General features: G+C 38.8%; 3 protein-coding genes across 13 annotated transcripts; 2 read left to right on the top strand and 1 right to left on the bottom strand.

The window, feature by feature from the left end:
• The first annotated feature begins 53497 nt into the window (after positions 1-53497).
• SPEF2 (sperm flagellar 2) lies at positions 53498-306719 on the top strand. Of its 3 annotated transcripts, XM_057495904.1 has the most exons (37): positions 53498-53671; positions 77736-77838; positions 104859-105111; positions 108111-108281; positions 110014-110154; positions 111785-111849; positions 119538-119724; positions 136278-136466; positions 142322-142509; positions 147380-147548; positions 169322-169538; positions 170922-171070; positions 172554-172629; positions 173891-173952; positions 183773-183876; positions 186465-186721; positions 194574-194682; positions 195737-195894; positions 198743-198919; positions 211935-212009; positions 218633-218781; positions 220278-220405; positions 220482-220620; positions 226549-226686; positions 230901-231055; positions 234704-234884; positions 247755-247902; positions 252400-252528; positions 253298-253436; positions 256068-256297; positions 273541-273647; positions 274314-274496; positions 288158-288247; positions 293590-293769; positions 299697-299933; positions 300125-300247; positions 306575-306719. In XM_057495904.1, exons 1-37 carry the CDS (start codon positions 53614-53616, stop codon positions 306662-306664), a joined length of 5454 nt encoding a protein of 1817 aa, XP_057351887.1. In that variant the 5' UTR covers positions 53498-53613; the 3' UTR covers positions 306665-306719. The 3 variants fall into 3 exon arrangements, 2 of the variants coding, with proteins under 2 accessions (XP_057351887.1, XP_057351877.1); XR_008995259.1 differs by lacking the exons at positions 53498-53671; positions 77736-77838; positions 104859-105111; ... (13 more) ...; positions 300125-300247; positions 306575-306719 and adding exons at positions 269221-270389; positions 270516-270733; positions 270844-271052; positions 271150-271273; positions 271360-272602 and having other exon boundaries at positions 171166-172629; positions 273541-273675; XM_057495894.1 differs by lacking the exons at positions 108111-108281; positions 169322-169538; positions 170922-171070; ... (23 more) ...; positions 300125-300247; positions 306575-306719 and having other exon boundaries at positions 53507-53671; positions 147380-147569.
• Positions 306720-342611: 35892 nt separating this feature from the next.
• On the top strand, positions 342612-374675 carry IL7R (interleukin 7 receptor). Of its 4 annotated transcripts, none has more exons than XM_036892696.2 (8): positions 342612-342829; positions 351926-352061; positions 361613-361770; positions 366307-366464; positions 368701-368875; positions 369795-369888; positions 370827-370902; positions 371295-374675. In XM_036892696.2, exons 1-8 carry the CDS (start codon positions 342748-342750, stop codon positions 371796-371798), a joined length of 1383 nt encoding a protein of 460 aa, XP_036748591.2. In that variant the 5' UTR covers positions 342612-342747; the 3' UTR covers positions 371799-374675. The 4 variants fall into 4 exon arrangements, with proteins under 4 accessions (XP_036748591.2, XP_036748578.2, XP_036748568.2 ...); XM_036892683.2 differs by having other exon boundaries at positions 351908-352061; XM_036892673.2 differs by having other exon boundaries at positions 351902-352061.
• A 2589-nt stretch (positions 374676-377264) lies between these two features.
• On the bottom strand, positions 377265-418588 carry CAPSL (calcyphosine like). Of its 6 annotated transcripts, XR_008995245.1 has the most exons (7): positions 414060-414525; positions 400409-400580; positions 399614-399763; positions 398529-398706; positions 398035-398244; positions 393848-394238; positions 377265-386779 (listed from the first exon to the last, which is right to left on the bottom strand). XR_008995245.1 is itself a non-coding variant. In XM_036892714.2 (6 exons), the coding sequence occupies exons 1-6, from the start codon at positions 414109-414111 to the stop codon at positions 386678-386680; spliced, it is 864 nt and encodes a 287-aa protein (XP_036748609.1). In that variant the 5' UTR covers positions 414112-414533; the 3' UTR covers positions 377265-386677. The 6 variants fall into 6 exon arrangements, 5 of the variants coding, with proteins under 5 accessions (XP_036748609.1, XP_057351857.1, XP_036748635.1 ...); XM_036892714.2 differs by lacking the exon at positions 393848-394238 and having other exon boundaries at positions 414060-414533; XM_057495874.1 differs by lacking the exons at positions 393848-394238; positions 414060-414525 and adding an exon at positions 393699-393802.
• Between the last annotated feature and the right edge of the window lie 32558 nt (positions 418589-451146).

The raw sequence follows: 451146 nt of genomic DNA, 5'->3' as shown, positions 1-451146 counted from the left end.
TATTCTCAACAGGAGTTTTCCTTTGGGTAACCTGTATATGTTAGCATGCAATCACAATTGTTTATGATCAACCATACAGTGAGTAGGATAAGTAGAATATACTCAAAGTAAATGCATCAGCCTTCAAGTAATTCACAATTTTTACAGAGTCAGAAAGCACATTATTTAGGTCAGCTGAAATTTTTCATAGGAAGACTTTCTCAAGAAGGAAGCAGTATGTTGATTTATATGAGCACAGCTTCTTAACCTGGGTAACCACTTCAGGATGTTCTCTGTCATTGCAGCTGCATCATCAGAACATAGTCCTACAGAAAACTTAAATTCCAAAAACCACATTTTCCAAAAAAACAGACTTGATTAAAAATTTAAATGATTGCAAAAAGTAGCAAGTAATAAAAATAAATGCTTGCATTTTCTCATTATTTATAGACATTTGGTTTGCAGTTGACACCTTGAAATAGCACAGGTTGTAATGCACATTACTTTGCTGAGCTATTTTTAGTAGGGATTCTTTTCCTATTACATAGTATGATCAACAGTGTTTTAAATGACTTCCTTGGGTTGAACAGTATACAATCGTATCTTCTGCAAAAATAAGGACTTTAATTGCAAGGGAGAAAATAAGGGGTGAGTATACGAAAAAATAAAATATGCCAATGACATAGGCCAAACTTTAAAATACTTGTGTATAAGAAAAAAACAGGGGCATATAACCAAAGTGGAATGTCAGGGGATACTATAGTACTATAGGAAAACAACAGGGTGGTCAAAATTCAGAATGATCTGAGTCTTGGGAGGAAAAGTTTACATAGATACACACAGAATGGCTTTGTGTACCTATATTACAACAAGAGTGAGCAAAGGCTAGCAGTTCAAAGTTTTGAATTGTAAAAGGTGAGAACTGCTGGATAATAAAATAATAGGGATGTTTTTGCTATTGATATACTAGCCATATTGTGAGAGTAAGAGTTCTGGGTAGCAGATAGGAGTTAACCTGAGGAAAACTTTCTGGTACGTTTTCCAAGATTGTGTTCTGACCCCTGTTCTCAACATATCAGTGACTTACATAGAGGTTGACTAGTGAATTAAATGAAATCTGCTTGAAGCTGAGAGACAGCTTAGTAATTAAGATTAATCTTTATAACTAAAATCATAGGTCAAATTTAATAAGATGAAAAATAAGTATAAAGTACTGACTATCAGAAAAAAATCACTGGCAAAAATGTATTATGAGAGAGATATGACTTACTAACAAAAGACTTGATAGTCCAAAATTGATATGATTAGGTTAACATAGTATTTAATATATTATTTAATGAAATAGATGTATACTATTTAATAACAAGTGATCTGTTTTGATCATGCATAAAGTGCTGGGTATAATTCTCAGGGCCATAACTTAAGATGGGAACACTAATAAAATATAACAACAAAGAAGAGGCTGAAAATGTGCAGTAACTAAGTCATAGTGAGTATGTGGAGCAAGAGGAACTCTCACATCCTGCCAGAGGCTGGGGATGTAAACTGGTGCAACCACTTTAGAAGACAGAGTGATCTTATCTCTGTGTATGCAGTACAGCTGAATACACACATATATGATAACACAGCATTTCTGCTCCTTGGTATATATACCCCTGGAGGAACAAATGATTTTCTGCCCTAGGACATGTGCTCTGGAAGGTTAATAGTAACACCATGCACAATAATACCCTACTTGGAAAGTTCCCAAACATGTCTCAACTTTACAATGACTTTAAGAAATGTGCCATGTTCGTTCAGTGGAACACAATAACAAAAAACACAGCTACACACAAGTCCATGAAATTTTATAAACAAGTCCATGAGTACACATACTCACTATGACTTAGTTACTGCACATTTTCAGCAAAGGAATCAAGACACAAATGGATCTATATATACTGTATATGTTCATGATGCAAAGCTCAAAAAAAACAAGCAAAACTAAATTATAATGTTCAGGGATATATACAGTTATGTGAATAAACTGCCAAAATAAGTAATTAATTAGTTAAACCAAAGAAGTAATTACCTTCAAAGTCAGGAGAGTGTTTTCCTCTGGGGAATAAAAGAAATAAGTGGATGTATTAGAGGCTTCTTAGCTATAGACAAAATTCTACTTCCTGCCCTGAGCAGTGGTTAGACAGGTGTCTATAATCATACATTATGCTAGTCATTGATTATACTGTACATTATATTTAATATTCACAAACTTTGAAGAGGTTAAAAAGATGAGGGGTTCAAAATTACATGAAGATGTTAAAAAAAATCTGAAGGGAGACAAATTGGGGAAAGGAAAACTCACAGGGAGCCTGATAATTATCTTCACATATTTTTAAAGTATTAGGCTACAATGTTTACTTCACACTCCTTGTATTCTGATTCTGAGATCCTTTTTGTAGAACTCATCCTCTTCCACACTCCCCTCCTCACTTCATTTACTTGGTTGATGGCACCCATTTTAATATAGTGTGATCATTCCCTTACATGCATGTGCACACACACACACACACACACACACACTGCCAAAGAGAGAATACCTGACTCAGATTAGGTCTTAAGAGTCCATTCTCTAGAAAAGCATATTTAGGAACCAGTAGGGAAACTAGAACTTATCCATTGAAGTTACAGGGTACACTGACTATTTAGAAGTAATGTATATTATTAGAGTTACTTTCTCCTAAGGAACTTACTGCCCTGTGCCTGCAGGTGTTAAAGTGTGGCTTAAATGACTCAAGGAGATATAAACAAAACAGACAGAATATAGGAACAGACTAAACCTTTCAATTAAAAAAAACACAAAAGTTCTTAAACACATAACATAAATACATGTTTTTCTCATATACAATCTCACCAATTTTAAATCTCTATTTAAAAGTAATTTTTCATTAAATTTTAAGGGTGCCATTCCTCTCCTTAAACCTCTAGCTAACCTCCAACTTAAGATTCATTTTGCTCACACTTAGATTTAAGAGCAGTTACAATTACCATGCTTTTGTTCCCTTTAACTTATCCATATATCACACCTTGACTCAACTGGGTATGTTTATCATTTTTACATGTTCTATCTTCAAAATCCCAACACCTGTTTCTTTCCTTTTGCACCATTTTATTATTTCCTTAATAATGAAAAATTCTACCATAACGAACAATATGTGCTGATTTTAAGTGCCAAGATTTTATTTTCTAAGATGCAGAACCAACATAGTACAACTAACATTAAATAAACAACATTAGTTTTTACTGACAGATTTTCTGTGGTAGATAGGCACAGAAATTTTTCAAGTCATAACTCTCATTAATCCACTGGAAAAATTGTGTGCTAAAATGTATATTGCTACTGTAATAACAAAAATTATCCCTCTGTTGTCTTGAATTATTCAAAAAGAGAAGAACAGTAAGAGATGGGAGAAATGTGTATTATGTGTCATGCACTATTTAAAATATTCAAGTAGTTCATTCAGCTGTAGTATAGAAATGCAAGTGTCTTTCATAGCATAGATATATGGTATATTTTGGTAGTTAAGGTGAGAGAGGTGTTTTTCCCCTCAATTTGAGTTTTATTTACCTATCATCTGAACATATCCACTAGAGTATTTCAATTTGGAGTAATAATTTTAATTCTTGTAGTTTCCTTCCCTGGCCAAATAAAAAAATAAAACACTGTCAAAGCTGTTTCAAAATCCATAATTGGGATGATAATATAAAAAATGATCACATTTTTTTCCTACTCTTTACAAATGAATTCACATTCTTAGATTTGTATCTGAAGACCAAGACACAGACATGTACCAGTCTACCAATTTTTGGCAGATAACCCCCTTACCCTCCTCTCTTGGCAGTGCCTTCCACTGGTAAGACTCAGAGAGAAGCCAGCTGTGGTGGGAAGAACAGGGAAGGAATGGGTCTGTGGGCAAAGAGGAGGGATATGTGAGTTGAAGAGAGGAGTGAGGTCATGAGAAGTCAGATCAGGAAGGCCATCGTAGGCTGAGGGAGGATTGGGATCATAGTCTAATTGTGAAGAGAAGCCTCTGGAGTTTTCAAGTCCTAGCAGAGAGTGGTGTAAAATACTGAGACTTAGAAAGTTTGGTCCTGCCTACAAGTCTTCTGGGTCCAATCTCCCTGCAGAAGTTTGTGTACCAACTCCCCTAATTCCCATCTGAAATGCTCTAGTAATTTATCATAGCAAAAGGCCAATTGGCCATCTATGAACTATACATCAAATCTAAAATACTCCGATGAAATGTATGCAGTTCCAGCACTGTCCAGAGATTTCAGTAATCTGCAATATATCATAGCAGTTACAAGCCTAGATGTCCTAGGTTCAAAGTTCTAATTCTGCCATCTACTACCTGTGTGACCTTGTGCAAGTCATTGAACCTCTCTGGGTCTCAGTTTCCTAATCTGCAAAATGAGGTTAACTACCATACCTACTTGATACGATTGTTGTGAGGATTAAGGGCATAACCTGGGCCATTGTCTGATCCACAGGAAGTGTTTATATGTCTTTGCATAATTCCAGCCCTTGCAAAATGCCCAAAGTGAGGCCATTGGTATTTGAGAAAAATCTTAAAGGCTATGCTAAATATTCAAGTTTCTAAATTCCCCAAGTCAGTGCTCTTCAGAGTCTTGTTCCAGACCAGCAGCAATGGCATGTAAATTATCATGCCCCACCCAGACCTACTGCATTTGGAGGCAGCCCCCAGCAATCTGTGTTTTTATAAGACCTCCAAGAGATTCAGATGTGCCACTCCTGCTCTAAGCAATAGCTACTTATTAAGTTTGCTGGCCTGAAAGAAACCTATCTGAACTGCACTGATTTAAATTATAATACAAAGGCCTCAAGAGATCTACAGTTCAAAATAGGAAATAAGAAATTAGTTATTGGAATGTGTTCCTGCAAACCTTTTCAAAATTTCTACTACACTGTTCGTACCCCATGTGAAGGTGATTTTTAAATGAAAAATGGAATCTAAAAGGATATATTTCTTAGGGCACAATCCAGTGTTGTTTTATTTTTAAATATCACTGTGCATGTATGTGTGTGTGTATGTCCCCATATGTGTGTGTCCTGAAGGACTAAATTCCTCCTCTGTCAGTGATAGTGTAGGATTGGTTTCCCTTCGTTCTTGTGCTAAGGCTTTTTATCCCACACCACTCCGTCCCACCCCCTCTCAGGATTAAGGGCCCCACCTTATGTCCTAGGCTGTTGACAAGACTGTTCTCAGGGGGCAAGTCTCCAGCAGTATAGGGCGGACCATAGAAGACATGCAGGCAGCTGTAGATGAAAGACTCTCTCACCCAAAGGGTTTTGGAGAAAATGAATATGGTTCCTTCCTACAAGAGCGGAAAGAAGTTGCCCAGCTTCCACCAGGCTCTGTCATGGCAGTACCTTCTCTCTTACACCTGTGACCTCCTCCAGGTTCATCATACCCATCCCCTAGGCAAAGGCCCTTGTAAAATCTCCCAGAGATGGGGCACAATTCTCTTCTCTTTCTAATCATTTCTGTGGCAAAAATTTTCCTGCAAGCCTTCCTTTTTGATTCTAAGAAGCCTGGTGTGGTAACTAAAATGACTACTAAAAATAATTTTCTTTTTCTCTTTGTATTTATGCTACAAAAACCCTTGTTCCCCTCAAGACCATGGCAGGTGGTGGTGTCCCAGACTGACATGAAAAAGATTGAAAAGGGCTGGGAAAAAGAAAAACCTCTAAGATTAGTATCTGAAGAACTCTTCTCACTCAGGCAAAAAAGTTAATCTGCAAACTCACGCTGTTATCTTTCATGTCTCAGGTGTGAAGACTTTGTTTTGAATCAAAGTGGCTTCCTTTCAACTACAAGGTCTTCTGGTGGGAACCATTCATACACCCTTCTGTTATTAAAGATTCTTGGTTCTTAAATTGTTTCACTCTAGTTCTAAGTCTGGGGAGAGGAAATCCCGGGGCAAGATACCTCTAAAGACCGAAATCAGTCAAAGGGAGAAATAAAGTTTAAAACCCATTTATGGCTTACAAACTACAGTCCAGGACTGGTTCTCTCCTCTGCTCCTGAAGAAGCAAGCAAGCCAGCCCCTCCCTTTAAACTCTCAGGTTCAGACATGCCTTCAGTTGCCCAGGTAATTACCCATTGACATGGAGATGAACTTCTCTCCACCCCTTGAGGATATGCAAATATACTAAAGCCAGGAGAGATACTCTGGAAATGTTACAATTTTACCCACACTAGTGTAGCTGTGTCTGCTCTTGTAAGCCAACTCAGATTCCGTTTGGGAATAGATGTAGCATGAATAATAAAGTAATGAAAATCTGATTTCAGGGCATCATGTCCTGAGGCAAAACTTTGCTAAGTTGCAAATAAAGTTGAGCTCTAAAATGCCATTTCTTTGAATATGAATGGTTTTATTTATTTAGTGGAGGTGTTAAGCTCTGGAATCAGATTTCATGGGGTCATCCCAGCCCAACTATGATTTAGTTGTGTGGCTTAACTTTTTGGTACACCAGTTTTCTTGTCAGTAGATCAGGAAGAGTATGTGTGCCTTCTGAAAAGGTAGTTGTGAATTTAGATAAATTATACATAAAATGCTTGCCATAGAGCTCAGAACTTAACAGATGTTAAATGAATGTTGGTTATTGCTAGTATTGTTTTTATTCTTATTGGTGTTGTTATTGGAGACTTTGCTCTAAAAAAAAAAGATTTAAAAGAGCTTCTAAGCTACATTAAATTCATAAAATGTCATAACTAGAAGTGAAAAATATTAACATGGATAGTTATATTCTAGACTAATCACTCCTTTGTTCTTTTTATTGTATCTATCTTTGTCAGTTATAATCGGTTCTCAAATAATTTTAAGATTTTTGAGTTATTAAGCAGCTTACTTTTACTTTCTTATTTCCACTAAATCAATAGTCTAAAGCAAGATTTCTCCAAATGCTTGGAAATATTAAGCATTATTAGATAAACTCTAAAACACATTATGTGTGCCCACACACACAAAGCATAAATATTACTATATTTGGGGCATTAGAAGTCACAAAGAGCAAAATTACAATGTCTCCCTAAAGAACAGCTCATGTCATTTTAGAGAGGTGCTTGTACTAACCTGTCCACTGATTTACTTAAATGACCAGAAAACATCACTTATTAAAGCTGCTGGAGTATTTTAAGAAATCTAGATTTGTGAGCCTTTTGATAATTACTAAACCAAACTCTCCCAACATGGGAAGTTATTATAAGGTTTTCTCATAACCTGGCAATAAAAAGGTATGCTGGTTACAACAGGAGGCTTTTCAATAATTCAGATATCGGGAAGCAGTAAAAAAGAAACCCATTAGACCTTGTCGTCAGAGAAGTGATTGCAATAGACTGAAAATGACAATGAAATTGATAAGAGCTGCTGAAAGTAAGAGTGGAAAGGGAACAAGATTGCCAGTATGTTCTTTCCTATGTCAGCAAGGGGAAAGTAAAGATCACATACAGATCCTGGGTTACAGTAAAACACTGCTGTTCACACATAATTTCATGGGGGAAAACTGGACTTCATTTGGAATGCAACCAGTTTGTATGAAAAGTCAACAAGGACACATATTTAGCTGATTCAGTAACTCAGAGTATCTATTTTGTGGCTCTTGAGAATTCTTCCCCTAGAATTGACTTCCTTTATGTTTAACTATATTTCACCCACACATTCCTCCCTGTGGGGAAAATTGTAATATTTCCAGAATATCTCACCTGGCTTTAGTGCGTCTGCATATCAACAGGCATTCTTCACGGGTGGAGAAGGTTCATCTCCATGTCAATGGGTAATTACCTGGGCAACAGAGGGCTTATCTGAACCTGAGAAGTGAGGGGGAGGGTTGGTTTTGCTTCTGCTGGAGCAGGAAGGAGAGACGGCCCCAGACTGCAATTTGTAAGCAATAAAAGAATTTTAAACTTTATTTCTCCCTTTGACTGATTTTGGTTTTACAGGTATTTTGTCCTGGAATTTCCTTTCCCCAGAGTTACACTCCCCCAAATCAAATTTACAGTTGGTGTGAAATAGATATGAATCCTTGTCTTTCTCAAAATTTTCTTCAACTCTAAATTAAGAATAAAGGAATAGGAAAGAAATAATTTTCACCAGAATGAGCACCACACACTTCCGCTTGCTGATGAGAATATTCTCCATCACAAGTGGCTTCATAAATTGCTGCCTTGAAGAGCTCTGCCAGATTTTTCTCTCTTCTGTAATAGTAATTTATCATTAAAAAAAATAATAATAACTGTGGGCACTGAAAAGGGCTGCTTAGGCTAACAATCATATCGATTTTATTCTATTTTAATTGAACATTATGCTTCTCCTTTAGTCATCCTTTAAGCAATTAATGTCTAGCAGTTTAAAAGCTTTTCTGCTATGTGCTTCTGAGCTTTTCCTTGAAAATTGATTCTGTATTTGTATAGCTGGGAGGTAAACTATTGAGACTGAAGTCCCTATTTGTTCATATTCAGTATTTTTGCTCATGGCACCTTCTGCTCCTAGATTGATTCCATTATTTCATAAAGGTTATTTTGAAATATTTCCCTTAGATTAAAAGTACTCAACTGGTCTCTGCCTTTTTCTGTGATTCAAGAGGAAGTAGTTTTAAATGTAAAAGGGCATAACTGATGATAAATGGGAAATTTCACAGAATACCACTATTCTTACTAATTTTATCAATAGATAATGAAAGCTGCTATGTGCAAATCATGTCTAAATGTATTTTATTCTCTTTTTTTTTTGTAGATAATTATTTTTTATTGAAGGGTAGTTGACACACAGTATTACATTAGTTTCAGGTGTACAACACAGTGATTCAACATTTATATACATGATAATTCTAGCTACCAGCTATCACCATACAAAGTTGTTACAATATTTTGACTATATTCCTTATGCTATACATTATATCCTGGTTACTTATTTATTTTACAATTGGAAGTGTGTACTTTTTTTTTTGAGAGGGCATCTCTCATATTTATTGATCAAATGGTTGTTAACAACAATAAAATTCTGTATAGGGGAGTCAATGCTCAATGAACAATCATTAATCCACCCCAAGCCTAATTTTCATCAGTCTCCAATCTTCTGAAGCATAACGAACAAGTTCTTACATGGAGAAAAAATTCTTACATAGTGAATAAGTTACATGGTGAACAGTACAAGGGCACTCATCACAGAAACTTTCAGTTTTGCTCATGCATTATGAACTATAAACAGTCAGTTCAAATATGAATTTTCATTTGGTTTTTATACTTGATTTATATGTGGATACCACATTTCTCTCTTTATTATTATTATTTTTAATAAAATGCTGAAGTGGTAGGTAGATACAAAATAAAGGTAGAAAACATAGTTTAGTGTTGTAAGAGAGCACATGTAGATGATCAGGTGTGTGTCTGTAGAATATGTGTTAATCCAAGCTAGACCAGGCAATAAAACATCCACGTATGCAGAAGATTTCTCTCAGAACGGGGGGGTGAGGTTCTAAGCCTCACCTCTGTTGATCCCCAATTTCTCACCTGATGGCCCCCCTGTGACTGTGTCTGTCTTAGGTTGTTCCTCCCTTGAGGAATCTTACCCGTCTCTGGCTAACCAGTCATCTTCTGGGGCCATACAGGGAAATGTGAAGTTGGTAAGTGAGAGAGAAGCCTTATTGTTTGAAAAGGTTAGCTTTTTACTTCTTTGCATATTTATGTCCTGTGGCTTCTATGCCCAGCATTTGTCTTGAGGTATCTTTACCACTTGGAAGAATTATGATACTCGGTAAATTCGATATGAGGCACGAATTCTATTTAAGGGTTGTAATTAGGAAGGAAGAAGAAAAGCTATAGAAGTAGCAGGTGGAAGAAAACTTGGGAAGATTGATTATTTCTTTGACATATCTTCTTGTAGAGTAACTTCAGCATGTATAGGTTTTAAACTACTAATTAAATTGCACACACACATTAACATAATAGGAGTACAGTTACATAACCAAAGCAGACCTATAATTACCAGCCATCTCCAGTGAAACCAAGAAAACCAGTTAGGCACCTTAGGCATTTGTGAAAACTTATCTATGATATGGTGGATATTGTCCAACTGAACTTGAACAGTCTGAGAGAAATCAGACAAATTAAAACAACCCATTCCTGGGGGCTGTTCACATCCCATATGTTCTTTTAACAGTAGATAGTCTGTAGTTGAAAGATTTTGGAGCGCTACAATTTGCACTTCTCCTAATCTTGGTTGAGTTCCAACAGTATAGATCCAGCCAAATTTGTTGTTTTACTGTATGCACAGGCCAGCTTAGATATCTCCTTCTTCATTCCCATGGCAAGTCCAGAAACCAGTGCGATGAGTGCCTCTACAGCTGTAGCAGAGCGTGGATCTTTGTTGGGGTTTTTTGATGATCATCTTCTGTCATGAGTCTTCCAGAGAGTGCTGATTTTGGAAGTTCTTTTACATATCACATCTTAGATCATTTTCTGGGTAGCCAAATTAGGCTTTGATCCTTTGTATAAACACAAACAGACCCTTTGCCTACACTTTTATATGCCCTTTATACCATTGTGTAGAACTCATTGGAGGTTACCACACAGGAACTGCTTTTTTTTTGTTGTTGTTATCATTAATCTACACATACATGACGAATATTATGTTTACTAGGCTCTCCCCTATACCAGGCACCACCTATAAACCCCTTTACAGTCACTGTACATCCTCATAGCAAAGTGTTGTAGAATCACTACTTGTCTTCTCTGTGTTGTACAGCCCTCCCCTTTCTCCCACCACCCCCATGCTTGCTAATCTTAAGACCCACCTTCTTGTTCCCCCCCTTATCCCTCCCTACCCACCCATCCTCCCCAGTCCCTTTCCCTTTGGCACCTGTTAGTCCATTCTTGAGTTCTGTGATTCTGCTGCTATTTTGTTCCTTCAGTTTTTCCTTTGTTCTTATATTCCACAGATGAGTGAAATCATTTGGTATTTCTCTTTCTCCGCTTGGCTTGTTTCACTGAGCATAATACCCTCCAGCTCCATCCATGTTGCTGCAAATGGTAGGATTTGCTCTTTTCTTATGGCTGAGTAGTATTCGATTGTGTATATGTACCACATCTTCTTTATCCATTCATCTATCGATGGACATTTAGGTTGCTTCCAATTCTTGGCTATTGTAAATAGTGCTGCGATAAACATAGGGGTGCATCTGTCTTTCTCAAACTTGATTGCTGCGTTCTTAGGGTAAATTCCTAGGAGTGCAATTCCTGGGTCAAATGGTAAGTCTGTTTTGAGCATTTTGATGTACCTCCATACTGCTTTCCACAATGGTTGAACTAACTTACATTCCCACCAGCAGTGTAGGAGGGTTCCCCTTTCTCCACAGCCTTGCCAACATTTGTTGTTGTTTGTCTTTTGGATGGCAGCCATCCTTACTGGTGTGAGGTGATACCCCGTTGTAGTTTTAATTTGCATTTCTCTGATAATTAGCGATGTGGAGCATCTTTTCATGTGTCTGTTGGCCATCTGTATTTCTTTTTTGGAGAACTGTCTGTTCAGTTCCTCAGCCCATTTTTTAATTGGGTTATTTGTTTTTTGTTTGTTGAGGCGTGTGAGCTCTTTATATATTCTGGACATCAAGCCTTTATCGAATGTGTCATTTTCAAATATATTCTCCCATACTGTAGGGTTCCTTTTTGTTCTATTGATGGTGTCTTTTGCTGTACAGAAGCTTTTCAGCTTAATCTAGTCTCACTTATTCATTTTTGCTGTTGTTTTCCTTGCCTGGGAAGATATGTTCAAGAAGAGGTCACTCATGTTTATGTCTAAGAGGTTTATTCCTATGTTTTTTTCCAGGAGTTCAATGGTTTCATGACTTACATTCAGGTCTTTGATCCATTTTGAGTTTACTTTTGTATATGGGGTTGGATAATGGTCAAGTTTCATTCTCCTACATGTAGCTGTCCAGTATTGCCAGCACCATCTGTTGAAGAAACTGTCATTTCGCCATTGTATGTTTATGGCTCCTTTATCAAATATTAATTGACCATATATGTCTGGGTTAATGTCTGGATTCTCTAGTTTGTTCCATTGGTCTGTGGCTCTGTTCTTGTGCCAGTACCAAATTGTCTTGATTACTATGGCTTTATAATAGAGCTTGAAGTTGGGGAGTGAGATCCCCCCTACTTTATTCTTCTTTCTCAGGATTGCTTTGGCTATTCGGTGTCTTTGGTGTTTCCATATGAATTTTTGAATTATTGTTTGAGTTCATTGAAGAATGTTGCTGGTAGTTTCACAGGGATTGCATCAAATCTTTATATTGCTTTGGGCAGGATGGCCATTTTGACGATATTAACTCTTCCTAGCCACGAGCATGGAATGAGTTTCCATCTGTTAGTGTCCCCTTTAATTTCTCTTAAGAGTGACTTGTAGTTTTCAGAGTATAAGTCTTTCACTTCTTTGGTTAGGTTTATTCCTAGGTATTTTATTTTTTTTATGCAATTGTGAATGGAGTTGTTTTCCTGATTTCTCTTTCTGTTGGTTTATTTTTAGTGTATAGGAAAGCCACAGATCTCTGTGTGTTGATTTTGTATCCTGCAACTTTGCTGTATTCCGATATCAGTTCTAGTAGTTTTGTGGTGGAGTCTTTAGGGTTTTTTATGTACAGTATCATGTCATCTGCAAATAGTGACAGTTTAACTTCTTCTTTCCCAATCTGGATTCCTTGTATTTTTTTGTTTTGTCTGATTGCCTTGGCTAGGACGTCCAGAACTATGTTAAATAACAGTGGGGAGAGTGGGCATCCTATCCCTGTCTAGTTCCCGATCTCAGAGGAAAAGCTTTCAGCTTCTAGCTGTTCAATATAATGTTGGCTGTGGGTTTATCATAAATGGCCTTTATCATGTTGAGGTACTTGCCCTGTATTCCCATTTTGCTGAGAGTTTTTATCATGAATGGATGTTGAACTTTGTCAAATGCTTTTTCAGCATCTACGGAGATGGCCATGTGGTTTTTGTCTTTCTTTTTGTTGATGTGGTGGATGATGTTGATGGACTTTCAAATGTTGTACCATCCTTGCATCCCTGGGAGGAATCCCACTTTGTCATGGTGCACGATCCTTTTGATGTATTTTTGAATTCAGTTTGCTAATATTTTGTTGAGTAGTTTTGCATCTACGTTCATCAGGGATATTGGTCTGTAGTTTTCTTTTTTGGTGGGGTCTTTGCCTGGTTTTGGTATTAGGGTGATGTTAGCTTCATAGAATGAGTTTGGGAGTATCCCCTCCTCTTCTATTTTTTGGGAAACTTTAAGGAGAATGGGTATTATGTCTTCCCTGTATGTCTGATAAAATTCCGAGGTGAATCCATCTGGCCCAGGGGTTTTGTTCTTGGGTAGGTTTTTGATTACCGCTTCAATTTCGTTGCTGGTAATTGGTCTGTTTAGATTTTGTTTCTTCCTGGTTCAGTCTTGGAAGGTTGTATTTTTCTAGGAAGTTGTCCATTTCTCCTAGGTTTCCCAGCTTCTTAGCTTATAGGTTTTCATAGTACTCTCTAATAATTCTTTGTATTTCTGTGCGGTCCGTTGTGATTTTTCCTTTCTCGTTTCTGATACTGTTGATTTGTGTTGACTCTCTTTTCCTCTTAATAAGTCTGGCTAGAGGCTTATCTATTTTGTTTATTTTCTTGAAGAACCAGCTCTTGGTTTCATTGATTTTTGCTATTGTTTTATTCTTCTCAATTTTATTTATTTCTTCTCTGATCTTTATTATGTCCCTCCTTCTTCTGACCTTAGGCCTCATTTGTTCTTCTTTTTCCAATTTCAATAATTGTGACATTAGGCCATTCATTTTCGATTGTTCTTCCTTTTTTAAATATGCCTGGATTGCTATATACTTTCCTCTTAAGACTGCTTCTGCTGTGTCCCACAGTAGTTGGGGCTTTGTGTTGTTGTTGTCGTTTGTTTCCATATATTGCTGGATCTCCATTTTGATTTGGTCATTGATCCATTGATTATTTAGGAGCGTGTTGTTAAGCCTCCATGTGTTTGTGAGTCTTTTTGCTTTTTTTGTACAGTTTTTTTGTAGTTTTATGCTTTTGTGGTCTGAAAAGTTGGTTGGTAGGATTTCAATCTTTTGCAATTTACTGAGGCTCTTTTTGTTGCCTAGTATGTGGTCTATTCTGGAGAATGTTCCATGTGCACTTGAGAAGAATGTATATCCTGTTGCTTTTGGATGTAGAGTTCTGTAGATGTCTATTACGTGCATGTGTTCTAGTGTGTTGTTCAGTACCTCTGTGTCCTTAGTTATTTTCTGTCTGGTGGATCTGTCCTTTGGAGTGAGTGGTGTGTTGAAGTCTCCTAGAATGAACACATTGCATTCTATTTCCTCCTTTAGTTCTGTTAGTATTTGTTTCAGATATGTTGGTGCTCCTGTATTGGGTGCATATATATTTATAATGGTTATATCCTCTTGTTGGACGGAGCCCTTTATCATTACGTAATGTCCTTCTTTGTCTTTTGTTACTTTCTTTATTTTGAAGTCTGTTTTGTCTGATACCAGAATTGCAACACCTGCTTTCTTCTCTCTGTTGTTTGCATGAAATATCTTTTTCCATCCCTTGACTTTAAGTCTGTGCATATCTTTGGGTTTCAGGTGAGTTTCTTGTAAGCAGCATATGCATGGATCTTGCTTTTTCATCCATTCTATTACTCTGTGTCTTTTGATTGGTGCATTCAGTCCATTTACATTTAGGGTGATTATTGAAAGGTATGAACTTATTGCCATTGCAGGCTTTAAGTTTGTGGTTACCAAAGGTTCAGTTTTAGCTTCTTTACTATCTTACTGTCTAACTTAATTTTCTTGTTGAGCTATTATAAACGCAGTCTGATGATTCTTTATTTGTCTCCCTTCTTATTCCTCCTCCTCCCTTCTTCATATGTTGGGTGTTTTGTTCTGTGCTCTTTTTAGGAGTGCTCCCATCTAGAGCAGTCCCTGTAGGATGCCTTGTAGTGGTGGTTTGTGGGAGGCAAATTCCCTCAACTTTTGCTGGTCTGGGAATTGTTTAATCCCTCCTTCATATTTAAATGATATTCGTGCTGGATACAGTAGTCTTGGTTCGAGGCCCTTCTGTTTCATTGCATTAAGTATATCATGCCATTCTCTTCTGGCCTGTAGGGTTTCTGTTGAGAAGTCTGATGATAGCCTGATGGTTTTTCCTTTGTAGGTAACCTTTTTTTTCTCTCTGGCTGCCTTTAATACTTTGTCCTTGTCTTTGATCTTTGCCATTTTAATTATTATGTGTCTTGGTGTTGCCCTCCTTGGATCCCTTGTCATGGGAGTTCTATGTACCTGTGGTCTGAGAGGCCATTTCTTCCCCTAGTTTGGGGAAGTTTTCAGCAATTATTTCTTCAAAGACACTTTCTATCCCTTTTTCTCTCTCTTCTTCTTCTGGTACCCCTATTATGCGGATATTGTTCCATTTCGTTGTTCACTCAGCTTTCTTAGAATTCTTTCATTCCTGGAGATCCTTTTATCTCTCTCTGCATCAGCTTCTCTGCATTCCTGTTCTCTGTTTTCTCATCCATTAATGGTCTCTTGCATCTCGTCCATTCTGTTTTGAAGTCCTTCCAGAGCTTGTTTTATTTCTGTATTCTCCTTCCTTAGTTCTTGTATATTTCTCTGCAAGTCCATCAGCATGGTTATGACTTTTGTTTTGAATTCTTTTTCAGGAAGACTGGTTAAATCTATCTTCCCCGGTTCCTTCTCAGGGGAAGTTGTAGCAGATGTCGAAGCTGTCTGGGTTAGTCTTGTCTGGATCATATTTTTTTGCCTTTTCATGTTGACAGGTGCTATTGACTGTCAGCTGGGAGGGCTAAACTTTTAACTTGCTACTGGCCTTTCTTTACTGGGACAACTGCGACCCCTAGTGGCTTGTTTGGGTAATTGTGTGTAGACTGGGTCTTTGTGTCTTGCCCGTCCGGAATGGAGGAATTTCCCTTTCTGTGGGCGTGGTCTGCCTTAGGCTGCTTCTCTGCTTTCGCAGCGCCAGGAGGGGTAATGGACAGGGGGGCTGTTTGACTGTTTGCCTCAGTGAGGGGTCTCAGAGTTGTTGCCCAGGGGGTTAGTGCGCCCTGTTTTCCCTGTAATTTCTAGCCACTGGGCTGTGACCTGTGTTGTTTCCGTCTAGCTGTTAAATCCATGTCCCTTTAAGACTTTCAAAAAGCACTGGCTTTTCTTTGTCACAGGGGCATCATCTTCAGAACACGCTCAGAGGTTTTGCTGCCCTGTTTCCCTAGTTTCCAGCCCTCCACGCATGCACTGTGTCTGTGCTCTGGTGCGGGTGGCTGGGGCTGGGTGTTTAGCAGTCCTGGGCTCCCTCTCCCTCCCGCCAGGAGCTGGGGGGAGGGGCCTCGGATCCCACCGGGCCGGGGGTTGTATCTTACCCCTTTCACCAGGTGCTGGGCTCTCGCACGTGTGGATGAAGTCTGGCTGTTGTCCTGTGTCTTCTGGTCTCTCTTTTAGGATTAGTTGTATTTGTTGTATTTTCAAAAATATATATGTTTTTGGGAGGAGATTCCCACTGTCCTACTCATGCCGCCGTGTTGGCTCTGCCAGCCATGTCTAAGTGTTTTAAGTGGATTATCTCACTTATTGCTCCCCCAAACCCTCCTATGGAAGTGCTAATAATGGATCTGTTTTACAGATAATGGCAGTGAGGTACACATATTAAATCACCTGCTCAAATTCACACAGGTAGTAAATGCAGACTGGGGACTTGAGCCCAAGTCTGGAGAACTCTAGTCCTACCTCATTTAACACTAGTCAATACTACCTTGCAGTTTGTCTCTCATTGTGTAATACTTTCAGTTTTTCTAGCTTTGTATTTGTAATAGCCTGAGTTATGTCCCTAAGACATTAGGTCCTAATTCTTGGAACCTGTAAGTATGACCTTATTTGGTAAAGGCTCTTTGCAGATATAATTAAGGATTTTGAGATGAAATTATCCCAGATTATCCAAAAGGGCCATAAATGTAACCACATGTATTCTTGTAAGAGGGAGGCCGAGGAAATTAGACATAGACAGATGAGGAGAAGGGAACGGATGGAGGGGGGTCTTGGAGTGATGCTATGGTAATAGTGGCTTAAATCCACACAAATTTACTGTTTCACAGCTCTAGGTTTCAGCAGTTCAAAATCAGTCCCACTGGGTGCAAGTCAAGGTATCACCAGGACTAATTCCTTCTGGAGGATCAGTGGGGACCATCTGTTTACTTTACTTGTCTTTTTGGGCTTCTAGAGTCTGATGCTTTCCTTGGTGGTTCCCCTCTACTCCATCGTCAAAGCCAGCAGAGACCTTTCCCAATCTCTTTCTCTCTCTGACCTCTGTTATCACATTTCCTTCCCTGACTCTACCTTCTGCCTTCTGGTCCTTCCCATAAGGACCTTTGTGATTACACGGTGTTCACCTGGATAGTCCAAGATAATACTGCTAACTCAAGATCCTTATCCTAGCTGCAAAGACTTTTGTTTTTGCCATGTAAAGCAACAAATTCACAGGTTTCAGGAATTATGGCACAGACATCTTTTGGGGCCATTAATTGTCTACCACAATCACACAACTCCTTCTTGAAACCCCTGTGGTTTTGCCTGCCACCTACAATAAATAGCCTAATAACAACTGCATAGGCATTTTTAGCACCATCTTCAGATTTCAAATGTTTGCTGTCCATTTCTTCTTAAATGCTTTACAGATCCCATAAACTCAGGATCTCCCAAATTGAACTTACCAGCTCTGCATGTCACTTCCATCTCTTATTGGCCATTGGCTTATCAGTGGTCACAGCAGTCACCTGGCTATAAACTTTAAAGAGCTACTTGTTTCCCCTTTTTTACTTAATCCCACTTTAATCAGTCTCCATGTTCTGCTGATTTCACTTCCTGTTCCTCAAATCTCTCTCCCTCTTTACTCCTCACGCCATGTGTTGATTCGGCCTCTCAGCAGTTTAAACCTGGATGGGAAAATATCTTCAAACTTTGCTTGACTGTGGTCACCTGCTCTTAAATCCATTCTCCTATCTGAAACAGGATTTATTTATTAAAATTTAACTTAATATTTAATTCAATTAATCTAATTTATTTGGACTTCTGACCTCTACCACTGCTAGATAATAAATCTGTGTTGATTAAACCACTATGTTTTCGGTAATTTGTTGCCAAACAATAGGAGACCAATACAGTGACCTTGTGTGAGTCACTTGACCTATAAAGATTCCACTTAATCATGTCTTTTCAAAAATATGTACTGAATAGCTGCTCTGTGCCAATAGACTTTATAAACCAACAGACTAGTGGAAGAGAAAGAAACAGAAATAAATAATTGACCCATTTAAAACTTTAATGGCTTCCCATCAACTGCAAGGTAGCACCCAAGCTCTTAGGCGTGGTACTCAAAGTCTTCCATGATCTGACCTCTTTCTGCCTCTCCAGACTCATCTCCCTTCAACCTTTGACTCACTTTACACTTCAGAAAGCCCAACTACTAGAATCTTCCAAAAATACAACCACACTCGTTTCCCCCAGTATGAAGAGAATGAATTTGTCTAGTCTTTATGTTTAGAGAGCTGTCCTCTTCTTTGTCTTCCTAATTTCTACTTGTTTGTCAAGTTGTAGAAGGTCTTTGTAACCACCTTGCCTAACCATCCCTCACCTTGTTTGGAAGTATTTTCCCTATGTTACCATAGCAGCCTGTGTCTTCCATTGTATCTACACTTGCCACATTAAGTTTACACTATGTATTTGGATACATAAGCTATACTCCAGCACCTAGTGAAATCCCTGGAACATAGTAAAATGCAATGTGTATTTAATGAATGAGTGAATGAATGAATGAATGGCTGCTTTAGTGGCAGAACAGAGGTCTATTGATGATCAGATCTGTTAGTACTCTTTCTGCTACAATGTACATTTCTAATGTTTTTGCATGTATTTTCCACGTTTTGTAAGTAATACCATTTCAGCTACAGTGTTTCTGACTTTGAGTTGCTAACAGTGCAACAGAGAATCTAATAAATTTTAATAAAAATGAGTGCATCATCTAATAAATTAGACATTTATAAATAATTCTACAACAAACATTTTATTCTGTGATTAAAATTATTAACAGATGTAAAGGAAAAACTGCCAAAAATTCCTGAAATTACCAAAACATAGATATATTGGCCTCCAAGTGAATCTTAAGGCCCCTTTCTGCCTTTCACTTATTCATTCCACTTCCAAGGAGTAGAAATATTGATATGCATGGGCAAAGTCTAGAGGTGTTTATTGGACTATATGACTAGGACAAGCAGTGCTCAATGTGGTGAGGAAGGGAGATAAAGCTTGGCAAAACCTTGGAAGATTGTTTTTGGAATTTCTATTTCTATCCTTTCCTCTTGACCATTGCTATGGACCCCACACCTGAGGATGACCTGGGGTGGTAGGCTTGAACAAGTTCTGCTCTAAGGCTTATACAGAAATTAAGCATTAAGAAATGTAACTATTATAAACATTAACAACACTGAAAGAGGTACAGCTGAGTAAAGCTCTGATCTAGAGGCAAGGAGAAGGGTCACGAAGGAGGTGCAGAGCACATACTGCCTCACCTTGTATTTGGGGAGTCAGAAACCCATCTAAAGTTGACGATTGCATTAAAGCACTACAAATACATTTTAGAAGTCCTAACATAACAAAATAAAAACATAAAAAATATGTATAAATAATAAACATTAGGCAGAAAAGCAGACATATGAAGGTAATACAAGCAAGCTAAACTCATGTTTTAGGGCAGGAAGTCAATAAATACTATTTAGAATTGATAAAGAAATAGAAATAAAATAAACATATTAGTACTATAAAGGACAGCATCAGAAGAATTAAAATAGTCAAATTATCTGAGGAGATATCTATGGGTGGGGAAACAGGGAGAAGACATTTTGATTTTATATCTGTGCTGTTTGAATGTTTTATTTCTAAGTATGTCTATTATAATGGTAATATGTGAAACATCACCTCTTTATAAGTATTATATCAATTAGAATATAATGGCAAGGAAAAGAAGATGAGTACGGGTGTCTTCTGCAATTTATTCCACATAACAAAATCTGGAGTATGCTGAGTGTGTCAAAGCTCTGAGTGTGTCAAACCATTTCTTTGTGGTTAATTAGACCTGCCCTCTCCTATGTGGGCACTGTCCTCAGACTCATAGTAGGTTCAGATACAACACCAGTAAGGAATGCTGCTGATGTTTTGCCCAGGTCTCCAGATCTCCAGATCCCCACTGGGGCATCACACTCATTCCTGAGCTGCTATGAGAACTGCATTTGGTCAAATAAGAGGTACCTTGCCTGGGAGGTAATACCCCTCCATCTCAGGGCAGAGTAAGAGAGTGAGACATCCAACAGCTAATGACTGACTGCCATGGAGAACAAAAGGTCAGCTCTTTGCCTCAAGGGGAAAACGACCTCAAGGTGCAATTTTTGCTCTAGGTTTTACCATAGAACAGGCTGAAGCCATTTGTCCACTGAGAACACATTCGTGCTTAGCTTTTTTTCTATACTCTATTCTGCTTCCCTCATTCTCATCTTCAGAGAACACACTCTCAGTAAACCTTTGGCAAACCCTTGGAAGATTCTTCACCTTTCACACATCTGTATCACAGGCTCTTCTTTAGGGACCTCAGCCTAAAACACAATCTCTAAGTCTCATTCACCCCAGAATCTCCCCCTCTTTCATCTCTACCCAACTTCCCCTCCTGCCTCATTTGTCTGAACTGTATCACATAGCCACGCTTAGACCAACCACTGGTAAGGCAAATGGCATTACCATTACCAGTGTTACCTTAGACTATGTATCTGAGATGGAATGATTTAGGGGAACTGATCATTAAAGCACTGCAAACATAAAAGGTTGTAAGCAGCTTTGTAGCAGGATTTTATTCTTCCTGTGGTTTTCATGGCATGGGGCATGGGTAAGTCAATTTCTGTGTTGGTTCTACCACCCCAAATCCGAAATTGCAGGGAATTGTGATGAGGAAATACTTACTTATTTAACTAAATAAGCTCTTGATAATCAGTGTTTTTCCAGTTCATATAATTCTCAGGCAACTCCAGTGCCCTGAGTCTCCAAAGTCATTTAAAAAATTTTAATAGGAGAACAATACTTCTTTGGAAGATGACTTTACAAAAGAATAATACCACATTTCACGCTTTCCATTGCACAATGGCACGGAGTTAAGTTGACAAAGAAAGCTTTGTTTCTTTGTAGAACACAAATATACTAGGAAATGCTGTGAGATTTAACAACCAGTCTTGTTCTGAAACCATAAAGTCAGGACAAAACATAAAAATCAAAGTGGCTTAATCTATTATAAACAAAACTCTCATGTGAAATAAATTTTTCCAGACATCTATGACATCACCCGGAATAATAAAACTTCTTTCTGCTTCAATTTGTAGAGAAGTTTAGAAATTGGAGCAACTGGGGTGACAACCTGGGGTCATTTCTTCCTTAATATTCTTTGACTTGTCCCTCGTCATATTCCAAGCTCTAATCTTCAGGACAAAGCCCCATACAGTTTTCTGGCTTCTATAAAAACATTGAGAAATGAAAAATAAGTGAATTGACAGTTAGAAGACATAGAATTTATTGTACAAAAAAACAAAATACATAGCCTCTACTCTTTTGCTTTCAATTTTCCAGCTCATAAAATGCTACATTTGTTTCTTTTAACCACTTCCTCAGGAGAAAACATGAAGATGAATGTAAGTGTTTGAAAAGGAAAACAAATTTCTTACAAGGAGGGAGCAATTAAATCAAAGGACTATCTGGTGTTTCATTATTTTAGTCAGTGGAAAAAAACTGTATAAAATGCAGGGCCTGTGAAGGTGGTGGTAATTCAGTAGAGAAACTTTTCTAACATAGGAGACCCCACAATAAGGTGAAAATCATATTGTCATAGGAGTCTAAAAATTTGAATCTGTTTGCTGCTCTACTGCTTGCTCACTGGATGACCTTGGGCAGGTCACTCAACCTCTCTAGTTAGAACTTTCTTAAATATTGAAATATTAGGAGGTCATCCTGATCCTTATCCTCATCATCAAGCTGTTTTGTAACATGGTGACATTTACTGAGCACACGCAATATGACAAGTGCTGTGTGAAATGTTTACACATGTGTTACATGTTCTTTTCTCAAAAACCTCTAATACAGGTATTAAAATTCTCAGTTTATAGAACTGGTATATTAGGAGGCTTTTGGTTGTCAAGTTCCACAGAACTTGACTATTTCTCATACAAAGAAGCCTCAAGCTCTACTGATGTACTAATTCAGGGATGTCCCCAGGAGCCACGGCATCAGCACCACTTTCTTCTGCCATCCCTTGCCTACAGACTGTGATTTTTGATTGTTCTAGTTTCACCCTTCTGCCCACAAGATGGCTGTCCCAGTTTTACAAATCACATCCTCCTGCAATGATGAGCACTGGCAGGAGGAGTTAGTTCAAGAGAAAGGAAAATGCCCTCAGAATTCTCCCAGGCTGACCTGCTTCATGTCTTATTGGCCAGAAATGGGTAACATATCTATCTCCAAAACAACCTCCAGCAGAAGCACCCAATTACCATGATCTCTTTAGACTAGTCTGATTGATCTTGAGCCAAGAGAGGTTCAGCCACTTCTAAAGAACATAGTTTGAAATAGTTGAACAAGATTAGGAGTGGGGACACAGTCAATGGGTGAGAATTCTGACACATGAGGAAACAGGACCAAAAACACAAGTGCTTTGCCCGAAGCCAGAGCTAGTGAATGGCAGAGTTATGGCTCACCCTTAGGTCTGCCTGACAACATGCAGGTTTTCTAAAGTCTTTCACTCTGTCCTGTTGTATTTTGTTTCCAAATAATAAATTTTACAAAAAAATCTAAATCATTTGCAAGGTACATTTGGAAAGCACACTTTCTGTGCGGTAAGATACCACTTAACAATTTACTAACACAAGAAACAGCTATGTAGACAATATGAATGATGTGATTACTGAAGACAAATCCTCCCATTTTAGGTAAAGATACTCATTCTTTGAACATGCTCAAGGGAGGGTCTTCACAGACATGTTAAAGAACAGAGAGGTTTGATGAGTTAACACTAAAAAATAAAATCACATAAAAGAGTGTTTACATGGAGTAGTTAGAAAAGTTGATGAGATCAAATGGACAATTTAATCCTATAAGAGGTGGGCCTGTGAATCACTGAAGATCAGGCAAATATGTATGTATGTTTCTCTAAAAGGGGAAGAAAAATGCTATTTTGGATCTGTAGCATGTAAGTCATCAACTACCATGCCCATTTGTAGCATTCAACATGACACCACTAATCCATCAAATGTCAAAGAGGCCTGAGTTGGAGACACACAGACAACATAAAACATGTTTATCTATATTGTTCCTAATGGGAAATACAAAATACAATTTTTAGGATTATTATTTATATTATGAATATCAAAGAACCAAACCAGATGTAAACAACTGAATGTTTTATCATTCTATTATATTGCTTATGCATTTCTTTTCATTTTTTGTTTTATGGGTAGTCATATTAAAAATCAAGTCAGTGAGCATCCACACTTAAAGTATCTGTAAATGGAGTGTTTTTACATGTTCAGTATACCTGTCACCTATATTTTGAGTTCATTCATTGCAACTTTAGCTCTGACTAACTGATAATGAAGATAGTGTCTTAATTGAGCAAATCCTTTTTCCCTTTTTTCAAAAGTGCTGCAATTTCCCAGTAATTAGTAATTATAGCACATTGCTTTAAGTTATGCTTTGAGTCCCTTTGCCTTCTGCCTGCCTAGTTCAGCTCCTACAGGGCAATACTTTGCTTTTAACCCTTCCCCTGAATGACAGAATCCTTTTTTTTTCCCCTTAATTAGGGAATCCTTTTTTTTAAATTGAAGTCTTGTTGATATGCAATCTTATGTTGTTTTCAAATATACAACACAGTGGTTAAACAGTTACCTATATTATTAAACCCTCACCCCCTCTAGTGCAGTTACTATCTATCAATGTAGAAAGATGTTACAGAATCATTGTCTATATTCTCTATGCTGTACTACTGTCCCCATAACCAACTTATATTGTGATTGCAAATTACTGTGCTCCTTTTACCCCCTCACAACCCCCCACCTATCCCAACCATTCCCCCTTAGTAACTAGTCACTTCTCAGTATGACAGAGTCCTTTTTACCATAGATGATCAACTACTATACTGATCACATAAATATTAGATGACTGGTGTTCCTAATGGACTATGTTGTTCCATTGTCCCACAATTTGCCTGTGTTTTCTCTCATCCCTTAACACTTCTGACTTTGTAACTAAGAATTACTTAATGTTCAATTTTGTCACTGTTTATTACTTTTTATTTGATTAACTTTTATACTAGCACATACAATCACAACAGGATGGGGGAAAAAGAGGCCTTGACCTCTTATAACTTTGACAGATGTCTCTGATTTGTTTCAAAATTCTTTCCCTGTTTTACATATTATGAAATACATGCAAGCTACTTGGACATCCATGGTCTGTGTTTCTCTTCATCAAAATAAGAAGTAAAAAGTTTATTATTCCCAAATGTTTATTTAAGAAGTATTGTAATATTGTAAGTAGACCCTCTAAGGTAGGTTTCTAAACTGAGGGATCTGAAAAGAAGGATAAATTTGTCTTTAATTCTGGTTGCTAGCAAAGAGCAGAGAACAGGACTAGGCTGTGCTCAAAATTCCACCCAGAGAAATAGAATGAAATGCAAAATTTTGCCTCTTATATATTTTAATACAAATCTTATGGTGAAGAATAGCTATCATATTTTACAATTAGTATGCATTTATTTTATTTACTTGCTCACTCATTCTATATCTGTTTGGGTGTTTTTAAGCCATTCTGTATATGCAAAGTTTTAAAGTTGCTTAAAATAAGAAAAAACAATAATAGAATTAAAAATAAAACCAGAAAGACCAGAATCCATATACAGTAAGGGATTTCAAGTTTAGTTAAAAGTTGAAGAAACCGCACTGACAGTGGGTAAAACTGAATTACTGTTAGAGAGAATCAACAAATATCAATCCAAATATACTTACAGTTTGGTCCATATTTTAATAGCAGATGACATTGCGTTTTCATCTCACTGAGAAAATAGAAGCAATCAGAAGAGAACATCCCTGTCCTCCCACACTGCTGATTATATCTGACCCTGTTCTCTCTGCTATCCTTCGTTATACCGTGGGCTCTTGGTCCCTGCTCTCATCTAGGGCAACCACTCCACGTGTGCAGTGGATTCCATGTACTTCTTTCATCTAGTGAATAACTTTGTTCCTGCAATTATCATCTGTCCCCATATCTTCTATTATTTCTCCCTCAGTACTGGATAATTCTATAATGCACAAATACACTGAAAGAGCTCTCATTAAAAAAGAAAGACATCTTGTCTTGACCCCCCATTCCTCTTCATGTCACTGCTAGATTGCTTTGCTACCTGTAGAGTAAAGTGTCATTTAGAGTACCTCAGGAAACTCTACTGGGATTTGAGACAATAATAAATGGATACCTTCTTTCCTGGTCCAGCTGAGATTCAATTAAGAGAAAAATAGAGGCCTTAGGGAAATTGAGATTACTGACAAAAAGAATGGGAGAACACAGTTTAGGTTTTCTAGCCTAAAGGTTGGCTAATATTGTCTACCTAATCAGACAGGCTGACACCCCCAGTCAGTGACACATCTGGACAATGTAGGCCTCCTCTGCAAGGACGGACCCCATTTGCTTCAGGAGAGCAGAGCAGAAGCGGGCTTTGCAGGTAGAAAGGTTCAGAGAGGGAGGAAGGGAATATACCACATCATCTCAGGTCAGCATTTCATCAGTTTTTCCTTATTTGCTGGTGACAAGTGATGAAGTAAAGAGGGGCCAGGAATGTGATTCTAGGAGAGATCTGCTCATGGAGACAAGCAGCAAGGGAAGGAGGTCATTAGTCCCTACTGTCTGGGCTGCCCTCCCACTCCCTTGAACCTCAGAGACTCAGCTACACTGGATCTCAGCCTGTTCATTCCACAGCCTTTCTAAAGGGGTCCCTCCCCTGCATCCTTCCACCCATGCTGACTCTTAATTCTGAATTATTTTCCACAATCTCCCTTGCTTCCTTTTCCCTGCCCCACAAAGGTCCTACAGAAAAATGTTCTGGATCTTTCCATGCCTTGCAGGAACTAAAGGGGAGCCATGTTGAGGGTTGTCTCAGGCCTCCTCTGTGCCTAAACACTACACATCACTATTGCTTTCCTGCAGCTGTCCCACATCAGCACAGGGCTTCTATGGGGCCTGGGTTTGGTGACCTGTCATTCACTGGAGACCTTAATAAGGGGAGCACTGATGGGCAAGCATGGCAAAAGCCCAACTAGATTAGCTTCAGGAGAGATTGGAGGAAGTGGACAAGGGAAAACACAGGCAAACTGTGGGATAGTAGAGTAAAGCTTGCATTACTTGAGGATTGGCAGCAGACTTAGGGGTCTAGGAGGAAAAGAGAGGGCTCCTTAGGCCTTATGCCTAAATTGCATATTCTAACATTATGGAGGATTCTAATATGGTATAGGCCAGCTAAGAGTAAAGTGATCTGATTTCCTTTTTCCTTGTCTCATTGTACATAAACCCCACAGGACCCTCATGGATAGAAGAGGGCATCAGACTGCACAGTTGAAATGAGGTACCTCTGGACCTTCTGAGCATCATAACATCCTGATACCCCCTCAACCTTCAGTTCTAAAAGAGACACATATCTAGTCCCAATATCCAGGATTCCTTTGTTCTATGGGAATATGCCAAAACATGGCCTAAGTAAGTATCAAAAGAAGAAACAATTATAGGTTATAAGCCTCTAGGGTATCCTATACTTAGATAGTGGGGTACATAGATAAGCTGACTTGCCAGAGCAGGAAAGATAGATATGGACTCTGACTAAAAATGGCACAAAATGATTGAGGTCTTTACTTCTGACATTTCATTCAATATGGTTAAGTCAAGAATTCCAAGCAGTAGCCTGAAACTAACTAGACACATAAGCAACATACTTTAATTTCAAATTATAAATTCTTTTATCCATGCACTGGAAATCAACACAATTTAGTAGTGGAAAATAGTGGGCCCATTTTCACAAAAATGAATGTTTTTTGAAGTTCTTGGGAGAACACTTTTGCTCTGGAACAAACTGTAGGATAGTGTCATCTTTAGAAAAGCCTTCTGCAAAAGTAGCCAACATTTTTATTCTCATTCATCTGTTTTTGCTTACATCTTACATAACCCTCTTCTTAGCCTATACCTGGCTTTCTCAGGGCTTCAAGTACCCAAAGCTATTGCCTTCCTTCTACAAATCTAATCCTAAAAACAGCAACAATGCTCTCTAAATAAATTTTTGCTGTCCTGCAACTCAACTGGGGTATTAAGCTTTGAAAAACAAAATGAAATCAAGTAAATGACATTTTAGCAGCCTGAGATCATCAAGTTACTTATGACGAGACAAAGCTATAATTAATATTAGTGCTGAAGAAATTGTCAATGCTATGGGAGATACAGAGCAAGGGAAAGGAAAAATACAGTCTCTAGGTATGGGGATTATGATCATTTGTGTTTTATTTATTTCTATTTAAGAAATTACCTCGAAGTTAGTATCTTAAAACAAGCACTTTATTTTGCCTACATGTTTGTGGTCAGGAATTCAGGAAGTATTTAGGTGGGCATTCTCCCTTGTGGCCTTCCATGCTGTCACAGTCAGATACCGACCAGGGCTCCAAGCATCTGAAGACTTGACTGCAATGGGTGACAAAACAACTCACTCACAGGATTCTCAGCTGGGACCCTCACCCACATAGCCTCTCTGTATGGCCTGGGCTTCTTGCAGCATGGCTGCTGGGCCCCCAGAGGCAGTCCCAGCTGGGCCAGCTTGGGTTCCAAGCAACAAGGCAGGAACTGTATGGTTTCTTTCTACCTAGACCTGGACACCACACAGAGTCACTTTCTCTGCATTTTATTGGGTGTAAGGCCACCCCACTTGCAAACAGAGGGCCATTAGACCCCACCTCTTGAAAAGTGGAGTGTCAAATAAATTATGGCCATCTTAATCTGCCATAAAAAATAAAGTTGGTTGACTAGCTACCTAAAATCCAGCTTTTTAGAATGCTCATAAGAATCCCTCTCACAAAAGGAGAAAAGTTTGTTTTAGACACTTTTATGTATCTACTTCTCATAGGTTGAATGAGTGCAGTGACTATTTCCACTGGGCTCAGAGGAAAAAATATTCCCTTTTTCCCCATTATTCTGTTTACAGGTGTACACATAGTGAAATTCTTGTAAGAATTGAAGAGATTGCTTTATAATAGTGATTTTGTTGGGAAGGAATTCAGTTCAGAGATGCAGGGAAGTCAGAGTGAAAACAAATTCAAGAAACAAAGTAAATTTTATTTCACTCTACTGAGGAACAGAGCAGGACTGCCTAAGGTTAGACAGGTAAGCAACTAAAGAGCACGATCATGCAGCTGCAGTTCCGTCTGGACCACCCAGGGGGCAAGAACTTGCAAGCCCCAATCAGAGCTTTCAGTAGCCCGTCCCTACTTATCTGGAGTAGAACAGAGACAGAGTAAAGATGTGCTTAGGTCTGGAGAACAGAGTGAAATAGCAAAGTGACAAAGAAGATCACCACTGGAAGAGTGCCGACACAAAACACTAAGTTGAGCAGTTAGAAGTCTTTATTTAACACAAAAAGTACACATCAAAGAAAGGGGAGTGCAGGCAACCCCAGAGAGGAGGTACGCTTAAGGGTTTAGGGTTTGGGGATTTATAGGGCTTTTTGGGTAGGAGTCAGCTTAAGGAATGGTGTATACAGGTGATTCATAGTTCCTTTGAGGTGTTGTCTTAAGAATAGAGTTATTTAGGTGACTGTGTTGGTCTAGATCTCTGCATTCTTTATCCACATAGATTTATTTATACTTCAGTGATCTATCTCCTGTCCTGGTTACAAAGTTACTTAATTGGTTAAGGGGCTGGAGGAAGAGCAAGAACCACATATATATATATATATATATATATATATATATATATATATATATATATATTAGGTTAAAGAGGAAGCTGGGCCTTTTCCCCAGGCTAAGAAGATTTTACAATGGCGTGACCTTTGTCCAATCTCACTGCCTTACCTCATGGGGTAACACAGAGAAGTCCTTGATTAACAATCTTTGGCCACGGAGGCCTGATCTAATTGGTACAATGAAGACATGGGCTGTGCTCTGATGTTTTTCTTTATCTGAGGAATTTTTTTCCATCTGGGGAATATCCAGACTTTCCAAGTCACTCCTGGCCTTGGAAACTTCAACTAATTAACTAATTTAATTAATTCTGTGAGTCCTTTCTGGCTCTCTGGTTATATCTAGTTAACTCTTTGAGTCCCTTTTAGTGGCCTTTACTGGCTTTATTCTCTCTCCACCTGCTCATGTCTGTCTTTTTGCCTAAGAATTTCCAGAGGAAACTTTTCCATCTGTTTTTTTAAACCAAGGATATTATTTTCCCACCAGTTGTGTTTAGTGGTCAAAAAGTGTCATGTTATTTTTCTGAATTTTTCTAATTCAAATATTCATATTTTTAAAGCATAGCTTTGAAAGAACCTACTTCACCAAAAAAGAAGTTCTGGCAGCAAAAAAATGTCATTCAAAACTTTGATATAGTAATTGATTTTGTACAGGAATCTGTTTTTATTTGATATCATCTGTTGGATAAAAAGAAGGAATCTCACCACTTGCATGATGTATCCAGTTTTCACAGACACACTTAATCAATTGCCTGTGATTTTTTTTTTCCACCTTTGAATTTTCCAGGAACACTTCAACTTTGTCTTGATTTGTTTGGTCTGAAATCATGCAGTGGCATTTGTCCCCAGTCAAAGAAAAAAAAATAATTGTTTTAAGCTGAGCAGAAAAGTACTAAAATTGTTGTTTTTGCCTACAAGATAAGGTTTAAGGAGGGTTCATCAAATCAAGAATAAGAAAAAAGTAGAAGAAAATTGGAAGGATTTATTCTCATCACTTCTGACCCAAGGCTTCTCAAACATCCATAGCATAGGACTTACTATACATGGAGCTTGACCTGTGCATTCTGTCAGCAGGTCTTGAATGTGGCTGGGTTTGCATTTTCAATACACTATGTTGTTTACTTGAAGCCAATATAATATTGTATATCAACTATACTTCAATAAAAAATCATACCAAAAAAGAATAAAAAAAAAATCTCCTAGGAAGACATCGATGTCACTGGTTAACAGACCACATTTTGACCAGCAAAGGAACACATTAACTTTAGATTAAATTTGACAGGGAGGGGAGAAGTTGGGACAGACACCTGTCAGAGACTCGCTATCTGATAGATGGGCTTCCAAGAGTGACACATTTTTGCATATGTAAAATTCTTCTTAAACTCTGTGACTTTTAAAAATCCACTTAATCTTTATCAATGGTTACATATATGGAAATACATATGGAAACACTGTCAGGTTTTATTTTAGGAGTTTTAATGAAAAAATTGTTGGAAATATAAAGCACTGCATTTACTCATAATTATAGTTAAATGTATGACAAAAAAAATCAACACATTAGTAGAGTTAAGAAAGGAAATCCATTTTCCTGAGAATAAAAACAAAGCTGATTACAATAAATGGCTTTGACTGATACTGAAACAAGATCATTCTCTAAAATGACAATGTTAATTATAATGGAATTTGCCAAATTTCTGGACCAATGATTCTAGTTTTGTAGACATAGAAATAAGGATTTTTTAATGTCTTTCCTTTAAAATATTTACAAAGATGAGATATGATAAAAGAAAGCATAGTGAGAAAACAAATCAAAGAAACAAACACCCCAAAATTAACTGTTAATATTTTGTTACCTCTTTCCATAGTTATTTTTTCAGTCAACATATTAAGTTTTAAAAAATTAAAAAATGTTTTTTACTGATGTTAGTTTTTTACTTAATATTCCATTATAAATTCATGTCAAAGATTTTACTATAACATTTTTAGTAGCTTGATAATGTTCTATTATGCAGGTATTTCATAATTGATTCAATATTTTCTATTTATTTGAGTTGCTTCTATTTTTCACTATTTTACAACACCATAATAAGCATTCTTAAATGCTCATTTTTGTATGTTCTCCATTTTTTCTTAAAAAAACTTCTGTAATTGATGGTACTAATTCAAATGGTGTGTGTGTGTTTCTAATGTCCTTGAGCATAGTAATATCATGCCACAAAGACAATGGCAAACTGTCCCCCTGAAATGCACAAAATTTTACTCTTTTCAGTTCACTCACTATCTTAATCTCTGCCAATTTACCATCTGATAAATGAGGCCTCTCAATGTTGGCAAAGTTACTGAGAAAAATCCACTCTCATACACAGTTAATGGGAGAGTTAATCAGAGCAACATTCCTAGAAAATAATTTTTAGCTGAGTATTAAGAGCCTTGAGAATATCCATGCCCTTTGACCTATTTCTCAGAATTTATATTAAAGCAACAACTCAAAATGTGATGAAATAATTGTATACAAGAAAGTTTATCCATTTACCTTTTCAATAGCAAAATATTTTACTAATTGTCTATACAAACATTACTATGTAAATTATGGCATATGTATTAAAATTAGGCAAGGATTAAAATATTTACAAAGAGGATAAAATATGCATACAAAAATTCTTGTGGAAGGAAAAGTACTCAGATCATTAAAGAGTGGTTGTCTGTGAATGGTGAAATTTACATTGCATAACTCAAGGAAGCATCACTTACATAAAAAATAATGTTAAGTGTTGCCCCCCAGGAGTTGTGCATTGAGATAACACTAGGGAAATTGCTGAATTGACTAGAGGGCACATATCGCCCTCTGGCTAGTGATACACTGGGATAATGAAAGGGAATTTTCATAAGGAAAACTTAACAAGACTAAAAGCCAAACCAAAGGATGTTCCTGAAAGAAAATTAAAGAGCTGAACATTAGTAGCCAACTGTTCTGCCAGATACTGGGAAACAAAATATATAGAATCAGATAAACAGAGCAACATTGTGGGATGGCTTCACTGCTAAATACTAGAAATAATCCTGTAAAATAATGGCACTAGCTTGATACTTCAGACCACATGCTCAGACACTGAAACTTAAATCTCTATTTAAGATCATATTTCACCTGATAGTAGAAAACCTAGTTTGATCAATTCAGGGGAAGTGGATTTTTGTCTTGGTTGTTCCTGTATTGATAGGAATGTTAGGTAGAAAGGTAGACAGGAGCAGCCAGAAAAGGGGAAGATGAGGTTCAAAGAAAAAGCTACCCAGTTAAGGTTCGAAGAGAAAGCCGTCCAAACTCTGCCCAGGTAGGAGGTCCCATGGGAAGACAACAAAGTCTTTGCAGGGAGAGAACTTCCTTCCCAACCAGATCTCAACAGGGGGCACAATTAAACAGAACTAAGAACCGCCCAAATCAGACCTCGTCATGGGAAATGACATACACACTGAGAGGGAGGACTGTATAGATGCACCAGTAAATCAAATAACCCTACCTTGTCGGACAAAGAGGTGCCTCCTAGCCAGAATGTAATATAAAGGCCTCCCCCACAAAAGTTGGGGGCTTTCGTCTATCTTGACTCAGGCCCACTCCTCCCTTGGCCTATATTCAAATAAAACTTTTGTTCTGCTTCACTATTGTGTCTCTGCCTTTTAATTCTTTATTACAGCAGGGACAAAAACTGAGAAAAACAAACTCAACCCATAACAGCATGAACTCACTGAGATCAGGACTTCCTTTAATCCCTCTGTCCCTCTTCTCCCTGGAAGACCCACCAATTCTAGCTCATGCATTGTCCTACCATCACTGGGAGAGAGGTTTCTGGTACATGATCATTGGCATCAGTGCCTGGTGGTTTTCTTCTCTGAATCTCAGTGCATATGCAGGCTCCCACTCAGTTCTCCAGTCACTGGCCCATCAAGACCTGTTTCCTCTCAACCTCACAAGAAGCCACTATAGGTCTGGGTCCACTCTCAGCCACTTCCTCCCAACTCATTGGCTGGAGAGAACTTTTGCTTATTCTCCTGTACTCTTTTGGATTGTGTGTATTGTGAGTAGGGTAGGGTTGTGGGGAGAAAGTCTTAGCCCTCTCTGCCTGAATATATAATGCTACAAATTCTCTTCCATGGCTGCTTCAGCATGCTGGGGTGTGAGGATGAAGGAGGAGCAGAAGGGGGCTACTCAGAAGTTTGCAACTTTCTGGCTTCACAAAGGAAGTGAGGTACTCTCTGACCTCAGATTCCTAAACCTGTGCAAAGGTTTTCTCATCTTTCTCTCTCATACACAGGGGCCCAGCTCCAGGCAAGAGAAAGAGTAGCCAGCAAGATACAGGGACTCTCCTTGTGATTTCTTATTCTTTCCCCATTAATCCCCAATCTAGCAAGACCCTAATCTAGTTGTGGTGGCAAAACCATCTGGCATCTCATCCATTCTCTTTACAACCTCCAGTTGTGGCTAAATTATATATTTCAAGCCCTTGAAAATCAAATGCCTTGGCTTTGAACTACTACTGTGCCTGTAGACAGGAATTTGACTCCTTAGGTCTCACTGCTTCTGTAGGGATCTTCTCTTCAATGAAGTCTCCTCTTTGGAAGTCAAGAGGGAGTTTAGTGTAAAACCATCTCTCCACCAGCCAGCATTGCCAGTGTTCAGAAAAATGTCCTTGCTCTGTGACTAAGACCTACCTTCTGGTAGGACACCATGCCTTCATCAAAAGGAGTTGAGGAGGAGTCTGGAAATCTGGCCACTCCTGGCATATCAACGCCCTGGCTGTACCTGGCATACTCTAAGCATGCTCCTAGCTCAAGGCCTATGAGGTTCTTTCTTCAGATATCTGGTCCCTCACTTCCCTTGGGCTTTTCTCAAAAGTGATCTCCATGGGGCCACCCTATGTAAAATTTCAATTGCCTGTCCCTATTTAGTAATTTCTTTCCTTGCAATTTAAAATTTTTCTCCTAAGTAATCATTGCAAGAGTACAAGTACTTACTTCCTTAGAGTCTATTTGTCTCTCATGAATGTAAGCTCCAAGGGCACAGGGGTTGTTGTATGTTTTCTTTACTGCTCTGTTGCCTGTCAAATGAAAAACAAATTTGGAATTCAGTGAGGAGACACTTTATTCAAAAGGATTATTCCTATAAGGGGAAGGGGCTATGACACTTGCAGGGAGAGGGTGGGCACAGAACTTGTGATAGGGAGAATACTCCAACCATGAGGTCTTAAGCATCTCACAGGTAGGAAAGAAAAGGCCTTTCTTTTGTAGGGAGGAGTCAATGAGACTAGGAAGAGCCAAGGGTGGGAAGCAAGATGAGCAGGTAGAGTGACAGGGCAGTTGATCAGGGAATATTTTCCCTGAGGTTGGCTGGTTCTTGCCATTAAGGAGGGAAGAAGAGGTTATTCCACATTCCAATGTTCAAGGGCACATCAAAGTTCAGTTCCTTCCTAAAGGAAGGGGAGAAGCTAAAGTCTGGTCAACTCAGACCAGCCGGCATTTTATCCAGATTGGCCAGTGGGGACCAACAGTTCAGCTAGTCATTTCCAAGAAAAAGAGTGGGAATATGAGGGTCTGTGTCTGGCCTATCATAGGTAAACTAGGGGGTCATCATTGCAATAAGCTGTTTTCTGGAACTCCAAAGGGTAGGGGTGATTTCCCGGCCCTCACTGTTTTCCAGGAGGAGGCTGTTTTTCAGGCTGAGGTAAAGTTCAACATTATCAGTCAGTGCCTAAAACAGTGGCATAGAATAGGCACCCAATAAATATGTGTTAAATAGATGAATTCATACCACTTAGGCAAGGAGGCAGGTGAAAGGGCAACCAAGGAATAGGAAGGAATGGGGAAGTTCAGTTACTCCCTCAGAATTTACCTGTTAATGTAATTGCTTATCATATATTATCATGTTGCTATTGAGGGCTCATTATGTGTCAAGCACTGTGTGAAAAGTTTCATATGTATAATCTGGCTTCAGACTGTGAAATGTGATTGTCAGGCTGTTTGATCCTGTCTTGGATTTTGCCTGTTACTGTTTGAAATGGGCTGATGGATATAGAAAACAGAAGGCTTACTATGTTCTCCTCAGATATCTTCCTTTTCAAAGTTTCCTTTAAATAAATTATTTCTTCTCAGGTTTTAGGTATTTATGATTAAGCTCTCTATAAAAGTTTTCTTTTGAAAGGATCAGAGGGCATGCCTATAACCTTCTAAATCCTTGTATTTCTTATGTTCCATTCTAGAGGCTGCCTTAAAAATTTATATATACAAAATACTTCACAAGCTCTCAATAGAGATGTCACATGAAAAGTACAAGTATTCAGTTCAAGTTAATCTCTCGACAAAAGCAAATACATCTATTTAACTTTTCCCCATTGTTCTTAGAGTGAACAGAAGAAGGAAGAGCCTCCGCCTGGTAGGTAGGTAGCATCAGTGTTCCCTTACGTGTAATTCCGCACAGAAGGAATGTGTTTGGAACTTCTGAAAGGCTGTGTTCCTCTACTTTGCTTCTAGAAGAAGAGCACCCATTATAATCATTAGTTTACATTTTTTGGATGCCTACTGTGTGAAATGCAAGTACTAGAAAGGTAATCTTTCAACGAAAGTTTACTAACTGCAATTCTGTTGCTATATAGTAAGCTTAAAGATGGTGCCTTGATCTTGTACTTGGATGGAAAAGATAATAGAGTACTTTGCATTCAGAGAATAATTCCTCCTACCTCAACTATCTAAGGCTCATAGAAACAAAGGAAGTTCCACTGCAACTCTGAAGTTTAGCTATTGTGACATATTTAATTATAGAAAATTACATTGTGTCTGACTTTAAAATATTAAACCCATTATTTACTTGGTTAAAATACACAATGGTTAAAAGGTCTTTGTTATTTAGAAAAATTACAGACCCATGTGTGTCAAACTGTGCATTACAAATTTAACATGCTAGCAAAGCCCTATTTTTGAGTAAGATTAGTAAATAAATAGTACATTTAATTAAAATTTAACTATTATAAAGTATTTAACAGGAGTGTTTTCAGATGCGTTTGGATTACTTAATGGTATTAGAACAGATTAATATAAATACCACAGTAAATAAGTTTTCCTTTTCACAAAATTTAATTAAATTTTCCCTGGGAAAAAATGTGATGTGACTTTTTAAAATTCTCTGCCTTTTTTCGAGTTCAAAATATTTCAAATACATTTTTTAAGTGCATTTAGGCAGCATTTGGAAATGATCTAGCAATGTAAAATGGTTACTGTGTTGTACGTGTGATTTGAATATACTGCCATCAAGTGGTGGTGGTGATTTTCTTACAGTTAGAGCAGTAGATAATTTGGGTTCCGAGGGTTGTGCTTCTATCCCTGGGGAAGTAGATACTATGGGCAAATCCTCCTTTAGACCTTCCAAAGACACTCAAGTCTCATGATAGTTTATCTGGACCAACCCCATATACCTCTCCGTTGAGAGCCTCTGGCTCACTGACTTGGATGACTTGATGTGGCTCTATCTATGGACTCATTCTAGCCCCAAAGTCTGGTGCCTTTTTTTCCTATTTAGTAACTCACTCTGATCTGCTCCCAATACTGTGTTGACTTCAACAGTTGGACAGGCCAGGTCCTCACTTTTTCATGGCATCTAACCTGGACAGCTGTGGTTTGACTTATTAACTGAATATGTATACATGGCACACACTACAGGCCAGGCCTTGTGCCAAGCACTTTTCAAGTAGTAACAGATATTCACTGATTTCTTTTCATAACAACCCATGGCAGAGATACTATTGCTATCAACCCCATTTTCTAGATGAGGACAGTAAGTGTCTTGAAAATCTGGGATTCAACCCAGGCAGCCTGATTCCAGAATCCCTGCTCTGAACCTCTACAATCTACACTACCATTGCCATCCAGCACTGGAAGACAGGACAACATGTTCCAAACAGTAAACTTTAAGCCATATGCACAAATGCCATATATACAACTACCCAAATATCTAAGACACATGAATTCATGGAGCATTTAACAAATAACCATATTTTAAGGTTAACAGTAAGAACACCTGATGGAGTATTAAAAATCTAGAGTCCAGTTTCCCATTTATCCTTAAGTTTTCCCTTATTCTATTATTTCCAGCCTAATCTTATACATGGTTTTGAATTCAAGAGTTCATTTGTTACTAACTTTGAGTCTAAACCACTATGGAGAATGAGAGAGGTTTTCCAAGTACATTACCCTCTTTTTTTGGGTCAGCTCAGCATTCAAGTGCCTCTTTTCTCTGGATTTTAGGTATACCTATTTCCTAGTTTTTCCATCTTAGCTACAGAAGGAACTTAGGGTAGTTCTAAAATTTTTGGTCTCATGACCTCTTTACACTATAAAATACTACCAAGAGCTTTTATTTATGTGGATTACTAGCTACCAATATTTACATTTGAAATTAAAATGGAAATCTAAAACATACTTACCTGTTAATTCACTTAAAATAATAATAATGAACCACTGACATATTAACACAAAGAACATGTCTATGGAAAATAGCATTCAAAGCTAAAAAGTTTTGTGGGAAGAGTGACTGTTTTGAATTCTTGTAAATATCTTTACCCTTTGGCTTAACAGAAAACAGCTCAATTCTCATGCTGCTTCCATATTCAGTCTGGTGTGATATTATATGTCATTTAGCTTCTAGAAAACTTCATTGCATGCTCATGAGAGAATGAGACTGAAAAATGCAAATAATGGCTTAGTATTCTTAGGTAAATAATTTTGACTTTAGACCTCCTGGAAGTGTCTACCTACATTTTGAGAACCACTGGTTTAGAGAGAGCAGATAGGAGAAATGGGAGAAAAAGTTTTTCCTGGTATCTTATTCCCAGCTCTCACTCATCTTTTTACAATGCAGTAGAAGGGAAAAATCAAGAGAAAGCTAAGGAAGACTTTTCTGTATGAAGAGCAAAAATTCACTGTGACCTTTTTCTCTAAGTTTGAAAAAGAAAGAGATTTTCTATTTTATTCAACTTGAAAGAGAAATGAACCTGCATTACTTTTCTTTCAGACCAGAATCTCAAGCAAATGAACATGATACTGATTTAACAAGCCAGGCATCAGTCAATTTGACAGAGGAACACTTAGCACCAACTTGAAACCTCTGTAACATGCTTAGAAGAGAGTTATAAACTCTCTTGAGAAAAAGTATTATAAAGAGAGGAGAGGTTTTTGGCTTTAATGCTGGGAAGTTAGTAATGAAGTTAGTAATTGTGACCACACTAAAAGGAAATAATAGTGGCAAAAGAGTCAACTCTACTACACATTTCACACTACTACTACCTCTACTGGTAATAGTACTACTACTACTACTGCTGCTGCTGCTGCTGCTGCTACTAGTACTACTACTACTACTACTACTACTACTACTACTACTACTTCTCTACTACTAGTACTAATGCTTTGCACTGTGCAGCTGTACCTCACCGTGTTTTATAGTTTCCAGGCTCCTAAGCAGGCACTAATGCTCCATATGATAACAGCAGTCTATGAGCCGGATTTTATATCAGGCAAATTGTTGCCGCCACTAGGATCCTGGAAAAGTATAATCCAAAAAGGTAGAACTAGGTGTGACTTTTCATCCAAACTCACCAGTTTACATATAGCAGTAAGTATTCAAGGCCCAGAGGATGAAGTGGCTCACTATGGGTAACATAATATTTAATTATTTAAAGAAAAAAAACCACTAGAAGGCAGATCTCCTGACCCTAAGTAGACAAAAAACATTTTTATTACTTCCCTATACTTAAATAACTATAATAATAGCTCATAGTTGCAGAGACCTTACTATATGCCATGTACTGTCATAATTTGATCTGCTTTATTTTTTAAAATAATGAATTTCAATCCCAACATATTGTTTTCTTTTTTAAAAAATCTCTTGCTTATTTCTAATTTCTTGACAAAGAACTTAAAAGCTCACTGATACTGAAATTTCTTATTTATTAATATATTCATTTAAGGCAATACATTTTCTGATAAGTGTCATTTTTTTTACAATCCACAAATTTTTCTATGCAGTACTTCATTGCTCAGTTCCAAATATTTCTGTTGTGATTTTCTCTCTGATGCATTGATTATATAGAAATGTACTTGTGTGTGTGTGTGTGTGCATGTACATCATCTGTGGTTAATTTCAACTACATGTTATGTGGGGAAATGGGTTTGTTTTATTAGTTATCACCCAAAGTCCACAGTTTACATAAGAGTTCACTCTAGGCATCAAACATTCTATGAGTTTGGGCAAATGTATAATAACATATGTCCACTATTAATAAAACATACAGAATATATAGAATATTTGTTATGATGTTCTGTACATCATAGGCAGCATATTTTCACTGCTCCCCAAATCCTCTGTACTCTGCCTATTCATCCTTCCCTCTCCACTAATTCATGGCAACCACTGATCTTTTTACTGTCTCTGTGGTTGCCTTTCCCTGAATGTTATAAAGTTGAATCATATAATATCAGCCTTTCCAGACTGGCTTCTTTCACTTAGTACTATGCATTTAAGTTTCCTCCATGTCTTTTCCTGGCTTAATAGATCATTTCTTTTTAGCACTGAATAATATTCCAAATAAATGGATGTACCACCATTTATTTATCCATTCATTCTTTCATTAAAGAGTGTAGAAATTTCCTGTTTCTTTTAGTCACATTCTCTCTTTCAAATTAAGGCAAGATTCATTCATCTAAGAAATCTTGATACTTTAATTTCTATTTTTCTCTTCTGCACTCCAAAGGAAATTACAACTGCTTTAGAAATTGATTCTTTCTGCAAAATCTCCTTTGTACCAGTCGTTCAGCACAGAACACTAACATCACTACAGTGCAAGACATGAAACAGTTTTTGGCAGAATGACGATCTGAGCAACAGAAGACTTTTGCAGAAGCCTTTTAAAACTGTAATACTTGAGCTATCTTCCTGGAGGAAGAGCCCACTAAAACAAGTCTTATTTAACCTGCACCAATGAGTGCTTTAGATATAGGCAATAAAACTAGGCAGATTTTCAAAATTCACAGACATCTAACATTAGTGTTTTTTAGAAATTCATTTTATGTTCTGAAGGTAATTTTAACTTGATATTAATTTTGCTTACTTCTGTTGTATACTTATTTTTCACCTTTTCCACAGAGTTTTCACTGTTTATGACTCAAGGCCTCTCCAGTTTATGGAGATGTTGTGCTGGTTTTTGCTTTAATCCAAGATATTTTCCTTCTAGAAAGAATTTCATGGCCCACCATAATTCTATAGAAGGAAATCTTTCTCATCTATTAGCCAATAAATGTTCCTAAACTTAAAAGAATATGTCCATGATGTCCTATCATTGTGTCCTGGTACCTATCATCATGCCTTGCATAGAATAGATGCTCAATAAGTATTTGTTGAGTGAATGAATAAAAGAGAATCCTCTATATTAGCAGTTGCTAAGATTTTTTTCCTGATCATGCACTTCATTAATTAAAAAAAAAAATCAGAGGTCCCTACTTATTTATTTACACAAGATAGACATAAACCACCACACAATTTATATTTACTAAATAATAAAATGGCTATTTGAAAATATCTAAAATTACAGAAAATTTGAAGTGTCAAATGAAAAGATGGAAATGGAAGTGACAAATTTTCTACACCTCCATGTTTACTCCATAGCGTGCAGTTACCTCACTTAAGAAACACTAGGAAATGCTGCTCTGAGGAAGGACTACAGTATGTTATACAAAATTTACTAGACCTTACACTTTTTTTTAAGTTCTAGGAATTAGGCGATTATGGGTCAGTTTACTAGTATTTAAAATCTACTTGAAGTGATTTTTTAACATAGAGATAGTAGGACATCAGAATATGCCACCCCAAAATATGCCATTCTGGCATAAGGATTATTTTGAGCTGAAGGCAAGCACAGCATGAACTCCCTGCTTCAGTTCCATTAACTGCCTGAAAACAGGTCACAAATTCCCCTTGTTAAGGTGTTTTTCCCTACTCCCTTCCCATACCAGGAAGGAACTAGAAACCTCATCACCAGAGATGAGATGGCACTGAGAAAGAGTTTATGCAAACAAGCCTTACTAACTAGCCCTTACTTACCATTTGCTTCCCATGTATTGGTCTTCCTACAATATGACATCCTGAGAAACTCAAAGTCTCTTTTCTTTGTCTTGTCACTTCTGTTTAAATATATCTCCTTTTGTCCAAATGCCTAATGGTTTTTTTGGGGGAGCTCCTCTGTGCTATGTAAAACTGTTAACATCAATAAGTTTGTGTGATTTTTCTCCTGTTAATCTGTTCATTGTCAGTTTTTTCATAGACCCACCAAGAGAGCCCAGGAGGGTAGAGGAGAATTTTTCTCCCCCACATGGTTTTCCTCAAAAACATTTCATTTTGACTCAGGTGATGTAATGTTGGGCAACAACACAATTGCCAATATTGTGTTAGAGACTAGGGCTGTTCTTCTAAGACCTCTCAAGTCTCTCTGAGGTGCTAAAACACAAATTCTCCATTACTTTCTTATTTTTCTGTTACCAAGCATGACATTGTCCTCCATGACCTTCCTTACCTGTGATGTTGAATTCAATAAAAACTAAGGAATTCATGAAGGGATAGAGTTGAAGAAGAGCTTAGAAGTCACCCAGTCCAACTCATTCAACATACAGATAAGGGTGAGATCTAGAGAGGCGAGATGAGCAGTAATAAGGATAGCAGCATTCTTAGGCACATTGACTACGTGAGCAAATATAAACTCAGGGGTTCGATACCACATCTATTTTTATGCGGTTACTGAATTCTTTGGGCTTTTTTATATTCATTAATCCAACCATTTGCATGACCACATTTAGCCTGTATCTCTTCCAGATCTGAATTCCTAGGAAGTCTGTGTTCACATAGTTTTCAAATGTCTCAGTTCTCAATCATCCAGAATGTCCTGAGCCTCCAAAATGCATCTGAAAATTTATTTCTGCTCTCCTTTCCCCTTGAGTTCAAAAGCATTTTCATTTTTCTGTTTTTCCATAGTGTCCCTATCTTCTGAATGTCCATTACCAAATGACCTTGGCCATAAATCTAGGCACTTTTACCAGTTATGCCAAATCATAATTTTTGGAAACAATGAAGTAAGGGGAAACTTCCATTGTCCATCACATGAAAGATCATTCATTTCCCCATATACTTTGGACACTTGTTAGAATATCATTAATATGAACTTTAATACCAACCCAGAACTACTAAGTTCTCAAAAACCCTTCCTCATCACTGCTCTTTAGTTACAAAGAAAATATTTGCTGCAGAGGGAAATGTAATACTATCCAAACTTTTCTTAGTATAATTATTATCTTAAACTTCTCATTCTTCTGAGGTACTATATTCCTGCAGAAATATGCAGAAACAGTTATATTTACAGGACATAATATCTAACTTCAATACATCTTCTAGTTCCAACAGTTTCTACCTGCAACTCAGACCTAAGTCTTTTTAAATCACATAATAACAATTTCAAATGGGTTTTTTAAAATAGCCAAGCAAGTAATTCTGCTATACCTTCTTACAGGGTTTATGTCTGTAGTTTTATCCTAAAACAACTAAACTTTTAACCGAAATTGAGCTATATATATATTAAAGCTCAAATTTACAAACCTTCAAAGCTAATGCCTTTTCAGTATTAGTATTTCATATTGCTGATAAATAAATCGGGTACTAAATTAAAATACTTTCTTTAGTACACTCCTGAAATTCAAGTTAACTACAAGAAAATACTTAGTGTGTTATCTATAGAAGTATTAAAACATAGCTAAGTCAACAAAAGGGATACATTGGAATATTTTATAGGAATGTCATTTCTATTACAACTATATTTCAAGTGCATGATCCAAACAGAAAAAAATCCAAAATTTTCTTTACTATTCCTCAGTAGGTGTTACCAAATTGGCTTTCTTTTTGAGGTAACTTATATCCAGGAGTAAACACATTAGCACTTGTGCTGAGCTGCAAGATCGCATCAGCCCCCATGCTGTGGATCAAAGAGGTCTTGATTCTTCCTCTTCTTCATTTTTCCTTTTTTCTGTCTCTTTCCTCTACCCTACATCTCTTCCTTCTCCTCTTTCTCCTTCTTACACTCTCTTCTTCCTTTTTTCTCCCTGTCCTCTTCCTCCTCTTCTCCTTTTGAGGCTCAGATGTCTGAATTTGGTTAAATCAAGAAATGAAACCAGCTCATTCACCTCTGGGTGCTGAACTGAGAACAGATTTACCTTGGGACGTTTGGAGGAGGAGGCATGGCATTCACTAAGAACAGTGAGAAACAGCGAAGACTCATATTATATAATAGAATTCAGTCATTTGGCATTTTCTATTGTTGATGATGATTACATGACTGACATTTTCACCAAAAGGAAATCGCTCATTAAAATTTCCACCTATGGGCTTTTTCCTCACTATGTATTTCCATAATATGAGTAAAACATCTAATAAAACACCAAATCAACATCATACTGGATTTTAAAAAAACGAACAGCTTTTTTTCTCCACCTGGTTCTTTATTTTTACCTCTCTTGCCACTCTTGAATTCATGGCTCTAATGGAGAAAGAGGTATATTACATCATTCATCACATTTTTCTGCTCATTCTCTATCAGAAAGTTTTTTTGCCTCCCTTCCCACCCGCCACCCTATTCATGATAGTTTGAAACAGATATAAATCTTGAAGTCCTAATATTATATCTTACTCACAACTTCTTTGATTTTTTTCTCTTATATAGAACCTCTTGTCCCCAGATGTTACCCTAAGGTCAGTCTTAACTTTATGCAAATTTTGGAAAGAATAAAAGTTTATCCATCCTCTCCGACCTTCCCTTCAGCTCCCCTTCCATTTCCAGAACAGCTATTGTTTTCACTATACTCAGCTCATCTACAAGTTCCTGCATCCCATTCCTGCTGATCTCTCTTAAGATATTAACAGATAATTATGGTGTAAGTGGAATAAGACACAAGAGGTGACTGTTATATCTCCAGTGATCTTCATATTAATACAGGGCTCCTGACTTCCAAACAATTTCATGTTCATAGAGAGCTCCTGATTTCCAAATGAAGAATCAAATGAAAACAGTTTTTGGAGTTAAATGATAGGCAGTGGGTTATTTTAAGAGGCTTATGTAATTGTGACCTATTTCATTTATAAGCAAGTTTCTTCTCTTTCCACTTTTTTATGCAATGTTTTATGCACACACACGTAAGTGCATATATATATGGATATCAGAGAATGGGTATATAAATTGCTGGTGGCTAGCCTGGAAATACAAATAAAGACCTATCTTTGTATATGACTTCCCAATATAGGACATTTCCATTATTTGACTGACAGAAGTTCATGCCCAACAGGCAATCTCATGAACTTTTTGTAACAACAAAAATTGTACCTTCCCTGATTAAATAAAGGTATTTCAAAGTAACAGAACTTAATATAATTATTGGTCATCACATCGTCAGTATTTTAACATATATTACAGTCATTAAAATTCTGCTTTGTCTTTCAAGATGCCCTAAGTATCTGTAATAGGAATTATTTGGGGAGCCTAGCAGGAATTTCATACAAAAAGAGATCCATCTGGTAGACAGATCAAATTAATAATACTTGAACAGTGAGTTCAACTTTCCAAAATCTAATTAGGCATAAAAAAATCAAATCTCATAACAAATATAGATACATTTTCATTATAATTTTATCACAGGTTGCCTTTATCATGTCTGAGTGGTTTAGAATAAATAAAACTTCCAAATACCTATTATTAACTTGGTGAAATACAATACATGGTAACTGATTAAAGAAACTGATGTTAACTTCATGTTTTATTTAAGAGTCTGGATTTCTTTTTGGTATTGCTTGATCCAGTATTCTCAGACTTCTAGAGGATTTGATAATTTACACATGCTCAGATCAGTATGTAATAATATGGTATAGAAATTGCTTGTAGCCAGAGCAAACAAAGGCCTTTCTTTGAGTCTGACTTCCTTCAACAACTCAGATAGAATGAAAGCATCCAAGTCAGTACTCTAAGAGTTCAGCAGTTTCCTAGGGAAGCAGTCTTCCACAGACTCTGAAGAGAAACTTCTTTCTTCTTGGGGATTTGGCATATTAGGAGCAAGTTTCTCCTGCACTATGGAATTTGTGGGTGAAATCTGTGCACATGGATTCTATAGATTCAGTAAAAGATCTTCAAATTGATTAAAGTTTGTAACCTCCATAGAGGCATTAAAAATATTTCCCTCCAAAATCTAACTCTGTATTTATTCTTTCAGACAGCATAGAAAGACAGATGATACCTTAAAAGAAGATACTGGCTTAGGCTGAAAAAGGCACTCACAGATACATTGCTCTCAACATTTACACACACACACACACACACACACACACACACACAATACTGGCTTAGGCTGAAAAAGGCACTCACAGATACATTGCTCTCAACATGTACACACACACACACACACACACACACACACACACACACACACACACACACAACCTTCCAGCTCTCCAAAATTTCAATGTGGAGAGTTGCCAACACCGTGGAGACTGGGGATCCATATCCAAGTGGTACTGCTTAGGTATCAGCCTCTGGGACAGAGTTTGGCTACAATAGGTCCAATCTATAAAGACATTCACAAGTCTATTATGATACACTGTGGGCTTTTCATAAAGCCTGTTCTTCAGTTTGAAGTATGTTCTTTGTTCTCAAATTTTATGCTTCCGATTTCTTTTGGTGTAAAATGTTCTTACGTGAAATGATAACAAGAGAAAATGCAGTGTTTGTTTTTATGTTCTTACTTGAAAAGACAAAAAAGAAAATTGGAAATCTTACATTGGTTTTCAAAATTTGCTTTTGGAATATTAACAACTGGTAAAATCTAAGAGTCTGGAAATCACTACCCAGCATGAAACACACACACTGCCTTCATTCTCAGTGAATGAAAGAAAATTACCATTCTGGTTTTATAAACATTCCACAGAAATTTAGTATTATGTTGTTGCTCTGGCTATTCAGAGAAGCTTTCCCCCTATCCACCAAGAAAAAAATCAGGCAAAAAAATAATCAAGAGGGAATATAACTCTAGCATAGTTACATCTTACTTCATGGAGTACTTATGTGGCCAAAATTCTACCAAGATATATTTACCTCTAATCACATATTTGCTATACAATTACTATTGTGATTTTCTTGAAATAAAAACTGCATAATTAAATAAACCTTTTTTTAGTAACCTAGTGGAATGATTATGAAATGGTAATTTTTTGATAACATATTTGAAAAGATACTGATAAAAAAATTAAAAATGCAGACAAATAAAGTTAGAAAAATCAGTGACAATTTAACTGAAAAGAACCTAATGCATTGTGATAACAATGAATTCATAGTAAGAAGAAAAACGAAAAGTAATTTTCTCTATATGATTTTTTATGCCATTAGACAGTCAACCTAATCTTCTATAGTATCTCTAGTTCTAGTTATACTGTCATGTAGTTAAACAACTAGCTTTCAATGTCTGCTTCCTTTCAAAATGGGCTGTGAATGTATACTATTCAATATTGCTCTATAAATATCAATTATGTTGATTTGGTTGATATGATGTTTTCAAGTTTTTTATATCCTTAATAAATATTTTATCTACTTTATCAATTATTAAGAGTGATGTATTAAAATCTCCAACTATAATTTTATATACTTTTCATTGAAATTTTATAACTTTAATATTCCTTTAGTTCTGTCAGTTTTTGCTTCTGTCATTAGGTATATGAAAACAGGATTATTATACATATTTTTGATCAGTTAACTTTTTAAGTTTTATGAAGGGTCCTTCTTTTAACTTTAGTAATAGTCATCTTGACGTCCACTGTATCAGAAATTAATATTGCTACTTTAGTTTTTCTTATGAATGACATCTACATGTTATGTGTTTCTCCCTAACTTTACTTTTAGCTTATCTGTGTCTTTATATTTAATGTACATTTCTTTTAAACAATATACAGCTGGATCTTGCTTTTTAAAAGTTCAATTTAATAATCTACACATTTTAATTGATGTTTAATGTATATACAATGGAATTATTGATGCAGTTTGATTTAAGTATATCATATTGTCCCATTTGTTTTTTATTCCCTTTACCTCCTTTCCTCCATTCTGTTGGCTTGAGTCTTTGCTTAGTTTTCCATAATTTACTCTACTGGCTTTTTAGATATGTCATTTTTTCTACAGCTCTTTAACTATATCATTTAAAGTTTTTTTTGTAAGTTGCTTTAGGGATTAACTATGTAAACAGAACTTATTAATATATATCTTGAATTAATATTATATATACATTATGGCATTGTAAGAGCTTTGCAACAATTTAATTCTACTATTCCCCACCTGTTCTTTGTGCTATTGTTGGTATATATTTTACTTCTACATATGTAAAGTTTACTTATATCCTTATAGTGCAGGTCTGCTGGTATCAAATTCCCTCAGCCTTTGTTATCTGAAACTGTCTTTATTTTCCCTTCATTGTTGAGGGATTATTTTTGCTGGATATGGAATTATAGGTTGAAATTTTTTCTTCAGTATTCTATTGTCTCCTGGTTTGCACTGTTTATTATCATTTGGCTAGATTCAAAGGGACATCAAGCTAATTTATGGATCTCCTTCTCTACATAGCTTCTTTGCCATTATCCTATCCTACAAATTCTAGCTGCTTCTTTAGCCCAAAATTCCAAATGCTTCCTCCATCCAGTGAGAACTTTACTCTCTGTTTGGTGTCCATTTACTTAAGCCACAGCAAGGAAAACTCCCCCAGGAAGAAATCTGGGGTGAATGTGCACTATATATCCACTGCCCAAAAAGTTGCTTTACCTATTGTTCCATTTTTATAATTGAATGGAGTGGATGGGAAGTATGATATCCCTTATTCTATCATGGCCATAACTGGAAGTAGAACACAGGAAGAAACAGTTCCCATGTTCACATGTCCCTTAATGATCATCACTATCTTAAGCACAGACTAATGAATGGGACCCAGCCCATGACACAAAAGAACAAATTATACAGCATAATATACATGTGCTAAAATGAGTGATGCATGTTAAAAATCCTGATAACACTCATGGATTCATGCTGCAGTCGTTACTGAATGAGCATTTTGGCAGTTCTAGGTTTGGGATGTGAAAATTTGTTGTAGGTTCTAGATATGTGAGCATGATAAGCAATCCATGTATTAAGATATCCAAGATTCTACTGGTGCATTTTAGCCCACTGGAGTTGAGAGAAAAGGCTATGAATTAGGGCTGTCAATGATAATTTTAGGAAAGAAATCTAACTTGAATTAAAGAATAGGCTTTGGTGCAACTGGTCAGAAAGAATAGAGTCAGGAATTAGCATGGTGTATTGTTATTCATGATGGGAATATGTGGAATTAGAGATTCATTGAGTAGAATTGAACCATGTTATGTATGGAGTGTTGGGAAAGTCTGGATATATATCCTTGATGGGAAATGAGGAACTACTGCAGTTTTAGAAGGTATGAGGAGTAGCATGATACAGATTAGTCTGCTAGTAGTATTCAGAAATACAAGATGGACTGTTGTCTGCATATGGAAAACTGGGAGCATAATAAAGATCCCACAAAGAGGAGAAATTTAGAGGATAATGACTTGAAGGAATTAATCAATTCATCAAAACCCTGATTCTCTAGAGGATATACATTGTTTTAGAGAGAAACTACAGTGGAGTTAGCTGCAAAGCTTGCACACAGAGAGATCCAGTTTTCTGTAAAACATAATCTGTGATCTAAATCAATAGTCATTTGAAAGGATGTGAGCCTATCTGCACAAGTGCAATGCTGCTATGAGAATAATTTGATTACAGTCAGCAAAACTGATTTACTGGTAATTACTGGTAATCAAATTTTTACTAAGGAAAGAAAAAGTCAGACATAAATTCAGGGCTCTAAATTTCAGATACTAAAGTGTGGTTTGACTTTTTGAAACTTTCAGTATGGGGAAATTAGAAATTAGAGAAAGAATTCTGATAGAATAACTTTGCTTATCTGTCTCAGTTATAGAATATATGACACATTTTCCTGAAATGGTCACCAAGTTTTTGTTTTATTTTTAAGTTGATTTTATTTAAAATCTGATTGCTAAGATTTGAAATTTAAATGTTTGAGAAATATGCAATTTCCTACATAAGGCAAGTCATGTGGACCTAGAAAATAAGACACATGAAAGGGTTATATCTGTTTCAATAGAAAAGACTTCAAGTATGTTTAAATAAAGTTAAACTTTCACAGTTCTACTGTTTTTTTGCCATAAATAACAAGGGCTGAAAGAGCCTAAATCAATACTCGTTTGAAAACGTGTTGAGAAAAAAGTTAGAAGATTGCAAAACTGAGTTGTTGGCCAAGCTGTGGGTAGCTGGTAAATTAGGCATCTTGGATGGAAGTTGAAAAGAAAGTACTTAATTTGAGCTTTCAAAGGGAGAAGACCTTGGGAAGATGGAAGGAGTGGGGTGTTCTGTGAGGTGGTGGCTGGTGAGCTGTACCCTGAAGAACGGGTAGGATTGGCTGAGATAGGAAGTGTCTTTTTGCAGACAGAGGAGGGAGAGTGGGACCTGGTGAGAAAACGTGAGCAATCTGTGAGAAGGGATTTTGTGGTTTATGGTTAAGATTGGATTATGGCTACACTGTTAAGGATTTTCAATGGACTCTTCCTCCTCCAGGACAGTAACTATAAAGATGTTTCCCCCCCAAAAAAACAACACCCCCCCCCCACACACATTTGCTCTTTCTACATGAAGTGTCCTCTAACATTTACCATCATATTTTATTCTTCACTGTTTCGCTTATAAATAATTCTGGCATGACCTACTGAATAAACTTCATATTTTGTTAAGAAGTCAAGACCCATAGTCAGTAAACACTGCTCTAGTGAAATTTATGAAGGTGCTTGAGCTGAGGAATAGACAAGGGCTTTAGGAATATGAACTGGACTGGTTACACAGTATGACTTTTTATGAAATAAAGAGCTTTGCCTTTTATAAAGTGTCTGTATCCTCATTTATCTAAATCTGGTTAAAAACTTCTCTTCTAAAATACCACTTTGGAAGATTATGTTGTTTGGAGCTGGGTTCCAAAGAGGGCAAGAGACAGGGACATGTAGCTTAGGTGGTTATTGTGGACATTAGGGGAAGCATTTGTTGAATTAATGAATGTAGAGTGAGCAACGCCATTGTGAAACATGCTGAGAGGGAATGAGAGAATGATCTAAGGTGATATGATGGAAAATGAAGCATACAAGGCATATGTGGGGAAGAAAATAAGATTTTAAAAAATCAGCTTATGTATATGTATTTATGCATACATAAGTATCAAATTAGTCATAAATAAAATCTAAGCAGTCATATGAAATAATTGCCTCAAAAACTTTTTAAGGCATTATAAGCAAATCTAAGCTACTCAACACTAAGCCTGCCAGTAATGCAATGAGAAATTCATATACCCTCAGGAGAAAAGCAAAGAAACATTTGTATAGCATATGATCCAGGCATTGAATCCTTACAAGTCTGTCAAACACATATTGATGCGCTTATCCTATAGACAAGAAAACTGAGGTTCAGAGAGGTTAAGCAGTTTTTCCAAAGTTGAAGAGCTAGTCATATGAAAAGTAGATATCTGGACCCACATGTGTCTGTTCCAAACCTTGGGCTTTATTGTTAGTGCGAAATTCCACTTCTGAAAAAAATCTTAAAATTATTTTTTAAAGGAATAATGTGTATTCCATTTCAGTACACAGCGTGACTTTTCAAACCAACCTGTGATCTCAAAATAAACTCCTTATAGTCCACCCTTGATTATTTACAGAGGAGAAATAAATATTTATAATTAAATGATAGGTAATGCTTTCAAAATACTTTTTAAATTTAATTTTAAAACTGGTGTGGTAGTTACAGTTGGGTGCAGGAACCAAATATACTAAAGCTTTTAATTTAAAAACAATTAGGAAGCAATCTCAGGAACAGATGAGAAACTGTCCATTTCTTTAATCATCTCTTCTCTCAACTGATTCCACATGGGGGAACAAACAAGTCACTTATCATTTTAACACAAACTGCCAACATGACCAGTACTAGAAAATGTACCCAGAGCTGGGATTTCAATGGGAGGCAATAGATTAAATGTTAAATTCAGACTAAAAACCAAATTAGCAATTTCAAGAAAAACACATAATGAATTGCATGTATTTAAGTATTAGCTCAAATTTTCATTATACTTTGTTAGATCATTTTCAAATTGGATGCTTGAGGAACTGAAAAAATATGCTTTTAGTAAAATGACTTTGCCTTTTATTGTATCAAGTGTCTATATCTTCATTTCTCTAAATCCTGTATATAAACTTCTGTTCTAAAATACCACATTGGCAGATTATATTGTTTGGAGCTGGGTTCTAAAGACAAATACGACAAATAATCCTTTGAAATGAACAATAAACAACAACCAGGTGGTTCCTATGGTCGGCACAGAAATTTTTGCTTTGATGTGGGAATAGCAGCCCATTTCTCTAGATGGTTCATGAGCTCATACATTCTCTTCTGGTGCACCAGCATCTACACATCCTTCCCCTAAAGTAATTTTCTTAGCAAACTAGAAAACATTGTTTTCTATCTCCCAGGTTCTACAGACTGAAATTAAAGCTCGGAACCTCTTACAAACTATTGCATCAGTCATCAACTTAAAATATACTATCAGGATGACAAGGAGTGCCACAGAGGCCATTTCTAGGCACATATCCATACCTGAGAAGTATTTTCAGGGATGACCTGTTTCCAATGACTGAAATGTTATTAGATATAGGCCCCCAGCTATAGAGGCTTTTTGGAATCATATAATCCTTTGAATTTGGATAATCCTAAAGTGAGACATATCAAATGTATTGAGCCCCAATTCTGTTAGCAATGAATCCTTCCTAGCATTCCCATCAGAGTCATGCCTGTTGTGTTGGGGGTGAGGAAACTTAGGGATGAGAGATTAAACACTTAAGTAAAGCCAACAGTCAAATGGTACTAAGCTTTTATCCAATTGGAACACACAGATCAATCTCAAATTAATCTTAAAAGATATCTGCTCCAGTAGGACATTACTATTATTGTTTCTATGGTTTAAAAGAATCACAATATCGTGTATCCAGCCCTTTTGGGGGAAAACTTACACTTGTGACATACACATATATACTATTATGTACATTACTTATGCATATAAGGTTATATATACATAATAAGTATGTATACATAATTTTTCTACTATTCCTTCTAAACTTTTAGAAATTATTAAAAGAAATTTTTTCTGGCACTTGTTAAAGACAGTAAGGAAAACTTTATTCCAGGGACAAATGCATGGGATTTTATAGTCAGGGAAAGAGTTGAGGTTCAATTCTGAACATAGCAATAAAAGTGGGGATTTATAGTCGAGGAGCAGGATTGGGGTCAGTGGATGGAAAATCACTAAGAGGAAATACCACAAGTAAGGGGATTCTGGCTGAACTGACTTGACAGGAGTCTTGCTGAAAGCCAGGATGACCAGATATCAAGGATTGAAGATAAGGAATTTGATCAGATATGGGGAGTGGATTATTTTCATTAAATTGACCCAGCAGGATTCCTATTAAAACTGGACTAAAAGAGGCAGAGGACAGAGCTCAAGCTCTGGGCCTCAGCAGAAAGAAGGTTCAAAGGGGACTAAAGTAACATTTGGTCATGATGGCAGCAGTCTTTGTCCAAATAAAATTTAAAGTAATTACCTGGGAGGAAACACTGACAGAATATAAGGTCATTAAATATTCACCTCTCAAAACAAGGCAGAGATATCCTAACTCTTAGTCCTGCACCACCACCACCAAAAGCTACTGAATGCTGCTGGGTGTCAGGCCCTACACAGCAGGTCCGGGACTAAAAAGTAAGACGCATTCGGCCAAGATAGCCCTTAAAATACGGCGATTAAAACTGGCAATTTATAAGACAATTACAAAACTGCCATTAGAGCAAGAACTTCCACAGGTTCTCCTTTAAAAGAGAAACAGGAAGAAAAGAAGATTTACCCTTCAATGAAGCCTATCTCTTCGCTCCCCTCTAAACTCTCAATCCTCTTACGTGCTCCCCACCGCCGTCCCTGGCCCTCCGGAGCCCCCTGCGCCTGCGCACATCCCGTTACCGCCAGCAGGGGGCAGGCCGGGATTTTCCGTCCTCCGCCGCTGGGCTCTGGTGCCCCTCTTCTCTGTAGCCTTTCACCTAGCTACGGCCTGGATACGCTTCCTTAGCAACGGAGCCCTTGGCAACAGGAGGACGCAGCCGGCGGGCGGTTTCCAGCAGGTTCCAAGTACCTGCTTGCGATCCGAGGCTCGGGCCGAACCATGTCGGAGATCCTGTGCCAGTGGCTCAACCAGGAGTTGAAGGTGTCCCAGACCGTGAGTGAGTGACACGGCCCAGGGAGAGCGGGCTAGGGGCCTGCGAGCGCGGATGGAAAGTGGAGGGAAAGGTGCGAGCTGCGCAGGTGGGGCGCCTGCGGGTCCACAGCGCCCCAGGCCGGTCCTTTGGGCCCCTCCAGCTCACCTCGGTCACCACAGGGCTTCTCCCATGACCGCTCCGCCGCTGCCGAGTTATCCATCATTACGGTGGGCCTAACCCCGCAGTATCTGACCCACTGTGTGGTTCTAAGCCAGCAGAGGATTGAGGGAAGGCTCCTTGCTCCTGTGGAGAGAAGAATTTGCTGGACTCTAATCTGGGCCTGACATTGCTCTCTTCACATCCTGAGAAGCATGGTGTGCTGGCTGACCAATGAAACAGGAAGCCTTAAAGCCAGCTACTGCATTATTAGATATGTGTCCCTGGACAAGCTACCATACTTTCTTCTGAGTGTTCCCTCCAGTACAAAATAGATCCAATCAGACTTTCCATACCTAACTGTCTAGCAGGAGAGGGGTGTCTGTGAAATGAGTTAGTAGAGGATATGTTAACATTCACAAATTTGAGCAGTTTTAACTGCTTGCACATTTACAAACATTAGCTGTTTCTGACCACTGCTCACTCTTGGCCAAAGCTGACCTTATTCACTAACTTGGTTTTATCTCAACCATGAAATTGCCACCCCAAACTTTTAAATCCCACAACCACAGAAGCAATTTTACATGCTGGCAACTTCTATGGCAGCCAAGTAATTTCAGCACAGCACTCTGAACTTCTCCATCGCAACTTCTTTCCATTGTTTCTTCAACAAGAGTTCATTTTCCAGCTGGTAAGGGTTTTGCTCAAGGAAAGAGGTTTTCAGCTCAAGTCATTTCAGTCTGTTTTCCCAGAAGCACCTTGAATAAGGCCAAGTTTTACAGAGTGGCAACACTACCATCCTAACCTTAGGTCATCCACAGAATTTGCTAGACTAGTAGTGTTTCTGCAGCAACAAAGTGCTTATTATCAGCATTAGAATCTTTAACATTGGAGCACCTCCAGTTGCATTTCTTGAGGCAAAAACCCAGGACCTTTTCTTTGCCAAATCACCACCCACATGTTCCCTGCAAACCACAATAAATTCTTTTCCAGGATTCTATGATCTTCCCGTCATATCCCTGCTTCTCACCTAAATATGATGCTGAACTGAGGACAATGTTTCACATTTTTCTTTTCTTATTCCTCTCTCACCATAGGAGCCAAAGTACAGTATCATGCCCTTAAGTTATATTCTTCCAAAGAAAATCAGTTGCACATTGCTGAATTTAATTTGGTTCATTTATTTGATTACTAAAAGGCACATACTTTGCTCAAGTCCCGAGGACAATATTGCATATTGAAACACTTTTGCAAAAAATAAATGACATTAATAAGAAACATAAAAATGGTAGTCTGCCATTATAATTGTAACCAGTTTTTGGAATTTTGGTTTTGAGAGGAGAAGGAAGAATTACTTCACTGTGTGGAGATTAAAAGATTGGAAACTGTTTAAGTAAGAATTTTAGCAACATAAACTATGAATGGAAAATTCCCAAAAACTTTTTCCCTTAAGTATAAATCCAGAAGGTGTTAGCAGAGACAGCTGTGGCATTCTGCATCGCATCACTAGCAGTTGTTTCTTGATATCAACTGTTAAGAGTAGCCAATAGAGAGAGTCAGTCCTGAAATAACCAAGTTCCATACTGTAAAAGGCTGTAGGGAGCACACCCAACTGCATTTGGAAACAAACAAGATAAGGTCTCTGCAACTGAGGAAGCACACTGCCTGTTGTTGGTGCCCATCATTAGATAAGCCATTCCGTGCTGTAAAATGAAAGGCTTTGTCTAACTTAATTGTACAACCATGGAAGGACTGTAAGTAGGCATAACCTCTGGGGAAAGTAATCGTAATTCTGAGATAAGGGTCCTGTCCAGAGCAGGGACTTAGAGGCCAACTGCCTGGGTTGAAATCCATCGCTAGTATCATGATGCTCAAAATAGGAGTAATGATAATACCTCATCAAGTTGTGTCAAGATTGCATGAGATAATAAATGTAAAGCATTTAAAATACTACTTGGGACATAGTGAATACTAAATCTCACTTTTCAGAAATTACCATACAAAAATAAAATAAAATCACCAATATGTAAGAATATTTGAAAAATGATGTTTATTGCTACATGGATTATAGGAGCAAAAGAAAAGAAATGGAAGCAATCTGAATATCCTTCAGTAGTAAAATACTTGGATAAATGATACTGTATTCAAGCTTTGGATTATTATGCAGTTATTAGAAATAGCCAATTAGTTGTTACAACTTTTGACCTAAAGGATATTCATGTATTTTTGTCAATTAAAAAACAAAAATTATAGCTCATTGTGACTAGTATAATTCCATTTTTGTGCCAGCTAGGAAATGCAGACAGAGTGACAGACCGACACATACACACACACACACACACACACACGTATATATATGAATATGTATATTTGTTTACATAGGCATAGAGAAATGTATGGAGAAACCTATACTGTACTTTTGATATATACATGGATTTTCATATTTTGGCTTCTGCAAGCACCCTGGGGAAGAAGATTGCTGGCTTTAAAAAAAAATTATAGTATCATTGATATACAGTCTTATGAAGGTTTCACATGAGCAACCTTGTGGTTTCAACATTCACCCATATTATCAAGTCTCCCCCCAACCCACTGCAGTCACTATCAGTGTTGTAAGATGCTATAGAGTCACTACTTTTCTTCTTAGTGCTGTACTGCCTTCCCCATGACCTATCTATATTATGAGTGCTAATTATAGGGCCCCTTAATTTCCTTCTCCCTTCCTCCCCACACACCTTCCCCAACTCCTTCTCTTTGGTAACTGCTAGTCCCTTCTTGGAGTCTTGAGTGTGCTGCTGTTTTGTTCCTTCAATTTTGCTTTGTTGCTATACTCCACAAATGAGTGAAATCATTTGGTACTTGTCTTTCTCTACCTGGCTTATTTCATTGAGCATAATGTCCACTACCTCCATCCATGTTGTTGCAAGTGGTAGTATTTATTTTCTTTTTATGGCTGAATAATATTCCATTGTGTATATGTAACACATCTTCATCCTTTCATCTACTGATGGACACTTAGGTTGCTTCCATATCTTGGCTATGGTAATATACACTATTTATAGTAATATTTATAGTAAATATACACTATATACAAATATATACTATTATATACTTGTAAATAGTGCTGCAATAAATATAGGGGTACATATGTCTTTTTGAACCAAGGATCTTGTTTTGTTTGGGTAAGTTCCTAGGAGTGGAATTACTGGGTCAAAGGGTATTTCTATTTTAAATTTTTTGAAGAACCTCCATATTGCTTTCCACAATGGTTTATCTAATTTACATTCCTACCAACAGTGTAGGAAGGTTCCACTTTCTCTGCATCCTTGCCAGCATTTGTTATTTCTTGTCTGTTGGATGTTGGCCATCCTCACTGGTGTGAGGTGATATCTCATTGTGATTTTAATTTGCATTTCCATGGTGATTAGTGATATGGAGCATCATTTCATGTGCCTGTTGGCCATTCATATTTCTTTGGAGAAGTGTGTGTTCAGATCCTCTGCGCATTTTTTAATTGGGTTGTTTGTTTTTTGGGTGTTGACTCATGTGAACTCTTTATGTATTTTGGGTGTTAACTCCTTCCAGATAAGTCGTTTACAAATATATTCTCCCAAATTGTAGGATGCCTTTTTTTTCTGCTGATGGTGTCCTTTGCTGTACAGAAGCTTTTTAGTTTTATGTAATCCCATATATTCATGTTTGTTTTTGTTTCCCTTGCCCAAGGAGATGTGTTCAGAAGAAAGTTGCTCATGTTTGTATTCAAGAGACTTTTACCTATTTTTCTTCAATGAATTTTATGGTTTCATGACTTACATTCAGGTTTTTTATCCATTTTGAGTTTGCTTTTGTGTATGGAGTTAGACAGTAATCCAGTTTCATTCTCTTACATGTAGCTGTGCAGTTTTGCCAACACCAGCTGTTGAAGAGGTTGTCATTTCCCCATTGTATATCCATGACTCCTTTATTGTATATGAATTGGCCATATATGCTTGGGTTTGTATCTGGGCTTTCTATTCTTTTCCATTATATATGGGGATGGTCTTATGCCAAGATAAAATTGTTTTGATTACTGTGGCTTTGTAGTAGAGCTTGAAGTTAGGGAGCATAATTCCCCCAGCTTTATTCTTCCTTCTCACAATTGCTTTGGCTATTCAGGGTCTTTGGTGGTTCCATATGAATTTTACAACTATTTGTTTTAGTTCACTGAAGAATGCTGTTGATATTTTGATAGGTATTGCATTGAATCTGTAGATTGCTTTAGACAGGAGGGCCATTTTAACAATATTAATTCTTCCTATCTGTGAGTATGGGGTGTAGTTCCATTTATTGGTGTCTTCTTCATTTTCTCTTGAGTGTCTTGTAGTTTTCAGACTAAAGTTCTTTTGCCTCCTTGGTTAGGTTTATTCCTAGGTATTTTATTCTTTTTGATGCAATTGTAAATGGAATTGTATTCTTGAGTTCTCTTTCTGCTCATTCATTGTCAGTATATAGGAATGCAACAGATTTCTGTGTATTAATTTTGTATCCTGCAACTTTGCTGTTCTTCCTTCTCATGATTGCTTTGACTATTCAGGGACTTTGGTGGTTCCTGAAACTTTGCTGAATTCAATTATTACTTCTAGTAGTTTTGGGGTGGATTCTTTAGGGTTTTTTATGTACAGTATCATGTCTTATGCAAACAGTAACAGTTTAACTTCTTACTTACCAATCTAGATGCCTTTTACTTCTTTGTGTTGTCCAGTTACCATGGTTAGGACCTCCAGTACTATGGTGAATAAAAGTGGTGAGAGTGGGCATCCTTGTGCCTAATCATAGAGGGAAAGCTGTCAACTTTTTGCTTTTAAGTATGATGTTGGCTGTGGGTTTATCATATATGACCTTTATTATGTTGAAGTACTTACTCTCTATACCCATTTTGTTGAGAGTTTTTATCATGAATGGATGTTGAATTTTTTCAAATGCTTTTTCATCATCTGTTGAGATGACCAGGTGATTTTTGTCCTTTTTGTTGATGTGGTGGATGATGTTGATGGATTTTCAAATGTTGTATCATTCTTGTATCCCTGGAATAAATCCAATTTGATCATGATGGATGACCTTTTTGATGTATTTTTGAATTCGGTTTGCTAAATTTTGTTGAGTATTTTTGCATCTATATTCATCAGGGATATTGGTCTGTAATTGTTCTTAGGTAGTTTTTTGATTACCAGGTTGATTTCATTGCTGGTAACTGGTCTGTTCATATTTTTTGTTTCTTCCTGGGTTATTCTTGGAAAGTTGTATTTTTCTAGAAAGTTTTCCATTTCTTCTAGGTTATCCAATATTCTGGCATATAATTTTTCATAGTATTCTCTAGTAATTCTTTGTATTTCTGTGGTGTCTGTAGTGATTTTTCCTTTTTCATTTCTGGGTCTGTTTATGTGTGTACACTTTCTTTTTTTCTTGTGAAGTCTGGCTAGGGGTTTATCTATTTTGTTTATTTTCTCAAAGAACCAGCTCCTGATTTCATTGGTTTTTTCTATTGATTTATTCATCTCAATTTTCTTTATTTCTGCACTGATCTTTATTATGTCCCTCCTTCTACTGACTTTGGGCTTAATTTGTTCTTCTTTTTCTTGTTTCATTAATTTTGAGTTTAGACTGCTCATTTTGGAATGTTCTACTTTCTTGAGGTAGGCCTGGATTGCTATATACTTTCCTCTTAGAACTGCCTTCACTGTATCCCACATATTTTGGGCTGTTGAATTGTTTTCATTTGTCTCCATATATTGCTTGATTTCTGTTTTAATTTGGTCATTGATCCATTGATTATTTACAAGCATGTTGTTAAGCCTCCATGTATTTGTGGGCTTTTTTGTTTTCTTTGCATAATTTGTTTCTAGTTTCATACCTTTATGGTCTGAGAAACTGGTTGGCACAATTTCAATCTTTCTGTATTTGTTGTGGCTCTTTTTGTGGCCTAGTCTGTGACCTAGTCTGGAAAACATACCATGTGCACTTGTGAAGAATGTGTATCCTGCTGCTTTTGAGTGGAGTGTTCTGTAGACATCTATTGGGTCCATCTGTTCTAATGAGTTGTTCAAGGCCTCTGTCTCCTTACTTATTTTCTGTCTGGTTAATCTGTCTTTTGGTGTGACTGGTATGTTGAAATCTCCTAAGATGAATGTGTTGCATTCTATTTCCCCTTTAATTCTATTAGTATTTGTTTCACATATTTAGGTGCTCCTACATTGGGTGCATAGATATTTATAATGGTTATATTCCCTTGTTGGACTGACCCCTTTGTCATTATGCAATGTCCTTTTTTGTCTTTTGTTACTTTCTTTGTTTTGGAGTCTGTTTTGTCCTATACAAGTACTGAAACTCCTGCTTTTTTCTCCCTATTAGTTACATGAAATATCTTTTCCCATCCCTTTACTTTCAGTCTGTGTATGTCTTTGGGTTTGAAGTGAGTCTCTTGTAGGCAGCATGTAGATGGGTCTTTTTTTTTTTTTTATCTTTTCTGCAACTCTGCGTCTTTTGTTTGGTGCATTCAGTCCATTTACATTTAGGGTGATTATTGATAGATATGTATTTATTGCCATTATCGGCTTTAGAATTGTTATCAAAGATTCAAGGATAGCTTCCTTTCTATCTAAAAGTCTATCTTAAATTGTTTATTACTCTATTTCAAATACAATCTGAAGGTTCCTTTTTTCCCTCCCCTTTCTCTTTTTCTTCCTCCTCCATTCTTTGTATATTAGGTGTCATATTCTGTACTCTTTGTGTATCCCTTGACTAACTTTGTGAGTAGTTCACTTAATTTTGTATTTGCTTGGTAATTAGTTGTTCTTCTACCTTTACTGTGGGTTTCTTTTCTCTGGTGGCAGACATCTATTTAGCCCAAAGAGCATTTATATCTAAAGCAGTCCCTTTAAAATTTCTTATAGAGCTGGTTTGATGGTGGTGAATTCTCTCAACTTTTGCTTATCTGGGAATTGTTTAATCATGCTTCAAATTTAAATAATAATCTTGCCACATAGATTATTCTTGGTTGGAGGGCCTTCTGTTTCATTGCATTAAATATATCATGCCACTCCTTTCTGACCTATAAGGTTTCTGCTGAGAAGTCTGCTGATAGCCTGATGGGGTTTCCTTTATAAGTGATCTTTTTACTCTCTCTGGCTGCTTTCAATACTCTGTCCTTGTCCTTGATCTTTGCCAATTTAATTATTATATGTTTTGGTGTTGTCTTCCTTGGGTCCCTTGTGTTGGGAGATCTGTGCACTTCAATGGCCTTAGGGAATATTTCCTTCCCTAGATTGGGAAGTTTTTAGCAATTATTTATTCAAAGACATTTCCATCCCTTTTCCTCTCTCTTCTTCTTCTGGTACCCCTATAATGTGAATATTGTTTCTTTTGGATTGGTTGTGCAGCTCTCTTATTGTTGTTTCATTCCTAGAAATTCTTTTCTCTCTCTGTTCCTCGGCTACTTTGTTTTCCTGTTTTCTAATTTCTATTTCATTTACCGTCTCCTCTACCTCATATAATCTACTTTTAAATCCCTCCATTGTATGTTTCATTTCAGATACTGTATTTTTTAAAGTTTCTGTCTCTTTCTTGAAGTCCACCCTGAGATCTTGAATATTTTTCTATAGCTCTGTGAGCATGTTTATGATTTTTATTTTGAAATGTTTATCAAGAAGATTGGTGATTTCAGTTTCACTAAGCCTTCTTTCTGGCATTTTTTCTTGTAATTTTGTTTGGACCAAATTTCTTTGCCATTTCATTTTTTTACTGTTTCCTATGGAATAATAACTTTGTGTAGGTGGTCCCTAGAAGCTGTACTCTCTGGAGCTGCCATGCACCTGCAGCAATGGCAGGGGTCACAGGTGCTGGGAACTGGCATCAGCTGGGAGGGTTTCGTGCCCTCCTGGCTATAACACCTGCCTCCACTGCCAGGTCCAGTGAGCTGTGCATGCAGGGAGAAGCCTCTGTGCTATGCCTCTGTAGCTACCATGTGTGGGGCCACCCTCCAGTTAGCCTGGCACAATGGCTTGGTTGCAGGTGAGCAGTACTAGCCCCAGCTCAGAGGAAAGAGAGGCAGGCTGTGTACTACAGTTGGGGGCCTCAGAACTGTGTTGCCAGCCAAGGGGGTGGAGCATCTGAAGCTCCAAAGAGTTCCCAACCTGCCAGGCTGAGCTTGCCAGAAAGGTTTTAACTACCTGCCTTTTCTCCTGAGCAGTGAGCTCTGTGTAATCTTTGCCTCTTTAGTGCCCTTCTTGCACTGGGAAGTCCTTCAAACCACTCACCTGTTTTTGTTCCTTGGGGGACAGTTGTGTATACCTGTCTCCACAAGTGGCTAGAATCTCAGTCTCTCTAAGCATTCTGCCCATCTTTACTTTCCAACCCTGTTGATCTCCAGAGCTCCATTGAATGTGGGTTTGTGTTCTCAGGGAAGATCTCCAGGGCTGGATTTTCAGCAGTCCTGGGCTTCTACTTCCTCCTGGCTCCATTTCTCTTCCTCCCATCTATGGTCTGGTATTGGGAGAGAGGGCTTGGGTCCTGCCAGATCATGGCTTTGTTTTTTTACCCTTTTTGGTGAGGTCTTCTCTTTTTCCCCAGATATAAGCAGTCTGTTCTGCAGTCTTAAGGTCGCTTTTTCAGGATTAGTTGCATATGCTGTATTTTTGTGTTTTATGTGATTTTGGGAGGAGGTTTCTGCCTCACTTCTCATGCTACCATGTTTTTTCTGCCCCCTCTTGAGCTCCCTTTGTAAGTCTTATCATTCAATTTGAAGTCACAAAGAGTACAGAAATTCAATCATCCAGGCATGTTGTAACTTCTCAGGGCAAAACATAATTCCTCAATGTCTAAATGGAAAATGTGGATTTAGAGAATGTTTGTTTAGAAGTGGTGTGTATGTTGCTTGCTGGGACAAATAAAACTGAATGAGAATACTAAGTGAGTGCATTTGCTGCCTCGATAAAGCTGAACGATGGTTCAGTCTTTGGAGAGACAGCTAAAACTGATTGATTTCTAGTTTATTCTGAAAGGTAGAAGTCAATTTGAATAAAGCAGATCATATTGAGTTTTGTCTTTCCTGGACTACTATAAATATCAGCTGTAAAGGAAATAAATTCCAATGATGCTCAATTGAGAATAGTCTCCCTCCACATAGTGAGGTTTCTGGGAGTCACTAGAGACTTGATCAATCTTAACATACAAAGATTCAAATCTATGTTATCAATACTATGGATCTGCAGTGACTTAAATTTAAATAGATCATTTCTTCTTGAGCATAATGCTTAGATCTATATGTCAATGAATTGTCTTAGGTAACAAAAAGTTGCTCAACACAAGATTACATCTGATATTCAAGGGATTATTTTTATAATGAAAAATAAGTAATATAATTCGACTAAAACATTTGCTGTGAAATTCTTTAAGAACTCTGTTACTTTTAAGAGTAAACACTTCCTCTGTTTACAAAACTATTTGAATTCACCAGTAAGAGGAAATTAGTATCAGAATGTCATAACTAGACTTTCTTCATAAATGAGTACAAGCCTTTGAATTCTATGTGTTGTATGGATCAGATCCTTTGTAAAGGTTGATATACAAGATAGACCATATTATTGTGGATTCTAGGTTTGGTTATATTGAAAATTAAAAATACCTTATGCATATTTTAATTATTTCAATAGTTATAAACATTGTTATTAATAGTAACAGATGTTCAACAAAGAGAAAACTGGTTTTGGGAAAGTTAAGTATCTCTAAATATTGATTTTGTAGTATCCAAAGTAGAAATGATATTTAGTTCCCAATTTTATGCTCTGAGAAGAATAATAATTTATCTATATTTGGGAGGGCATCAAATGAGATTGCAAATGGAAAATGTCTACCACAATGCCTAACATCTATACCAGATCTATATAATCAACAAATATTTCGACTTTTTTTCTGTCTCTTACTTTAGAATAATGCCTACAATTGTACCTGTCACATAATGGGAATTTAGTAAATAATTGCTTATTACATGAGAGTATATGAATGAGGCAAAAGTGAAATATTGTTTTAGGCTGAACCATATGGATTGGTCCATCTGAAGAAGTCTCCTTGGGTACTTTGATCCTCAGTTTTGTGATTTCATCCATTTCATCATTTTAAGCAAGTTCTTAGGATTGTTTCATACTAAGTGAAATGAAATTGCATTGAAATTATAAACCAGGGTACCAATTTATCATGAGGAAAAGGGTAGCAGTATAACCCATAATGGCAATTAGACATGAGGTCCTCTCTTAATGGGCTGGTACACTCAGGAGAAAACCAAATTTATAGATCAGATTCTCACTGACAATCAGATATTATCAAAAGAACCCTCAAATCAAGCTAATACTTGTGTTTACTTTTCTGTTCAGGAGATAGTTTACCTGCAGAGCTGTGACAGGCTAGATTAGAGTCCAGTTCCCTGCTTCTCCTCTTCTACCAGTACATGGATAAAAGATACTGTTCAGTGATATTTTCCAGTGTTACTACTGCTACAAAGCTTCTGTCATCATCATATTAGTGTATTCCTTTTTCTTTGTGGCAAGCCTTTACTCTGAATAACGTTAATTAATATATCACAAGATTATAGTTTACATGAGGTATAAAAAATTTAAAGAAATTGTGACTTAAAAAAATATTCTATGCCCCTTGTTACTTGGGTTTTTTTTTTAATAAGTGGGTCTCTATAGTTAGCTAATTTTATCCTTTTATATTAAATTTTTGTTTTAGAAAGTTGTATTTTCTACTATTTATCCCAAATTTCAGGGGCATTCTTTATTTCAGTCCTCTTGTGCACTAAGTGCACTTTTTATTGATTAGGCTGTATGTCCAGACCTTTTCAAAAGTATCAAATTTTATTTTAAGAATAGAGATATTAAAATATCCTGTTGAATATATATTTATATATAATATTTTTAATGTATTGGGGTGATCTTTTATTTGTCTATGACCTTATGATATGTTAAGAATTAAATGTCTAGATTCTTTTTTAGATCTAAAGTTATATTTGTTTAGGCTTATATAGCTAGGTAATAGCAAGTTAGCCGTAGATTTTGGGTCTGCTGACTTGTGTTCATACCACTTTTAACCTGGTATCATGAAACTGCACATTTTCTCATCCCTCATCCCCCAGAGTAATTAGGAAATACATTGCTTCTCATGTAATACAACAGATTTTTATATTCCCTGGCTAGCTCAGCAACATTTTGTTTGATTAAAACTTGGCTTCTGCTGACTAGAAATTGAGAGCAAATTTGATAGAAGTCTCTTGTGTAAATCAACATCAAAATTTTAAGATATAAATTCCCAAGAATCCCATCCAATATTTTAACCACTAAAGAAAGGTATAATGATATGAAGATTCGGTTTCAGATACTAAATTTTTAGAAATATGATAAAGTCTTCAAGAGAGAAAGATGATCATCCTGTTCTTATACTGGAGGAAAAGAAATTGTCAGTGTCCTTCAGCCAAAGACCACAGGATACGCCTGTAGTTAAACAAAGATGAGTTTATTGACTTGTTTCCAGCAATTGAGAACACATACCATGGGGAACTGTGGGGCATCTCAGTAAGAGGGTGTTAGAAAGGACTTAAAACATTTGGGCTTCTGTTAGTTTGTGTTTGAGGATGTTTCAGGGAAGTGGTATTTACTCTAAATAAGATTCTGTCAAGAAGCATAGGCTACTCTGTGATTGAGTTATCTTTATAAATCTTACCTAGTAAGTAAGGAGAATAAAGCAAGGCAAAGCCAGTTAGTTAAAAAACAGAAACCACTCACTTATGGTGGCCAGTATAGGGCCATGATTGGTTATTTTTTGTGTTTTGGAAAATACTGTCTTGGTCTGAGTAAAGACATGATTACAGAGGGATTTTGTTATTCTCTTAATCCATCAGTATCTCAGAGTAGTCTTATCTGGTATTGGTGTGTTGTGAAATTGATTATGTTCAGCACAAGAATGCAAATGTCCGGCTGTAGTGCCAGGTCAGCTCCTAGGAACACTGAGGCCTGATGGGGCCAGGCCAGTTTCCAGCCCTCTGCAGCTACTTTTCTCTTTCTCAAATGAAAGCAAATTTGCTTGACTTTTCTTTTTTTTTTTTTAAATAATTATTTTTTATTGAAGGGTAGTTGACACACAGTATTACATTACATGAGTTTCAAGTGTACAACACAGTGGTAGAACATTTATATACATAATTCTAGGTTCCAGCTATCACCCTACCAGGCTGTTACAATATCTTGACTATATTCCTTATGCTATACATTACATCCCGGTTACTAATTTATTTTACCATTGGAAGTCTATCCTTTTTTTTTTTTTTTTTTTTTGTGAGGGCATCTCTCATATTTATTGATCAAATGGTTGTTAACGACAATAAAATTCTGTATAGGGGAGTCAATGCTCAATGCACAATCATTAATCCACCCCAAGCCTAATTTTTGTCATTCTCCAATCTTCTGAGGCATAACAAACAAGTTTTTACATGTAGAACAAATTCTTACATAATGAATAAATTACACAGTGAACAGTACAAGGGCAGTCATCACAGAAACTTTCGGTTTTGCTCATGCATTATGAACTCTAAACAGTCAGTTCAAATATGAATATTCATTTGGTTTTTATACTTGATTTATATGTGGATACCACATTTCTCTCTCTATTATTATTATTTTTAATAAAATGCTGAAGTGGTAGGTAGATACAAGATAAAGGTAGAAAACATAGTTTAGTGTTGTAAGAGAGCACATGTAGATGACCAGGTGTGTGCCTGTAGACTATGTGTTAATCCAAGCTAGACCAGGGCAATAAAACATCCACGTATGCAGAAGATTTCTCTCAGAACGGGGGGGTGAGGTTCTAAGCCTCACCTCTGTTGATCCCCAATTTCTCACCTGATGGCCCCCCTGCGACTGTGCCTGTCTTAGGTTGTTCCTCCCTTGAGGAATCTTACCCGTCTCTGGCTAACCAGTCATCTTCCGGGGCCATACAGGGAAATGTGAAGTTGGTAAGTGAGAGGGAAGCCTTATTGTTTGAAAAAGTTAGCTTTTTACTTCTTTGCATATTTATGTCCTGTGGCTTCTATGCCCAGCATTTGTCTTGAGGTATCTTTACCACTTGGAAGAATTATGATACTCGGTAAATTTGATATGAGGCACGAATTCTATTTAAAGGTTGTAATTAGGAAGGAAGAAGAAAAGCTATAGAAGTAGCAGGCGGAAGAAAACATGGGAAGATTGATTATTTCTTTGATATATCTTCTTGTAGAGTAACTTCAGCATGTATAGGTTTTAAGCTACTACTTAAATTGCACACACACATTAACATAATAGGAGTATAGTTACATAACCAAAGCATATCTGTAATTACCAGCCATCTGCAGTGAAACCAAGAAAACCAGTTAGGCACCTTAGGCATTTGTGAAAACTTATCTATGATATGGTGGATATTGTCCAACTGAACTTGAACAGTCTGAGAGAAATCAGACAAATTAAAACAACCCATTCCTGGGGACTGTTCACATGCCATATGTTCTTTTAACAGTAAATAGTTTGTAGTTGTAAGACTTTGGAGCGCTACAATTTGCACTTCTCCAAATTCTTGGTTGAGTTCCAACAGTATAGATCCAGTCCAATTTTGTTGTTTTACTGTATGCACAGGCCAGCTTAGATATCTCCTTCCTCATTCCCATGGCAAGTCCAGGAACTGGTGGGATGAGTGCATCTACAGCTGTAGCAGTGCGTGGATCTTTGTTGGGGTTTTTTGATGATCATCTTCTGGCATGAGTCTTCCAGAGAGTGCAGATGTTGGAAGTTCTTTTTCATATTGTATCTTAGTTCATTTTCGGGGTAGCCCAATTAGGCTTTGATCCTCTGTATAAACACAAACAGACCCTTTGCCTACACTTTTATATGCCCTTTATACCCTTGTGTAGAACTCGTTGGACGTTACCACACAGGAACTGCCCTTTTTTTTTTTTTTTTTTTTGCTATCACTAATCTACACTTACATGACGAATATTATGTTTACTAGGCTCTCCCCTATACCAGGTCTCCCCTATAAACCCCTTTACAGTCACTGTCCATCAGCATAGCAAAATGTTGTAGAATCACTACTTGCCTTCTCTGTGTTGTACAGCCCTCCCTTTTCTCCTACCCCCCCATGCATGTTAATCTTAATACCCCCCTACTTCTCCCCCCCTTATCCCTCCCTACCCAACCATCCTCCCCAGTCCCTTTCCCTTTGGTACCTGTTAGTCCATTCTTGAGTTCTGTGATTCTGCTGCTGTTTTGTTCCTTCAGTTTTTCCTTTGTTCTTATATTCCACAGATAAGTGAAATCATTTGGTATTTCTCTTTCTCCGCTTGGCTTGTTTCACTGAGCATAATACCCTCCAGCTCCATCCATGTTGCTGCAAATGATTGGATTTGCCCTTTTCTTATGGCTGAGTAGTATTCCATTGTGTATATGTACCACGTCTTCTTTATCCATTCATCTATTGATGGACATTTAGGTTGCTTCCAATTCTTGGCTATTGTAAATAGTGCTGCAATAAACATAGGGGTGCATCTGTCTTTCTCAAACTTGATTGCTGCGTTCTTAGGGTAAATTCCTAGGAGTGGAATTCCTGGGTCAAACGGTAAGTCTGTTTTGAGCATTTTGATGTACGTCCATACTGCTTTCCACAATGGATGAACTAACTTACATTCCCACCAGCAGTGTAGGACTGTTCCCCTTTCTCCACAGCCTCGCCAACATTTGTTGTTGTTTGTCTTTTGGATGGCAGCCATCCTTACTGGTGTGAGGTGATACCTCATTGTAGTTTTAATTTGCATTTCTCTGATAATTAGCGATGTGGAGCATCTTTTCATGTGTCTGTTGGCCATCTGTATTTCTTTTTTGGAGAACTGTCTGTTCAGTTCCTCTGCCCATTTTTTAATTGGGTTATTTGTTTTTTGTTTGTTGAGGCGTGTGAGCTCCTTATATATTCTGGACGTCAAGCCTTTATCGGATGTGTCATTTTCAAATATATTCTCCCATACTGTAGGGATCCTTCTTGTTCTATTGATGGTGTCTTTTGCTGTACAGAAGCTTTTCAGCTTAATATAGTCCCACTTACTCATTTTTGCTGTTGTTTTCCTTGCCCGGGGAGATATGTTCAAAAAGAGGTCACTCATGTTTATGTCTAAGAGGTTTTTGCCTATGTTTTCTTCCAAGAGTTTAATGGTTTCATGGCTTACATTCAGGTCTTTGATCCATTTTGAGTTTACTTTTGTATATGGGGTTAGACAATGGTCCAGTTTCATTCTCCTACATGTAGCTGTCCAGTTTTGCCAGCACCACCTGTTGAAGAGACTGTCATTTCGCCATTGTATGTCCATGGCTCCTTTATCAAATATTAATTGACCATATATGTCTGGGTTAATGTCTGGATTCTCTGGTCTGTTCCATTAGTCTGTGGCTCTGCTCTTGTGCCAGTACCAAATTGTCTTGATCATTATGGCTTTATAGTAGAGCTTGAAGTTGGGGAGTGAGATCCCCCCTACTTTATTCTTCTTTCTCAGGATTGCTTTGGCTATTCGGGGTCTTTGGTGTTTCCATATGAATTTTTGAATTATTTGTTCCAGTTCATTGAAGAATGTTGCTGGTAGTTTCATAGGGATTGCATCAAATCTGTATATTGCTTTGGGCAGGATGGCCATTTTCACGATATTAATTCTTCCTAGCCACGAGCATGGGATGAGTTTCCATCTGTTAGTGTCCCCTTTAATTTCTCTTAAGAGTGACTTGTAGTTTTCAGAGTATAAGTCTTTCACTTCTTTGGTTAGGTTTATTCCTAGGTATTTTATTTTTTTTGATGCAATTGTGAATGGAGTTGTTTTCCTGATTTCTCTTTCTGTTGGTTCATTGTTAGTATATAGGAAAGCCACAGATTTCTGTGTGTTGATTTTGTATCCTGCAACTTTGCTGTATTCCGATATCAGTTCTAGTTGTTTTGGGGTGGAGTCTTTAGGGTTTTTTATGTGCAGTATCATGTCATCTGCAAATAGTGACAGTTTAACTTCTTCTTTCCCAATCTGGATTCCTTGTATTTCTTTGTTTTGTCTGATTGCCATGGCTAGGACCTCCAGTACTATGTTAAATAACAGTGGAGAGAGTGGGCATCCCTGTCTAGTTCCCGATCTCAGAGGAAATGCTTTCAGCTTCTCGCTGTTCAATATAATGTTGGCTGTGGGTTTATCATAGATGGCCTTTATTATGTTGAGGTACTTGCCCTCTATTCCCATTTTGCTGAGAGTTTTTAACATGAATGGATGTTGAACTTTGTCAAATGCTTTTTCAGCATCTATGGAGATGATCATGTGGTTTTTGTCTTTCTTTTGGTTGATGTGGTGGATGATGTTGATGGACTTTCGAATGTTGTACCGTCCTTGCATCCCTGGAATGAATCCCACTTGGTCATGGTGTATGATCCTTTTGATGTATTTTTGAATTCGGTTTGCTAATATTTTGTTGAGTATTTTTGCATCTACGTTCATCAGGGATATTGGTCTGTAGTTTTCTTTTTTGGTAGGGTCTTTGCCTGGTTTTGGTATTAGGGTGATGTTAGCTTCATAGAATGAGTTTGGGAGTATCCCCTCCTCCTCTATTTTTTGGAAAACTTTAAGGAGAATGGGTATTATGTCTTCCCTGTATGTCTGATAAAATTCCGAGGTAAATCCATCTGGCCCGGGGGTTTTGTTCTTTGGTAGTTTTTTGATTACCTCTTCAATTTCGTTGCTGGTAATTGGTCTGTTTAGATTTTCTGTTTCTTCCTGGGTCAATCTTGGAAGGTTATATTTTTCTAGGAAGTTGTCCATTTCTCCTAAGTTTCCCAGCTTGTTAGCATATAGGTTTTCATAGTATTCTCCAATAATTCTTTGCATTTCCGTGGGGTCCGTCGTGATTTTTCCTTTCTCATTTCTGATACTGTTGATTTGTGTTGACTCTCTTTTCTTCTTAATAAGTCTGGCTAGAGGCTTATCTATTTTGTTTATTTTCTCGAAGAACCAGCTCTTGGTTTCATTGATTTTTGCTATTGTTTTATTCTTCTCAATTTTATTTATTTCTTCTCTGATCTTTATTATGTCCCTCCTTCTGCTGACCTTAGGCCTCATCTGTTCTTCTTTTTCCAATTTCGATAATTGTGACATTAGACCATTCATTTTTGGGATTGCTCTTCCTTTTTTAAATATGCTTGGATTGCTATATACTTTCCTCTTAAGACTGCTTTTGCTGTGTCCCACAGAAGTTGGGGCTTAGTGTTGTTGTTGTCATTTGTTTCCATATATTGCTGGATCTCCATTTTGATTTGGTCATTGATCCATTGATTATTTAGGAGCGTGTTGTTAAGCCTCCATGTGTTTGTGAGCCTCTTTGCTTTCTTTGTACAGTTTATTTCTAGTTTTATGCCTTTGTGGTCTGAAAAGTTGGTTGGTAGGATTTCAATCTTTTGGAATTTTCTGAGGCTCTTTTTGTGGCCTAGTATGTGGTCTATTCTGGAGAATGTTCCATGTGCACTTGAGAAGAGTGTATATCCCGCTGCTTTTGGATGTAGAGTTCTATAGATGTCTATTAGGTCCATGTGCTGTACTGTGTTGTTCAGTGCTTCCGTGTCCTTACTTATTTTCTGCCCAGTTGATCTATCCTTTGGGGTGAGTGGTGTGTTGAAGTCTCCTAGAATGAATGCATTGCAGTCTATATCCCCCTTTAGTTCTGTTAGTATTTGTTTCACATATGCTGGTGCTCCTGTGTTGGGTGCATATATATTTAGAATGGTTATATCCTCTTGTTTGACTGAGCCCTTTATCATTATGTAGTGTCCTTCTTTATCTCTTGTTACTTTCTTTGTTTTGAAGTCTATTTTGTCTGATATTAGTACTGCAACCCCTGCTTTCTTCTCACTGTTGTTTGCTTGAAATATGTTTTTCCATCCCTTGACTTTTAGTCTGTACATGTCTTTGGGTTTGAGGTGAGTTTCTTGTAAGCAGCATATAGATGGGTCTTGCTTTTTTATCCATTCTGTTACTCTGTGTCTTTTGATTGGTGCATTCAACCCCTTAACATTTAGGGTGACTATTGAAAGATATGTACTTATTGCCATTGCAGGCTTTAAATTCGTGGTTACCAAAGTTTCAAGGTTAGCCTCTTTAGTATCTTACTGCCTAACTTAGCTCGCTTATTGAGCTGTTATATACACTGTCTGGAGATTCTTTTCTTCTCTCCCTTCTTGTTCCTCCTCCTCGATTCTTCATATGTTGGGTGTTTTGTGCTGTGCTCCTTCTAGGAGTGCTCCCATCTAGAGCAGTCCCTGTAAGATGTTCTGTAGAGGTGGTTTGTGGAAAGCAAATTCCCTCAGCTTTTGTTTGTCTGGGAATTGTTTAATCCCACCGTCATATTTAAATGATAGTCGTGCTGGATACAGTATCCTTGGTTCAAGGCCCTTCTGTTTCATTGTATTAAATATATCATGCCATTCTCTTCTGGCCTGTAGGGTTTCTGTTGAGAAATCTGACGTTAGCCTGATGGGTTTCCCTTTATAGGTGACCTTTTTCTCTCTAGCTGCCTTTAACACTCTTTCCTTGTCCTTGATCTTTGCCATTTTAATTATTGTGTGTCTTGGTGTTGCCCTTCTTGGATCCTTTCTGTTGGGGGTTCTGTGTATTTCCGTGGTCTGTTTGATTACTTCCTCCCCCAGTGTGTGGAAGTTTTCAGCAATTATTTCTTCTAAGATACTTTCCATCTCTTTTCCTCTCTCTTCTTCTTCTGGGACCCCTATAATACGGATATTGTTCCTTTTAGATTGGTCACACAGTTCTCTTAATATTGTTTCATTCCTGGAGATCCTTTTGTCTCTCTCTATGTCAGCTTCTATGCGTTCCTGTTCTCTGATTTCAATTCCATCAATGGCCTCTTGCATTCTATCCATTCTGCTTATAAACCCTTCCAGAGTTTGTTTCATTTCTGCGATTTCCTTTCTGGCATCTGTGATCTCTTTCCGGACTTCATCCCATTTTTCTTGCGTATTTCTCTGCATCTCTGTCAGCATGTTTATGATTCTTATTTTGAATTCTTTGTCAGGAAGACTGGTTAGGTCTGTCTCCTTCTCTGGTGTTGTCTCTGTGATCTTTGTCTGCCTGTTGCTTTGCCTTTTCATGGTGATAGGAATAGTCTGCAGAACTGGGACGAGTGACGGCTGGAAGGACTTCCTTTCTTGTTGGTTTGTGGCCCTCCTCTCCTGGGAGAACAGCGACCTCTAGTGGCTTGTGCTGCGCAGCTGCGCGCAGACAGGGTTTCTGCTTCCTGCCCGGCTGCTATGGAGTTAATCTCCGCTGTTGCTGTGGGCGTGGCCTGGCTCGGGCAGCTATTCCAAAATGGTGGAGTCGCGTTGGAGCAGGAGCTGCTGGGAGGCTATTTATCTCCGTAAGGGGCCTCCCTGCTCCCTGCAGCCCAGGGGTTAGGGTGCCCAGAGATCCCAGATTCCCTACCTCTGGATTGAGTGACCCGCCCTGCCCCTTTAAGACTTCCAAAAAGCACCCGCCAAAACAAAACAACGACCACAAAAAAAAAACAAGAAAAAAAAATGTTTTTAATTAAAAAAAAAAAAAAATTTTTAATTAAAAAAAAAAGGTGGTCGTTTGTTTTTCTTTATTCTCCGGTGCCAGCCTCAGGCCTCTGCTCACCGGTATTTCTGCCCTGTTTCTCTAGTATTGGGGTCCCTGTCCCTTTAAGACTTCCAAAAAGCGCTCGCCAAAACAAAGCAGCAAAAAAGCAAAAAAAAAAAAATGGTCGCGCGCTTTTCTTATGTCCTCTGTCGCCCAGCCTCCAGTGCCTGCTCACTGTTCTTGCTGCCCTGTTTTCCCAGTATCGAGGGCCCTGCACTCTGGCCCGGATGGCTGGGGCTGGGTGTTCGGCAGCCCTGGGCTCCGTCTCCCTCCCGCTCTGCCTGCTCTTCTCCCGCTGGGAGCTGGGGGGAGGGGCGCTCGGCTCCCGCGGGGCCGGGGCTTGTATCTTACCCCCTTCGCGAGGCGCTGGGTTCTCTCAGGTGTGGATGTGGTCTGGATATTGTCCTGTGTCCTCTGGTCTTTATTCTAGGAAGGGTTGTCTTTGTTATATTTTCATAGATATATGTTGTTTTGGGAGGAGATTTCCGCTGCTCTACTCACGCCGCCATCTTCCGCCCCTCCTGCTTGACTTTTTAACTGTGGTTAATGCAGGGTAAATCTCTGCTCTGGCCACTGAGCATAGAATGTATAGGTCTACAGACTTGTATCTCCAATTCTAAAATCCAAATGCCTCCTTACTCATTTGGTGGCAAAACTTAACAAGAAATTCTATGACATTACATTTAGTCTTTATTTCTCCAGTTGAAATGTTTTGCTATGAAAATCAACTGCTTTTTTTTTTGCCACCCATCGTCACTGTGGCATGTTTGACTGCATATTCTTCTGATGGGAGTGTTATATATTATAGCTTATCTGGCCCTAATGATGGGCCTGCATCCAAATGTAAGGGCAATGTCAAATACTTGCTGTCTAAATATTGCATTACCTTTTAAATAGGGATGTTTCTACTATAGTCATTGAGGATATATTACTGAGTTTACAAGTTGTGTAATTAATATGACCTGTTCCTTATATTAGGAGGCAGAAATAGTAATAAAAATTGTCTCTGAGCACTTACTATATGCCAAGCATTATGCTATGCACTTTACATGCAATATCTCATTCCATTCTCAAACTACCTCTTATGAGGTAGAACCCATCACTCTCCATCTTTTAAAGACCAGAAACCAAGTCTATTATAATTGCCCATAGTTCAGTGGTTTGTAAATGAGCAAGGAATCAAACCCAGAGAATCTTTCTCCAGAGCTTGTGCTCTCCTCATTACCATTTTGGAAGTTAGAAGGCTTACCTCCATTAGGTACTTTCTCCAGCTGGCTAAGGGCCATTTTGGTGGAGAAGCACAGGGAACATTTCAACTGCTGTCCCTGCCTAATATAGACCTTTCCCAAAAGTCTACATCAAAGATTTCTACATTCAAAGAAAACTTTAGTGATGGGGATCAAACATATGGCTTGGAAGATTGGAAGCATAGTTGAGTTGCTGCTGAACAACTTTATTCCAGATGTAAATTGTTTCAGCTCAGGATGACGGTAGTCACTGGGCTCCCGTGGTTTATTTATTTCTCATATTCTTCATTGTTCCTTGTCCTAGAGTCAACCAGCCTCATGTTTCCCATAGGAAATTCCAATTGTTACTGCCAATTAATTTACAGAGGTGGCTGCTATGAAATTAGTCATGGTGTTCAGGAACATCTAGTGGGAAGAAAAATACAATAAAGCAGAGGGAAAATAATAAGCTTTCCTTTGCTTTTACTTTTTTCTTCACTGTTCCTCTCCCCTCACCCCTGTCCTTTTCTCTTTGTCTCTGGCTTCTTACTGCCTTCTCATACTTTTTAGTATATATATTCCTAGCTTATATATTTTTTGTCATCTTTTTCTTTCCTTGTCTAATTTCTTGGATGTATTCTTCTTTTTACTTCTCTTTTATTTTTTCTATGCTTTTCCTTTGTTTTGCTGTTTACTCTAGCTCCTTGCTTATTTTTCTTTTCTACTCACATGTCACATAGTAAATCTAGTATCATAAGCTTAAAAGCTGCAACAGATACTTTTGTACTTGTTTATTTGTAGTAAATGATTTGACAATGAAATAATGTGTTGACTGCTCTTCATTGTCTTTACATCCATAAATGCCTCTATTTCATCCATATCAGAATTACCTTATTAATATGTCATGCCACTTCAAAGGAAGTCAATTATGATTTTACTTCTCTAGTGACCCTTTTTCTAGCAAACAGCTTGCTACAGACCATTTGCCTGCTTCATTGAGGGTGATGGAATAGTATACAGTTATTCCCTAGTTATTCATGGCTGGACTTCAGTCAACATGAACAGCAGACACAGTGCAAAACCCAGAAAGAGGGAGAGGGGAATGAGACTACCTGCAGGTGACATAGCAAAGCTCCTGAATACAAAACAGTAGTAGCCTTTAGACTATTAGAAAACCAAAGCCTGACTACAGCTATGTATCAAATGGCTCTTCAGAAAACTAAGAGGAAAATAGGGGAGGCCTAGGGAAGAAAAAGGGAGAAAAGGGAGAAAGAAGGAAGCAACAGACAGAAATGGTGCAAGGCACGGCCAGAGCAGCCCAGATGCCACAGTTAAGATGGGTGGCCACAAGACCAGGGAACAGCATTGGTGGCCAGCAGGGTGCATCTTTGAGGAAATGAGAAAGGAGGAGTGACTCAGGAGGAGGAAGTAGCACACCTTTGTGCTTTGAAGGTGGAAGGAGCCATTTGGATTTCAGTTTGCTTCAGAGACTACTACTGTACACTACCAGGGGACATAGTCAGTAGATTCTAATGCTAGATACTTCAGGGGCTCACCCTGCGTAAACAGAATCAATGGGAGTAATTGGCATCCTTTTAAACTACTTTATTATTATACCAATTCAGTCTAAGAGTTTGGGTATTATTAAGAATATAAAATATTCTGAAAAATATTAGGGAAGCTTTGGGAAAATTTGTGGTCTAATCTCAGATATGCAAGTTTTATTTTTATGATAATTTGTATCTTCTGAGTAAGGTCTCTGCAGTGGCTTTTTGGAGCAGCTTACCTCACCTTCCTTCAGCTACACACCAAGCATCAGTTTTATAAATCATGAAGAAATATTATTCTTCATATTTAACTAACCACTTTAATATTAGTCAATTAGATAAAAGAGAACAATCTGGTGTAAGTGAGTTTGTGATACTACAATGGCATATAGCATTTTGACTGCTATTGCCTAAAGGACACCAGAAGAAGCATGTTGAAGATTTCTAGAGGATTTTGAAATCATTTGAGAGTTGATGGCTTTGTCCTATGATAATATAATGCATTTTGAGTATAAGTTTTATATATTATATTTGGACCATGTAACCTGATTTCTTTTACTTCATATGAAAGATACAAGTTGCCCAAAACAAAGGAAATTTTTAAAGAAAGCAAATTTTATTTAACACATTTTTTTCCACTTACGATTGTGTGCCTGTGTGTTAGGCATGATACCAAGCAATTCTCTTACTTTATCTTTAATCTTGAAAATTGCTCTTCATAATAGATATAGATAAGGGTATCTCTCTTTCAGATAAGGAGACAGGAATAAATTCAAGTTTAAGCAGCTTACCAAATTCGCATAGCTAGTTAGGGGCAGAGCCAAGATTCCAGCACAGATACTTCCAAAGCCCATTTTCCTCTGGGCTATCTCTATCATCGCATGGGACAAAAACTGGACTAGAGTAAGCACTCCCAAAACAACAAAGAAAAGCTTTATTTAAGGAGGTGCACCTAAGTTTTGTAAAATTTCCATTGCACAAAGGTTTAAAAAAAGTCTTAATGTTTAAAAATGTTGGATTGCCCTTAGCTTGGCCAAAATATACTATCGTTATCTAGAGGCTGTATTGATAACTAAGGTATTAGAGTGTAATTTTATAAAGTATATTGAATGTTTGTTTTTAGAGCAAAGGTTATTTATACATTTTATTACTTATGTTTTGTTTAATTAGATCAGCAGGTATCTTTCCTTTCAAAATTTCCTATATCATCAGATGTTGACTTATATTTACTTAGGGATCTTTATAAAATGTTTACTGTTAAAATTCAATCCTTTTATTTGGTTATTAGAAGGCATTACTAGAAGTATTTCATGGCATTTTGAGTTCGAGTAAATTACTGAGTTTTACTTTGTGTATACATAATGAAAATATTTAAGTTTTATATGCAACATTATATTTACGTTTTTAATCTCTGTTTTAAAATTCAGGTCCCAAGTCCTTTGCAAAGATATTTTCCAGTGGCTATCTGATTGGAGAAGTTCTGCACAAATTTGAACTACAGGATGATTTTTCAGAGTTCTCAGAAAGCAGGTTAGTGGATTATTCCTTACTTTAAAAAATGCCAGTTCCATTGGCTTTTGGATGATTTTAGCCTCCAAAGTTAACTTTAAAGAGTCATCAATCATAAGATCCCTTCTAAACTTAAGCTAGCTAAACACAACATTGGCATGGAAATCTTTTGCTTGCTCTCATATATGTGCTTCATTGTCCCAGGAATATAACAAGACCTCCTCTCTAGATGGGACCCATTTTACTGTCTTTCATATTTCTGCAGTCTTAGGCCAGATTACTTCCTATTTTGTTGATTGGTTTTGCTTTCTTTTAAGAGAAATGAGGCAGCATATAATGTACCGGCCAATTAGTATTATTATTTATGTTTTAAAAATACAAAATGGAACTTTACTATTTATTAATAGTAAAAAATAAGTCCACAATTTCTTAGCAGCTATATTGAGATATAGTTCGCATATAATTCACCATTTTAAAACATACAACTAAATGGTTTTAAGCATATTTACATATTTAGTATATTCATAACTGTCACCACAATCTAACCTCCCAGCTCTGGTACCCACTATCTATTTTCTCTCTCTATGGATTTGCCTATTCTACACATCTCATGTCAATGGAATCATACAATATGTGTATTTTGTGACTGGCTTCTTCCTCTTAGGATAATGTTTTCAATGTTTATCCATGTTGTAGCATGTATCAGTACTTCTTCATTTTTATTTATTTGCTGAATAATTTTTATGGGAATATACCACACGTTGCCTATCAGTTCATTAACTGACAGATATTAGTTGTTTCCCCTTTTTGATTATTATGAATAATGTTGCTGTGAACATTGTACTTTTACATGGAAATGTTTTCATTTCTCTTGGGTATATATCTAGGAGTGAAATTGCTGTGTTATATGGTCTGCGTTTACTTTTTGAGGAACATCCAAACTATTTTTCAAAGTGCCCTCACCATTTACATACACCAGATGAATGTTTCAATTTCTCCACATTCTTGGCAGCATCTGTTATTGTCTGTCTTTTTTATTACCACCATCCTAATGAGTATGAAGTAGTATCTCATGTGATTTTGATTTGCATTTCCCTAATGTTAGTGATGTTCAGCATCATTTCATGTGGTTATTAGTCATTTGTATAGCTCTACAAAATGTTATTTAAGTCCTTTGTATATTTTCTTTTAAATTTTATTTTTAAAAATTGGTTTTAGATTCACAGCAAAATTGAGCAAAAGGCACAGAGATTTTCCATTAACTTCCTGCCCTCACACATTCATAGCCTCCTCCCACATTGTCAACATACTGCGCCAGAGTGGTGCATTTGTTACAGCTGATGAGCCTACATTGACACATCATCACCCAGAAACCATAGTTTCCATGAGGGTTCACTCTTGGTGGTGTGCATTCCATGAGTTTGGACAAATATATAATGACATGTATCTACCATTATAGTATCATACATGGTATTTTCACTGAACTAAAAATCCTATGTGCTCTGCCTATTCATCCCTTCCTCACCCAACTCCTGGAAACCACTGATTTTTTTACTGTCTCCATAGTTTTTCCTTTTCTAGAACGTCATATGATTGGAATCATATAGTGATTGGATATTGGCTTCTTTCACTTAGTAATATGCGTTTAAAGTACCCCATATATTTTCATGGCTTGGCAGATCATTTCTATTTAGCACTGAATAACATTCCATCGCCTGGATGTATCACAGTCTCCATTCACCTAGTGAAGGACATCTTGGTTGCATCCAAGTTTTGACAATTATAAATAAAGCTGTTATAAACATTCATGTACAGGTTTTTGTATGAACATATGTTTTCAACAAATGTGGGGTAAATACAAAGAAGTGAGATTCCTAGATTTTAAGGTTCTTTACCTATTTTGAAGTTATTTGTCTTTTGTTGTTGTTGAGTTTTGTTACTTATATATGCTGGAGAAAAGTCCCTTACCAGAGAAATGATTTGCAAATATTTTTTCTCATTATGTGGGTTGTCTTTTTGCTTTCTTAGTGATGTTCTTTGAGGCACAAATTTTTAAATTTTGATGCATTTCAATTTATCTATTATTCCTTTGTCACTTGTGCTTTTGGTTATCTTTTTCGTTTGTATTTGTACATTGCCCAGTTACAGCACACAAAGATTTACTTCTACAGTTTTTTTTCCCCTAAGAGTTTTTTACTTTTATCTCTTCCTTTTAGGTCTTTGATCCATTTTATGTTAAATTTTTTTCTCTTTGTGAGGTAGGAGTCCATCTTTATAGACTAATATTGTTATGTGGATGTCCATTTTGCTTAGCACCATTTGTTGAAAGGCTACTCTTTCCCTAGTAAATGATTTTGGCACTCTTGTCAAAAGTCAACTGATCATAATTTAAGGGTTGATTTCTAGATTCTTAATTCTATTCTACTGATTTATATGTCTGTCATTGTACCAGCAATACACTTTATTGATTATTATGGTTTATGACTGAGTATTAAAACTGAGAGGTATAATTCCACCACCTGTGCTCTTTCTCAAGATTGTTTTGGCTTTCCTGGGTCCTTTTGTAATGCTGGTTCATATTATCAAATTCTGCAAAAAAATACAACAGATTTTGATAGAGATTGCATTAATTTGCCAGATAATATGGGGAATATTACCATTTTAATGGCCGTGCATTCATTGACATGGGATGCCTGTCACTTTCTTGGATCTTCTTTAATATTACAATGTTCTATAGTATTCTGTGTGTAAGTCCTGCTCTTCTTTTGTTAAAGTTATTCCTAAATAATCTACTTTTTTGATACTATTATAAATTATTTTCTTTTCTTTTTTTTTTTAAATAATTATTTTTTATTGAAGGGTAGTTGACGCACAGTATTACATTACATTAGTTTCAAGTGTACAACACAGTGGTAAAACATTTATATACATAACTCTAGGTTCCAGCTATCACCCCACCAAGCTGTTACAATATCTTGACTATATTCCTTATGCTATACATTACATCCCGGTTAATTATTTATTTTACCATTGGAAGTCTGTCCCTTTTTTTTTTTTTTTTTTTTTGAGGGCATCTCTCATATTTATTGATCAAATGGTTGTTAACGACAATAAAATTCTGTATAGGGGAGTCAATGCTCAATGCACAGTCATTAATCCACCCCAAGCCTAATTTTCGTCAGTCTCCAATCTTCTGAGGCATAACAAACAAGTTCTTACATGTAAAACAAATTCTTACATAATGAATAAGTTACATAGTGAACAGTACAAGGGCAGTCATCACAGAAACTTTCGGTTTTGCTCATGCATTATGAACTATAAACAGTCAGTTCAAATATGAAAACTCATTTGGTTTTTATACTTGATTTATATGTGGATACCACATTTCTCTCTTTATTATTATTATTTTTAATAAAATGCTGAAGTGGTAGGTAGATACAAGATAAAGGTAGAAAACATAGTTTAGTGTTGTAAGAGAGCACATGTAGATGATCAGGTGTGTGCCTGTAGACTATGTGTTAATCCAAGCTAGACCAGGGCAATAAAACATCCACGTATGCAGAAGATTTCTCTCAGAACAGGGGGTGTGAGGTTCTAAGCCTCACCTCTGTTGATCCCCAATTTCTCACCTGATGGCCCCCCTGCGACTGTGCCTGTCTTAGGTTGTTCCTCCCTTGAGGAATCTTACCTGTCTCTGGCTAACCAGTCATCTTCCGGGGCCATACAGGGAAATGTGAAGTTGGTAAGTGAGAGGGAAACCTTATTGTTTGAAAAGGTTAGCTTTTTACTTCTTTGCATATTTATGCCCTGTGGCTTCTATGCCCAGCATTTGTCTTGAGGTATCTTTACCACTTGGAAGAATTATGATACTCGGTAAATTTGATATGAGGCACGAATTCTATTTAAGGGTTGTAATTAGGAAGGAAGAAGAAAAGCTATAGAAGTAGCAGGCGGAAGAAAACATGGGAAGATTGATTATTTCTTTGACATATCTTCTTGTAGAGTACTTCAGCATGTATAGGTTTTAAGCTACTACTTAAATTGCGCACACACATTAACATAATAGGAGTATAGTTACATAACCAAAGCATATCTGTAATTACCAGCCATCTCCAGTGAAACCAAGAAAACCAGTTAGGCACCTTAGGCATTTGTGAAAACTTATCTATGATATGGTGGATATTGTCCAACTGAACTTGAACAGTCTGAGAGAAATCAGACAAATTAAAACAACCCATTCCTGGGGACTGTTCACATGCCATATGTTCTTTTAAGAGTAAATAGTCTGTAGTTGTAAGAGTTTGGAGTGCTACAATTTGCACTTCTCCAAATTCTTGGTTGAGTTCCAACAGTATAGATCCAGTCAAATTTGTTGTTTTACTGTATGCACAGGCCAGCTTAGATATCTCCTTCCTCATTCCCATGGCAAGTCCAGGAACTGGTGGGATGAGTGCATCTACAGCTGTAGCAGTGCGTGGATCTTTGTTGCGGTTTTTTGATGATCATCTTCTGGCATGAGTCTTCCAGAGAGTGCAGATGTTGGAAGTTCTTTTTCATATCGTATCTTAGTTCATTTTCGGGGTAGCCCAATTAGGTTTGATCCTCTGTATAAACACAAACAGACCCTTTGCCTACACTTTTATATGCCCTTTATACCCTTGTGTAGAACTCGTTGGAGGTTACCACACAGGAACTGCCTTTTTTTTTCTTTGTTTTTGGTATCACTAATCTACACTTACATGACGACTATTTTGTTTACTAGGCTCTCCCCTATACCAGGTCTCCCCTATAAACCCCTTTACAGTCACTGTCCATCAGCATAGCAAAATGTTGTAGAATCACTACTTGCCTTCTCTGTGTTGTATAGCCCTCCCTTTTCTCCTACCCCCCCATGCATGTTAATCTTAATACCCCCCTACTTCTCCCCCCCTTATCCCTCCCTACCCACCCATCCTCCCCAGTCCCTTTCCCTTTGGTACCTGTTAGTCCATTCTTGAGTTCTGTGATTCTGCTGCTGTTTTGTTCCTTCAGTTTTTCCTTTGTTCTTATATTCCACAGATAAGTGAAATCATTTGGTATTTCTCTTTCTCCGCTTGGCTTGTTTCACTGAGCATAATACCCTCCAGCTCCATCCATGTTGCTGCAAATGATTGGATTTGCCCTTTTCTTATGGCTGAGTAGTATTCCATTGTGTATATGTACCACATCTTCTTTATCCATTCATCTATTGATGGACATTTAGGTTGCTTCCAATTCTTGGCTATTGTAAATAGTGCTGCAATAAACATAGGGGTGCATCTGTCTTTCTCAAACTTGATTGCTGCGTTCTTAGGGTAAATTCCTAGGAGTGGAATTCCTGGGTCAAACGGTAAGTCTGTTTTGAGCATTTTGATGTACGTCCATACTGCTTTCCACAATGGTTGAACTAACTTACATTCCCACTAGCAGTGTAGGAGGGTTCCCCTTTCTCCACAGCCTCGCCAACATTTGTTGTTGTTTGTCTTTTGGATGGCAGCCATCCTTACTGGTGTGAGGTGATACCTCATTGTAGTTTCAATTTGCATTTCTCTGATAATTAGCGATGTGGAGCATCTTTTCATGTGTCTGTTGGCCATCTGTATTTCTTTTTTGGAGAACTGTCTGTTCAGTTCCTCTGCCCATTTTTTAATTGGGTTATTTGTTTTTTGTTTGTTGAGGCGTGTGAGCTCCTTATATATTCTGGACGTCAAGCCTTTATCGGATGTGTCATTTTCAAATATATTCTCCCATACTGTAGGGATCCTTCTTGTTCTATTGATGGTGTCTTTTGCTGTACAGAAGCTTTTCAGCTTAATATAGTCCCACTTACTCATTTTTGCTGTTGTTTTCCTTGCCCGGGGAGATATGTTCAAGAAGAGGTCACTCATGTTTATGTCTAAGAGGTTTTTGCCTGTTTTCTTCCAAGAGTTTAATGGTTTCATGGCTTACATTCAGGTCTTTGATCCATTTTGAGTTTACTTTTGTATATGGGGTTAGACAATGGTCCAGTTTCATTCTCCTACATGTAGCTGTCCAGTTTTGCCAGCACCACCTGTTGAAGAGACAGTCATTTCGCCATTGTATGTCCATGGCTCCTTTATCAAATATTAATTCACCATATGTGTCTGGGTTAATGTCTGGATTCTCTAGTCTATTCCATTGGTCTGTGGCTCTGCTCTTGTGCCAGTACCAAATTGTCTTGATTACTATGGCTTTATAGTAGAGCTTGAAGTTGGGGAGTGAGATCCCCCCTACTTTATTCTTCTTTCTCAGGATTGCTTTGGCTATTCGTGGTCTTTGGTGTTTCCATATTAATTTTTGAATTATTTGTTCCAGTTCATTGAAGAATGTTGCTGGTAGTTTCATAGGGATTGCATCAAATCTGTATATTGCTTTGGGCAGGATGGCCATTTTGATGATATTAATTCTTCTTAGCCACGAGCATGGGATGAGTTTCCATCTGTTAGTGTCCCCTTTAATTTCTCTTAAGAGTGACTTGTAGTTTTCAGAGTATGTCTTTCACTTCTTTGGTTAGGTTTATTCCTAGGTATTTTATTTTTTTTGATGCAATTGTGAATGGAGTTGTTTTCCTGATTTCTCTTTCTGTTGGTTCATTGTTAGTATATAGGAAAGCCACAGATTTCTGTGTGTTGATTTTGTATCCTGCAACTTTGCTGTATTCCGATATCAGTTCTAGTAGTTTTGGGGTGGAGTCTTTAGGGTTTTTTATGTACAGTATCATGTCATCTGCAAATAGTGACAGTTTAACTTCTTCTTTACCAATCTGGATTCCTTGTATTTCTTTATTTTGTCTGATTGCCGTGGCTAGGACCTCCAGTACTATGTTAAATAACAGTGGAGAGAGTGGGCATCCCTGTCTAGTTCCCGATCTCAGAGGAAAAGCTTTCAGCTTCTCGCTGTTCAATATAATGTTGGCTGTGGGTTTATCATAGATGGCCATTTTCATGTTGAGGTACTTGCCCTCTATTCCCATTTTGCTGAGAGTTTTTAACATGAATGGATGTTGAACTTTGTCAAATGCTTTTTCAGCATCTATGGAGATGATCATGTGGTTTTTGTCTTTCTTTTGGTTGATGTGGTGGATGAAGTTGATGGACTTTCGAATGTTGTACCATCCTTTCATCCCTGGGATGAATCCCACTTGGTGATGGTGTATGATCCTTTTGATGTATTTTTGAATTCGGTTTGCTAATATTTTGTTGAGTATTTTTGCATCTACGTTCATCAGGGATATTGATCTGTAGTTTTCTTTTTTGGTGGGGTCTTTGCCTGGTTTTGGTATTAGGGTGATGTTAGCTTCATAGAATGAGTTTGGGAGTATCCCCTCCTCCTCTATTTTTTGGAAAACTTTAAGGAGAATGGGTATTATGTCTTCCCTGTATGTCAGATAAAATTCCGAGGTAAATCCATCTGGCCTGGGGGTTTTGTTCTTTGGTAGTTTTTTGATTACCGCTTCAATTTCGTTGCTGCTAATTGGTCTGTTTAGATTTTCTGTTTCTTCCTGGTTCAATCTTGGAAGGTTATATTTTTCTAGGAAGTTGTCCATTTCTCCTAGGTTTCCCAGCTTGTTACCATATAGGTTTTCATAGTATTCTCCAATAATTCTTTGCATCTCCGTGGGGTCCGTCGTGATTTTTCCTTTCTCGTTTCTGATACTGTTGATTTGTGTTGACTCTCTTTTCTTCTTAATAAGTCTGGCTAGAGGCTTATCTATTTTGTTTATTTTCTCGAAGAACCAGCTCTTGGTTTCATTGATTTTTGCTATTGTTTTATTCTTCTCAATTTTATTTATTTCTTCTCTGATCTTTATTATGTCCCTCCTTCTGCTGACCTTAGGCCTCTCCTGTTCTTCTTTTTCCAATTTCGATAATTGTGACATTAGACCATTCGTTTGGGATTGCTCTTCCTTTTTTAAATATGCTTGGATTGCTATATACTTTCCTCTTAAGACTGCTTTTGCTGTGTCCCACAGAAGTTGGGGCTTAGTGTTGTTGTTGTCATTTGTTTCCATATATTGCTGGATCTCCATTTTGATTTGGTCATTGATCCATTGATTATTTAGGAGCGTGTTGTTAAGCCTCCATGTGTTTGTGAGCCTCTTTGCTTTCTTTGTACAGTTTATTTCTAGTTTTATGCCTTTGTGGTCTGAAAAGTTGGTTGGTAGGATTTCAATCTTTTGGAATTTTCTGAGGCTCTTTTTGTGGCCTAGTATGTGGTCTATTCTGGAGAATGTTCCATGTGCACTTGAGAAGAGTGTATATCCCGCTGCTTTTGGATGTAGAGTTCTATAGATGTCTATTAGGTCCATGTGCTGTACTGTGTTGTTCAGTGCTTCCGTGTCCTTACTTATTTTCTGCCCAGTTGATCTATCCTTTGGGGTGAGTGGTGTGTTGAAGTCTCCTAGAATGAATGCATTGCAGTCTATATCCCCCTTTAGTTCTGTTAGTATTTGTTTCACATATGCTGGTGCTCCTGTGTTGGGTGCATATATATTTAGAATGGTTATATCCTCTTGTTTGACTGAGCCCTTTATCATTATGTAGTGTCCTTCTTTATCTCTTGTTACTTTCTTTGTTTTGAAGTCTATTTTGTCTGATATTAGTACTGCAACCCCTGCTTTCTTCTCACTGTTGTTTGCTTGAAATATGTTTTTCCATCCCTTGACTTTTAGTCTGTACATGTCTTTGGGTTTGAGGTGAGTTTCTTGTAAGCAGCATATAGATGGGTCTTGCTTTTTTATCCATTCTGTTACTCTGTGTCTTTTCATTGGTGCATTCAACCCATTAACATTTAGGGTGAATATTGAAAGATATGTAGTTATTGCCATTGCAGGCTTTAAATTCGTGGTTACCAAAGTTTCAAGGTTAGCCTCTTTAGTATCTTACTGCCTAACTTAGCTCGCTTATTGAGCTGTTATATACACTGTCTGGAGATTCTTTTCTTCTCTCCCTTCTTGTTCCTCCTCCTCGATTCTTCATATGTTGGATGTTTTGTGCTGTGCTCTTTCTCGGAGTGCTCCCATCTAGAGCAGTCCCTGTAAGATGTTCTGTAGAGGTGGTTTGCGGAAAGCAAATTCCCTCAGCTTTTGTTTGTCTGGGAATTGTTTAATCCCACCGTCATATTTGAATGATAGTCGTGCTGGATACAGTATCCTTGGTTCAAGGCCCTTCTGTTTCATTGTATTAAATATATCATGCCATTCTCTTCTGGCCTGTAGGGTTTCTGTTGAGAAATCTGACATTAGCCTGATGGGTTTCCCTTTATAGGTGACCTTTTTCTCTCTAGCTGCCTTTAACACTCTTTCCTTGTCCTTGATCTTTGCCATTTTAATTATTATGTGTCTTGGTTTTGCCCTTCTTGGATCCTTTCTGTTGGGGGTTCTGTGTATTTCCATGGTCTGTTCGATTTCTTCCTCCCCCAGTGTGGGGAAGTTTTCAGCAATTATTTCTTCTAAGATACTTTCCATCTCTTTTCCTCTCTCTTCTTCTTCTGGGACCCCTATAATACAGATATTGTTCCTTTTGGATTGGTCACACAGTTCTCTTAATATTGTTTCATTCCTGGAGATCCTTTTGTCTCTCTCTATGTCAGCTTCTATGCGTTCCTGTTCTCTGATTTCAATTCCATCAATGGCCTCTTGCATTCTATCCATTCTGCTTATAAACCCTTCCAGAGTTTGTTTCATTTCTGCGATCTCCTTTCTGGCATCTGTGATCTCCTTCCGGACTTCATCCCATTTCTCTTGCGTATTTCTCTGCATCTCTGTCAGCATGTTTATGATTCTTATTTTGAATTCTTTTTCAGGAAGACTGGTTAGGTCTGTCTCCTTCTCTGGTGTTGTCTCTGTGATCTTTGTCTGCCTGTAGCTTTGCCTTTTCATGGTGATAGGAATAGTCTGCAGAACTGGGACGAGTGATGGCTGGAAGGACTTCCTTTCTTGTTGGTTTGTGGCACTCCTCTCCTGGGAGAACAGCGACCTCTAGTGGCTTGTGCTGCGCAGCTGCGCACAGACAGGGTTTCTGATTCCTGCCCGGCTGCTATGGAGTTAATCTCCGCTGTTGCTGTGGGCGTGGCCTGGCTTGGGCAGCTACTCCAAGATGGTGGAGTCGCGTTGGAGCAGGAGCTGCTGGGAGGCTATTTATCTCCGTAAGGGGCCTCCCTGCTCCCTGCAGCCCAGGGGTTAGGGTGCCCAGAGATCCCGGATTCCCTATCTCTGGATTAAGTGACCCGCCCTGCCCCTTTAAGACTTCCAAAAAGCACCCGCCAAAACAAAGCAACGACCACAAAAAAAAAAAAAAGAAAAAAAATTTTTAAATTAAAAAAAAAAAATGTTTTTAATTAAAAAAAAAAAAGGTGGTTGTTCGTTTTTCTTTATTCTCTGGTGCCAGCCTCAGGCCTCTGCTCACCGGTCTTTCTGCCCTGTTTCCCTAGTATTGGGGTCCCTATCCCTTTAAGACTTCCAAAAAGCGCTCGCCAAAACAAAACAGCAAAAAAGCAAAAAAAAAATGGTCGCGCGCTTTTCTTATGTCCTCTTGCGCCCAGCCTCCAGTGCCCGCTCACTGTTCTTGCTGCCCTGTTTTCCTAGTATCGATGGCCCTGCACTCTGGCCCGGATGGCTGGGGCTGGGTGTTCAGCATTCCTGGGCTCCGTCTCCCTTCCGCTCTGCCTGCTCTTCTCCCGCCGGGAGCTGGGGGGAGGGGCGCTCGGCTCCTGCGGGGCCGGGGCTTGTATCTTACCCCCTTGGCGAGGCGCTGGGTTCTCTCAGGTGCGGATGTGGTCTGGATATTGTCCTGTGTCCTCTGGTCTTTATTCTAGGAAGGGTTGTCTTTGTTATATCTTCATAGATATATGTTGTTTTGGGAGGAGATTTCCGCTGCTCTACTCACGCCGCCATCTTCCGCCCCTCCCCATAAATTATTTTCTTAATTTCATTTTAAATTTATTCATTACTTTTGTATAAAATACAGTTGATTTTTATACCTGCCATCTTGCTGCATTTTTTAGTTTTAATAGTTTTTTGAGGATTCTTTAGGATTTTCTACATACAGATCATGTCATCTGCAAATACAGTTTTACTTCTGTATATAAAATAGTTAAATTGGAAATAATAAGAATTAAAAATTTTGTGTTTACAAGAACACCATTAAGAAAGTAAATGACAATCCACAAAATGAGAAAAATATTTGTAAAATAATTTATCTGATGAGAGACTTTTCTCTACAATATATAAGTAATACAATCTAACAATAAAAAGACAAATCACTCAATTTAAAAATAGGCAAAGGTTTTGAATTTACTTTACAATCTGAGTGCCTGTTGTTTCTTTTCATCCAGTTGCCCAGGCTATAATTTCCAGAACAATGTTGAAAAGGCAAGAGCAAACATTCATGTCATGTTCTTTATTGTAAGAAGAAGATATTTAATCTTTTAACATTAATGATGAAGTTCTCAGTGTTTTGTACTCTCTTTATCATGAAAAGAAGTGTTTTTCTATTCATGAGAATTTTTATAATGAAAGGGTGTTGAATTTTGTCAGATGTTTTTTCTGCATCAATTGATATCATATATCATTGATATCAAAAAGTTTTCTCCTTTTTCTTAATACAGTCTGCCACATCGATTTTCAGTTGTAAACTAACCTTGCATTCCTGCAATAAATCATATTTGTTCATGGTGTATAATAATTTTTATATATTGCTGGATTTTGTTTGCAAGTATTCAGGATATTTCCTCAAAAACATTCATAAGGGATTTTTCCTCAAAAATATACATAAGGGTCTGTATTTCTGTATTTTTCTTTCCTTGTGACATCTTATTCTAGTTTTCTTTTTTTTTTAGATAATTATATTTTATTGAAGGGTAGTTGACACACAGTATTACATTATTTTCAGGTGTACAACACAGTGATTCAACATTTATGTGCATGATAATTCTAGGTACCAGCTATCACCATAACAAGTTGTTACAATATTTTGACTATATTCCTTATGCTATACATTACATCCCAGTTACTTATTTATTTTACAATTGGAAGTGTGTGTGTGTGTGTATATATATATATATATATATATTTTGTGAGGGCCTCTCTCATATTTATTGATCAAATGGTTAACAACAATAAAATTCTGTGTAGGGGGGTCAATGCTCAATGCACAATCATTAATCCACCCAAGCCTAATTTTCATCAGTCTCCAATCTTCTGAAGCATAACGAACAAGTTCTTACATGGAGAACAAATTCTTACATAGTGAATAAGTTACATGGTGAACCTTACAAGGGCAGTCATCACAGAAGCTTTTGGTTATGCTCATGCATTATGAACTATAAACAGTCAGTTCAAATATGAATAGTCATTTGATTTTTATACTTGATTTATATGTGGATACCACATTTCTCTCTTCATTATTATTATTTTTAATAAAATGCTGAAGTGGTAGGTAGATACAAGATAAAGGTAGAAAACATAGTTTAGTGTTGTAAGAGAGCAAATGTAGATGATCAGGTGTGTGCCTGTAGACTATGTGTTAATCCAAGCTAGACACGGGCAGTAAAACATCCATGTATGCAGAAGATTTCTCTCAGAACAGGGGGTGTGAGGTTCTAAGCCTCACCTCTGTTGATCCCCAATTTCTCACCTGATGGCACCCCTGCGACTGTGCCTGTCTTAGGTTGTTCCTCCCTTGAGGAATATTACCCGTCTCTGGCTAACCAGTCATCTTCCGGGGCCATACAGGGAAATGTTAAGTTGGTAAGTGAGAGAGAAGCCTTATTGTTTGAAAAGTTTAGCTTTTTACTTCTTTGCATATTTATGCCCTGTGGCTTCTATGCCCAGCATTTGTCTTGAGGTATCTTTACCACTTGGAAGAATTATGATACTTGGTAAATTCGATATGTGGCACGAATTCTATTTAAGGGTTGTAATTAGGAAGGAAGAAGAAAAGCTATAGAAGTAGCAGGCAGAAGAAAACCTGGGAAGATTGATTATTTCTTTGACATATCTTCTTGTAGAGTAACTTCAGTATGTATAGGTTTTAAACTACTAATTAAATTGCGCACACACATTAACATAATAGGAGTACAGTTACGTAACCAAAGCATACCTGTAATTACGAGCCATCTGCAGTGAAACCAAGAAAACCAGTTAGGCACCTTAGGCATTTGTGAAAACTTATCTATGATATGGTGGATATTGTCCAACTGAACTTGAACAGTCTGAGAGAATTCAGACAAATTAAAACAACCCATTCCTGGGGACTGTTCACATCCCATATGTTCTTTTAACAGTAAATAGTCTGTAGTTGTAAGATTTTGGAGTGCTACAATTTGCACTTCTCCTAATTCTTGGTTGAGTTCCAATAGTATAGATCCAGTCAAATTTGTTGTTTTACTGTATGCACAGGCCAGCTTAGATATCTCCTTCTTCATTCCCATGGCAAGTCCAGGAACTGGTGGGATGAGTGCATCTGCACCTGTAGCAGTGCATGGATCTTTTTTGGGGTTTTTTGATGATCATTTTCTGGCATGAGTCTTCCCGAGAGTGCTGATGTTGGAAGTTCTTTTTCATATCGTATCTTAGTTCATTTTCTGGGTAGCCAAATTAGGCTTTGATCCTCTGTATAAACACAAACAGACCCTTTGCCTACACTTTTATATGGCCTTTATATCATTGTGTAGAACTCATTGGAGGTCACCACAAAGGAACTGCTCTTTTTTTTTCTTTTATCATTAATCTACACTTACATGATGAATACTTTGTTTACTAGTCTCACCCCTATACCAGGTCCCCCCTATATACCCCTTTACAGTCACTGTCCATCAGCACAGCAAAATGTTGCAGAATCACTACTTGTCTTTTCTGTGTTGTACAGCCCTCCCCTTTCTCCCACCCCCCTATACATGCTAATCTTAATACCCCCCTTTTTCTCCACCCCCTTATCCCTCCCTACCCACCCATCCTCCTCAGTCCCTTTCCCTTTGGTACCTGTTAGTCCATTCTTGAGTTCTGTGATTCTGCTGCTGTTTTGTTCCTTCAGTTTTTCCTTTGTTCTTATACTCCACACATGAGTGAGATCATTTGGTATTTCTCTTTCTCCGCTTGGCTTGTTTCCCTGAGCATAATACCCTCCAGCTCCATCCATGTTGCTGCAAATGGTAGGATTTGCCCTTTTATTATGGCTGAGTAGTATTCCATTGTGTATATGTACCACATCTTCTTTATCCATTCATCTATCAATGGACATTTAGGTTGCTTCCAATTCTTGGCTATTGTAAATAGTGCTGCGATAAACATAGGGGTGCATTGGTCTTTCTCATACTTGATTGCTGCATTCTTAGGGTAAATTCCTAGGAGTGCAATTCCTGGGTCAAATGGTATGTCTGTTTTGAGCATTTTGATGTACCTCCATACTACTTTCCACAATGGTTGAACTAATTTAGATTCCCACCAGCAGTGTAGGAGGGTTCCCCTTTCTCCACAGCCTCGCCAACATTTGTTGTTGTTTGTCTTTTGGATGGCAGCCATCCTTACTGGTGTGAGGTGATACCTCATTGTAGTTTTAATTTGCATTTCTCTTATAATTAGCAATGTGGAGCATCTTTTCATGTGTCTGTTGGCCATCTGTATTTCTTTTTTGGAGAACCGTCTGTTCAGTTCCTCTGCCCATTTTTTAATTGGGTTATTTGTTTTTTGTTTGTTGAGGCATGTGAGCTCTTTATATATTCTGGACGTCAAGCCTTTACCGGATCTGTCATTTTCAAATATATTCTCCCATACTGTAGGGTTCCTTTTTGTTCTATTGATGGTGTCTTTTGCTGTACAGAAGCTTTTCAGCTTAATATAGTCCCACTTGTTCATTTTTGCTGTTGTTTTCCTTGCCCGGGGAGATATGTTCAAGAAGAGGTCACTCATGTTTATGTCTAAGAGGTTTTTGCCTATGTTTTTTTCCAAGAGTTTAATGGTTTCGTGACCTACATTCAGGTCTTTGATCTATTTTGAGTTTACTTTTGTATATGGGGTCAGACAATGGTCCAGTTTCATTCTCCTACATGTAGCTGTCCAGTTTTGCCACTATCTGTTGAAGAGACAGTCATTTCGCCATTGTATGTCCATGGCTCCTTTATCAAATATTAATTGACCATATATGTCTGGGTTAATGTCTGGATTGTCTAGTCTGTTCCATTGGTCTGTGGCTCTGTTCTTGTGCTAGTACCAAATTGTCTTGATTACTATGGCTTTTTAATAAAGCTTGAAGTTCAGGAGTGAGATTTCCCCTACTTTATTCTTCTTTCTCAGGATTGCTTTGGCTATTCGTGGTCTTTGGTGTTTCCATATGAATTTTTGAATTATTTGTTCCAGTTCATTGAAGAATGTTGCTGGTAGTTTCATAGGGATTGCATCAAATCTGTATATTGCTTTGGGCAGGATGGCCATTTTGACGATATTAATTCTTCCTAGCCACCAGCATGGGATGCGTTTCCATCTGTTAGTGTCCCCTTTAATTTCTCTTAAGAGTGACTTGTAGTTTTCAGAGTATAAGTCTTTCACTTCTTTGGTTAGGTTTATTCCTAGGTATTTTATTTTTTTTGATGCAATTGTGAATGGATTTGTTTTCCTGATTTCTCTTTCTGTTGGTTCATTGTTAGTGTATAGGAAAGCCACAGATTTCTGTGTGTTGATTTTGTATCCTGCAACTTTGCTGTATTCCGATATCAGTTCTAGTAGTTTTGGGGTGGAGTCTTTAGGGTTTTTTATGTACAGTATCATGTCATCTGCAAATAGTGACAGTTTAACTTCTTCTTTACCAATCTGGATTCCTTGTATATTTTGGTTTTGTCTGATTGCCATGGCTAGGACCTCCAGTACTATGTTAAATAACAGTGGGGAGAGTGGGCATCCCTGTCTAGTTCCCGATCTCAGAGGAAAAGCTTTCAGCCTCTTGCTGTTCAATATAATGTTGGCTGTGGGTTTTTCATAGATGGCCTTTATTATGTTGAGGTACTTGCCCTCTATTCCCATTTTGCTGTGAGTTTTTATCATGAATGGATGTTGAACTTTGTCAAATGCTTTTTCAGCATCTATGGAGATGATCATGTGGTTTTTGTCTTTCTTTTTGTTGATGTGGTGGATGATGTTGACGGACTTTCGAATGCTGTGCCATCCTTGCATCCCTGGGATGAATCCCACTTGGTCATGGTGTACAATCTTTTTGATGTATTTTTGAATTCGATTTGCTATAATTTTGTTGAGTATTTTTGCATCTATGTTCATCAGGGATATTGGTCTGTAGTTTTCTTTTTTGGTGGGGTCTTTGCCTGGTTTTGGTATTAGGGTGATGTTAGCTTCATAGAATGAGTTTGGGAGTATCCCCTCCTCTTCTATTTTTCAGAAAACTTTAAGAAGAATGGGTATTATGTCTTCCCTGTATGTCTGATAAAATTCCAAGGTGAATCCATCTGACCTGGGGGTTTTGTTCTTTGGTAGTTTTTTGATTACCGCTTCAATTTCGTTGCCTGTAATTGGTCTGTTTAGATTTTCTGTTTCTTTCTGGGTCAATCTTGGAAGGTTATATTTTTCTAGGAAGTTGTCCATTTCTCCTAGATTTCCCAGCTTGTTAGCATATAGGTTTTCCTAGTATTCTCTAATAATTCTTTGTATTTCTGTGGGGTCCGTCATGATTTTTCCTTTCTCGTTTCTGATACTATTGATTTATGTTGACTCTCTTTTCCTCTTAATAAGTCTGGCTAGAGGCTTATCTATTTTATTTATTTTATTGCATAACCAGCTCTTGGTTTCATTGATTTTTGCTATTGTTTTATTCTTCTCAATTTTATTTATTTCTTCTCTGATCTTTATTATGTACCTCCTTCTGCTGACCTTAGGTCTCATTTGTTCTTCTTTTTCCAATTTCGATAATTGTGACATTAGACCATTCATTTGGGCTTATTCTTCCTTTTTTAAATATGCTTGGATTGCTATATACTTTCCTCTTAAGACTGGTTTTGCTGTGTCCCACAGAACTTAGGACTTAGTGTTGTTGTTGTCATTTATTTCCATATATTGCTGGAGCTCCATTTTGATTTGGTCATTGATCCATTGATTATTTAGGAGCACGTTGTTTAGCCTCCATGTGTTTGTGAGCCTTTTTGCTTTCTTTATACAGTTTATTTCTAATTTTATGCCTTTTTGTTCTGAAAAGTTGGTTGGTAGGATTTCAATCTTTTGGAGTTTACTGTGGCTCTTTTTGTGGCCTAGTATGTGGTCTATTCTGGAGAATGTTCCATGTGCACTTGAGAAGAATGTGTATCCTGTTGCTTTTGGATGTAGAGTTGTGTAGATGTCTATTAGGTCCATCTGTTCTAATGTGTTGTTCAGTACTTCTGTGTCCTTACTTATTTTCTGTCTGGTGGATCTGTCCTTTGGAGTGAGTGGTGTGTTGAATTCTCCTAGAATGAATGCATTGCATTCTATTTCCTCCTTTAGTTCTGTTAGTATTTGTTTCACATATGTTGGTGCTCCTGTATTGGGTGCATATATATTTATAATCGTTATATCCTCTTGTTTGACTGAGCCATTTATCGTTATGTAATGTCCTTCTTTGTCTTTTGTTACTTTCTTTATTTTGAGGTCTGTTTTTTATGATACCATAATTGCAACACCTGCTTTCTTCTCTTTGTTGTTTGCATGAAATATCTTTTTCTATCCCTTGACTTTAGTCTGTGCATGTCTTTGGGTTTGAGGTGAGTCTCTTGTAAGCAGTATATGGATGGATCTTGCTTTTTTATCCATTCTATTACTCTGTGTCTTTTGATTGGTGCATTCAGTCCATTTACATTTAGGGTGATTATTGAAAGGTATGAATTTATTGCCATTGCAGGCTTTAAGTTTGTTGTTACCAAAGGTTCAGGGTTAGCTTCTTTACTATCTTACTGTCTAACTTAACTCGCTTGTTGAGCTATTATAAACGCGGTCTGATGATTCTTTATTTTCTCTCCCTTCTTATTCCTCCTCCTCCCTTCTTCATATGTTGGGTGTTTTGTTCTGTGCTCTTTTTAGGAGTGCTCCCATCTAGAGCAGTCCCTGTAGGATGCCCTGTAGAGGTGGTTTGTGGGAGGCAAATTCCCTCAATTTTTGTTCGTCTGGGAATTGTTTAATCCCTCCTTCATATTTAAATGATATTCGTGCTGGATACAGTAGTCTTGGTTCGAGGCCCATCTGTTTCATTGCATTAAGTATATCATGCCATTCTCTTCTGGCCTGTAAGGTTTCTTTTGAGAAGTCTGACGATAGCCTGATGTGTTTTCCTTTGTAGGTGACCTTTTTTTTCTCTCTGGCTGCCTTTAATACTTTGTCCTTGTCTTTGATCTTTGCCATTTTAATTATTATGTGTCTTGGTGTTGCCCTCCTTGGATCCCTTGTCATGGGAATTCTGTGTACCTCTGTGGTCTGAGAGGCCATTTCTTCCCCTAGTTTGGGGAAGTTTTCGGCAATTATTTCTTCAAAGACATTTTCTATCCCTTTTTCTGTCTCTTCTCCTTGTGCTATTCCAATGATGCATATATTATTCCTTTTTGATTGGTCCCAGCTCTCTTAAAATTCTTTCATTCCTGGAGATCCTTTTATCTCTCTCTGCATCAGCTTCTCTGCATTCCTGTTCTCTGTTTTCTAGTCCATTAATGGTCTCTTGCATCTCGTCCATTCTGTTTTGAAGTCCTTCCAGAACTTGTTTTATTTCTGTATTCTCCTTCCTTAGTTCTTGCATATTTCTCTGCAAGTCCATCAGCATGGTTATGACTTTTGTTTTGAATTCTTTTTCAGGAAGACTGGTTAAATCTATCTCCCCAAGTTCCTTCTCAGGGAAAGATGTAGCAGATGCCGAAGTTGTCTGGGTTAGTCTTGTCTGGATCATATTTTTTTGCCTTTTCATGTTGACAGGTGCTATTGACTGTTGGCTGCGAGGGCCAAACTTTTCACTTGCTACTGGCCTTTCTTTACTGGGACAACTGCGACCTCTAGTGGCTTATGTTCGGTAATTGCGAGTAGGCTGGGTGTTTGTGTCTTGCCTGGCCGATATGGATGGATCTCCCTTTCTGTGGGCGGGGTTTTCCTTAGGCGGTTTGTCTGCTTTCGCAGCGCCCGGTTTTCCCTGTAATTTCCTGCCACTGGGCTGTGACCTCTGCTGTTTCCGTCCAGCTGTTAAGTCCCTGTCCCTTTAAGACTTTCAAAAAGCCTCCACTTTTCTTTGTCACAGGGGCATCAGCTTCGGAACCCGCTCAGAGGTCTTGCTGCCCTATTTCATTAGTTAGTTAGCAGCCCTCTACGCACGCACTGTGCCTGCGCTCTGGTGCAGGTGGCTGGAGCTGGGTGTTCAGCAGTCCTGGGCTCCGTCTCCCTCCCGCTCTGCCTACTCTTCTCCCGCCAGGAGCTGGGGGGAGGTGTGCTCGGATCCCGCCGTGCCAGGGTTTGTATCTTACCCCTTTCACCAGGCGCTGGGTTCTCTCTGGTGTAGTTGTATTCTGTCTGTTGTCCTGTGTCTTCTGGTCTCTCTTTTAGGATTAGTTGTATTCATTGTATTTTCAAAAATGTACATGTTTTTGGGAGGAGATTCCCAGTGTCCTACTCACGCCGCCATGTTGGCTCCGCCCCTTGTAATAACATCTTAATTTAAATCAAGCTATGTCAGATTATTACTATTTTCATTTCAGTAGTACACAAAAACTTTTCTCTCATATAGTTTAGTTCTCTCCCTCTTCCATTATGCTATTATTGTTACACAAACTGTATCTTAAGCTCACCAACACACTTTTATAATTATTGTTTTATTCAGTTGCCTTTTAAATCAGATAGGGAAATAAAAGAGTTACAAACAAAAATACACTTATACTGTATTTTATATTTCCATGTGTATTTTTACCTTTACTAGTACTCTTCATTTCTCCATGTAGATTTGAATTACTGTTTAGCGTCTTCATTTCAGCCTTAAAGATTTCCTTCAGTATTTCTTGTATTCTGGTAACAAATTCTCTTAGTTTTTTTTAAATCTGGAAATATCTTAATTTCCCCTTAAATTTTGATACACAATTTTTCCAGTTATAGAATTCTTGGCCATCTTTTTCTTCCAGGATTTTGAATATGTCATCTCCCTGCTTGTTGCTTCCAGTTTCTGATAAGAAATCTGCCATTTGTTTACTGAGACTCCTTTGTATGTGATGCTTTGTTTTCTCTTGTTTCCTAAGATTCTCCTTTTGTCTTTGTCTTTCAATGGTTTGACTGTAATATGTCTAAGTGTGGATATTTAGCCTGCTTGAAACTCATTAAGCTTCTTGTATGTGTACATTCATGCATGTTTATCAAATTTGTGAAGTTGTTGGCCATCATTTCTCCAAATATTCTTCCTGCCCCTTTCTTTCTCTCTTCTCTCTCCTTCTGAGACTTCTATTATGTGTGTGTTGGTGTGCTTGATGATTTCCCACAGGTCTGTGAGGTCTTGTTGATTTTTTAAAGTAAACTTTTTAGAGCAATTTTAGATTTACAGAAAATTGTGAAACTAGTATGGAAAATTCCCATAATGTCCACATCCAGTTTTCCCTACTATTAATATCTATGGTCTGGTACATTTGTTACAGTTTTTACCTAGTATCTTTTTTCTTCTAGTATCCTATCCAGGATACCACAATAAATTTAATAGTCATATCTCCTAAGGGTCTTCTCAGTTATGATACTTTCTTAGACACTTCTTGTTTTTAATGATCTTTACAGTTTTGCAGAATTAAAAACTGATGATGTATTTTGTAGGTTGCCCTTTAGTTGGGAATTGCCTGGGGTGTTTTTTTTTTTATGTGATTGGAATGGGTTTATGTGTTTTGAAATTTTATTCATTTTTGTTCTTTTCCTTTCTGTTTCACCTCTGGATAATTTCAATTGATCTATCTTTAAGTTTGCTGATTTGTTATTCTTCCAAACCAAATCTGCTGTTGGGCTATACTAGTGAATTTTTACATTTCAGTTATTGCACTTATCAACTCCAGAATTCCACTTTGTTCTTATTTTTATAACTTTTATTTCTTTATTGATGTTCTTTTTCTGTTGAGATATTGCTCTCATTTTCCTGTTTCTTGAGATATTGTTCTTGACATACTGTTTATTTTAATTTTTAAAAACTGGATTCTTTTAGGGATTTAAATATATTTAAAATAACTGATCTGTACAATGTTGTATATCTGAAACTGATATAATATTGTATATCGACTATATTCCAATATAAAATAATAAAATAAGTAAAATAAAATAGAATGAATGATTTAAGGTCTTTATCTAATAAAATCATCACCTGGGCTTCCTCAGAGAGTTTCTATTGACTTTTTTGCCCCTGTGTATGGACCATACCTTCTTGTTTCTCTGTGTGTCTCATAACTGTTGCAAATGGACATTTAAAATAGTCTAATATAATGTAGCATATTATATTATTTTACATTTATTATAATTGTATGTAATATAATTATATATTATTCTATATTATATGTAGATATATTCATAGTTATATTATAAATATGTGTTACTATAAGTATGTATATTATAAATATGTTACTATAAGTATGTTTATTGTTCTCATAGTCATACATAATATAATAAGATACATTTATTTAAATTACATTATATAATATGATGTGACAACTCCGATTATCCTGCCTCCCCATGGTTTGTTTTTGCTGTTTGTGTTTGTGATGCTGCTGATTTTCGTTTGTTTAATGACTTTCCTGGGCTAATTATGGAAAGCCTGTATCCCCTGTTGTGTAGCAACTGGAGTCTCTGCTTGGTTATCTTAGTGGTCAGCTAATGAACAGAGATGTTTTTAAATGTTTTGAACCCATATGTCTTCCTTTGTTAAGGAACTCTGAGTTTTTTTAGGTGAATCTTCAGCACTTTGGCAGTTAACAGCTCTGCCTTAGCCTTACATCCTGAATATACAGGACCCCAGGGTCAACCAGAGGTGAGAGATTTGGACTTGCTTGTGTCTGTCCTGAGCATTGACACATTCCTGTATATTCATGTGGCATTCTAGATCCCCAAGAATATGGCAGGGCTTTTTAAAACCCCCAGTGACATTTCATTCTCAGATTTTCCTTTACGTTTTGGACTGGTTCTTGTTTACTTCAACTGGTGTCACTGCCTCAGGCAGCTGTGATCGTTTGCCACTAATTGCTTTTTTATTAACACCCTGGGAAAAGGGCTTTTTCCAATGAGTGAGTGCTAAGGTCAAATAATGATACAGCCTATTACTGGGGATTTCTCATGGAGCAGCCAGATAGGACAAATAGTGACAATTCTCTGAGGACAGGAATTCTTGAGGGACTTTAAATCTGCCTGTCTCTTAAGATGGCTGGTAGGTTGCTGGTTTTTGTAGCTTCTATTTTTGCAAGGCTGCTGATTTTCAAATCTACCATGGAAGTAGGGAGAAGGGAATGGAAAGAGAGCAAGTTAAAATGACTGCAAGCTATCTCTTTTTACTGAGATTTAATTTTTCTTAAATAAATGCTCCTTGGAATATTGCAAGGCATTAGCTAATTTATAGAATTATGAAAAAGTTGAGTTTTACACTTTTTTGCCAGTTTTTTTTATTGCATTATAGAGGAATGGATTTTGGAAGCCTTTATTCTGCCATTCCTAAAGTTCTGCTCCAAATCCATACTGTTTTAACCTGATATTTCCTACTCAAATATTCTTTAGTTTTTGTTTGCTTAGAATATTTGCCTCCATTGAGCTGTACCTATGTTGTAAGACTTCTGGGCAAAAGAATCTGATAATTCCACTCTAGAGGTGAGTCATTCATTCACTATCCAGATTAAGTTACTAGTATATGCACTAATCATACAACACAAGACAAGTCATGGAAGGAAATATATTTCCATACCAAGTAACGCCTCTTTTCCTGATCCCAGACAATTTCTTAATCTTCTAGGATACTGGATAACATTCTAATCCTGGTCCTACACCCCATATTGCACATTTTTTCCTCAAGGGCAAGGCATACAATTTCCTTCACAGCTTAGCTTCAACTTCCTCCTCCAACTGAGCTCCCAGCACTGTGACACATCTGTTCCTACCTTCACTCCCTTCTCCCCAGTAGAAGTCAGTATCAGCCTCTGAGATGTAATTCCAGAATAGGTAGGTCAGAGCCACGCCATCTTTTCCTTCTTTGTGCTCACTCAGGGGTTCGCATATACAGAAATTGATTTGTTGTGACCTGTGTCTAAACGGGTTTCCAGTCCTTTTTTGTTTTTTTTGTTTATTATCCCTTTAGGAAATTTATAAATATACCTTACAATTTTATGTGTTATAACACTGCTTATTTTGCTGTCAGTTTTTTTTGTGTGTGTGTCTCTTTCACATTGCATATCCAAACACCTTGAAGTTAGGGATATTGAGTTATTTTTCTTTGCATTTTTTATCACAGGTCTGGTGCATGTTTAGCTTTCAGTAAATGGTTTTTGAGTTAATAAATGGCTACATATCCTGATGAATTCTACATTTAGAGACCTTGTTTGAACTTCTCAGTAGGAAGGCAAAACTACACCCTCATCTTTAGAATATTTATCTAACACTGAAAGAATACTCTGTTTCAGAATATCTCTAGTGCATTTCAAAGGGTAAAAAGAAGCAGAATAGTTAAAAGAATACACGGTAAAGGAATGTGGATATCCCTGGGAGAGCAACTTCTACTTGCCTTGTAAGATGTATTCCCTCAGCAGATGGCAAGGAGGAGAAGATATAAGTAATCTTTTGGCAAATAAGAACTTCAAGTATCAGATACCTAAAATAATTTATATAATGTTGAAAATATCTTATGTTTTAGAAAAAGCTCAAGAAAATATGATTTTTCCTCTAAGTCACTCAGGTCCTAGAATAAGAATAAACAAAATATAAAATTTAATCAGCTTATAGCTAAGAACTGTGGGAACCAAAATATGAGGCACAAAACTTTTATCCCCTAAATCAATGAATATAATGTTAAGATCATAATGATAAAACCTTTGTCATAAGTTGCCATGAATTTATTAATCTGTTTTCTGTGTTATGTACTATAGGTAGCATTGCTTGTACGTGAGAAAAATAATACTATGGAAGGGATTTGCTTCGAATGAGGTTTTGTTCTTAATTTTTATCCTTTTACCAAAGGGTAATTCAATATAAAGGAAAAGATGTAAGAACATGCTCACATTGCCAGTAGTATATTTCTGTCCAGTCCACAAACAAAACTAAAAACAGACAACCACAGCCCTCTCTCCTTGCCCACTTTACTACCCTCTGAGCAATATACACAAAATCTGGGAATTTTCAGAAAGAAAAATGGGTCATCAAATTCTAAAGCAAACAAAATTGTGAATAGGGAGAAGGCTTTTCCCAGAACACATTTTTTATTCCCTCAGAGGTCATCATTTACATCATATGCTCTGTCTCCAGAGAAAAGATGTCCCAGTGGTTTCTCTCTGTTCAAAAACAACAGTGGATTATCATACTATAGTGATTGAGCATATGCTATAACAAGAATGGACATTCACCAGTTTATACACCAGTTATGTTCTCAAAATTTTGACTGATTGGAAATCTTGAATGTATATTATAAACTTCCAGAAAGAAGTATTGTTATACCTGGAATCTTCAGCCAGTCCATAAAAATCATTCTAAAGCCTCCCATGTGTGACAGCCATAACATTGACAGTCTTACACTGCATTCTGGGGGCCATGTATTGAAATAAGAGGAGGGGAAGTGTTCTCTACTTTTATTGGGTACAGGGCTAAATTTTGATAAAATTTGGAAATGGGCAGTATTTGATTTTGGGTTCTCCCTCCTGAATTTTGGGGCCCCTTATCTCTGCAGCCCAAGGTTATGACCCAGACCAAAGCTCTGACAAATGGCTCTCAGGCCACATCTTTCCACATATGTGTAGTGGGCAAAGCATATAGAGCTCCTAGAACAGGAAGGACATGAAAGGGTAACTGTGATAAAAGATCAAAAGCAAGTTTCAGGTGCCTGTCTGAAGAAGGTAAGCAGAAGTTATTGATCTGACTCCTTTCACAGCCACACTCTTCAAAACTTGGTCCATTTTGCCCTAATCTTTTTAGATAAATGTTTATCTCAAGCTCTAAAGTCATTTGTGGGGGAACAAATTGCAAAACTGGATTTGAGAAGACCTAAAAAATAGTTTTCTTTTATAGTGAGATTTCCTTGTACCATTGTTTATCTCTTCTCATCCTCTAGAAGACCTGTTTATCTTTTTTTAATTTAAAATATTTTATTCAAAGTTTGGTTGATGTAGTATGATATGCTAAATGTATTATACCAAATATTTCTGTTAAAGAGTAACAGTAAACAGAGGAAACAGGACACTAAGTTACATCACATTCCTGGGACAGGAATTCAAATTATTGCCTCACTGTTTTTGTTGACAATGGCCTTCCTATGATATTCGCTCCTTTTTTATGTTTAGAAATCATTCATGTATTTCCCTAGCCCCATCTCCTTTTAAAGCATGAGTTTTCAACTTGAAGCTAATAGGCATTTTTAGGCTACATTTTAGGAGGTTTGCAAGCACCCAAAAATGGTATGAACAGTTTGTGAATACGCAAGGATGTTTGTTTTCTTTCCTGTGGAAAGGTTCCATTGCTTGCACCAGATTTTTCAGTGGTATTTGTGATTTAAAAAAAAAAGATTTAGAACAGCAACAAATGTTTTAGAACCAATACTTGAGAGCAATGTCTTGGGAAATAGTATACTAGAAACATGAAGCTAAGTGAGTTTTATAAACTTCTGAAAGTTTAATTGAGGTCATTTCAGGTCATGTGCCTTCTTCCCCAAGTAATTTTATTGTCCAAAATGAAGTAATTGAAGGAGTAACCCTATAATATTTGAAATTCTGCCAAATAAATGGCAACTCCTTCTGTTCTAAGGTTTCACTTTTGTGTGTGGGAGTGGTGAGACGTTGGCTTATATTCATGTATGTTCAGTACATTTTTTTCCATTAAAGAATGTCATTGAATGTTAGGAAGTTAAAGTAAGGACAAAATAAATCTGTGATTAAAACTAATATTTCCATCCAGTTTGATCATAGAAAGGCAAAAGAGCTGAAAATGCATACAACATCTTTCGCCTTCTTTCTGTTACTGGATTTGCAGGCTCATTAGCAGCCCTAAATCATTGGAGACCTCTGTTACGACTCTTAGCATTACTGTTTTGCTCATCTATTTTTTCTCACTATGAACTCCTCCAGGTCAGGGATTACATCTTATTCATCTTTGTAGAACTTTAATAAATTTACTAAAATTTATTAACTAAATCCTTGGTATATATTTAATAAATGCTTGTTAGTTGAGAGAGTAAATTAATAAGTAAATGACTTAATGAAGCTCTTCTAAAATGTGAGCCTAATTTGATAATAGGCAATACAAAAATACGTATAACTTGTAATTAGGAGGTCTTTACTTATTCTTAAAGTAGTAATTTAACTATGTAGTGAGGATAACAATTAATTTGATTGCATAGCTAATATTACTTAATTAAATATTGTTGACCGAGTCTGAAAGGATCATTATTTGAGTTCTCAATGCAACATGTAAGGCTATTTTTGGACTCTAGTAATAATATAATTTAAAGAAATATACATTGAAATGATAATTTTGCCTTCTGAGTAAAGTATTTTCCAAACCATAGTAAAGTTTTTTCATTTAAAAAAGGTGCTTAATCTATTTTTGTTTTGACTTATAAAAAATTTAATATCTACTTAAGCAGAAAAGTATATTTAGTTTAGCCAGTCAAGGGAAATAAATGCATGGGGTTCATGTCAATAGAAAGTCTCAATGTATTTACATGATTGAGTAGTCTTAGAGAGAAATGATATATTGCGAAGAACAGGATAATTCATAATATTGGATCATGATAATACCTCTGATATTTGTTGTTTTTAATTCAATTCTAATATCTAATTATGTAAAATATCTTAATGCCTAGAGTATCAACTGCCAAACTTAATAATTTTTCTCGCTTGGAGCCAACACTGAACCTTCTGGGTGTGCAGTTTGATCAGAATGTGGCCCATGATATCATCACAGAAAAGCCCGGGGCAGCAACAAAACTTTTGTATCAGTTATATACTGTTCTTCAGAAAAAGAAAAAAAGTGGACCGACTGGAGTACAAATGCAAACCATGCAACCCCTGACAAATACAAGATTTCAAAGCATGAAACATGACATTTTTCGAGATGTAAGTACATAAAGAAACCTAAACATGTCACAACATAATATTTGGTAAAGGAAAATGACAGAGCTGTTGCATTCTCAAAGAAATCCCATGGGCTATGTATGTCCTTCATATAAGGTTTTGGCCATACTGGGATCTTATCTTATTTTAGTATTTTCAATTCATGTGTCCATTTCTGTTGTCTTCCTCTATCCTATCCACATTGCCCATTGCTGATCAAATTCTTTTTGTTCCTAGTTCCCAGTGCTTTCTAAGCATGCTCTTCTCTTTCATTTCTGTCTCTATCATATCAGCTCAGCTCTCCTCAGGAACTACTGTTGCAACTTAATCTCTCCCAAGCTTCAGGTTTTCTGCTAGAGGTTAATCAACTGCTAGATGAATCTTCCCTAAATTCTACTTTCACTTGGGTTCTTCTGCTTAGAAACCTTCTATTTTTCATATGTATATCCTGTTTCTAGTTTATACTGACATTCAAGATCTTTTACTAAAGTGTCTCGACCTATCTTCCTTGATTTCTTCATAGTCCTCAGCATAAAGTCTTCCACCTTGTTTGGCAGCCTATCCTTAAATAGGACTTGCATACTCCTCTTTTCCCTCCCTGCCACCTAAGCTCATTCTTCTCATCTCTCCTCTTCCCCCCAACTTTTCTCTTCCTATTTCTGTGCAAAGTTCCCAGTACACATGGATTCTTCCTATGGAATTCGTAGGGCACGGGTAATTCTCACTCTCTGCTCTTAACCTCTTGCTGATACTGTCAGCTAACTTTTTAAAATTTGTCTTATGGCCTTAAAAGAGTTTTAGTTCCTCAAATTCAAGGACTGTGCCTAAGAAAATGCTTTAAACATTGCAAATACTCATTAAATGTCTTTTGATTAATTGATACAACTTATTAGTTGACAATTCTCTCCAGTTCTGTGCTATTTTTTTATGGCAAGTGAGGTGCATTAACTTCTCCAGGCCACTAGGATAATGGAAGTGCTACACTGATATAACACACTAAATAGAAATGGAAATAATTAAACTTTAAAAGTTAATTTCTGTAGTGATAATGACACAATAGATGTGAAGACTTTCTCTGTTTCAGATTTGTCTATTCTTAATGGACATCCTTATGAGCCTGGTTAACAGAATGAAATCAGCACACATGGAGAGCTAGAAATTAGATTAGGTTTAAAGCTGAATAACTTGGTATTGCATCCTGCATCCTTCACTTCCAAGCTGATTAACTTTGAGCCAATCCCTGAAGTACTCTCAGCTTCAATTTTCCCAGCTGTAAAAACAAGGATGATTAACTCTACCTACCTCAGAGTTAGGCTCTTTTGTAGTTTCAGGGAAATAGTATATAAGAAAATTCTTTGTAAAGTAGAGTCAGCACTTGGAACAGCTTTGTAGATGAGGCCAAACAGAAACCACTGGGTATACTGTAGGCCGTGGTGACACTCCAGAGTCAGACATTCATTCATTAAACAAATATTTGTTGGGCTCCTATTTTATGTCAGCCACTTGCACATGAACAACACAGGAAAAGACCTGATCTTCTTAGAGTTTGCATTTTAGGGAGAGGAGAATGTTTCAGTGGAGTGGTATGGATTGTGGTGAGTTGAGGAGAAATTGGAGATAAGGAGGAAGGAAGCATAGACTATTTTATTAGGAAATGTGGAGGTAAAGGAGAAGAGAATATAAGAAGAGTAGCTCAGGAGAGAAGCTTAAGGGAATGTGATTGTTTGCTATTTTATGCACAGACAGTGAGACAACTTGCTCATTGAGAGTCAGTGGCAGGAGATGACTGGTGTGAGAACTAAGCAGAAGGAAGTCCTCTGGGGAACAAAAGGAAGGGATGCAATCAGTGGTTCTGGTGTAGGAGAAGATATCTTAGGAAAGAGGAAAAGATGCCTTTTTCTTTGATACTAGGTGGAGGAAAATGCAGGTGTCTACTATATGGTCATATAAATTGTAACTAAAATTCATTGGACACACATAGTGAGGTGTCAAGCCCTGTTCTAGGTGCTTTATATATATTTATCTTGATCTTCACAACAGCCCTATTCCCATTTTAACAAATGATGAAACTAATATATAGAGGGGTTAAGTGACTTGCCCAATTCCATGCAGCTGGTAGGTATTAGAGCTGAAACAAACCTAGGCTGTCTGACTCTAGAAGCCACACACTTTACAGTAGGTAATATACTATCTCAATGGGTATTTCCTGGTTTGGGCGAAGGTAAGAATTAAGTTAAAGATACAGATAGGTGTTGAAGTGGAGAGGTAGGACGTTCAAAGACCTTACATTTTCCTTACCTCTGTGAAGGCAGAGACCAGGTCATTTTAAACAGTGAGAGGAGCAGGAAGGTGTGTAGTTCAACAGTTCTTAAATGTTATTCCAAGTAAATGTCAGTATCTACTGAGGCAGTTTTAGAAGAGAAGGAACAAAAATGGTTTGAGCAATGGTACCCTTGTTTTTAGTAGGTCTTCAGCTTCTAAGGAGACTATTTTTAGATATAAAAGTTTTAGTTAAATACATCAGCCATATTGCTCTGTGTCCCACTTTATAATCATCCTTGAGAGCTCATTTTCTTGGACTGTTATACACTCATTTCCAGTGGCCTAGAAGTTTTAATGTTTCTTCACTTTTTCCTAGAAAGTGGCTTAAGTAATGAAAAGAATCTGGCTTCTTAAATTATCTCTTATGAATTGAAACTGGTTTTATAAAATTATTTTTGTGAAAATGTATTTCTAAGAATTTAAGTTCTATTCATTGAAAATTAAACTCAGGTAAGAAAATTTATAAAAGTATAATAAAACTATCTTATAAGAAGGAATTGAAAATTTTAAAATGATTTTTACATCAGTTAAGTCTGTGAGTGATTAGTATGGGGCTCGAATTTATTTTAACCATCAACAATTCAGTGTTAATTTGAAGACAGATTTTTTCTGTGCATATAATGACAATATACTTTTTATTCTCTAATAATGGAATCTTTCAAAATGCTTTCTTCATTTAGAGACTTAAAATCTTGATACCATGTCAAAGTAATTTCAATCTGATGCGGGTTACACACAGGTTTCAAGAAAAATATAAATACATGAAAGAAGATTTTGTCTGCATGCACTTTGAGAAACTTGAAAAATTTCAAAAGGTCAAGGAAGAACAGAGATGTTTTAATATTGAAAAGGTTTTATGGAACAATTTTTCTAGAAATTCATTAGTGTATAGTGTACTGTTTTCAGTTGATGCCTGTGGTGCACATTGCATAAGTATTAATGTAGCACAAGTTACATGTTCCTAATGCATGACTCTTGCTCTGCCCTGCTCTCACCTTTTTCCTTCCACACTTTTCCCCTTCTCTTCATTCCCGCTCTGGCTGACCATCACCTCTCCTTATGGAACAAGGACTGCTATTCTCCAGAGTAGCAGGATACCTTCATCTCTTCTTAAGTTGTCTGGAATTAAGGCTTCAGATACTTTAGTAATGGGGTGAGGGGGTGCTACTAGCTACCCCAGCAAAGGCTTAAGACCATTGTTACCACTAAGGGGTGCAGAACTTTCCTCGCTTTTGCAACCCTTGGCCTTACCCCCATTCCTCTCTTCCTGTCAACATGAATGATTTCTGCTTGGTTCCCTTTTTTACGCTCTTAAACATCTCTTGGCATCTTCCTGGCCCTTTTTGCTTTGACTAACCCCTCCACTGCTTCTCAAATTTCTTTGAAAGTCTTTAATGATCTCCTGTGGCTGTTAGTAAGTGAGAAGACAATGGTGAGTGGAATCATTAAAGATTTTTAATAGAATTTTAGGTGGTTCGGTATATGGAATGTGTAAACTACAGTCAAAAGAAATAGTTCCTTTCAACTAATGTTTTAAATACATTTATTTAGAATGACAAGAAATGAGCATATCCTGAATGCAATCAGCTCCTTGTGGGAAGCAAGGGAAAAATGAGAGACAAAGTCTGGAAGGTCTTATAATCCCATTTCTTGCCAGAGAGTAGATGAAGGATGGGGTTGCTCCTTGGCATTGCATGGTGAGGAGACAAGGCACTTTTAAAGGAGTGTAAGTTAAGACCAAGTGCTGAGACTCTAATTTTTATGAAACCAGCCTGTCCAAATTTGATGTGTCGTGTCTAAAACAGAAAATCTCCAAAGAAAATTGGGAAAAAGGAAATATGACACCATTAAATATTCTGAAATATATTAAGTTTAAAATTATAGCAAATAAGATAAAAAGGAGATCCTATGTGTTCCTGGTTTTCTTAAGAAAAAAAGATAAACATACTGCAGTTAAATAAAAATTCACATTTTGGAAAGTGAAATGAAAAAATTATAATTTCTTTTGATTTTTTAAATGGTAAATGAGGTTTCTTTGGATGTAGGAACTAATGATCTTAATAGTTCTAATAAAATGCTGTAATCATAAAGACATGATTATTTTATATGATCTCTTAAATCATTTATTTTTAAAATACTTTATCTCGTTTTCACTTTTTTTCTTTCAATTGCACCTTCCTGCTTATATTCTTTAAATAACTACTGCCTATATAGTGAAGAAACGATCCAATAGCATATCACATAATTTAGTGTTAATTAAGTATTTGAAGTAGCCACTGAACTCATTGTTTGAGGGTGACTGAATTTCTTGGAAGTTTGCCACTCTTGGGTTCCCCATGAAAGTGCACACATTTGATAAGCATAATTTGGGGATTTCAAGATTATGTTTAACATCATACCTTCAAAATAAGTCATATTGACATCTGCTTCCTAATATTAGTTGTGATACTTAGTCCATTGGTTAATTGCTGAGTTCTGAAAATCTCAATGGAAAAATTTTTTATATGTGTACCTGTGAGAGTATAACAGTGCCTATTATTTTGATGAATGGAATAACTAAACTAACATGTATGGGATATTCAGCAACGCCTGAGCAGAAGACGACAAAATGAAATAATGGCCAAAATTCAAGCAGCTATCATACAGATTCCTAAACCTGCTTCAAATCGTACTTTGAAAGCACTTGAGGCCCAAAAAATGATGAAAAAGAAAAAAGAGGCAGAGGTAAGTAATAATCCTTTAATATTGTGTTATGTTTATTTTGATGAAAGAATGATCTTTCCCTAAAACATGTAGGGAGACCTTCTAAAACTTCTTACTTCCTTTTCAAATATCTGTTGCATTGTCCCTTGTTCAAAACTCCTTCCTTGTTTGTATGTCCAACCCATTTATACTGTTATTTGTTCAGAAGTTTTAGGCCGGGGTGGCAAACTCCTATTAAATGACCTTACCTGTCTGAACTCCTGTGTTGAGAAGCACTCTATGGTCCCTATAACAATATTCTAGAATAGGTGCTGCTATAATGGGTCATAACTGTACATGCAATGGAATATAACAATGTTATAGAATAGGTGCTGCTGTCATGGGTACAGGGGGACCGATTGGAGTACACATAACATATATGCACTATTCCTATTACTTAGGAATGTGCCATTGCTATTATTTACTAATGTGCCATTCCTAGTATATGTTTTACTCAGTTCATTCTCATCATGCTGCATTATTTTTTTATGAGTACCAGAAATGTTAAGTGATTTGCTTGCTGTGAGTATATTAAAAGATAACTACACCAGTGATATTTTACTAGGTCAAACCAACTATCAATCATTACAATAGGATACAATCTGATTATATTTCAGAGGAGCAATACTACATTTTAATGGTAATATTTGCAGTCTACACTGCACACTGCTACGATGATGGTTAATGATATGCTGTACTGTGACCTAAGAAAAGGAATAATAACTACTCTTATTGAACATCTGCTATACGTCAAACTGTGGGTTGGCTATTTCATATTATCACTAATTTGTAAATAACTCTATAAATAGGGTATTGTTTCCCTCATTTTGTACATAAGGAAACTGAGACTCAGAAAGCTGATATGTTTTACCCAAGTTCACAATGCTGTTAAAGCAGACATTGACAGACCTCTCTGATTTCTAAATCCATTGCATTTCATATTAATCCACATTTCTTTGTTTTTTTTAATTAAAAAAGTGTCCTGTATTTGAATTTAAAAAAAAATACCAACCACAGAGACTTTTCAGACCTCATTTTAGAAGTGTATTTAATTTTTATATTTGTCTGAGCTGATTAAAGTTTATTAATAAGGATTTCCAGTAGACAAAGAATGGGCTAAAATTAATTTTCGGAGAGCGAATTAGTAGTGTCAATAAGGTTGCCCAAGAAGTGTTTAAAAACCTGAGACAAATTTTAAAGAAGTATTTATTTCCAAAAATTATTTATTCTTTTTTAAAAGTATTGAAAATAAAAGTGCACATCCTGATTCTTTTACAATCCTTGTTCTTATTAATCTTTGATGAGCTATCAGCTAGAATTATGAACCAAGTGATGCCAGTCAGGCGGTTTTAAGATTTTTTTTTTCCCTCACCCACTTTTTTTTTTTGGTATCATCAATATAATTTTAAGATTCTTTTATGCATATTTAGCTTAGTCTAAAAGTAACAAACCAGAGTTGTAAAAATATTCCAGAATGCACATTTTCATATCTTGACTCCTAATTAGCTGAATTAGTAGTACATACCATCTTGTAAAATTGAATGACCATGATAAATAAAGATTTTTCTATGGAGTTTAGAGATGAAAAACTGATAATGAATTTCCTTTAAAGGATGTAGCCAATGAGATTAAGAGGTTTGAAGCCCTAATAAAAAAGGATCTCCAGGCAAAAGAAAGGTAAGATGGGCATTATTTTAATAATCATAAAACTGCATTCATTTCTACCTATAACTTTTGAATATTTAGAAATAGTTCACCTGGAATAGCTGTTCCAAAGTTCTTTTCACTTTGTGGAATCTTCACAAAGAGAGTGTATGAAGAAAGACGAATGAGCCAAAATTCTAATTACTTGTTTATTTCCACCTTTTGTAAAGATCAAGAGGAAAACTGGCTATTATGAAATGTGAAGTTTATTTTCCTGTGCTATGCTTACTCTTTTAAGTTCACACACTTTTTAAAACATTCATTAAAATTGTTCAAGTTGCCACTAATTCAAATTTATCACAGTAAAGCCTTTATGAGACTTCAGCTGGTTTCTGCCAGATTGCATCCTCAGCATTTGGCACAGGGATCAGCAAGGAAGAGTGGTTGACTGAATGTCACTAAGGCAGTCGGTGCAGTGAGTCCATTGCAAAAAGTGCCTGGTTAATGGACCTCATTTGCCTAAAAATAAAGATCCCCTCCTTTTTTGTTTTAGATTAACAGAAAATAATCTATTAGGGACTGTATATGTAAGAGCAACTTGAGTTCTGCATTTTTAAATGGAAACTATTCAAACACTACTCATTTATACTTTATGGAATATGAAGTAAACCTCTGTTAAAGAAAAAAAACAAACATTTCTGAGGGGAGAAAGTAGAGCCAAATGAGGAGGAATAAGAATATACTAGAAGAAGAAATGGTAAGGAAGTCAGGTGTAGACAGAAAATGAAGCAAAGTGAAGAATACCCAGATCGCCTTTCCTCCTACCATCTACAGGAACTCCTGATGCCCTATTCTGATTCCTGCTCCCTTTATCAGTGCTGCCCCCAACTCCTAAAGAAAACAAAGTCCAAGCCTCTCACCCATGTAGCCACCACCTGAACCCCACCACACCAACCCTGACCTTGGCCCATAGAACCACTACATTTCTTCCAATACTGTCTCACACCTCAGCAGCCACATGCTTTGTAGTGAAAAACAGATGGTAACCACCAGAATGACCATCTTAAAATACTGAAATACTCTTTTTACTTATTGGTAAATGGTATTCTCTTTAGCTCCATTGTTGGTCTCTTTCCTGGGACCCCCTCAATTTCCACAGTTTAGCAACCAAAATTAACACCAAGCACAGCAGCATCTTCCAGTCCCTTCACCAGCATCCACTTTGATTGATGTGTCCTTGTCTTGTCTCTTACTACATGTTTAAAGATCATTCCTGTACCACACAGCTGCAAACATTCACCCTCTTTCCTATTGCCTTTGCCAACCCAGCCTGAACTTGGGTCTATCAGTTAACTTTAGAAACCGCCAAACAAGAGTGAGTTAAATTAGGTAGAATTTTATTTTTCTCTCATGTAATAGAAATCAGAATATAAGTAGCCCAGAGTGTGTGTTGCAGCTCCAAGGTCATCAAGGACTGATGCTTCCCTTTAGTTCCACTATTCTAATGTGTGGTTTTGTCCTTCAAGTCACATTCACAATACAAGATGACTGCTGGGGCTCTGACCATTTGGTCCACGTTCCAGATGTCAGGAAGGATAGGTGAAAAATAGATCTTCCCCACCAGAAATAGCTCCTTTTAAGAGCCTTTCCAGAAGTTCTGTGTAACATTTCTGCTGATATCTTATTGGCCAGAATTGAGTCACATGGCCATACCTAGCAGAGTGGAAGGCTGGGAAATGTGGTCTTTTGCTGGATATGTTGTTTTCCTGAATGAAACTGGAGCTCTGTTTTGAGGAAAGAGGGAAGGAAATAGTATCTAGCACAGGTCCTTTTTCTGCAGAAGTCTCTACTTGGTCTTGCCAGAGACTTAGACCACTGGGCAGTCATAAGATATAGACATCCTTACTTCTCAGACCAGCAGGATGGATAGAGCTTGGGGCAGCTGGAGTCCCTGGTTAACCAGTCACTTCTAGTTATAAACAGTTATAAACTCATCTGGGACATCTAGTTATAAACTCATCTGGGACTTTTAAGTCCATTTCAGTGTGCTTCACAAAGAGCATTTTCTCTAATGGCCCCAAAATAAAAAATGTTGGGAGCACTGGCCTAGAGCAAGCTTTTAAAGTAAACAAAAGCTATGGTACAAGGTGACCCTCTTGAGCCTCTTTATTCATCATTACTTCTTTAGTCCATTCTGAATCTTAGCTTAGACTGTAGATCTCTCAATAAGAACAGGGCAAGAGCTCCCATGGCTGCATTCTCCCCACATGTTCAATTTCTTTTTTTTTTTTTATTTTTATTGAAGGGTAGTTGACAACAGTATTACATTACATTAGTTTCAGGTGTACAACACAGTGATTCAACATTTATATACATGATAATTCTAGGTACCAGCTATCACCATACCAAGTTGTTACAATATTTTGACTATATTCCTTATGCTATACATTACATCCCGGTTACTTATTTATTTTACAATTGGAAGTGTGTTTATATATATATATATATATATATATATATATATATATATATATATATATATATTTTGTTAGGGCATCTCTCATATTTATTGATCAAATAGTTGTTAACAACAATAAATTTCTGTATAGGGGGGTCAATACTCAATGCACAATCATTAATCCACCCCAAGCCTAATTTTCGTCAGTCTCCAATCTTCTGATGCATAACGAACAAATTCTTACATGGAGTACAAATTCTTACATAGTGAATAAGTTACATGGTGAACAGTGCAAGGGCAGTCATCACAGAAGCTTTCGGTTTTGTTCATGCATTATGAATTATACACAGTCAGTTCAAATATGAATATTCATTTGATTTTTAAACTTGATTTATATGTGGATACCACATTTCTCTATTATTATTATTTTTAATAAAATGCTGAAGTGGTAGGTAGATACGAGATAAAGGTAGAAAACATAGTTTAGTGTTGTAAGAGAGCAAATGTAGATGATCAGGTGTGTGCCTGTAGACTATGTGTTAATCCAAGCTAGATGAGGGCAATAAACATCCATGTATGCAGAAGATTTCTCTCAGAACATGAGGGGGGAGGTTCTAAGCCTCACCTCTGCTGCTCCCCATTTTCTCACCAGATGGCCCCCTGCGACTGTGCCTGTCTTAGGTTGTTCCTCCCTTGAGGAATCTTACCCGTCTCTGGCTAACCAGTCATCTTCCGGGGCCATACAGGGAAATGTTAAGTTGGTAAGTGAGAGAGAAGCCTTATTGTTTGAAAAGGTTAGCTTTTTACTTCTTTGCATATTTATGCCCTGTGGCTTCTATGCCCAGCATTTGTCTTGAGGTGTCTTTACCACTTGGAAGAATTATGATACTCGGTAAATTCGACATGTGGCACGAGTTCTATTTAAAGGTTGTGATTAGGTAGGAAGAAGAAAAGCTATAGAAGTAGCAGGCAGAAGAAAACCTGGGAAGATTGATTATTTCTTTGACATATCTTCTTGTAGAGTAACTTCAGCATGGATAGGTTTTAAACTACTAATTAAATTGAGCACACACATTAACATAATAGGAGTATAGTTACATAACCAAAGCATACCTGTAATTACCAGCCATCTCCAGTGAAACCAAGAAAACCAGTTAGGCACCTTAGGCATTTGTGAAAACTTATCTATGATATGGTGGATATTGTTCAACTGAACTTAAACAGTCTGAGAGAATTCAGATAAACTAGAACAACCCATTCCTGGGGACTGTTCATATCCCATATGTTCTTTTAACAATAAATAGTCTGTGGTTGTAAGATTTTGGAGTGCTACAATTTGCACTTCTCCTAATTCTTGGTTGAGTTCCAACAGTATAGATCCAGTCAAATTTGTTGTTTTACTGTATGCACAGGCCAGCTTAGATATCTCCTTCATCATTCCCATGGCAAGTCCAGGAACTGGTGGGATGAGTGCATCTACACCTGTGGCAGTGCGTGGATCTTTGTTGGAGTTTTTTTTTTTGCTGATCATCTTCTGTCATGAGTCTTCCCGAGAGTGCTGATGTTGGAAGTTCTTTTTCATATCGTATCTTAGTTCATTTTCGGGGTAGCCAAATTAGGCTTTGATCCTCTGTATGAAGACAAACAGACCCTTTGCCTACACTTTTATATGCCCTTTATACCCTTGTGTAGAACTCATTAGAGGTCACCACATAGGAACTGATTTTTTTTTTTAATCATTAATCTACACTTACATGACAAATACTTTGTTTACTAGGCTCTCCCCTGTACCAGGTCCCCCCTATATACTCCTTTACAGTCACTGTCCATCAGCGTAGCAAACTGTTGTAGAATCACTACTTGTCTTCTCTGTGTTGTACAGCCCTCCCCTTTCTCCCACCCCGCTATGGATGCTAATCTTAATACCCCTCTTTTTCTGCCCCCCCTTATCCCTCCCTACCCACCCATCCTCCCCAGTCCCTTTCCCTTTGGTACCTGTTAGTCCATTCTTGAGTTCTGTGATTCTGTTGCTGTTTTGTTTCTTCAGTTTTTCCTTTGTTCTTATATTCCACAGATGAGTGAAATCATTTGGTATTTCTCTTTCTCTGCTTGGCTTGTTTCACTGAGCATAATACCCTCCAGCTCCATCCATGTTGCTGCAAATGGTTGGATTTGCCCTTTTCTTATGGCTGAGTAGTATTCCATTGTGTATATGTACCACATCTTCTTTATCCATTCATCTATCGATGGACATTTCGGTTGCTTCCAATTCTTGGCTATTGTAAATAGTGCTGCGATAAACATAGGGGTACATTGGTCTTTCTCATACTTGATTGCTGCATTCTTAGGGTAAATTCCTAGGAGTGCAATTCCTGGGTCAAATGGTATGTCTGTTTTGAGCATTTTGATGTACCTCCATACTGCTTTCCACAATGGTTGAACTAATTTAGATTCCCACCAGCAGTGTAGTTGGGTTCCCCTTTCTCCACAGCCTCGCCAACATTTGTTGTTATTTGTCTTTTGGATGGCAGCCATCCTTACTGGTGTGAGGTGATACCTCATTGTAGTTTTAATTTGCATTTCTCTGATAATTAGCGATGTGGAGCATCTTTTCATGTGTCTGTTGGCCATCTGTATTTCTTTTTTGGAGAACCGTCTGTTCAGTTCCTTTGCCCATTTTTTAATTGGGTTATTTGTTTTATGTTTGTTGAGGCGTGTGAGCTCCTTATATATTCTGGACGTCAAGCCTTTATCGGATGTGTCATTTTCAAATATATTCTCCCATACTGTAGGGTTCCTTTTTGTTCTATTGATGGTGTCTTTTGCTGTACAGAAGCTTTTCAGCTTAATATAGTCCCACTTGTTCATTTTTGCTGTTGTTTTCCTTGCCCGGGGAGATATGTTCAAGAAGAGGTCACTCATGTTTATGTCTAAGAGGTTTTTGCCTATGTTTTCTTCCAAGAGTTTAATGGTTTCGTGACTTACATTCAGGTCTTTGATCCATTTTGAGTTTACTTTTGTATATGGGGTTAGACAATGGTTCCGTTTCATTCTCCTACATGTAGCTGTCCAGTTTTGCCAGCACCATCTGTTGAAGAGACTGTCATTTCGCCATTGTATGTCCATGGCTCCTTTGTCAAATATTAATTGACCATATATGTCTGGGTTAATGTCTGGATTCTCTAGTCTGTTCCATTGGTCTGTGGCTCTGTTCTTGTGCCAGTACCAAATTGTCTTGATTACTATGGCTTTATAATAGAGCTTGAAGTTGGGGAGTGAGATCCCCTTCTTTGTTTTTTTATAGAAATAATAAATGCTATTTTGGATTCATAGAATTAATTTAGGCTCTTCCTAGCAACTGCTCTTTTTATATATACAAATTTGGCCAAGGTTCCTATTTCTAGTAATACACATAAAATGATTAACTCTATGGAGGCCTGGAAAGCAAACAGAAATATTGCCCTCAGGAAACCCAAATCTAGTAAAATGAGTATTTATTCAAGTAAATATCTTTCTTCAGACCTAAGGACTATGATAGCAGATGGATGGATGGACAAATGGAATGATTGATAAAGGAGAAGCAGGATGTTAAGTATATTGTTGACAGTATAAATACAGTGTCAAAAGAGCTATTTACACATGCTTAATTCAAGGCAAACTTTTAAACCACACATTTAAGTAAAAATATCATAAGAATTTTGTTGAATGATCTGAAAAAGTTATGCCTCACAGTGTTTATAAATACTTCATTGTACTAACCTAAAAAATCTTAAACAAATAGGGTTAAACTTTATCTTCGATCTTTCGGAGGCTTTGGTAGCTATACAGTTTCTGCTCAACAACCCTTAAGTGACAGAATACAACTGAAGGTTAGGCCCCTGCTGATAAAATAACCAGAATTTCAGTGTGTGATTTTTTTAAAGATTATATTACACTTGTACAGTGCTTCTTAGTATATTATTTGAAACTTAGCAAATATCAACTGCATATCAGGACGGTGAAGCACAAATACAGAGAGGAGCTTAAGAGGATATTTTTCTTATGAGCTAAGAGTTCAGCTGGGGACAGCAAACCTAAAAATAATGAACTATAATACAAAGAATCTGTACTATAAATATGATTATTCAGTAAACATGAAATAACTCTTTTTATAAGAGCACTTCTGTCTGTATGAGAATTGATGACTATTTAGTCCTTACACACCATAATGTGTCCTTGTCTTTTGAATAACATTGTGTTTAAACCAAATACATTAATAACTTATAACACTAAAAATTATTCATAATATTAAAATTAATTATTTCTTGGCAAACAGTATTATTATATATCTTGTACCATAGTACCGTTATATTCTGCTTAGCTTTTAAAGAGATATGCTGATGAGAATTGATTATTTGATTCTTATATACATAAAAATATATCTTTTACTTTTAAAGATAACTTTTGAATGCATCTATAAATTCTGTACAAGCTACCATTTGTCTCACACTAAATTGAGTGTGTTTGCATTCTGTTGGTGAGACTACCAGGCTCTTGTTGATCCTTTAAAGTTGGACATGAGGTAGGGCAAGAGCCTCGAGGTAGGTCTTCTCACTTGGGTCTCTAGGATTTGGGCGAGAGGCTAGGTCAGACCTATGTTTGCAAGTGTGGTATGAGGAGCAAGTCAACCATCGACTACCGAGCTTTCAGTAAGAGTTAAGCCAACTTCCTTAAGTGGTCAAAATGTTACTGGGACTTCAGAGAGCAACTTACATTTGCATAGGTATGAGGAGAGTTGTGGTGGACGGAACCACCTATGGAAGTACTTTCAGTGTCCTACCATTGGCATACCTACCTGGCTGCCTCTTGCAGAGGTATGCCTTCCTTGGCACTGGGTTATCAGTATTGTGCCTATTCTTCATTCAAAACAGTGAAGGCAAGAGGCCTAGAGCCAACAGGAATATGAGGGGAGAGAAATCCAGAACCTCTGGACACAGTGAAAATCATGGGAAGTGACAGAACAAGTAGGTGATAGGCCCAGAAAGAAGGGTATGTATGCTGAGGACCTCATAAATATGGAGTCCAGAAATGGAGTGAGACACATGGAATCTATTGATAAGCTATGAGTGTCACACAGAAATTCTAATATTTGTTCTGATACTTTTATTAATAAATTAACAGAACATTCAAGGGAGCTTTCTCCTGAGGTCTTCCTCCATAGTTCCAAGTAGTGGCATGTGATTGCATTATTTTGTCAAAGCTAAATAAAAACTGTTGTCCTTAGTGCATCCAAGACTTCCTTAGATACAGCAGGCCAGACAGCTACCGATTTGCTAAACACTTATTCGGATGATGACTACATTAAAAAAATCCAGAAGCGCCTTGAAGAAAATGCTTTTGCACGAGAGCAAAGAGAGAAAAGACGGCGGAGACTGTTAATGGACCAGTTAATAGCCCATGAAGCACAAGAGGTAAGATATTTAAATGTTGGTTAAATAAAGTGCTGAAAATTTTACAAAATGTAGTTTTCTATATGCACATAGATTACTATTTGATTCTGAATCAAATGTCAATGGCATATCCTCATTATAACAGCACATACACTAAAAAAAAATAAATCTATAATAAAACATTTACTAAGGAATATAAAATCTGATGATGGTTATACAACATTGTGAATGTACTTAATACCACTGAATTGTACATTGAAAAATAGTTGAAATGGTAAATTATATGCTATGTATACCATACCACAATAATATAAAAGTACTGGCAAAAAAGAAATTTAAAATCTATGTCAATCATGTGTATCATCTATTGTTACTTTTAGGGTAAAAGGGAACTTTTTTTCCATTTTTACTGAGGTATAACTGACAAAAATTTTGTATATTTTCTTAAGGTGTACAATGTGATGTTTTGATACATGTATACATTGTGAAGTGAGTACTAGAATCAAATTTATTAACACATCCATCACCTCACATAGTTACCTTTTTTTATGTGCATTTGCTGAGAATACTTAAGATCTACTTTTTAAAAAATTTTTTTATTTTGTTGTCATTAATCTACAATTACATGAAGAATATTATGTTTACTAAGGTCCCACCTTCACCAAATCCCCCCCACAAACCCCATTACTGTACTGTCCATCAGCATAGTAAGATGCTGTAGAATCACTACTTGTCTTCTCTGTGTTGCACCGCCCTCCCCATGCCCCCCACATTATACATGCTAATCGTAATGTCCCCTTTCTTTTTCCCCACCCTTATCCCTCCCTTCCCTCCCTTTTTCCCCAGTCCCTTTCCCTTTGGTAACTGTTAGTTCATTATTAGGTTCTATGATTGTGCTGCTGTTTTGTTCCTTCAGTCTTTCTTTGTTCCTATAGTCTTTGGGTTTGAGGTGTGTCTCTTGTAAGCAGCGTAGAGATGGGTCTTGCTTTTTTATCCATTCTATTATTCTGTGTCTTTTGATTGGTGCATTCAGTCCATTTACATTTAGGGTGATTACTGAAAGATATGTACTTATTGTCATTGCAGGCTTTAGATTCGTGGTTGCCAAAGGTTCAAGGTTAGCTTCTTTAGTATCTTACTGTCTAACTTAACTCACTTATTGAGCTATTTTAAACACTGTCTGGTCATTCTTTATTTTTCTCCCTTCTTATTCCTCCTCCTCCATTCTTTATATGTTGGTTGTTTTATTCTGTTCTCTTTTGTGCTTCTTTTAACTGCTTTTGTGGGTAGTTGATTTTATTTTTTGCCTTTAGTTAGTATTTGGTTGGTCTTCTTTGCTGTGATTTTATTTTCTCTGGTGACATCTATTTAGTCTTAGAAGTGCTCCCATCTAGAGCAGTCCCTCTAAAATACCCTGTAGAGGTGGTTTGTGGGAGGCAAATTTCCTCAACTTTTGCTTGTCTGAGAATTGTTTAATCCCTCCTTCATATTTAAATGATAGTCGTGCTGGATACAGTATTCTTGGTTCAAGGCCCTTCTCTTTCATTGCATTAAATATATCATGCCATTGTCTTCTGGCCTGTAAGGCTTCTGTTGAGTAGTCTGATGATAGCCTGATGGGTTTTCCTTTGTAGGTAACCTTTTCCCTCTCTCTAGCTGCCTTTAAAACTCTTTCCTTGTCCTTGATCTTTGCCATTTTAATTATTATGTGTCTTGGTGTTGTCCTCCTTGGATCCTTTCTGTTGGGAGTTCTGTACACTTCCATGGTCTGATAGATTATTTCCTCCCCCAGTTTTGGGAAGTTTTCAGCAATTATTTCTTCAAATACTCTTTCTATTCCTTTTTCTCTCTCTTCTTCTTCTTCTGGTACCCCTATAATGTGGATATTGTTCCTTTTGGATTGGTCACATAGTTCTCTTAATATTGTTTCATTCCTGGAGATCCTTTTATCTCTCTCTGTGTCAGCTTCTATGCGTTCCTGTTCTATGGTTTCTATTCCATCAATGGCCTCTTGCATCTTATCCATTCTGTTTATAAATCCTTCCAGAGATTGTTTCATTTCTGCAATCTCCCTCTGGACGTCTGTAACCTCCCTCTGGATGTCTGTAATCTCCCTCCGGACTTCATCCCTTAGCTCTTGCATATTTCTCTGCAGCTCCATCAGCATGATTATGAGCTTTATTTTTAATTCTTTTTCAGGAAGACTGGTTAGGTCTATCTCCTTTTCAGGGTTTGCCTCTGTGATCTTGGTCTGTATCAATTTCTTCTGCCTTTTCATGGTGATAGATATATTTGTGGGGAGCTGATGCGTGTGTTGGGTAAGAAAAAGTCCCTTCTTGCCAGTTTATGGCCTTCCTCTCCTAGGAGAACAGCGGCCTCTAGTGGCTTGTGCTGGGCAGCTGAGCGCAGACGGGGCTTCTGATTCTTGCGCGGCCGCTATGGAGTTTATCTCTGCAGTTGCTGTGGGCGTGGCCTGCCTCAGGCTGCTGCTCCAAGCTGCGTCAGAGGGGGAACAGGCGGGAGGCTGTTTATCTCCGTGGGAGGCCTCCAAGCTGCGCTGCAGGGGTTCAGGCACCCAGAGTTCCCCAGGATTCGCAGCTGCTGGACTAAGTGTCCCAGGATGCTTCCGTCCAGCTGTGGGGTCCCTGTCCCTTTAAGACTTACAAAAAGCACTTGCTTTTCTTTGTCCCAGGTGCACCAGCTGCAGGGACCCACTCACAGGTCTTACTGTCCTGTTTCCCTAGTATCCAGCACCCCACACATGCACTGTGTCTGCGCTCCGGTGTGAATGTCTAGGGCTGGGTGTTCAGCAGTCCTGGGCTCTCTCTCCCTCCCTGCTCCAACTCCTCTCCTCCAACTAGGAGCTGGGGTGAGGGGCACTCGGGTCCCGCCAGGCCGCAGCTTGTATCTTACCCCCTTCACGAGGTGCTGGGTTTTCGTGGGTGTGGTTGTAATCTGGCTGTTGTCCTGTGTCTTCTGGTCTCTCTTTTAGGATTAGTTGTATTTGTTGTATTTTCAAAAATATGTATGGTTTTGGGAGGAGATTTCCACTGCTCTACTCACGCCGCCATCTTGGTTCTCTAACATCTTTTATAAGTTGAACTATTTTATATTCCACATGTAAGTGAGATTATTCACTATGTACCTTTCTATGTCTAGCTTATTTCACTTAGCATAATGTCCTCCAGGCTTATTCATTTTGTCACAAATGGTAGGATTTCCCTCTTTTTAAGACTGAATAATATGTCATTGTATTTATATCTTACATTTTTCTTTATCCATTCATAATCATTAGACACCTTGGTTGTTTCCATATCTTGGCTGTTGTGAATGGTGCTGCAGTGGAAATGGGGTACAGGGATTTCTTTGATGTCTGATTTCATTTTCTTTAGAGATATACCCAGAAGTAAGATTACCAGATCATATGATTGATCTATTTTTAATTTTTTGAGAAACTACCATACTGTTTTTCATAGAGGCTGTACCAATTTACATTCCCACCAACAGTTTGTAAGGGTTCCGTTGTCTCCACATCCTTACCAGAACTTGTTATCTCTTGTTTGTTCTGATATTAACCATTCTAACAGGTGTGAGGTGATAACTTATTATGGTTTTGATTTGCATTTTCCTGATGATTAGTGATGATAAACAACTTTACATATACCTGCTGGCCATTTGTTTTGTTCTCTTTTGAAAAATGTCTATTCATTTGCCCATTTTTTAATTGGGTTATGTGTTTCTTTGCTGTTGAGTTTTTGGAATTCCTTGAATATTTTGGATATTAACCAGAATGCACAGTTTGCAAATATTTTTTCACATTCTGTAGGTTGTCTCTTTACACTATTGATTGTCTCCTTTGCTGTGCAGAAGCTTTTTAGTTAGGTGCAATCCCACACATCTATTTTTGCTTTTGTTGCCTGTGCTTTTAGGGTTATATCCAAAAAATCATTGCCTAGATGATGTCAAGTTTTTTCCCTATATTTTCTTCTAGTAATTTTATGGTTTCAGGTCTTATGTGTGAATATTTAATTCCATTTCAAGTTATTTTTGCATATTGCATAAGATAAGGTTACATTTTAATTCTTCTGTATTTGCAATCCAGTTTTCCCAGCATCATTTTTGAAGAGACTGTACTTTTAATTTTTTGAAGGGAAACCATTGTATAGCCTTGAGTACCCTTGTTGAAGATTAGTTGACTGTACACGCATGGATTTATTTCTGGGCTTTCTATTTTATTGCATTGTTCTATATGTCTTTTTATGCCAGTAGCATACTGTTTTGATTACTATAGCTTGGTAATATATTTTGAAATCAGCAATTGTGATGCCTACTATTCTGTTTTTCTTGTACTGGCTATTGCTTTCATTATTCAGAGTCCTTTGAAGTTCCATGTGAATTTTAGGGTTGTTTTTCTCTTTCTGTGAAAAATGCCATTGTAGTTTGATAAGGATTGCATTGAATATGTAGATTACTTTAGGTATTATGTCATTGTAACATTATTAATTCTCATATTAATACATGGATATCTTTCCATTTATTTGTTTCTTCTTCATTCCTTTATCAGTGTTTTATAGTTTTTCAGTGTATAGATCCTTTATCTCCATGGTTGAATTTATTCCTAAATTTGATTTTATTTTCGATGCTATCGTGAATGGGATTTTTCTTAATTTCTTTTTCAGATAGCTCATTGTTAGTGGATAGGAACACAACTGATTTCTATACATTGATTTTCTATCCTGCAACTTCACTAGATTTGTCTTTAGTTCTAACAGGTTTTTTTGTTGGCATCTTTAGAGTTTTCTCTATATATATCATGTCATCAGCAAACCAAGACAGTTTTACTTCTGCCTTTCTGATTTGGATGCCTTTTATTTCTTTTTCTTGCCAATTTCTCTGACTTCCAGTACTATATTAAGTGTAAGTGCTAAGAAGGGGCATCCTTGTCTTATTCCTGACCTTATAGGAATGGTGAAAACTTGAAATCTTTTAGCATCATAACATTGAGTATGATGCCAGCTGTGGGCTTGTCATATTTGGCCTTTATAATGTTGAGTTACATTCCTCCCATACTAAGTGTTTGAGAGTTTTTATCATGAAAAGTACCTTTTTCAAAATTGTTTTTGTATCTACTGACATTATCAAAAAAAGGAACTTTTAAAATGAAAAAGTTGTTAGTTGTCTCAGTTTGTTCACTGGTCTACTCCAGAAGTTTTCCAAGTGTGGTTCCTGCACCAGCAGCATCATGTGGGAACTTTTAGTGATGTAAATAATTGGTGCCTACCTGAGACCTACTAAATAAGAAGGTACTCAAATCACAGCTCTGGGTGAGGCCCCATCGTCTGTGCTAACAAGCCCCCTAGGTGACTTGAGAATCATTCACCAACTCTTACACATATTTACTCAGCCTCTTCTGTGCTCTGGGTATTTGTCCTAGGCCCAGGATGCAACAGTGAATAAGAATAATGAGAAACCTGTTCTCACAGAGCTTCCTATTTGGGGGAGAATATATAAGTAAGCAACTATATTAAAGTACAAAGGTGATGGGAGGGACAGATGACACATAGAAGGAAAGTCCATCCCTGGCTTGGTTCAGAGATGGTTTCTGGAGGATGGTAGTACAAAAGCATGAGGAAGGGTCAGGAGTTAGTTAGTTGAAGGTGGGGGCGATTGTGGTGGGGTTGGATGAGAGGCAGTTTCCAGCAGAGGCTAAAATAAAGGAGAGTGTATTTTCAGAAAGGATGTCATATGGAAAAGCTCAGCACTTGTAGTGAACTAATGTGTCATCTGGCAGGAATCACCAGAGACCAAATCATATGCACCCTGTAAGCTTTATAGAGGGCAATAGGCAATTTCATCCTGAGTGCAAAGGGGAGCAAGAGTGACAAGGTCACATTTAACTTTGAAAAGAGCACTCCAGCTGGAGTTTTGACACAAGATTATAGGACAGCTATACAAGTTATAGCTTTTGTTGTAAACCAGGCAAGAAATGATCCCAGTTTAAATTTAGGGTAGCAGCAATGAGAATGGAGAGAAGTGGCTTCAGGAGGTATTTCAGAAGTAAAAGCGAGTGAACTTAATGATTCATTAGATATGGGGAAGTAAAAAAGTGGGATGAGAGGCTAAACATGTAGCTCAGGCAGCTGGGTGGATGGAGGTGTCAAATGCTGTGACAGGGAAAGTGATAGGGTGAGCAGACCTGGGAGTAAGATGATTTGAGTTGTGAATGTAAACAGGACAAATACGTATTTCTAAAATATGAAAGACCATTTGAAGACATTTCTCTTATTCACCTAACTACCTCTGGTCTGCTCAGTGGTTCTATTAACTGAAGGGAAATACCAGCTTCATTTAGGTATGGTGAAATGAAACTATCCATGGATTCACTCCTTTCTTAGTAAAAAAAATCAAAGAATAACTGTGCCATCTCTTTGTGCTAAAAAGTTACTTTTTATACTTCAGATTCACATATATCTTTACTCAGTTCAATAGTCTCTCTTTACATTAGGAGAGTTACATATTATAAAAGTTATATGATTAAAAAGGTAATTTTAAAATAACTACCTATTTCAACTTTCCTTAACTAGAATGGAATTTTGAACACATCATCATTTATGTTACAAAATACTTGTGTGTTGGCTGCTGGGATTTTTCAATTCTTTCTGCTTATAATCTAGACCTGATATTTACCTGGAAAATGGGGTGCACGAATTCTTTCTGGCTTTCTTCACTTTCCACAAGGATGCTATTATCATCAACTTTTCGAGGCTGTCATGGGAAATCTGTTCAGGGATCCAGCAACTTACGGGACATCGAACGGAGTTGCTGCTATGGATGGTTCCATCAAGGGAACTCCATCTTCATGCTGCTTCTTCTCCATCTTTGGGAGAGCTGCTAGTCCTGGAGTCAGCCTTGGCTATGCAGCTAGAGGTCTCCCCCTCCTACTGCCTCCTTTCCATTATGTGTAGTCTCCAGACTTCCTGTGTAGCGGACACAGTGCCACTGCCTCAGAGTGATGGAATAGGAAATTTCCATGTGCAATATGGCCTGTTTTCTCATCCATCCTTCTCTCCTCCAAAGAAAAAATGGTGTTCTGTCAAGCAAGATTTCCTCTGGCCCTTGGTTATTCAGGCCCATGACATAAATCTCCTAACAGCCCTGGATGCTTTCATTCTGGCTCCATGTGCACTGCATCTATCAGAAACGCCTCTGTGTCTTCTCTAGCTTCTAGGTTGTTGCACTGTCCCCCCTGTTAATATACCCTTATTTAAGTTGGGCTTGTGAAGAGAGAGCCAGAGACCTGTGCTCCAGTCTTGCCTAGTGATTCATAAAGAAATATAACTTCTGAATGAAATTATGAGATTTAAGGTTAGAAAGATCACTTTGACTTTTTCGGAGGATAGCTTTTGGAGAAGGGTTGGCAGAAAGACATGATACCTAGGGATTGAAGTCTGAGGTAGGGGCAGTGTCAATAGTTATAGAGTGGAGTAGGGAGTGACTTAAAAACATACATAGGAGGTGAAAAAGACTACTTTTTCAAGAATTGGATATTAAGAGTGATAAGAAAGGAATGGATTTCGATGGCCTTAACATTTTAGGTCACAGAGTCATAAGTTTATAGGGTTATCAACTGAGATGGGGAAATTCTTGGGAGGACCAAGTCTGAAAAGGACTTACTGAGTTTAGTTAAGGACTTGTTGAGTTTGAAGTACTCCATAGGTATATATTTTTTATTTTAATCTCATTAATGTACAATTACTTGAACAACATTATGGTTACTAGACTCCCCCTATTATCAAGTCCCCACCACATACCCCATTACAGTCACTGTCCATCAGCATAGTAAGATGCTATAGAATCACTACTTCTCTTCTCTGTGTTATACTGCCTTCCCTGTGTCCCCCCCTACATTATATGTGCTAATTATAATGCTCCCTTTTCCCCCTTATCCCTCCCTTCCCACCCATCCTCCCCAATCCCTTTCACTTTGGTAACTGTTAGTCCATTTTTGGGTTCTGTGAGTCTGCTGCTGTTTTGTTCCTTCAGTTTTTTCTTTGTTCATATACTCCAAGGATGAGTGAAATCATTTGATACTTGTCTATCTCTGCCTGGCTTATTTCACTAAGCATAATATCCTCTAGCTCCATCCAGATTGTTGCGAATGGTAGGATTTGTTTTCTTCTTAGGGCCAAATAGTATTCCATTGTGTGTATGTACCACTTCTTCTTTATCCATTAATCTACTGATGGACACTTAGGTTGTTTCCATTTCTTGGCTATTGTAAATAGTGCTGCAATAAACATAGGGGTGCATATGTCTTTTTCAAACTGGGCTCCTGCATTCTTAGGGTAAATTCCTGGGTCAAATGGTATTTCTATTTTGAGTTTTTTGAGGAACCCCCATACTGCTTTCCACAGTGGTTGAACTATTTTACATTCCCACCAGCAGCATAGGAGGGTTCCCCTTTCTCCACATCCTCGCCAGCATTTGTTGTTGTTTGTCTTTTGGATGTTGGGCATCCTAACTGGTGTGATGTGATATCTCACTGTGGTTTTAATTTGCATTTCTTTGATGATTAGGGATGTGGAGCATCTTTTCATGTGCTGTTGGCCATCTGAATTTCTTCTTTGGAGAAGTGTCTGTTCAACTCCTCTGCCCATTTTCTAATTGGCTTATTTGCTTTTTGTTTGTTGAGGTGCATGGGCTCTTTATATAATTTGGATGTCAAACCCTTATTGGATATGTCATTTATGAATATATTCTCCCATACTGTAGGATGTCTTTTTGTTCTACTGATGGTGTCCTTTGCTGTACAGAGCTTTTTAGTTTGATATAATCCCACATGTTCATTTTTGCTTTTGTTTCCCTTGCCTGGGGAGATATGTTCATGAAGAAGTTGCTCATGTTTATGTCCAAGAGATTTTTACCTATTTTTTTCTAAGCGTTTTATGGTTTCCTCACTTACATTCAGGTCTTTGAACCACTTTGAGTTTACTTTTGTGTATGGGGTTAGACAATGATCCAATTTCATTCTCTTACATGTAGCTGTCCAGTTTTGTGAATACCAACTGTTGAAGAGGCTGTCATTTCCCCATTGTATATCCATGGCTCCTTTTATCATATATTAACTGACCATATTTGTGTGGGTTTATATCTGGACTCTCTATCTATTCCATTGATTTATGGGTCTGTTCTTATGCCAGTACCAAATTGTCTTGATTACTGTGGCTTTGTAGTAGAGCTTGAAGTCAGGGAGCATAATTCCCCCTGCTTTATTCTTCCTTCTCACGATTGCTTTGGGTATATGGGGTCTTCTGTGGTTCCATATGGATTTTAGAACTATTTGCTCTAGTTCATTGAAGAATGTTGTTGGTATTTTGATAGGAATTGCATTGAATCTGTAGATTGCTTTAGGCAGGGTGGCCATTTTGACATTATTAATCCATCCTATCCATGAGCACAGGATGTGTTTCTATTTATTGGTATCTTCTTTAATTTCTCTTATGAGTGTCTTGTAGTTTTCAGAGTGTAGGTCTTTCACTTCCTTGGTTAAGTTTATTCCTAGGTATTTTATTCTTTTTGATGCAATTGTGAATGGAATTGTTATCCTGATTTCTCTTTCAGTTAGTTCATCATTAGTGTATAGGAATGTGGCAGATTTCTGTGTATTAATTTTGTGTCCTGTAACTTTGCTGAATTCAATTATTAGATCTAGTAGTTAGTTTTGGAGTGGATTCTTTAGGGTTTTTTATATACAATATCATGTCATCTGCAAACAGGGACAGTTTGACTTCTTCCTTACCAATCTGGATGCCTTTTATTTCTTTGTGTTGTCTGATTGCCATGGCTAGGATCTCCAGAACTATGTTGAATAAAAGTGGGAAGAGTGGGCATCCTTGTCTTGTTCTTGAAAATAAAGGAAAAGCTTTTGTGTTCTCACTGTTATGCATAATGTTGGCTGTGGTTTTCTAATATATGGCCTTTCTTATGTTGAGGTACTTGGCTTCTATACACATTTCGTTGAGAGTTTTTATCATGAATGGATGTTGAATTTTGTCTGATGCTTTTTCAGCATGTATGGAGATAATCATGTGGTTTTTGTCCTTCTTTTTGTTTATGTGGTGGATGATGTTGATGGATTTTCGAATGTTGTACCATCCTTGCATCCCTGGGATGAATCCCACTTGATCATGATGGATGATCTTTTTGATGTATTTTTGAATTCAGTTTGCTAGTATTTTGTTGAATATTTTTGCATGTATATTTATCAGGGATATTGGTCTGTAGTTTTCTTTTTTTGTGGTGTCTTTGCCTGGTTTTGGTATTAGAGTGATGCTGGCCCCATAGAATGTGTTTGGTAATATTCCCTCTTCTTTTACTCTTTGGAAAACTTTACAGAGGATGGGTATTAGGTCTTCACTAAAAGTTTGATAAAATTCAGCAGTGAAACCATCTGGTCCAGGAATTTTGTTCTTAGGTAGTTTTTTGATTACCATTTCAATTTCCTTGCTTGTAATTGGTCTATTCAGATTTTCTGTTTCTTCCTGGGTCAGCCTTGGAAGGTTGTATTTTTCTAGAAAGTAGTCCATTTCTTCTAGGTTATCCAGTTTGTTACCATATAATTTTTCATAGTTTTCTCTCATAATTCTTTGTATTTCTGTGATATCTGTAGTGATTTTTCCTTTCTTATTTCTGATTCTGTTTATGTGTGTAGACTCTCTTTTTTTCTTGAAAAGTCTAGCTAGGGGTTTATCTATTTTGTTTATTTTCTCAAAGAACCAGCTCCAGCTTTCATTGATTCTATTGTTTTATTCTTCTCGATTTTATTTATTTATGCTCTAATCTTTATTATGTCTCTCTTTCTACTGACTTTGGGCCTCATTTGTTCTTCCTTTTATAGTTTTGTTAATTGTTAGTTTAGACTGCTCATACAGGATTGTTCTTCTTTCCTGAGGTAGGCCTGTACTGCAATATACCTCCCACTTAGCATGGCCTTCACTGCATCCCACAGATTTTGCGGTGTTGAATTATTGTTGTCATTTGTCTCCATATATTGATTGATCTCTGTTTTATTCATTGATCCATTGATTATTTAGAAGAATGTTATTAAGCCTCCACGTGTTTGTGGGCTTTTTGTTTTCTTTGTGTAATTTGTTTCTAGTTTCATACCTTTGTGATCTGTGAAGGTGGTTGGTACAATTTCAATCTTTTTGAATTTACTGATGCTCTTTTTGTGGCCTAGTATATGATCTATTCTTGAAAATATTCCATGTGCACTTGAGAAGAACGTATATCCTGTTGCTTTTGGATGAAGTATTCTGTAGATGTCTGTTAGGTCCATCTGTTCTATACGTTGTTCAGTGCCTCTGTGTCCTTACTTATTTTCTGTCTGGTTGATCTGTCCTTTGGAGTGAGTGGTGTGTTGAAGTCTCTTAAAATGAATGCATTGCATTCTATTTCCCCCTTTAATTCTGTTGGTATTTGTTTCACATATGTAGGTGATCCTGTGTTGGGTGCATAAATATTATAATAGTTATATCCTCTTGTTGGACTGAGCCCTTTATCATTATGTAATGTCCTTCTTTGTCTCTTGTTACTTTCTTTGTTTTGAAGTCTATTTTTTTCTGATACAAGTACTGCAACTCCTGCTTTTTTCTCCCCGTTAGTTACATGAAATATCTTTTTCCTCCCTTTACTTTCAGTCTTTGTATGTCTTTGGGTTTGAAGTGAGTCTCTTCTAGGCAGCATATAGATGGGTCTTGCTTTTTTATTCATTCATTGACTCTGTGTCTTTTGATTGGTGCATTCAGACCATTTACATTTAGGGTGATTATCAATAGGTCTGTACTTATTGCCATTTCAGGCTTTAGATTCGTGGTTACCAAAGGTTCAAAGGTAATTCCCTTACTATCCAACAGTCTAATTTAACTCACTTCATTTGCTATTACAAACACAACCTGAACGTTCTTTTTTTTCCTTCTTTTTCTTCCTCCTCTATTCTTTATATGTTAGTTATCATATTCTGTACTCTTTGTCTATCCCTTGGGTGACATATATTTAGCTTTAGGAATACTTCCACCTATAGCAGTCCATCCAAAATGCATTGTAGAGATGGTTTGTGGGAGGTAAATTTTCTCAACTTTTTCTTATCTGAAAATTGTTTAATCCCTCCTTCAAATTTAAATGATAACCTTGCCAGGTAGAGTATTCTTGGTTTGAACCCCTTCTGCTTCATTGCATTAAATATATCATGCCACTCCCTTCTGGCCTGTAAGGTTTCTGTTGAGAAATCTGATGATAACCTGATGAGTTTTCCTTTCTATGTGATCTTTTTTTCTCTCTCTAGCTTCTTTTAAAAGTCTGTCTTTATCCTTGATCTTTGCCATTTTAATTATTATATGTCTTGATGTTATCTTCCTTGGGTCCCTTGTGTTGGGAGATCTGTGCACCTCCATGGCTTGAGAGACTATTTCCTTCCCCAGACTGGGGATGTTTTCAGCATTTACCTCCTCAGTAACACTTTCTATCCCTTTTTCTCTCTTCTTCTTCTTCTGGTACCCCTATAATGCGGATATTGTTCCATTTGGATTGTTCATACAATTCTCTCAATATTCTTTCATTCTTAGAGATCCTTTTTTCTCTCTGTGCCTCAGCTTCTTTGTATTCCTCTTCTCTACTTTCTATTCCATTTACTGTCTCTTCTACTACATCTAATCTGCTTTTAAATCCCTCCATTGTATGTTTCATTTCAGATATGGAATTTCTTAATGATTGAATCTCCATCTTAAATTCATCCCTGAGTTCTTTAATATTTTTCTGTACCTCCGTGCGCATGTTTATGATTTTTATTTTAAACTCTCTTTCAGGAAGATTGGCAAGTTCAGTTTCATTTGGTCATTTCTCTGAGGTTTGTGAGGTTTTGGTCTGATCCATGTTCCTTTGCTGTTTCATAATTCTATGTGGTGCCCTCTAGTGACCAGAAGCTCTAGTCTGTGGAGCTACTCAGTCCCTAGAGTGAGGTTGGGGGTCATAGGGGAGCAGCACTGGTGCCTGGGGGGAGGAAAGAGCTGTTTCCTGATTCCTGGCTGCAGTGCCTGTCTCCAGTGTCAGAACCAGTGGGCCGAGCACACACGTGTAAGCCTCTGTGCTTGGCATCTCTAGCTGTTGTAGGCAGGGCCTCCCTCTGGCTGGCCTGACACCAGCGCTGTGACTGCAAGTTTACGAGCAGGTGCCCACAGGCCAGGAGGAAGGCGCAGCAGGCTGCCTGTTACAGTGGGGGACCTTGGAGCTGGGTAGGCAGCCACGGGGATGGAGCACCTGAATCTCCTCAGAGTTCCCAACCTGTTGGGCAGAGTGTGCCCAGACAACCTTGTCCACCTATCCTTCTCCCGTGCAGCAAGCTCCGTGCAAACCCTACTCCTTCAGCAGCCCTCTTGCTGCTAGGAAGCCTCTCAGACCACCTTTCTTTTATCCCAGAGTGGCTGGATGTGGATCCCTGTCTTCCACAAATAGCTGGAATCTCAGTTTCTCAAGCACTCCCCTGTCCCAGCTCCCCAACCCCATCATCCTCCAGAGCATCACTCAGTGTAGGTTTGTGCTCCAAAGCTGACCTCCAAGGCTGGGTGTTCAGCAGTCTTAGGCTTCCACCCCCTGCCCACTCCTTTTCTCTTCCCCTGCCAGTGAGCTGGGGTGGAGAAAGGGCTTAGGTCCCGCCGGATCAAGCCTTTTGTACATTACCCTGTTTCGTGAGGTCTGCTTTGTTCATGAGGTCTGTATGCAGTCTGGTGCAGCCTTCTTTCCTGCTGCTGTTTTAGGGCTAGTTGTATTAACTACATTTTCACACTATATGTGGTTTGGGGAGGAATTCTCTGTCTTAACTCTCATGCCGCCATCTTGGACCCTCCTCCATAGGTATTTAAATGGAGATAATGCAGACTGTGAACTCTGTTTGGCTTCCAGTTGGTTCTGTGATCATTTGGCTATCATCTTAGCTAGTTCTTGGGCTTCACTCCAACTCAGCTATCTCTACTTTCCCCAAACCTTTTCTGTATTATTTTCTTGGAACTGGCATTTGAACACCAGACCCCCTCTCACTTCTGAACTAAAAGACTCTCTTTTAAATACTTAGTATCCAGGTCTTTCCTGCAGTGCCCCATTCATCCATAAGAGCTGCTCAGCCATCTCTGGAGAATTCAGCAATGGTGTGGACTAGAGTAAGCTTCTCTTCAGCTCATAGGAGAGATAGAGGACCTATCAATCAAATTGAGGGTGTTTGAATTGTATGTGTCTAGATCTTCCCCAAATATGGTTAAACATAATTTAAAGAGAAATATGACTTCTATTATTTTCTATTTTATTCATTGCAGATACATTATATTTATATATAGGTTAAAAAATATTTATATATAGGTTAAAAAAAATCTGTCAGCTGCCCTAAGCACCAAACCATAACTTACATTTTTCTTTTTATGAGAAAATGTGTCCCATATTCTGATGAAATTTTGAGAGAAAGACTATTTCTAAAACATGAACTACTTATACAATGGAACAAAAAATTCTTTCCACTCAACTTTTGAGTGCAGGTCTTAATACACTAGATGGTTCTTCATACTGAAGCTTCATGTACATAACATTGACTCAACCATTCAACAATTTATTTTTATTTTTCCCTTTTTAATCATATATGTCACCATCTAAGCAATAATCAAAACATGTCCAATAGAGTTTGTTCTTCATAAGGGTCAGAATGACCAGGTCTCATCTTGACAATCAACTTAGCTTGCCATGTAAACACAGCCAAATATAGATTGTATTTTCTATTAAATATACACTTCACTTGGAATAATAAATCAAGGTGACATTTTTTTAAGAAACACAATTGTGACTGCGACTTAAGTATCTTAAACCACCCTAAGACATGGTTGGCCGGTTGGGCGGGCTCAGCTATGCTGGCTTTCTTCTGTTCTCACCAGCCTTGCTCCGATGTGTTTGGTCAGCTGTGCGGTTGGCTGGGGCTGGCTAACCTGTGAGAGCTTTATCAGGGACAGATGGGAAGATCAGTACCTCTCTCTCTGGTCTCTCATTTTCTAACAGTCCAGAAAATATGTTGGCAATGGCAGGGGTCATGAGAGAGTTCAGGAAGACAGACCCCAAGTGTTTTTGGCTTATTATTATCTTTGTTGTAGTTAATATCCCATAGTTCAGTTCAAATTAGTGGTCACCCCATGCCCCATATTTTAAGGAGAGGAGAAATACATTCTACTTATTTTTTGGGAGTATCTACAGATAACACTCAAGACTGTGAATGAAGAAAACTGAAGAACTTGTGGCCATTTTTATATTTTTGCTTCACCCTATCTGTTGGATCTTGAAAGGAAACAAATGATAAACTTTAAAACTAGATGAGACATATCTTTTAAAGCCATTTGTGGTTTTTTATGTGATATATGTTACTAACAGAAAAAAAATCATATTTATTTTTAGTTGAACTTTTATTCAAAATTCCCAGGTTCAAGTTTTGGCGTTTACCACAGAGTATTATTGTTATTTGTATCTTGATTCTGAAAATATATGCAGTATTTATCCTATAATCTCAGTGGGAGGGATGATGTGAAACAGTATTATTAATGATGCCAGATTTTCTTCCTAAATAATTAGATTATTGAATGTTAAATGGACAACTCCAGTATTTAGGTATTCTTCTGATTTCCTTAGAGAAATTTAATTACCTCCTCCTTCCACATGATGTCTCTGTTTAGACAGAGTAAGAGAGCTTGAAGTATTCTTCCACCTGAGCACTTCATTTTACCTGTCAAAAAACAGGCCCTGAAAGTCCTAGTTACTTACCCAAGGCCACACAACCAGTTAATGATACAACTGGGGATGCAATGGCCAGGACCTCTGATTGCCAGTTAAATGCTTTTTCCACTGTTCACTTATGGGTTCCCCTTCTGTTCTCTTAAAACAGCCAAAAGAATCCAGAGAATACATCTAGTTTCTCTTCCAGATTGTCACCACTCAGATTTTCTATGATGAGCAGTAGGTGATTTCCCCTCAGCCTCTTCTCGAGTCTTCCATTTCTATCAGATTTTTGCTTTTCCTCACACAGGTACTGAGATATCCACACTGGGAACCAATCAAATTGCTGTCTTCAGCCAAACAATGTCTGCATTTGTTTCTACAACTAGAATTTATGTTAAGAGTACATACAGCACAATTCCAAATTTATGTTTATAAATTTCATGCTTATAAATTGAGAATTATTGCTTGTTTATAAAACCTTGAAAACAATCACCTAATTTAATTTTGGTCAGATTTTAAGGGAAGTAATAAGTCATCTAAAGTAGTTGTGAGTTGCAAGACCATAATGCTTCTGGATACCAATATTATACAAACTTTTTTGGAAGTTTTCATTTTTAGAACTTGGTTTTTGCCATGCTTGAACTTAAATCAAATGACAAATTGATGTAGATGAATACTATGCCTTTTATGCATTATTTATACATAAACTTCTTATCCTACTGGGAAATTTAGATATCGTCTTGACAAATAAGTGGCTCTTCCAATGGTATTTTCAGGAGGCTTATCGGGAGGAGCAGCTGATCAACCGGCTGATGAGGCAATCCCAGCAGGAGCGCAGGATCGCCGTGCAACTCATGCATGTTCGACATGAAAAGGAAGTTTTATGGCAAAACAGAATTTTCAGAGAAAAGCAGTATGAGGAAAGGCGACTTAAAGACTTCCAGGATGCTCTTGATAGAGAAGCGGTAAACAATATCTCCCCAAAAAATCTAAGGTTGCTTTTGATCCTTTCTACTAAGTCAAGGCAAACAAAGCTGCATTTACTTGCCAATCATTTAATGAGTTAATATTTTATATGATCTCTCTATTATCTCCCTATTTTTTTGTGTAACTACATTGATAGCATATGTAGCATCTGTATACTGTACTCTGGCCCTTTAATCTTGATTCTACAAATAATGCTCACCACCCATCCTGTGTCCGTGTCTCTCTGGTCATTTTGGTTGTCTGAAACATACTCTTCAGTAGGTTTCTCAAGAAGGGCTCATGAGAACAATATTCCGAGTTCTTATAAATTGGTAATAGTCCATGCCTTTTATAATTTATTGTAGTTTTGCTGTATTAAAATCTTTAGTTTACATTTTCTTCCTTTGAATATCTTAAATACATTATTCTATTTTCTTTATGTATAAAATGTTGCTGTCAAAAAGATTAACAATAATCTAATTTTAATTTCCTCAAGTCATTACTCTTTTTTCTAGATGTATAAAGGGCTTTCTCTTTCTTTAAAGTTCACTAAGTTTACTAGAATGATATTGGTGTTGGATGTTGTATGTGAATATTCTCAGGTAGTGAGAATACTTTTAAGCTGCCTTAACAAGATTCCATTAATCTTTAGTAAACAATTCCTTACCCTCTGATAAAACAAGATTTTCCAGGCCCAGATTGTACTATTCCTTCCTCAGAACTAGAACAAGCCATTTATCTAGGGTATTCTGTTCATTGTATTTGAGAATGGTATACAGAAACCAAGATATGGGTATCCTACTATGTCATCATTATCCAGGCCATTTTATATGTCTGAAAAATCAAAATATCTAATATTTTAATTATTTAATACATTAATATTTTCCTTATCTATCTATCTGTCTGTCTGTCTATTTATGGGTTCTAATAATCAGAATAGATTTATTTTACCAGTCGATTATATGGATCACTTCTTGTCTGCTTCCTATTGGGGGTATTTCAAAATTTATTCAATTCATTTGTCCAAATTTGATTGAATAAATACAAAACTTATGTGAGTGGCATTTTAGATAGGCTGTCTTTACTGTCATAAAATATTTCCAAAAACCAGGCTAAACAGAAGAGAAAATAGAGAGGCAATGCTTCATGGTTTCCACTGTGATATTCCATGAAAAAGAAATACAGCTTGTGCAAATATTATGCAACTTTTAGAAATATCATTTAGAAAGTACCATGTAATCCACAGTCAGCACAATGGTTCTTTTTGCCTTTGTAGAACAGACATGGCTGAAATGTTAAGGATAGGGGTGGGAGCCATACCCAGTGAATTTGAGCTGCATAAACATGAATCTCAAGTGTCTTCTTCAAGAGCTCAGTTAGCTGGATAATTGTGTCATCCCTCTTTTTTTGATAAGAGTAAACCGGGATAGATTGAGTGGCATTTGCCTACATTAGAAATTATGTATTTAGCTAATCTAAGTGCCTATTTGAAAAATATGTTTGCTTCACAAACCGTTAATTAAGTGCAGAACAGCAAAGCATTTATAGCAGGACTTGTTTCACTGTGATGAGAAGCATTACCTATTCTTTATTTAAGTGGGCTTGAACTGACTTCAGAGGACTGGGATGCTCAGTCAAGACTGCTAAAGCCTCAGACACCAGAATTGTGAGGTTCTGAAGCATCTGGAAAAATTTGCATCCCTTCCTTTAACATGACTACATGATTGCATTGTCCTAAAGCTGAGCTGTCTGCTTTTCTGGCACCCCTTCCTTTGAGATGGTTTGAATTCACTGTTTACCTCCCAAACGCTGAACTTATTACCCCCTCCATTAGTAGTGGCTGGTGCATAACTAGGAGCCAAGTAAATAAATGTTGAATTTGTCCAAGGACCATTGTCACTTTTTCTTTCTAGTATCATTCACTAAGTAAACAAAATACGTTTATGCCCCACAGTATGATCATTCTACGTCTTCACTTTTGTGAAGAAAAAGGAAGTTTTTAAAATTGTTGATATTCTTTAAATGTTCTTGTAGTTTTTTTTATTGCTTGTGGTGGGAGAGGGAAAGAATTCCAGAAGTACTCTTAAATGTATTAAAAATTTTTAAGTTTGTTACTGATGCTCACAGGCTATTACCATTTCTTATTATGAATATTAATTATTACTCTGCTATTACGTAGTCACCTAGTGGGTCCTGCTGTGGGACAGTCTCTCCTGGTTTCCCCCTGCCTCTCTGGCTGTGCCTCCTCAGCCTTCTGTTTAGGCTCATTCTCCTCTAATACCAAAACATTTAATGTTGGATTCCTTAAAGCTGGGTCCTAGGCTGCCTCTCTATCATTTCCTTGGACAACCTCCTCATCCAGGGGGGAAGACTTACTGCAGCAGACAGATGACTCATGCGTGTACGCCTCTTCCCTCCGAGGTGTAGAGCTGTATGACATCTCCACTCAGAATCTCAGGGACACCTCAAATTCAACACATTAAAAAAATTTATGACCCTTATCACTAAATTGGTCTTTTTCCATTTCCATGTCTCAACAAATGGCATCACCATTTATTTAAGTTGTACAAGTCCAAAACCTCAGGGCATACTGGAAGATTGCTTCACCCTTACTCCTCTATATCCAAAACATCACTAAGTCCTAGTGATGTCACGTACTAAATATCTCTTCAGTTTGTCCATTTTTCTCCACATCCCACCACCAGCCCAGTCTCCACTATGGCTATGGCAGTACTCTCCTTCAGCCATTTGTAGTGGCTGTGAATTAACAACCACAACTGGGGTATGAAAGAGCATAACATTCTTTATGTTCTTTAAGATCAGCCTGTGCTGAATTGCAGCGACCCACCTCTGCTCACGGAGATGCACCTGTGTCCGAGGTCACAGGGCCAAGTCATCAGGGAAACATTCCATTCACCAGATACAAGCCAAGTCTGTTGCCATGGAGACCTCAGCTACCCAAACCCACATGCTGCCACCAGCAGTCTTTGAGAAGGCTGTTCAGCCTCTGTTGGTTCCTCACACTTTCCCCTCTGAGGCTTTGCTGTTCCCCAGGAGCTGCCAGGGAGAACGGTGCATATCTTGCCCTCTTCCTCTTTTTTCTCAAAACCTCCCCTCTCCCCCGTCCCTGTCAGTGACCTAGATTCATGTGCCTTTGATATAGCCCTTTAAAGTGAAGAGGAGCCTGTTTCTGCTCCTTTGAAAAACAGTTTCTGCTTTTCCATTCTTTGTAAATTCCCTACAGCAGGAGTGAAAAAGACATCTGTCTCATCTGTCTATCTATTGGATATGCAGAAAGGGGAAAATCAGAGATAACTTATACGAATTGCCTGCCCTACTCTCATCTCCTCCACACCATTCTCCATTCTGCAGCCAGAGGAATCTTCTTGACTCTCAGATCTGACTGCTGTGCTCATACTCAAAAACCCATCCGTGGCTTCCCTTGGACTACTTCCCAGCTCATAAATTGTTCCTCTCCATTCCCTGGGCTCTGGCCACACAGATCTGCTCTCAGATCCCTGAACAGAGCTCTGTGCATGTGCCACTTGTCTAGGTCAGGCCTCCCAATATATACCCCATGCTCCACAGTCTTTCCCTAGTGACACTCCTCATAGCATATAGTTAGTTGTACCTTCAACTTATGGCTTTTTGACTGTCTCACCCACTGGATTTAAGCTCTGCGAGGGCAGGGGCCGCATTTGCTTTTGCTCACTACTGTTTCCCCAGGGCTTAGGCCAGTGTTTGGCACATCTAAAGAAAGAAAGAAGAGTGTAGGGAGGTGTGGGGGCGGAGAGAGGAGAAGGGAGGGAGAGGAACAAAGGAAAAGAACTTCATGTCTTTCACCATCAAGAATTTTTGTCTCTTGTTTGTTTTTAATTCTTATCTGCTAATCTCTTCCTTTAAAGCAATAGGGTATCTATTTAATATCAAGACAGTTCCTGCTTTCAAATTGCTATGTCACCTACTATTATTATTAACAATAATTATAATAATATTTAACATTTTTTAAGCCTTTACTTGGAGTCAAACATTGAACTTTATTCATTCCACACATATGTAATTCTCTCAATGGCCATCTGAAGTGGACACAATCCTTACCTACGTTTTGCAAATTAGGAAAATGAAACCTAGAAAGCTCAAAGTCACATGGCTTGTCAGTGGTGACACCAGAGCACAGCCAGCTCCATCAGTCTCCAGAGTCTGGCTCATAACCACTGAGATTTACTACCTCCCACAGACTTCCTTTATTCCTTTTCCTTCTCTCTTATTTTAGGGCTGCAACCCACTTGGCTGTATTAGCACCAGAAATCATGGGTTTAGCTCAGGGTTTGGGGACAGGTAGAGGTGGAAGATTATTAGCTAGAAAGAAGGAAGAAAAGCAGGGAAGGAGGAAGGGAGACAGAGTGGAGGGAAAAGCAGCTCTGTTCCCGAGGGGGACAGTCCACTGTTCCCTTCAGGGTTTTGGTTTCATCACATCGAAGTATTTCCACATGCTTATGGCACTTCCTAGTAAACCAGCTTCACAGCCTGTTTTACTGTCATTCCATCAAATCTTATTTGCCTCCTCCTACTCTCTTAGATCCCTCTTTTCTTGTAACTCTTGACTCTTCATGAAGTATACCATAAAGCTTTTTACTTAAATTGTGTGCTTTTTCCATGAAAACCGGGCCTACAAAATGCAGCAGTAACAAATTCTGGTGTAATTCCAAAACCTGTCAAATGTAGGAATTGACCTTAAAGGTCACCCAGCTCAGCTCCTTTTCCAGAAAAAAATAAGACAAATAAACAAAATTAAACAGTAATAACAAAACAAATGGACCTTCCATTTGGTTCATAGACAAAAGCAGTCTATTTAGTCATTTGTAAATAATATCACGATAAAAAATATTTTCTCTGACAAGATGGTTATGTTAGTTTTTCTGAGTATACCATATCTTATTAATATTCCCATTTTACATTGAGGAAATGGAGGCCAGGGGGCTCCCATTTACGCAAAGTCCTATAGCTAATACTTGACTTCTGTACACAAGGCCCAAGTCTACCTCCATTTGACATTCATTGCGTTAAGTTACAGGAGGCAAGTCATGTTTCGAGGGCATGTTGCACAGGGTAGAAATTCTCAAGGAGTTGGTATAGCTGTTTGAAAAGCAACAGTTACTCATCTAAGTTTGACCTTTGCACTTTGTGTGAGGAAAGAGTTCCCTAAACAAAATAATAGTGCAAACTGAGTAGAAGGTGATGATAAACTATTTAAGTATTTAATTACTTCCTGCAGAAAGATATGTCTCTATGAATTAATTTATCAATTTTTTAAGGCCATTGTGATATTCTCATGCCAGTATAACCAGGAAATTTCCAAAATATTTTCTAAGTAGAATTCAGTGTCCTAGAACTCTCCCACTAAAGGCAAAGGGCATTGGCCAGAGCAGATATGTCAGGTTAAGGCTCTTGAGATGGCTACAAAGGGACCAACTATGCTTAGGGTCCAACACAGACTTACCTGTTTGATCCCTGACTCTCGATTATTTGCAACTCATGAACTCAAAACTTTCTTTTAAACACTTAAAATGCAATTTATCAGTAATCCACATTGGGCTTTCTGCAATTAGACCACTTTTCTTTGTACCATGTTTTGCTAAGAAAAACAAAAAAGGTGGGATATTTCCAGTATTGTCTTTACCATCATTCTCAGTACTTCATGTACTCAGAAGTGCTCTTTCGTGATTAATTTTCTCCTGGTGTAAAAGGAGATTTCCTTCTATTTAGAGATTTTTTGGCTATTGAAATGATGACATTATTTTCATTTGAATCATTGCATAATTATGATGACTAAAAAATGTTTTTGTCATCTTAGGCTTTGGCAAAACAAGCCAAGATTTATTTTGAAGAACAAGCCCTCAGAGAAAAGGAAATTCATGAACAGATTGCTGTGGAAAGAGCTCAAGCTCGTTACAAAAAGCATTATTCAATATGTGCAGAAATTTTGGATCAAATACTTGATTTATCCACCAAAGTGTCAGACTATCGAATGTTGACAAATAAGTAAGTATTGTATTTTAAAATTACCACAGAAAATGAGAAAGGATAAGATTGTAGAGACTTAAGTTGATAAGTAAAGAGATACAAAAATGCTTCATGATAAGAATACTAACAAGTAAGTTCCAAGATACCTTAATTACTGCTTAATTCAACCACTCACTAGCCTTATTTAAAGTGTACTTATATGTCTTTTAACATTTGAACCCTATATCTAAATTCTCTATAATTAAAAAAGACAACTGTGATAATTTATTTGAAATTCTTGGAACTTCCTAGAAGACTGGAATTAATTTAAAGATTATTTTACTAGTCATTATGTCTATTCATTTCATTAGACCTTGTTTCTAAAAGGAATCAACTTATTTATAAAGAAATATTCAACAATACAAAAAATATTAAGAACATTTCATAAGAAGAGCAAAGGAAGATCCAAATTAAAGTAGAAAGTTAGGAATGAGGGATAAACTGGAACACAGTTATACAGACAGCAGCAGATTTGCCAGCAGCAGGTTTGACTGAACTGCAGATTTTGTTTGGGCTTCCTGGTGACCAAAGCAAACAGAGAAATACAACCTGTTACATGATTTCCATTTTCCACTCTAGTTCTTTACAGAATGAAAACTTTTCTTGTTATTCAGCTTAGAACAGTGATTTTCTCCTGTGGCCTCACCTAAGCTACATTGAGCAGTATAGTGGATCTAGGGAAGAATGTCTTCAGCAACATCTTCTAAGCAAACATGGCTTCTGGTTTCATAGACCTATTTCTTATGATGTCCCTTGCTGAAAGCTGAAGGGGAATGATACCACAGTAGCGTTCAGGGAAAGTAATTCCACAAGACAAGGATAAGGCAAGCCAGTTAAATTTGTGTACCTCTCAAATTACTCAGACTGAAATCTTCTTGAGAAATTATAGTGAAAAGAATGAAAGCCAGATGACCTGCAGGGTCAGAGAGTAGAGGGGAAAAGCATCCCATCACCTTATGTATACTCCACAGCTCTCATTCCTCCAGCCATGGTTCTGACTCACTGCTATATAAAAACCACTAAATGAAATAACATAAATGGTGAAGACCATTTGAAGATGAAACTAATAAGGTAGAAGACTGAGAAAAAGAGAATAACACTGAAAATTGAAAGGAATTCAGGAGTAAACATTTAAAAAGTAGTTTCCAGATTAATATAAATTCAAAAATTCAGAAATTGTAAGAACAAAATTAGGAAGCTAAACTATAAAAGGGTTAAAAGGAAAGGTGATACATGGCATTGTAAATTAAAAAAATAGGTTAAATTACAGAAGGGTAAAAGTAGGAGATTTAAATATAAAAATATAAAATAATTCAAAGGGGATATAAAATATAGAAGAGAGTAGATTGATTTTCCTAAACAAATAAAGTTTCGTAATTTAAAAACTAAGACATAATGCAAATCCCATTCTGCTCTGGGAAAATGGAGTAGATGCCCTTTTCACAATTCCTCCATACTAAGTACAACAAAATATCTTGAATGTTCTATATGAAACAAACATTAGACTCAGAAGGGTAGGGAGAAGAAGTGAGACTAGTTAGTGGCCTCAGGACCTGAGGAACAACACAGTGGTGAACTTCCTGTGTTTTCTTTTTGTCTCACATATTCCAGATTGGAGCTGAATATTCTGGCAATAGAAATGCCAATGGGGCAGACAAAAATTGCCCCAACAAAACAAAAAAGCCTGATGTCTCTAGCCAAAGGACCAGTAACAAAGCAGTCCAGTAAGATAGAAAACTTTCAGACAATGACCATTCTCCATCCCAATACCACAGAAAAAATGTAGCCTGACTTCCAACTGTGCCAGCAAAGGCCAAGTAGGGGGGTCTTTGACCCTCATGAAGCAGTAAAGAGGGACCCTAATACCACAGAGGAGGCACTACAGCAAACCAAGTAGGGAACAGGGGCTTCTACCCAACCCGGAGGTCATGGGGCACTCCCACCCCATGGAGGGTATCAGAAGAGGCCTAGTGGAGGCTGGACTTTCACCATCACCCAGCAATAGTAAGGCCACCCCCTACTGCAGTGGAGATTTTGTAGGGAGCCAGAACTGCCGCCTCTTTCCAGGCATAAAAAAGATCCACTCTGCTTGGAAGGTCAGGTGGAGACTTCTGTCCACACCTCTCAGCAGCATGATGGTGCCGTTTATTTCCCTTGCCAGAGCAATGGCAGAAAACAAGCTAAGACAGAAGGTTTATGTAAGATCTGGTGTCTTGCGACATAATATGAAATGTGCAGATTTCAGTAAAAAAATCACTTGCCATACCAAGAACCAGGAAGAGCCGAAACAATATAAAAAGGCAATATATATATACAGTGATGGGTTGAACTGTGTCCTCCCAAAAGGACATGTTAAAGCCCTAACTCCTAGTACCTCAGAATGTAACCTTATATGTAAATAGGGTCATTACAGATGATTAGTTAAGATGATGTCATACTGGTGTAGGGTGGGATTTTAATTAAACATAGGTTCTTGTAGGTAGTGGAGAAGAGTCACAAGGGAGAATATATGACTACAAAGGCAGGGAGCTACACAGTTGCAAGTAAAGAACACCAAACATCCCCATGACACCGGCCTGGAGAGCCTGGAAAGAAGGCTGTGGGGAAAAGATTCCTCAAATCTAGATGATAACCACCTATCCTAGAGGCAACTTAGATCCTTCTTTGCAGCCCATATAAGTATTATTTCTATGTCAAGTAGGCAACTTAAAAGTCAATTTACAGAGCATAACTTATTAGTAAAGTGAGGACTTCCTATATGTATTTAGATTGTTGTGGTAGTTTGTAGTATATACTCATCTGCCTTTTATTATTCTACAAATCCTGCTTCATGAAAATTAAATGGAGAATATATGGCTCTATGAAACTATTTTATTTTAAATGAAAATATGAAAAATATTTTAAATTAATATTCTTTTATGTGAATATTAATACTGTTAAGTATTAATTTTAAGTACTTTTAAGTACCCCCAACCTCCAACAACCACCCATCTGTTCTTTCTATGGGTTCAGGTATTTTTTTGTTTTTGAACAGATTCCACATATAAGTGAGGTCATATGACATTTGCCCTTGTCTTCTGACTTACTTCAGTTGTACAATGCCCTCAGGGTACATCTATATTGTCACAAATGGCGAAATTTCATTCTTTTTCATGGCTGAATAATATCCCATTATATATATATATACACACACACCACATTTTCTTTATCCATTCATCCGTTGATGGGCACTTAGGTTGTTTACATATCTTGGCTACTGTAAACAATGCTACAGGGAACATAGGGGTGCATATATCTCTCAAGTTACTGTTTCCATTTTCTTCAGGTAAATACCTAGAAGTGGAATTGCTGGATCATATGCTAGTTCTATTTGTAGTTTCTTGAGGGCTTGCTATCTTCCACAGTGGCTGTAGTAGCAGTAGTAGCTTAGTAGTCTACACTATGAAGTCAAGATAAACTCATCTTAGTCTCCCTATGTAAAAAAGATGTTATCAGGTTGTTGGTTTTTTTTAAAGCACAGATATATTTTTGGTATCACCCTACTTACAGGAACTTACTTTTGTTAATACTGCTTCTTAAAAGTATTAATATTCAGAATTATTAATATTCTAATAATTTATTAGATTATTAGAATATCTATAAAATTATTAATATTCTAATAATAATGCCATTATAATAATTCTGATATTACAATATTTCTATGTCTATGTCTGAGCTTATTAATTTATTGACTTCCATATCTTCCTTAAGTAAACTTTGGCAACTATAAATATTTTATTAATAGAAAACATAATATGATTATATTTGAAGTTGTACATTTAATTGAAAGACTTTTATATTGTGACAAAGCACACATAAAATTTACCCTTTTAACTGTTGATAAGTATACAATTCAGTAGCATTAAATACATTCTCATTGTGGTGCAGCTGTGATCACCATCCATCTCCAGAATTTCTTTATTATCCCAAACTGAAATGCCGTACCCATTAAATAATAACCCAGCCCCTGGTAACCTCTATTCTACTTTATGTCTCTATGTATTTGACTATTTTAAGTATTTCTTATAAGTGGAATCAGACAATATGTGTCCTTTTGTGCTCCCCTTATTTCTTTTATCATAATGTCTTCAAGATTCATCCACATGTGTCAGAATGGAAGAAATGAAATACTACTTATCAAGTTGTAATTTCAAACTCTAGTTCAACTATTTTTAGAAAATGCATGTGAATCATGTCAGGCTTTTTTCTTACTTTGCACATTTTGTTCCTCCTTGAGCTATTTTCCATCACTGTGTCCTGATTACCTCCTAATCATTCATCAGACTTAAATAGAAATAATTACTGGAAAATAATTTTAAAGGCTACCAAATGTGCAATGACAATAAGACAGTAGATTTTTCCATGACAAATTATTTGTAAGTGTGTCAACCACCTTTCATCCTAAAGGGGCCTTGGGAAGTATTCAGCTTGTTCATTTTGCATAGGAGGACACTGATACTAGAGCATTTAAATGATTTCCTAAGGTAACACAGCCATTTAATATCATAGCTGGGAATTAAAGAACCTGTGTTTTATGATAGCACTCATTATTTTAAGATGTGCTTTTCCATAGGTGCACAGTCAATAAGAAAGTTTGAAGAACCTGTGGCTTTAAGTAACATTCATTCATTCAAACCTACTAAGTCCCAGACATTTTACTAGCCATTATCTATATAATAGCAACTGGAATCCCTGTCCGCAAACAGCAAATCATGGAGAATGACTACGATAATAGAAAGCCTAAGGTTTAGGGTATATATTTGACTAGCCATTGGTTCATTTTACCTTCTTTTTTTCTTTTTTGCTATAGTCTGATTCCATATAAATTGATGCATGATTGGAAGGAACTGTTTTTTAATGGAAAGCCCATATACAGCCAAGCCTCCATTAAGCATCTACCAGCTAAGCCCTCTGCAGAACAACTTACAGAACTGGAGAAAAGGGACTTGCTAGATAACAATGATTATCAAGAATATAAGGTACACACTGATATGGAATAATTAGAATGCAACATAATAAATGGTGTTTCTTTAACCTTAATTTTGTGATATTATTTCATTTCTTCCCTATTAATAAAAATGGGCATTTTATGTTTGCATTTTCCCTTGGTTTAATTTGTATTCATAGTAATAAATTATAAATGCCTAACCTATTCACAATCTATTATCTTTTGCTCCTAGGAATATTGGAAGAGTGCTCTGAAAAAAATCAAGCATAATACATTGTCAGGGCAGATGGATTTCAAAATTTTTTAAATGTTTTAATTTATTCATTAGCATTGTTCCTTGTATAAGCAAGCTGTCTACCTTTGCTTCAAAAACCTCTGTTAAAAGGTTTTTCTTTAATAATTTTTCTAAATAGTATATTACTTTTGGAGGCAAATGCAAGAGGAGTAGGTCTGAGCTTTATGAGTATCCTAGGTCAAGCAAAATTTTATTCAAATATTTAAAAAGTAATTATCGGTTGCCAGTGGTGCCTCTTAGAAGAGAGATGTAAAGCCTTTGAGGTTAGACAGATGAAGGTCCCATTATTGGCACTTCCAACTGCCACTTGTGAGATCTCAGATGGCCAGTCCCTTTAGTGCTAAGAGACTTGGTTTCCCAATTTATGAAACGGGGATAATAATATATCTGCTTTATTTTGTTCTTGGGAAACTTTTTAAAAATAGTGTTAAACACTTAGCCAAGTGCACTTCATGTTGGATGCAAATAATACATATTAATTTCTTTCCTCACCACTCTGCCCTCCCCACCCCACTTCATCTTATCTTTAGGAGGAAAGATGTAAAATTAATAGCTATTGGATAGGAGTTCTGGGTAAATCAACAGCAACCTATAGAAGAATGAATCTTTTTATTATTTTAAGTAATACTGAATGAGTTCCAGAAGGGTGGTAATTTCAACATGAAAAAGAGAGGGAAAGATGATTCAACCCATTCATTTGCTGATATTTAGCAAATACTCAATAAATATTTATTGAGAGAATGTATGAATAAATGATAATGAATAGGTCAAAGTGTAAAATAACACTAATATATAAATATTGAAAATAAGCTTCTGATAAAGAAGTAAAGAAAGAAAATTCCTTTTTCTTTATTATAAGAGATTATGATCAGTTAAGAGAAACTGAATGTACACCATATTTTAATTGGGCGAATCTACATTTGTATTACTAAAAGGATTATTATTTAAGGATTGATTGGAACCTTAAAGGATATATGTGCATATTTATTTTGTATAGTTGTAGAATATACTATGTCTAGCACATCAACCTAAATATAATGCTACATAATAAAATGCTTTTGACAATAGCAAAACATGTGGAAGTATTTCTTCCTATTATAAATTAAGCCATTTTATTTGACAGATTTTGCTGGTTCACACAATCTCTGTTTCTAAGTTATTTATTAAACAGCTCTATGTATTCTTATTGCTTTCATAAATCAGGAGACATGTGTGTCTGCAGTTTAGCAAAAATTTGCCCTTGTAACTTTTTTTCTTGTTTGGGAAATCATTACCACAGGAACAGGCTTGTCTTACCCACATCCTGAAGCAACTGGTACATTTCTTTTGCAGGAAATTATAAACTTTAGTTAGGAGAATATGAACTTCTAGCAATGCAGTTTATTTTGCTTATAGCCTTTGTTATTTACCTAGATGTGAAAATTACCCTAGGATTTCTGATACGTATTTATATGCTCTGTTTCTTTTGACTACATGATAGGAAGTATACCACATACAGGTATTAGGATATACTATAAACTATTTTATCATTTCCTATAATTAGAGCTTTTGTCTCTTTAGGGACTTGTGAAGTGTTTTTGCATATAAGTAAGAAAATACATTTTTCAACATGTAAACATATATTACCTGACTTAAATATTAAGTTTTGCACAAGAGGCAGAGGGACAACATTCCCTGGCTTAGCTAAAATAAGCCATTGTCCACATTTATTGTTGCTAAATTTGCTCAGGATTTTTAATCCTTCAAGTAAATGCTTAGAAAGTGACTTTCAAAAAGTTCACATATTTTTGTTCAAAAGTTCTTGGCATTTTTTATTGATAACCACATCCACCATCCTTGAAAAATTGATACCTCCCAGGTTTGAGCCCATAAATTCTGTTGGAGCTATCATGCTTAAAATTTTAAAATATTTCACATAGAAGTTGGCCTAAAAGCAAATTTTTGCTCATGTACACATCATACATAGCTGCCAAAAATTTGACTCTTATTTCTTAACATTTCCTACATCATCACACTCTATTTACAGACTTGGTACCTCTGAGAAAGCTCTAATTCAGGAATGGTGTGCCGGAAATATCATTTATCTCTCCTAAGAGGGAGACAAGAAAGCATTATGGAGCAGCCAGATCACACTGGGATTCCCAGGCCCACACCACAGGATAACAATGAGTTATTTAACAGAGAGTGGGGAGGAGCCCTGAAAACCCAGTTGATCACAGACAGCAGGTTATGCCATCAGCCCAAGTCCTCTAGTTCAACAGCCACTCTAGCCTAGGCCCTACAGAGCATCCAGGAGTTCTCAGTTACGCAGCAGACTCCTCTTGGTGAACCCCAAACTTCCCCAAATGTGGGTCCTTTTCATGGTCCATACAGTGGAATGATAAATGACTCACAATTCCACAGCATTTTATTTTTATGTAAGCTGTTGACTAGCAGTTACCTACTGAATGAATTTGAGTTGCTAAAATTTGGTGTTCATAATCTAAAATTAGCTCATGGCCATAGTTTCCTGAACACACAGATTTTTCTAAGAAGTCTCTCCCACAAAACACTTGTCAATCTGCAGAGCTCTACTGTGCACACCCACTAACAAGTTGTAGTTAGAATTCCTATGATTTGGAGGAATGTTTTGTGTCCAGCACATCATCCATGTTTTAAATTGGCCATGTGTTTTAATTGCTGCTATTTTTGCTCTCAATGAAAAATAACTCTTTAGGTACATGATAAATTGAATTTGCTATAGTTGTTGGGTTAACCCTACAGTGTGTGTTGTAATGAACACTTTTTATCAATAGCACTTTTGGCTTAGGCTTTTCCACTAACTAGACTTTCAGCTGCATTTATATATGTTATGGTTTAACATTATACTCCTGTTACTACAGCAGATGTATACATACTCATCCCTAAATTTGTTTATACAATGATACTTATTATTACCAGACCTTTTTCCACTGGAGAATAGAAACGTGTGACTAAATAGGCCACAGTTTTGTATGTCTTCCTACGTGAGTCTCATGTGATTTTTCTGACCCAAGGGTTCCAGACACCATCTGGTTCTTACTCTCTAACTCCAGCCTTTGGCACTGATCTGGTGGCTTCCGAGACTCCACTCCTGGCAGTAGACTCTCCAGCTCAGCTCTTGCCTTGCTGTCTGGCTTCCCAGTGAATGACCCAGTCTTCACAGTTTGTTATTTAATGAGTTCACTTATGTGTAGAGTATCAACTTGAAGCCTGTATCATTCAAGTGACATCACTGGATAACTGACCCAAATACAGTGATAAGTTTCAGTAGATGAGTGTTAAGGGCATGTGACGAGATCATAACTATTTTAATTTATTTAAGAGATATGCATTGTATTAGCTCAGGCTGCCAAAAGAAAATACTATAGAATGGGTGGCTTAAACAACAGGAATTTATTTCTCATGGTTCTGAAAAGTGTAAGATTGAGGTGCCAGCTGATTCAGTTCTTGGTGAGGACTTTATTTCAGACTTTCAAATGGCCACCTTCTCTCATGGAGCAGGGAGAGCAAACTCCGTTCTTTCTTCTTCAAAGGACGCTAAGCCCATCATGGCAGCTCACCCTAATAATTGAATTTCAACCTACTTACCCAAATCCTCATCTCCAGAATACTCACAGTTGTGGGGGTTAGGGCCTCAACATATGAATTTTCAAGGGACACAATTCAGTGCATAATATAGATGTTTATTCAGGACACTTACAAAATGTCTCAAAGCGCAAACTCACTGGTCAAGTGTAGGAACCCTTAATTCAAATGGAATTGCTTGTTTTTTCTGGCTTCTTCTGTTACCTGCTGAGAAAGAAGTCTTAATTACTTACTTACTTAATTAATTAATTTAAATTTTATTTTGGTACCATTAATCTACAATTACATGAAGGACATTATGTTCACTAGGCTCCCCCCTTCACCAAGTCCCCCCCACATACCCGTTCACAGTCACTGTCCATCAACATACTAAGATGCTGTAAAATCACTACTTGTCTTCTCTGTTCAACTATACATCTTTTGAAAAAAATTTTAGTGGTTGCCTTTGAGTTTGAAATAAATATTTACAACTTACAAAGTTCACTTTCAAATAGCACTGTACTGTTCTTCAACACAATGTTTCCAATTCTTTCCTCCCATTCCTTATAAGCTTGCTGTCATTCATGTCACTTTTCCATAAGCTGTAATCATCAGATTATTGTTAATATTTCTTTTACCAGTTACCTATTAGGTCAATTGAGTAATAAAAATAAAATATTCTATTTTATCTCCATTTATTCTATCTCTGATGCCCTTCCTTTCTCTATGTGGATCAAAGTTTCTGACCTATATCATTTTTCTTCTCTCTGGAGGGCTTCCTTTAACAGTCCTCAAAAGGCAGGTCTAATGGTAACAAATACCCTCAGTTTTTCTTTGCCTGGAAAGTCTTTATTTCTCCTTCACTTTTTTTTTTTTTGAGAGGGCATCTCTCATATATATTGATCAAATGGTTGTTAACAACAATAAAATTCTGTATAGGGGACTCAATGCACAATCATTAATCAACCCCAAGCCTAATTCTCCACAGTCTCCAATCTTCTGAAGCATAACAAACAAGTTCTTACATGGTGAACAAATTCTTACATAGTGAGTAAGTTCTTACATGGTGAACAGTGCAAGGGCAGTCATATCACAGAAACTTTCGGTTTTGATCACGCATTATGAACTATAAACAATCAGGTCAAATATGAATATTCGTTTGATTTTTATACTTGATTTATATGTGAATCCCACATTTCTCCCTTATTATTATTATTATTATTTTTTTTTTAATAAAATGCTGAAGTGGTAGGTAGATGCATGATAAAGGTAGAAAACATAGTTTAGTGCTGTAAGAGGGCAAATGTAGATGATCAGGTGTGTGCCTGTAGACTATGTGTTAATCCAAGCTAGACAAGGGCAACAAAACATCCACGTATGCAGAAGATTTCTCTCAGGACAGGTGGGTGAGGTTCTAAGCCTCACCTCTGTTGATCCCCAATTTCTCACCTGATGGCCCCCCTGCAACTGTACTTGACTTAGGTTGTTCCTCCCTTGAGGAATCTTACCCGTCTCTGGCTAACCAGTCATCTTCCGGGGCCATACAGGGAAATGTAAAGTTGGTAAGTGAGAGAGAAGCAATATTGTTTGAAAAGGTTAGCTTTTTACTTCTTTGCAGATTTATGCCCTGTGGGTTTTATGCCCAGCATTTGTCTTGAGGTATCTTTACCACTTGGAAGAATTATGATACTCAGTAATTTCGTTATGAGGCACGAATTCTACTAAAGGGCTGTAATTAGGAAGGAAGAAGAAAAGCTATAGAAGTAGCAGATGGAAGAAAACATGGGAAGATTGATTATTTCTTTGACATATCTTCTTGTAGAGTAACTTCAGCATGTATAGGTTTTAAACTACTAATTAAATTGCGCACACACATTAACATAATAGGAATACAGCTACATAACCAAAGCAGACCTACAATTACCAGCCATCTCCAGTGAAACCAAGAAAACCAGTTAGGCACCCGAGGCATTTGTGAAAACTTATCAATGATATGATGGATATTGTCTAACTGAATTTGAATAGTTTGAGATAAATCAGACAAATTAAATCAACACATTCCTGGGAACTGTTCACATCCCATATGTTCTTTTAACAGTAGATAGTCTGTAGTCGTGAGACTTTGGAGCGCTGCAACTTGCACTTCTAATTCTTGGTTGAGTTCCGACAGTATAGATCCAGTCGAATTTGTTGTTTTACTCTATGCACAGGCCAGCTTAGATATCTCCTTCTTCATTCCAATGGCAAGTCCAGGAACCGGTGGGATGAATGCAGCTACAACTGCAACAGCACCAGGATCTTTGTTGAGGTTTTCTGATGATCATCTTCTGGAATGACTCTTCCAGAGAATGTTGATGTTGGAAGTTCTTCATATCATATCTTAATTCGTTTTCTGGGTAGCCAAATTAGGCTTTGATCCTCTGTATGAACACAAACAAACCCTTTGCCCACACTTTGATATGCCCTTTATATCATTGTGAAGAACTTATTGGAGATCACCACACAGGAACTGCTTTTTTTTTTTTTTAAGAGAAAGGAATATTATCAGAAAAATGTACTTCCATAGCTGATCATGTGACACCCTTTAAATGATCAAAATTAAGGATATTTAAAGCATGCATTAATCGTTGATTTACAGTTAGTTTTATCCTATCAGGGAGTAATCCCCCTTTTCTTTCTTTCTTTTTTTTTTTTGTTATCATTAATCAACAATTACATGAAGAAAATTATGTTTACTAGGCTCTCCCCTATACCAGGTACCCCCCACAAACCCCTTTACAGTCACTGTCCATCAGCATAGCAAAATGTTATAGAATCACTACTTGTCTTCTCTGTGTTGCACAGCCCTCCCCTTTCTCCCACCCCCCCATTATGCATGCTAATCATAATACCCCCTTTCTTCTCCCCCACCCTTATCTCTCCCTATCCACCCATCCTCCCCAGTCCCTTTCCCTTTGGTAACTGTTAGTCCATTCTTGGGTTCTGTGATTCTGCTGCTGTTTTGTTCCTTCAGTTTTTCCTTTGTTCTTATACTCCACAGATGAGTGAAATTATTTGGTATTTCTGTTCTCCTCTTGGCTTATTTCACTGAGCATAATACCCTCTAGCTCCATCCATGTTGTTGCAAATGGTAGGATTTGTTTTCTTCTTATGGCTGCGTAATATTCCATTGTGTATATGTACCACATCTTCTTTATCCATTCATCTACTGATGGACACTTAGATTGCTTCCAATTCTTGGCTATTGTAAATAGTGCTGCGATAAACATAGGGGTGCATCTGTCTTTTTCAAACTTGAGTACTGCGTTCTTAGGGTAAATTCCTAGGAGTGGAATTCCTGGGTCAAATGGTAAGTTTATTTTGAGCATTTTGAGGAACCTCCATACTGCTTTCCACAATGGTTGAACTAATTTACATTCCCACCAGCAGTGTAGGAGGATTCCCCTTTCTCCACAACCTCGCCAACATTTGTTGTTGTTTGTATTTTGGATGGTAGCCATCCTTACTGGTGTGAGGTGATACCTCATTGTGGTTTTAATTTGCATTTTTCTGATAATTAGCGATGTGGAGCATCTTTTCATGTGTCTGTTGGCCATCTGTATTTCTTTTTTGGAGAACTGTCTGTTCACTTCCTCTGCCCATTTTTTAATTGGATTGTTTGTTTTTTGTTTGTTGAAGTGTGTGAGCTCTTTATATATTTTTGACATCAAGCCTTTATCGGATGTGTCATTTTCAAATATATTCTCCCATACTGTAGGGATCCTTTTTGTTCTATTGATGGTGTCTTTTGCTGTACAGAAGATTTTCAGCTTAATATAGTCCCACTTGTTCATTTTTGCTGTTGTTTTCCTTGTCCGGGGAGATATGTTCAAGAAGAGGTCACTCATGTTTATGTCTAAGAGGTTTTTGCCTACGTTTTTTTCTAAGAGTTTTATGGTTTCATGACTTACATTCAGGTCTTTGATCCATTTTGAATTTACTTTTGTGTATGGGGTTAGATAGTGGTCCAGTTTCATTCTCCTACATGTAGCTGTCCAGTTTTGCCAGCACCTTCTGTTGAAGAGACTGTCATTTGGCCATTGTATGTCCATGGCTCCTTTATCATATATTAATTGACCATATATATTTGGGTTAATGTCTGGAGTCTCTAATCTGTTCCACTGGTCTGTGGCTCTGTTCTTGCGCCAGTATCAAATTGTCTTGATTACTATGGCTTTGTAGTAGAGCTTGAAGTTGGAGAGTGAGTTCCCCCCTACTTTATTCTTCTTTCTCAGGATTGCTTTGGCTATTTGGGGTCTTTGGTGTTTCCGTATGAATTTTTGAATTATTTGTTCCAGTTCATTGAAGAACGTTGCTGGTAATTTGATAGGGATTTCATCAAATCTGTATATTGCTTTGGGCAGGATGGCCATTTTGACGATATTAATTCTTCCTAGCCACAATCATGGGATGAGTTTCCATCTGTTAGTGTCCCCTTTAATTTCTCTTAAGAGTGACTTATAGTTTTCAGGGTATAGGTCTTTCAAGAAGTCTTAATTTAATGACATCTTCTGACTATGAAACTATGATACTTATATCTTTTATTTCCAGATAAACAGGAATATAACTGACTTCTTTTTTATTAAGGTATCATTGATATACACTCTTGTGAAGGTTTCACAAGAAAAACAATGTGGTTATTACATTCACCCTTATTATTGAGTTCCCCCCTAATACCCCATTGCAATCACTGTCCATCAATGTAGTAAGATGCCACAGAGTCCCTATTTGTCTTCTCTGAGCTACACTGTCTTCCTCATGACCCCACACACACCATGTGCACCAATCATGATACCCCACAATCCCCTTCTTCCTCCCTCTCCACCTGCCCTCTCCCACCCTTCCCCTTTGGTAACCACTAGTCCCTTCTTGGAGTCTGTGAGTCTGCTATTTTGTTCCTTCACTTTTGCTTTTTGTTATCCTCCACAGATGATGGAAATCATTTGTTATTTGTCTTTCTCTGCCTGAGTTATTTCACTGAGCATAATACCCTCTACCGCCATCCATGTTGTTGCAAATGGTAGGATTTGTTTCTTTCTTATGGCTGAATAGTATTCCATTGTGTATATGTACCACATCTTCTTTATCCATTCATCTACTGATGAACACTTAGGTTGCTTCCACATCTTGGCTATTGTAAATAGTGCTGCAATAAACATAGGGGTGCATGTCTTTTTGAATCTGAGATCTTGCTTTTTTTGGGTAAATTCCTAGGAGTGGAATTCCTGGGTCAAATGATATTTCTATTTTTAGTTTTTTGAGGAACCTCCATATTGCTTTCCACAATGGTTGAACTATTTTACATTCCGACAGGCAGTGTAGGAGAGTTCCCCTTTCTCCACATCCTTGCCAGCATTTGTTATTCCTTGTCTTTTTTATGTTGGCCATCCTAACTGGTGTGAGTTGATATCTCATTGTGGTTTTAATTTTCATTTCCCTGATAATTAGTGATGTGGAGCATCTTTTCATGTGCTGTTGGCCATCTGAATTTCTTCTTTGGAGAAGTATCTGTTCATATCCTCTGCCCATTTTTTAATACAGTTATTTGCTTTTTGGGTGTTGAGGCGTGTGAGTTTATATATTTTGGATGTTAACCCCTTGTTGGATATGTCATTTATAAATATATTATCCCATAGCGTAGGATGCCTTTTTGTTCTGCTGGTGGTGTTCTTTGCTGTACAGAAGCTTTTTAGCTTGATGTAGTCCCATTTGTTAATTTTTGATTATGTTTCCCTTGCCCATAACTGACTTTTAAGTAGATAGAGTTAGTAGTAGCTTACATGGTGGGAGTTGAGATGTCACTGAGGTGCCATTCTACTTTAAAAAATTCTCCCTGCCATTGTACTGATGCCCCACATTTTCACTCCTTTGTTAAAATACAAACACTTCCAAAAATAAGTAACAAGGGTCATGATCAGACTCCAAATTGGAGCTAGGAGAGAAGTTTGGTACGGAAAGGAATACTCACTGTCATTCTTGTTACATTTTTATATTATGCATTTCATAACTGCATTTTCTCCTCCCCATTTGTTTAGCATTTTGCTTTCAACTCCACAAATTCCTCCTGTGATGGTAAGACTATCTGGCTGGTCTTTTCAAGCTAACTCATTGTGTGACTGTGTCTTGCTGAAGTCACTAATCTGCCCCAGAATATTGATTACTGGTAATTAAGTATAGTGATACTGACTTACAAAGCAGAATATCAATGTATTGATTTGTGCTCAGCTTGTGGTTGCCAAGAAAAAAGACTTATGTCTTTGGGATAGAAGGATTGGAAGGGGAACATGGGTCATAAGTTATTTGGCTTCAAATTACTAGAATAAGTGGCAGCTGAGTTCATTAGAGAACCTTGGTGGGAATTATTGAATTAAGGTGTCAAGTTCAAGACAGAATTGAGAAATGGTTTACATTCAAAGAATTGGCACCCAGAGAGAAATAGAATGATGGGTAAGAAGTATAGAGCCAAAGGGTAGAGTCCTAGATGATTGACATGAATAAAACTAGAATGAATGTCCACCCCTCATTTTTATTTGCTCTTGATCACATAGATTAGGAAGAAACCAATTGTCTTCCAGGCTGCCTCTTACCTGGGGCCAGGCAAGACAGATGAATGGTCAAGGCTTCCTTGTGCTTTCTGCCACTGATTTTCTGGCTCATTCTCTACCTACTTTGATAACTACAGGAGACTGTTTCTGTGCATCAAGTCCAGCTTCTCTTCAATCAATTGCTCAGACTCCCCACCTAGTATTTTAATGCAGGCTATGAGTATATGAACTCTGAAGCTATGTCTTGGCAGATAAATATAACAAGAACGCAATGGGGTTGATAATCTCAAGAAACTTGACTGGATCCAAGAAAGTCTGAATTTTGGCAGATGTTTTGGGCTGAGAACCAGAGACTCTCCCATCTGGAAGACTCTTACCCCACAGCTCCTCTCCAGTGCTGCCTGTCAGCCACATTCTTTGGTACACTGGACTTATAGTAGTCTTTCATACATTGGTGAGTGCCACCTGTAAGCTTTTTTTGGGTGACCTGTACCTCCTTGAGGTATCAACCTTAGAAGCTAAACAGAGAAAATAGAATGAAGCAGTCATTACTAGTAGTAACTATGAGTGAGAGTATTCTGGGTGGAAAAATTCTGTGTGAATTTTACAGTGACAAGATAGGTAGACTGAGTCATAGTGTCTACATAACTTTATGACATCAGGGAAATTCCAACTATGTCAGTCGATCTGACTGTTCCTGGTGCGAAATGATAGCATTTAGATGAATTTGTATGTAGAAAGTTCTGGAAAAGTTCTTTAAGCGGCAAGACCATAGGAACTAATATAGAAGTTATCTTTAAGGAGCCACCACTTCACCAATGAATAGAACATAGTTTTTGAATAGCTAAGGAATGAAGTTTGCTGTTTTTACAAGGACAACCAGCACCACCAGAATTGTTTGGTGGCCCTAGCACAGGGGGAGATCTGATACAAAGTCCAGTATGATGTTGTCCTGAGAGCATTTGGGAGTCAGGAGAAATGCAAGCCTTTGAATCTTAATATGTTTTAGACCCAGACAATTGTTCTTTGAAAAACATTGGGCTTGTTGCACAGCTTCTATAATGTGTAATGTGCCATGTGCAGTGCCTTGCAAGGGCCATGGTGGCTTGTCAGGGCAGAAGATGGAACCAGGAGTGGGAACTTGTCCCTTGCATAATATATAAGTAATGAGTAGCTCAAAGCTTTGGGAAAGGAAACCTACCACAGCTTATAAATGCTGAGGTTTCTGAACTTCTGGACTTGTTACAAGCTAGAGTGATTGGATTGCATTGTGAGATGTCATAGTGAGATGAAAGCTCCTCCAGTGTGGGCCTATAAGCTGTAATAGTGATCTTTGTCACATTCTGGCCAATTTGAATTTCCCTCCAAAAATAAGCACAAGATAGATAGAGTCTGTTACTCTAGATCTTATTTGTGAAAGACCATAATTAAACATATCTGTTTATGTAATAGTAAATTAGGGCAGATTACAGAAGGCTACTGCTAGGACAAAAGTGACAGGATCTCTGAGTGAAAGCCATTATTGGATTAGGAACAGTTCTTCAGATTTCCTCATGAACCAGAATTAACCAGGAGCTTCACTGATAGACAGGCATTGGCTACAAAACAGTCTTCCATTCAGCATGGTGGGTCAAGTAGAGCCTCTGCATTTCTCATTATCATTGGCCACGTGTGTACTTTGTGGCAGTATATACAGTGTGGGCCAGACCAAGCACATTAGCCCAGAAGGGTGAGGAGGCATACCTTCCCTCTGGAGATGCATTTACCTTGCCAGTGTCTGAGATGTGCATCCCCATGCCCTGGGCTTCTCTGGAATCTGAAGGCCAGACTACCTGGCAGGAAGGTGTAGTCAGGTATATAACCAACTCTGACCCGACTAGAATGTCAGGTGCCTTAGAAGGCTCATTCCGTGGGGCTGGTTCATCTTTTCAAGTTCTGAAACTTTTACACTGGGCCCCCACCCAGAGACCATTCCATGATAGCTCCTGGGTGAGAAGTCAGAATTTAGTTGCATATTGGCTGAATGCCCCCTTGTCAAAGGCAATACAGGGTAGTATCAGTCCTTTCCTTTGGGACCTGGCTATCAGACAGGATCCATACAGTGGTCAAGAAGCCATATAGGCCTGCCAGGTTACATGAGTTGAACTCTCCATCAGGCAAGATATGCAACCACCCTTTCTGCTTCTCCTAAGAATTCTGGGTAGTTGTCAGGAATTTTAAAATCTGAAGTACAACTTTAAGCAGTTTCTTCAGATTCCCTCAGTGTTTTTGGGTGGTTGGAAAGAGAAAGCCTGGGAAGGGAAGACAAAAACCGTAAGCTCTGGAAAAAGGTTTGCCTTACTCCTTCCCTGTGCAGTGTGTCTTTTTTCTGAGTGCCACATTCCCTAAGGACATTAATTGGAATACAGCCACTAGACTTTCAATGTTGCCATAGTAATAGATGTGCTTCTGTAATATCTGATTCCCTTTGGTAGAACGCAGGACAGGTCCAGACAGAAGGTCAGCCAGGAGAGCTTGTGCCAGTGGTTGAATTCTTAGATCTGGAACCAAGGAGGTCAAAAGAGTTTCCCTCAAGTAGCCAAAAACAAAAAGAGGCACAGGTGGGCTCAAGCCAAGTCCTTTGAGTAGGCTAGTTTTCAAAGCTGAGATTGGGTGAGAACCAGACTAGAAAATGAAAATGAAGCTGGGAGGTTGGAAGCTCAGCAGAACTGGAACAGAATAGGACTGTGTTGCCACTGGGTTTCAGCCCCGGACAAGTTCACTATGGATTCAGTGTGACCAAAGAAATGACAGTAGAATGTTCTTGGGGTGAAAGGGTTATAAACTACTTTATTTCCATGGTGGCAGGTCAATCACTAGAATCCCATCCACTCATAACGAGTCTGAATGCAGCAAGCTGGTCTTTCCCTCTGGGCCTCTATACCTGTGCAGCCACCTTAGTCCCTGTCCTCAGCACTGCCACCACTACATCCTCTGCTCTGCTCTCCTGTAGCCTTGCAGCCATGCCACCGTGTCACCCAGAGCACTGGGCAGAGCTCTTTATGTAGTCAATAATGATGTATTGCCCACACCTGTGTAGTGAGCTAGTTGACCAGGACCAGGTAAGAATCCTGGCCACAGGAACCTTCACTTTATCTACATTCCACCCCTCCAGGATTCTTGCCTCTCAATCTATGTGCCCTCAATCCTCTGCAATGGTCCCTGTGCAAGGAAGCTGGAACATTGTAAAAGGACCATGGGTGGGCCTTACAAAACTCACCTTCTCCCACCTCTCCAGCAAAAAGTCTTGCAGACACACATGGATCTTGTAGCTTTATCTCTGCCTTCTGCTTCACCCTCAGCAGTCAGAACCACTTCTCTGTCTCAGATATTGCCACAGCCAATTCCTTTCTGTCTGCTCCTGCCTTCTCAAACCAACCCACATCTGAGTCCTTGTGACCTTCATGGGGCCCTTTAAATTCTTCTTTCAAGAAGCAGACCATATTTCCTTTTGTGCTTGAGCCTGAGGATAGAAGCAGAGCATGGAGTGCTCCAAGACCTGAGGAGGGGGCTGCACCTCTCCTGGAAGAACCTGCAGTTGCTGAGTCCTCTGGCTTTCCACCAGCTTTCAACCAGGTGGGACCTCAACTGATGAGGGGCCAATGCCTCTGACACCGGGAGGGCCTCTACCCCCACCTGTTCATCAAACCTCCACTCCTCCATTTCTGGGGCTGATGGCTCCACTACTTTCACCTGCCCCATGGGACCTGGAAGCCTGCACTCTCATGCTGCTGCTTCTTGTGCTGCTCCTTCTCGAGCCACTTCCTCTCAGGCTACCACATCATTTACTATTTCCACAGTACTTCATAGTGATACCATTTCAGTCAGCAACAAATTTTCTTTCTCTTGGGGTAGACCCCAGTCCTCGACCCCTTCACAGTACCGTATGTCCACTAGGGGACACTCGAATGTCTCCCCATCCATAGGTGCAGCCTGCTGAAACACTCCTTCTATGAGGGCAGCATGTTCTTTTTCCTTGGTCACCAATGTATCCTGCCGACTATGCCAATTGTCTTACCAATGGGTTTCAGCGCCAGGCAAGTTCACTATGGATACAATGTGACCAAAGAAATGACAGTAGAATGTTGTTGGAGTGAAAAGGTTATAATCAACTTTATTTCCACTGTGGCAGGTCAATCTCTAGAATCCCATTCACTCAGAGCAAGTCTGCATGCAGCAAGCCAGTCTTTGCCTCTGGGCCTCTCTACCTGTGCAGCTGTCTTAGTCTCTGTCCTTGGCACTGCCACCACTCTAGCCTCTGCTCTCCTGTAGCCTTGCAGCCATACCATCATGTTGCGTAGAGCACTGAGTGGAGCTCTTTATATAGAGTCAGTAACGATGGATTGCCCACACCTGTGTAGTGGGCTAGCCAACCAGGGCCAGGTGAGAATCCTAGCCATAGGAACCTTCACTTTATCCACAAGGACTCAGATGAAAGGCCTGGAAGTAAAGTAAGGAAACCCTAGGTATTTGCCACAAACAGAGTTAGACTGCCTGCAGCTTCTTTTTATTATCTGCCAGTTAGGTGGTATACAGTTAGGTCAACCTGGTTTACAAGACTCCAGGCAAATACCCAGTAAGGAAAATGAAATTAGCCAGGTCACTTATAGTTTGCCATAAAGCAAATCTTACCTTCCCATTCACACAGATTGCTCTTACCCACCCTAGGACTCTATTATATCTATGGCAGAGCTCCTACAAAGTCCCAAATTTATTCATAATTGACTACATTTTAACTGAGATGCTTTTTGCTGCCATGAGAAAAGGGTGCCTTGATTTGATGAAGAAACTCTCAAAATCATACCAGAGGTCATTACTTCTAGACGTGCTTCTAGGATTAGCTAATTTCATACATGGTGAATGGATTCTTAACTTCTGTCTGTAAGGATTAAACTTTCTGATATTGTCCCTAGATTTGGTGTTGGGTTTTATCTGTCTATTTTATTTGGGGGCCTGAGCCATCTTTGTACTTAACCAAAATTACCAAAACTGAATATCCAGTATTTACTCGTTTATTCAGTTCACATATATTTAGCCTACACTTCTGATTGGTTGATTTAATTCAATCAATAGATGTTAAGTACCTACTATGTGCCAGCACTGTTCTAAGTATTGGAGATATAAAGTTGATCAAGATAAAGATCCTTCCCTCTCTGTGGCCACATTTAGTGGGGATGAGAGAAAACCCATTCCAGAGCATAATATCCAGCATGGATAAGCACAGGAGGTTATGCAGACGCATTGTAAGGGATGCATTTCAGCTGAGTTGTGAACTCTGAGTAGATGTCAGTTTGCTTAAAGTCATTAACCCAAAACTGACCTAACCTTATGAACTGTGAGCTTACACTTACATTCTCACTATCTTAGTATTTCTCCATGCCTTTATGTAATTTCAAGCATGTAGACCAAACTCAACTCATGAAGTATGTTTGTGTATGTCCTTAATAAGAGTCACTTGCCTCATCACAATTATTCACAGCTGCTAAAGATATCTATCTTGGCTATTTTTTAAAAAGTTTAAGGAGAAATATATAGATTGTCCAATGAATTACAACATTATAAACAGACAGTAGGGTTGTTCCTAGTTAACACATCATTTCCTGCCCAAGCTGTTTAGGCTTTAGTTAACAAATTACCTTACCTCCACTCATTAAAACTTCCTCTGGATACAATTTAACTATTAGTTGGCCTATTTTCTAATAAACCTGAAGTTTTGTTGCATTTTAAATAACCATAATGTTATTTGATAAAAGAGTTACATTATAAATAAATTAAAAATGGTAATTGTACAAAAAATTATTTTCTAGATATGCTAAAATAAGCAATCCATAACTAAGATATAAAAACAATCATATAAATAATCTAAAAATGTGAGTGAACTGGATTTTTAAATTATCCTCAATTATGATTGATTCTTAACTTCTGTCTGTAACTCTCTGCACTGAGTCACTGTTAGTATACCATTCCTTTTTGCAGATATCTAAAAGATGAATCTGAGATGGTACTTAAAGACATGAAATCAGAACTGAGGGTTTCTGGTATCTTGTCCAATAAACTGTCCTCTTTTTTATTTTCAAACAGTGGACTAAGTTCAGATTATGAAATTAATTTATAGGTCACAACCATGATTTAAAAATTGGAAACATAAAAAAATAAGATAAATAGGATACAATACAAGATAACACAATACAATAGAAAAGAAAGCATGTGACAATAAGGACAGCGCTTGATAAAATTTTTTTTTCTGTTTTATTATATGCCCAGAAACAAATACTAGGTAACAATGTAAAATATCTCTCTTATTGAGAGTCCTGGTCAAAAATATTTAAAAGCCATTATCTTAGAAGATGCAGTACAAGTGGTAATTGTGCTCTAAGAGAACAGGGTCCCAGACCAATTTAAAAAATGGAGAAGATCAGTGAAATGGAAGCCTTAAAGAGCTAAAGGGAAGTTCATCTTGATGCATATAAATATAATGTTCCATGGAAATTGAGGATTAGTAATGGCTACAACATCCCCTGAGGCTGCTGCTATAAGCCTTAGTTGTATTTCAGGTACCGCAGACTGTCATGTCTTCCTCACTTCCTATAGCGTGGTGGGCCAAGAGAAAGCTAGCCAAAGTAGATGCAAAATTAAGGCAGCTTGAATATCCGTATGGTGGAGTTGTAGTGTATCAGCTGTGCTCTAACTGGGGAATAGCTTCATTGTGTGGAGTTAATACCTGTGGTGTTTCTTGAAGTCAGTTTATTAGAAGATTTCATCCTAAGTCCTTTGGCTCCTATACCAAAATAATCGGTCTGTTGTTGGGTCTTAGTATATATAGGTAATAAGATTGCATTTTAGGAAAAGAGCAGATGTGAAAAAAAGCAAGTTTTGTATCTCCTAGGAAGTTCTTTCTCTCTTTTAGAGGAAAAACATTTGTCTTGTCTTTCTGAGGCATCAATAATTGAATCGTAAAACAGTGCCTACCAAACTTGGGATGTCTACACAGGTGTTGGTAAATTCTAACAAGTGATGAAGACAAACACTGGATTGTGTGTACTTTCAGACTATACCCCCACTCTACAAAAGCAACAATTAAATGTCACTACTAAATTTCATTGGCATAACCTAATGTTGTTTGTTTGTTGAGTGTTGTGCTAGAGACACTCAGATTTTATGCACTAATGAATATCTCCCAAGGGCCAGATTCTGTTTATCCAAGTTAATCAAAGTGAACCATGTCTTTCCTACTCTTTAAAAGGGTAGATGACAAAGCTCTCTTCTCAATTTGATCTTTAAAAGTGGCAAGAAATGAGAATGAGGTACATTTGCTTTAGTGTAAGGGTAATCATGTGCAAAGAAGTAAAGAAAATTTGTTGAGAAAACCATGCAGTTCTGCCAGCAGCACCATCCACACTTGGGCAGTGTTACAATAAAGAAGGAAATCTAGTGAACTGAACACATGGAAGATCTTAAGTTTGCCCCTGAAGTATGCACTTCATCCCACATTCAAGCACACTGCTCTCAATCAGATACTATGTATGAATTCTCATAATGCTTTTAGCCATGCTTAATAACAAGGAGGCCAAGGATATTGACATATCTGGCCACAGGAAACATAAAGGATATGATAGATGACATAACCAGAATCACAAATCTAGGTAACCATGAGGTATCTACAACATGACAGAGAATCATGGGAGTGTATTGTAACCCAGACTGGAGGCAGAGTGTTAGTTCCATGTGAAAATAGGGAGAATTGGTAAACACCATGGACCCAGGGATTTAGAATTCAGTTTCTGGAAAGGTCAGTGTAGCTCAATTAATAAAGACAGTACTTGTGAATGGGTTGTGACTTTTGACCAGTGGCAGAGACTGTTTACTTTCTGTTGTAATTTTGTGATTTCTGTGTGTAGGTAGGCAAGAATTTATAGGAAGAGGTAGACCACTAGGTGTTGGTGGATCTTGAATCTTGTACTCTTACCTTCTCACGAATGCATACTGATGGGATTTACGCAGGCACAATAAAAACATTAATATTAAAATGAAGACATTATTTGTTATATATACATGACAGTTTATATTAATCAAGTGCTGGTATTATGGAGCACCGCTGCCCAGAAAAAGTATCCTGTTAAAACAATAGTTTGTATCAGGTGATACTTATCTGATGTTGCCCATTCTGGGCATCAAGGGTCTTGAAACTAGCAGATGTCTATTTATAACAATACCCAAAGAAGTAAGAATTATGTAGCTTATAAATATAAATTTTTTCTGTGATATAACTTATGTAACTAATATAATTACATTTAACAAACCATGTAAAATGGAGATCTGATAAAAATTTCTGGTTTCTCTTCACCAGTGAAGTAAAATCTCTGTAGCTCTTTGTGGTTAAACTAGTAAGCCTCATTCTGGTCTGAATTTCCCTGCTTCCAGTTCTTCTGAACTCCTTCTCACTCATCATGTTTTTGTTCCAACATAAGAAATTTACCTTGACTTAACCTTTTATCCTTGGTCTTTACTCAGGCATTTCATCTAAGGTGGTTCTGCAAAACCTGTTTCACCAAGTCTTTGATGTGCTTATCTCCGTAGATCAGGCTTCAATCCTTTTCCTAACCTTAGCATTCATTTCTCTTCACAGTCAACATTCCACCCCATTGTGTTCCGTCACATTCTACAGCTAATTCAGAGATGGAAGAAGGCTTTATTTTGAACCCTTTGTGCCTTTCTGATTGGGGTGCAATCTGAACATAGTTTCTCCCCTGAGCAGGAATGTGGATGCTGTCTCCCCACCATGTGGCACTATAATGTGCCTGCAGCGGCAGCCTGAAAAACAGTTAAAACTTTTAAAAGTCAGCGGTCACATTGGCTTCTCACACAAGCATTTCATTCAATCTTTACAACAACCCATGAGATAGATATTGTTATCATACAAAGATGAGAGAATTGACAAGAGTACAAACCAAATAAGTAGCAGAACTGTTACGGGGAACTCAGATCATCTGATGTAAGTCCCAGACTGTTTCCTCTAGAACAGTTTAAGTGACTACATGGCACAAAATCATTAGAACATTGGAACCATTCCTCTTAAACTTGGCCTTGGCCCTATAGTTTTTTTTTATTTTAAAGTAACATAATTTTTCTGGTTCCATTTTTTTCTTTTAATTTGGTTAGTTTCTGATGGGTCATGTTATACAAAATAATTGTCACTAATTTTTTTAGAAGTATAAACAGTTTCAATGAATAAAAGCAGAAGCAAGTAGTTGTAATGCAATCAGGACTTATGCAAATCAGTATTTAGCTAATTTTGAGCAATGCATATAATTATTATCCACAAATTGTTATAAAAACCAAAGGCATTAAACTAAAACAAAATAAATTTTATAAATAAAGGGTAACTTATATAGAAGTGACACTCAAATATACTTATATACTGATAAATTCCACCAATTTGAAAGAAAAATCTATTATAAAAAAAACTTTTTCATTTGTTTTTTTTGTTTCAAGAAGTATTTTCTTATCTATGTGTTGTCATATCAAAAATCCTGGAACCAAACCAGACAAGCCATCTACAGGACTTATCAAACTTTATATTCTGAGCAAGCATTTTTGTGAGATACTGGATGGATATGAAAAGATCAATGATAGAAGAAAATACAAGAACATAGGCATTTATTTATTTACATATGATATGTCATATATAAGTATATGACATGTACATATATTTATATTACTAGCATATATAAATAGGCTTTCATGTAGAATATATCAATAACAATATATATACATATAAAGATAAATATATATATCTTGACATATAAACAGTATATGTCACAAAGTGAGTGTATAGTAAATGTCAATTAATGTCTTTATTGTCTCAATTTAATGCCGCATAATTCTTCACAAATATTTCCAAGTGAGGTTGGCTTATAGTTTTAGGATACTGTTTTTATCAATTATCTTTTATACATTTTTGCTATGAGGGATATTTTCATCCTGCCAAGTTAAAGGGAAAGCTTTCTTTTCTTCTTTCATATTCCAGAAGACTTTAAGCATTTAAATTTCTGTTTAATTAAGGAATGAAATTTTTTCTGTAAGCTGTCAGTGTCTTCAAGTTTCCTAGGTATAGTCCTTTGACAACTCTTCCACTTCTTTCATGGTTTTCATCTTTTCAAATGTTCCATTTACATTAATTTTAATCATTTGTACTTTCTTAGAATATCATTTATTAACATACAGTAATAAATTCAAATTTATTATTGTAGAGCTTTACATAATTTTTTCTTAAAGACTTTAATTCTCTCTAAAGTCTATTATTAACTTATTTCCTATTATATTACAAAATTGATACTTGCTCTTCTTTACCTTTGTTCAGAACTAGTAGGAATTTCATTATTTTTAGTATGGACAAGTTCTAGAGATACGTCAATGAAAAGTATCCCAATGGTTTTGCTAACTTATCGATTTCCATTTTTTATGAATTCCTTCCTCCTTGTTTCTTTTATTTATTTTAATTTTTTCCTATTTTCATTCTTAGGTTCACTTATTTCCCTTCTTTTTTATTTTAGATCAAGGCATTTTATGCTAAGGGACCATGAATTTTCCTCTGAGTGCAATTTGATCCCATCCCATATTTTTAATAAATCTATTGCTTTGATGTTCTTTTTTGGACATTTATACTTTCAATTTCCTGTGTAACTCAAGAATTATTCAAAAAGAATACTTTAATTTTTAAGTACTTTTATTTCCATATCTTTTAAAACTGACTTACAGTTTTGTTACATGGAGGTCAGAGAATGTAGTCTCTAATTTTTGTTTTTCTTTTCCCTTCGCTTTGATCATTTCAGCAAGACTAAAGAAACTGGGAGTCAAACATAGTAGACTTTGAGGACAGCATATTGGGCCTGAAAGTTCTCTTTTATATTTCTTACTGTAAAATATTTTAAAATAAGCTTAGTATTTACATAGGATAGCAGATAAACTATTATTGCTTTTTATCTGTCTACTAATGATAGATCAATTTAAATTGTCTTAATATTCAACCAGGATTTCAGTTTGTCTCAACTCAGCAGCCTACTTGCATAAACTTAATACTTGAATTGGGTTTTTTATTTTTCCCTTCATATAGGAGCTCATTTTTCTGCTCTCTAACATGAAAGTAGTAGTCACGTTTTTACTCATTTATGTAATATAATTAAAGTATTGATTAGCTTTTGTTTGCTATAATTTGGATTCACTTTTAATACTAAAATTTCTTATTGCCCAAATTCCACTTTTAAAAATATTGCTGTTTTGTTTGTTTCGTTATTTTCACAGAACATGGTTGGAGAATGGGCCTTACCAGAAGAAATGGTTGATAATTTACCACCCGCCAACAATTGCATTTTGGGCCATGTGCTTCACAGACTAATTGAAAAATCCCTTCCTCAAGTCGAATCAGCAGTGCCAGAATTACCTTCATTCACTATTAAAGGATGCTTACTGGGGAAAACATTCAGTGGAAAAACTACTGCTCTAAAGTCTCTACAAAAAGGTAGAATTTCTTTCTTTTTTTAAATTCATTTTTTGGATTCTATTTGCATTGACTGTAGCTGCAATGACTGTCTGTAGAAAACATACATGAGGATCTGCTTGTATAGTGGGAGGCTCTGTCATCAAAAATGTTATAGAGTGATCATATAATTTATTGTCCAAGTCATATACTTTTAGGAAAGTCTTTTTTTTTAATTACTTTACCAATTGATGAAATGGGAAATTAATAATTTGTCACAAATATAAAAGAAATCCACTTGAAATTATGAAAGTTTTTATTTATCACATGTTGAGTTATCACTCTCCCTTTAATGAGCCTTTGGCTTTTTCTGTAGAAGCTCTTTTGGTTAGAAGCACAGGTTTCCATCTATCTAATTAGTTTTCTTCAATAATACTTGCCTATTACTGTTTTCACTGGAAAACTCAAAATTTGCATTGAGACCAGTCCATCCTGAACTATTCCAAGGCAGAGAATAGGTCATTGCTGAGATGTTAAAGGACCTTCCTAAAAAGTAGCTTGGCAAAAGCACAATGAGATATCACTTCCTACCCACTAGAATCAGTATTAAAAAAATACAGAAAATCATAAATGTTATTAGAGATGTTGGAGCTTCAACCACTGCTGGTATGAATGTAAAATGTTGCAGCCACTGTGGAAAGCAGTTTGGTGGTTCTTCAGTAAGTTAAACAGAGAATTACAATATGACCCCAGCGATTCCACTACTGGATAAATACCCAAAGGGATTGAAAACAGGTGTTCAGAAAAAAAAAAAACTTGTACAGAAATAGGTAGCAGCACTATTAACAATAGCCAAAACATGGAAAATGATCTAAATTTCCCTTGCCTGATCAATGGATAGCAAAAGTGGTATATTCATACAATGGAATATTAACAAGCCATAACAAGGAGTGAAATACTAACACATGCTACAACATGGATGAATGTTGAAAACATGATGCTAAGTGAAAGAAGTTAGACACAAAAGGCCACATATTGTATGATCCTATTGATATGCATTATCTAGAATAGGCAAATCCATAAAGACAGAAAGCAAATTAATGGTTACCAGGCACAGAGATAGGAAGTGACTGTTTAAAAGGTTCCCTTTTGGGGTGATGAACATTTTCTGGAACAAGATAGTGGTGATGGTTGAACAACATTGTGAATGACCTAAATACCACTGAAGTGTATCTTTTGGAAAGGCTAAAATGATTGAATTTGTATTATGTGAATTTTACCACAATAATAAAAAAGCAGCTTGATCTAAAAGACAGTTCTAGGAGGCCCTGAAGACACTGTTACAGGATGAAGCCAGCTCAGAAGGACATCGATGTCAATTTTTTAAATGAAAAGTTATTAATAAAACTGTCTTTTGTACTTTAGACTTTCCTATTCAGATACTTTCTATTGACACCCTTGTCCAAGAAGCTATCCGAGCATTTCATGAAGATGAAAAAGTCAGCAAGGCCCAACCCATTCAGAAAGATGAAAAGGCTCTGCCAGATGCGCAGGAAAACGGTGAAGGAAGCCAGGCAAGTATGATTTTAGCTTCCTTTTCTGCACCTCCTGCATGAGAGATCTGAAGCTGGATGAAATCTGAAATATCGTCTAGGCCAGAGGTTGTGAAGGTCCAGAAAGAACATATTTTATGTTTTGGGCACCAAGAGGCAAAAATCAAGATAGTATATGGGTACTTATATAACAGAGAAAATTCCTCTCACCCAAACATACACGGATGGGCTGTCCAGGACAGTCTCCTGCAGCCATCTCCACTGGCTGGTGAGGTAGGTAAGGGAATGGAGGGGCTGAGCTGCTGGGGGTTGGAGGTAGGTAGGGTATGAATATTGGAGGTAATTCACCAAGTCTCCAGCTCCCAAAATGAAATTCCACCACAGAGAGCCTGACAGTGGCCAACAGCCGAGTCACCATCGTGTGGTTGGAGGCCAATGCCAGCCCTGGCCAGTGGCTGAGGTGGGTGTAGAGTGGACTGGACAGTGGGCAGAGGGGAACCCCTGGCTAGTCCCCAGGCTCACAGTGCTATCCCAGAGTGATACCCGGGGACCATATGAAAGTGGTCAGCCAGCTGAATTTGAACCTTGCAGGTTTTCAGACCTCTGATCTATACTAGTAGATCTCAGTTTGGGTGGGGGCAGTCTCTGTATGGTTTTACTGCATCATGGTGCCATTTTTTACGTGCAGCACATACCTATCGGTATTGCATTTTGCTACATTGTTGCGTGAAGATTCTAAGGCAGGAACTAGGATAATGTGGCCCTACCTTGAGACCCATGATGTGATCCAGTGCCCTCATTTTAAAGGAGAGAGAGTAGGGACCCTAAGCATGAATTGATTTGCTCAGAGTCAGAAAGTTTGTACATGACTATGCTGTGACTGGAATCCCAGATTCTAAATCCAGTATTCTTTCTCCTACCTTATGCTGTCTCTGTAATTGGATAATTAGTAGAGTCTAATCCAGATCATTTGCGTGGGCTGCAAAATAAATACCATTTAACCCTGAATTCTAAAAATAAATTGGGAGAAGTTTTCTTCCCTGTGAGCTGCCTCTTCTTCCATGTTGTGGTACTCTTCATATTCTCATCAGCAGGATGATAGATAATGTACATGTTTTTTCTTTACTTCCCTTATGGTTATGACTGACACCTCCAAGACTGTTCTTTCTAAGGTGGTTTTCCATAAACTTGATCTCTTTCTCAGCTTCCATTGTATTTTCAAAATGGCAGGGGCTGTATTTTGCATAATAAATGAAGGCCAATTGGATGACAGGTCATACCACCAATTACCCTGTATTTCTCTAAGTACAATTTATCATCAAATTTTGTTTCCAAAAATCATTTGTTCCCTCTCAAATATTATTAATATTTTTGGTAAAATAGTGTATTTTTCTCAAACCTTATATATATAAATCAAATTAATTATGTTATTAAAATATGACAATGTTAAAATCTCTGAATGTGTGTGTGTGTGTGCGTGTGTGTGTGTGTTTTCTTCCCAAAGGATCTGAAAAATGTATTTTCAGCTGCTCCAGTTTCAGATGGAACATTACCAAAAACAGAAGATGAAACTATACTTAGTAAGTAAGACATATAAATAAATCACTCCTTATTTACATAAGAGAGACAAACAGTAAACACACGTGTATGTGAGCACAAAAACACTTCCAGGGAAAGAAAGGGAAGTTATGGGTAGTTGTCTGCATGGTCATTTGACAGGGAGCAACATAAGCACAGAAATCCTTAACTTTTCTTTACAACTAGAGGTAAGAGGCAAAAATCACAAAGAAATCTTTTCACATTCCTTCAAGTAGTTGCTCAGTTTTGTTGAGGTTGTGAAACCTCCAGGATAAATCGTTATCACTCTTCCTGGCTTTGCGGGGAGACAATATTTTATCGTTTCTTCTCACCTATGCAGGGCACCTCTCTCTGCGTGCTACTGCTTTGTTCACTGTGTTGAGGGAGGCTGCAAGGTCTGGCCGCTTCCATCCACCTGAACCCCCCTTTATCCCAAACATAACAAAGACTTACCTCACTTGGGATCTGGGCTTTAGTCCTTCAGATCCTTTGTAGAACCACTGAAAGAAAACAAGTTTAAATCTTAAGTATCTTTTCTATTTGTGCTAGTAAAGGTACACACCAGGTTCAATAGTTTCCTCATATTCTAGCATAAGGTTCAGGTCCTCCAGTGCGATCGTCATCATTGCCGTCACTGCTGGACAATGTGTGTTCATTATGAGCATTCAAGTTTCCTAGAGTTGTGTTGTCATCTTTTAAAAGGACATAATCTGGCCCTTATTTCAGTTGTTTGGTTCTTATGAAATAATTTTATTGATTTTTAAACTATTTTAAGTATTGTATAATGTATCCTATCACAAAAGTCTAGCTAAGTATAAACACATACTGAAAACTTATTTTTTCTACAGAATGTAACTAAAAACTCTGACTTCTAGAATTTTTTACTGTTAGATGTGTTCATTACCTGTAACTTGATAATCCAGGAAAATAAAAATATTATGAATTAACATTTTAACAACTTTTCTTGAGCAACTAGGCTTGTTTTCTGGAAAGAAAACCTGAACTATGTGAAAGTATTTCTAATGATGTGGCCGTGAGTGAGCCATACTGGAAAGAAGGGGGTGGAGAACACCAAGCCACAGAGCGGCCAGGATCTTAGTGTTGTGGAGTGAAGGTAAAGGCTGTGCGGTGGTGATTCTGTTACCTCCTTCCTCTGAGTATCGCAGACGTAGCTGGATCCAGTAACCCATCTGTCCACAAATACTAACGTGGTTGTTAGTTGTAAATACTGGAGTTTGTTCTTACCACTTTTCCTTTATTTAGGTACTGATTCTAATAAAACACCAAATGCTGGAGAAGGCAAATCAAGTGATAGTTTCTCTGAAGTAAGTACTATAATTTTGGCTACTAGGACACCAAAATGTGTCATGATTCATAGCCTTTTAGTGTGTTTTCAAATGGAATGAAATAATAATGTGTTCCTCTTTGGTTTAAAGTAAATCTGATGTTAAATATTAGCTAAATCTGAATTTACTTAATATTCTTTATATTCTTAAAATTGTTTATCTCTAAAGCACTACTCAGTTTTGCGAAGAAAGTAAACATGTGCTTTTTTATCTTAGACTTATGCCAAGTTTGTATTTACATGTTTTTTCTTAGCACTTAATTTATGACTTTTATTTTCTTTCATACACTTTACCTTTAAAGAATTTTTACAGAATTTATCCATAGACTTATTGGTGACTCTACAGAATTTTTATTAATCCCTGAAGAAATGTTGACAAAAATTTACTCATTATTTAATCTAATGGAAACTAATATTTCCATATATAGTATTGCTTTCCTATATATAGAAACATTTTTTGTCCTCAAATAGGGTGGCCAGATGAATCATTGGGTATTTCATTTACTTTATTTTTATTACATTTGATTACTTTTATTATACATTTCATCATAGAAAACAATTGTATAATATTTTAGATTTCAAAACTGCTTTAAGATAGAGAAAGTTTTGGAAGAATATACAGTAGACTGTAAACATGACAACTGATAGGGAGGGAAATGGTTTTAGAGAAAGTGATAAAGGAGGACTTACAATTTTTACTCTGGATATTTGAAATAAAAATTAGCAGAAAGGCTAAATGTAGCTTTTATATTTATATTTATTGAGTTACAAATCCCCCAAATTCTGTATTCTATTCAGCTCAAAGGGGATACTTCTGCGCATTGTTGCAATTATTTGGGATACATTACTGACGAAAAAAAACAGGGTTCCTGGATCTTAAGAAGTTTACATTCTAAGAGGAGAAGGATAATAAATTCTGAACACTTGAATAAATGAATGGGATTACATGGTCTGTTAGATGGTAATGCTGCCAACAGAGAGGAAAAGTAAAGTAGAGTAATGAGGGTCAGGGGCTTAGGCCATGGGGCAGGGAGAGGGAAGGTTGCAGTATTAAATGGAGTTGGCTTCCTTGGGAAAGTGAGACTTAACTAGATTGAAAGAAGATTAAAAGAATCAGCTAGCTGGGGAGGCGGAGCCAACATGGCGGCGTGAGTAGGACAGTGGGAATCTCCTCCCAAAAACATATATACTTTTGAAAATACAACAAACACAACTAGCCCTAAAAGAGAGACCAGAAGACGCAGGACAGTGGCCAGACTGCAGCTACACCAGCGAGAACCCAGCGACTGGTGAAAGGGGTAAGAAACAAGCTCCGGCCCTGCGGGACCCGAGCGCCCCTCCCCCCAGCTCCCGGCGGGAGAACAATAGGCAGAGCGGGAGGGAGACGGAGCCCAGGAGTGCCGAACACCCAGCCCCAGCCATCCGGGCCAGAGCGCAGACACAGTATATGCCCAGGGGGCCCTGGATACTGGGAGAACAGGGGGTAGACCTCAGAGCGGGTGCTGAAGCTGATGCCCCTGTGACAAAGAAAAGCGGGGGCTTTTTTGAAAGTCTTAAAGGGACAGGGACTTAACAGCTTGACGGAAACAAACCAGGTCACAGTACAGCAGCTGGAAATTACAGGGAAAACCGGGTGCACTAACCCCCTGGGCAACAGCTCTGAGACCCCTCACGGAGGCAAACAGTCAAGCAGCCCCCCCATCCATCACCCCACCGGGCGCTGCGAAAGCAGAGAAGCAGCCTGAGACAAATTCCGCCCACAGAAAGGGAAATTTCTCCCTTCCGGCCAGGCAAGACACAAAGACCCACTCTACACGCAATTACCCAACACAAGCCACTAGGGGTCGCAGTTGCCCCAGTAAAGAAAGGCCAGTAGTAAGTGAAAATTTTGGCCCTCCCAGCTGACAGTCAATAGCACCTGTCAACATGAAAAGGCAAAAAAATATGATTCAGACAAGACTAACCCAGACAGCTTCGGCATCTGCTACATCTTCCCCTGAGAAGGAATCTGGGGAGATAGATTTAGCCAGTCTACCTGAAAAAGAATTCAAAACAAAAGTCATAACCATGCTGATGGACTTGCAGAGAAATATGCAAGAACTAAGGAAGGAGAATTCAGAAATAAAACAAGCTCTGGAAGGACTTCAAAACAGAATGGACGAGATGCAAGAGACCATTAATGGACTAGAAAACAGAGAACAGGAACGCAGAGAAGCTGATGCAGAGAGAGATAAAAGGATCTCCAGGAATGAAAGAATTTTAAGAGAGCTGAGTGATCAATATAAAAGAAATAATTTAAGAATCATAGGCATTCCAGAAGAAGTAGAGAGAGAAAAGGGGATAGAAAATGTCTTTGAAGAAATAATTGCTGAAAATTTCCCCAAACTAGGGGAAGAAATGGCCTCTCAGACCACAGAGGTACACAGAACTCCCATGACAAGGGATCCAAGGAGGGCAACACCAAGACACATAATAATTAAAATGGCAAAGATCAAAGACAAGGACAAAGTATTACAAGCAGCCAGAGAGAAAAAAAAGGTTACCTACAAAGGAAAACCCATCAGGCTATCATCAGACTTCTCAACAGAAACCCTACAGGCCAGAAGAGAATGGCATGATATACTTAATGCAATGAAACAGAAGGGCCTCGAACCAAGACTACTGTATCCAGCACGAATATCATTTAAATATGAAGGAGGGATTAAACAATTCCCAGACAAGCAAAAGTTGAGGGAATTTGCCTCCCACAAACCACCTCTACAGGGCATCCTACAGGGACTGCTCTAGATGGGAGCACTCCTAAAAAGAGCACACAACAAAACACCCAACATATGAAGAAGGGAGGAGGAGGAATAAGAAGGGAGAGAAATAAAGAATCATCAGATTGTGTTTATAATAGCTCAACAAGCGAGTTAAGTTAGACAGTAAGACAGTAAAGAAGCTAACCCTAAACCTTTGGTAACCACAAACTTAAAGCCTGCAATGGCAATAAATTCATACCTTTCAATAATCACCCTAAATGTAAATGGACTGAATGCACCAATCAAAAGACACAGAGTAATAGAATGGATAAAAAAGCAAGATCCATCCATATGCTGCTTACAAGAGACTCACCTCAAACCCAAAGACGCGCACAGACTTAAAGTCAAGGGATGGAAAAAGATATTTAAGCAAACAACAGAGAGAAGAAAGCAGGTGTTGCAATTCTGGTATCAGACAAAACAGACTTCAAAATAAAGAAAGTAAAAAAAGACAAAGAAGGACATTACATAATGATAAAGGGCTCAGTCCATCAAGAGGATATAACCATTATAAATATATATGCACTCAATACAGGAGCACCAACATACCTGAAACAAATATTAACAGAACTAAAGGAGGAAATAGAATGCAATGCATTCATTCTAGGAGACTTCAACACACCACTCACTCCAAAGGACAGATCCACCAGACAGAAAATAAGTAAGGACACAGAGGCACTGAACAACACACTAGAACAGATGGACCTAATAGACATCTACAGAACTCTACATCCAAAAGCAACAGGATACACGTTCTTCTCAAGTGCACATGGAACATTCTCCAGAATAGACCACATACTAGGACACAAAAAGAGCCTCAGTAAATTCCAAAAGATTGAAATCCTACCAACCAACTTTTCAGACCACAAAGGCATTAAACTAGAAATAAACTGTTCAAAGAAAGCAAAAAGGCTCACAAACACATGGAGGCTAAACAACACGCTCCTAAATAATCAATGGATCAATGACCAAATCAAAATGGAGATCCAGCAATATATGGAAACAAATGACAACAACAACACTAAGCCCCAACTTCTGTGGGACGCAGCAAAAGCAGTCTTAAGAGGAAAGTATATAGCACTCCAAGCATATTTAAAAAAGGAAGAGCAATCCCAAATGAACGGTCTAATGTCACAACTATCAAAATTGGAAAAAGAAGAACAAATGAGGCCTAAGGTCAGCAGAAGGAGGGACATAATAAAGATCAGAGAAGAAATAAATAAAATTGAGAAGAATAAAACAATAGCAAAAATCAATGAAACCAAGAGCTGGTTCTTCGAGAAAATAAACAAAATAGATAAGCCTCTAGCCAGACTTATTAAGAGGAAAAGAGAGTCAACACAAATCAACAGTATCAGAAATGAGAAAGGAAAAATCACAACAGATCCCGCAGAAATACAAAGAATTATTAGAGACTACTATGAAAACCTATATGCTAACAAGCTGGGAAACCTAGGAGAAATGGACAACTTCCTAGAAAAATACAACCTTCCAAGACTGACCCAAAAAGAAACAGAAAATCTAAACAGACCAATTACCAGCAACGAAATTGAAGCGGTAATCAAAAAACTACCAAAGAACAAAACCCCCGGGCCAGATGGATTTACCTCGGAATTTTATCAGACATACAGGGAAGACATAATACCCATTCTCCTTAAAGTTTTCCAAGAAATAGAAGAGGAGGGGATACTCCCAAACTCATTCTATGAAGCTAACATCACCCTAATACCAAAACCAGGCAAAGACACCACCAAAAAAGAAAACTATAGACCAATATCCCTGATGAACATAGACGCAAAAATACTCAACAAAATTTTAGCAAACCGAATTCAAAAATACATCAAAACCATCGTACACCATGACCAAGTGGGATTCATCCCAGGGATGCAAGGATGGCACAACATTTGAAAGTCCATCAATATCATCCACCACATCAACAAAAAGAAAGACAAAAACCACATGATCATCTCCATAGATGCTGAAAAAGCATTTGACAAAGTTCAACATCCATTCATGATAAAAACTCTCAGCAAAATGGGAATAGAGGGCAAGTACCTCAACATAATAAAGGCCATCTATGAAAAACCCACAGCCAACATTATATTGAATAGCGAGAAGCTGAAAGCATTTCCGCTGAGATCGGGAACTAGACAGGGATGCCCACTCTCCCTGCTGTTATTTAACATTGTACTAGAGGTCCTAGCCACGGCAATCAGACAAAACAAAAAAATACAAGGAATCCAGATTGGCAAAGAAGAAGTCAAACTGTCACTATTTGCAGATGACATGATACTGTACATAAAAAACCCTAAAGACTCCACCCCAGAACTACTAGAACTGATATCGGAATACAGCAAAGTTGCAGGATACAAAATCAACACACAGAAATCTGTGGCTTTCCTATATACCAACAATGAACCAACAGAAAGAGAAATCAGGAAAACAACTCCATTCACAATTGCATCAAAAAAAATAAAATACCTAGGAATAAACCTAACCAAAGAAGTGAAAGACTTATATTCTGAAAACTACAAGTCACTCTTAAAAGAAATTAAAGGGGACACTAACAGATGGAAACGCATCCCATGCTCATGGCTAGGAAGAATTAATATCGTCAAAATGGCCATCCTGCCCAAAGCAATATACAGATTTGATGCAATCCCTATGAAACTACCAACAACATTCTTCAATGAACTGGATCAAATAATTCAAAAATTCATATGGAACCACCAAAGACCCCGAATAGCCAAAGCAATCCTGAGAAAGAAGAATAAAGTAGGGGGGATCTCACTCCCCAACTTCAAGCTCTATTATAAAGCCATAGTAATCAAGACAATTTGGTACTGGCACAAGAACAGAGCCACAGACCAATGGAACAGACTAGAGAATCCAGACATTAACTCAGACATATATGGTCAATTAATATTTGATAAAGGAGCCATGGACATACAATGGCGAAATGACAGTCTCTTCAACAGATGGTGCTGGCAAAACTGGACAGCTACATGTAGGAGAATGAAACTGGACCATCGTCTAACCCCATATACAAAAGTAAACTCAAAATGGATCAAAGACCTGAATGTAAGTCATGAAACCATTAAACTCTTGGAAGAAAACATAGGCACAAACCTCTTAGACATAAACATGAGTGACCTCTTCTTGAACATATCTCCCCGGGCAAGGAAAACAACAGCAAAAATGAACAAGTGGGACTATATTAAGCTGAAAAGCTTCTGTACAGCAAAAGACACCATCAATAGAACAAAAAGAAACCCTACAGTATGGGAGAATATCTTTGAAAATGACACATCCGATAAAGGCTTGACTTCCAGAATATATAAAGAGCTCACACGCCTCAACAAACAAAAAACAAATAACCCAATTAAAAAATGGGCAAAGGAACTGAACAGACGGTTCTCCAAAAAAGAAATACAGATGGCCAACAGACACATGAAAAGATGCTCCACATCGCTAATTATCAGAGAAATGCAAATTAAAACTACAATGAGGTATCACCTCACACCAGTAAGGATGGCTGCCATCCAAAAGACAAACAACAACAAATGTTGGCGAGGCTGTGGAGAAAGGGGAACCCTCCTACACTGCTGGTGGGAATGTAAACTTGTTCAACCATTGTGGAAAGCAGTATGGAGGTACATCAAAATGCTCAAAACAGACTTACCATTTGACCCAGGAATTGCACTCCTAGGAATTTACCCTAAGAATGCAGCAATCAAGTATGAGAAAGATCAGTGCACCCCTATGTTTATCGCAGCACTATTTACAATAGCCAAGAATTGGAAGCAACCTAAATGTCCATCGATAGATGAATGGATAAAGAAGATGTGGTACATATACACAATGGAATACTACTCAGCCATAAGAAAAGGGCAAATCCAACCATTTGCAGCAACATGGATGGAGCTGGAGGGTATTTTGCTCAGTGAAACAAGCCAAGCAGAGAAAGAGAAATACCAAATGATTTCACTCATCTGTGGAATATAAGAACAAAGGAAAAACTGAAGGAACAAAACAGCAGCAGAATCACAGAACTCAAGAATGGACTAACAGGTACCAAAGGGAAAGGGACTGGGGAGGATGGGTGGGTAGGGAGGGATAAGGGGGGGAGAAGTAGGGGGGTATTAAGATTAGCATCCATAGCGGGGTGGGAGAAAGGGGAGGGCTGTACAACACAGAGAAGACAAGTAGTGATTCTACAACAGGTTGCTACGCTGATGGACAGTGACTGTAAAGGAGTATATAGGGGGGACCTGGTATAGGGGAGAGCCTAGTAAACAAAGTATTCGTAAGTATTCGTCATGTAAGTGTAGATTAATGATTAAAAAAAAAAAATGCAGTTCCTATGTGGTGACCTCTAATGAATTCTACACAATAATATAAAGGACATATAAAAGTGTAGGCAAAGGGTCTGTTTGTGTTTATACAGAGGATCAAAGCCTAATTTGGCTACCCCGAAAATGAACTAAGAAACGATATGAAAGAGAACTTCCAACATCAGCACTCTCGGGAAGACTCATGCCAGAAGATGATCATCAAAAAACCCCAACAAAGATCCACGCACTGCTACAGCTGTAGATGCACTCATCCCACCAGCTCCTGGACTTGCCATGGGAATGAAGGAGATATCTAAGCTGGCCTGTGCATACAGTAAAACAACAAATTTGACTGGATCTATACTGTTGGAACTCAACCAAGAATTAGGAGAAGTGCAAATTGTAGCGCTCCAAAATCTTACAACTACAGACTATTTACTGTTAAAAGAACATATGGGATGTGAACAGTGCCCAGGAATGGGTTGTTTTAATTTGTCTGATTTTTCTCAAACTATTCAAATTCAGTTAGATAATAACCATCATATCATTGATAAGTTTTCACAAATGCCTAGGGTGCCTAACTGGTTTTCTTGGTTTCACTGGAGATGGCTGGTAATTACAGGTATGCTTTGGTTATGTAACTATACTCCTATTATGTTAATGTGTGTGCGCAATTTAAGTAGTAGCTTAAAATATATACATGCTGAAGTTACTCTACAAGAAGATATGTCAAAGAAATAATCAATCTTCCCATGTTTTCTCCCGCCTGCTACTTCTATAGCTTTTCTTCTTCCTTCCTAATTACAACGAATTCTTAAATAGAATTCGTGCCTCATATCAAATTTACCGAGTATCATAACTCCTCCAAGTGGTAAAGATACCTCAAGACAAATGCTGGGCATAGAAGCCACAGGGCATAAATATGCAAAGAAATAAAAAGCTAACCATTTCAAACAATAAGGCTTCTCTCTCACTTACCAACTTAACATTTCCCTGTGTGGCCCCGGAAGATGACTGGTTAGCCAGAGACGGGTAAGATTCCTCAAGGGAGGAACAACCTAAGACAGGCACAGTCGCTGGGGGGTCATCAGGTGAGAAATTGGGGATCAACAGAGGTGAGGCTTAGAACCTCACCCCCCCTGTTCTGAGAGAAATCTTCTGCATATGTGGATGTTTTATTGCCCTTGTCTAGCTTGGATTAACACATAGTCTACAGGCACACACCTGATCATCTACATTTGCTCTCTTACAACACTAAACTATGTTTTCTACCTTTATGTTGTATCTACCTACCACTTCAGCATCCTATTAAAAATAATAAAGAGAGAAATGTGGTATCCACATATAAATCAAGTATAAAAATCAAATGTGTATTCATATTTGAACTGACTGTTTATAGTTCATAATGCATGAGCAAAACCAAAAGTTTCTGTGATGACTGCCCTTGTAGTGTTCACCATGTAACTTATTCACTATGTAAGAATTTGTTCTCCATGTAAGAACTTGTTCGTTATGCTTCAGAAGATTGGAGACTGACGAAAATTAGGCTTGGGGTGGATTAATGATGGTGCATTGAGCATTGACTCCCCTATACAGATTTTTATTGTTGTTAACAACCATTTGATCAATAAAAATGAGAGATGCCCTAACAACAACAACCAAGAAAAAGTACACACTTCCAATTGTAAAATAAATAAGCAACCGGGATGTAATGTATAGCATAAGGAATATAGTCAAAATATTGTAACAACTTGGTATGGTGATAGCTGGTACTTAGAATTATCATGTATATAAATGTTGAATCACTGTGTTGTACACCTGAAACTAATGTAATGTAATACTGTGTGTCAACTACCCTTCAATAAAAAAAAAAAAAAAAAAAAAAAAAAAAAAAGAATCAGCCAGCTGGATCTGGGGAAACATTTCAGGCAGCAAGACTAGCTGGATGATGGTGATTAGGCAGAAAGGTGCCTGGCCAGCAAGGTGGGAGACTAGTGAGAGATGAGGATAGAGAGATGTTGTCCAACGTTATAAATGCTGGACAAAGTAGAAAAACTAATTATTTTGAGTAGATGTAATATTCTATGACTTATAAAATACTCATTCTGGTAGCTGGGTTAAAATTGGCACTAGTGAAGTTCCTGTTTTGCTGGATTAGTCCAACATTATAAATGCTGGACAAAGTAGAAAAACTAATTATTTGAGGGCCAAAAGCAGGTGGCAAAAAAAACAAAGTAGCAAATAAGCAAGCAGCAAAAACCAAAACAAATGTATGAATTTGCCCACTGAATGAAGAGCATTTCACTGGGCGAGAGCCATATTTACACAGGTTATCCCAGAGGCATGCCCCATCTGTGCAGCACGAGGAGCTAGAACTCAAGGAGAAAGCATCAATCATTTTTATTTTAAGTATTAGAGGATGAAATTTGGGAATGCCTAAGCAGCTGAAAATTAAAAAGAAAGATCTTGGAAAGGAGGGAGCCACAGAAGAGTGTCCTCAAAATCTGCAAATGCATTTTCCTGAAGTGCTTAGCTGGCTCCAGAATTGTGCCAAATGATCAGTGTCTTCGCTAGAGAGCAGGACCACTTAATTTTTTTCCTCCAAATACTTGGGTTCTGACTTTTAAATTAGCTGTATGTTACCATTCATTGTTTATTTTCACAGCTTACTGTGCGTGCTCAGCTTGGTGCAAAATCAGAAAAGTTGCTGAAGAAAGGAAAGAGCATTTCTGACATGTTGCTAGTTAGCATCATGACAAATGCTATTAAGTACGTATTAACTTTTGTATCTTTTTAATATATTCCTTATCAGATTGGGGTTTATAAAGAATAATATAGAAATATTTTTTATTTTTAATATGTGAGAAAACTCCTCATCTACATAAGAAAACATGCAGCCAGATAATATATGTTTTGGGATTTACATGCCTGTAACATTTTAGTTCCGCTACTTTGCCACGCTTGATTTCAATCATCTAGATGTGAATACAGGTCTGGTTCTACTCCCTGTGGGGAATCCAAGGAGAAATCCAATCCTTGGAAAAGCTGAGGGACAGATTTGAGAGGGGAGAGAATGTACCCGTGTGCTTGCAGGCCAATATTCTTCCTCGTTCTGTTTCATGGGGAGGGAGTAAACCTGGGATCCGAAGGCTAGGCAGCACTGGGTAGGAAAGCAGTGGGAAATAGTGGTTGCACAGGCAGGAATTCATCTGTGTGCATAGCACAGAGATGATATGTGATAGAGAATAAAGGAAAAATTGACATTGGTGTAATTTTGTAATCTCTCCCTTTCTCCTTTCTATGGATGAAGGATTCTTCTCAGCTCTCCTTTGTAATATAGAAAAAGGAGAAATTAATATAAGCCTTAGATGTTCAGTTAATCCATGTAATAGAGAGATGAGGCTGAGCAGGATTTAAAAAAAGCATCAAAAAGGGTAAATGAGTATTGGAGTGCTGAGGGCGGGTGAGGAAATAGAATTAGGGTAGCTGTGCTGTATGGGAAATACCAAGACTGAAAGAGGTGAGGAAAGGAGGTTTCGGAGAAGTTTTACTATATATCTGGAATGGACTCCTCTGAGGGATTTTCTTGAGACCTCATTAAAGATAAAAGTTACCTCTCAGTTGTAATCTATCTTTTCTCTTTGAAATCAGTGCTGAAAAAGTCAGACCACAGGTGTACTACCCTCAGAGCCAGAAGGGATCTCATTCTAATAGTTGTAACATCTGTAACTGGCTTAAGACATGTTTTAGCCATGGGACTCCTTGTTCAAAGAAAATTGTATATGAAAAGTATGAGCCATAAAGCAGATCTTAGCTTTGGTTTCTGTGGGGCTGGTGTATTTACACTCCATACTCAGAACTCCACTACCCTCCCACCACCACCACTCCTTGCCCCTAAGGCATCTTCAGAGTCCTGTTATCAGTTTGAAATCCTTTCATCTAGTCAAATCCATCCTTTTCAACAAGGAAAGGGAGGCAGTCCAGTCAGGTATCGGGTTAGTGATGCATCCAGAGCCAAAGCCCAGTAGTCCTCTCTCCCCATCATCTGCTGTCCTCACACTATGGCTGAACAAGAGCGACCCTGACTGCTTCCTCCCTCTGAAGTAGCTCCTGAGACTGTGGCCGGGAAAAGAGGTCACCCAGACCTAGTAAGGTTCTGAAGAAGCTTCTCCCTCTTAGTTCAGTGAATCAGCAAACTTATTCTATGCAGAATGTTTTACCAAGCTCTGGACAGGTTATAAAAGCAAAATGCAGTCTTTTCCTGCTCTTCATAAATGTGGGGAATAGAGGCAGTAACCTGAAGGCAGCTTGATTCTGTGGCATGATCACTGGATTTGGGGTCACTTCCAGTGTTTCCACTTTGAACAATAAATGAAACTTCTCTGAACTTTAGCTTTTCCCTTCCTTCCTTGCCACATCATCACATGGATCACATGCAGGCACCAAAGCAGACTTACATACCTTTGGAAAGGGGATTCTATTGTTTAAAATGAGTTTTTAAGAGACAAAGAAACAAAATCATAATTTTTAACCCCAAATCCAAAACCTCAGTTTTGCATAATTAAGAGTTTAAAAGAGCAAAGTTAAAGTTTCTGCTCTTTTCACATTGCCTTCCAATTTAAAGAACTGAAATAACTCTTGGAGCACCTGTTCTGTATAAAGGATGCTATACTGAGGGCAAAACCCAAGAAATGGTCCTTACCCTGAAGCAACTTATAATTTAATTGAGATAATGAAGACTCACTTGATATTTTTCAGTCAACCAATAATAAAAATTACCAATTATATGATGAAGTGAATGAGAGCCAGAGGAGTTCAGTTCATGCAGTTATGATGCCACGTTGGAGTGGGTGGGGTAGGAGCTTTCCAGGCTGCCAATGTATCCACTATGTGCTTAGCTCTGTGCTGGGTCTTAGAGTGCATCATTTCAGTTCATCCTTGCAACCATCCTGTGAGGTATGTTATCTCGCTATATACAGATGAGGAAACAAGTTTAAAGGAGGAATTGTCTATGAACACAAGCTAGAAAATGCAATTTGTACTCATATAATAGGAGATCAGTTTGAAGTAAGTGGTTCAAAATAGAAGTTATAGAGAAGTTGTGGCCAGTTAGTTTTAAATACCATGTTATGGTCTCTGAAATAGATTTAGAAGGCAGTAGAAGTGTACAGAAGATTTTAAACAAAGGAGTGTTTATGTTGCATTAATAAACCAAATTTTAGCTATAAAGTAATAAAATTCATGAAGAAGGAAGTTACTGTGAAAACTGAAAGAAAAAGGCAAGCCTTACTGTATTATCATTCTGAAAGTACTTGTGTCTACCAAAATGTTAATGGTTTGTCCATTTTTAACTTTAGTCAGATACCTGCGGATCAAGGCTGGATTCTTGATGGTTTTCCAATGACATTAAACCAAGCAAAGCTTCTGGAAGAAGCTCTGACAGGCTGCAACAGAGACCTTATTGAACTGGAGGGAAAGAAAACACCAATACCCACACTGGCTGTTGATACTACAACTTCTAAAGAAGTGCCTCTTCCCCCTTCTGCGTTTGATTTTGTTATGTTATTGGATATTTCAGATAATTCCTCACTGAATCGCATGAATGACATCATGGGTAAGCTGAACACTTTTTCTTTTTTGGTATACTTGTTAGTAGTTTAAAGCTCTGTTTATTTATTCTTTGACTGAGTCTGTGAATTCCCCCTTAAAATTGTAAGTGAGAAGGAACAAAACAGCAGCAAACTCACAGACTCCAAGAAGGGACTAACAGTTGCCAAGGGGAGAGGTGGGGAGGGAGGGAGAAAGGGATTGAGGGGCATTATGATTGGCACACATGGTGTGGGGGGGTCACAGGGAAGACAGTGTAGCACAGAGAAGACAAGTAGTGACTCTGTGGTTTCTTATTATGCTGATGGACAGTGACTGCAATGAGGTGCGAGGAGGACCTGATAATATCAGTGAATGTAGTAACCACAGTGTTGATCATATGAAACCTTCATAAGACTGTATATTAATGATACCTTAATAAAAAATTTTTAAAAATTGTAAGTGAATAATAAAGAATCCATTTCAGCATTCCAAAGAATTATTTAACAGAGCAGTTACTTCCTGCTTTGACTATTAGTATTCTGCACTGCAGGCCAAGCCTAGAACTAATGGAAAATTCCATGCCATCTGCAAGCATCTCACTGAACCTTTCCATCAACTTGGCAGCTCCCTTGGCAAAAAGAGGAGCCTTTTTTGAGACTTGCATGCATAGAGGAGCTTCTTGTGTCTGTCCAGTATATCTTGGTGGGTGGCCCTGTGAAGGTTCTAGACCACATGTATACTTCAAGGAAGGATCTGGTAGCACCATTCCCTTGGATTATGTGTAACTCTGAGGAGGAGGTGTCAGTTGGCTGAAGTCCTCAGATGGTAGAGTTGAATAGCCTTGCCAAAATTTATTGTTTATTTAACTACTTTTCACTGTTGGAATGAAAGTATTAATGTATTCCACAAATTAAATATTTACAGGTAAAAGCACATATTATTGAACCCTGGCTTTTCAATTTATGAGGTCTTTGACCTTGAGAAAGGTACTTGATTGTTCTGAACCTTGGTTTCATTACCTGCATAATAGAACACCTTGTGTTGTTATGGATATTAAAGGAAAACTGTTTCTTTACTCAAAACACTTCTGAACTAAATGTGTGGATTTTCCATACTACTGAATTCTTCTAATTCCCAACTGAGTGTCCTAAAATTTAGTTCATTTCTGGCACTACCTACCGAGAGTTAGTGCAGGTTCCACAGGTTAAGGACTCAGTCCCATAAGACTTCCCCCAAACTTCAGATACCAGTCTCAATTAGTGGAGCCCCAGGTTATTCATGCTTCTGTCTGAGATGAAAATTGTGTTTTCCATAATTCTTCCTCAGTTTTGATAATTTACCATAATGGCTTGCAGAACTCAGGGAAACACTTTAGTTACTATTACTGGTGTATTATAAAGGGTATTATAAAACATATACATGAACAGCCAGATGAAGGGGTACATTGGGCAAGGTCTGGAAGACTTCCAAGCTCAGGAACTTCAGTCAACATGGATATCCTGGCATGTGGATGCATTTTCCAACCCAGAAGCACTCCAAACCCCTTCAATAGAGTTTTTATGTAGGTTCTATTATATAGACATGACTGATTAAATCACTGGGCATTGGTGATTAACTCAGTCCCCAGCTCTTTCTCCTCCCTAGAAATCAGGGGATGGAGCTGAAAGTTCCAGACCCCTGAAAGTTCTAACCACCTAATTATCTAATTTGGTTCCTCTGGCAACCTGGCCCCAGCCTCCCAAAGTCACCTCATTAGCATAAATGCAGTTAAAGTTGAAAGGAACTTTTTCTAAAGACAAAAGATGTTCTTTTCATCCCTATCACTCATAAGAGTTTTTAGAGGTCTGTCAGGAGCCAGAGACAAAGACCAGATATATATTTATTATGTCACAATATCACAGGTATTAAATGAGATAAATATATGTTAAACACAGGATAGAATCTGGCACATGATGCTAAGCATGTAGCAAGCACATCAGGAAGCCTGAAGTGAACAAGAAACTATTGGATATCCTTTCAGTAGAAGACTGTGAATTATTGTCTGTGGGCCCCTATGAAGTATCTGGCTCATAGGGATCTGTGCTTTCCATTGGCTTTGCCTTGGCTCTGTCTCTGCTCTTCCATGATTCTATAAAATTGTAGGAAAGTGAGAGTAATTCAAATGAACCCTTTTCATAGACATGCAAATGAAATTTATTCAGTCAAGATAACAATTTCTGCACTTTCAAAAAGACTATTCCAAATATTACATTACTCTATACATAGTAACTAGTTTTTTGTCTATTTACATCTATTCCTGATTGCTTATAAATGTGTCTCTTATTCAGATTTTCATTTGAACTAGTGAAAGATCTTACTGGTTCCCTCATTAATTGAAGAGTTACATTTGTTTTAGAGTCTTGATTCTACCTTTTTAAAAAGGAAAACTCCCAAGCTTGTTTATCAAATGGTACCATTTGGTGCCATTTATCATTCCTTTATTACTGCTGTTACTACGAATGCAGTGACATTTAAAGCTAGAGATTATTTATTCAGTGCCTTTATTTATAGGTGGGAATTTAAAGCGTGAGCACTTGACTTGTCCAAGATCACACTCATCCTTATTTTGAGGTTGTGTGATTTTGAGATCTTCCTTTCATCCTTTACTTAAACAAAATGACAAAACTATTAGATATTACTTCAACTGTTGGGCCCAGTAGTTAAACTTGGTTCTGTCCATCAAATCTCAAAAGGGACAGTTCACTTCTGTTCATTCTAGGGAGTAGGAGCTATCCTGACAGAAGTGATGATTCTGCTTGTTTAGCCAACACTTCCCATTCCCGTTCAGGACATAGTTGAGGACTGGCTGTGAGCATCAATAATCTGTGGTCATCTGGTAGTAGAACAGAGTCCTGAACTCAAGATCAATCTGATTTGAAAGTGGATACAAACTGTTATAAAGTACACATACAGACCTGTGGGTGACAGGGTCTGAGAGCTGATTACAGCCCTATAAGGGACTCAACAAGGTATACCTTCCCTGGTGGGACTCCACAGGAAGCATAGTGTTGTGTTTCAAAAAAAATTGAAATCAATCAGCAAGAATTTTCAAGAAATCCAACTCGATCCAGTTTGAGTTCTCTCAATTCCCTATCACAATAACATGATGAATGATTCTGGGTACTTTGTCAAAGCTGATGTTAGCATCTAATTGTTTAATTTTTAAATCCTGGAACTAGTGACTTCTAACAGGCTTAAAACTGCCCTTTTCCCAATCAATACTCCAAGCAGAATTTCTCTTTTGTCACATTTTATGCATGTATACACATAAATAATCTTAATTAGTCTCAGAAATTATTATTAAAGCACACTGTGATATTTTTTCTTTTTATTATGTATTTCTAATACTATATGTTCCTAGGTCTAAAGTAAACTGAGCCTACTGCTATATTAGGGCCTCTAAGCCATGAAAACTATTATTAAACCACTGATTTATGGTTCTTACTTGTTTTGATCAGAACTGAGTGAGTACACATCTTTGAAAATCAGTCTGCAGCTTTTGTATTCAAGTATTTTAAGTTAAGAAAAAGTGTTGTTCTTTCATATCTTAAGATATTTCTTTCTTAGAATGTAAGATTTCAATGGCCTTTGAAAGATAATTTTGCCAATTTATACTTTTCTTCTTAAGCAGGACCCCCCACACTAATTTAGACAAATGAAACTCTATCCTTCTAAAATACCTTGTTCATTCACATACTGATTTATTATTTATTGCATGTTTTCTAAGTGCCACACACTGTGGTAGGCATTAGTGATAGAGTAATAAAGAACAAATGGATCCTGCTTTCAAAGAGTTTAGTGGAAATTGTAGATAAGGAACCAAGGGGTTGCAGTATAGAGCTGTGTGTCCAACATGGCAGCCACTAGCCACACATGGCTTTTTAAAGTAATTAAAATCAATAAATTAAAAATACAGTTCATCAGTCACAGTGGTCACATTTCATGTACACCTGTGGCTAGTATCAGGCAGCACTGATAGAGAGGATTTCCATTGTCTCAGAAAATTCTCTTGGATTGTGCTAGTATAGAGTGATGGGAGCTAAAATGGCACCACTAGTAAATATGTATCTAATATTTATAATGTGCCAGAAACTGACAATACAGAAATGAAAAGCAAGTCCCCATCCTCAAGTCACTGACACTGTAGTGTGAAAAGAAAAAATGAACTGATTATTGTAATATTGTCAGTTATGTGCTATAATATGTGTGTGCCCAGCATGGGAAGAGATTAACCAGGCCAAGATAGGAAGGGGAAGAGAAATGCATTTACAAGGCTTGGCAGGTGAGAATGGTCCATCTAAAGAACAGCAATTACTGTTGATCCTTGAACAACACAGGTTTTAAGTGTGTGGGCCTACTTACATGCAGATTTTTTCAATAAAAGTATTGAAAAATTTTTTAGAGACTTGTGACAATTTGAAAAAACATTTATTTTCTCTAGCTTACTTTATTGTAAGAATATAGTATATAACATAGGTCATACAAAATATGTGTTGACTGTTTATATATCAGTAAGGTTTCTGGCCAACACTAGGCTATTAATATCTAAGTTTTTGGGGAGCCAAAAGTTATATGTGGATTTTTGACTTTGGAGGGGGTCAGTTCCCCTAACCCCAGTATTGTTGTGGTGTCAGTTGTACTTCAGTAGGGCTGAGAGGCAGCAAGGTATGGAGGAGTGGCAGAAATGAACCTAGAAAGTAGTCAGGGGCAAGCTCAGCAGCCTTCCCTCAAGCTAAAGTGTTTGAACTCCATCCTCAAGCCATGTGAAGTCACTGAATGATATTAAACCTAAAAGTTAATGCAATTAGACATACTTTTTATATAATGGTCATTCTGGCTGCAATGTGGAGGATGCATTGGAAGCAATGAAATGAGTTCCAAAACTATTACAGTCTGAAAGACATTAAGATAGCTGTAAAAGACAAGGTAGGAAGAGTCAGTGGTATTTAGGGGAAAAACTACAGAACTTAGTGATCATTGGGATATGTGATGTAATACAGGGAGAAAAGGATGACTTCAAATTTCTGGCTTGCACAACTTTTGAACGCTGGTACCATCCACTTAGAGAATATGGAAAGAAATACATTGAGTTTCTTCAGGGACATATTGAACATAAAATTGACTTTTGCACTGAGATGTTCAGAGAAGAGTTCTATAGATGGGTCTAGATGTCAGGAGGGAAGTGTGCACCAACATTAAGGATTTGAAGGTGAAAGAAATCATCTAGGGAGAAAAATATATTTTCAAAAAGAAGTCCAGTATGATACCCAAGAAAACATCAGCATTTAATGGGGAGGACAAAGGAAGAAGTGTTTAGAAGAAACAGCTAGAAAGAGAAGAAGCAATCCAAAGAGAGGAGTGTGTCATAAGCCAAGGAAAGACAGATTTTCAAAATAAAGGTGTTGTACTACGCCCCTCCAGCCCCAGATCAGTGGGGGCTGTGGTCCTGAGGCCCAGGCTGGGGTGTGGGAGCCTAGTCACTAGGGTTGGGTGCAGTGGGTTGTACTGCAATGCTTGGTGTCCATGGAGAAGACTGAAGAACAGTATCATAGGGAAGCAGCCAAATCAAGGGGACTTAAAGGCTGAACATCAGTCCAACCAGGGCTAAACAGAGTAATGGACCAAACTCAATGCCGACAGGCAGGATAGCAGGGAGACCTGAAGAGAGGGAACAGCCCATGTGGGAGCAGAGGCTGTGTCAGAGTGGAAGAGTAGGTGGCTGCCTGGGCTTTCAGTCAGTGCCTTGGGCCGTTGGCCAGCCTGAGGAGCAGTCGCACTGTTCATAATACTGAGAGGTGCAGTGACGTTTGCAGTGCAAGTTCTGGATGGTTAACTTCCTAACTGACAGTGACAGAAAAGAAACATGAAGGTGCTTCCAAGGCTGATGTTTGTTGATCTGGGCTTTCAGTTTGTGAGGTCAATGAGCTGTATATGTGTATGCATTCTTTTTGGCAAGCATAATTCAATAAACAGGTTTAAAACTGAAAAGAAGTTCAGAGCCTGGAGTCAGATATACTGGAATCAAATCCCTTCTCTGCTATTTATAAATTGTGCAATTTGGGACCAATAACAGAATCTCAATCCTGCTTTACAAGTTTTGTTGTGAAAATAAATATATATGTGTAAAAACATTTAAGAATTGTGCATTAATTTTACCTATAAATGCGACAAAGAAATCAAGCAAGATAAGGACTGAAATATGACTATTGTCCTTGATGTTGCTGGTGACCTGAAAGAGGGCTGTTTTAATGCAGTGGGGGACAGGGAAGGGTGGATGACAGTGCACTGAGGCATGAATGGGAGGTGAGCAGGTGGAGAGTGTGAGTGGAGATAATTCTCAAGAAGTTTGTCTCTGAGAGAAAGGAAAAAGCCATAGCAACAGGATATTTATTATTATTATTTTAGTATTCTCTCTTTTTTAGGAAGGAGTGCATATGTATGAAAGAGCTTAGCTGATTTTTGAGCCAGGGACTTCGTGAGGTTATCGTGAGGGTGTATATTTTTCCTCAAAGATGTCTACCAGTATCAGTGTGGTCTTGGAAAGAGAGATGAATATTATCAAAGGCTGGTGTAGCAGGACACAAATTGAAGTTGTTACATGAGGGAGAGAAGCCGAAGTGTTCAACCATGTGACTCAGGTGTGCTAGAAAATAAAGTGAAGTCAGGATAATGCTGGTCAGTTTGGGGAAAAGAATGTAGAAATTTAGGGACTGGATGATATTGGAGAGATTCATTGGCTCTTTGGGAGTGTTGGGAGGATAAATAGTAGCAGAACAGGTCATTAAGATTGCAGAGATGGAGCCATTCAAGGTGATTACAAATTCTAGTATGTGGCCATGGTAGTAAGTGCTGGAATGGAGCCAAGGGGAAGGGCCCAATGCTTGGGTAGGGTTTGGGAAGAGCAAAATGCTGATCCATGTGCCAAAGTTCTTGACAAGTATGACATAGAGACCAGGAGATGGTGCATGATAGCATTTCCTGAGAACTCCCATAGTCTTTGGTCACCATTCCAGATGTCAGTAATCTTCTGATTTTGTCCATAATCTAAAAGCATCATTCTGTATTCTAAATCTGCTTCCTTTTCTAAAATCATGAATGTAGATGGAAAACAATTGATTGCTAGACTCTGTGAAGATCCTTCATTTTACTGAACACCATTAATTCACTCTTCCATGTTCTCCTGCATTGCCAGAGTAATTATAATTCCATTGAATACTGCTTAAGGCTTTCTTTCCTCTTTAAGATTTTCCATTTATTCTAAGTTCACAGGTATTCTGGACTGTGTACTATTAATCCCGAATAGGACTCTATCAGAGCTGTCGAGGTTGTTTTTGTTTGTTTTTGGTCTCTTGTGGTTGATTCCTTTATGTCTGTTCTATAGGGAAAGATCATAAAGTCTAGAAAGAAAGAAACTGCTTTATTGTAATATAATATTAACAAATATTTTTATGCATATTTGACTTATGGTCACTGTGCTATTTCATTCTTAATTTTTATATCATAGTGTTGATTTCTAATTGTTTTCTAGTTTGTTATTCATGATACACATCACTTCATTCTCATCTTCTCTTAGTCCTGAGATCCTCTACATTGAAACTACAGCTCCTCTTTGAAGTTGCATTTCACCTCCTTTTCCCCAATTTCAAAGGAAAATTTGAGTTCTGATCCAAAAACTATACTCTTTCAACATCTTGTTAAACATTTCAATTAATATTAGACCCATGGCAGAGCCAAATATTAGACCCATTTGACTGTCTTGCATCAGTACATTTTAGCAGTGTTCGTGCAACTTTGACTGGTTTAGCAAATTATCTGATTAAATAATTTTTGTATCATAGCTGAAGCATTTTTAAATGAAACTCCTCATGAAGATATCAGTCAACGTGTAGCTGCCAAAAACCCAGATATGGATGAAGACCAGAATTTAAGAGACCAAATACAGCATCGGTTAGTTAAAAACTCAGTGTCCTGCTTCTTGTTTCTTGCCCTTTCAACAGACTGACAATTAATCACTTTGAAATCATCAGCTCTAGAAATAATATGTATTTCCTAGCATTCAGTCTTTTACAGGTACAGCAAAACAAAGTAGTTCAGGTGTTGAGTTAAATACTCACGTGCTTTCATATTCAAAGCACAAGTTATCATAGTCTTGGAAGAAAAGAATTAAAATCAGGTGGCACTCCCCTTTATGGTTACACGAACTTACAAGTTCACTATATGGAATCCTAATTCAGCCCTCATTCAGCAAATGCCAGTGAAGATCATGGAATTTCAAAGAGCTAGCTATCAGACTATAGTGTAATTCTAAAACTACTTCTGTTTTGCTACAGTGAAGTTATACTTAAAAAAAAAACCACACATTCTTTTGGTTGTGTCCAATTTTCTTATTGGAAAGCAAATTTAGACAAAATTGGACAATTTTATGAAATCCTGAGAAGTCTAAAAATATGAAATAAGCCAGGGAAGAGGAATTTGAGCTACATTAAGTCTGTCTACTCTCAAGCACAAGAAGATTTCAAAAGTCATTCCAAGAATATATTTGAGTAAAACAAATAAGCCCGAACAATCTATACTTACTCAAAGACCTCTTCAGTTTCTGTCTCTAAGAAAAAAGCAAATAACTTAGGTGGCTCATGCTGCAGCTACTGTAAGAAGTGGGCTCAGAGTTATTCTGCTATGAGTGAAGGTGATGTTTCTTTAGAATCTCACTTAGGCAAATGAACTTAAACGGTTCTGTGACATTCACTGAAATGGTGGCATTTGCAAATCTTATTCTTTCATATATCTGAAAAAAATATGTAATATGAAATAATATGGCTTCAATACCTTCTTCTTTCAAGTGAATAATATTCCATTGCCTATATCTCTTTAGAGTTGCTTTTTCAGTTTTACCTACATTGACAGCTTATTTTTTCATTATGCATATCAGATAAATCATGCTTAATGGAACTAAAATATTTCAATCAGCATGTGATTTTGATACATTATTTTGGTTTTGCAGAATTATAGGCTTCTTGGACAACTGGCCTTTATTGGAACAATGGTTTACAGAGCCAGAAAATATTTTGATAAAAATCAATGCTGAAACAGATAAGGAGTCTGTATGTCAAAAAGTAAAAGAAATGTTTACGACTGAAATAACGAAAAAGGAGAATAGAGGTAATTACATTATTTTATAACTGAGCTTATGCAACTAAGTATGTGGTTTTAATGAGTTTAGGATAAATGAAAGTGTGTTTGCAAAGTCTCCTCTTCTGTTTGGATTATAGTATCTACAAGTGTCTTCTAATTCTGATTTTAGCTTTCTGCTGCAAATATTTCTAAATAAGAGATCTTTCTTTCTGTTTTAATTTAATTTAATCAAAAGAGGTCATCTCACTGAGCACCTTGTTTTCATGTGAAAAAAATAGAGTTAAAAGGATATTATAGAGAAGGGTAAAGATTTCAATCTGTTAACGTCAGCATTATAAGGAAATAGTGAGTGAATTCTACTTTTAGGACAGAAACATTAGGCAGTTTACGTCCCTCAAAATCTTGTGTTGGTATGAATTTCCTGATTATTTACTTATTTATAAGCCTGCCCCTAGGGTATATCTCACCAGCATTCAACCATCCTGACCTCCTTCCTCCTTCATTCAACTAATAATAATTTCCCATTAACTTTTCATAGTATTATTGGAATTTATTATTGAAAGGGATCTTAGGTTCACGTACTGCCAATGCCAGACTTCAGATGAGATTTTGCCTTTGAGAAAATATTTGAGAAATAAATGTTTCCCTCTTGTTTATCAGTCACCCCTATTTATATTGGTAACTACAGTTTCTGGGTATAATAAAACTGGCCAAAGTTAAAAACATCACAAGGATTCCAAAACTGCCTAGATAGCATGCTGTCTCCTGTCACTAGATTTATGACCAAACTACCATAGTGCATCAATCAACTGACACTAAAATATCATAGAGGTATAAGCCAAAACACGATAGAGATCCAGGAGCTCAGGCTTAGACAGACAAGCTTCCTCATCACTTCCAGAAAACACCCATGTGAAGCTTTCAGACAAAATAAAAGCCAATCTATATATTTAAGAAACTTAACATGTTATTTGACAGAAATTAGGCTGAAGGGAGGAATGAAGCCTCCCACAGCAATCCTTGTCTTGGTTGGGAGGCAAAGCCAAACTGATTCTAAGCTTTTACAGCTTAGAATCAGTTTGTTTTTGCCAGCTACTTAACACTGCCCTAGTTTACATTCTGATCACTTATTAACAGTTTCAGTTGCCACTCATTGAAGATTTACGTTCCAATCAGTTCATTAATCTAGCAAATATCATTAAAACAATAAGCATTTACTTAGCCCAGTACTCTCTATTAAACATCCCATTAATTAAAAAAATGAAAAATAAAATGTGTGTGATATATATTCTGATGTGGAAAAAATAACCATAATATGTTGTTAAGTAGGAATAAGAAGGTTATACATAAAATAGTTCTTTCTGTTTTTGCTTTTAAAAGTACGCCTGTGTATTCAATATATATGCCCAGAAAATAGTCTGGCAGAATATATAATACTAGATGATGGGAGAAGGAGAAGGACAAAGAGATTTAACAATTTCCTTTCCATGAGACTTAACAATTTCCTTTCCACTTGCCTAAATTGTTGGATTTTTTAAAAACAATTATATATTACTTTATAATCAGAAAAAAAACCTTAATTTCCACTCTGAAAAAAAATATAATAGATTGAAGCATCTTTCTGAAATGAGAAGAATTGAGAAGAACAGGAAGTACATATAAAAAGAAACAGCCGCACAGAGTGCAGGTGTTCATCGCCAGTGGTGTAGTCCCTAAAGCTGTGGCTATTTCCATTAACAGCGTGGAGGACCGCGAAGGTCAGGGAGGCAGGGTGGGTGCCTAGGAAGGGTGAACCTGAACCAGGAAAGGCAAAGGGTCATCACAATGAAGAGGAGCCTAGAAAAACGCCAACAGCCATGCTCTGCCCTATCAAGCCCTGGCTGACTGTTTCCTCTTCCTGCACACTCTCTCTTGCACTCTCTCTTGCACTCTCTCCTGCACTCTTAAGTTTCTGCTCAAATTCACCTTCTCAGCGGACCTGCCCTGCTTAGCACTCTATTTAAAAGTTACAAAGCTGTCCCACAGCACTCCTGATCCCCTTCACCCCATTCTATGTATTTTCTCCATAGTACTTACCACTGCCCAACCTCTTATATAAATTAACTTCATGCTTATGCTTTGCCTCCCACCTTTAAAATGCAAGCTTTGCAAGACAGCGATTTTTCCCTTTTGTTTTGCTGTTGTATTTCTGGCAACCAGAACTACACCTATTGTTATTTGTATTACTTTTATTTTTATTATTAGCAGTGCTGTTAATAGTTTTCTATTATGGTTATGGCCCTTCCTTCATGCAAGGCACAATTCAGGCCCAGTAAATGGTTGCTGCTTGAAGGAATGAATTGCTAGACTCAGTTGGTCAGCATTCCTCTAAATGCTTGATATGTATTTACTCATGGAAGTTGGTGCTGCACGTTTTCTTCTTCCATTTCCTCTCCACCCCCACCTCTTCTATCACATCGCTCTTCACCTTCTCTGTATGCTTTTTACACCTTGTTTTTCCACTGGAAGTTCTGAAACACGTTTTTATTTTCCTATTCCACTACAGTAGCTACCTCTAGATGAACACTTTTACATCTGGCACGCCCTCAGCAAGCTTTTCTACCTAACACAACGCACGCACACACATACACACACTCTCTCTCTCTCTCTTACACACACACACACACACAGACACACTCTCACAATTGTCAGAGGCAAGGGAAGAAGGCTTCCAATCTCAGCTTTAAGGACTGGATGATTTAAGGGAGGGCCCTAAAATGTAAATTTAGCCTTAGAGTAGTAAGGGCAATTATATATTTATTTAGATTTACTTAGTTCAAATGAAATAATAGGTGTTTTCAGTCCCTAATAAAGGTCCATTCTTATATTTTTGAAGTTAAAAAGAAATTAGAAGAAAAGGAAGCTCAGAAAAAGGAAGAAGTTTCACTGGCTGAGCCGCCAGCTCCTGCTCTTCCTCCCCCTCCTCCTCCTCCTGAACCAGAAAAAGAGAAGGAAATCCATCCTCAGGGTGAGCGTTCAGAAACTCCCGCTGCAAAAGGAAAACCGCCATCAGGTGACTGACAGAATAATTTATAATCCTGTTTGCCAGTTTCTTATTTTCACTTAGAAAAGAATTATAAATTATAGTACCAGTACATTTATCCAGATTCAGACTTTGAGCAACTTCAATCATATGAAACCAAACTATACGCTCAGATGGCAGTGGAAAAAGCCCTGAGTAGCTAAGAGTGTGGTTATGCCAAAGCCCAGGTACTTTTCTGTATGACAGGGAGTGGGGAGTCCTCACACCCAAATTTACTGATAAGAATGAAACCACAGGTGAGAAGAGGAAAGGCGCACAGGCAGATCCAGAGGACACACGTCTGTTTGCTGAACTGTAGTCACATTTATGTAAAGAGTGATAGCATTTTCAGAAAATGAGAATTAGAATAGCCAATTGTCCACAAGAATAAGGACACCAATTAACAGCATTCATTAGAATTTATATGTGATTCTTAATCTTCAGTGCTATGTGATTATAATGGACTAGAAACAAGCACTTCACACCTCAATAAACATATATTTATAATATGTAATATATATATGGAAAAGAGTTTGTGTAGAGAATATTTTTTAGCTTAAGTTCTTTCTGGATCCTTAACCACCTAAGGACTATTCGTGGTTAATGATAGAATGTGAATAGAAATAGACAATGAATATAATGACTAAAGTTGCTCATTGTTGAAATGCATGGTACAGGTAGAATGTCAGTATCAGTTTGGTGCTGTGTACATGCACAAACTTGGCTCTAATTTCCGGTTTGAACTTTATTCAGGACTGACTGTGCAGTTACACAGTCTACCTCGGTATTCTATATACTGCATTATGATTGCATTTCTAAGCTCCATAATCTTTCTGCTTCAGGACTTGAGATGGATCTGAATTTTTTAAATTAAATTTATTTATATTAAACAAATAAATCTGAAGACCTTAATAACATATATTAAAGCACAAAGCCATGGATTAAATATATACCCCTTTCCCACTACCTTATTAGGAATTAAAGAAAACAAAAGCAATTCAGAGCTCTGCAGGAATAGTGGAAGCATTTAAAATGCTTTTTAGAGCTGAGGAAGGCAGTTCTCACAGGGGCACAGGGAGCCTGGAATTAGCCAGTATAGGCTTTTAACCTCTGACCATGGCTTCACCCTCTCCTTCCTTCCTCTTGGCCTGTCACAGTCAAGAGTATGTTTTGGAGCCATTACCTGAAACCTGCCTTTAGTGTTTTGACACAGTTGTAACACAGTTTAGTCTTTAAGTTTCTGAAGCTTGCTTGTGAATTTAAAATTGTATTCTTGAATACTGTGCATTGGAGAAATAATAAAGTTATTGTTGCTTCAAAGAGTGGTTGTATCTGTCTCTTTTTTCCACCAAGGGTAGGGCTAGTGCCTGATCTTTAAAAATGTGTAAAAGGATTAATCTCCAGAGGCCTAATTACTGCCTTCTAATAATAGTGCACTATTGGGAGGAGATCTCAGGGGTCCTGCGCAGTGATGAGGCAATAGAGCGGCCGTACCGCCCTTACAGCTCCGCGAAGCTTAGTTATACAATTTTTAAGGAGGGAAGTTTCCAGCAGGTTTGTTTATTTTTATATAAATAATTTACAAATTTTTTCAAAAGAGAACATTTTCAGACCTAAATGCCTGAGGCTTCTGAACATGCCCAATTCAAACACCCAGTTACCATCTTCTTTAGAAGTTGAGATGCAAAAAACATGGAATTATTTACTTAAAAAAAAAATCAGGGTAGAAATAGAGTATAGAAGGGAGTGACAGTACACTGAGCACTAACAGTCATTTTGTCCAACTTTAATTATACATTGTATATATTTCTGCATTTTGTATCTGTTTCAAATGCATTTGGGATTAAACAAGAAAAAACTCAATTATTTTCTATTAAAGGGTTTATTATCAAATCCACTACCAAATGTCAGAATTTAATTTAGAACCAAAGTTCTCAGTGTGACAAAGTACAATAGTACTATCCATGCTGCTATTTAAGAATATTATTTTGAGATTTCAGAATATATTTTGGAATTGATAATAAAAAAAAAAGGTGGACAGAGTGCATGCTGCCCCCAACAGAAACTAGAATTCTCCATCATGCTTTTAAAGTTCAGTGTCTCAGGTATCTCTGTTTTTACCTTCTCTGTTGCCTTGTGCTGAAGTGCGAGCTTTTTAAATAGTTAGCTATCCAGAGTATTATTATTATTATTAAAGAAACTCAGAGCTTATCCAGAGTTTTAATTATTATGATAAGCTTATTTCTAAAAAAGCAACTAACTCAAATTTCTCTTTTTTCCATCAATGGTAAGGCTAGTGCCTGATCTTTAAAAATGTATAAAAGGGTTGATCTCCAGAGGCAGAGAAAGACAAATACCAAATGATTTCACTTATATTCACTTATTTTCAGTTGGATCTAATTTACTTTGAGTTTGGTAGTCAACTATCTGGACTTTTGCAAGGCCTTTCATAGAGGTTAACAAAGCTTCAAGGTTAATCCTTCTTTGTCTTTCACTAGTCTTATTTTTTATGGAATCTGAGTTGTTGGGTCTGAGATGTTTAAATGTAAGGGCTATGTCTCTACAAATTCTTATAAATATCACTTTTCATACAAAGAATACTTCAGATGGGCTCTCTCCATCACAGGCATTTCTATTACCCTTCTGTCCATCTTTCCAATAAAGAAAAAATCCTGTAGCCCAGGACAAAGGGTGGAAAATGATTGAACTTGTTTGGAAAGTAATGCAGGAAGTTTTGTTTTGTTTTGTTTTTTTGAGAGGTCATCTCTCATATTTATTGATCAAATGGTTGTTAACAATAATAAAATTCTGTATAGGGGACTCAATGCACAGTCATTAATCAACCCCAAGCCTATTTCTCAACAGTCACCAATCTTCTGAAGCATAACGAACAAGTTCTTACATGGTGAACAAGTTCTTACATAATGAATAAGTTCTTACATGGTGAACAGTGCAAGGGCAGTCATATCACAGAAACTTTCAGTATTGATCACACATCATGAACTACAAACAATCAAGTCAGATATGATTATTCATTTGATTTTTATACTTGATTTATATGTGAATCCCACATTTCTCCCTTATTATTATTATTATTATTATTTTTTTTTTAATAAAATGCTGAAGTGGTAGTTAGATGCATGATAAAGGTAGAAAACATAATTTAGTGCTGTAAGAGGGCAAATGTAGATAATCAGGTCGGTGCCTATAGATTAAGTATTAATCCAAGCTAGACAAGGGCAACAAAACATCCATGGATGCAGAAGATTTCTCTCAAAACAGGGGGGGGAGAGGTTCTAAGCCTCACCTCTGTTGGTCCCCAATTTCTCACCTGATGGCCCCCCTGCGACTGTGCCTGTCTTAGGTTGTTCCTCCCTTGAGGAATCTTACCTGTCTCTGGCTAACCAGTCATCTACCGGGGCCATACAGGGAGATGTAAAGTTGGTAAGTGAGAGAGAAGCCATATTGTTTGAAAAGGTTAGCTTTTTACTTCTTTGCATATTTATGCCCTGTGGCTTCTATGCCCAGCATTTGTCTTGAGGTATCTTTAGCACTTGGAGGAATTATGATTCTCGGTAAATTCGATATGAGGCACGAATTCTATTTAAGGGCTGTAATTAGGAAGGAAGAAGAAAAGCTATAGAGGTAGCAGATGCAAGAAAACATGGGAAGATTGATTATTTCTTTGACATATCTTCTTGTAGAGTAATTTAAGCATGTATAGGTTTTAAACTACTAATTAAATTGTGCACACACATTAACATAATAGGAATACAGTTTCATAACCAAAGCAGATCTATAATTACCAGCCATCTCCAGTGAGGCCAAGAAAACCAGTTAGGCACCCTAGGCATTTGTGAAAATTTGTCTATGATATGATGGATATTGTCCAACTGTAGTTGAACAGTCTGAGAGAAATAAGACAAATTAAAGCAGCCCATTCCTGGGAACTGTTCACATCCCATATGTTCTTTTAACAGTAGATAGTCTGTAGTTGTAAGATTTTGGAGCATTACAACTTGCAATTCTCCTAATTCTTGGTTGAGTTCCAACAGTGTAGATCCAGTCAGATTTGTTGTTTTACTGTATGCACAGGCCAGCTTAGATATCTCCTTCTTCATTCCCATGGCAAGTCCAGGAACCGGTGGGATGAATGCAGCTACAACTGCAGCATTGCCTGGATCTTTGTTGAGGATTTTGATGATCATCTTCTAGTATGACTCTTCCAGAGAGTGCTGATGTTGGAAGTTCTTCTTCATATCGTATCTTAGTTCATTTTCTGGGTAGCCAAATTAGGCTTTGACCCTCTGTATAAATACAAACAGACCCTTTGCCCACACTTTGATCTGCTCTTTATACCATTGTGTAGAACTCATTGGAGGTCACCACACAGGAACTGCTTTTTTTTTTTTTTAAGAGAAAAGAATATTATCAGAAAACTGTACTTCCATAGCTGATCATCTGACACCCTTTAAGTGATCAAAGCTAAGGATATTTAAAGCATGCATTAATCGTTGATTTACAGTTAGTTTTATCCTATCATGGAGTAATCCCCCTTTTCTTTCTTTCTTTTTTTTTTGTTATCTTTAATCTACACTTACATGAAGAATATTATGTTAACTAGGCTCTCCCCTATACCAGGTCCCTGCTATAAACCCCTTTACAGTCACTGTCCATCAGCATAGCTAAACGTTGAAGAATCACTACTTGTCTTCTCTGTGTTGTACAGCCCTCCCATTTCCCCCACTCCCCTATGCATGCTGATCTTAATAACCCCCTTCTTCCCCCACCCCTTATCCCTCCCTACCCACTCATCCTCCCCAGTCCCTTTCCCTTTGGTACCTGTTAGTCCATTCTTGGGTTCTGTGATTCCGCTGCTGTTTTGTTCCTTCAGTTTTTCCTTTGTTCTTATACTCCACAGATGAGTGAAATCATTTGGTATTTCTCTTTCTCCGCTTGGCTTGTTTCACTGAGCATAATACCCTCCAGCTCCATCCATGTTGCTGCAAATGGTAGGATTTGCCCTCTTCTTATGGATAAGTAGTATTCCATTGTGTATATGTACCACATCTTCTATATCCATTCATCTACCGATGGACATTTAGGTTGTTTCCAATTATTGACTATTGTAAGTAGTACTGCAATAAACATAGGGGTGCATTGGTCTTTCTCAAACTTGATTTCTGCATTCTTAGGGTAAATTCCTAGGAGTGGAATTCCTGGGTCAAATGGTAAGTCTGTTTTGAGCATTTTGATGAAACTCCATACTGCTTTCCACAATGGCTGAACTAGTTTACATTCCCACCAGCAGTGTAGGAGGGTTCCCCTTTCTCCACAGCCTCGCCAACATTTGTTGTTGTTTGTCTTTTGGATGGCAGCCATCCTTACTGGTGTGAGGTGATACCTCATTGTAGTTAAAATTTGCATTTCTCTGATAATTAGTGATGTGGAGCATCTTTTCATGTGTCTGTTGGCCATCTGTATTTCTTTTTTGGAGAACTGTCTGTTCAGTTCCTCTGCCCATTTTTTAATTGGATTATTTGATTTTTGTTTGTTGAGGTGTGTGAGCTCTTTATATATTTTGGATGTCAAGCCTTTATCGGATCTGTCATTTACAAATATATTCTCCCATACTGTAGGGTTCCTTTTTGTTCTATTGATGGTGTCTTTTGCTGTACAGAAGCTTTTCAGCTTAATATAGTCCCACTTGTTCATTTTTGCTGTTGCTTTCCTTGCCCGGGGAGATATGTTCAAGAAGAGGTCACTCATGTTTATGTCTAGGAGGTTTTTGCTTATGTTTTTTCCACGAGTTTAATGGTTTCATGGCTTACATTCAGGTCTTTGATCCATTTTGAATTTACTTTTGTATATGGGGTTAGACAATGGTCCAGTTTCATTCTCCTACATGTAGCTGTCCAGTTTTGCCAGCACCACCTGTTGAAGAGACTGTCATTTCGCCATTGTATGTTCATGGCTCCTTTATCAAATATTAATTGACCATATATGTTTGGGTTAATGTCGGAGTCCCTAGTCTGTTCCACTGGTCTGTGACTCTGTTCCTTTGCCAGTACCAAGTTGTCTTGATTACTACGGATTTATAGTAGAGCTTGAAATTGGGGAGTGAGATCCTCCCTACTTTATTCTTCTTTCTCAGGATTGCTTTGGCTATTCGGGGTCTTTGGTGTTTCCATATGAATTTTTGAATTATTTGTTCCAGTTCATTGAAGAATGTTGCTGGTAATTTGATAGGGATTGCATCAAATCTGTATATTGCTTTGGGCTGGATGGCCATTTTGACGATATTAATTCTTCCTAGCCACGAGCATGGGATGAGTTTCCATCTGTTAGTGTCCCCTTTAATTTCTCTTAAGAGTGACTTGTAGTTTACAGAGTATAGGTCATTCACTTCTTTGGTTAGGTTTATTCCTAGGTATTTTATTGTTTTTGATGCAATTGTGAATGGAGTTGTTTTCCTGATTTCTCTTTCTGTTGGTTCATTGTTAGTATATAGGAAAGCCACAGATTTCTGTGTGTTAATTTTGTATCCTGCAACTTTGTTGTATTCCGATATCAGTTCTAGTAGTTTTGGGGTGGAGTCTTTAGGGTTTTTTATGTACAATATCATGTCATCTGCAAATAGTGACAGTTTAACTTCTTCTTTACCAATCTGGATTCCTTGTATTTCTTTGTTTTGTCTGATTGCTGTGGCTAGGACCTCCAGTACTATGTTAAATAGCAGTGGGAGAGTGGGCATCCCTGTCTAGTTCCCGATCTCAGAGGAAAAGCTTTCAGCTTCTCGCTGTTCAATATAATGTTGGCTGTGGGTTTATGATATATGGCCTTTATTATGTTGAGGTACTTGACCTCTATTCCCATTTTGATGAGAGTTTTTATCATGAATGGATGTTGAATTTTGTCAAATGCTTTTTCAGCATCTATGGAGGTGATCATGTGGTTTTTGTCTTTCTTTTTGTTGATGTGGTGGATGATGTTGATGGAGTTTCGAATGTTGTACCATACTTGCATCCCTGGGATGAATCCCACTTGGTCATGGTGTATGATCCTTTTGATGTATTTTTGAATTCGGTTTGCTAATATTTTGTTGAGTATTTTTGCATCTACATTCATCAGGGATATTGGTCTGTAGTTTTCTTTTTTGGTGGGGTCTTTGCCTGGTTTTGGTATTAGGGTGATGTTGGCTTCATAGAATGAGTTTGGGAGTATTCCCTCCTCTTCTATTTTTTGGAAATCTTTAAGGAGAATGGGTATTATGTCTTCTCTGTGTGTTTGATAAAGTTCCAAGGTAAATCCATCCAGCCTGTGTGTTTTGTTCTTGGGTAGCTTTTTTGATTACCGTTTCAATTTCTTTGCTCGTAATTGGTTTGTTTAACTTTTGTGTTTCTTCCTTGGTCAGTCTTGGAAGGTTGTATTTTTTTAGGAAGTTGTCCATTTCTTCTAGGTTTTCCAGCTTGTTGGCATATAGGTTTTCATAGTAGTCTTTAATAATTCTTTGTATTTCTGTGGAGTCTGTCATGATTTTTCCATTCTCACTTGTGATTCTGTTGATTTCTGTTGATTCTCTTTTTCTCTTAATAAGTTTAGCTAGAGGCTTATCTATTTTGTTTATTTTCTCAAAGAACCAGCTCTTGGTTTCATTGATTTTTGCTATTGTTTTATTCTTCTCAATTTTATTTATTTCTTCTCTGATCTTTATAATGTCCCTCCTTCTGCTGACCTTAGGCCTCATTTGTTCTTCTTTTTCCAATTTTGATAATTGTGACATTAGACCATTCATTGGGGATTGTCCTTCCTTTTTTAAATATGCTTGGATTGCTATATACTTTCCTCTTAAGATTGCTTTTGCTGCGTCCCACAGAAGTTGGGGCTTTGTGTTATTTTTGTCATTTGTTTCTATATATTCTTTGATCACTATTTTAATTTGTTCATTGTTCCATTGAATATTTAGGAGCATGTTGTTAAGCCTCCATGTGTTTGTGAGCCTTTTTGTTTTCTTTGTATAATTTATTTCTAGTTTTATACCTTTGTGGTCTGAAAAGTTGGTTGCAAGAATTTCAATACTTTGGATTTTGCTGAGGCTCTTTTTGTGAGCTAGTATGTGGTCTATTCTGGAGAATGTTCCATGTGCACTTGAGAAGAATGTATATTCTGTTGCTTTTGGATGTAGAGTTCTATAGATGTCTATTAGGTCCATCTGCTCTACTGTGTTGTTCAGTGCTTCCGTGTCCTTACTTATTTTCTGCCCAGTGGATCTATCCTTGGGGTGAGTGGTGTGTTGAAGTCTCCTAGAATGAATGCATTGCAGTCTATTTCCCCCTTTAGTTCTGTTAGTATTTGTTTCACATATGCTGGTGCTCCTGCATTGGGTGCATATATCTTTAGAATGGTTATATCCGCTTGTTGGACTAAGCCCTTCATCATTATGTAGTGTCCTTCTTTATCTCTTGTTACTTTCTTTGTTTTGAAGTCTATATTGTCTCATATTAGTACTGCAAGCCCTGCTTTCTTCTCACTGTTGTTTGCCTGAAATATGTTTTTCCATCCCTTGACTTTTAGTCTGTACATGTCTTTGGGTTTGAGGTGAGTTTCTTGTAAGCAGCATATACATGGATCTTGCTTTTTTATCCATTCTATTACTCTGTGTCTTTTGATTGGTGCATTCAGTCCATTTACATTTAGGGTGACTATTGAAAGATATGTATTTATTGTCATTGCATACTTTAAATTCGTGGTTACCTAAGGTTCAAGGTTAGCCTCTTTATTATCTTACTGCCTAACTTAGCTCGCTTATTGAGCTGTTATATACACCTCTGGAGATTCTTTTCTTCTCTCCCTTCTTTTTCCTCCTCCTCCTTTCTTCATATGTTGGGTGTTTTGTTCTGTGCTCTTTCTAGGAGTGCTCCCATCTAGAGCAGTCCCTGTAAGATGTCTTGTAGAGGTGGTTTGTGGGAAGTAAATTCCCTCAGCTATTGTTTGTCTGGGAATTATTTAATCCCGCCATCATATTTAAATGATAGTCGTGCTGGATACAGTATCCTTGGTTCAAGGCCCCTCTGTTTCATTGCATTAAATATATCATGCCATTCTCTTCTGGTCTGTAGGGTTTCTGTCGAAAAGTCTGTTGTTAGCCTGATGGGTTTTCCTTTATAGGTGACCTTTTTCTCTCTAGCTGCCTTTAAGACTCTTTCCTTGTCCTTGATCTTTGCCATTTTAATTATTATGTGTCTTGGTGTTGTCCTCCTTGGATCCTTTCTGTTGGGGGTTCTGTGTATTTCCGTGGTCTGTTCGATTATTTCCTCCCCCAGTTTTGGGAAGTTTTCAGCAATTATTTCTTCCAAGATACTTTCCATCCCTTTTCCTCTCTCTTCTTCTTCTGGTACCCCTATAATACAGATATTGTTCCTTTTGGATTGGTCACACAGTTCTCTTAATATTGTTTCATTCCTGGAGATCCTTTTATCTCTCTCTATGTCAGCTTCTATGCGTTCCTGTTCTCTGGTTTCAATTCCATCAATGGCCTCTTGCATCTTATCCATTCTGCTTATAAACCCTTCCAGAGTTTGTTTCATTTCTGTAATCCCCTTTCTGGCATCTGTGATCTCCCTCCGGACTTCATCCCATATCTCTTGCTTATTTCTCTGCATCTCTGTCAGCATGTTTATGATTTTTATTTTGAATTCTTTGTCAGGAAGATTGATTAGGTCTGTCTCCTTCTCTGGTGTTGTCTCTGTGATCTTTGTCTGCCTTTAGTTTTGCCTTTTCATGGTGATAGAGATAGTTTGCAGATCTGGGATGAATGATGGCTGGAAGAACTGCCCTTCTTGTTGGTTTGTGGCCTTCCTCTACCCCTTCCCGAGGCGCTGGGTTCTCACAGGTGTGGATGTGGTCTGGATGTTGTCATGTGTCCTCTGGTCTTTATTCTAGGAAGAGTTGTCTTTGTTATATTTTCATAGATATATGTGGTTTTGGGAGGAGATTTCCGCTGCTCTACTCACGCCGCCATCTTGGCTCCTACTCTGGGGTCTTGCTTTTTTATCCATTCCATTACTCTGTGTCTTTTGATTGGTGCATTCAGTCCATTTACATTTAGGGTGACTATTGAAAGATATGTACTTATTGCCATTGCAGGCTTTAGATTCTTGGTTACCAAAGGTTCAAGGTTAGCTTCTTTAGTATCTTACTGCCTAACTTAGCTCGCTTATTGAGCTGTTATATACACTGTCTGGAGATTCTTTCCTTCTCTCCCTTCTTATTCCTCCTCCTCCATTCTTTATATGTTGGTTGTTTTATTCTGTGCTCTTTCGTGTTTCCTTTAACTGCTTTTAGTGGGTAGTTGATTTTATTTTTTGCCTTTAGTTAGTATTTGGTTGGTCTGCTTTCTTTGCTGTGATTTCATTTTCTCTGGTGACATCTGTTTAGTCTTAGGAGTGCTCCCTTGTAGAACAGTCCCTCTAAAATACCCTGTAGAGGTGGTTGGTGGGAAGCAAATTCCCTGAACTTTTGCTTGTCTGGGAATTTTTTAATCCCTCCTTCATATTTATTAATTAATTAATTAATTTTATTTTGGTATCATTAATCTACAATTACATGAAGGACATTATGATTACTAGGCTCCCCCCTTCACCAAGTCCCCCAGCACATCCCTGTTCACAGTCACTGTCCATCAACATAGTAAGATGCTGTAAAATCACTACTTCATATTTAAATGATAATTGTGCTGGATACAGTATCCTTGGTTCAAGGCCCTTCTGTTTCATTGCATTAAATATATCATGCCATTCTCTTCTGGCCTGTAAGGTTTTTGTTGAGAAGTCTGATGATAGCCTGATGGGTTTTCCTTTGTAGGTGACCTTTTTCTCTCTAGCTGCCTTTAACACTCTTTCCTTGTCCTTGATCTTTGCCATTTTAATTATTATGTGTCTTGGTGTTGTCCTCCTTGGGTCCTTTCTGTTCAGAGTTCTGTGTATTTCTGTGGTCTGTTCAATTATTTCCTCCCCCAGTTTTGGAAAGTTTTCAGCAATTATTTCTTCAAAGACACTTTCTATCCCTTTTTCTCTCTCTTCTTCTTTTTTTGGTACCCCTATAATACAGATATTGTTCCTTTTGGATTGGTCACACAGTTCTCTTAATATTGTTTCATTCCTGGAGATCCTTTTATCTCTCTCTGTGTCAGATTCTATGCGTTCCTGTTCTATGGTTTCTATTCCATCAATGGCCTCTTGCATCTTATCCATTCTGCTTATAAATCCTTCCAGAGTTGGTTTCATTTCTGCAATCTCCTTCCTGGCATCTGTAATCTCCCTCCGGACGTCTGTAATCTCCCTCCAGACTTCATCCCTTAGCTCTTGTATATTTCTCTGCATCTCCGTCAGCATGTTTATGATTTTTATTTTGAATTCTTTGTCAGGAAGTCTGGTTAGGTCTGTCTCCTTCTCTGGGTTGTCTCTGTTGTCTTTGTCTGCCTGTAATTTTGCCTTTTCATGGTGATAGAGATAGTTTGCAGAGCTGGCATGAGTGACGGCTGGAAGAACTTCCCTTCTTGTTGGTTCTTGGCCTTCCTCTCCTGGGAGAACTGTGACCTCTAGTGGCTTGTGCTGGGCAGCTGCACGCAGAAAGGGCTTCTGATTCTTTCCCAGCTGCTATGGAGTTTATCTCCGCTGTTGCTTTGGGCATGGCCTGCCTCAGGCAGCTGCTCTGATATGGTGGAGCTGCGTTGGAGGGGGAACAGCCAGGAGGCTATTTATCTCCGTGAGCGTCCTCCATGCTCCCTGATGCCCAAGGGCTTAAAGTGCCCAGAGTTCCCCAGATTTCCTGCTGCTGGACTAAGTGTCCCATTACACTTCTGTCTGGCAGTGGGGTCCCTGTCCCTTTAAGACTTCCAAAAAGCACTCACTTTTCTTTGTCCCGGGTGCACCGTCTGCAGGGACCCACTCACAGGTCTTGCTGTCCTGTTTCCCTAGTGTCCAGCACCACACACATGCACTGTGTCTGCACTCTGGTGCAGATGGCTAGGTCTGGTTGATTAGCAGTCCTGGGCTCCTTCTCCCTCCCCGCTCTGATTCCTCTCCTCCCACCTGGAGCTGGGGTGTGGGGTGCTCGGGTCCCGCTGGGCCGGGGCTTATATCTTATCCCCTTCGTGAGGCGCTGGGTTCTTGCAAGTGTGGATGTGGTCTGGCTGCTGTCCTGTGTCTTCTGGTCTTTCTTTTAGGAAGAGTTGTCTTTGTTGTATTTTCAAAAATATATGTGGTTTTAGGAGATTTCCACTGCTCTACTCATTCCACCATCTTGGCTCCGCTTGCAGAAAGTTTTTAAGGAGCTAATTTATTTTGTAGAACATCTTATTGACCTCGCCATCATCAGTTTCCCATTTTACCCCTTCCAATATATTTTTGAACTAGATTCTAGAGAATCCAAGAGAAATATGTTCAAACTATCCTTTTCATTACCAGTTACAGTCAGAACAAAATGGAAATGTACAAGTCACAAGGCAACCAAGTATGTGGTAAAGACAAGTTCAAGGATGCATCATATCAAAACAATGTGATTATTTAACTCTTCTTCAAGGTGTTTGGGCATCATTTTTATTATACATTCAGTTGTCTTATTGTACAAGGATCATTGAGTTAAAATATATCCAAATAGAGCCATATGTTTCTAATGGATTTGTGTCTTTGAAAACTCCATTGCTATGTTGCATTGAAGAGTTTATGATCAATTCCACAACCAAATGTTCATATTAAACTTATGACTAAATTTCTCAATAGAGACAAAATAGAGTAATACTATCAAGAACTGTCATTTAAGAAGTTTGAGTCTATAGTCTGTCTTCCAATGCATTTTAGCTAACAGGAAAGGCCTGAGCCATTTTAAGCAGTTCATGATTATAACTGTTTACCTGTGACAAATAACATTTGGTTACTTACAAATCCTGTAGCCAAGGCTGTTGAAGAAAGTTATCAATGATATTTATGTGTTGAACTTTGTTTAGAACCTCCACATGGTAAGCAAGAATCTCTTCAGGAAGGAAAAGGGAAGAAAGGTGAAACTTCACTCAAAAGAAAAGGTACAGCAGATAAAGATAGACATGATTATATGTGATTCTGCATTTCCTAACTGTATCAGGGAAAATAGCTAGATTTGTTCAGTAGTGCACATCGAATGCTTCTCTCCACCATTTGTGAACCATTAGCCCTCGCCAAATAATATAACTTCATTTTTTCTGCAGTCCAGCTCTTAGCAAGGGTCCTACAGAGAAAAGTGATGCTTGTGGGAACAATTTAGAGAATATCCAATATCATAATATCCATTTATGTATTATAGATGTTAATACCTAAAATCCATTAGGTATTATAGATGTTATCCTTGAACTAAGATGTGCCATCAGGAAACTACATACTGAACCATATTTTCTTGGGCTCCCCATAGAATTGCTCTCACTGATAAACACTTTTTAGGTATAAAGTTCCCAGCTTCTTCCACAACATAACATAGCAGTGGAGGTGAAACTTTCATTAAACCAATAATAACCTGATATTTCATTTTCTGAAGATATAGTATGCCCACTACATCATTCAGTGGCCCCTATATGAAATCCTAGGTGAGAAATTTCATTCAGAATTAAGGGACAGGAAACTTTATTTTCCTTTGAGTGGTTAATTAGCACTCCAAATGATAGCATTTCCCTTTCTATTTCAGATATCTAGAAGTTCAAAACCAAATTAGTGGCTCAGATTTAGTGTCTGTGCAAGCACCTACATCTCAATATCTGGTTTCTAATTTCTCCCCTGGTTTTGACCTTCCAGTTTAAGTTGTATTTCTTCTTGACCCTAATTTCACTTATAGGTTAATTACTATTTTATTATACCTATTTCTTTGAAATAAGGGGGATATAAGTTTTTCAATAATTGATGACTGGTAGAAGAAAATCCAAGGTAGTAGTAGTTAGTTTTATGCTGAAGCTTCCATAGCAGTCAGTTAAAAAGTGAAATGCTGTTATGGATACATATAGCTGAATTTTTCTAGGGTGCCTGCAAATGGGGTTGTTACAAAGTGTGTATCTCTTACCTGCTTACCAATAGCAAAACAATTTTCTTATTTACATTACTTATCCCTTGCTTTCTCATTGTCATCAACAAAAGCACATAAAGGATCATCATAGGATCATCAAAAACAGGAATTAAATAGACCTATAAATAGCAGGTACCAGATGGTCAAGTTAGACATGAAAATGCGCATGCTCTAAGATCATCCTTAGTTAAAATTATACAGACTCCATGCAAAACATAAGCAAATACAATTTCATCCAGTAAAAATACACACTGAATCATGCAGTTAGCTCTATTTAAATGAGTCCAAGGACCTTCAAACATTTTTTGCTTTTTTTTTACTGAATTCTGCTTTGTTTAATAATATTTGAAATAGGTGAACTCTCAGTCAGGATTTAGAATTCCTCTGTTACATAGAAATGCTGTTGTCTTAGCATGTATAACAGAATTTTCTTCATTAAGGAAGTTAGATTATTTTAATTCTTATTATTTGAAATTAACACCATTAAGGTAAACACTATCAATTATCTGTTTCTCTCACTGGCTATTTGATACCAATTACATTGGTTTGAGGAACATCTCCTTTCTTCTTTCTTCAAACTTACCTTTATTTCCTACTATTGGCATCTTTGACTCATTCCTATTCTTTGTATATTAGATCAGTCCCTCCCATTTTTCTGCCTAAATCTTGACACTGAAATGCCATTTGCAGTTGTATTTATGGTTTTCTCAAAGGATTTATTATTCTCTTCAAACTATTTGCCATTGTTCCATTTCATTCATTCATAAAACAATAAATAGCTTTTCAACCCTGTGACCTTACCTAGGAAGTATTAAAGAGGGGTTAAATGAAGGAAGTTTTCCCTAAGTAACTACATTTCAGAAAATGCTGAATTAAGCCAAATTAAAATGTTTTTATTCACAGGGTTTTTTTTTTATATGTCAATGTTCTTCTCTAAGGGAGTAGAAGATATAGTATATAATATACCATAGTATTTTTGGCTACAAAATTATTTTCTTTCAGAGGAGTATTCATTAAGACTAGAGTTTTATGGAGCAAACATTTGGAAATAATTTCACCTTAATTCCTCTGGCCTGCCCATGTATTAGCATTAGTACTGTGCCAGGGCTTGCCTTCTTATTTGATTTATAGTTGTAGGTGCTACTGTTAGGAAGGAGTTCAGTTTGGTGATGCCAGGAAGTCAGATAGAGTGAGACATGAAACCAAAGACAAGAAAGCAAACAAATTTTATTACACTCTGTAACAGAGTGGGCCCCGGCCTAGTGTCAGACAGGCCCTGACTGCTTACTGTGAGGTTTCTTTTATGGGGTTTTGGCAGTGCAGAGAAGTGCTTGATTGACAATTCTTGGTGCTGGAAGCCTGCTCTGACTGATGGAATGGAGACGTGGGCTGTGCTCTGGTGTTTTTCTTTATCTGGGGAGTGCCTGCACTCTGAAGTTTCTCATCTGGGAATGTTGGGACATCTCAAGTCACTCCTGGCCTTTATGGCTTCATCTAATTAACTCTGTGTGTCATTTATGGCTTTCTGGTTTTATCTGATTAACCCTTTGAGTCCCTTTTGGTGGGCTTTTCTCTCTTTGAACCCCCTTATGTCTGTCTGTCTGTCTGCTTAACACTACCAGGTCACTTAGCAATATATGTAACATTGATGTTATAAACATCAATGACATTAATTGGAAGGACATGGAAGAATGGAGAAAAGAAAATATAAAAGTGAAATCAATTGAAATACCTAGATGCATCTACTAGAGCAGTGGCTCTTTAATTGTGGTACACATACCAGCTGCATCTGCACCACCTGGGAACTTATTAGGCATACAAATGCTTGACTCCACCCTAGACCTTCTGAATCTGAAACTGCTCTGGGCCTCAGCAGTTTGTGTTTCAATAAGCCCTCTAGGGAATTCTGATGATCATTAGAGTTGAAGAACTGCTCTACTGGAGCCTATTGCTATTGCCCTATTTTTGCCATTAAAATATCAGAAACATTCAGTTATTTCTAATGTGTTATTTATAATATGCCCTATTACTCAAAATATTTAAGTTGGTTATAATTTAGGAAAAGCATGTATATAACAGTGCTGTTGAAATAGAAGTAAAAAGCTCTGAGCTTTTCTAAGATTAATTTCTAAAGTAGATTTTTATCACCTGTGACCTAAACAAAGAATAGTATGTGGTACCATATACAAGGTCTTAATAAATTTTACATCAAATGCAAAACACATTAAGTTTCATCTGAAGATTTATGCTACACATCTGGAAGTGATAATTTATTATCATCAAAATTCAGCAACAATCTCCTTTTATAATTCATAATCATAATAATAAACTACCTTGTATAGAGTGCCTGCCATGTGCCAGGCATTACACAATAATTTATATATAATTTCACTAACTCATCATAACCGTGTATGAAGTAGGAGTGATCATTTCCCACTTCAAAGATGAGGAAATTGATAATCAAAATAAGTAAGATAGTATTTTGTTAGGAATTGTTAACCTACAAGAAGGGAAAGTTAGAGCCTCTTCACTTGTAGGTGAATGTATCTACACTCCCATATTAACACATAACGCTAAGGCGCTCATGGCTTTCCTGGGTTTTGCCTTATTTCTGTCACCGTAATTTAAGTGAATTAAATAGTACTACTTATACTCCTAAGTATGAGTCTTTTAATTAATCTATTACTCTTCTTGCAGTTTTTAAAATTTATGCCAGGAGTAAAAAAATTAAGTTGGTACGTACTGTAAACAGAAAATGATCTTAAAATCAATTTATAAGCCAAGTAAATAGTATTATAAGAACTGTTCCAAAGTTTGCAAGTTTCTAAATATAATATGATATGAATATCAATAGATACTCAGAGGCAATGAAGTGTGAGAGTCAAAAGCATAGACTCGACCCAGTCTGTCTTTTGCCATATGAATGACCTAGGGCAAGGAAGTTTACCTTAGTATGCCTCGGTTCCCTCACATGTAAAATGGGGTCATAAAAGTAACCTCTCCCATTGCTACTATAAAAAATAAGTATATGTACAAAAAAGTAGATAGAACAGGGTCTGGCTCAGAGTCAGTGGGGCTAAATAAACATGAGTTATTATTATTATTATTGACTCTAGACCAAGTTATTGAAGACTGTAGGCAGAAAGGGGAACCCGTTGCAAAGTTGACATAGGAAGTTCCCAACACTTATCACCAATTATAAGTATAATTACACTAAAATTAAAAGAGATCCCAGATAACTAGCCTTCATTACTTTGTAGTCGTTTACTTTCTGTATCTCCAGCTCCACACAGGGTAACAACAGGAATTTTAGGACACTGAGGAGAGAAAACTTCTGGCTTTTACCTAGTGAAGCTGCTAATTAAATCAGATCCTACTAGGAAATATTTGAGGACTGATAGGTAACAATAATGCCTTTCTTTTTTTAAAAAAAAGTCAGATTTTTCATATCTTTTCCTCCTTCAATCCTCATTTCCCTGAGTAGTGCCAATTTAATTTGAGGGTTCTAGTCTTCTTAATGTCCTCACATCAATTGATGAAGTTTACTCTTATCTATACTGAGCTCCTACTATGTTATTTTCTTTGCTCAAAACTCTTGCCCTATCATTTCAACTTTGATCATTTATTTGCAGATAACGTGACTAAATAAATCCTATGATCTGAAATTATGTTTTCCTTTTTACCTTATTTTATTTTTATTTTTACTTGTTCTTACTCCATGGGCTTTTGTGTCATACCATTAAGATCTTACAAATGAAAAAGAATTGATAAAATCTTCTTTACCATGTGCTAAGGATAGATTACTCTCCAATCCTTTCATGTATTAAGAATGGCTACATTGAGGACTCAGTGATCCAACTTTCAAATGAAAGCAGAATATCTTATTAGAAACTGAAGCTTTCTTATGGTTGGCTAGATGGTACTTAAAAAGGAATGCCCCCTGTTAACATTTAAGAGGTTGATAGATTTTGTTCGAAAGTGACATCTATTTTCATTCACTATGACATAGATACATTTTTTTTATTTATTCAAATCTTTTGCCCTTTAGCATTTTCACTGTTAAGATTTAGATGAAGATTAAATGAAATCAAAGCACAATGGTCCAAAAATATTTCCTGGCTTTCTTAATTTTCACTGAATGATCATGATTTTTTAGAAAAGATTTTCTTTTCTTAAAATAGAAGAAACTCATTCCAGTCTCACATTTATAATTACAAAGTTCTTCATCTTAGGAATTCTTAGAGAAATTCATCTTAAAGTACCCATACATATTATTATCACTTTTACTTCATCAAAGAGTCAGGCTAAAGAATGAAAATTCATCATATAGAAATATATATCAAATTTTGAACATTTTTGGTTATTGCCTGAGCAAAGATTTTCTTAAATTCTTCTAAATTGAAAATATCTAGAAACAACTTCAGAACTGTGGATTATGAATAAGGTTTTTATATGTATAAATAGAGTCACAATACATAATTGACAATTTTCCCCATACTTATAATCCATATATTTTTAACTGGCATAAAAGTGGAAAATGTATTTACTTTCCTAGACAGCATTATCATTGAATAATAATCATTAAAGAAATACATTTTGGGGAAAGAAAGTGCTCCCTATCCTAATAGCATCTATAAACTGCATCTAAAATCTCAAAAATTAATCTGTGGAAGGTAATAAAAGGTAAGTGGAAGTTAAACTGAATGAATTTCTAAACTGTAATAACCTTGAGGGTCTATTGATGCTTTCTGAGTTAAGGAACTTTGATTAGTTACTAGGTCTTTCAGACCAGGAGGGTGCCATTTAACTGACCTAAATTCCCCTCTAGAAGCTTCAGGGAAAATGAGACATATGTCTCTTCTGGATTCTGAACTGGAAATTAGGCCTCTTTGTCTCCCTCTCCTCCTCTTCCTCCTGCTCATTCTCTTCCTCCTTCCTACTTCCTCCCCTTCTTTTCCCTCCTTTCCCCTTCCTCTCTCATGTTCTCCCCTTCTCTTATGCCATGATTCAGCCAGGCTTCTTTCATATTCCCTGACTGTATTAGGAAATAGTTTCCTACTCAGAACTCCTATGTCTCATTCAGGGAATGTGAGAATAGTGAGAAGCACAGTACCCCTTTTCCTCCTGTGTGTTCCTCACTTTCTCAGGCCCCAACTCCGGCTAGCTCTTACAATAACCTCCTTCCTTCCTGCTCTTCCCCTGGGCTCCAAGGAACACCAAGAACACTACTCAGGTATAGTTACCCTCTTTCTCATGCAGAGTGGGGGTTTGATTAGCCAGTTTTTGCAATAGTAAATGAAATACACTTTGCTTTAGACTCCAGACTTTGTAAGAACCATATGTTCATTGTGGAAGCAAGGAAAGAAATGAAAATAAAATACCAAGTTGCTTTTCATAGCCAATTGGACAAGAGATGTTGGATTGCTTTAAAGAAATGTTATTTGTATTATTAGTCACTTAAAGGTATTTGATTTTTGATTTGCTAAATCTCCCCAAAGCTGCTTAAAAAAGTAGTTAATGAATTGCCTGAAGTCCATGGCTATCATAGATTTATTTGTCCACCAGAATCTGGTCCCACTCATCTACCTTTAATGGAATGATTTAATATGCATGTTTAAGGTTCTCCTAAAGAAAAATCTCCAGGAGGGAAACCACCAGCAAAGATATCACCTGCTGACTCTATAGATATGTCACCTGCTCCTCTAGTACCACCACAACCTAAGCCTGGATTGGAAGAATGGGTCTACGTAGATGAACCAATTCCTGAGGTACAGCAATTTTGAGTCAAGCTAGTAGAATCTGTTCATTCTCCTGTTCATAGTAAGATTCACACCATTATTTTCACTGTCCAAAGGCCTTCCATTGCTGGTAATATATATACTCATCAAAAAGCCAAAATGATTTTTGAGACTACTCATTGAACCACGTCTCATCCTTTCTTTACTCCCTCAAGTTTCTGAGTCATGTTTTGAACTGCTGCTGAGTGCTAAAAGCTGGGGAACAAATGGGTTCTGTGAGGACCAATTTTCTTGGCAAGGATAAGCAGAGATGCAGTTTTCCTGGAAGGATGACTTCCCCAGAACACATATCCAGCAAATTATAACCCTCCTTCCATTTATCATGCTTACATCATAACACTTTAAAATGAAGTTTAACCTCTGACTTTTTAGAAATAGAAGAAAAATTTTGATGCTAACTAAAACTAATAAAAAAAAAAACAGGTAGCTAGCTATCTGGCCTATGAACTTCCAATGAGCATGCCAGTAAAGGTGAGGAGATGCCCCAGGTGAGCCCTGGATACTCCATTCTGTTCTTTGTTCTCTGACAATTGCAAAGCCCAGTTGCCACCTAGGCAAATCTGATTGTTTTACTACATATATCATCTCTGGAAATCACACAGAATGGTCTTTCTTTAAAAATTTTTAAAAGACAAAGAGCTGTTTAAAAGACTCAACCTTTACCTTCTTCATTGCAGTGCTCCCTGATTTCTTACCCTTATGGGCCCTCAGCTCTGACAGTCCATGCCAAGCATTTGAGGCCCAGTCGTGAATTGCAGTGATTGTGTTGTTACTGAGCTTTCCTAGGGAAAAGTCCTATCTCCCCAGCTAGATTATAAACACTGGGGAGATCAGGAACATTTAGAATAATTCACTGTCTTCTGTACAGAATGCAATACAATGGGCTCCAATTAATTAGCATGGACTGGGAAATTAAAACTGAAAATATTTGAAGATGAGAACATTAAATCATAAAATTAGGGATTTGTGCAATTGATACCACTCAGCCAAACAGAAGCTGCTTTGTAAGATAAATATATTAAAAAATTGTCATAAAATTAGGACATAGAAGTGGTGGGAAGGCAATACAATTAAAATGATATTATTGGCAGGGGGTGGAGAGTGAAGGACAAAAATATTGAATCCATTGAAGATATTAGCAGGAAAGGTAGGCTGGGATTCAGGACGAAATCTGCTTGTTTTTGCATTCCTAGAATCTAGTACAGCATTTCCACATAATGGCTGCTCAATAAACATTACTGTGTATGTAAGTAGACTAATCTGAACACAATTTTATCATGAGTTACATTTTTAGGAGACTGGATGGTTCCATTTAGTTCTAAAAGCTACAAATTTCTGTCCAATCCATTCACAAGTGAAAGTTACAGTTTCATCTGGATCTTCTTGCTTAGTATTGCTCTTTTTACTCAATATTCAGAAGAATTTTCACTTTGAAATTATGTTTTTTATACTTTACCATTTAACAGGAAATACCTTCATTTTTAGTACCTTACTGGGAACTGATAGAAAATTCCTATGTAAACTCTGTCAAAACAGTACTCAGGCATCTGAGAGAGGACCAGCATTCTGTGCTTTCTTACTTATATGAGATTAGGTAAGTTAAGTTTCCAAAGTGAGAATTTTTTAGGTATGACATGTAGGCCCCATCTCATTATCTTAATGCCTTACAGAACAAGTTTCCAGCAGTTTCTAAGGCGTCCAGACCACAAGCAAGATTTCGTATCTCAATGGCAGGCGGATTTCAACTCTTTTCCTGAAGACCTGTGGGATGATGAGGAAACGAAAGCTGAACTACACCAAAGAGTGAATGTAAGGGACTCTGTGACTTGCTGGGTCCAGGTCTCCACATTATTAAACTTCACACTGCAAAACCCTAATTCATTCCCTTCTTGCTTTCATGAGGTGTAACGATGAGGAGGGGAATGATTTGAACATTTACTGCCAACTTTCAAGAGCAATGGCTCTTCTGCATTTTGAGTTCAAAATGAGAATATGGTGGTCCTTGCTTCCAGAAAAAGAAGCCAAAGCCAACAGTGCAAGAGCATTGCTGGCATTTGTTTGGTAGACTCCTAACCCCCTTGTTGGGCCATGTAATTATGTCCACACCTGGTGTGAAGTACATGCCTGACTTGAATACAGTCATGTGGTTGGTTGATGTCAGGGGCAGGGGAATGAGAAACTTCATGGAAGACCTAAAGGGTTACCTCTGTTGAGTAAATCCCTTGAGGGTAGCAAATCATATACATCATTCTGTCTCCAGTAAGCACAGTGCCTGGCACTCAAGAAACAGGAAGATTTTCACAAATTCATGATGGAGTATATTACCCTGACGCTTTAGAAAAGGACCTCTGCTGCACAAGAAGACTGATTTCAATCTCTCACCTTTTGTCTTTCCTGTGTAAATTTACAGAACCCCTTAACCTGCCAGAGGAATTCTTTCCCTGAAGTATATAGGCCTTAAATATAAACCTTAAGTATAAGCAGTTAGTAGTCAAATCTGAGTATAATCTCAATACTCATTTGTATAACAACAAAAAGTGCTTATTGAGCATCTCTCATGGTCCTGGCACTGTTCAAAGGGCTGGGGATTCCACAGTGAACAAAAAGTGTGTGACCTCATCATGTTTATTTCTGGTAGCCAGAAGATAGAGAATAAGCAATAACAGGTAAACATATCATAAGTATTTCATTGTTAACAAGTGCTATGTGAAGAACAAGAAAGCAGGGCAGTGTGGAGGGGAATGTTGATGCACGGTTGTATATATGATGGCTGTGGAAAGGTCCAATGAGAAGGTGACATTTGAGCAAACTCAGTACAGGAGTGACTGAGTAAGCCATGTAGATACTGGAGTAAGAGTGTTTCAGGCACAGGAAGAAGCAAAGCAAAGGCACTTTGCCTTTGGGTGTCTGAAGAACAGCAAGGGGTGTGGCTGTTGCAGAGTGAGCGTGGGCCAGAGTGGTTGGTGATGAGGCCAGAGAGATCATAAGGGCGTAGATTATCTAAGGCCTTGGAAGTCCTTATTAAGATATTGGTATTGATCGGAATGAGAGTTGAAGCCTTTGTTCCTGGTTTTAAGAGTCTATAGTGCAGGAAGACAGCAAGTCTTACAAGTAGTAAACAGCAAGAAACCATTGGGAAACCAACTGGGAAGCTATTGAAATTAAGTAAAGGCATTATAGTGACTATGAGTGGGGTGATGGAGGGTTCACCCAAGATGGGTTGAATTAACAAATATCCTAATAAAACTGAAGTATTTTACCTGTTCTTAGATGTTCCTCAAACAGTAATTAATAGCTACTAAATCCTAAAGCATACCTCCTTTCCTGCTCTTTCCTACTTATTTATAATGCCAGCCCTCTTGTATACTTCTTCCCCATGTCTGCCAGGTGAGTTTTGGTAGATTGAGAAGGTTTTTAAATTTAAAATATCTTATGTGGGATTTTTTTTGTAATTCCCAAAGTACCATATGTTTATTATAGATAAATTAGGTATTAAAAAGAAGCAAAATAAAAAATGACAAATCCGTAATTCCACTGCCAGTAGTTAACCATTTTTACTATCTTTCTTGAAAAAAGATGACTGCAACGTACATATTGGTTTTTAACATTCTTATTCAATAAGAGACCATGTTTTCTTTCTCAATAAAAATTCATCTACCTCATTCTTATATATCTAAGAGATATTTTAATAATTAATTATTCTATTTAGCAAATTGCTATTACTAATCACCATTTCATTAACAAATATTCATAACAAATTTTTGTTACAGAGAATTTATACAGTAAAATTTCATCCAGCTAAATATTTGCCATATCCTTAATTATTTCCTTGGGAAAATTTCTAATTTTCTTTAAGTATGCTTAGTTTTAAAATACATGAAAAATTTGAAGATTTGCAAATTTTAAAAAATTTACATATAAAAATTTACATAATTAAAATTTCATTCCAAGTAACAAATCATGAAAATGTGTCAGGTATTGAGTTATATCTTTTTTATAAATCATTTGTTTTTCACATGGAACACACATATTCCCAGTTTGATGTTTGCCTTACATTATTTGAGGTGAGTTTTAATGCAGAAAGCTTTTAATGTTTATGTAGATAAATAAAGGAAAATTTTCTTTTATAGCTTGTATTTGTGGTCCATTTAAAAAATACATATCCACCCCAAAATTATATACAAATGTGCCACTTTTAATGCTTTCAAGTTTTGTATTTTACTTTAAAATATTTAAGTTATTAATTATTTTGATAGGGATCTCATTTTATTATTTCAAAAAGTCAGTCAAATGGTATGAGAAAACTTTCAAATATATCACATACAGTTGTATATGACATATATGTATGTGGATGTCTGTATTATCTGTGGATATCTTTTTGATTTATCAATCTATTTAGTTATTTATAGTGGATATATTCCCCTTTGTCTTTATTTTCTTGACTTATATTAAACATGAAAGAATAAAAAATAAATATAACTTCAAAAAGGACCTAGAAAATAAACCTGAGAAAAGGAGAAGGGAATTAATGAGGATAAAAGCAGAAATGGACAACTTGGGAAATTCAAAACATTGAACTTAAACTATCAATCCAAACAAAGCTGAGAAGCTTCTTGCAAGAATCGTCTAGGAAAAAACCCAAACTTCCCTTTAAGTAGAGATTTGGATATATCCCATAGGTTCTGATTATAGGATTTTCATTATGATGAATTACTAAATATTATGGAATTGCAGTACTGATATCCTCACTGACCACGTAATTATCTAAAAGGATGTTTGTTTCGTTTCCAAGTGATAAATGTCTTTGCTTAACCTTTGTCCTTTGCTTCAGATTCTGTTGTATTATAATCAGAGAATTAAGTATATAGAGATTTTATTTTTAATTAACTTTAATAATCTTTTAAACTTATTTTAATTTTTTAGTTGACTAAAATATGAGAAATCCCATGGATACTAGAAAATAACATATAGTCTCTATTTGGAAGGATCAATAAGTTTTGGCTAAATCAACCTCATTATTGATATTATAATGCTTCCTATTAGTGACTTCTCAGCAGGAGTGTGTAGTAGAGAAACTTGTGAAGTGTACAAAAATAAACCTGACTTTGCTTCTGGCCCTGTGTCCAAACTCATTAGGTTTAGGATGGGCCCTAATATCACATTTTCTTTTGGAAGTGTCATCGGTAATTCTGATCAAAACAATTGCTCTATTCTTTTTTTACTTTTTTACACCTTTATAATCTTGCAAAAACTAATTTAAGTTAAGGACCCCTTGACTATTACATTTCTGTCCATTTTCTTTGCTACAGTGTTTGATGTATAGATTTTAGTGCAGCAGCAGTTTTAGCTAAGCACCGAGTATGTGTATGTGCTGGCACTGCCTCGTTTCATTCTAGGACAACCCTCTGAGGTGGGAACTTGTGATACTCCCATTTTATAGGTGAAGAAATACGGTGATGAGATAACAAGTGGCCATGCTGGAAGCTGAACTCAAGTTGCCTTGCTCCCCAGCCCATGCCCTTAACTGTTCGTTAAACTGCTTCCTTCTCTGATGCAGCATTATTTGATATGTGAAGATGCACAGTAAGGTATATCTCCATGGTCTCCTACACCTTTTACAGTGTATAATAACCATCTTTGTCCCAAAGTACTTTTGTGTCTTGAATTCTACTTCATCTGATGTCAATATCATGAGCCCTGACTTTATTTTTTATTTGTATTTGCTTCATGTAAGGTTTTATTTTTTATCTTTTTGGCATGTTGTTTTATGTGAGACTCTAGTAAATACCATTCAAGTTGAATTTGGGTTTTTGAACCAACAGAGAACCTTTACAACTTTTGTAAAGGTGTTCGTTTTTAGTGGTTTTGTCCATTTACTTCGTCTAACAAAATTAATAGTCATGAGTTTTTCTTACTACAACCTACCTCTGATTATTTAGGGATATTTAGTATTCCTAATTCTCGTCAAATAAAGTATGAAAACCAGCCATGCCTTTGGGTAAGCCCAGACCCTCTTTATGCCTTTAATTTTCCTTGTTCTTGGATTATTCCAATTCTGAGAAGTCAATGCAGAGATGCTCATATGTGCCAAGGCCTCACAGTGAGTCAGGAGAAGAAAGAGAGCTAGAAATAAGGTCTCAGGCTTTTGCACTTTCTCCTGTGCTATGGTCCTTGCCTATCTTTTAAAAATATATAAATGTTTGATAAGTACAAGCCCAGTCCTCAATGAATGTCCCTCATCTGTAGAAAGACCATGGAGATATATACCAAGACCACCTTTAAAACAATGGTGTCTTGTTCTGATGCTTGGCATATGGCTATAAAAATGCCTGTGATATTTTCATTGCATGTGTAGCCCCCACAAGGTAACAAACCAAAATGCATTCCATAAACACAATATCACAGAAATAAAACCACTGTTGGCCCTGGAATCAGCTTGCTTGCTTTCAAATTCCTGAATTTCCCACATTGAAACCATAAACAAGTAACTTAACCTCTCTGGGAATCAATTTTCTCATCAGAAACTTACCTCTTGGATATTGTGGGGATTACTGAGGTAATCAATGCAAAGCACTTAACACAATGCCCAACACATAGTAAACGTTCAAAAAATGATTATTATTGTGAAAACTGTAAAGTTTTTTTGGACTATATATATTTCATTAATGGAATATTTTATTAAACAGGTATTTATTACTATGAATAACATCATATTCTTATTCTGATAAGATTATAATAGTTTTCATTAATTGAAGAAATATTGTGTGCCAAATAGTGTGCTAAGTGTTTTTTATACATAAACTAATTTATTCTATACGGCACATCCAAAAGGTAAAGTAATATCCCCATCTTACAGATAGAGTAACTGAGACCTAATATAGTGGTGCATATTACCCAAGACCACAGGCTCTATTCTGGCTCCACCACTTACTCATTATTTGACTGGAAAAATAACCTCTATGACTAAGTATCCTTCTCTGCAAAATGAAGATAATAATAGTACCAAAGGTCGTTGTAAGGCATTAAATAAGTAATGTAAGTATAGTTACTTATATTCTGACACACTGTCACACATAGAAAGGCTTCCATACATGGTAACTATTGTTATCCATACTTTTCATATGTATAATTATCATTGCACTTTCATACATATGAATATATAGTACATATAATATATAATATTCATATATGTATAATTATCATTATTATTGTAAGTGGCAGAACTGGGATCTTCAAAAGATTTTCCACTGCTAATTCTTCAGTACAAAGCTTATTTGTGGACAGTCCCATTAAGCTCAGACAGCATTCCTTTGTGCATTGCTTTACGAATGACTACTCATGATTAATTAACAAGTTTATTCCCTTGGATTAAATACAACTGCTTATTTCTTCCACCAACAACACCCCATTTCCCCAGAAATTCCCTGAAAGGATGTTTCAACCACACAAATTTTCTGAGGCAGGATTTGAATGCATAAAACAAAGTGAACTGTGGTGGATCTGTGGTAGATATGGACTTATGATTTGGTGGGCTAGTCTTAGAAAGTGAGGGCCTGACAGTAAAAGCTAGCTAATTATTGGTTGAATGAAGGAATAAAATATATGAGTGCTCTAAAATTTTTAAATTTTCTTCAGGCAGATTTTTAAGGCAAAGAAGGGATTTTAGTTTTATTACACCCAGTAATTTGAGCCATGTCCCTAAAGCTTCACATGACAGTGATGTATCTTTGGGTTCAGGATTTACGAGACCGCCTGTGGGACATTTGTGATGCCCGGAAGGAAGAGGCAGAGCAAGAGCGCATGGATATCATTAGTGAGAGCTGGTTTCAGGACTTGATTGGGATAACGATGAACCATTTCTTCTCACTGATGCAGGTAAGAGCAGCCTGTTAGGGCACTTACTTCCACAGACCCATCCCTCATGTAACAATTCCTTTGGGAATGCGAGGGGTCTCTTCGGGGCTTATATTAGTCACAGCACTTAGCCTGAGCTCCAACTTGCTGAGGAAGTTAGCTGAAATAAATCATTCTGGCCTGGGCTAAACAAGCACCAGAACTGGAAGCATCCCACACAACCAGCTTCCAGGCGGCCTAGAACCACACAGAGGACAGCAGAGATGAAATCTATCCTGCATGTTGTTTCAGCAGCCTTTCATAGCAGACACCCAGAGTGGCCAGCAGAAGCCCCAAGAAAGCGGCCTTGACACAAAGCATGGGCTAGATGCTAATCAAATTTAGCGGGCATTTGATTCTAGAAAAAACTGACCATTGGATTAGAAAAAGAGACTGTTCATCAGAACAGCCTGATTAACTTATATTTGCAGCTTGACTAACTTATATTTATCAAAATAAAATACTGCACTGAACAAGATAAGACAGACATTGATCTTATTCTCAGACTGATGTCAATAGGGGAGAGAGCACAGACCATGTCTCAATATCCAGCTCTGCCAAGAAAAAGAGCTAGAGAGATTTTAAGAGCTGGGATAGGGTGGGGTCAGAGGCCTTCTGTGTTTGCTAACTAGCCTTGCCTAAAGGAAGAGTACATTTCTGCTCTTCATGACAGGAGGCGATTTTACCACTTGGAGCAAGGCACCCTCCGAGGAGCAAGTTTGGCTCCTTCCCTCGCAGAGGAACTGGTGGAGAAGGGTGATATCTTCCTTACGGATTGTGTTTCAAAGAGATGATGCCCAGGGCCTTAAGAAAGACAGTTCTAAAACTGGCAAAAACCTTTTTAAAAGATTTACACCTCAAAGGGAAAGAGAAAGGATTTACAATGAAAAGTTTTCTAAAGTAAATATTCTAAGAAAAGGGAGGTAAGGAGCCTAGAGTTAGAAAGAAGACTAAAGTTTAGTCAAGCTGAGAGGAATATTAAGGCTGTTTTGGTCAAGTCATGTCTACCTGAGTATTTTTTCCTAAGAGAATAACCGTGAGGATAAAGAATGGAAAAGGGTACATTTTTAGTCTTCAACTGATTAATGTGCTTGAGGGATAATGCAAGAAAGGAGAATATTTACCTGACAATCCCCAGTGCTAGCACACAGTGGGTGTTAAATAAATGCTGTTCAACAAATGATGGTGACTGCTAGAAAGCGACAAGTCAATGGTGCAGGGGAACAGGTTGGACAATAGGAGGCCTGAAAAGTCACCAGACACCTGAGAGGCAAGAGCAGCCTCACTGACAGCTAGCTCTGGGATCCACATGAAAGTGCAAGGCATGGGGCTGTGAAGGATGAACGTGAGACTCCCTGTCAGCCTCAGTCCAGCATCCCTGGACACCCATTTGGGCAAGCAGAGACTAAATATTGAACAGGTATGTCAAAAGCTTATGGCAGAAGCAACTGAAACCCAAAAGTGAAGGCAAGAGGAAGAGAGAATTTTGTGAATCATTCTCATTAGTCTGAGCAATACATGCCTCTTCTAGAGATGATAACTCATACATCTCAGCAATACCTAGATTTAAGGCTCTCATCCTGAGAAACTGAATCCACATCCAGAACCAACTTGGAAACAAGAAGATAAAGGAAAGGGCAGCAAGTAAAAGCTAATGTTTGTTAAGTTCTTACTCTGTACAAGGAGTACAAGGACTTTCATGTAGGATACATTAAAACTTCACAACAACCCTATGCTATAAATTCTATATAATGCTCATTTCATAGATGAGGAAACTGAGGCAAATGGTGATGAAGGTATAAAGGTTATCCTAATATACTGATTTTTAAACTTATTTACCAAATAATGTAATGCTATGCTTTAATGACTAATTATTTTTCCCCTTTCACTATTTCACCCATCCCCCACCTCTTTCTCCTATGGCAACAACCAGTCTGTTCTCCATGTTTATGAGCCCATTTTTGTTTTGCTTTGTTTGCTCATTTGTTTTGTTTTTAGATCCCACATATAAGTGAAATCATATGATGGTTGTTTTTCTCTGTCTCACTTATTTCACATAGTACAGTACTCTTTGGGTCCATTCATGTTGTTGCAAATAGTGAGATTTTATTTATTTTTATGGCTGAATAATATTCCATTGTGAATATGTGCCACATATTCTTTATACATTCATCTATTCATAAACACTTAGGTTGCTTCCATATCTTGGCTATTGCAAATAATGTGATAAACATAGGGATGCCTAAATCTTTTCAAGTTAGTGATTTTGTTTTCTTCAGGTAAATTCCTAAGAGTGGAATTCCTGGGTCATATGGTATTTCTATTTTTAGTTTTTTGAGAAACCTTCATACTGCTTCCATAATGATTGCTATTTACATTCTCACCAACAGTATACAGGGGTTCCCTTCTCTCCACATCCTCACCAATACCTGTTATTTTTTTTTTTAAATATTAGATTAATAGTTTTTATAACCTTACAACAGTATTCTTCAACTCCCAAAGTTATTTGTCAGTATCTGATTTGTACAAATTGGCTTTACATTTACATGCTACTCATTTGTAAATGTGGTATTATGCAGGTTCTCATGAGTATAATTTACAAGATTCATTTTTTTATTACTGGTTTACCAAATCTAAGCATGACAAATGCAAATACTTATTGTCAAACTGTGAGATTAGTCTATGTATGAATATTTTTAAACTCAATTTGGTTGCTCTGTAAGGAAAGAGAAAAATGTTTAGTTTTCCTAATCATTTTGAAATGCTGGTTTTAAAAGTCAGTTAACTATATATTTATTTTTAAAATCCAAGTAGAGTATTTAAAGTATGTTCTATAATATTAAACAATGTAGGATGATTATTTTATAATAGATTCAAATTAACAAAATGAATTTCTTCCTGTTTCAATCATTTAGCTAGAAAAGTTTAATAATGCCAAAAACAGTTTATCAGGAGCAATTTGGCTTATACTTTTCTGTATCAAAAACAAATTTATTGGAACTTTCCTTGTCTTTTATTACAGACTATAATGCAAAAGCATTTACTTGTTCTAAACTGTGAATATGACAGTAGAGGACTATTTCTTGATGTTTTATGAAATAAATGGCAACATTAATTGCTTGATAAATATAAGGATCCCTTCATAAATATCCTTTCGTTAGGCTCAGCTAAGGATTTTGAACACTAGGTCAGTTCTGCCCTTTTTTAGAAAATGTGTTCTATAATGAACTAAATATCATAAAATACATCTGCATATAAACTTCAATCTTTAGGCCCTCAGGTACTGGTTTAAGTAACCCCACTAAACCAAAGCAAACTCTGGAGGTAATGTTCACACCACCAAAGAGAAGCACAGATACACCTGATTTGACATCTAGTGGGACAACTGTTTGGGAAACTCATTGTCTACATTTGTTCATTTGGCCCCCACGGAGGGTCTCACTATGCATGCATCCCACCATCACTGCAAAGGGAAATGAGCAGCTGGCAAGGAGTCACTTGTGAGTAACTGAAGCTCGCCTTGCCACCAAGTCCTCCGCGCTTCTCCATTTGCCCCACGGCGTGTACTAGCAAAGTCAGCAGAGGTGTTTTGCTGCAAGCATGGAGAAGTGATCTCCCTACTGTCCATAGTGGGGAAAAATGGCAATGTAAAAAGAGAACTGTTCATATCAATTTGCCTTACCACTTGTCATTTCTCCACAACTGGGTGAAATAGTCCTAGAGGACCAAAACCTAGTCTTATTTTGTACTTCAGTTTTTTGTATTTGTATATCTATATTTTTATTTTGTATTTGTATGTATCATATTTTTGCTATCTCCCATATCTACTAACCTGTTTCTTATGATGGAAGACATTCAAATGTTTGTTAATGTATTCTAGTGTTCAGGAAAAATTTTTAATGTTGAAATAATGAGTAATATACTCCAGACATCATATATACTGTAATCTTTTGTCACAGTATTAAGAGGCATAGAAATGTTAAGTGCAATTATCTAGTTAAGTGGAATCATATTCAGTAAGTACAGAGAACACAGTCACCACTTATCTTTAATTTTTATGAAAATTTAGATATGCACTTGTAGCCAATTCTCTTTATTTATTTCCATTAAAGTAGTGCTTACAGAGCTTCTATGGGAAATATACACACATCAGCTTTTTCTTTCTTGGGTATTAACATTTATATTTGCTATCAAAGGCAGAACTAAACCGTTTCCAAGATACAAAGAGACTCCTTCAAGATTACTACAGGGGGATGGAATGCAAAATCCCAACAGATGATGACAGTAAGAGATTTACTCGAGTCCCATTGGTCCAACTGAATGGTAGAGACATTTTGGAAAATCAACTTAGGTAAGGCAAGCTATCGTGTCACCCTGTAATTGTTATGAGCATAAAGCTTCATGATTTTAACCACTAATAAAAAACATACTTACTCCTAAAAAAAAAAAATACTCCTGTATCTGCAAACCCAAAATCCAACAAAGTTCTAAAACTGAAATTTTTTTCCTAACTTCAACTGAAGACTATGGATATGCATTATTTGTCCAATTTAGAGTGATTATTAACTCATTTTGCTGTAGAGGCATAGTGTGTTTTATTATGGAGTGCCTCCTACAGTCTCTGTGGGAATATTTGGGAGTATGTTGCATATATAAATTCTGAATTCACAACACTTTTGGCCCCAAACGTCTTCAGCAGAGAATCATGAAACTACCAGTTTTAAGAAAGGTGCTAAGCAGTTCTGTGTGTGTGTATGTGTGTGTGTCTTTGTCACATACAAATGAAATGGAAAGGGGTCATGAGCCTTCTTTTACAGGGAAGGAAATTGAGAAAGAATAGACTTAGTCTTATGTGATTATGACTTCATGAAACTGAAAGTCTTATCAGTAGTCTAACATCAGATTGCTGCCAGCAAGAAAATAATCTTGGTGGCAAGGGTAGAAGAAAAATTATATGTTCAATCAGACGCTCCTGTGCAATATAAAAGCTTATAAATGATTGTCTTTATAACCCAATGGGTGGGGGCGGTGGAAGGACAAGATCCCAAACTCCAAAAAACTAAAAACCTCGTTAAGAAATGGGGGGTGGAAGTTGGTGGTAATTCCTGCAAAATAGATCCCAACTATAAAACATTAAAAGAGAGCAAAAAGTAAGAATTAAAATAATAAAGCACAAAACTCAAATTCCTTAAAATTAAATTAATTAATTTTAAAAATTAATAAAATAGAATTAAGAATTAAAGTAATATTTTCTCATGACCAGTGAGTGGGTCATGAGAAAAAGGGAAACTGTACATATAAAGAGGAAAAAAAAGAAATTAGATTTTAAAAATAATATCCAGGCACTGAACACTAAATTTAAACCTCCAAGGAGATGGGCTATGTATTATTATACATTGAAAATAGTGTATGTACTAAAAGGAAAAAAAGGGACGCAAACTGAACAGTCCAAGCAGATTTATTGCTAAACCTGAGAGGGACCCCTCTGTTCTGGTGAGTAGAACAAAGAAGGCTTCTCTTACAGGCTAAGAGGCTTTTTATGGCTGGGATTTTTTGTCAGGCTTTTGAGGGGACAGTCAGGGAAAGGGTGGTCCTGTGGCTTGCTGAGGTGTCCTCCAGAAAATGTTTGTAGTCTAAGTAAAATGAAACCTAGGTCTCTGAGATGGTGGGTGGGCTTATTCAAAATGGCGGTCCTCCTGTCCGGGCTCTATCATGTACTCTGTTTTACAAGCTTGCTCAGTCAGTTCAGGTAGTAGGAGTTGCACAAACTCAATATGGGGTAATGGATGTTTTGAAGTCAAAGAAATCCAGTTTTAGTCCTGGGTCTGCTATTTACTAGCTGTAAGTAAGTAAATTAAGACTATTTGTTTGGGAAATTCACCCCAACTCTCTTAAGCCTTAGTTTCTTTATCTATAAAGTAGGGTTGTGAAGATTGCAGAAAAGGAAATCCTCAAAGCACATTGTACCTTTTCTGGGAATCAGAAAACTTGATATCTAGACCCAGTAACTTTCAATAAGTGGTAACTATTATTATTGTTTTATGATACAACAATAAACTATTTTACTTACATGCACTATTTTAATTGTGAGTATTGCATGTTCTTGTTTTGTTTGTTTTACTCTCCTTTATTCCAAAAAGGATTTAAGATGATCTCAACAAGAGGGTTATACAGTGATCTGAGGCCCATTTCTTCTCTGTAGACTTCTTCTGTCTAGTGGCATTTTCCCTATCAGGCCCATGTGTGAGCAAGAAAACACTAGAAGGAAAGTTTGTGCCCTCTTCTTGATAGAAATACAATACAAATGTTTAAGTCAGCAAGCTGCTGAAAGAGAACTTTTAAATTAAAAACAATAAAATTCCAAAGGCAATATGAACCCTCAGAACCAGGAAAAGAGGCCAAGTTTCAATGTCCATAGTAGCAGTGCATTCTGTTCTTAGCACAAAATAGCAAGTCAGGCATAATAGGGAAGCTATTAATGTCAGTTAGTAGAATGAAACAAAGAACAGGCAGTTCTTATTTTCTGTAAAACTGCACTCACCTTCACTGCAAGCCCCTGCTCTGGGTGTCTACTGGAAGCCTCAGTCACTCAGTGTGTCTACCAACCAAGCAGTCGGCCACACTGTCTTTAACACTGAGGCATAGTGTGGAGCATTTTCACATAGCTAGTCTATTTTATTCCCCCATAACGACAGCATAAAAATAACGGTAACTAATAATTAGTTAACAATTAGTAATTTCTAATAATTATTATATTTATATTGTTACAGGAGGGACAGAGCCTGGGAAAGTCAAGTGATATGCCCCAATTGATATCTACTGATAGTGGCAGAGCTAGCTAAACCAGAGGTTTTTCTAGTGAATGAATTCTAAACCCAAATTCTTTTTCTAAACAATATGCCACTACCTCTATCCTCTAAAGCAAGGCCTTGGGAAATGCATGTTGTATTATATTAAACATCTAGAGATGAGACACAACCTTTAGCATATTGCACACATGAATCTCATGTGTCTCAGCTACAGATTTAGCACACTTCATTAGTAATGTAAATTGTCCTTGTGTGTAAACATATAGTGCATAGTAGATCCTCAACACACTGCCTTTATAGGCATGGTATACTGTCAGAATTCCAAGCACTGTAAGACTCCAAGAGCTGAGTTCAAGAAACTTCACCTGATGATTCAAAACAAGACCAAGCTAATAGCTGGAGTTCACAACCAGCTTTCTGAATCACCACTCTTGAGTCTGCCAAACCTAATGTTTATTCATATTGCTCCTGACTGTCCTCGTCAAGTTTTAGCAAAGGCATCCTTGGAGCTTCTCTACCCCCATTCCCTTACCTGAGATGAGAGCTCTTGGAACTTTCTATCACTGAGGCAGATCCCAGTTGTAATAAACATTCTGCGCTGCGGCTCCCTCCCTGCCTTTGTTAGCCTTTGAGATTGAGATCCTTTTGGGATAGAATGTTCCCAGAAACAATTAGAGCCAGCCACAGGGTTGACTCTGTTTCCAAGGCACTTTACGAAACAAAGCGAAAACTGACATCACCCATGTTCTAGATGGGTGGGGAGGGCTGATGGATCTCTTCCCCACCCACCCACCAAAATCTTTCTGCTTCCTTGGGATACTCTCTTTTAGACTTCACATCAGTCACATCCTGCTTTCACTGTCCACTTCAGGAAGCCAAATGATACTAGTCAATTTCAAAATTATATTTCTTCAAATGCCATTGTTGACTTCCCCTCTTCACAGTTCCTGAGAATTAAATCTGAAAATTAGGTTTTGTTATTGTTTGTTTCTAGTTCCCTCTTGTTAAAAAAACTACAAAAAATTGACTATAGTCTTTTTAGTCTTTCCTTCATGTAAAGAGTTCTTCAGGAAAACTTTGAAAATTGATATTTAAAGCAAGACAACAAAATTCACAAAGAAGCATGGTCATGAAAATAGAATTCTAGTAAATAAAATTTTTTGTATTTCTTTTTTGTTTGTATTTCAAAGAATTCCTCTAGTTCCTCGAATATCCATTTCTCCAGATTCAGCTCTATCCAAACCGAAAATAAAAGCCACACTGAAGGGCAAAATGGATCACTCGCTAGAAAATGTAGAGTTAAACTTTGAGGCAGATGAGAAGTTGGTAATGGACACCTGGCAGCATGCTTCTTTAGCAGTCTCCCACATGGTAAGCCTGCTTGCTCTTACATTTTCTTCTGGTAAGACTGTTCATTAAGTACCCATGTTGGTAATATGCTATGGATAGGAAATTCACACAATGTTTGCAAGCATTGTATAAATGCATACCTCAGGAAGGTTTTTTTTGTTTCTTTCTAAAATAGCAAGTGAAACAATGCAGTCAGTCAGCAAATATATGAGATCAAAAAAAGAAGTCAACCAGTATTTACATTATTTTCTATGCTGGGCCAGGGTTCCGAATGCAGAGGTCTAAATGGCCAATCAAGAAATGTCATGACGTGAATTGAGTGTAAGGCAATAGGGAAGGGTTGGACTGTGGCCAAGTGGAAATCACTCTCCTTTATAAAGAGGTATCTACTACTCCTTCCTAGCCCACTTTGCCATTTCATAATGAGGCCCACTATAGCCAGATTTTTCATTTTTCCAAGAAAAAGCCAGATACTCAAATTTTTAGGTGAAACTTACTTATTTTAGCATTGTTAAAAATAAACTTTTAAAAAATTTACAGAGTTACACATAGCACACTTCTGGGCTATAGGCTTCTAGGTTACAATCTCTGCTAGGCATTTTACATAAGTCTCCTGTGAGGTAGGTATTATTGTCCTCTTTACAGTAGAAAATTAAGATCCAGAAAGGTTAAACAACCTGCCAAGATTACTTAGCAGGTTAAGTGTCAGAGATGAGTTTTGAACCTAGGTCTGTAAAAGTTAGAAGTTCATGTCATTTCCACCCTCACTGGAAGATGAAGAGATGATAGTCCCTGCTTGAAAAGAGCCTGCACCAAAACCAAGAGGGAATGGAAAAGCACACAGATGGCTGTAATTTAAGCAAAGGCTTCACCCCACACAGAGAGCACAGAGAGTTTTCCTTGGATGACCACTGTGCCCTCATCCTCCAGTCCTGGCCTATGTGGTTTCCCTGAAATATCCCATTTGAAAAAGAAAACAGCACCAACTTTCCAAAGATTTTCTGGAAGACACAGAGGATGTGTGTATGAGTCTCCCATGGAGCAGTAGCGCTTCTCACTGGCATTTTCTGAGGTCCCATTAACTTCGGGGGAAATAGACTTTCCCAGCCTCAGGAAAATTACCTTTGCAACCAAAATCAGTCAAAGGGAGAAATAAAGTGAGAGAAATCCATTTATTGCTTACAAGCAGTCGTCCACCTATGCTTCCACATGTCTCTCATGACCCGGCTGCAAAAAGGGACCCCACACAACCTCTGCTCCAGATATGCCCTGCTCCCCTTGTAATCACCTATTGATATGAAGGTGGACTACTTCTCTCCACCCCTTGGAAACACCTATTGATATGGAGATGCACTAAGACCAGGCTAGAGATTCTGGAAACATTGCAATTTTACCTACAGCCCACCCCTCCAGAAATCTTGCCTCACAATCAACTCACTCCCCATCTTCCACACTGGCCTCTGTGCAAGAAAACTAGAGCACTGTAATCAGACTAAAAAAATACAATAACAACAGCAATAAAATGATAATCCTCAAGCCAGAGGATTCAACTAGGTTCAAAGTCCTATACAGATTAAATCCATAGCTCACCCATTCCACAGACAGTCAGTAGCTGTATAGGTAGAGAGTTCAGAGCAGTCATCACACAGCAGCTGAGGCCAGGGCGTGGGTTCAGGCCAAAGGGACTATGGAAGGAAATAACCTTAAGGGCAGTAAGATACATGTTTTAATGACACCAGCATAAGCAAATCTTGTCCATCAGGTAGGATGCATGCAAGGGAGTGGTCCTGTGATAGGACAGTGGCAGGAATGGATCTAGTCCTGGTCTAGTATACCAGACTTTCACTCCCCTGCCCTGTGGAAGTTGCATATGGGTCAATATATAGGACTATGGGAGGTACATGCACTGGCCATAAGGATTAAAAAAAACTTCCACGTAAGATGCTCTTACCTCCCAGATGTTTTGGGTACACTACCATGATCTTTGGGGGCCACTCTGCTGTTACTCCAGGAACACACAGGCCAGCTTCCAGGCCTTTACTCCAAGGTGCCAGAAGGGCCAGCCATCACTGGTCCATGTGTCAAAATGTCCAGGGCCAGGTCCACTCAGCAGTGTCTTCAGGGTTTAATGCAGTTGGGGCTGGCAGCAGGATGTTGCTCTGCTGGCCATATCCTGGCTTCAATAATTCCTCTTTGGTTTGTGCATACAGTTGTAAAGGAGAGACAGCAATGTGTGTTAGCATTTCCACAGGCCTCAATGGTCCTTTTCGGGGCTTCTCATTCAAATGCCATAGCACAGTCCATAGGCGAACTGACCAGCCCCATAGACTATTGGTGTCTAACTTAAGGCCAGATTTCAACAAACCATTGTACCTCTCTACCATGCCTGCCCCAGTAGTGTTATATGGTATATGAAATTTCTACTTTATTCCTAATTGCTGCACTCATCCTTGCAATGCATGTCCAGTAAAGTGGGTGCCTTGATCACTCTCAATCACCTGCAGCTGGCCAGCTGTAGGCTGCAAAGAGATACTCTAGGCCCCTCTTGGTAGTTTGCTGATCTGCAATATGTTCAGGAAAAGCAACCAACAGTGCAGTAGCCATTTCCACACTAGTCGTGGCATACCGATATCCTTCTGATATGAACAGAGGCCCAATATAGTCTATCTGCCACCTGACAAGGGGTATCAGCCCTTGACTATTGTCCCATGTTGCTACATGACTTGTTATAAGTCCCTCTTAGAGCACACAAGGCACTCCTTCAGGGCTCTGCTGACTTCTTCAAAGGTCAACGGCAAGCCCCACTGACAGGCTACAGCCCACATTATCTTTCACCTGTGTGCAGCAAATACTGATATAACCATTGGGCTACATCAGAGGCAGGCTTTCTTTCCAGCCAGCGCACCTAGGCCAATATGTCTGCATCATTCCCTGGGGATGCCAAAGGCAAATGGCCAGTCACATAATACATAACTGTCTTAGCCTGACCAGAGGCCCATAGGTCTTGCCACAGCTTTTGCCCCCAAAGGGGCTAGTAACCAACCATTCAGTTGGCATGGTACCACGTCAATAGCCACAGGGTTAAGCCCCCATAGAAGGCCCAGCTGTCAGTGCAGACAACTATACGGGAGGGATCCTGGGTGATTATGAGCCATACTGCCCACAACTCACCTCATTGACTGCTCTTCCCCTCTGCATCTTCCATCCATGTTGTCTCACTCTTAGGATGGAAAGCACAGCCCTCCATTTCGGGGGCTGCCCACAACTGGAGCCATCTGTGTACCAAGCATCTTCAGGTATGGGGGGTTTTCCCTCCTGATAAGGACTCTCAGCTATCAATGGCTCAAAAGCAAGTTCTTCCTGCTTTCCACTGGTATAGGTCACTGACCCCAATAAGTGTTGGAGTTCTCCACTTAGGGGGCTAGTAGAGAGGTTACTGTGCTGTTGTAAATATGCACTGCATTTAGCCAGTGTAGGCATCTGTGCCATGTCACTCCATGACTTTTGGGTCCAGTCTCACCTAACCTGCAATGGGACAGGTGGTTATCACCTTCCTTAGAGCTGTTCTGGTGATGCACTCCGTGGCCAGCAAGGTGTGGTACACAGCAGCCAGTTGCTTCTCTGTCAAGTTGTACCGGACCTCTGCTCCTTTCCATAATTGTGACCAGAATCCAATATGTTGGTGTGTCCATTCAAGCCACTGCCAAAGGCCCATCCATAACCATCTTTGGTTACATGAACATCTAGCTCATAAGGCCTTAATGAGTCCATTACACTTAAGGCCTGTATGACCATGACTGCTTGCTAGCAGCAGTAAAAGCAGCTACACATGTCTCATGCCAGTCCCACCTGATGCCCTTTCATACCAACCAGTATAAGGGCTTCAGAATTCGTGCCAAGTGCTGGATAAACACTCTCCAGTAGCCCAAAAGACCCAAAAACTCTTATAATACTGTCCCAATTGTAGGTGTAGGGAAATCCTCCACCTTGTCTATGACTGCTTCTGGAATAACTTTAGTTTTACCTGACCAGACAATTCCCAACGACTTTACTGACAAACAAGGTCCCTGAACCTTGGTGCTGTTCACAGCCAAATCCTTTCTCCTATAGATGTTGTAGCAGTCTAGGAACTGTCCTTCTAAATCTGCAAGAGAATCATATGTGAGCATGATATCATCAATGTAATGATACAGCTGCACTGTTTGCAGTTTTTTCCATGTGGCCAAGTCCTGGGATACAAATCTGTGACAAATGGTGGGACTGTAGAGATATTCCTGTGGAAGGACAGTGAATGTCCACTGCCAGTCTTCCCACATGAAGGCAAACTGTTCCTGACTTTTCTGTGCTATGTCAATAAAGAGGAAAGCATTAGCAAGGTCCAACACATAATGATACATCCCTTGCTCATGACTGAGTGTGTCCATAAGGGTGCTATAGAGGGGACAGCAGCATACAAAGGGTGTGTGATTTTATTCAGTTCCCCATAGTCTACGGTCATACACCAGGAGCAATCTGGCTTTTTCACTGACTACACCAGGGAATTAAAAGAACTGAGTGGGCTTTATGATGCCTACCTTCTCCAACTCCTGCAGAGTTTCTCCAATTTCTTTGTGCCCCCCAAGCAATTTATGCTGCTAAGTATTTGTCACCCACAGAGGAACAGGCAGAGCTAAAGGCAGGTGCTGAGTATGTCCCCTCAGAATAGCCTGTATCACATGTACCTTCAGTCTGATCTCACCTGCACTGGTCTGTAACCACAGGCCCTGCAGGATATCGACTCCCAAAATATATTCAGGGATGGGAGAAATGTACACAGTATACTCCTTTGGGGGTAAATACCCTATCCTCAGTGGGATTTGGGCTTTCTTCCCTCTAATTGCTTTACCCCCATAGCCATCTATCACAGCAGGAGGCCCAGGAAAACACTCAGGGTTTCCATAAATCATAGAATATTCAGCTCCTGTGTCAGCCAGTGCCAGGACACTTTGTACATTTAGGAGGGGGACCAATGAATTGCTAATTCTACATGTGACATCTGGTCCCTACCACATCCCCTAAGGTGGGGGCCTTGACCCTCCCCTCAGTCAAACCATGATGCCCAGTCATCCTCTTGAAGGGGTGAAGGCCAGGTGGAGCCTGAGTACTGTGCCCCAGGAAGTCTTGCAGGGACACAGGATGGACATGGGGCTTTGCCTCCAGCTTCCATGTCCTGGACCTCAGTAGCTGGAACTGCTGCTGTGGCTTTAATTGGTGCCACAGTTCTAACAAGATCCTATTGAGCTGCCCATCAAGTTTTTCTTTCACTACCCTGAACTTTATCAAATCAGTCCACATCTGGGTCCTCAAGACCTTTACAGGGCTCTTTGCACCTCTCCTTTCAGTTGTAGTCCATACTTCCATCTAGGCTCTTATTGTTTCAACCTCTCCCAGATCTACTAAAGTATGAGTTGCCTCATTCATGTGTTGCCCTATGTAGGGGGCAAGAATAGTCACTAGGGACCCAAAGAGAAATGGGGGAGCTGTATGGAGCACCAGATTCCTCATTCCTACAGTGGACAGCTCCTCGGCAGGGGCCCTGGGAGTCCATATTACAGATGATATTTTTCATGCTCAGCTCTCGTAACACCTGCCGGAGCTCTGGATACATTTTCTAGCTAGTGGGTAAGTATGGTATATCACCCTGATTAGGCCAAACTGCCCTGATGGTTGTTATCAGCCAGTCAGAAGTGCAGTCTTTTATCTCACAAAGGGCTAATTCCACAACTTCTGGTGTCTCCACCCTTCCCCAATTCTGGGGAAGGCCCACCTGTCTAGGAGGCACTTTACCCTATACCAATTTCCCACTACGGGCTCCCCAATTGTAAGCCCCATAGATAGGGGACTCCTGGGTGAAGCTGCGCCCTCCACTGCTGCAGCCACTGGGGCCTCTCCACCTCCTATAGGGGGATTTCTGGGTATCTGTCCTCCATCTGTAGAGGCAGCACACCCAAGGGTTGCACCCATGAAGACAGATTTCAGGTTCTGAGGTCCTGCCAACTACCGCCAGATGCAATTCTGGGGGGGAAATATTTCTTCAGCTGGGGGCAAATTACCTTTGAAACTGAAATCAGTCAAAGGGAGAAATGAAGTGGGAGAAATCCATTTATTGCTTACAGGCAGTCATCCATTTCTGCTCGCCCATTTCTCTCATGACCCAGCTGCAAAAAGGGACCTGGACCCCACCCACCCTCTCTAGTCCAGATATGCCCTCGCTCCCCATGTAGTCACCTATTGATATGAAGATGAACTACTTATCGCCACTGGTTGGAAACACCTATTGATATGCAGATGAGAGGCCAGGCAAGAGATTCTGGAAATATTACAATTTTACCCACACACCTGCTGGCACTCTGCCTTCAAGGACTCTTTTTTCTGGCTGTGTTACAAAACAGACTCAGTGCCTCCTTTCTGCCCCTTGTTCATTTTTTTCTCCGGCCTTCTTTTTTCCCCATCAAAAATGATTGGGGAATTGTCTTCTTTTATAAAATATCTCAGTGTGGATTTTGACATACACAGGAAAAGATCATGAAATATAATCATATGACTTGATGAACCCACCTAAAGAAAATTCTTTTGGAACCACACACAGGGCATTGATGGAAAAGGTCTGTACCTTCCAAGCTCCTTTTGTGTGCCTTCCCAAACCTAGTCCTCTTCAGCCCAGCGAAAGGGCACCTCTGTCTTACCTTTTTAGTAATCATTTCCTTCATTTTCTTAAAAGTTTTATTACCAAAGACTGTATATCTAATCAGTATAGTTTGTGTTTACTTGTTTTTCACCTTTAAGTAAATGGATTCTTACTTTACCTTCTTTACTCAACATTATTTGTGAATTTCATCCCCTGCTGTTGTGTGTAGCTGTAGTCTGTTCAGTTTTGTTGTGTATAGTGTTTCATGGTACAAATATATCACAGTTTACTTAACCAGTCCACTATTTATACACATATGGGTTTCTAGTTTGGTGCCACTATGCATACTACTGCTACGAACATTCCTGTACATGTCTGCTGGAGCGCACACACACATAACTGTTGGATGCATATCTATAAGTGTGTGCTGTCTTCGATGTCAGTAGACAGTTCTATACATAATACTTTGGCTTTCACAGATAATACTAAATCCTTTCCCCATCTCACTGCAATATCATCTTTGTCATAAATTAGGTGACCACATATCATTAATTAGACCTTTTGCATTGTTCTGTTTGTCTACGAGTGTACCAAAACCACACACATCATACCATTTATCTGGATGAGAAAATCATTCTGCCTTGTCATCTGTTTGGGAATATTTTGGTTTTTCTTGGCTCTTTGCCTTTCCATATAAATTTTCAAATCAGTTTGTCAAAAAAAATGTTAGTTGTAGATTTCTTTTCAGAATATCAGATTTTGGTAATTCCTTTTCATTTCTAGCTTACTATAAGGGTTTTTCATGATTGTATTATCAAATGTCTTTTTTTGCATCCATAGAGGTTATCATATGATTTTTTTTCTCCATTCTCTGTTAATGTGAAATATTTTATGGGTCAGTTTCCTAATGTCAAACTTACATTGCATCCCTGGAGTAATTCCAACATTGTAATGAAGCATTGTCCTTCATTATATATTGTAGGATTTGTTTTTCTAATAAATTGTTTAGGATTTTTGAATCTTTGTAAATGAGTGAGAAAATTCTATCATTTTTCTCTCTCTGTCCTTGTCAACTTCCACCATTTAGGTAACACTAGCCTCATAAATCAAGTTGGGGAATGTTTCTTCTCTTTCTATTTTTTGGGACATTTTGAGGAAGTTGGAATTATTTTTCTGGAAATGTTTGGTATCCACTAAGAAGCCACCTAGGCTTATAGTTTTGTAGGAAGTTTCTTGGAAGAGTTTTGTTGCCCCCTCCAACCAAGGATTCATTATATTTAGTAGGTATAGGATACTTTGTATTTTATGTTTCTTCTTGGAGAAGGGTTGGTTGATTTTGAGTTGGTTTTGTTAAGTCTTATTTTTCTAGGAATTTTTCCATTTCTGTTTTCAAATTGGTTGGCATGTTCTTTAAAATATCCTCTTATGTTTGTGTTAATATTTGCAGTATTTACTTGATGTTCCCTTTGCCAATTCTGATGCTGATTTTTTGTGCTTTACCCCTTTCTTTATCAGCTTAGCCAGAAATTTATCAATTACATCAGTCTTTTCAAATAACTAACTTTTATCTTCACTGATTCACTATACTGTGTTCTTTTTTTAAAATTTTATTTTATTCCTCATTATTTTCTTTGTGTTTATTTTGGCATTCTTCTCTAGGGCTTTGAAATAGGTGATAGTTTGTTCATTTTCAGTCTTTCTTTTTTTTTAATATATGAATTTGCTACTGTAAAGTTCCCTCTGTAGTTTAACTGGTTTTCAAAAGTTTCAGTGTTTTTTTCATTATCATCCAGTTCAACACATTTTAAAAGTATACTTTTAACTTTCAAAATAGCATGTTTATCTCTAATTTAATTACATTTTAATCAGAAGTCACACTCATTGAAATTCTTTGGAATTTGAATTGTGGTCAATTTGGAAGATGTTTTGTGTGTCCTTGAAATACACATATTCCATTATTATATGTATAATTGTTTTATACATAAATATTTATATATTATTGTATATTTATATTATTAAATACATATATTTAATATAATATATAATATATTACATATACCATTGTTTAAGACTTCTTTATTCTTACTGAGCTTGTTTTCTCCTTTGCATGGTCAAGAGAGATATGATAACATCACTCACTCTCTTGAGAGTGGACTTACTCATTTCTCTCTGTAGTTTTTTCAATTTTTGCTTTATACATATTTGATGCCATGAAATTGAGTATATACAAATTTTTAATTGTTCAGTCTTTCTGGTAAATTGAACCTTTTCTTACTATGAGGTAATATTTTTTATCTATCATGCTTTTTGGTAAATTATACTTTTAGATATTATTTACATTATATCTTTATTCATCCTTTTATTTTCATCCTTTCTGTATCTTCTCTTTCTTGCCCTTTCCCCTCTGTAATTTTGGAAGTAATGCATTCTATTACTCTTCTATTAGGGGTACCCTAGGAATTACGCCATTAAGTATCAACTCATCAAAGTCTAAATATTATTTAGCCAATAATTCATGGTGTTATTCCTCGAGTAACCACTAAGTGAATTAGTGTATGCTACTTCCAAACTAATAAATGGAAAAAATGAAATAATTTAAAATATAAAACCCAAAATAACAAGAGAAAGTAGGAAATGATTCAGGACAAGCAATACATATAGAAAAAGAACATAGCAAGATGGTAGATTTATACCCCCAAATGTATCTATAGCTGAATTATGCTAATGAAGCAAAATGATACTGAAGAAGGAAAAGAACTGATTTTTTTAGAAAAGCATATGATTCTTATAATAATACAGGAATGACCATCCATTATCCACCTGAGAGGAGAATGGGGTAGTGTGATAACCTCCAGTAGCCAACATAGAATCCTAAACCCTTGACCCAGAGGCTCAGAGCCCCATATCTTATCTAGTATCAACTCATCAAACCCTTTTATAAACCAACTACATATCGCTTTGTGCACAATTCATGAGCATTAATAATTTCAGCACCTTGGGTAATGCTTTTTTCTGTCTTAAAATATGCTCTTCCTTCCTTCCATTTGCTTAACTCCTATACATTCTTTAAACCTTCAGAACTCATCCCTACTTTGATTCCTGACTAGTTGGTTACCTGTTTCCTGAAGTCCTAGACCTCTATGATCATATACTCTTCCAATCCTTATAGCAGTTATTGTCTCTCCCACTCATTATCTAGGCTTTTATTAGCTAGGCTATTGTTAGTCATTTTTATCTTATTAGTTGTTTTCCTGAATACTTAACTGGATTCCAGTACTTTTTTATATACCCTACACCTAACATAATGCCCACATCTAACATAATACTAAGCCCTCAATATAGTCTTGAGATGTTGCTGCAGCCATATTGAAGACACTGATGTGAGTATCAATGATGATGGCAAGGACAGTGATGATCTCCACAAAGACCACAATAACTACCAAGCACCAGAGAACAGGAAACCAGATCTAGACATTCTAGGAAAAAATATGAATTATTATTCTTATTGTTAATTGAGCTACATAAACATAGTTTAAAAATCTTATGAATCCCATTAAAATTACCTGGGGAAAATAATCTTTTAAACTATTACATTATTAAAAAGAGAGTATCATACAACAGAAAGAGCACTGACTACCCCTCTTGATTAAGCTATGTGATTTTAGGAAAATCACTTAACCTCTCTGAGTTTTTAATTCTTTATCTGTAACATGGGAGACACACAACCTATTTTTCCTTTCTTGAATGATTGAAAAAATCCAATGAAATAATGTACGTGAAAGTGTTTTAGAAATTGTAAACATAATCATTATGTTAAGAAATTTATTCAAAAGTATACTATTCTCCTTGTGGACTTTAAAAAAACACAGAGAAAACAGAGAAGAAATTATAGTTTAGGAATTAATATTACTAATAATTGTATTTGAATCCTATTTTCATGTTTCTGATAGACTTTATGACACTGATATCACATGACCTTAAGAGAACTTTGAATTCCAAATGAGATTGATGTGATTCAGCATATTGTTGCAGAGAAAGCACACCAGCTGAGATTAGTGCAACTGAAATTAGAGCACTTTAACACGGGTGTTTTTCTACACAACAGTTTTACAAAGAGCTATACATTTAGTATGCCATGTTAATTTTTAGTAAAACTGTCTTTTAATTATCAGGTATGCAAGGACTTCAAAGGAACAAGTCATATTTAGCACCCACAGTATCAAAGCATTATTCCTAGAGTTTTTTGAGCCTTACAAGTTAGACTGCTGGATATGTTTTGAATTATGTTAAATCTTGAGAGAGACCCAGAGGTCTTTGAAGAAGTGGACCAGAAAATGCAGGTGATGATAATTATCATCATATCATCATCATCATCACCACCACCATCACCAGCTTGTTTACAAAGGAGAAAAATCCAATTTTAAAGAAAATTGCTAACTTCCATGATTTGCAAGAACAGATTCAAAAATGAATTGCTTGCAATTTAGAGGGGGTGGTGTTAACAAGTCTGCTTTCAGTTTACCAAGAACTTGAAAGTACAGTATATATCATGAAATCCATTTTTATCAAAGGGCATCTGATTTAAAAAGCTTGTTTTCCGAAACCTTTCTGTATCCCTCCAAGTTTCTGCTAATATTTGAGTTGTGGATATATTTTGTGGAGTATGATGATTTTAAAAGAAATTCTACCAATTAATAAGTTTTTCCTAGGCATCCCCTATGAGCATAGCAGGTGCTAAAAGCTATGGAGAATACCAAGAATTTGGACTGGTTCATCTCTTGAGAATGATAAAACCCATTTAGAGGGTGATGTTTAACACTCAGGACAGGTGGGGGACAGTTACATGCTGAGCCCTGGGGTGTAAATTATGGTGGAAAAATGAAGAGAGCAGGAACTGGCTGGTCTATCGCTCCCAAAAGACTGAACTTCTTTGAGGATCGAGATAGTGCCTTATCCATCCTTCCATTCACCTCCAGCCAACTTCCTCTTTCTCTTCCTGGGCCCCAACCCAATTCTCCCCAGAAATAATGTCAGCCTTGGACACAGTAAGCACTTTAATAAATAAATAAACTCTCTTGACCCCCATTTCTTCATCAGCTGCTTTATGGAGATTTTAAAGTTTCCAAATATATATTGCTCCTGCCTCCCTGTTATTTACATGTTTTCTTTCTTCCTTTTGGGGGTATTTTCCCAGCTCTCATTTCTTAGAGCTATACCCATAAAGGTCCTTTACCTCTTCAGGAGCAGTTGGACTTATTTCAAAAGGTCCCATCTTTCCAACTGCCGGCAGGCCCCCAGCTGCACAAGCCCCAAGACAAGGTTACTGTTGCCTGAAGCACAGAACGAACCTCAGAGGATCCCAGGAGCACCTGCCCCTCCCCATTCCCTAGCTATTATGGAGAGGGGGGTGTCATACAACTACTCTCCCAAGCCAGGGCACTTGTGAGAGTGAAAGGAGGGCTTACTGAGACGGGCAGAACCTGACAAGAGGAAGTTAAGAACTGATGATGAGGTTAGCCTGTAGGAGGTCACCTCATGAACACTGTACTTAGCTGGGATGATGTCTGATGGAGTAGAGAGGAAGCCCAGGATTAAGGTGTCCATGAGCCCAATTAATACAGGACATATGCATTCCCAAAACTTGGTTGAGGACCATGAAAAATTCTTACCTGTTTTATGTATAAAGCATAGATATTCATAAAATACATAGGCACACTTCTGCAGTATTCATTTTTCACGGAGTGGGATGTGATTAATAGAAACTATCTTAAAAACTCTATACGGGTTCAATAAAACAAAAAAGATTCAGAAATATCCATATAGGGGAATGCCCAGGATTGAAGGCCAAGAGATAACAAGAACATGGAAGAACAGCAGGTGTTAAATCCATAGAGTTGAGATTAAAAAGAAAGGAATTTTTGCAAAACCATGGAGTTATCACAGTCCGGGGGGCAGAATGTGGACATACAAGGATGCGTTGCAGAGAGTTTGAGAAAGTGAACAGCCTTTGCACAGATGGCTGCAGGGAAGCCTCATTTCAGGACACGGCCAGGTTTTTCCACTTAAGCCAAACACTGAAGTGTGTGTTCTGTAAAGATTAAGGATGGGGCATGGCTGATTGCAGTAGGAGGAGGCTTAGATGAACTTGGGTGTTGTCTGAATCCAAATGGTTATCATATTTCATAAGTGTTGCATTAACTGCAATATTGCTCTAACACAATCAGGTGGCTGCTGAAATTCATCAGAGGCTCACGGAAGAAGAAAAAGAATACCAGCCAGCAGACTCAACAGAAAAATCTCTTCAGATGGGTGTAAATAAAAAAGTCAAAAAGGAACTACCCAAGAAAAATAAGGAGGAAAAGAAAGCAAAAGGTATTAATGGTTTTAGCATCCAGAAATGTGGATGCTTAAATCTCTCTGGTAGAAAATAAGCATTTAATCAAATACACTAGCCTCTGAGCCACTAGAATATTATTCATTAGGCATAGCTTAGAAACTTGGGCTTCTGTGAGCTGTGATGTTAGTTGGCAAATCATATTGTATAGCAGTCCCAACTAACCTGTTTATCCAAACAGCCAAGTGTATCCAGGGTAAAATAAACCTCAAAGACAGTTATGAACATGTTAAAAGAACCCCAAGATGAAACTATGTAATCTGAAAAGTGTGTGTGAAGGGGCTGACACTAGCTGCAGTAACCAGGAGAAGGTGAGGTTAAAAGCCAATTCTGTGTATATAAGTTTCAGGTTTAGCTCAAGCAAGTTCTCTGCTGGAAGTGTCCTGCCTCCATCTCTGCCTCTGAGGCATGATGAAAAATAAAGAGGAAAGAGAATTCAGGTTGGGAGAGATCTCCTCCAATTAACCTTAAGGATAAGCTCTGGCACAAACATTACCCACCCCACCCCCACTGTTTCCACTTACACATTTTTGAAGTGACTTGAAACAAGAGAGGAAGAGATGGAGCACATAAGCAGAACTCACTCTACTAATCAGTCGTTCTTGACAAGTTTATTGGGCACCCGCCAAATGCCTTGTGATGGGCGCTAATGACACAAGGGGGAACTTAAAAACAAAAGCGTGGCCCCTGCCCTGATAGATTACTGTCATTGTCCTTTGGTAGGGGAGGTACAAGTCCCTTGAAAGCAAGGCTACCGCACTCATCCAAGGAGAATAGGGAAATGCTCCCCAGCTGTCACTCCTGAGTGGAGTTAAGACAAAGCCCAAAAGCTGGAAGGGATGGGGGTGGCACTGGATGCAAACAGGAAGAGTAGCACCATGATAAAGAACACACCCTGTTACTCCATCTCAGATGGTAAACATGGAAAAAATAAGCAGCATTGGAAGGAAATGCTTCACTTTAATGGAATAATTTGTTGAGTCCAATCTCTTTATTTTATAGACGATAAAACAGAAATCCAGAGACCTTAAGCTCTCTTTCATCTGTAATTTATATATACATCCACTACGGCCGTTAACACATCTTATTACAATTTCTTTGTTTACTTTTGTACCTTCTCCAAAAGATTTAAACCACTTGAGCTCTTACCCTGAGGTCAGATTTACTGAACTAAGTAGAAGTATGAAACTGGGTCAACAACTAGAAATCACACTGCCATTTCTCATGAGTAAATTCTCCGACAAATACTGACAAGTTCTTGTTTTTTAATTTTCTTACCTAATCATGCAGTACTTGTAGTTAAGCACTGGTTAAAAGATAATTAAGTAGATGACAGATCCTTGACCATCGGCTACATTTCAGCTACTTGTCTTAAGGTTATTTCCTGGTTTTTTCTTGATGAGGACCCAGGAAACACTTGGCTAATCCAAGTACCTCTTACGGAGTGCTACTTCTGCAGGTAGCAGACAGGAGGCTGGAGTTTGCTGGTTTCTGTCCCCAAACTCTGAATTGCACCCTTTTTGGAGTCTGTCACCCTGTCTGCACACCTCATTTTCCCGGGATGCTATACCCATTTGTGGGATAGATGCATATAAACATACCACATGCAGAATTCTTAAAGAAAAACTATCACTGTTAAATCATTCATGCTGTCAGGGTTTCTCCTTTCAAACCCCCAGAGGCTTATCGCTGTACACGTTTTACTTTGTACTCATTTTGTCCAAGTCCCACGTGAGCACACTTGTATATCAGCAGTTTTATTCAGTGTCTTGCCAATGGGTTTTAGCCCCCAGCAAGCTCGCTATGGATTCAGCATGATCAAAGAAATGATGGTAGAATGTTTTTTTAGGGTGAAAGGGTTTATTACCCAGCCTGTTCTCCTATTGTAGGTTGAGCACTAGCATGTCTGCCTCCGCAGCTATCTCAGTCTCTGTCCTTAGTGCTGCCACCACTCCAGTCTCATCTCTACACTCCTGCAGCACTGCAGCCATGCCACAGTGTCACCCAGAGCCCTGGGAAGAGCTCTTTATATAGAGTCAATAGCAACGTATTGCCCACACGTGTGTAGTGAGCTATCCAACCAGGGCCAGGTGAGAATCCTGGCCACAGGAACTTTCATTTTATCCACAGTCGACCCCTCCAGGATTCTCTCCTCTCAATCTGTGTGCCCTCAGTCCTCTGCAATAGTCTCTGTGCAAGGAAGCTGAAACACTGTAATCAAACTCCACAACAACATAATACAATATACAAATAACAGAAATTAATAATTATAATAACCCTCAAGCCTGAGGAGATCCATTGCCACTAAGTGGTCATCCTGGCTGTATTCAAACCAGTTCTAATCAAAAGAGTTAACCAAAAGAACCATGGGTGGGCCTTACAATACCCTCTTTCTCCAGTCTCTCCAGCAAAAAGTCTTGCAGACACACAAGCCAGACTCGTGGCTCTGTCTCTGACCTCTGCCTCTTTGGTCTTAATGGCTGGAACTGTTGCTCTGGTTTCAGTTGTTGCCAGAGCTCTAGTAAGATCCTATTTGCTCCCCATCTAATTTCCTTCCATCTGCTCCTGCCCATGTTGAATCAACTCACATCTGGGTCATCATAACCTTCATGGGGCCCTTTAAATTCTTCTTGTGAGTACAGACCTTATTTCTTTCCATGTTCTCATTGCTTCAGCCTCTCCTAAGTCTGCTACTGTATGTGTCACCTTGCTTATGGGCTGCCCTAAGTGAGGGGAAAGAATGGCCACTAGAGACCCAAAGAGGGATGTCAGAGCCATTTGAAACACAATATTTCTCATCCCAGTAGTGAAAATCTCTTTATCTGGGCTATAATTCTCTGGACTATAGATGGCTGAGCATTTCTAATGGCATTTCTTATGCCTAACTCTCGTAACACCTGTTGGAGCTCAGCATACATCTGCCATACATCTACCATCTAGCAGGAGAGGATGGTAGATCACCTGGATTGGGTCATGCAGCACGAAGTGCAGCCATATGCCAATCAAGGAGGGAGTGATTCCCTGGGGTCTGATGTGCACTTTGTAACCTCTGCCTCAAGACAGGCTGAACTGTCAAGGAAGCCAGCTTTCCCATCTCTGATCTTGACAGAACAATTCCATCCACCCCTAAATCCCACAGACACAGGAGCCAAGCTGATATTGACTCTGAGGGCTTCTGCCTAAACCAGGAACCCAAATCCACCAGCTCAGCCTGAGTATAGGGGCAGACCATAGAGTGCTCCATGACCTGGGAAGGGGGCTGCTCCTCTCCTTGGGGAACTTTCAGTTTCTGGGTCTTTATTTTCTTTACAACCACTGAGCATGCTTTCAGTAGAGGAGGGGTCATTGCCTCCAGCACCACCCCTTCATCCTTCCCAAGCTCCTCCATTTCCGGGGCTGATGGCACCTTTCTCTCCCCTCCCCCGAGTGCCTCCTCTGCTACATCCTTTACCTTTTCTATCATGCCTCGCAGCAATGCTAGCTCAGTCTTCAGCAGCTCTTTTACCTTCACCTCAATGCTTCGCAGCTGGTGTTCTCGTGCTGCCTCTGCCTGTGCTTCCCTCAGGAGTTTGTCTTTTTCCTTTATGGCCTTTTCCTCTGTTAGAGCACCTGGCAGTGCTGCTGTCTCATTCTATAACAAATCTTTTACCTCTTCAATGGCACCTTGCTGGCGGTGTTCTCATGCGGCCTCCCCTTGCATCAATGCCATTTCCTTCTTCAGGGAATCCACAGAAGTTTGCAGTTTGCATTCTTTGGTCTTTTTCAGGAGCACGTCCTCTTCTGTAACTTTTTTAATACTGTGAGAAGCAGCCAACCCACAGTCCCTGCTATCTCACAGGCACTCTGCCTCTCAAAAGACCTACTTACTATACCAAGGGCCCCACCTACTGCCTCAGGTATCACCTCAACTTGCCTCCAGTCCTGGGGTGGGGCCCAGCCCTCTAGGAGGCAGGCCACCTCAGACCACATACCCATTGGGGGACAATCCACTGTCTCCCATTCACAGGGGCAACCCACTGAAGCACCCCTCCCATAAGGGCAGCCTGTATTTTTCTTTGGTCAACAATGACCCCTGCTGACTTTGCCAATCGTCTTACCAATGGGTTTCAGCCCCCAGCAAGTTCCCTATGGATTCAGTGTGACCAAAAAAATAACAGTAGAATGTTTCTTTGGGGTGAAAGGGTTTATTACCCAGTTTATTCTCCCAGTGGTAGGTCGAGCACTAGCATCTCTGCCTCTGCAGCCATCTGTCTCTCCTCAGTGCTGCCACCACTTTTGTCTTGCTTCTACTCTCCTGCAGCCCTGCAGCTGTGCCACAGTGTTGCCCAGAGCACTGGGCAGAGCTCTTTATATAAGTCAATAGCAGCGTATTGCCCACATGTGTGTAGTAAACTAGCCAACCAGGGCTAGGTGAGAATCCTAGCTACAGGAACTTTTATTTTATCCACACTAAGGGTGTTTCATTGCCCTTCCAGGTAAATCACCACCTCTGGCAGAAGCTGCTCCTGTAATAGTACCTGCAGAGGAGATTGCCGAGATAGAAAGGAAAAATGAACTGAGGCTCAAAATAAAGGAAGAACATCTTGCTGCCCTGCAGTTTGAAGGTAGCAATTGGAAAGAATTAAGATGATATTTTTCAGTAGAAATAGATCAACTGGCAAACAGCCCACAACAGGCTCAAACTGTTTCTGTGAGAAAGAGCACAAAGCAAACCAATCAAAAAGTATAACATCCAGTTGGCTGTTTTCAGGTGACCACGTGTGGACTAGATCTGACTGTTGCACAAGAGCTCACTGAGGTGGACAAAGGAACTCAGAGAAAGCAAGGTTGAGGTGGTTGTAGTAGTTTAGGGAAGAGACAACCAGTGCCCAAACTAGGCCACTGGCAATGGTAAAAGCAGAGAAGAAAGACTGGAAATATATTTTTGGAGGTAAAATCCATAGACCTTATTGTGTGCTAGGGACAGCAATAGGCCCTGGGACACATAGATTTTAGTTTAGTTTTTCTGGTGCTGAGAAATACAGTGACACTGCCATTCCATGCTTCTAATGTAGGGAGATCATCAAACTGCTTTGTACCCTTTCCCTCTTTAGAAATTTGGAAACTATCTATTTGTACTTTCCCATTCCAATATATCAGAGAATATATTGCTATAAAATGCAATAAATGTAAAGCTCAATTATAGTTTTGGTTTAAATAAACTGTCAAATGATTTTTCAATGAGTTGGGTAAGGTGTTGCTCATCTATGTTGGTATATTAAATGCACATTTAAATCTTCACAAATTGAAACATAACTGGTTTAAAATTGAATTTGGTTCATAAAAAAAAGCATATACATGCATTAAAAAATCTTTATTTCTCTTTTTAAATAGAGATTGCCACACAGTTCCGACTTGAATTGATAAAGACAAAAGCATTGGCTTTCCTTGAAGATTTACTAACAAAGGCAGTTGATGTATATAAACTCATGGAAAAGTGGCTTGGTGAAAGGTACTTGAAGGAAATGGCCAGGTAAAGTATTGCATGGCTTTTCAAAAATGCAGTGTTAATTCCTGGAGGCCAAAACTGGCATGGATTTTTAAGGTGTTTACAAATGTAAATTACATTTACAAATCAAAATTTTGATCTTTTAGAAAATCACTTACGCATTTGCATTGACTCTTTTCAAACACTAAACCAAGTATCAAAGGGTTTTATTGCAATATCCAGTTTTGCGCAGTATTTACAAGTTTGGTTTTCACACTGCTCAGTGAAGACCTTTATTTACAAGGTAAGACTAGTCAGGGCCAACTAATGGGATATTAAAAAGTTATTCATGGGAAGGTTTTACCAGCCAGGCTTATTGCCTCATCAGGGTAATCTCTGGGTCTTTTTTTTTTACTGGGTTCCAAAGGCTTTTCAGACTCTCACTGACAGTGAGCGGCAGGCAGTTTTATCCTCTTAATTCTTCCCTAGATGGCGTAAAGAAGCAGCTCAGCAGAGCAGAATCACCTTCAACTGAGAGTCAGGAGACATGATCCACTAGGAGTGGGGACTCCCTAATTGTTCACAAATTAACAGCATGTGTGATTGCTTAGGGCCCCGTGGACTTCAATCTATAAAATAAATCACTCCGACAAGGCTTTTTCAGGGGTTTCCTCTAGATCTAGGTCCTGTTACACACTACAGTTTGCAGTACACATTTACTGAAAATGTAGAAGTTTCTATGTAACATGGGATACAAATGGCAAGTATGCTCAGGAGCAACAACTGCTTTCTCAAGACAGTTGTTATGGTTTCTCTCTAATTTTTATCTAATAATGAAAGTTCTATTGTAAAATCATCAGCCTAGTTGTTTATATCTGTTGCTCTATAGTATAGTATACTATACATGTAGAGTAATGTATACATGTATGCACATACACATAAGCAGCCTAGTAACCTTAATGTAGTAATGCTTAAAATAATTTTACTCCTGGCTAGCCAAGTAAGTCAGTTACTCAATAGTATCGTAGAGCAGTGATGTTCAGTTCTGTTCTCTGCCTGCCATGTACAAATGAAATGTTCTTCATTCTTAGGATTGACAGTTCCCATCCATGTGGCCAACAGTGTAAATGCTTCATATTTTTATCAGACATACTCATATTTCTCAGATTTGTATTGTGCATGCATGCATCTCTGACGTCTGAATGTGGCCACAGAAAGCTAAAACCTAAGACTGTTCAGCTATGCTGTTTTGGTAGTTGCAAAAATTCTCAAAAAAGCAATCTATCCAATTCCTTTGAATTTCAAATCCTGCTTTTCTTTTACCTGATATTTTTGATCCCTCCCATTCTTGTAATAAGGTTACTCTTGATAGCCTTCCACTAGATGGCACACATCTATTTTGATACCTTGGCTTTGGCTGGGTCTCAGACTGCATTTGGAGTCCCTCATGCATGGTGGTGAGCTCCACAGCTCTCCATTGCCCTTCTCTTCTGACCCCCAGCACACAGACATCATCAAACATAAACTAATTAAATAATACATACTATATGGACACAAATACAGCATGTTGGACTTGCATTCAAGAGTGTCTTTTGAAAGACAGCAACTGATATATTTTTTAAATTATTCAGTATATGAATATTTTGGTGTTCCTGAGTTATATAAGAGCAGATTAAGTATGCATTATCTTCCATGTTGAGTCTTTATTGCAAGATATAAACAAGATTCTTTCTGTAATACAGTAATATTGTACTTATTCATGTGTAAAACTTCTCTGGCCTTTGAAATGGCCTTTAATTAGGGCCATAACTTTAATTCCAGTGCAGCTTAAATCCATGCCCTGTGTGATTTCACAATAACAACTATAAGGTATGGAGTTATATGTCATTGGCTACATTGCAAAGATAAAGAAATTTAGAGGGCTTAAGTAACTAACTTCCCCAAGGCTCCATGGCTAGAGAGTGTCCTGGAATGAGAGCTCAGCTTCCAGTACTCTTTCCATGGCACCACAGTGGTTCCAGTGATGCTCATCCTGCATGATATATATGATTTAGCTAGGAATTCTTGTTCTGTGTGCAGATAGCAGGGTGATTTAATGGGTTATGTCATCAGTCCACTCTGACAGCTGTGTCTCAGATAGCATCAAACTCCTTAATATAAAGTTAGAGAATAGCTAGTGGTATTTTTACTAGTGGAATAAATAGAATGTATTATCAAATTTTATTCACTTTATAATTTACCCTGATTCCAAATGTGTTATTCTAACAGTCATATTTTAAAGGTTTTTCCATATAACCTTATTCAAGTTCATACTTAGAAGAAATATATCTCGACATACCTTGCTTATGCAATAAAATATGTTCTAATACTAATAAAAGTATACTTAATGGACTCTTTCTGTTCAACTTTGTATAAAATGTGTGACTATTTGCTCTGTAAGGAGTATTTGCTTTGTTTCTAATCTACATTTACTTATTTATATACTGCCTTTTTACAAAATGGATTTAGGAGAAATTATAAATTTTAAATAATGCATATTGAATTGTCTAATTTTACTGTACAATGTTTTAATTCTGTGTATATGTATGTCTAATAAGCAAGCACTGTTAATATAATTAGTATCTTTAACTAACCTGTTAGCTAAACAGATAACTCTGTTCAATTTTCCACTTCCAGTGTGGAAAAATTAACTGAAGTAGCTCGCTATCATATTGAAACATCTACAAAAATTCAGAATGAACTTTATTTAGACCAAGAAGACTTCTTCATTAATGGTGATATAAAAGTCTTTCCAGATCCTCCTCCTCCAATACGTCCTCCACCTGTAGAAAAGGAAGAAAATGGCACACTGACCATCGAACAGCTGGACAATCTTCGAGATCAGTTCTTAGATACAGCACCGAAAGGTAGGAAGAATAATTACCATGAAAAGAGCACAAAAAGTTAAAAGTAACCAGGATAGCAATCGCCAGCCCACAAGCCCGCTGGGATTGTGTGGCACAAAAACAAGTCCTTGCTTTCTTCTAGTTTATCACATATTTGCTTCATGCAATGTAGGTCTGACTTAAACAGGAGATAAACAGTGACGACTACTTCAGCAGCATGGTGATCCTCATTCCTGGTAGTGCTCCTCTCCTGCCCTCCCTTGACCCAGCTGGCAATTTGGTATTTTAGAAAACTGGTATAAATCTTGCCTCCATCCACCAATTGAAGCACAGCCATTGGTGCCTACATCTGGTCTTTGTATTGGGATTATGAGCTTGTGTTTTTTTCTCCCCCACTAGTCTGTGAAGGGTGAGCAGGGAGTAAAGAATTTCCCTTTCAGATTTGCCTTTTCCCTAAAAACTTCATAGAACAAGAGCAGAAACAAGCTGTTAACAAATATTTGTCAAAGTGATTAATTCATTTGTTCACATATATGTTTACATGTTATTCTTTGCACACAAATTCTTTATTTCCTTTACATTTTTCATGGTGGCTTTATAGAATCTGCACAAGCATTTTAAAATTCAGGGTTTTCCTACTTCCAGATATTTTTCAATGAATTCCATCAATTGATAGCACAAGTACTTCAGACTGTTCATGTAGAATTATCATATCATCTCCATTTTATAGGTCTGGACACTGAGCCACAGAGCAGTTGAGCAATTTGCCATTGGTCATATATTATTCAGGACTCTTCAGATTCAAAGTACTTGCCCCTTCTCACTGAACAAAGTTGCCTATCATAAACAGTTCATCTTCCAACATCAACTTAATAGAAAATGATTGCCTTTGCCTAGATAATAATCAACTGGTTTTAGTACTAACACAATTCCACTTTCATAATAGTGATACTGCATGTATTTTTTTAAGTAAAGTATTTCCAGAAACCCACATCAAATCTCAATAGTCAAAAGAAAATTACTTTAAATCTGAACACTTTCTTGCTAAGCCCAGTGGGTGAAACAGGTATAAACATGTGTCCCTGGGTGAACCCCTACCCTGACATATCAGTTCATCTAATCAGCTTGAGTGGGTTTACACCTCCAAGCTATAAAGGCACACACTATAACTATGGATGGACCCCGATGCAGGTTGGCAGCATCTGGGAAGGAAAGAAATGTGGCCATCAGCATGTACAAAAACAAATTCTCAGTTTTATAAAGCCAGCCCATAAAATCTTTTCAATCCTTTAGTCAGGTAGCTTCCATTGTCTTCCCCATTGTGTGGGCTTCACAGTGCCCTTTTATTATGCATGTGCTTCATTTTATCCACACTATTTTTTACATATAAAATAAGAAGATACATGTATAACAATTCTAAATATTAAATAGGATTTTCTTTAATCTTACTTGAGTAATGGGAAGAAAATCATCCAATTAGCAGGTCAAAACTAAAGTGTTTGAGGGCATTTGAGTAGATAGAAGTAGATTTAGAAAATGGTTGACCATTCATAATCCCCTTCAGGAGGGACCTTAACATTCATGAGGATAACCATGATACAGTCTTGGATCCAATCTCAAAGCGAGTTTGCATTTCAACTAAAAGTTTGAAAATAAATAACAAATAGCAGCTATTACTTGATATGTGTAGGTCTTAGATTAATTCTAGAAACCCTTGGGACTAAAAGATAGCAACTGATACATTTATCTATTTTCAGAATATGGCAGAATACAACACCTTTTAAGGTATAACAGAAAGAAGGGGGGAGAATTTAAAAAGGGAGGATGGGAGAGAGAGAGAAGGAGGGAGACAGTTTATATATATATATATTTTAATAATGTATCATTGATATGCAGTCTTATGAAGGTTTCACATGATCAACACTGTGCTTACTACATTCACCCATATTATCAAGTCTCCCCCATACACCCCATTGCAGTCACTGTCCATCAGCATAGTAAGATGCTATAGAGTCATTACTTGTCTTCTCTGTGCAATACTGACTTTACCATAACCTACCTACATTGTGTGTGCTACTCATAATGCCCCTTAATTCCTTTCTCCCTCTCTTCCCACCCACCCTCTCCAACCCCTTTCCTTTGGTAACTGCTAGTGCCTTCTTGGAATCTGAGTCTTCTGCAGTTTTGTTCCTTCAGTGTTGCTCAGTTATTATACTCCATAAATGAGTGAAATCATTTGGTACTTATCTTTCTCCACCTGGCTTATTTCACTGAGTATAATACCCTCTATCTCCATCCATGTTGTTGCAAATAGGAGGATTTGTTTCTTTTTATGGCTGAATAATATTCCATTGTGTATATGTACCACCTCTTCTTTATCCATTCATCTACTGATGGACACTTAGGTTGCTTCCATATCTTGGCTATTGTAAATAGTGCTCCTGTAAACATAAAGGAGCATATGCCTTTTTGAAACTCTGATCTTGTTTTTTTTTGGGTAAATTCCTAGGAGTGGAATTCCTAGGTCAAATGGTATTCCTATTTCTAGTTTTTTGAGAAACCTCCATATTGCTTTACCCAATGGTTGAACTAATTTACATTTGCACCAACAGTATAGAAGGGTTCCCCTTTCTCCACATCCTTTCCAGCATTTTTTGTTCCTTGTCTTTTGGATGTTGGCCATCCTAACTGGTGTGAAGTGATATCTTATTGTGCTTTTAATCTGCATTTCCCTGATAATTAGTGATGTGGAGCATCTTTTCATATGCCTGTTGGCCATCTGTATTTCTTCTTTGGAGAATTGTCTGTTCATATCCTCTGCCCATTTTTAAATTAGATTTGGAGTGAATTCTTTAGGGTTTTTTATGTACAACGTCATGTCATCTGCAAACAGTGGCAGTTTAACTTCTTCCTTACCAATCTGGATGCCTTTTATTTCTTTGTGTTGTCTGATTGCCATGGCTAGGACATCCAGTACTATGCTGAGTAAAAGTGAGGAGAGTGGGCATCCTTGTTTTCTTCCCAATCTTAGAGGAAAAACTTTCAGCTTTTTACTGTTAAGTATGATGTTGGCTGTGGGTTTGTCATATATGGCCTTTATTATGTTGAGGTACTTGCCCTCTATACCCATTTTCTTGAGAGTTTTTATCATGAATGGATGTTGAATTTTGTTGAATGCTTTTCAGCATCTATGGAGATGGTCATGTGATTTTTGTCCTTCTTTTTGTTGATGTGGGGTGCTGATGGATTTTTGAATATTGGACCATACTTGCATCCCTGGAATAAATCCCTCTTGATCATGATAGATGATCTTTTTGATATATTTTTGAATTCAGTTTGCTAATATTTTGTCGAGTATTTTTGCATCCATATTCATCAGGGATATTTGTCTATAATTTTCTTTTTTTGTGGTATCTTTGCCTGGTTTTGGTATTAGTGTGATGCTGGCCTCATAGAATGAGTTTGGAGGTATTCCCTCCTCTTCTACTTTTTGGAAAACTTTAAGGAGGATGTGTATTAGGTCTTCTCTAAATGTTTGATAAAATTCAGCAGTGAAGTCATCTGGACAAGGTGTTTTGTTCTTAGGTAGTTTTTTGATTACCAGTTAGATTTCATTAATGGCAATTGGTCTGTTCAGATTTTTTGTTTCTTCCTAGGTCCATCTTGGAAGGTTGTATTTTTCTAGAAAGTTGTCCATTTCTTTTAGATTACCCAATTTGTTAGCATATAATTTTTCATAGTATTCTCTAATAATTCTTCATGTTTCTGTGGTGTCTGTACTGATTTTCCCTTTCTCATTTCTGATTCTGTTTATGTGTGTACACTCTCTTTCTTTCTTAATAAGTCTGGCGAGGGGTTCATCCTTCTTATTTATTTCTCAAAAACCAGCTTGTGGTTTCATTAATTCTCTTTTGTTTTATTCTTCTCAATTTTATTTATTTCTCTTCTGATCTTTATTATTTCCTTCCTTCTACTGACTATGGGCCTCGTTTGTTGTCCTTTTTCTAGTTTCATTAATTGTGAGTTTAGACAATTCATTTGGGATTTTTCTTTCTTGAGGTAAGCCTATATTGCAATATACTTTCCTGTTAGAACTGCCTTTGCTGCATCCCACAGATTTTGATGTGTTGACTTGTTTTCATTTGTCTCCATGTATTGCTTAGAGTAAATATCTGTGGCATTTGATATCTGATTTTATTTGGTCATGGATCCATTTTTTATTTAGGAGCATGTTGTTAAGCCTCCATGTGTTTGTGGGCTGTTTTGTTTTCTTTACATAATTTATTTATAGTTTCATACCACTGTGCTCTAAAAAGCTGGTTGGTACAATTTCAGTCCTGAATTTACTGAGGCTTTTTTTGTGGCCTAGTATGTGATCTATTTTGGAAAATGTTCCATGTGCACTTTAGAAGAATCTGTATACTGCCACTTTTGGGTGAAGTGTTCTGTAGATGTCTGTCAGGTCCATCTGTTCTAATGTGTTGTTCAGTGCCTCTGTGTCCTTACTTATTTTCTGTCTGGTTGATCTGTCCTTTGAAGTGAGCAGTGTGTTGAAGTCTCCTAAAATGAATGCATTGCATTCTATTTTCCCCTTTAATTCTGTTAGTATTTGTTTCACATATGTAGGTGCTCCTGTGTTGGGTGCATAGATATTTATAACGGTTATATCCTCTTGTTGGACTGACCCTTTTATCATTATGTAATGTCCTTTGTCTGTTGTTACTTTCTTTGTTATGAAGTCCATTTTGTCAGATACAGGTAGTACAACTCCTGCTTTTTTCTCCCTATTAGTTGCATGAAATATCTTTTTCCATCCCTTCACTTTTAGTCCGTATATGTCTTTGGGTTTGTAGGCAGCATATAGACAGGTCTTGTTTTTTTATCCATTCACTGAATCTGTCTTTTCATTGGTGCATTCAGACCATTTACATTTAGGGTGATTATCGATACATATGTACTTATTGCCATTGCAGGCTTTAGATTCATGGTTACCAAAGGTTCAAAGGTAACTTCCTTACTATCTCAAAGTCTATTTTATCTCACTTAGTATGCTATTATAACACAATATAAAGGTTCTTACCCCCCCCTTCTTCCTCCTCTATTCTTTATATATTAGGTATCATATTCTGTACTCTGTCTATCCCTTGACTGACTTGGGAGATACTTGATTTGATTTTGAATTTGCTTAGTGCTTAATTGGTCTACTTCCTTTGCTGTGGTTTTATTTTCTCTGGTGACAGCTATTTAGCCTTAGGAGCACTTCCATCTATAGCAGTCCCTTTGAAATATACTGTAGAGATTGTTTGTGGGAGGTAAATTCCCTGAACTTTTGCTTATCTAGAAATGTTTTATCCCTGCTTCAAATTTAAATGGTAATCATGCCACCTAGAATTTTCTTGGTTGGAGTCCCTTCTGTTTCATTGCATTAAATATATCATGCCACTCCCTCTGGCCTGTAGGTTTCTACTGAGAAGTCTGATGACAACCTGATGGGGATTCTTCTGTATGTGATCTTTTTTCTCTCTCTGGTTGCTTTTAATGCTCTGTCTTGTCCTTGGTCTTTGCCATTTTAATTATTAGATGTCTTGGTGTTTTCTTCCTAGGGTCCCTTGTGTTGGGAGATCTGTGTACTTCCATGGTCTGAGAGACTATTTCCTTCCCCAAATTGGGGAAATTTTCAGCAATTATTTCTTCAAAGGGACTTTCTATCCCCTTTTCTCTCTTCTTCTTCTTCTGGTACCCATACAATGCAAATATTGTTCTGTTTGGATTGGTCTCATAGTTCTCTTATTATTCTTTCATTCCTAGAGATCCTTTTTTCTCTCCTCTTTGTATTCAGCTTCTTTATGCCTCATCTTCTTTGTATTCCTGTTCTCTAGTTTCTATTTCATTTACTGTCTCCTCTTCTGTAGGGGCCGGCCTATGGCCGAGGCTGAGTCCCACTATGGCTGAACACCGCCCTTCCACTGTAGCTGACCAATGCCCTAAGATGGCGCCCGCTTCCTGGGCACCACCCTTCCTGGTTTGGTGGCATTAGCATAAGGAAGTTGCTCCTATAGGCTTGCCCCATGCTTCCCCGCTCGTGCTCAAATCATGCACAAGGCATGCTACCAATCAGCTTAAAGGTCACGCATGATCTTGATCACTGTAGGCCAGCTTCCTTTATATAAGGCATAAGCAGGAAAGAGAAGGAGAGTCTCTCTCCTCTCATTCTTCCTCTCACTCGCTCTCTCTCCGGCTGTTGCTTCTTCTCACTCACCTTCTCCCGACCTTCCGAGCAACAATAAAGAACTGAAGTGAACCAGGTCTGTGTACATATCGCTGTCGTCACTGCCACAAGGAGCGAACGCGATACTCTTCCTCATCTAATCTGCTTTTTAAATCCCCCCCTTGTATGATTCATTTCAGATACTGTAATTTTTTCAAAGTTTCTAACTCTTTCTTGAAGTCCTCCCTGATATCTTGAATATTTTTTTGTTGCTCCATGAGCATGCTTATGATTTTAATTTTGAAATCTTTGTGAAGAAGATTAGTCATTTCAGTTTCACTTAGCCCTCTTTCTGGTGTTTGAGGTATTGTGGTTTGTACAAGATTCTTTTGCTATATCATACTTATAATCATTATTATGGAATAATAACTGTGTAGGTGGTGCCCTCTAGTGCCCAGAAGCTCTACTCTCTGGAGCTGCCCAGTACCTGGAGTGATGATGGGGATCACAGGCATGTGGCACTGGTGCTTGCTAGGAGTAAAGAGCTCTTTCCTGCTTCCCAGCTTCAGTGCCTGCCTCCATTGCCAGGGAGTGTGCCGAGCATGCAGGGAGGAGCCTCTGTGCTATGCCCCTGTAGCTGCCATAGGCGGGGCCACCCTCTGTCTGGTCTGGCACGATGGCATGCACAGCAGGTGTGTGGACCAGTGCCTGCCATGAGGAAGGAGCAGTAGGCTGCCTACTGGCACTGCATTGCCAGCCAGGGGGATGGAGTGCTTGAGGCTCCTGAAAGTTCCCAGCCTGCTGGGCTGAGTGTGCCAGGATGATTTTTTCCACCTTTCCTTTGTCTTGAGCAGCAAGCTCTGCGTAATCCTTGCCCTTTTAGCAGCCCTCTCGCTATTGGGAAGTCTTTCAAAGTGCCTGCCTTTCTTTTGTCCTGGAGTGGCCAGTTGTGCTTACCTTTTGTCTATAAGCACCTGGAATCTCAGTCTCTTCAATTATTCTGCCTGTCTTTGCTTTCCAACCCCTATAATCTCCAGAGCACCATGTAATGTGGGTCCATGCTCCCTTAGCAGATCTCCAGGGGTGAGTGTTCAGCAGTCTTGGGATTCTACCCCCTCCCTGCTCCATTTCTCTTCCTCCGACCTGTGAGCTGGGGTTGGGGGAGGGCTTGGGTCCTGCGGTATCACAGTTTTGCTACATTACACTTTTCTGTGAAGTCTTCTCTCTTCCCCAGATGTAGGCAGTCTGTTGCAGTCTACTTTCATGTTGCTCTTTCAAGGTAGCTGTATTTGCTCTATTTTTGTGTTATGTGTACTTTTGAGAGGAGGTTTCTGCCTCACTTCTCATGCTGCCATCTTGTTCAGCCCTCCTATTTAGTTATAAATTTTTTAAGTAGTTGTAAAAGGAAAACCATTCATTAAGGACTTAGTGTAATTTGAAAAGATGAGCAAAGAAGAAAACATAGACTTCTACTTATGTTCTTTCTGGAATAGAATATGAACTTTATAAAAGTGCTCAAGAATGCAAAGCAAAGGACAGTTAGTGTGCAGTGAGGCTGGTCAGGGAAAATTTTGTGCAACAATACCTTGGAGGGAGAAATTGAAAGAAATGAAGAGTGATCTGATGACAAGGATACAGAGGATACTTAGAGCTGGGGGAATAGCCACTAGAAAATGTATAGTTATGCGGTGAGTATGGATGTACTCAGGGAAAGGTCAGGACTGCCTCTTCTCTTCTCCAATAGCATGAACAGAAGGCAAGAAGATAGGGAGGCCTCCGCTGTCTGGAGAAACTACCCAGGCTGAAAATTAACCCAGATTTAAGAATGATGGCTCTAATTATTGGAGAATTTACAAAGCTATGTAATACTGTGGTATTTGGGAATATTGATGGTTCAAAATGAGTTTTGGTATATGAGCATTTTAAACCCTTTTCTTTCTTATTAGTTCAGTTATAAAACTTAAAAAATATATATTGTATTTGTTGCTTTTTAAGTACTTGTAAAATAGCACAGTATTGTGCAGTCTATCAATAGATATAGTATTTATTATTGTTTTTGCTAATGTTATAAAAGGAAGGCAAAATAATAATTTTTCAGTATCCCCAAGTCAGAAAATTAAAGGTTCTCTGATGACATCTTTAAAGCCAGGTTGCAAATGTTGACATTTTTCCTCCCTGAGGAAGTCTGGGTAATTACCAATCACCCCTTCTCCCCATCTCACCTGGCCCCCAAAAGCATCTTCTGATTTCAGTCTTTCTTCCTCAGTTCTGTGATTGTTGTTCACTAACTTAAATGATACACACCCATCCATTTTTTAAATAAAGTCTTTTGTCATATTCCATCCACAAATTGTAAAATGATCTTTTATTATACCTTTCATTGTATTTATCCTATAACTCTACAATTTCAAAAGACAGTCTTAGTTAAAGTGATAACAGTTTTGAAAGTATAGAGCAACTGGGTGAAAGTGGTACTTTTCTAAATGTGTGACCCTACAGAACTTCTTGCTTGAACTTGAAAATTGCTGTTATTTCTAAACTAAGAAATATGAGCATTTCCTATACAATTTCATATATGCCAATGCAACCTATGATATCTTGAAACTTTCACGTTTACTAAAGTGTATTAAAATATGATGAACAAGTAGTTTTTTTCCTAGAAAAAGAGCATATATATTTGCACATAACAGTCATTATGTTACCAGGTCCACAGTAAGATTTTTAAGCAAAGTTACAAGAAGTGTTATGTCATTAAGTTACACCTTGTAACTTTTAATTCTGCTACATAAATAAAATTATGGGAAATGGGTAATCATTGATTAAAATAAGTGCCTGAATAAATACTTATGAGTAGCTAGTATCAGGATATAAATGGAAAGAACTAAAGCTTAAGGAGTTTTCTACTAAACATTGGTTAACCCACTTGGGAATTAAGTCATTCAAAAGTCATTACTAAAGATAATGTAAAATTGAAAATGCATCATATGCTGTAATGCTTATATTCAAAACTCCTTTCCTGATCACATTTTGAAACTTATGATGATACTAAATCCCCTTTCGTAAAGATAGTAATTAGACATAAAATGTACTTTGTTGATATGATTGCTACAAATATGCCAGAAAAAAAAATGACCTTATGCATGATAATCATACAAGATCATGAAAAACACACTGAAACGACTTGTCATGCTAACATTTTTCTTGCCACCCAACAAAGGTCCATACTTCAGAATCTTAGGAACAGCTTAAATAAGAGCATTTTAAAGTTCAGTGGTATGGTCTTTGACTAATTTTCCTCATCTGGAAAATAGGGTATTTCATGGGGATGTTATGAGCATCCAAGTAATTAACATATGTAAAGTGTTTAGAAAGTGTCTGGCACATAAAATATACAAATTTACATATAATATAAGCCATTGGTATCTAATTATATAATTATAGTAATATATCATTATGTATTATGCAACATTATACAATATTGATACAAACTATGATTATTGTTATCAAAAATATTAGCTCAGTGTCCTGAAGGTGAACTTGGCATAATAGACACCTACAGCATTACTCAGTACACTTCCAGAAAAAAAAATTACAACACCTGGTAGAACTAAACCATGAGATATGTGGCTGTCCAGGGACTGGAGAACCACAACAAAAACAAAAACAAAAACGTTCACTTTGTTTACCACAGTAACTTCTGGTTAGGCACCTCTTATCTCTAAACATCAAGTGCCAAGAACATTAGAAAGATGGCCTTTCTCTAATGGAAGCAATTTGGAGTCTATTGAAACTAGAACACTTTAGCAGTGTTTCTCTACCCCCACTGAAATTGTAAGGTATCTATTACTTGTAAGCCCATCAGTACTGCATATAATGCCTTTGGAGATTTGGTTCATAGCTATTTTGGCTTCTGTTGAGAGACTATCTGAAAAGAACTCAGTCCAGAAAATTCTGTATTCCCACCATTCTTCAATAGAGGCATCATTTAATTGTTCAAGATCTATAACATTGTTGTAAACACTGACAAGGGCCCCTCCTTAGAACCCCTCATGGAGACCTTAGATTTAGTGACTGGTCTCAGAGAAGGTACAAATTCAGAACTCTAGGTTGTATTGTCTAAGCTAGATCATTGAGCTGCATGGTTTTACAGGAATTCTAAGGTGGAAGGATCATTGATGCCCATGTGAGCCAGCATAGGGGTTAACTCAGAAGAAACTTTTGGATGGAACCTTCCAGGAAGAGAAGCAGGGGCAGGGTATTCTAGGCAAAGGGGAAGAAAATAGAGTAGACATTGAGATTTTGAGGTTGCATGACAAATTTAGGGACCAGCAGACTAGCTGTGGCAAGAGGCAGGAGGTGAGGACCACAAAGAGTTTGTGGTCAGATCGTGAAGTTTCAAGTGGCTTGCAAAAAACATGCAGGAGAGGATTATTGAAGGCATTTCTCAAAGGCATTTAGAGTCAAACAATTGGGAGACTGGATTGAAGAGACTGTCTTGGAGAGCAGCAGATGCTGCTCTGTCTCTCCATAAACCTCAACTAACTGAGAAACAGAATAAGGGCACCTGAAAGAAATAACTAGAAAGTTCTGTGGATTTTTCTAGGTTTTATGTCTCTGAGAAAATTATAAAAATACAATGCTATGTATTTGCAGGGAGGTAAGCCTGACACTTAACAAATAAAGAAATACAATAAGTTTTCTGAGAAAAGGAATGGTAGAGAAGGACTGATGGTATTAACAGGGATATTGTGCCAGGAGGCAAAATCTAGGGATTACAGCACAAAGGAGTGTGGCCCCCCCCAGTACCTTATGGTTCTTGCAGTGGGTGAACATCTTCCGCTAGATCAGATTCAGATCACGGAAATGCAGTAGTAAATCTAGAAGCCTTTGGACGTGGTAGAACTGTCTGTGGGCAGAGTTTCAGGTGTTTCTTCAAGAGGAAATACATTCTCATGAAGTCAGAGAATTTACATTAGGCAAATAAAAATATGTGCTCACAATTCAAGGTAACACTTTCTGGAAAATCTGTCCTTTTAAAAACATAAAAACCTAAAAGCTAGCTAAATCAGTAGTGAAAGCTGAAGTCCTTTCCTTTAGCAACAGAAGACTTCTTTTTTATGTATTCACCAACATTTATGTGCATAAAGTAGGCACTAAGCCTGGCACTAAGGGCCTGATACAAGGGACTGACAAGTAACCCACTGTCCAGATAAGAAAATGAGGCAGTAAGATCAGCTACAAGGAGTTTCATTTTAAATGAAAACAGTAATATTTAGGATTTGAGAAAAAAAGTGGCACTATGTTTAACAATAACCACTGCAAAAAGTGATGAAAAACAAAATAAAAGTTGGATGCAATAGGATAAGAAAGGCCAAAGCTCATTGACTAATGTCACAAGTTTTCCATTAAAAGATATTAAGAGATAAGACATCATGAGCATCAATGAAAAAGGAGATTTATAGTTTTAAACATCTACCAAGTATTAGCACTCATCTAGACATTATGTAACACAAAAGAAGCAAGCACCAGTCTGTCAAAAGTGTTTAAAATCTAATTGAGATGTGGTGCATATACACAATGGAATATTATTCAGCCATAAGAAGAAAAGAAATCCTACCACTGCAACCGCATGGATGGAGCTGGAGGGTATTAGGCTCAGTGAAATAAACCAGGCAGAGAAAGACAAGTACCAAATGATTTCACTCATTTGTGGAGTGTAACAACCAAGCAAAACTGAAGGAACAAAACAGCAGCAGACTCACAGTCTCCAAGAAGGGACTAGCAGTTACCAAACGGAAAGGAAGGGTGGGGAGGAAGGGTGAGGAGGGAGGGAGAAGGGGACTAAGGGGTGTTATGATTAGTACACATAATGTAGGTAGGTAATGGTGAAGGCAGTATTGCACAGAGAAGACAAGTAGTGACTCTGGTATCTTACTACACTGATGGACAGTGACTGCAATGGGGTGTTTGTGGGTGGGACTTGATAAAATGGGTGAATGTAGTGACCACAATGTTGCTCATGTGAAACCTTCATAAGATTGTATATCAATGATACTTTAATAAAAAAATGTAATTGAGGAGTCAAACTAGGATAGTAAAGCAGTGAAACAAAACAAAACATTGGGTATGCATGTCAACATGAGGTATTTCAGCATAATATCACACACATATTCCACTTCTTTCATTATACAAAAAATTGGACGATGTCATCTAATGATCTAGAGTCAGAAGTTGTAGGTAATAGATATGTAGTCTGGGCTTTCTGCCTTCAGAGAAAAACTGGTATTTTATGACATTGTTTTGTGTAATTTAAAGTTTTTTGTCTGTCCAGATAAATATATATTCCCCTTTCCAAAAAATGTGTCAAAAATTAGACCATAAGGGAAAAGAAAAAGGTGAGACATGAGGCACATCTCCTTTACAAATCCAGCTGGGATGGTCTCCGAGCCTAAAGCCCTTGTGAATGACCAAGTCAGCTCTAGCAGTGCCAGAGCAGGAAGGACCAAGGCAGGACGGGCCAGATGGGCAAGGCAGACCTCACAGACACACAGCCATGCGCTTCCTGTTGCTTTTTTTTGTCGCCATGGAAAAGGAATGCCTGATAAGTAGTAAGCACTCGCTATAATTTTTTCTGAAATAATGAGCAAATGTGTGGGGCGAGGGGTAGGCAGAGATTAAGCACAATTGAATGTCTATTGGCGATTACTTAAAATAACAACATGGAGTTATTTTAAAGCCAGGAATCCTCCAGATGATGTGAATCCAGTCACCAAAAAGCAGAAAAAGCTACAGGAAATTGACCATTACTTTCCAAAGAGGAGCAATCAATTTTTGAAAATTTGGCTAAAAAAATACCCTTGGCTTGTATATGATGAGATACTAAACCTTATGTTCTGTGGCCTGTGTCGCAAGCATGGAGTAAAGTCAAAGGGGAACCAAGAGATGAGCTTTTGTTACGGCACTGACAACTTCAGGACTGAATTCCTCAGTGCACATCATCTCAGTGAGGCTCATGCCAAGGCCTCATTAATGGAGGCAACAAGTGGTTCTCCGGTGAACAGAGCCACCACACAGCTGATGATGAGGACCATGAGCAAGGTAACCTTCGGGAGAGTAGAGAACTTATTCAGATCATGCCATGCTATTGCGAAGACTGGACGTCCCCTCAGCGATTTTATCTGGATGTGCAAGTTGGATGATATGAAAGGTATTGATATTGGCCCAGTGTTCAGAACTAACAGATCAGCAAGAATATTTACATATTTCATTGCTGAAGTTGAACGGAGAAATCTAAGAGAGAAACTAGAACAGAGTAAATTTTTCTCTGTAATCAGCGACGGAATCACAGACAGTTCAACTAAGGAAGCTGAACTTGTCTATGTGCAGTTTGCACAGGCAGGGAAAGTGCATTGTCAAATTGTTGGGGTACAAACAATAGAAAAGAAGGATTCTCTGGCAATAAAAAGTGCCATTGAGAAAACTCTAGAGATAAATCTTCAACTAAGTCTGTCAAACCAAAATTGGGCAAACAAACTGGTTGGTTTTGGAAGTGATGGTACCTCTGGCTCAACAGGAGAAACCAACGGGGTGGCCCTGCTTTTAAGAGAAATCCAGCCTTGTGTGCTGACTGTATACTGCTTTGCACATCATCTTGAGCTATCCTTCAAGACGGTGTTCCAGAGCATTCCCCTGTACAATGAAGTCAGTGACCTTCTTCACAGCATCTATCACTTCTATCACAATTCTCCTCTTCATAAGAGTTCTCTGATAACCACTTTCAAAGGCCTTCACCTTCAACCTGTGATGCCTTCTCACATAGGAGGCAGGAGGTGGCTTCTGGGCTTACAGGCAGCCCTTCAGAACTTTCTCAAGGGATATCCTGCAATTGTCCAGCAGCTGCATTCAGTAAGTAGTTTTGAAATACCATATGATTTAAAGTTTTCAGAATGACAGAACAGAATTTTATTGAGAAATTTTAAATAATAATTTTGAGAAAGATAAACCAGTATTTTATTTCCACCTGTGTTACAGGCAGATGAAGGCAGAAGTGACACCAATCATCAGAAAGCCAAAGACCTTCTAGAGTTCCTTCTCCAAGCAGACATTGTTAAATTTATCCATTTCTTAGTGGATGTTATTAATATCCTTAGCATTCTTTCCCATGTCAATCAGAACAGAAATTCTTCAATTGGTGACATATTTGCCACTTTGGAGTCAACACTGGAAATGCTCAAAATATATCAAACACGGTGAGGAATCTGGGATAATCTGAGCATTGTCAAACTAGACAGTTTGACTTGGGAAATCACTCACCCAGTGCTTTTTCAATAATTGTTTATTTGGTTTTTTTTCTCTCCAGACCAGGGCCAAAAGAACGTAGGGTGGATTCAGTCACACACTTTCATGGTTACTGCCTGGGAGGAAAGGGAAACATTTCTGATGTGAGAAACACGGTTTTAACACTTCTTATCAAGAAGCTGAAAAGCTGTTTCAAAGACGCCAGTGAAGATGTGGTGAAGGCTACCACAATTGGAAGCTTTAAATTGTGGCCTGCAAAGATAAATCAAGGTAACCTGTATGTGCTGACTCAGAGCCTCTTGTTCTTTAATTGTCTGTATGAATTTCTTTCATATATATGACATTTTCTCTTGTATACTGATTATAGAATTTGGAGAAAAAGAGGTATCCATCCTGACTGCACATTATGAACCAGTACTGGAAGCTGCCAATGTAAGAATTGAGGAAGTAGACACTGAATGGAGCATGTTGAAATTGGAGATTTATGCTAGGTAAGCATAATTAAGCCAGTTGATACTTATAAAATATAAATAACCTGATAGTCTCGATCTTTCACGTTTTTCATTCTTCCTCCTAGATTTCAGAACATCCGCAAATTGACCTGGGATTTTGTGAATTCTGTTTACTTACACAAATATCCAAATATCCTGACACTAGTGGACCTAGTGTTGACCCTCCCTGCAAGTTCGGCTGAGGCAGAACGTGGCTTTAGTCAGATGGAACGCACCAAGTCACAAATGCATGCCAAGATCAAGGCTGAAAGCATGACAGATGTCTTGATAATTCAGTTGAATTCTCCAGACATTAATAATTTTGACCCTAGGAAAGCTATCCACTTATGGAATACAAGAACACTGTCTTCAACTGGTGACACAAGACCTAATTCAGATTGCTCATCAAACTCAGAAAGCCACTGTGAAAGTGACTGGTAATGTGACAAACGTTGGATTTGTCATTGATCATAGCAAAAAAAATTGTTTTCAAAAAAGCTGAAATTTAAAAGTAAGCAATAACCATTCTTCACATCAAACACAAAAGGCATTTGGTATCTCCCAAACATACAAAGCAAAAATCCAAAGATTGGTGTTCCTGTAACTTTCTAAGTCTACTTCTGTATTCACACATACTTTCACATTCTTTGGGTGGAGGTGGATACTTCTAAGCAATGGTGTTATTTTGATGTCATCTTTCTGAGAGTTATTGCTAAGTCCAGACTATGATTATGGTCTGAGTTCCTTCAGGTCCGGCATATGGTTAACTATTTTTCCTGGAAATTCTAAATGACTGTTGGATCAGATAACTAATTTAGGGCCAAATTGATAGAGGGTTTCTTTTGGCCCATGAATAAAATTTGTATAAGTTCATCTGTTTATCTTCATTATATGTGAAGATCATATTACTACATGCCTTGGCCGTTGAAGTAACGAATCAAATTTAAAATGTTTTTCACATTTTATACTGAGTTCACCAGATAAACAATTTATATGTAAGCTGAAAGTATTATTCATGGTTTCATCCTGAGAATCATGAATGATTGATTTCTAACTTACCTGAAAACTAATATGGTATCACATAAATCTTGTTGGACTGAAAATTCTACTACCTGGGAAAATGTTCTCATCTCCATAAAACTGGATACTCAGGTTTGATCGAGAAGGAGAGAGAATTTATCTGAACAACCTGCTGGATGGCCAATCATATCAAAGAAAGAAAGAGTCTGCTGCTCTTGCTACCCAGAAGATTAACTTCCAGATCTCAAGACTGTATATATTTGGTTTGAACCACTGAAATTTCTAAAGGATTGTTGCATTTTCCTAAAGGTTAGAGGAAATGATAAAATTTATGTTGGGCTTTTATAAATGCTAAATATTTAGAGGTAAAAAAGAAAAATTTGAGATGCTACATCTGTGTTTCACTGGTTTTATTCCTAAACAAAGAAGAATAGCTATATACTCTGGACCTGAAAGACACGAATACATGTAGGAGTCTCTCCTGGCTCTAGAAGCTACCTCTGTCTTGGAGGTTAGACAGATAGTTCTGCAGGCAGGCTCATTTACTTTGTTTTCCTATTTATTTTTTAATGCATGTGCATGCAATTTGAAATGAGAAACAGACAAAACAGACATCTCTTTTGGACAGTGTAGATTAGTGTGTAAGAGCAAAGCATTTAAAAGGTTAGTGATCCTCTGTGAAATACTTTGAAATACTGAGCAAATTAGATGATTAAATTAGCACGTCTAACCCAGTGTTTTATCTATTGAAATCTCCCTGCATTTACAAAAATAAATATATTCTGACCTAAAGAACAAAATAAGGATAAATGTGTTGCCTTGATCCCAGTGGTGGTTTGCATGCATTTGAAACACATTTATCCCATACTCACTAAAATATTTTTCTCTTGTGCTCTACTGTATATAGGAAACCTTAGAGTATTCTTTAAAAAAAATTCAACATATTCTGAATAAAAAATCAAAGAAGATTCCAAATGAAAGTAAACACTCTCAATATTTTGCCCAATCTGGAATGATTTATTATGTAGCCAAAAAAGACATTTTGACTTACCTGAGAAATAATAATGGGAGCACATCAGGAAATTTATTATTTTTATGTTTTCAAATGTTTTCTGTTTCTCTAAAAGTTACAGTTTTAAATAATATGAAGAAAGTGATGACACAACTACCCATTATTCTATTTTAGCAAAAGAAACAAATTCCCTGTCATATGATATACTGAAACAATATTTTTCATTGTGTTGTAGGTGTGATAGGAAATAAAGCCTTTACTGACATTCTGATTGATTTGGTAACCCTGGACCTTGGAACAAACAACTTTCCTAGTAGCTGGATGCACCTCACTCAACCTGAAGTAAGCTTCAATTTTGTTTGGTTTTCAGAGCTTTGAGACTTCTTATTTGATCAATAAGCCAATAGTTTAAAAATAACCGGTACTTGCACAGTATCTGACATTTAGTAGGCAATCAATAAAGCCTGAATGAACAAATGAATAAACTTGAACTTAAGACATAGTATGTACATGCCCAGCATTTGAAGACTGAGTGATGATGCTAACAGTCAGTGAAACATTATAGAGACCATAAGACTCAGCCCATGAGTTTGTGTCTATTACTACCAGATGGAATGATCCTAACTAGTGCCAGTAAATATTTCTGGCAGTTTTGCTTTTCATCACAATCTTTGCTTGAGTATGTATCAGTAAACAAAGTGGGAGAGTATTTCTTTACAGGCACAGCCTCTTCTATAATCTTTAGCTCTCTTCTGTTGAAAAGTCACATGTATAAATTTGATGTATAACAGTAAGCAAGAAACACAAATGTCAAGCAAAAAATTGAAACAGGTACTGTCTGGTGTGGACTGGTTGGCAGACCCTGAGGAACAAAAGCCAGAATTGGCTCTATTTACTGATATAAAAGCCTCCTTCCTTCAACTGAGTCTCTTTCTAAGAAACATGCAATGTAGAGCTTCAAGAGAAAGTCATACAAATATTCCAGTGGCATTTCCTGTTTTCTTCTAGTTACAGGAGTTAACATCTTTATTAACAGTAAACTCGGAGTTTGTGGACTGGCGGAAATTCCTGTTAGTCATCTCTCTGCCTTGGCCTGTGCCCTCGGAGGAGGAGCTCCTGGAGACGCTGCAGAGGTTCAGGGCTGTGGATGGGGAGCAGCTGGGCACCGTCACCTTCAAGCAGTATATGCAGGTTGCTACCAGCATGTGGTGGCAGTAGTAATGCAGAGAACTTTTGACTTAAGTGCCACTCACTGAGGTCGCAGTGCCCTGTCGCAGGCCAGTGTTCTGCCCTTTGGCTGCCTGTGTGTAGGCACCCAGCACAGGCACTGCCAGAGTGCCCACAGGGAAGGGATCTCACAGAGTCAGACCTGCTTAGAGAACTAGGCACTCTGAAAGTAGTCACTTAGACTTCACTGCTCTTCTTTGAGCTCCAACACAGTGCTTCTTAACCTTGGTGGTACATCAGAATCACCTGCCCAGCTTTTAATTAGCCCAATGCCCAATAGCCGAAGCTCTGAGAGTAGCACAACAGTGCCACACAGGGAAATCAATGAACACTGGGGAAGGGAGAGGGTTTTTTTATTTTTCATTTGTCTTGATGACTAATGAGATGGTTTTTGACAAGTTGAGTTTGAAATGAGTGTGGAGAAATGCAGACAAAAAATGTCCAATCTGGTATGGCAGATGCAGAAGGGATTGCAAGTCACTTTCATGTAGGCAGCTGGGGACTTTATGAATGGGTAAGATCCCCAAAGGGGCATGAAAAGTGATGGGTAATCCAGTAACATGATACTTGACTACTGGATTTAACAGCTAGGATATAATTGATGACATTTACCAAGCAATTTTGGTGGAGTACAGAATCCCGATTGCAGAGGACAGATAAAATGAAAAGGTCTTGAGGAAGTGAAGATAAGAAGAAAAGTCAATTCATTTTTGAGAAATTTGAGCAAGGAAAGAGTGAGAATGAAATTCCATAACTAAGAAGGTCCTGTTTTATTTATTTTGTGTCTACTATTTGAGTTCAGCCTGTTGCTCCCTGTTCACATTGCTCATAGACACAAAAGAAGGAAAAGTTTATAAAGGTGCTAATTTTGAAATTGGCGATACTCTCTAAGTGTCTGTATCTCATATATATTTCAACTTTGAAAGAAGACATCCCTTCCTGCTTCTCTTTTCATCCCCAATTAATGGATGGCCTGCTTTCAGACAGCCCTGAGTTTCCCACACTCATACAGTTGAGCCAAAGGAAATAATACTTGAGCATTGAGGAGATTCCTCAAGACTGGACAAGACAGATGCTTGGCTGATTGGATTCTGATATTTACTTTCCAAGTACAGCTGTTTATAAATTTTATTACCGTCCCAGACTTATAACTTGTTAAGTTGGTTTTGTTTAAAAGCAAAACAGCACATCAAAACTTACTCTGTTTTCATCATTGGTTGAAGATTTTAAAAAGTGGGCCCTCATGAAACTAATAACCTTCACTATTTACAATATGTGCCAATTAACACATATTATACCAGTTTTGCATGAACATGGGACCAGCAAAGGGTGTTTGCAATTTTTACCAAGGTGCTGAGTCAAAACCAGAAAGCATCTTTACCAAAGATGTGAATTTCTTGGAGAGAGTTGGCAACTACATTTAATAGAAACTCAGAAATACTGACGTGAACACTGCCTGTGTTATGGCAACAGTTGATTTCTGAGCTCTGCACTCTCCCCATGCTCACCTAGTTCCCACTCCTCAGGAGCCCCAGGACAAGAAGGCCATTTGAAGAGACTCACTTGACCATCCTACATGACTTGCAGATTTCCAACACTCACCAGCTCACCCCAAAAATAGTTTTCTTATGGGAAAAGTTATAAACGCTTCTCCATCAAAATATTGTAGGATTTCTTGACAATGCCACATTAGAACAGTAGAATAGTATAACTGCATTGCTGAAATGGATTTCTTTGGGAGAAAAGGGCTCTCTACTCTGCTTTTTATTTAATTTTTTTTCTTTTTTTTACTAATTGCAAGTTCACGACAACAGCCACTTAAGAGTGTGCTGATTACCCCATCTTCTAAAATGGAGTAAGACACAGGCTCTGTGAAGTCAGCTGGGCTGTAAACCTCGGCTAAGCAATGCAAACATAAAAGCCCATTTGCCCTTTGCTCCCTGCCCTGCTGCAGCTGTCACGTGTTCGCCTCTGTTGTGCGTGGATGTCTAGTCACACTCATGTAGAACTCTTTGATGTTGAACTCTCTACTAATCTTCTATCAGTGAGAATGCATGTTAGTAAAGGCTTAATGAGTCAGATGTTCTAGAATCCAAATCCAGCAGCACTTACTCTCTAAGGGAAAATAAAAGACCCACAATTCTTTGACTGTATTTTAGCAAGAGTACAAAGGACATTTCCCTCTTTAAGGAGGACTCACCTAATGACCCAGTGAGGCAGGGTATGGTTGACTGACCTCTGCTATATCAATTTATACCCTACTGTACAGGTTCACGTTTGGCATTTCACATTGCTAAAATTTTCATGGATGACTTTTTAAAAAGTGTAAGTTGTTTTCCAGTCAGGCTGTTTTTGCTTTCTAATGTGGCCCTCTTGTGTGTGAAACACTTTGAAAACAATTTCCTAATTTATGAAATTATCATGTATTCTTAGAAAACAAATATGAATAAATCCTTGGCATTAAGAATCGGAGAAAATTCCCATGCTTTGAAGCAATGGATATGGGACTAAGAGTTCGTTGAGAAACTATGGGAAGAGTAGGGATCTGTTTCTTTCTTTTTTCTTTTTTTTTACCATTGGTCTTCAGCAGTGTGGTTATTTTGTTCCCCAGTGTGGTTTTCTCCAAGTTTCTTCTGCTTGGGGTTCATTGATCTTCTTCAATCGGTGGGTTTGTAGTTTTGTCCAATTTGGAAAATATTCACGATTATTTTTCCAAATACTTTTTCTGTACTCCCACTGCTTCTCAGAATCTAATCATGTGCTTATTGTTCCATAGGTCATTGGTTCATTCTTTCCAATCTTTTTTCTCTCTCTTCTTTATTTTTTATTTATTCCTATTTCCATGTCTTCAAGTCCACCAGTCATTTCCACTGCAGAGTTGAATCTTTAATTAATACCGTGCAGTGTATTCTCCACTTCAGATATTATAATTTTTTATCTCTAGAAGTTGTGGGGTTTTTTAATCTTTTCTTTCTTTCTTCACTATGTGCCTGTTTTTCTCTAGCTCCTTGAACAAGTGAAATTTATTTAGAATAGCTCAGTGAATGTCTATGTCTGTTCATTCTCTCATCTGTGTCATTTTTGTGTTTGTTTCTAGGGATTGGTATTTCTTCTGACTAGGGGTCATATATCATGGCTTTTTTGCATACCTAGTAACTTTATATTGAATGTCAGATGTGAATTTTATATTGTTAGGTGCCCAATTGTATATAGCTTTAAATATTGTTGGGCATGCAGTGATGTTTTGAAATCAACTTTATCTTTTCAAAGTTATGTTAAGACGTATAAGGGTGGGCCCAGAGCAGCTTTTAGTGTAGGGATAACCTGGCCCCACTACAGAGGCAACATCCCCCTGGGAGTTCCGCTCAATGTCTTGCATAAGGAGGTCCTTCCACTCTGTCTGGTGGCAACATGATCTATTCCCAGCCTTGTGTGAGTCTCAGAAATTGCTCAGCTTACCACTTTCTTGCGTTTTTTTTAAATCCCTCTTCTGGTCTTTTCCACAGGCACACATCCACAGATTGGCTCAGTCAAGCCTTGAGGAGATCCCTCCGCAGACCTCTAGGGCTCACTCTGTCTCTCTCAGTGCATCTCTAGTATTCTGCCCTGAAAATTCTAGCCATCTTGGCCTCCCTCAATTCCAAAATCTGTCTTCTGAACTCAGTAAGACTACTAGGCTTTATTTAGATGCCTCTCCTGGCACTGCAGCCTGTAAACTCCCTCCAAGCTGGAATAATAGTAGGAGTCCACACATGCATTCCATTTCAGTAATTACATCCTTCTTTTACGTACAGTGTTGCCTGTTGTCTGATTGTCTGAAAAGACACATATGTGTGTTATATAAGTCCATTTTTGTTATTGTTTAAGGCAGGAGGGTGATTCTTAACTCTGTTGCTCCATCATGTCCCAAAGTATAAATCTTACCTATGTTCCTCATCTCTTTATTCTCCCACAGAGTGGAACTCATCCTCCACAAATTAGACAATTGGGCAAGGGTCAGTGCAAAAGCATTTACAGTCAAAGCCTGAGCCCCTGCTGGAACTTGAGCTTCTTCCCAGCCTTCTTCCTCCCAGGTTTCCACAAGGCCAGCATCTTCCAAGCCAGCCCTCCTTTTTTTATTTTTTTGAGAGGGCATCTCTCATATTTATTGATCAAATGGTTGTTAACAACAATAAAATTCTGTATAGGGGAGTCAATGCTCAATGCACAATCATTAATCCACCCCAAGCCTAATTCTCAACAGTCTCCAATCTTCTAAAGGATAACGAACAAGTTCTTACATGGTGAACAAATTCTTACATAGTGAATAAGTTCTTACATGGTGAACAGTGCAAGGGCAGTCATCACAGAAACTTTCGGTTTTGATCACGCATTATGAACTATAAACAATCAGATCAAATATGAATATTCGTTTGATTTTTATACTTGATTTATATGTGGATCCCTCAATTTTCCCTTTATTATTATTATTATTATTATTTTTAATAGAATGCTGAAGTGGTAGGTAGATGCAAGATAAAGGTAGAAAACTTAGTTTAGTGCTGTAAGAGAGCAAATCTAGATGATCAGGTGTGTGCCTGTAGACTATGTGTTAATCCAAGCTACACAAGGGCAATAAAACATCCACGGATGCAGAGGATTTCTCTCAAAACAGGGGGGGAGAGGTTCTAAGCCTCACCTCTGTTGATCCCCAATTTCTCACCTGATGGCCCCCCTGTGACTGTGCCTGTCTTAGGTTGTTCCTCCCTTGAGGAATCTTACCTGTCTCTCGCTAACCAGTCATCTTCTGGGGGCCATACAGGGAGATGTAAAGTTGGTAAGTGAGAGAGAAGCCATATTGTTTGAAAAGGTTAGCTTTTTACTTCTTTGCAGATTTATGCCCTGTGGCTTCTATGCCCAGCATTTGTCTTGAGGTATCTTTAGCACTTGGAGGAATTATGATACTTGGTAAATTCGATATGAGGCACGAATTCTATTTAAGGGTTGTAATTAGGAAGGAAGAAGAAAAGCTATAGAGGTAGCAGATGCAAGAAAACATGGGAAGATTGATTATTTCTTTGACATATCTTCTTGTAGAGTAATTTAAGCGTGTATAGGTTTTAAACTACTAATTAAATTGCACACACACATTAACATAATAGGAATACAGTTACATAACCAAAGCAGATCTATAATTACCAGCCATCTCCAGTGAGGCCAAGAAAACCAGTTAGGCACCCTAGGCATTTGTGAAAATTTGTCTATGATATGATGGATATTGTCCAACTGTAGTTGAACAGTCTGAGAGAAATAAGACAAATTAAAACAGCCCATTCCTGGGAACTGTTCACATCCCATATGTTCTTTTAACAGTAGATAGTCTGTAGTTGTAAGATTTTGGAGCGCTAGAACTTGCACTTCTCCTAATTCTTGGTTGAGTTCCAACAGTGTAGATCCAGTTAAATTTGTTGTTTTACTGTATGCACAGGCCAGCTTAGATATCTCCTTCTTCATTCCAATGGCAAGTCCAGGAACCGGTGGGATGAATGCAGCTACAACTGCAGCATCGCCTGGATCTTTGTTGAGGTTTTCTGATGATCATCTTCTGGTATGATTCTTCCAGAGAGTGCTGATGTTGGAAGTTCTTCTTCATATTGTATCTTAGTTCATTTTCTGGGTAGTCAAATTAGGCTTTGATCCTCTGTATAAACACAAACAGACGCTTTGCCTACACTTTGATGTGCCCTTTATACCATTGTGTAGAACTCACTGGAGGTCACCACACAGGAACTGCTTTTTTTTTTTTTAAGAGAAAGGAATATTATCAGAAAAGTGTACCTCCATAGCCAATCACCGGACACCCTTTAAGTGATCAAAGTTAAGGATATTTAAAGCATGCATTAATCGTTGATTTGCAGTTAGTTTTATCCTATCATGGAGTAATCCCCCTTTTCTTTTTTTTTGTTATCTTTAATCTACACTTACATGAAGAATATTATGTTTACTAGGCTCTCCCCTATACCAGGTCCCCCCTATAAACCCCTTTATAGTCACTGTACATCAGCATAGCTAAATGTTGTAGAATCATTACTTGTCTTCTCTGTGTTGTACAGCCCTCCCCTTTCTCCCACCCCCCCATGCATGCTGATCTTAATACCCCCCTTATTCCTCCCCACCCTTATCTCTCCCTACCCACCTATCCTCCCCAGTCCCTTTCCCTTTGGTACCTGTTAGTCCATTCTTGGGTTCTGTGATTCTGCAGCTGTTTTGTTCCTTCAGTTTTTCCTTTGTTCTTATACTCCACAAATGAGTGAAATTATTTGGTATTTCTCTTTCTCCACCTGGCTTATTTCACTGAGCATAATACCCTCCAGCTCCATCCATGTTGCTGCAAATGGTAGGATTTGCCCTCTTCTTATGGCTGAGAAGTATTCCATTGTGTATATATACCACATCTTCTTTATCCATTCATCTACCGATGGACATTTAGGTTGCTTCCAATTCTTGGCTATTGTAAATGGTGCTGCGATAAACATAGGGGTGCATTGGTCTTTCTCAAACTTGATTGCTGCATTCTTAGGGTAAATTCCTAGGAGTGGAATTCCTGGGTCAAATAGTAAGTCTGTTTTGAGCATTTTGATGTACCTCCATACTGCTTTCCACAATGGTTGAACTAGTTTACATTCCCACCAGCAGTGTAGGAGGGTTCCCCTTTCTCCACAGCCTCACCAACATTTGTTGTTGTTTGTCTTTTGGATGGCAGCCATCCTTACTGGTGTGAGGTGATACCTCATTGTAGTTTTAATTTGCATTTCTCTGATAATTAGTGATGTGGAGCATCTTTTCATGTGTCTGTTGGCCATCTGTATTTCTTTTATGGAGAACTGTCTGTTCCGTTCCTCTGCCCATTTTTTAATTGGATTATTTGATTTTTGTTTGTTGAGGTGTGTGGGCTCTTTATATATTTTGGACGTCAAGCCTTTATCGGATCTGTCATTTATGAATATATTCTCCCATTCTGTAGGGTTCCTTTTTGTTCTATTGATGGTGTCTTTTGCTGTACAGAAGCTTTTCAGCTTAATATAGTCCCACTTGTTCATTTTTGCTTTTGTTTTCCTTGCCCGGGGAGATATGTTCAAGAAGAGGTCGCTCATGTTTATGTCTTGGAGGTTTTTGCCTATGTTTTTTTCCACGAGTTTAATGGTTTCATGGCTTACATTCAGGTCTTCGATCCATTTTGAATTTACTTTTGTATATGGCATTAGACAATGGTCCAGTTTCATTCTCCTACATGTAGCTGTCCAGTTTTGCCAGCACCATCTGTTGAAGTGACTGTCATTTCGCCATTGTATGTTCATGGCTCCTTTATCAAATATTAATTGAACATATATGTTTGGGTTAATGTCTGGAGTCTCTAGTCTGTTCCATTGCTCTGTGGCTCGGTTCTTTTGCCAGTACCAAACTGTCTTGACTACTATGGCTTTATAGTAGAGCTTGAAATTGGGGAGTGAGAACCTCCCTACTTTATTCTTCTTCCTCAGGATTGCTTTGGCTATTTGGGGTCTTTGGTGTTTCCATATGAATTTTTGAATTATTTGTTCCAGTTCATTGAAGAATGTTGCTGGTAATTTGATAGAGATTGCATCAAATCTGTATATTGCTTTGGGCAGGATGGCCATTTTGACGATATTAATTCTTCCTAGCCACGAGCATGGGATGATTTTCCATTTGTTAGTGTCCCCTTTAATTTCTCTTAAGAGTGACTTGTAGTTTTCAGAGTATAGGTCATTCACTTCTTTGGTTAGATTTATTCCTAGGTATTTTATTCTTTTTGATGCAATTGTGAATGGAGTTATTTTCCTGATTTCTCTTTCTATTGGTTCATTGTTAGTGTATAGGAAAGCTACAGATTTCTGTGTGTTAATTTTGTATCCTGCAACTTTGCTGTATTCCGATATCAGTTCTAGTAGTTCTGGGGTGGAGTCTTTAGGGTTTTTTATGTACAATATCATGTCATCTGCAAATAGTGACAGTTTAACTTCTTCTTTACCAATCTGGATTCCTTGTATTTCTTTGTTTTGTCTGATTGCCGTGGCTAGGACCTCCAGTACTATGTTAAATAGCAGTGGGGAGAGTGGGCATCCCTGTCTAGTTTCTGATCTCAGAGGAAAAGCTTTCAGCTTCTCGCTGTTCATTATAATGTTGGCTGTGGGTTTATGATATATGGTCTTTATTATGTTGAGGTACTTGCCCTCAATCCCCGTTTTGCTGAGAGTTTTTATAATGAATGGATGTTGAATTTTGTTGAATGCTTTTTCAGCATCTATGGATATGATCATGTGGATTTTGTCTTTCTTTTTGTTGATGTGGTGGATGATGTTGATGGATTTTCGAATGTTGTACCATCCTTGCATCCCTGGGATGAATCCCACTTGGTCATGGTGTATGATCCTTTTGATATACTTTTGTATTCGGTTTGCTAATATTTTACTAAGTAATTTTGCATCTAAATTCATCAGGGATATTGTTCTGTAATATTCTTATTTGGCAGCGTCTTTGCCTGGTTTTGGTATTAGGGTGATGTTGGCTTCATAGAATGAGTTTGGGAGTATTCCCTCCTCTTCTATTTTTTGGAAAACTTTAAGGAGAATGGGTATTATGTCTTCTCTGTGTGTCTGTTAAAATTCCGAGGTAAATCTGTCTGGCCCAGGTGTTTTGTTCTTGGGTAGTTTTTTGATTACCGTTTCAATTTCTTTGCTTGTAATTGGTTTGTTAACTCTTGTGTTTCTTCCTTGGTCAGTCTTGGAAGGTTGTATTTTTCTAGGAAGTTGTCCATTTCTTCTAGGTTTTCCAGCTTGTTGGCATATAGGTTTTCATAGTAGTCTTTAATAATTCTTTGTATTTCTGTGGAGTCTGTCGTGGTTTTTCTGTTCTCATTTGTGATTCTGTTGATTTGTGTTGATTTTCTTTTTCTCTTAATAAGTTTGGCTAGAGGCTTATCTATTTTGTTTATTTTCTCAAAGAACCAGCTCTTGGTTTCATTGATTTTTGCTATTGTTTTATTCTTCTCAATTTTGTTTATTTCTTCTCTGATCTTTATTATGTCCCTCCTTCTGCTGACTTTAGGCCTCATTTGTTCTTCTTTTTCCAATTTCGATAATTGTGAAGTTAGACTATTCATTTGGGATTGTTCTTGCTTCTTCAAGTGTGGCTGGATCACTATATACTTTTCTCTTAAGACTGCTTTCGCTCGTCCCACAGAAGTTGGGGCTTTGTGTTATTGTTGTCATTTGTTTCTATATATTCCTTGATCTCTATTTTAATTTGTTCGTTGATCCAGTGATTATTTAGGAGCATGTTGTTAAGCCTCCATGTGTTTGTGAGTCTTTTTGTTTTCTTTGTATAATTTATTTCTAGTTTTATACCTTTGTGGTCTGAAAAGTTGGTTGGTAGAATTTCAATATTTTGGATTTTGCTGAGGCTCTTTTTGTGGGCTAGTATGTGGTCTATTCTGGAGAATGTTCCATGTGCACTTGAGAAGAATGTATATCCTGTTGCTTTTGGATGTAGAGTTCTATAGATGTCTATTAGGTCCATCTGCTCTACTGTGTTGTTCAGTGCTTCCATGTCCTTACTTATTTTCTGCCCAGTGGATCTATCCTTTGGGGTGAGTGGTGTGTTGAAGTCTCCTAGAATGAATGCATTGCAGTCTATTTCCCCCTTTAGTTCTGTTAGTATTTCTTTCACATATGCTGGTGCTCCTGTGTTGGGTGCATATATATTTAGAATGGTTATATCCTCTTGTTGGACTGAGCCCTTTATCATTATGTAGTGTCCTTCTTTATCCCTTGTTACTTTCTTTGTTTTGAAGTCTATTTTGTCTGATATTAGTACTGCAACCCCTGCTTTCTTCTCACTGTTGTTTGCCTGAAATATGTTTTTCCATTCCTTGACTTTTAGTCTGTACATGTCTTTGGGTTTGAGGTGAGTTTCTTGTAAGCAGCATATAGATGGGTCTTGCTTTTTTATCCATTCTATTACTCTGTGTCTTTTGATTGGTGCATTCAGTCCATTAACATTTAGGGTGACTATTGAAAGATATGTACTTATTGACATTGCTGGCTTTAAATTCGTGGTTACCAAAGGTTCAAGGTTAGCCTCTTTATTATCTTACTGCCTAACTTAGCTCACTTATTGAGCTGTTATATACACCTCTGGAGATTCTTTTCTTCTCTCCCTTCTTATTCCTCCTCCTCCATTCTTCATATGTTGGGTGTTTTGTTCTGTGCTCTTTTAGGAGTGCTCTCATCTAGAGCAGTACCTGTAAGATGTCCTGTAGAGGTGGTTTGTGGGAAGCAAATTCCCTCAGCTTTTGTTTGTCTGGGAATTGTTTAATCCTGCCATCATATTTAAATGATAGTCATGCTGGATACAGTATCCTTGGTTCAAGGCCCTTCTGTTTCATTGCATTAAATATATCATGCCATTCTCTTCTGGCCTGTAGGGTTTCTGTCGAGAAGTCTGATGTTAGCCTGATGAGTTTTCCTTTATAGGTGACCTTTTTCTCTCTAGCTGCCTTTAAAACTATTTCCTTCTCCTTGATCTTTGCCATTTTAATTATTATGTGTCTTGGTATTGTCCTCCTTGGATCCTTTCTGTTGGGGGTTCTGTGTATTTCCGTGGTCTGTTCGATTATTTCCTCCCCCAGTTTTGGGAAGTTTTCAGCAATTATTTCTTCCAAGATACTTTCCATCCCTTTTCCTCTCTCTTCTTCTTCTGGTACCCCTATAATACAGATATTGTTCCTTTTGGATTGGTCACACAGTTCTCTTAATATTGTTTCATTCCTGGAGATCCTTTTATCTCTCTCTATGTCAGCTTCTATGCGTTCCTGTTCTCTGGTTTCAATTCCATCAATGGCCTCTTGCATCTTATCCATTCTGCTTATAAACCCTTCCAGAGTTTTTTTCATTTCTGTAATCTCCTTTCTGGCTTCTGTGATCTCCCTCTGGACTTCATCCCATATCTCTTGCGTATTTCTCTGCATCTCTGTCAGCGTGTTTATGATTCTTATTTTGAATTCTTTGTCAGGAAGACTGGTTAGGTCTGTCTCCTTCTCTGGTGTTGTCTCTGTGATCTTTGTCTGCCTGTAGCTTTGCCTTTTCATGATGATAGGAATAGTTTGCAGAGCTGGGACGAGTGACAGCTGGAAGGACTTCCTTTCTTGTTGGTTTGTGGCCCTCCTCTCCTGGGAGTACAGCGACCTCTAGTGGCTTGTGCTGGGTAGCTGGCGTAGACAGGCCTTCTGCTTTCTGCCCGGCTGCTATGGAGTTTGTCTCCGCTGTTGCTGTGGGCATGGCCTGGCTCAGGCTGTTGCTCCAAAGTGGTGGCATCGCATTGGAGTGGGAGCGGCCAGGAGGCTATTTATCTTCATAAGGGGCCTCCCTGCTCCCTGCAGCCCAGGGGTTAGGGTGCCCAGAGATCCCCGGATTCCCTACCTCTGGATTAAGTGTCCCGCCCTGCCCCTTTAAAACTTCCAAAAAGCACCCACCAAAACAAAGCAACGACCACAAAAAAAAAATTTTTTTTAATTAAAATAAATAAATAAATAAAAAATGGCTGCTCGTTTTTCTTTATTATCCGGCGTCAGTGTCAGGCATCCGCTCACCAGTCTTGCTACCCTGTTTCCCTAGTATTGGGGTCCCTATCCCTTTAAGACTTCCAAGGAGCGCTTGCCAAAACAAAACAACAACAACAACAAAAAAAATTGGCCGCTCACTTTTCTTTTGTTCTCCGGCGCCGGCCTCCAATACCCACTTGCCATTCTTGCTGCCCTGTTTCCCTAGTATTGGGTTCCCTGTCCCTTTAAGACTTCCAAAAAGCACTCACCTCAACAAAACAACAACAACAACAACAAAAAAAAAAAATGGCCGCTCGCTTTTCTTATGTCCTCTGGCGCCAGGCCTCTGGTACCCACTTACCGTTCTTGCTGCCCTGTTTCCCTAGTACCCAGGGCCCCACGCACGCACTGTGTCTGCGCTCTGGCCCGGATGGCTGGGGCTGGGTGTTCGGCAGTCCTGGGCTCCATCTCCCTCCCGCTCTGCCTACTCTTCTCCTGCCGGGAGCTGGGGGGGAGGGGCGCTCGGCTCCCGCGGGGCCGGGGCTTGTATCTTACCCCCTTTACGAGGCACTGGGTTATCGCAGGTGTGGATGTGGTCTGGATGTTGTCCTGTGTCCTCTGGTCTTTATTCTAGGAAGAGTTGTCTTTGTTATATTTTCATAGATATATGACGTTTTGGGAGGAGATTTCTGCTGCTCTACTCACGCCGCCATCTTGGCTCCCTTATGACCAGCCCTCCTTTTTTACAAATGAAAAGAAAACCCAGTCCTCACATCTGGGGGCTGCAGCCCCTTACAAGCTATCCAATGCCATTTTAGTCTTCTCTGAAAGCACAGGTGATTCTTGGAAGGAAAGAAGGAATAGAATACTGACCAGAATCAGGTTAGGCAAGCCAATGGCTCTTGAGTGCTGAAAGCAGGTTATCACCCTGGAAGATGGTAAGGGAGCAAGACCTGGGACCAAAATGCTTATATATATGAAGTGCTTACCATGTATAAAAATTAAGCTTGGCTAGACACATTGTCTGAAACCAAGAAATTTATACCTGATGTTCAACAGCAGACATGAATGGCAAATATGTGGTATAAACAGGTCAAATTGGAGTTTAGAGGTGAGATCAAGGAGGGCCTCCCTGAAGTGGTGTCATCTGAATGTGGTCTAGAAATATATGTAAGTTTACATGGGTAGACAGGAAGTCACTTCAGATAGGAGGGATGATGTGAGCAAAAGAATGAGAGTAGGAAATGGTTCTGAGCAAAGAATGATATGACAAGATTAAAGTTTTCAGAAAATTGATATGGTTGTGTGGTACAAGCTGAAACAAGTAAGAGAAAGACTGAAACCAAAAAAAGGTCTGTGCTTACTGGAGTGATCTGTGCTGGGAGGTACTGAAGCTCACTATGCCCAGGTGGCAGCAGTGGGAAGGGAAGGGAGGAATTGGTGAAAGACACATTGCCAAATGGGAATCAAGGGATTTGGTCACTGGTATCTGAGACGGGTGGAGAAAGAGCAGTGTCATTAAAAATTAGGTCATTGAGCTCTTGAGTCAGTCAGTCACTCACTCAACCAAGATTTTCCAGCACCAACAATGTGCACCAGCACCTGCTGGACTCTGAGAACAGATGGCACATGAACAGGACGTGTGGAATGAGAGCTAGAGTCATGGGTACAGACCCCTACAGGACAGTGACCTCCAAGCTTCATCACATAGTCCAACATTTGAAATATAGCTAGTACTTCCAATTTGTTGGTTTTCATTTATAAATTATACATGTATACTACTGTAGTAATACATTATACACAATATCCAATTTTTTAAAATACAAATTACAAAAGAATGAGGTCAGAAAACAAGTAGACAGAAGTTGAAGTATTTTCTCCTGCATTCCCAGGGCTTCTGCACCCTGTTTTGGAGATTATTGCTCTAGACACCTGAGCAAGATAGGGTCAATCTCAGTGGCTTTTGGAGGAACAGTTACATCTCAGCATCATACTTTAATGATTTTCATTTTTATTTTGTGTGTAGGCTGGTTTGTGGTTTACGGGAGAAGATATAAAGATTCCAGAAAATCCTATTGAACCTCTGCCATTCAATAGGCAGAAGCACCTTATAGAGGTAACTACTGAGATCTTTAAAAAATGTAGTACTGTAACACTGATCAATTTCTTTGTCTTTTCTTCCACTTATAATTTGTTTTAGACTTCACCCTCACCTCCTAGTTCCTTGGCTGTATCCCCAAAGTGCAGACTTTAATATTCACTAAGGCAGCAGCATAGAAAAGCTCTGGGGGAGGACGCAGGGGCCAAAATCTTAGACAGAGTCCCACTGTTAACTCTGTGTGATTTGGGATGGTTTTCATAACCTCTCCAGATCTCACTTTTCTCATCTGCCAAATAAACGAAGATGACGCTCAATACATTTGTCTCTAAATTTCCTTTCAATTCTGAAAGCTTAGGATAAGAACTGTCATTGTACCAATATGGCAGTCCCCCGTTATCTACAGGGGATACAGTCCAGCACCGTCAGCAGATGCATGAAATTGCAGATAGTACCAAACCCTATATATATATATTATGTTTTGTCCTACACATACACACATAAGGTAAACGTTGCTTTATAAATTAGGCACAGTAGGAGATTAATGGTAATAACTAATAATAAGGTAGAATGATTATAGCAATATACTGTAAGAAAAGTTATGTGAATGTGGTCTCTCTCTCTCAAAATATCTTATTGGGCTGTACTCACTCTTCTTGGCATGATATGTGGTAATAAAATGCCTGTGATGAGATGAAGTGAGGTAAGTGACATAGACCCTGTGATAGAGCATTAGGCTGCTACTTACCTTCTGCACCTCAGAAGGAAGATCATCTGCTTCCTGACCCCACAGTTGCCCACAGATAACTGAAACCACGAAAAAAGAAGCCACAGAATAAGAGGGGTCTAAGGTATATGTTTTCGTCCATTTCTCTTTGATCTTGACTAACTTTTACAGTATACCAGGGGTTTGCATAACAATTGCCCATGACCCATCAGATGAGTATCAGTAATATTATCAATTTTATTATTATTATTACTACTACTACCCTTTATCCCCAATGCCCCAAAAGAAAGCAGAACCTTAATATATGAAAACTACTCTGACTTCAGTATAAATGTTTAAAATAGAAGAATGTACTTAACACAGCCAAATTCAATAAGAGATTAGAAAAGCTGAATGGTAGATTTAGACATCACAGCAACTGTGTATTGATTGTTCAACTTCCAGCCAACCATTATTTCAAAACTGCAGTATACAAAATTGAACATGACTCCAGTTATAACCTTAAAGTGAGCAATTCCTTCAATTTAATGCATATTTTTTGAGCATCTCTGCTAGATGCTAGCAGGAGAGCAGGTAAGAGAAATGGGGCAAGGAAGAAGTTCAAGACATGAGGCTGGTAGTTGTAGGAACAGCTTTTTGTTTTGGTTGTTGGTTGTTTTCTAACGTGAAACTGGAGGACTGAGGTCAGTTCTGTAAAGCTTTTGGAAGGCCATCTCTATGTAATTTAGTGAACAAATCTGCCAACAACGTAAACAGAGTTTTCATTACTTGGAAAGAAACCAACAGTCTGAATATGATAATGTCAAGTGAAAAGCACTTTCCAGCCAAAAGTTTTTAGAAATGTCATTCGAGGGCAAAGCCCTTTAGTTGCTCACCCAGCAGCTAAAGCCAGAAGGCCGACTGTGCCCGTTAGCCCTGCGGCTGCAAGGCAGGAGCTGGAAGGAAAGCCTTCCGGGACCAAGGAGGGGTGTGTTTCCCACCTGCTGGTACCTGAACTGCTGGAGAATCACAGGGAGGCAAGAAACAAAGTTGGGGACAGAGGCAGGACTGTGAAGCCGGAGAAAAAAGTGCTCATATGGGGCAACAGATGGCTGACAGGTGTGCCTGTGGGTGTGATGGCCAGAGGACAGAAGGGAATGGTGCTCGCCATCCCTCCCTGCCTCGGAGACTGGTCGCTCAGCAATACATAGATCTCAGCGCTCTTAAGCGGGGAGTCAGAGCATGGATTCCACTGCTTGCAACCTTTGAAGCTTTAATGGAGTTACCTAACCCTCTGTGCCTGGGTTTATTTTAGTCCTTCTCTGGTGGGGTTGTGCAGAGTGAGTGACTGGCACATAGGAAGCCCTATATAAGTGTTAGTTAAAGAAATGCGTGCAAAGAGAAAATGTACAACAACAAAACAAGTTTACTTCTTTGGCTGTAATTAGAATAGGGGAGGCCAAATCAGGGGGAAGTGCCCCACAAGGAGGGCATTGTGAGGGTCAGGAGCCCTGGGCTCTATCCCCACTTCTGGCATGACTCATTGTACAATCTTGAGCAGTTTCCTTCACTCCCAAGATTTCTGTATCCTCTTAAGAAGAGGACTTAAGCTACAATCTAGGGTCCCACCTAGCTCCCTGAATGTCATCTGTACTCTATGATCCAGGGCTCACCTCTGAGTCATACCCAGCAAGGGCTCCTGGAGACAGGCCATTAGTGCTGTCCCTGCACCTGGATGACCTCAGAGTTCCAGGACATGTGTGTGTAGCAATCACATTGTTGTCCCCTCACAGTGACCAAGCACTTCCTCATGACTGACAAGGTTCAGCAGGTGATGTCCTGGCTTCCCAGCTTTCCATACCTCAACAAGAGCAACTGCTCCTATATTTTAAAATCCTTAGGGATTTCCTGAGAAAAGACAATTGAATTTTGCCATATTCAAGTCCACAGGTTTTGTCTTAATCTCTTCTCCACAGCTTCTGTCCATGTGAAATCTATTAATGTTCATTCTAGGCTCATGGTTTGAAATATTGATAACTATTAGCTAACCAATCTCAAATGTCTATTTCCACCCCAGACCTTTCTTCCAAATGTAAGACTCTTGCATGCAGCTGTCTGTTGACATCTCCATGTGAATATTATTCTAGTAGATGGTAAACTCACCCTGTCCAAAACTGGACACCTAATCTCCCATCCCTACCACCCCACTGCTCCCATCTTCACCCAAAGTGCCCTCTCTCTCAGTCAGTGGCAACTCTGCCTGTCCTTCCCATTGCTCAGGCCCCCACCCTCAGAGTCATCCCCAGTTGTCACTTTTTTCCAAACCTCATGCCTCATCCAGGGAATTTTGGTAATTCTATTTCAGAATACATCCAGGATCAGACCACTTCTTCCAAGCCCCACTGTTGTCACTGGAACAAGCCACAGTCGAACTCCCCTGGGTGACAGGCTCATGATAGGCCTCCCTGCTTCTCCCTCGTCTCAACTCAGATGATAGGCAGCTTCCACTCAAACCCTCCCTTGACCTATGTTTTACTCAGAGTAAAAGGTAAAGTTCTCAAATAGCCAACCTGGCCTTGTACCCCCTGGCGCCTTTCCCTCTCTCCCTTCATCTCCTAGCATCTGGGCCCCGGCCCACTCTGCTTCAGCCACCCTGGCTGGCTGGCTCCTTATTCCGCAACCACACAAGACACGCTCCCGCCTGGAGACCCCGGCCCCAGCAGCGCCCTCTGCTGCAGCGCTCTTGCCTCACACGTCGAGCTGGCTGGTTTCCTGCCCTCCTCTGATATTTCTTCACGTTTCACCTTTTCAGTTCTACAGTCTGTCCCCTTCTTTACCTCTCCCGATTTCTTTTCTTGACCTACTTTGTTTTCTGTGTTTCCGTAATCACTATGTAATTTACTTAGTTTTATTTATCCTCTATTGTCTGTCTTCCCCTTCTAGAAATTAAGCTTCTCAGGAGTTGGGAGCTTTATCTCTTTCTTCGTGAATGCATTTGCAGTACCTAGAACAGTCCATGCCTAGCACATCATAGGTTTTCAATAAGTACTCATCAGTACCCATTTACTATCTCATGGTTTCTGTTAGTCAGAAGCCCAGACATGGCTTAGATGGGTCCCCCACTCAGGGTCCCAGAAGGCTGAAATCAAGGTATCAGCTGTGGTTGCAATTTCATCCAAGATTGGTGCCAAGATTGGCTTCCAAGACGAGTTGTTGGCAGGATTCAGATCCATGCAGTTGTAAAATTAAGATCTTCAGCCCCAAGAAGCTACCTGTTGTTCCTTGCCACATAGCCCTCTCCACAGCTTGACAGTTTGATCCTTCATGGCCAGCCAGAGTATGCCTCTGGCTTCAGATCTCTCCCTCAAACCTGGGTCCTTTATTAAAGGGCTCATCTGATTAGGTCAAGCCCAATGTCAGGCTCCTTTTTGATTAACTCAGAATCAACTGATTAAGGGCCTTAATTACATCTGCAGAATCCCTTTATCTTTGCTATATAAAGTAACCTACTCATGGGAATGACTTTCCCATCACATTCACACAAGGGCAGGGGATTATACAAAATACATATGCCAGCAGGTGGGGAGCTCTGGAGCCTTTTTAGAATTCTGCCTGCTACAATATTTTAAATGACCTTAGGAGCATAGCAAGCCTTACCTTTTTTGAACATCCAATACTTTAAAATCAAGCCTGTATAATTACAGAGTCTGCATGTGAACTTGATTTTAACTCACCTCCCCTCAATTTGTACTATTCATTTTCTTTGTCAATGGCAGTAATGATGTGTTACACCTGCATAGCATTTATAAGAGCAAATTCAATGGAGATAATACAAAAATTCACTGGTTCTTGTGGAAGAAATGACAGATAAGCACCCAGGGACAATGTCATGGTCATCTATTAGCATCAGGCTCCCTTCTACTCTTAGTCCTGCTGGCAACCCTAAAGTAATTCAAAGGTAAGAGGGAAGATGGAGAAGATACAGGGTCCTGAAGGAACCCACCAACTGAGTCATGACTCCTAAAACAGTCAATGCCTTACTGTCAGATAGTGTTCTTAAGCATCCCAGCCTAGTTCTGTGCCTGGCTCAGCAGCAGACACTCCATAAATGTTGATAAAAGGGTGACTGAATGAATGAACTTACATATCCTATTGACCCTAAGATGCTCTTCTGCTTTATAGCATAATAGATTTTATGCATTTTCCTATCAAAGTTGTTTTTATTTACATTTTTACTGGATTTGTCAAATTTTAGAAATTTATTCTGTTATCTTCATGCATATGAAATTAAATTGTTCATAGTTGAGTCAATTATTGGTAATAGAGAATAATGTGGTATCTCTGAATCTAGGCACTTCCTTCTTAAAGCGTAGACCAGAACCAGTAGCTGTTGAAATCTCTCAGGAGTTTGCTAAATGTGCAGAACCTTAGACAACTCCAGAACTATCTACTTAATCAGAATCTGAATTTTAAGAATATTCTGCAGGTCATTAATGCACATGGTTGAGAAAAGCTGCTCAAGAAAGCCAATCGTGTCTCCAAATAAAGGCCATATAAATGCTTATGTGCTACAGGGATTCTTCATTGCCTGTCCATCTACTGATTACCAGAATATACTCACGTTACCCTTGGTGAAATTCTTTTTGTGTGACAGTTGTTCTTTAGGCTATTTGCTGACTATGAGAAGGATCCACCCCAGCTTGACTACACACAGATGCTGCTGTATTTTGCTTGCCATCCAGACCCTATGGAAGGGGTCTACAGGGCCCTTAGTGTGGCCATCGGGACTCATGTCTTCCAACCAATTGGAACTCCTACTCTTACTGCAGAAAAGGTAATTGCATTCCAGAAATGGACTAGCATTAGGGTTTGGAGGGTATGCCAGGAGAGCCTACATTTCTAACAAGAGAGGCTCTGTTTTTCCCATCTCTGTATTTTCCTGGGTATCCAACACATGCTAGGTCTTCAATAAAGCCTTATAAAACCTTATTATAAACAATAGTTATATTTATAAGAACAATGCAGTTATTAGACTAAGAACTAGGGATCCATGATCCACAAAATGCTCTTGTAGTTAAAATTTGCTCAAAGTTTCTTGGCAGAATCAAAGTTTGTTCTGTCAAAGACAGCCTTCATTTTGCATGAAGTGCTGATCCTAATCAATTAAAAAGAGATACTAACCCAATCTATTTGTCTTAGTGTGTGGAACTTCTAGGGAAAGCAAGTTCAGGCCTCAGACACATTCCACATACATGTGACACTTGCTAGTGTTTCAGGTCAAAGCCTGACCACCTGGCATTTTGTAGCTCCTGAATCCAAGGACAAGAAAGCTTGATAACTAATAAAACCTCATATCTTCTTTACATTTCTAAAGGGTTGACATTCTCTGGCATTTTGGAGTGGAAAAGCATGAGAACAGGTTTCTAAGTCGTGTACTTACTAGGTGCCCATTTGCATGACTTTTAAGTTTTCCCCTGATCTTTTGGGGACAGAGCTGTGGCCTTGTGATAGAATGCTTTTCTTTCTATCTTCCTTTGTAAACACAGAGCAGAGAGGGATGCCCACGGCAAACTCCTTAGATATCCTAGCTTCTTTTTCTTTCATATGTGTTTGTCAAAATAGAGTATCTTGGGTCCTCTGGAAAAAAACAAAAAAAAATTGCAAGTTCCCACGACAGCTTTCACATCCAGAAATAAATAGATTCTCCTAGATGCAACCCCAAATTTTGGCCCTGAGCAGATGGACCAGAGATGTCCTCCCCCTTCCATAGGACCAGAGTAAGGCCAGACAGATGCCTAGCAAGCTGACGACTTGGGCCTCTTCACTTCTATGTGCTGTAGATGCTGCTTCAGTACTTACACAGTGACAGAAAGTTCATCAAGGACTGTTTATTTCACTCAAGAATGCTGTCCTTTTAGACAGTACAAGGCCAGTTTAAATTTTCCCAGATAAATAAGAAATTAGATATGGTATGCTTCCCCTGGGAAAGTAGCAGATGCATCCCCCTGTACACTGGGCCTCCTTAAGTTAACTCAGGCCTGGCTCATAGTCTGCCATGAGGTTTCAATTAAATGTGTCATCCAGGAGACCTTCCCTGACCTCAAGTAATGTCAGATACCCGCCAGCTGCTGCATGTTCCCGTAACATGCTGTGCATCTCCCTTCATGATGCCCCTCTCAGGGCCCACTTCCTTTCTAGATTCTAAACATCCTGTGTGTAGGGAGGGGCCATCTGTTTTATTCTCTATCCCCGAGCCTGAATTACTGGAATGGAGCTCATGAAATTAAATATTTGAGTGGATTGAGTAATTAATTAATTAATTACCCTTGTAAATCATGCCCTTGGCATAGCCCCATGATCTGCAAGTGATACAGTGGAAGACAAATGTGCTCCCTTGAAGTGACTCCATCTAATTTCCCCCATCCATACAGGAAAAAATGAGACATAATGTGCCAAACCTGGAAGGACTACAGAGTAAAGGAAAGACTAACATGGGGGTCTCCCTAGTCAGCAGAGAGGTTTCTGCCCTCTTCTTCCCCATGTCCCTATCTTTGATCTTGCTCTTCTCTCTGCCTGGTCCTTCATCCCATCATGAAGGGTCCAAGCCCTCCCCAGGATCCAAGGCCTATTTCAACTGCCAGATCGCTCCTGAAGCTTCCCCTGACACCCAGGAGAAACACTGAGCTCTCTCCAAAGGGCTCCCTTTATATTCAGCCACCTTTTAGGAGGGCTGAGTGCCATTGCGTGCATACATGCATTTATTCAATGAATATTTATCCAGCCTTGGTGTGTGCTTGGAACCATCTTTGACCTGGGGATAAAATAAGTAAAATACAGGCCACATTAAATGGTAATAAATGCTGCAGGAAAAAAAAAGAGTATAGGGAAAAATATAGGCATTGTTGTGAGGGTGCATTGTTAAATTTGGGGGTCAGAGAAGGTCTTTCTGTGAAGAGGCATGTAACCAGAAGCCTGGAAAAGGCAAGGGAGAGAGCCTTTCAGATCTCTTGGGGAGGAGCGTTTTACATGAAGATAGCACTAAATGCAAAAGCCCTCCAGTGGGGTCGAGCCTGGTGTATTCCAAGAAGCAGTAGGTCAGCCTCTGTCATTGGAGAGGGGTGAGCTGGAGGAGAGTAGTAAGTGAGAAAGGAAGGAGTGAGCTCTGAGGGCCAACCATAGGGCCTTGGCTTTGACTCTGCCAAATAGGAGGAGAGTAGATGTTCCAGGAAAAGGCAATAGCAGAATCCAGGAGGCTGTGGCGAGCAAAAAGACCAGGAAAAAGGAAGCAGGTGCTAGAACTGTTGCTATAGCAATAGACAACTGCCTGGGTGGGTAGAAGCCAGGCCAGCTAGCACAGGAAGGAGCTTTATCCCTTTTGTTCCTAAACCACTCCTCGCTGTAACCTAGTGGCCCCACCCAGGAAGGAGCTCCCTTTCTCTCAAGAATTCTTCTCGAGCACAGGAGCTGACCCATGACCTCTGCCCAACAGAGGTGAAAGCAGGGTGAGCGGCAGGGGACAGAGCACATGTCTGTCACACACTGCCTGGCTTGCAGTAAATTTTGGGGTTTTTGAAATGCAGTCTCTACCCACTTCCCTCATTCTTGCGCCTTCTCCTTACAATCCTGCCTGTAATTATGCTGCTCCATTTCTGTGGCCTTTCCAACTGTGTTCTCGTTTCCGGGGCAACCTTGTCCCAGGAAGCCAGGATGAGCCTGCGCAGAAATAACACCTCTGACAAATCCAGAGCTCCTCTCAAGACATGTACTCAGATCTCTGCTTTTGCTTCCCACATAAACAACTGGAAATCTCCCTATTATGTCATTGTTCTTTATCCTGTTTCTGTGACTCATGTTGTTTTATTCAATGTGGCTCAGACTTTCTATTTACACAGCTTCTTGGGTAATTTAAAAGAAACTCAAGAGCAAAGTATTCATGAGTATGCACTAGCCCTAGGGAAGCCTTAGATAAGGTGACATTTTGAAAAATGATTTATTCTGGCCTGTGTGGTATGGGGTTATGATGTTAGAATTCAGTAAATTGGGAGCTTGAATCTCCCATTTTGAAAGCCTTGTTAAAGCATCTCAGTAGAGCGTTTGAGGCCCTGGGGTTCGAAACACAGAAATTTTCATTCCGTTCTGTTCCTTAACACTTTGCTCACATTTATCCCAAGGACTGACGTGTTCTGCCTCTGAGATGTGGGCCTTTGATTAGATGAGAGAAATGCATTGCCAGGCACCCTTCCAGGGACACATTTGTCGGGAGTCCATGAGCCTCTGAGAGTTAGCTGACTGTGACATAGTGTTTACGAGAGCCATGGTCTGTCCCGCTGCTTAGCTGGTAATGTGACTCACACAGAGTTTTTATGTCACTAATAATTGCTCATCCAGAAGCACTGGCTTTGCTCCAAAATGGCACCCCTGGTTTTGTTCATACACCCACATCCCAAATCATGGTCTTAGAGAGATGTCTGTGGTGAGAGTGACTTTTTCTTACACATCCTGCAATCCCACCGGGATGCTGAGCCAGGCCCTTGGGCCCCATCTCAACTTCACTCCCACTGAACCACTAAGTCTATTCTGTCCCAACCCCCGAGAGAGCAAAAGTAGCAAACTTTTTAAAAGCATCCTTTGACATTAATAAGTTAAGGATTCTTCACTAAAACTTCAACTAAAATTTTAAATGTGTAAATTGTTACCTTTGGCTAAAATTGAAAATTAATTTATCCCATGATAATGGGCCTTTGAAAACTAGTCCTCCTCTGATTGTGTAAATAGTCTACAGAGACCAGTTTTCTTTTCTGTTTCATTTTGGTATCACCTGCTCATCTAACCCAACCAGTCATTTGCTCCTCACAGTTTCTCTTTATCTTGTCCACACAGCACGTATGCTGCACTCTGAATAGAAATTCATTCATCCTCCACTCACTCAGCAAGATGTTTTACAGCTTGACATTGTTCATTTCTTTCTACTAAATGTCCTATTGCCCTGGGAAATTGTTGACAAGTAGCCAATGTGATGATCCCCAAGTTTCCTAGGTGGAAACAAAAAGGCCGGTTTTGCATTTCTGCCATGTAGCATTTCAGTTGTTTAAAATGGAGAAGAACCTGGATAGGTAGGTAGGCAGATAGATAGATAGATAGATAGATAGATAGATAGATAGATAGATAGATAGATAGATAGATAGATAGATAGATAAATAGATAGATAGGCAGAGAGAGAGATTTATACTTAATTCCAAAAACCTTCACCTGACACAACATTCTCTCTTTTTCTCTCAGATTACATTGAATTCCCAATTTACCAAAGAATATAGAAACCCAGCCCACACAGAGCTAGAGCAAATGCAATCTGTCTTTATTACACTGCCCACAGCCCCTGCAAATCCCTTGCATGCACTTACTACTCCTAGAAGCTTAATTCTATACTGGGTCACAATTCTTTTATATAAGGGACTTACATGACTATTTGGAAAGAATTTTCACTGATTTGAATATTTACAGACATTGGCACTCACCTCTTATTTTAAGCCTAAATTAGCATTTTTTCCTTCCTTGGGGTGAAGGAGAATCAGCACTCAGGTGTTCTCTGACCTAAGGCCAGTCAACATTCTGAAAACACCTATTTTTCTATAGCAAATCCTTAAATACTGATTGCCTCATCATCAGAAACACACACACATATGCACACTTACTACAGTAAATACAATAAATGTCTATCTGTGAAGGACTTGGAAAGTGCAAGACAAAATGAAAAAGAAATCACCTGTTCTACTACCCAGAGGTAACCATTGTTAAATCCTTAATGTATCTCTTTTTTTCACTAATAATTAGAGATACATTAAAAAAAAATGAGAATCCTAGTGTATTTAACTTTGTTCTGTTTTCTCAATGTACTTAACCTATGAGTTTTTCTCATGTCACTAGATACTCTTCTGAATGATAATTCTTAGGCCAGTATAGTTTTCTACCCAGAGATCCAGCATAATTTATATCATGATTCCCCCGTTTGGGGAACCACAGGTTTTCTGTTTGCTGTAACACTGAATGACCGCCCATATGCAAAATTCTTTTGTGCACGTGAATATTTCTTTAGAATCAACTCCTAGATTTATAATTACTGGGTCAAAAGATAGGAATTTTTTTCAGGTGTTTGATACATAAGAAATTGCTTCAGAAACAATGTACTCTTTACCATATTCAAAATGCCAGGGCCTGAGTTCATGGCCCTTGGCTAAGTTCAAAGAGCAGCAATAAGACTTTCAACCTAACTTTCCATGTGCAAGTTGTTTTCTATTTTGCCTTCTGAATATTTAGTAGGATTTAACCTCCAGTATCCAAATAAATGTTTATGAAGCTCCTAGAATTTATCAAACTTGAGAGGTTAATTTGCCACAACCTCTCAACTGCAGTCAATTTCCAGAACAAATCCTGTTAACAACCTGCATTCATGTGCACAATTACATGCTACACTAATTCATTCCAGGATCTGTCTATTGAAGACTATGTACCTGGTCATGCAGTAAGCTGAAGCATGCATGGAGATGAACAAGATATACCCCATACTGAAGCCTCAGTAAACTACCAACAGAACTGGTCTTGGATTTTTGCAGCTATCATATTCTCTTCTAGACTGTGTTTAGCTAGTTTGTGGTACACACTATCATTCCATTGCATAAAAAGTATGTGACAAAATTGATGTTTTTAAAATGTCTCTATTACTGGAGAGACCTGACCTCATGTTCTCTTCATTTAATTGTGCAGACTTCCTCCTTTACTAATATGAGTCCAATTGAGGAATATCCTGAACTTCAGGAAAATTTTATGAGTGAGGAAAGGAAATTAAGAGAGGAAAGGGAGGAAAAAGAAGAAATCCCCCAAAATGCAAACACTGAAAAGATTTCCATGGAAACACTATTCAAAGTGTTCCGAGGAGGAAAAGAAGCACAGGACACCAACCGATTCGCCAGCCACCTAAAGACACAGAACATTTACTCAGAGGTTGGTTAGATTATTTTGTAAAAGGGGTAACCTGTATATAAGAAAGTTGCCCTCAATTTTTAATGTATTTTCAAGGAATTGCTCTCAAAATGTATCATTATGTAAATTATGGCTAATTGTTTTATTAAATGCATTTTCTAACATCTGAAGGATTGTAAAGTTAATTAACTTCATTTTTCTCTTCTTTAAAGAGCTTCATAAAAGTATTTCAGGAACTAGGTGCCAAGAATCTGGAGCCAATTGAACTTGCTGTTCTTTTGAAGCATCCTTTTATTCAAGATCTGATTTCAAGTTATTCAGACTATAAAATTCCTGTGAGTATTACCTAAAGGTGTCTTAATTCGGCTGAGCTCAGATTCAGGGCATGGTAGCACATCTCCACTGTAGACTAGCAGAGAGGGGTAAGAAGCCAGACTTGCCAGAACAGGGTCAAGGAAAGCTAAGCCACTAATAGCTTCAGGTCAGAAAGGTCAGCACACAGTTCCCAAAGGGCAGCAAAGTCAGGCACAATAGAGATAATTTTCAGGACTCAGATGGTACTGTCAGCACCGGGATGGGTACCATCAGCATTGGGATGGGTACCGTCAGCACTGGGGATGGGTACCGTCAGCACTGGGGATGGGTACCGTCAGCACTGGGGATGGGTGCCGTCAGCACTGGGGATGGGTGCCGTCAGCACTGGGGATGGGTACCGTCAGCACTGGGGATGGGTACCGTCAGCACTGGGGATGGGTACCGTCAGCACTGGGGATGGGTGCCGTCAGCACTGGGGATGGGTACCGTCAGCACTGGGGATGGGTACCGTCAGCACTGGGGATGGGTGCCGTCAGCACTGGGGATGGGTACCATCAGCTTTGGGATGGGTACCGTCAGCACTGGGGATGGGTGCCGTCAGCACCGGGATGGGTACCGTCAGCTTTGGGATGGGTACCGTCAGCACTGGGCATGGTACCGTCAGCACCGGGATGGGTACCGTCAGCACTGTGGGAGGTACAGTAAGAATACTGTTGATGTTACTATGAGTTCTGTGGAGCAGCTTCATCAGGACTATGGGGCTACCTTGTATCTTCAACAGAAGGCTGGAGGTAGATGATAGTTAAAGCTAGGTGGGTAGCAGTATTGATGTTCTGGATCATTCTAGCCATCTAATGGCTCTAGCTTGTAATTGAAGAGTATAGAGAATAGAATCCTCCCTTGCCAAAGGGAACTAAGGAGACAATGATCTGCAGATAAGTGCTAACATAGTTCATTGTCCTCTAGTCACGGTCACATAGTCTACATAGTGCAGAAAGTGACAATATATACAGAAAATCTGGTGTCGGTTACATCAGGGAAACAGTGTGCAATATGGGAAAACTGAGGACAAAACCCATAGAAACTGGGCCAACCCAGCAAAAGGAAGGAAGGAAGAAAGGTGAAACTACACCCAAGAGCCCGCACGGTTCCCAAGCCAGCCCCGCGTCTCCAGCGGCAAGGGCGATGGCAGGAGGAGGCTGAGCCCCTCAGGGTGTGCAGAGTTGCTATAACCCTCTCCACACCCATTCAGCAGCATCAAATCCCCCTGTTTGGCTTCTGCAAGTTTTTTGGACTACAATGGGTTTGTGGGGCACTTTCACTTTGATAAAATGAAAGTGGTCTAAGGTGTATTTCTCCTAATTCTCAGTGATAACCTCTGATGACCAGAAATGAGACTGTCTAGACTGAAATATATTTGTGCCTAAATTTATTTGTTCTGAATTTCTGATCCTCTTTTTAATATAAGTTAAAAATGACTGAAATTGGTCATGACTAAAACTGACTTCTAACAAGCCAGCAGACACTAAGCTCACCCAGCAATGAAGCATGACGATAGCAGGGAAGGACAAGGGCTCTGGAATCAGAGCGTCACGAGACTGAAGCTCAGGTCTGCCGCTCCCTAGACACCTGACCTTAACTTCTCTCAATCCTGACTTTCTCATCTGTCAAATGGGGGTAACAGCCCTTCCTATTCAAAGGGTTGTGGTGAGGATTAACTGAGATCCTGCACATAAAGCACTTGGCATGGTACCTGACACACGGCAAGTACTACAGAACTGATGGCTGTTATGATTACTCTTCAACACCAAGTTCTTACTGAGGCTGGTAGTGGAAGGTTCATGGGAGACAGAAAAGTGAATCCCAAACTCAGGTGCTGATCTCAAGCAAATCCCACTTCTGTTTGCAAGGGATTTTTACATTCAAGAACTGTAAGAAGAAGGTAAACTACCCAAGCACATAGTTAGAGGAATTCAAAAGGGCCTCTTTTGTTCTAGAAACTGAGTCTTCAAAGATGGGCAGGGTGGAGGGGGAGGAGAGGTCTGCAAGGATTTTGGTTTTGAAATGGAGAGAGGGCAGTGTCCCAGGTGAAAGGTGAGGCCCGGGCAAAGGCATGGAAGCAGGACTGTATGGAGGAGTGGGGCCCAGAGGTTGAAGGGCGGTCTGTGCAGGGCTTAGAGTGACCCCATCCAGTCACTGGGGACGATCAGGCCAGATTGTGAAGATTCTAGATGTCACACAGGAATTTGGGTTCCATTTGAAAAGCAATGGTTTATGGATAGGCTTCTGAGCAGGGGCCTGATGTGAAATTAATTTCTTCATCCCTAAGTGTTTCCTTGCCTCTTAACCATGTCATATTATGTCTGTACATTTCACAAAGTTCTTTTTTAAAGTTACATGTATCTCTTTATTTAAATAGGCTCCCAAGTTTTATAAACACAGTATAGACTATTGTTCCAAGTTGTTATACTCATACATTCCACAAACATTTGTTGTTTGCATTGAAACCAATGTGTTGCATGTCCCTTTTCAGTATCTTAGGTTTCATGTTTTCATTAATAAAGACCAGTTTTCTTCACTATTTAGGCTGAGGAGGGCATGAGTCAGTGTGACCCTAGAATTAGTGGGGTCAGTGCCCCTCAGGCACAGACAAGGGGTGGAGAGAGGACAATGAGTCAGTGTCAAGTGCAGGATGGGGAGTCAGCAGCCCTGAGGATGTGACCCGCTTTTGTCTTCATTTCAGCAAAAGCCATACTATATAAGGTAGGTTCCCAAAGCCCATCACTTTTGACTGCATACTATCCTACATGTCTGCCCCATGTTTCATGGAATAGTCCTCTTATTTTGAACCAATAAAATGATTTTCAAAATCCCTTGTAATTATGTATAATAAGATTTATCTTACATTATCAAGTACACATAGAAACATAAAATGATGCCACAATAGTCTTCTCCCCTAGTGGGAGAACTCCCTACAAAGTCAGGATAATTTGGGAACATCCAGAATAATGAAATATGATTAACTTGCAGACAAGATTCTATTCAGCATTTTCAAGAGAAAAGAAGAGAGCCAACCGATGACGGCCTTCGAGAGTCGCGCCCCTGAAGAGGTGTTCTGACTCCCAAGGAAAACTGGAATCCATGGGGCTTTTTAAAATTTCTGCTTTTCCCTCATTCTGGAAGGAGTTTCATCAGCTTGCAGTGCACCTTAGCTGAAATGCCACTGGTATTTTGAACAGCGTGGTTCTTCTTGGTTGCATGACTGTCTCCAGTGTAGCAGGATGCCTAACATCCTGGGCCACTACCCACTATATTTCCAGAGGACCATGACATTGACCCCCAAGCCTGCCTCTGCACATTCCCCAAATCTTCCCAGTTGCACAGGACCCTTCTGGCTGAGAGCCACCCAGCTGGAGGGTTTCTGACCTCCAGGGAACAAGTCTTGCATAGCAGGATGGCCTGACACTCCAACAGCAGAAGGGGACTCAGTCTGTCTGCCAGTCAGTCAGTCTGTCCATTGGTAGTTGGTTTGTTCCTTTGTTGCCAGAGTGCTTCTACTGAGTCACCTTCTTCCACTCTTGCTCTCCTGGCCCCTTACCTCATCTCCTCTCCTCCCTGAGGCACCGTGGAGGAACCAGAGAGGACCACAGGCAGCTGTAATGGGAAGTCACTTATGTTACTGTGAGTCAAGGAGAGCTGAACCTAGGACCTGAAAAGCCTACATTCTGATGTTCTAAAACAAAAGAAGTTTTTTTTTTTTTTTTCCAGTAAGGGGCTCTATTCTCAAAAAAGACAAAAAAAAAAAAAGAAAGAAGGGGTGGGGGGGAATCTCTGAAAACTCGGTTACCATTACGACTCATCCTGTCATCATTTTTTGCTCCAGGTATCCATGTACAAGTAAATAGATCACATTTTAAAATGAACTTTAACCACAGTGATGTTATTTAAAGATCTTTCTAGATAAGTAGAGCAAAAGCTAGAATGTGGTTTTTCAAGTTAAAATGTTGTTTGCTGTTATAAACAGTGGGAAGTGAAGGTTGTTGCCTGACAGTTCTGTGTTTACAAGGTTCATGTTTGGAAGCAGCAACATTAAAAAATACATATTTGAAAACAACCGAGTATGCATAATTATTTTTATATGTTTTATTTTTGCTCCTGTTGAGAGGTGTTCTGGCTTTGTGGCCAGGGGAGCAGGCTCAGGAGCCACAGTGAATGGGCTCACATCAAATGGGTTCAAACATGACCTTGAACAAGTGACTTCATGGTTCCTTACTCTCCCCATCTGTAAAGTAGGCCTATCATACATACACACAGGGTCTCTATATGGATGAACTAACTTATATCCCAAGCACTTAGTTCAGTGCTTGGCAGATAGAAAGCACTCAATGCATGCTAGACACTATGATTACAACTATCACTATTACTAGTTTGTTATTAGCTGCAATGCAAGGAAAAATTTCTAAGCCATGTGAAAGTACATATGGACAGACATAAAAGCTGCCATTTCATTTCCTGAATTCAGTGTCTGCTCTTGGGAAACAAAGTTGGCTTTCCCTGGTCCCAGCCATGATGACGAAGGGTCTAAAATGGAGTCCCAGGAAACTCCATGTGCCAATTCCTAGGTGGAAGATCCATATTTTGTGTTAGATTTTATAGCTATTTTATTAAAGTCACTGAGTTAACTTCAACTTATATAGAGCTTATACAAAGAGGTTATTTTCAATTAATGTTCCTAAATTATTAAGAAAATGCTTTGGTTAAATGTTAACAAGATCAATGAGAATACTGTAACTGGGTTGTTAGTAAAGTCAGCTAATTTCCTATGACAAATGTATCTACAAATGCAAGTGAACACTTGATTTTCTATGCCAACCTCATAAATGTAGTTTCTTATAATGAGCACATGCTGAATAAGTGTAAGTTCCTTTTGGCAAACCTATAAATTGAGCACATATTCTTAAATTAAGGTTTCCATTCAATAAGAGATGATAATAAATCTTTTAGTTTTAAAATCAGAATGTCAGAGGAGAATGTCTTATAAATGAATGAGCCAGGGTCCAATTATATGAGGACAAAATGCTTATAAATACACATGTGACTTGGAAGGAATTTCATCTCACTTTGTCTTCAAGATATCTGACTTTGAAATATGCTTTAAGTTCCATTATCTTTATAACAAAATATTATGGCTGTTTCAGATCCTTGCATTTTCAAAATACCCATGTCAAGCATTTCCAGACTCTCTGAGGCTTTACTCTGTTAATTGTACTGAAAATTATGCCCCTTGATTTAACCAGGGCTGGCTTAAATATCTGTAGCTTATCATTTCCCCATGCTATGGAGTGTCAAATAATCACATGTCAGTTCATTCTTTAATCCCCAAGTTAGCATCCAATCATCAGCATTAGTTCTTATAAATATACTATTCAAAGGAGACATGTTATTAAGAATTGTGTTAGGACCAGAAAGGTCAGTGGTGAGCAGCTGTTCTTTATCACCCAGTTTGCTCAAGATTGACCTTTGGCTGTAAGAGATCTGTATTTTCAAAGAACAGGGTCCATCAAGAAAATGATTCACTATGATTCCTGACAGTGATGGATATAAGGAATGTGCATGTCACTCAGCAAAAGTCAACTCAGATAGCAAACTAACTCATGTTTACGAGTAAAATGACTCAGTCAAATGGAAACCTTGGAGCCTAGCTCTGAAGAAAAAAACTTGTATTCTTAAAACACTTCCCTAAATGTGTGGGAAGAAAATGGAACTGCATAAATATAATTCTATGCATTTCCCATGTGTTCATACCCCTTCAACATTGTGTGAGTATTTTAAATTTATTTGTAAGATAACTGAGATTTAAAGTGTAAGATATCTGGGTACTTTTAGTGGACAAAAAACAGATCCTTCTATCCCTGATACTGAAAAAAAAACTTGGAAAAATGAGACCATCCCCTCTGCCAAATAATCCACTGTTCTAAAATTCTACAAATCTATAGACATGATTAATTTGGCATCTTCCGTGAATAGAAGGTGAATACTGTTTTTATTCATTAGTAGGGAAATAATCTTTTGGGTTACCCATTATGTGTCAAACTCTGTGTAACTGTTTTTACAAATTATGACAACTCCATTATTAGATGAGGAAACAGGCTCCTAGATCTTTCATAGCTTTCTAAGGGTACAACTAGTAAGATGCAGGGCAGGAATCGAACTAATAGAGAACAATACTCTCAAAGGAGAGAAAACTAAAAACAACTTACTGTTTAATCACTGCTATCTATTAGATGATCATTAACCCTAAATCATTCATTAATGTTTGCAACTTCTCTTTGAATCTCTTCTCTTAGGATATTAAAATAATTCTCGAAAGGAGTGAGCATGTACAAGGAAGTGATGGAGAGAGATCTCCTTCAAGACTTACAGAGGAAAAGAAATGAAGACAAGAATATGATTTTAATAACTTGGCAACTAATCTTCCAAACACAAAATATAAACATGGTGTTTGACATATTTGTTATTTAAACATAGAAATGGCCCCTACTAGGTTATGATGGGCCCTGGAAAGAGGGCCTTCCTTAACTCAGAGGATATTCTGTAATAAACCTTAAGTTTCAGAGCAAAAATCCCAAGTAAGAAGGAGTGCATTTTGAAGGGATTCTGAAAATAGAAGGCACCAGAACAGTACATTCAAAAATAAATGCACGCATGAGTCCTGAACAATCCCTCTGAGAAGTATCTCCATTAGGCAGATGTAGTGAAAATTCCCCCAGAGCTCCACATCAGGGCAGTACTGCCAGGTACATTCTGTAATTCTTGCCCTACATGCAGTAAAATTCCAAGGTTCATCCCACTAACTGAGGAGAAGGCTGCATTGTCAGCTGCTAATACAGTCATGCTCCTGGCATCTATTCATAACTCTTTCTTAATTGAACATGTTTCCTGTATCAATAGATGTACAACTGTATCTCTTTACTTATATAAAATAGCAACAAATTCAGTGATATGTACCTGAAATAAGCATCGTTTTAAAGTGAGAAATAATGTATTCTCAGTGGCTGGTCTTCTATGAAGCCCCCTCTGGCTCTCCTCCCTGGATGCTCTTTCTGAGGCCCTCTTGAGAGATCCTCCTCTTCTATTCTAAATGTTGGAGGGCCCCAGCACACAGCCTTCTGTCCATGTTCAATCTCTGGATCACTCATCCATTTCCATGACTTCATGGATTTTATAGAGGCTAATGGTGAAATTTCTATTCCCTTCTTCCCCTGAAATCCAAACTTCTCTCTTATTATTCACTTAATTACCACATGGATGGCTAATGGTCACTGAAAACTCAACTTGTCCAAGCCAGAAGAGGGAACTTGTCATAATGCAAGTCATTCATGTCATCCTTTGCACCAACCCTCATTAGCATCCCATCTCATGCAGAGTCTAGTCTGTCCTCACCTTGATCTTGCCCTTTGCTGCTTCTCTGATCTCATGTCCTGCTATTCTCCCCCTTACCCACTTTGTTTAAGCAAAAAATCCACCTTGTTGGTCTTGGAATATACCAGGTACAGTCCTGCCTCAGGGCCTTTGCCCTTGCTTTTTCTGACCTGAATGATTCTTTTCCCAAATATCTATATGGCTGGTCCTCTGACTTCCTTCAGGTGTCTTTTTAAATGGCACTTTGTCAGTAAAGCTTTCCCTCAACACATAATACAAAACAGAAATAACCCGCCGCCCCTACACATTTCACCCACAGTTTCTTTTTCCATTGCACTGGTCAACATCTGATAAACTATATGTTTACTCTTTTGTTTGTCACTCCACTAGATTGTAAATTCCATGAAGTCAGGAATTTTGTGTATTTTCTTTATTGCTATGCTCCAAAACCAAGACTAAAATCACAGCCAGCTCTAAGTTATGTTGATATATTTGTGCAAAAGGCACGGAAATACCACATTTAGATTGATCACTAAAACAATGAACAATCCAAAGACAATTGCTGTTGTTAGTGGGAATTATATTCTGTCTCCAGAGAATGACACATCCCTACATTTGCTTCTCACAGGCTTCATTCCCAGAACCCTTGTCTTCAAGGTCACAGACGACCCCGCAGCAAGCTTGGGAGATGGAGAAGAAACTCTGACAGAGATTGCAAAATTTCAGCTTAGCTGACTCACATGTAATGCTAGTTATTGCTGGATAATTCTAGTTAATCTAGGGAAAGGAGCAGAGGAATATCTGAAAATGAAGTACAAATAAGTAAAATACCATGACAAGAGCACAGGTTGTGCATTAAGCCACATTTCATTCAGGATTGAACAAGACAAGGCGACATTACATCTCAACAGAAAAAAAAGCAGAACCAACAGCATTCCTTGCTATATAATAATGTTCTTGCACAATGTGGTTAAATAAGGAAATTGTAGACTCTCCCTCCTGAGGCCCATTGACTCATCTAAATAGTAGGCGAGCAACCACCTCACAAAAGGTCTCCCTGGTGGGTCTTTGCCACTGCATCATAGTCTCTTAATCAGCATCGGGATTGGATAGATGTGGTGACTGGCATGACCTGGAGATGTAAAAGGAGACTTTCCACTGCAGTTCCTACAACAGGCAAGGAATGGAACTTAGTGAAACCAGGGGTTGCACAAGATTCTCCCAGAGAAAGGGAGAATGTACGAGGTGGTCATCTCCCTGAGGGCCTTTCAAGTCTTACAACTCTAAGTAATGTCCAGCCATCTTCAAATCATTCTGACGCTGCTTCTGCACCAAATACGACCACATCCTCCAGCTACTGCGTTTGTGAAATGAATCTGAAGTGCTTACTCTGGTGGCTCTTCTCTGTTTACCAGTGTGGCATTTTAGAGGATTATTCCTGGTATCTTCAGGATATCCTTGGGAACAAGGTAAACAAATATGGACTGAATGCAAAGATAAGTGAATCTGTAACCAGTGGAGTGACTTTAGCACACACAAAAGTTTCATCATATGAATTATTCATTAAGTCTTCCCCTCAGTGGACTGTTTGCTATCAGAAATACCACATCTGTCTTACCCACCTCTCATACAAAACATTGACAAAGAAATGCAGAGACAGATATAGAATCCAGGTAGATTGTAACCAAGGTAGACACAATGTTAAAATAAATTTTAATTAGACAATGTTTAGTAAGAGAAAGAGGATCCAAAAACAAGGTTAAGATATTAATAATTGATAACAGTAGACAGTAGTAGCCATCTGAGGGGTCACCATGAGTTGGGCACTGTGCGGAGAGCTTTATAGGCATTATCTCATTTGGTTCTCACAGCTCAGCGGAGCAGATACTTGTAAGATTGTGATTTACATATAATGAAAATGACATTCAGAGATTACATAACTGGTCCAAAGTCACACAGCTGGTAAATAATAGGCAGACAGGGAACCCAATATTAACCCCCAAAGCTATCCTCTATGCAATTCACTCAACTTGGGTACAAAAAGCTGATTGCACAAACACAGTTGGGGTGTTTACAAATAAAGACAAAGGGTTTTGTTCAAAGTAAATTGAATCAAATTTGCTGTTGTGGCAGGGATCTTGGCGGCCACAACGGGAGCCCAGAACTTTACCCTTGTCCTGCTCCTACTGCAATTCTCTCTCTACTGAATCAACTTCTAAGCTCTGCTTCCCTACCATCCGTCTCCCCAAAGAACCCTTTCAATGTAGGCTTCTTCATATGTGCATCTCACATTTCTTTACAGTGCTTTGACTAGGCTTATGTGGAGTCCATTACCATACTCCAGTCGCTGAGTTATTATCCTGTCCAGGCCAGTTCCTTAGGGGAAGACTACAATGGGAGCAGAGGGGATACATGCGTTAATGGGACATTTGGCTGAATGATTTTATGGTCCCGTCCATCTCTGAGATTCCCTGGGAAGAGGTCCCCCTACTAATTTCCCATCTGTGTTAATGTCAGCACCTGTGGTTCTCCTGGTCTCCCATACTCAAATTGAGCTGGGTCCTTGTGCCCTCACTGTCTCCTTCTGCCTCCAGGGGTTCTGCCATGTTCTCTGACACAAGCTTAGCAGGGCATCCTTTGTTACTAGAAGAATCACCAGAAGTTCTTTTCACCTAAAACACACAAGTCTACGAGCTCATTCACTCTCAGATTCTTAGCATAAGGACAGAGTGAAATATTGTTTTTAAGTCTGTGTCAAAACAAATCAGGAAAGAGATGCCACTAGAGTCTTGTGGCTGCAGTTTAAAGCCCCAAAAGGGCCACACTGGGCTCAAAGCAGCGCCTTGAGCACTGGGGCTCCAGGCCAACGCTGTTGTCTTTGCTCCCTTCACACTAACCGCAGGGAGTCAGTGACGCTGAGCACTGTCTGAAACAGCCTCACCTTGCTGTGCCCCCACAAACCAGGCTGCAGCCACAACATCCTTCTCGCACATGGCAGGTTTCTCCATGCAGCCCGACAGAGGACGGCTTTACTCTTGTCCCACTGGTTTCACTGCTTGAGCCCATGTCATGATAAAGTCCCTATAAATTAACCAGAGCCTTCGCCACCCTGCTTCTTGCAAAAAGTGTGTTCAGGAAAAGTGGCCTGGATTGTAAGACATCACTTAGCTTTGTCATCCTACAGGAGACCTTTCCAAGTTCTTTGTGAACTGAGCTATCCATCCTTAAGTTCACCCATGGTGCCATGGCATTGTTGGGAAAGTGTCTTTAAAATGCTAAGGTGCCACTTGTAAAACTATGTTGCTGTTATTTCTTTCAGAGAGCAACTTCCTCCAAGTGATAACCATGTCTCTAAAGATTTCATTTTCCTAAAAGAGGTAACAAACAGGTAGTAAAAATATTTCTTGAGTATTTGACATGTGCCAGCCAGTGTTCTAAGTACTTTCTAAGAATTAACTCATTTAATTCTCTCCTTCGGGCAACAATATAAGGTAAGTATACTACTATCCTCATTAAACAGTGAAAGGAGCCAAAGAAACTCCCCTACTCATAACTAAGGAGCAAGTAAGTAGTACTAGTAACAGCTAGTAAGAGGCTAGATGCCTACCTGGGAGTCATTGCCCTTGACCCTTCCACTGGGCTGCTTCTCTATCATCTGAGAGTCAGGTAGAGGTGTCACAAGGTATAACCACACGTGTCAAACCCCAGTAGCTCCCCTCAGGAAAGGACTGGTCTCATCAACCCTCTGCCCTTTGAGAAATACCTCCCTACTGACAGCTCTATGGCATCGGGGGCCTTGACTTATGAAATCAGACTCAGTTAACTTCCATACCTGACTTCCTGTGGCTATGTGGCTTGCCTTATCTGTGTTCCTAATTTCTCTGTCTTTCCTCCCCATCTTGGGACCTCCATATGTCTGATCACAATATCCCTTTCTTTGACCCTTGATCTGACTGCACGTGGTCCGGGAAGGGTCTAACCCCTCAGTCCTGACAAACACTTAAGACCAAAGGACAGACAACCTCCTAGAATTCACTTTCCAGTCTACTCTCTAGACTGCAGGGGGATTACAACGAATCCAGTTTCTTCTGTCAGCCTAGCAGCTTAATTTAATGACCAAATGGAGGAGTGTGTGCTTTCACTGAACTCGTCCAGTTTCCTCGACCGCATGGTGATGGGACAATTGGCAAGAGAGAGCAGGCAGCAAACACAGATGCTACAGGAACTTGGCAGGTCCTAAAAATGGATTGGCAGTCTCTCCTTAGTTTTTCCACAGTTAAAGGAGAGCACAGGCTAGGTTTAATTTCTCTCTTAATACTCCTAGAAGAAAATGGAGCACAAGCACTTCAATCAGCAGCAGGTAACCTTCGTCCTCAGGGCTAGGAGGCCACATGGCATGCTGCGGACTGTCACATTGCCTGGCTGCTGCCAAATGTTACCTGGAAACACTGTGGAAGCCAGAAACTCTGATCCTTAAGCAAAACCCCTTCAATTGTGACTATTGATCACTCATTCAAATATTTTAAAAATTTGTGTGGACTAACTCTGTGTAAGTCAAATGATTATATTCATGGGCCTTTGTGTGGCCTGTGGCCTGTCAGGTTTCCCAAAGGGGGTCAGTCCAAGCAAGTGAGAAGGACTGGTGGTGGTGGCCAAAGTCGAAGCTGCCAAACCCAGCCAGATTCCCAGTCTAAGTCATGACCCCAGGCCACTGCCAGCTCGTAGAGTCCCTTTGTGTGTTTCTCCAAAGGGCCCCCTCTGCAAGACACGCCTTCCCCCAGACTGTAGAGCACCAAGGCAGGGCGCAACAGACCTCCTAACAGTTCAGCCCCCATTATTCCCTCAACTGCTTGCATTTTTGCAGTGTACAGACCACCTATCCATGTACAACAGCACTGACGTGGCCCCACCCAGCATATCTGGACATTCAAACCATGAACTATGTGAATGAAAAAAATAAAATAATCTGAAGGAAGGCAAGCAGCAGCCAGGGTTCTCCAGCTGCCACTCTGCAATTCCAGGGCTGCAAGGCATCTGACCCCCCATGAGGCTAGGACCAAGTAAAATGCTAGACCGAGATCATAGGTACAACGCTCTCCACAGTCTCTTTTACTGCCTGCATCTCCAATCCATACTAGACGTGAAACAGTAAAAGAGAGAAATTGTACATATGTGTGGGACAAGGCTGAACCTTGATGAAACCTGGAAATGGCAGACTGGGACATGTCCAAGAATAAGCAGGCAAGCACATGGGCAGTCCAGTGATGCATTGGCCGACGCATTCCCAGGCATCAGGAGGTTGTTGGCAATGCATGTTTTACCATACTCTCAATTTTATCTGCAAGGCTAAATTGAAATGGGAAAGCCAGCCCAGCTTTCTGTAGCCACCACTCCCCAGTTCCTGGACAAGGCAGGGCCACTGAGGTGCTGATGATTAACAGCTCATGCATCAGTCGTGATCAAACTGTTGTCCTGGAAACCACAGCTGGTGAATCTGTTTTCAAACTGGCTGCAGACTCACTTTATAAGGCATTCCCTTCTTTTACAAAAATTCTCTGAGACAGGAGAGCATGGTCAGATGTATCCCCTTTGCCCTCTCCATCACCCTGTCCCTTTTCCTTGCCACCATGACATCCCCTTTAAACTCTTTGGGAAAATAAAAGAATACTTTATGAAACGAAAATGTATCTTTTAAAAACCTTGCTGCTGATTCTAGGGGTGCTCTGAATGAAGTGCCACCCCTGTTCTCCCATCTGCCAGTTCCTGCCCTGTCCCCGCAGCCACCCACTAACACCAGGCACCCTCACAGCTGAGCTGTGCACAGGCAGTGGCTCTGAGAAATCCTGGAACCTGAGGACGGAGAGGGATCTCCTCCCTGACCTCCTGGTGAGGCAGTGCGTGCTGCTCCTTCCCGCACAGGACGGAGCTGATCCATTCCCATGACAGACCGAGAAGTGGTTGAAGATTAAGTGGGACTGGCCTTGTCATGGAGCCCATGCCTGAAGAGCTGGCTGGTCCTCTGCCCCTGAAAGCTCCTCCAGAGCTGAGTAGATAGTATCTGCTTAGCCATGGGACCCTCATTAGATACTAGGTATCACCTTACTTAGGTACTAGAGAACTCCAAAAAATAAACCACCAGTTCTCATGGATCTAGAGTTCCTGCTGGTGGTATAGCAGGACCCCAGCATAAACTTAATCTGGGACTCAGAAGCCCATATGCAGAAGATAGAATCCTGAGACAAAATGTGCCTTGAGCCCAGAAGGAGCTAGGGCAGCTCGAGTCAGTAACCACGTGACGGCCACAGTGTGGTCTCTGTTACTTGGATTTGTATTCTGGAAAAGCCCTGTCATATCCATGGTCTCAGGAGGAAGGGGACTATGAGTAAAGGCTAAAAAGACTGTTTTGCTAAAACCCTTCAGCTTGGGGCCTCTAAAAGAGAGTGACACCAAGGGAAGATATAGTTCTTCCTTCCCATCCTGAAGAACGCAGGGCAGCTTCAGTGCCCTCCACCTCACACCCCCACTGGGACTCCAGGGTCCCAGGTGCAACTGCAGACAGGCACCAACTGGAGAAAGAAGATACTCTGCTGAAGAAAAAATCCCTGACAGGAGCTGTAAGTGATGCCCAGCAGAAGGGGGCAAAGTCAGTGAAAAGTAAGAAATGACAGACTCGGGGGTGGCCAGCCTCATCTGCTTGTGAGCACAAGTAAGAGCCAACCCTACCCTCGCAGAGGTTCCCCAAAATACTTCTTCCCAGAGATTTCCCAAAATACTTGCCAACATTTCTCAGGAGACTGGTGGTCCTAAGGGAGTGAGTTCAAGGGCCATAGATGTCTGAATTACTACTGCTTTTAATGTAAAGCCATTAAAACCCATACTGCAGTGACACTTGGAAAAACTACATTTAAAAGATCTATATATTTTAAACTTGAGAAACTGTATAAAACTTCCATATATTTTCAATTTAGTTGCACGAGATGTTTCCTAAGAATAAGTTGTATTCACAGTAGATCATTGAGGCTGAGGGGGATTTCCAAGAACTGGAGGGCAGTGCGGATGCTCCGTTCCCAGCCCCAAGAGGCAGAGCTGCCTGCCTACTCCAACACTGCCCATCTCGGCATCAGCAGATGCAGCGGCAGCTCTGGAACTGAGATGTGCTGTACGCCTGGCAGCTCTCTGATTATCAAGAAACCCGAAAACTCGTATTCCAAGAAGTTCAGTCAGTTACAACACTTTCAGCGCAGCTTTCTGGTGTTGGGAAATTGTACATTACTGCAAATTTAACACTGGGATGATGATCACATTTCAAAATATGGGGAGGCTGCAGAAAAAATTCGAAGGCTCCCTATGACACTGACTAAGTCTGTCTTGTCAAGAGCTCCTTTGTTAGATAAACCCATGACATCATTAGATTTTGTGTTCTCAAAAAGCAAGCTGTGTTGCTGAAGTAAACAAATCAATAAATACAACCCAAGAACTATAATAAAATAAATGAAATGCTTCCTGCATAAAAAAAAAAGCAAGCTGTGTGACTGGAAGAATTTCCCTTTCCCACCATGCTTCTTACACTGACATGACAAAGTTGGCAGTAATGTGTGGGGAGTACATGTGGAGCCACAGGGCTGCCACCTCCCTGGAGATGTGAGGGTGGAAAGTAATTGTTATATTTGCGAGAATCTTAAATTTAAAAAAATAGATAATATGTGTACATGGAAAAATTCATAGGTTACATGAAAATAAAATATGGTGAAATGCAAGTTTCCACCTCAGTCCTGTCTGCCAAGCCCACAGTGCTCCACTTAAGAATAAGAACCAAATACTAATTTCTTAGTTAACTGTCCAGAGAATATATTTGAAAAATATACCTCCTCCCAATTTAGCAGAGTTTGCAAATGGTTTAAAACAGTGATTTTCAAAAATGATAAAATATGTATGAATCATCCAAAGATCTTATTAATATACAGATTCTGATTCAGTAAATCTTGAGTAGGGCTGAGATTCTGCCCTTCTAACCAGCTCCCAGGTAATGCCAAGGCTTCCTGTTTATGCACCACAGACTGAGTAGTAAGTGCTGAAAACATCATATTTACTCTAATGTGATTTAATGTGGCAGGAGTGTGAACCACTACATACTTTTTGGAATGCAATCTTATAACATTTCTTAAAATTTTAAATATTTGAAATCTGCAACCCAACAATCCCATTCTTGAAGATCTAACCTAGAGGAAAGCATCATTCACATATATTCTCATTACTAGGGTATGATTGAGTCAATTGTGGAATACCCATACCATGGGACCCTGTATAGTCATTTTAAAAAAGAGACAGAGAGAAAAACTTGAGATGCAGCTAGTTGATTTAGAGAAATTTCCATAATGTACTGCTGTCTAAGCCAGATTCAGTCAAGTATACATTAAGCGATCCTATTTTTGCAAAATAAAAGATGAAAATGCATATTCCTGGGTGTACTTACAATATGTGCAATATATATAACCTGGTATGTGTGTATATATATATATGTATGTGTAGTGTGTGTAGATATATATATGTGTGTATGATTCTATAACCATATAGAAAAATATGAGAAGATACACACTAAGTTATTAATCTTGATTTAGGGGGTACAAGGTGATTATGGGTGAAAAGGGCAAATAAATAAAAAAGAAAATGAGAGGAAAATTGTGTTAAAATAGTGTTATAAAATTGTGTTATGATGTTGTCATATTCATGTAAAATTATGTGTATGTGTAAGTATGTTTATGCATAAAGAAATCAGAAAAACTTTATTTTTATATTAAACAAATACCAACATATGGTATCAAAAACAAACAATTTATACATTTTTAAGGTAAAGCATGAGACTTCAAGTTCTCAGAACATGGTCTTCCTCTCTTAGCTTTTTAAAATGACTTTGGTATGAAGGTCTGAGCACCCTTGCTGAGCTCGTTGGTGCCTACATGCTACCTCCTAGTATGGTTGTTTTCAGAAAAAAAAAACAAAAAAAAAGATAGCAAAAATGGATCTCTGTCATGGTCAAGGAGGACATGAGTCCCAAAATCAAATTGCTCGTAAGGGAAGCTCCATAACTGTGATTAAATCCCATTGAAGTCTTCCTTGAAAGGTATCACTGATTTCTCCTCATGCACCTCAGAAACTGCCACCTATCTATAACAACACTCTTTTCAAAGCTTATTTTTTCCCTGAAGAAATAAACACCAAATTAGCAGTATCTAGCCCACATCATGGTGCAGAATGTGGGGCAGATTACCAGAGTATGTGAGACGCACATAATTTGAAGTCTTTTTATCTGTCAAGTTAACAAACATTATTTTTTCCTCCCCACCACCTACCCACATCTGAGTGCAATCAGACAGACACCTAAAATACACATACGGCAGATAAGCCATAAAAAAATACAGCAACATTTGCATTTTGTTTTGAAGACTTTCAGATAATATCAAAGATTGTTTGCAAGCCACAGTCCTGGTTTTATAGTCCAGGGCAATGCTTTAACCATTTCAGAAATGGAGCACAGTATAGGTTTCTACCTTTTTCTCTTTGTAACATAGATTTTAATTTGACTTCAATTGCAAAGCTATTAGATCTAAACAGCTATGTAATCTAATACGCTCAGGTACTATTACCCAAAATGTTTATTTTTATGGGAAATTGAAAAGTACTGAGACACTTAGACATCCAAATGACCCATATATCTGCTATCTGCTTCATTTTCTGAAAACATTCCTTCTTAAAGGTAAGTCTTCGCCACAGATTAGGACAAAGATAGACTTCTTTGTCTCATTTTTTTCTTGTCACCTGCATTAATTTTTCTCACAACAGTGTTGAGTTTACTGTTTACTTATGGCTTGTTAAGACAAATCTGAAAAAAGTTGATGTTCTAAGGACTTCAGATGCCTACCAGGTGAACGTTCAGTCTTCCTTGGAAAATAACTTTGTGTCCTTCTCACCTCCATCTGTAGGAACCAAGTGCCGTCCACCAAGTAGGCAAGGAATCCCCAAGCCTATGTGAAAGATGGGGACATCACCAAGGAAACTGGGAAAACCGTAGCCTCTGATCCATCACAGTTTTCCCTGCCAGCCAGTTATTGAGCTGCTGCCACCAGGTGGGAAGTGTCCAGTTCCACCCTTTCCCAACAAGGCATTAGCCTCGATGGCTTAAGAAGGCACCAGGGAGAAAGTCCCACCCTGCCTCCTCCACATTCACCTTAAGAGTATTAAAACCAATTGGAAATTCAGGGTTTCAGATCTGTTGCTGGTTCTGGAAAATGCAGCCATATAGTATTGAAGGAGGTACAGGGTGATCCATGAATTGGGAGAGACAGCCCGAGATGAGACTTAAGTCTTAGAGCACATAAGGCATGTGCTTTGCAACTTGAGTGCCCTTGTCTCATGACTTCACAGCAGAGCACATGCTAATTTGTATGATTTAATAGCGAACACATTCTAAATTATGGACAGGAATAAGTTACATAATATTCTCCAAGCAGTATAATTTTATTGTTTACAGATATCAAAGACATACGTTTACAGGAACAGGACATGACAAAAGTGCTTCTGACCAAAGGACATTTTTCATAAGCTGGACTATTTTTCCCACAAAGTAATATCTCTGAAATTAGAAGGAATCTTACAATTAATGTCATCTAGATTTGGTGGACTGCAGTAAATAAGAACAATATCAAATTCACATTATCAGTCTTGTTGGTTTTAAAGCAATCGTGAGTACTTGTAAAATAAGTCATTCTCTTCATTATACCCTCTCAGGTTTTTTGTTTGTTTGCTTAACCATGTATTGACTTAGGAAGTGTTTTACTGAATAGTACCTAATTAAACACCCCTCTCAGTTACCTAATTTACTACATTTCAGAAGTATTTTGTGCCACAGTAATGGTATTTTGCTTTAAAGACAATTTTTACTGTTACTGTTTTTGGCTAACTCTGTCTTGGTTTGAAGCCTGACTGCTGGTCTTGTCATTCTACCCAACTTCATTGCATGGATTGCAACTCATATTTCATCACTTTGGAAAGAGGGCTGTGTAACCCTAATTTTTTCCTCTTTGTTTTCAAATGTTGCATAGATTTTTATTGTGAAAGCTGAACTCATTCTTAAACAAGTAGAACTGCACTTAGTGAGACACTGACCTGACCTACTTTGATAGGAATATGTTGCACAATTGCAAATCACTTACCAACACTGCTTGACCTATTTCCAATTATATAAGTCTTCTCCAAAACACTTACTGAGAAGGAACATGAATTAAAATCGTTATGGAATTACCTCTTCAATCAGGCAAAAGCAAAATGACAGAAAATGCAACTACAAAATCCTATTCTACTCTGCTCTTTAGATAGTGACATCTTTTTCCCCTTTGTTCTCCTTGAGTATTCTTAATGATTCTTAAAAACCATCCGTAAGAACCAAACTGCTCCTTTAGTCAACTCTTACCTCCTTTTAAATGACCGGTTTAATTAATCTTACAAGAATGATGACTCATATCTGAATGAAAATTTTAACCTATGAACTAAAAAAGCTGTTTTTAGGACTTGATCAAATTATCTGGTAAGGGTTTTTTTTGGAGTATCATTTAAAACATTTCCTGGATATCACATTTTTGATAATGAGCACTATTGCACATAATATTCTCTACTTAGAATACGTAGAAATACAACTCAAAATCGTATTAGACTAAGCCTTTGGAGGACCTAGAATTTGTAAGTTCTAGAATTACTCAGATAAACCATGCATCCATTCATTTTTTTATTATATAATTGCCAAAGTGCTAATTACATGAATTTTGGGTGTTCCCTTTTTGGGGAAAATGTCTTTAACACCTATAAACCACAAGCAGAGTGTCAGATTAAACAAAGCTCTTTGTTCCTGCAAATGTTCAAGAACAATTTGCATCCGTAAGCAAAAATTGTTATTGACACCATTCTGACCCAAAGTGCTGACTTTGACCCTATGTTGGCTAACAGCTTAAGGCAGGTTTATAGAAATAAATGGCTTAGGATGAACTGGGTGGGCTTCAAAAACCAAGCAGAAGAGGAGTGTGGGGAATCCTTTTCATTTCAATTCAAAATCGGCTCAGATTTGTATTGTGTTTTTATTGCCTGAAATACAAATCAAATCCTTCGCATTTAAACTCAGTCTCATAGTGCACCACTATTTCAAAGATGCTGAAACAAAATTAACTACTGGTATGTCAAAAGCCAGTGTGTTAAGATAGAACTGTTGTTTAACCATGTAAACAGGAAAACCTAATCTCTCTAAAGTTTCCTACCTGAACACCTTTTTTTTTGTTGCTCAGTAAGCATGTTGGTAAATCACCAGGAAACATCAAGATGCTGCCTTCAGTGGTCAAGATAACAAAGATGGGAATAGTTGTAGCCAGCCCAAACTGAGCCAACTGTGTGTTATCTGCAACAAAAAGAGGGAAGGGACCAAAGATGAAGACTGGCAAGAAATACGTTTAAGACTCTGGCTTGCTTTTGTTGGGAACTGAAATTCATTTCATTGAGGTCATATTGATCCAAGTTGATTGATTAATTCAAACTACTTTTTAAAATTGAAGTCATATTTGAACATTTTAAATAAGAATCTACCTTGTCCCTGAAACACCTGGAAGATTCTTCTTGTTTGCTTCACTGAAATAGCATCAACATATGTATTTGCCCTCATGGAAGGTACAGGAGTATTTTTCAGGTAACAGCAAATATGGTAGGGCTCTCAAGAGACTCAGTGCTGACAGATATTCGCCGGCATCCCAAATCCCATTCTGTCATCTTAAACCAAGAAAGAGCAGAAGAACTTGGGGAGACATCAGAGAACCAGACAGCTATGATGCAGCAATGAAAAAATAACAGATTTGAGATCTTCATATCATTTAGTAATGTTTTCCGCGTATGTGAAGTCTCTTCTGAAAACTCATGAGTAGCAATTCTTGATGTTTATTGATCTCAACAGAAGAAAAGGGCCTAAACTACTCTATGGAGGAATTAGCTTTATGAGCTTCCTTTATTGAGCAAACTTTTTGAGGAATTAAACTAGAAGATGTTTAGTGAAGTGCCATATGGCTCCAATTCTATGGCTCCTACTTCACAGTAAATGCTACAAATAGTCACCCATGCGTTCATTCTCAATCCTTATTGAGCACTAACCACATACCAGCTACCGTGATGGTGGTATGGAAATGGACAAGAATCAAGCCTCCTTCCAGGAACTCTCCACTTGGTGAAATCATTCATACACTGGTCATTCCTCCCCATGACCACGAGCACCCAGAAGTCTATGAGAATGCAGCAGAGTGCAACTGAAGTGTGTACATGTTCAGTAAAGGAGAATTAGCCAGCACTGGAGTAAAAGCAACTTGTGGGGTCTATTTCTCTGAGGTAGGACTGAAGAGTTTTCTCTGATTAAGTGGCTTTTGGGAGTCTTTTCTAGGCCCAAACTAACTCTGAGAGGTTGGCTTCTTCCAAGGTCTATCCCTAAATTGTGTTCTTTGAGGCACATTAGTATAGTAGTTAAGAGGATGGGTTTGGAATCATTCAGACCTGCATCTTAAAATAACAATATGATCCTGGAGAGGTTATTTAACATCTCAGAGTTTCAGCTGTGTACTAAGTAAGGTTATTGTCATAATTAAATGAGATTAAAGAAGGTGCTCAGCATGTGTTAGTGATGAGGGTGGCGGTTGTGGGGGCGCTGATGGTGTTGAGGGAGAGTGAGCCGCAGGCACATGCATAAACTCCCTGGGTTCTTTAGGAGCTGGTGCTAAGTCTCATCCTTCCTTCTTTACAATGCAGCCCTTTGGGAGATTGCTTTTTTTGCTGGTAGCTTTTCTCCTGGGAGATGTATTTCTCTGAACTGCTTGGGGTTCTTTCCATTCACCCAGAACTTTCAGACTTCTATTTTGATAAAAGTTTCATGATTCTCTCACACCCTTAACTGTGGTCTTACCATCCCTAATTATCTCCTGGCGTTCATAATGGATTCTCACTTTGTGTCACAGTCATTCCCTCAGTTGCTTCGTAAACATTTCTTGTAAGTGCAAAACATCTACCTAGAAAGATGAGGGAAAGGGTTAGTGGCACTGGTTTCTTTTTCAATGTTAATCAGAGAAAGACTGAAAGTGGTGCTTTATGACTAAACTCTTAAAAGAAACGCAACTTTTCAAGTTGATGAAAGTCTTTGTGTAGAGTCTTCAGTGGCCGTGTTGCTGGGCAGCTGTGTCTGGGGAGGTCTGTCCCTGCACACTAGGTGAAGCACTAGGAGAAATCTCAGCCTGGACGGAGGAAGTTTCTTGACCGAATGAGAAAGAATTCTCAAGCAGTTCAGACGAGTGGAGGTAAGGAAAGAATGCATTAAAGCAGGAGTTGCAGGGAATGGCAGCTGCCTTACAGGCAGCTGAGAGCAAGGAAGTATGTTGGGTAGAAGGGGAAGTTCACTGAACTCCTTCTCAGCCTAGGGCAGATTCCCTTGCCAAATCCTGAAGCCAGGGTCACCTGGCATCCTGTGTCCACTTGGATCTGCGTGGCATGGGGACTACCCCCTTCCACCCCAGGATCTGGGGGAGCCACGAAGCTTGGGATGGAGTGAGATTATGTCTGAGAACTTCCCAAAGAAAGGAGATTTTCAGGCAGGCTACTAAGAGCAGATCGCACAGCTGCAGTTCAGTCTGGGTCACCCAGGGGATGGGAACTTGCAGGCCCAAATCAGAGCTCTCAGCAGCCTCTCCCTACTTATCAGGAGTAAAGCAGAAACAGAGTGAAGGCTTGGAATTGAAATAGCAAAGAGACAACAAAGACGCTTACCACTGGAAGAGTGCAGAGACAAAGCATAGTAAGTTGAGCAGTGAGAAGGCTTTACTTAAAAGTACACACTCTGAGGCAACCTCAGAGAAGAAGCGCACCCAAGGGCTTAGGATTCTGTCTCTCAAGGCTCTCAAAAATAGGGCAAAAGAGGGGATGGGGAGAGTTGTTGCCCATGGGCTAGACTGTGGCCTCATGATGTCTGTCTCCAGGGAAGGACATTACGTCCCCACCCACAGTCAGCCTTCCAGTTAAGTCTGTGAGATAAACCTAAATACAAGGGATTCACTGATCCCGTTCCTCTCCAAGATAGCGGTTACCCTCAGGCACTGGGAACATAGTAGTTAAGACTGCTGGCCTTAAGATAAGCTGTTGACTAATCGCCAAAGAATATGTTAAGAATCTTCTTAAGTCTCCACTTTTTAAAATGGAATCTTAGCCTTCAGGTGGAGTCCCTTCTGTTCTTATACCTCAGCATTTTTAGGAAAATTAATCATGATGCTTGTCCCATGTCTCTGCCTTACCTCAGTTAGCATTAAATACATACTTACAACATTTTTTTTATTATCCTGACTAAATTTTAAAATTTCATTATCCAAGGGATGAAATTTAAAATATCCAAATAATAAACTTTAAACATGGCAAAACACACTTTTTTTGCCAAATCAATCACACAATTTTTTGCTAAAAAAAATCAGTTTTGGAACACAAGGGAAAAAAAACCTGTATCTATGTACTGAACAACTGACAATAAGAAACTGTTTTTTTGTGTTTTTTTTTTTTTGCCAAGTGAGGGGCAAATAAAAACTCACATAAAGAAGGAAAGATAAATGTAGGGAACATTTGTCCACTGTAAAGTGTTGCAATAAATGCAGGCTATAGTGAAGACTGCTTATTTCATGCCCTTCTTCCATCATTAAGGTGGGTTTTTAAAATCATTCCAAAGAATGAGCTGTTTTGTTCCTTCTTCCCTGGCTGCCACTCTCCTCCACCTCGCAGGAGCAGGTTATTTTGGGAGCTGATGCTCAAGCGCTGTTTCTGTGTAGCACAGAACAGGGGGCAGAGAGGGGAAAGGCTCAGTGCATTATGTGACGGACCTCCAAAGATTAATTTGCCTGGTTTTATGTTGAATTGCCTGACTTTAGGGATGAAATAGAATGAACCTAGGTTTGCATGGAATCAGGAAGCCAAGTAGCAGAGTAACTTCTGGTGCAGAAGACAACAGAGGAAGCAGAACTGAAGGCCCAGCTAGCAATTATAGTTACCATTTGCTGAATACCTGTTATATACCAGGTTCCTTTTTCTTTTTTTTATATGCTATTTTTCATTTATGTATATTTATATATAAATACTTTCTATAAAATTTTGTTATTTATATTATACTCATAATTATACAAGTAATCTTATATATTTGTATCTAAATGCTAAATACTTTAAGGCTCACAGCTTTGCAAAAGCATTACTGTATATATTTTAAAAAGAAGAGTGGCTTACACAGTCAGTTTCTTCTCTCTGATGTGATCCTGTAAGCCTTGTAAGCACAGTTAGGCTTTATGAGGTTGTATTTTTTGTTTTAATCGCCTTATCCTTCCATGTTGAATGCAGATAATTTTTTAAAACTTTGCATATCCTTGAGATCTGGTCCCTAATTGTTGCTCAATGAAATTTTTTTAAAGTATGAACAAATAGGGGAATATTATAATTTAAGAATTTTGTCTAGAAAAGAGTTCCTTTCTCCAGTTTATTCAGTTATTTATTTCTTGCTATGGATATTCTAGTTGTAAAATTTTGAGTAGTAGGGCTAACCCTTCTAAGTTTTAGATACTTAATCTGTAAAATCAGAACAATAGTACTATTTAAAATGGTTTTACCTGAGGCATAAATAAAACAGTAAATGAACAAAGTGAGCAACAAAATCCATTACTGTGGAAGATCTCCTGCCAGAAGTGGGAACTGATCAGCTAACTGAAAATAATAGAATAAAAAGTAGAATCCTTAAAAAGCATAGCCTAGACATTTTTAACTTAAATTAATATATATTACCAATATCTTGATATAAGTCTAAGGGCTTTTTTTGAGTACAGATCCTTTTATTGGAATTTGATGTTTTCCATGTACACACATAGACCTTTTTCCAGGCCAACAATTTCCAGTTTCTATTTCTTTTAAGTGGGCCAATAAACTGATACTTGTGAAATTGAGTGAAGAGTGCATTATTTAGATGTTTATGATTTTTTCTTACCAATCATTAACAATTTTCTCATGCCTATAATTTGATTGTAATATTTCAATGCAATGAATGAATCAGCTTCATTTTTCAAATCAAATGTTTCATCATAGAATAATTTTTATATTATCTTGGTAGTTCATCAGTCCATGTAGTATTGAAACTGTGATTACGGTAATAACTACATCTGACATAAACAAATCTGCAGATAAATCCAGTTTATCTTTGGTCAGAACAGTGTGCCTTGGGTGCTGGGTGCTCCATAAGCATCAGTGTGTGTTTACAGAGGAAATAGAGAACATTGGTTTACCTGAAGGGTCAGTTGTGATCAGATAAGAGGGCTTCGGCTATACAAGGTTGTTATTATCTTTTCTCTCTCTTAACACACAGCCAACAACAGAATGTATTAGGCAACATAGTCAAAAGAAGAGGGGACAGCTGATTTTACCTTCTTGGATCAGTTTGATAGGTCACTGATACTACTGTACCTCCTGAGTTTCACTTGGGACAACAAGGGGACATGCAAAGGAAGGCAGATGGGAAGATAAAGGCAGTGCCAAAGAGGAAAGTCCGAAGAGCTGAAGATAAATAAGTAGCAGAAGTAGGCTTTGTTTTTTAAGACTTTATATTGTCACTTCTTGAGTTTTCACTACCCCTATCTGTTTCTTCTTTATTTACTATTAATAATAAAAGTGCAGGAAAATGCAAATGATCATAGATTATCTTCTGATTTCTTTATTTAATCTATTCACATTTATCCTGTAACTACAGAAATGATTTTGGTGCTCATCTTCCATATTTTTCAGGTAAAAACTCTTAAAAGTAAACTTTTCAAAGTGAAATTGTAAAAGGAGTTGCACTATATTAAAAAATTAACAAGGCTAATTATAGAGGAAGCAGGTAGGACCACTGCCACCTTCTTCCAGTGTTCCCTGAGGACCTCTCCAGAGGTCTGGAGCTCAATGAAAGACAATAAATACCTTACATAATCTACTCCTGCCATGAAGCCTGTTTAAAACTAGTCACATTAAGCACATACACACATACACACTGTAAAGGCACTGATAACTAATATAAATTTTACTGCAGATCTCTTAGGAATTTGTAACATAGCTATAAAATGTGCAGCACACTGTAACATAGCCTAAGACTCTCAGTTTCCCAAAGGTCAAGACGGCAATTGTCAATATGTCAATATGTCATGTGGCAGTTGTCACATCCGTTCAGTGTCACTCTCTCCTCTTAGCCCCTCATCCTCTCTACTCTGGCTACTCAAGCTCTCTGCATCTATGCCCAGATTTCCCCCACATATACACATCAACCATTTCTTTTCTTAATGAAACCAAGCAAATCACCTGCCTAACAATACTAAAACCTGGTTTTTAGCCACAAGGGACCACTGTACCCATGGAGAGCCAGCCACCCCTCATTCAGCTACATAATAATCTTGTCCAATCTCTCAGATGCAAATAAAATACCTCACTGTCCTATTAGTCAAATATGCTTTCCAACACATTTGCAGCTGCCATGAAACAAAATGCATTACAAAGAGCAGAGATCTCTGTCCCTGTGCACATCTGTGAGCTTATTACTTTATGTGAAATCAAAGATTTTTGATTAACCTCACCAAAATCTCACACATAATTACTCAACTACATCATCTGAACTATGAGTCATCTCTTTCTGGATTGGTACTGTGATTCTAGCTAGTCAAACCAGAATACAGAAGAATGACTCTTTTGTAGGTAAAACTTTCCCCCACAGATACCAAAAAGCACTTTTAAGGGACATTATCACTAAAGTGTCTTCTTTCCTTTCTATGATTCTCTAAAAAATACATACCTATGATAAATTAGAAAAGCATTGTAAAAAATCAATAAAAAAATTACACAAACCTCTGACAAGAATGACCAAGAAAAAAGAGAGGATTCAAATTACTAAAATCAGGAATGAAAGAGGAGACATCACTATTGATCTGACAATAATAAAAGTGATTATAGGGAATATATAAACAAATACATGCCAATAAATTAGATAACCTAGATGATGGGAAAATTCCTAGAAAGACATAAACCACCATAACTGACTCAAGAAGAAATAGAATGTCTGAATAACTCAAACAAGTAGAGATTGAATTAGTAATTTTAAAACTTCCCACAATAAAATTCAAGACATAGATGGCTTCACTGATAAATTCTACTAAACCTTTAATGATGATTCAATGCGAACCTTTCATAAACTTCCAAAAAATAGAAAAGGATGGAAAACTTCCCAGTTTATTCTATAATGCTATATTACCTTATGCCAAAACCAAAAAAAGACATCACAGCAAAACTACGGATCAATGTCCTTCATCAAATAAAAATGCAAAAATCCTCATCAAAATAGTAGCAAACTTGAATTCAGTGACATAATAAGGCCATGACCAAGAAATGGAAGGCTGGTTTAATATATGGAAATTAATAAAAGTATTACACCCTTATTAGTAGAATAAAAGACAAAACACACATAATCACTTCAATTCATAAATCACTTCAATTCATATTAAGTGCAGCAAAAACGTTTGATAAAATACAACACCCTTTCATGATTAAAATACTCAAAAAAGCAAGGGTAGTAGGCAATTTCTCAACTTGATAAATGGCATCTAATAAAAACCTATAGCTAATGACATGTTTAATTGAAGAAAGGCTGAATGCTTTCCACCTACAATCAGGAACAAGACAAGGAAGTCCACTCTCATCAGTTTTACTCACCATTGCATGAGAGACTCTAACAAAAGCAATTAATGAAGTAAAAGAAATAAAAGTATTCCAGATTAGAAAGGAAGAAATAAAACAATCTCAATTCACAAGTGACATCAGTTGTATATAGGAAATCCTAAGAAATTCACAAGAAAGAAACGATTTCAACTAATAAATGAGTTCAGAGAGATTACAGGATGTAAGATCAATTTTCTAAAAGGAAATATATACATATTTTTTTGTAGATAATTACTTTTTATTGAAGGGTAGTTGACACACAGTATTACATTAGTTTCAGGTGTACAACACAGTGATTCAACATTGATATACATGATAATTCTAGGTACCAGCTATCACCATACCAAGCTGTTACAATATTTTGACTATATTCCTTATGTTATACATTACATCCCGGTTACTTATTTATTTTACAATTGGAAGTGTGTATTTTTTTTTTGTAAGGGCATCTCTCATATTTATTGATCAAATGGTTGTTAACAACAATAAAATTCTGTATAGGGGAGTCAATGCTCAATGCACAATCATTAATCCACCCCAAGCCTAATTTTCATCAGTCTCCAATCTTCTGAAACATAACGAACAAGTTCTTACATGGAGAACAAATTCTTACATAGTGAATAAGTTACCTGGTGAACAGTACAAGGGCAGTCATCACAGAAACTTTCAGTTTTGCTCATGCATTATGAACTATAAACAGTCAGTTCAAATATGAATATTCATTTGATTTTTATACTTGATTTATATGTGGATACCACATTTCTCTCTTTATTATTATTATTTTTAATAAAATGCTGAAGTGGTAGGTAGATACAAGATAAAGGTAGAAAACATAGTTAAGTGTTGTAAGAGAGCAAATGTAGATGATCAGGTGTGTGCCTGTAGACTATGTGTTAATCCAAGCTAGACAAGGGCAACAAAACATCCACGTATGCAGAAGATTTCTCTCAGAACAGGGGGGGGTGAGGTTCTAAGCCTCACCTCTGTTGATCCCCAATTTCTCACCTGATGGCCCCCCTGCGACTGTGCCTGTCTTAGGTTGTTCCTCCCTTGAGGAATCTTACTGGTCTCTGGCTAACCAGTCATCTTCCGGGGCCATACAGGGAAATTTAAAGTTGGTAAGTGAGAGAGAAGCCTTATTGTTTGAAAAGGTTAGCTTTTTACTTCTTTGCATATTTATGCCCTGTGGCTTCTATGCCCAGCATTTGTCTTGAGGTATCTTTACCACTTGGAAGAATTATAATACTCAGTAAATTAGATATGAGCCACAAATCCTATTTAAGGGTTGTAATTAGGAAGGAAGAAGAAAAGCTATAGAAGTAGCAGGCGGAAGAAAACATGGGAAGATTGATTATTTCTTTGACATATCTTCTTGTAGAGTAACTTCAGCATGTATAGGTTTTAAACTACTAATTAAATTGGGCACACACATTAACATAATAGGAGTATAGTTACATAACCAAAGCATACCTGTAATTACCAGCCATCTCCACTGAAACCAAGAAAACCATTAAGGCACCTTAGGCATTTGTGAAAACTTATCTATGATATGGTGGATATTATTCAACTGAACTTGAACAGTCTGAGAGAAATCAAATTAAAACAACCCATTCCTGGGGACTGTTCACATCCCATATGTTCTTTTAACAATAAATGGCCTGTAGTTGTAAGATTTTGGAGCTCTACAATTTGCACTTCTCCTAATTCTTGGTTGAGTTCCAACAGTATAGATCCAGTCAAATTTGTTGTTTTACTGTATGCACAGGCCAGCTTAGATATCTCCTTCTTCATTCCCATGGCAAGTCCAGGAACTGGTGGGATGAGTGCATCTACGCCTGTAGCAGTGCGTGGATCTTTGTTGGAGTTTTTTGATGATCATCTTCTGGCATGAGTCTTCCAGAGAGTGCTGATGTTGGAAGTTCTTTTTCATATCATATCTTAGTTCATTTTCGGGGTAGCCAAATTAGGCTTTGATCCTCTGTATAAACACAAACAGACCCTTTGCCTACACTTTTATATGCCCTTTATACCATTGTGTAGAACTCATTGGAGGTCACCACACAGGAACTGCTTTTTTTGTTGTTGTTGTTATCATTAATCTACACTTACATGATGAATATTATGTTTACTAGGCTCTCCCCTATACCAGGACCCCATATAAACACCTTTACAGTCACTGTCCATCAGCATAGCAAAATTTTGTAGAATCACTACTTGTCTTCTCTATGTTGTACAGCCCTCCCCTTTCTCCCACCCACCCCATGCATGCTAATCTTAATACCCCCCTTCTTCTTCCACCCCCATCCCTCCCTACCCACTCATCCTCCCCAATCCCTTTCCCTTTGGCACCTGTTAGTCCATTCTTGAGTTCTGTGATTCTGCTGCTGTTTTATTCCTTCAGTTTTTCCTTTGTTCTTATACTCCACAGATGAGTGAAATCATTTGGTATTTCTCTTTCTCTGCTTGGCTTGTTTCACTGAGCATAATACCCTCCAGCTCCATCCATGTTGCTGCAAATGGTAGGATTTGCCCTTTTCTTATGGCTGAGTAGTATTCCATTGTGTATATGTACCACATCTTCTTTATCCATTCATCTATCGATGGACATTTAGGTTGCTTCCAATTCTTGGCTATTGTAAATAGTGCTGCGATAAACATAGGGGTGCATCTGTCTTTCTCAAACTTGATTGCTGCGTTCTTAGGGTAAATTCCTAGGAGTGGAATTCCTGGGTCAAATGGTAAGTCAGTTTTGAGCATTTTGATGTACCTCCATACTGCTTTCCACAATTGTTGAACTAATTTACATTCCCACCAGCAGTGTAGGAGGGTTCCCCTTTCTCCACAGCCTCGCCAACATTTGCTGTTGTTTGTCTTTTGGATGGCAGCGATCCTTACTGGTGTGAGGTGATACCTCATTGTAGTTTTAATTTGCATTTCTCTGATAATTAGCGATGTGGAGCATCTTTTCATGTGTCTGTTGGCCATCTGTATTTCTTTTTTGGAGAACTGTCTGTTCAGTTCCTCTGCCCATTTTTTAATTGGGTTATTTGTTTTTTGTTTGTTGAGGCGTGTGAGCTCTTTATATATTCTGGAAGTCAAGCCTTTATCGGATGTGTCATTTTCAAATATATTCTCCCATACTGTAGGGTTCCTTTTTGTTCTATTGATGGTGTCTTTTGCTGTACAGAAGCTTTTCAGCTTAATATAGTCCCGCTTGCTCATTTTTGCTGCAGTTTTCCTTGCCCAGGGAGATATGTTCAAGAAGAAGTCACTCATGTTTATGTCTAAGAGGTTTTTGCCTATGTTTTTTTCCAAGAGTTTAATGGTTTCATGACTTAAATTCAGGTCTTTGATCCATTTTGAGTTTACTTTTGTATATGGGGTTAGACAATGGTCCGTTTTCATTCTCCTACATGTAGCTGTCCAGTTTTGCCAGCACCATCTGTTGAAGAGACTGTCATTTCGCCATTGTATGTCCATGGCTCCTTTATCAAATATTAATTGACCATATATGTCTGGGTTAATGTCTGGATTCTCTAGTCTGTTCCATTGGTCTGTGGCTCTGTTCTTGTGCCAGTACCAAATTGTCTTGATTACTATGGCTTTATAGTAGAGCTTGAAGTTGGGGAGTGAGATCCCCCCTACTTTATTCTTCTTTCTCAGGATTGCTTTGGCTATTTGGGGTCTTTGGTGTTTCCATATGAATTTTTGAATTATTTGTTCCAGTTCATTGAAAAATGTTGCTGGTAGTTTCATAGGGATTTCATCAAATCTGTATATTGCTTTGGGCAGGATGGCCATTTTGACGATATTAATTCTTCCTAGCCACGAGCATGGGATGAGTTTCCATCTGTTAGTGTCCCCTTTAATTTCTCTTAAGAGTGACTTGTAGTTTTCAGAGTATAAGTGTTTCACTTCTTTGGTTAGGTTTATTCCTAGGTATTTTTTTTTTTGATGCAATTATGAATGGAGTTATTTTCCTGATTTCTCTTTCTGTTGGTTCATTGTTAGTGTATAGGAAAGTCACAGATTTCTGTGTGTTGATTTTGTATCCTGCAACTTTGCTGTATTCTGATATCAGTTCTACTAGTTTTGGGGTGGCGTCTTTAGGGTTTTTTATGTACAGTATCATGTCATCTGCAAATAGTTTAACTTCTTCTTTATCAATCTGGATTCCTTGTATTTTTTTGTTTTGTCTAATTGCCATGGCTAGGACCTCCAGTACTATGTTAAATAACAGTGGGGAGAGTGGGCATCCCTGTCTAGTTCCCAATCTCAGAGGAAAAGCTTTCAGCTTCTCGCTGTTCAATATAATGTTGGCTGTGGGTTTTTCATAGATGGGCTTTATTATGTTGAGGTACTTGCCCTCTATTCCCATTTTTCTGAGAGTTTTTATCATGAATGGATGTTGAACTTTGTCTAATGCTTTTTCAGCATCTATGGAGATGATCATGTGGTTTTTGTCCTTCTTTTTGTTGATGTGGTGGATGATGTTGATGGACTTTCGAATGTTGTGCCATCCTTGCATCCCTGGGATGAATCCCACTTGGTCATGGTGTATGATTCTTTTGATATACTTTTGTATTCGGTTTGCTAATATTTTTTTGAGTATCTTTGTATCTACGTTCATCAGGGATATTGGTCTGTAGTTTTCTTTTTTGGTGGGGTCTTTGCCTGGTTTTGGTATTAGGGTGATGTTAGCTTCATAGAATGAGTTTGGGAGTATCCCCTCCTCTTCTATTTTTTGGAAAACTTTAAGGAGAATGGGTATTATGTCTTCTCTGTATGTCTGATAAAATTCTGAGGTAAATCCATCTGGCCCAGAGGTTTTGTTCTTTGGTAGTTTTTTGATTACTGCTTCAATTTCGTTGCTGATAATTGGTCTGTTTAAATTTTCTGTTTCTTTCTCGGTCAGTCTTGGAAGGTTGTATTTTTCTAGGAAGTTGTCCATTACTCCTAGGTTTCCCAGCTTGTTAGCATATAGGTTTTCATAGTACTCTCTAATAATTCTTTGTATTTCTGTGGGGTCCGTCGTGATTTTTCCTTTCTCGTTTCTGATTCTGTTGATTTGTGTTGACTCTCTTTTCCTCTTAATAAGTCTGGCTAGAGGCTTATCTATTTTGTTTATTTTCTTGAAGAACCAGCTCTTGGTTTCATTGATTTTTGCTATTGTTTTATTCTTCTCAATTTTATTTATTTCTTCTCTGATCCTTATTATGTCCCTCCTTCTGTTGACCTTAGGCCTCATTTGTTCTTCTTTTTCCAATTTCGATAATTGTGACATTAGACCATTCATTTGGGATTGTTCTTCCTTTTTTAAATACGCTTGGATTGCTATATACTTTCCTCTTAAGACTGCTTTTGCTGTGTCCCACAGAAGTTGGGGCTTAGTGTTGTTGTTGCCGTTTGTTAACGAAATGTATTTTTATACATTAGCAATTAACAATATGTAAATGAAATTAAGAAGACAAATCCATTCACAAGAGCATCAAAGAGATTTAAACACTTTGGAATAAATACCAAAAAAGAGTGTAAGATTTGTACACTGAAAACAACAATATGTTGAAAGAAATTAGTGAAAACCATAAAAATGGAAAAATACCCTGTATTAATGGATTAGAAGACTTAAAAATTATTAAGATGTCAATACTACCCAAATTGACCTTCAGAGTCTATTAAATTCTATCAAATTCCAGCTGCCTTATTTGCAGAAATTGGCAAACTGATTCTAAAATTCATATTAAAAAATGCAAGGGACCCTAAAGAGCCAAAGTAATCTGGACAAAAAGAACAAAGTTGAAGGACTCACACTTCCTGATTTCAAAAGCTACTACAAAGCTATGGTAATAAGAACAGTGTATTACTGGCAAAATGATGGATATATAGAATGAAAGAGAATAGAAAGCCTAAAAAATAACTTTATATTATGGTTAAGTACTTTTAGACAAGAGTGCCAAGACAAATGGAAAAAGAAAGAATCGTCTTTTCAACTACTAGCCTTTCCAAACACTGGATATTTACATGTAAAAGAACAAAGTTCTTTATTTAGTATATGGTATTCTTCTCCCTAGAGAAATGGTGAGGAGGACTTAGGGACTGCTGGTGTGCTCTGAGTCTCCAGCAATAAGGCTTTTCAGGAACAGAACCAAAGGCTTCCACCAGCCTGGCCAGGAGGGGGTATGGGGGTAGTGAGAAAGCAATGGAAGTTGCCTAGCTAGGGATGGATCAAAGGGAGAAAGAGTATACAGTTGATGCCCAGTAGTGAAGAACACTCAGTTGTTCTCCAACCAAGCTGTGGGATTTGTAACATGCTGTCAAGGTTAGTGTGGGTAAAACTGCAATATTACCAGAATTTCTTGCCTGGCTTTAATGCCTCTCCAATATCAATAGGTGTTTCCAAGGAATGGAGAGAAGTAGTCCATCTCCATATTAATAGGTAATTACATGGGTGAGTGAGGGCTTATCTGGAACAGAGAGGTTGGATGGAGCTCTTCTTCTGCAGCTGGACTGAGAGAGATGTGGAATAACTGCTTGTAAGAAATAAAGGGTTTCTCCCACTTTATTTCTCCCCTTGACTGATTTCAGTTTGCCCGAGGTTTTCCCCCTGGAGTTACATCGGTGGTAGTCAGTAGGACCTCTGAACCCGAAATATGTCTACATGAGTGTGACCCTTGGGCGGGATGCCTCTAGGGATGATGAGGATGCAGCTTCACTTGAGAGCCCCCTATCTATGGGGCTTCTGTTTGGAAAGCACCTAGTGGGGAATTGGTCTAGGGTATGGCACCTCCTAGAGGGGTGAGGCCTTCCCCAGAATTGAGGCAAGGTAGAGACACTGGAAGCTGCAGAATTAGCCCTACGTAAGATAGAAGACTGCTTAGAGACCCTGAGTGGCTGTGTAGCAACTGGGATTGTAGGACCTCTTTTCCTCGAGGTAGTGGAAAATGTTATCAAGGGGAAAGAAAGATTTCAGCAGGAGAGAGACACACCTCGGCATTGCTGGGACGAGCTGGGTGATGACCTACAGGATGCCCTTAAGAAAGAGAGACAGTTACTGAGATGGGTCATGCTCCTGGAAGATACGTTAGCAGCAAGGGAGGAGGCAGCCAGAGAATCCGTGTTTCAGGAGACCATGGGGGAGGGGCAGGAAAGAGCTGTGCCTTCAGCCCCAGAGATGGTAGAGGAGATGCCAGGGTAGGATGAGGGGCTGTGGCCAAGGGCCGATCTGTTTCCGAGGCCACCACCTGAGTCACCAGCATCTCCTGTACTAAAGGCCCACCCACTTTTAATTAAGAAAGTAAAAACGGAACAACCAGTGGGGTCCTCAAGGGGAGGAGGTGTCCCCTCCACAGGTTGTAGAGCACTCTGTGCTCTGCCTCTATACCCAGGATGAGCTGGTGGACATGAATGTCCAGTATTGGCAGAAGCTGTTGGAACCTCTGTCTACATGGCCTCTGTGTCTCCGGGATGTGGGGGTGGAAAACATTGTTATGTCGGGTTCTTAATTGGGTAGACTGGTTTCCCTGACGACTCACCCTTCCCTCTAGCAACAGTTGCAAAGTGCCCGTCACACCTCAGGGAATCAGGTGCTTCTGGATTGGCTGACAACAGCCATCAGGGCAGTTTGGCCTATCAGGGTGATATACCATACTTACCCACTAGCTGGAAAAAGTATGCAGAGCTCCAGCAGGTGTTACGGGAGTTGGTATGAAAAATATTACGTATAATATGGACCCCTAAGGCCCCATTGAGGAGTTGTTCATCATAGGAATGAGAAATCTGGTGCTCCATACAGCTCCCCATCTCTCTTTGGGTCTCCAGTGACTATTTTTGCCCCCCACATAGGGAAACCCATAAAAGAGGCTACTCATACTTTAGCAGATCTGGGGAGGTTGAAATAATAAGAGCATGGAAGGAAGTATGGGCTATGACTGAAAGGAGAGGTGCAGAGGGCCCTGTGAAGTTCTTGAAGACCCAGATGTGGGTTGATTAGATAAAAACCAGGGTAGTGAAAGAAAAACTTGGTTGGCAGCCCAATAGGATCTTGTTAGAACTGTGGCACCAACTAAAACCAGAGCAGCAGTTCCAGCCACTGAGGTCCAGGACATGGAAGCCAAAGGCAAAGCCCCATGTCTGGCTGTGTCCCTGCAAGACTTCATAGGGTACAGTACTCAGGCTTTGCCTGGGCCCTCACCCCGACAGGACAATGATTGGGCATTGCAGTTCGATTGAGGGGAGGGTCAAGGCCCCAACTTGGGGGACGTGGTGGGGACCAGAGGCCACATGTAGAATTAGCAATTCACTGGTCCCCCCTAAATGACAATGTGTCCTGGCACTTGTGGACACAGGAGCTGGTTCCTTGATTTTTGGCAACCCTGAGCATTTTCCCAATATTCCTGTTGTGACAGATGGCTATGGGCTAAGGGAATTAGAGTGAAGAAAGCCCAAATCCCACTGGGGATAAGGCATTTATCCCTAACGGAGTATACTCTGTACATTTCTCCCATCTCAGGATATAATTTTTGGGGTAGATATCCTGCAGGGTCTGTGGTTACAGACCACTGCATGTGAGGGTACATGTGGTAAAGGCAGTTCTGAGGGGACATGCTAAGTACCCACCTGTAGCTCTGCCTGCACCTCAGTGAATGACAAATACCAAACAGTATAAATTGCCTAGGGGGCACAAGGAAATCGGTGAAACTCTACAGGAGTTAGAGAAGGTGGGCATCATAAAGCCCACTCAACATCCTTTTAATTCCCCAGTGTAGCCAGTGAAAAAGCCAGACGGCTCCTGACATATGACTGTGGACTACAGGGAATTGAATAAAGTCACACCCCCTTTGCATGCTGCTGTCCCCTCCATAGCAGCCCTTCTAGGCACCCTCAGTCATGACCTAAGGATGTATTATTATGTGTGGGCCTTGCTAATGCTTTCTTCTCTATTTACATAGCACAGGAAAGTCAGGAGGTTTGCCATCATGTGGGAAAGCCAGCAGTGGACATTCACGGTCCTTCCACAGGGCTACCTCCACAACCCCACCATTTGTCACAGACTTGTAGCCCAGGACTTGGCCACATGGAAGAAACAGCAAATGGTGCAGTTGTATCATTACACTGATGATGCTATGCTCACATCTGATTCTCTTGCAGATTTAGAAGGGACAGTTCCTAGGTGCTACAACATCTGCAAGAGAAAGGATGGGCTGTGAACAGCACCAGGGGTCATGGACTTGGTTTGTCAGTAAAGTTCCTGGGGGTTGTCTGGTCAGGTAAAACTAATGTTATTCCTGAAGCAGTCATAGACAAAGTCAGGCTTTCCCTACTCTTACCACTGTGGCAGTATTACAAGAGTTTTTGGGTCTTTTGGGCTACTGAAGAGTGTTTATCTTGCACTTGGTGCAAATTCTGAAACCCTTATACTAGTTGGTATGAAAGAACATCAGGTGGGACTGGGATGAAACATATGCAGCTGCTTTTACTGCTGCTAAGTTAGCAGTTGCGGCCATGCAGGCCTTGAGTGTAATGGACTCATCAAGGCCCTGTGAGCTAGATGTTCATGTAATGGAAAATACTTGAAATCCTGGACTGGATCACTGAGGAAGAACCAAGTAGCACTCGCAGGTCTTGGAGTGTTGAGGCTTTATTTCACACTGGCAGGCTCAGAGGGGAGTAATCTCTCAAAAGTCTGAGCCCCGAACAAAGGCAAAGGGAGCAATATATATCTTTCTGCTTCTCTATCTATAACAATCCTATGTGCACAGCGAGTGAGCAGGCAAGGGGGGAGTGAGTTTAGGGAGTGAACCTTGGGAACGGGTGCTTGGCAGAGCAGGAAACCAAGGGAGTGTTTTTTGTTGTTAGTGTTGAGGAGGAGGAGACAGAGGGGAGCCACCTGGGCTAGATTGCTGGCCTCTTAAATTGCTGTCCTTGTAAATTTTCCCTATCATATCTAATTCCCAAGGGCTGGAATAGGATCGTGGTGTTGGTAAGCTAACTTCAAATTTATAGACGGGAGCTACATCCTAGGAACTGAAAGAGTGGCCTGGGTTCCAAAATGAATGAACTCACGGAGCTGCCTAACTGCCGTGGATGGTCTACCAGGAGAAAGCAGTGAATGTGCATCTCTGTTAGAGCCACTATGTTTCTGGGTCTCCTTGTTTCAGCAACATGGCCCAACTAATACGTACAAAAACAAGAGAAAACTCCCATACTAAATCCCAAAGTCTCCTGAGACTGAAAAGGACAAGCATAAAGGTCTACATGTAGATAAGCAAAAACAGGCAGGACTTTCCTGTGTCCTTGGAAAGTTTCTGGAAGTGACAAATGTGTCTTAAAAACTTAGCCCAGGTCATGAAGTCTGGCAACCGACTGACCCCTCGCTCCTTTTCTTTAGGAACATCTGCTGTTTCTCTGTGGCAATTCCTTGAACAGTATCACTCAGGGACACTTTTAATGTTGACTTTGCATATTTTGCTTAGGAAATGATAGTGTACCCTATAATTATATTAAACAATACATGCTCTTCCTGGGGACTCAATTTACACAAAGGTACTGGGTTCTGAAAGAGCAGGGGAAGCCTATGAGGTAGAATCGAGGGCTCTTGCTAATTCTCCCAGTTGTTTGGTTTCAAATGCAGGTGCGGTCATCAGCTCTGCAGTCCCCCAGGAAGGGTTCTACTGGAGTAAAGGGACTCACCCTGAGGCAAGGAAATCTGTGCAGAGTTATAGGCCAGGGCCCCGGATGCAATGGCGTCACTTAATCCAGACATTTCCAAAACAAGCTATGGGGTGCTGACGCTAGAGTTGTGAGCAGGAGCCTGCTGTGAACTGTCTGCTGGAAAAGGCCTGAGAGGGAATCTCCAAACTGCAGAGGGACCCACACCCTGCTCCAGCAGCTCACAGAAGTGCTGGGATCTGCAGCTATTGCCAGAAGGCAGGCCACTCTTCCCAAGGATCATACTTGTTCGTGTTTTTATCAAAATCTGGATAGGTGTCATCAAAACTTGCCTTCCAGCAGAAATCTCTTCAGCAATGGGTAAAGAGGTGGCCCTCAAACGTTCCATTTTTGTTGCAGCCAAAGACAGAGACTAAAATCTTGTCAAGGAGAGACAGCTATGACATTTCAAACTCTGCCCCAAAAGAATCAAATGACAGCCAGGCAAGGGGCTGAAGACATGGGGCAAGAAGGAAAGGCAAATGAAAGAAGAGCCACAACAAGGAAAACACTGTGCTCCTGGAAATGAAACTTCACTGGGCTGGGACTACCCCTCAGAGCCCTAGGGACTGACTCAGCATACGCTGATTAAATGCTCAAGACAATGAGTTTAGGACTAGAGCAAGGTTAGGGTTCCCTACAGCTATCCGCACCTACCTGACATCCTCGGGTGTTTTTATTTCTCTGTTTCAATAGCTCGTGGGGTTCCTAGTCACGCCATTGACCTGGACTGAATGTGTTTTGCCAGCAGAAGGCAGGTGACCAAGATTATTTTTCCACCTGACAGAGAAAAGTCTAACTGTTAATTAAGGTAGGTAAGTGACGGTAGGAGGGGCAGTTAATATAAATTTCAAGGAATGTGTTTTGGGACTTTTGGAGTATTTTTTAAACTCAAATGTTCCATTTTTGTTTCATCAGACTTTGTCCAGGATATCCATATAGTCACATATCCTGCCTGTTATTCCTAGTGTTGCTGCTGACATCGTTATTTACCTTGTGATCCAATATTCAATCACAAGGTGACAGACTTTTAAACTTTCTCATTTAGGACAAATCACTAAATGGTTAAGGGCTATTTGATAAACTTCACAGAAAAACTGACTCAAAGAAATATTTTGGTCTTGAAAAAGCTTGTTTCCCAAGGGGGTTAAAAGAGATGATGCACTGGTATCTGTCCCACTAAATTTATAATCTCGGCAAGGATGGAAATGAAAGTCCCATAGTGAAAATTAGTAATAAGATGTTCAGCCTGTATTTGTCCAGGAAAAAGTTTATCATTACTGATTGGAAAAAAAGAGAAAACATGGGACTCCTGGGGGAATTTTATCAAGTAAACAAACAACAAACTATCAAATAAAGAGAACACAAGGTCCTCCAACTCTAACACTCCAGAATCTCAAATATGGCTCAAAGATCAGGTCTCTGAGTTTTAAAACTCAGCCAATTATATGTGAAGGATACGTAACTTATTACAGTATGAAGATAGAAGAAAATCGTCTTCACGTGCTTTGTCTGTTTAACAAATGGGCTGAACGATCACAAACAGAGGAGCACAGTGACCAACTGATACTGGGAGTGTTACGAGGTCACTGTTTTCACCTTGTATACAGAAACAATAAAATGCCTTTCTTCTTTTCTAGTTCACCACATCATAGGAGCTCCTGAAACTAAAGGAAAACAACATACAAAAGTGGGAAGAGGAAAGGAAATGATGGGAGAAGCAAAGAGGAGGGTGAGTGTCCAATCTGGCTGCTTTGTCCATGGTCTGATACTAGATCCTGATTTCACACGGGGAGGCTCAGTTGCCCTGGGGTCTTCCCTGATGTGTTTTCTTACCCTCCACTTCTCTCACAGACAGCAATGACACAGCAGCAGAGTTAAGGTCTCTCATTTGGGATATATATGGAGCAGGGTGATTCTACCTCAGCTTTTCTAAGTTTCAAAGGGCTAACAAGACTTGGTTAAAGAAAGCAGAGAAGGTACCATTGTTTCCCCAGTAGTCTCTAGAAGGACTAGTGAGGCTCTTCTTTCTTTGAGCTCCCCATGCTTAAACCAGGTTTCTCTCTGAGGTCCTTTGGCATCTCCTACCCCACCCAGAAAGAGTAAGTACACTAGTGGAAATCCCCTGAGCAAACTAGCACATGCTGTACCAAAATATTGTGTCTTGGCTTTGTTCTTTTACCTCTTCACAACTAAAGGAAAGAGATACAATCAAAATGATAGTCCACTTAAATGATAAACAAGAGAATTTAAAGAGACATGAGCCAATTACTCACCCATCAAGTGACAGTCTGTGAGCATTCATGAGCTCTGTGCTGGAGGGTAGATGTAATTTGTGGTTTTTCTTGGAACACTTACTCAGTTCATTGGAATTTATAATCACAGTTTTCTTGAAAGGATATTCAGCTCAATGCACAAAACATACCAACTTTTGTGAATCAGGCTTATGATTTTCTAACCAAGATTTCAAGACAAGATTAGAGTCAAGGACACAAATTACTATCTGCACAAAGTTTGTTACTCTTTATTTGGTTCGAGATATGTTTGAAAATGGCAAAAGGAGGCCTCAGCAGATGGAGGAGAGAGATTATGTCCTGTTCGGTTGGTTTCTTGCTCTGAAACATCCCTTGAGCTTGCAGTCCACAGTGTGACATTATAAACAGGGGCCAGCCTCCGTCACTGGATCTGCCTCATAATGAAGAGGGGTTTCCAGAGACTGGTACAAATACCCCACCTTCCCTTTTTTTGTTTTCTGAGATTGTCACAACAACTGTAATAAAGTGACAAGCTAACTCATGCAGCTCTCAAAGATTCTGCTTTACACACTGAGGGATGTAGTCCATGTTTTCTATTTGCTTCAACTTATCATCTGTCAACTTAGCCATTTTTACAGACCTATAGGATCAATTCTGTAACAGTGAATCAAAAAGAAGTTCATAACTCACTGTCTACTTAACATCTTTGTACTCATCACCTTATAATTGCAGTTTTATGGTTTTTTTCCAAAAGAGAGTAGCTGCAAGTCAAAAGAGATAATGCTTGAATCCATGTGAAATTATTCAGAAGGCTGAGCAGAAGCATGTCTTTCAGGAGTCACTATCTGTTGATGACAGAATTTCTATCAATTTATGCCTTTGAACATTTGTAATGACTTAAAGGAAAAAAAATCCAACAGTTACCAAGAAGTCAGCCAGGCCTAACAACTATCACTACTTTAACCATGAGGCCACATTATGAACAATTGTGATTGAAAGACAAGTTTAGGGAGAGTGAAATATCTGCCATTGTTTCAGGCCACTGCTCTGTATATGTAGGTATCAGTGTGGCTTGCATGTTCCTGAAAAATTGTGCAGTGATCACATCTTCACAAATATAATCCTATTTTAAATACACTGAGAAAATAACTATTTTATCTATTAAACAAGGAGTCAGCAGACTTTTTTGATAAAGAGCCAGATAGCAGAGATTTTGGATGTTGTGTTTCATACAGTTTCTATCCTAGCTACTGAACTCTGTTGTTGTAGCACAAAAGCGGCTATGTTTCAATACAACTTTATCTACAAAAACAGGTGGTGGGCCAAACTTGGCCCCTTGGCCATAGCTCACCAACTCCTAAATTGAACAAACAATTCTTGAATGCCTGCTATGATGGATGATCATAAGTAGGTACTAGGGATACACAGAGAACAAAATCACTGTTCTTGTGAAACTCTCTAGTGTGTAGGTTTAGAGATTAGAGGTGAACTGTTTAAAATAAAACTGCAATAAATTACTTCACTACTTCATAAATTACTTTATTCTTTTTAAGGAAAAGGAATTTCTCCTTAAGGCCAAGCTAACTCCACACAATCAGTTGGTTGACTTTGCAAGTTTATAAACATTTGTCTTGGATTCTTTTAAAATGAACCCTAATCACATTCTAGTCTAACATAGTTTGAGCCTAGATTTGAATCCACTACCTTATCTGCAATAAGCACAGAAAAGTTTGGGAATGACAGGAATACCAAATTTCACATGCTCTGCCTCTCCATTTCCTCTACCTCTGCTTACAGCAGCAATACTTTTACAAAGTGTAGCTCTGGGGAGAGGAGTTTTCCCTGCCAGGAGTGAATAAACCAGTGAAACCAGTGAAGCTGAAATCAGTCAAGGGAAAAACTAAATGGGAGAAACCCTTTATTGGATGACAAGAGGTCAGGTTCCATTGGTCTGCAACAGGCGCCAGACCAATTACACAACAGAGGGGAGAAGAGAATAGCTTCTCTCCACCCCTGGACCCTGGGGCTGCTGGAGGAAATACCTACTCATATGTTAATGGACTAAAGCCAGGCGGGGAATTCTGGAACTATTTCAATTTTACCCCACACTCAGACTTCCTGTTTCTGGCACTCGCCTTCATTTTTGCTGTGTTTATACTTCCCCCTGTCTGTGGTTAAATAAGTATAAAGCCCTAACACTGTAGATTGAAGTCTCTCTCTCTTGCTCACTCACTCCTGCTCTTGCTGTTTCATTCATTCCTACGCATAGGCTTACACACCTCCTCTCTTCTCTCCTTCTTGCTTCTTTTGCTTTCAGAATGATAATTCTAGGTACAGCCTTTGGTATGGTTTTCTATTTACTTCAAGCCGTTTCTGGAGAAAGTGGCTATGCACAGAATGGTGAGTCATTTCTAATTTTTCTTTAGGATTTCAGATTATCTCTAGTTTATGATTCAGGTTGCTCATATCCCTAATAGATCTGAGCCATACACTGGGTTGGAATGGAGTTTGAGAACTTATCACATACTCATTTTGTATGTCCTAACCACCAGGACGGGGGCCTGGGGACAATACCATGCATGGGTTATAATGTTTCAGAATTGTCAAGAAAGAATACATTTGAGTCTCTAGAATGTATCTTGAATGTTGGTTGATGCCTCTGTTCTTACAAAAAAGAATACCTGTATAGACACATTGGTTATGCCTTTTGGAAAATCTCTAGTGTAATTTACCTTATTAAGTAGTTTTACCTAGATTTGTTTTGTTTAACTTTTTAGGAGTTTCCAAAAGAATAAGTTTCATGATAAAATAATGTCCAGAAACAAAAGCTCTGTCTGCACTTACCATTGCTATATCCCCAGTGCTGAAAAGACTGTCTAGAACATAGTGGATATTCAATAAATATTTGAAAATGTCTTCAAAATATTTCAGTTTTGGTAGATTCATGTGAAATGTTTAGTGAATAACTGAGAATCATCTGAGTGAGTTGTCTCATTGAAATATATTTAATGTCTATATATTAACATTCATGTAAGATAGGGTTACACAGGGGCAGAGCTAGAGGGCTGTCCAGGCCACTGGGCAGAACAGCTGTGCTCACTGTCAGTCCCGACTTGGCCAGATAGGGTGAATGCACAATCCACCCCATCAGGCTTGTAGGAATTCTGACATTAAGGTTTAAGGGTAAGGTTACAGTTTCTAGTTTAATAATCTTAATAATCTTCCCTGCTTCAGGCACCTGCAGATGCAGCCATGGTCATGCAACCATTGCATCTGGTAGGAAAAAAGAAAGTTACAGTGATGTGGGAAGGACTGTATAGTCATACTAGCATCCTCCCCCACCCCCTCTTCACCAGATCCCCTGGAACACTGGAGGAATCTGTCCAGTGAGGACTCTCCCTTAGCTCCCCTCACATTAAGTGTGAGCAGATGCTCCTGAAGGTATGTAAGCTAGCCCCTCATGCCTTTATCTCCCCCCATTTTAGACAGCAAATGTCTCAGACGTCCATTCTAATTTTCTGTTAAACCATTCCTCTGAGGATGATATGCAACATGGCATGTCCATCTGATGTGAGGTCTCTTGGCCCACTGTTGGACACCATGGGCTGTGAAGCATTGTTCCTTGGTCTGAAGAGATGTAACTTGGTGGTCCAAATTGGTATAGTATCTTCTGTTCCAATACTTTAATGGTATTTTGAGCATTTGCATCTACCACCAGATATGCAAAGCCCAGTCCAGAGTAAGTGTCTATTCCAGTTAGGACCCATTTATGGTCCCCAGGGGCTACTGGCTTTGGTCCAATACAATCTGTCTGCCAGCTATGTTCATGGCCTTCCGCACAGGGAATTTTCCCCATAGTCAGCTGCAGTCTTTGTCTCTCTTGTTGCCAGACAGAACAGTTCTTGTTGGTATTCTGTGCCTCACAGGATGCAAGAGGAATATGTGTGGATTCAGTCCATCTCTGCATTGCTGCCATTTCCCCATTTCCACTCATTTCATGAACCCAGGTGGCCACCTCAAGGGAGAGCACCCACTGGCCCACTTGGTGGTTCCAGTCACCTTCTGATCCTGGAAGGGGGTTCTGATGGGCACTGACATGTCCTACTTTAATGCACCCCTTAAATTCCAAAAATGATTTCCACAGGGCTGCACCCTACACTGGCATTCCTTTAATAGTCCAGTTTTCCATCGCCCATTTACCTGACCATACAGCCAGGCCATTGCCTACAGCCCATGAATCAGTAAAAATACAAAATAAGGATTTATCATTGTTCAATTCTTCCATAACTGCAGGGAAAACAGCATGCAGTTCATCCCACTGAGCTGATTTATTCTTACCTTCTTCAACCAGAATCTTGCCATCCACTGGTCTTAATGTGGCAGCTTTCCAAACAGGGTATTGTCCATTCTCCTTGGAACTGCCATCTGTAAACCAAGCAGCTCTTTGCTGTTCAGTGGAGAGCTGTTCACAGGGCACAGCTCATATAGCAGTTGGCTCTGGCAGCTCATCAGGGGGCTCTAGGGTTGGTCCTAGAGGAAATGAGGCCACCTGCTCATGCATACAGTGTGGACCTCCTTGCAGTCCCCCAGCAGCTCCTGTATGAACCATTTCCATTTTATTATGGAACCCTTCTGGGCACTACCTTCCTTATTAGTGTATTTCTCTGGTTCTCTGACATCAGCCAAGACATTATGGATAAGGCATTTGCAATGTCCATCACTGAGTATCAGCCTCCTTCAGCCTGCTATATTTTCTGTATGGTTGAGACCATGTCTTGAAATGCTAAGGCTATGGATTGTACACCTTTATTTAAGCCTCAATAGTCTGCTGTTAGTCTCCATGAGCCTTCTGCCCTTTTCACAGGCCACACAGGACTATTGTACAGCAAATTTGTGGGCACCAGCACTCCAGCTTCTAGCATGTCACTAAAGTGATGATCATTTTTGTCCACCAGGTATTCTATATTGCTTCAAGTTAACCACCTGTGTGGGTTCCTCCAGCAGTTCTAGTAGTTTCCCTTTAGCATGCCCACATAAAACTGGCCTGAAGGCGGGCTTACATGCCTTCTGTTTTATAGTACTAGGTAGGGGAAGCAATCCCCAGTCAGACATAATATCCATCCCAATAATACATTCAGGTAAAGGAGATGCAACCACCTCACACAAAGTCTGCTCAAATACCCGAATTTTCATCCAAACTTTCACTTTAATCCCATCAACTCTTGCTTCTCCATATCCTCCCAATCTAACCTTAGCCCCTAAAAAGATTTCATCAACAGGTTTTGGAAACACAGTGCTTTGGGCTCCAATATCAAGGAGTCCCGGGAAAGTTTGCTCTCCTCCCCCTGGCCACTTTACCCATACATTTGCAAATGGCCTCAGGTCTCTGGTGGGTGGGGAAGGTGGGGAGGTGGTCAGAAGATCCTGGCCCTTTTGCTTGTCTATTTGCCTACCATGCCTGATGAATGCCCCAGGAGATTCCTGGTCAGGTTTCTCATTGTAATCTTGGCCTCCAAGCTTGTTAAATTCCTCCAAACTGGTGTAAATAGGGACTTGTTTGGGCCTCTGTAATGCTGGAGAACAACAGGTGGTTCCATTGGCCCACCCAGTCTCTGATAGTGCTGCATGAAAATCTTTGTTTCAACTCCATCAATGTCTGAAGACTTCCACTCTGTAGGGCTGAGTCCCGACTCTCCCCTTCATTCCTCCCCATTTTCTTAATTGCTTTAATGTTCCTGGCAATAGAGACCCTTGTGGGGTAGTAGAAATAACAAATCTGATAAGGCTTCTTGAACTGTTGCTCAATTTTGTAGCAGCAAAGTTACATGGGCTGCCCATGTAACAGGGGCCCCTTTAGTCACAGCATTCACTATAACCTGAGTGACAGGAATATTCAGTGGGTGAATATCTCATCATCATAAAGCCAATACCACATGCCTTGCATATGAAGCATATGGGGTGTTCCATTTAGCATTTGTAGGGGAAGTTGGGTAGTCCCCGTTCTCAGGATAAACAGACCACACAGTGGCTTTTATCCAGTCCACCAGACTGGCTGTTCCCTCAGGAATAACCTCTCATGTGTCTGGATCATGTACAGCCATCTGTGGTTATTCAATAGTGAGCTGTGGGTCTGGCATCAGCCCAAACATGCTCTTCCACTCTGAAGCATTCAAAACCAAAGACACGGCCCTCAAACTGGTTATTCTCACAATCCACTTTGGTAAAGCTTCTTCAGGAAGCTGGTGATACCGATCTACAAAATGAGCCAGTTCATTTCCTGGTTTTCACCTCCCCCTACATTAACTATCTTCTTGGTGACCAGAGGTCTCAGAGGTACTTCCTGTTGCCCTGACGTAAGTTTTCCCTTTCTAGGCAGCTTTGAGGCTAATGGCTACCACTCATATTGACCCAAATCCAAGCTTGGTTCAGCAGTAAGCCCTGATCCAACATTTTCTTTTATTTTCAATTTGGCTATTACAGATAACAATAACCAGGCACTGTAATATTTAGTCTGCTTATTAGTTTGCATTTCCTTACATATCCAATGAGCCACCTACTCAGGGGATACAGAGACACTGGCTCATTTTGTAGGTTGGTATCACTAGCTTCCTGAAGAGCTTTTACGAAAGTGGATTGTGAGAGTAACCAGTTTGGGGGCTGTATGCTTCATGTTTGGCTGGTTGCAAGACCCACAGCTTACTACTGAACAATCACTCCTCAGGAACTCGGTCCACTGCCATTTTGAAATTCCACTGGTAACTTTTACTTTACTTACTGATTGCAGCACAGCCACAGTTTCATACCATGGGTGCCTGTGTAACCATCTAAACATCAAAGGTTCCTTATCCCCTGCCCTTTCATTCTCTCTTCAAAAACCACATATTTCTGTGAACCTGGGCCAGTATTGCAAATCCCACATCTCTGACACCAAATGAGATTCCCACTCATCTAACATCAAATGCAATGGTATATTTTTTCCCTACATGTATATATAACAATAACAAAAAAAAATTATACACAGCAGTAATAGTATACCTTCATTCGGTACCCGGACCTGATTACAATGTGTGTAAATATGTGGGAGGGGGTCTTCTCACACATACGTACACCAAGCAATTCTCAAATACCAGCAGGGTGTTGAAGAACTCAACTCAATTCTGATGCTTTTTGCCCTGACCCAGCACCAGATTCCCAGGTTAAGGGCTCCATCCTACAATACTGCCCTCCACCCTCCACTTAGATGCCAGTCACAAGCCCCAGGCAGTTGCCTATGCTTCTGACCTACGGGCTTCAGATCGGAGGTTCCCAAGACCTCCCCCTTAGGTTTGATTAATTTGCTAAAGCAGCTCACAGAACTTGGGAAAACATTTACATTTACCAGTTTAATAAAGGATATAAGTTAATAGCCAGATTAAGAGAGACATAGGACAAGGTCCCAAATAAAGGAGCTTCTATCCTCGTGGAGCTTGGAGCCTGGCTCGGTGGCATGTGGAGGGGTTCTGGTTCCCCAAGCACAGAAGCTCTCCCTATTTCAGAATCATGATTCAACTGAGCATAGCAGGCAGAGCGGAGCAGGGAGAGAACAAAAAACTCTTCTCAGGGGTTTTGTGAGGGCCTCATTACATAGTCATGATTGACTAAATTATTGACCATTGGCTGATTCAGCCCCCATCCCTGCCCTTGGGTGGGGGTTCAAAAGTCTCTCGTTGACGTGATAAGACACCCATTTCACCTTTCAGACTCTGCAGTGTTTTCAGAAACTGTGGATGAAGACCAAATACACCTGGGAAATATATATTTGGTCATCTGTATTTGACCAAATATGTATTTCCTATGATTCATTCATTATATCACAGCAGGTCATATATCTTACTCCTTGGAATGTAGTATATTCCATGTCTCCCTGTTGACCTTAGTATTTTTTTAAAAAAATAAGAATTCTAATTGAAAGCTGAGTTACACTTCGACTTTTTAAATTTCAACTTTTTTTTTAAGATCTGTAACAACCCATCCACATGATCACATCAAAAAATTCCTGGTTTGGGGTATAAAATAATAGCTGCTTTTTGTTGAAAGATAAGTTAGTCTCTGATAACCACAAGAATGATCAAGGAAGAAAGGGATCATTTTTAAAAATCCAAGCCATTTATATTTTTAATAAACTAATTCCTTTCAGTAGGAAGACTTTTAAACCATATTGCCTTGTCTATAATACATAATCCAAAAAAATTAAAATTTTATGGAAAAATATTTCTCAGTGAACATTTGAAGACCGATAGGTTAACTCACTGTTCAAAAGCTCTGTGTAATTCCAAACAATAGTAATAACACCTTTGACATTGAATTGTTTTTCAAAGGAGCCCCAAAGCTTTCATGTGTATTCTTAGAATTAGAATTCTACCTATTCATTACTTATTTCTCAAAAAAATGATAAAAGTCACAACTATAATAAGATATAAATAAGATACATCTTATTATAGCTATAAATAATGATGCCAGGGCTCTTGTTTGCAGCGTCAAAGAATGAACTTAATAAACGCCCAAGGTAGGAGAGCCAGGGAGAGGCTTTTATTTAGGAATAAAGTGAGAGGAAAGAACTCCTGGCTCACACCAGGAGGGGACAAGAGAGCCTGGGGTGGTGCATTGTCTAGAGGATTTATAGGCAGCTGAGGATTTTGGGGAACTGATAAAGGGCTTAAGGTGTGGACTTGTTAAAAGTGATCTTAGGATATTTGTCCTTGATGAGATATTAAGTCCCTTTTAGCATGCTAAAGTGAATCTTATGCATGATTACAAACAATTAGCATAATAAAAATACAGGCTACATTCTTTTATTTGGGGAGTATCAACTGATCTCACTGAACAATGACTCTAGAGCTTAATGTTTAACACACAGTTTTGGTAGGGGGTTTCCTTGCAAGTAGTTATATTGCTCTGACTGTAAATATCCTGCCTTGCTTTATCTGGAGGCCCTCACCCTACTCTGTCTAAGCCTATGGTCCCTGTCTCAATAAGATAAAAGTGTTATGGAGTGCTTAGTGTGTTCTAAGATAACTCTTCATGTATATTTATTCAGCAATTTCTCATAATAACATGCATTTACATATTATGAATTAACATAATTAATTTGATTCATACATAACATGAACTAACACCCAGGTTTGGAGAAATGGAGTAACCTGGTGGAGGAACACAGTTACCAAGTGGAGCAGCCAGGATCCAGACCCACACCTGTCCAGCTCTGATGCTGGAAGCCTTCACCATCCCATACATTACCTTTACCTATACATTTTTCAACTTAGATCATAACTTTGTCTTTGTAAAATGCCATGAAATTTTGCAAATTTCTGAGGGGAATTTTTCTTGGTTACAAAGCAATTATGCCTGGTAGCACTGTAGAGCTATAGAACTGTAGAGCCAATGAGCTGCTGCTCAAAACATAGCCACTTTAATTGTAGGACCATGTAACTCCATGAGGAAAATCCCAGGGCAAATTACCTTTGAAACTGAAATCAGTCGAAGGGAGAAATACAGTGGAAGAAACCTATTTATTGCTTACAAGCATCTATCCACTTCTGCTCTCCCATGTCTCTTGTGACATGGCTACAGAAGGAGGGACCCCACCCAACCTCTCCAGTCCAGATATGCCCTCATTTGCCCATGTAATTACCTACTAATATGGAAATGGACTAGTCTATCCACCCCTTGGGAACACCTATTAATATGGAGATGCACTAAAGCCAGGTAAGAGATTCTGGAAATACTGCAGTTTTACCACAGACCAATTCCTTGTATATGTATGAAAATATACAGCAAACTCATATTGTCAGACTGGATGGCTACAAGTGGTGGGAGTGCTTTGCTCTGTGGATGCCCAGCATCTTCTGTCTGTACTTTCTCTGGGTTACTTGTATGTTGAAGAATTTTAGGGGCAAAGCTGATCCATAGATGTCTGAATCCAGATAGTAATATAGGTTCAATTGTGTAGAGTTAGTGGAAGGTCTAAAGAAGAAAAAAACAAGACAGCATGAGGACTGGATACTATCAGAATCTATAAGATTAGGAATGAACATGCTTGGAAATGTGAGCCCTAAATGGTGGATTGCACCTCATTACTTTAAACTGTCATCAGGAAGGGGGCCATAACCCTACTGAAATTACAGAAGGAGTCTTTATTGGTGGGAGAATTGAAAGCCTAATGGATTCTAGGAATGGTCAAAAAGAGCAGTGCTCACAGCTTTTACTTAGATGTGGCTTTTGAGATTTGTTACTTTGAACCAAGCTATCTCTCAGCTGGTTGATCCACTCAACCCAGGCTTTACTAACTTTTCCACAGGCCTATTTAATTATTTAAGTAAAGAGGGTGCTGTTTGTATATGCCGTGACCTTCAGGACACTCAAACGGGGTTTGATTTTAGTATATTCTGAATGCTATTTAAAGTCCTAGAAGCATTTACTTTCTACTGTTGATGGGCTAAAGAAACTTCTAATATCGATGGACTTGGAAGCAGTCATAGGTTCACACTCAACCACTCTGGCTTCGGTTGGTCAAAGCTAAAAAGGTAAAATAAGAATTCAAAGATGAGCTTTGGTTACCCCGGAGTTTCTCAGGTCCCAGGTGGAATATATTAGCTGACATATTTTTCTCTATTAAATATTGTGAAATATACTTAGAAAATATCGATTTAATCTTAGGGCACTCAACCCAGCTTAAGAAAGCAAATACCATCTCTGAGAGATTGTACTTTCCAAAAGTGGTTGCAAAAAAATTCTGGTTCCCCACACATTTCCAGACTTTTGCTAATATCTCTAAGATACAGTATCTACAAAAGAAGTATCTATAGGCACAGAAGTCTCTGTAAGATTCATCTGAGTCTTCCCAGATCTAGTTTCTTTCTAATTATGTTTGCCTCAGTTAGTAGCTTAAGACAAATTGCTTAAATAAATCTTCACACAATGGAAATAATCAGTGGTATTTTTAGTTGGGGTGCCTATGTAAGCAAGGGAATCCCTTATAAAGTGAATTTCTGACTGTAAAATAGCTATCATCTTCCCTCATTCAAAAATAATACCTGGGAAGAAGATCAGTGATGGAGTCAAAGTCTTGATCAAGTAGCATAAAATAATAGAGATAAAGTGTCTCTTATTTGAAATGTGCAAACTAATAGAAGTTCCTGTTTAAATAAAGGAAAGAAGGTGTTGGGTTCATTCTAGATCTCTAATGCACTAACCCAATGGCAAAAATATATAGAAATATTTGCAGATTATTTATTAATTATGATGATTTTTTTCTATAAGAAAAATCTGTGCTCATTAGGTTATTTTTTTGAAAACATGTTTCTTGTCTTTACCCTGGGGATTTCCTACTTTAAATAAACTATAATCACACCTTCATGTCCATCACAAAAGGCCTCCATTTCCTTAATGTCACTCCAGATTTCAGAAGGATGCACTTATTTGCTTCATTAACAGCTGCAGGTTTTTCCTCCCCAGAAGGCTTTGAAGATGCGGAATTGGACTACTCATTCTCGTGCTACAGTCAGTTGGAGGTGGACGGCCACTCCGAACACTTGCTGATCTGTGCTTTTGATGACCCGGACATCAACAGCACCAATCTGGAATTTGAAATATGGTGAGGAATGGTGGCTTTGATGAGTGCTTAGAAACCCTCAGTCTCTCTTTTCAGGTGCTGCTCAGCAATAGCTGTAAAGGAAGGAGTGGAGGGCCTAATTATCAAATATTAAAATCAAATGAATTCCTAAAACTTCCTGAAACTCCTTGGCCTTCACCAAAAGACTCAAGCAAAGATATTCTCACAGGTTCACCTTTCAGATCCTGTTGCTATAGCTGAATGTTGGTATGGATCTTGGAGGTGTCACATCTCTCCTAACTTCATAACACAATTTAAATCCTGGTTCTTGGTCACACCTCCCCCAAAATTTATTTGCCTAGCATGAGACAACCTAGTGTCTTCAAGTTGCATTCTGGAGCACAGTTGCCCGGTTTCTAGCATTTGAACCTAGAACAAGCTGTGTAACTCATCTGTGCCTCAGTTTCATTACCCATTAAATGAGATATGCTAGCCATAGGGAGGTTTTGATGATTAAGTAATTTAATACTTCCATATTTTAATTAGAAGACACATCCAGTATGTAATAAGTAATGAAAAAGAGGTATTAGAATTTTTCAATCTATGATTGTAGACCTAACTTCCACTCTCCTGACACAGTCTGACCTCAGATGATGCGCTCAACATCATTTTTCCAAATATCCCCAGGAATAAGTTGGCACTTGCTTTCATGAGGCTCCAGAGAAAAGTCAAAATAAAAGGGGAAGTCTCTGTCTGGTTTGAAAGTTTGGTAAAATGCTCAGAGAGCTTTATCTTCTCCCTCCTCCATAAATCATCTCTTGTTGCTGAGTGTTACTATCTCCAGTGACTTGAAAGAAATACTCTAACATGAAATTCTGACTTGCAGCTATCTCCAAATCTATATCAGATGACATAATTTTAGTTAGTTTCTTAGTAAGGAATGTGAGTCAAGATCCAGCATTAGTAAAAAAGGGTTTCTTAAATTCCATTGACACTCAGCCAATACCCCACAATATATAGTCTAGACAAACCCTGGGTTCCATGTCTTATATTAATTTACAAGAACTTCCTGCATCTGTCTGTGAAGGGCTTCCTGCTTCAGTCATTGGATAAATGTGGCCTTGGACTTGAAGTCTACCATGTTCTCAGTCTGCCTCTGTCAGTTCACTTCTATAACACACTTTCCAGGAATGTAGTGTGTTGAGAGAACAAGAGCCTACAATGTCTGGAGTCTATGGGGCAACTGGACTACACTGAAATAGCCAAAGCACTCATTCCAACGATGCACTCATTTTATGGGCAAAACCCTCTCCAACACATTCTGACTTTGGGCTCTCCACCCAGCTACTGGGGGGACTGCAGTGTTAAGTGGTTTCTTGGGGAAGCACAGACCTTTCCACTTTCACTCACACCACTTCCTTGACCACTTGAACAAATACACTCTCTTCCTGCAACAAGTCTCTTGATTTTTCTTGTCATATTTTAATCTTTCTATAGCCTCCATTTGGATTTTCCAATTAGATTTAGATATTTCAGTTGGATAGGGATTGTTTTAAGACATATTTTCAGAGTGAAACATTACATATGAACTCCTTAGTAGGTTAAAGCACTTCTGGAGAAAAGTTAAAGCTATCTACACATTGAGGGAGATTCATGCAACAGCTAGTTTCAGAGTAGGCAATGTATCCCAAATTAAATCCACTTAAAAGGAGTGTCATTACTTGCTGGTTAGATTGGGTTTCTTTTACACAATGAAGCTAGCTTTATTGGACCTCTTATTTTCTGTTAATATAAATTTGTGAAGAATTGGAAATCACTGAAAAATCAGATTGGATAATGTGGGCCCAGACAGCACTATACATTCTGCTGAAGTCATTACACAGGTATGATTATTAATAGAAACCAGATGCTGCTTCCCAGAGGGCTTATGGGGGTATTTTCCTAGATGAATTTACACCTGCCTGATCTGGCCACCAGAATCCCAAGCTTAAAAACTTGCTTACTTTAGTGTTCAATGAGCAGATCCATCGCTCAGAGATGGACTTGATTAGCCAAAATCCCAGAGTTTGTTATCAACATGCCAACTGACTACTTCACATGGACAGATACAGCTACCATAGACACCCAAACATTCATACTGGCTTAGGATTCTACAGGAGTTAGTGTTTGCGGGGAGGAAGGACAGAGAGGGCCTGTGTGTTGGATGTCAATATAAATCCACTCTTACTGGGGGACCTGGAAGTTTTTAATTCACCAGAACTCTATCCAGCCCCAGGTACCTGGAGTTACACAGCAGAGGCCCTGGAAACCCGCACCTAGATTGGAATCCCAATAGCAACACTTAAGCAGCTCTGACCAAGGAGTTTTTGAAGATCTCTGATTATAACAGCTGCCTTGTATCAAGGGAGAAGGATTAGTGTCTGGCATAGGGTCAGTGCCTGTAAACGGTACTTAATTATTTCAGTGTAGTCTGATTTTCATTAAAAATGTGATCAAAAGGGTGTTCAGTAAATATAGAAGCAAAACAAAGGTAATTTATTTGTTGATTTTAAGACTATAAGAGTTCAGATCTCAAAGTGGTTAATTTTTATAAATTTGTTGCTAACATTTAAAAATCTAGGTATCTCTTTAAAAATCAGATTTGATAATATGGGCCCTTATGGCACAAAGTAGCTGGATTCTGTCCTGTAGTAGGGGGATTAAGTCTCAGTCCTGAAGTTAGACCCACTTTTCTGATTTTTATTACCTTTGTAAACCAGTTGAATTTGGGACCCTGCCTTTGAGGTGTTTGGGTAATTTTCATACCTCTCAGAAGGCAATTGTATTTCCTTTATTTCCACATTCTTGGGGGTACTACAGTCAGTCCCATGTACCACCTACAGATACCACTTCAAATTTGTCATTTTTTTGTTTACATCAATTACTACCAATGTCACAAATCTATCAAATCTACTCATATTCTAGACTTAACTAGCAATATGTCAAGTGTTGTCACTCTAGTCGTTTCTACAATAAACCATACTACTTTTAAAGTTGTTCAATACTTCTGAGATAGATTCTATCTTTCAGAGCCAAATGAGGCATAAAAGGTATAGTTTGTGTTTAATATTTCCACATAAATATCTGTTTATACCAACAAGAGAAAATGTATTTATCACACTAAATTATACAAGATTGCAGGAGATTTAGGAGGGTGGAGACGGGGTAAAGAATCAGATGCTATGGTACCCAACGCTCTCTCTCTCTTTTCAGAACAAAGGGATTTGTGTGAGTGGCTTAGGGTTGATGTCCCCTGGAAAGACCTTACAGGGCCAAATCTGTTGGCCTATTGTACTACTTTGTGTCAAAAGTTCATAAAAACTCAGAAGTAAAGCCAACAAATCACTGAAGCGGTAATTAGTAAAAGTTCATTGTGCACACACCGAAAAGATAATTTGCAAACCAGGAGCACTCGAACAAGAGCGTGGAATGAGGCCCAGGGGTGTAATGATATAAAACATTATATGGGGTGAAGACAGTGAGTGTTCATTCTTTATGGTGTTTGGCTTCAATATTTAATTTTGTAAATGAAAGGAAATTGCTTAGTAGTTACCTCATATCAATTTGGGGAAACTGCACAGTTTCACTTTTGATTTTCAGGGGCATAAGCAAGAAGTGACCCTGTTAGGATAATCTCGCTTGTCTTGCACAGTGAGCTAAAATAAGCTTTGCTTGTGTTGACTACCTGGTTCTGTTGGCTCAGGGAATTTTCAGTTGTGGTCTCTGCATTTGATTTTAATATTGGATACTTGCCATTCTTTATTCTCCACCCACAAAATACTCTAAATAGCTCTACCCAACAGAAATACAGTATGATCCACAAATGTGAGCCATATATGTAATTTTAACTTTTCTAGGAACCACATTTTTAAAAATAAAAAAAAATAGGTGAAATTAATTTTAGTAACAGATTTTACTTAACCTAATGTATCCAAAATATTATCATGTCAACTACCATCAATATGAACAAAAATACTGAGATATTTTACGTTCTTTGTTTGCATTCTGAGTCTTCAAAATCTGGTGTCTATTTCACAATTGGAGTACACCTCAATTCAGACTAGCCATATTTTTCATACTCAGCTCTCAGAAGGCAGTCATATTTCTTTTATTTCCACATTCTTGGGGGTACCACAGTCACCCCCAAGGGTTCAGTAACTACTTGTGGGGTACTGTGTATTGGGTTGAACAATGTAGTTCTTCCTAGAACATTCCTAACCCTAGAGGTACATAGTTAGCAACCAGGTATATTCTAAGTTAATTAAGTGAATTGAAATGAATTGGATTGAACTGAGTTGAACTACTAATTTGGGATGACACTGAATTTCTTCCTTTCACCTGAAGCCAGGGTCAGTAGCATGAAGCAAGACCCTCTATCCTAGGCCACAGATTTACCTTAGTCTCCTGGCATGGCTTCTCTTCTATATAGGGCAGCTGCTGGAGTTCAGAGTCCTTAAAAGGATGCCCAGGCTCACAAGACAGCCATATGGTAATCCTTTATTGTGCTCATTAATCTGATTTCCCAAAAAGTGGAAATGAACTGAGCATACCATTTTAGATTCTTCCTAAACTTTCAACAGTACCAAGAACTTGATACAGGTTAAAGATCTATAATTGAATATTTTATACATTCTTTATTTACAAATATATTCTCAACTCAGTGACTGAACTAAAAGCCATTATCCTTCTAATTTCTCTACCTCATATGTTTATCTAAAATTCAGAAATGGGATCCCACCCCAGTTCTTTCCCTCTATTTTATTCATCAAATCATAACAATGTTGCCATCTTCAGAACTTTCCAGCTGACACTCCTCCCAAGTTTGTTCCCTAATATCCATCTGGCTTACCTTAAAAATTTGCTCTACTCCAAGTGGGAAAACCCATCTCACCCAACAAGGGACACACCCTCTAGAAACTCCAACACACACACACACACATACACACACACACAGCCAGAAGAACTGAATATCCTAAAAGAGAGCAGTTAACAAAAACCTGTTTGGGAGCAAGAGAGGACAACTTTAAGGAATGTCCCACAAATAACAAATATATTTAGCCAATTAATAACTTTAAAATTTCTTCACCAGTCTCTGTTTTTGTGACCTCAGGAGCTTAGCCAGTCACTCAAAGACCACAGCAGCCCAAAGCTGAGAGATTCTGCTCCCAAAGTTGAGGTATTCCTCTGTGGCATTCCTAAATTCCACAGATTTTAACCCTGTTCCCATCTGACCTCAAGCCATACAGACCCATTCTTTCTGTTCAGACTCCAGAAATAATCATAGAAAGGGCACCCTTAAAAGAAAAGTCTACACACATCAATTCACCAAAGAAAACCAACACACATTCTGGGTTTGTAGGTAGTAAAGAACCTTTCTAGAACATACTCCTTGTGATTTTTAAAAAAATATCTGATCAATGAGAAGAATTCTTTTCATGTAAGCAGACTTATATAGTGGTACTTTTTCCTACCATAATCCCCACTTTCAATTTGACACAATTATACCTCTTTTTGGGACCACTTGGCTGAGTTTAAAGAGCATGTAGGAAAAATAAACTGGCAACCACAGCTATCACAGTAAAGGGAAATTAAATTGAAGTTTAAGGAAGGAAGAACACACAAACAATTTTACTTTTATCATGCATTATTTAATTATTTTTACAATGATAATACATACTACTTCTTCAGTTTTTATGTGGTTCATTAATTTAATTTGTTTACATTCTTTTAAAATGTCAGTTTATTTTGGGGGTAAAATTTTCCTGTGGTAAAATATATGGATCTTAAGCGAGTTTGAGGAGCATAATTTGACAGGTAGCTATTACCCCAGTCAAGACATGGAGCATTGCTTTCACCCAAGAAGGTGGAATTTCTCTCACCTGGGGCATCAGGTACCCTTCCAATCACTCCTCACCCCCAAGGAGCAATTACAGTTCTAAATTCTATCACCCTTGGCTTTTGCCAGTTTCCAATAGGTCTTATAAATGAAATTACACCCTGCTTACTCTTACTTATTTCCAACTTTTGCCTTAAAATAGTATCTCATGATTTTTATTTACATTTCTCAGTTAATAGATAATGTTGCCTGACCATCTTCGCCTGTACTTTTTGTACATTTGTGTATCTTCTTTGGGCAAGTATCTGTTAAAGCCTTTTGTCTTTTTCATTTAGTTCTTTGTCCTTTTATTATCAATGTCCTTTTATTATTGATTATCTTTATATGTTCTAGATACAATTCCTTTGTCAGATACATGTATTATAACTATTTTTTGCCAGACTAACTTGTCATTCATTTCCTTAATGGCTAATTTTAATAAGGAGGAGATTTTCATTTTGATGAAGTCCAATGTATCTTTTTTTCTTTTTTACTTTTAGTGTTTTTTGGGTCAATACTATCTTTGTCTACTCCCAAAGTCAGGAAGATAATTTCTTATGTTGTCTTCCAAATATTTTATAGTTTTAGCTGTTATATTTAGGTTTATAATTGATAGTTAATTAATTTCACATGATCCTGAGGTTCATATTTTCCATACATTTGTTCAGTTGTACTAGGATAATTTGCTGAAAAGATTTCCTATTTCCTATTGAATTGATTGGGTGCTTGTATTTAGAATAAATTGACCTTATATGTATGAGTCTATTTCTGTGTTCTCTACTTTCCATTTGATCAATTCATCTCTTTATGCCAGTGTTAAACTGTCCTGATTACCATACATATCATAGTAAGTTTGAAACGAAGTGTTCTGAATCCTCATATTTGTCCTACTTTTTCAATGTTGTTTTGGCTGTTCTAAGTTTTATTTTTCCATGTAAATTTTAGAATCAGCTTGTCAATATTCTAAAACTCCTGCTGAGATTTTGATTAATATTATATATACCAATTTGGGGAAAATTTCCATCTTTCCACTACTGAATTTGCTAATCTATGAATGTAGCTCTCCACTTATTTAGCTCTCCTTTAATACTCTCAGGAATGTTTCATAATTTACATTGCAAAGGCCTTGGACATCTATCGTTAATTTTATCTCTAAGCATTTTATGTATTTATTGCTATCATAAATGGAGCTGTTATTTTCAAAATTTATTTTCTAATTGCTTGATACTAGCTTATAGAAATATAATTGACTTTTGTACAATGGCCTTGACGAATTCACTTTATTAGTTCCTGTAATTGCAATGAAGAATCTTTGTAATTTTCCATATGAACAAATATGTTATCTGCAAATGAAATCTTTTTTATTCCTTTCTCAATGGTGACTTCTGTTTCTGTTGCTTTATGCCCTGGTAGAACCTCCAGTACACAGTTGAATAAAAATGGTGTAAGTGACTATTCTTTACTTGGCCTTGTCTTAGGGGAAATATATCCACATTATGTATGATATTAACTATAGACCTTTGGTAAATGCCACTTATCAGGTGAGAACCTGTCCTCTATTGTCTGCTGAGAGTTTGTATCATAAGCAAATATTGAATTTTGTAGTATGTTTTATCTTCATCACTTGAGATGATCAGATTATTTATGTCTTTTATTCTGTTAATGTAAGGAGAAGTGACATTTTTCTCTAACGCTTTCAAGATTTTTCTATTTGCCTTTATTTTTCAGCCATTTGGTTATGATGTGCTTAAGTGTGGTTTATTTGGATTTGTCCTGCTTGTATCTGCTGAGTTTCTTAAACTTTAAAATAAATATTATTACTTTAATTGGGAAATTTGGAGCCATTATTTTTTTCAGTATTTTTTTAGCCAAATTCCTTCCCTCTTCTTGTTCTAGGATTACATATTTATTCCCTTGATATTGTCCCACAGGTCAATGAGACTTTCTATTTTTTCAGACTATATAATTTCTATTGATCTATTTTCATGTTCACTGACCCTTCCTTCTGCCATCTTCAATCTGCTATTAAGCCCAACCAATACACTCAGTACATTTTAAAAAATTTTAGATTTACTTGTCTGTTTTAGTATTTTCATTTTGTTCTCTTTTATAGTTGCCATTTCTCCACTAAGGTTGCAAATTGGTTCAATAATTTTGACTAAATTCTTTGTTTAGCCCTTGAACATATTTACAGAAGCTGCTTTAAAGTCCTTTTCTACTAATTTCAGCATATGGGTCACCCTAAGGTCAGTTTCTATTAACTGCTTTTTGTCTTGATGAGGGGTCACATTTTCATTTTTCATGTCACTGTAGTACTTTTTGAAGGTAGAAAAGACACTATTGATAATAGGTTTTGTGGATTATGTTAACTTCCATTAACAGTGTTAATTTTAGCTCTGTATATCAGTTAAATGGGCTGGGTTAATCTTCAAATTCTCTCTTCTTTGGAGGCAGCACCTAAAATCTCTGCCTAGTTCTTTCTAGAGCCTTCTAGCTATTGCCATCCAATGGTTTCCTTGGTGTCTCTTCCAAAACTGCACAATTAAGGGGACAAATAATGATATGAGAAGACTTTATGTAGGATTTGGGTCTTCCATCTCTAGCTTCCTTATTTTTAGGTTTTCCCCCCTTAAAATACTCAGCCACTCAGGCAGTCCAAAATTCTGTCTCTAACTTCTCAAGAAAATAAAATGGGATTTCTGTTAGATTCTAGATGCCTACCCATGATGTGATCTGAGGCATGCCATCAGACAAAACAGTAACAATGAGACAAGGATCTCATTCATTCTTTTTTAAAGAATGAAGTTCCCCTTACCTTCTGCCTGCTTTTGGTTCCTTTCCAATGCTTTTAAATAGGATTTTCAACAATATCTTGTCTGAAGTATTTAATAATTGAATATTGAAAACTTAATGTGATATAAGTTATTCTGCCATTACTGGAATAAAACTTGTATTTTTTATAAAAAAGAGTATAACTTGGAGATTTTTATGTTAGTTACCCAGTAAGTAGGCAACATTCTCTCTTACTCAATTTCCTGAAAGCCTAATCTTAGTTGGGAAGAAAAAGTTACAGAACTGACAAAATTCAATTCCTAGAACATTGTTACTGCATGTTTGGCTATTGCATGGCGAGAAGGGGTGATTTTAAAGTCTGTTGATGAGGTAAAAGTAAAGCAAAGTCAAAATTACCTATGAAATCCCTAAAGTAGCCATCAACTATATATGACTTTATATATATAATCTTTTAGATTATTTTATTATTTCCCTTAACCTTTTTGATCAGTGTCTCTTTACAGGCTTTATTTATTCAATTTGTACCTGCTAGACGTTAAAAAAGCAATTACTTTCTCACCTAAGCAATGTATTTGTTTTTCAATGATTAATTATTTAAAAACAGGAATTTTCCACTTTTTCATGAATGTGTTTTGACAATTTCAGGTTTGATTGCATCTAATGCCCAAGCAAATCATCGCTGAACTGAATGTAATAGCAGCAAGGAGCCCCATTATTTTAATGGTTTCTCTCTTTCTCTCTCTTGAACATGTACCTACTCACTCCCATATTTATGGACAGAGTTGAAGTCACAAAACCAAAACGTATATGCACTATTCCATTGTATATTCCATTGTATCCAGAAACTCCTGCTTGAATTAAGACAGATTCCCTTTTTGTTTCATAGTGATTCCCTTTTGGACATAGACTGCCTGAATTTTAGTAAACTGCAAGAGGTATACTTCATCAAGACAAAGATATTTGAACTGATTGGAGACAGCAATATATGTGTGAAGTTTAAAGGAAAGAACATAAATTGCAGAAAAGTTAACATAGTCAAGATAGGTAAGAAATTGTATATGGGGATATAGTTGCCATTGGGGATATCTGAAGACATTGAGTGTGTCTGTACTCTTTGTATGTTCAAAGTAAATAAACATGAAAACTCTTTGTAATATAGAATAGCAAATTCTTTAATGAAAGGAATTTTTTAAAGAAATTAAAGTTTTGAAGCTCATGCTGCTAATTCTTATTGTGAAAGTCTTCAAACTCAACTGTGAAAGGTGGTGATTAGTACCTACAGACTACAAGAAGAGTCAGTCCGTATGAAATATCTAACTGGAGCTAGGCCTCTGTCATCGAACTATATATGTCCTGTCCTTTCTCACCTTACCTTCTCCTGAATTCCTTGTAGTCTTCTCCCCATATATCTACAATATTCTGAGGGTGCTTAGCTAGCTTACCAAGTTATTTTAAAAAGTAAATATGCCTTCTATAGTAGTCAGAGTTCTCCAGAGGAAACAGAAACAGTGGGAGATGATACAGATATAGGAAATAGGTATAGGTATCTATTTCTATATCTGTATAGTTATATCTAGATAATAGATATACCTATTTCTATATCTACATCCTATATCTATATCTATCTAGCTATCATCTATCTGTATGAAAGAGATTTATTTTAAGGAATTGGTTCACATGATTGTGAAGGCTGGAAAGTCTGAAACCTGTAGGGTAGAAACCAGAAGGTTAGGAATTCAAGTAAGAGAAGATGTTGCAGTCTTGAGTACCAATTTCACAGGGTAGGCCAGGAGGTCTGGAAACTCAAGCAAGGTTTCTGTTGTAACCTTGAGACAGAACTGCTTCTTCAAGGAATCTCAGTCTTTACTTTTAAGGCCTAAATGTGGTTGGATGAGGTCTACCATATTACAGAGAATAATCTGTTTCACTCAGTCTACTCATTTGAATGTTAGTCTAGTCATATCTTAAAATAAATACCTTTAGACTAGTGTTTGACCAAACAACTAGATACCATAGCCTAGCCAAGTTGACACATGGAATTACCATTGCACCTTCCTAAGGGACATATTATTGAGGAATGATGCATAACTGAATCTGATCTGGCCTAGAATATATATATTATACTTTGTCAAGAAAATTATAATAATTAGACTTCAAACAAAATTATAATTTGAATTGTTAAACTCATCTGCATATTTCCTTTGGTTCTATGTAATATCCATGTGCATTATAATATCAGTCAGTAAATCCACTCAATTATCTGATTATAGGTCAATGTTAATTACCAATTCACCATTTGGTTAAGTCAAGTAAATCAAAATAATCAGAAAGATTGAGAAAATAGACACAAAATATTTTCTTTTCCATTAGTTACAGATTTATGACCCTGAGGGGAATTATGTTCTTTCAAAACCTCAGGGAAACCCTGTTATAGGAGAATGTCTAAACTGATTATGGTATATCAGTACAATAAAATACTATCTACTTGTATTTATTCTACCTGTGGAGATATACAAGTAGTACTATATATATGAAAAATTGTTCAAAGTGATTGAAGACATACATTCTTTTGGTGGTTTTAAAATATATGGTTCTTTCTCTCTCCTTATTCTCATCACCCTCTTCACCCCCAAAAATAAAATTCAAGGTAAGAGATCAATACTCATTAGAGACAAGGAGGTGAGAAACTCAGTCTAGTCTCAGTTTTGTTTCACTAAGGATGCTAAAGCAAAGAGTAAAAGCAGAAACTCCATGTGTAAACAACTATCTAGTAAAAACACAGAAATAGTGGAAAAGAGACACTAAGTGAATGGTGGCTCATGTTGACCATAGAGCCACAAAGGCCATGACCAGTGTGTGTGTGCTGAGGCAGGAATTACAGCAGCAGGGTATCTCTGGTTATGGAACACAGACAAGCTGGGTTTTTTTCATTTGGAGAGTAGACTCTTATAGCTGGATGCACTATAAGTACATACAGTTTGTACACCATTTGTATATACGTATATATAGTTTGTACACTGTACAAGAACATCCTATCTAAATGTTCACCATATACATTGCAAATATATATTCACTTCTCTGTGAACAGGCGGAGAGGGAAGAGATTTGACAATGTACTGGATCTGACAAGGTAGTGGAATGTCAGGGAAGAGCTCCTTCTTACAGAAACCCATGTCAGTACACAGGGCTTTCATGCTTTCATGCTCATTTACACACCCATAGGTTCCAGGTGGCACCCTGCCCATCTGCCTTCCCAGATCTCACGGGCCCTTGGAGGTATTCTTGAGGTCCACTTTCTGTACCCCCAACAGACTGCAAACCTAACATGCCTCATCTAAAGGGCAAGGGGTAAAAGACAGGGTGTTTTCACAGTTGATAGTACGGGCCCCTGTGAAAGGGGTAGTATGAGTCCCTTAGAAAGCACTTCTGGGCAAGCAGAATGAGAGGTGGTGGAGGCATGTCTCATAGGAGCATCTTCTGATTCCTAATGGACATTTCATTAATAGAACTGTCATTTATTTCAATTTAAACTAGATGTTCAGGCTGAACCCCAGAGTTAGAGGTCCTCTGCAACTACCTGACCCCTCACTCACTCACTTCCCCTTCTTTAAGTGTCACCTCCCACTCAGGCTGGAGGGGCAGCTTCCTGACTTCCCACTTTTCTTGGCAGGTTTAATCTATATAATTGTTCATATCATGTAAGAATACATTCACTTTTAAAAATGTTGCTTGTGAAATGAGCACTTTTTCCTAATCTTCTCAAAGATGCCACTTGGGCAAGCAGCAGACTTATCTGGAGGGCACCTGTGAGGTACCAGAGTACAGGAGCAAAAGCTAAATAGAGCACCTCAGAAGCCGACAGAATTCGATTTAAGTCCTATTAAACCTGTTTACAGAGGACTGAACTTAAATTTAACTAACCTCTGAGACTCAGTTTCCTCATCAGTGTAGTTGTGCTAAGTGATTGTTGATAGAAATTGGTGTAAGTAAACACTTGGCACAAGTAAACACTCGAAGCTTAACAGGTATACAGTGAATATTACTCTATTCTTCCCATAAGTCCTCCATGATTGAGTCCTTGGGAGATGGTTATGGGGCAAGAAATTCAGTGTGAGAGGTTTTGTTGAGAATGTGAATCCTAATTATCCCCCTGAATGAAGGGTAGGAGCTGCCTAGCAAATCTGAAAGGGCTGACAGTATTCCCTTTTGGTCTGTTTTTCCACACCCACCTGCTTTCCTCCTGCTACCCTCTAGGGCGTCTGCCCTCTTTAGAATGCCATTTAAGGGTAAAAGAGAATAAGCTTCCTGTTTTACAAGACATCCAAGGCTAAAGAAGAAGCCACTTCCTCTTTTTCAGTCCCTCTGGGCAATGCAGAAGAAGCTTAGACAGTCACCACTGTGAGCACTTGACTACACTAAACTAAATAGGCCAAATTCCACCACAGGAGTTTACTTCACTGGGTTGGTAAGTTGATTTTAGCAGCCAGTTCAGATGGTCTAGAATCCAGCTCACTCTACTGAATCAAAGTTTGATGAGCACATGCTTTCTCAATAACAATAGATTTAGGTTAGACTTTAACTATGCGTTCCCCTATCTTTGAGATCAGCTTATGCAAAAAATGGCTGTCCCATCCTTAGATAACTAACTTCCCAGGCTTTGGTGAAAGAGCAGCTAAGAAGCCAAGACAGAGAAGCAGGTGAACAGTTGGCAGATTGGCCTAACATATACGCTATTCTAGGAATTCAGTACCTCTCTCAGGGTTTTTTCTTGCTTGGAATATACTTATTTCCCTCCAACAGCATTTCATATATGGTGCATGCGATGCTAACAGCAACTTTGTGAGGCAGGTAGGCAGAAGGAAAAATATGGAGAGTTTACAGTTAATGCAAAAGAAACTGGGGGTGCTTCTGGAAGCTGTAAGCTAGGACCAGGAAGTAGACCTTCAACTGTTATGTAGCTGAGAGGAGTGGCAAGGCTCCCAGTTTATAACCTGATTTTGTTGGAATAATGTAGACTCAAAGTTTAAATATTCCTATTTTGGTACTAGTAGGTAACAAGCTCTCTAGCATTCCAGAAGTGAAGAGAAATGTGATGTGTTTTACTGTAAAAGTAGCACTAGCTGCTGCAAAAAATAAACCCTAAGATAAATGATACCTCAAACACCGTAAGTTTATTTCTTGCTCACATAAGAGCCAAAATAGGTGTTTCTAACCTATGGATGGTGCTCCTCCAAGCAATATTCTGGGGTCCTCCATTCCATGGATCCACTGTTTTTAGCATCTGACAGCAAGTGGTGGAAGGGGAACACACAGGGAATTACAAGTGTGGGGTTTCTGGGACAGGACGGGAGGTGGTGCACATCACTTCCACCCACATCGCTCACAAAGCCACACCCAACTGCAAGGGAGGCTGGGAAATGAAGGCAGGCTTTGAACCAGGGAGACAAATGGTTTGTTGAGAGCTCTTAGTCAGTTACTGACCCAGAAAAGAAATGTGATTGTCAGAGTAGATGAACTTTAAAAACATAATTATGTCTTTGACTGCTCTACAGTCTGACCTCATTTCTTCTTCCTTTCCAGTTAAACCTGAGGCTCCTTTTGACATAAGAGTCGTCTACCGCGAAGGAGCAAATGACTTTGTAGTGACATTTAATACATCACACTTGAAAAAGAAGTATGTGAAAGAATTGATGCACGAGGTAGCCTACCGCCAGGAAAAAAATGAAAGTGACTGGATGGTATGTAGATCAACTACATTTATACATTATGAAATTTATAAAGGTGTACATGCAACTATAGTTAAATAAAATATACATATTTAAATATATAAGTATATAAAATTACAAAGTAGAAATTTCTTAATGTTACATATTTTATTGTCTCAGAGGTACATTTACCTGGAGAGGGCACTTAGAAATTTTGACTTCAAAATGTACCTTTTACTGAAAGAAGCTCCCCCAAAATATAAAAGCTCTGGGCTTCACAAAACCTGGATCCTCTCTGGCCCATTCGTATTCTAGCTTTGATTTGTTTTTTCTTTCTCTATGTATTGTCTTTATAATGTTTCTAAATTAGGTTGCTGGACTAACCATATAGATTGAGCTCCTCTTTATTTGGGATCCTGTATTTGAGAGCACCACAACTCCCCCAGGCAGATTAGGCAAAGAACATGGCCAGGTTACAGCCACAGGTTAGTTTGGGGGAGTTGTGGGAGAAGCTTGATGTGAAGAGAGCAGGCAGATTATTCTTTTTCTTTTTTTTTAAGCCTGAGTTCCTAATCACTGAAGTAAGCATTTAATTTTCACCCTTCATAATCTGAGGGGTTACTTAGACCCCATGAGACACTGAAGTTGGAATGGTCTGGCCGACCCTGTCATCTGTTTTGGGGAGGAGTTAGGGGAAAATTAGAGAGTCCCAGGTTTTCAGGTTCTTCTAACCCACTGGCTTAACTTCTGTCCTTTTTGTATCCCACAAACAAAAACAGACAATGGTTTCTCTTTCTCAAGGAGAAAAAAAATGCCCAGTTATCCAAACTGCGTTCTTTTCTCAGGCCAGGACCAGCCTTTTTTGTGTCCATTGCTCTGCCATATACTACTTACGTAGGTGTGATGCCTGCCCCAAGCCACCTTCTTTCTCCTTCTGTCCCCCCACCACACACACACACACACACACACACACAAACACACACACACAATACATGGCTACTTTGATCTTGTGCTTTTCTAGTCTTCATCTTAAAATTACACCCATGGAAAAGCAACTATAGTGGAGAAAGAAAGGATTTTGAATGAATGGTACCAGATAACCAGTTAACTGCTTGGGAAAAAATTAAGTTAAATGCCTAACTTGCTCCATATAATAAAAATATAAAATAATAAAGATGACTTAGGGAAATTATGTAAAAGTGAAACTCTAAAACAAGTGAAAAAGGCAAATGTTTATATAATCTTGAGGGGAAGAAGAACATTTTAAGCATCAAGCAGTATAAGAAATCAAAAGATTGATACATAAAAATAAAGATTTATAAATGTCAGCACACATAATGAAAATTGAAAGAAATTAGAAATAAAATGGATTAAATTATCACACATACAACTGATTGATGGTTAATATCCTTAATAGATAAAGAAGACTCATAAATCATTTTAAAAAGGACAAATATAACACTAGAAAAATGAGCAAGAAACTTGGAAAAGTTTCACAAAATAAATAACATATAAATTCAATAATTATATGAAAACTAATAATCAAATAACTGTAAGTGGAAATAACTATTGTTACTTTTTACCCATCGAATTCATAGAGTGCTTGTTTTTTTCTTAAGGGTAATGCACATTGTTGGAGAGACTATTGTCTCTATATTGCTATTCACAATGTAGAATGATATCTTTCTCCAGGGAAATTATTCTTGCTCATTAACTTTACCATTTCCTTTCACCTGAGGGGTCAAAGTAAAAGAAGAGATTGAAATGTGGAAAGGAAGGGAGAACCTGGGTGGGATTTATATCCTGTCAAGTGGGAGAGCCCAACTCACCTGAATTCAGACCCATTGTACCTCTGCCGTCCTTGACCACTTGCGGCATCGTTTATGAGCTCACACGCTCTGTCCCAATTCTGCTACTGACCCCTCTATATGTCAGAGCTCCTTTTTCTAACAAAATGTGAGAGAACCTCAAGAGAGGGTCCTGACCCAGTAGTACAGCACAGAGAATACAGTTAATGATTCTGGAACATCTTACTACGCAGATAGGTAGTGACCGCACAGAGAGGGTAAGGATTCAATAATATGGGTAACTATTGAACTGCTGTGTTGTATACTTGAAACAACATAAGACTGTGTATCAATGGTATTTTAATTAAAAAAAAGAGAGAAAGAGGGTCTTGACTAAAGGCACTCAACTTAAAACAATTTGGGGGATCTGGGCAACACCTGTTTTTCCATCCTAAAATGTAATGGCACTCTTTACCCTTCAGCATGTGAATTTGTCCAGTACAAAGCTGACACTCCTACAGAGGAAGCTACAACCTGATGCCATGTATGAGATTAAAGTACGCTCCATTCCTAACCCCATCTATTTTGAAGGCTTCTGGAGCGAATGGAGTCCGAGTTTCCACTTCAGAACTCCGCTTCAGGCCCGAGGCCCCGCTGGTAAGAAGCGACTGTAGAGCCTGGTGCCCACAGCCCCCACCACCATGGTGTCTGCATGGCAGAGTGTGAGTGAGAGCAGAAGCTGGAGCAATGACATGAACCCACAAGTCAGTACTCCCCTGAGGGCATTCTTACACTAGATGACCTCCCACCTCTGCCCCTGCTATGAGGAAGAAGGAAGAAGTGGGAGTAGGGCCTTAGTCATTCACTCATCAGCTGACGTAGGCTGTCTGGATTCTACTGTCCTGGGTGCTTCTGGGAGCTGCTCATAATTCTGGACGAAATCCCCACCCACTGCCTCTAGTTTACCAATTTAGACTGGGATTCCCCCTGGCTGGTCTCTCTGAGACCCCCCTAAGGGAAGACCTTTGGTAACGGCAGATGGGCAGGCTGGTAGGCTTGCCCATACTTCCTCTTCCAGAATAATGAAGATATAGTGGGTTTCTAGGAAGTGGGACTTCCCTGAATAGTCAAAGAACATGGCTCCGGCAGGTCCCTGTGGCACTAACGTGCCCCACATACACTTTCTCTCTGGGTAATGAGGAGGAATGTTCTGCCACACCAGCTTCCCATCCTCATGCTGGAAATGTCAGAGACTACAAGTAGAGAGCATCTACCTCATCATCCCCATGCTCGGCCTCTTTCTCCTGGTGGGAGCTGGCAGGTTAGTGCTGCTATCTTTAGAGCTAGGTCACTTTTACATGTCAAGTGGCAGATATTCTGGAGCTGGCCACCCAAATCAGTGCCACTTAATGAAGCCAAAATTCCCTATAAAGCTAGTGTACCATCCTATGCACTGAGGAGCAACTTCAAAGAAATAATAAACGAACCCAAGTTACTGAATAAATTCCAAGCATCCTAAAATCCTCCCTGAATGCATGATAATGATTGCTAACCAAGATCTGTCTTTGCATTTCAGGGGTGATGGATCCTGTTTTACTAATTATCAGCATTATGAGTTTCTTCTCTGTGGTTCTGATGGTCACCTTGGCCTTCGTGTTATGGGAAAAAAGGTGAATTTCTTTAACTGATCAATAACCCAATTTTATAACTGGGTTATATGGGATCCCAGACAGTTGGAGGTCTAATTCCATCTATCGATGAAGAAATCACAAAGGGAAATAAGGCATTTCAGGGATCACAGCACACAACATCCCTCCCTCCCCTCAGGTACTGGGGAATTTCCACAGATAATTTCATAAGAGGTGAAAATATATAAACTGGACATAGGACAAACCCAACCCACAAGCTTATTCTCCTAAAGGAGTAAGAATGCCTGGGCAGCTGAAGGAACCCATGGAAAATGTAGAATGTATATGAAATCTGGATTCTCAGCACATAGATTCGTGGAACTTTTTCATTCTAGCCCATGATGGAGCCATGTTTATTTAATCACAAAAATGATGTCTTAGACATCTACCAGTCAAGTTATTAATGTTCTAGGATGATGCCCTCAGCCCAGGGCCACATAATTCAATGGTACTCCAGTTTGAAAAGCACCACCTTGAAGAAATTTCCCTGGGCAACTTAGAAAATATTATTCATTTCCACTAAAATCAGAGCAGAGGAGTTACTGCCAGTAAAGAGAAGGAGTAAGATGACTAACACCTCACTTGGGAGTAGATGAGTGATCAGATTTTAGTTTCACAGCTACATCATTGCCAAGCCTCATTGTTGCATTCCTCCAGGGCTCTTTCCCAGAGCTGTATCATTGTTATGTCTTGCTCACAGAGTAGATCACTGACAACAGTCTCTGGTCCAACCCCTCTGTGGGTCAATATGACACTGAGGCTCAGAGAAAGCAAGTCATTTGTCTAAGGTCACCCACCTAGTTGTGGAAGACGCGACTAAAAATTTGCTTTTTTGATTCCTGGCTCAGAATAGATGGAAAGACCTATTGTGCTTGCTCCCCCTACCATTCATTTAATCTATCAATATCCTCTCCCTTTAGAATTAAACCTATTGTGTGGCCCAGTCTCCCTGATCATAAGAAGACTCTGGAACAACTGTGCAAGAAACCACAAAAGGTGAGTGCTTGTGGTGCATCTATTATATGTTGGAAGATTCCTAGTAGCCAAGAATGATATTGCAAGATAAGGGACAGATGAACCTCAAACTTTGGCCTTTTGTGAAATTCTGTAACTAAAGTCCCTCATAAGATCCTAGCTGCAGCTCCCCAGTGGCAGGAAACCAAGATGAGATATGTGCTTCCTCAGGGCTGGAGGACATGGCCCATGGTCACTGACCCTGACATGTCACAGTACCTCCAAAGCCAGAGTCAACTGGAACATGTGGGTAATTGTCTGACATTCCCTGGTGAAGCCCCATCAGAAATTTCTTTAGATCTTTTCCTGAACTGAACATTTGGTGGTGCATCTCTTTGATGTACTCTTAATGCCTTCTCTCTTTTTTGGTGCAGAATTTGAATGTAAGTTTTAATCCTGAAAGTTTCTTGGACTGCCAGATTCATAAGGTAGATGGCATTCAAGCTAAAGATGAAGCAGAAGGCTTTCTTCATGTCACTTTTCCACCACAACTAGAGGAGTCTGAAAAGCAGAGGCTTGGAAGAAGTGTGCAGGACCCTAGCTGGCCATCTGAACATGCAGTCATCACCCCAAAAACTTTTAGACAAGATCCAATCCCCCAGTGCCGGGCTGGGGATGTCAGTGTGTGTGATGGCCCTGTGCTCCCCTCCTCCAAGTCCCCAGGCTTCAGGGAAGGTGGCAAAAATGAGCCTCATGTGTACCAGGGGCTGCTGCTTAGCCCTGGAACTACAAATAGCACCCTGCCCCCTCCATTTCCTTTCCGATCAGGAGTCCTGACATGGACTCCAGCTGCCCAGGGACAGCCCATCCTCGCTCCCTCAGGATCAAGTCAGGAAGAAGCATACGTCACCATGTCCAGCTTCTACCAAAACCAGTGAATTGTGTTAAACCCAGGACTGGAACCATTGTAACCACCAAAGATGCCTGAGCTTCTCTTCCAGCACAAAGAAAACAAAATTGATGTAACTCCTCTATATAATCTACAGGATTCCAAAACATGGCTTTGACCACTGTGCCCTCTCCTACCTGCTTCAGGGCATCTGGCATGAGGCAGCAGCCCTCTGCTTCAGGCAGCCCAAGTGATTCAATGATTTCAGAAAGAAAAAAAACAGAAGAGAATGAAAGAAAGGGTGGAGAAAAGGATGGAGGGCCGAAAGAAGGTGGGGAGCAGGAAGGACAGCCCCACTGTCAGGATCACCGCGTCTCGGTGCCGCGCTGCTGCTCTACGGCTCTGGCCTCCCCGCCTCCTTGCAGCAATCCGGGGAGGGGTTCACTTATCATCATGATCCCTTCATGGGATGATGCTGAGGCTAAACGGGGTTGAATACCATGTCCGCGTTTCCCAGTCAGCTAGGGGTGGAACCAAGACCTGACGGCCGGGAGTGTCTGCCAGGCCCTTGCCTTCCTCCTGACTAGGGACTGTCCCATTCTCGAGTGCCAACCTCGCTAATACCAGGGTGACTATATAATGTATTGTCCAAGCTGGGTCACTTTTGAAAGTGAAAGGGGAAGTTATAAATACTCACTCCGGGACAACCAGCAAATGGGCACATGTGGTCAGCCAAACCAAACGCTGTGTGAAAGAATGTGGGAGAGAATGGTCTCACAATGTGGGAAGCACCATGGCCAGCCATGTCTACTAAGGGTTAAGAAGGCAAGAAAAAGCCAAACAGCCCATTCCATTTTGTTTTTCTAAAAAAGTGTTCAAGGGGGAATAAACTAGAAGCCCAGAATTTCTATTGTTAGTTGTCAACAGGATGATCCTCTTGCTGCCGCCACCCAGCTGCATCCATCAGTGAACTGTTGCCCACTCTGGACACAGTGCATTTGAGCAATAAGCCAGAGAAAAACCTTCCTATGTGGGTAAACATTGCCAGCTCAGATTCATTTTCATCTGTCTGGAGTTCTACAGCCATGAATGTTCCCAGGAATTCAGGGAGGAGCTACTCTGCCTGGGCCTGCAGTGAGCCAGCCGTCTGCATGTCCTTGGAGATACAGAGGAGACATGGTGTTAACATTTGAAATGGGTCCTCTTGCATCTCCTGGTCTGATGAATTCCCAGTAACTATCTCAGTGACTGAGCAGTCTCAGCTCTGGGGGATGCAGCTGTCCCCCAGCCCTGGGTGTCTGCAGAACCACACAGGCAGCTGGAGTGGTACAGGAGGTAAGGAAGGACACAGGTTTAAGGTTTTATCTGGGGTCTGTCATTGTTGCATTTATTTCTTTGTGCCATCTTTTGTTTAGGGCCAGGAGCTAAGTGTTTTTAATTTTTTAATTTTTTCATCGGTTTTGTTTTGTGATGTCTGTGAAGGGAGTTTTAAATTTTGGACTAACAGCCAGCCTTTTCTGTTAGCTGAGAGGCCTAATGATAATCAGACCATCTTATTTTTCAAGTGAGTGTTGTACATTCCAAGTCCTTTTCTCTGAATCAGCAGTAATGAATATAATCCCATAATCTCTTAGATTTTCTTAGGGCCTTGGTGGTTTTCAAAGGACTCCCATAAGCATTATGCCTTTCATATCTTTGACAAGTATTTATGGGAAGTCTGCTATGTGTCAAATAGCAGGGGTTCAAATAACTAAAGACAAATAAATTTGGGACTCTGCCTTCACAAAGTGAAAAATCTAACGCTAAGTGTCAGCTTTGTAAACAAATGATTGTAACACCACCAAACGCTATATGGGGAACATGTTCAAAGTGCCCTGTTGCAGACAGTCAGGGACAATGCCACAAAAGTGATAATTCATCTGCATGGAGGGAAAGCGGAATCTTCCTGAGGTGTAACAGAAGACATTTTGTCCAGGTGGGCATGTGTTCTTCACCCTTAGAAGAAATAGGAGCCGAGTCGCAAAGAGGAGGTGACCCCAGGAAACCTTAAATCCCCTCCGACCTGCCTTGTGCCTGATTCACAGGTGTCCAGTGGGGTATGCATTGTTATTATCTTTAACTTAAGGGCAAATGGGGACACAGAGAAGACACATTAAGTTACTCATTCTTACATGTTAAGTCAGGACTAGAGGCTGTAAATTTGTATCCCTGAAATAAGTAGACAATCTCTCCAAGAAAGGAGTAGATAAATCTAGAGGAAGATCAAGGTCCCTCAAGCTCTAAAATTGTTCATTTCAGGGTTGTTTAGCTTAGCTTATCATTTGAATTTAGTGTATGACTATCTGTTTGTTACTAGGAGCATTTAAAATCCATGTAACATACTCTTATAATCATAACTGCTGCTAGTGCTTGATTATATATTCAGGGAGAATGTATCAAGTAAGATTACAAATTTGTTCTGATCAACTCCCTTTTGGATTTCATTAAGAAAAAAAAAACTGGTCAAAGACAGTGTACAAGTCAGAGATATAAACTGCTAGCTCTGGAGAGCACGAAATGAAAAGAAGACTGATAAACAGGTAGCTGATTTGGCCAATTAAACAACCATCTGTAGGTCTAGGGAACCCTGGCTTATTTGATTGATTTTCTCCCAGACTTCGCCTCTCTCATTCTGGTATTCCATGGAAATTCACTTCAGAAAAGCTGAGTACATACTTGTGTTTTCAGGACGTGTCTGGAGGGGCTGTAAGACTTAAAATGGTGAGAATGTGGTAGATGTAGATCAGATGGCATTTCTGCCAGCACAGTGGTTTTTCTCTGGGGTTATTCTGAAAAATATCCAATGTTCACTACAGTGAAGGTCTCTGACCTGACAGCGTACTTTCCATGTGCATTACAAACTTTTTGCAGAGCTGCTAAGTATGTATGTATCTGATGTGTGTTACCATCTCATATTTAATTAACTGCTATGGAACTCTGTGCCTGTGGCTTGTCTTCCCCGAGAGATATGGATAGAGGGATATGTAGAATGGGCCACACAGTTCTCCACAGCCACTGGAAAAATTCTGGTGTCAATTGTCATTTTATGGGTTTGCATTTTAAGAGGAAGCTTTTTCATCAGTTTAGGAATTACTTTGCAAATTCATGAATTAACAATGATTTGGAAAGAATCTGCTTGGGATTACCTTGCACAGAGCTGGGCACTGGGGTTGCAGAAATGAGATGGGATGTTCCCAGCTCACAATTACATGGGGACAAAGTCTCATAGAAAGAGTTACAATGTTACATCATTGCTTTAAGGTGAAGTAATCATTAGGATTCTTAACTTCATTCAATAGAGACTAATTTTGGCTCATTTGAGCACAAAAGGGACTTATTAAAGGCCATTAGAGGTCTCACAGAAAATCTGGGACAGCAAAAGAACCAAACATGGAGGCCACCCATATGACTACAATTGACACCTCCAGAAACTGCATCTGGCCTCCCACTTCCACCACCAGCCCCAGAGCAGACTCAGCAGCAGAGCAGACATGGGGGCTTCACAAAACTGGCTAGTAGTTTAAAGGCAGAGCCTGAGCCTGTGGTGGATTGCAACTATGCCTAGCTCCTGTTCCTGGGCCCTAGCAATGGGAAGAAGAGAAGAGAAGAGTTGGCCTTTCATCTACAGTAAGAGACAGACTCTGATTCACAGTGTGGGCGTTCCCCAAATGTAAGAAACAGGTTCTGCTGCTGGGTGAGAAAAAAGCAAAAACAAAAACACAAGGATGCATCACGGAAGATGCACCTAGAAGGGGTAACATGAAGGCAGTCACATTTGCTACAGGAGCACAGAGTAAGCAGAATATGTCAGACAAAGGAGCCTGGAGTCTAAGGGCATTTCCTGGCAGAGGGAGCAGCATGTCCACAGTCAGGGACCTGAGGCAGGGTATGAGACACTGGAGGAGTTACAAATACATTAGGTGATGTCTCCTTACCTGTCTCAGTCGGGAACAGTAGGGTGTTGGTAGTTAGTCCCACAAGTCAGACACAGAGTGCTTCGTAAAGAATAACGTGTATATGTCTGGAGCATTTTATTGTAATTAAAAGCATAGGACTGTATGTCCACTCACCACCCTTTTGTTACAAGGCTAAGGCTGTTTCGGGGTGTGGGGTCATCGATTGCAAGTCCATGTTGTCTTTCTTCAGGAACACACACCGATTAACACATCATCTACTCTTTCTAGTTTTGATTTCTTTGTTTTTTTTTTTAAATGCATTTGACATACCACATTATATCGGTTTTATGTGGATAACATAGTGATTTGACAATTATATACATTACTAAATGCTCACCACAGTAAGTGTGGTTCCCAGTCATCACCACATAAAGATAATACAATATTATTGGCTATATTCCTTATGCTATATTTTCATCCCTGTGACTAATTTATTTTATAATTTGAAGTTTATATCTCTTTATCTCCACCTTAATCCCATGCCCCCTTCTTCTATGGCAACCACCAGTCCATTCTCTGTGTTTATGAGTCTATTTCTATTTTGTTTGTTCATTTGTTTTGTTTTTTAGATTTCACATATAAGTGAACTTGTATGGTATTTGTCTTTCTCTGTCTGACTTATTTCACTTAGTTTAATACCCTATAGGTCCATGCATGTTGTCACAAATGGCAAAATTTTATTCTTTTTTATGGCCAAATAATATTCCATTGAATATATACCATATCTTCGTTATCCATTCATTGGCCAATGGACCCTTCAGTGCTTCCATATCTTGGCTCTTATAAATAATGATTAGTTTTGTTTTCTTTAAAGTGAAAAAGGACTTTCAAACACCTTCAAAGAATCAAAACATAGATGCCTAGATGGCTAACATTTTGAAGCTATCTCCCCACACCAATCTTTCATCAGCACTTTTCCAACCGTATGCTAGCAGTTAGACATCTCAAAATGTCTTTTATAAAGTCTTTTCAAACTACTCAATGTGTCCTCATAAATTAACATCAGTCTTTCTTTGCACATTCATGTTTCATCAGCTTTCATACGATAACAAATCCAACTGATCTAAAAAAGTTTGATGTGGATAGTTTATGTCTCACTTCTTGGTTGGGTACAAGGTGCACTAGAGGACAGCCTATGAGCAGCTAAATCCAATGTAGGTGTCAACATATCTGACAGAGAGAATGGAGAGTGTTGGTTCATCCGGCAGCTGGTCCAGTAGAAGCTAGCTGCTGGCATCTTCTCAGCTTGGCCTTACTAATTCAGAGTTAGCCAAGCAGTAGCTGAAATGACACTTGGCAGAACTGGTCTGGGCCAATGGTTTAGCATCTGGCATGCCAGTCTAAGAAGTTTTGATTTAGTCTTCAGGGGGTGGGAACATGTGGGAGGATTTTAATCAGGGTGTGGTAATAATAAATATCATGTGTTTATGGAAGAAAGCTATATTCTATTGTCACCACACTGATTTGTAATTGCCTAATTTGTCTGGTGCCCCTATGGTTTTTTAAGCACTCTGGCAGGAGGACTATGACTCATTGAGGTTTATGTCTGTTGCTGAACACAGTATCTAACATCTAGAAGGCACCTACTCATAAATGTGAAACAAATGAATCAACATATTAGTGAATGATATGCTTCCTCTTCGCCATTTAGTATAGAAGAATGCCAGGGTAGGATGCTCAGACAGGCAGGCACTGCATCCCTGAGAGATTAGCACATCTGGGCAGCCACGTGCAAGGAGTCAGTTGCCTTCTTCATCCACAGTTACCTCCCCAGCTGCACTGTTAACCACTGTAACCACAGAAGAGGAGGGACAGCAAGGGCAGGATGGGTAGGGGGAGAATTTTCCAAAGCTTCATTTCTCTGATGAATATCTGCATGTGATTATGTTTGTTCATGTATTCAGTTTATTTTAGATCCACATTGAATTCTAACGTAACTTCTTTAATGGCTTGTGGCATCTCTGTGGGATTTGTATACAGCTTGCAATGAAGCAGCTGTTGAGACAAAGTGCGATGCATAAAACCTGGGGGTCTGAGGAATACATCTCACTCCTCAAGACACTGGCCAAGCCAATGTGGAGTGAATGACACACACATCCCCTGAGATCTGAAAAATAAAGTTTCAGTGAATTCTGCAGAAACACTTGAGATAATCTGGTAGGTCCTTCAACTGTAAATTATAATGGCCAATTCCTTTCTACTCTGGGTAAAAATTTCTCATCAAGAAGAGAACTTACAGAGGCTAAGGACTTTTTTCTTTTTTAAATGACAAATTAGTTGCTAACAAAATGTAAATTGCATTAGTCATTAGGCAAAAATGTCAAGTAATCAGAACACATTTTAATATTCAGCTGAAGACACTTATCTATGGATAGCAATGAAATATTACTTTAATAACCTAAGGAATATTTCATCTAATTAGATAGAAATTAAATAAATGCTGTAGCATGAGACTGAGGAATATGTTGTAAAATCCCTTTTTTAAGTATTAACAACCTCATGAATTTAAGTGTGAAGTTGCCAATGTAGATTTGAATGATGCTTAGGGTTCTTTTTAAATAAAAAGCTTTAGTAAAATAATAAAATAGAATATAAGCCAGAGTCATACTCAATGGTGAAATATTAAAAGTATTTCATTAAATTTAGAGATTGAAAACAAAAGAAATTCCACTGTTATCACATTTAACATTGTTCTAGAAATGCTAGGAAATACAATTAGACAGAGACAAAGGACAAAACATAAATATTAAACAGGAGGAACCAAATGATCATCATTGGCAGATGGAATGTTGCATATCTGGAAAACACAAGGGGATCAAGTGAAAAAAATTCTCTGAAAGATACAAAGATTCATTAAGGTCTTTGACTGTAATATTTTCATGTTATTTCTTTAAATAATTATTGAATTATTATTACTAAATAAATGCTTGTTCCCCCAAATTCAAGAAACACAGATACATATAATGTAACAAAGTACTTCAATCCCCAATCCCACCCCTGAGAAATAGTCAAATTCAATCATTATGTGTAGATTTCCACATCATATGCATACATATATATATATATGCTGTTATTCTAAAGGTCATGTGGAAAATACATGTTCAAGAAGACCATGCACAATTCTGGAGAAGAAAAGAATTGAGAAGGGAAGATACAAATGATTTTAACACTTTTTAAAGACAATATAATTACTTTCATTATACATTTAGATGTGATGAAAAAGACAGTTATTATCAGAACCAAAAACTGCAAGGCTTTTTTTGCCTAAAAATTCTAGATATCTTTACTTATATTTTCTTTTTTTGTTTTTTTATTTTTGAAAGAACAATCAATGAACGAGAATAGAAAACCTATGTGTCCAGATTCAGGCACTCTAAATATGTTCACTTACTTCCAACTAGTGGAAAAAAAGTAGATTATTTAATAAATGAAATTGGAACAATATACTAGCCATTTGTAGATGAGGAAAGTACTAACCAACTTCTTATTTGAAAATAAACCTGCATAGATCAAAGATATAAGTAAGTTTTCAAATGAAAACAAATATGCTAGAAGACATCAGTGAATCATTTCATGATTTTTGGATATTGCAAGCATTTCTTTAAAAGACAGACAATGCAGAAGTCATATAAGAAAAAGACTGATACATTTGAGTATGCACAATTCAGAATATTGGCAATTTCTTTACTGTATTTATAAAATGCACAACACAAAGAAAAGATAAAAATGAACTAGAAAAACACGGCAGGCAAAGTGGTAATCCAGAATCCTACAAGTCAGTAAGCAAAAAACGAACAATCCAAAGAAAATGGACAAAGCACATTATCAGAGTTCACAAAAGATGTGAAACTGACTTTTGAAATATGAAACTATGCTGTATCTCATTCAGAATAAAAAATGCAAATACAGTAATGAGATAAATTTTTGCCTATTAAATTGTGAAAATTAAAAAGACTGATCAACTTCTATGCTGAGAAGAATATGGGAAAATAGGCTTTCTTATATGCTGTTGGTAGGAGTTTAAATTAGTACAAACTTTTTAAAATTGAAGTGTCATTGATATATAATCTTATATTGGTTTCAAGTAGTTCAGTGGCTAAACAGTTATCCATACTATTAAATCCTCACCCCCCTGGTGCAGTTACTACCAATATAGGAAGATATTACAGAATCATTGGCTATATTCTCTATGCTGTACTACATCCCTGTGACCAACTTATATTATGACTGAGAATTTTTGTGCCCCTTTATCTCCCACATCCTCCCCATCCACCCACCCCAACCCTTCCCCCATGGTAACCACCAATCACTTCTCAGTGTCTGTGAGTCTACTGCTTTCTTTGTATTTATATTCCACAAATAAGTGAAATCATATGGTGTTTATCTTTCTCCACCTGCCTTATTTCACTTAGCATAATACCCTTCAGGTCCATCCATGTTGTTGCACATGGAAGAATTTTCTTTTTATGGCTGAATAATATTCCTTGGGTATATGCACCACATCTTCTTTATCCATTCATCTATTGATGGACACTTAGGTTGCTTCCATATCTTGGTTATTATAAATAATGCAGTAGTAAACATAAGGGTGCATATATAGTTTTTCAAATAAGGGATTTTGTTTTCTTTGGGTATAAACTTTTAAGAGGGCAATTTGGAAATGCAGAGCAAAATCTAAGTTACCCAGAAATTTCACTTTTAAGAGTTTTCTACAGAAACCAATCACAAAAAGGCTAAAAAAATATGAACAGAAATATCTATACAGTACTGCTCATAATAGAGAAAAATTACATATTTTCTAAATAAAATATAGCATATCCATAGTATGAAATATTAACAAAATCACTAAAAGAAACATGGTAGAGGTTTACATGCAGATAAAGGAAAATGTTCATGCCATTTTGTCAAAAGCATCTAGGAAGAGGAAACTTCAGAGATCAGTTCTGTCTTACTTCCTTCTCCTACGATTCTATCATTCCCACCAGGAGAAAACACCAGATTGAACAACATATCTGTTAGCTATTGTTACAATGATGCTCAGTAACAAACTATACCAAAACTCTGTGGCTATAAACAACATCATTTATTCTTAGAAATTGTCCATTGTATGGGAGTTGAATGATCTAGGTTGGGTTCTGCTGGGTGGTTCTACTCGTATAAGCTGGGATGGCTCAGGCATCTGCAACTGAATGGAAGCCCTCTGAATCATTCTGCTTTCAGCTGAAAATACAATTGCTCCATGATTTCCTATCTTCTTCCTGAGACAAAAAGGCTATCCAAGCTTATCATTTTTATAGCACAGGCACAAGAGAGCAACCAGGAACACAAAGACCTCCTGAGGCGTAAGCTCTGAACCTACACACCTGTTACTTCCACCTCCTCCTATTGGTCAAGCAGGTCATGTGGCCAAACCCAGAATCAAGGATGGAAGAAATATACTCCGTCTTGTGTAGGGACTCTAAATCATAAAGTAAAGCAGGTAGATAAAGAAATGGGTGGAGTCAGGCCATTAATGTAACCCACTCCAATCAGTTATGAGGATAGATATGAGGCCACATTCACCGGAAGATGACACAGATATTGCCCCCAGCTGAGGAAGCTCTCTCTCCCTGTCCCATCCACACACCAGCAGGCCTACAGCCACCTTCTCTGCATTACTCAGTGAAATGGCTTTTCTCTAAATCTATACTGGGAACTTTTGGGGAGGGAAAAGTGATTGGGCGATGGAAGGATTCCGGTATTTGTAGATCTCTTAATCTAAGAGCCAAAGAAATGTGGCCATTTCTCATAAAAATTGTTAACTGGGTGGGGGGGGCACTTCTCTTCTAAGCATGAAATTTAAATGTATTTCTTTATAATTCTTACTTGGAATTATTCTTTCTCTTTTTTCCATTAAGTTTATTTTTCTAGAATAATCTTGACACTGACTTACTCAAAAAATGAGATTTTGCTGTTCTATAGTCATAATATGATTTCTTCCTTGTGATATGGACAGTATCACAGTGAACTTTAAGATCCCCTATTGTTCCACATTTTATATAATTATTGAATTCCACTGCAGTTTATTGAGCACACCTCTTGTGTGCAAATTTCAGTGATGAATGCTATGGAACAAGATGAGATGATATGTCTCTTCAAGTTGCATCTCTGCTTCTGTACCTATCTTGCTAATGTGTCCTGGTGAAAGTCTCATAATGCTGTGAAATTGTGTCCATACAAATTTGTGTTTTTCTCTACTTGTTCTTGGCAGCACCCTCTCCTAGGGCTCTTTATGGTTACTGCCAAGTCTCCACCTCTCATTTCAGGTCCTCCATTGAATGTCAGCTCTTCCCATTCCCAGCAGATTTTACCTTTACTTCAAGAAAACTGGGCCATAACTCATGTTTCCTCTCTATTTCCTGTCTTTAAATCCCTACCAATTCTTTCCTTAGGCAAAAGATGAGACACCCTTCCAACAGTGAAAGAACAAATCAACCATTAATGTCCTTTTCTCCATCCCTCGCTCTTACTCCAGAACTTTGCCTCTTTAGTCATCTGATCTCTCCTGTACCTTCGCCTTTTTCATTACATTCATTGGTCCCTCACCTTCAAGATTTTCCTAGTCATCGAGACCTACACTCTGAACTTTAGAATCATGTCTGTTAGGCTGAACTTCCATATTTCTTTTGTTCAAGGCTAAATCCCCAACACCTAGTACTCACTGGTAACACCTAATATTTGTTCAATAAATCCTAGTTGGTTGAATGAATGGATAGCCAACTGCCTGTTGTATTTCTCACTTAGACATCCATAGATCTGTCCAAAGGGAGTTCCTCATTCACCCCATTGACAGCTTCTTAAAATAGTCATTTCCCAAGTATGGTACAGAAGCTACCAAGATTCTGTGGATTTAAGAGACCCTGGGAACAGGGACAGTAGATGTCTCAGGGATAACCCATATGAATTGGGGTTATACCCTTCTCCCTCCCCTGAATACCAGATCTAAGAACCATACAATAACCTTAGGTGACAGAACCAGGAAAGATTTGTTTTATTTTCTGCCAGTCATCCTAAATGGGGCAGTGCTCCAAGTCTAAACGTCTATTAGAGAAAATAAATATTCCTTATACATCTAACTAGTAGATTGTAATATAAAGATACATACATACTCAACAAAAGAGGCATAGAAGAATAAAAGAATAGGTTGATCTTGCTGGAAGATTGACGAAATCTTTGTAAAGGGTTTAACTTCTGAACCGGACCTTGAAATATGAGCAAGTTTAGCAAATAATGACTTATCTCAACTCTGTTTCAACCCCAGATGAGTGTAGGGCAATTCAGTTCTGGCACTAACCACCCAGAATTAGGGCAGGCCCCCCCAAGTTAGAGACATAGTCCCCAGCAAGAATGCTCTTTCTTCAGATGTTTGATTCTTATTTCAGGGGTCCTCAGGCCCCTTGCACTTCTGTATTAGGGTTCTCCAGAGAAACAGAACCAATAGTGTGTGTGTAGGAAGAGAGAGAGTTTTATTTTTAGAAATTGGTTCACATGATTATGAGGACTGACATGTCCAAAATCTGTAGAGCAAGATGTCATTAGGGAAGAGGTGATGTTACAATTCTGAGACTGAATTCTGCAAGGCAGGTCACACAGCTGGTAAACCACTGGGTCAGATTTTAAACCAGGCAGGATGGCTCCAGCATCTGTACTCTTAGCCAATGTTACTCTGCCTCTTGGCAAGAGAAGGAACAAAGATCCTTGGATTTCTGGCTCAGGCAGTTGGAGACATAGTGCTCAGATACTAAGGCCTAGAAACATGCTTGGTGTAGGTAGAAGAGGGGTGGGACTGATGGAAGAAGGGGAAAGGAATAGTGAATGTTGTTTTGGATGTGCTCACATCCGAGTGAAAATGAGAAACATGGGCAAATGTCTACTTCCTAGGCTCTTGCAATCCAAGAAAGTAAGACTCTCCTACTTTTTTTTTTTTTTTGGTAGCTGGCATTACGTGTCAGATCTAATATCTAAATGATATTCTGGTTTTTAATTCTACCTGATTCTAAAATTTTTCCTATAATTTCCTTCTATAATAATATTTAACTTTAATTGTCAGTTTGTAACACTTGCAATCCCTTAAATCTCCTTCATGTGATTTATTAAACAATGTTGATTAATTATTCTGATGAATCATCTCCAGATAAGATCATTCTCTTCTGATTTAATTTTTCTCTCTAATATGAAATAAGAAACCATCTGATTTCTGTGGTCAGTTTACTGGGGCTATAGTAAGGCATACTCCAGATAACATTGAAATAACATAGCTCTCCAAGCAACATTAAAATTATTGTGATATTTTATGCACAATGATAGAACAGAGGTATATAAAGGTACCCTAAAGAGACATCAACCCAGGCAGACAATCACCCTGAGTGATTTTATTGATATGTCTAATTAATATATCTAAAGTGCAGAGTGTGTCACTCTTATGGGTAGTCAGCTATGAGGCATTGAGAAAGAGCGGTCAGAAAGGGCATCTTTGTTAGTCCCCTCCAATATTCATTGTGGAATATTATGGTCTCACTGGCAAGACGAATGCAATAAATTGTCAGCCTAATTTTATAAATATTCTAATCTTCATGCCCTTTGTTCTGATTCTAATGACCAAATCATCTCATTATTATAATTTGGTTTCCAACAAGAGGATCTGCCTTTAGGGCAAAACTTTTCTTATCCACCAACACAAATAACTCGCCTCCAGTATGTGTGCGAGGACAGCTGAAACTCCCCACTGATAACCCCCACTGGGACATGGATGGAAAATCCCTAGGCCTGTATCAGAGGTGGATGAGGGATGAGCTGGCTGCCTTAGTGTTGGTGCAGCATGAATCCCAAGGCCTATAATGCGACCATAAGGCCCTAATGATAGGGTTGACTGCTTAGAAAAATATTACCTGACATGGTCATAGGTGTTTTCTTTGCTGCTAACATGACTAAGGATAGAAAGACCTCAGTTCTACACTCCTCCCAACTGGCAAATATCTCTCTCTATGTGGGCTTCCAAGACCAAGCATGCCTCCATAAGAAAATGGAAGGCAGTGGGGACTGCAGCTTCAAGTGGCAGAGACAGCTAGTGTCCACCAAAATTTATAATCTGCCATTAGTTTGATTTTCATTGACAAGAAGATTCCCTTCTGGGACTATACTTCCTAGCCTCCCTTACTTTTAGATGTAATCATGTCTAATTATCGTCAAATGGAATGCAAGTAGAAGTGATGTGTGTCACTTTCAGACCAAAGCTTTTCAGAAAATTCTTCAGCCTCCTCTACACCCCCTTTCCCTTTATCTACATGGACAGCATGGATTACAAACCCTAGGAAACAGTGCAACCACGAAATGGAGGAATCCTGCAGCCCAGGATCACTATACAGAGGAAGGCTGCTCACTGACCATGAACAGCTGATCCACAGAGTGCTTTGTGAGTGAGAATACATGTTTGAGCTTTTGTAAGTTTGAGGGTTTCTTACTGCAGCTGGCATTACCCTAACATGTCATGGGTCTGTCCTCTGCACGGCTGAGTAAGATTATAGAATTATCTGCTAAAAGCACTCCTGCACTGAGAGCTAAGCTGGTGTTCTCTGATACCCTCAAACCCAGGCAAGGTTCTCTGATCTGGTCTCAGCAAACATGAGAACTGCATTCTCCATAGTGATTAATGGCTTAGCATCCCAGTTTTAGCATCAGTTGCTATAAGCTTGCTCAGTGTTGGTCTCTTTTAAGAAATAGAGCTACTCTCAATGGACTGACACATTCACATCTCTGAGACTGGACGGCTGCAGGACTTCATCCTGGACTATGAGAAGTTCTCCAACTGAGTGGCCACACAAGGTTTCTTGGAAGGCCTTAGATGTTTTTTCTGATACTTCCTTCAGACCTTCATGACTTTAAAGATAAGGAGAGGATGGCTCAGCAATCAAAAACCATCAATTATGATGACCATAAAGATGGGCAAGTAATAAACCAAATGCACTGGAAATACGCAACCTGGTATCTCCTGGCCCTTTGCCACCCAAAGTGTTACCCGAAGACCAGAGTCATCAGCGTCATAGTGTGACTTTCAGAAAGGCTGTGGTTCAGTTCTGGCTCCAGACTTCTGAATCAGAATAAGCCTATTAACAAGATCCCCAAGTGATTTATGTGCCCATTAAAGTTTAAGAAATAGAGTGCTAGCCTTCTATTTCCTCTCCCTCAGTTTTAACTCTTTTCCAAGATGAAGGGCCTATGAGTATGTATGTAATCAATTTATAGCCATTTGTGTTACTGGAGCAGTTTTTACAGGGAAAGCTTTGGGGTCAGAAAACCTGATATCACGACCCCTTGGAGAGGAGCTTAGAAGTGGGTTCAAAGGATGAATTCCTAAAATAGTTTCAAAGCCCTCCTCCCAGGTAACCCTAAAGCTCCAGAAGACACCAACAGGCACTTTCTTTGCTCTGTGCATTGCTTTTCATCCCAGTAGGCTAATCTAGTAAGTGATCCCACCCCATGAGAGCCCAGCCTTCAACCCAGCAGGCCACAGAGTCACTTACCTTTTGTCACAGAATCACTTATGTCCCCTGCCCATGCAAGTGTGGGGATTTGCTGAATATAAATCCTGAATTAAAATATGAATAGCAACCAAAGAAGTCATTAAATTTCAAAATTAAATACGTTTTATTTTATTTACCAAGAGAAACATTAAAATGAATGAGCCCAGGAAATTGTATAGTCAGATGTTCCTACAATCCTTTTAATTATTACAATTACCTTTAATTATTACAATTAAGATGACCGAAGATCTATTGCTTTTAAAATCCCAGATCTTTCAGAAACTTTAGTTTACACCTTATCAAAATCTGTAGCATCAGACTTCTTTCAAATTTATTCATTCTGAGTCCCTTATTTCCAAAAGAATAGACAAAAGTTATAATCTCCAGGATTTTGTCATCATTAAAATGAAATAGGCATCGGTGTCAATAGAAGCACTAACACCAGCGTAATAGTTCAAAAAGTCTTCTTTTGAAACCTGAGGGGGATAAAAGGCAAGGGAAAAAGAAGGAAATGGTATCAAAATAGGCAGATCATAGTAGAGCATGTTACATTCTCCTTGAAATATTTTCTACTGAATTGAGTCTGCCACTGGTACCCAGCAGGGCCAGGCAGTGGGGGACCTGGATTGCCTTTCCTTCTGGGAGGGGCTTTTGCAGGGGCCACCAAGGCCAGCCTGCCTGTTGGCCCCCACGGCTATCATTCTTTGCATTAAGATACAAATCTCTACAGCTGTGCTATCCAATATAGTAGCCACTAGTCACATATGGGGCTTTTAAATTAAAGTTAAATATAATGAAAAATTGAGTTCCTCAGTCACATCAGCCACATTTAGCAGCTCAGTAGCCATATGATGGCCAGTGGCTGACATGTTGGAAAGTACACATAGAACATTTCCATCGTCACAGAAAGGTATGTGGGACAGCATTGCTCTAGAGCACACTTTGCATCATCATACTTGTGGTTGTTATTAATACTTTAGGGTAGATAAGTTCATAGAATAAATGAATAGATAAAAGCTCTTTAGGGAAAGGGGGTTTGGAACAAACTTATAGATAGGCACAGAACTAGAGTAGAATAGGTCATTTCCCAGGATACATGGGCACCTGGGAATATATGATGCCTGATACTCAATACAGGGTGCAGGAGACTAGCGATATGGGAGGTTCACACGGCAACTTCTCAACCTCTCAGCAACTTCTCTCAACTTCTCAGTGGGGCCAGGTTCATGTTTTGTGGTTGGCTCTGTGTTTCCTATAATGGGCAAGGGGGTTAAGAGCAAAGACACAAAGAGCAGGAATAGGCCCCTAGGTTCCTTCTCTCTCTCCTCCCTAACCTCCCCCATTCCTTAAAACCAGTGCATAGGGTAATTCTATCCCCCGTAGTCCTAGAAGCACCACTCTGAGGCTGGGCATTGTGGGAACTTGCTTGGCCCGCTAGAGGGGAGTAGTCCAACCCTGCAGGAAAAGGAATATTAACATCAAATTTTCAAACTCTCATTCTTGGCTGTCAAAATTACAGTTCTATGGGCAATTATGTTTTGTTCTTTTAAAAACCCAAGAGGGTATAATTTGAATAGGTCCTCATCATTTTCAAAGAAATTTTATCACCTGTAACTGAAATATCATACAAGTAACATTTTTAAGTGATCCAGAAGCACCACCCGGGAAGTAAACCTGTGAAGAAGCAGGCTGTGTAACATGTTAGCTAGGGAGAAGAAAGGTATTTTGGAAAGGCTTCAAAATGGAAACAAAAGCTAAATGAACTCTTTTATTACAATACTAGCTAATATTTCAAGCCTTAAATTGAAGAAATTCTATTAAATCAGAACCACATTAATGGCAAGGCACAGTCTGATAAAGTGACAAAATGCTAAGGTTGGTATTACAAATTAGACTATATCTAACTTTGTAGTTGGAAAACCCACAATTTCCTCCAAGTGATATTCTAACTGTTGCCATTACGACAAATTCTTGCTTTCAAATCATATGTTGTTTACCACTGGAAGCATGAATAGCTTTTTAGGCAAAATATTTTAAAATGTATATATATATATATATATATATATATATGTCATGAAAATTCTGCTTTATGAAACATTGTTCTTGAGCTTCATTTTCTATTAAAATACTATCAAGAGAGGATTTACATATAGGAACACCTCACTTATCTGGAAAATAGCTTGTGTAACAGTTATGCAAATAAAGTCTTGTTAACTAACAGTTGGCCTGGGACTTTTTAAAAAGATATGTGGGAAGTTTTCACGAACAAATTCCTAATTACATTTATATGCAAATAGATATCTGCAAGTATCTATAAAACACATACTATATGAACATAGGCACAACCCTATAATCATCTTTACACACTGACTTGCTTAACAACCCAGTTTTTTTTAGTATAGCTGGGACAAAAGCAAACTTAAGCTCAATTAGTAGAGCCTAAATTAATGGTGATTTACTAATATCACTTTTGCAGCTTCAAAGATAACCTTACGTAAGTGAATGTTGAATGATATTGTGAAGTGAGATTTTAGGCATGACTAACTATGAAATGTGTGAAATGGAATTTATTTCCCAGTTTCCTTAGAAACTAAAGGAATGATCTGGATTTCCTAAGGTAATGCCTGACATTTGATAACACCTACATTTGTGTAGCACTTTATACCATCAAGGTGGAAGCACTCTGAGGCTCGCTATAACCCTGCAAGGAGCAAGCCCCTCTGCTGTCTGTCATTTCCTCTCAATTACAGGTCCTTGTTCTGTTCTAAGGCTAGCTCACAGCACTGATTGTCATCAGTTCCGCATGTGGTCTGAGCGTTTCTAGGAGACCAGCAACTCAAACCTTTCAAGTTTAAGATCAAGATGTTCCCAGAATCAATACCAGTCTCTGAATGCCAAGTGGAACAGTCAGTAAAGAAAAAGTTACCCAAGTCTTTGATGACAGGACTACACACTACATACTCAAATCTTGCTTTAAAATCCCAGGAACTTGAGCTTACAGGGTCCCTCTTAAATTTATTGTGGAGTCTAGAGCTGAAGGAAAGAGATGAATGATAGTTACGTGGGCAGTGTCATGTAAAGCTGGGTGCGACCCTCTGCCTGCTTGGGTTGCTTGCCAGAGTTCCAGCATTGGGAGCAGAATGGGAACAGGAAGCCCATGGTGCTCACAAGAACTTGGTGAAACAGAAATTGCATCAATGGTGTTCAATAACTCTTAGAATTTTTATAATACTCCAGAAAAAAATAAACAAATAAGGTCCACTTACGAAGAATAAGGAGAAGAATCTAGAATGAAAGAAAATAGGTCATTAACACTTAGGGATTTTCTTTTCCTGATACAATATACCTTTCTGGTAGTTGCAAGGTCCATTATCAAAACCTCAGCTACTGGTTGGTAGCTCATATTTTTAGTGGGTTTCCCTCCTGAAGAGCATCTTCCACTCTCTTTTGCTGAAGGAAAATACTGGCTTTGGTGAAGCAGGTGTGAGAATGAAAGGAGAAGGTCAGGCTATTCTCAGAGAGGAAGAGCTACTTCACCACAACCTCTCACCACACCAACGAGGGGGTGAAAAGAATTCTTCCCACACAGCAGTGTTCTCAGAATCCCCATCAATCATTTGTTTTTGTTTCTCTCAACAGATTTCAGCTGTCATCTGTTTCAGAGCACACAATTTTAGGGGATTCACTTAGTGGGGGTGTTTTTTATTACAGTAAGAGAACTAGCTCTCTCAAGGTGATGTAACTTGCATAGGAGGCACCTAGAAGGGTGAAACCATGCTCAGAAACATGGGCTTTCAAAAGGATCCATTACGCGAAAAGAGCATGCTTCGACAATCTGTCAGATTCTTGACACCTTTGTTATCCTTCCATCAGAAGCATTTATAATATTTAAGACTTTGCTTGCTTCTTTCAACAAGCTCTGAATTTAAAAGAACAGCCTATAATCTCTAAGAAAGCCACTTCACTGGCTCATTTGAGAAACTGGAAGTTGTGAGATTTTTTATTCTATGCCCAAAAGAGAGATGCCCCAATCCAGAAAGGTATACCATTCAGAGCGTGTTAGGAGAATTTCAGGCAAGAGGAGCAGAAGGTACCCACACACCATCCAAGAATATGTTTGGTTAATCTCTCCACTTGATTAAACATCAGCAGAGCAGGCTGCATCTGCAGCTAGCCCAATGAGGGCTGAGTCATTACCTCCTCGGACTGTCAGTGAGGCAGTCCATACTGGCCAAGATTGTCTCAGAAGGGCTGAGACAGTGATCTGCCTCCAAGAATTAGAGGGGGAGGTTTTCCTTGTATTGCCTTAATAGATTGTCTACATTCATTCGATTTACTCCATAGTTCGCCAACACACTGCCATATGGGAGCTCAGATGCCCTGCCCTCAGATGCTGGATGAGACGCAGACGTGAGGCTCAGTGCCCAGGCTTCCTCTCCTTTCCAATCTCTTAACTGTGGGCTGTTGGGTTTGAAAGCTAGTGGTTTTGTTTGCATTTATTCTGGCTCATAGAATTCTACTGCCACAGCCTAGAATACGACATGGCACATAGTCGTGGCTCAATAACTATTTGATGGGATATGTTTTTAACCTAAAACCATAATGTGTGCACAGTCAATCTGCACCCCACATGCCGGGAGCCAAGCTCGCTTTAAAGCATGAGGTCACAGAACGTGAATGCATGCCTTCCTTGAACCCACAAGAAGCAATACATTGTCCTCCAGAGAGCCGCCTGGGTCTGGGAAGGAGTAGTATCAAGGTTTAGACGTCAGTAAAAACCAGCCCCGTAGAATTCCGCCTCAGTCTACAATTCAGCTTGCACATTTGGGATTTCTCCTTTGCACTCAGAGTGGAATGCAGGCTGTATGTGAACCAGCTCTTGAAGCAGCTGAATAAGGGTCTCCTCTATCCTTGCCTGGGTCTGCCTTTGGGGGAGTTGGAACCCAGTACTCATCTTAGTGGCCTGTTCTGACTAATCCTGGTGCTCAGAATGTTTACACACACTGCTCCTGTTTTATAAAAAGCTGCTAATTTCACCTTATTTTCTTTGGCTTATTTGTTTTCTTCCTACCTGGGGTTCAAGCCCAGCAGTTAAAGTGCTCCAAGGATAGTTTGGGAGACTTCTGATTGTGGTTTATCTTCTGACCCAAGATTACTGCTTACTTTTTAGTTGCAAATAGAGTAATGTTTAAATTGTGTCAGTTAAATATAGCAGAAAATAAGTCCAGAAAAATGTTAGAAAATGGTTTGTTTTCATGACTCTTCTCCAGCCCTCCCACTGCTAGTAGGAGTAGAGATCAGTATTGAGTGTATCCCTGTCTGGGCCAGAAACCACAGATAAGACTACAAATGGGAGGGGCATGATCCACCATCAGGCTGTCGGATCTTGTTTACTGAGGGCGATAGTGCCTTGGTAGACTCTCTGTGGGCCCAGAACCTAGGTAAGCTGCTGGGAGGGGGTGACTCAGTGTGACCAAACACAGCAAAGAACAGGTTATCTGAAATCTGACAGCCGTGCCCCTTGCCCCAGTTAGGCAGGAACCCTACGGAAGGCAAAGCTGACGGGGGCAACCTAGTCCTTATTCAGAATCACATGCTGACACCATGGCCACAGTTTAGCCCAGGCATGAGTCATTCCTGGAATCAAAGACACAAATCTCTCTAGAGTAGGTGGCTTGAAACCTACCAGGGCCAGGTAACTGGGGGTCCCTCCTTAGCCATGATCTACGAGGTATGGGCTGCAGAAAACATGGATATGTTTTCTATACATTTCTTCATAATTGCTTCTGGCTTTCTACATCACTTCTATGTATTCTTCTTAACACTTGACAGCTTCAGGCCTGACAACTTCTATATAAGCCTAGATAATAAATCTAATGGAAAACCAGACTTGCATAATTAATTTCTGAAAAAGCTAACTTCCCAGAATATAGGGATGTTCCCATATTCAGGAAAAACGTCTTTTTCCAGCTGGTCACCAGGGTGAGAATTTAGCTTCTCAACAATAAACAAAGCAAGGTATCCCCTTGAATGACTGTCATAATTCTCATCTGATAACACCTGTTTCTACAATTTTTAAATTAATGTGTGTCCTGCCCTCAACTTCCAAGTCTGCAAAATAAAAAGTAAACAAGTGAAAGAAACTCAGGATAAGAAGCAATATTCTTTCACTGTAGTTAATACTATCAAAGTCAGGCAAGTGAGTTCCAACCCTAAATGCTGAGCCACTTAAGTACATGAGTTCTTCAATGGGACTGCTGCCCCAGTCCATGTCCTCAAACCAAGGGATGAGTGCATTCAGGACAGAGGTGACAAAAAGGATGACAGTCCTTAAGTAACAAGGTAGAATGGTCATTACCTCCAGCACCAGAGCTACAAGGCTTGTCACTGTGTTTTTTCTCTCTGAACCTAGACCCAGAACACACAGGGAGAACAGTAATTTCAAAATCTATTTTCCAGCAGCTGGGGCTGCTTCTCCTTGGAAGCCTTTCATGGGGAGATTCTTGTTCATCAACAATGTGAAACTGAAGCTTACAGCTGGGAGGAGAACGTTTTGAGCCATCAAATGTGAGATGAGAAATCTGCTTTGGAGCATACCTGTAATCCTATCTGTATCACACCCAACCTCCTTGTGCTGGTGGGAACTTCAACATGATTGGCCGATGGGGAGAGATGAACATTCCACCAGACAACCGCTTGCTGGTACTTCTGCCTAACTCACAGGCAAGATCGCCACGTAAAGTGGAGAGCACAGAGTGGCTTCAGGCTTTAGCCATAGGAGCAGTGCTGGCTCTGCTGCTCAAGGAAATGCCTCCAGTCTCACACCAGCCTTTAAAATGACCAAAACTATCATTCTAATTCTCTTTGCCAAACCAAGGCTTCCCTATATTCCCAGCAGAGAACTCAAGTTTCAGTTATAGAAACTGTGGCTGATATGTAGTCTTCATCTAGTCCCCAAATTGGGACTGAAGTGCTTCAAGATTTATAATCAGTCATGAAAACAGATGAAGTCTCCCTGCTAGAAATGGGCCATCTAAAAGGAGGTAGAGAAAGACTGTGGGAGCGTGGGTAGGGCTTATAATTAATACATTCAAACTTTTATTAATGGCAAAGGAAGACACGCAGTGTTTATTATGTACCTGTGTGTCAGCCTGGCTCCGGGAGCTTTGCAGGGCTTATTCTAATTAATTCCTACCTTAGAGCTAAAGAAACAGCCTCAGAGAATAGGTCACAGTTAACTACTCAATGTCACTTCTGCCCTAGAAAATGCAGTGTGCCTCAACATGGAAGAAACACTGGGATGAACATGATACAGATACAATCTTGGTCTTGAGCTGATGTTTAATCTTTTGGAGCCATGTAGCTGTGCCCCAGGCCCTGGTCCCCAGGTCATACATTTAGAGCTTCCAAGCTGTTCTCATCATGATGATGAAATACACGTCGGTGTCAATGGATGCACTCACGCCTGCATAGTAGTTCATAAACTCCTCAGGGGTCACCTGCAGTGGAAAAGTTAGAAACAAGAACAAAACTTTGCTTCTCACCATTTCAAGGAAGTCTGTCAGCAATACCTGTAAATGGGAGGGAAATTGCAGCCAATGAGCCTTTTTTAGTGGCACAACTGGGGAATACTTCTAAAACAAGAGAAAAAGTGAAGTTGAGGATGGCCGCAAGGGGTGGCTTAAGGAAAGAGAGAAAGTCTCGAAAATTTCCACATCAATCTAAATGGGAAGTGGGAAATAGGTGCAGGCCTTTCTTGGGAGCAGGAGGAGCCCATCTATTCAGATATGTGAGACTGAAACTCAAGATAAGAAACAATGTTCTTTAATTGTAGTTAATATTGTCTTTCTAGGATACATCAGAAAGTCACAAACAACACTTCATGTCCTTGATAGGGCAAGTAACATTTTACCTTTGAAAAAATGGAGTTCCATCCTGTGGGGGAAAAAAAAAATGATTTCTAGTTAAATGCACCTTGGCTTCATGATTTTTTAAGCTGTAAATTATTCACTCAAGGTACAGAGTGAGTAAAAAGGTACCCCTGCTCCATGTCTCCCGCACCATATATATATATTTATACACAAAATCTTGCTTTTAGAAAGAAGAAAAAACAGTCAGCAATCTCATTTTTTAATAGGTGTAGCTATCGTGTACACTCCAATTCAACCACACTGGCTGACCTGACTCATTGATTCAGAAAGAATGAACTAATGTCCTCCTATTTGACGGATCTCTGTGACCAGTCCCGTTAGCCCACAGCAGGGCCCTGCTGATATGGGAGGACACAGACACAATAATGATGGCTGTTTTGGAAATGTATTGTTCTTTAGTTAACCCTCAATGTTAAATGTCATAAGGGGTTAAAAACATAACAAAAGTGAAATCTATAAATAATTAAAGGCCCCTTTCTAGCCCATAAGAGCAAACACCTCTTCCACCAGTTATCTACCTATCTCTGCTAAGAATCACACAGGCTGATTGACCCACATGCCTCTTTTGCTGAAATTGTAAGTGACCAGAGAAAAAAGTTACAGGATCCACAGTTCTTTCTCTGTACTTATCCCTCCCACTGACACACACAAAAAAATAAAAATCAAAAGGAAAGAAGTCACCGGATTGGACTAATAGTTTAGTTGTGCTCATCAATGGTCTAGGAGTAGAAATAAATAATGTCCATGCATAGCTTTTATTAAAATTAGAAGATGATTAATGTCCTCCTATCTTGAATTTCTTTATTTCTGTCCTCCTTTGCATTCCCCAGTTATCCAGCATTAAACTCCACCTACATTAAAACCAGAGGCAGAGATCACAGACTGGGCCATTTCAGGAAAGGCCATCAGTTACTCTCAGTGAAGTATCTGCTTGTTTCCTGAGATTCAACTATTTCTCCCATAAATTTTCTCTCATCATATTAAGTTACTTTTGAGTAATAGTGACTATTATTAGTTAATTACTTTGTTTGATATTTTAAAAAATAAGGGAATGGGCCCCTGCTTTTGGCAGGTCTCCTGACCATGCTACCCGTCACTGATGGAGTATACATTATATACTAGAGAAGGTCCCAGGTGAAGGCAATGGGAATATTTGAATCATGACAGAAGGAACAGTCCCTTTTTCTCTGCTTCAGATAGATTTGAAAGTCATAAAATAAGTTAGGCTATCTACAAATATTCACTAATATACTTTAAATATTTTAAATTAAAAATGCCTATATTAGATGAGATAATGAGACTCATATCTTCTCAAAGGCTAATTGAGTTCTAAGATTTTTTTAGTATTTGTAATTTTAATAGTTAATGTAATTAAATAATTAAATGTTTCCTGTTCCTATAAAATAACATACAAATGAAAACTTCAAAGCCTAGATATTAAAAAAAATCAGATGTGAAAATCTCACCCAATTTGGGTGGGGGGAGGCTGGAGGATATAATCACAGTAAGGAAGGTCTCCTTCACACATTATTTGATTACTTTCCTGCCTCCATCCAAATGGCTTCTGGTGCACAAGCTCTTCCGAGAGCAGAGGGTTGGGTATTATTAGCATAGGATGTACAACGTCAAATTCCATGACTGCCACAAACTCCAGTAACACTTATGAGTACTTGAGAGCTTAGCCTAGATTAATCAAAGTTCACACACTGGAATATCATCCATGGCTAGGGAATATGCTAACATTCTTGCCTTACTCTGAATTCTGTCTTATTGGGATATCGATTATATATTTTAACCATAAATGAGTGTACTGGCTATGCTTCACCATAAGAAATCTTAACTACACCTGAAAAAGATGAACTAGGAGCTAATTATTTTTCTTTGTAAAAGAATTTACCATGGAGTCCCTTTACATTGACAATTCCTTGTACATTTAAAATATGATTCAATGTACAAAAGTTTGAATCACATTTCACTTTGCAGAAACATTTTCATTACGTCTATTAAGGAAGATGTCCCTATAAAGCCTAGCATAATACCCAGTAGGTCCTAGGTGCTCAATAAACGTTGCCTAGATCCATATTTATGCTAAATGAGGTCCATGTGCAGGTTATACTTAATAATTTAAAAAGGCACTTCTGAATCCTTTAGAATCAAGGATCGCAAATACGAATGTGAGTAAGAGTCATTTGGGACATTTACTAAAACTGTAAATCCTCACGCTCCACCCTAAAAGAACCCGGAGTCTGCCAGCTGTCTGTTAAACGCACCCGCAGGATGACCATACACAGGCAGCAAGGTATTAATACAGGGGCTGTGAGAGTCAAGGGACATCAAATGCTGTAGCTGCTAAAAACCCCAATAAGCTTCATGAGTTTTTGAGAACTTAATGTGGCTTGTTAAGATAAATGTCAAAAGAGACAGGGTGGGAACTTTAAATCAGCTGAATCACAGTAACTGGCTACTTTGACTTGGGTTAGAGAAAAAGGTAGCTGAGGTTTCCCCTGGCAACGAGGAGGAACCACCTGCAGAAGGGAGGCAAGGACACCCTGGGGTCCCATGGAGAGTTGGGCTAATTTGGGGAAATGGCAGTTGACTATTTTTCCACTACCATCTCAGAGATCAAAGGCCAGCAATATTGGAAGAAAACATACCGTTCTGTTATTTTTGTCCCTAAGCATTAGGCTGTCCTACAGAATCTAGGCCCGTTTTTTCAAATCTACCTCTGCAATCTACTCACTCCAAAATGGAGGCTACTTCTCTAGGCAAATGTCAACAGGAAGGAAAGGAAGGTGTCTTTCTTATCCCCCCTTTTGAGCCCCTCACCCCTTGCCAATGGGACTCGCCATGAAGTTTCATAGAAAAAGTTGGAGAAAGACCCTTCAGAAGGGGCAGGCATGTTTTCTGTTTCTATCATCGCCATCTCTTCTTCCTGCCACTGTCCCACTCAGCCTTCCTGTGCAACACAGGAATCAGGAGCAACCCTCCCCAGGCTTCTGCTGCTGACTGCCACCCCGGGGACGAGCTCCCTGCCTTCTCATCACTGCCTTCAGGACACCTCAAAGCAGACCTGGTGCTGGGTTCAAAAGTCCTCTTATGGCTGTTGACAAAGACAAATGACATTTTCATCTCAGCCTAGATATAGTTATAAAGATATAATTCCTTCCCCAACAAGCTATGCTTTTATGACCTGAAGATACCAGTTAATAGAGAAGGGGTAGTTGCTTTTGGTTTTGAATTTACTGTAGTTTAGAAGTGCAAGTTAATCTCAAAGCCTACTGAAGATTAAATCGAAGTATGTTCTGTTACTCAACATTCCCTTCACTGGAAGTCTCCCTTAAATGGCATTTACACAGCAAAGTGTGATGACAAGTGAAGCTTGTAACAATGAGTGTAAACAGCACAGTGACATCCTGAGACACCTTGTGAACTATGTTCCAAAAAATTAAATTATGGTCTCATTTTAAAGTTAAATATGTTTTATTGTAGTCTAGTTCATTGGAATGTAGCTAGCTGTGTATGGTAAATATGATAATCATACAATGAAATGTTTAATCTAAATACCACTTTCTCCAAATGATGGGCATTTAACTGTATGTACATCCCCTACCAGTGTATATGCACCCTCATATCTTTTTACTTTAGTTCTCAACTTCCTAGATAGTTCCTAAAGAAAACATTTTACTTCTATTTATGGCAAATATGGTATAAGCCTTCTTTTAAGCCTTTGAACCTACTTCCCATTTACAATTGCAAATTGGATAGAAGAGATCTTGCTTAAATTAAGCTCTTTTTCTTACCAATCCATCTTTGTCATAGGGTGAATCAAAGTTATCCAGAAATTTCCTGAACACTTGTTCCTCCGTCCATTCTCCATTTTGGTACTTTGGATGGTGTTTTGCGTTGTACACCTCACGAAGATCTTCAATTGTTATAACACCATCTCCAGTCTTGTCTAACTTTCTAAAAGCTTGCATAATTACCTCTTTTCTGGCTCTGGACATCGGAGGCTAGATAAATAGGAAAAAAAAAACACATACACAGACATAAATAAATAAATGAGTTTCCTTTATATCATAGGTGATGAAATATCTGATTCCTCCCAATGATGTGAAATAGATTGTGTGCCATTAAATGACATGCATGATGATTACTCCAAAGAGTCCCCAAACCTCTCCTCAGTCTCTTGCCCACATTCTCCACAGTGTGCTAACAACTGCTGGAAATAAAACCTCACAATAGCCAACCCAAACCAGGCGAAAGTCCAGCTCAGCATACTAGGGGGGCCACTTACTCTTAATGTGAGAAGAAACTCATTGAAGTCGATCGTCCCGTTTCCATCTTTATCAAACCTCTGGAACAGCTCTTCTGCCTCTTCCTTTTCCATGACCACAGCATAATCATTTAACCCTTTCACAAATTCTTTGAAATCAAGGGTCCGGCTATTATTGTCATCCATAATTCGAAACGCTCTGAAGAAAATAAACATACAAAATTAAAAAAAAAAAACATAAAGAACAAGTTGGAAGCATAAAGATTTAAAAAGAAAAATCATTCTCAGAGTTTTTCAAGGTAAAACGCAGAAGGCATTGATTCCTCTCTGTACCCTCCTTCCAAAACTTGAGAGCCTCTTCTCAGAATCTCATAAAAGGAAATAAAATCCTTAAAAATGTACTGTATGATTCTAATTATATGACATTATCAAAAAGGCAAAACTATAGAGATAGTAAAAAGATGAGGGAGAGGAGAGAAAGGAAAGGTGGAGTACAGGAATTTTTAGGGCAGTGAAACTATTGTGAATGAGTGTATAGTGGTGGACACATGACACAGCGCATTTGCTAAAGCCCGTAGAACTCTACAGTACAAGAGTGAACCTGAATGTATATACATTTAAAAAAATTATTTAGGAAGTCACAGGGTCCCCAGAAGGAATTCAGACTGTGACAAGAGAATCTGACATTATTACAAAGCTTTGAAACAGTCTCATTGAGGGTGTGTTTATTGACTTAGTTAACTTTGACTTAACGTGTTGACTTAAGTAACTTTGGAAATGAGTAGAGCCCTCAAGACTACAGGCAAAAGGAACTGCATGTAACCACCAGGCTCTAGGTGATATTTCCCATGGAGATGATTTAACAACTCTAATATTTCTATGCACATATACTAGATTTGAACAAGTAATAAATGGGTGTCAAATGGTGGGAGCCAGGTTTTTCGCTGTTGGAACAGAAATACAGAAAAGCCAGGGGAGGAGGCTCCAATGATCAGATCCATGTGGCAATAGGTTAATAGGTTAGAGTTAGAGACATTAGTCTAAATTCATGCCTTACTCATGTCTCTCTGCTGCATCTCCCTGCCACCCCATTGTCCTGGTAATACCTGCCAAGTCCTTTGATGCCTGCGGAGCCCCTGGCCAGACATTGCAGCCGGAGTCTTTCAATGGGGTCCGTGGCCATGGTGAGCTTTTTCTTGGCCTGGATAGCCATCTCCCGGTCATGGCGAGCCGTCCCCGCCATCCAAGAGGGGAATCTACGGCACAGTAGCAGAACTCAGGCCTCCTTGCCTGCTTCTGGCCAGGCAGGGTGACAGTAGGAAGGAAATTTACTGCACATTTTCTCAACCACTTCCCAAAAAGTCTCAAATGTCCCCAAATTTCCAAATATTAGCTAGACCAACCAAAATGTGTATGTGTGGCACATTTCTTAGTTACTCACCCAGTCCTGAGGACATCTGATTTCTCCAGGCTGCAGAATAGTTTTAAATAAACAGCCATTTCCAGATAAGCTTTAATCTTACTTAGTCTCTTATCCTTTCATAAAAAGAAGTACCATTTCCCTATATTCTCCTTTTTTGAGCCAACCTTACATGCTTTATTCTTTTATTTAGATTTCTTCATATTCCCTTTGACTCCACATTAATATTCTCCTCATTGGTCTAAACATTAATTTTTGTTGCTTCTGTCTTGACTGAGATTCTCAACACCTGGGCCTTAATGATTCCTGCCAGTAGCTAGAATGTTTTCCTTGATTAACAGTGTTTGTTAACACCTAACTAGGTTCTTAGGATGGAAAAAGGTAAATAGATGCCATCTCTGTCCTGACAAATAGATATATGCTTTTTCTACAGTTTGGCCTTTGTGTTTTAATATTCATAAGTAGGAGAATGAAGCACCACCTCCTGAGAGGTCCAGGAACAAGAGGCGAACTGCTACTGCTGGACTTCAGTTTCGAGAACACACACAACAGTGGAAAGAAAAATAGGGAGTTTGAAGACCCAGGCTCTAGTTCTGACTCCAACCCCTTCCAGGTGATGTCTGAGCAAATCCCAGGGCCTTCAATTCTTCTCCCTTTGTTAAATAAGAGGATTGTATTAGATGATGTTTAAATTCCATCCCTGCTCCAAAAAACAGGAATCCTATGAGCCCACTGATGCAGTAAAAAGAGGATCCTAGACATTACGTTTTTAGTGTATATAATGAATGAAGGAGCAAGAGAGCTGATGGATATACAAAGAACAGCATTCAAGGTGCAGAAAAATGGTGTTAGAATGGTTCTGCCCTTTACTCAAGGGCTTCTTCCCTGGCCAAGTGCTGGCACTTCCCCTAAGGGTCACATCAGGATGAGCTGCTTTTCATCTGAGATGGCAAACCTCAGATTCAGGCCCTCTAAAGATGACCCTCTCCAATACAACACATAAGGTCTGCCCTACAAAGGTCTCACTATTTAACTTCAGAGAAAAGGATCTCAGGTTGAATACTGAGACCAGTATAGCTAATTTAAGGATGCACAGACTTATTTAACTGCATCATTTCCTAATTTCCTACAGCACCTTACAAGATGTAACTTATGGATTCCCTCCTTCTTGACATTCATTCTGATCCCCATTATCTGAATGAAAATGGGAGTAATTCTTCTCAGTTCTCTTGGACACTGGGGCAAAAAGGCAGCCTTTGCATGTTGGTCCCAGCTACATTACTCCATTATTAAGAAGAAATTGCCCACATAGGCAAACATAAATTCAAAATGGATTAAAGTCTTGGAGTGATGTAAGACCTGAAGCCATAAAACTCCTAGAAGAAAACATAGATATTAAGTTCTCTGACATCAGTCTTAGCAATATTTGTTTTTGACCAGTCTCCTCAGACAAGGGCAATAGAGCTAAAGTAAACAAATGGGATTACATCAAACTAAACATATTTTGCACTGCAAAGGAAACCATCAATGAAACAAAAAGCAAACTTTTGAATGGGAGAAGATATTTGCAAATAATACATTTGAGAAGGGGCTAATATCCAAAATACATAGGGATTTACATAATTTGATATTAAAAAAACCCCAAGCAACTTGATTAAAAATGGGCAGAGGACTTTGATAGGCATTTTTCCAAAGACATTCAGATGGCCAACAGGTATATGAAAAGATGTTCAACATCACTAATCATCAGAGAAATGCAACTCAAAACCACAGTAAGATACCACCTCACCCCTGTTTGACTGGTTATTATCAAAAAGACAAAAATAACAAGTGTCAGTGAGGATATGAAGAAAAGGGCACCCTTGTGCACTGCTGGGGGAATGTAAATTGGCACAGCCACTATGGAAAACAGTATGAAGGCTCCTAAAAGAATTAAAAATAGAGCTACAATACATTGCAACAATTCTCTTTATAGGTATTTATCCAAAGAAACAAAAACACCAATTTGAAGAGATATATGCATCCCTGTGTTCCTTGCAGCATTAGTTACAGTAGCCAAGATATGGAAGCAACTTACATGCCCATCAACGGATGAATGGATAAAGAAGATGTGGTACATATACAATGAAGTACTATTCAGCCATAAAAAAAGAATGAACTCTTGCCGTTTGGATCTGGAGAGTATCATGCTAAGTGAAATAAACCAGAGAAAGACAAATACTGTATGATCTCACTTATGTGTGGAATCTAAAAAACAAAACACATGAACAAACAAAGCAGAACAGAACACTCACAGACACAGAAAACAAATTTCTGGCTACCACAGGGAAAAAGGGTTGGTGGGATGGACAAAACAGGTGAGAAGGATTAGGAGGTGCAACTCCCAGTTATAAACTAGGTCATAGGGATGAAGAATACAGCATAGAGAATGCAGTCAATTATATCATAATAACTTTGTATGATGGCAGATAGTAACTAGACAGACAGTAATTACAGTTGATAGTGGGGAATCAACTGTAATAGATAAAAATATTGAATCACTACAGTGTACACCTCAAACTAATGGGATATTATATGTCAATTATGTTTTCATTTAGGAAAAGAAGAAGAAATTGCTCTGCCTAAAGCGATGTGGATCCTTTCTTGCTTCCTCCAGCGCAGAAAGCAGAAGTTCCCCAGGATTCCTGATGGCCACATCCACAGCTCTGAGATGTCTGCCTCTCCACTCCTGTCAGGCATGGGCAGAGAGTGCTCCAAACTCCCATCCAGCAAGGATACCCAGGGCCCACGTCAATTGCCTAACTGGCAGCATGAGCTTTCTTAAAATCTGCATTTGCCTGTTACTGCTTTGTCACCTGACCTCAAGCTGACTATTCTCAGCACTTGTCCACAGGGCCCAACCCTAACCTTCAGCCACAGACAGAATCCTGTGGCCACTTGGAGAACACCAGTTCATTCTAGCCATCTCCCGCTACTCATCATTGCCTGAGGCCCCTCCTCGTCCTGACCTCATTCTGCTAGTGGCACCAGCCCCAGGATTACCCCAGGCCTCCCCTCCCACCCTGGAGCAGGAATTGGCCGCAGTCACATTCTTTAAAACTGCCCTCCTCATTCTCTAAGTCCTCCTCTGTGTCCGCTCTTTCCCGGGTCCCTGCTGTCATCTCTGCCCCTTCGCCTCGCTCAGGGCTGCTAGCACAGTGCTGTCCCCTGCCACCCCCCTCCCCGTCCTCCTTCCCACTACTCCTCCACTGCCTTTTACCCTACTCTGCTTGCTCTAGTTCTCCACATCAGCCACAGCAGCAGGGTTTTCTACACAGACTAAAAACCAGCAGCGGGAGAAAGCAAACAAACTCTGGCTGCTGGACCTAAGGCAGACAGCAAGAGAAAGAACCCCTGTGAGGTCCTCTTTGCACACCTCCAGGATAATATTAATGACATCGATTGCTAGCATTTATTGTGCCCCCACTATGTGGTAAGCATGTATCTAGTCCTCAGAAAAACCCTAAGAGTTGAACTGAAAACAGGAACTCAAATGCCATATTCATAGCAGCATTATTCACAGTGACCAAAGAGTGGGATCAACCCAAATGTCCATCCATGGATGAGTGGATGAACAGAATGTGGTGTGTACATACAATGGAATATTATGCAGCCATAAACAGGAATGGGTGACTGATACATGCTATGCTACAATGTGGATGAACCTCAAAAACATTGTGCTGAGTGAAAGAAGACACAAATTGTCACATATTGCATGATTCTGTTTATATGAAATACCCAAATTAGTCAAATGCATCAAGACAGAATGCAGAGTCTTTGTTGCCCCAGCCTGGGGGAGGAGACAACAGGGAGTGACTGCTTAGTGGGTGTGAGGGTTCCTTTGGGGTTGATGAAAATGGTTTGGAACTTGATGAAGGTGGTGGCTGTGTAACGCTGAGTGTTCCATACATTTTTAAAAGGCTAATTTTATGTTATATGAATTTTGTCTCAAAAAGCACCACAAAATGCTATGAGCTAGTTACAAGCATGATTCATATACCACAGATAAAGAAATTGGGACACAGAGAAATGAGGCTACTTGTGCATGTCCCAGTCAGTGTGGCTCATGATAATTCACACACTGTTAGGACTTAAAACCCCGAAAGATGGTCCACTGCCACCTCCTTCTTTGGCAGACTTGGGAATTAAGGGTTAGGTTGTCAGCCAAAAGTCCTGGCTGACACCTGAACAAAGGGCTTCTGACTCCCAAGCAGGACTCCTTATACTCCACCACCTTTGCGAAATAATATAAAAGAACTTCAAAGCATAGTTTGGTGGTTCCCATTCATAGGACAGCAGAGCGAGGCAGGAAATCATCCTACCCATCCTACCTCCTGTGCCAGCCCTTCACAGTAACCATGCAAGCAGCTCGCCCTGGAGTCTAATTTGACAAACAGGCATACCTCATTGTGCTGCATTTTTCTTGTGTTTTACAGATACGGCATTTTGTACAAAATGAAGATTTGTGGCAACCCTGCATTAAGCCAGTCTTTTGGAACCATTTTTCCCAATTTGTTCACTTTGTGTCTATTGTCACATTTTGGTAATACTTATAGTATTTCGAACTTTTTCATTATTGTATTTATTATGATGATCTGTGATCAGTGATCTTTGACGTACTATTGTAATTGTTTTGTGGAGCCATCAGCTGCACCCATGTTAAACAGCAAACTTTATTAATAAATGTGTCTGTCCTACTGCTCCACCAACTGGCCATTCTCTCACCTTTCTCCTTTCAACAGTGTTGAAATTAGGCCAACTGATAAACCTACAATGACTTTCCTTGAAAGAAAGAGTCGTGTGTCTCTCATTTTAAATTAAAAGCTAGAAGGTATTAAGCTTAGTGAGGAAGGCACGTCAAAAGCCAAGATGGGCCAAAGCTAGGCCTCTTGTACCAAACAGCCGAGTTATGAATGCAGAGAAAGGAAAAGTTCTTGTAGGAGATAAAAGTTTTACTCTCGTGAACACAACACACGAATGATAAGAAAGCAGAACAACCTGATTACTGATATGGAGAAAGTTTTAGTGATCTGGATGGAAGATCAAACCAGTCACAACATTTCCTTGAGCCAAAGCCTTATCTAGAGCAGGGCCCTAACTCTCTTCAAGTCTGTGAAGGCTGAGAGAGATGAGGAAGCTGCAGAAGAAAAGTTTTACACTAGCAGAGGCTGGTTAATGAGGTTTAAGGAAAGAAGCCATCTCCATACCGTAAAAGTGCAGGTGAGGCAGCCAGTGCTAAGGTAGGAGCTGAAGCAAGTTTTCCAGAAGATCTAGCTAAGATGATCAGTGAAGGTGGCTACATTAAAAACACATTTTCAGTGTAGACAAAACAGCCTTATTATTTTTAAGAAGATGCCATCTAGGACTTCCGTGGCTACAGAGAAGTCAATACTTGGCTTGAAAGCTTCAAAGAATAGGTTGATTTTCTTATTTGGGGTTAATGTACCTGGTGACTTTTAGTTGAAGCTAATGTTCATTTACCATCCTGAAAATCTTTCAGCCCATAAGAATGATACTAAATCTTCTCTATTGAATATTTTAAGCCCACTGTTGAGACTACTGCTCAGAAAAAAAGATTTATTTCAAAATGTGACTGCTCACTGATAATGTACCTGGCCACCCATAGGTCTGACGGAGATGCACAATAAAATTAAAGCTGTTTTCATGCCTCTTAACACAACATCCAATCTGCAGCCCATGATCAAGGAGTAATTTTGACTTTCAAAATTACTTATTAAAAATATCTTCTTAAAAACAAAAGGCTGTTTTGTCTACACTGAAAATGTGTTTTTAATGTAGCCACCTTCATTGATCATCTGAGCTAGATCTTCTGGAGAACTTTTTAAATTTAGGAAATACCTTTTATAAAGCTATAGCTGCCATAGATAGTGATTCCTCTGATGGATCTGGGCAAAAGTAAGTTGAAAATATTCTGGAAAGGATTCACCATTCTAGAAGCCATTAACACTCATATTCATGGGAAGAGGTCAAAATATCAACATTAACAAGAGTTAGGAAGAAGTTGATTCCAACCGTCATGGATGATTTTAAGGGGTTCAATACTTCATTGAAGGAAGTAACTGCAGATGTGGTAGAAAAAGCAAGAGAATTAGAAGTAGAGCCTGAAAATGTTACTGAATTGCTTCAATCTCAAGAAAAATCTTGAACAGATGAGGAGTGGCTTCTTAGGTATAAGCAAAGAAAGATTCCTTGAGATGGAATCTACTCCTGGTGAAGATCCTGTAAGGGCTGTTGAAATGTCAGCAAAGGATTTAGAATATTACATAAACTTAATTGACAAAGCAATGGCAGGGTTTGAGAGAACTGACTCCGATTTTGAAAGAAGTTCTACTATGGGTAAAATGTTACCAAACAGCATCACATGCTACAGAGAAAAATCATTTGTGAAAGGAAGAGTCAATTGATGTGGCAAACTTCACTGTTGTTTTGTTTTCAGAAACAGCCACAGCCACCCCCACTTTCAGCACCCACTACCCTGATCAGTCAGCAGCCATCAACACTGAGGCAAGACCCCCCCACCAGCAAAAAGGTTATGACTTGCTGAAAGTTCAGATGATGGTTAGCATTTTTTAGCCAAAAACTATTTTTTAATTCAGGTATGTACATTGTTTTTTTGGACACAATTCTATTGCACACTTAGTAGACTACAGTACAATATAAACACTTATATGCACTGGGAAGCCAAAAACTCATTTGACTCTTTATTATGATATTCACATTATTGTGGTGGTCTGGAATGGAACCCACAGTATCTCTGGGGTATACCTGTATTCAGAAAAAGAACTTACATTCGCTCCTTCCAGTCTACCATGATTCTTGAAATGCCCACATTAACCATTCTCTTTAGTCATTTTTTTTTTTTACCCAGTTCATCAACAAATGCCTAATATTTATTGTGTGCTACTTTCAAGGCACCAGTGCTGGCGCAGTTATTTCTCTGAGAAACAAGCCCCTGAATAGCTTAAAATCTTAAATTTGAGTACTGAGATTGTGTAGTTAAGTAGGACAGAAAGTGTCAAGTTTGCTAAGAACTTGGGGCTTCCAAAAAAAGCAAAGTGGGAGGTGTCTTGGTGAAGAAAGGCGATACATCAGAAGCTCTGAGGCACCTAAGCAAGAGCCTGTCCCCAAATATGTGTCCCTGACATCACAGCATTGCCCAAAGCATCCTGACTCCGGAAGACCGTCTCTGTGCTGGAGATGTGCTGGCACCAGAACCAGCCCAGCTGTGCCAGGAAGAGGCTGTGCTCCCAGTGCATGTGGCAGCAGCACCACCTTGTGTTGTCATTGAATCTGCTCATTTCCCAGGCAAGGCGCACACCATCCACTCCAACAAATGTCTATGATGAGCTTGGAGAGTGCAGGGCACTGTGCTAGGAGTGGAGGAAAAAGCTTACAGCCTGTATGGGGAAGAGGAAAACAATCCACTCCTGTGTCTAAAAAAAAATCAGAGGAGTGCAGCTAACCCAGCCTTGCAGTGGGGCTTTCTGAAGACTTCTCAGAAGAGGTGGTTGTCTAAATTAATTCTAAAGGAAAGTAGGAGTTACCCATGCCACAGTCGTGGGCTGGAGGAAGGAAAGGGCACTGTATATTTCCCAAGTGCGAAGGCCACAGTGAAGGAGAAAATAGTGCAATTAGAGAAATGCAATTATTTTACCATGATTGAAGAATAGGGGTGGGAGCAGGGGGATAGAGATGAAGAGTTGGAGAGATTGGGCGGGAATATGGCAAGAGGAAATTTGGAGAAAGATGAAACTGGGCAGGTAAGCAGGCACCAGATCACAAAGGGCCTGGAACACCACAGTGGAGAGTTTGGATTCTGTACTGAGAGCAAGAGACCCCAAAGCGTTTCACATGAGCAAGTGATTGTTCGCATTGTGGAGAACGGATAGAAGGTGGGACGGGCTGGTGACCGCCCAGTGAGAGGTCATGCTGACAGGATGGAGGTTTTGGTAGCAGGGGCAGCGAAAGACAGAGATATGAGATAGAGATGGAGGTAACTTAATGTGCCAGCAGAGGGCAAGAGTGGACTGGGTGGCATCCTGACCTCTTGCTTGCAGCTCCCCGCTCCTGCCCCTAGTGGCGGTGGGAAGACATTTCACTGAGCAACCAGATACAGACACCTGGAGGGAGACCCGGGGCAGAGGCTGGGTGGTGCCACCAGCAGCGGAGCCAAGAGACTTGGCAGCCGTGGTCGCCACAGCTCCTTACACGAACACTGTCCCAGTGCACAGCTGTCTGCCCCTGCCAAAGCTCTTTGCCTGGATTTTGAAAATCAATAGGGGACAGGGTATGGAAAGCTGAAAAGGCATGGAGGTCTGTTCATAATTCTCAGCGGGGTTCACGGGAGTCCTCTTGGTAGATTTCAGAGACAGATTTAAACTGAACTTTGGAGAAAAGGGAAATGCTCAAATCTAGGCTGCACTTTATTGGACTGTCTTTGGTGCTCTCTAGTGGCCAAAAACTGAATTACACTGTCTTTCAGTGAATCTACACCCAGCACCTGCAACAGAGATGGTTCTTACAGCCAAAGGGGTCACCCCAGGGATCATTTATCCAGACATCCATAAAAAGAAAGTGCTAAAATCTTCCACATCCTCTTTAATGCAAAATTCTAAGGTCATTTCTCACTTCACTGTCTAACGAACTCTACCGCTTTTGGTTTCTCTGTCACTACACTCCTGATTTTCCTCTTTGAGGAAAAAGATGGTTTGATGAAGGAGCCCAGGTTGCTGGAGCAGGTTTTGTCAGCTAGGATGAACTTTAGCAAGAGCTAGCTTGAGGAAGAGTGGGGGTTGAGGGACAGAATTAGTTAAACTGGAAGGCCTGCCAACTTTATAGGGGGCAGCGGGGAGCTGGGCCACCTGCTGAGCAGGGAGAGTAGCTCCTTCACTTGGTGGGCAGGGATGTGCACCACAGGGGGAAACCTGGTTTTCCTGGACAGTCCTTCTCTGCACCCCACTGCCTGGGGTGCTGAGATTGGGGGATAGCATGTACTGTGAAGACAGGGTCCTGTTGATGAAGTCGCATAAGTCCTCCGTGGGAGTAGCTGCCTGCATAGCGTTCCCATCTTTCCAAAGGCCTCTCCTGCCCCTTGATGCCATCGAGCCCATTTTCCCCACAGCCAGGCCAGGGAATGAGTTTTGCCTTCAGAACACTTTTAGGCATTTCTGTAATTGTTAAATACCTGTGCCATTACATTAGCCATTTCAATGTCAAAAGACCTGGAGTTGCTATAATAGCTCCAGGTGATTTTAAAACATTCTACTATTTAGAGAAAAGAAAAGAGTAAGACAATATAAAGAGCAGGGAACTAGTGATTAAATGTGGAGGGCTTCAAACTCCTTCCCAGGAGGTAGAGAACATATTTGCCTTCTCTCAAGCTCACAACCATGTCAAAACTTTTCCCATCTCTGCTAGCTCAGGCTTGACCCTGAGCACAGGAACCACTCCCTGTGGGGAATCAGGAAATGCAGTGAGTTTTACTCTTTCTCTCTCTACTTGGGAACTGAATGTAAAACTGAAATTTTCATTTAAACTGAGCAGATATTTTAATATTTAAAATGTCATCCAGGGGCAGGGAGAGACATGCAATAGACCTTGCTTAGAAGCAACAGTTGGGGGATATTAATCTCTCTCTGTTGACTCCAGCCCATTCAGTGAACTAGTATTACTTCGTGGTAGATGGAAAAATCCTCTGGTTCCTCAAAATGTTTCCCTTTAGAAGGTGCCCCTTTGAAATAAATATCGGATCCCAGGACTCAGAGAAGCCTAGAAGGTGTCTAAGATATTCCTCCTCTGAGAGTGAAATGAAAGACTCTTATTGAGTCTGAAGAGAGATGTGGCTTGCTCAGTGGAGTCCTGGGAAACCCCAGAAAAGACAGAATGAGAGGTGTATGTCAGTGTTGTTGACATTGTGAGAGTTCCTTCATGAAACCCATCTGAACTCTTCAACTACCTACACGCTTAGCCCCTCAAGCTGTACAAGGGACTGTGCTGATTTTTCAGGTGATATTACAGAACTGTGTTTCCAAATGGGCACAATTTTAGCCTCTGCCCCTCGGGAGGACATTTGACAATGTTTGGAGACATTTTCGGTCGTCACAACTGGGGTTGTGGCAGCATCGGGTGAAGGGCACTACTGGCTTCTAGTGAGTAGAGGCCAGAGAGGCAGCTAAATCCCACAGGGAAGCCCTTGACAACAAAGAATTTTCTGGTCCGGTGTGTCAGTAGTACTGAGGCTGCAAAGCTCTGCTATAAAACCCTGGGACCATCAGGGGTGCTGAGACCCCTCAGACCACTGTGGAAAAGCAAAGATGCCAACACTCCACCCAAGCAGAGTAACTTAGAATCTCTAGGTGTGAGTGCTGGGGATCCACATTTCCATGTTTCCAGGTGTTTTAGTGCACACCTAAGTTTGAGAATCTAAGCTCTAAGAGATAAATGTCACCTCTAATAGCAAGAGTGAGACCTCGTGGGGAAAGGCTAGGGGACACTCTCACAGAGCACAGGCTAAGATACAGCAACGAGGAGGAGACCGGCAGTAACGATGGCAACCTGCCAGGCACCACGCCCCAGCTCCACGCTCTACGTGCTGAGCCCATGACTTCATGTGACGGCCCCTGCCAGGCATGGCCACCCTAACAAGAAGCCGACATAGACCCAGAGAAGCTGGGTTGCTCGCCTGGGAATATGGCAGGAGGCAGCGGCAGAGGCTGAGCTACACCCAGTTCTGCCAAAGTCACCGCCTTCCACAGCTACTATACGCTTCTGAAAACTGCTTTGGGAATTCAGAGGAGGCCCGTGAGATGAGAAGAAAAGAGCTGTGCAGAGCTAAGCCAGGCCGCTCAGGGTCCTAAATGCCATCCCTCTCTCACTTCGAGGTCCTTGCTCGAGCTCTCAAACACTGAGGCTCAGTGTAAGCTCCTTCTAGCTGAGCTGAACCATTTCACTTAGTTACCTTCCTCTTGGAGCTGTAGTGTTTTGTTTGTTTCAATTAAGGGACACGCAAGGTGGTTTTTGTTTGCTTTTTGGAAACCCAAACTCAAAATGACTGTGTTGATTACCTTCCAAAACATTTACTCTTTTCCCAAAAACTATTTTTAAAACTATTTCTGCAATATGTGAATATATAAAATGTGGTTTTTGTTGGGAGTGCTAACTTCCACATATGATTTGAAGTTGACGGTATTTAACCTACACTTTAATGATGAGCGTAATGTAGAAACAAAGTGTGATTGAAGTCTTACCAGGTTTTCTCTGCACTGAAATACATTTTCTCAAGATGTTTAAAATTCATGTTTCAGCTGTTTGTCAATAGGCAGGTTTCTCTAGAGTCCATCTCTGCTAAATCATAGTCTTTTATTCTTTCTGCTGATCTTTAGGATGTAAATTAAGTCCTTACCTTAATGTTTATAATGTGGCACAATTTAAGAGTGACATCTTATAAATATCATTGTTATAAAGTGTTTACTTCATACAGCTTCTCTAAATTTCATTCATTCAACCAGGGCTGGGATTCAGGCCAGGTAAGGGAGGTTGCCTAGGGCACAGTGTTTAAGGAGACTTTCAATCTCAGGATTATGCAGATGTTGAGGCTGCACTTGCCCAAACTGGAGAGTGAGTGCCTCCTTAAATATTGTACCCCAGGCACATACCTAGCCTCACCCTAGTCCAGGTCCTGAATTCAACATATGTTACTTAACACCTATTATGTGTCACACAAGGGTAATGAATGAGACAGCCAAGGTCCCTTCCAGGAGATGACATTCCTCAGGGTGGTTTTAACTTTGCTGAATTTGAATTACATTTTCCAGACACTGCCAACTGGCTGACTCAAAGATCATTCTTATCTCCTTTCTCTGGTACATTCCTCTCAGTTTGGTGGCCATGTGAACGAGCTCTGGCCTAAGAAATTCATCTGGAAGTGCTGAGGGCTCTGTGAGAGCTCTTCTATCTTTTGCCTCCTCCTGCCTTGAACAAGAATGCAAGATCCTGAGCTATGGCAGCCTTTGTGCAATCATGAGGGAAGAGCTAAAGGAATCACAGATATACCAACCTAGAGGCTTGTATCGCTGAGCTGCTGAACCTGTCAGCAACTGCCTGACTCCACCCTCCTGTCACGTGAGAAACATAAGCCCATATCTATATCTACTTAATCCATGTTGGTCCAGTCCTCTGTTACTTACATCCCAAAGTATTCCCAAATGATACAACTGACAAAAGTTTATCCCTGCAGTGTTTGGGTTGACCCTAGATACTGACCTTTACCTGGGCTAAGTAACAAGTAGTCCAGTGTGAAGAGATTTAGCTCTCCCTGAGAGCTGGGAGGAGAAATAAAGTAACTCTATTATTACCTCCTCTTAGTAGAATTTTGTTACCATTTAGGATATGAAGGGTAATGAGCAAAACTGCAGCATTTTGGCTATGAAGGAGAATGAGCAAAACTGCTTAGCATGATATTCAAGGACCCTTGTAATTTAATACAATGTGATACAAGCCCAGATTTAATAAAATACAGAGCCCCGGGGTTACAGGGTCCTTTTCACAATGAGCATCCTCTGGAAACCTCTGGAGGCAGGAGCTGCCTTAATTGCACTCTCCTTGCTGTCTCCTTCTCCATTTCACTCTTCCCCTCTACTCTGCCTTGGGTCACTGGGGTTTTTACCAGGAAATTACTTGCAATCTATTCTGAGTCAGGCAGCCTGCCTGATGAAAGCTCTTAACAAAGTAGAGTAAGAAAAGATCTAAACGACACAAGGGCAAGCAAAGAATTGACTGGGTCTGTGTACCACACACACACACATGCACACACACAATTAAAACTTGCTTCAAACTCCCTGGTTTCAGTGACTATGCTCTTAGGACCAACCAGGTCACTTTCAAATATTCCACTTTTTAGGTGCCAAGAAACCGTGGCCTCTGATTTCAAACCTACTGTGAGGACAAACCCCCAGCTGTGTGTCTTCATTCACTTTAGACGGGAACAAAGTCACAGCTCTGAGTACCATTTGCCCTTTTGCAACACTAGCTGCCAAAAGCACTTAGTAATTATTTCTAGTCACTTAAAATGCTTCCTTTGAAATCATTCATCTATATAGTGTTTATTTGATAGCCACTGGGAAATCCAGTGAACTATTTGCATCCTTTGTGCTCCTAACTGATATTTCCAGGAAACCAAGAAGTATTAATGAATAGAAATCCATCAGAGTGCCAGCATCAGTGTAGACTGGCATCACATAGGAATTGTGTCCAGCTACTCATCACTGCAACTGGCACTTGTCTCTGAAAATGTAGAGGTTTATCTCTTCTCATGTAAAAGAAGTCTGGAGACAGTTTAGGTAATCATGAAGGTCCCAAGAAACTATTACCTTTCTATCTCACCATAATTCTTAATCCTTCAAGTTGTCTAAACTTACAAAATAACCATAGAAGCTCCAACCATTAAATCTACACTCCAGGCAGCAGAAAAGAGAAAAAAGTGAAGATGAGAAGAATCCACTTCCCAGCTGAGTCATCCCCTTTTAATGGTTTCCAGAAGATTCTACCCAACTCTTTCCACTTAAATCTCATTGGTCATTCCAGCAAAGGAGGCTAGTGCTTTGGTCTGAATGGTTATGTACCCACAGGATTCTAAGTGGAAATCCTAACTCCCAAAGATGGCATTAGGAGGTGGAGCACTTGGGAGGTGCTTGAATCAGGAGGTGGAGCCCTCAAGAGTGGGATTGGACCCTTACAAAAGAGGTTCCAGAGAGGTCCCTTGGCCCTTCCACCATGTGGGGACATTGCGGGAAGGTGCCCCCTCTACACCAGGAAGGCAGCTCTCACTGGACCATGCTGGTGCCTGGGTCTTGGACTTCCCCAGCCTCTGAAATTGTGAGAAATAAATTAACTTCTTTAGAAGCTACTCACTCTATGGTATTTTGCTATAGCAACCTGAGCAGACTAAGACAGCTGGGAAACCTAATTTTTGGCAGGGGGCTTTGCCATCCCCCAGGTTATTTATAAAGAAGAGGAAATTACTACTGAGGGGGCAAGTGGCAGTTTTAGCCACAGTTGGCAGAAGAAATAGAGACCTTTAAGAGAGCAAGAGAGCGAGCACATCCAGAGGAACTTATTCCACAGCATTATCTGGAACCAGCAGCTTTTGGAGATGCATGGAGTGGCCAGATCACCCTGCTGGAGCCTGGGGAAAGTCCTGGAGGTGAAGGTGAAAGGTTGTACATCAATGACTTCTCAGTTCTCAGTCTCTATTCCTCCAATGCAAATAAAATCCACCTTTTCATGGGCTGTTACCACAGGCTGCCCATGTTTACCAGAGTTTTGGCAAGCATTACCTAAAATGACCTAGACCTGGGACAGCAAACCACAGCCCATGGGCCAAATTTGATACTCTACCTACTTTTGGAAATAAATTTTTATTGGAGACAGCCACACATGTTTGTATATGTGTGCTCTGGCTGCTGTCACCCTGCAGCAGTGAAGTTGAATAGTTGCAACAGAGGCCTCCTGGCACACCAAGTCTGACATATGTATTAACTGGTCCTATATAGAGCAGTTTGCTGCCCCCTGGGACCATACAGAAGATAATAGCAGCAACAGGAACATTTACTGAGCATTTAACTCTGGGTCAGGCTCCCTGCTAAAGGATGGCCTGTGTTTTGCGAATTATTTACAGTTTATTTAGAACAGTAATATGTCTGGTATAAAGTAAGTTTTGATAAAAACTCTTAGAGTCTACAAAGTGTTTTTATATACATTAGAATGAGCCTGACTTTTCCCATTTTACAAAGACATTTAAAGGTTGTCCCAGAACTAAGTAGCAGAACCAAGATTCTGAGCAGGGTCTTCTGTGCCTGCACTTCCCACTGGTCCTTTGTAAATTGCCCACAACACTTCAGAAAACATTCATTTTAAAAAATAAGAAACCACTGTGGTCACCACAAATCATTCATATATAAAAACTGGGGCAAGCTTATTAACAATATAATGTTCCTCCTCCTGGTGCATTCCCCTTCCTTGCTGGGCAGCCTGGGGGTTTCACCCTCTTGTATCTATATCCCTTGGTCCTATCCATGGCTTTGCAAAGTGTTCTTCATCAGACTTTTCTCTGTTGCTACTTATGCATGTGCCATCCATTCTCTGGCAAGATGCTGACAAGTACAAGATCCTCTCTGGTACCTGCATTGTGTAAGAAAGTGTCCTCCTGCAGCCTTCTCAGATGAAGGTACTTTTTAACACTAATTCTAAGTGCCGAGGAATCTCGCAGTCTCTGAAATGCACGCAGCCATTTCCACATCATGACCCATTCTCACATCCTTCTTTGGAACTCTCAGCGGGATATCCACGCTAAGTCCCTCTCCGGCTTCGTCATCCTCTAAGTCACTGAGAGTCTGGGTCCTGCCTCAGAGACCTCCTCTGCATCCCAGGCGCTGCCATCAACCTGGGCAACCTCAGAACTCACCTAGACAATCCATCCAATGTGCAGCCATGAGTTCCTGGAGCTCCTTGGTCTCTACCAGCTTCATCTGCTCACTCTTCTAGCATCCCTTTCCAAGGCCAACTCTTACATTTTGTCACCAGCCCAGGCCTGTCTCCTCTGAAAGCTCACAATTCAACATTCTCTTTCTCTCCACCTTCCAGTGTCTTTATTCCAATCACAGATGCTTGTGACCTTATGAGACCACCAGTCCCTGCCCCTGCATTTTCACCAGTAATTACTTGTCTCATTCTCTTTGGGGATCCATTTCCTCCCCTCTCCATTCTAGACACCCCATTCTAGATCAGTACCTCCTTCTGACCACTGCTTACCAGCACCTTCTTTGTTAACACCCACTTGTCTGTCCCTGACCCTCTCTTACAAATGCTTAACTTGGTCCGATTTCTCCATGTACCCTTCCTTAAGGCAACTGGAACAAAGCCCACAGGCCAGATGCCACTGCACATTTATTCTTTAACCACAGCTGGGCCTTCAGAAATGGTCAACTATACTTTTATATAACATTGGTTAGATTCTCCTTCTAATCCTTTCAAAGCTTAATTCAAACCTTCACCACTCTCTTCCATGCTTTGTCTGGAAAATCACAGTAAACACGGAGCCACAAGACAGAAACTCACTCATACCACTCAAACACCAAGTCTATAAAGGTGTTTATCTCTGAGACCATCCTGACCTTGTCCTCCCTTCCCCAGAGGGAGTGCTGAATTGCCTCCCACCTAAGGGTGATCTCTCCACCTACAACATAAAGCCCAAGCCCTCTTTGGCCCTCAGAAGCCAGGGAAGCCCTTTCACTCTGCTCTGCTGGCTCCTCTCCTTCCCTCATGAATCCACAGTGCTCCCTCAATCCTAGACTCCTTCCAGTGGCCACCCTTCAGAGCCAGCACCTTGACAGAATCTCACTTCTCACCTTCTTGTTTCCCACGCATGCTTCCATCCACTGCCCCTGGTTTCTGCTCAGTCACTCCAGCAAACCTTCTCTTGCAAAGCCACTGCTGACCTGATAGCTGACTTGAGCAGTCACTCTGAATCCCTATTTCACTTTGCCCAGCAGTTGACTTTATTAATCATTCTACTTTACTGAAACTCTTTTCTCTCAATGTCTAGGAATCTAATTTCTCTGTCTCCCTTCACCTCAGGTCTCACCTATGTTGTCTCTTCCTCATCTTACACCTGCTTTTGTTACTGCTACTGCTTCCCACGCTTAAGTTATTTATCTGCTTCTGACTCATACCATCCCATAGCATATTGGCCAAATCCCCTGACACAATGAAGGTTCCCAAATCCTTACTCCAGGCACTCTCCTGAGCTTCAGAGCCAAATTTCAAATTTCCCATAAAATGTGTTTTACTTCCATGACTTATACACACTTCAAGTTTAATGTTTCAGAACCAAATGCATTACCTTTTCTTCCCTATTCCTTACCTTAGGAAATGGCAGCACCATTTTCCTAGGTTGTTAAGTGAACATTATCACAGACTCCCTCTCACTTTCTACATCGGATCAGAAGCCAGTCCTGTAGAACTTCACCATCTTGACACCCCTGGCATCTCTGTTCCTTCCCTCACCTCCATTGCCCTGGATGCCAGCGAAGTCCAGGGCAGATCCTCTCCCATGTCCACTACTGCAGTTGCCTGTCAGCTGGTTCCCTGCCGCTAGCCCTGCCCCCTCCAATCAACCTTCACATGTCTGTTAGAGCAATCCTTATAAACTGTAAATCTGAACTTCACACTCTAGCCTGAAGCCCTTTGGCATCTCCCTACTGTGTGCAGGTAAAGAGCAACATCCTAGCATTTGATGTGTACATTGGCCCATCTCTCCTGCCTTCTTTCTAATACTTCTCTAGCCTTTGAACCCGTCCTGCATCCACGTGCACTCACATTCCCCCCACACACCACAGTGTTCTATCTCTCTTGCCTTGGTCTATGCAGTCCCTTTTTCAGGAACGCGGCCTCACACATTGGCCTAGAGAAGTCCTACTCTCCCTCGGCTCACATAACCCCTCTCACCAGAGTGAAGCGGCTTGCATCTTACCTTGTCCAATCTGTGCAAAGCCCAAATCATGTCCACACTGAACTGTGCACTAAACCTTTGCTTTCAGAAATGCCTGCCCTACTAGACTGCAAGGTCCCTAAGGTCAAGGACTGTCTCCTTTGTGTCTCCTGTCATCATGTGATCAGCACTCAGAATGATGCTGCTAGATGGCTATAGGACTTGATCACTGCAACTGTTATTAGATAATCATTATTTGAATATAAATACAAGTGAATGTCCACAATTAAAATCTCAATATTTAAAATACACAATTACAAAATAAAGAGATGTCTATAGTTGTAAGATTTTGAGGAAAAAAATAAGAGCCCTAAAGACAGGGTAGAATTTCATCTACTTAGTACAGTTTAACTATATCCCAGGCTGAAGGCAAAGCAGATAGACACCTGAAAAAAAGGTATTGCCTTTACTAAGGTGCTTCTCAACTTCATGATCTAACAAATCAACTCTGATATAATGTTTAGTAAATTGTGTCAGTCCAACAAAATAAGAATTCTGTTTCTTATCTGATTCTAAGTGGTCAGTTCAGCTAGTATGCAGAAATAGCACAACTTTGAATGTCAGACAAACCATGGTCTGAATCAAAGCTCAAACTTTTAATTGCTTTGTGACTTGAAGATATTTAACCTTCTTGAAGCTCAATTTTATCAACCATCATACAGACGAGTTAACAGCAGTTCACCCCAACACTTCACACGTCTGTATCCAGTACATAGTGACTACTCAGTGATGTTTCTTTCTGTCCCCTTTTTGGAATGAAGTTTATTTTTGTGCATTTTATCTAAGCACCTCATTGCAAAGATGACAGAAGCCTCTCCAGAACCAAGCAACTTCCTCCCTCGACTGACAGCCTGGAACTCTCATCAAATTTTAGGCTTTCTTTCTAGAAAGTAAAATCTTCTGTATTTTCTTTTATTTAGCAAAAAACAAACGAAAGCGATCAAATCAACATAACAGACAAAAAAATTGATTTACCTTAAACGCTAACCTGCTGCCACCAGTTGCTTGGAACTGAAACTATGGACGCTTCCTCCCGGCTCTGGGCGGACCCACCCCCTCCCTTCCCCCTTTGCCTCCCTCCCTCTTACCTTTCCTCCTCGGCCCTCCTGGCCCAACCTCTTCGTGCCAATTGGATGGCTTGAAATCACTGGGGCAGACTCACAGCCTGATTAGCGTAGGTCACTGTCAATCGCTATCCTGGCCCTGCCTTTTCTCAAGTTTACACTTCGGTTGCCTAGGAACCGTAAACCCAGAGAGCGTGACAGCCCCTGCTGTTTGCCCCTGGAGAGGAGCCAGCAGGAAGTAGCTGGCTGGCAATCCTTTGGTTTCCACAAGGCCTTCAAACGTTGCCTCAATTGTTTTATAAGATAATGTTCTGCAAATTGTCTTACTTCTTTAAACAACCCTTTCCTGCCTTTCTGTTGTCTCCAGATGGCTTGCGGCTAGGGGGTCTTACTGTCAGGTGAAACTTAAAGCCACAACACAGGAGAGCATGCAGGTGTAATCACAGGTGATGGGGAGCCCTCCCTCCTGCACACCTACCCACTGGCAGAGCACCACTACTTGCTGTTTCCATCCTTGGGGTCTTCTTTTCTCTTCTTTCCACTTCTCTTCTCAATAATTTGCCAGATAAGTCCCTTTTAGGGAAAAAAGCCTAACTCATGCTCTCTTTCAGTTTCTCCAATGACATCCACCCTACCCTCCTCATTTTCACCCCTCCTTGCTTCCATCGTGAAGTAGTCCAAAGAACAGAGGGCAATAATGATGAAGACCTGAGTCCTACTTCCCGTTCTGCGTCATGTATTGCGTGTATTCTCAGACAAGGGTGATCATTGATTCATACAGTCTCTACAGTGGGCGTTATATCTGTCTGGCTAGCTTCTCAGACTTGCCCTGGGGGAAAAATATTCTCTGTGGGTTTTAATGAAGGCTTGTCTAGGTTTGAGGGGCTTTCCAGTAGGATATGATTTGAGGGACAAGAAAAGGCCACTTGCTCAGAATATGTCCTTTATCTCTCTTCTGGGGTTAAATGCTGTTTCCAGAAGGTCCCGGCCTATGCTGCATAACACCTACCAAGCCGTGAGAAGGTGCAGATACTGGCAGGGAGTAATGTGCAGCCCATGTCCACCCCAGGGTGGTTCAGTCTTTTCCTCACACCATCAACCACTTCTTCCAAAAATACCTCCTTATTTGCAGCTGACCTCGTGGTATGAAGCTGTGTCATTTCAGTTCCACTAATTGAAATTACTAAGCTAAACTAATAAGCAATTATGGAACATCATGAAATAGTACAAAGAACCAAGGGCAATAATGATGAAGACCTGAGCTTTATTTTCTGTTCTGCATCATGTAATATATGTAGACAAAATACACCACCAGGAGCAGATAAACCTGCCTTTTCATTAATCAACAAGATAGTAGGAAACCAAGTGAGAGAACCAGGAAAGGGTCTGGTTCATCTGTGCATCTTGCAAAGTGCCCAGCATGGCACATTGTACAAATGTGAACTCAGTCAGTGTTGGCTGAATCAAATTGTTGAACTGGGTAAAATGCATTCATATTAAGGATATTTAAAATATGAAATGTGCTTTTCAGAAATAGCTAGTCCCTTGTACTAAGTAGAAGTTTGTATAAGACCTAAAGTATCCCATTTACTTCCTTTTACATGGATAATTGTTTGACATTTTAAAAAATACCTTAATCATCTCACAAAAGTCTGCAGGTAGGATGTGATAAATTAAATAATAGAAGATTGACATGGGGGAAAATCACATTTACAGAGCATTTGGTGTAGATGGACACACAAAGAATCAATACGTGTTTGTGGCTTGTAGTAATGTAGAAGTAGATAAGCAGAACAATTGCTACATAATGAAAGGAAGTGTAAAGCACATATTGAACTCCATTTCGGAATCTTAAAATGCACCTCTAAATATATGTATTTTACATGTAAATCCTTAGTGTAGGTCAAGTGTCATGCCCATTATAGATCAACAAATTAAAATTTTTGCCTATGGTTATAACTTCTCAAACTTGTAATTCTATGTTAAAATTATAGAAAGACCTCACTCTCACTTACAAAATAAACTTGGATTAGGTCTGAGTTTATAAACTTGGTGCTTAATCTTAGGCTGTTTGCCATGAGTACTCAGATTTTCCAGGAAATGGCTCTACTTTTTGTACACACATGTCTTCTCCCTCTTCAAAACTGTTCTAACTTTCTTATTTTGGAAATTATTGTAATGTATTCATATTTTCTATTTTATTTAGATGCAACAATAATTTATGAATACTAAATTTAAGGTACCAAAACAGATCAAAAACACATTTCACCCATAGAGGTTTTCAAATCAACTTTAAATATAATTTGTGTACACAAAGATCATCCATATTATGGATATACCACAACCTGTTTACCCATTCACTGATTGATGGGCTTAGAGTTTTTTCTCAGTCTGGGACTATTATAAATAAGGCTGCTATGAACATTTGTGTACAACTTTTCAGATGAAAATATGTTGTTGTTTTTTTAATTTTTTTATTAAGGTATTATTGATATATATACACTCTTGTGAAGGTCACATGAAAAAACAATGTGGTTACTACATTTACCCATATTATCAAGTCCCCATCCATACCCCAGTGCAGTCACTGTCCATCAGTGTAGTAAGATGCCACAGATTCACTATTTGCCTTCTCTGTGCTACACTGTTTTCCCTGTGACCCCCCACACCAAGTGTACTAAACATAATACCCCTCAATCCCCTTCTCCCTCCCTCCCCACCCGCCCTCCCACACCCCTCCCCTTTGGTAACCACTAGTCCCTTCTTGGAGTCTCTGAGTCTGCTGCTATTTTGTTCCTTCAGTTTTGCTTCATTGTTATAATCCACAAATGAGGGAAATAATTTGGCACTTGTCTTTCTCTGCCTGGCTATACTATTTCAGTGAGCATAATATCCTCCAGCTCCATCCATGTTGTTGCAAATGGTAGGATTTGTTTCTTTCTTATGGCTGAATCATATTCCACTGGATATATGTACCACATCTTCTTTATCCATTCATCTACTAATGAACACTTAGGTTGCTTCCATATCTTGGCTATTGTAAATACTGCTGCAATAAACATAGGGGTGCATATGTCTTTTTCAATCTGAGAAGTTGTGTTCTTTGGATAAATTCCAAGGAGTAGGACTTCTGGGTCAAATGGTATTTCAATGTTTAGTTTTTGAGGAACCTCCATATTGCTTTCCACAATGGTTGAACTACTTTACATTCCCACCAGCAGTGTAGGAGGGTTCCCCTTTGGCTGCATCCTCACCAGCATTTGTTGTTCTTAGATTTTTGTTGTTGTTGTTTTGTTTTTGCCCAGACACATTTTTTTTTAATTTTGGTATCATTAATCTACAATTACAGAAAGAACATTATGTTTACTAGGTTCCACCTTCACCAAGTCCCCCCCACATACCCCTTCACAGTCACTGTCCATCTGCATAGTAAGATGCTGTAAAATCACTACTTGTTTTCTCTGTGTTGCGCAGCCCTCCTCGTGCTCCCCACGAACTGTACATGCTAATCATAATGCCCTCTTTCTTTTTCCCCGCCATTATCCCTCCCTTCCCGCACATCATCCCCAGTCCCTTTCCCTTTGGTAACTATTAGGTCCATTCTTGGGTTCTGTGATTCTGCTGCTGTTTTGTTCCTTCAGTTTTCCTTTGTTCTTATACTCCACATATGAGTGAAATCATTTGGTACTTGTCCTTCTCCGCTTGCTTATTTCACTGAGCATAATACCCTGTAGATACATCCATGTTGTTGTGAATGGTAGGATCTGCTTTTTTCTTATGGCTGCATAATGTTCCATTGTGTATATGTACCACATCTTCTTTATCCATTCATCTACTGATGGACATTTAGGTTGCTTCCATATCTTGGGTATTGTAAACAGTGCAGTGATAAACATAGAGGTGCATTTGTCTTTTTCAAACTGGAGTGCTGCATTCTTGGGTAAATTCCTAGAAGTGGAATTTCTGGGTCAAATGGTATTTCTATTTTGAGCATTTTGAGGAAACTCCATCTGCTTTCCACAATGCTTGAACTAGTTTACATTCCCACCAGCAGTGTAGGAGGTTTCCCCTTTCTCCACAACCTCGCCAACATTTGTTGTTGTTTGTCTTTTCGATGATGGCGATCCATACTGGTGTGAGGTGATATCTCATTGTGGTTTTAATTTGCATTTCTCTGATGATTAGCGATGTGGAGCATCTTTTCATGTGCCTGTTGGCCATCTGGATTTCTTCTTTAGAGAACTGTCTATTCAGCTCCTTGACCCATTTTTTAATTGGATTATTTGCTTTTCTGTTTGTTGAGGCGTGTGAGCTCTTTATATACCTTGGATGTCAATCCTTTATCGGATCTGTCATTTTTGAATATGTTCTCCCATACTGTAGGATACCTTCTTGTTCTATTGATGGTGTCCTTTGCTGTACAGAAGCTTTTTAGCTTGATATAGTCCCATTTGTTCATTTTTGCCTTTGTTTCCCTTCCCCAGGGAGATATGTTCATGAAGAAGTCACTCATGTTTATATCCATGAGATGTTTCCCCATGTTTTTTTTCTAAGAGCTTTATGGTTTCATGACTTACATTCAGGTATTCGATCCATTTGGAGTTTACTTTTGTGTATGGGGTTAGACAGTGATCCAGTTTCATTCTCTTACATGTAGCTATCCAGTTTTTCCAGCACCATCTGTTGAAGAGACTGTCCTTTCCCCATTGTATGTCCATGGCACCTTTATTAAATATTCATTGGCCATATATGTTTGGGTTAATGTCTGGAGTCTCTATTCTGTTCCACTGGTCTGTGGCTCTGTTCTTGTGCCAGTACCAAATTGTCTTGATTACTGTGGCTTTGTAGTAGAGCTTGAAGTTGGGGAGCGAGATTTCCCCCACTTTATTCTTCCTTCTCAGGATTGCGTTGGCTCTTCGGGGTCTTTGACGGTTCCATATGAATTTTTGAACTATTTGTTCCAGTTCATTGAAGAATGCTGTTGGTAATTTGATAGGGATTGCATCGAATCTGTATATTGCTTTGGGCAGGATGGCCATTTTGACGATATTAATTCTTCCTAGCCAGGAGCATGGGATGAGTTTCCATTTGTTAGTGACCTCTTTAATTTCTCTTAAGAGTGTCTTATAGTTTTCAGGGTATAGGTCTTTCACTTCTTGGTTAGGTTTATTCCTAAGGTATTTAATTTTTTTGATGCTATTGTGAATGGAATTGTTTTCCTGATTTCTCTATTAGTTCATTGTTAGTGTATAGGAAAGTTACAGATTTCTGTGTGTTAATTTTGTATCCTGCAACTTTGCTGAATTCCGATATTAGTTCTAGTAGTTTTTCTGTGGAGTCTTTAGGGTTTTTTATGTACAATGTCATGTCAACTGCAAATAGTGACAGTTTGACTTCTTCTTTACCAATCTGGATTCCTTGTATTTCTTTGTTTTGTCTGATTGCCGTGGCTAGGACCTCCAGTACCACATTGAATAACAGTGGGGAGAGTGGGCATCCCTGTCTTGTTCCCGATCTCAGAGGGAAAGCTTTCAGCCTCTCGCTGTTCAGTATGATGTTAGCTGTGGGTTTATCATAGATGGCCTTTATCATGTTGAGGTACTTGCCCTCTATGCCTATTTTGTTGAGAGTTTTTATCATGAATGGATGTTGAATTTTGTCGAATGCTTTTTCAGCATCTATGGAGATGATCATGTGGGGTTTTTTTTGTCTTCCTTTTTGTTGATGTGGTTGATGATGTTCTTGGATTTTCGAATGTTGTACCATCCTTGCATCCCTGGGATGAATCCCACTTGGTCATGGTGTATGATCCTCTTGATGTATTTTTGAATTCGGTTTGCTACTATTTTGTTGAGTATTTTTGCATCTACGTTCATCAAGGATATTGGTCTGTAGTTTTCTTTTTTGGTGGGGTCTTTGCCTGGTTTTGGTATTAGGGTGATGTTGGCTTCATAGAATGAGTTTAGGAGTATCCCCTCCTCTTTTATTTTTTGGAAAACTTTAAGGAGAATTGGTGTTATGTCTTCTCTGTATGTCTGATAAAATTCCGAGGTAAATCCATTTGGCCCGGGGGTTTTGTTCTTGAGTAGTTTTTTGATTATTGATTCAATTTCATTGCTGGTAATTGGTCTGTTTAGATATTCTGTTTCTTTCTGGGTCAGTCTTGGAAGGTTGTATTTTTCTAAGAAGTTGTCCATTTCTCCTAGGTTTTCCAGCTTGTTAGCATATAGATTTTCCTAGTATTCTCTAATAATTTTTTGTATTTCTGTGGGGTCCATCGTGATTTTTCCTTTCTTGTTTCTAATTCTGTTGATGTGTGTTGACTCTCTTTTTTTCTTAATAAGTCTGGCTAGAGGCTTATCTATTTTGTTTACTTTCTCAAAGAACCAGCTCTTGGTTTCATTGATTTTTTTCTATTGTTTTATTCTTCTCAATTTTATTTATTTCTTCTCTGATCTTTATTATGTCCCTCTGTCTGCTGACCTTAGGCCTCATTTGTTCTTCTTTTTCCAATTTCAATAATTGTGACATTAGACTATTCATTTGGGATTGTTCTTCCTTCTTTAAATATGCCTGGATTGCTACATACTTTCCTCTTAAGACTGCTTTTGCTGCATCCCACAGAAGTTGGGGCTTTGTGTTATTGCTGTCATTTGTTTCCATATACTGGTGGATCTCCATTTTAATTTGGTCATTGATCCATTGATAATTAGGAGCATGTTGTTAAGCCTCCATGTGTTTGTGAGCCTTTTTGCTTTCTTTGTACAACTTATTTCTAGTTTCATACCTTTGTGGTCTGAAAAGTTGGCTGGTAGGATTTCAATCTTTTGGAATTTACTGAGGTTCTTTTTGTGGCCTAGTATGTGGTTTATTCTGAAGAATGTTCCATGTGCACTTGAGAAGAATGTGTATCCTGTTGCTTTTGGATGTAGAGTTCTATAGATGTCTATTCGGTCCATCTGTTCTAGCGTGTTGTTCAGTGCCTCTGTGTCCTTACTTATTTTCTGTCTGGTGGATCTGTCCTTTGGGGTGAGTGGTGTGTTAAAGTTTCCCAAAATGAATGCATTGCATTCTATTTCCTCTATTCTGTTAGTATTTGTTTCACATATATTGATGCTCCTGTATTGGGTGCATATATGTTTATAATGGTTATATCTTCTTGTTGGACTGAGCCCTTTATCATTATGTAATGTCCTTCTTTATCTCTTGTTACTTTCTTTATTTTGAAGTCTATTTTATCTGATACTAGTATTGCAACACCTGCTTTTTTCTCTCTGTTGTTTGTGTGAAATATCTTTCTCCAACCCTTGACTTTTAATCTGTGCATGTCTTTGGGTTTGAGGTGAGTCTCTTGTAAGCAGCATACAGATGGGTCTTGCTTTTTTATCCATTCTATTACTCTTGCTTTTTTATCCATTCTACTACTCTTTTGATTGGTGCATTCAGTCCATTTACATTTGGGGTGATTATTGAAAGATATGTACTTATTGCCATTGCAGGCTTTAGATTTGTGGTTACCAAAGGTTCAAGGTTAGCTTGTTTACTACCTTACTGTCTGACCTCACTTGCTTATTGAGCTGTTATAAACACAGTCTGATGATTATTTCTTTCCCTTCTTTTTCCTCCTCCTCCATTCTTCATATGTTGGGTGTTTTGTTCTGTGCTCTTTTTAGGAGTGCTCCCATCTAGAGCAGTCCCTCTAAGATACCCTGTAGAGGTGGTTTGTGGGAGGCAAATTCCCTCAACTTTTGCTTGTCTGGGAATTATTTAATCCCTCCTTCATATTTGAATGATAATCGTGCTGGATACAGTATCCTTGGTTCAAGGCCCTTCTGTTTCATTGCATTAAATATATCATGCCATTCTCTTCCGGACTGTAAGGTTTCTTTTGAGAAGTCTGATGATAGCCTGATGGGTTTTCCTTTGTAGGTGACCTTTTTACTCTCTGGCTGCCTTTAATACTCTCTCCCTGTCCTTGATTTTTGCCATTTTAATTATTATGTGTCTTGGAGTTGACCTCTTTGGATCCCATCTCTCAGGAGTTCTGTGTGCCTCCATAGTCTGAGCAAATATTTCCTCCCCCAGTTTGGGGAAGTTCTCAGCGATTATTTCTTCAAAGACACTTTCTATCCCTTTTTCTCTCTCTTCTTCCTCTTTTACCCCTATAATGCAGATATTGTTCCTTTTGGATTTGTCACACAGTTCTCTTAATATTGTTTCATTCCTGGATATCATTTTATCTCTCTCTGCATCAGCTTCTATGCGTTCCTGTTCTCTGGTTTCTATTCCATCAATGGCCTCTTGCATCTTATCCATTCTGCTTATAAATCCTTCCAGAGTTTGTTTCACTTCTGTGATCTCCCTCCGGACATCTGTGATCTCCGTCCAGACATCTGTAATCTCTCTCCGGACTTCATCCCTTACCTCTTGCATATTTCTCTGCAGCTCTGTCAGCATGTTTATGATTTTTATTTTGAATTCTTTTTCAGGGAGACTGGTTAGGTCTGCCTCTGCAGATCCTTTCTCAGGTGTAACTATCTTGGTCTGGACCAGATTTTTTTGCCTTTTCATGGTGATTGCAGTGGCTGTAGGCAGGTTGCAGGTGTGTCAGCTGGGAGAAGAAAGTCCTTTCCTGCTTGCTGGATGCCTTGCCCTTCTCTGCTGCCTGTGATGGCTACCTGCACTCCTGGAGCAGCCACTGGGTTAATCTCCTAAGCTGCTGTGGGCGGGGTGTCCGTCAGAGCAGTGTGGAGCCCTGCGGGGAGTGGCAGGCACGCCAGGTGCGCTCCTCCGTGCTAGCAGTGACTCTGCTGGGCAACTGTGTGGCAGCAGTGTACTTTGGGCCTGGCCCAGGCGGCTGTGAATAGGGCTGAGATTCCGGTTGGCTCCTGGGAGTGCGCCTGCTCCCTCTGGCTCCACTGCTGTTGCATGCGGGGCTTTTCTGTGCAGGCTTCTACCGGGCTCTGGCTTCACTGCCGCCTGTGCGCACGAGCCACACCTGGTCTGTTCAGTTGTGCCGCTGTGGGCTAGTGCAAGCCTGTCCTGCGGTGCACGGATCTGCTCTTGGTTCTTTCCAGCACTTCCGCCTGTGGCCCGCGCTCCCATTCTCCTGCTACTGGGTCCGTGTGTCTGGGTCCACACCAGTTGAAGGAATGACTGGCAGGCTGCCTAGTTCTGTGAGGGGCTTCAGAGCTGCACTGCCTCTGTTTACAGTGCCTAAGTTTCCCCGGTATTCCCAGCTGCCAGGACACCTTAGTCCAGCTATGGGGTCCCTGTCTCTTTAAGACTTGCAGAAAGCACTCGCTTTTCTTTTGTCTCAGGGGCGCCAATTGCCGGGACCTGCCCACAGGTTTCACTTTTCCGTTTCTCTAATATCCAGCACCCTGTGCACCTTGTGTCTGCATTCTGGGTGCGGATTTCTAGAGCTGGTTGCTTAGCAGTCCTGGGCTTTCACTCCCTTCCCTTTGCGACTCCTTTCTTCCCACCGGGTTATGGGGTGGGGGAGCATTTGGGTCCTGCCTGGCTGCAGCTTGTATCTTACCTCCTTCATGTGATGCTGAGTTCTCACAGATGTAGATATATCCTGGCTGTTGTACTGCATCCACTGGTGTCTCTTTTAGAAATAGTTGTTTTTATTGTATTTTCATAAATATATATGTTTTGGGGAGGAGATTTCCTCTGAACTACTCACAACGCCATTTCCTGTGATCTCTGTTCTTAGTTTTTTTTATGCTGGGCATCCTTACTGGTGTGAGGTGATATCTCATGGTGGTTTTAATTTGCATTTCCTTGATGATTAGCGATGTGGAGCATTTTTTCATGTGTCTGTTGGCCATCTGAAATTCTTCTTTGGAGAACTGTCTCTTCATATCCTCTGCCCATTTGTTAATCGGGTTATTTGCTTTTAGGTTGTTGAGGCATGTAAGTGTTTTATATATTTTGGATGTTAACCCCTTGTCGGATATGTCATTTACAAATATATTCTCCAATATTGTAGGATGCCTTTTTGTTCTGTTTATGGTGTCCTTTGCTGTACAGAAACTTTTCTGTTTGTTATAGTCCCATGAGTTCATTTTTGCTTTTGTTTCCCTTGCTCAAGGAGATGTTTTCAGGAAGAAGTTGCTCATGCTTATATTCAGGAGATTTTTGCCTATGTTGTCTTCTAAGAGTTTCATGTTTTCATGACTTACATTCAGATCTTTGATCCATTTAGAGTTTAATTTTCTGTACGGGGTTAAACAATAATCCAGTTTCATTCTCTTGCATGTAGCTGTCCAGTTTTGCCAAAACCAGCTATTGAAGAGGCTGTCTTCTCCCCCATTGTATGTCCAGCACTCCTTCATCATATATTAATTGACCATATATGGTTGGGTTTATATCAGGGCTCTCTAGTCTGTTCCATTGGTCTATGGGTCTGTTCTTGTGCCAGTACCAAGTTGTCTTGATTACTGTGGCTTTGTAATAGAGCTTGAAGTTCAGTAGCATAATCCCCCCAGCTTTATTCTTCCTTCTCAGGATTGCTTTGACTATTCAGGGTCTTTTGTGGTTCCATATGAATTTTAGAATGATTTTCTCTAGTTCATTGAAGAATGCTGTTGGCATTTTGATAAGACTTACATTGAATATGCAGACTTTTTAGGCAGGATGGCCATTTTGACAATATTAATTCTTACTAATCATGAGCACAGGATGTGTTCCCATTTACTGGTATCTTCTTCAATTTCTCTCATGAGTGTCTTGTAGTTTTCAGAGTACAGGTCTTTCACTTCCTTGGTTAGGTTTATTCCCAAGTATTTTATTCTTTTTGAAGCAACTGTGAATGGAATTGTTTTCCTAAGTTCTGTTTCTTCTAGTTCATCATTAGTGGAATGCCACAGATTTCTGTGTGTTAATTATGTATCCTGAAACTTTGCTGAATTCAGATATTAGATCTAATAGTTTTGGAGTGGATTCTTTAGGGTTTTTATGTACAATATCATGTCATCTGCAAACAGGGACAGTTTGACATTTTCCTTGCCAAACTGGATGCCTTTTGTTTCTTTGTGTTGTGTGATTGCCATGGCTAGGACGTCCAATACTATGTTGAATAGAAGTGGGGGGAGTGGGCATCCTTGTCTTGTTCCTGATCTTAAAGGAAAAGCTTTCAGCTTCTTGCTGTTAAGTATAATGTAGGCTGTGAGTTTGTCATATATGGCCTTTATTATGTGGAGGTACTTGCCCTTTATACCCATTTTGTTGAGAGTTTTTATCATGAATGGATGTTGAATTGTGTCAAATGCTTTTTCAGCATCTATAGAGATGATCATGTGGTTTTTGTACTTCTTTTTTTTTTGATGTGCTGGATGATGTTGATGGATTTTTTAATGTTGTACCATCCTTGCATTCCTGGCATAAATCCATCTTGATCATGATGGATGATCTTTTTGATGTATTTTTGAATTCGGTTTGATAACATTTTGTTGAGTATTTTTGCATCTATGTTCATGAGGGATATTAGTCTGTAATTTTCTTTTTTTGTGGTGTCTTTGCCTGGTTTTGATATTAGAGTGATGCTGGCCTCATAGAATGAGTTTGCAAGTATTCCCTCTTCTTATACTCTCTGGAAAACTTTAAGGAGGATAGGTATTAGGTCTTTACTAAATGTTTGATAAAATTCAGTGGTGAAGACATCTGGTGCAGGAGTTTTGTTCTTAGGTCAGTATTTTATGTTGTTTTTATTTTTTATTTTTTTATGTTCTTTTGAGAGGGCATCTCTCATATTTATTGATCAAATGGTTGTTAACAGTCAACAACAATAAAATTCTGTACAGGGGACACAATGCACAATCATTAATCCACCCCAAGCCTGATTCTCATCAGTCTCCGATCTTCTGAAGCACAACGAACAAGTTCCTACATGGTGAACAAATTCTTACATAGTGAGTAAGTTCTTACATGGTGAACAGTACAAGGGCAGTCATCACAGAAACTTTTGGTTTTGATCACGCATTATGAACTATAAACAATCAAGTCACATATGAATATTCGTTTGATTTTTATACTTGATTTATATGTGAATACACATTAATCCCTTATTATTATTATTATTTTAATAAAATGCTGAAGTGGTAGGTAGATGCAAGACAAAGGTAGAAAACATAGTTAAGTGCTGTGAGAAGGCAAATGTAGATGATCAGGTGTGTGCCTATAGGCTAAGTATTAATGCAAGCTAGACAAGGGCAACAAAACATCCATGGATGCAGAAGATTTCTCTCAAAACAGGGGGGGTGAGGTTCTAAGCCTCACCTTTGTTGATCCCCAATTTCTCACCTGATGGCCCCCCTGTGACTGTGCCTGTCTTAGGTTGTTCCTCCCTTGAGGAATCTTACCCATCTCTGGCTAATCAGTCATCTTCCGGGGCCATACAGGGAAATGTAAAGTTGGTAAGTGAGAGAGAAGCAATATTGTTTGAAAAGGTTAGCTTTTTACTTCTTTGCAGATTTATGCCCTGTGGGTTTTATGCCCAGCATTTGTCTTGAGGTATCTTTAACACTTGGAAGAATTATGATACTCAGTAAATTCGATATGAGGGACGAATTCTATTTAAGGGTTGTAATTAGGAAGGAAGAAAAAAAGCTATAGACGTAGCAGATGGAAGAAAACATGGGAAGATTGGTGATTTCTTTGACATATCTTCTTGTAGAGTAACATAAGGATGTACATGTTTTAAACAACTAATTAAATTGCTCACACACAATAACATATTAGGAATAGAGATAAATAATCAAAGCAGACATACAATTACCAGCCATCTCCAGTAAAACCAAGAAAACCAGTTAGGCACCTAAGCATTTGTGAAAACTTATCTATGATATCATGGATATTGTCTAACTGAATTTGAATAGTTTGAGAAACATCAGACAATTTGAAACAACACATTCCTGGGAACTTTTCACATTCCATATGTTCTTTTAACAGTGGATAGACTATAGTCTCAAGATTTTGGAGTGCTGCAACTTTCACTTCTCCTAATTCTTGGTTGAGTTCCAACAGTATAGATCCAGTCAAATTTGTTATTTAACTGTATGCACAGACCAGCTTAGATATCTCCTTCTTCATTCCAATGGCAATTCCAGGAACCAGTGGGATGAATGCAGCTACAACTGCAACAGCGCCAGGATCTTTGTTGACGTTTTTTGATGATCATCTTCTGGAATGACTCTTCCAGAATATGTTGATGTTGGAACTTCTTCGTCATATTGTATCTTAGTTCATTTTCTGGGTAGCCAAATTGGACTTTGATCCTCTGTATAAACACAAACAGAGCCTTTGCCCACACTTTGATATGCCCTTTATACCACTATGAAGAACTTATTGTAGATCACCACACAGGAACTGCTCTTTTTTTTAAGAGAAAAGAATATTATCAGAAAAATGTACTTCTATAGTTGATCAGCTGATCATCTGACACCGTTTAAATAATCAAAATTAAGGATATTTAAAGCATGCAATAATCGTTGATTTACAGTTAGTTTTATCCTATCAGGGAGTAATCACCCTTTCTTTTTTTTTGTTATCATTAATCTACAATTACATGAAGAATATTATGTTTCCTAGGCTCTCCCCTAAACCAGGTCACCCCTATGAACCCCTTTACAGTCACTGTCCATCAGCATAGCAAAATGCTATACAATCACTACTTGTCTTCTCTGTGTTGTACAGCCCTCCCCTTTCTCCCACCACCCCCTTATGCATGCTAATCTTAATATCCCTCTTCATCTTCCCCCCCTTATCTCTCCCTACCCACCCATCCTCCCCAGTCCCTTTCCCTTTGGTACCTGTTAGTCCATTCTTGGGTTCTGTGATTCTGCTGCTGTTTTGTTCCTTCAGTTTTTCCTTTGTTCTTATACCCCACAGATGAGTGAAATCATTTGGTATTTCTCTTTCTCCGCTTGGCCTATTTCACTGAGCATAATACCCTCTAGCTCCATCCATGTTGTTGCAAATGGTAGGATTTGTTTTCTTCTTATGGCTGAATAATATTCCATTGTGTATATGTACCACATCTTCTTTATCCAATCATCTACTGATGGACACTTAGGTTGCTTCCAATTCTTGACTATTGTAAGTAGTGCTGCGATAAACATAGGGGTGTATCTGTCTTTTTCAAACTTGAGTGCTGTGTTCTTAGGGTAAATTCCTAGGAGTGGAATTACTGGGTCAAATGGTAAGTTTATTTTGAGCAATTTTAGGAACCCCCATACTGCTTTCCACAATGCTTGAACTAACTTACATTCTCATCAGCAGTGTAGGAGGGTTCCCCTTTCTCCACAGCCTTGCCAACATTTGTTGTTGTTTGTCTTTTGGATGGTAGCCATCCTTACTGGTGTGAGGTGATATCTCATTGTAGTTTTAATTTGCATTTCTCTGATAATTAGCGATGCAGAATATCTTTTCATGTGTCTGTTGGCCATCTGTATTTCTTTTTTGGAGAACTGTCTGTTCTGTTTCTCTGCATATTTTTTAAGTGGATTGTTTGTTTTTTGTTTGTTGAGGTGGGTGAGCTCTTTATATATTTTGGACGTCAAGCCTTTATCAGATCTGTCATGTTCAACTATATTCTTCCATACTGTAGGGTTCCTTGTTGTTCTATTAATGGTGTCTTTTGCTGTACAGAAGCTTTTCAGCTTAATATAGTCCCACTTGTTCATTTTTGCTGTTGCTTTCCTTGCCTGGGGAGATATGTTCAAGAAGAGGTCCCTCATGTTTATGTCTATAAGGTTTTTGCCTATGTTTTTTTCTAAGGGTTTTATGGTTTCATGACTTACATTCAGGTCTTTGATCCATTTTGAATTTACATTGGTGTATGGGGTTAGACAGTGATCCAGTTTCATTCTCTTACATGTATCTGTCCAGTTTTGCCAGCACCATCTGTTGAAGAGACTGTCATTTTGCCATTGTATGTATATGGCTCCTTTATCAAATATTAATTGACCATATATGTTTGGGTTAATGTCTGGAGTCTCTAATCTGTTCCATTGGTCTGTGGCTCTGTTCTTGTGCCAGTACCAAATTGTCTTGATTACTATGGCTTTGTAGTAGAGCTTGAAGTTGGGGAGTGAGATCCCCACTACTTTATTCTTCTTTCTCAGGATTGCTTTGGCTATTCAGTGTCTTTGGTGTTTCCATATGAATTTTTGAATTATTTTTTCCAATTCATTGAAGAATGTTGCTGGTTATTTGATAGGGATTGCATCAAATCTGTATATTGCTTTGGGCAGGATGGCCATTTTGACGATATTAATTCTTCCTAGCCACGAGTATGGGATGAGTTTCCATCTGTTAGTGTCCCCTTTAATTTCTCTTAAGAGTGACTTGTAGTTTTCAGGGTATAAGTCTTTCACTTCTTTGATTAGTTTTATTCCTACGTATTTTATTCTTTTTGATGCAGTTGTGAATGGAATTGTTTTCCTGATTTCTCTTTCTATTGGTTCATTGTTAGTGTATAGGAAAGCTACAGATTTCTGTGTGTTAATTTTTTATCCTGCAACTTTGCTGTATTCCGATATCAGTTCTAGTAGTTTTGGAGTGGAGTCTTTTGGGTTTTTTATGTACAATATCATGTCATCTGCAAATAGTGACAGTTTAACTTATTCTTTACCAATGTGGATTCCTTTTATTTCTTTGTTCTGTCTGATTACCGTGGCTAGGACTTCCAGTACTATGTTAAATAACAGTGGGGAGAGTGGGCATCCTTGCCTAGTTCCCAGTCTCAGAGGAAAAGCTTTCAGCTTCTCACTGTTCAGTATGTTGGCTGTGGGTTTATCATATATGGCATTTATTATGTTGAGGTACTTGCCCCCTATTCCCATTTTGCTGAGAGTTTTTATCATGAATTGATGTTGAATTTTGTCAAATGCTTTTTCTACATCTATGGACATGATCATGTGGGGGTTTTTTTGTCTTCCTTTTTGTTGATGTGGTTGATGATGTTCTTGGATTTTCGAATGTTGTACCATCCTTGCATCCCTGGGATGAATCCCACTTGGTCATGGTGTATGATCCTTTTGATATACTTTTGAATTCAGTTTGCTAATATTTTATTGAGTATTTTTGTATCTACGTTCATCAGGGATATTGGTCTGTAATTTTCTTTTTTGGTGGGGTCTTTGCCTGGTTTTGGTATTAGGGTGATGTTGGCTTCATAGAATGAGTTTGGGAGTATCCCCTCCTCCTCTATTTTTTGGAAAACTTTAAGGAGAATGGGTATTATGTCTTCTCTGTGTGTCTGATCAAATTCCGAGGTAAATCTGTTCGGCCTGGGGATTTTGTTCTTGGGTAGTTTTTTGATTCCCGTTTCAATTTCTTTGCTCGTAATTGGTTTGTGTTTCTTCATTTTGTGTTTCTTCCTTGGTCAGTCTTGGAAGTTTGTATTTTTTTAGGAAGTTGTCCATTTCTTGTAGGTTTTCCAGCTGGTTGGCATATAGGTTTTCATAGTAGTCTTTAATAATTCTTTGTATTTCTGTGGAGGCTGTTATGATTTTTCCGTTCTCATTTGTGATTCTGTTGATTTGTGTTGATTCTCTTTTTCTCTTAATAAGTTTGGCTAGAGGCTTACCTATTTTGTTTATTTTCTCAAAGAAACAGATCTTGGTTTCATTGATTTTTGCTATTGTTTTATTATTCTCAATTTTGTTTATTTCCTCTCTGATCTTTATTATGTCCTTCCTTCCGCTGACTTTAGGCCTCATTTGTTCTTCTTTTTCCAGTTTCGATAATTGTGTTGTTAGACTATTCATTTGGGATTGTTCTTCCTTCTTCAAGTGTGCCTGGATCACTATATACTTTCCTCTTAAGAGTGTTTTCGCTGCATCCCCCAGAAGTTGGGGTTTTGTGTTGTTGTTGTCATTTGTTTCTGTATATTTCTTGATCTCTATTTTGATTTGTTCATTGACCCATTGATTATTTAGTAGCATGTTGTTAAGCCTCCATGTGTTTGTGAGTCTTTTTGTTTTCTTTGTAGAATTTATTTCTAGTTTTATACCTTTGTGGTCTGAAAAATTGGTTAGTAGAATTTCAATATTTTGGAATTTACTGAGGCTCTTTTTGTGGGCTAGTATGTGTTCTATTCTGGAGAATGCTCCATGTGCACTTGAGAAGAATGTATATCCTGTTGCTTTTGGATGTAGAGTTCTGTAGATGTCTATTAGGTCCATCTGCTCTACTGTGTTGTTCAGTGCCTTCGTGTCCTTATTTTCTGCCAGGTGGATCTATCCTTTGGGGTGAGTAGTGTGCTGAAGTCTCCTAAAATGAATGCATTGCAGTCTATTTCCCCCTTTAGTTCTGTTAGTATTTGTTTCACATATGCTGGTGCTCCTGTGTTGGGTGCATATATATTTAGAATGGTTATATCCTCTTGTTGGACTGAGCCCTTTATCATTATATAGTGTCCTTCTTTATCTCTTGTTACTTTCTTTGTTTTGAAGTCTATTTTGTCTGATATTAGTACTGCAACCCCTGCTTTCTTCTCGCTGTTCTTTGCCTGAAATATGTTTTTCCATTCCTTGACTTTTAATCTGTGCATGTCTTTGGGTTTGAGGTGAGTTTCTTGTAAGCAGCATATAGATGCGTCTTGCTTTTTTATCCATTCCATTACTCTGTGTCTTTTGATTGGTGCATTCAGTCCATTAACATTTAGGGTGACTATTGATAGATATGTAGTTATTGCCATTGCAGGTTTTAAATTCGTGGTTACCAAAGGTTCAAGGTTAGCCTCTTTAGTATCTTACTGCCTAACTTAGCTTGCTTATTGAGCTGTTCTATACACTGTCTGGAGATTCTTTTCTTCTCCCTTCTTATTCCTCCTCCTCCTTTCTTCATATGTTGGGTGTTTTGTTCTGTGCTCTTTTTAGGAGTGCTCCCATCTAGAGCAGTCCCTGTAAGATGTTCTGTGGAGGAGGTTTGTGGGAAGCAAATACCCTCAGCTTTTTCTTGTAAGGGAATTGTTTAATCCCGCCATCATATTTAAATGATAGTCATGGTGGATACAGTATCCTTGGTTCAAGGCCCTTCTGTTACATTGTATTAAATATATCATGCTGAGGAGGGAGCCAAGATGGCGGCGTGAGTAGAGCAGCGGAAATCTCCTCCCAAAACCACATATATCTATGAAAATATAACAAAGACAACTCTTCCTTTAATAAAGACCAGAGGACACAGGACAACATCCAGACCACATCCGCACCTGAGAGAACCCAGTGCCTCGTAAAGGGGGTAAGATACAAGCACTGGCGTGGCGGGACCTGAGTGCCCCTCCCCCCAGCTCCCGGTGGGAGAAGAGTAGGCAGAGCGGGAGGGAGACGGAGCCCAGGACAGCTGAACACCCAGACCCAGCCATCTGGTCCAGAGCACAGACACAGTGCGTGTGTGGGGCCCTGGATAATAGGGAAACAGGGCAGCGAGAACGGTGAGCGGGTACCGGAGGCCTGGCACCAGAGGACATAAGAAAAGCGAGGGGCCATTTTTTTTTTTTTCTGTTTTGTTTTGGCGAGCGCTTTTTGGAAGTCTTAAAGAGATAGGGACCCCAATACTAGGGAAACAGGGCAGCAAGACCAGTTAGCAGATGCCTGAGGTTGGTGTCAGAGAATAAAGAAAAAGGAGCGGCCATTTTTTATTTATTTACATATTTTTTTAATTAAAAATTTTTTTTTCTTTCTGGTCATTTTTTGTTTTGGCGGGTGCTTTTTGGAAGTCTTAAAGGGGAAGGGTGGGACACTTAATCCAGAGGTAGGGAATCAAGGGATCTCTGGGCACCCTAATCCCCTGGGCTGCAGGGAGCACGGAGGCCCCTTACGGACATAAGTAGCCTCCCGGCCACTCCACCTCCAACATGACTCCACCACTTTAGAGCAGCTGCCCAAGTAAGGCCACGCCCACAGCAAGAGCAGAGATAAACTCCATAGCAGCCGGACAGGAAGCAGAACAAGCCACTAGAGGTCGCTGTTCTCCCAGGAGAGGAGGGCCACAAACCAACAAGAAGGGAAGTTCTTCCAGCCGTCACTCTTTCCAGCTCTGCAAACTATATCACCATGAAAAGGCAAAACTACAGGCAGACAAAGATCACAGAGACAACACCAGAGAAGGAGACAGACCTAACCAGTCTTCCTGACAAAGAATTCAAAATAACAATCATAAACATACTGACAGAGATGCAGAGAAATACGCAAGAGATATGGGATGTTCTCCGGAGGGAGATCACAGATGCCAGAAAGGCGATTACAGAAATGAAACAAACTCTGGAAGGGTTTATAAGCAGAATGGACAGGACGGAAGAGGCCATTGATGGAATTGAAACCATAGAACAGGAACGCATAGAAGCTGACATAGAGAGAGATAAAAGGATCTACAGGAATGAAACAATATTGAGAGAAATGTGTGACCAATCCAAAAGGAACAATATCCGTTTTATAGGGGTACTAGAAGAAGAAGAGAGAGGAAAAGGGATGGAAAGTATCTTGGAAGAAATAATTGCTGAAAACTTCCCCAAACTGGGGGAGGAAACAAATGAACAGACCACGAAAATACACAGAACCCCAACAGAAAGGATCCAAGGAGGACAACACCAAGACACATAATAATTAAAATGGCAAAGATCAAGGACAAGGAAAGAGTTTTAAAGGCAGCTGGAGAGAAAAAGGTCACCTACAAAGGAAAACCCATCAGGCTAATGTCAGACTTCTCAACAGAAACCCTACAGGCCAGAAGAGAATGTCATGATATATTTAATACAATGAAACAGAAGGGCCTTGAACCAAGGTTACTGTATCCAGCATGACTATCATTTAAATATGAGAGTGGGATTAAATAATTCCCAGACAAACAAAAGCTGAGGGAATTTGCTTCCCACAAACCACCTCTACAGGACATCTCACAGGGAATGCTCTAGATGGGAGAACTCCTAAAAAGAGCACAGAGCAAAACACCCAACATATGAAGAATGGAGAAGGAGGAATAAGTAGGGAGAGAAGAAAAGAATCTCCAGACAGTGTATAGAACAGCTCAATAAGCAAGCTAAGTTAGGCAGTAAGATACTAAAGAGGCTAACCTTGAACCTTTGGTAACCACGAATTTAAAGCCTGCAATGGCAATAACTACATATCTTTCAATAGTCACCCTAAATGTTAATGGACTGAATGCACCAATCAAAAGACACAGAGTAATGGAATGGATAAAAAAGCAAGACGCATCTATATGCTGCTTACAAGAAACTCACCTCAAACCCAAAGACATGTACAGACTAAAAGTCAAGGAATGGAAAAACATATTTCAGGCAAAGAACAGCGAGAAGAAAGCAGGGGTTGCAGTACTAATATCAGACAAAATAGACTTCAAAACAAAGAAAGTAACAAGAGATAAAGAAGGACACTATATAATGATAAAGGGCTCAGTCCAACAAGAGGAAATAATCATTCTAAATATATATGCACCCAACACAGGAGCACCAGCATATGTGAAACAAATACTAGCAGAACTAAAGGGGGATATAGACTGCAATGCATTCATTCTAGGAGACTTCAACACACCACTCACCCCAAAGGATAGATCCACTGGGCAGAAAATAAGTAAGGACACGGAAGCACGGAACAACACAGTAGAGCAGATGGAACTAATAGACATCTATAGAACTCTACATCCAAAAGCAGCGGGATATACATTCTTCTCAAGTGCACATGGAACATTCTCCAGAATAGACCACATACTAGGCCACAAAAAGGGCCTCAGAAAATTCCAAAAGATTGAAATCCTACCAACCAACTTTTCAGACCACAAAGGCATAAAACTAGAAATAAACTGTACAAAGAAAGCAAAGAGGCTCACAAACACATGGAGGCTTAACAACATGCTCCTAAATAATCAATGGATCAATGACCAAATCAAAATGGAGATCCAGCAATATATGGAAACAAATGACAACAACAACACTAAGCCCCAACTTCTGTGGGACACAGCAAAAGCATTCTTAAGAGGAAAGTATATAGCAATCCAGGCATATTTAAAAAAGGAAGAACAATGCCAAATGAATGGTCTAATGTCACAATTATTGAAAGTGGGAAAAGAAGAACAAATGAGGCCTAAGGTCAGCAGAAGGAGAGACATAATAAAGATCAGAGAAGAAATAAATAAAATTGAGAAGATTAAAACAGTAGCAAAAATCAATGAAACCAAGAGTTGGTTCTTCGAAAAAATCAACAAAATAAATAAGCCGCTAGCCAGACATATTAAGAGAAAAAGAGAGTCAACACAAATCAACAGTATCAGAAAGGAGAAAGGAAAATCACGATGGATCCCACAGAAATACAAAGAATTATTAGAAAATACTAGGAAAACCTATATGCTAACAAGCTGGGAAACCTAGGAGAAATGGATAACTTCCTAGAAAAATACAAGCTTCCAAGACTGACCCAGAAAGAAACAGAAAATATAAACAGATCAATTACCAGCAACAAAATTGAAGCGTAATCAAAAAACTACCCAAGAACAAAACCCCCAGGCCAGATGGATTTACCTCAGAATTTTGTCAGACATACAGGGAAAATATAATGCCCATTCTCCTTAAAGTTTTCCAAAAAATAGAGGAGGAGGGGATACTCCCAAACTCATTCTATGAAGCTAACATCACCCTAATACCAAAACCAGGCAAAGACACCACCAAAAAAGAAAACTACAGACCAATATCCCTGAAGAACGTCGATGCAAAAATACTCAACAAAATATTAGCAAAACGAGTTCAAAAATACATCAAAAGGATCATACACCATGACCAAGTGGGATTCATCCCAGGGATGCAAGGATGGTACAACATTCGAAAGCCCATCAACATCATCCACCACATCAACAAAAAGAAAGACAAAAACCACATGATCATCTCCATAGATGCTGAGAAAGCATTTGACAAAGTTCAACATCCATTCATGATAAAAACTCTCAGCAAAATGGGAATAGACGTCAAGTACCTCAACATAATAAAGGCCATATATGATCAACCCACAGCCAACATTATATTGAACAGCGAGAAGCTGAAAGCATTTCCTCTGAGATCAGGAACTAGACAGGGATGCCCACTCTCCCCATTGTTATTTAACATATTACTGGAGGTCCTAGCCACGGCAATAAGACAAAACAAAAAAATACAAGGACTCCAGATTGGTAAAGAATAAGTTAAACTGTCACTATTTGCAGATGACATGATACTGTACATAAAAAACCCTAAAGACTCAACCCCAAAACTACTATAACTGATATTGGAATACAGCAAATTTGCAGGATACAAAATCAACACACAGAAATCTGTGGCTTTCTTATACCATAACAATGAACCAACAGAAAGAGAAATCAGGAAAACCACTCCATTCACAATTCCATCAAAAAAAATATAATACCTAGGAATAAACCTTACCAAAGAAGTGAAAGACTTATACTCTGAAAACTACAAGTCACTCTTAACAGAAATTAAAGGGGACACTAACAGATGGAAACTCATCCCATGCTCGTGGCTAGAAGAATTAATATCGTCAAAATGGCCACCCTGCCCAAAGCAATATACAGATTTGATGCAATCCCTATGAAACTACCAGCAACATTCTTCAATGAACTGGAACAAATAATTCAAAAATTCATATGAAAACACCAAAGACCCTGAATAGCCAAAGCAATCCTGAAAAAGAAGAATAAAGTAGGGGGTTCTCACTCCCCAACTTCAAGCTCTACTACAAATCCATAGTAATCAAGCCAATTTGGTACTGGCACAAGAACAGAGCCACAGACCAATGGAAGAGACTAGAGAATCCAGACATTAATCCAGACATATATGGTCAATTAATATTTGATAAAGGAGCCACGGATATACAATGGCGAAATGACTGTCTCTTCAACAGATGGTGCTGGCAAAACTGGACAGCTACATGTAGGAGAATGAAACTGGACCATTGTCTAACGCCATATACAAAAGTAAACTCAAAATGGATCAAAGGCCTGAATGTATGTCATGAAACCATTAAACTCTTGGAAGAAAACATAGGCAAAAACCTCTTAGACATAAATATGAGTGACTTCTTCTTGAACATATCTCCCTGGGCAAGGAAAACAGCAGCAAAAATGAACAAGTGGGACTATATTAAGCTGAAAAGATTCTGTACAGCAAAAGGCACCATCAATAGAACAAAAAGGAACCCTACAGTATGGGAGAATATATTTGAAAATGACAGATCCGATAAAGGCTTGACGTCCAGAATATATAAAGAGCTCACACACCTCAACAAACAAAAACAAATAACCCTATTTAAAAATGGGCAGAGGGGCTGAACAGACAGTTCTCCAAAAAAGAAATACAGATGGCCAACAGACACATGAAAAGATGCTCCACATTGCTAATTATCAGAGAAATGCAAATTAAAACTACAATGAGATATCACCTCACACCAGTAAGGATGGCTGCCATCCAAAAGACAAACAACAACAAATGTTGGCGGGGCTGTGGAGAAAGGGGAACCCTCCTACACTGCTGGTGGGAATGTAAATTAGTTCAACCATTGTGGAAAGCAGTATGGAGGAACATCAAAATGCTCAAAACAGACATACCATTTGACCCAGGAATTGCACTCCTAGGAATTTACCCTAAAAATGCAGCAATCAAGTTTGAGAAAGACCAATGCACCCCTATGTTTATTGCAGCACCATTTACAATAGCCAAGAATTGGAAGCAACCTAAATGTCCATCGATAGATGAATGGATAAAGAAGATGTGGTACATATACAAAATGGAATACTACTCAGCCATAAGAAAGGGCAAATCCTACCTTTTGCAGCAATATGGATGAAGCTGGAGGGTATAATGCTCAGTGAAACAAGCCAAGCTGAGAAAGAGAAATACCAAATGATTCCACTCATCTGTGGAATATAAGTACAAAGGAAAAACTGAAGGAACAAAACAGTAGCAGAATCGCAGAACTCTAGAATGGACTAACAGTTACCAAAGGGAAAGGGGCTGGGGAGGATGGGTGGGTAGGGAGGGATAAGGGGGAGGGAAGAAGAAGGGGGGTATTAAGATTAGCATGCATGGGGGGTGGGAGAAAGGGGAGGGCTGTACAACACAGAAAAGACAAGTAGTGATTCTGCAACATTTTGCTGTGCTGATGGACAGTGACTGTAAAGGGGTTTATAGGGGTGACCTGGTATAGGGGAGAGCCTAGTAAACATAATATTCATCATGTAAGTGTAGATTATTGATACAAAAAACAAAAAAGGCAGTTCCTGTGTGGTGACCTTCAATGAGGTCTACACAAGTGTATAAAGGGCATATAAAAGTGTAGGCAAAGGGTCTGTTTGTGTTTATACAGAGGATCAAAGCCTAATTTGGCTACCCCGAAAATGAACTAAGATACGATATGAAAAAGAACTTCCAACATCAGCACTCTCGGGAAGACTCATGACAGAAGATGATCAGCAAAAAAAAAAACTCCAACAAAGATCCACGCACTGCCACAGGTGTAGATGCACTCATCCCACCAGTTCCTGGACTTGCCATGGGAATGAAGAAGGAGATATCTAAGCTGGCCTGTGCATACAGTAAAACAGCAAATTTGACTGGATCTATACTGTTGGAACTCAACCAAGAATTAGGAGAAGTGCAAATTGTAGTGCTCCAAAATCTTACAACTACAGACTATTTACTGTTAAGAGAACATATGGGATGTGAACAGTCCCCAGGAATGGGTTGTTTTAATTTGTCTGATTTCTCTCAGCCTGTTCAAGTTCAGTTGGTCAATATCCACCATATCATAGATAAGTTTTCACAAATGCCTAAGGTGCCTAACTGGTTTTCTTGGTTTCACTGGAGATGGCTGGTAATTACAGGTATGCTTTGATTATGTAACTATACTCCTATTATGTTAATGTGTGTGTGCAATTTAATTTAGTTTAAAACCTATACATGCTGAAGTTACTCTACAAGAAGATATGTCAAAGAAATAATCAATCTTCCCATGTTTTCTTCTACCTGCTACTTTTATAGCTTTTCTTCTTCCTTCCTAATTACAACCCTTAAATAGAAAACGTGCCTTATATCAAATTTACCAAGTATCACAATTCTTCCAAGTGGTAAAGATACCTCAAGACAAATGCTGGGCATAGAAGGCACAGGGCATTAATAAGCAAAGGAATAAAAAGCTAACCTTTTCGAACAATAAGGCTTCTCTCTCACTTACCAACTTTATATTTCCCTGTATGGCCCCGGAAGATGACTGGTTTGCCAGAGACGGGTAAGATTTCCTCAAGGGAGGAACAACCTAAGACAGGCACAGTCACAGGGGGGCCATCAGGTGAGAAATTGGGGATCAACAGAGGTGAGGCTTAGAACCTCACCCCCCCCCTGTTCTGAGAGAAATCTTCTGCATTCGTGGATGTTTTATTGCCCTTGTCTAGCTTGGATTAACACATAGTCTACAGGCACACACCTGATCATCTACATTTGCTCTCTTACAACACTAAACTATGTTTTCTACCTTTATCTTGTATCTACCTACCACTTCAGCATTTTTTTAAAAATCATAATAATAAAGAGAGAAATGTGGTATCCACATATAAATCAAGTATAAAAACCAAATGAGTATTCATATTTGAACTGACTGTTTATAGTTCATAATGCATGTGCAAAACCGAAAGTTTCTGCGATGACTGCCCTTGTACTATTCACCATGTAAGTTATTCACTGTGTAAGAATTTGTTCTCCATATAAGAACTTGTTTGTTATGCCTCAGAAGATTGGAGACTGACGAAAATTAGGCTTAGGGTGGATTAATGATTGTGCTTTGAGCACTGACTCCCCTATACAGAATTTTATTGTTGTTAACAACCATTTGATCAATAAATATGAGAGATGCCCTCACAAATATATATATATCATGCCATTCTCTTCTGGCCTGTAGGGTTTCTGTCGAAATGTCTGTAGATAGCCTGATGGGTTTTCCTTTATAGGTGACCTTTTTCTGTCTAGCTGCCTTTAAAACTCTTTCCTTTTCCTTGATCTTTGCCATTTTAATTATTATGTGTGTTGGTGTTTTCCTCCTTGGATCCTTTCTGTTGGGGGTTCTGTGTTTTTTCATGCTCTGTTCGATTATTTCCTCCCCCAGTTTGGGGAAGTTTTCAGCAATTATTTCTTCAAAGACACTTTCTATGCCTTTTCCTCTCTCTTCTTCTTCTGGTACCCCTATAATATGGTTATTGTTCCTTTTGAATTGGTCATACAGTTCTCTCAATATTGTTTCATTCCTGTAGATCCTTTTATCTCTCTCTATGTCAGCTTCTATGCGTTCCTGTTCTCTGGTTTCTATTCCTTCAATGTCCTCTTGCATCTTATCCATTCTGCTTATAAATCGTTCCAGAGTTGTTTCATTTCTGTAATCTCCTTTCTGGCATCTGTGATCTCCCTCTGGACTTCATCCCATTTCTCTTGCGTATTTCTCTGTATCTCTGTCAGCATGTTTATGATTTTTATTTTGAATTCTTTGTCAGGAAGACTGGTTAGGTCTGTCTCCTTCTCTGGTGTCTCTGTGATCTTGGTTTGACTGTGATTTTGTATTTTCATGGTGATAGGAATTGTTTGCAGAGCTGGGACGAGTGACGGCTGGAAAAACTTCCCTTCTTGTTGGTTTGTGGCCTCCCTCTCCTGGGAGAACAGTGACCTCTAGTGGCTTGTGCTGGGTAGCTGCGTGCAAACAGGGCTTCTGCTTCCTGCCGGGCTACTATGGAGTTTTGCTCTGCTGTTGCTGTGGGCGTGGCCTGCCTCGGGCAGCTTCTCCAAAATGGTGGAGCCCCGTTGGAGGGGGAGCTGCCAGGAGGCTATCTCCATAAGGGGCCTCCGTGCTCCCTGCTGCCCAGGGGGTTAGAGTGCCCAGAGATCCCCAGATACCCTACCTCTGGACTAAGTGTTCCACCCTGCCCCTTTAAGACTTCCAAAAAGAACTCGCCAAAACAAAATAACAACAACAACAACAACAACAACAACAACAAATTAAATAAATAATTAAAAAAAAACAAAAAACTGCTACCTTTTCTTTTTCCTCAGGCGCCGGCCTCAGGCACCCACTCACAATTCTTGCTGCTCTGTTTCCCTAGTATTGTGGTCCCTGTCCTTTTAAGACTTCCAAAAAGCACTTGCCAAAAAAGGAAAAAAAAAAAAAGCCTTCTCGCGTTTCTTTGTTCTCCGGCGCTGGCCTCAGGCACCCGCTCACCGGTCTTGCTGCCCTGTTTCCCTAGTATCCAGGACCCCACACATGCACTGTGTCTGTGCTCTGGTCCAGATGTCTGGGGCTGGTTGTTCAGCAGTCCTGGGCTCCCTGTCACTCTCCACTCCGACTCTTCTCCTCCCTCCGGGAGCTGGGGGGAGGGGCGCTCTGTTCCTGTGGGGCTGGGGCTTGTATGTTACCCCCTTAGCAAGGCGCTGGGTTCTCGCAGGTGTGGATGTGGTCTGGATGTTGTCCTGTGCCCTCTGGTCTCTATTCTAGGAAGAGTTGTCTTTGTTATAATTTCAAAGATGTATGTGGTTTTGGGAGGAGATTTCCGCTGCTCTACTCACACTGCCATCTTGGCTCAAAAAGCCTAGGTCAGTTTTTTATGAACAGTTCGATTTCATTGCTGGTAATTGGTTTGTTCAGATTTTCTGTTTCTTTCTGGGTCAGCCTTGGAAGGTTGTATTTTTCTAGAAAGTTGTCCATTTCTTCTAGGTTATCCAGTTTGTTAGCATATACTTTTTTGTAGTATTCTCTAATAATTCTTTGTATTTCTGTGGTGTCCATAGGGATTTTTCCTTTCTCATTTCTGATTCTGTTTATGTGAGTAGACTCTCTTTATTTCTTGATAAGTCTGGCTAGGGATTGATCTGTTTTGTTTATTTTCTCAAAGAACCAGCTCTTGCTTTCATTGATTCTTCCTATTGTTTTATTCTTCTTTATTTTATTTATTTCTTCTCTGATCTTTATTAAGTCCCTCCTTCTACTGACTTTGGGCCTCATTTGTTCTTCTTTTTCTAGTTTTTATTAATTGTGGGTTTAGACGGCTCATATGGGACTGTTCTTCTTTCCTGAGGTAGGCCTGTATTGCAATATACTTTCCTCTTAGCAAGGCATTCCCTGCGTCCCACATATTTTGTGGTGTTGAATTATTGTTGTCATTTGTCTCCATATATTGTTCGATCTCTCTTTTTATTTGGTCACTGATCCATTGGTTATTTAGGAGCATGTTGTGAAGCCTCCATGTGTTTGTGGGATTTTTCATTTTCCTGTGTAATTTATTTCTAGTTTCATACCTTTGTGGTCTGAAAAACTAGTTGGTACAATTTCACTCTTTTTAAATTTACCAAGGCTCTTTTTGTGGCCTAGCATATGATCTATTCTTGAAAATATTCCATGTGCACTTGAGAAGAATGTGTACTCTGCTGCTTTTGGGTGTAGAGTTCTGTAGATGTCTGTTAGGTCCATCTGTTCTAAAATGTGTTGTTCAGTGCCTCTCTGTCCTTACTTATTTTCTGTGTGATTGATCTGTCCTTCAGAGTGAGTGGAGTGTTGAAGTCTCCTAGAATGAATGCATTGCATTCTATTTCCCCTTTTAATTCTGTTAGTATTTGTTTCACATATGTAGGTGTGCATAGATATTTATAATGGTTATATCTTGTTGTTGGATTGACCCCTTTATTATTATGTAATGTGCTTCTTTGTGTCTTGTGACTTTCTTTGTTTCAAAGTCTACTTTGTGTGATACAAGTACTGAAACTCCTGCTTTTTCCTCCCTAATAGTTGCATGAGATATCTTTTTCCATCCCTTCACTTTTAGTCTCTGCATGTCTTTGGGTTTAAAGTGAGTCTCTTGTAGGCAGCATATAGATGGTCTTGTTTTTTTATCCATCCAGTGACTCTATGTTTTTTGATTGCTGCATTCATTTCATTTACATTTAGGGTGATTATCAATATGTATGTACTTATTGCCATTGCAGGCTTTAGATTCATGGTTACCAAAGGTTCAAGGTTCACTTCCTTACTATATAGGAGTCTAAATTAACTCACTTAATATGGTATTACAAACACAATCTAAAGGTTCTTTTTGTTTCTCCTCCTTTTTCTTCCTCCTCCATTCTTTATATATTAGTTATCATATTCTGTACTTTTTGTCTATCCCTTGATTGACTTTGGGGATATTTAATTTAATTTTGCATTTGCTTAGTAATTAGCGGTTCTACTTTCTTTACTGTGGTTTTATTACCTGTGGTTACAGTTATTAAATGTTAGGAACACTTCCATCTATAACAGTCCCTCCAAAATAGACTGTAGAGATGGTTTGTGGGAGGTAAATTCTCTCAGCTTTTGCTTATCTGGAAATTGTTCAATCCTGCCTTCAAATTTAAATGATAATCTTGCCAGATAAAGTAATCTTGGTTCGAGGCCCTTCTGCTTCATTGCATTAAACACATTATGCCACTCCCTTCTGGCCTGTAAGGTTTCTTTTGAGTCGTCTGATGATAGCCTGATGGGCTTTCCTTTTTATGTGATCTTATTTCTGCCTCTGGCTGCTTTTAACAGTCTGTCCTTATCCTTGATCTTTGCCATTTTAATTACTATATGTCTTGGTGTTGTCTTCCTTGGTTCCCTTGTGTTGGGAGATCTGTGCACCTCTATGGCCTGAGAGACCATCTCCTACCCCATACTGGAGAAGTTTTCAGCAATTACCTCCTCAAAGGCACTTTCTATCCCTTTTTCCCTCTTCTTCTTCTTCTGGTATCCCTACAGTGCGAATATTGTTCTGCTTGTATTGGTCACACAGTTCTCTCAATATTCTTTCATTCTTAGAGATCTTTTTTTCTCTCTGTGCCTCAGCTCCTTTGTATTCCTCTTCTCTACTTTCTATTTGATTTATCATCTCCTCCACCATATCCAATCTGCTTTTAATACCCTTCATTGTACTCTTCAATGATTGGATCTCTGACCAGAATTAATTCCTGAGTTCTTGAATATTTTTCTGTACCTCCATGAGCATGTTGATGATTTTTATTTTGAACTCCCTTCAGGAAGATTCATGAGGTCAATGTCATTTAAATCTTTCTCAGGAGTTCTATTAATAATTTTACTTTCAGCCAGCTTCCTTTGGCATTTCATATTTGTATATGGCACCCTTTAGTGTCCAGAAGCTCTACTCTCTGGAGCTGCTGAGCCCCTGAAGTAATGTCAGGGGTCACAGAGTTGTGGTACTGGTGCCTGGGGGGAAGAAAGAGCTGTTCCCTGCTTCCTGGCCGCTCTGCTTGTCTCCACTGCCTGAACCAGTGGGCCGAGCACACAGGTACAAGCCTCTATGCTTTGTGTTTGTAGTTGCTGTAGACAGATCTTCCCTCTGGCTGGTCTAACGCCAGGGTAGAGTTTGCTGTTTTGTGAGCCAGGTGGGGCTGGCCAGGAGAAAGGTGCAGTAGGCTGCATATCACGGAGGTGGTCCTTGGAGCTGTGTAGCTAACCAGGGAACTGGAACACCTGAAGATCGTGAAAGCTCCCAAACTGCTGAGCAGAGTGTTCCCGGACAATTTTGTCTACCTGTCTTTTCTCCTGAGCAATAAGCTCTGTGCAATCCTTGCCCAAATAGCAGCCCTCTTTCAAAGGGCTTCCTTGGTAGGAAGTCTCTCAGACTGTCCCAGAGCATCTGGATATGGATCCCTGCCTTCCACAAGCATCTGGAATCTCAATCTCTCCAGGAATTCTGCCTGTCTTAGCTTTCCAACCCCCAAATCACAAGAGTACCATTCAAGCACCATGAAGTGTAGGTTTGTGCTCCCAGAGAAGATCTCCAGAGTTAGGTATTCACCAGTCCCAGGCCTCCACTCCCTTCCCTCTCCATTTCTCTTCCTCCAGCCAGTGAGCTGGGTTGGGGGAAGGGCTTGGGTTCAGGCCACAGCTTTGGTACATTACCCTGTTCCATGAGGTCTGCTCTTTTCTCCAGGTGTATGCAGTCTGGCGCAGTCCTCTTTCCTGCTGCTCTTTCAGAATTAGTTGTATTAATTATGTTTTTGTGTTATATGTGGTTTTAGGAGGAAGCCTCTGTCTCACCTCTCACACCACAATCCTTTGAATATATGTCTTCATATGTTTATTTCATATGTTTAAACGTATGTTTAACTTGAGTAAATCCCTAGAAGTACAATGTATGGGTCCTATGGCAAGTGTATGCTTACTGTTGGAGAGAAAAACAGAGTAATTTTTCTAAGTGGCTGCACCATCTTACATTCCTATCAGCAGTGGAATATGTATTAGTTCCAGTAGTTCTGTCTCCTTGTCAACCACTGGTATTGTTAGTCTTTAATTTTAGTCACTCTGGTAGATGTGTTACAACACTAATTGTTGTTTTATCTTGCATTTCTTTAATGGCTAATGTATTTTGTAACTTTTCATGTGATTACTGACCATTTGTATATCTTCTTTGGTGAACTGTCTGTTCAAAGTTTTCCATCCATTTTTATACTGTCTATAAGATTTATTTAGATATTCTAGATACAAGTTCTTTGAGAAGTGTGTTGCAAATATTTTCTTCCAGTTTATGGCTGACAGTTTTCTTTCCTTGCAAATGTCTTTAGAAGAGTGAAATTTTTAAATTTTGATAAAGTTTAATTTATCAACTGTCTTTCTTTTATGATTTGAATAATAAAGCTTTCTATGCCTACCAGAAGACTACAAAGATTTTCTTTTAGAACTTTATTAGCTTTGGTGTTTACATTTAGTTGTATCTGCGATACACTTTGAGTTAATTTTTGTGTATACTATGAAGTAACAATGTAATTTTGTTTGTATTATGGAATAAAGGTCAACTACCATGTAGATATGCAATTGCTCCAGTACAATTTGCTGAAAAGGTTTTTTTTCCTTTCTTATTGAATTGTCTTTGTACCTTTGTCATGAATCAACTGAACATATTTGTGTGGATGTGTTTCAGAATTTTCAAGATGTGCCTAGAGAGGTAGCCAGAGGCAAATCACACACAGAGAGCTTGTATTCCATGCAATGGAGGTCAAACATTTTAATCAGGGAATGATGAGAACAGATTTCCATTCAACAAAACCATGCTGTCAGCCAAACCTGGTGCAGAAGGCTTATAAGAAACAATGCTGGAGGCATCATTTTGGCTTACTGGCTGCTACTGATTAGATTTCATTGATGGAGGTAGGGTCCAAAAAGCCACAGGCACAGAGTTGTCCTCACTATGTTACCAGATGTTCAGGGCAGATGTCATGCTGGGAGCAAGAAAGAGAGAGTTCCCAGTCAGGGAGACTCATGCCCAGGTTCTTGTGTTGATTATAAGGGGGAAAGAGTCACAGCTATTCATTCCAATGACACTCACAGAGAACTTCATGTCTGTCCCTCCTGGAACTATTGCTAGAGACCAGTTTAAGAGATGTCGTAAGAATTGCAGAAATAAAATCTTATATCATACACACTAAAAAACACTAACACACAAACATGCACATTTGTGCATGTGATATGATATGCT

Source organism: Manis pentadactyla, chromosome 2 (assembly GCF_030020395.1).
Source record: "Manis pentadactyla isolate mManPen7 chromosome 2, mManPen7.hap1, whole genome shotgun sequence".
NCBI lineage: Eukaryota > Metazoa > Chordata > Mammalia > Pholidota > Manidae > Manis > Manis pentadactyla.
The sequence above is the reverse complement of the archived record's forward strand: the minus strand, read 5'-3'. Positions and strand labels throughout refer to the sequence as shown.

Coding starts and splice junctions, on each gene's coding strand:
- IL7R (XM_036892673.2), top strand. CDS start 342,748: ATGATAATTCTAGGTACAGCCTTTGGTATGGTTTTCTATTTACTTCAA. Junction 369,889..370,826: donor TTCGTGTTATGGGAAAAAAG/GTGAATTTCTTT, acceptor CTCTCCCTTTAG/AATTAAACCTATTGTGTGGC. Junction 370,903..371,294: donor TGTGCAAGAAACCACAAAAG/GTGAGTGCTTGT, acceptor TTTTTGGTGCAG/AATTTGAATGTAAGTTTTAA.
- SPEF2 (XM_057495904.1), top strand. CDS start 53,614: ATGTCGGAGATCCTGTGCCAGTGGCTCAACCAGGAGTTGAAGGTGTCC. Junction 173,953..183,772: donor CAAGTGATAGTTTCTCTGAA/GTAAGTACTATA, acceptor TTATTTTCACAG/CTTACTGTGCGTGCTCAGCT. Junction 300,248..306,574: donor ATTCAGACTATAAAATTCCT/GTGAGTATTACC, acceptor CTCTTCTCTTAG/GATATTAAAATAATTCTCGA.
- CAPSL (XM_036892714.2), bottom strand. CDS start 414,111: ATGCTGTGGAATAAGTTCCTCTGGATGTGCTCGCTCTCTTGCTCTCTT. Junction 399,764..400,408: donor GTTCCTGGACCTCTCAGGAG/GTGGTGCTTCAT, acceptor ACTGTGCCGTAG/ATTCCCCTCTTGGATGGCGG. Junction 386,780..398,034: donor CCTATGACAAAGATGGATTG/GTAAGAAAAAGA, acceptor TATCCCCCTCAG/GTTTCAAAAGAAGACTTTTT.